This window comes from Lissotriton vulgaris, chromosome 8 (assembly GCF_964263255.1).
Source record: "Lissotriton vulgaris chromosome 8, aLisVul1.2, whole genome shotgun sequence".
Lineage (NCBI taxonomy): Eukaryota > Metazoa > Chordata > Amphibia > Caudata > Salamandridae > Lissotriton > Lissotriton vulgaris.
The window spans coordinates 277,304,252-277,880,967 of record NC_141696.1 but is presented as its reverse complement, the minus strand read 5'-3'; the positions used below and the strand labels follow the sequence as shown (position 1 = coordinate 277,880,967).

The 576,716-nt window shown below is 45.6% G+C and overlaps 1 protein-coding gene across 4 annotated transcripts; it reads left to right on the top strand.

The window, feature by feature from the left end:
* Positions 1-211,326: 211,326 nt before the first annotated feature.
* Positions 211,327-571,799, top strand: CHODL (chondrolectin). 4 transcript variants are annotated; one of them, XM_086934042.1, is made up of 8 exons: positions 211,493-211,707; positions 409,818-410,130; positions 410,806-410,963; positions 441,102-441,149; positions 441,517-441,600; positions 500,213-500,315; positions 500,570-500,649; positions 571,301-571,434. In XM_086934042.1, exons 1-7 carry the CDS (start codon positions 211,629-211,631, stop codon positions 500,616-500,618), a joined length of 834 nt encoding a protein of 277 aa, XP_086790168.1. In that variant the 5' UTR covers positions 211,493-211,628; the 3' UTR covers positions 500,619-500,649; positions 571,301-571,434. The 4 variants fall into 4 exon arrangements, with proteins under 4 accessions (XP_086790169.1, XP_086790170.1, XP_086790168.1 ...); XM_086934044.1 differs by lacking the exon at positions 441,102-441,149 and having other exon boundaries at positions 211,328-211,707; positions 571,301-571,798; XM_086934041.1 differs by lacking the exon at positions 500,570-500,649 and having other exon boundaries at positions 571,301-571,799.
* The last annotated feature ends 4,917 nt before the right edge of the window (positions 571,800-576,716 follow it).

Genomic DNA, 576,716 nt, shown 5'->3' with positions numbered 1-576,716 from the left:
TAGCCAGTAGGTCAATATAGTTAGGATTTTTTCTCTATGGAACTTTTGAAAATTCTATGTCTAATAACTTTGGCGTTTGTGGACGGAATCGGCTGAAATTTTCAGGAAAATGGCACATTTTGTTTCGGAGCAGCCCCTGAAAATTTAGGGGGGTTTCGTCAAGGGGGGGCCGAGAAAAAAGGGGGGTCCCAAAACACGTTTTTCCCATGTTAATTTCCATAGGGCGTTTGGCCTCACTTTTAGCTCGAACGGCTGAATGGATTTGCACGAAACTTGGAAAAATTGTAGGGACTGTTAGCCCGATGTGCCTTTGCTGGGTCTCAATATATGTGCTCCAGTGGATTATGAGAAATTAACGTTTAAAAAAACAGATATATCTGTGACAGCGTCCTGGATAGCGCACTAGATCGCGTACCTTTCGCGTAACGGAGCTTTGCGAAGCGAAGCTGATTGGCTCTCCGGTGTCTGTCAACATTCTAAACAGTCCGGAGCGGCCGCCATCTTGTCTCTCGGTAGGATCGAGAGACAAGAGGAGGAGAAAAACGAAGAGGGAATTTAAGGAAAGGGGGCAAGGTAGACTCCTCTTGACCCCCTAGGAATGATGTTGGGGTTATTAAAGGGTCCTGTGGGGAAAATAAAAAAAATTTGATTTTTCGCGGTAGAAGCGCTTCCCGGTTCGCGAACCGGGCCGCAAACTGGTAGCGAAACGGGAATTCGCCATTTTGTGTTTCGGTTTAATTAAATTACAGGGTATAAGGGGGTACGGGAGACGTATCCTGACCCCTTATGTTTTCTGAGGGTGGCTGAGGAGGCTCATATATGTTGATACATGTCTTCCAGCGGCTGTGCGTGAGCGTTTTTTTTTTTTTGCTGCGTGACGTCTGTTAATGTTCGATTCGATGGAAATCAGGAACTGTTGACCGCCATTTTGTCACTGCGAGTAAATATTTTGTTAAAAATAATTGTTATAAATTAATCCTTATTGATAAACATTGTCTGCGCCATCTTGCCTTTTTTGCAATGCCACACTTTTGTCGTGCACGGCAGCCATTTTAGATGCCTTGACCAGACCCACTCTCTGCACGCCGCCGATCCTCAGCATGGCTCCCCACCCTCGCAAGCATCTCCCCCACGCACTGGTCACCCCCGCTCTCTCTCTCATGCATGGGCCAGAAACCTCCTCCCATCTGCGCTGTTCTTCTCTGAGAATCACACCCTGTGCCCGCCCGACGCCTCCCTTTCACCCTATTCACTACCGCACCCTCTGACACTCCTCTTCCTCGGTGTCCGATTGTCCAGGCCGATCCCAGGCTATCACCTAGCCCTGCAGATGTAGTTTATGGCCCCAGCTGTAAAGAATCACCCCTCTTCAAAGGAGTTACAGTAGATCAAGGCCCCCACCCGATGAGATCCGTCACACCACACGCGTTCCTACTATCTGATAACCATCCTGTATTGTGCTTGGGGAGGGGATTCTCACTGTGAGGGTGTGTGGGTCCGAGCCTGAAGCGGAAGATTCCAGGGATGCCTCTTTGTACATCAAAGTTTTTACAATTGTGTGTCACATTAAAAATATATAGCACTCCAACAAAGTAGTAGGATTATAAAACTTTAATAACTTATAAATATATACAACGCAACAAAAACAGTAAATACATTTAAACATTTTTTTGAAAAAAGAAGCAACAATGGTCAGTAGCTGTCTTTTGTGCGAATAGTCCCAAGGCAGCACAACGTGCTGAGTTCTGGACGGCACCCAGGTGATGTCACCTGGGTGCCGCACTGGTTTTGGTATCCTACAATGCTGCTCTGAAAAACGGCGTGGGGCGTCCCGGGGGGTGCGGGGGGAGGCCTCGTCAGTAGCGGTCTGTTGTGCGAATAGTCCCAAGGCAGCAGAACGCGCTGAGATGTGGATGGCACCCAGGTGATGTCCAATAAGTTGCCGCACTGGTTTTGGTATCCTACAATGCTGCTCAGAAAAACTGCGTGGGGCGCCCCGGGGGGTGGGGGGGGAGGCGGCTTGAACGGGCCTCCCCAGGTGGAGGCTCGTCTGCTGTAGTGGGGCGCCTCTTTACCGTTTCTGTTGCCATTCTGCCCGCTTTTGGTACACTGTGCCAAAATCCGCCATTCAGCTGAGTTGCGCCCACTCTTGCGGTTCAGCGATAGGCGGCCGCTACAGGACTCTCAAAATGGCGGCAGGCTCTTTCCTTTTTGGGCCTGGTCCACTAAAATGGCCCTGGGACACCTTGGAACTCGGACGCTTGTCTGTTCGGTCTTGGACCCCATTCTCGAAAGCGTCCCCTAAGCCTTGAAGATTCTACAAAAGTCTTGGGGGCCCCCGACTCCTGCAGGCTTCCGGTGGGGAGCGGCTGCCATGATTGCTCGCGGAATGACCACGACGGAGCCACGAGATGGTGGTGCTTTCATGCTGACGCCAGCTTCAGTCTGAAACATCCAGAAACAAGGTGGGGCTTTCATCGTTTGGGAAAAAAAAATGTTTTAATCCAATGAAAAGTGTTATTTTTAGGTCATATGATCAAGCCTTCCATCATTAGGAAACCAAAAGTAAAATGAACCAATGAAAAGTTTTATAAACAAGTCACATGACCTGTTTTGCGGCATAGGGCTATAAAAAGCGTAGAAAATCCGTTGGCACGTGAGGCGGCGTCAGTAGCGGACCGATGTACGAATAGGCCGAAGGCAGCACAACGCGCCAAGATCCGGATGGCACCGAGGTGGTGTCCAGCAAGTTGCCGCACTGGTGTGGCCATCCTACAATGCTGCGCCGAAAGTCGGCGTGGGGCGCCCCGTTGGCCTGTGAGGTCGCGTCAGTCAGTGGGGGCTGTTTGAGGATCTGACTGCATTGGGAAGCAATGTGATGCTGTGCGTCGCCCCCAAGATGGAGGCTCCTCGGCTGCAGTGGGGCGCCCCTTGGAGTTTCACTCGCTATCCAGCTGAGTTGCGTCCGCACTTGCGGCTACAGTAGGCCGAAGGCAGCACAACGCGCCGAGATCTGGATGGCACCGAGGTGGTGTCCAGCAAGTTGCCGCACTGGTGTGGCCATCCTACAATGCTGGGCCGAAAGTCGACGTGGGGTGCCCCGTTGGCCTGTGAGGTGGAGTCAGTAGCGGACTGATGTGTGAATAGGCCGGAACCAGCACAAGGCGCCAAGATCCGGATGGCACCGAGGTGGTGTCATAGTTGAGAGTTCTGAGCAGCGCTTGTTACACTGTCTGAAGCTTATTTGCACCTGCTGCAGCTTCACTATTGCCCTGGTGTGGCCAAAGATCGCCCATGACATAGGCGGCCGGCTCCCGGGGTCCGGCGGAACTTTTTTCCTTTTCCTTTCTGCATCTTGCCCCACAATCCGTTTGACCTGAAGACACGACCAGGTCCCTGAATGTGTGCAGGGGGACGCTATTGGTTGAATCAAAATGGCTGACTCAAGCGTTGCTGCTGATGCTATACAGACAAAAACAGGTTTTCAGTTTGTACATTCTTCTGGATTTTTCCATCCAAAATGGCGCCGGTATAAATGGGACTCGTAACTCCCTATTGTGTACTGGTTGCACAACCTTGATATCACGAGATACGTATGCAGTTTTGAAGCACATGGCGGGCGGGGACGAGAATTGATTGAATATTTCGACATCCCTATTGATATTAAGTTCTGATGTGTTATTGATTACTGTACTATTGAAAGTTCGAATTAACGTCACCCATGGTACTTGCCCGCAAATGTATATCTAGATAATTTTATTGTAAGTGGCCCTGTCGTATTTTAATTACAAAATGTACGTCCACCGATTCCGCAACTGTTAGACACCTTAGTTCTTGCAACCTAATGGCCCGCTCGTTACGTTCCTCTACAGTGTAAATGTCTCCTATCATATACGATTCCAGTTTGCTCAGTGGCCGGCCCACGTGGTTATAGGCCCGTATTTGTATACTGACATTTTCACAATAAAGGTTTTTAAAACAAAACATGTTAGTAGTATTTACATTGGTAAAGTTTTTAATTTTAGTCACTGTTTTCGAATCAGTAAAAGGCAAGTGAAATAAAGCAGTCCAATTACATGACGGATAAAAGGTATAATACGCAGGAACGCAGTAAAGATAAATTGATCGATAAGAATCTGATATTCAGGCGTATCGGCGACTAAGACAGCAGTCCGAGCCTCTTTTGCTCAACGGCTCCGTCATGGGACGAAGAAACGCCCTTTTTCTCGAAAAAGGAATATATTAAACTTGCAGGACAGTTGTAAATTTTCCGGGAAAGTACATTAGCCTGGAACATTATAACATATATGTTTAAGAAAAAATAATGTTCGAAAGCAATAAAAAGCGTAATTTTTAGGTCATATGACCAAGCCTTTCATCATTAGAATAACAAAAGTAAAATGAACCAATGAAAAGTTTTATTAACAAGTCACATGACCTGTTTTGCTTACGTTACGCGCTGCGCGCCGCGCCCCGGATCGCTTCCGGGAAGCTGCGCTTCGCGCACCGGAGCACTTCCGGGTGCGCTAACGCGGCGTGTCATATAACGCATTACGCGACAACGTAGGTCCAGAATATAGTCAAAATGTCTCCACCAACCAGCGGTCGGAACACAACCCCTTTCAGCAGTCTAAAAAGTTCTGTTAAATGACAACAGAAGGGATAGGCAACAAGAACCTTCAGTCAAAGAGGGGAGGGCAAGTTCTTCTCTACCGGGTCACGTTGGGGCGCTACCGGAACTGATCGAATTGGTAGTCTACAGTGTTTCTGGATGTTTTAGACTGAAGCTGGCGTCAGCATGAGAGCACCACCATCTCGTAGCTCAGTCGTGGCCATTCCACGAGCAATCATGGCAGCCACTTCCCACCAGAAGCCTGCGGGAGTCGGGGGCCCCCAAGACTTTTGTAGAATCTTCAAGGCTGAGGGGACGCTTTCGAGAATGGGGCCCAAGACCTAGCAGACAAGCGTCCGAGTTCCAAGGTGTCCCAGGGCCATTTTAGTGGACCACGCCCAAATCTGAAGAGCCGGCCGCCATTTTGAGAGTCCTGTGGCAGCCGCCTATCGCTGCATCGGAAGAGCGGGAGCAACTCAACTACATGGTGAGCGAGACGCTGTAGTCGCAAGAGCGGGCGGTAAACAGCTGAATGGCGGAAGAGGCACAGTGTAGCAAAAGCGGGCAGAATGGCAACTGAAACGGTAAAGGGGTGCCCCACTACAGCGTGTCTTCAGGTCAAACGGATTGTGGGACAAGGTCCAGAATGGAAGAGTCATCAAAAGGCAAAAAGTTCCGCCGGACCCCGGGATCCGGCCGCCTATGTCGGGGCGATCTTAGGCCACACCAGGGCAACACGACTTGGGGAGGGGGCAGGAGCCAAGCTCCCCCTCCCAGTCCGCGCCACCACACCGTATGTTGAAAATCTGAAGCCATTGTTCTACAAACTCTCAACCAGCCTTGGATGGAAAAATCTTGAAGAATGTACAAACTGAAAACCAGTTTTTGTCTGCATAGCATCAGCAGCAACGCTTGCTATCAGAGTGCATAAGTTTCATGCTCGATCGATTGAGCTAGCCGGATCAGGCAACAAAAAGTATAAAATAGTTATGTAAATAGTTATTTAATAAAATGTTTTACCCTGTTACTTTGCTGGTGTGTTGTATATATTTATAATATTTGCATAGAGTTTATCGTTATTTTGGGCGGGGTGGGTGGCGGAGCCGAGCTGTCTTGCAGCCATCATGGTGTGGAGCTCAGTTCATCTCACTAGTTTCGTATTTCTCATGAAGGGTTGTTCCTAATGTTTCTATTTTAGCGAGGTCAAAAAGAGATCCCATTAGTGGCCTACTGATTTTGCTCGATTACTTTTGTTTTTTTACACGATTTTTCACTATCTGCAAAGATTAAACAGAGTATTGCGACTCTGTGCTTGTTTGTAAATAGAGAATGAACCAAAGAGAATCAATTCTAAAACAGTAAATGCTTGGATAACAATCAATCAAATGGAGAGACAAGCAGGCACAACGGATTACAACGGGGGCAAAGGCCTGCGTTAACTACCCTTCACTATCTGCAAAGAGAGAGTACTACTAAGAGAAAAGAGGGGGGGGGCAGCGCTCAAAGCACATCAGTGTGCATAAACACGAAAATGTTTTTACCTATCACGTACTTGACATTTGACAGCTTTTGATATTTGCTATTAAAAAACCATTGAAATTCACTGAAAAAAACCATAGGTTTTAGGCCATATATAGTTAGGGATTAGCATTTACAAAACCTTAATTTACTCGCACAAAACCATTGAAATTCGCATATATAGTTAGATGCAATAACTATATATTGCGCACCCGCAATCCACTGCTGATGATGTCACATATTACATCTTTCATGACATGGTCAGTGACATCACTGATGACATCGCTGATGACATCTCAAATGACATCACTGATGACATCTCAAATGACATCACTGATGACATCTCAAATGACATCACTGATGAAATCACTGATAACATCTCATTTGACATTACTGATCACATCACTGATGATATAATTCATGTGATAATACGATGAACCTCTTCAGACTCTAATATAACCTTAGATACAATCAGTGAAAACAGACACTCACAGACTGTCACTCATCCATGGAGTTACTCACACACCTAGTCAGTCATGCAAAGAATCAATCACACCTCCATTTCCTCAACTATACAGTTATACACACCTTACTTATTCAAACATATACTAACATATATTTACTCTCTTATACAATCACTGATACAAGTTCAAAATGATCCATACAGCCACTCACACATTCACTAGCTCTTATGCACAGTTATTTATATATATATATATATCAACTCTTACATGTACTGTGTTTTACATATGTACTTACTTTGACATGTAGCACTGAGAAAATCCAATCACTCACCAATACACTCATTCAGACAGTCAACCGCCCATACAGCTGTTTCCACATGCACTTTTGAACCCATACATCTAGTGAATCAACTGCTCACACATCTATGCAAAGAGTCACATACCTCCCAGCCACCCACACACACACTCACTCTCCCATACAAATATTTGGGCAACCAATCAATAACCCATATAGTTACTCATATGGCTACTGATCAACACATGCAGCAGTTTACAGAACTACAGAAATAATGATGCACAAATTAAGACAGTTTAGTCAGTAACCCATGCACTCAGTGAGACACATTTAATCATTCTCTCATACAGTCAGTCATGCACCTACTAAATCCTTCATCCAAACACTTATACATCCACTCATTCTTCAATATGTAAGACATATTTTAACTTTACAGAAACATACAGTCACTGGATGGTGTCATCAGTGATGTCATCAGTGATGTCATTTGAGATGTCATCAGTGATGTCATCAGTGATGTCACTGACCATGTCATGAATGATGTAATATGTGACATCATCAGCAGTGGATTGCGGGTGCGCGATATATAGTTATTGCATCTAACTATATATGCGAATTGCAATGGTTTTGTGCGAGTAAATTAAGGTTTTGTAAATGCTAATTCCTAACTATATATGGCCTAAAACCTATGTTTTTTTCAGTGAATATATATATATATATATAGATGTTGTCTGGCTCGTTGCTCTGAATTGTGGGACAAAGCCACTTTATTTTGAAGATCAGGGTAGTAGACAGTTTCTTTGAAAGAAGTTAATAATGTCGCCAGAAAGCTTTCTGTCACCTGCTTTAGTGAGGAATTTTACCGTTCATTCGACAGCGGAGAATGAAAAGCTTTTTAGGCTGATATGAAATGACTCAGAAAACATATTCAACAAAGCATCCGGTGGAGAAAGCTTGGAAGAACCTATCAGGATTGTCATCATTGTAAAGCATACTGTAGTTGTCATCTATTCTTGCAAAGCATTTTAAAGAGCCTATTGTACTGTCAATCAAGAGCAGCATGGTTCAAGCCTCGCAGAAAGGACTGACGGTCACTAACTGTGTATATGTGTATGTGTGCAGCTAGCAACAGAGCTTTGTACATGAAGGTTTCAGAGTGAAACATTTGAAATGGGTAGATCTTTTACTGTTGACTGGATACAAAGGAGGCTTGGCATGAGGAAGGTACGTAGCGGTAGGTTTTGACAAATAGGTCCAGCTCAGCTTGCAAATGACTAATTCTTTTCAGGCACTTAAAGTATTTCTGCTAATACCTGTGTGCTGCATTTCACTCACCTGTATTTTTATCGTCATGTTTTAATCATCTGTCAGACTATGTAAATACCCCCAATGTTAAGACATTGTTGCATTTGCAAAGCTGATGTACACATCGGGGGTACCTTACACCTGGTCCCCAACTGCGTCCTTCGTGTGCTACAGAGTCGATTGTCAAGCTGCTTCAATCTGGTAAGGCAAATGAAGCAGTGTGGCCTAAAACACTTCCATGGCCCTTTTTCTGGAGCCAAAGGTTGCTCTGCTGTGCTGTCAATCCAGAAAAGCCAACTTGGGCTGGTGTGTCTATAAAGAAAGGCCCCACATATTCTTAACTACCAAAAGGAGGCCCGCCCATTCACAAAATGAGACAACAGCTATCTTGGGTGGGCTTGAAGAGAAAGGGAGGTCTCACATGTTCCCAAATGCCAGGTACTGAGACTCTCAGACAGAGGTAGGATCTCTGATTTTATGTCACAGCATTTTCAGAATGTTCATACATATTCAAAGCTTTTGTCACGTGGTCTAAGAGAGCAGTAAGTTCATCTTTTAGTTTGGTATTGTAGCTATCTTAAGCTCAACTGGAGGCCCTATAATGGGACTATATTGCGCAGTTTGAAAATACATCTTTTTGGGATATCATCAGGATTTTGGACCCAAGTAACTCTCTTCATAAATTGATGTTTCAGGCAATATTGGTTGAAGTTAAAACCTTATTTGAGATATTCTCTGGGATTTGAACCTAAACTCTTCTCAGAAACTGGTGTTTACACTATCGTTAGCAGTTATTCCAGGATAAACAATAACTGCATTGCCAGCTTTGCTCTAGAGAAGGAACTGGTTCATCCTGAGTTGTGTTTGCAGCTTTATGACAACAAAACATTTGATAGTCTTTCAAGTATAGAGTTTTTCCCACAGTGTGCTTCAAGGTTGGAACAAACGTTTGTTAATAGTATTGAAAGTTCTTTAACCCCTTGCGTGCTGATGACAGAACGGTTCCGTCATCAGCATCGGTTGAGCTGTGCTGATGACGGAACCGTTCCATCATGACTCCGCCCGCACAAGGCGGAGTCAGCACAGGCGGGGAATACGCCTGCACGCAAGGGGTTAATTGAACATGTGTGTATTTATGCGCCAACTCTGTCCTTCCTTTATAGGGTCTCAGCTCAGATTCCTTTCTTCCTATCTCACCTTATTGTCTTCAACCTTGACTCACAAAAACATATACCATCCCATAGGTAGGACCTGAGGTAGGAGAATTTACATACCTTTTTACCGAGTACTTTTTACTTTTTGCATCTTATTTGCTATGTGGCTGACTAACCATGAGTCAACATTAGCAGGTTCAGCTCCTTGGAGTTCCCTTCCTACCCCCCACCCTGCTTCTTCTTGTCACTCTTTTCATTCATAGCTACCACATCAAGGTAAGAGTTGTGTCAGCTACGATTCCGCTCCTGTGTAATTTTCCCAGATTACTGTAAGACTCAATAATTTCACCTCTTATGGTACTACTGAATCTCTTCACAAGAGAGCTTTTGACATAGTTATCTCTTTGTTTGCAAATCAACCTTCTCCCACAGGCCTTTTTTGTTTCCTTCACTCATTGACTCTGAAAAACCCAAATCTAAGGTCTCATGCTTCAGGTCCATCTTAACCACAAAACCTTGCTCAGCTGGAGAACAGCTAAACACTGATGCACAGATAAAGAATACAGGAGGACCAAGGCAAGTAAACAGTGGTGTTGCTGAGCCAGTGGCTTCAGCTGAGCTTTCCACTGGGAGCATAATGTACCTATCTGTTATGTCCGCATAGTTATGCTGCGTATTGTGTGTTGTATTTTATCATCCTGTGTCTTTGAGGACCCTGTTTTCATCACCCCATCCCTTAGCTAACTCCAGCTTACCACTTAGTTTCCCCACCCGATGCACCTGGCTCCCTTCACTCGAGGGCCTCATACAATATTCCCTCTTGGACAACAAACCAAACTTCACTGACAGAACTTTACCTTCAGCTCTGGTAGGTCCAAATCCTAGGTTACGTGACTCCTTGCGTTACACACCATAATACCCCTTCTCTCTTTATGCCTCTTCCAAATGTCATCCAGCTTAGGCGTCTCTGTGAAGGGTGGAGAGTTTAACAGTGACTTCCAGAAGTGACTTCCAGGATTCAGCTTGTTAGGGCTTGAAACCCTTGCTGGATGTCCCTTAACCTCCTGCACCCCCATATGGCCTACTTATTGATGTCACCCTAACAGTCCCCACACTCTAGCAAGAAACCTCTAGTAGTAGGCCAAGAGCTCCCCCAACCCCATGCAATGGACCCTGAGGAAAACTTAATAAATCATGACACACTACATCCTGAATCTGACCCAGCTATTTTGGTAGGTTCGGAAGCTGCATTAACCAGAGGGGTGCTTAAGGTGGATACAATTGATATCTAGCTGAATGCATCTTAACCCTTTCACTGCGGGGGTTATTCCCCCGCAGTGCTGGGGGGTGGAGGGTGGGGGGGGCACACAGCGACCTGGTGCTCATGACAAGCTCAGCTCGTCATGAGCCACAGTGCTCGTGTGCTCATGACGAGCTGAGCTCGTCACGGCCACACCCGTTTGCTTAGAACGCTCAGCACAGCAGGGGAATTATCCCAGCGTGTTTGCCTTTTAACGGTCATGACAAGCTCAGCTCGTCATGAGCACACAAGCACCGTGGCTCATGACGAGCTCATCTCGTCATCAGCATGGGAGGGGTTAAAGTCGGTTTCACATTGCTTGCTTCTATCTAGTCTCCATACACTCTTTTTTTCAATAATTCTTTATTGTATTTTTCAGTTTAGAAACAGGGCATACTTTAAGATGTTCAGTGTAACACAATTATTGCATCTGTTACACCAAAGGTAATAGCATAGGTACAATAGTAATACGCTCAAACCTCTTGCCCAAGGAGTAGGGATAGCAGAGAGAACTTTTCTTCAGACGTCCACCATCGTATACGAACAGTAGACAAAGAGAAACAGGATCGGAACATTCTGGGAACCCACAAGAAGGGTGAAAGAGGTTCTAGGGTAGAGGAGGGAGGGGGGACGTCGATCATTACATCGAATCTTCCAGTTAGACAGGGATTTGGAATAGTTGGGTTGGTATTGGCAGGGCCTTACTTTGAGCAGTAAAATGAGAAGACATTTACCAATAGGTTATGCCACGAAGAGACATCAAGGGCTCTAGCATAAATTCAGGGACAGGAGAGGGAATGCAAGAGGTTGGTATACCTTGCTCTTGGAGTCAAAGATGGGACACCTGGGTTTTTTATAGTGTCCTCTATTCCCTAGGGTTAGGCAGAGGAAGAGTTGTGTTAGGAGATATGGGTAGATGCCCCTAATTTCTCCACACTGAGGGAATTTTGCAGCAGGTGATCCCAAATACTCCTAAATCAGTGATGGGTTTGGGGAGTTGCCTCCACTACTGGGCTGCACCATCACCACATTTAGATAGAACCTAGGATTCATTGATTAGCTGTTGGTTTTAGGAAGCAGTGGCTAGTATGGTTGTATCCTCTGCTTGCACACGAAATGCAAAGTTTCTTAATTTGCTTTGCGGTTGTTTCGAAGCTAATTCTTCAGTGGATTATGGCTTAATTGCTTATGGAAGGACCACTTTGATTTCTAAATTTATGGTGGTTTGGGGATCTTCCATGATGCAGGGAATTATGTATTCATTGTTTATAGTTGGACCCTAAATATTCTTATGGCAAAGTGATTTTAGGAACTGGTGTGTTCCAGTACTTTTTGTATTTGCTGCTTGGATGTGGACCCTGTAGTCTCTTAATTTATGTTGTGGGAACTTTGAGCAGGTGTGCCCTCTAGTAGGTTGTGCCTTCACTATTTACAGGTGCACACAATGTATGTTTATCTAACTTTAGGGTTTTTCAGGATGCTGCATCTTCAAGTGGGTTGCACCCGTGATGATTTTAGATGGACCCCAAAGAATCTAAATGTACTTCGTCATTTATGGATGCAGTAAATTCTTGATTTACTTGATGGTTTAATGGAAGCCACATTTTTCAGTGTATTGTCACCTTGCTAGAAGGAGCTTGTACATTGTTAATTTACTTTGTGCTTTTAGTTTGGCATCCTGCAACCAGTTGATTCTTAGGACTTACTGTGGACCCTGAAGATTCTTAGATCAGATGATGGATTTGTGAAAGCAGTTCTTCTGTGTAGGAAAGTGAATTATTAGTTGGGGTGGCTGCAAGTCCACCACAAGTAGTAAAGTCTTTAACCTGTCTGCACCGATCAAAGGTTTCAGTAATTCTAATCTGAGCTCAACTACTGGTAGCTATGGCACAGAGAGGACAAGCTTACATGAAAATAAATTTGTAAAGCATTTAGAAGTACCAAAGCACTGAAAACGTCAAAGACACAACAAAATATAAATCGATCTTCAATTTAAATAGAAAAAGAGGCAAGAAAACTAAAGTGCCCAGTGTAAGTCAATTGCAACGGTAGACTGGGAAGGTGCAGTTTCCTGCTGATTGCGACAGAGCCTGGTTCAGATACACCAAGAGGATTGGTCTCGAAGAAATCTAGAAGTCAAAAAGTGTTTTGAAGACATACTTCAGAAAAGGATTTGGTCCCAATGCAGAACGAGATTTTATCACTTCTGAGAAGAAAAACATCCAGGGCAGGCCACCATTGAAATTGTAGCTGGTGCTGTGTCTTAATCCCAGAAGCAGGTTGCCCCTGCTGAGCTTTGGAAATTTGAAGATTTCTCATTGAAAATTTTCTACGTCCAGCACAAAATGGGACTGAGATGTTTATTCAGAGGTGCAGGGACCTTTGCGCAGGTAAATTCAACCTGACTTCATGTAATTGCCAATCAGATTCTTTGTCTGATAAGTCCCACTGAAACTATGGAGCTCTAGAGAAAAAGTTTTCAAAAGTTTCCAAATTATCTTCTGGTGCCCAAACCACCACAGGTGACAACGGAGGTTAGCACTCTAGCAGCTGACCTACCACTCTATAAAACTCGCATGGCTTTCACAACCCGCCGCAGACACTCGCAGCGGGCGCGCCGCAGGCGTGCCAAAGACAAGCCCGTCTGCGCCTGTACCGGGCCCAGGGCCATGCCCCCTGGCCCTAGAACACCATTATCGTGCCAGAAAGTATTAACCCCTCCCATGCCCATGATGAGCTCAGCTCGTCATGAGCCATGGTGCTCCGGTGCTCATGACGAGCTGAGCTCGTCATGGCCTGTGGAACGCTCGCACGCTGGGCTAATTCCCCTGCCGAGCGTTCCATTAAACGAGCGTGGTCGTGACGAGTTCAGCTCGTCATGATCACTGGAGCACCATGGCATATGACGAGCTGAGCTCGTCATGAGCATGGGGGCGCTGTGCGAGCCCCCCGCCCCCAGCACAGCAGGGGAATAGCCCCTGCAGCCAAGGGGTTAACCTATACAAGCATTGAGTTAAATGATGTCAACAACATCACTAACACTCACCACTGTCCCTATTTCAACCTGGACTCACTGACCAATAAAGTCTCTACTAGCTGCCCTAACTGCTTGTTTAATCTTGAATTACCAACTAGACTTCCACCCTCCCGCTCTTATCTCTCTCCCACAAATCCTGATTATATTCACTCCGCCCTTATAAATGAACGTCCCCTGCCCAAACACAAATTTGAAATCTCTGACCTGCTAACGCACAACCTAGACCTCCTATTCATAACAGAAACATGGGGTGACCCTTCATCTGGGCCCGATTTCATATTTGCCACTCCAGACGGCTACTGTGCACTTAGACAGGACAGACTAATAAAGAAGGGAGGTGGCCTAGCGATTATCTATCGAGACAAATATTCAGTTAAAACAGAATCAATTCCTTAGACGGTCTGTGAAGCACTTCTGGATAATGCTCACTAATACCCAATCGTTCAAAGGAGCCCTCCTTTACTGCCCACCGGGCTCCCAAACTGATTTTCTTTCAGCCATGGAAAGCCTAATAAAACCATCAGCAGGAACACCCAACTATACCATCCTTGGAGAGTGTACGTTTCATTTAGAGACTCTGGAAGACAAGGACACTTCCTCTCTTATAGCAGACCTACAGGCAGTAGGCCTACGTCAGGTAGTGACAAAACCTACCCACCTAGCTGCCATACATTTGATTGTCTTCTCTCCAACAACAGACACATCTCGCTAACCAGCATCCTCCCTTTAACTTGGACAGATCACTTTGCATTACTGTTCAACATCCAGATAAATCAGCTAAATCAATCTCCGGCACACTAGCTCCCGCTCCCCTAGACAGTTCAGAGCTTGGAGGAGCATTGACACGCATCTTCTAAAAACACACCTATCTTCTACCCAACACCATACCACACCAGACCCCGATCTTGCTTCCAATACTCCTCAGAATGGCTTCGTAATGCTTTTAGCGCCTTAGTACCACTCAAAAATGTCTCCAATAACAGAAGTGCTCCTTCGCCCCTTGGTTCTCAGAGATCCTCAGGCTTGAGAAGCAACGCTGCAGAAACCTAGAAAGATGTTGGCGCAAAAACTACGACGACAGCTAAAAAAAATAATATAAGGATGCAATAGCTAAATATAAACTTATCATCATTGCAGAGAAAAGCTAATTATATCTAAAAGAAATAGAAACTGCCCAAGACTCAGTCAAACAGTTGTTTTAGGTGGTTACCAAATTATCTGTGCCGGCGACGAACTAACCTATAGACACCACCCAAACACTCTGCAATTCTCTTGCCTACTTCTTCGAAGATAAGGTCAATAAAATCTACTCCAACATTTCAGCCCATGTCAAAGCCGACCACCATACTTGTAACATCAGCAATGATGCAACAAACCATACCTTCTCTGAATTCAGTCAGGTTTCACTCGAGCAGATAACTGAACTAATTTCCACCATTAAATCTGGATCCCCGCACGACCCTTGCCCCCCTTACATTTTAAAACTCATTCCCGACTCTATAGGCCCCATCCTAACCAACATCTGCAACTAAATGTTTCATACAGGCACCTACCCTTCAACTTGGAAAAAGACCATTATTAAACCTCTGCTAAAAAAGCATAACCTCGACCCCGCAGAATCCAAAAACTACAGACCTTTTGCATGTCTACCTTTTTCATCAAAAATCTTTGAAAAAATCATGAACACTCAATTATCACAGTTCATTGATGATAACAACCTTTTGGATGACACAAAATTTGGCTTTAGGAAGGGTCACGGTACCGAGACGGCCCTAATCAAAGCATCTGTTGAAATCAGGATGGTACTAGACTAAGGCGGTGCTGCAACCCTGGTGCTATTGGACTTATCAGCTTTCTTTGACATGGTTGATTATGCTACCCTGATCGACCGTGTCTCGTCCATCGGCATTAGGCATAGGGCCAAGGTCCTCTTAACCTCCTTTCACTACAACCGCACCAGTCAGTAAAACTCGGCGACTTCTACTCTCCATCATTTACCCTCCCCTGTGGTGTGCCTCAAGGTTCTTCCCTAAGTCTGACCTTATTTAACATCTATGTTTTGGACTTGGCGAGGGTCATCAAAGCACATGGGATGAGATTAACCTCATATGCCGACGATACACTACTGGTGCTAGCAGTACACACCGATGGAGGAGCAGTTGCTGCCAGCATCCAAGAGGGAATGCTAGCCATCAGCTCATGGATGGCAAACAATTGCCTGAAGTTAAACTTCAATAAAACGGTGGTAATGATATTTGGCAACCTAGCCCCTGGCTGGTCCCCCACATGGTGGCCTACAAAACTGGGATCCCCTCCTTCCTCTGTCACAAAGGTCAGAACCCTGGGTGTAGTGTTTGACAACAAGTTGTTTTTCATACACCTCGCCAATACACTTGTCTCTTCATCCTTCTATACTCTTAAAATGATAAAGAAACTCCTACCATTTCTCCCCCCTAGCGCCGGCAAGACTCTCATAAGTACAATGGTAATGTCAAAAGTAGACTACTGTAAAGGTCTCATATTAAACGCCCAGGAAAATGTACTCAACAAGCTACAACTAGATCAGAAGTCGGCGGCCAGAGTTCAAGCCGATTTCCATGGTAGTGCGACAGCTCCACTGGTTGCCTATCAGAGCTCAAACTAAATTTAAAGCACTATGCATTGCATATAAAGCAATCCACAACACAGGACCCGAGTTCCTAAAAAAAAGTACTCTGGCCGTACACTCCCAACAGACCCTTGCGCTCCTCTTCGGCCCACCTCCTGAGTACTCCCCAGGCAAAGAAAACATCATGGGGTGATAGACGATTCACAGTCGCCACTGCTAGACTGTGGAACACTCTCCCCCTCCATATTAAAATTAGTCCCACCCTGCTAGCTTTCATGAAACAGGTAAAGACCTGGCTTTTCAACCAGTAGTCATCTGTCCCAGCTCCTTTCCCTTTTTTCACACCACAGCGCCCAGACACCCCAGGGTATTTGCGCGCTATATAGGTCGCTTAAAATAAAAAATAAAATAAAATGTATGTATTGCACTACCTAGTGGGTGGAGGGGACTCCCAGCACTTCCCTAACCAATGAGGTAAAAGTTCTTGTGTGCCACCCGGTGCAGAGACAGAATATTGAGAATAAAATATAGAATTGCACAAATATTGAGTCAAAAATATTGTGGTCAGAAATATCGAAAGAAAAATTCTGATGGTCAAGAATATCAATTTTAGGTAAGTAATATCGATTTAAAAAATATCGAAGTATTTAATATCGTTTGAAACAATATAGTTGTTAAAAATATCAATTTTTTATTAATGTTCTGAATTTTAGTATATATTGTATGTGTGTGATGTATGTTTTTTGTATAAGAATTGTTTGTATGTTTTTAATATATGTTAAAATTGTTATAGTTATTCATTTTTTAATATGAATTTTGCGTTTTTATTTCTGTAGTGGTTTATAGGGAAATCGGGTGGGAAGTAATTTAATCACTGGGGGCCTATTCTCAACCTGCAACCTTTTCAGTTTGTTGGGGAGGGGTTTTGGAAGGGGCATGCACCCACTAACAAAAGAGTAAGCCCATTGCTATTCACAAACTGCACTTCAAAGTTCCTACACTCAAAATGAGACCACAATCATTAGTAAATTACTTCAGATCAGAGCTGGAGTAAGTCCAGCACCACATATAGCTATGTACTGTTAACTGCAACCTCCTCCTAGGGACGCCACAAGAAATAATATTTAACTAAATTATTTAAAATAGTTAAAAATAGGATAAATGCAATTGAATCTACAAACAAGACATATTTATTGTTTAATTATAAGGTTAACAACCTTTTCGAATTTTCAAATTATTGTAGCATTTGTTTTCATCAAAATGTAATTGAATAACGTTTAATTACATAATTTGCAATAATTATTAATGCATAATACTAAACCTAAATCTTTTTAGCTTAGATGGGGATTTGATTTTTAGATTAATCTTCAGAATAAAAATAATTAATTTAATATACTTACATTATTTAAATATTTAATTCCAAGTTAATTTAAAAGTGCTGTAACCTTTTATTTTGTTTTACATTTAAAATACACATAAACAATTCATTTACATTATTATTAACACGAAAATATGTTTATTCATTTTAAGTTTAATAACCCTTTATAGTTTTGCTATTTTTTTTTGCCATAGGGAGACTCCACAATCAGTGTGGAGATTTCCTTATGGTAAAGATCAGGGAGAGTGAAACGTGAGAGAGGTTTTCAGTAGGTCAGGTATGTCATGTGTGGGGTATTAGAATGGTAGGCAGAGAATGGCTTCACATTTACAGCTTACTTCAGTCTTTAATTGAATAGTGCCTCATATGCATGCCAATGTAGGGGTAGACATCCATAGTGGAAGGATACATGCCATCCAATCACAATACAGTGAGAACAAAATGCTGCTTGGGGGGACGCCAAACATAGAAATAAGGAGGAAAGTCATCAAATCAGGAGCAGGGAAGTTTAGCTAGACAAGAAAGCCATCCAGTCATGATCAAGGGGCCTACACATACCACACTCTGTTTTATAAAAATCATTTTCTTGACAATATACAGGTAAAGTGAGCTGTTTGCAAGGCCTAAAAAATTAAAATAGAAGGTGATTTTGCTTTGAACTAGTACTGGAAGGGATTTTTGTTTAAATCATCATATTTTTGAAGACAAGCTGATATTGTTTTTTATACATTTTTATACTTTCTTACACAATAGCAAATTAAAGTTTTCTACATCACATGACTCAGCAGAGCTGTTTCTTCTGCTTATAGGATTACAGAATATGCAAGGACACTCTCAAGTTGTAAATAAGAATTCCAAAGGCAAATATGCACATGTCCATCTCTGATCACAGATCCCTCAAGAGCCAACAAAGTTATGTGGGGTGATCTAAAAGTAGATTTTCACATTTTAAGTTCTGTGTGAGAATGTATTTTGATCACCAGTATGTAATTAAACCATAGCTACCATGAAGATAGATCTTTACACAGAATATTGTTTTTGTGATTACTGTTTTAAAAAATGTGTTCATGGTCTTCGAAGAGTTGGGCCTAATACAAGTTTCCTGTTGTGAGATATGAAAATGATCTTATCCCATGAAATTCGACATCAAGTTATTTTTATTTTTATTGCGTGTAATAATTGCCACATACATTGAGTGTTCTTCACAAAAAGGGGCATAAAATGAGAATTTCTAAACGAAAATATGTGTATTTACTGGGAAGTTCCCTTAGGTTAAAATCAGCAGGTTTAATTGCTAAAATATATCTCAATAATATTGCAGTGTATAATATTGATAAATATTTTATTGCAGAACTAATGTTACAAAGCAAATTGGACAAGAAATACACTCGCAATTGAGGCCTGAATCTTTGTTTTTTTCAAATTTGGTATTGAAATCTGTTCCAGAATCACTTTTGAAATGAAAAATGTTGTAAATTGGGTCATTGGTTAAGGGGGTGATGACCCTTCTTAAGCAACAACCGCAATCATTGTGAACCGCAAAAAGTCACCAAGGCCAGATGTAGGTAACTTCCATTTAGCGAATCCTTAATAGCGATTATTACTGAATTGCTATTAAGGACTCGCTAAATAGAATGTAGGTAGGAATCGCTAAAATGTTAGCGATTCCTTGACATTTCTTAATAACGAATCAGTAATTCCGATTCACTATTAGCGATTCGGTATTACAGAATCAATAATAGCGGGAGGTATTTCAAGGGTTCCAGGGTGTCCAAAGGACACCCTGGAACCTATGTGCATCACAGGGTGTCCAAAGGACACCCTGTGATGCACATACATGCCCTAAGGTCATGGATGTGTGCCACATTAAAAAAAGCAAAAAAGTGCTTTTTGTAAAGAAATCGCTACTTACCACCAACTTGAAGTTGGTAGATAATAGCGATTCCTTAAGGCTGAGGTGCACTGTTTTTAGTGCTACCTACATTGCATTTAAGGAATCGGTCTTTCCAATTCCTTAAATGCAAGTGCAAAATAAGGAATCGCCACATGGCACATAAAAAAAAGCAAAAAAGTGTTTTTTGTAAAGAAATCGCTACTTACCACCAACTTGAAGTTGGTAGAAAATAGCGATTCCTTAAGGCTGAGGTGCACAGTTTTTAGTGCTACCTACATTCCATTTAAGGAATCGGTATTTCCGATTCCTTAAATGCAAGTGCAAAATAAGGAATCGCTATTTGCAATTCCTTATTTTGCATGTAGGTTTAAATTCACCCACATCGCACATGGCTAAATACCAGTCGGTAACGCAGAAATTTAACGAATTTCGGCGTTACCAACCGGTATTTAGCCACCTACATCAGGCCCCAAATTAACCTGTGCTTAACTCTCTGGTAGCTTGCCTCAAAAGTAGTCAGGCTTAACTTAGAAGCAATATGTAAAGTAATTAGGCAGCACTCAAACAGCAGTAAAGTGAAAACAGAACACAAGAAAAATGCCAAACCAATTTAGATACATGGAGTAGATTGTAATCCATGAAATCATATCAGAATAATAAAAATCCAATTAGTAGAATCATAGATCTTCAATTTTAAAGATTTAGGCATACATAGCTTCTAAAAGAACAAAACATCACTCACGGTCAGCTGGTCGTGCTAAACCAGTGCAAAGTCACACGTTCAGGCTGACAGTGATGGAGCGCGGGTCAAATAAAGGAACTAGGTTAGTCCAGCTGAAATGTTACCTTCTAAAAGTCTGACACGAAAGGTCCAGTTCACAGTGGAGGAAGCCCAGGGAGAGCGTTGTGGATGGGCGTCATTGTTGTGCAAAGAGCAGCCCGGGTGTCGCGGATGGTTCCCACTGTAGCACGAAGTTCCAATCAGGTGTCATGGTCAATCATTGCTAGAGCTTCAGATTGCCGGTCACTTGACCTATTGTTGCTGTAGCGCAGGTCTCAATAAGGTCTTGTGTTGACTGTCGTCGCTGGCAGCCGCTGTAGCTCAATCATGCCAGAGTCGTGTCATGAATGAGCCTATTTGTGGTCATGAAGAGCTCAAAACCTCAGGATTTCTCCTTATCTTTAAGAGGAAGGCACTCTGATGCCAGCCAAGGCTCCAGCACCTGATGAGGCACCTCATGGGGATGGCTAATTCTAACCGAGGCCAGCAGGGCTGAGGCAGGTGCAGTTGCTGATCTAAGCAGTAGTAGCAGGAGGTCAGCCAGGTGGTTGCAGTTAGGCCTTTAGAGCTTGTTGTGTCCCTGTAGCTCAGAAGGTCAGCTAACTTACCCTTGAGCCACTCAGGTTAGCCTGGAATGAAGGGAGTAGGTCCAGTCTTCCTTCTCAAAGGGCAGGACAGTCCTCAAGCAGCAGGGCAGTCCTCGGGTAGCAGCAGGGTAGTCCTCTGAAGATCTCTCTGAGGGTCCAATATTTGTACCTGGTGCCATCCTTTGAAAAGGGAAAAACATTTAGGCGATTTCCCCATCTGATTCTGGAAATTTCCTTCCTACCCACTGCTCAGGCTCCAAGTGGTCTAGGTGACAAAAGGCTGGTGTCAAGTTCATTTGTGAGTGTGCTTAAGGCACCCCTTTGAAATATAAGTGGAGCACAGAACAGCTCTACCCCTCCCATCCAGGCAGGAAGGCTGATCGTGCCAACATCCAGTCCCCCGTTGTCACACTGTCTGGGAGGAATACACAAAGGCCAACTGCCAACTATTCACAGCCATGTGACACAGGACCCAGGACTTAGGCTGCAGGCACCAAATGACTTGGACAAGAAAATGCCAACTTCTAAAAGTGGTATTTTCAGAATTGTGACGTAAAATCTGACTTTAACATTGAAGAGGATTTTAAAATACGATTCTTTTTTGAGACCAAACAGGACATATCTACCTGTTTTCAACCAAAGGCGAACACTTAATTAATGTAATAAGGAAACTCAATGTTAAAAGGGCAAATCAGGTGTTGGCTGAGTTTACATATTTTTGGGAAATGGACACAAGCACTTTAGAATTGGTTAGCAGCAGTAAAATGCAGAGTCTTAATGCCCCAAAAAATAATTCAGAAAACCGGAAGGGTGATGGCAAAAAGTTTGGGGGTGAAATTATAGATATAGCCAAGTCCAACAAAAAAGAATCTGAGGCATCACCTTTGCTCATTATGCATCCAGGTTTTTTTTTGTCACACAATTCTTATTATTTTTAGCCAAAAGTGCAATTAGTATAATGTAAACATTTCAGTTGATACAGGTAGATTTGAAGTAAACCACAGAGTTTACAGCTGATAGTCCATTGTTCCCTGCTCCCATGCTGTCTTCAAGGAGGAGTCATATTTTGCTTTACGGTCTTAACATAACAGCTTAACAACTTGCTGGGTGCTGCAGTCAAAGCTGGATGTCTCTGGAGTACTGGAAGGCTGGAAGTGAGGGCAGTGGTGGGGGTCGGGTGGGGGTGGGATGGGGTGGAGAGGTGTGGTTTATCTTATTCTTGTCAGGATGTATGAACAGAAGAGTAGTGAGAATAGGTGAGACAGGATAGCAGACTGGTGCATTATGCATCCAGTTAGCAAACGGCTCTAAAACCATTAAATAATCAATAGAGAATCTCTGTGTGACACTGACTAAAAATGTATCTACCACTATAAACTTCAATGGGAATGGATTGAGAACAGTTCTTGTAACTGTGACATGGAAAACATCTTAGAGGGAGACAGTGAGGATAGAAGGTCACTCAAAAACCACAGCTGATTGGAGGACATCTCTGAAGTGTAAAATGTACTCTTTGTTAGCATGTAAATGGTGTACATTCACGTAGATGTCTTGAGAATCAAAATGTGATTCCCAGACTGTTTTCAATAACAAATCAAGAGTGGAAAACAAAAAAATATATTGGGATGACTTAAATGGAGTGCCCCCGCTGCTAAACTGAAGGTCTCCCTACCTGCTTTACAGTCATGCGAACCTTAAGTATGTCAGCGACAGAGTCTACTCCGGTTCCATCACAGACACGCTCTACTAATGGCTCGACAGAATATAGGCTATCAGAGGTTCATATTTAACACTATCTGCCTGATTTAGAGTGGATAGTGCTATATGTGTTTTTTACTGTTCATCACCGCCAGGTAAAACCTGGTAGTGAGGGACAGAAAAAAAATACTAATAGACTCCCGCACCACAGGAGACCCTTTCCCTGCTGTGGGGCACATTAGTTTTTCCTTTTTCCAAAAATATAACTCATACCTTTGGAAAAAGTAAAACATGAACGTTTGTGGTCATTTTCGATGAAGCAGTCAATTAAACATTTTTAAAATTGTTCAGATTTGTTTGCAGGGCTGGAGGACAACTGTAATTTTGGTGAGCAGAGAATCTCAGTATGGCAGGAATAAAGTACTCAGCTATACCGAGGGACCTACCTCCACCTGCCCAAACTACTCAACAGTATTTTTTTTAATGACCATGCAGGTAGAGTTTGTGTTCAGAGCATGCTGTGCACAGCATAGATCATAAGCAGGAAGCCCCAGGGTACAGGAGGTGGTTGCAGAGTTTCTCCAGAGGATATGCTCTATGGTTAGATTGCTCAGCTCATGCCACAGCTGTTTGTATGGTACCATTATTACATAATGCTGAGCTACTTTTACCTTTTTACGAGCTACCTCGTTGCTTGCATTTTAAGAATGTTTGTTGTACATGACATGAGCTTTTTTGTGGGGATCTTTTTCTTGTACTTCAACAGAATAAGGACTTGCGTCTTTTTTCTGTCCAATTTCCGAAGCACCTAGTAGGCTCGTGGAGATTTTGACAAGAGGATCTGGAATGTGAATTTTGTTTATCGAATATTAAAGGGCAATTTTACTATTTCAAGCACCATCTTCCAAGCAATACGAAGGACAAATCAAATTTCAGCATGGCTGCTGGTTATTGGGAGATTTCCATCACAGATGTCCTGCTGTGGGCGGGTTTCTATATTAGACGGTATACAACTATATGAATCAGCCAGGTGATTAAAAGAAAAACATGCCAGGTTGATTGAACCAGCACATTTACTGTTAGTTTAAATACACTCTTAGTGAGACATCCTTTATATAGACAGTCGTAAAGTAGGTTTGCACAATGTTGCACATACACAGTGTACCATATGTTTAGAAAAGGCATCCTGGGTTCTTAATTGTGGCAGAAAATGGCTTGATATCTAGTTTAGCTGCATTTATCGTTGACAAGAACAAATCAATATTGTTCTGCTGGTAAACTAATAGCAGCAGTCGCTTCGCCGTCCTGCATACAATAACATGGTTGAGAGCAATCATAATGTCCATTACTTCTATAATTGTCCAGAAAATCAATAGGCAAGTAGAATTCATAAGTGGCTATAGAAGCATCTGAAAAATACAGTAGGTTTGCAAAAATTAATGTGTACTATTAGAGTCAATTTAAACTAAACTATTTAACAAAATAATACCTTTTTTAGCAGGTGACAATCATTCACAGCACGTTTTAGTTTTACCACTGGATATACCTTCAAAGAGATAAAATAATGTTCAACCCATCACTAAAAAACCTTCAAGCGCAGACGTATGCTAGCAGGAAGCACTACAACCACGATTTAGATTGAGGGCACTTTTCATATAGTTCATGGCCATACACATAAAGGGTAGAGCTCATTTCTAGGGCAGCCAGTGTAGTGTTGTCCACATGACCAGGTTCTGTGAGCCTTGAGCATCTCCCTAGGAACTAGATTATTGAAAGTTAGATAGATGCCAGAACATGTCAGGAGAGCAGGTCCCAAAAAATCCCTACCACCAGCGGAGTCCCAAGGTGTTTATGCTATCCCTTTTAATCTTTAATCTCTAGATAGCGACACTTTGGGCACTCTACTCTACTCACAGATAAAAGCATCAACATTTACCAATACTCTGACGATACCCAACTCCACTTAAAAGTGCTCTAAACATTGTCTACACCTCATCCAAAGTTGGATGTCCTGGATGTCCAGCTTCACCACTATGAGAAGGTGTCACTTTTAACATGGTCATCCCCATTTTCTTGTGGACTAATGTTGCTGGTTTATTGACTCTTTGATCCTGGTACCCTGATATCTGCTAACCAGGCCCCAATGCATGTGCTCAGACCCCTAAAGCATGTTGAAATTGGTAATACTCCTAATTGGCATACCTAACTTACCTATCAATCAATCGATGGATTTATGTAGCATGGCCAATCACCCGGGCGGGATCCAGGATCTGGGAGTGTGAGGGGCTCAGTCAAACAGCCAGGTTTTTATTGCCCTCTGGAATTCCAGAAGAGAAAAGGAGGTTCTGTAGCTGCCGGGGGAGGTTATTTCATGTCTTTGCAATGAGGTAGGTGAAGGAGTGTCCTCTACTTATGGTGCAATTAATGCGGGGGATGTGGGTGAGAGAGAGGGACGCAGAGTGTAGCTGTCTTGAAAGATGGTGGAAGCTGAGGCGTTGGTTGATGTAAGCGGGTTCTTGGTTGTGTAGATCCTTATATGCTTGGACCAACATTTTGAATTGCCATCTTTTGTGCATGGGAAGCCAGTGGAGGTTTTAGGGATGAGGGTGCTGGGGATTTTTCGAGGGAAGATGAGGATGATTCTCGCTGTGGTGTTTTGCATGGTCTGAAGTCTCTGTAGGAGGTGGGTATAGGTCCCTGAATAGAGGGCATTGCCATAGTCCAGTCGGCTGATGATAAAGGCCTGTGTGACTGTGCATCTTGTGTGTTCTGGGGGAGCCACTTGAAAATTCGGATTAGCATGCACTGAGTGAGGAAGCAGGCGGAAGAGACTGTGTTAATCTGGTACTTTATGGTAAGGTTGCTGTCCAAGATGATGTCAAGGTGTCTGGCATGTTCAGTGGGTGTGGGTGATGTTCCTAGATCTGGGGGCCACCAGGAGTCATTCCAGAGAGTGGTGTTATTGCTGAAGATGAGTACTTCTGTTTTTTCAGAGTTCAGCTTCAGGCAGTTGTCCTCATCCAGGTGGCAATGCTTATCATGCACCAATGGAAGTTGGTTCTGCTGGTTGTGGGGTCTTCAGAGAGGTAGAGGATGAGTTGAGTATAATTAGCATAGTATGTGATGTTAATTCAGTGGGACTGGACAATGTTGGCCAGGGGGGTCATGTAGATGCTGATGCGGGTCAGGCTGAGGGATGATTCAGGGGACACACCGCATATGTCTCTTTGGGTCCGGAGGTGAACGGTAGAATGCGGATCTTCTGTGTTCTTCCGGTGAGTAAGGAGGTGGTCCATTTGAGTTCCTTTCCTTGTATAATGATGTGGCGCAGTCTTGTTATCAGTACATGGTGATATACGGTGCCAAATGCCACCAAGAGGTTGAGAAGGATCCGTACTGCTATTTCTCCCCGGTTGAAAAGGCCTCAGTTGTCATCTGTTGTGGCAATCAGAGCAGTCTGGGTAATGTGGTTGCAGCAGAATCCAGACTGAGAGGTGTCGAGGAAGTGGTTCTGTTCCAGATGGTTCATTAGTTGCTTGTTGATGGCTTTCTCCAGGACCTTGGCTAGGGAGGGGAGCAAGGAGATGCGGCGGAAGATTTTGAGTTTGCTGGGGTTGACTGATGCCTTCTTCTATCAAACAATCAGGAGCTTGTATAGCGAGAAACCTCGCACACTCCTGAGGCGGAAACCGGGAGAGCACCTATATTTTAAAAACTGTATTTTCTTTTCTGTGTCACAATTTAGCAAATCTTTGCTTTTTAAAACCACTCACCCTTCTGGCACCACCGGAGCGTGCTCCAGAAATCGCCGAAACAGCGAACTCTTCGCTGCACCAAAACCAAACAATCCAGCCGCCATTGACGGCGAGGAACGAGGCCACACCTACCATTAGGCCACGCCCATACGCCCCTTTTCCACCCCAGAAAAGATGTGCAACCACCGGACGCGCAGCGGACGGGCGCAGCGGGCGCGCCGTCAGCCTAGACACTATGCCCAACCCGCAGAAACGTATCTCTTACACCCAAGATACACTGCTCGCCCTGAACACAAAAAAACACCCCCAGTGCGAATACATCCTCAAGGAAGACACCCCTTTTTCAGGATGTATTCTTTGTAACACATCTAAGGAAACAGAACGTGGCCGAGGACTTCGGCTTGGCCTCCTGAATTGTAGATCCCTAGTAAAACACGCCCACGAAATTCACATCCTCGCCCAAGACTCGACGCTAGACGTATTGTTTCTGACCGAAACATGGCTGACACCCCACAGTGACTTTGACATGGTCAATGCAACCCCTCCCGGTTACCAAATCTGCTGCTTGAATAGACCAGTCGGCAGAGGTGGTGGTCTTGCCATACTCTACAAAGACCATCTCAATTGCAGAATCGAAAGTGGAACCGTCAAAGACTGTGAAAATTGCAACTTCACCATCCAGATCTCACCATCTATCTCACTCTCAGGACTTTTAGTGTACCGTCCGCCAGGCTCGCTAGGAGAGTTCTCCAGCACCCTGATGGATCACATTTTACTAAAGACAATTTCAGCCTCCAATTTCCTCCTCCTAGGGGACCTTAACCTGCACTTCCTTGACCCCGCGGACAATGCCGCAGCTAACCTACTTGCCGATCTCACAACAGCCGACCTCCACCTCCTGAACTCTAAAGCCACCCATGAGAAAGGACAACTCTTGGATCCAATTTTCACTAACATTAAGAACCTGAAAACCCAAGATCCTACCCCCTTACCATGGACAGACCATATGCTGGTCCCTATGCACTGGTCCTTCCTAATCACCCCAGCATTTAAACAGAAAACCAGGATAAGAACCAGACGGTGGCACAAGCTAGCACCAGAGGAATGGGTAGCGAAATTACAGGAAACCGTCGGCCCTCTCTCCACGGACCCTGACACCGCGGACAGAGAATTCAACGATTGGCTCACCCACCCCCTTGACAGCCTTATCCCTCTGACCAGCACTCTAAAACATGTAAAAAGGAACAACCCCGCTCCCTGGTACACACCCGCCCTTAATGTCTTAAAAAAGGAGTGTAAAAAGACAGAACGCACGTGGAGGAAAAACAAGTCAGTGTCGGAGAAAGACGCCTATCAATCATCTTTGAAAGCATATAAACGAGCCCTCCACAACGCGAAAAGTGCCTTCTACGAGGAAAAAATAAAGAGTTCCTCCTGTTCAGCCAAGGAGACTTTCTCCATCCTCAAAGAGCTCCTCCATGTCCCAGACCCCCCTCAAAAACCTATGGACCCCAAAGCAGCGGAGGAAAAATGCGTCAATCTGGCCACCTTCTTTGACGAAAAAATTAAAAAAATCCTTGCCTCCCTCCCTGCTGCTAACCCCGTCACCACAGAGAGAGCTAAGGACGCGCCGCCCTCACCCGATAAGCCCTATCTAGCGTCGTTCGGCCCAGTTACCGAAGAGGAAGTGGCGGCAACATTCACTTCAACCAAGAGTGGAGCCCCCAGTGACCCAGTTCCCATACGGTACGTCAAAAACATCACCCAGACCATAGTGCCCCAATTGACTGCCCTCATCAACATCTCGTTGGCACAAGGAGAAGTCCCTTCAAACTGGAAGGAGGCTGTCGTAAAAGGGCTCCTTAAAAAACCATCACTAGACCCAGTAGACCTATCCAATTACAGACCTATCTCACTCCTCCCCTGGATAGGTAAGGTCGCCGAGAAACTAGCAAACAAAAAATTGTCACACTTCCTGGAATCAAACCAACTCCTCAACAACTCACAGACAGGCTTTAGACCAGGTCAGGGCACGGATACTGCTCTCCTCGCAGCAGTAGAGAAGACCAGGGAAATCATCGATACAGGAGGATCAGTGGCAGTGGTCCTCCTAGACCTGAGCGCGGCCTTTGACACGGTCAGCCACCAGGTCCTAACCCAACGTCTTGACAACATCGGAGTAAAAGACAGGGCGTTGAAATGGCTCACGTCCTTCCTCTCCCGACGCTCCTTCCAAGTATGGGAAGGTGAAAGCTGTTCCCCCTCCATCCCCCTCCAGTGTGGTGTGCCACAGGGCTCATCTTTAAGCCCCACGTTGTTTAACGTGTACATGGCCCCACTGGAGGAACTGGTCTCACCCTTTGGAGTTACCATCGTCAGCTACGCCGACGATACACAGCTGGTGGTAACGCTGTCCCATCCCAAGCTAGAGCCCTCCAATCTCCACGACTGCCTCTCCAACGTCCATCGGTGGATGAGTGATTCCGCCCTTAAACTAAACGGATCCAAAACAGAGATCCTGCTCCTAGGACACAACTCCACGAACCTCCCCCCTAACATCTGGCCCGCCTGCTTGGGTGAACCCGCCACCCCCAAGACGGAGGTCAAGAGTCTGGGAGTGTGGCTGGATTCAGATCTCACCTTCAGGACACAGGCGAGAAAGACAGCCGGCATTTGCTACGGACTACTCAGATCTTGCAGGAAGGTAATTCCCCTACTGCCATTCCAGTCGCGTCTCTTGCTGATCCAAGGCCTAATTCTATCCAGGCTGGACTACAGCAACGCCATTTATCTGGGAGCTCCGGAATCCACTTTCCAAACTTTGCAAAAAGCCCAAAATGCCGCAGCCCGACTCCTGACGAACACCCCAGCCAGAACATCAGCCAAGCCCGCACTGAGGAAGCTGCACTGGCTCCCAATCAGGGAAAGGGTAACTTTCAAAGCCCTATGTCTGGCCCACAAGGTACTGAACAACACAGGTCCCCCAATCCTCAACAACTGGATCACACCCTATAGACCCACGAGAGCGCTTCGATCTGAACATGGAAACTTCATCATGATCCCCCGGGTGAAGAAGGCCCGCGCAGGTGGCCGCCGTTTCTCAGTCAACACGGGAAAAAAATGGAACGCACTCCCCTCGAACCTCAGAGCAGAACCTAACCTCCTGCGGTTCCGGAAGTCTCTGAAAACCTTACTCTTCCCTTGAGCCGTCTACATTCCCGACTTTCATCCCTTGGGAGCATGAGGTTTAGCGCTGGGATACCCGCTGGGTGACTACGCGCTCTAGAAAAACCTAAAATAAATAAAAAAATAAATAAGTGGCTACTCAATCAAGTGCGTCTCAAGGTGCTGAGGTCTGCTGGGCGGACTTCGTGGAGGATCATTCGAAGAGCCGGCTCTTGATGTCCTTCCTGAATTGGGTCAGTGACGCTGATTGCAAGAGGTACAGAGGTCTTGGCAGCGAGGTAGGAGAACAATATTCCTCTGGCCTTGTGGATCCTGAGGATGGAGGCGAGGACGAGTTAGGAGGATCGGAGTTGTCTGGTGGTTACGTGGAATTTGAGGTTCAAGTATGCTGGTCTTTCATCATGTAGGGCTTTGCAGGCATGAGTGAGGAGCTTTAAGGTGACTCTCTTGTTGACTGGGAGCCAGTGGAGTTGTCGGAGGTGCTGCATGATATGGCTGCATCAGAAAATGTTGAGGACCAGTGTGGCAGCAGCATTTTGGATGTGCTGTAGTTTCTTGATCTGTTTCTGTGTGATGGCGGCATAAGGTGTTTTGCTGTATTTGAGTCTGCTGGTGATGAGTGCATGGGTGACCATCCTTCTGGATTCTGTGGGGATCCATCTGAAAGTCTTTCAGAGCAGGCAGAGTGTTTAGAAAGAGCATGCGGAGACTGCATTGATTTGGTGTTCATTGTGAGTGAAGAGTCCAGTATAATGCCAATGCTGCCTGTGTGGTCCTTCAGGGTGGGTGGAGCACCCAGAGTCCTTGGCCACCAGGAGTCGTCCAAGGCTGATGGGGTGGGTCTTAGGATGAGGACTTTGTTCTTGTCCAATTTGAGCTTGAGACAGCTGCCTTTTATCCATGTAGCAACGACCTCCATTCCACTGTGGAAGTTGGTTCTGGTGGTTGAGAATTCGTTTGTGAGGGAAAGGATCAGCTGGATATCATCTGCATAGGAGACTATGTTGAGTCCATGGCGTCTGACAATGACTGTGAGGGGGGCCATATATACATTGAAAAGGGTGAGGCTCAGGGAGGAACCCTTGGGGACTCCACAGCTAATCTCCAAGGGTTCTGGGAGAAAAAGTGGTAGTCTGACTTGCTAGGTTTGGCTGGTGAGGAAGAAGTGGTTCCAGTCCAGGGCCTTGTCTTGAATGCTGGTGCTGTGGAATCTCATGGGTAGGGTGCAGTGGGAGGCCGTGTTGAAGGTGGCTGTGAGGTCAAGTAGGATGAGGGCTGCTGTTTAGCCCCGGTCGAGGAGGCAGCGGATGTCGTCTGTGACAGCACGGAGTGCAGTCTCTGTGCTGTGTTTGCTTCGGAAGCAAGACTAGGAGGTGTCCAGGACATGGTTTGCTTCAATGACCTCGGAGAGCTGGACATGATGGCCTTCTCCATGACCTTTTTAAGCCTGCAAACGGTATTTCCCTTTCTTACCGTACGTAAAACACTCATCCAAGGTCTGGTGATAAAGTCGCCTGGATTACTGCAATCCTCCTTTGATTTCAGCTAGTGAGTCCACTATTAATAGACTTCAGATAGTTCAAAACACAGCAGCTCGTCTTGTCTCGAACCCACCTGCAAGAACAGCCTCACTCCAGCTACTGCAATGTTTACACTGGCTACCGATACGTACGTGGATTAGATTTAAGACATGTTGTCTGGTGCATAAAGCACTAAACGGTAAAGGTCCTGGTTATCTAGCAGGAAAACATATTCAATACCAGCCACACAGATCCCTTAACTCAGGTGTAAAATCTTTGCTCATTGTCCCGTGCTTCAAGTAATCTCTCTTGGGTGGGAAAGCCTTCTTCCACCTAGCCCACTATTACTGGAATCAGCTTCCCATTCATCTCCGAAATTGCCCAGAATACCTTTTATTTAGAAAGCTCCTTAAAACCGACCTTTTCTAAAAATGCCCTCATCTAATGGGCTTTGACTGCTGCACCTCCGTAATGCAGAGATACCCCTCTGGGGGTGATTCAGGTGTTCCACAAGTCAATAGACTAAATAAATAAAATAAAGGGGAGGAGGCAGATTGGTCGGAAGTTCTTGAGGTCTGTCGGTTCTGAGGTTGGCTTCTTCAGCAGGGGGTTGAACTCAGAGTGTTTCCAGCCATCGGGGAAGGTGGCGGTTTGTATGGAGTATTGATTTGACCGCAGCATGTTTCCTGTCTTTGGGAAAAAGTTGCCAAGGTTAGTGAGGTGTTGAACAAAGTGGTGAGTTTGTGGCTGATCCTGTGGCTTCCAAGATTGGAGATGTAGTGTGGACAAGGATCCATGCGAGATCCTGAGTGAACCTTGTGGTGGTGGTATCCTGGGGGGCAAGCTGGTACCATATGTTTATTAGGTGGTCGATGCTAGTAGTGGGGAGGGGATGAAAGTAGAGGGAGTCAGACGGCACAGGCTCTACTGTTTCTGTAGATGGTGATGATATTGTTGTGGAAGCAGGTGGCACGGTTTTCGCAGAGAGGGGCTTACGCACTTTTTCTGTGGCAGAAGGGTTTGAAAACTCCCTGATGATCTTGAAGAGTTATTTGCTTGGTTGGAGCTAGAGTTTATCCAATCAGCTAGGGCATAGTCCTTCCTCTCCCTGAGGATACTGTAGTAGCGATTGAGGGAGGGTTTGAAGGTTGTCCAGTTGGAGGTCTTCTTGCTTTCATACCATCTTCTCTCTAGTTATTTGCAGTCATGTTTTGCTTTTCTCAGTTCTTTGGTGTACCCACTTACTTGCTTGGTGGAACTCATGTGCCAGTTGGTCTGTATGGGGGCGATGCTGTTAGTGCTGTTGGTTATACTGGTGTTGACATTCTTGACAGTCTGGTCCAGGTTTGTTGTGTAGTTCCTACCAATCTGTAGGACCTGAAGATATGTTTGGACAACATAAACTTTGGACTTGGTGTAAAGAGTGATTCAGGACACCCCTGCAGGTGCTAAGGCCTAACCAGAACAGAATAACAAGGGGGCATTGTTGATCGACCTTGCCTACATGTTCAGACTAAATCCAAGGAAAGAACAGAACACAACAACAGAGTGCTCTGTGTGAAAGTATAGTGTGGCACATAGGAAAATATGGCTGTAGAGTAACGTGCTCAAAGCAGAAGCCAATCTGCAACGTGCACATGCTAACATTGGGAAAACGACAATGAGCCTGTACGGGACATGTGACAAGGTATTGAGTAAGATTTCTGTGCATTTTTACTCAATCTCTGTAAAGTTTGCGTATTCCTCCTGATGTTAAGGCAGCAACGTCTGGATGCAGTGTGTATGATGCTAAGACCGGTTAAGTCGGTCCTTCTCTGCTGAGTAAACCGAGCCTCATGTGCTCTGTGGTATGGGGTAGGGCACCTTTTAAACCAATTAAGATGTTCTTGGTATGTTAACAGGACTTCTAGGTCCACGTATGAAAAATACTTATTAGGTGGTTCATCTTCAATTGATTCATGAATACTTCTGTCCTGAAAGCTTTGTGTGCTTCGACCACCAAGGTAACATTGCCACCTGTTGCCAAGGGGGTGTGCTGTAATAATTTTATAGTAACTGCCTGTCTGCAATTTTCTGAAATATTCAGTCCAACTAACTGTTCTCCAACGTCCTCATCTAGTTGTTCGGTCTTTGTTAAAGCAGTAGTATTTAGCCAATTTGGTATAGAGACATGGTGGGCACAGTGTGGGAACCTTTAATCCTCCAAGATTGATTAACCTGCAACCAATACATATGCCTATTCAGCTGTTGCGGATTTGGTTCCCTTATCACTACGGACGTCTCTGGATAAAATGTGAGTAGGGATCTCTGAGAAAGCATTACTGAATTACTTAGATATGACCATTAAATAAGAGCCTAACCAATGTTGTCAGCGCCATTTCGTGTAGTTCCTACCAATCAGTGGGACCTGTGCATTGTTTGGACAACATAAGCTAGGGGCTTGGTGTCAAGACTGATTCCGGACACCCTGCAGGATATGTTGGCCTATAGACCAGCTAGCTCACAGTGCCACCATAAACTGCCCTAATCTATCAGGGAGCGAATGGTTTCTGGCAACAACTGAACATGACAACCCTGACCCCTCAGGGATCATGGAAACAGTACACAACCTTTCACTCAGTCAGTCATGCCTACTAATTCTCACAGAGAATACACAGTGAGACGTTTTCAATAATAGTTATTGAACCAACGTTATTCTTGCATAAAATATGTGTGCTGCAATGATTAGTAGACAGAAGCAGATAAACATGATTACAAGCACCAAAAACGTAAATAGTATATATAGTTCCATCATGGTCTTAAAACAATGTATATATGCAGACATATAAACAAGGCAGTAAACTGGCCTACTCCTACTATACAAACCTTACTCTAATGGTACCTAGAGTGTGTGTAGGTGTGGAGCCAAGAATTCCCCATGGGATTATCCAACCCCATTACCTGATGGGATAGAGTGAATGACCCAGTCTCGGTCACAAACTTGGTACTCCTCACGATCTGTCAGACCACTGCGTGGTGATTTCTCAGCATGCAAGGGTGCCCGGTGTTAGTGAAAGTACCTCCTTGACTAACCTATTGGGATGCTTATCTTTTATAATAGAAAGCAACCTTGCAATGTACACATAGATCAGTGATGCTATTGTTAGGCAGATAGCCCAGTCGCCCCGTGAATGAAGATAGTAATGACATTTGTATTTACTTGGAAATGAGACCTTGTACATGATGTTCAGGGTGTTGGATAATGTTGTGCGAAGCTAGATTTAAACGCATATTTAGTTTAAGGGAAACTAATCCACCATTGTCATGCATGCAAATTTGTGCAAAAGGTCACAGCTGAAAATGTTATTTTAGAGGACAGTGTAAGAAATAAGCTGCTATGCTACATGGGCCTAACTTGGGAATGTATCAGTTTGTGTTGATGAATGGGTTGGATGTGTTGAGGGCATCCGTCCATTGGGTCTGTGTCACTTTGCTCCAGCTGTGGTGGGTGACATTGGGTGGCGGAATGGTGGTGGTACACTGCTGGATATGTTGAAGTGGACAATGGAGTGGTCAGTCCCAGTGAGTTCTGTAATGTGGTTATATTTGGCTCATTTGCTGGAGGTGAAGATGGGGCTCAGCATGTGGCCTGTGCTGTGAGTAGAATCATTGAAGAGTTGGGTGAGGTTGATGTTGTTCTTGCTGTTGAGGAGGTTGGTGGTGTTGTGGTCAGGGGTTGTTGAGGTGGAAGTTTGGGTTGCCAAGAAAGATGTAGTCATTAAGTCTATAGTGAGAGGGGCGATGAAGTCGGCAATGATGTTACAGAAGCTGGGGCTTGGTCCTGGGATTGTCCCTGATGGTTGATTTGCTGTCTGTTTGGATCTTGAGGTATTCCAAGCATGGGATGGTGTTGTCGTGGTGGTGCACTGGGTGGTTTCCCTTATGGATGATGGTGAGCCCTCCTCTGATTTTGTTGTTGAGGTCTTGGTGTGTGATCTTGTATCCTTCGTTGTTATTGCCGTGAAGTTGGGGACTGATGAAGAGATGAGCCAGGTTTTAGTGAGGAAGGTGACGTTGGGGTAGAGGGTGGATATGAGGTCCCATAGGTGTATTTTCACCCTCTGAGGTGGAAAGCCGGAGGTTCTTACGCTCCTCTCCTCCCTTGACTGCCAGCAGTGCTACACTTGATTAAAAAGCATTTTACGTTCGTTTTTAAAAGTTATTGTGTTAAAGCCTGTCGCTTGACTTTAATAAGCGCTTTACTTGGGAATTGTTTCCTCACCTCCCTTTGCCGCCTGGGCCACTCTCAGCTGAGTGTTGACGCTGAGAGTTGGTCCCGGGGAGGCGAGGGTAGGACAGCGGCCATATTGGGTCGGGGTGCGCCGTGACGCGCTCTAGCTTTCTTTAAAAAGGGAAGGGCCTCTCGGCGTAGCGGACGCGTTTGCGGACGTGCCGGATGCCCGCCGGAGTCACGCCAGAGTCCAGCCCGTCTGCGCCCGTCTGCGCTAAGGCAGCGCCAGACGCCAGGCATACTGTACCTAATACCTGTAATTAAGGCGGTAAGATGTGCTACTCTAAAGCAGAGTTGCTGGGTCTTCAGCACTTCACCTGTTCTTGTGCAAGACGCAACCCAGCCCATATATTACATCCCCTACTACACCCCTCCCAACTCTGCTCCTCTACCAAAACTAAACCTAAACCGCCCCAGGCCCAGGCTCTAAGGCTAGGTCACCTAAATGTTAGATCTATGCAGAAACATCACTTAGAAATCCATGACCTCCTAAAAGATCACTCTCTTGATGCCCTGTTCATGACCGAGACGTGGCTCCTTGATGATATGGACTCGGTCTGCAACCTAGCTACTCCTACGGGATATACCATACACACTGTGAACAGGAGCACGAGAGGGGGTGGGTTAGCGCTCATAATCAAATCTCATCTTGACTGCCAATTAATTAAAGCGGACATTAAGGGCAGCGAAAGCGCTCGCTTTTCCATCAAAGCCAACCCACAGTTCTGCGCAACTGGCCTTCTGATTTACAGACCCCCTGGCGCAGACACCCCTTTCATCAACTCACTCTTACAGTATCTGGGCACTAACATTACCAAAACGGCTAACTTTACGATCCTAGGTGATCTCAATTTACATCTTGATAGAGACACCAAGCCCAAAGTTGCCACTTTTCTTGCGGATCTCGCCGCCTTCCAGCTCAATCAACTCGTAAGTGGTTCCACCCATAGAGCGGGACACCTTCTTGATCCCATCTTTTCTAACATTACGAGTGGATCCGCAGGTTCACCTATTCCTATGACCTGGACAGATCACCATCTAGTAATACTGTCTATCTCCTGCAACTCGACCCCTGCAGCGGTGCCTACTCCGTCAGTTCAAAAACGGCCATGGAGAAAACTTCGCCTTGAAGACTTACACAACCTCCTGGTGTCAAATCCCCCTCCCCCAAGTGAAGACCTGGACGTAGGGTATGACCAGTTTTGCCTCTGGATCACCCAGGCACTTGACACCCTGATCCCTGCCAGATGGACCAAGGTCCGCACCCATACGGCTAGTCCCTGGTACAATTCTGAATTAGCAACTCTGAAAAAGGAATGCAAAAAAGCGGAGAGGGGTTGGAGGAAAAATTACGATGCCAACCTCAAACAGAATTATGTCCTACTCCAAAAAACTTACCACCGTAAGGTTTGCAGAACGAGAGCTGCATACTATGCAAATGAAATCAGCAATAGCTCTAACACCTCGAAATCTGTCTTTAAAATCCTGAAAGACCTTACTGCGAAAAAACTGTTATCACTACCACCACTTCCCCTGACCTCTACAATATTATGGCAAATTTTTTCACTAATAAGATTAAGAAAATCTATGACACTTTCCCAAAACTCCCGCAGTCACCGGCCACTTTGGATCCCACCAGGCCCTCTCTCTCCTCCCTTCCTACACTTGAGCGAGAGAGTTTTCAAAAAATCGGCAGAAAAATTACATCTGGCTCCCCGGCGGATCCCCTAAAACCGGACACATTCTGTGAAGCTCATGAACTTATCACAGAACATATTCGAGACATTATCAACTTGTCTCTTTCTACCGCCAGAATTCCTTCTAAATGGAAGCAGGCGTGGGTTTCCCCCATCTTAAAAAAACCCACCTTAGACCCTACGCTTCCTGAGAATTTAAGGCCCATCTCCCTGCTTCCCTGGCCTGCCAAAATCATCGAGGCACATGTCAACACCATTCTGACCAATTTCCTTCTCACCAACAACACGGGTTTGGAGCTGGTCACAGCACCGAGACAGCCTTGCTCAGTGTTACAGAGGACCTTCGTACCATTCTTGACACCGGCGGAACGGCAGCACTGGTCCTGTTGGACCTCAGTGCTGCCTTCGATACAGTGTCACATGAGGTCCTTCTGACGAGACTGGAGGAAATTGGAATTACAGGGACAGCCTTGGGATGGTTTAGAGACTTTCTCTCCAACAGGTCTTTCAGAGTCTCCACCCCCCCTTACATCTCTAAGGAGCATAACATTGGACAGGGAGTGCCGCAGGGCTCTTCCCTGAGCCCTTCCCTGTTCAATGTCTATGTCCGCCCTCTGGCAGAGGTGGTTAGAAAGAACGGACTAGCACTGGTATCTTACGCTGATGATACCCAGTTGGTGGTGGCTCTTAAGGACAACAGTGGTCTGGAGGCCCATCACTTCAAACAGACACTTACGGACATCACCAACTGGATGACGGCGAATTTCCTTCATCTGAACGCCGGTAAAACAGAGATACTGCTCCTGGGAAAAAACACCTCGTCCTGGGGAGACAACTGGTGGCCTGAAGTACTAGGCCAACCTCCGGAGCCAAAAGAATGCGTCAAAAATCTGGGAGTCTGGGTGGACTCTGCACTGAAGTTCACTCATCATACTAAAAAAGTGGCTGCCACTTGCTTCGGCATTTTACGTAACATCAGACCTATTTTGAAGTTCTTTGACTGCCGCACTCGCCAGGTAATTGTTCAGGCAACCATTCTTTCTAGACTGGATTATGCCAGCTCTCTCTTACTGGGGGCAAATCTTGCCGAAACCACCAGACTGCAGAGAGGTCAGAATGCGGCAGCCAGGGCCCTGGTAGGTCTCCCCCGCCATTCCTCGGTATCCGGAGCCTTGAAAAAATTGCACTGGCTCCCGGTGGGTAAAAATATCCAGTTTAAGGCACTGTGTTTAGCCTTTAAAATCCTTAAAACCGCTTCCCCCCCAATGCTGTGCCCCCTCCTGTCAGAGTACATCCCGAGGAGGTCGCTCCGCTCAGAGGGACAACACCTCGCGATTATCCCCCGCACCAGACTGGCCGGAGTAGGCGGCCGATCCTTTAGCCTCCTAGCTGCCAAGCTAAGGAATAGCCTTCCCGAAGCTATCCGCGGTATACAGGACCTTTTAGCCTTCAGAAAGGCTGTCAAAACTCATCTCTTCCAATAATTCTTTCTTCTCTCTGCCCCTCCAACTCTCTGCAATCTGTCTGCTTGTAGCGCCGGGACGCCCCTTGGCTGGGGCAGCCGCGCGCTATACAAATCACTATAACATTAACATTAACATTAACATAGATAAGTGGCATGCTTGCAGAGCAAGCGTGTGTTGAGGAGGATGCAGGTGAGCTGTGGATGTGAAGATGTGGTGTTTATGGTGATGAGTGTTGTGCTTGTGTGTGTCTGTAATTGCAGGTGAAAGTGAGGTGAGTGCAGGTAACGGATCCTACTGCAGTATGTGTGGTGAGTTCAGTGGTGGTGTAGCTGCATAGGAGAGGGGAACTAGGGTTCTTGGCATGGGCGTAGTCCCTGCATGGACGGGCACAGATGGTCCTGCCTTCGGCCTATGTGTCCCTAGTGCATGGTAGAAGGATTGTATGTTAAATTAAACTAGTGGACGGCAGTCCCATTTATGCCATCCACTACAGTGAAAGTGCAAACCTGACTTCATGCCTGCCATTTGTAGCTTGACTGTCGTAGTTGAAAAACTGCAATTTGGCCTGTCAAAATAAACCCTTTTGACAGTTCAAAACTGCTGGACTTGGCCCTTTTGGAAGGTTCACCCCAAAACATTTTGCGTTCTCCAAGCCTGTTTTTGTTACCTGGTGTTGGTGATTTTAGAGCTCTGCGCACTTTAGCACTGTGGCCCAGTGTAATGTGCGTGTGCTCTCTGTGTATGTGTGGTGAGATGGGCCTGCCCTCCCATAGGAATGCATGGGGGATATGTGTGTCCCTGGTAGTTCCTGGTGTGAGAGGAGTGCAGGGGTGAGTTTGGTATGTGCGAACTCATGAGAATAAATGCTGCGCAATGGTGTGCGCAGATTTGTTGTGACTGGTGGGGAAGTGGCACTTTTAGAAGTTGGCAGTTCTGTGTGCAGTGTGATGTGAATTGCCTGTCTGGCTTGTGAGTGACAGGTGCTGGATGGTGTGGCTGGCTCCAGGAGCCAGGAGGAGTGTGCCCAGTGGTGAATAGGGAGATCTACATGTAGATTGGAGGGAGGAGTGGCACCTGGGCTCTGAATAGGGCTGTGCCTTCCCACCACAATGCTGGCTCCACCCCTGTGGTGTGCCTGATGTCCCTAGCCTCTCTTGAGAAAGGGAGATAGGGGCTGAGCAGAACAAAGTGCTCAAGAGTTCCCCAGAATCAGTTGTATCTGGTTCACCCATTACCTGCACCTTGTAGACAAAGGAAAATATCATATTAATATAGGGGCTGTGTCCCCATGGATCTGTTCTGTACTGGTGCTGTTCCTGCGAGGCCTGATGCTGCTGGGGCCCAGGGGGGATGGCTTGCCTTCCTGGGCCCTGCTTTGCCCCTTGATGCCTCCAGGACTCGTTTCGACCCTTTTACTTTTTGCTTTGGGCCTTTGCCTGTTTTTAGCGCTTTGTGAGCGCTATGTGAGATCTTCCTATTTTCCAAGGAGGAGCGTAGATGCTGATGCGGGTCAGGCTGAGGGATGATTCAGAGGACACACCGCATATGTCTCTTTGGGTCCGGAGGTGAACGGTAAAATGCGGATCTTCTGTGTTCTTCCGGTGAGTAAGGAGGTGATCCATTTGAGTTCCTTTCCTTGTATAATGATGTGGCGCAGTCTTGTTATCAGTACATGGTGGTATACGGTGCCAAATGCCACCAAGAGGTTGAGGAGGATCCGTACTGCTATTTCTCCCCGGTTGAAAAGGCCTCAGTTGTCATCTGTTGTGGCAATCAGAGCAGTCTGGGTAATGTGGTTGAAGCAGAATCCAGACTGAGAGGTGTCGAGGAAGTGGTTCTGTTCCAGATGGTTCATTAGTTGCTTGTTGATGGCTTTCTCCAGGACCTTGGCTAGGGAGGGGAGCAAGGAGATGCGGCGGAAGATTTTGAGTTTGCTGGGGTTGACTGATGCCTTCTTCTATCAAACAATCAGGAGCATGTATAGTGTGGCTACTCAATCAAGTGGGTCTCAAGGTGCTGAGGTCTGCTGATTGAGGTATTCCAAACATGGGATGGTGTTGTCGTGGTGGTGCACTGGGTGGTTTCCCTTATGGATGATGGTGAGCCCTCCTCTGATTTTGTTGTTGAGGTCTTGGTGTGTGATCTTGTATCCATCGTTGTTATTGCCGTGAAGTTGGGGCCTGATGAAGAGATGAGCCAGGTTGTAGTGAGGAAGGTGACGTTGGGGTAGAGGGTGGTTATGAGGTCCCATAGATAAGTGGCATGCTTGCAGAGCAAGCGTGTGTTGAGGAGGATGCAGGTGAGCTGTGGATGTGAAGATGTGGTGTTTTTGGTGGTGAGTGTTGTGCTTGTGTGTGTCTGTAATTGCAGGTGAAAGTGAGGTGAGTGCAGGTAACAGATCCTACTGCAGCATGTGTGGTGAGTTCAGTGGTGGTGTAGCTGCATAGGAGAGGGGAACTAGGGTTCTTGGCATGGGCGTAGTCCCTGCATGGACGGGCACAGATGGGCCTGCCTTCGGCCTATGTGTCCCTAGTACATGGTAGAAATGGTACCCAGGATTGTAAGTTAAATTAAACTAGTGGACGGCAGTCCCATTTATGCCATCCACCACAGTGAAAGTGCAAACCTGACTTCATGTCTGCCATTTGTAGCTTGACTGTAGTAGTTGAAAAACTGCAATTTGGCCTGTCAAAATAAACCCTTTTGACAGTTCAAAACTGTTGGACTTAGCCCTTTTGGAAGGTTTACCCCAAAACTTTTTGCGTTCTCCTAGCCTGTTTTTGTTACCGGGTGTTGGTGATTTTAGAGCTCTGCGCACTTTAGCACTGTGGCCCAGTGTAAAGTGTGTGTGCTCTCTGTGTATGTGTGGAGAGATGGGCCTGCCCTCCCATAGGAATGAATGGGGGATATGTGTGTCCCTGGTAGTTCCTGGTGTGAGAGGAGTGCAGGGGTGAGTTTGGTATGTGCGAACTCATGAGAATAAATGCTGCGCAATGGTGTGCGCAGATTTATTGTGACTGGTGGGGAAGTGGCACTTTTAGAAGTTGGCAGTTCTGTGTGCAGTGTGATGTGAATTGCCTGTCTGGCTTGTGAGTGACAGGTGCTGGATGGTGTGGCTGGCTCCAGGAGCCAGGAGGCGTGTGCCCGGTGGTGAATAGGGAGATCTACATGTAGATTGGCGGGAGGAGTGGCACCTGGGCTCTGAATAGGGCTGTGCCTTCCCACCACAATGCTGGCTCCACCCCTGTGGTGTGTCTGATGTCCCTAGCCTGTCTTGAGAAAGGGAGATAGGGGCTGAGCAGAACAAAGTGCTCAAGAGTTCCCCAGAATCAGTTGTATCTGGTTCACCCATTACCTGCACCTTGTAGACTAAGGAAAATATCATATTAATATAGGGGCTGTGTCCCCATGGATCTGTTCTGTACTGGTGCTGTTCCTGCGAGGCCTGATGCTGCTGGGGCCCAGGGGGGGTGGCTTGCCTTCCTGGGCCCTGCTTTGCCCCTTGATGCCTCCAGGACTCGTTTCGACCCTTTTACTTTTTGCTTTGGGCCTTTGCCTGTTTTTAGCGCTTTGTGAGCGCTATGTGAGATCTTCCTATTTTCCAAGGAGGAGCGTAGATGCTGATGCGGGTCAGGCTGAGGGATGATTCAGAGGACACACCGCATATGTCTCTTTGGGTCCGGAGGTGAACGGTAGAATGCGGATCTTCTGTGTTCTTCCGGTGAGTAAGGAGGTGATCCATTTGAGTTCCTTTCCTTGTATAATGATGTGGCGCAGTCTTGTTATCAGTACATGGTGGTATACGGTGCCAAATGCCACCAAGAGGTTGAGGAGGATCCGTACTGCTATTTCTCCCCGTTTGAAAAGGCCTCAGTTGTCATCTGTTGTGGCAATCAGAGCAGTCTGGGTAATGTGGTTGCAGCAGAATCCAGACTGAGAGGTGTCGAGGAAGTGGTTCTGTTCCAGATGGTTCATTAGTTGCTTGTTGATGGCTTTCTCCAGGACCTTGGCTAGGGAGGGGAGCAAGGAGATGCGGCGGAAGATTTTGAGTTTGCTGGGGTTGACTGATGCCTTCTTCTATCAAACAATCAGGAGCATGTATAGTGTGGCTACTCAATCAAATGGGTCTCAAGGTGCTGAGGTCTGCTGATTGAGGTATTCCAAGCATGGGATGGTGTTGTCGTGGTGGTGCACTGGGTGGTTTCCCTTATGGATGATGGTGAGCCCTCCTCTGATTTTGTTGTTGAGGTCTTGGTGTGTGATCTTGTATCCTTCGTTGTTATTGCCATGAAGTTGGGGCCTGATGAAGAGATGAGCCAGGTTGTAGTGAGGAAGGTGACGTTGGGGTAGAGGGTGGTTATGAGGTCCCATAGATAAGTGGCATGCTTGCAGAGCAAGCGTGTGTTGAGGAGGATGCAGGTGAGCTGTGGATGTGAAGATGTGGTGTTTTTGGTGGTGAGTGTTGTGCTTGTGTGTGTCTGTAATTGCAGGTGAAAGTGAGGTGAGTGCAGGTAACAGATCCTACTGCAGCATGTGTGGTGAGTTCAGTGGTGGTGTAGCTGCATAGGAGAGGGGAACTAGGGTTCTTGGCATGGGCGTAGTCCCTGCATGGACGGGCACAGATGGGCCTGCCTTCGGCCTATGTGTCCCTAGTGCATGGTAGAAATGGTACCCAGGATTGTAAGTTAAATTAAACTAGTGGACGGCAGTCCCATTTATGCCATCCACCACAGTGAAAGTGCAAACCTGACTTCATGCCTGCCATTTGTAGCTTGACTGTAGTAGTTGAAAAACTGCAATTTGGCCTGTCAAAATAAACCCTTTTGACAGTTCAAAACTGTTGGACTTAGCCCTTTTGGAAGGTTTACCCCAAAACTTTTTGTGTTCTCCTAGCCTGTTTTTGTTACCTGGTGTTGGTGATTTTAGAGCTCTGCGCACTTTAGCACTGTGGCCCAGTGTAAAGTGTGTGTGCTCTCTGTGTATGTGTGGTGAGATGGGCCTGCCCTCCCATAGAAATGCATGGGGGATATGTGTGTCCCTGGTAGTTCCTGGTGTGAGAGGAGTGCAGGGGTGAGTTTGGTATGTGCGAACTCATGAGAATAAATGCTGCGCAATGGTGTGCGCAGATTTATTGTGACTTGTGGGGAAGTGGCACTTTTAGAAGTTGGCAGTTCTGTGTGCAGTGTGATGTGAATTGCCTGGCTTGTGAGTGACAGGTGCTAGATGGTGTGGCTGGCTCCAGGAGCCAGGAGGGGTGTGCCCGGTGGTGAATAGGGAGATCTACATGTAGATTGGAGGGAGGAGTGGCACCTGGGCTCTGAATAGGGCTGTGCCTTCCCACCACAATGCTGGCTCCACCCCTGTGGTGTGTCTGATGTCCCTAGCCTGTCTTGAGAAAGGGAGATAGGGGCTGAGCAGAACAAAGTGCTCAAGAGTTCCCCTGAATCAGTTGTATCTGGTTCACCCATTGCCTGCACCTTGTAGACAAAGGAAAATATATTAATATAGGGGCTGTGTCCCCATGGATCTGTTCTGTACTGGTGCTGTTCCTGCGAGGCTTGATGCTGCTGGGGCCCAGGGGGGATGGCTTGCCTTCCTGGGCCCTGCTTTGCCCCTTGATGCCTCCAGGACTCGTTTCGACCCTTTTACTTTTTGCTTTGGGCCTTTGCCTGTTTTCAGCGCTTTGTGAGCGCTATGCGAGATCTTCCTATTTTCCAAGGAGGAGCGCAAGGGCTCCGCAGCGCTGGGCTGATCGACGTGATGGGAGGAATCCCGGCGTGAGGGATTCCGCGACATGCCCCCAGCGGGGGGTGCCTACCCCACTTATATGCATGGTTTTAGATGGGAGCCTACCCCACATGGTCGCTTCCTGCTTATTTTCCTGTCGGAAGCCCACCCCACATGTGCCTGCGTTATTGAGTCATATACGTAATTACCGGCGGGACCCTACCCCGTGGTCATCATGCTCAGTACGGGGGAACCTACCCTGCATTGCCACCCCTGGAGATTACCGGGAAGTCAGCCAGGAGCCGCCTGGCCCAGGGCGGAGCTACGCGCCCTCTGGGGCATAAATTGCAGCGCAGTACCAGCGGGGCTCCCATGCCAGAAGGAAAGCTCCGCGGCATCAGGCCCTCGGCTAAAGTGGGTGGAGAGGCTGCCGGCAGGCCAGAGCCAACCCCGCCTGCATGGAGGCCGCCGGAGTGGAGGGGGGGGCTCTTATGCAAAAAGAGAGCTCCGCGTGTTGCTGCCCGTCATCAGCCCTGGCGAGAGGAGTCCCGGGGCCGGGTATAGAGTAGCCCAGGAGCTGGGATCAGATGTATGGAGGAGGCAGAGAGCAGTAATAGAGCCTCGGTGAGTGAGGGTTTTTCTGCACAATGAAGTGCACAGTGGGGGCCGTGTTCGAGGAGCGGAGCCCCGGGAAGGAGGGGGGCTCCCAAGTTATTACTAGGCGACAGCTCTTCTCCCCGCAGCCCATCAGTGGCACAGTGGAGTGCTGTGGGGGCACAGTTGACATTTTCGGAAGTCCTAGAGGGGACTTGGGCCAAGTAGATTTGGTAGCCCCAGAGAGGGCCCAGTGAAGGCCAATGCCTCAGTGATGGTCACAGCTGCCCAGCAATTAGCGGGCAGCTGCAACGTGTAGGTCAAACCTTCCTGTGGGGGGACACTCTGTCAGGAGGCTCGGTGGTGCCAGGGCTCGTTTTCCCAGCTGCCCAGCAAGTAGTGGGCAGTACAAAAGGGGGTGGTGATGGACGGAGCATCTGAACCAATCAAACACTCACACTCACACCCAGTTAACAGATCTGGGTTTAATCCACAAGTAGTGGGCAGCTGCAACGTTTAGGTTTCTTTTGACTTTGGGGGGCATGTCTGAGTATGAGAGCATTGCACTCCTTTGCCCCTGACACAGCTGCGCAGCACTTAGTGCCAGCTGCACCGTTTAGGTTTGCATAGTGGTGCAATTGGAATTTGCTGCATTGGTAGCACACCCTGACATTCTGGACACAGGGCATATGAGCCCTTTCTGAGATGGCCAGTGGTCCAGGGGGATTATTAGATTTGTTGGGCACCAGGCCCTAATGTGATGTGATGCTAGGAGATGTAATGCTTTTAGTATGTTTTATGCACCCTGTTTGATACCTCTAAATATGGTTTATGATTATGAGGTTGTTTTGCATATCATGTGTTTATGCTAGTGAGATTATGTTTCACTGTGTGAGGTACGTCCCTAATGTGAGTTATGCTTAGGAGGTTAAGGTCTAATGTTTTCAGACTAGTGAGGAGATTGCATAATGTGTTTATGCGGGTCAAGTTGGCACAGAATGTAATTCGCGCCTGATGTGACTGTACATAATGTAGTTTATGTTACAGGCTGATGCTAAGTACAGTGATTACCAGTGTTTACTGGTTGTGCGTTTATGATCTGTTTTACTTTTACCAAGTTCGCGTTGTGATGGTTCTGACAGTGGTCCATGTGGCCTTGTCATATGTGTATATAATCCCTTGTGAATATTACCCGCGCCAGTTGGCACAGTGTATGTTATGTGTTTACTATTCTTATGTGTTATGAGAATACAAAGGCTATTTTTTATATAACCTTGTGTAGAGTTCCTTTTGTAGTGTGCCTGGGATGTTGTTGCTGTGTGCGTGTGCAAATGCTCTACACATTGCCTCGTGGATAAGCCTGACTGCTCGTGCCAAGCTACCAAGGGGGTGAGCAGGGGTTATCTTTGGCGTGTAACTCCCAAGCCCTGACTAGAGTGGTGGTTTCTGCCTGGCTATGGCGCAAGCATTAGCCAACCAGAAATCCCATTTCTAACAAAAACCTTTTAAATACGAATAATCCACCCCTAAGTAGGTTGTATAAACTGTGAGGAAGGAGCATGGTATTTAAATGTAGGACAGGTATAAAGTTAATATTAAACATGTCCTTACAGTGATCAGCACCTAACTATTTTCACAAGGCTGGCTGTTCCTAGAGAAATACTAGGCTACAATATTACATTTATTAATGCTATCCGGCTAGGACCACTTAGAAATTTCCTTTTTGGACTGTTTATAAAATGTATTAAAAGCTCAATTTACAGGTGAAGCTGGATTTTTAATACATTGTGAGTAAAAGGTACTTTTATAAAGTTACTGTATCTCTGCATAAAGCCTGCGAAAGCTAATTTTCATTAGCCTCCAGTTGCAGCCTTCAGAGTGCTCAGGCCCTGAATGATGTATTAAAACTAATCTCAGAGCAGAGAAAAATGCCTTGGTTTTGGGGAGATGATACTTTTCCTCTAACAGGCAGTGCCCAGGAACCTGATTAACTTCAAAAAGGCCCTCTGTCCAAGGAAAAAGTAAACTGACACATGTGCAGGCCCCTTTTTTTGTTACCCCAGTCAGACATGCTCCAATACCAGATGGGAGGGATCTTCCCCCAGAACTGCTTTGACAGGACCACAAATTATGGGCTGCTCATTTCCCTGGCCACACCCGTAGAGTTGACACTAGGTTCTGCACACTGTGAGGAGGGTTTCACTATCTTGGATTAAGGCAGAGAGGCCACTGGTTGTTTGTAGTGGGGCACACAGAAACCAATACAAATAAGGGAAGCATTACCCCTTCATAAGAACACTCTGGATGTGTAGAAGAACCAAAACAGCCAATCAGTTTCTGCAGGACCTTGCGACAAGGGTTGCTGGCCTAGAGGAGTCCTCTTCAGCTATAGCTTGTAGCCTTGACCTGCTGGAGGAGTCAGAGCTACAAAAAAACAAGCATTTACAATGCAATGGTCTCGGCATTATTAAAGGTAGAGCTATTGGCATTGCTCATGGCATTTTTTTAAAAATAATAAATAATAAATAAATGTCATTGTCATTTACATTGCCAATAGCTTAATCGTTAAATAAATGGCATTGTCATTTACAGTGCCAATAGCTTAATAGCTCGCAAATGCATGACCTATTGCATTTACACCCACACAGAGCCACACACACAAAGCCACCCACACACATACAGAGCCACCCACACACATACAGAGCCACACACACACCGAGCCACCCACACACACACAGAACCCCACACACACAGTCACACGCACAGAGCCCCACACACACACACACACAGAGCCCCACACACACACAGAGCCCCACACACACACACAGAGCCCCACACACACAGAGCCCCACACACACAAAGCCCCACACACACAGAGCCCCACACACACACACACACACAGAGCCCCACACACACACAAACAGAGCCCCACGCACACCCAGAGCCACACGCACACCCAGAGCCACACACACACCCAGAGCCACACGCACACCCAGAGCCACACGCACACCCAGAGCCACACGCACACCCAGAGCCACACGCACCCAGCCACACGCACCCAGCCACACGCACCCAGCCACACACACAGAGCCACACACACACCCATACACACACACAGAACCACACACACAGAGCCACAGCCACAGCCACACACACACACACACACACAGAGCCACCCACACACACAGAGCCACACACACCCACCCACACACACAGAGCCACACACACAGAGCCAAACACACAGAGCCAAACACACAGAGCAAAACACACAGAGCCAAACACACACTCAGTGCAGGTGTGCCGATAGGAGGGTTGTTAAGAAAGTGCACAGGTGTGGATGTTAGCAGCACACCTCTGTATTCTTGCTCACAATTTGTTCATCATCATGAGGGGATAATTTGTGACTTTCTTTAACCATCACATCATGGCCGAAGTAATATTTAAATATTAGTTTGTGCCATATAAAAACACTTCTCTCAAAACACACCAATGCAGGGCTTCTTACCCATTTTGAAAATATGGGTAGGTCACCAAAGAACACATTCCAAACCATTTTGCTGTACATGGTTTGCTAATGCCCAAAGCTACTGCTCCTATCAGCCCATCAATGTTAAAGGTTTTGCAGATATAAATCTAAACAATTGCTACCCCGCCTCCTCTACTTCCACCCTATCTGAAATGTGCATATACATAGGTCTCAGGCATGGCTAACTGAAAATTAGTACTGGAGTCCTCCCTCATCCAAGTTTCTGCCATAAATAACGTGTCCAGAATCCTTTTTTTTAACAAGTCATAAATATCTAGAGTGTGTTTGTGCAAAGAGTGAACCTTAATCAGCGCCGCCTTCAATTCTATTCGACTCTCTCTGGATTTTGCCCTGTAATTGTCCGGATGGCACGAACACACACTATAAATTAAAGATCCGCACTCTCAAGTGCCATCGCCCTTACCCGTAACTAAGCCTCTGCTGCGGGCTTGGTACAGCGGGGTTCGGCCGGTGTAATGCCTCTCGCAAACGCTGCTGCTGACCCCGGCCCCCTCGACACCTGCCTCAGGGTGGCCGAGATAGCTGCCCATAAGCATTACGCAAGGAGAGGGAGAAGGGCCGCCATTTGCACAGGCTTTGGGCGGGGGCTCTGGCATAATTAAACATAATTAACCAGCAGGAACACAGACCGCCGGCGAACTGTTGCACGCGCACCAGCGCGAGACACCGCAAAAACGATGCCTAATGCCACATCCTCTTCTCTGAAATTAAACATAGGCCTTTCGATTTAAAATAGAATCCTTAAAAAAGTACTATCAATATTGAGAACAAACCGCAAATTTAGTGGCAAAATGTAAAGAGATGTTATGTAGACATTGCTATCTTAGCGTTATCACTGAAATGACGGACTCGCAAAATGTTGAACAGTTATCTCCGTAAACTGCCTATAGTTTTGGTTGGAAACTGAATCCGACATATACTACCCCCTCCCCCTTTGACATGAGGTAGCCGATTATCCATAATAACCCTTCTTTCTACCCTACCGACTAAATTGTACTAAATCACCAAGCCGGGACTCTGCGTTCACACAGGGGACGTTTCTGCTTCAGATGGTCAATCCTTTACTCACCACGCCTGCAGCCTTAGAAAACTCCCGGGCGACGCTCAACAGCTTGCTCTCACGTAAAAAACTAAACACGAACGGGAAACGATCACTAGGTATTGCGCTACACATCGCCATTATCCAAACTCTTACACGTTTTTCCTGAGCTGGAAGGAGGGCTTGCAGCGTTTGTAAGATTTTTGGAACGCTCTCTAATCCAAAACCAACTAGAAAGTAGCCCAAATACGGATACTGTAAGGAAGGACGCGAGGATAGGGAGGATGTGACGTAGAAGCCAAACAAAACCTGCAGACTTTGGAACTAGGGTAAATGCTTGGGGACCAGGTTAGAGACGGCTTTGGCTCAAAATCCAGTAAACCTGGTCAAATCATTCAATCTATCCGTTCTTTACCAACAAATGAATGTGTCCTTGTGTAATGTAACAGGTGCTAATTTAAAGCGCTCCAATACCTTCGGGTATAAAATTGCAACCAAAAAAAAAAGAGGACAGTTGCTTACCGATTATGCTACGCAACCGCATTTTGTTTTGAATACAGGTATTTTTCAGCTCCCCCTGTTCTGCCGTTTTAGTGAGCATGCATGTCGTTTGCACAGGCTTTGGGCGGGTCTCCAGCATAATTAGGTATAATTAACCAGCAGGAACACAGCCCGCCGGCGAACTGCTGCACGCGCACCAGCGCGAGACACCGCAAAAACGATCCCATTCCCCAGGTTCAGGCGTGAGTAGTGCACGAGGTTGGAGTCCTCGAGACGCTGCCGTGAGCATGCACGCAAGCAGAGGAGGATCGCCGGAGAAGACATGGAGCCTGATGCCGATGCCGAGACTGACCTGCTGCGGAGGGAGAGTGACACGCGGAAATAGCCCGGTGAGTTGGGGTGTGTAGTATTGGTGGGGGGTGGGGGAATGTGTGTGTGCATGTGTCTGAGTGTGCCGCTTAGTTGTAAGGGGGGTGGGGGGGGGGTGTTTCTGTGCGCTCCTGTGTGTGTGTGTGCGCGTGATTGAGAGGCGAGAGGCTGCCTTGCTGTGCACAGTTGGAGCAAGAGATGTGCACGGCTGGGGGGGGCTGGGAGTGCGCGCCCACGATGGGAAATCGGCGCTCGTACCCAGCTCTGTCTCCGTTGAGAGCGAACTCCGTGACAATAGGTCTCGAAGCCGAGACCTAATTACTGAGTCTGAATGTAGAAAACCCCGTTAGGCAAAGGCACCTGGTGAAAGGACATCATTGGGCATTAATTTTGAATTTTCCCATTCAGAGCTTTTCCGCCTAAAACAGAACCTGGACCTGGTTCAATGCCTATTCAATTGAGCCTGCTATCTTGCCCAGTTAAAGGACTTTAACTCCCATTTTAAAGACTTTGGACCTGATTATAAATAGGTTGGCGTTTTCCGACCCATGCACAAACACCTGTTTGCACATGGGTCGGAATTATGAGTTGGGTGTTTTTATTGCACCCAGGAATCACTGGGTGTAGTAAATATCTCACCCTGCCAGAATTTAACATAGAAAAAGTATTTTATATTAAGCATGCCATGCAGATATTGGTGAGGAAAGCACCAAACTTTGCATGTTATTCCCCAATACCTCTTGATAGGGGTTATTTATCTCCTCCAATAAATAGCGAACCCTGTGGAATTTTTAGTTATGAGGTGCAATAAATAGCATCTTGATTATGATGAACTTGGAATCATGGCCTAAGTCCAAAGGTAAAATCTATGGCCAGGTAAAACCTGTTTGGTGTGTGCAACCCACACTCCATTGCAGTTGGCCTCAAATCACTCCTAGATCCTGATCTGCCACAACCACTTGACCTGCATTGGTACTTAACACTTTTTGTTGCTATTTTTATTTAAAACATTTTTGTGTTATTTATTCATAAAATGTGTTCTCTATTTTTGTAAATTGGAGTTTGATTTTTATTGTAATGTTTTTTAGAATGTTTAACTGTTTTAAATAGCTCTAAATGCTTTACACATTTTTTTTAAGTTAAACCTGAAAGCTCAATGCCATAGCCACTGGGGCATGATCTCAGGTTTGAATTACTGAATACTTTACTCGACCTAACAAGATAGTGACATTACTACTTGTGGTGGACTCCCATCCACCCTGAAGAATAATCCGCTTTCTCACACCCACCAAGCTAGAATTCCTGTTAATTGCAAAAAACAACAAAGAACACATATTACAAACTCGACTCAATGGCAGGAACCTTGAAAGATTAAAACCCCAACATTCGCCAAATACAAACCCACTTGGATTCCCACTGGACATCAAAATCAAGGATGTCCAGGTGCCAACCCTCTCGTCTAAAGAAAGTGAAACCCTTTCTTCCCCAACCCAACTTTAGAACTGTTGTTCAAGTTTGCGTGCCTGCACCATCCTCAAATCCAGCTGCATCATTTACAAAACCATCATAACCAGAGCCCCCCCTTTTTCTTGTAGACAGATTAAGCATCTCTAATGGCAGCCAGGACATCATCATGCTGTAAAAAAAGGGAAAAAAAACAAGACAGCAGATTTTTTACATTTGTGCACACAGGACATCAGGACAACTCTCTCATACATTTGAGAGTGTGTTTCACCCGTCCCTCCTCACGTACCTTTCATCAACACCACAAAAGAGCTAAGAACCATATCTATGCATAATTATATTATTGCATTCAATTACAACTACCATGACTCATGGGGTAATGAAGCACTGACTCTTCCCCTGTAACTCTGTTTCTTTGAAGCAATAAGTAATTTCAAGCCATTTCAAGCCAGTATATAAGTTTTTAAGGAAGGCTTACTGTGAATTTTGAGAACACATGGGTTATTTTATTGAAGGGCAAAGCAACCAGATGGGAGCATACGTACCTAACTTCCTATTCTTTCTTTTTATTTTTTTGTCCTCATTCGCCTCATTGGAGAGAAAAAAATACACTCTTAATCTCAAACTCAAGCACTGAATGTCTCGGCAGTAGTCCAAACCCCATGTGTTTGAGAGATAACCTGTGACGGATACAGAGATTTCAAAACTGTACCGCCCATGGAAATAGATCTCCTTCCTTCACATACAGCCTTTGACCATTTCTCACCAACATCGAAAGGGGGTACATAGAGAAAAGGGGATAATTTACAGAGGCGTCAAGGCTTAATCATTGGACTCCCCTAACTTTATCGACATTTTCTTATCAAAATGTTATCTTTCACACCAATCGAGTATCGGAAGCCAAAATTCACATTTACTTGGACCCATCCTATCTAGGGAGGATATGTGTTTAACAGACAGGATCCAATCTTCAAATATTGGGATATTTGCAGACACCTATAACTCACAAATTTCCCTGCGTGCCAGTAATATGCTGTAAAAGACCAGCTTAGCCTTGTTCTTTGAAACCTTCACCCCCGGATCAAACTGCTCAAAAATAACAAGCATAATGCCTACCTCGATGTTGATTTCCATACATTCGGCGAGAACCTTACCCATGTCTCTCCAAAGATCTAAAGTTCTGGGTACGGCACAAACATATGGACATCGTCCTCTTTCCTACTACCACATTTTGGACATGCCACATCCCCTCCTCTCCCAAACTTCGACAGTCTCCTAGGGGACCAGCAGGCTCTGTGGATGGAAAAAAAGGTGATTCCTTCTTAGGAATGCATGCTTGACTGTTTTAAATAACACGATCAAAGATATTCACCATAGATGTTCTATAGGTGCCTCTGGCAAGTATCTTCCCCATAATTCTGTTGGTAGATTAAAGGCTCCATCTTCTGAGTCGATCAAAAGCCAATAGATTGCTGCCAATTCTTTCTTTAGTTCAGTTTGCGAAGTCAAACCAGTCTCTAGCTCGATTTGATCCCCTATACTTGTCTCCTCAGCTTGGTACTAGCTTCTCATTTGCAGATATTGAAGTCTAGATAATTGGTTATCTGTTTGTTTTTTACATAGAACCCACAAAATCAACTCCCCTTCAGTAATTCTCTGCTCAAAAATGAACAAATCCTGCCTTTAAAAGAGGTCTTGCTATGGCATCCTTTGTCCATTATGGGGAACCCGGGGAGTCCCAGATAGGTGCCAGTAAACTATGGTAAGAGACCTTTGCCATTTTTCAGCTAGGTTTTTAAGAATCTTCAACCTTAATTATTTGAAGCATTTAGGGTCCGCGTATTTGAACAAGAAACCTTGGTCGCCTCCTGGCTCTGAGTTTGCCATCACCGCCCACATACCTCCGATCGTAGTTGTACTTGGGTAGCCGAAAAGACTTTTTCCATTCTTTAAGAGGAAAGTCCAGGAGTAGTAGAGCAAGTCTGGCAAGGCCAACCCTCCCTTCTCCACCCTTCTCCTTAATTTTTTCCACACTATTCTGGGACCTTTGTTCGACCAAATAAAGGAACTAATTTGGCTTTGCATGCTCCTTAGCCATTCTTTCTTAAAGGGAATAGGTATGGTGTCAAAAAGAAAGGTAAACTTAGGAAGGATTATCATCTTAATTAAGTTCACCCGTCATTACAGAGATAATTGAAGATGGGACCACATCTTTAAAAGACTGCAAACCTCCTTTTTTTACCTTCACATAGTTTATTTTAGTAATCTTATTTATATCTTGTGTTATAATGACTCCGTGATATGTCATTTCTTCTTTCTTAGCCACTCCTTCCACCTCAAGATTCTGGGACATGATCTCTGTTTTGTCCCTGTTGTTCTCGTAACCAGAGACCGTCTCAAAATTGGTCGTCAGAGACATGATCCTCCCTAGAGTATCAGCCAAATCTGAGGTGTAAATGAGGATGTCATCAGCGTAGAGACCTCGTTTTTTAGCCAATCTTTATATTTAAAAGGTGTAATGGCCTGATATTCCCTAATTTTTCTGGCTGGTGGCTCCATGTAAAGATTAAAAAGGAGAGGTGACAGTGGGCAACCTTGTCTTGTGCCTCTAGAAATACGCACTGGATCAGTTAAGGACTGTTCACTAAAATTCTGGCTACTGGAGATTCATATATATCCGCCAAAGACCGGCAAAAATGTTATCCCATGTTTGCCAACTTTACCACTGCTTTTAAATACATCCAGTTAACCCGGTCAAAGGTTTTAACAGCATCTAGAGCTACCACAGCCATGGGGAGCTTATATGTTGTGGCTAGATCGATGAAGGCCACCAGAGTGTATGTTAGATCTTTTAGATTTCTGCCCTGTATAAAACCCTTCTGGTCCTTGTGTAGTAGAATGGCCTTTGAACTGTTTAACCTATCTGCTAAGATCTTTGCGTAGATTTTATAGTCACTATATAATGACATTGGCCGATAGGAGTCGCATATTTTAGGTTTTTTTTTCCTGGATTCAGAATGAGTGATATAGAGGCTTCATTCCAGAACCCGGCATTCTGGACCTTCCAATAAATAAAGCGTTAAATAGCCTTGTCAGTATAGGTATTAGCGTATCTCCTCGAGCCTTATAGACTTTTGAGGTAGGCCATCAGGGCCTGGGGCCTTCCCCTTCTTAGGCTGCTTAATAACGTTTTTTGTTTCATCTGGTTCTATTTTCTTATTTAAGAGCTTTGTTTTTACTAGAGGAATAGGAGTTACCAAATCTTATCCTAACCATTTCTTTACTACTTCCTCTGTTGGTTTTAAATCATCACAGTATACTTTATTGAAGTGGCTATGAAAGGCCTGTTGTATCCCTTTTGAATCTACAATCAAAGCCCCGGTTTGCTCACATATCACCTGATCTTTTTGGTTTCTCGGTCACTCTTTCTTCGCCTTCCAGGCCAACAACTTATCCTTACCCTTCGCTGTACTCAAAGTGGGCTAAGTGGCTGGCCTCCCATCTATTCCTCACCCTTTCTTCTTTCTTCGAGAACAGTTGCTAGTTTGGACTTAACTTGTATTATTTCAAGGTGTAGCCTTGATCTCTCGTCTTCCTCAGTGCCTGAAACACTTATTTGTTCTTCTAATGTACAAAGCCGTTCCTCCAAAGCTGTTATTTCTCCATAGTATTTCCTTCTTTTCCCTGTCCCCAGGGCTCCCAATCTCCCTCTTAGAAAAGCTTTATAAGCATCCCAGGTTACACCTGGGGGAGCTGAGCTCCAATTATGTTTAAACACTCCTCAGTCTCTTCACTCAACAGATCAATAACACCCTCTTTTTGGAGAACAGTATGACCTAAAGTCCACCTAGATGGGACAGCCGTCTCTCCGACCTTAATTTGAAGCATCACAGCGAGTGGTCAGACAGGCGAACTCCCACGTGCTCAAGTCGATGGACCATATTTTTTATATTGCCATCAATAAGAAAGTAATCTATTCTTGATTGGTGCTTATATTTTTTATTATAAAAGGTAAACCCTTTCAGTGAACCCGCTCTCTGTCGCCAACAATCGCACAACCCCAAGTGCTCCGTAATCTGTTTAATACATGTCGACATCTTGGGGTTAACTAATGCCCTGCTATAAGATGACCTATCCACCACGTGATTTAAGACTGCTTTGAAGTCTCCAGCTAAAATTATTGGGTCGGAGGAATTAAGTAGCTCTGTCATCAATTCTCCCAAAGGGTTAACATTGTCCTGATTTGGGCCGTAGTATCCTGCTAAAAGAAAAGGGCGAGATAGAATCCTAAGCTTAGCTACTAGCCACCTACCTGCTTTGTCGGAGACATGGGACTCTACCTTGCTTGTACACCTTTTTAAACTATTATTGCAACTCCTTTGGTTATTGTTGTTTGGGCAGTACAACTTGTTCAATCCAGTTCTTAGACCTAAAAAGCTCCAGACCCTCATTCTCCATTAAATGCGTTTCTTGCATTATTATAATTTGGCTGGGCAGTCTTTTAAATGATGTAAAGAAAATTCTCGCCTCCCTCTTACCTTGAGATTACTTAAGTTCCAGGAGAGAATTTTTATGATACTCTCCCTCCGCTCACCCATCTCTAATGCCAACACAATGTATTACTAAACCCTTACTCATCCAAGAGACTTCAGAGGAACTATTTTTTTAAATCTTTTTTTACCCCACTGCACCCCACCCTGTGCTCACCCTCCCCTGGAAACCCCTTCCCTATCTCTAGATGGCTGAAAGCCATATGGGTCTCCCCTCAGAGTTTGAAATATTAAACATTTTTTCTTTTAGTTTTACCAAAGCAAGGTGCTAATTTATTCAATTATTCACTTTATTTTTGCGTGTATATATTATATATATATTTTTCCCCTGTAATTTTCATGTTATAACTTCCTCCTATATATTTTTCTTCTTCTTTTTTTTAACTTTTATTGTCAGGATATGGATTACAAGGGATCATAGATCTCCAGCCAGCAGGTCTTTGATAAAATCATCTACCTTTTCAGTTGAACGAAAAATAGACAGTTTGTTCTTGTACATAACTTTTAAATGGACTGGAAATCTTAACTGTACTGTGGCGCCCAAACTCTTAAGTGTGTCCATCCTTTTGCCCAGTTCCCAATGCCTGTTTGAAGTAGTAGTTGAGAGGTTTGATCTGAACTCATATCTGTTTCCCTCTACTTCTATTCGTTTTAGGCTCAAGGCCTTTGACAGTATCTTTTCTTTCAGGGAATAGGTTAAGAAATTAAGCAAAATTTTCCTGGGTTTTGTCCTATTGGTGTTTAGCCTAAAAGGGTCTCTATGCATCCTTTGCAGATCTTTGGCTATGTCTTCCTCCGACTCATCCATCTGTAATTCCTTCTTAATCGGTCTCACCACAAAAGATTTGACATCATCACCTTCTTTTTCTTCCAGAAAGTTCAAAATCTTTATATTGTTTCTTCTTTGAAAGTTCTCCGTTCTTTCTATTCTATCCTGCTGTAGCTTCTCTTCTGATTTTAGCCTTGATAATTCAGAGCAATTTGCTTGTACCTTTTCTCTTAATTCTTTCACCTCCCCCTCTAGCGTTGTTGTCCTGCACCCTAGATCGTCTATCTTTTTCTCAAGATATTCACAAGCTTGTCTTATTTCTGTCTGATTTTCTTCCGAAGTTTCGTATCTATTCTTGATCTCTGCAGTTAGTGCCATCAGGAGAGTTCCAATAGCTGGATCCTCATTCTCCACCTGGTTTGACCTCTGCTCAGAAGTTCCATCTGTAGTATTACTTATTTTTTCCATTTGGATTGATAGAGACTGCCTCTTTTCCGCTACAGGTTGTTTTTCGAGTTGCTTTTCAGAGGCTCTCTCTTGTAGGGACAGTGACACCAGTGCCTGATATCTGTTAGGTTGTATGTCTTGACCCCAAACCAATTCCTCCTCTTTAGACAGTGCAACCTGCTCTATACTCATCTTTCCCTGTGAGTTCCCTTGTATAGCTGTTTCTATGTTGGCCAGGTTTACTACTTTAGGTAAAATTCTAAAATAGGTTTTAAAGGAAGGGGTGATTTTTACTTTTAGCTCCCTCAGACTACTCAGAGCAAAACGGGATGGTGCCCCCCTCTGGGTTGCCTCACTCACACCTTGTCTTTTGCTTCCAGGCTCCCACGCTCTCGTTCAGTCTGGGGTTTCTATGATCTTTGCTGTTGCTGCTACCTCAGATGGGGGAGACAGAACCGGCTGTATTAGAAGCCTGCTCCTCTCTCGCAGTAGTGCTTTTCCTCCCCCATAAGCACCCCCTGCCGTGTATTAGATGCTGCTGCTCCTGCAACCTCTTTTTCCCCGGAAGGGAATCCTCACAACCGCTCCCCTGCGCCTCCAGAACTCCAGGGCCGCTCTGGACCAAGGGCCTCTGATCTCCGGGAAAACAAACGCCACGTCAGAAGCCGTACCCGCGCTGCTCCCAGGCCCGGACTGGCTACCGGGCGTTTTGGTGTACTGCTGAGCTCGGAGCTGATTTAGTTGATGGGGACCTGCATGTGCTGAACAAAATTCGTTTTGCTTTCTTTATTTCAAACCGCTCGCAGGTCCCCGTCAACGAAATCAGCCCCCACTGCAGAGAAATTCGCCCCCAGCTCTGTAGCACACAAAAACGCCCGGTAGCCAGTCCGTCTCTGGCTGCTCCCTTAGCTCACGCGATCCAGTAAGTGAAATTTAATCTTTCTAACTTCAAAGAAATATTCTTAAAGGGATTTTATGCACCTTTGAAGTTCTTTAGTGAGACGAAACACATCAATGCCGTGTCAATGCTCGCACCTTCGCTCACCGGAGTATTTCCACTCTGGGGTTGCTCCCGTGACCCGGTACCTGCCGGCCGCCATGTTTTCCCCTTTCCTCCACTCTCTATTCTTTCATTTAGTATACAGATGGCACCATATGGCAAATCTAATGTATGAATAAAGCAGCCATGTGGCAAAATTACATTTACTTATAGGGTGATTATATGATTTTAAATTGTATATATTTAAAAATATGTTCCATTTATTTTTTCCTGATGTGGCAATTTCTTGTAATGAGTTCTTTATGTTGTACTATTGAGATAACTGTTTGATGAAAAATTTCAAAGCCTTACACTATTCTTTTATTATTTATTGCTGTTCCAAAGATAGACTGTTGCATGTTATCCCCATGAGGAAAATCCATTGGGGGTTTGAACTGCTTACCCTATTGCACTAGAAATTTGCTAATAAAAAGTAGAGAATTAAAAAACGAAATTACGAAATATTGAAGCAATACTTTAAATCAATGGAGTCTTTTCACAATAAGAATTGAAGCCATTTGAGGCCACCAGTATTGTGCAGGCCTTACACTATCCCAGGGGGAGGAGTACATGGAAATACTAGAAAGACTGATTAACGACCAGTTATGTGAGTTAGTGGCACGTCACAGCTGAACAAGTATTTGCAAAGCCATTAGGTCTGGCGTTGCCTGCCAGCCTTTTGGCAATTCTTGTTTTGTTTTGTTTTATTTTGTCATAGTTTTTGCTGAACCCTGTTTGTTCAGGAAGCTGATGGGTGTCCATCAATTAAAAAACAAATTGACTAAAGGCAAAAAAGTTTTTGGGGTCTCACAAAAGCATACATTACCTTAGTATCCCCTGGCACTGAAGCGGACTGCTTAATGTGTGGATGTGATTATTCTGAAAAGGCAACATACCCTAACTCACAGTGAAGCCAGCCCCTGGCTGAACTGGGTTCATCCATTGTCCCTTGATGTATGGCTGAGTGGGTTGGAGAAAAATGTGAGAGACACTACCATAGACAAATGGATGAAGTAAGTCTGATAACACCTACAAGTAACTATGCCATACACACACTTTTAGAAACGCAAAAGACCTAAAATAAGCCAATCATTCTGCCATTGGTTTCCACGCTCTTGAATTTGAGAACGTAAGAAAGAAGGAATGAAGAAAAAAGATAGGAAAGAAATAAAGAGAAAAGGGATAGAAGAAAAAAGAAAAGTAAGGAAAAAGACAGCTGGAAAGTAAGAAAGAAAGAAAGAAAGAAAGAAAGAAAGAAAGAAAGAAAGAAAGAAAGAAAGAAAGAAAGAAAGAAAGAAAGAAAGAAAGAAAGAAGGGAAAGAAGAATAAAAGAAATAAGTAAAGAAGGTAGGAAAACAGAAAAAAAGACAGCCCGAAAGAATGAAAGCAAGAACAATAGAAAGATGGAAAGAAGGAAGGAGATAAAGATAGAAGAGTACAAAGTAGGAAAGAGGAGGAAAGAAAACAAGAAGGAAAGAAAGAAAGAAAGAAAGAAAGAAAGAAAGAAAGAAAGAAAGAAAGAAAGAAAGAAAGAAAGAAAGAAAGAAAGAAAGAAAGAAAGAAAGAAAGAAAGAAAGTAAGAAAGAAACTAAAGGAAAGAAGGAAATAAATACAAAATGTGTTGCAATATATGCAAATAAAAACAATAAAGGCTGATTTTCTTCCTTGGCAAAGTTTATTAAAAAAAACATTGGTGAAACTGAGTCCAGAATAAACGTGTTCTGAAGAATTGTCCGCGTATGGATTCACATGTATAATATTGAAGCTTTCTTTTGTGTAATGCATGCATAGTGTGTAATGTGCAGTAGTGTGGCTCACCGGTTAGAGGCGGCAGACCTGAGAGCAGAGGACGGCCCGGGACCAGGGTTCGATTCCCGACGCGGCAGGTTTCTGTACCAGGGTCAGCGGACTCGATAATTCTCTCGCCTCGGTGCCCACTCTGATCAGCGATCACACTCGGCAACTCTGGGCATAAGCTTGCCTCATCTGCACTAATGGCCCCACCAGACCGCCGGGGATGCCTGGTCTCACCCTGGAGATACCCATTAAGGGACCATCTCTCAGGGAAGCCAGGAAGGGTTTCGCAGCGGTCGAAGCGCGGAGATACTCCTCCGGGAGTCTATCCTAGCGCTATATAAACCCACAATTAATTAATTAATTAATAGTAATAAGAGGATAACTCAATCCAGAACAGTTTCAAATGGACACAATATGTTATGCTGTGAGGACACTCCTAAAGGAATTAGCAACAGCACTAACAAGAAACATGAACAGATAAAGCATGGAGTGTGACCTGTCTTTAGAGCTGGTAAAAATGTCCTACTTTACCCCAAACAAAGGCAATTTTAAAGTAAAAACAAAAGCACTAGCACTGAAGGCAACTACTTGGTGCACGGGATATGCTAACTGTGAAAGAGCAAAATGCAGTCACTCGAAGTGAAGATAGCCAGTGGCTGAAGTAGGCTGACCCATTGCCCCATACTGTATTGAGCGGAAGCTAACTGTGAATAACACAACTGCAGACAAATGGATGAAGAAAGATGGCTGAAATCCCTTTTAAGTAAGTATATTATACATATAATTTTGTAAAATCAATTGGACTTAGCTAACAGCAGACCTAACGGTTTACATTGAATTGACTAGGTCACAGGTTGTCTGAGGTGTGTTACAAATAAGGGGAGGCTCTGCCAATCAAAATATAATTCCCAATGTTGTAGGAAACACATTAGATATTACATTTGCAACTAATCAAAGGCGCACACATTTTATCGCTGAGCAGAAATTGCTTAAAGTTTATCATCTTGCTGGATTGACAAAAATGGAGATGAAGCAAAAGATTGCTTTTCACCAAAAATATGCTTCCTACTTTAGAAATGCTATTAAGATACAAACTAGATTTTAGATTGCTATGCCAATTAAATAGTGATTTATCCTGGCAGCTAACATGGAAGAGTTTCTTTCAGGTAATTACTTGCGAACCATGTGGGATTTCAGACAATGTTCAGTAAACTGTAACCTTTTTCAATCCAGACTTGCTGCAAACTTAAAGTTGTTAAGTCCATTACTGTTTCTCTCTTTAATTAGCATATATTAGACCAGATTTGGTACTTGGATAAGTACAATATATGAAAAATAAAATATCCATCTATATGATAGAAACAAAAGATGACAATGAACTGAACCAAGACTGCAATACTAAGATTGTTTAATGTGCTAAAAAATATGTGTTGTTAACTAAAGCAAATATGTTTTATGATTCATCTCTGGTTTCTTGACGCTTTTCCTTTTAATCTCTGTACTGTCTACCCTTTCTTCCAACTTCCTTACTACATTTTTCTTCCTCCCCTGCCTTCCTCTTTTATTTTTGTCTCTCTTCCTCACTTTCCTTCTGTTCTTGCTTTTTTCATTCCTTTCTTTTATACTTCATTCCTCCCTTGTCTCCAACCTTCCATCCTCAGTGCTATCCATTGCTTTTTATTTAACTCTTTTAAAACATGCTCCCCTTCACACATATTGTTTTATTTTACAAGCTCGAGATGTTCTTTTCCTACTCTACTACCCTCTAAAGTCGCTTACACTTATCCTTTGACCAGAGCAATATTATATGTATTCCGGAGTCGAAAACTAAGAAAAACAGGTATGTCAAAACTGCCAAACTTGCAGGTGGTAGATCACCCACTTTTATATGTGATTCACTCATGAGGGTCCATATTCTAGCCTCTAAACTGTAATCTGTGAATGGTGCAATTTCACAAGACTGAAAGAGTTTCTGCATTCAAAAGCAGACTTTCTGCACTCGCCATTCCACACAAAAAATCATTACAGCACTTTTGCCTTGCCAGAACATCATTTTTTTTAGGTTCTGGTGCTGCAGCATATTTAGAAGGCCAGAACACTGCATGAAAGGGGTGTTCCACACAACACCCATGGAATCTGAAGCATTCCCAGATTTACAAGAAATCGTGAACCTGGGAATGCCTCAAAATCTACGCCATCCGAGGGGTGGCGTTAGGGAGGTGCACCAAGGAGAAATGATTTCCTTTCTTCTCGTTTTTTTTTCTTTTTCTTTGTGTGGCGCATTCTACTGCACATCTAATAAGAGGAAATCACCTGAATTGATTGCTTCTGTGCAAGAAGGTGTTCCTTCCTGAACAAAATAAATCAGCCCAGCAACACCAATCAGCCCCGCAACACAAGCACCCTTGCACCATGGTGCAAGGGTGCCTGCGTTGGCGGATGGTAGCTCATTGTGCGCAGGGAAAAGGGACAGGTATGTGTGGTATCTCATAGATACGGTACATTCCTGTCCTTTTGTTTTGACATAGGGCAGCGCAGCAAGATCCCATGCAGCGCTGCCCTACGCCAAATCCTCATAAATGAGGCCTTGAATGTTCTCACACTGCACATATAATTTCAACTTTAACCCCTCCCCTGCTGATGACGGAACCGCTCCGTCATCAGCTGCGGTGGCGCTGTGCTGATGATGGAGCGGTTCCGTCATGGCCCGCCCGACGCTCCTGCGCGGTGCGAATTCCGCGCCTGCGCTGAGCGTTCTATTGAGCGGGCGGGGCCATGACGGAACCGCTCCGTCATAAGCACAGCGCAACCGACGCTGGTGACGGAGCGGTTCCGTCACCAGCATGCGCCCGCCGCTCTTACGCCCCGCTCTGAAGGGGTTAATAGACAAAAGCATTTGGCATCAAGCATTTGGCTCACGCAGAAAACACCATAGAAAGACTTCATAAACACATCAATTATTCTTTGCAAGTTTTTGTTGGCAAGCGCCTGATCTTAAAGATGAATTTCCTTCTGAGGGTTGTATTTTTGTGTTTTTTATTCAGGACAAAGCTCATGGGATTCTCTTTTTTGTAGTCTTTTAGATCTGAACCTCTATTTCTTTCCTGAAGTGCTTAAACTGGGCAACTTTATCTCAAAATCTCACATTTATTTATGTCTACTTGAACTCATTTAGTTCACTGTTTAAAAATATATACATAAAAATATCCTGCTACTCCACTACTTCAATTATTTGATCATAGTTGATCAGAAGACATTGTAATATAGTTGTCTTAGTGAGGACAAATACATTTTGTATATTTTTCACGATATTTTTTTACATTATGAAATTAACTTTTTCAAATAAATTACTACATCCAATTTGTTCCACTACACATTCCAAATGAACTGCATATGATTAGCAAGTAAATAGCCGAAAAACCCAAATGAATGCTGGGCCAGTGAAATGACCCAATTCCATATGCCTGGGCATGTTTGTGATGGTAAGCAAAGGGGAATAAGCTGAATGAAAGAGGCACAAAGCTAACCAAAAACAAAGCTTTTTCTTGATCACACAATGATGTCATTCAATGTACCTGGATTAAAAGCTGTTTGTCATACAACCCAAGTCAAACAGTAAATTTAGTGAACAAAATATCCTTCTTTAGCTCATGCGGTTGATCCTGTGTCACACCCAAGCATCTAAGGGCCTTATTATGACTTTGCGGTTCTCGGACAGGGGCCACCACACTACCGCCCTGCTCCGAGACCACCAAAGCTATTAAAGTCCGCCTGCCAGAGTATGACTTAAATTTACTCTGGCGGGCAGTTCTTTGGTGGTCCCACTTTGATAAAGGCACCGCGATCTGAGCACCAAAGGTAGTTCCTGCAGGCCAAGGAACTGGGGGTGCATGCACACAGGAGGGAACTACATGTGCCCCCTGCATGCACCCCATGGCACAGAGGCAACAGGAGGCCCTGTAGGGCCCCTCTGGTTCCTCACCGCCACACTTTTCATGGCAGTCACATGGCCGCAGCAGCACCACCAGCATTTGAAGGGCCTCAGACCACTGTGCCACTCTCAGGGATCGTGGATCCCTGGTGGCAGCAGCGGTCCCGTGAAGGTTCAACCACCAAAGTCCAAATGCGGTGGGTGGACTGCCAGTCTGGCAGTTGGCAGACTACCGCCACTGGTTTGGCGGTTGGACCCCCAAACTCGTGATTAGGGCCTTAGTTAGTGAAAGGAGATGTTAGGATCACCTAATGCAAAGGTACAGCAGAAAACGAAAATAAAAATAGTGTAATAAGTGTGTTAACAGTAACGTGTAAGTGTAACTTCTTTTAATTTTTAAGGTGCAGCCGATGGACTTGATCACATTTAGGGACCATTATTGAACATAAAAAAACATGTAATAAGCCAGAGAGGAGGGCAATACCATACAAAAAACAGAAAGAAGAATGTAATCCAAGTGGCTAAGAAGATAACATTTAAGATCTTTTCTGTAAAAAATCAGGGCACTTCATGAATCACTAACGGCAGCTTATTACAGTGCTGGAAGCCGCTGTGGATTAATGTTTTGTATCCTCTTCAATTAACTTAGGGTTTTTGTGCTTGCAGAAGCCAATGATTACTTGGCTGTATGTGATGTCCAGGGTTCCAACTGACAAATAATGTGTGTCTGTGCAAAATGATATGTGTCTTTAGCTGTAGCGCTTGTGTTTTTGTATTACAGAGGGGGACATAAGACTCCTTCTGTAACAAATAGTGACATCCGGCTCTTGGTAGCGCATTGACAAGTGAGCCCATTTTACATACATATCACTACCATAACATAGGCTGAAAAATTAGATGGCACCCAATATTTTAAAATTTCAAGCAGAACATTTGTTGAGGAGAGACAGAAAACAATGAAGCAACATACTACACATGTGCGAAAATTACTTTGAGCAAAGTTGGCAAATATTGCTCTTATGAATGATATTCACCATCAGCAAAAATTGGGGAGAGTGTAGATTCTTCTGTTACTGGTTCTCTGTTTGCACCAGATAACTAGTGACATGAGGATAAATGGTGCAGAAGTAGAAAAAAAGGATTTTTAGATGCTTTTTAAGGGTGAGGAGGATCTAATCAGGTATAGGAGGGCAAATAACATATCTTTTGTGCAGAGCTTGACAAAAACAGGATGTCTTGTCTTTTGATGCTAGGAATGGAAGAGAGGGGATATTTTGTCCATGTGACGTGAGTTCTCCTCCTGAAATTCTCTGTTTGTCTGCCACATACTTGGGTATGTTGTTGTGGATTGCAATATGAATCAAGCAAGCAGTTTTGAAGATGGCTATGCTTTTCTCTGTAGGACTGCTGTGAGATTTCAGGCCCCAGCCAGTGTTTGCCATGTGGAGGACGTCTTTCAAGGGAGTTAGTGGGATATCGGGGAGTCATCGAAGTCAGGAATTACAGTAGTTATATCTTGACAGAACTAGAGTTTGAATCAGTGTTCTGAAGTTTGGGTTGAGAACAGAATGCCTAATGTTTTAAGGAGGGTTAGTTGATGGTTCATAGATTTACCCCCCAATCTGGACTTTGTGACTGACAGTGAATTTTTTGTTTGAAGAGGAAGAGATGAGCGAGAAAATCATTTCCTGGTGAAGAGTGGAGTGAGACTGCGACTACTGGGAAACGTCATTATCTGGGTATGATGCTGTTTTTACTTTGGGGGCTGCTGGACTCTGATTCCCAGCAATCCCCCCTTCCAGGTGGAGATGGTGGGGCACTAACACGCTACATAAGCACCTTCACTCCTGCTGTGAGGGACACTCTTTTTACTCTAGGAACTGCTGGACTCTGAAACTCAGAAATTCATGCTGCCAAGGGAAGGAGGTGGGACACCAATGCACTACAAAGAGCACCTTCACTCCTGCTGCATGCAGGAAGTGCCCTGGAGTGGCCTAGGCCAGGAAAAGGCAAAGAGCAGGCCCAAATGTGCATGCCGGAGCCCAGAGGAGGCCGGGCTGGGTCAGGTCACTGGGTCCATTGTTCTGGTACAAAAAGGAGTATGGGCAAGGGGACTCTTAAAACCCCTGCCCCTGGAAAGCCAGGTAATAAAGTAAACACTTTAGCAAACTTTCTATCTGGAACAATGGGGTGATCAATAAGGAACTCAACAATGTCGAAGCAAGAATTGAGGCCAGGCCGATAATACTAATGTACAGGCTGAGGCCAATGAGGATGTTTTTTCTGCTATTTCTTTTGGCTCAAAGTCAAAGGGAGTGGGAGTTAGTAGGCCTGAAAGGGGGAATCACTTTGTATTTTGTGACCCCCTGCCAATTTTAGCCAAATCACGCTCTTTGTCTGATAACCCACCACCTAAGAAGAAAACTAAGCAACACTAGTGAGGGCTCAATGTACTGAGTCCAATAGTTCCCTGGACCATGTCCAAAGATTTATTGAATATGATGGAATAGGTAGTACTATGAAGGCTGATCTATTAGCTCTGCAAAATCACTAAGCAACTCCAAACATAGTTAACAGCCCTCAAAGTATGGCTGAGAGACATTATAGGCTATTTATGTTGTCTGACTGCAGTAGAAAACCAAGTGGCAACCTGTTTAGAACCCGTCCGAATTCTGCAGCAAACGATTCTTATTCTCCATGACAGTAACATGAGGACTAACAAAAAGGATACATTTTGTACACAGAAGGGGACACAGAAGAACACATCATTTGGCAAGGTAACACAGACTTTTCATATTTATCCTGGGTTGATGACTGTCGGAGCAGTGCCGAAAATTCAGTCAGGAGACACTTAAGTTACTTGCATCTTCCACTTGAAGCTACCCCCTATGTTTCAGTCTTGATGAATGTGCCCAAATGCTCAAGGGTAGAGAAAAAGTTGGTCTGATCTAAAGTACAAGGCTGTGCTTTGAATAGGGCAAAAAGTTGGATTCATTATTAAATTTTTAATGACATTTCAGTGGTGCGAAGAGTGAACTGGGTGGGACGAAGGGAGAAATCTTGCTCGGGCTGTGTGGTTTTAAACTTCAGATCTCTCAGCCTGGTAGAGATGGTCTAAAGGAAGTTGAGGTCATCAATGTGACGGTCAGTGGTCCCGGTGATTTTTGTTTTTAAACCCCGGGATTATGCTTTGAATGTTAGCATACCAAACCAGCTAACTGCACATATCCAAATCCAGGCAGAGTTTTATTTTCCTGGATAATTGTTTTTTGTCTGAGTGCGCTTGCTTGCCCAAAATCCCTTTCAGCCCTTGACCCAACTGTCATACCTGATGTAGATGCAGTGCAGGGGTGGGATTTGGCTGTCAGGGTGGTCCTTAACATGTCAATGCTCTTTATATCTGTGCCTAGAGAAAGCACTGGACTCCCTGGGGTGACCACATCTGGCTTTACCTAATACATCTGTTCCATTGGCCTGTATTTCAGAAGGGACTGACACTGCTTGAGACAGAGGTGAGCATCTTTGCTGTCAATTCTCAGGACAAGTTGTGTTTCCTTTATTGAAATGTGGCGAGCCTGAAAAACAAACTGAATAATGAAAATTGGTGAAGTGTTATCACTGGATACCCGATTCTCTGTTTTCAGGAGACTTGGGCCAGGTTTACAGATACCTCACTGATGGCCTCTTTTATCAAATCTTGGGCACTGAGAAATCTAGGGGCACCCGACTGGTATTCATTAACTGTAGCATATGGTCACAACCAATACTGATTTGGCTGTGCAGACTTGTTGGAGGAAGACGTAAATGCCAGAAGCTGGTTCCCTACGCCACCGGAGCCCTGCAACCACCTGAAAAGTAAATATAACTGCAGGCAAGAACAACACCCAGAGGAAATGGAAAGTGGAGAAAAACAAAATATGCATTCTTAGGGCCCCTTCAAGATGATTGTATCAGTTCTCCATAAAAATGTCTTAGTGTTCTAGTTTCATCATGTGTCTAAAAGAATACGATATGTAGCATAGGACCTGCCCTTCTATTGCATAAACATACCATATATGGGGTTTGAATTAGAATGTATGTTATGTTTGTTCTTACTTAATACCTCCCACTTTGAAACTTTCCCACTATAATCTATCAGCTGGAACCCTGATTGCGATGTGCAAATTCTAAGGGAAGAAAACAAATAAAGAATATAAGTAAACTGAGTACCTCTGAAACATCAACTAACTAGGACATCACTATAGTACCCAAGGTTACCTAAAAATAAAGATATAATTGCCTAATCTAGACCAGATACGAATGGAATTAATTCATTCTCTCAATGTCTCGCAAAAATATCCATAAGAATAGTGATTAAATAATGTTGCATGGGTCACCAGAAGAGTCTAAGAAATAAATAGTCTTTAATTGTCAATCACTGTGCTTCAGAAGTGTAACATATAAGACAATGGCAGTTTCAACAACCAACCAACGCACACCACGACCGACCAGCCACCCCCCCCCACCACCACCCTCCACGCCTGGACCCCGATCAGCACCTAAGACACCATCCGCACGATGAACTCCATCCACTCCGGATCACCAACCGACCCCTGCCCTCACCACGTCTTCAACAAGGCCGACGCTGTCATCGCACCCCACCTGCGAGACATCATCAACACATCCTTCGACACCGCCATCTTCCCCGATAGCTGGAAACACGCCGAACTCAGCGCTCTACTCAAGAAACCAACAGCGGACCCCACCGACCTCAAGAATTACCGCCCCATCTCGCTTCTCCCGTTTCCAGCCAAAGTCATCGAGAAGACCGTCAACAAGCAGATGGCCGCCTTCCTCGAGACGAACGGATCCCTCGACCCCTCACAGTCCGGCTTCCGAGCCAAACACAGCACCGAGACCGCCCTCATCGCCGCCACCGATGACATCCGAGCCCTGATGGACAATGGAGAAACAGCGGCCCTCATCCTCCTAGACCTCTCCGCGGCATTCGACACGGTCTGCCACCGCACCCTAATACAGCGCCTCAGCAACATCGGAATCCAGGACAAGGCGCTGGAATGGATCATCTCCTTCCTCGACGGAAGAACACAGCGAGTCCGCCTACCACCGTACAAGTCAGAGGCCTCCGAAGTCATCTGCGGCGTCCCCCAAGGATCATCCCTGAGCCCCACCCTCTTCAACGTCTACATGAGCCCCCTCGCGGCCATCGTACGCAAACACCACCTCAGCATCATCTCCTACGCCGACGACACCCAGCTGATCCTCTCCCTGACCAACGACCCCGCCACCGCCAGAGCCAACCTGCACGAAGGGATGAAAGAGGTAGCCGAGTGGATGACGACCAGCCGCCTGAAACTGAACTCGGACAAGACGGAGGTCCTCATCCTGGGCTCCTCACCCTCCGCCTGGGACGACTCCTGGTGGCCTCCCGCCCTGGGCACCGCACCCAAACCGACAGACCATGCACGAAACCTGGGCTTCATCCTGGACTCCTCCCTCTCCATGACCAGGCAAGTCAACAGCGTCTCCTCGGCGTGCTTCAACATCCTACGCATGCTACGGAAGATCTTCTGGTGGATCCCCACAGAGACCAGGAAGACCGTCACCCAGGCCCTCGTCACCAGCCGACTGGACTACGGCAACGCCCTCTACGCCGGGACCACCGCCAAGCTCCAGAAGAGACTCCAGCGGATCCAAAACGCCTCAGCCAGACTCATCCTCGACATCCCACGATCCAGCCACATCTCCGGACATCTGAGAGACCTTCACTGGCTCCCCATCAACAAGAGAATCACCTTCCGCCTCCTCACCCACGCACACAAAGCCCTACACGACCAAGGCCCGAGCTACCTCAACAGCCGAGTCAACTTCTACGCTCCCAAACGCCACCTCCGATCAGCCAACCACGCCCTCGCCGCCGTCCCCCGCTTCCGAAGAGCGACTACAGGAGGAAGGTCCTTCTCCTACCTGGCCGCCAAGACCTGGAACTCCCTCCCGTCCGACCTGCGCCTGACCCAAGACCACCTCTCCTTCAGGAAGAAGCTGAAGACCTGGCTGTTCGAGCAGTAGCGGCACCCCCCCCCCCCCCCCCCCCCAAGCACCTTGAGACCCTACGGGTATGTAGCGCGCTTTACAATGTAGAGTATCATGCATCTTACCAGCTCAGAAGGGCAGTCACCTATTGGTAAACCCTTTTGCACCCTATTGTCTCAACAGATTCCAAGAGCAGTGCAAACAGAACAAATGTCAAATAGTCAAAGAAACGAAGTGAGAAAATCAGGAAATTCTGGCACCCAGGGACAGGTAGAATCACAACAGCGGCCGCAAGGAATCGGCAGAAGTGTGTCCTTCAAAAATACCACTAAGTAATAATAAAAAAAAGAAACTGCAGGCAACACGGGACTCCTGGGCGCTACTTTTATACTGCTGCACCTGAGAATCCCAACCACGACTAGTGTGGACTTCCTGAAGGCGGTCAGATTGTTTTGTCACCATCAGTGGGACCGGTATGCCTAGACATGGGTCCTGTGCTCACATTACCACTAAATTCAAGCTAGGCTGGCTGATGAGGGGGTGATACCCGCAAAACTTGTCTCAGGATGCTTGCTTCCGGTCTAGGGAGGACCTGACCTGGCTGTTGGGTCTGGACTGTACCCATGGGGAGGAGGGTCAAGACTGATTAGCATATGGCTGGGTCCAAACTGGGGTGGCGCTGTGGGCTAAAAATCTATGGATTAAAACCCATATCTGTGACTGGGAGTGAATGTTTGATCTGTTCAGCGTTCCATCCATCATTTGTTCTTTTTGCTTGTGTTTTAGACTGCAGCACATATGAACTAAACTAAGTATTCCTCTTCTCCATGGCCTAGCCATGGAAAAGTATGCCTTCATACTCTCTGGCTAGGCACCAGGCAGGGTTGCCCCTTATCTGCCCTTTTATCTGCTGTCAACTATTCACAAGAACTATTCACAAGAACACTTTGAGGAGATGATGGCCTAATTGTACTTTGGTTGCGATACATATATGGCATTGTTCGAAAACAAAATCCTACTTAGCCTCATTAAACTAGCCACAACCTTACCTCATTTTCAGGAACTCTTGCTAGATTACAAAGAGGACATAAGTTTTAAAATAAATATGACAAAGTCTGAGATACTGAGCCTGACAATCACTGATCTGGAAGCCGAACTTCTTCGAAGTTAGAAACAGTTTTACTTTATGAGAAAATCAATTAGATAACTGTTTATTAATATTACACCCACAACACTGGGCATCAATGGGGCTAATTTTCCCCGCATGCTGGTCCCTACTAAAGGCAAATGACATTGTTGGCAGTTGCTACCCATCTTCTGGTTTGGAAGTAATAATTGACTAAAAATGACTATTCTGACTAAGCTTTTGTATCTATTACAGGCCATACCTATTTTCCTAACATAGTCCTTTTTTTGCGGATTCTAGAAATGCTATCTTGAAATGTATTTAGAATAAGGGACAACCCTGCATAGCCTATAAAATGTTGGGCCATATGACAGACAAATGAGGCCTAAAATTACCAGATCTCAAACTATATTATCAAGCAAGTCAGATGCAAGTAATATCTGAATTATGTGCACTGGGATCTCAGAAACTATTGCTCCATATAGACCAGGCGATTGTGAAACCTTTTCTGTGGGACTTACTATGGAAACCTAGAAAAGACCACACCCAATGTCTATTTAAGCAACCCCACAGCAGCAACACTAGCCTCTTGGGATGCTATCACTAAGAGATGGCCCATTACCACTTTCCATTATCCACACACACTAATACACTATAACCCCTCTTCCTCACCTGCTCTATTCCCAGGTCCACCTTTACAGTGGTGAGATGGGGACTGTCTAATGATAGCAGATCTATGCAACCATAGTCATGGTGAGAGTAAGATGTTAGAGAATATAAACAAGAGAAAGAGTTGGGGGGAGGTGGAAAGGTGGAGAGGTTCAACTATATGCAGCTAAGGCACTGGGGGATCAATTACATAATATTGTTAGGAACTATAATGATTCACGAAAAAGAACACTTTTTTAAAACTAAACAAACACTAACCATCAATAAAGAACCATAAAGCAAAGTAATCAAAAAAGTGATGTAATCAATTAATTGCGAGAATCAAGAGGGAGAGAGAGGACCAGAAAGCTAGTCCAGATCCCCGGTTTATATGTGTGGATATCAAAAAGAGACTAGCTAGAGATTGGGTTAATCTGACATTAACATTATTAATTACATAGCGACTCAGTATCGTTTTGCCAAGTGGCAGTGGCACCTGTTGGGTGTCATTAGAAAGCCCTCACCCACCAACCTAGTTGGTGGCATGCTTCATCATCGGGCCCACCCAGTGACACCTAGCATGTCCCGGGTGTGCTTCGACGCCTGATTACAGCGGAGCAGGTATGTCACTGTGTGTGCGGTGTTAGGTGTTTAGGTATGTGAAGTTAAAACGGCTTGGCGGATGGTCCCTGGGGTAAGAATACTTTATTAAAAGGGCCTCCGTCAGCGGTTAAAAATAAGGCTGTGGGACGTTAGAGGCGGGTTACGACCTCCTACGTCCTTAGAGTGTCAACATGTTTCAGCCAGTGCCTTATATTAATCTGGCTTTCTTCAGGACAATAAAATATGTGTGGGTTAAAATAGGGGTTGTGTAGTGTAGTCTATGTGTCTATGGTTCTGCGAAGGAGGCACAACAGGTCCCACGCTGATGCTGGCCAGAAATCCTGGCCACACTTTGCCACTTCAATAACCTTGGAGCCAAAACAAGCCTTGAAAGCGTGATCTTGAGAAGGGAATCCCCCCTCTCACAGTTAGATACACTTTAGGGCGTGTAGACACATAGACTACACTACACAACCCCTATTTTAACCCACACATATTTTATTGTCCTGAAGAAAGCCAGATTAATATAAGGCACTGGCTGAAACATGTTGACACTCTAAGGACGTAGGAGGTCGTAACCCGCCTCTAACGTCCCACAGCCTTATTTTTAACCACTGACGGAGGCCCTTTTAATAAAGTATTCTTACCCCAGGGACCATCCGCCAAGCCGTTTTAACTTCACATACCTAAACACCTAACACCGCACACACAGTGACATACCTGCTCCGCTGTAATCAGGCGTCGAAGCACACCCGGGACACGCTAGGTGTCACTGGGTGGGCCCGATGATGAAGCATGCCACCAACTAGGTTGGTGGGTGAGGGCTTTCTAATGACACCCAACAGGTGCCACTGCCACTTGGCAAAACGATACTGAGTCGCTATGTAATTAATAATGTTAATGTCAGATTAACCCAATCTCTAGCTAGTCTCTTTTTGATATCCATGTAATCAATTAAACCATCAATGTATAAGCCACACAAAATGTGACTGCTAAGCACACCAACAATTACAATAGCTGCAAAAGATGATACTCTGCTGGATTTTCCAAACACAACTTCAAAAAAGTAGTTGGAAAATATATACAACTACCTTCTAAAGTAAGTAAATTATTTATTTAGACTAAGTTATAAATACATTTATTTAAAAAATGTAAAATAATAAATAACTAACATAACATGTTACTGATTTTATGTTTTAAACTGTAGATACTACAGAGAAATTACTACAACATCAAGAAACTACTAATCTACAGAAAAAAAGACAGCAGTTACATACCTGGAAAATGGCACACCAAAACTAAGTACATTTAAAAAATAACAAAACACCAACTCACCCAAAAAAGTTACAAATAAAATGAAACTCCATCAGCCCCCACTTACTACCAACAAACAAATGTTTAAAATAAAACTAAAGGATTTTTTTTCCACCAACAGATGTACACAACAGGAAACCCTTCTGGAACCCAGGCCGAAAAAAGAATTGGATAGAATGGTATGTGTAAGAAAGTTTTCTTCAATTACAAATGAGATTAAGAAAATCATCAAAAATTACTGGAATTATTGGACCCCTTTAAAGACGTACCCTTGTTCACTCTCTAATGAAACAAAAATCTGAAAGACAGATTGGTCAACTCCAATACAGAACAAGTTTGAGTTATTGGCATTGTATATGACAATGTGTTGCATGAACGTTTTTGCAAACTCTGTATTGGCTGGTGGTGTTTGTGCCCGGTGAAAGAGTGCACTGACGGATGGTGGTGTTTGTGCCCGGTGAAAGCGTGCACTGATGACTTATGGTGTGTGTGCCTGGTGAAAGTGTGCACTGACGGCTGGTGGTGTGTGCCTGGTGAAAGGGTGCTCTGGCGGCTGGTGGTGTTTGTGCCTGGTGAAAGCGTGCACTGACGGCTGGTGGTGTTTGTGCCCAGTGAAAGCGTGCACTGATGATTTATGGTGTGTGTGCCTGTTGAAAGTGTGCACTGATGGCTGGTGGTGTGTGTGCATGGTGGAAAAGCATGCACTGACATGTTTAAAAGTAAAGTGTAAAGTGCGCCATACTGCGATTGCTACAATAGTTAATTGTGGATGTGTTAACAATTGATGCGTGCACTGATGGCTGGTGTTGTGTGTGCCTGTAGAAAATGTGCCCGGCGCATTCAGAAAACAGTTGGCAGGCAACAAGAAGTAACCAGCTGGTTCATGTCAGACATGGACCTCTTCCCAAAGAGGGATCCATAAAATGCACCCGACATGAATGAAGCCCCTGCCTCGTGATCACAGTATTCAGAAGTGTCAAAACAGAAAAATGAAGTTAACAAATGGGTGAAATCGGGGGGTACATCCTGCTCATTTCTAATTACTACAGAAAAAAAATGGACAAATGAGGGGATACCTACCGTACACCAAAACAGGCAGTAAATACTGTAAATGAAGCTATGTTAAACATTAAATAAACCGACCGTCTGTATAAAAACAAACTCCTAGCAGAAGGCATTTGATTCAAACAATCACGTTAATGATTTGCAAACCCAAAGCAAAATATAAGGGCAAACCTACGTTGTGCTCGATAAATAAGTTGATAAAGTACAAATAGAAGTATTCTAGAAATGTCAAATGTGCACAGAAGCCACACTCGAAAGGGGCGGCCTATATTCTACCTCTGAGGACGTACTACAGCTCGCACAAGTCGACACTGGTAGAAAAAAAAGGATTAGTGCACATCGCTAATAAACTCAATGGCATGGCACACGGCCAACATGCTAGAACATAAATAAACAATGTGTCCCCGCCTGAAAAGAAAAAAGATCATTGTTAGTCAAAGTACACCTGTCAATTCTACAGAAGATGTGATGTGTGTGCTTGGGGAATGGAATTCATGGGCTAGGTATTTCATAGAGTACACACACTCCAGAAGTTCACGTTAGAGAGGCACAAACCAATGGAAAAAGAAATAAACTCAGTCCCCTTTCGAGGTCAGGCACCACTATATTAGAACACTACCGTACGAATAAAACCAAATAAAATACACCCTATGCTAGTTTTCTTTAATCAAATAAAAAGGTACCAAAACCTGGAGGGTGTGTATAAAGACCGGTGCAAATTATGAACCACTGAGATGCATTAAATCTGCCAATACAAAAAAACAAAAAGTTTCTAATAAATGCAAAGGAATGTGTCATCGGATGTCAATATATACACTTAAACTTTCAGGTGTAGCACTTCGGAGTGCCTACATATGTTTTCAAAATTTGACTTTCAACTACCTGCTTTGCCCCACTAAGTATCTGTTCTCAGTGGACAATCAAAAGGTGGACATTGCAACCGAAAGTTCCTTTTAAATGTGCACATTCCCATGCCAACCACAAAACGCCTGTTCAAGATCACAGGATAGCATCCCAGGGAGTGGACAGCAGTCTACTGTGTAAAAACGAGCAACACTTGGTACTAGCCACCGCTCCGCGCCCGTATTTAGAACTACAAAGTGATGTCAGCAATATGGCATCTGTAGTCTTTGTACAGAAGCAACGTGCGGCATGTGTATCTAGGAAAATTCAAAAGGGGAGACAACCTGATTCAAAAAAGTCTCTGTCAGTCAAAACCGCACCTCCGCAAACGAGTGTAGGGATTTAAAATCCGAATGCTCCCCAGATGCGCCGCAATGTCCTGACGTGTGATGAACTATAAAATGATGTCATAGCGTAGACGTTTGTAGTACGCACTCCGGAAGCCCGCACACCCGTCCACGGATGGCCAGAGAAGCAGTGCTGGTGACGTGGGGCTCCCATGCCCGAGGGAGAGCCCCGCAGAGTCGGCAGAAGTCAACAAATCCGGTAAGTGGGGCTTAGTTGGAGGGGGAAGTGGGAAGGGAGGGTGCGCTTGTGTGCAGCGGCGATGGGGGGTCTCTGTATGTGTGTGAGCGTGCGTGTGTGTAGGTGCGCTCGTGTGTGTGTTTGTCTCTGTTTGTGCGCATGCGTGCAGGGGGAGGTGTGGCTGTGTGGCAGCTTTCCAGGAGAGGAGACAGGAGCTGGCCTCAGCGAGCGCGTTCGCGTGCGCGTGGCCCGCTCAATTCCGAGCGCGCAGCCAGCTCCTGTCCCCTCTCCTGGAAAGAAGACTCCATAACAATAGGTCTCTGGCAAGACTGCGCTTCGTGCAGTTCAACGCCACGAGACCTAAAAATGGGGAGGAATGAAGGGGTACCAAGCCCAGCACTGCCATCCATATTGCAACTTGCCTTTCTGCAATCCTTTTACGGCAGTGAAAGCACCAGGAAAGAGCTGGTGGTCAAGCAAGGAGTGGGCCCAAAACAGGGCCCCTAGGTGTTTTAGCCTGGGAGGTTGTGCATGGGGACACATGTTGTACTCCACTGTCACGTTCCACCCTGGGTTAACCAAGCAAAGGAGGAATGTGTGAGTGTGAATGAAACACTACATCGCCCAGAATGCTTGGGGGTGATGTCCTTTCTCTCTTTTCTCTTTCCTACACTTAAACTCCTCCTAACTCACAGTCCGTTGCTTGTCACCTGACATTAGGAGTAAGCTGTGATTCTTGCAGCTCTATATCGCCTTGGATTGTTTCACAGTCACCCCCATTTGGAACCTCGTTACTTGCCTCATTTTGTACTTCGCGCATTGGGTGCGCTTCCTGACACCGTACTGGGCCCTTCCTCGATTGTGAATTGAACGCGCTGGGATCTGAGGTGGTAGCGGCCCCAACATTCTGATTTAAGCCGACAAACAATTGCACTTTTCACGCTTCCTGCACAGGCTTATTGTTTATGATGCATTCATAATACCCTGTCACGGGTAATCACGCCCATCAGTATACACCCACCGAGCACGTCACTGGCTGACGTAGGTTGTTGTAGGCGTCGTTGCTAGGTTACAAGTCTACGCCTATGACGTATGCCGACTGCACCGGCCGCGTCCTACACAACGTCCTCGAGGCGAGCTTCAGCAACAATCCGCCGCGAACTTTGCCGGTTATCAGGACTGCTTGTCGGCCCTTTGGTGAGTGCTCATGAACAGCCTCATTTTCTCTTTAACTGAGATTTGTTGGCCCCAATTTTCGCATTAGAAGCCCACACTAATAAATTCAATTTTCTTTAACATTGCAGAGGACCTTTATATAACGGGCTGCACTACAACGATCCACATCTCCTCATTTCGTTGGAACTACTATGTATTGGTGAGTGCAGCACCTAAGAGTGAAAATAATGTCCCAGACTATTGAGTATAGAGCCAGGTTACAAATAGGGTTGTCCCATTTGTGTTTTTTAGATTGCCCCAATTAGATGGGCAGATTACAGGTCATGATGTTTTGAAGTAATGCAAGCCACGCAATGAACTAATACCACATTGGAGGTGACAGCCCCATGAGGTGAGTGGCACACCAGGGGTTTTTCTAGTTATGGTGTGGGCTTAGAAATTAGAGGAGTGTTCCTAATGTCCATAACCTTATATTATAACATCATACTCAACAGATTAAATCTCGTGATATGAACTAGGAGCCTTCTGGAGAATTTTTCCAATAATACAGGAATTAGGTGAAATATTTACCTACTCACGTTGACATTCTAAATAAGGCTTTAATTTTAAATGCATTTCCAACCTGATGGTTCTTCCATCTTAAATTCACAGGCGCCATTTTCAGACCACTCCCCCGTCCTGAAGAAGACCCGTTATAGACCCACAATTTAGGCATCACCAGGGTCGAAACATCGACAAATTATTCCCAAAAGATCAGTCTACTGGGGTCAAGTAATTTTAGTTGACTAGGGTGGCTTACTTGACCAAAGAGACTTTGGGGCAGGTTAGGATTGCGGTTTTTCCGCATCCTCTGGGCCGGCGGAAGCCACCGCCGGCCCAGAGGATGCAGAAAAACTGCAGCGGACTGACCAAAGACCCACCGCCACATTAGGATGGCTGGTGGGTCCTGGTTTCCGTCCGCAGCTTTTCAGCCGCAGTTGGCTTACAACCGCAGCGGAAAAGCTCTAATACGGTGACGGTGCCTCTCAGACACCGTCAGTCATATTAGGATGGGCTGTCAAATATGCTTTTCCGCGGCGGGTTTTCCGCCGTGGAAAAGCATACGGATCTTTACTGCGGGGGCCCGTTGCAGGCCCCCTAGGTGAAAGGGGGGTGGGGGGTGCACATGGGGGGTACCTATGGTACCCCACTGCATTTGTATGCAGAAAGCGGCAGGCACCGCGCGGTGCCTGCCTCTTTCTGCATGCAAATGCAATGACTGCATTTTTAACATTGCCGCGGGTGCAGCTTGAAGCCGCACCCGCCGCAATGTTAAAAATAGAGGATGTGACCGCCAGGGTGGCGGTCACATCCTAATCGCACAGGAGGGGACTCCGCAGCCCATGCGGACGTCCCCTCCTCCTCAGTGATCGCGGACGGACGCAAGTCCGTCCGCGATCATAATCGGCCCCTTTATTTGGAAACTGACCTTGAGACAGAATCATTTTTGTCTTTTTCCCTTTACCTTTTCATAATTGTATATAGAGCACTATTTATGTCACTTAAGACACGGAATGTCACTATTCACTTTTTATATTGTTGCGCCGTTTAATAGGAAGTATTAATTGCTTCTCTTGTTGTGTTTTCAAAGCATTTTACAGAGGGTCTATCACATGTATAATATGAACGTTAAATTGAAGAAATACAGTGAATAAAACTGTTCATGACCCTTATTCCTTTGGTTGGTTTTGCATTTGATGAATCTCTTTTGATAAACACACATGATATGATGATTTATAATGCATATGCTTGTTGAAAGATTTGTTTCTTACCTGAAATTGATATTACCCGACGGAACAATTGTTTATATTCAAATAGCACTACCCAGGTTCTGAGGGATACTGGGTTACCCCATACTACGTTTTCAGCCTCAAGGTAAGGAGCATTGTGCGCAGCCTGATCGCGTATCTACACGCGCTGGATACTGTTAGTAGAGCAGAGGCTCTACCGCATATCGGAACGAAAAGGATTCAATATAACTTTAATTTTGGATTTTTCTACTAGCTACAAACTTGCCTTTAGCGCTGTTTTTTGTTTGTTCACAAGTATCCAGTACTTTTACCAACTTACTCGTTTTCACCTATATGAGGCAATACAGTAGTGAGGCGAGTGACTTCCTTCTTGCTGGTCCCTGGGGTACGTCTTGAATATCTGAGATATTCCCTCATGATATTGCTTGTGCTAATCTACATTGCCTAATACTGTGTTACCAAGGAAAATACGTTCATTATTTCCGAAGGAACTTATGGTGACTAGACTTATAGATTCCTGAGTGTCTTGCTAACTACAGGAATTGTGCTTCTTTTCTTTTATGCTTTATTTTTCTCTTTTTTTATGTTTTCTATGGAACTCATGCGGCTTTGTAAAACTGTAAGTTACTTACACTCATATTGCATTGATCTATATGATTAGAAGTCTTGAATGTATGTATGATTCCTTGTTTCTCCCTCTGCAGGGTCCACCACCAGAGATCAGGGAGGTTTATACTTCGTACATATATCCGAACATACCTACCAGATTATTTTGAACGGCTGCAACTTTATTGTTTCCTTTGTCCCTTTTTTTCCCCTTCCCTGGTGGTGATACCCTCTATGGAGTTTGCTACATACTCACAGGGTGTGCCATTGCGTGGGGATAGGGAGAATTAGCAACGTTCATCGCTCCCGCTGTACCCGGCTGAACAGGTTAGTGAAACCTGCATGGAATCACGACATCCCCTCGCAATTGCAACTTAGTTCGTGCAATGTGTGCTATGCATGACATGGTGCATTACACACATTGCATGGGCATGCAGACCGCGCTGCACCACGGCGGCATCTGATGTAGCTTCACTTAATGGCTGAGCCAGGCCACCATGTTGGTACTGCCAACCTTGGACCATCAGCCTGGTGGTCCACTCTGTTGCAGCATATGCACCTTTCGGCATTTTGGCGGTCAGACTGCGAAAAAGTCATAATAAGCCCCTTAGTGTACTAGCAATCTCTTAACCAGTTTGAGATCTGTATTTCTCAAAAACCCAACTAATTGATATATGCTCTGTGCACTAAATAGAAGGAAATAACTTTAATCCATGAGTCAACCAGCAGCTACATCTCCCAGCATCCCTTTGCAAATTTACTCCTGCTTCAAATAATTTACGTTGGCCAATGCAGGACCTCCGTGAATGCCACCACACCAGATGGGTGTTGTGATGATCATGCATGTCCTCTCGAGCTTGCTCACCCATGCAAACAAGTAAACATGAGACTGAGCAGCTACATAACGGAGGACTAGAGGAAACTGGGAAACTCTGTTACAAGAGTTAGGGCCCCATTAGAATGGCGGGCGGATCGCCCCCACCGTGCCGGTGGTAGTCACTGCCGGCCCGGCGGGGGAAACCCGCCCGCCCTCCTTGCAGAGATGACCCTCGCCATATTACAATGGCTAGAGGGTCTGCGGCGGACGGAAAGACCGTCCGCCGCTTTTCCGCCCAGTCGACATGTCAACCTGGCAGAAAAGGGTTAAAAATGGTGGCGTTGTCTGAAAGACATCGCCAGCCATTTTAGAATGTGCCTTTGGAAATGCCTTTCCGTGCCGGCATTGCTGCCACGGGAAGGCATGCAGAGTCTGCTTGGGAGGCCCGTTGCGGGCCCTCAGGGACTCCGGGGGGGGGGGTGCACAGGGGGTACCATTTCAATGTAGAACGTGGCTGGCACTGTGCGGTGCCTGTCACATTGTGCATTGAAAAGCACAACTTGCATATTTAGCATTGCGGCGGGCGGTGCTTTCAGCATCGCCCGCCGCAATGTTAAAAATGTGGGATGCTCACGCCAGTGTGGCGGGCGCTTCCTAATGGGATGTACAGGTCCATCGCACCCTTAGCGGTTCCATTTCCCACTCGTATAGCGGGCGGACAAATTCCACCCGCCATACTAATGTGCCCCTTAGTGTTTACCAAAAGGCTGTTATGACAAAACGGCCCAACATTTAAACCAGTGTCAGTATTAATAAGAGATACCACTGTTTTGATTTCAGATTCATAGCAATATCACATTTGCCCTAGATTAGAGAATTAAAACAACTTTCACGGGTGCTGTGGTAAATGGCCTTGTTAACATAACCACACTTATCAACCTCGGGTTCCACACCTTTTATTTTCTCCATCCTTTTCCTATCTCTCCAGGTTTATAAAGAGCATTGATAATCCTATTCAACTGAAAGTAGGTATGTAACGAAATAAATATAAATAAATGGAAAGAAACAATTCAAAAGTGATTGGACTATTATATATTTATTCCATATGATTACTTTTTTTGGCTTAGTGTCCAGTTAAAATTGATACATGCACTGAGGATGACCTCCTTAACAGTCATGCCCCACCCATATTGAGGTTGAAACACATCGGCAGCATCAAAAGGCCAGGAGTTTTGAGAAGTTCTTCCCTTTTGGAAATTTTAATATATTCTTCCATAAGAACTGAATAAGTACTGGAATGTATAAGGTGGAAACAATACTGCAAATGTAGCTCCCCCTCCTCACCAAGGGGGCAACATTTAATTTTTATATAAACAAAAATTGTGAAACATTCCACATCTTATGTTCATTATCTTGGACACATTTTTTATAGATGTGTAATGCGCATGCGTGAAAGCCACACAGTATTCATTGCTTTTTATGTATTTGATGTTTGAGGGTGATAAGAATTTGGGTGTATGTGAATATATTTGATTTTTGTATTGTTAAAAAAGAAATTCTATGTGAGTGGTTCACAGAATAGTTTGCAATTAAATAGGATTGATGCTTCAAAAAACAATGGATTGGCACACATGATTTGTGTTCATGGTGTGATGAATTTACTGATTTTGCATCGATGGCTAATGGAGGGTAACTTTTTGATTGTATTTCTGGATCTCAATCACAAATAAGCATTACAGGATCAAACCCCATGTTTTTTACTATTTCAATCCACGGTATGCAGAATCAAGCCTACACTCTACACATTCATAGTATCCATACAAAAAAGACCAAAGCTATCAACCACTACGAATGGGACAAATAGTAACCCAAATTAAAAATAAAGTTAGCAAACAAACCAAAAGAATTTGCGACATGCTACAATGTAAAATAAAACTGTTTCTTTACAACAAAAGAGTACACTACTTAGAATCAATAGTCAAAACACTATTACAAAAAATAAAAGTTCTTACACAGCACCCAATAAACCAAAATCAAAATCAGCATAAGTAGAATATATTTTGCTAAATATTACACAAATTATGTTTATACATAAGTCAAAAAATATACATCTAGAATTGCAAATAAGACTGATGTATACAATGAATATATATTATTTGTTCAACAAATGTCATTAACAACAAACTTCAATATTATAATCAAAACCAAATATTTAAAATTAAATGCAACACATAAAATGTAATCTAACAAGACGTAATCACAATAAATACACAAACAAAATAAAATATAACATTTCTCACACACCAAAAAATAGCTTGAATATAAATTACTGTTCTGTAGCTGCAGATCTTCCTTTGTATCCATGTAATCAAACATATAATAAATCAAAAAGGGAAAAATGAGTTTCAAAGACTGCAAAGTAAAAATGCAAAAATAAAACAGGTCAATCATAATCCAGAAAGCAATCCAAACTCTTAAGGAACCATAAAAACCTGAAAAATGTTTTTAATAAAAGAAACCCTCTTGAAAAATCAAAGGAAATCAAAATAAAAAATATTGGTTTACTAAAAACCAAAATGATTGCATTGTGATCAAAATGCATAACTTTAAAGCCAATACAATACTTTTGGAACCATAAACCTTTAAAATAATATACAATACACAGCACCAAAAAAACGGAATCTTCAAATCTAACATAAACATCACAATTAATCTATACCAAGCACATAACATTACATTCTATAAAATAATGATATATATCGACAACAAACACTATCCAAACCTAACACTGAACACTAGCAAACCATATACCAAAACCTTCAAAAAACTAGAAATCCACACCATAACTACGATTTACTACTACTCCCTACATCTCCCTATATTCAAAACCGTATACCAAATGACTCACTTCTAAGAAAATGAACCAAAAATGACCCCGCTGTAAAAAATGGCAGCTAGCTGAAACAAAAAAAAAATACTTTTTACCTTTTGAAATAATTGCCATTTATGTAAAAATATCAAACAGATAGGAAATAAAATGTGGAAATAATATAAAACTATGTCAATAAAAGTGATATGAAAATATGAAATACCTTAATAAATGATGACATAAATATAAGCTCGAAAAGAAAATATAATAATATTTAGAATATAATTACATAATTATGACAAAATAGCTATAAAAATATCTATGATGCGTCTATACAGAAAATGGAGAAATATTTTCTCCAAAAACCGCACTGGGTGCTACATCCAGAGATGAAAGAGTTTTCCAACAAAGATAAAGAGCTGCGTCAAGCAACATGCTCTCAGGGAATCCTCTCACAGATACATACTCTTGTGATGGAGGTACAACTAGAAGGAGGAGTCAACCAATAGAATACGTGGCAAAGAAAAACTGGAATGGTGGGCTCTGATGGACAGTGCCAATAAATATGGAGTGAGCTACATCAAAGTATATTCAGCATTTTGGGAAAGGATAACCATTACAAATTACTCCTTGACAGGTATTGCTATCCTATACCCCTACACAAGTTCTATCCTCAGATGAGCCCCAAATATAGGAGAATCTATGAACTTATGGTAAAACACATATAGTGGGACTGCTCGCAGAACACTCAATTATGGCTCAAGGTCATATGTCTACTAAAAGAAATCCTGTGTTACCCCATCCCTTTTGAGATGAATATTATTCTATCTGGAGCAAGAACCCAAGCATTGAAGATTCAAGCCAGGGCTATGAAAATGTATCTATTGAGCATCGGTGGCCTCCCTTTGGAGAAAATCTCCCCGACTGGATATCTTTATGGTATGCATTATTGTAGAAACTCATGGCTATGGAGAAATTGTCAATATATATGTCAGAAAGAAAAGTTAATTTTTAGGCGGTCTGAAACTGGTAATAATTGTTAAGTTCATCATTGTTTATAGTGTTTGTAACTCACACAAAGATTAACTAAAGATAAGGCTACACATTACATTGCTATTTTTAAGGTGCGTTTTTACTCTTTTGAGCTATTACCACATACAAATGTGCTTTGAAATGATGATTGTGCCTGTACTGCTTTGTTTATTCTTTTGGAAAATCAATACAAATTTGCATCAGTAAAAAGAAGACATGACAATAACAGTTTTATTGTAAATGTTTATGAGCCCTATTATGAATGTCCAGATTTTTAGAAAGGTTTTGTAAAAATAATTCAAACTATTCCACTCTACATAACTCTTGGGGGCATTCGTGTCTTGGCTGGCAGTCAAATCACAACTGTAGATCCCCAAAATCTCACAAGCAATCATGTCCATTTGCAGACATCTACACATAGAAGTTGGCTTGTGACTGCTGAATCCCAGGGCCTATTGAAAATCCCTTCCTCATGTTCCTGTTCTGAGCTCAAAGATGCAAACTGTGCACAGTTTACACCCAAAGTTGGGGAGATGGAAAGGTGTCATGGCAATATAATCTGTTGTTGTCAGCAAAAACAAAGGTCACATTTTAGAAATTGCTAAACTAGATTTCTATGCAATAAAGGGATAATTTGTACTTGTGAGAAGAAAAGCAGGCAGTTAGAAACATTTAGTAGAATTCGACTACATCCCTTCTGTTGGTAGAGGGACCAACAATGAGAAAAGAGGTAAGAAAGTAAAAGACTGGGCAACAGGAAGGGTGGTATACAATGGTGCTTAGACAAAAAAAGCCATTCAACACCCAAACAGGACAATTATATGTCAAATCCAGGTGACTCCAGCTGATTTACTTAATTACTTGTTAAGAGGTGGGAGTACAAAAAGTTTGGAATGGAAAGTGAAAAAAAAAGCATAAAAAATGGGCCATGATCTTTGAAATCATTAAAGCCAAACATTTCTTGGTATTGGTATTTTGGCAATGTGTGAGTGCAGTGGAGTACTTTGTCGTCCAACTAAACAGTGACTGTGTTTAAACATGCTAATAGTAGAAAGAAATTAAAAGAAATGTTTTATTCAACAAATTTCGGATAGGCAGCAGGTCAATTTACTATAAAATGATGAATGAACATGTATAATTTAAACAAAGGAGAAAGGGTTCTTGAATAACAATTAGGTTTTGCTTCCTTCACTCACTGAGTTTTTGCCAGCTTGAATGTAGCCTTAGCAATAATTATCAAGCCCACATAGTCAACACTCATTGTATGCTGACAGCATATGTACAAAAAGATGATAAAATAGTGTATACTCATTTTATGAAAAAATTGATTTCTATTTGTGATTCTTAAAGATTTTTATGAAAATGTAGCAAGTGGAGACAAAGCCTGGTAGTTTGTGATGATCTGTTTCTAATGGAGTAGGACCAAGGTTGGTTTGTACATGGCTGGTTCCTGTCTGAGATAGCACGGCGGGCAAAAAGCAATGGACAGGAATACCATAAGCATTTACCAGTAGGTGAGATTATTTCATTAATTCTGCCTATCATGGGTTCTATTCTATCCAGGCATGGGTCCCTTGTTTACTGTGACACAGGACTCAAGCAGTACCTCGCTGATGAGCCTAACTAGGCTGAAACTGGCCCGGGTTTGCTTGTGTTCCCATTCAGAGGGACATGACCTGGAAGTTCAGACTGGCCTGTTCCTATTGGAGAGGACTAAGCTTGATTTGCGTGTTGTTGGCTTCAGTCTGCGATGGCATAGTGGGCAAAAAACTATGGATTGGAATATAGCGCAAGCAATTACCAGTAGCTGGAACTGATTCACTGTTTTTTGTAAATTCTTCTCACCTGTACATTTTTCTCATCTGTACTACAGACTCAAGCTGAATTTCACTGATGAGGCCTGGCAAGGTTAAACCTGGTCTGCAGATACTTGCATTCCTTATTACAGCATACATGGCCTGAGAGTTTGGCAGGACTATCGCTGAGGTGCAGATAGCTAGTTCCTGTCAGAAGTGACATGGTAGGCTAAAAAATACAATGGATTGGATTGCTCCCCAAGTAATTATGAGTGGCAGGCATACATTCATAATTTCTGTATGTGTTGGGGCATGGCCCAGGAGGTGATAACAAGAAGACTGCATGTGCTGTCATTTTAACACTTATTTTTTTTATATATGGTTAAGTTTTGCAATTATTTAAATTAACGAAATCTACAATAAATAGTTTCTTCTATGTGCTTCATGATTTCTACCAGGTTTCATAGACAAAAACTATGCAGGTAAACACATATGAATTTGCAATTAACACCGCACTCATAACCCTGATTTGGGCACAAATGGAAGTTTGTGCCTGAATCAAGATTAGCAATGGAAGGAAAATTAGGTTCAAAGCAAGCTTGGGTTAAAACAACTCCTTTGGAAGTAAGGCATGCAGCACCATCCAGAAATGGGCACATATTATCACCGTAGACAAGGCGATTTAAGCAATTGAATCAGAATGCATATGGTTTTGAATTTATCTCTAGCAATTAAGATGAAAACCATGGAATACAAATGAAATAAACTTTTAAGAAAAAAGAAAGATTTTGGGCTGGCGAGCTACACATAGATAGTGTAAAGCTAAGAAAATGAAAGGGATTCTGGCAAACTACGTAAAAGATAAAACATCAAGCTCAACCTTTGCTACAATGAAATTATAAAAAGGTGGTACTGTCAACAGAAACAAAAATTATTACAGAAGTGCAAACCTCTACTAAGAATTGAATGCTAACATGGACTTGGAGGGGAAAGATAGAGAAGTGTTAAGTTTGCCCTCAGGCTACCTATATTGCTTTCCTGTACACTGTACTCTGTATATAAAACTCTCTTTCTAATACAATCATTTGAAATAAAAAAAAAAGAAAGGCCACTTTACAATGATGGGGTGTTCACGGCCATACAGGTCAACTGCAAAAATAAAGCTTCCAGCCTAGTTGATTGTTCGCTCTGTCTTTTAAACCTTTTCCTCCCTATCTTATACTGATCCTTCAATCACATCAGAAATCTGAGCAGACTGGTGCAGTTGAGGCTACAGAGAACGAGCTACAATAGTGTCTCTCATAAATATAAAAATAATCCAACATGACTGGCCTAGAATATATTTCTGAAATCGAAAAGTAATTACGAAATGTTGTTTCATATAATTGAATGTACCCACCAAACAAGTAAGTCGTGACGGTGTTGTCTTGGATGGTGATAGCTACTCTGTAGCGTTTCCAGGCAATTCCCACAAGCCAGACATATTTCAGAGCTTCAGGAAGCAGGTTCGATTTGGGTAACTCTGACAGATGCTAAAATAGTGGCCCTAATAAACCCAACATTGCCCCTGCAACCTCTTAAAGTTATCATCCCATCTCCCGTCTAAATCTCGATGGTAAAACTAAACACTGAAATACTGTCTGGCAAGTTTAATTTGGAAAGACAGAAAGCAATCACAGGTTCAGTACAGTTACATAAAATCAGGTTTATCGGAGAGTAATTCCAGACTTTTGCGCTTCATAATAGAGGGGTTATTCAAAAAAGTGATCAATGGAATGTTTGAATTATTTTCAGTCACTGATAATTACCCTGGACTGCATTCTAGACCACTGGACTTAGTTTGGAAATTAGTCTTCGCCCTACTAAATTGGAACAGTCGAGCCTACATTTCCAGGCCACATCTACTCTGAATGAGAACAAAAAACGTCCAAAAAAATGTTTTGTCCACTGAGTTGTAACTCGGTGCACACAACTTAGAACACCTGTCATGCTTATGGTGCCTCACAGAGAAAATCAACAAAGTTGTAGGCAGAATGAATCACAAACACTATAATATTTTTGGTTTATCTTCCTGCCATTGTTTTTTGCTCATTGTGCAAATACAAATAGGGGCAAGTTGGGCAACCATCATTCAATAGAGTCCTGCTCCTGTTTTAATAGAAACAATCTATTTTGAATCCCATGTAAATGGTAACACAAGCAACACCAGAGCGGTCTGTGGCAGGCGAAGCTAGATCTTCAAAAGATGAGTAATGCCTGTCACATTGTTTCAGAATCAAAATATTTATAAAAAATATAGACACATTATAGACTCTTTCGACATACTTATTTTCCAGCCAAGAATCACATTCATCAATATTAATTGCATCAGCCCATTAAAACCCACACTTTCCAGGTAACTCCTCCTTGAAAACAAATCACTGCTCAGGGTAAATACAAACAGGGCTGTGCGACTGGTGCCGTGGCACCGGGCGCTGACTTTGGTGGGCACCGTGTTTTCACAATAGATTGTAAATGTAAAAGCACCTGCTTCAGCTTGCTTGCCTCCAATAATTTCCAGGCAACAGTAAAAATGTGATGATTAATGGGTCTGTTGGAGAAATATTGGATATTTGTCTAGTGGCATTTTTGATTCCTCATAAGGTTGCACAGAGGGTTAATATGCCTGCTGCAGAGAACTTGTACCATGCAGATCACAGAAGTGCCTATAATGTAAATAGGTCAGTGGGTTACTGCTTTGGTCATGGTAATTCTTTTGTTATTTGCAGTTTATAAGGTAAAGTCCTAATATAGATTTGTGACCTATTAACTGTCATCAAAGAGCTGCATGCCGACTGCAAGTTAAAGATAGGTTAAAATGTATTGTTTTCTTACCCAGGCTTTCATTGTTCTAGGGTCGCAAAAAAGGGTCGTTTGGATAGACAATCCCCAACCATAATGTTATGTTTTAAATTCTAAGTCTATGCTTCTCCAGACAAAGCATTTTTAAATTATATTGCCTACAAGTATGGATGACATGTGACTCCTACACCTTGTAGTTTTCTGTGTTATGTAACATTTCCTATACTCTGATTTACACACATAAGATTCATTGTCTCTGTGTAATGTGCAGTCGCGGCTGGCATGATTCGTGGGTGGGGATAATACCATTTTATGTTTCTTCTTCTCACAATGCAAGAAAGCAGTAGGGGCGACGCTCCTCCGCCCACATGGCGGAGCCGCCCCTGGTAATGTGTGTGGTGTAAAGTGCTCTATTCCTCTATACGGGTATAAGTGGCGCTATAAAAGTAAGGCATGTGAGAGAGAGGGGTTTTGGAGACTTGAGGAGCACTGTTCAAGGGCGGTAGTGAAGAAATCCATAGCAAAAGAGGTCATGGGGGACCCCAACAAACATTGTCACACTGGGTGCCACCAGCACTAATGCCGACCCTGAATACAAATAACATGGTGTGTGGTATTTCTTGGAGGATAATTTATGCCTATTCCAAATTGCTTTAGTCGAATGTGAGAAGCTGGCCTCGTATATGATGTACACTTATGTAAGTGGACACCTTCCACCAGTCCAGACAACCCTTATGGTGATTTAAGAGGTCTTAGACAACCTTAGAAATCTCTCTAAGTGGCAGCAGTGGAGAGCAGCCTTCAGGCTTAGTCCAGAAGGAGTGTAAAGCAGCATGTTTTACCAGAATACAATCTTATTGTATAATTTAAGTGAAAAATAACCAGACTAGGTATTGATAAAAAATATGTATTTATTATATAATACTCTCTATCTAGACCCCCCAGGATATAGCGGCATGGATTAGCAAATTTAGCGGCACAAATATGGAAATTTAGCGGCACAAATATGGAAATTTAGCGGCATTTTTGCGGCACTTTATTTTACTCCTAATTATTCATTTTCAGCATTAAAACAATGAAAACTGTTTTAGCAGAGTATTCCACTTTGAAATAGGCCCTGATTAGTATTTACATTTAAGTAACATTGCTTGCAGGCATAAGTTTCTCTATGTATCTTGGATTGTGAATACATAAAAGTATACGACCTGATTATAACACGCCCATTAAATTGTGATCCCCCTTCAAACACCTGTTTGCCCAGAGACCGAGATTGTAAGTGTTGTGATGCCCATCACACTCGGTAATTACCCTTTGTTCGATTTCAGCAAAGCAACCCTGCAGGAATTTAGCCAGAGGAAAAGGCATGGTATGTACAGGACTGGCACATTTTTGTGCATTAAGGAATACAATTAACATGTTATTGCCCCAGAAAATTAGAATTGCCGCAAAGTATCAAGTAGATAAATAATTGAAATAAAGACTCAGCCAGCCTGTCAGGGCTCTTAGGGACATTTTAGTTTAACAGAGTCTGCGTTTCTCATGAATGAAGAGCATTGAACCATCGGTTACTGCTCTTCTCCCCACGTCTCGCCCTCTAGCTTTCCCTCTACCCCTTTTATTCCTCCTCCCAGGCATCCCTCCTCTTCCTCTCACTTTCATCCTTCTATACACCGTTCACTCTTTCTCAAGTCCTCTTCGTTCTCTTCTCCTCTCCTCTTTACCTTCTCGCACCCATTCCCTCTGCATCTTTCGCTCCCTTCCTATCTTTCACTTATTCCTTCTCGCCTCTCTTGCGCATTCACTTCCCGCACTTCTCCTGTGTCTTCCCATCTCTTCTATCTTTGTCTCTCGTTTATATTCCATCTCCCCACCCCTCCCCCTCTTCTCTTCTATCCTCTTTGCCCTTCTCCCTCAACTCAGCTCTCAAGCTCTCCCTCCCCCTCTCTATTTCCGCTAGGGAAACCTTTTACTCATTCTCCTCGCATCTCTATTCTCCTGTCCCACCGCTCTCTACATCTTGTACTCTTTCTCCCTTCTTCTCATATCTCTTGTGCTCCTCTTTTCCCCATCTCAACCTCGTTCTGCCACCTCGTTCTGCCCCCCTCAAGGCCTCTCTCTTCCCTCCCATCTTTATCCTTGGCCTCTTTTTGCACACCTAATTTTTCTATCCCATCTCTCTCTTCCTTCCCTTTGTGAAATCACAAACAGTTGAACGTAAACACGTTGTGCTTTCATTCCATGACGTCACAGGCTTTGAAATGTAAGAATGTGTTCACATTTCACCGCAAACAGTGGAATGTAAACAGCTCTCTCTATTACATCACAATTAGAGAGATGAATGTGAACAGTTCTCATTTATGACGTCATAAACAGTCAATGAAATGCAAACATGACATGTTCGCCTTCTATGACATCACAAGCAGTTCAATGTAAACAGATAACGCTCCTTATCTGTTGTACAAAAGGCAGTTGAATGTAACTCAACAGTGTCTCAAATCTGTGAAATCTCAAATAGCGGCAGAAATAGAAAGAACCACTTTTAAACACCAGAATGCAGTTTGAGTTAGCAAAATATTAGGAGTTTCAAGACTGGCTGCACCCGTCTTTCATTTTAAAGTATTTCGGGGAAATGGTCTCATATCTGGAGATCGGCTGGCCTTGGCACGGGAACTGGTCGAGTCAGGCCCCGGAAGTGATGTCACAGTCTGGGATCTCTCGCCAGACCAGTCTGTGACTGTCTCTCCAGGAATCGAAAGAAAGCATGCACGGAATTCAAACATCTCTCCAGGATGGGATGTTAACTAAATAATAAATCGCAAAATCATAAGAGAATAAAATAAAACAAAAGTAATCAGAACAACCACTGAGGGGCCCTTTAAAAGCTCCCTTCAGTGCCACCTAAACCCATGGCCCTTTCTGACCTGCCACCGAGATCAGTGGTGCGCCGCTAATTTTTCTATCCCATCTCTATCTTCCTTCCCACCCTCACCAACTCACACTTTCCATTTCTTTCCGACCTTCCCCTTTCTAGCTCCTTCACTCTTCCTTCAGATCTCACCCTTTTCTCCGTTTCTTGTCTCTTCTCCTTTCCCCCTCCTCCAATCTATCTTCCCCTCGCCTCTGCATCCTCCTGCCCTCCCCGTTTCGTCCCCTCATTCTTTCTCCCTCTCCCTCCCTTCCCCCTCAAATCCTTGTTCCTAGGTCTCATACGCAGCTCTTTCAATTCTTTCTTTTCAGCCCCACACCCCCTCCCCCCCTCTCCACGCTGCACATCTTTCCCTCCCTCGCAGTTTTTTCTAGGAGTGAAGCCGCCCCCTGTTCCCCACGAGGGCGACATGCAGGAATAGACACGTGGGGGCCGACATTCCAGCAGGTTGACCGAGTTCTTTTAACCCTCCCCCCCCCACCCCCAGCTCCTGAAACATTAGCAAGACACATCTGATACGATACCGAAGCATGCACTTCTCAGCCACTAGGGCAGAGCTGTACTGACAGCACAGACCTAAAAGGGGCCTCCTTCTATAAGCTCACCGATCGTCCAAAATTTCGCGGGCAGTTTTGTAAAAATCGCGGCATTTTTACAAAACTGCCGATTTCGCGATTTCTTTGCAAATCGCGAAATCGCGAAATCCTGGAGGGTCTGTCTATCACATACAAAAATCTCCTACTCGGAGATATGCACAATGCACAGAATACTTTGCAAAGAAACACAGTAAATAGCACGTAATACACAGTGCACTCCAGGGCGGTACCAAACCATATACTAAGAATGTGATATAAGAACCATGACTCTGGTCAAGACACTGTTGAGAGGAAGTAGAAGTGCTAAGGACCCAAGGAACCACCCAAGGTGAGTGACTAGGAACCACACAGAGAGTGTGTGCAGTGCGGGACACGGCCACATGCTCCGTACAAGTCTACGTGTAAGTCATGGTAGGATTTTTAAAGATTAAAACCCCTTCCCAGTGGACCCTGAAGAAACACTGTGGAAGACAGAAGGTTGGAGAGCCACCCCACCCATGGATACCCTAGTATCCACGTTACCTACACCAGGGAAGCCGGGTGCATAGGTGGGAAGTTGTGTCAGAAATTGCAGTTGATCCCAATGGAGGACTTCAGGAAAGTGCTGCTGCTGAAGGAGAAGAAAGTGTCTGTTGGAATCCAAAGGTGGATTCTTGTTGAGAGGTACTTGAAAGCAGAGTGGACAGAGTCTATGTCAATCTGGAGTGACCAGGAGATCTGGAAGACGAATGCATATCGATGTAGGGAGTTGCAGGACAGTTGACGAGGACTTTGACTCTGCAGCAGTGAGGACCAGGCGATGTGAAGATAGACCTAGAGCTATGCGCGAGCTGTCCCACGAAGGATGTCGAGGGTTGAGGGGTCGGTGTCAGGCAGGAGCACCAACAAGCCTTGGCAGATGCAAACAATGCCGGAACAGAAGAAGGAGCAATGCCCGGGCCAGCAAGGTCCAAGGGACTCACCACTGTCCCCAAGCAGTTGGGGTAGCTCAAGAAAAGCAAAGGTGACCCTCAAATGGACCCACAGGCTAGAGGCACTGGCGTTGCGAGAAGACCCGAAGCAGCTCATTAAATGATGCATGCCCTGATGCACATGATGTGGTGTGGCTGAAGGTTCTGGTCACAGGAGATTGGCAAGGTTTTGGCTACTTGGAGCCCGAAGATCTTCTTGGAAGAAAGTCAACAAGCCTTTGCAACTGAAAGTTGACACAGCTCACAGGGGTGCGATTATTACAACCCCCACGAGGGATACTTGCCTCAAACCTTGTGAGAGGACAGGGCGGGCCATAGGAGCTGTGGAAACCCACCACCTGTGTTGCAGAACCTTTTGGAGTCCAGAGGAGCTAAGGATCAGCAGACTGGTCGACTTAGTTGTGGTGCCTGTGGATGCAGGGAAATTACTCTTTCACTCCACAGGAGATTCCTTCAGGTGTCTGATGCCCACAGGCCTTGGAAGGTTCATGTATGGTGAACAGACACAGACAATGCAGCAGACTGGAAGGGAGATGAAGTTGAGCCCAAACTAAGTCCAGCAAAGTCCAGAGTGCCCAGATGGTGGAGGAGAAGTGGTGTCTGATCTGAATCTTATCCCACGACAAATCTAGGGACCCACCCACAGGTAAGCCCTTAGGTACCCTAAGGAAAGGGTTGGGATGATTCAGGGGACCCTCTCAGGGGAGTGTCTGGACAAGGGGAGGTTATTCCCATGTCCTTTGTCCAGTTTTGTGCCAGAGCGGGAGGCAATGGCTCCAAGGACTGGTTTGAACTGGACTATGCATGGGTACACCAAATATGCCCCACATGCAGACTGAATGGCGTTAGCAAGCTCACCCACCCTGCCCCAAATACACTAATCCTGTCTGGGGGGTGGGGACACCTCCCTCAGACAGGATGCCTATTGTTCTGCCTTCCTCTGCTCGAGCTAGGCTCAGCAGCAGGAAGGTAGACTCATGTCTATGGTCGGCAGCAACCATTTTGTACTGTCCAGGTCTGGAAGGATAGTACTGGGGTCATGGAGAGTCTAACGGAGGGCTCTTCCAGTGCTTGGAATCATACCTCCCACACCATTTACGGTAATTAAACTGTGCCTCTCTATATGGTATATGGCTACTTCACTGACAACCTGGGAGAATGACTCCATCGGCTATAGGGGTGTCCTGCTTATGCAAGGGCACCCTCTCACTTAGAACCAAGCACCCTGCCTTCAGGATTACAAAGCCCTGGTATAGGGGTGAGTTATACGTTTTAAGTGTTGTGACCCTAGATATAGGAAACCTATATCTTTAGTAGATGGTGCTAGCACCAGCTTACACAGGCTGCAATGGCAGGCCTGTAGTTCTATTTTTAATGGTCTCCCATGGGTGGCATAATGTATGCTTCACCCCTTGGGGTACCTCTGGGGTACCTATGCCCTGGGTACCTTAGTACCATATACTAGGGTCTTATAAGGGTAGCCCAGTATCCAATCTGGTTTGTACCTAAGTACTAAACATAACAATTTAGGGAGAAAGCAGATAGACTGGGGTCCTGATTAGCAGGATCCCAGTCAGAATAGTCAATAACAGCTTAGCACCAGGCACTCATGTAGCCCATCGGGGCAGTAGTCGGACCTTAATCCCTAAAATGGGGCAGTGGCTGTGGAGGCACCGCCTTAAGGATTAAGATGCCCCTTTCCATCTGACTTTACATGGCTGTCCGACCGCCATCTAAAGGGAGCGGGCAAGGGAATTTGAGGGCTCCTAGCAGGGCCCCACTCTCCCATGGACCTCCGCTATGGGGCATGGGCACACGCTGTACCTGCCGAAACATCCATGCAAGAAATTACTCCTGGCACACAGTGCATGGATGTTTGAAAAGATCCCTTTTTCTATTGCAGCTTGTGCTGCAGTCCTTTTCTGGGCCTCAGCAAAGCCACAATAGAAAGAGACATGGCGTTCGTATTGCAATTGGGCTGTTGGGACTGCTGACTCCTTGTTGGACAGTCCCACGCACAAAACGGTTGCAGACGGGTGCTCGTCTGACCGCCATAGTAATTGAGCTCTAAATCACTAGAAGAGGTACGATCTGCACACTCACGCTACGCAGCCTGCTGCCTCCCTCATTCCCCCTAAATTTTTAATTTGTATTGGTGCTATCCATGTGTGTTGTTTAGCTGACACTTTGTTTTAAAATTGAATTGCTTCTACTCACGCTCACTGTTGCTTGCTGACATTGGTAACAAGGAGCTGTGTTCAATGCTCCAGGGGAAGTGAGGGAACTCTTGGGCTGGGAATCTTGCAGATTGGCGCAAGGTCAGTGTTCTAGCTGCTGAACCCGACGCACAGTTGACTGTACAAATACGACAGAGGGTGCGACCACGCATTGCTTACTAGAAGATGTACGATCTGTACACTCACGCTACGAGGCCTGCTGCCTCCCTCATTCCGCCAACATTTTTAATATTGTATTGGGGCTATTCCGTGCGTGTTGTTTAGCTGACACTTTGTTTTAAAATTGAATTGCTTCTACTCATGCTCACTGTTGCTCGCTGACATTGGTAACAAGGAGCTGTGTTCAATGTTTCAGGGGAAGTGAGCGAACTCTTGGGCTGGGATTCTTGCAGATTGGCGCAAGGTCAGCGTTCTAGCTGCTGAACCCGACGCCCAGTTGACTGTACAAATACGACAGAGGGCGCAACCGCGCATTGCTTACTAGAAGAGGTATAATCTGTACACTCACGCTATGAGGCCTGCTGCCTCCCTCATTCCGCCTACATTTTTTATATTGTATTGGTGCTATTCCGTGTATGTTGTTTAGCTGACACTTTGTTTTAAAATTGAATTGCTTCTACTCACGCTCACTGTTGCTCGCTGACATTGGTCACAAGGAGCTGTGTTCAATGCTCATGGGGAAGTGAGGGATCTCTTGGGCTGGGAATTTTGCAGATTGGTGCAGGGTCAGCGTTCTAGCTGCTGAACCCGGTGCCCAGTTGACTCTAAAAATACGACAGCAGCGGACGCGCGCAGCGGGCGTGCCACTGGTGCGCCCGTCCGCGACCAGGGGCCAGTATCCCTGCCCCCCTGTCCCCAGAAATCTTTCGCTATTCTAGCTCTCTCCTCAAACAGTTAAACAATCCCCTGGGTCCCAGTTGTAGGCATACTTTGTCTCTGAACAAGCATCAGACTATGTGTAGCTCCTGTGGTTTCAGACTCATCCCACGGCTCTCCCACGCGGCTCCAGGTGGCCCTTCTTTCCAGCTCCTTTTGCTTAATTGCAGATCCTTGCCCAAACACACGGCCGAGATTTTTACGCTCCTAATGAATCGGGAGCCAGAAGTTTTGTTCCTTACGGAAACGTGGTTGAACCCTAGTTCAGAGTCGGATATGGCCCAGGCACTGCCCCCGGGATACCTAATCCAGAGGAAAGTTAGAATGTTGCGGATGGTTGGTGGGATTGCTATAATATACAAAGATATACAAATATACAAATATAAAAAGCGCCAGGAAGCTTCGGCGTCAGCGCGCTTTACAAATGGCACCTAACATAACATAACATCACCTGGTTTGTAGGCTACTTGACAGCCCCCTCACAGACTGTGAGAATGTGCATTTTGCAATCGAATTTAACCCCTCACTATCGTTCTCGGGCATCCTTATTTACCAGCCTCCTGGGACACTGGGCCAATTCAACAAATCCCTGATGGAAACTGTTATAACGATGGCCAGTTCCTCAGCTAATTTTACTCTACTGGGAGACTTCAATTTACATTTTGATGACCCTTTAGCGTCATCAGCCGGAGAATTAATGCAAGACCTTGCGGCTTGTCAACTTCACCTGAAGGTCTCCCAAGAGACTCATATTAAGGGTCACCTTCTTGATCCGATCTATTCCAACATGTCTGACCTCAGTGCCAAAGCACCCATGCCCATACCATGGTCCGATCATTTCCTCATTCCCACAATTTGAACCCCACCCTCCCTGGTACCGCATTTACACCCTACGGGGGTTTTGGCCGGACCTTGGGCCAAACTTCCATTGGAAGAGTGGGTCCAGGTAATGGAGAACACTGCACCTGGTCTGCAACTTAATCCCAGCACAGATTATCAGAAGTTTACCCACTGGATTGAGGATTCACTGAACGCAGTGCTCCCTAAGAAATTAATACTAAAGAAACTAGGCAGCAACAAGACTGCATGGTTTTCTCCTGAATTGCGGGTGTTAAAATAAAAATGTAAACGCCTAGAAAGGATCTGAAGGAAGGATTTCTCAGCAGCAAAGAAATTGGAATACAGGATGGCCATTGCCAACTATAAGGCTGAAATAAAACGAGCCTAAGCCTCCTCCTTTGCGGAAAAGATCTCAGGGGCAGCCAATTCCTCCAGAAAGACCTTCCTGATCGCAAAAAAAACTTCTAAAATGCCCAGACCTCCGGCAGCCCCCGACCCGTCCGGCGACCATTGCAATAAAACTGGCAGAATTTTTCGCTGCTAAGGTGTTTAACATTCTAAAACATCTCCCCCAACGAAAAATTGACACCCCCAAATTAACTGCCATAGGTAAGCCTGGAGACAAAATGTATCTGTAACCCTTCACACCATTGACTCAGGAGTCATTCTTAGCCACCTTAATGAAAGTGAAGTCAGGATCGCCACTGGATCCCGCCCCCATTAATGTTTTAAAATTGGCAGCATCTATGGTGGCTCCCTGTATGACCTGTCTGATCAACTCATCCCTTTCTCTGGGGATGATTGTTTCCCGGGACTGGAAGAAAGCCATGGTAAAAGCTCTGCTTAAAAAGCACACCTGGACCAGTCAGATTTCGGCAATTATCTCCCCATCTCATTGCTCCCGGCAATTAGTAAAATCGCAGAGAAAATAGTCAACCACACCCTATCCACATTCCTGGAATCCAATCACCTGCTCCATCCCTCACAAACAGGCTTTCTCCCACGCCAGTGCACCAAGACCGCCTTACTGGGGGTGGTGGAGGAAGCACGGAAGATTGTTGACTCAAGAGGTACAGCCGCCATTATACTCCTCAACCTAAGTGCGGCCTTCAATACGGTGAACCACCAGATTCTGACCCACTGTATGACAAATCTAGGCATTTCGAGTAGGGTACTATTGAGGCTCAAATCCTTTTTGGAGGACAGGTGCTTTTATGTGTTCTCAGGTGACACTCTGTCTAAACCAGTCCCCCTCAAATGTGGAGTCCCACAGGGTTCGTCTTTGAGCCCTATGCTTTTTAATATTTACATGCGCCCACTGGCGGAGATAGCTGTTCCCTTTGGGATCCACATAGTCACATACCCCGAGGATACCCAGTTGGTGGTAGCATTGACCCAAACCAACCATGCATCCCTGAATCTCCACCAATGCTTGGAGGAAGTCATCAATTGGATGAGTCTCTCTCAATTAAAACTTAACTGCAATAAGACTGAACTTATGCTACTGGGCAGCCAACTTACCCTCAAAGTCAACACCATGTGGCCAGCTTGCATGGGCCCAATACCCACACCGAAAACAGAATTAAAGAGTCTGGGTGTTTGGCTGGACCAAGACCTGTCTTTCAAAGTCCAAGCCAGGAAAACCACAGCACTCTGTTTCGGCCTACTCAGAATGATTCGAAAAATTCTGCCTCTGCTACCAGAGCAAGCCAAAAAAACACTGGTCCAAGCACTGATCCTGTCTAGGATAGCTTATAATAATGCCCTTTACCTGGGTGCCCCCCTCTATGTAATCTCAAAACTACAGACCGTGCAGAATTCTGCGGCAAGGCTGCATTCGGGTACCCCTAAACGAAGCTCAGCTAAACCAGCACTCCACATGCTCCATTGGTTACTGGTACAAGAAAGAATCTACTTCAAGGCTTTGTGCGTCTTTCATAGATCCCTAGTGGGTAATGGGCCTTCTATCATCGAATCTTTGATTCACCCTTTCAAGTCCTCCGGATGCCTCTGTTCGGATGAGATGAACCTTGCAGTGGTACCAAGGATAAAGAAGACCAGAAGTGGAGGCCGTTGCTTTACTTACAACGCCTCCAAGCTTTGGAACAGCTGGCCGTTGCAGCTGCGGAAACACCCCAATCATCTTGTGTTTCGTAAGCAACTCAAAATCTGGCTCTTTCCTTAAAAGTGAGTGCCGACTCTAGTGATCATTTAGCACTGGGATGCTCCCGGGTAGCAATGCGCCATATAAAAATCCCTTAATTCATTCATTCATTCAAATCACAAAGATTATGCTGTGACTTTTTCTTGTTGTACTACTAAATTACAGCAGGTGTGGCCTTAGGCATGTGCAAGCTGTGCACCTGCACAGGGCCACCAAACCCCAGTGGCCACCACGCCAATATATATCCTTAATATAATAATCCTCTGAGAATGGATACATATTTCCGTGTCAGCCCCTGGCAGGGATTTGGCGGCCTCCGGCTCGGTTCCACTTCCAAACACCCTGACCCCCCCCTCCTCTTCACTGGCCCCGCGTTCCCCCCCGCCTGGACCCCCTCTTCCGGGGCCCCAATGAGCCTAGAGCCGCCCCTGATTACAGGAGTAGTTTTGTCTTACTCCTAAAATTCATGAGCGTGCCAGGAGAATTATGAGGGTAAGTCTCACCTACACAAATATTTGGGAATAGATATCGAAAGGCAGATTTTGAAGAAATAGCTCAGCAAACCAAAAACACGAAAACTGATCCTGCCAACATATTTAAAGCATCATTCAAACATGCATGTATTAAAATTTATTTTGTTTTCTGCTAGTTATTTTCCAAACAGCAAACTTTTTTTATTTGAAAAACATTCACCGATTTAGAAAATATAGGTTCTCAAACCACCTAACATTCTTTCTTCGCCATATCTCTTTAAACAGGAATTCACGTTCAACTTAGCTAAATGGAGGGTTTTCAGTTTCACTAGATAATGAATGAGCGATTTCCATAAAAAATGTTAAATAGTTTAAAATATGCAAGTATTCCCTAAGGACATGCCAGACTAAACATCGGAGATTACTTAAAATGCATCAATTTTATATGTTTGTTCTGATTCTCGTAGAGAGCTTTACTTCCCTTCAGTCTAAAGAATCATAAAATTATACCAGGTACCTCAAACGGCTCCAGGTGGCAGAGAATTACAAACATTAAATAAATACTGCTAAGGCACTACCCTGAATCATCGCGTTTGCTAAATGGCGAACTATTAACATACAGCTGTGAACTATTACATAGATTGGGTAAATTGCCCCAATCATTTATGTTAACTAACTCAATCTTTCAAAACCCATAATTTAATGGCAGTATAATGCAAGTTGTCCAATCAACCGAGTGCATTATACATAAAAGCAAGAGGAATATGGTGATGTTGTATAAATTCAAATTTTTGAGGTTTGAAAACGAGAGTTAACATCACACATAGAATTCGGAATTTTAAAATGAACTAAGGAGGGGAAAGTAGTTTTTCGTGGAAATTATTTTAGTATGCACCAAACATAAGCACATCATTGTTAAAAATGCGCTGTTCAGTCGTGTCTTCCCAAAGGTGATTTTCAATACAGTGCCCTTTTTTTAAAAGAGAGGTACAAAACTCCAGGATGATCTCATTCCGCTTGCTTTTACCCTGGTTAATTTACCTTCACCTTTATACCTTTCAAATTACCGTTGCCAATCGCTAACCACTATTTTCCTGCCTGTCCAATACATGGCAATGAAACAAGGGTTTCATTTGTGAGTCCATTGATTGCTTAAAATGTCAATAAAAGAACAAATCACAAATAAGTAGAAATCAATCGCACGAAATTAGCTTAAAAATAATTGTAATTGTTTGAATATATTTCTCTCAGTTGTAGTCTGGAACATAGAGTAGTGAATGTTGTTATATGTTAGATAACATGGTAGTCATAATTTCTACAAAAATATTGAAAAGCAATTGCATATAAAGAAGGTTAGATTTACTGTTCTTAACTCCACATCTACGTAGCTTGAAGATAAATATTTATCAACAAGATACATATCTGTGATGTTAGGTGTAGAAAATATATACATTCTTACCTGTTGATGTTTGTTTCTAGCTATTATAGCTGCAATAGTAAGCTACAACAATATTCCCTACTTGTCATTCTGGATCTACACCATTTCTCTTAAATATATTGCGAAACCACTGCTTTGAGTGGGGTGAAAAAAGTGGCGGTCTCTAAACGGGGCGTTTCCTATACCATTAAGGGCGTGGCGTCAACACGTAAACTAAATTTCTGTGATTTCCGTAGTGCACCACGCGAACAGTATTTTGGTTCCTCTCTAAGCTCTCAGTCATTGTATAAACAAACACAACAACTGATATACACCTAAAACTAGCCAGGACTATTGGCTTTGTCAATAATTTTGTTGTAAATAATTAAAGTTGAATATTTTTAAAATATGAGACTGTGAATTTTAACAACTGAGTACCTCCTTCTCATACATTTGCACAAAATCAAAATTGCAACTGGAATACGTGAACATTGTGAGGTGCACTCCGCAGAGAGGCCAAGAACTGCATGACCATTTATCCTGAACATCTTTCTGACCCACTGACAGGCACTGTGTAAAGCTTACACAGCCTCCAGTCTCAACTCCAGAGCGCTCATTCATGGCACATTGTGTAAACAGTCAAAAGTGGCTCAGTTCATAGAACTCTCTATACAAGAATAATACAAAAAATAATACAGAAACACATCATCCTGGAAATAGCACGCACTCTTATGGTGTGCAAAATTAAGGTCAACATTAATAAGAACATGTGATGCATAAGCAGGAATTAAATTGCTGATACGAAACACATTACCTTTTCCACATTTGTAATGCAGAAATCATGGAGTTTCTTTGCCCTAAAAGTTGCAGGACATGAATAATTGGCACAATAGGTACCTTGGGGTGGCTGCTATATTAGAGCAAATGGGCTAACTCACCTGCTTCAATTCTTACCTCTTACTTATTTTAAATGCATCAGTATTGAATTGTTTGGAGCTCTAACCCTCGCTCTGTCTGAGGTCAGGCAAAAGCCGGGTCTTTAGAAAGGCACAGGTTCTAGTGTGCATGTGCCTGCCGTTGCAGGATTTATAGGGCTTACCACGTTTCAGCCCTGGTGCTTTGTGACCTACAAGGCCACTGTCTCCCTTGACGCAGTGCAGCCTCGCATACTGAAAACAGCCTGGACTATTTAAGCTTAAACCCTGGGTTTCCCCAGGCAGTTTGCCAATCAGCGGGACTGCACTATTTACCAGTGCAACCCCACCCCACTGAAGGAGATTGGCGCCTACAGCTGCTGCAAGTTAGTGTTTAAGTTAATGCTTAAGACAAACGAAAACAAGTGGGCCTTAAAACGGGTACTGAACGGGTCCCAGCGGGAGACTAGCGGAGCATTCTTGTGTGGGGTGATTTCTGCTCCTCTTGGATGCATTGCTGTGCCATGTTAACTCACCACAAAGTTAAAGATTTTGAAAGTGTTACATAGAAATTATCACATTGGACAAATGTTCTGTGTTCATGTCTGTAAACCATTTTTTTTAATTATTGAACTTTATGGTGAGTGTACATCAGGGCTGGCTGCACTGCAAATGGCCTTGAGCACTGGTGCTGTGCTTAGAAATAACTTATGGTTTAAAAGCACCCACTGCAGAGTTCCTTACATGACCAGCCATTTCCAAGCAACAATAATAATGGCATGATAAAACTGGTGAATAATGATCCTGCTGGAGGGAGACAGAGTTTCATCTAGTGGCAGTTTTGACTCATCATAACGTAGCACAGAGGGTTAATGTGCCTGCTGCAAACAACCTGTACCATGAAGATGAAAGAACTGTATTTTATTTTGATATCTCAGTGGGTAACTGCTTGTGTCACAGAGATCCTTTTCTCACTTGCTTTGCATAGGTTATAATCCAAAAAGAGCACAGTGACTCATACATTGTCATCATAAAGCTGCATGTAAACTTCAAGGTATAGGTTAGAAAGTTATGTTTTTCCCCAGTATTTCATTATTTTAGTTTTGCAAAAAAGGAGTTCGTTTAGGTAGAAATACATCCTTATTAGTAAAGCCAACCCCGACCACTGTGAAATGTTTTAAATCCTGAGTTTGTGGTTCTCCATACCAAGCACTCTTCAAATATACTGCCTACAAGTATGGATGTCATGTGACTCCTACCCCTTGGAGTCATCATTGTTTTATGTAACAATTTTTATAGAATGATTTACAGCTGTATGGTTCATTGTCTTCATATGTTGTGTGTGATGTAAATTACTCTGACACCTTAAACTGGTATGAGGAGCGCTATAAAACAAATTAAATGTATATGAGAGAGGGCCAATGGATCGAGGGGGGAACTGTTGGAGGGTGACAGCGAGGCAAATCCATGCAGTAGAAGGTCATGGCAGAGGGAGAGCCAAAAAAGATTGTCACATCGGGCACCACCAGTGCTAAAGCCGGCATTTGGTAAACATGGTGTTGTCACCACATGCCCTTGTAGTATTCAGTTTGTTCCTCAGCTGGAACAGGTAGAAGAGGTTGACATTTCATCCCACATTTTCCTCCTGAATGCAGTTTAGGGGCAGGGTTGGATTGGGATTAAAAATCGGCCTGGGCAGTCCAAAAAAATATTGGCCCACATTTGCATATTGCCTTTCCGCAAACAACTGCTTCTGCAATTTTTTTTAAAAAAATGCCCGGATTAGTTTACACTGGTGAAACACACCTGAAAATAAGGGAGGCCACTTCTGCTCAGGCCATCTGCCCCGCTCACTATGCATACATGGGCTGGGCTAGTGAGAGAAAGGAATTGACACCTCTGTCTGTTGATAAAAGGGAGGTAATTTCCGCCCATCTGCCTCCAGAAAGGCCACTCAGGCACCCACTGAGCCGCTGGCAGCATCGAACAATGCAGAAGCCACCCAAATTGCCCCCCCTCCCCCCAGGCTACTCAAAAAAGCAGCCCACAGCTGGAATTCCGATTACGGCCCCTCGGGCATTGCCCTAGGGCCTGCGTTACCAATCCGATGCTGTTTAGGGCTATGCACAATACACCATGACTGTGTACCACACTGCTGTGTTAGTGGGGGCCGCAGGACTGTATTTCCATTGCCCCTCTGAGGCTGAGAGTGACATGACACTGAAGTGAGGGTTGGAGAAGAGAGAAAAATAATATACATAAGAAAAAAGGTGCTGAAGTCCTAGCCAAGAGCAAGACCTTACGTCTTTGTGGTGCTGCATGTGGTACACTCTCTCCAATTACATCTGCAAACAGCCATAATGGTGTAACCGTATGCAGAACTACCAAGTTTCCAAGGCCCATGCCTGAGCACCTCATCCAGATCAGGATTTGTACTTCCATTCTTGAACTTGCAGTCTTATAAGTTTGGCCATATACAAGTGGGACTCCAAGTCCCAGAATGCTAAGCAAATATCTGGTCTTGATAAGCTACTCATGCATTGGGCAGCCGTGCTCCCACATGGAAGCAAATTTAGTATTTGATTTTACGCTCCACTCTCTTTAAAGTTCAACAGTCGCCACTGAGGGACCCATTGCAATGTCCATTTTAATTACAGCCTGGTCTGAGACCCAAACAGACCCTCCCTACTTAAAGCCCTGGGTGAAACAATAGTTATGTAATTAGCTCAATCACAATGTTTTGTATTAACATAAAGAATAGAAATCCTCGGATGCAGACATTCAGAGCCATCACATTATTAATCGTCATGGGATGCTCTATTAATGAAGAAAGATACTATGGAATGTAAAAGTAACTGTGTAACATTGTCACCTCACAATGTTGCACAATAAAAGAAGCTGTGCACTGTTGTGCTCTGTCACCATGGTGGAATGACATGTTACTGCTGTTTCATTTATGTAAATAGGAGACACTAGTTCCACTGAGCCTTTTTTGCATCCTTTATTTCCTCCACTCAAGAAGTGAGTCACCAGGGCAACAAAGCACAGGTGGCAGATTAAGGACCTGATTTAGGGTTTAGCAGATGGAGAAAAGGCAGACAGGTTCACGGCAGGGTCGGATTGGGATCACAATTTGGCCCAGGCACTGACGAAAAAAGTGGCCCACGTTCAAGGGGGTCGGCATACAGTTAAGGGGCATGGCCCACATTCAAGGGGCGTGCCCTTTCATGAAACACTATTTGGTTACTCTTTGAGGTCTAATTCGTAGAGAAATATTTAGTCAATTAAGCCTTTTAAAGCTTACAGAGCAAGTAACATTGGTAAAGACTAGGAGCACTGCATTTCTGATAACTGAATACTTACTTGCAGTCTTAACGCCCTACAGAATGTCGTTAGATACTCTTTCCCAACCAGCTATGTCCTACACTCTAATCATCACATAAATCCGAAATCTAGTACAAAGTCAAGGAGAAAGGGTAAGACTGGAATCTCTGGGAACAGAACATGTAATAACAAAAGTAAGAATTCACAAATGAGGAAAAGGCAGTCTGGGGTGTAAAGAATGCTGAAAAAATGTATCTGTACAATCTAGTCATAAATTTACTTCACAGCCAGCAGGTGATGTCTATATACAAAAAACACTGTTTTATTCATATATGTTGCTGCCTTCAAGTCTGGGCCATGAGGAGACTGAGGATTACTCAATTAACCATGATAATGATAGAAAATCTGCAAAAAGGAATTCTAACCTGAACATGCTAGAAAAGTGAATTCTTCTGCACAGAGAAAGAAGTGCCAAGTTTGCAAATTTTGCTTAGGCCTCGAACAAGGCCTAGCTTAGAATGAGGCTAAACAGCTCTCTTTTGAGAAAGCACATTACACAAAATCTTAGACATGTCCTGAAATCAACACACAAACATGTTGCCACATTCTGGCCTAGGACCTAAAATAGAGTGCAGTCAGACCTACACACTACAAACAAAAACTAACCAAAACTTACTCATTATTATTTTTGGCATATAGAGAAATATGCCCCTTGTCTGCATTTTGGATGAGGCTTTTAAAATAAAGTTACATTGTTAACGGGCACACAAATGAATCAGTAAATTGTGCAAAGAAATGGTAAAAAAAACGGTTCCTACCTGTTCCTTCTTGCTTCAGAGAAAGGGATCGGCTAGCAACACATTGCATTTCTGGGTGCTGGATGTGGCAAGTCAAGTAAACCTTTGAGGAAGACCTACTGCACTGAGTCTAGTGCAGTATTTTCTGGATTCGGTGGGACGACGATTGAGGCACACTAGATGTAGCTTTGAGTACTGCTTTACTCAGCCTACTTTGGTCAGCCCTGTGGAGAGTGGGATGCCAAGGGGATTAGATGGTCCCTCTTGAGTTAGAGCTTGGCAGGGTGGTGCATCTGGTTAGAAGAGTAACCAAATAGAAAAGGCAGGGTGAACACTCTGTAGTTCTGTATGGGAGGGTCAGGACTAGGGTGACCAACTGGCATGGGTGAGAATTCAGGATGGGGAGTGTAAAAATTCAAGACAAAGGGTCAAAATTCAGAACAAAACTTCTGGACAAAACGTAAATTTTACAGACCCATCAGAGGATGTTGCGCATTATTATGTAAGTAAGTAAATAGACAACCATTTAAGCACTAGTCAAAATAAGTTTATATCAGGTTGAACCAATCGTGTACTTCACGGTTTTTCAGTATGCACGCAGCTTTGATCAACTGTGCAGGTCTTTTTGTGATATTTCATATGATAATAATCTATATATATGGTTACAGCACTGGGTTGTCCAGTCTGATATTTTGTATACAATTCATGGTTCTGAGCAGGCATGTATGGTGAGAGAAATGGTCTGGAAGATCTGCTTGGATAGTCATTGTGAGATGTAAAGTGGCAAACATGAGATGCCGCTAATCCAGATCCAAACATATTCAACCATTTGCAAACCTATCCATCATGTATTCTTCCATCCATCATTTCACTTATCCATCCCTCCATCCACCCTTTTATTCATCCATCCATTATCCACCCATTCATCCACTCGTCCACCCATCCATCCATTCACTCATCCATCCATTTACCCTTTCACCCATCCAGCCACCCTTTCACTTACTCATCCATCCACCCAGTCACTCATCCTTCCACACATTCACCCTTTCAGTCATCCACACACCCATCCTCACTTTTTCTCTCCATCCACCCTTTCACCCAATCCATCCCTTCACTCATCCATCTAGCCATTTGCCCTCTCACCCATCCAGCCATCCTTTCACTTTCTTATCCATCCACCCAGTCACTCATCCTTCCACCTATTCACCCTTTCAGTCATCCATCCTCCCTTTCTCTCTCCATCGACCCTTTCACTTAGCCATCCATCCTTCCTTCCATCCACCCAACTATCCATCTACTCATCCACTCATGCATCCATCCATTGACCCTATCACTCATCCATCCTTTCAATCATCCATCCAACTTTTCTCTCATCCATCCTTTCACTCCTTCACTCATCTATCCAATCTTTTGCCCATGTACCCTCCCTTTCACTCACTCATCCATCCTTACGGCCACCCTTTCACACATCTGTTCATCCATTCACTCTTTCACTTATCAATTAATCAATCCATCCATCATTTCACTCATCCATCCCCCCATTCTCTCTCATCATCCATCCATTATCTCTTTCATTCATCCATTCACCCTTTCACTGATCCATCCAGCCATCCCTTCACTTACTCTCTCACCCACCTTTTCACAATAATTGTGAGCTGAGCCTTTGTCCGCAGAGTTGCAGACAGAAGAGACTCATCAGGAACTCACCCCTCGCTGTAGTTCCTAAAGCAAAGGGAGGGGTTCAAGATGCCCCTGCATATAGTCAATCTGAAACCTTGGAAGTCATGAGTCATGCATGACGCACAGTGCCAGGCCCTGAGGTGTCTGTGACATGGTGTTGTTTCCAGGGCTTTAAGTGGGATGACAAAACAGAGGAGTCTCTTCAAAGGGGGGTGTTCAATGTAATTATGGGCGTAGCTTAAAACACCTAAGCTACAAATCTGTGCTTAGCATAGTGTGCCGCCCGACTGGTATTTTGCGGCTTCTGCCATTGCGTTCAGATATATATATAATACAGCAAGTAATGTTACACCTCCAACAAGCAACAACTATAGGTTTTGTCAATGGTTGTTAGTTGCATAAAATAGAAAAGCTGCAACCATGACTTCCTTGAATGTAATATTGAAAATGCATCAGTTCTAAAATGATGACACTGAGAAAGAACTATAACCCTTTTTTTTAAACTTCTTGCACCGCCTTATTTTGATTAACTGGATTCTCTTGTAGCAGCAAGGATGTTATTGTGCATTTCTTCCTTCTGACAGGATGCCTGAGGCAGTAGGAGGCCACCACAGGCTTTAAAGCCCAGACTTACCCATTGTCATTCTGTATGTGGCAATCAGCCGCATACAGAATGACAATGGGCGGGGTGGGGCTGCTCTTGCGCTCAGAGGAGTGCGAGGCGGTCCCATTAGGGAGTTGAGGCTTCTGGCAGGGGAACAGTGCTGTGCTCCAAAGGCCAAAATTACGGACAAAAGGCGTCCGTAAAAGGGATCATCAAGGACAACGGACGTGAGGTTCCAATTACGGACGGTCCGTGAAATTTACGGACGGTTGGTCACCCTAGTCAGGACTGTCTTCTTCCTGAGCCTTAGGAGTTGGACTTGGTCACTGAAGGCCTACACGTGTATTCCTTCCACCTGGGAAGGATAGGAAAAGATTGGCACCTAAGGAGATGAAGCTGAAGCAGCAGCCTGTTGAAGCAGGTTTTCTGGGCACCTGAGGGCTGGGCAGGTCTTTGCTTTGATCTCCTGCTGCAACTTCTGGATACGATCCTCCTGGTGGTAGGTGCTGTAGAGTCCAATTTGAAGTTGTCTGATGAAAGCTGCTGGCAAGCTGCTTTTATGTCCCTCACCTGGCTAACGTGGGCGTGGTAATCAGGAGGCGAGAAGGAAATCTATGGATTCTCACCCCCACTTCAATCCAGAAGCTGTGTCTTACTTGCTGACCGAGAAAGGGGGTGTGGTCAGAGCAGTGAGTCAGAAACCTATTTGCCTGCTGTTTTTCCACTTATGCAGGCAGTGAGTAAAGGGGTAAGTCCATTTGGAGGTGAGGCAGGAGCTGGGGAGGGAAAGGAAGGCCACAAACATCACCCAACAAGATCCCCCATTGAGGAGCGAGTCACTGGAAATTATGAATACTATGAAATGTTATCTTAGTGCAAGCTTAGACTCTCCCAGAATAACAAAAAGAACATAGAAGTAGAATGGTGCACCCGGTAAGAGGTACAGAATGACTTAAGGGTCAGAGCGCAGCCTCTACAACATAAGAAAACCAGACAGGGAGGCACTAAGGGGAATTAAATAAAAAAAAAATTGTATCAGAAAAGCTGTGTTAAAAAATATGGACATGTTTTTATAAAGTGTCCTCTTTAATTGTCATAGTCCCTTTGCAGAATCATAAAGCATGAACAAATGGTTCTTTTTTATAGTTATTTTACCATTTGGCAGTTCTATATAGTGTAAATTCAGCCCAAGACAAAGGCTATTTGAGTTCTATTTATGAGTACCAATTACAGTACACATGATCTGATTTTTCATTTAAGGGCCTGGGCGAGGAAGTGATCGGCCCAGAATCACAGGTTGTTGAGCAGACGCTGGGACTCAAACTTGAATCCCCATCTCTGCAACTCTGGCGTTAGGCCACCTATGCCTATGCACAGACAAGGAATGAAAGTGGGAGGATACTGTTCTTGGGCAGGACACAAGACCAAGGTGACAATGGCCTACATGCTGAGCAACTGAAAAACCAGCAAGGCCCTTTCCATCACAAAATAATTCGAGTCCTCCAGCACAGGAGCACCTGAAAAGCAGCAAAGCCCCTGCTATTACTAACATACTCAGCCCTCCTCAGATCTTCAGCTCAGGAGCACATGAACAGCAGTACGGCCCCTGCAATTTGTAAATTAATCAGCCCTCCCCAGCCCTCCAGGCCTCAGGGCAATGTCCTGGCAGGGGAGCACAAAACACAGCTGCTGGATCATCCACAGTAGCCAGGGGGGGGGGGGGGGGGGGGGGGGGGGCTAAGGTGAAGATTGTGCGCATTCAAAACATCACCTGGCCCCCACAGCCAGACCCATTCTTCCTCGCCCACTGTGCCCTGAATGTGAGGGGCTGTGGGCGAGGTGTTAAGACTAACACTGTTTCCCCGGCTGCGTGGGCCTCAGGGGGGCCAAGGGGAAAATGGCTCAAAAGGCCTGAGAAACACCTGGCCCCCAGGGAGGCCGATTCTTGTAAACAATCACCCCTCCCCAGCCCAGCCTCAGCGTGATTGCTTTGCAGGGCAGGGGGTGCAGTAGAGGCCACAGCTGATAATCGCTGTACGGACGCACAATGAAGCGCTTTCACTTCTGTCTCTGTCTCCATGCTGTGGGCCGTTTTATTTCTCCCCTTTCCCAGTCGACAGAGAGCAGACAGCAGAGAGCACTCTGTGGACTGGGAAAGGGGAGAAAAAATGGCCCACAGAGAGCACTGAAACACCGCCCCTTCGGCCGATGCCCGAATGCCCGCAGTGCCAATCCACCCCTGGTTGATGGAGGAGGTTGCATCCACTACCCTGCCTTTTCTCCATCCATCAAGCTGAAAAATGTTCACCTGCACCACAGACATCGCTCAACATTGACAGAACTGCCGTTATGGTGGCTCCTGTCAATGCTGGAAAGGTTTGAAGGCAGGCTCCATCAAACATGGACAAAAGATGTCAACATTTCCAAAATTTTAAATTTTTCATAAATAAGTGCTCATGGTGTTAATTTCCTTTTGAAACATGTAAAACTAATGTACCCCACTCTGTGGGAGCTTTGGTGTGGGGGTCATTTTGGTTATTTTTTCTGTCCCTCGCTGCTCTGGTGGTGAAGGACAGTAAAAAAAAGCCTTCGACTTCCCACTCTGAATTGAGTGGATTGTCAGATGGCTTATTTCCAATAACTGTCTTTGCCTAACCAGGCCCAGGGCAGGTACTATGCTGAAAGAGACACTTAGAAGACAGTGAAAACACCTACATACACTAGGGTACTCTATGGTTTAAGGTACTTCTACGATTGACATGACCCCCCCCCCCTCCTATAAGGCCTAATACGTTAAAGGGCAGGGGATTGAAACTACCTTTAAGCTATTCAGGTGTTTGTTAAGTGTGACTACTCACCCATAAGGGTCTCAAGGCGCTGGGGTGGGGTGGGGGGGGGGGGGAGGTCACAGGTTCCAGTCCATCAAGGAGGGGGTCTCTCGAAGAGCCAGGTTTTGAGGTTTCTTGCGAAGATGGTGAGCGATGTTGTCTGTGTGAGGTGGAGTGGAAGGTTGTTCCAGGCTCTGGCGACGTAGAAGGAGAAGGAGCGGCCTCCCGATCTGTTCCTTCTGGTGCAGGGGACCACAGTGTAGGAGAGCCGGGCTGATCTTGAGGGGGCCTTTGGGGTGTGTGGAATTTGAGTCGGCTGTCATGTATGCTGATCCGGTGTCGTGGAGAGCCTTGTGAGCATGGGTTAGCATCTTGAAGGTGACTCAAGCTTCGATGGGGAGCCAGTGGAGTGTGCGCAGGTCCAGGGAGATGTCTTGGCAGGTTGAGGACCAGTCTTGCAGCAGCGTTTCAGATGTTCTGTACCTGGCGGGTGAGGTTTTTGTTTATTTCGGCATAGAGTGCGTTGCCATAGTCGAGCTTGCTGGTGACCAGGGCATGAGTGACGGTATTTCTGTGTTCGAGGGGGATCCATTTGAAGGTCTTATGTAGGAGGCAGAGGGTGAGAAAGCAAGAGGACGAGACAGAGTCAATTTGGCGGTCCATTTTGAGCTCTGAGTCCAGGATGATTCCCAGGTTGCGTGGCACTGTACCGAATAATTCTTACCCTCCAGAGTACTGTACAACAAAAGAACAAAGGCACAGTTTTTAAAGGGTATATATATTGAAAGGATGTCATATCATATAGGATAACTAAGTTGTAGTGGTGCTCATGCATTAGCAATGGCCATTACATCTTCTAAAACCAATATTGATATTCCCTACCAGTCTTTACAAAGTACTGCAACTGATGCTATATTCCTCAGTTCCACTGATATCATCACTACTAATACAACTGCTATTTCAGAGAATGAAGAGTTGTTAGATGCATTTTTCAGTCTCAGCGGCCAACCTTCCTCCTCCTTGAGATTCACTTTGTGTAACATTTCTTCCAGGGTGCCTCGCGTCATGTTTCGTTCGGATCACTGACATAATATTGAGGGACAGAATATCGACTTGCAAAAATATCGATGACAAAATATAGACAGACAGAATATCGAGTTTGTATCTACAATACAGTACAAAATATTGTTTACAAAAATATTGTTTATAAAAATATCGACTTTATTAAAAACAGTGTTAAATTAAATTAATATTAAAAATTAATTATTAAAATATACTTAAAAATACTTAAATTAACTTATAATAATTAAATAAATATTGAAAGTTATAAAAAAAATGTTTACAATCATATTTCTAAAAACATATATATATAGTAACATATTATAATTAAATATTATCCAATATTATTACCGTACGATAGCAGAAGTGTAAAAAATACTATTCCCACTCCAGAGAGTGCAACAGTAGGGAAAGCGTTGGATAGCGTAGGGGTTAAAATTACTATTCCCACTCCAGTGGGTGCAACAGTAGGGAAAGCGTTGGATAGCGTAGGGGTAAAAATTACTATTCCCACTCCAGTGGGTGCAACAGTAGAGAAAGCGTTGGATAGCGTAGGGGTAAAAATTACTATTCCCACTTCAGTGGGTGCAACAGTAGGGAAAGCGTTGGATAGCGTAGGGGTAAAAATGACTATTCCCACTCCAGTGGGTGCAACAGTAGGGAAAGCGTTGGATAGCGTAGGGGTAAAAATTACTATTCCAACTCCAAAGAGTGCAACAGTAGGGAAAGCATTGGATAGCGTAGGGGTAAAAATTACTATTCCCACTCCAAATAGTGCAACAGTAGGGAAAGCGTTGGATAGCGTAGGGGTTAAAATTAATATTCCCACTCCAAAGAGTGCAACAGTAGGGAAAGCGTTGGATAGCGTAGGGGTAAAAATTACTATTCCCACTCCAGTGAGTGCAATAGTAGGGAAAGCGTTGGATAGCGTAGGGGTAAAAATTACTATTCCCACTCCAATGAGTGCAACAGTAGGGAAAGCGTTGGATAGTATAGTGGTAAAAATTACTATTCCCACTCCAGAGAGTGCAACAGTAGGGAAATTAAATACTTCATATATTATTTCAATAAATATAAATTAATATCTATAAAAAAATATTTAAAAGTAATTACCAATTTAATATAATATAATAATTAATCAATCAAAATTACAAATTACAATTAATTATTACAATTATTTACCTATTAATACTAATTATTAAAAATTAACAATTAATATTTTAGCATTTAAAAATTAATTAACAATTAATTCGAATTAAATACAATTAAATAAATTGATTTATTTAAATAATTATGAATAAATTACTTCCCACCCTATTCCCCTATAAACCCACAACCCACTACAGAAAATAAATTATTAAAATTAACATAATTAGCAATTAATCAATTTAATAAAATTAATTCGTAATTAAAATGTAATTAATTACCAAATATAAATTAATTAACAATTAATTAAAATTGAATATCAATAAATAAATTTACATATTTAATTAATTTTAAATAAATTACTTCCCACCCTATTTCCCTATACACCCACAACCCACTACAGAAAAAAAATTAGTACAATTGACATAATTAACAATTAATCAATTAATTAAAATTAACTGCCAATTAAAATGTAATTAATTACCAAATATCAATTAATTAACAAATAATTAAAAATGAATAGCAATAAATAAATTTACATATTTAATTAATTTTAATTAAATTACTTCCCACCCTATTCCCCTATAAACTCACAACCCGCTACAGAATTGAATCACGCAAAAATTAAAAAAACAAATTTCATTAATTAAAATAAATTATAACATAAATACACACTTTTCACACATATAATAACATAAAAAACACTATAAAATATTCGATATTATTAAAAATTTGATAATTTTAATAACATATATTATATACTTCGATATTTTAACTGTCTATATTTTTAACATTCGATATTACATTACTTACCTTAAAAACAATATTTTTGATGTCTATATTCTGTCCAGTCGATATTTTGTCCATTCTATATTTAAAACTCGATATTATGTCCATTTGATATTTTGAAGTCGATATTTTGACTGTTTACCGTTTCGTTCCAGCTGCCAGCCTGCAAAAATGCAGGCGCACAGCAAATCTCTAAAAGCCCTCTTTTTCTTCCATTTTCAAATGTATAGAATATCTATTCTCCAGAACACTAGAAAAGAGATCTAAAAAATGTATGCTTCTACTCTAAAATATTTTCAGCAACATACAGTGAAACAACATTTTATGTGGGTGCACTTAAAAAATAATCTACCTTCCACCTTTTGGTATATTAAACTAAAACCTAATGCAAAATTCGTGGATATACATTATCATCCCAACCTTCCCACATCATGATGGCCATGGTGATCTGACACTTCTTTCTAATCCAAGATGGCCACCACAATCTTTCAGTAATTGATGTGATCCACAATTATTTTCACCTTGTCTGCCTGTAGAGAGTATGTGCCTCCAGATGTTACACTCCACACTCCTTTGGCCCAACGCTCTGTACACCAGAATCAACAAGAAACTCCTTTGCAAGCTCCAGACCTTCCAGAACACTGCAGCCAGACTGATCCTTAACATCCCCCGTCACAGTCACATCACCCAACACCTCTGCAATCTACACTGGCTCCCAGTTGAATGAAGAATAACCTGCAAACTCCTCACCCACACATACACGGTCCTTCCCAACACCGGACCCACATACCTGAACAACCCCCTCCCCCTACTATGCACCAAAAAGACACCTCAGATCAACCAATCTCTCTCTGGCCACTGTCCCACGTATCTACAAAACCAGAACAGGAGGAAATTCCTTCTCCTACCTCACAGCCAAAGCCACAAATGACCTCCCCTTCAACCCCAGCAAGCTTCCATATTGCCCCAGTTTAGAAAGGACATCAAGACCTGGCTCTTCAGATGACCCACCGCTCAATGGAGCCACCCCCCAGCCCCCAGCGCCTTGAGACCCTCAGGGGTGAGTAGTTGAGCTTTACCAACCCTGAATGATTGATTAAATTAGAAGCATACCAAATACTACTTTAATGGTTGTTATTGAAGGGTCATCACTGTAAACAATCAAAATTAAAATATAACTGAGAAGAGTCACCCACCAAATATGACAGAGACTGAATTCCACAGTTTAATGCAAGACTTCAAAGAGGCCTCTACAAGTTCCTCTACTCCAAGTGGCTCTATACTAAAAGGTCTGTCCATATTGGATGCCAATGCAAGTCATAGCCCAACTACACTGTGTACCTAATCTAGAAAGCATATTCTACAGGAAAAAATATACGTTTGATGAACTAGACATCCTTCAACACCTAAAACCAACCCATACAAAAGAGGATTTCGTTTTAGTTGTCAACTTGGTTGGTCCCTTCTCTTACTTTAGTTGAGAAGAGAATAACCATACTTGCATTAGCACAAAACCTACCTTCAATGCAATCAGCCATCTAACTCATTGATGAAACTTTTAAAACCTGCCTAACACAATGTTATCAATTATAAACCATCCATGGACAATACCAAGACAACAACACTCCCCATATTTTTACACTACTACTAAATAAACAGAACATCACTTAAAGTGAACTTTTCAACACAATAAAGCAGAACAAAGTACCCAACTACTAACATCGAAAATGAGGAGTAACTAACCCCACTTATTGACTATTCCTGCACTCCTACCCTCAGGAAACACTTCTAGTGCACAGACATCAAGCCAGGTTCCACATAGAATCATGGAAGCTTCACCACAGTGCCTTAAATAAAGAAGCATAGTAAGACAACATCTTACACTCAACACCCTATACTCTACCCATTGAATGAAACACTGCAAAAGGAATACAATTCCTAGTGCAAATATGAAAACTCAAACTATCCAAATGATTTAAATGCATGAACAATGTTATAAGTGAAAAGGTAAGAGTATACGAATAACTAGAAGCTATAGACTATTTGGACTCAATAGCCTACACTCTACTTAAAATCTTACTCTAAAATAACAGCATCCAAAACATTCCAAAATGTACCATCTACCAAGCCAAACAATTTAGTTTTTAGTACTTATGGAACAGAAGTAGTTTACTATATTAACCCGTTCCAAGCTGAGGAAGGAACGGTTCCATCTTTAGCTACGGTGGTCATGTACTGAAGACGGACCTGTTCCCTCCTCTGCTCATGGCCAGGAAATCCCTTTGCTGTGTACAATAGAGTGATTTACTTTTTGTTTTTCAGCCATGGGTGGCTGGGGAAGAGCTTCCCTAGCCACTGAGGTATTTTTTTCAAGTGTAATGCGCATGGCACGCTGAAAGTGCAATTAGCCGAACTGCTTATTTCACTTTCACTGCATATGTGCTCATGGGGCTATCTCAGTCCTCTGTGCACCTAGGCAGACGACGAGAGAGGTATCATTGGAAAGAGGGGGGAATCTCCCCCTTTCCAACTGTACCCTTCCCTAGTGGATCTATGTTTGCAGAACGCTGTAGGAGGGCGATCCACAAGCAGTGACCCACCACTAGACACCACGGAGGGGGTAACGGCTCCTCGGGCAAAGGCCTTTTCTCCTCCCAAATATTTTTGGGCATATTCAGCCTTTCTGCCCCCATTAGGGGGCAGATGGGGGCAATGGCCAATGTCCCCACTCCACCAAACACAAAACAGAAAGTCTTTCTGCCCTCCCTGGGAGGGGGGGGCAGATGGGGTTATTGCCTCGATCTGCCTCCCAGGGGCGGGTAGAAAGCCCACTAGACACCATGGATTTCTTTTTATATAATAGAGGGGTGGGGGCTGCCTACAATGGGCAAGACCTTGCCCCCTTCCAAAATAATTTGAAACTAAAGTCTCTCAGCCCACCCCCGGGGAAAGATGGGGCAGCCCCTGATCTGCCCCTCCAGGGGGGGCAGAAAGCCCACTTAGCACCAGGGATAATTTGTTTTCAATATGTAGGTGTGGGGGCTGCCAAAAATGGGCATGCCAATGCCCCCACCCCCCAACACAAATGTGACAGTCTTTCTTCCCCCTGGTGGGCCTATGGGGCTTATTACCCCTGCCTGCCCCCGGAGGGGGGGAGCCCACAGAGAACAGGGATTTTTTTTATATAAAAGAGGGGTGGGGGCTGCTCACAGTGTGCATGGCCATGCCCCCACCACACATGGATGGGGACCAAATTCTTTCTGCCTAGGGAGCACGTGAGGCAATAGCCCCTGATCTGCCTCCCCCTCGGTGGGACAGAAAGTCTACTAGGCACCAGGGATTTATTTTCTTGGTGTAGGGGTGGGGGCATTCCCAGTATGGGCATGCCAATACCCCCACCTGCCTCAAACAATGGGCACAGTGTTTCTGCCCCCCTGGGGGGCATATCGGGTCAATACCTGTCAATCTGCCCCCAGGGGGTAGAAAGCCCACTAGGCACCAGAGACTATTTTTGTCTTTGTGAATGGGTTGGGGCTACCCTGAAGGGGCATGCCTATTCCCCCATCCCTCCCCAATGAAATGGGCACAGTCTGCAGGCCAGATATGGGCACAGCCCCTGATCTGCCCCCTGGGGGGGCAGACAGCCCACATAACACCAGGGACTAGTTTTACTTTGTGTAGGGCTGGGGGGTTCCCAGAATGGGCATGCCCACGTCCCCACCCCAGAACAGAAATGGGCACAGTCTTTCTGCCCCCCCCTTTTTTAGGCACACATTTTAGCCATTCATGCCCCCCTTGCCACAGATAAGTGATATTTCTAGGTTCATCTGCCCTCAGGGAGGGCAAAAAAACACTAGATACCACAGAAAGTGTATGTGTTTGTGTGTGAACTGAAGTTTGGCTGAAGGTCTCCATGTACTGTCATTTTGCTGGTGGTGTGTGTGGACTTGCTCTTGGCTGGCGATGTGTGCGGACTAGCTCTTGGTGGTGTGTGTAGACTGGTACTTGACTGGCAGTGTGCATGGTCTGGCACTTGGCTGGCAGTGTGCGTGGACTGTCACTTGGTGGCATGCGTGGATGGCGGTTGGCTGGCGTTTTGGCATTAGATGGTGCTTGGCTGGCAGAGTGCGTGGATGGCGGTTGGCTGGCAGTATGCATGAACTGGCACTTGGCTGGCAATGTGTGTGGATTGCAGCTTAGCTGGCAGTGTGGCTTGCATGGATCCTCTGTGCTTTCTTACCCAGACTCCTCTGGAAAACCTCACATTTAGCTTAAAAGTCACATTTTCCTCACATCTATGTGGGAAAGTTCAAGGATCCCTGTGCCGGCACAAATTTCCTACAACTCAGTATTTTTCTTGATCTTCCTGATAAAATGATACCTCACTTGTGTGGGGCACAAGTTAGAGTGAGCTTAAAAACATAATTAAATAACTGCCCTTATGGTCACGTTTTGGAGCCCCTTTAGTCTCTACATGTTTTTGGCCCTTTCCTGTTGCAGGCACTTGGCGAACCCACAAGTGAGTCATGAGTTTTATCAGGAGACCAAGGGGAATGCTTGGTGGTAGGAAATGTGTGCTGGTACGCTGATTCCACACAGATATGTGAGAAATATTTGATTTCCATTGTTACATTTGAGGTTTGCAGGGGTTTCTGGGTAAGAAAACATTGGGGGAATTCACACAAGCCACACCTCCCTGGACTTCCTAGGGTGCCTAGTTTTCAGAAATGTCTAGGTTTAGTAGGTTTCCATAGATGGCCGCCAAGCCCAGAAACAAAAACCCAGATGTCCCCCTTTCTATCCCAAAGCAACCTGTTTCTGCAGAGGGGGCTCCTGCGTTTTGGTCCCGGGTTCGGCGGCCATCTAGGGAAACCTACCAAACCCAGACATTTCTGAAAACTAGATACGGGGAGGAGTCCAGGGAGGTGTGGCTTGTATGGATCCCCTAAAGGTTTCTTACACAGAATCCCCTGCCAGCCTCACATTTAGCTCAAAATATCACATTTCCTCACATTTCTGTGTGAGAAAGCTGTGGGATCACTGGGCCGGCACAAATTTCTTACCACCCAGCATTCCCCCAGGTGTCTTGGTAAATATGCTACCTCAGTTGTGGGGATGGGCCTCGTGCCTGGGACAGGGAAGGGCCCAAAGCATAATTAGGAGCCATCAAAATGATCGATTACAAAACAACCTGGTTTTGCAAGGGGGTCAGCTGCGTTTTTTGTAACGGGCTTGGTGGCCGTCTAGGAAAACTTACCAAATCTAGACATTTCTGAAAACTATCCAAATGACAGTCTTTGATGGGTTCTTCTTTCGTACTTCAATCTTCATTACAACAGACGTAGCCACAGAACATGCCAACACGTGTTTCGTCTATAAGGCTTTAAACCATAGACTTCATCAGGGCTAGAACAAAAGCAGAGCAGCTATATTACAACATGTATAGCAATGCTCTTGTACTGTATTACAAAAGGTCCAACAGCCATCGTAATCGGGTCCTAGGAAGTTGAAATTATCCTTAAATACCTGAAAAAAATACACAGCATGCCACAAACGGATAAATGAAAGCAATTACTTAACAAAATGTAATATAGTATGCAAGAAAGTGGGTTATTAATTTGGGTGGATGTGAGTCCACACCAAAGAATAAAGCCACAAATTTTTCACCGTGAAAACAGTGAACCAGATTTATCATAGGATTGCGCTGCCCTTGCGTCACACAAGGTGATGCAAGGGCAAAATATTCTGTAAATTTTAGTATGTATTTTGTGAATTCACAAATTAGCGCAACGCATACCAAACATTTTTTAGGAAATGATTTTGTAAATTCCTTTACTACAATAAAAACGGATTTTTTTTAAAAGTAACAATAATTTCAATAAAAATATTAAAAGAAACACTATTTACATATATATATTAATGCAGTTATTATAATATTCATGATGTTAAAATATTTAAAATATATATTACAACAAATATTTGAAAAATTAACATATTTTGAGAAAAATATTAAGTTCACCAAACTAAAAGTACTAGATTTGTTTATTTTAAAATTCTACCCATCCTATTAGCCAACCAAACTGACCAACCAATCAAAAATGAATAATTCAATAATTTAAATTTAAATTAAATAATTGTTAACTTGAAAAACAGAAACAATATGAAAACGTATTAATATTGGAAAAATAAAAGCTATATATTCTCAAAACATTACTCACCAGAGACACCTACAAGACAACCAACTCTGAACAATTCAAATAATAATTTTTGAATACCATATTTACAAATAGAAGTATATTTTATAATGTAGTAAATGTAAATATGCAAAAATAGTAAAAAAATATGTTTAAAACATTATCCTCCCAATACCCTGTACAACATAAAAAAAGATAAAAGCAACAATATTTATGTAACCCAAAAAATACCACAATATTTCAGTAAACAATCATGAAAACCTTATTAATCTAAAATAATATATACTCTCCCTCAATATTCCCTCCCTCAATAATTTGCTAACCATAATCTTATGACATTGATATAAAGTACCCTTGATAGTCTAAATTTGATATTCAGGATCTGCCTAGAATTTAAATTTTCCATCACATACAGTTGAATCAAAATGTCAAAGCCCTTGATTGGATGACATGAGAGATGTACTCAGGCCAGACACATATTTGGTGTACATGATTTCAATAAAAAGCAGTACTACGCAAACAAATGATGGCATACAAAAAGCAGGCATACAAAATTCAGGCATCACAATATACAACTGTACGTGTGATGCCAGGGGGCTTCTGTCTTTTGCCCGTACAAGTGGCTCATAGGGGTTTCATGTCTAATTTTTCTTGGCTCTCCAGGTAGCACCTTGATATTGAAGTTAAAAGATTTACACCTTTGAACCCATTAAAGGAATATAGCTATAAAATAGCAATATGAAATACTAGCCAAATGGAACAAAGTTTATTTTGATTAAATACTCTTGATTATATATAACTTTACTTCTGTTATTTTCTTTTGAATTAGAGAGATGTATGAGTTAGGAATATGAATACATTCACCTCTTTTATGAGTACATGTGTAGACATGCTTTATATTTCTGACAATCTGGAGAGATGGGGAAAATAAGAAATTGAATTATTATTTGGGAATGTGGTTCCCATCTCAAGGAATAATAATACTCTCCTATCAGGGTGAATCCCAAAAGTCTCTATATTAACCTGAGCTCAACCCACTGGTAACTTTTGCTCAAAGGAGACAGGTTTAAGTTAGTTAACTTAGGGCAATATATTTATACAGTACCTAAACAGTAATAAAACCAGAAAAGCAAACAATAAAACTTCCAAATGGAATTTGAAACATAGAGATAAGTTTAATTAACAAAATGACAAACAAAATGACAAAACTTTAATAAGGGGAACAAGAGTTATGAGTTTTTACATTTCTAATCGAAAAAAGCACCAAAAAACGCTAAGTGCCAATGATAGCATATGATCACGGTAGACCGGGACAGAGGCTCACTTTGAAGGCGACAGCGATGGATCCCAAGGTTGGATACACCAACTGGGATGGCCCAGTCAAAGATTTTACCTTTGGACTTAGTCAACAAAATGGAAGTCAGAATCTCTCAGCGGGCAAAGGCAGCGGGATGTATCCAGGAAGATCTCAGTGAAATCTGATAGGTGCTGAAAGAGGACTGGCTCAATCTATTGATTTCAGCAGGAAAAGCTCTGAATGGGAAAAGTAAAATTTCACTCTATGGGCTATCGTCTGGCAGTCGGATGCTTTTTGTACCTTTGCCTGGTTAAGATTTCTCCCTTGGACTAATGGCCTCAGTTGTGGTGGTCCATGGGCTGCCAGACTGGTGGTCCACCCGCCATATTTCGACAATAGCAGTTGTACCGCCACACAACCACTGCTGCCACCAGGGATCTGCAATTTCTGGCGGTCTTGCAGAATTGTGAACGTGGTAATATGCAGGCAGTGCCGCTGCTGCACTGACAATTATGTTACTAGTTACCTCACCACCACAGTTTTCATGGTGGTGCGACTGTGTGTCTGCACCACCTTGTCTGCATGCATCCCAGTCCGCATGCACCCCCAGCTCCTGCAGGGCTGGGACCTGACAGTTCATTCCCTGCAGGAACGTCCAATGGCATTAGCACTGCAACGCTGTGGACCAGCGGCTGCATGACGGCCTGACCTGGATTCCAGTCGGAATCTGGCAGCTTTGGCGGTGTGGCAGTTTCAGTGTTGGCATGCTAGCCTACAACCATCTGCTAAAGTCATAATATAATATAAAGCTCTGAAATGGAGCCCAGATTTCTTCAGTGGGGCAAGATGGCAGGCATTATCAAAAGATGGCTGCTCAGGGTCGGATGTCTTCTCAAAAGATTTGGTGCTGCAGAGAAGCTTCAAGCAGGGAGAACTTGCTCCTTCAACATAGCAGAGTAGATCCTTTGCAGGATTGTCTCTTGTGGCTGGAAGTCAGAATTTTTTTAAGTCCAAAAGCTTGCAGTGGTAAGCCTGTTTTTCCTCAGCTCTTCACCTGCGACTCTCAGGCTTCAGATGGCTCTTAGAACTTCAGGACTTGGTTTAGCAAAGGGCGTGTGCAGGGCCACGTGCATATCTAGTTGTGACTGGGCAACTGGTCATACAGGAAAAAGTGTTCTTTAGACACACAGAATGCAATTCTACTGACACTTGGGCGTCGATTCCGATCCGGTAAAAAAATCCCCCTGTACGCATCGTATTCGTAGGCGAATCCGTACGAATCGTAAAAATCCATACGACCTGCGTAGTACGATCCTGTGGCGCATATTCCCGTACGAATATCAGTCATCCGTACGAACAACAGTCGAAGCCCCCGTACGACTCGGCTTCGGAAATGTAACCGTACGATTTGTAAACCTGCCGTACAACCACACAAGTACGATCCAGTTGGGGAACTCTGTACGCGATTCGTACGGGCCAAATTATTCGCGCATGAAGATGGTCCCGTACGGTATCCCATGCCTCACAGCAAGCGTAATCAATACATACCAAACGTGTAGCCCTTGCGCAAGCCTACGCGACCGCGCTCCCCCCCCACCCCCAAACGGCCCGTACAACTCGCACGCAGGCACAAGTACCGCACGCACACCCCCCCCCAACAAGCGAACCCGAGCCCCCGACCCGCCAACGGCTCGTACAACTCGATCGCAAAGCCAAGTACCGCACACACCCCCCCCCAACAAGCGTACCCGAGCCCCCGACCCGCCAACGGCCCGTACAACTCGCACGCACGCACAAGTACAGCACGCACACCCCCCCAACAAGCGTACCCGAGCCCCCGACCCGCCAACGGCCCGTACAACTCGCACGCACGCACAAGTACCGCACGCACACCCCCCCCAACAAGCTAACCGAGGCCCCCCCCCCTCCGCCAACGGCCCGTACAACTCGTTCGCAAAGCCAAGTACCGCACGCACACCCCCCCAACAAGCGTACCCGAGCCCCCGACCCGCCAACGGCCCGTACAACTCGCACGCACGCACAAGTACAGCACGCACACCCCCCCAACAAGCGTACCCGAGCCCCCGACCCGCCAACGGCCCGTACAACTCGCACGCACGCACAAGTACAGCACGCACACCCCCCCAACAAGCGTACCCGAGCCCCCGACCCGCCAACGGCCCGTACAACTCGCACGCACGCACAAGTACCGCACGCACACCCCCCCCAACAAGCTAACCGAGGCCCCCCCCCCTCCGCCAACGGCCCGTACAACTCGTTCGCAAAGCCAAGTACCGCACGCACACCCCCCCAACAAGCGTACCCGAGCCCCCGACCCGCCAACGGCCCGTACAACTCGCACGCATGCACAAGTACCGCACGCACACCCTCCCAACAACCGTACGCGAGCCCCCGACCCGCCAACGGCCCGTACAACTCGCACGCACAAGCACAGCACGCACACCCCCCCAACAAGCGTACCCGAGCCCCCGACCCGCCAACGGCCCGTACAACTCGCACGCACGCACAAGTACCGCACGCACACCCCCCCCAACAAGCTAACCGAGGCCCCCCCCCCCGCCAACGGCCCGTACAACTCGTTCGCAAAGCCAAGTACCGCACGCACACCCCCCCAACAAGCGTACCCGAGCCCCCGACCCGCCAACGGCCCGTACAACTCGCACGCACGCACAAGTACCGCACGCACACCCCCCCCAACAAGCTAACCGAGGCCCCCCCCCCGCCAACGGCCCGTACAACTCGTTCGCAAAGCCAAGTACCGCACGCACACCCCCCCAACAAGCGTACCCGAGCCCCCGACCCGCCAACGGCCCGTACAACTCGCACGCACGTACAAGTACAGCACGCACACCCCCCCAACAAGCGTACCCGAGCCCCCGACCCGCCAACGGCCCGTACAACTCGCACGCATGCACAAGTACCGCACGCACACCCTCCCAACAACCGTACGCGAGCCCCCGACCCGCCAACGGCCCGTACAACTCGCACGCACGCCCAAGTACCACACGCACACAACGCCAAAACCCAAAACAGCACAACAACACCAAACATGTCTCCTGTGTACACACCATTGAGTAAGAATGAACAGGTCACAGCTAAACAGAGGTCAACACTGACACCCACCCCATATATGACACACCCAACCAATTCAAAATAAGCCACACCCACATCTTCACCTACAAAAGGCTCCACACATACAACCCATCATCCTTTGCAACATACCCATTATAGCAAAGAAACTGAGAGCACACCAACAATTGCAGCCACATACCTTCACACATACACCCTATCACATCTACACCCACACCACCCCCTTCACAATCACAACCACACACCCTCATCCATACACACCATCACCCCCTCAACCACATACACCCCACACCATGACCACACCCAAGAATCCAAAGTTCACCAACCCGGAGATGGAGATCCTTACCGATGAAATCATCAGAGTCGAGCCACAGCTGTTTGGCACATTGGTCAGACAGACCAGCATGGCAGAAAAAACTCGCCTGTGGGAGAGGATCATAGACCGGGTAAATGCTGTTGCACCCATCAGGCGCACCAGGGCGGATTGCCAGGCCAGGTGGTACGATCTGCGGAGGATGGTCAGGAGGAAGATGGACCAGGACTACGCCGCTGCACACCACACTGGAGGTGGTGGTCCCCGCAGACCTCCTGTATACCATCCCTGGGAGCAGAAAGTCATGGAGCTGCTGGCACCGGTGGGAGTACACGGAATACCAGGAGCCGTAGAGTCTGGTGAGTGTGCAAGAAAAACATGTGACAGGGGTGGACTTACAACAGTGCCCAGCAGCATGGGGTGGGTGGCCATGAGTCCCAGCATGACTAAACAACATGGGGATTGATGCAAGGGGGAGGCACAAAGGGTGGAAGGTGGAGGGTAGGAGGCTACTCCCATGTCATATGTCTCAGGGACACACCCAAGCACCATGCCCAATGTACAGGGATAGGGAAAAATCACACTACATAGTATATTACAGTTGCTCAACTATTTCATGTGGTGGACACACCTTGCGCAATAAACACACCACGCAGTGTCAGCGTAAAAGGCCATTTCAATACACCAGAACTGCAAATCTGAACATAACAGTAACAGCAACATAATAATAACAACAAAGCCCCACTCACACTGCCCCATCATTCGTTTCACTCGTCCCGCTTCATCACCAAGCCCTTGAGCCAACAACCACGCTTCATTCTTGCCCCCCAATGACTCGTCATCCAGCCCCACTCATTGCGTCGTGCCATTCACGCTTCTATGCGCCCTACGAACTCACCCCCCCCAAGGGATGGGTGTGCCCGCTCTTGCCCCCCTTGTCCCTTCAAATACTGACAACCAGTGAACCCCCTGTAGGGTGGTTCACTGCCCCCCCCTCAAGGCTGCCCATCCACCACACACACACCATTCACTCCCTGCTACACCAGATACCCACATTCCACAACTTGCTCCACACATCTCTCATATCCATCATGTAGTACGCATTGCCCAGCTGGGGCAAGTGCACCCCGTCATCCCTGAAAACTAACCGCTCCTCCAGTCGTATCCCGCCATGCGCAATAACCTCAATGTCCTTGTATGCACAGTACGGTCTAACAGCCCTATTGAGCTTCCTCCGAGCCTTCTCTATGGCTCCATGCTTCAAAGGCCCTCTCCACACTTTTCTGGGGACCAACTCCGTCCAGGCAATGCAGGTCCCCGCAAGCCTCTACTTCAAAACCTTCTGGTCCCGCTGCATGAGTTGTAACAATGGAAATGCAGACAGTTGCACCAGGTCGTTCTCCCCCAGAAGAATGATCAACAAATCTGGCCATCCCCTCTGTGGGACCACTTTTTGCAAGCCCGGGTAGTAGTGCGACCCATCGCATTCCACCTCGGCCCCACCATTGTACCTCATGCAAGTGTCCTCTCAGTCCCAGGTTGCGCCCGTAAACCTGCAGCTCCGCATATTTAGATGCCCAATGCACGAAGGAGTGGCCAACAATCCAAGTCACTGTCCTACTGCCCGGTCCACCCACGCAACCTACAAAGAAAAAAATGTCAGAACAAGAAAAACAGTCCAAAACAACCAACATCCTGCCTGGGACCATCCTACTTACTCACATACCTCTCACAACAGCGCAACTCCCATCGCCCAATCCTCCTAATCCTATCCCTGGACCAACCCAACATTGCCGCCGCAGTTGCAGCCCCAATCCGGAAAGAGTGGGTCCCAAATGCAGCCTCATCCATGCCCAAACGCCTCAAGCCCTTAGGCAACACCGCCAACAAGTGGCCCGCCGTCACTCTTGCGCCAGATGCATGACAAACAATCTCCACACAACGCACCCCCCCCTGTCCCCTGTAAAGTTCGCCATTCCAACACCGGGCAAACCGCCACGCCAGACTCTTTCAACCACACCCACTTGCCTCTGCCCAATGGAACCGTCTTGGAGCATCGCAGCCAAATACCCATGCGCCCCTCATCCACACGAACCTCCTCAAACAACCTCCCAGCCCCACCTCTCGTACCCAAAAGCTCAGACACCCGGAACGCCCCGAAAAACATCCACACCATGCACATACGGAAACGACCCAGCTCACCCAGGTCACAACTGCATTCCAGCAACACCCCCACCAGCCTGACCAACAACTCAAACGTCACCGCCTCTCAGCCTACCCCCACCCACCCCACTTTCCCTGCCCCAACCCTGCAACATTCTGGCCAGAATCACATCCTTAGTTGGGTCAAAGCCCAGGAACAAAACACAGTAGAACTATATCCCTGCCAACTTTCCAGATATCGTAGCCGCAGTCAAACCCTGATCCATGCAAGCCAACACGTAACTCCTCTGCCCCTGTACCACAGTTGACTCCCCACTCACTACCCCATCCACCGTCCAGCCCATGAAAGTGCCAAATTCAGACCATGCCAAATGATACGTCCTCCTTGTGGTCGCAGCCAGTGATCCTTCCATCAACCCAATCATCCTCACTCCCCCAAGGCCCAGATGCCGGCCGGCAGCTCGGTCTTGCACGTATCCGCACACGGTGCCAGGTGTCGAAAACGCTGCCACAGCGAACGAGACAAAGCATCGGCAATGTCATTTTTCGGCCCAGGGACATGGTTAGCCCGAAACACCACATTCAACTGCAGACACACCAACATGAACATCCACAACTGTCGCAGCACCCTCAGGTCCCTTGCCCTCTGATGATTCACCAGCCCCACCACCGTCATATTGTGGAGGAGCACTGACCTATCACGAAATTCCTCCCCCCACACCGCCAGTGCCACCAGCAAAGGGAAGAATTCCAAGAAGGCAATGCTCCTGCCCTGTTTGATCCAGGAGGCCGGCCAGCTCTTGGGCTTCGTCTATTCCATACAGACAGTGACACACAGGGGACTAGATGTAGTCAGGATGGTGAGGCAAGAGCTGGGACCAGCCATCTTCTCGGCCAGATCTCAAATTCTCGGCCCAACTGTGCTCCCTGGGACCCTGGTAGGCCACCCGAAAGCCCTCAGTGAAACCCCAGACGAGCCGCGCCGCAGCCTCCTGATCCGGGTAGCATGAGAGCCACGGGGCCATCGCCTCCACCCTAACCGGTGTAGGCGCCCTTTGGTCCAGGTTGGCCCCGCCCCCTGGCGTTCACCCATTGCTCCGAGGGGGTGGCGAGTGTGAGGCACAGCGTAAGGGCATGCTTCCCGCAGCTATTGTAGCACTTGTGCTTGAATTTACAGGGAAACCTGGAACAATACCCCCTATTGTAAATCCAACAGGCCCCCATGGAATGACCCCCCTGCTTGGACTGCTGCCCCAAGACAATGGTGCTGGGCACTGTTCCACCCCCCGCCCCGCCTTGTGCGGGACGTGGCGGAAAAGACTGACACACCACCGGTAGGCCGCTGGCCGTGTGAGTGGACGCCGTGGAGTGCGACAACGCCATCCACTGCATCCAAAGCTCCTGATCCACCTCCCCCCCAACACATCTCGGCATTCGCGCTAAGCCTTGCTCCAACACCTCATCATAGCTTAAACAAGCAAAACCTCCAAACTGCATCTGTGCCTTGCGAATGATATCCATGTACTCTAAAAGTGCAATCGCCCTTTCCAAATACCTCTGGCAATAAACACTGGCATAGATCAAGAAAGCTGACGTCCAAATCTCCATCGTCACCGGCACCCTAGGGCACCTCGTCAGCTCCCACTCCTCCTCTTTAGACCCCTCCATAGCCTGTACCTCCCTATGGAGCTACTTTAACACATCGACAAACTCATGTTTGCAGATCCGCTCCTTGAGTTTCTCAAATAAATGCAACCCCAGAGGCATCGCCAGCCCCATATATGGGAGCCTCTCAGGCACCTTCACTCCCTTCTCATCCTTACCATCCCCTTTGTCCGTCTGCACCCCCAAAGTCACTTACTTACCATCCACCTCCTTACCATCCCCGGGTGGATTGCCCGATGGCCTCACCGCCTCCCGCACTGAACCGTCCCCCACACCCACCGACCTGCAAGTCCTCTTCCAACCTTCCCCCCCCGCGGGGCCTCCTCCCAAGATGCCCACCAGGCACCCTCACCTGTGAGTGCCGAGGCCCGCTCCCGGTGCCTTCCTCTGGACTCAAGTCACCTGCACTGGCGTCGATTCGGCCTTTGTCTTTGTTGCCGTTTTGACCTGTAACACACCAAGGTTGCCGTTGGCCGCTGCACCGCCTACGCCTTCCAAGTCATCCCGCACCTCCCATTCTTCCAGCTCATCACTCTTGGGACCATAATCCAACTCAAGCACCGGTTCCAGATCCACACCCACATTGTCCACCTCCTTCAGCTCACATTTCACACCTTTCTGCACACCTCCCCGCCCACACACTCCAGATCCGCCACGCGTTGCAGGTGCCCGAGCACTCGGTGGGGGGACAGCTGCTGCAGACTGCCCTACTGCTTCTGTCTTGCGTCTTGGAGCCGTCTTGCGCCCCGCCAGGCACCCGAGGGCTCTGCCGACAGCCGCCGGCTAGGATCCCCGCACACCCCTCAGGTCGCTCAAACCTGAGCGGGCCCCAGCACCATCGGCCCTCAAAGCCGTCCTGGCCGTCCATACACCTGCCATACCCCCCCCTGGGGGGGGTGGACCTGCACTGCCTACCTGGCCCTGACCCTCTTAGACTCCTCCTCCCTCTCCGCTTCCCTTTCCTCCTCAGAGGTCGGGGTGGGAGGGCCCTCAACCTCATGGCCCCACACAGACCCCACCCTGGCCCGTGTCTCCTCGGCCCACCTGACCTCCAGAATCTGCTCAAACATCCTCTCTCCCCGGGCCCTATCCTCCCAGGAAGCGGCACCCCAGATCCGAGGGGAGGGTGCGGGCAGTAGCTAAACAAATCAGCCCCCTGGGGGAAGAAACCCACCTGCGGAAAACCAGGAACCCAACCAGGCCCGGCAATGGGAACCAGAGTGGGGGTCCCACTCCGGCCACCCAGGTTCCCCACCACCCCCTGCCTCGCCATGGCCGCCGTGCCAGCCCTAGAGCCGGTGGACAGGTCAATGTGGACCTCCTCTTCCAGCCCTGCAGACTCTTGCAAGGCGTCCCCAAGCACATCCTCCCCTGGATCATTGAGAGCCGGCTGCCCGGAAAACCCAGGGCCCACCCCCCCCGGTGTTCCCGCCTGCTCCAGGGCAGGCCCAGACAGGCTGTCTGCCTGCCCCTCACCCTGCATCGCGCCAACCGGCACCAGCAGAGGCCCTTGGGGCGGAAGCGCGGGGGGCGCGGCCCTCACGGCCGCCCCCGAGGCCACAGGCAAAAACTCAAGCAGAGGGAAGGCCCGCGGGGGACGGCTCCTGCGTTTCCAGCCTCGCGCCGGGTCCTTGGGCACTCCGCCCCCCCTCTGTTCATCAATCCGGGACTGCAGCGTCCTGCTCATCATCCTGGCAGGCCACCACCGCAGCTTAACTAACGGCTGATTAAATAACGTGGTTATTTAATCAGTAATCCACATCCCTGTACTGCCGAGATTACAATGCATCTTAGCGCCGAGACGCCCAAGGGTAATTGTACGCGCTTTATAAATATCACAAACATAAACATAAACCCCGGCCGAGGCAGCGCGCAAGCCCCTGGTGGCCCCCACCCAGGCCTGGACCAAAACCCCTGGCTGGATAAGGTCTTTCCCACCGGCCCTTGCGAGCAACAGCAAGGCCTCCCGGACCTGTATTGCGGATACCCCCGACAGCTCGCCAAAAACCCTGCTACAGGCTTGAATAAAAAAATACCCAGCTGGCGTGAAACAGCTCGGGAAAAACTCCTACCCAAACCTGACACTACGGTCACTCCAAGAATAACTAGCCCTAAACTAACCAACTCCTGATCTCCCTCCCGATGGTGCCATGCGCAGAAAGAGGAAGTTCCCTTCCTCCCCTGCGCCTAAATACCCACCCCCGGACTCCTCCCCATCCCCTACCTGGCCAATCCCCTGCGCTAAAGACCCCGGGGGAAGACTAGTCTGCGACTCTGCTTCCCCCGGGGCCCGGCATTCCAGAGAAGCAACATTTTGTGGCACAGTAAGGCAGTGCAGCGAGCAAGCATGCACAAACAACCTGGCTCCATCCCTGTCTCCCTCTCTCTCCCACTACCACTGTTGCCCACTCCCTCTGTTGCAATCTCCCTCGGTTGCCCTCTCCCTCGGTCGCCCCCTCCCCCTGTTGCACTCCCTCCCTCCCTCAGTCTGCCTCCATCCCTCTGTCTACCTGCCTCAGTCACCTCACCTCAGCCCCCTGGGCACACAGACAGTTGCACCCAAGCACTGCACAGCCATTCAAAACACCATAGACATGAATGTCCAGGGACAGCAGTCATCTACTAATAGCCTGCAACACACCCACCTTTTGCAGTGGACAATGTACTGTGTCAGGACACACATTTGAGAATGGTCTGTAGTACACAATGGGCACAGGTGTAGGCACCACAAGTCTCTCATGTGATCAGTGCAAACACAAACACCAGGACAAGGTCACACATCCTGTGCATGAACCCAAAATCACAAATATGCCCGCATGCAACATCAGGGGCCAGCCAAATTTTTAACAAAGGTGGCTTGCTAATCACACCAAAACTACTGACATGGCCTGTCATACACACCCCTTACAGAAACTCATCACCTGGGGACAAGCATCGGAGTGCAACAATGTCACAATTGTCATGTATCACAACTAAACACTCACTCATATGAATATGCATACAAGTAAGACATGCACACTGAAGAAGCTACAGTCCATTGTGCCTTCCAAACAATACTTGCCCCATCTCATGACTGATGTGGATGCACGTAAGTAACAACATGGACATGGGTATTGACAAGGTGATGCGTCTCAGAGAAGTGACACGTTCAATAGCAATGATCGATAAGTGTGTGTACAGGTCCAGGGGTGTTGGCATTGTGTGGCCATCACGGAACAGCAAAATACATCCAATGTAGTTGATGTCATGCTAATTTATGATGCCCTGTCTCTTACATCAACATGCTGCATCTAAACTCTGTGCATGCTTGACGCAGGCATAAGGATTTTCACCATATCCTGGATGTTGCGTCAACCTGAGCAATGCTTAACATGTGTTGGGCCGGCAATACAAGACACAGCAATGGCTGTGTCAGTGATTGACAAGAGATTGGAAGAATGAAAAATACCCCTGAGTACATGTAAAATTACTACCACTACATGCACAACTGAACAATGACAACAATGACAACAATGTAAAGCATGTGGAACAGTGATGCAGATAATGGATAAATAACCAATATATCACTTGATAGTGCCTTAACAGTGTCTCTCTCTCCCACACACAGGGCAACGTGTGGAGCCTAACCCACCCCAGGGGGGAGAAGGATCCCAGTCCCAGGCTCAGCCGGACACAGACCCCACCGACAGCCAGCCCACTCAACGCACTGTGGATGACCCCAACCAACCTGGCACCTCTGGATCCCAAACACCTGCAGCAACTGTACCAGAAACTTCTCTGCCAACCACCGGAACCATTCCCAACACATCACAGCAGACAGGTCAGAGCCTTGCACATGATCCATCAGAGGGCCTGTCTGAAGATGAGGGACACCCTTTGTCGGGCGCCCCTGAGGTGGCTGACAACCTCCACTCTGCCAGCACTCGGGGGGCCCGTCGACCGGATGTGCCCACAAGTGCAGGCGGTGCACATGTGGGTCAGGGTGGTGGCAGAGGTGCAAGGCGGAGGCGGGAATCTGGACAGGCAGCTGCAGGGACCGGTATGGCTGAACTCACTAACATCCTGGAGGCATACCGGCGGGACACCAGGGAGGTAGGCCAGCTTGCGGAGGTCCTCAACCAGGTGAAAGAACAGCAGGCAGAGCTAATAGCCAGGCAAGACCAACATTATGGACGGGTGGAGGAAAGTCTGGCTCAGCTCTTGACGGTGCATCGGGAAATGAACCACTCGCTACGTCAGATAGCTGCCAACATGCAGCACCCTCCCTGTGTCACAAGGCCATCAACATCACGGCAAAGTGTGACACCAGCCGCAGGGAGGGGGGAGGCGGAGGAGGAGGAACTCTCTGACGTAGCTTCCCATGCATCGTCCAGGCCTGCACCTGAGGGCCCCCCAAGGAAGGTTGGTCGTCCACGTCTAAGACGTTGAGGGGCAGTGGCCCATGCACGACTCCCAGGACACAGGACCTGGCATATTGCCCCTGGGTGCAACAGTTTCCCCTATGCAACTCTCCCACATGGACTTGCTGGTCACAGTCTACCCGATGATGCCACGCACTGTGGCCTGGACTCTGACGAGAGTAACTGTAAGGCACCACTGGACTTTGGATTCAACACCTTTATGTACTGCACCTATTCACATTTCCAGCACAAGATCACCAAATAAATACACTAAACCACATACGCATTTGTCAAATTATCATTGAACCACAGCATAAAATGTTAGGTGTGTGCAAATGTATACAATGTAAGGGTATGCAGCAAACAGCAGCAATCCACACACTTGCATCAGATTCCGTGTGAGGACACACATCAGTCAGAAATCACTAACAACTACATACATGGATGGCAAAACACAACTGTGTGGGATAGTAAATGCTGGAGGGGGGGTTCGGATGCCAAACTGCTATCACAGCCAGGCCCCGGAGAGTCACATTGAGGTGTACAGATCATTGTGACAAAAGTAGTTGTCCACGTAGGGAGTACCTACAATTGTGTCCTAGGGTTATGTGAACTATCATCAACATGATGCAGTACTGTGGATGTAATGAATGGCGCAAAGGACAAGGGTGGCAGGACAGACTGTGGGCAATGGGCTGTTGCTCTCTACACAAGCACACCTGAGTAGGTGACCTACCCCTATGTAGCTACAAGTACTAGACTCCTGTCACGGGAGCAACGCATACAGAACAACTACCCACGTCGGACACATACCTACACCAGACTGGGTAAATCACACCACACCCAAGAGATGTGGTCATGGTGTGTGTCCCCTGTGGCAACTTGACTGACTGTGACCGCTACGTCGAAGTGGTGTGACCAGGTTGTGTACTGCCACGTGACTGTTAGCAAGATGATTTTTCCTGCAGTGGTGTTGACAAGGTAACAATGTACAATATTGTGCCTATGGAAGGTGTGTGTGTGCTGTGCACCGCACATGACCTGGTGGTACGTAGACCCAATGTAATGTGAATCTGCATAGTTGTGGCAGTATGTGCTTCACACACAGACACATAAGCTGCAGTGGCTGAGTCAGAAGCATTGTGATACCAGGAGGGTGATTGTCTGGTGTTGTCTGTGTGTAGGGTGGCAGGAGCATGCTCTACAAAAGGATGGAAGGAGGGTAATCCTGTGGGTGTCTGTGTACCTGGATCGTGTGTGCTGCATCGTGCCTGTGCATGCAGCAGCAATGAGTGAAGACATGACGGCAGGAGGGCTGTGACAACTTGCCAAATGGGCACATACCGCAAGGCCATTTGCAAGCCACAGACTTAAATGTGAATGTGAAGGCAGGAGTGTCTGACTCACTCGGGGTCAATGCTAATACAATGGCACAGTAATGACCAAAGATCACAGTCACTCTATCAGGGCCCTTACATACATGTGGGGCACAGGACACACAGCGTCAGCAGGTGTATACTACAGCTAGGGTGTGGAAAGCTGAACAGCTGCTACAAAGCCATCGACCTTACACAAAATATAGTATTACAGCCTTCCCATACACCATGCATGTGCCCGCTGGACACGTCAACACAACAAGCATAAGCATACTACATGCCAAATGCTACTCATGCACATTAGAAGGACATGTCCGTTGACATGAAGGCGGCAGAATCTCAAATATGAACACACGTCATGCACAACATGAGTTAATTATATTGTGAGCCCATGGAGCACTGTCAAACATACATGTGCATTGGCAAGGACTCCAATTTACACTATTAATGATGTCACCTGTAATGCAGCAGTAATATTGGGTAGAAGCCTGTCAAGGACTGGCCGTACCTTTCTACATCAGAGTGGTGTGATGCTCAAAGGGTTCCACCTCCAAATAGCCCCTTGGTCTGAGTACAAATGACAGACACAAAAGGGTGATCAGGCGACGGAAGGAGAGGATGGGAACTGCTGGGAGGGAGACCTGAAACAGAGGCAAATAACCATTATGAGTACATTCCATTATCACTGCTAATACAAAGACCTCATGTGATACACTACCAGTCACACCTGTGAAGTAAAATGACTGGAGACAACATTACATTAGTCCTCATGCTATCGCATCAGATCCAATCCAATGACACGGACACATAAAACCTAGGACAGTCTGTGATCCATTAGAGTATTGTGAAACGCTCACAAGTGAGCAACCATGCAATGTGACCTATGTTGGTAGAAATACATTCACTGGCTCAGATGCGGTGGAACTCACAAACAAATGAAAACAGTTGGCAATACTACTTACGCAGACTGTAATATCTGTTATTGACCATGTGTACCCACAAGGGCCATGTAGGCAATATTTACTTCACCCACAACAGCTGTAAGAATCACATATGATGAGCAAGCTAATGACCTACATGCAATGAAGGTTGTTGGACTTGGCCCGTCTGGCAGGTCCGCCCCTGAAGTATTTATGGTATATGTAACCTGGGGATGGTGATTCCCCCTCTGAGTGCGTGTAAAGAGAGAGCGACCTACCCTTCCCTAGGAATACATGGGGAATGGATGAGTCCTCTGTAGTTCCCGATGCGTAGGTTGTGCAGGGTCAAGTCTGGTATGTATGAACTCGTGACATTGAGTGCTGTGCAACTGTACATGTGGCATGAGTGTGTCTATTGTTGAAGTCCCTATTTCAGAAGTTGGCATATTTGTGAAATGTGTGCCTGGCGTATGATTGGCTGAGGCAGGCTGGTGAGCCTGGCTCCCAGGATCTGGGAGGGTCTGCCCCGGTGGTGAATGGAGCGTTTATCATGCTGATGTGAGGGGAGGAGTGAGCCTGGGACTGCTTGTGGATTGACTGTCTGGTTTGAGTGTCATGAATGAGGCTGGGTTTTCCCCAGACAATGCTGGCTCCACCCTCTGGGGTGCGGCTGATGTTCCGAGCCTGGCCAGTGTAAAGTATCCCCCCCATAACCAGTTACAGCTGGTTCTCTCCCTGCCTGCCCCTTCAGACCAGGAATGTGTGTATGAAAAGGGTGCTGTGACACTCTGGACTTGTTCTTGTTCTTCACTTGAATCTACCAGGGGCTGCCGCTGCTTGGGCTCAGGGTTGGCTTGCCTCCCTGGGCCCTGCCCTACTCCTGGACTACTGATGACCTTTTTCCCTCTAGGGGCTGCTGAGCTCCACCTGAGGTCCTGGACTCTGTTTGGACTGCTGCTCTTCCTCCAGCATTTACTTCTGACCCCCCAGCGCTTGGGGAGCGCTGTTCTTCCTACTTAGCGCCTGGAAGCGCTGCTTTCTGCCCTCGAGCGCCTGGAGCTCTTCATGGAGTTTACCCGTGCTGGGAGTGCTCTACCTCCCCTGCAGAGCGCCGTAATCCTGTCCTATTGCCTGGGGGTACTATTTCTTCCAGCCGGTGCCACCCGGCCTTTTGCCCTGTTCTTTGGGGTGTTCTATTCCCCCAGCAAGTGTCTACCTCACTAACTGCCCTACTCCCTTGAGGGAACCTAGCCCTCGCCAGTTTCCCCGAGGTCACCGGCCCAGGTTCCTTCGTGTTGTCTAGCCCGGGCCGTGCTGGGATTGGCCGCTGACCCGGGTCTAGCTGCTGACGTCTCCCCGGGCCACGCTGGGATTGGACGGCGGCCCCAGGAGCATAGGAGGCATCAAGGAGAGAGCGAGCGTATGCAGGGAGCCGCGGGAGCATACTCCGCGCCCCTGGTATCCCCCCAGGAGACTGCCGCATCCCCCCTGGGGCCCCAAGAGCAAGAGGGAGCCCCGGAGAGCGAGGAGAGACCAGCGCGTCTGCCAGCCGACCGGTGAGTGCTGCAGGAGGGGAGGCGGGGCGTCGGGGCGCATTGCCGGTGCCCGCCCCTCACCTCCAGCGCAAGCCCACATGCGCTTAGAGGCCCGCAGGGCCCCCAGTGACGCCGGGGCCCCCGAGGGGGGCCCAGCCTGCCCACAGTTCCTTTACCAAGCCCCGAGAGGGACTCCTCTGCTCATCATGAGCCCCGAGAGGCACCACCATTGCCCCCCTGTTCCCTCGAGCCGGCGAGGCTCCACCCGGCATCTTTGCTCTGGAGCCCTGGAGGCTCCCTCATGGAGTCATCCTCCCCCGAGCCTGCAAGGCTACATCAAAGCCCCTCAGCGGCCCAGCACTTCGTGGACCGCTGCCACGTTAACGTGTGCCCCGGGCCCCTTGCAGCCCACTCTGAACATCGAGACTCTAAGGTGCCCTTGCCCCAGGTAGGCCATCTGGCCTATGGGGTGCTACTGACTAATATCAAAGTGATGCCTGAGAATTATTATGTGTTGCCCTGCTGATGGGGGCCTCTGTTGTGTTATGTACCTTGTCCCTTCCCTCCTGAATACCCGATGTCCCATGTGCGTGATCCCTGGTCAGAGTGAGTTCTACTGCTAGTTCTAGGAAGCTCCCAGTGGATATGTGTTCTAATGCCAGTGCTATCATGTGCATCCCCCTGGCAGGGTCCCCTTGGCCCTGCCCTGTACCTTCTTCCGTGTAACCCTGGCCTGTGCCTCAGGCCACTTGTACCATGTGTGTTCCTATGTGTCCTTCTTAATACAAAGACTATTTTCATATATACTTGGTGTGGAGTCCTTTTGTGGGAGGCCCTGGATGTTGTTGTTGGTGGGCGCGTGCGCAAATGCTTCACACATGTCCTCCGAGACAGGCCTGACTGCCCACACCTCGTTACCTGGAGGGTGAGCAGGGGTCGACTTTACATAGGAGTGCCGGTCTCTGACTGGCTGTGGCGCAAGCCCTGGCCGGCGGGGGGTCCCATTTCCTACAAAGGCACTCTGTGGCCAGTCTTATGATCTATCAACATAGCATTACTAAGCTAAACATGAGATGCTGTTAGAAGAAATATCAACTTGAAGTCAAGTTGAACCAAACAACAATATGATACCCTACCATTGGACATGAATGCTGACCGGTCCTCGAGAATCATGTGCATGACCACATTCCACTGGTGCAACACAATAATTAAGAGATGCTTCATCCCAACATTGTCATGTCTCAAGCAAAACATACATGACATCATGTGATTCAAAACAGAAGTGCTACTCACTGTGAAGGCTGGTGGAGCTGGATTTTCCACCTGCACGGAGGTAACGACATGACAGTGACATGAAATAGTGCAACAAGGGGCAATGCATCCATGTCCACAGATTCACACGACATTTCTCAGGACATGTGGAACATACAGTGGGCAACACCTGCACGACATGGTGGAATGGCAACCAAACTGTCCCAGAAGGTGGAGGCAAGGATCCAGTCACATTCTAATGCACACGGTGATGCTGCAATCCCCCACAGAGTCTGTGTTTGAGAGCTCTGACACAATGTCAAACCATGGTATGTGCTATGTTGCAGTGGCAATGTCTACACACATTGATGCATCCACCAGAATATACAACTACAACAGATGACTGTCAGATGGGGTGACTATCCAGTCATGGGATTGGGCATACATGTAATAAGTAACAAATTGTTGATGCATGTATTCATGGTCGCACTACATGCACATGAACATGTACCACACGTTTCTACACATACCAACGCTAAACAGCCTCGTATGAGTCCTTACCCAAAATGACTTCTCCACATGTCCATGCATGCTCCGTTGATTAGGCTGACGTTGCAATCATCTTCAGCAATAGCAGGGTGACCACAATGACCCAAACGGACAACAGGCGGGGTGAGCTGTGGATGAGAGTGGCACACAAGGGGTCAAATTCTGTACAATGTCATTCAGATAATGTCCTTTACCATATCCAGTTGTTGTAGTACACCTGTACATTCCAAGTATACACATAGCACGTATGTGTGTTGCATTACATCTGCACCTGTGTGACAAAGCACTACAGACATCAAAGTGACATTGCATACAGTCTGCTGCATTCACATCATGCTACCCATGCAACTCTCTCATACATGTATTACATATAACCTGCTATGACTCACCATTATGAGAAGAAGTTGCGGATGAGGTGAGCCCGGATATCATCTTCTACCTCCTCATCACTGGTATCCTGGCCAAGGCCTTCATCCTCTACGGGCGGATGTTCCAGCTCATCAGGGTCAAGGTAGAGCGGCACGGCCTTCTCCACTGCCATGTTGTGAAGCATGCAGCACACAGTGAAGATGTCACACACCTTGCGTGGGCTGTATTGGAGGGCTCCGCCTGTCCTGTCCAAGCACCTGAACCGGCTCTTCAGGACTCCAAATGTCCGCTCTATCACCCGCCTGGTCTTCCCATGAGCATTGTTGTACCGCTGGTCTGCAGCTGTCCTGGGGTTGCGTAGTGGAGTCATGAGCCACGGCATGTTTGGATATCCAGCGTCTCCTGCAAATCAACATCATGGAAATGAGTGTGTAATATGATTCGGATCAAGAAGGTGTGACATACTGACATACATAGCTGACGAATATACTCACCAACAAGACATGCCCGGTGGTTGTGCAGCTGCAGCATCATCTGTGGCACCCTGCTACGCCTCATGATGAAAGCATCGTGGCACGATCCTGGAAAACGTGCAGATACATGCGAGATAATCATGTTGGCAAGACACACCACCAGGGCATTTATTGAGTGGTAGTGTTTCCTGTTGCGATACGCCTGCTCCTGAGCCTGTGGTGGCACCAAACTAACATGTGTACCATCAATTGCACCAATAACATGTGGCATGCGTCCCAGGGCATAGAATTCCCCCTTGACATCTGTCAACTGTTCTGGAGTAGGGAATGTGATGAATTCATCTAGGTGGAGCAACATCGCTGCCAAAACATCTGTCAATACACGGCTGAACATGGTCTGAGACATCCCTCCCACATCAGCTATGGTCAATTGAAACGTACCTGTGGCAAAGAAATGGAGGGCTGCCATCACCTTTACCTTGGGTGTCAGCGCCGTTGGATACCTGTGTCGTGGTTGCAGGTGAGCCTCCAGTCTGTCCGTCAGGTCCTTGATCAGCTGTCTGGTGAAGCGATAACGACGGATGCAATTGCGTTCCCTCATGGCTTCCAAGTCAGGTAACGGCCGTTCCAGAGGGGGTGCCCTGCAAAACACATATGTTAGGAAATGTGTCCAACTGTCTGACTAAGACAATAACAATGTACATGGCACAAGCAACACTGCTTCAACAAATCTAGACAAGTGTGAGTGTGGTGTGGGAGACACACTGTTGTAACATGTTCAAACTCCCAGCCACTCCTCCGTGAACAGTACAAGACCTGTGGTCTGTGGAATGGATATGACATGCATACAAAATATCTGATGGGAAGGTCTTATTGAGCATGACAATGTATCATGTCAGTGACACACAGCATGTGAATGTCAGTAGGAGGTTGTCTGCACATCCAGACAGCTTACAGCAATACACACACCACATGTGGCATCTTTTGCACAGTTCTGACATAGTCATGTTGCGGTGTGATATTTCCCTAACTATTACCTGAACATCATCATCCTGCATAAATGTTTGATTAGTCACAAATGGTCTGTGATGCCATCACACATATGAGCGCTTCATTAATACAAGTGGCATGGTGTGCGTACATTAGAAACCCTGTAATCACGTGAAGGACACAATGTGGATGCTCCAACAGAAGATGTACAGAATTTTATGAACTGGTTACTTACCTTTCGTAACAATATTTCATAATGGAACAGTAGTAAGTAGCATGTTCCTGACTTTGAATACATACCAATCTTCAGACAATTTTGCCTCCCTGGATGCCATCTATGTGAGTCGGGGATATTGAGCCATCACTGGATGTAATACGGTGTTGCTGACTGGCATGCTACAAGTGCTTGGCCAAGTATTGCCCGTACCTACAACGCACACTCTGCCAGCAGTTACACAACCATGTCCCACAGACAGTGTGGGAAGCAGACAAAGAGGCATGTGATGTAGTAAGACCTCAGTCCCAGACTCAGGGAGGATGATGACATCTGTCCGTACTGCTCAGACCTCTTGGATACCCTCTACAGCAGAGATAGGGGGAATGTGGTATGTGATTTGGCGGGCAGGTTGCCCATGCTCTCTGGGGTGGGGTGGGAGGACAGGGCACATGGCCGGTCCAGGGAGGGGTGTGGTCGTCTGACAACGTGCCTATCTACAGCCAAACATGCCGCATGCCTGTATATGCAGAACAATATAGATACAGTACATTCCTCAGGATAGGCCTGCAGACGCTCAGCAGAGCGTGACTGCACTTGAAGGACCTCCGTGAGGAGGTTGGTCCTCACCGCAGCAACGGGGAAATGATTGGGCAAGGCTATGGCCGCACACATAAACATTACACTGTCCGTTAGCCGGTCATCCATGAACAGGTTTGGAGTAGACATCACCAGTGTCTGGCTAGGTGTCCAGACCACTTGCATGCCCCAGTCCACCTGTCCTGTCACCTTGGGACCGACACTCATGTGTCAGTGGGTCTTCACGAACCTCCCAACACTCTTTGACACACATTTCATGTTAATTAGGCCTGTCATGAGCTGTGGCCGGCTCGTAGGAGTTGAACCCCCCCCCTGCAGCATTAATGGCGGTATGCTGCCGCACAGTTCCCACGCCAGTGCCGTACAGGGTGTGGTATTGGGGACACCACCCCCCGAGAACGCCGCAAAGGCTGGCACCTGGGGGACAGTTGCCAGTGAGGTTGTGAGTTGAACCAGCCAGGACCAGGATCAACATTCAGATCCTTTCTGTCACAGCGGGTCTGGCACAAATGCGCCGCCTGCATCAGGGACGAAGTGAGTGATGGCGTCACGGGCAAATCACCACACGCGCAAGTGCCCCCAGACAGGTCTGCTGGGCCAGAATCCCCCGCTTTGGCCTTTGTTGGTGTGAGGGACATCATGGACATGAGGACCACAGGTCGTGGTGCAGGCTACAACGTCTGCAAATTTGACAGAGCCGCGTGGCCGGTGTCACCCAAATCCCATGCAGCATTGCACGTGCATTGTGTAGATTTGAAAGTGTGATGACATCTCTTTCACATACATGGGTTACCTGACGACTTGGCCCTGGAGGACTGATGTCAAATCCAGGGGCAATGATGTCTCAAAACCCACGCCCAGGCACTCCTCCTACGTCCAGACCATGAGCCATTGTGCTGCAGGGACAACTGCTGGAATCTGAGCGGCATGTGTGACCAATCACACCTGCATTCATATGTCTGGTCCCAGCAGTCGGAGCAGCTCTACTTGTCTTGCTTGCCGTGAACACTGTGGAGACACCGACGGTGAGGGTCAGTCACCTACATGAGAGGGTTGCAATCCTCACAGGCTTTGTAATGGACATCCCTATTGGCACCGTCCTGAGTCAGACAATCCAAGTGAAATGGTCAGAAGTGATCGTACTATGATCTGGTTTCAAAAGTGAGTTAGGTTACACTTATACAGGACCAGCACAGGTGTTGTAAATACAGGGGACCTGACGTGAGCACGCTGAGGTCACGTATGAGTACCCAGAAAACGTCATCACGGCACACACAACGCCAACAACACACGGTGGGCCGCAGGACATGCCTACCAACACACAAGTGTACTACTGAGTGGAAATTGGCATGTCCAGGATGACACGTGGGGATATTCTAAGGTGAGTACGATGATACTGTCCTGAACATTTCATATGCAAACAGCTGCCACAATATAACATATGGCACACACATGACGTGGTGACTCTGCGTCATGCTGTGCGTCTATTACACCTCTGTCACAGTGGGCATGTTGCTGTCATCATGTGCCAGTTCCCTGTACTGATTGGTGTGGCAGTCCAGTGTTCATGTGCATCGCAATATGTTGTAGACGTTACGTCGGTGCAAAGTGTTGTATGCATGTGATGCACATGTGCTGAAGGAGGAATGACAAGTCTTAACAGCTCTTCACACATCAACTGAGGCACTAGGCCACAGTCCCTGAACTTCTTCAATGTCTGACACACTTGGGGCATGCTGATGTGAGGATGGCATGCTGATGTATGCATCCACATTGTCAACATGGGGTAGAATACATCCCTGCTATGTGATTTCCTAGAGTCACTCTCCCAATGGTGACATGAAGGAGGTCAGGAACGCAGCCTACACAAACGTTCACATGAGCATGTCTGACACACTGTACATACGCCTCGTTTCCCTACAGCTTTTCAGCCCTACGCGAGCAGAGCGTACCCCAAAGGTACGTGCGTGTGTACGCCTCGTTTCCCTACAGCTTTTCAGCCCTACGCGAGCAGAGCGTACCCCAATGGTACGTGCGTGTGTACGCCTCGTTTCCCTATAGCTTTTCAGCCCTACGCGAGCAGAGCGTACCCCAATGGTACGTGCGTGTGTACGCCTCGTTTCTCTACAGCTTTTCAGCCCTACGCGAGCAGAGCGTACCCCAAAGGTACGTGCGTGTGTACGCCTCGTTTCCCTACAGCTTTTCAGCCCTACGCGAGCAGAGCGTACCCCAATGGTACGTGCGTGTGTACGCCTCGTTTCCCTATAGCTTTTCAGCCCTACGCGAGCAGAGCGTACCCCAAAGGTACGTGCGTGTGTACGCCTCGTTTCCCTACAGCTTTTCAGCCCTACGCGAGCAGAGCATACCCCAAAGGTACGTGCGTGTGTACGCCTCGTTTCCCTATAGCTTTTCAGCCCTACGCGAGCAGAGCGTACCCCAATGGTACGTGCGTGTGTACGCCTCGTTTCTCTACAGCTTTTCAGCCCTACGCGAGCAGAGCGTACCCCAAAGGTACGTGCGTGTGTACGCCTCGTTTCCCTACAGCTTTTCAGCCCTACGCGAGCAGAGCGTACCCCAATGGTACGTGCGTGTGTACGCCTCGTTTCCCTACAGCTTTTCAGCCCTACGCGAGCAAGGCGTACCCCAATGGTACGTGCGTGTGTACGCCTTGAATGGGTTGCATCAGCAAGGGCAATGTCACCTTACTTGTGTGGGTATTTGATTAAGTACATAGGGGACATCTAGGGGAACAGTGGACAGATCAAAATGCAACCAGGTTGTCATGGATACTGCATTTTTTGAACCTCCTACAGGTGTTCTAGAAAATTCAGTTGGGCAAAAGTATACAATGTTGCAAAAGTTGTTGTTCAGCTCAGGCTCAGTTTTCAAACCATGCATATGTGTGTCATGTCCTTCTGTGTGAAGTGATTGGATGGAACGTAGGATGCTAACTATGGTGGCCTATCAGACACTACTCCTTGGACTCACAGCCCCTCTGCAGCACAGATATAAGGCAGCATGTGGCTGTGGTAGGGCACTTGCCTGCACAACATTGGTGTGGTAACCACAGCTGCTGTCTCTGAATCCTCTGGACCCTGATTGGCTTAGCATGGAGAGGGCACCTGCATTCACTGATGGTGAGAACAAGGCGCTGCTGGATGCCCTCCTCCCTAACTACAGCAAGCTGTATGGGAGACCAGAGGATCAGGTGAGTGATGTGTGCAATACCTTGGAGTGTGCACCTGTTTTGTGTGTGACATTATAGCCACTGTGTATGTATAGTGTCTACATGCAATGTTGTTGGGAGTGAGTGGCAGGGGGTACAGTGTTGTTACTACAGGCTTATTTGTTGCAGTGGGGAGTGTGACAGCATGTCACGTGCTGCAGTGCACCCAGACGTAGCATACATTGTTCAGTGGGTGCCATGCTGGGAGAGTGTTTAGCACCCATCATGTCATCTATAGCCTTTCAATGGCATGTCATGCAGTGGTGTTTGCTCATACGCCACATACTCAGGCCCAACAGTGCTAATGTGTTTATCTTACAATGCCCTGTTATCATCAAGTTTTTTGTGCACATATGTGTGTGTTTGGAACATGGACCAGGTGTACTGATGCTCTTTGACTTTACATTTTTGACAGGTATCTGCCTATGAGAAGGGTGAAATCTGGCTGGACATCGCCAGGGCTGTCAGGAGCGAGGGGGGGCCTCGCAGGAGGCTCCGGAACATCAAAAAGAGGTGGCAGGACATCCGGTGCTGGAGCCGCCGCATTGCCAGAGTCCAACTAAAGCTGGAAGCTCCACGCCGGCATGGCGGCACCCGCCACCTCACCCCCAACATGCTCCGGGTCCTGGAAGTGGTGTTCCCAGACCTCCATAGGCAGTTGCAGGAGGGACAGCAGCAAGTAGTGGGTAGGTTTATGTCTGTATGTTGTGATGTGTGTCACATGCTCCCTGCAGTGCTCAAAGGCATGGTTACACTCCCATAGTTTGAGTGTTGTGGTCCGACAGGCACTCCATGCATTGCCCTCAGAATGTCCCCATTTCTGCTGGTGCTTCTTTACATGCCTTGCCCTAATCCACTTTTGACCTGCGCTTTGGATGATGTTTGTTTTTCACATGTACTCCTATGGTGCAATGTCTATGTATGCATCTTCCTTTGCACATCATCATGTAGGAGGGGGGGGTCTGTGACACCTGTTGGAACCTTACATGTGGCACCACATGTGCACTGTGTCGGCTGTTCTACATATTTGGGCACTGATCTTGACTCTAAACATGTGTCTTCTGCACGAGTCAGCCTCAGTGGCCTTTGTCCATGTTACTCGTTAGAGTAGTCATGTGTTGCCTACAGGTGCACAATGTACAAGTGCAATATTTTGGGCTTATGCATACTCACACTGGGCATTGCGTCTGTGCATAGTGGCCACAGAAGTCAAATGTTCTTTGTAATTACTATTGATGCTCAGTCACACAATGAGGCTTGGGGTGTCAACAGCTGTGATGCCAGTGTGAGGTTATGTTACACTTTGTTCAGGGCCCAGGATGGCATAACATGTCACTTCAGGAAGGACTTTTCACATGTGGCACAAGGTGTAAGGAAATTCAACATGTGCAGGTCTGCGTTTGGGTGGCTGGGTGTCTACATGAGCTGTGATGCTTCATCAGCTATCCTGTTGTCAGGCAGACAATCATGATTGTGTCGCTCATGATAGATTGTTCCATTCACTGTTGCTTGTATCCTACTATGAATTATGCATGGTGTCTCTCGCAATTGGCCACAACTAGACTTATCATTGTGCAGGGTTCAGTCTCCTGTGACTCATGATGCATGCCATGTTCTGAAATGAAGCCTAATGATTTGTAGCTGACATGTCTGATGTGTACAGGTGACTGATATGTTATTATTCTTCTCCTTGCCCACAGCATCATCATCTGAATCTGGAGGGGACACAGGCGCGGACCACGAAGAGGGACACACCGACAGTGCCACCTGCTTTGAGGAGTCGGAGGGAGGCAGTGGCACGGAGGGTGATGATAGTATGCTGGGCGGACGACATGTGACTGACACATCTTACCATGCCGACAACTCCGAGTCAGACTCTCAGGAGGGGGGGGAATATGCTGCAATGGTCTCTCCATCATCTTTGGCTGGCGTCCCCTCCTCCAGTGCCATCTTCACCCTCCCAGTCATTAGTGTCCCTAGGGTCCGTGCTAGCAGCCGTGTCTCCTTTGTTCCCGGCACCGCAGCCCCTGCCCCTGTGTCCCCTGCTGCCCTCAGTGCTGAGACTGTGGACCTACTCCGACAGATTGCAGTAGGTCAGACATCCATACTGACTGTCCTCCATGGACATACACAACTGTTTACACAGTTGGTGTCGTTCATGGAGGGCATGTCGTCAGCCATGTCTGATCTACGTCGGGGTGTGGCAGCCATAGAGTCAACACTGACGGCAGCAATGTACTCCCAGCACCCTCTGTCTCCCCCCCATCCTTCAGACCCATCCACCTCTGCCTCTCCCATATGTACACCACATACACGCAGACGCCACAGGTCACACACACCCAGCACACCCACACGTCAGAAAAAGCTCAAAGCTCCACGCACACAATCTCAAGGGGATGTAGGCACACCCACAGGGAGAGGGGACACAACGCACACACGCATCCACACACCCAGGAGTACAGACTCACAGCCCTCTACCTCCACCCCCAATGTGTCCCCGGGTTCAGGTGGTAGCTTTTCCACACTGGCTGAGGTGTGCAGCCAGGTTTACATAGCTACTTTCGACGCTGCACCAGCCAGTGTGGATGAATCCACTACACCTGCACCCACTCTGCCTGTCCTTCCCTCTCCTGTCAATGCGGTGCCGGAGGATTCCACAGATGATGCCCCCATAGTTACCACTGCGGATTAAACACCATGTGCAGGCAAGTTAGTGTGGGATCACACCCATGGAGGCACATATTGTTGCTCGGACTTTTTTGGACTGGCCATTGGCCTTTAATGAGCAAGGACTCTTATTTGCTTTTCTTTTTTGGAGCAGCTGAATAAAGCATTTATGTTAATTTTCTGAAGTAGAGTTTGTGTGATAAGGTCTGTGACTGCTATGTGCCTGGGAGCTGATGTGATGTTCAAATGTAGGTATGTTAACATGTGTTAATCTCCTGATGGTAATGATGTTCACAATGGTATGTTGTTTTGTAACAGCTGGGCACTGGTGGGGGTGTTAGCCACACACACACTGTTATGCTGGGCACTGGGGGGCACTGGTGGGGGTGTTAGCCACACACACACTCTGATGCTGGGCACTGGGGGGCACTGGTTGCCACTGGTGGGGGGGTGTTAGCTACACACACACTCTGATGCTGGGCACTGGGGGGCACTGGTTGCCACTGGTGGGGGGGTGTTAGCTACACACACACTGTTATGCTGGGCACTGGGGGGCACTGGTGGGGGTGTTAGCCACACACACACTCTGATGCTGGGCACTGGGGGGCACTGGTGGGGGTGTTAGCCACACACACACTGTTATGCTGGGCACTGGGGGGCACTGGTGGGGGTGTTAGCCACACACACACTCTGATGCTGGGCACTGGGGGGCACTGGTTGCCACTGGTGGGGGGGGTGTTAGCCACACACACACTCTGATGCTGGGCACTGGGGGGCACTGGTGGGGGTGTTAGCCACACACACACTCTGATGCTGGGCACTGGGGGGCACTGGTGGGGGTGTTAGCCACACACACACTGTTATGCTGGGCACTGGGGGGCACTGGTGGGGGTGTTAGCCACACACACACTCTGATGCTGGGCACTGGGGGGCACTGGTTCCCACTGGTGGGGGGGGTGTTAGCCACACACACACTCTGATGCTGGGCACTGGGGGGCACTGGTGGGGGTGTTAGCCACACACACACTCTGATGCTGGGCACTGGGGGGCACTGGTGGGGGTGTTAGCCACACACACACTCTGATGCTGGGCACTGGGGGGCACTGGTTGCCACTGGTGGGGGGGTGTTAGCTACACACACACTCTGATGCTGGGCACTGGGGGGCACTGGTTGCCACTGGTGGGGGGGTGTTAGCTACACACACACTGTTATGCTGGGCACTGGGGGGCACTGGTGGGGGTGTTAGCCACACACACACTCTGATGCTGGGCACTGGGGGGCACTGGTGGGGGTGTTAGCCACACACACACTGTTATGCTGGGCACTGGGGGGCACTGGTGGGGGTGTTAGCCACACACACACTCTGATGCTGGGCACTGGGGGGCACTGGTTGCCACTGGTGGGGGGGGTGTTAGCCACACACACACTCTGATGCTGGGCACTGGGGGGCACTGGTGGGGGTGTTAGCCACACACACACTCTGATGCTGGGCACTGGGGGGCACTGGTGGGGGTGTTAGCCACACACACACTGTTATGCTGGGCACTGGGGGGCACTGGTGGGGGTGTTAGCCACACACACACTCTGATGCTGGGCACTGGGGGGCACTGGTTCCCACTGGTGGGGGGGGTGTTAGCCACACACACACTCTGATGCTGGGCACTGGGGGGCACTGGTGGGGGTGTTAGCCACACACACACTCTGATGCTGGGCACTGGGGGGCACTGGTGGGGGTGTTAGCCACACACACACTCTGATGCTGGGCACTGGGGGGCACTGGTGGGGGTGTTAGCCACACACACACTCTGATGCTGGGCACTGGGGGGCACTGGTGGGGGTGTTAGCCACACACACACTGTTATGCTGGGCACTGGGGGGCACTGGTGGGGGTGTTAGCCACACACACACTCTGATGCTGGGCACTGGGGGGCACTGGTTGCCACTGGTGGGGGGGTGTTAGCTACACACACACTGTTATGCTGGGCACTGGGGGGCACTGGTGGGGGTGTTAGCCACACACACACTCTGATGCTGGGCACTGGGGGGCACTGGTGGGGGTGTTAGCCACACACACACTCTGATGCTGGGCACTGGGGGGCACTGGTGGGGGTGTTAGCCACACACACACTCTGATGCTGGGCACTGGGGGGCACTGGTGGGGGTGTTAGCCACACACACACTCTGATGCTGGGCACTGGGGGGCACTGGTGGGGGTGTTAGCCACACACACACTCTGATGCTGGGCACTGGGGGGCACTGGTTGCCACTGGTGGGGGGGTGTTAGCTACACACACACTGTTATGCTGGGCACTGGGGGGCACTGGTGGGGGTGTTAGCCACACACACACTCTGATGCTGGGCACTGGGGGGCACTGGTGGGGGTGTTAGCCACACACACACTGTTATGCTGGGCACTGGGGGGCACTGGTGGGGGTGTTAGCCACACACACACTCTGATGCTGGGCACTGGGGGGCACTGGTTGCCACTGGTGGGGGGGGTGTTAGCCACACACACACTCTGATGCTGGGCACTGGGGGGCACTGGTGGGGGTGTTAGCCACACACACACTCTGATGCTGGGCACTGGGGGGCACTGGTGGGGGTGTTAGCCACACACACACTCTGATGCTGGGCACTGGGGGGCACTGGTGGGGGTGTTAGCCACACACACACTCTGATGCTGGGCACTGGGGGGCACTGGTGGGGGTGTTAGCCACACACACACTCTGATGCTGGGCACTGGGGGGCACTGGTGGGGGTGTTAGCCACACACACACTGTTATGCTGGGCACTGGGGGGCACTGGTGGGGGTGTTAGCCACACACACACTCTGATGCTGGGCACTGGGGGGCACTGGTTGCCACTGGTGGGGGGGTGTTAGCTACACACACACTGTTATGCTGGGCACTGGGGGGCACTGGTGGGGGTGTTAGCCACACACACACTCTGATGCTGGGCACTGGGGGGCACTGGTGGGGGTGTTAGCCACACACACACTCTGATGCTGGGCACTGGGGGGCACTGGTGGGGGTGTTAGCCACACACACACTCTGATGCTGGGCACTGGGGGGCACTGGTGGGGGTGTTAGCCACACACACACTGTTATGCTGGGCACTGGGGGGCACTGGTGGGGGTGTTAGCCACACACACACTCTGATGCTGGGCACTGGGGGGCACTGGTTGCCACTGGTGGGGGGGGTGTTAGCCACACACACACTCTGATGCTGGGCACTGGGGGGCACTGGTTGCCACTGGTGGGGGGGTGTTAGCTACACACACACTGTTATGCTGGGCACTGGGGGGCACTGGTGGGGGTGTTAGCCACACACACACTCTGATGCTGGGCACTGGGGGGCACTGGTGGGGGTGTTAGCCACACACACACTGTTATGCTGGGCACTGGGGGGCACTGGTGGGGGTGTTAGCCACACACACACTCTGATGCTGGGCACTGGGGGGCACTGGTTGCCACTGGTGGGGGGGGTGTTAGCCACACACACACTCTGATGCTGGGCACTGGGGGGCACTGGTGGGGGTGTTAGCCACACACACACTCTGATGCTGGGCACTGGGGGGCACTGGTGGGGGTGTTAGCCACACACACACTGTTATGCTGGGCACTGGGGGGCACTGGTGGGGGTGTTAGCCACACACACACTCTGATGCTGGGCACTGGGGGGCACTGGTTGCCACTGGTGGGGGGGGTGTTAGCCACACACACACTCTGATGCTGGGCACTGGGGGGCACTGGTGGGGGTGTTAGCCACACACACACTCTGATGCTGGGCACTGGGGGGCACTGGTGGGGGTGTTAGCCACACACACACTGATGCTGGGCACTGGGGGGCACTGGTTGCCACTGGTGGGGGGGTGTTAGCCACACACACACTCTGATGCTGGGCACTGGGGGGCACTGGTGGGGGTGTTAGCCACACACACACTCTGATGCTGGGCACTGGGGGGCACTGGTGGGGGTGTTAGCCACACACACACTCTGATGCTGGGCACTGGGGGGCACTGGTGGGGGTGTTAGCCACACACACACTGTTATGCTGGGCACTGGGGGGCACTGGTGGGGGTGTTAGCCACACACACACTCTGATGCTGGGCACTGGTGGGGGGGTGTTAGCCACACACTCTGATACTGGGGGGTGTTCTGCTCACCACTTACACTTACAATCACATTGCAGGCGTTTGTGCCACACGTCTATTGCACTGGTGTAGTGCGGTGACGTACAGTCCCCCCTGGTCGATGACATAGGTACGGCCGGTCTCCGTATTGCACAGGTGTAGTGCGGTGAGCTGCCGTACCCCGTGGTCGATGACGTAGGAGCGGCGTATTGCGCTGGTGTTGTGCGGTGACGTACCGTACCCCCGGTCGATGACGTAGGTACGGCCGGTCTCCGTATTGCACTGGTGTAGTGCGGTGACCTGCCGTACCCCGTGGTCGATGACGTAGGAGCGGCGTATTGCGCTGGTGTTGTGCGGTGACGTACCGTACCCCCGGTCGATGACGTAGGTACGGCCGGTCTCCGTATTGCACTGGTGTAGTGCGGTGACCTGCCGCACCCCGTGGTCGATGACGTAGGAGCAGCGTATTGCGCTGGTGTTGTGCGGTGACGTACCGTACCCCCGGTCGATGACGTAGGTACGGCCGGTCTCCGTATTGCACTGGTGTAGTGCGGTGATCTGCCGTACCCCGTGGTCGATGACGTAGGAGCGGCGTATTGCGCTGGTGTTGTGCGGTGACGTACCGTACCCCCGGTCGATGACGTAGGTACGGCCGGTCTCCGTATTGCACTGGTGTAGTGCGGTGACCTGCCGTACCCCGTGGTCGATGACGTAGGAGCAGCGTATTGCGCTGGTGTTGTGCGGTGACGTACCGTACCCCCGGTCGATGACGTAGGTACGGCCGGTCTCCGTATTGCACTGGTGTAGTGCGGTGACCTGCCGTACCCCGTGGTCGATGACGTAGGAGCAGCGTATTGCGCTGGTGTTGTGCGGTGACGTACCGTACCCCCGGTCGATGACGTAGGTACGGCCGGTCTCCGTATTGCACTGGTGTAGTGCGGTGACCTGCCGTACCCCGTGGTCGAGTGCGGTGACGTACCGTACCCCCGGTCGATGACGTAGGTACGGCCGGTCTCCGTCTTGCACTGGTGTAGTGCGGTGACCTGCCGTACCCCGTGGTCGATGACGTAGGAGCGGCGTATTGCGCTGGTGTAGTGCGGGATTGTGTGGCGCTATATGGGCAGACATTATAATCGTGTAGTGGAGATGTGCGCGTGTAGCAAGACGTACAGGTATGTAGTACCTCCTTGTACTCACCTTCTGCGTCGTCGTCGGTTTCTCATTACGAGGTGGTGGGCGTACAGGATAGGGATTACACGGACGATGGCGTCCATGTCCTGCTTGTCGCGTACCGGGGTGCGGCTTGTGCCGGAGTCTGGTTTTACGGTAGTTTTGAGCTGTCGTAGAAAAAGAGCCGTACGGAGTGTGTGGAACACGGATCGTACTTTGTGGTTCGGGAGACGCCGTTTATGTACGTACGGACGTAACGTCGAGCGTCAGCCGACTGATATTCGTACGGACTTTCGAATCGTACGGCATTTTTTACGAGACGTACGGAGTGACGCATTAAGTTGTGATTGTACTTGCAAATTCGTACGGGGACGCCTTCGGGTGCGATTCGTACGGGGAAAAACGCTCCGTACGAGTATTTGGAGTGCATTTTACCGGATCGGAATCGAGCCCTTGGAGTCCTATTTGTTGCCCTGGTCACAAGATGAAGCTGGTCCATTTTTCAGAGCTGCTCTCATGTTGTAAAAAGCAGGGTTTTCTACTGCTTTGAACTTTTGGAGATCCAGTGTTCTGAGGGGGTTTACATGGGGTGCCACATTTATTGTTTTGACTTGACTGTGAATGGGTGTGACTCCTGGCTGCTCCCTAACCAATGGTGTAAACGTTCCCAGTTCCTATTTGCCATATTGCACAGTTCACCTTATGTCTAAAATCCAAGATGGAGTCCCTTTACCTATAAGAAAAAAGAAGAATGAAAGATAGGAAGATACACTAAAACAGATTTTGCTTGAAACTATTGGTGCTTTAATTGACAAGCCACTGCATGAGGCATACTATAAATAAAATGTGATGCCCTGAAAGACAGCCTAGAACAGATCTAGTTCTGAGGATGAATTAAAAGGTACTCCCACAGAAAAAGATTAAAATATTTTGAAAGAGAAATGTTTTCTAGGATTTTCACTCATATCAGAGACAATATGGTATATCTATCACTTGAGGTTACTGATCCCGCTACTGAAACTTCGCTGCATAATTTGCAAAGCGCAAGACAAGATTAATCTGCCTAGATTCATGGCCAGACACTATCCCATGGAGAGGGTGGACACTATGTTTTGGAGGAAGCGGGCACTTCGGGGCCCATTATGAGTTTAGTAGTGCTGCTCCGGCTCTATGCCGTCATAGCACCACAAAAGCCGGGCAAGGACTGCATGCCTTATTACGAGCTGAACTCACCTAAGGCTGACGGTCCTTTGCCTTTCCAAAGGTAGTGCCTGGAAAACAGGCACCGCCATGGCAATGGCAAAAAAGTTCCACCACGCATGGACAGTGACATACATGCCATCTGGAACTTTGGGGGAATACCGACGGGGGCACATGTTGCACCCTTAAAAGTATCTCCATGGCAGGGAGTATGATAGCCCTATAGGGACCCCTTTGCCCCTGCACAGCCAGCCTTTTCATGGCGGGACTCCCACTATGAAATGGCCGGCAGTGCAGGAACTTGTAATATGCTCAGTGGGACTGTGCCAGTCTGCTGAGCATGTTACAATGTGGCACAGATGCGCCACCGCAAGGGAACAACTGTTCCCTGGTGCAGCTGATGGTCCTCTGCTGGAACAATTTTTAAAGTCGTAATACGGCCACTGCCAGAGCGAGTGTGGCAGTCTTACGACTGCTGCACTCATAATCAGGCCCTTGATTCTGTTGACTCACTGATGCTAGTGTCGATAGGCATACATAGGAGGATGCTAGTTTGAAAGATTCGATTGACAAAAATGGAATTCTTCAATGAAAAATGTAGGTATCCTGACTTCCTTTAGAACAAGGTGAAAAAATATATGATACTTATGAGCTCCACCTTTTATTTGGAGTTTTATATAGCGCAAACCTGACCCAAAGATATCAGGTATCAGAGCACTTTACATGAGCACCACACATTGCTTGCCGCTGGTTTGTGGAACTCACTCACGGTGCACATTCGAGCTCTGGATAATCTGTCTGCCTTTAGGCGTGCTATCAAAACTTTCCTGTTTTCTGTACTTGGTTAGCCATCTTTTTTTCCTCTTCCTGCGTGTTATGTTTTAGTTCCTGTTCAAGCGCCAGGACGCCCCTTTGCTGGGGCAGCTGTGCGCTGTATAAATAATATTAACATAACATAACATAACATTGTTAGGCACGGGGAAATGAAGTTATTTGCCCAGAATAACTGAATGTTGAGCGTTGTTTCTAAAACTCTAACCCGGTTCCCCAGATTTGAGATCAACCGCCTAGCTGTTAGGCCACATCCTCTCCCCACCTGTGAATTGAACTTTAAACTATTATTCAAGAGAACACAAGAAGGCACTGAATAGTCTTCGACCTGCAAGAAATCAATAAACCAGCTAAATTGTTTAGTCGATGTTTCTTTTGATGCTGTTTTACCATCAACACTTGAAGGAAGGCATCAGTAGCAGGTTACCACTATCTACTGTTAGAAGACTGGCATACTATACTACTTGGTGGTGTACCAATCAATGATTGGTTCACTTGGGGGCTGGGGCGATGCGGCTTAACATCTCAAACTACGCCTTCTGGGTCTTGCCGGTTTTTTCAGTCTCCTCTATGGAACGTGGTTACCTTTGACACTACAGTCATACACAGGGGTGTCACTTCTCTGTTGGAAGGCAGCTTTACGGCTTATCCAATGGGACCGCCGTCTGACTGGGATAACTACTCTTTGTGGTGGGGTCCCTGGCTCCAGCACCCCTCTGCCCTAGAGGACTTTGCTCAATGGAATCAAATTGACATCTCATATTTGAGAGATGTATATAAAGGTGAAAAATTAATGCCCTTCCAGGTCTTGAAGAATCTATATACACAAGAAAACTCACAGTTCTTTCGCTTTCTTCAACTGCTGCACTCCTTGTTGTCACACATTCCGCCAAATACACTGCCTCCTGAATATAGCCCACTTGAGGCTAAGATTTACCAAGGACACCTGGCAAAGGAAACCATCTCTAGGATCTACCAATCTCTGGTCATTCACGCCCCTGGCGGCTTTGATCCACTCTGACAGAAATAGGTAAATTGGGTGAGAGATCTCAATGAGGATGACTGGCCTACCTGGCACCACATGAACTGGCAATCTCCTCCTAAATGCGTATGATACAAATCAATTGTCTTCATGCGACTTATCTTTCCCCTCGCCACCTACACCACATATCGCTAAATGCCCATGCTGCCTGTCTGCGATGTTCAATCTCCGCTGTGGACTTCTTCCACATGGCCTGGGACTGCCTGGTGCTTCATCCCTTCTGGGACTGGGTGGGTCAGGAGCTCTCAGTGGTCCACGAGGGGCCACTTGAATTGGCCCAGTACACTGTGCAATTGGGGTTTGTGAAGGAGTTAGGGGCCCTCAGGCCAAGCCAACTGTCCTTGGGGTGGCCTGCTTGGTGGCCAAAAGAAATGTGGCATGCACATGAAAGCAGCCAGTGCCCCCCTCAATCTCGTGCTGGCATAGGGTGGTTGATTGGTGTGCAGAACTAAACAACCCAATTTGTGCTGTGCGTGGATGCACCCACAGACATGAAAAGGTTTGGGGGAGATGGTGTTCATTCTATGATTTATCAATTGTAGAGTAACTGATGCCACCTGCCGAAGTGATGATAGGTTTTAATGTGTTATCCCATGCACAGCATATGCTGTATATGTCGATGAATTTACTTCCTGTAGGATTACAATAAAATCAAAAAAGTTGGTTTATGCAAATTATTTAAAAGACTGGGATACAAATTCCTTACAAAAACAGATGCTTTACATAGGCCATTCGAAGGAGTGCATCTCTTTGGCTCAAGACTGAAGGAAAGGATGCCTCATCTTTCTGAAGAACAGAAAAACTCTCCTCCTTGAAGCAGCAACATCAGCAATAAACTTTTTCTCATGTGGAGGGGGGAATATATTCTTTTTAGCTCCCTTTCAGGAAACAACAAAAATGATCTCATTCCAGTAAACAGCATGGGAAAGTATTTTCCAGTTGCATCTCACAGAACCAAAAGCTGGGTAGTCCAGGAAAACTTCCACAATCTTGACTATGCCAAACATGTCGAGGGATGGTGATAGAAATTTAAATTCAGCATTTCTTAAAAGCTTGAGAACCATCTTCTTCAGACTCTTGAGGCCGTATTACACATTGTCACTGTTTGCACTTGGCGCAACTTTCAAAAGGTGCACTGGGCCCAAACAGTGATAATGCACCCCATTATGGTGTATACACTGCTCCAAGGGAGGGCAGCACATTCATGTGAAAACACGCCTCAAACTATACGATTGTTCATGTGAAAACAGGGAGCACCCGCTCCATGTTTTCGCAGTGCAGGTGGCACCCGCCTGCACTTTCCAAGGGGTTTAGAGATCCCCTTGTAGGCGGGTATATTCAGTGACTGCACCCGCCTGCAAGGGAATGTCTGAGGGGGGCCCCATTACCCTTGTAGAGGGCTGCTGTCAGGAGGAGCTCTGACAGTGTGCGACCTTTTAAGTGGCACAATGTCAGTGTGCCTCCTGAGGGCTTCTTTGACTCTGCACCTGTGTCTGTAATATAGCCCAGGCTCAGAGTCAAAGGAATTCCCTCATTTGCAAAGGACACACCCCTATGCAAATGAGGGAACACTCTCTGTTGATAACGCTGGCGCTTTAACTGCTATAATATTCCTAGTTCGCTTGACATTAAGAGGCTATAAAATGATCATAGATCTGAATGCTATGACTCAATGGGTGGAATCAATTTTGTTCAAAAGACAATTCAAAGGACACATTCTCTGATTTTCACAGAGATTCATGGTGACAGTAGATCTTATGAATGTGTACTTTCATGCTACTCTGACTATATCAGTATATAAATTCTTGAGATATTGGGCCCAGGATATTCACTTTCAGTTTCAGGTCTAACCATTCATCCTTGAGTCAGCTCCTTGTTGGCCATGTTAGTTACTATAATTCATCTACAGGGCTGGCATGTCAATCCATATCTGAATGATTGACTTTTTTACAATTCCAAACTTAGGAAAGCCTGAAAACAATTTAATCATGTCTAAACCAACACATTTTTATACTCAACAGGAGCAAGTTTCAACTTTCTCTATCTCCAGATTTAGGGCCCAATTCCGATTTCATAAGAAAGGGCTCGTAACGGGATCCGGAGCTTGCGAGTCCGATTCGGAGACCATGTTTCCATCCAAATCGTCCCCAGTTACAAACGACCAAGTACGATGCGAAGATGGCGTTCTGCGCCAACTGACTTGTTTCCGAACATGAAGCTATCTGTCTGACTTGTACGGAGCCGAATCGTGCTGCAAAATGGAGCCGGATTATGAACAAGCGAGTACGATGCATGATTCGGACAGCGGCATCGACTCGGTCTCAGCAAGACGAAGCAGCTGTCGGAATTTGTCTTCGGGGGCAAGAGCAGGACCCCCTTCACCTGGAGCGTTCCGAATCGGACACTGGGGTGTGCACATGGGTCCCCCGATCCAAGCATGTACAGGGTGGCAGGAAAAGTGGGGTGCCTGCCGTGGTGTGCTCACTTTTCCGCACCCACCCCTTTTTTGCTATGGGAGCCTGTGTATGCATCCGTACACAAGCTCTCAGAGAGTGCTATGGGAGTCCGGCCAAACAGAGTCCATTACCATGTGGTTGCCTCGTACTCAATCGGATGGACTCGCACAGTGTGGCTCGCTAGGAAAGCCCTCTGCGTCAGATTTTTACGGAGGGTTTTCTTAGCAAGATCGGAATCTGGCCCTTGGTGTGCAAGGGATCCAGGTTCAAGACTGATCTGGATATAGTTTTCCATCACAAACCGTGCAACTGGTTTTATCCAAGATACAATTTTCTCTGTGGCCCTTATCTCAGGGTTCAATGGCAACCTTTATTTTCACTGCACCAAGGGACCATTGTGCGGTCCATCTACCTCTACTCCATGTCATATGCAGTAGATTCTAGCCTCCCAGGATTGAGAGGCAATGATTCCAGTATCCAGTATCATGTAACAGGAAGCAATTGGAGGTGGTTGATACTAGCAAATGTGGCCAAAATGTTCCTCTTCTCCCAAGAAATCCGGTCATAGTAACAATAAATCTAAGCAACAATGTCAAGGGGAATAGTAAGTAAGTAAGGTGAAGGTGAGCAGGTTAAGGAAGGTCAGACCACTGCCTGGCACTCACATATTGGTATATAGTGAGAAATAGATAAAAATTTGGTGCACCACCACTAGGACATCCACAAGGCCAAGGCCATGGGTGTTTTGGTTGGGTTTTCCAGGGAGGGGGAGAGAGGTGGGTTGGAGGGTGGGGGGTATGGGGTAGGGAGGGGGTGATGGAGGGGGGAAGGGGAGTGGGAGAAAAGAAAAATATCCTCAGGAGCGTCCTTGCCACCAAAAGGTGGGAAATGTGGGTAAGCTGCTATGAGTGGGGCTAACGTTAATGAACTAAGGTTCCTTACATGGAATGTTAATGGTTTACGAGTGAAGTCTAGGAGACAGCTGATATTGAAGTATTTAGAGGATTCCCTTGCGCATATGATTATTTTGCAGGAGACGCACTTATCTGAAAAAGAAAGCAAGGAGATTTTTTCTGCTCAACGTTGGATTGCTAGTGCTTTTGTTACACCCCAAGAAATAGTTACAAAGGGGGTGGCAATTCTGATCAGGAAAGGGGTTAACATTGTTACGGAAGATAAGAGAGCAGATAAAAGAGGTAGGTGGGCGATCGCGAAATTAAGAGTGGCAGGGGAAGTGTTGGTAGTAGCCGGGTATTATGGGCCAAACTTGGATGATGAAACCCCCTTAGATGAGCTGGCGGGGGAATTACTAGATTTTTCAGGCAAAATAATTATGGCTGGAGACTTTAATACGGTTTTGGATTGTAAGTTAGATAGGTCGGGAAATAGTAGAGCTGTTGTAAACGGTAAGATGTCGTCTAGGTTAAAGTTGATTATGGCGCAGCAAGGTTTATCTGATATTTGGAGAATAAAAGCAGGTCAGCAGTTTGGATACACTTTTTACAATAAAAAATATAACCATAGATCTCGTATAGACTACTTTTATCGATGTGAGGTTGAAGGATTCGGTTACAAAGGTGATACACTTAGATTTGATTTGATTTTGATTTGATTTTTCAATTTGTATAGCGCGCGATTGCCCGAGGGCGTCTTGGTGCTGAGAAATCCCAATAGCTCATTAAAGGTGTGTGGTTAGAGATGTTTAGCGAAAAGCCATGTTTTAACTTCCTTTCTGAAGGATTTCAGGGATGGACTGGTTTTTATGTCTAGCGGTAGTTGATTCCATGTTCTTGCCGTCTGTACCAGAAAACTTCTTAGGGGCCCATATTTCACACCACTCAGCTGTTGGATTGAATTTAGAGTTGGGGGCGGAGGGTTTGACTTCAACCTGGAGACTAGATCGTACAATTCTCTTAGACAGGGACTATTTAGAAGTTCTCAGAGATGAGATACAAGTATTTCTAGATAAAAATGGAGGGTCAGCTAAACAAGAAGTTGTATGGGACGCGTGCAAAGCGTTTCTGAGAGGGAGACTGGGAGCTCAAGGCGCTAAGAAGAGAAGATTGTATCATAGGAAGGTGCTGGATTTAGAGAAGGAAATCCGTTCATGGGAAGCTATTGGAACAAGGCTAGGGGGCCACACAACGAACGAGGAAGTAAAAAATAAGCTGTTTGAATTAAAGCTAGAACTAACAACAGTATTGTCACAAAGAGTTAAGGAAAAGTGGGAAGTTAGTCAGTTGGCTCACTTGTCTTATGAGGAAGGGGGTGGCAAACTGTTAGCGTGGAAAGCTAAAAAAGATCTGGTACTTAATCAAATAAAGGAAATTAAAAAGATAGACTCAGGAGCTATTATAACGGATAGCAAAGGAATTGCAGAAGCTTTCCATGAGTTTTTTGTAAGATTTTACAGGGAAGATCTGTGCCCAAGACAATCTGAGATGGAGGAATGGCTACAGCATATGGAACCTCTTTCTGGGGACCTGGTGGGGTGTTAAATAAGGAAATATCTCTAGCAGAGGTGGTCAGGGTTATTAAAGAAAGTAAAAGGGGAAAGGCACCAGGTCCGGATGGCCTTCCGGTCGAAGTGTACAAAGTGCTGGTAGATGTGACTGCTCCCACATTGTGTCAATTGTTTAATCAAGTTTTTATTGGTAGAGCAGCCGTACCCAGCTCCTGGAATGAGGCCACAATCTCTCTGATACCTAAACCAGGAAATTCACCCAGGTGTATGGATTCATACAGACCTATATCACTTCTAAATTGTGATTAAAAGTTTTTCTCAAAAATTCTGGCAGACAGACGGAGCAGGGTTATCCACAAGCTGATCCATAAAGACCAAAAAGGCTTTGTTAAGGGGCGATATCTGAAAGAACTAACGTTTACTCTTATTGGAATCATAGATATGGCTTCCACTCATGAACTCCCCTTGGCAGTGATTGCTTTGGATGCCGCCAAGGCTTTTGATCGAGTTAATTTTGTTTATTTAAAAGCACTTTTGTAGCATCTTAAGCTGGGAAAGAATTTCACTGAGTCCCTCCTTTCTTTGTACTGTTCCCCGACATCACGTGTTTTGGTTAATGGTTTATTAACCCAGTCTGTTAAAGTAATGTGTGGAACAAGACAAGGGTGTCCTTTGTCACCCTTGTTATTTAATTTATACATAGAACCACTAGCCTGCAGAATCAGAAGCTCTGAGAGGATACCCCCTTTTGCGGTTGGCGATTGGTAAAAAAAAATGGGCTTGTATGCAGATGATATTATCATCTATTCCTCTAATCTGCATCAGTCCTTGGAAGACCTGGTAGGTAAAAATAACTAAGGAATTTGGAGCCGTTTCAGGCTACGAGATAAATCAGGATAAAACCGAGATTATGGCTTGGAATTTAAATACAGAAGGGTTAATCAGCAAGACTGAAATGAGATAACTGGGGGTTAGGATCACCCAAAACATTGAGGATCTTACTAAAGTACATTTTTTTAAGATAAAGAAAGAAGTTTCGGCCACTCTTAAAGGCTGGATGAATTTACCGTTGTCACTATATGGCCGGACCAATCTAGTGAAGATGGTGATCTTGCCGAAGGTCACGTTTTTGTTTGAGATTATCCCCCTTGGGTTCAGAAAGGAATGGCTGGCTAAATTACAGAGCGAGATAGTTTCATTTATTTGGGCATCAAAGGGTTCACGCCTCTCCTGGAAAAAGGGGGAGAGTTAACAAAGGTGGTTTGGCGGCCCCGGACTTGCAAATGTACGCGTGGGCTTTCTGCCTAAAAAACTGTAGGATGCTGTTGGATACTCTGACTACATCAATGATCAGAGAAATATTTAGTGTGATGTTGAAAAGTTGTGACTATAAAGATTTCGTTTTTTTGTATAAGTTTGCAGACCCTAAATTTTTCAAGAAGGTCAAGCTTAAGGTCCTTCGGGATTTGGCGGAGATTTGGTATAAAATAAGGAGATTATTAAAGTTACCGTATTTTAGTTACATGGCTCCACTATGGGATTCTCCTGGATCTCCGTCTTGGACAAAGGATGCTTTGGCTCTCCCGCTAAAGAGAGCGGGTCTACTTTAGAGATGGAAGGATTTGTTTCAGGAGGGCAAGTTGGTCACTTGGGGTCAATGTCAGCAAATGTGGGGGCAGGTTTTTTCAAGATATAAATATCTGCAAATTCAGAGCTGGGCAAATGATCCAGAAAACATAATTGGTACACAAAATGACTTTGAGTTAAAGCTTGGAACAGAGGGGGTCTTCAAGAAGGAGGTGGCCATGTGGTACTAGATGATATTGGAAATGAAGTACGGCCCTTTCCTGCTTCCGGAGGCTCTGTGGAAAGAATGCTTGCTGAAAATCGCAACGGAGAACCAATGGCAAGTTTCAATGGCTATGCTTTACAGTATTGGTAAACCTGCAAACTTAAGGCGAAACCTTTAGTTTACGATCCATAGGGGGTATTGGTCTCCTCGCAGATTGTCGAAATTCAAAGTTGGTGGCGTAGTGGAGTGTCCGAAATGCAAGACCCCCAATGTGGACGACTTACATATGTTTGTGTTTTGCCCGAATATAAGACAATTCTGGCAGGATGTAAGTAACTGTTTGTCTCAAATCCTGAATCTGCAAATTGAGGTAAGCCCCGAATTAGTAATAACGGGGAGATATGATTTAGAGAAAAAAAACATGAATGATGATGTGAAACTTCTTTTTTACGCTATTTTATTAGCTTGTAGAGAGCTATGCAAGCTGTGGATCTCTCCGCTTAGCCCTAAAATAATGGAATGGATATTGGCCATGAGATATACAGCCAAGCTTGATATTTTAGATCACACTAAGAAAAAACGTGGGTTTTGGGTACCCTTTCTTTTACTTTTTGGGTAAGGTACACCAGGGGAGGAGGAGACATAATGTAAATAAAGATGTTGTCCGATGATAAAGCCTCCACCTATCTCGCTGGTAGCTACTATGTGTTTTCCCAGGTCGATAATAGAGGAGGAGGTGGACACACCGGTTGAGTCAGATGGTCTGGAAGGGTTGGTTATTTTGGTGGCCAGACTCAAGAACAGGTGAGGTTTATGCCTCTCTCTCTAACCAGCTTATGAGATAAAAAGCCCAGTGGTGGACTAGTTAGAAGGAACGGGTGGCGAGTTGGCGAATGAGGATATAAAAAGAAAATTCAAAAAATCTAAGCATCTGTTAGTTTGGTACCTACGATGGAGGAATCATCAAATCAGGAACACTTGTTCGTGTTAGAAAGTACATTTTTCAATTGGAGGGAACTTCTTGCAGTGTTCAAGGCTCAGAAACATTTCTAGTTTTGTATTAGAAGGAAACATGTTCCTGTAAAAACAGACAGCATCATGACTGTAGCCTATGTCTATCGGTAAGGATGGACCAGAACCAGCTATTTTGGCTTAGCAGTAGGTAACTTGAGTATATGGAAAATTACCTCCTCGTCCTTCTTCCTCGCCACAGTAATCACTAATGAGCAACCTGCTCCCACAGAAACTCCAAGCAAAGTTAACATACTAGTCTCCCTTTCCCTCCAACATGTCCCCCAGTGGCAACCACCAATCACATAAAAGGATACAAGATCCACATCACAACCTGTTTTTTTGTACTTTCTGCACTACTCCGAGTGCTGTTCATGTTCCTGTTTATTCAGGTAAGTTGGGGGCTGTGGTCCTGCTTTAGCGGACTCTTGGGCCCCATTTTGATGGGGTGAAGTTGGTTTTCACGTTTGTATTGCCTGTTTCACTCCCCCCGTGGTTGGCGCTTAGGGCATTTTTCTCTGTCCTGCTCTAGCGGACACTGGGAATTGCTGTGCCTGTCTCTTTTGTTTGTACTGTCATCGGGGGGGGGGGGGCTGGTGTGTCTTATGCGGGTTCCCTTCCTCCCACATGCTTGTTTCTTTTTACTGTACTACTGAGTCACTGTTTTCTTGCCTCCGGGGGGGGGGGCGGGGGAGGGGCTGGGGAGTCGCACACAAGTTCCCTTCCTCTCTCCTGCATGTTTCTTTTGGATGTACTACTGAATCCTGCTTTTGCGGACTCGGCGTATCTTCAATGTTTTCATGCCTACGCAGGAGGGGTGAGTTCGCTTGCCGGTTCCCTCCCTCCCACGTACATGTTTGTTTTGGCTGTACAGCCGAGTCCTGCTTTAGCGGACTTGCGTGCCTTGCTTCTTTTCATACCTCCCAGTGGTGCTGGTGAGTTGCAATGGGGGCTCCCTCCTTCCTTGTGGTTGTTCGCTTCCACGTCTCCAGCGGCTAGGCTCGGTGGGCTCGTTTGCCGGCCAGGGAGGGGGCGTGGCTTCATACCGTCTTGCTGTGGTTTAGCGCGCTGTTTGCTGCGCGCCTTCTGGCGGCTAGGGGGGGTGTTGTGCTTGATACGTTCACTTCTTGGCTTGCTTGTTAGTATGTGGGTATTTCCCATCTAACGATTCAGAGGGTTGACATCCTAGCTCTGGCTTCTGTCCTGATTTTCATGGGCGTGCCGATGGCCGGCCTGGGACGTTTTCCTTATGGCACGTGCCTTGATGTAGGGGGGCGGCGGTCCTGCTTTAGCGGACTCTGGAGCTCCGTTTTGTGGGGATGCAGTGTCATTTGTTCTGTTTTTATCCCCCTTTGTTGCCCGCCCTCCCAGACCTGGGTTCGAATCCTGCCTAATCTGTGATGCTTTTTCGTAAGTCCACTGTGCGTTTCACTGCACGCCTTCCTGTTTGTGGCCGAGGCATTTGGTTTCCTGCTGTTGGTCATTTTTTAAGACTGGCAGGTGGGTGGGCTGCATTCGCTCGCGGTTTGTGTCCGCTTCTGATACTGCATGTATTTTTGTAGCGCTTGTCTCGCGGGTGCTTGTTGGGTTTGGTGTTTCCGTCTACTTGTGCTTCTGCATACTCTGTATGTTGTTGGCTTCCCTCCGGGTTACGCTGATGGGTCACATACTTGTTCTCTACTCCTGACTGCCCCTCTCATTTTGCATGTTACTGTCCTGCTTTAGCGGACTTGATGTTCACTGCTTTCGGGCCTCCCTGTTTTACTCGCATGGGAGGGGGTTTGACTGTGAGTTTGTAGGTCCCTGGTTCTATCCCGGGTTTCATCACAGTTTGGACTTCTGCTTTGAATGTCGCAGAGCTGTTTGATGTCGATTCGTTTTGACGCTCTTCATTTTCATGTCCTTTATTTGCTGCGCTTCTTGGGATAATACGGTGTCATGCCTGCAGCGTGCTGCTCCCGGACTGGGGATCTTTCTCTGGTTTCCATGGTGTTGGTACGCTTTTGGGGTGCTCCTACTTTCCATGGTGATGTTGCTGGTCATTCTTTTTCCGCGGCCTTGGAGGGTTCTTCTGGTTCTCTGGACTCAGTCCCTTGCCTTGCGTGTTTCTGCAGATGTTGGTTCCTGCTGTGGCGGCTGCCTTGCATGTTCGGGAATCGCTTCCCCCTCCCTTGTTGGCCAGCTGTGTTCCGGGTCCTTCCCGTGTCACGGTGAGGGTGGAGGTTGTGGAGCTGCATGGTCTTTTTATGCTGGGGTCAGATCTTGGGGTTATTCTTCAACGCATCCGTTCCTTCCTGTTGTTTCCCGAGTCCATGATGGTTTTCCCCTGGTTTCTATTTTGGATGGTGGGATGTCTCACGGAGGCCTTTGTCCGGTGTTGGATCTGCCTTGGTTGGATTGATGTTTTGGTTCTGTTACATACCAATTGGTGTCCTTGGGGGTGTTCCTGCCTCTGCTTATTCTTTGGACTTATGGATTCCTTTGGTTTGCGGGATGCTTCTCTCCATGCCCCTGTCCTTTTGGCCTCTCGTATTGGTTTGCCTTTTGGCTTGTGTTCCTCCCCTCGTGTCTTTGCTGAGGATCTGGCACCTCTGGTTGGGCTTTTTCGTAGGAGGGGGATTGTGTTCTTCCTTACCTGGTTGTTTGTTTGAATCTGCTTCTTTTTTCTCTGAGGCGAGGCTCCTTGTCCGTGAGGGTTGCCTGGTCCTTGTGGGCCGCGGTTTCTCTTGCATCCGGATTCCTTCTCTGGACCGGATGTACATTGGGGCTCACTTGGGACACTGTTGGGTTTGGTGTTCGGGCATTGTACACTGACTTTGCCTCTGGTGTCTGTTTTCGGTCCCTGGTCTCGGGGACTTACCATCCAGTGTGACTTTGATTGGGGGTCCGGGTATTCTGTCCGCCTGCTTGTTGGTGGTGCCTTGGGCTCCTCTCCCTTTGTCTCTTATGATGAGTTGTCTTGTTTTTCTCATTGACGTCGCTTTGGTCTGGATTTTGATCTGGGGGTTCCTGTCCCTGCCCTGGTGAGGGTGGTTCTGTGTTGGTGGCTGGATGTTGGTGATCTGTGCTGATGTCATCCGTTTCTGTTTGTTCCCTCTCGGACGGTCACTGTGTCTGTCTGTGACGCTGGACGTTTACTGGCCTTACTGGAGGTTCGCTGTGTTGGTGTCCGGGCGGACTCTCGTGTAGTCATGTTCTGCTTCTTTCTGTAGGGAGGTTACGTTGTTCGTTCCCTCAGTTTCCTCTGTCAACTCCTTTGTTCCAGGCCAGGGTCATGGTTGGCCTCACTGTCTGTGGTTTCTCCCCTGTACTGGGGGAGTGTGTTGACAGGCTGTCTGTGTGGGTTCTACCCTCCGTGGCGTCTTTTTATCTGCTACGGATGATATTCCTGCCATTGTTGTGGTGTTTTGAATATCGGATGGTGGACTTGTTTGCTTCTTCGGTCCTTGGCACATTCCATTGTTTCTCCTCTTTTATGCCTTTTCCATGCGCTTGGGGATGGATGCGTTGTCCTTCCAGTGGCCGAGGGGCCTGTTGTCCGTCTTCCTCTGATTACCCTGCTTCCGGCACTTCTGCTGGGGTTTGGGTGTGTTGGGGCTTTGGTGCCTCTGGTGGTTCCGGGTTGGCTTTGCCCCAGTGGTTTCCTCTGTTGTTGGTGGTGGCGTTGCGTCCGGGTTGGGCGTTGCCGTTCCTTTCATTTCCATTGTTGGACCCTCCGGTTCCTCTTCTGGTGTTCCGGTCCGTGTTCCTTCTGGGTTGGCTCTTGTGCAGTGTTCCCTGTTCCTGAATGATTGTTCATTAGAATTGCGGTCCTTGTTACGCTGTGGAGGCGCCCCTCTGCTTTGTGGTCTTTTGCTGCGCTTTGGGTCTTCTTTGCTATTGGGGTCTGCACTATGATTTGGCTCCTGGTTGGGTCCTGGATATATTTTTTGGGGGGGTCGGTGTTGGTTGGGCTTGGCCTTTTCTACCCTCTATGTTTGGGGGGGCTCCTTTGGAGTTTTTTCTTGGTCTCCCTTTTGTGTCTGTGGGGCCTTTTGGGGGCTCGTCTTTCGAGCCTCTGGACCTTCTACACCCTTGTCCTGGGTTATCTACTCCCTGTGGGACCTTCCGTTGATGTTGGGTTCCATTGGTCAGTTGGAGTACGGGGACGTACTGTTTTTGACTTTTTTGAAGGTTTCGGTGCTCTTGCGTACTCTTCCTTATTTTGTGCCTGCTTATGCTCTTCTTAATCTGTCGGCAGGGGTGTTGCTTCCTGTTGACTCCTTTGCACATTTTTGGTTGTGTAGCGTGCCTTGATGTATTCTTGGTCTTGCACTGCTGCTTTTTCTGTGGTGTCTCTTGTTTGTCATTTTGGCTGCTCCGTAGGGGTCTGTTGCCATCTCTTCCGCTCTCAACCAGTGGTTTTGGGTGGCTCTCCTTTTGGTGCCTGTTTGAGTCAGTGGTTCCCTGTCGTTCATTTTTGGGGAGCGTTCTTCTGGTTTGTTGCGGTTTCTTGGTCTGCCTTTCCAGTTGTTTCCATGGGTGTTTGGCTGGTCGACCACTTGGTCTTCCCCTCATGCCTTCTTTTCTCGTTCCCGGCTTGGGGGTGGTGCTTCTGTTGCCATTGCCTCTTTGGTTCTGTACTCAGTGGTTTCTTGGGGTGTATCTCTCCCCTTTGTTGTCGCTGATGTTTTTTGTTGTGCTGCCTTCCGTGTGTGGGCTATATTTCCTATCCATGAAGCTGATATTGCTTTGGTATCTGCTCATTAGTGATTACTGTGGCGAGGAACACGGACGAGGAGGTAATGCCCCGGTTACTTACCGGTAATCTTCATTACTCCGAGTCCTAGTCTTCCTCGCCACAGTATAGTTTCCCTTCCCTCCCGGCCCTTTGTTGTGGCTTCATGTATGCAGCTTTGGTTTACAGGTCGTGATGTGCATCTTGTATCCTTTTATGTGATTGGTGGTTGCTACTGGGGGCCATGTTGGAGGGATAGAGAGACTAGTATGTTAACTTTGCTTGGATTTTCTGTGGGAGCAGGATGCTCATTAGTGATTACTGTGGCGAGGAAGACTGGGACTCGGAGTAATGAAGATTACCGGTAAGTAACCAGGGCATTACTTTCTGTTGTTGAAGTCTACACATATCAAGGGGCTAGATAATGTTACCTATCGGACATAACAATGGATATTTTAAACAAAAGCCTTGAACTATTCTTTCTATATGATCCCTCTTGCAGCTAGGGTACAGGGTAGGTTCATGAAATGACTATCTGCACCCTGGGCAGAGATTAGGAATGTTCCATCATTAGAGATCTGTAGAGCTGCAAATCAGGCCTCTACTTCAACCTTTGTCAACCCTTACAGACTGAAGGGGATTGACAGTGGTGGATGAACTTTAATGTGGGGGGCTAAGCTCTATCATGACCTTCATTATTTGGAAATTCATGTAACTAATTGAGTGATGCATGGCAGTTTAGTACTCAAGAATTATTCTTCATTTTTATAAACAGAAGTCCAATTTTGCTTGGATATTTCTCAAACGTATTGACTGAAACAAGGATGAATGACTCTCAGTCCTATCTATGGACCAGTACATCTATGTACTGGTCATTACAAGCCACCCATATTGTTTTCTCTTGACTTTGAGGCCTTCATCTTGAATTTGGTACATTAGAATGATGCTATAAATCCCATCCTATTTATGGGGCACAGCTGGATATGAGATTTGCTTTACCAACATTTTGCAGCAGTTTTTCTGTCTCAAGGTGGTTTTACTCTTAAAGAATAACTGGTGCACTGATGGATAGGACTAAGAGAAATGGAGTATCATTAGGTAATCATGGTGTTTTGCTTAGATTTATGCTCAGTTGACTGACACAGTTAGTCCCTTGAGCATGTAGGGATTGTAGCAATTACTTGCAGCTATCTTGTAAGGGTGATAGTCTATCAAACATTTGAGAAAAGGTGCAAAACCTTCATTGTAAGTAATAGTGTGCATCCCGTTTCGTCTTAGGCAGGGTCCTCGAAGAGTTCTGTTAGCTAATCAGTGCAGTTTGAGATATTAAGATATTCAATGATTTCACTGGATATGTGGAGCACAGTCTATTCCACTGTAAGCAGATCTACTTGGGATTCAGGTTCCAATTCATTCTTTATGTGTCTAACATGGGACTCAGGTTCTGCTTCATTCTGCACACGTGCAGATGCTGCAAAAAGAAAGTGGGTGTGTTTGAAGTGGCTGGCACCATCTTGAATCAATGTTTTGATACTATAATTAACAGAAGACTTTTTTTAAGTCAGACATCAATTTCTCATAGGTTTGATAATCCACTCCTTCCCTCTCCAACTTCACCAGGTTTCTAAATCCCATCTCAGTCTCAGAAGGAGATTTGATCTTTGCTATTGGCTTACAATTATCTTCAATAATTGAAAATAACTGAAAGAATGTCCAAAGATTTAAGAAGTAATTAGATTTTGGTGGACAGGGTACTCTGTCACAAAGATGGCAGATATCTCTCTCGCCATATTATAAGGGGCATTAACAATAAACAGCTGTTCTGTGGTCACCTCGTAGCTGCTGTAAGGCCACTGCACAACTTTATGGGAGATGTATTATAACTGTAGACGCTGCCCTTGAAATTTGCTGGGCCTCATTGATCACGAAGATTGCATTTATATTCCAAACAAATCAAAGCTGCCCCATCGGAAAACATTTGCAAACATTAGGATAGTCACTAAACAGACTCTTTCTAACAAGTACACAAGCGAATGTGCTTATCAATCTGCTTATCATATTCTCTGCAGTAAAGATGGAAGGTTTGTACCACATTATTTTGTAGACTAATATTTTCCTACGTGTCAATCTCCTGAGTTTACTTTCAAACAATCTATTTTCGGTTATCAAACGAGCACTTACTGCAAAACACTGAAATGAAAAGAAAGGTGAAACCAAAGGCAAACAGAGCAGAGTGCAGTGTTAATTTCCCTTAGGAAGCTGAAATGCATTTGGTGTTTCAAGTAAGAATCAATTAGGCCTCATTTCTGAAAGGAAGTGGAGAGTTATTGGAAAGAATGTACACAATGGATCTCATTCAGTAAGATATGCCAACTCTAGTGGGAAGATAATTTGAGAACAGCTTTGTTAAATAAATGGGATAGCAAAACAGAGGGTGTCTGAAGACATGGCTGTTTTAACATTCTTTAAGCTAGCGACTGATTTAATTCATGAAGAAAAAACACGTAAATATGCATAAGAGTTCAAGTTCAAATGCACACTAAGCATATTCCAAATGTGCATTTTACAATGTGTTACCTAAGATGCATGCTGCAGCCTCCTAGCGTACTCCTATACGTTTTCATATATATTAATTGCCAACGTGATCTGTCAGAAAATCCTTTATTGAAAGTGTTATAAGAGAGTCTTGTAGAATTATGTAGGTTCTTATAGGGAAATAGAATGGCCTACTAGGACAATAAAATACACTGAGCTGTGCTACAGCTAATAATAGGTCCTTAACCGACATTTCCTTTATATTTTTTCCGGAAACGAAATTAGCATACCATTATACCATAGAAGTTACTACAAAAATAATGATGTCACATATAAAATCAATAGAATGATTCCATAGGGATGCTTTGTTTTAGAGAGGTATTTACAACAAGGGGTGGTGAGGGACAGAGTCTCTGAATTAAGCAGAAAGCTCTCACCCAGTCAAGAGATCAGGGCTAAATCCAACACCGTTTTTTAGCTCACTGCACCATCCCAGTTTCAGAACCTGGCTGTATGCAAATTAGTCTGTTCCTGTCCCAGTGCATGATGGGAACAGGGCAAACCAAACTACAAAAGCCAATTCTTACACTGGGAAGGAAACAAGCTCCCAGGGACCGGTTTCTGGCATTACAGCCGTCTTCGGCCCGGTTTGCTTGAATCCTGATGGTGCAATGAGCAAGGGTCTCACATCTGAGAATACCCTTCCACGCTTAGGGTGGACAAAAATATTTACAACAAGGGGTGGTGAGGGACAGAGTCTCTGAATTAAGCAGAAAGCTCTCACCCAGTCAAGAGATCAGGGCTAGATCCAACACCGTTAGCCAGGTTCTGAGCTGGGATGGGGCAGTGAGATAAAGTGAGATAAATAACGGTGATGGATCAAGCCCTGATCTTTGGACTGGGTAAGAGTGGTCTGTTTAACTCAGACACTCTGTTCATCACCACCCCCTTTTCTAAATCGTTTTTGGCCACTATAGGTGTGGCAGGGTATACTCAGACATGAGTCCCTTTCTCACTGCTCCATCAGGATTCAAGCAAGCCGGGCTGAAGAAGGCTGAAATGCCAGAAACCGGTCCCCGGTAGCTTGTCTCCTTTCTGGTGAAGAATTGGCTTGGTAGTTTAGTCTGCCCTGTTCCCATGATGCACTGGGCCAGGGACAGACTGATTTGCATATAGACAGGTTCTGAGCTGGGATGGGGCAGTGAGATAAATAACGGTGATGGATCAAGCCCTGATCTTTGGACTGGGTAAGAGTGGTCTGTTTAACTCAGACACTCTGTTCATCACCACCCCCTTTTCTAAATCGTTTTTGGCCACTATAGGTGTGGCAGGGTATACTCAGACATGAGTCCCTTTCTCACTGCTCCATCAGGATTCAAGCAAGCCGGGCCGAAGAAGGCTGAAATGCCAGAAACCGGTCCCCGGTAGCTTGTCTCCTTTCTGGTGAAGAATTGGCTTGGTAGTTTAGTCTGCCCTGTTCCCATGATGCACTGGGCCAGGGACAGACTGATTTGCATATAGCCAGGTTCTGAGCTGGGATGGGGCAGTGAGATAAATAACGGTGATGGATCAAGCCCTGATCTTTGGACTGGGTAAGAGTGGTCTGGTTAACTCAGACACTCTGTTCATCACCACCCCCTTTTCTAAATCGTTTTTGGCCACTATAGGTGTGGCAGGGTATACTCAGACATGAGTCCCTTTCTCACTGCTCCATCAGGATTCAAGCAAACCGGGCCGAAGCAGGCTGAAATGCCAGAAACCGGTCCCCGGTAGCTTGTCTCCTTTCTGGTGAAGAATTGGCTTGGTAGTTTAGTCTGCCCTGTTCCCATGATGCACTGGGCCAGGGACAGACTGATTTGCATATAGCCAGGTTCTGAGCTGGGATGGGGCAGTGAGATAAATAACGGTGATGGATCAAGCCCTGATCTTTGGACTAGGTAAGAGTGGTCTGTTTAACTCAGACACTCTGTTCATCACCACCCCCTTTTCTAAATCGTTTTTGGCCACTATAGGTGTGGCAGGGTATACTCAGACATGAGTCCCTTTCTCACTGCTCCATCAGGATTCAAGCAAGCCGGGCCGAAGAAGGCTGAAATGCCAGAAACCGGTCCCCTGTAGCTTGTCTCCTTTCTGGTGAAGAATTGGCTTGGTAGTTTAGTCTGCCCTGTTCCCATGATGCACTGGGCCAGGGACAGACTGATTTGCATATAGCCAGGTTCTGAGCTGGGATGGGGCAGTGAGATAAATAACGGTGATGGATCAAGCCCTGATCTTTGGACTGGGTAAGAGTGGTCTGTTTAACTCAGACACTCTGTTCATCACCACCCCCTTTTCTAAATCGTTTTTGGCCACTATAGGTGTGGCAGGGTATACTCAGACATGAGTCCCTTTCTCACTGCTCCATCAGGATTCAAGAAAGCCGGGCCGAAGAAGGCTGAAATGCCAGAAACCGGTCCCCGGTAGCTTGTCTCCTTTCTGGTGAAGAATTGGCTTGGTAGTTTAGTCTGCCCTGTTCCCATGATGCACTGGGCCAGGGACAGACTGATTTGCATATAGCCAGGTTCTGAGCTGGGATGGGGCAGTGAGATAAATAACGGTGATGGATCAAGCCCTGATCTTTGGACTGGGTAAGAGTGGTCTGTTTAACTCAGACACTCTGTTCATCACCACCCCCTTTTCTAAATCATTTTTGGCCACTATAGGTGTGGCAGGGTATACTCAGACATGAGTCCCTTTCTCACTGCTCCATCAGGATTCAAGCAAGCCGGGCCGAAGAAGGCTGAAATGCCAGAAACCGGTCCCCGGTAGCTTGTCTCCTTTCTGGTGAAGAATTGACTTGGTAGTTTAGTCTGCCCTGATCCCATGATGCACTGGGCCAGGGACAGACTGATTTGCATATAGCCAGGTTCTGAGCTGGGATGGGGCAGTGAGATAAATAACGGTGATGGATCAAGTCCTGATCTTTGGACTGGGTAAGAGTGGTCTGTTTAACTCAGACACTCTGTTCATCACCACCCCCTTTTCTAAATTGTTTTAGAGAGGGGCCTCCTTATCGGCATAATTGAATTCTGTTCATTCGACCTGCACATGGTTGGACCCCTTCTGGTGGGGGACCACCCTTTAATCTACGTAAATCCCATCAGTTCCTCTGGCAGATGTCAACAGTATATGAACGAATAAACAAATCAACAAAGAAATGAATGAATGGATGAGTAGTCTTGCACATTTCTGCATCTTAAACTGATTAGCATCTAGGGGGGAGATTTGCAATAACTTGCGCATCCCTGCATATTAGCAGAGATGCGCCAGTTATTTTGAGTGATGCAAAAATAGCCTTGCGCCACCATTGATGCTCCGCTTTGTAAATTTTACAAATTTACATAGCGGCGCACCGTGGCGTATGGATAGACAGATGCGTGATGCATCTTGTTGGCATAAGGTCAGCGCATTGCTGGAGTAGTGTCTCAAGCACAATGCAACTCCAGCAATGGTTAGGAATGCCTATTCCTAGCATGCTGTGTCACTCCTTATGCCTGCTTCAAGCAGGCTTTAGGTTTTGATGCAGTGGCATCGTAAAAGTGACTCAGTGAAATATTGTAGATTTCAATGCATCACTTTTACGAGGCTTCCTTGCAACAGAATTTCAACCCTGCATATATTATACCTGCGTCAGGTATAATGTAGTGCAGGGCTTTACAACGTGACGCATCTCCCTAGACGTGTCACGCTGTAAATAAGTCGCACAGTGGCGCATTGTTTAAGACGACACTACATCACAGAAGTGACGCAACAGTGTCATAAAGATGTCGCAAGGGGCTTGTAAATCTGCCCTAGGTACCTGCTTTTTGAAGAACCTGTGGTCTGACCATGAAAAGGCAAGCTTTTTGGGTTTTCTTTTCCTAGAAGCCTGGGTGTGTGCTCATGTGTGGTTGCAGATGGGGATCCTTTGCAACTGCTTGGGTTCCCGCACCATGCATCTAAACGAATGGAAGATAAAGTGGTCTGACCATGCTCACACCTTACGGATTATAAAATGAAATTATAAATGAATCCTTCAATTTTCTGCTATTTTGCGCTTGCTGTCTGTTCATGTCGTTCATTGTTGACATTCACTTTATTATGCTTTACAAGGAGGGGCTTAATTCTGAAAATATTTCCCAATCTTTAAAAAAAATAGTTCACAGCACAATATGTCAATGAGAGCTGATGACCAGGGGCGAGCTTGAGTGTGTCATTCTAAAGTTTTCAGATTATATTGCTATGTTATTTCTGATCTTGTCAGCATCAGTGGGCCAAACTCATGTACATCTGCTATGTACACATACAATGAAAGCAGTATTGTGCCAGTTTTTTAGGAGTTCACTTCATAGCTACAACTAAAAGGGCACTGAAGCCTTATATTAAAAGATTATCCAGTCACATTTACATGTTGCAAATTGAGTTTTTGCTGCAAATGCTATTTTACATTGTGATATGTTATGCCGAAGTATTCACTGTTATCCTTTGTTCTGTACTTATGTTGCAATTTCCTGTCTAATGTTTTCTATGTGGAGCTACATTAAGCTGCACATTTCATGTTCTATCATGATCTTTTATGCTATAAAATACTGTTTTATATTATGCTGCTTTGTGTAATTGAGCACTTTCTTATAGTGATTATGTTATGTTGTAATATGTTAAGTAGTGTCTGTTAAAATAATTTTTATAGAAGTGTTAGCTAATAAGAAATTAAATATACTGAAATAAAGCCAAATGGAACTCTGTATACATAAGGCAGGATCCCTGTTTATCACAGGCATACTGTTCCATCTCATCATAACTTCAAAAACCTTCAGTAAGAATGTTACATTATAATTAATAACATTATAAAAATTAGGGTTAAGTCTATACCGACTCCTGCATCTGTTAAAGTGAAGGAAATTACAGAACATGCAAACAATTAAACTTTTAGCATAGTATGCCTTAGTGTGACACTCTACATATCTCAAAAATATCCTTTAAATTATGCACTTTTAATTTTGTCTGCCTAAGTAACGATTGACTGTTATTCAGTATAATTTTTTGAAGGAATAAACCCCATTTATGTCTGCAAAGACTAACATCTGTTTGTGTAATTTGTACATCAGGTGTTAATGGAGAGCCATTTGTAACATGACTTCAGTCCATTCTGTGTAGGTTGGAATTAGAGGATTTCCAGTGTCTTAGAATGACCCTAAAGGGTGGACAGCGACAGGTCCACCCTTAAGGGCACCCTAGCATACAGACAACCTGGACCGCAAAGCAACTTCAGCAACCTCATCGCTGACTTCATCGCACCCTTCAACATCAACTCCAACAACTTCCTACTTCTTAGCAATTTCGAGTTCCATGTAAAAGACCCCTCTGACCACTGCTCCACTACTCTCCTCAAGAGCCTGCACAGCACTGGACTTTCTAATCTCATCAGGGACCCAACACACAGCTCACGATGCACTCAGGAGGCAATCTTCTCCTCCGGCAACAACATCAGCTACCACTCTGCCTCACCACTCAAATGGACTGACGAATCCATCATCCATTTCAAAATTTCACTCCACTAGTCAAACCCTCCATTGGCACCAGCTGGAAATGGAACAGATAATGGGAACTGACCTGCGCAGAGCACTCGAAACAGACCATCCCACACCAACAACCTTGTTCAGGACATCACCAACTTTAACCAGTAGATTTCCATCTGTGCTGATGCTCTTGCATTCCTCAAGACTCACAAACACTACAAAGCCAACAAGCAGCCCTTCTTGTACACAGAAGAGCTCTAGGTCTCCAAAAGTACTGCAAATAGTGGGAAAGGAAATGGAGAGCCAACCACAACACCGACACCTGATCAACATACAAAGCTGCACCCAGACACTACCACCTCCTTCTGAGAGACACCAAGAGGAGATACCTCACTGACCAGATCAAAGCCAGCTTCAACAACAACAAAGGGATCTTTGCCATTATCAAGGAGTCCTATAGCCCGGAAGCCTTATCCAACTGCATCAACCCCTCCCAGGCACTCTGTGACAACCTCTCCAACCTTTTCCACAGTCAAGTCAAGTCAAGTCATAAAATTTGTATAGCGCACTACATACCCAGAGGGTTTCAAGGCGCTTAGGAGGAGGAGGAGGATTATTTGTCAAATATCCACGTTTTAAGCTGCTTTCTGAACGCTAGGTGGTTCTGGGTGAGGCGGAGGTAAGCGGGGAGTGAGTTCCATGTTTTAGCAGCCAGGTAAGAAAAGGATCTGCCTCCCATGGTGGTCTTGTTGATGCGAGGTATAGTGGCGAGGGCTTGGTCGGAAGAGCGTAGTTGGCGGGAGGGGGTGTAGAAGGACAGTCGAGAGTTGAGGCAGTCTGGTCCGATGTCGTAAAGTGATTTGTGTGCGTGGGTGAGCAGTCGGAAAGTGATCCTCTTATTGACGGGTAGCCAGTGGAGGTCTTTAAGGTGGCCAGAGATGTGTTCGTTGCGTGGGATGTCTAGTATGAGCCTGGCTGAGGCGTTTTGGATTCGTTGGAGTTTCTTCTGGAGTTTGGCGGTGGTACCTGCGTAGAGGGTGTTTCCGTAGTCCAGTCGGCTCGTGACCAGGGCGTGGGTGACTGTTTTCCTAGTTTCGGAGGGGATCCAGCGAAATGTTTTTCTGAGCATGCGAAGAATGTTGAAGCAGGAGGAGGATACGGCGTTGACTTGTTTGTTCATTGAGAGTGAAGAGTCCAGAATGACGCCAAGGTTCCGTGCGTGGTCTGTCGGGATGGGTGCTTTTCCGAGGGCTTCCGGCCACCAGGAGTCGTCCCAAGCAGAGGGGGATGTGCCTAGGATGAGGACTTCTGTTTTGTCTGAGTTCAGTTTCAGACGGCTTTGTTTCATCCATTCGGCGACTTCTTTCATTCCTTCGTGCAGGTTAGCTTTGGCGGCGCCGGGGTCATTGGTGAGTGAAAGGATCAGTTGAGTGTCGTCCGCATAAGAGATGATGTTGAGGTTGTGTTGGCGTGCGATGGCCGCGAGGGGGCTCATGTATACGTTGAAGAGGGTGGGACTGAGTGAGGATCCTTGAGGTACGCCGCAGATGACTTCAGAGGCCTCGGACTTGAATGGAGGAAGGCGGACTCTCTGGGTTCTACCGGTGAGGAACGAGGTGATCCATTCCAGTGCTTTTCCTTGGATTCCGATGTTATTGAGGCGTTGTAGAAGGGTGCTGTGGCAGACTGTGTCGAATGCTGCAGAGAGATCGAGGAGGATGAGGGCGACTGTGTCTCCATTGTCCAGTAGAGTTCGAATGTCATCTGTTGCTGCGATGAGGGCGGTCTCGGTACTATGTTTTGCTCGGAAGCCAGATTGTGAGGGGTCGAGGGATTTGTTGGCTTCGAGGAAGGCGGCGAGCTGGTTGTTGACGGCTTTCTCGATGACTTTGGCCGGGAATGGAAGAAGCGAAATGGGGCGGTAATTTTTGAGTTTGGTGGGGTCCGCTGTTGGTTTTTTCAGAAGAGCGGTGAGTTCAGCGTGTTTCCAGTCTTCAGGGAAGGTAGCGGAGTTGAAGGAGCAGTTGATGACGTCTCGGAGGTGCGGTGCTATGACGGAGTCTGCTTTGTTGAAGATGTGGTGAGGGCATGGGTCTGTGGGGGATCCTGAGTGGATGGAGTTCATCAGGCGGATGGTGTCCTCAGTGGAGATTGGCTTCCAGTCGTTAAGGGTGTTCACGGGGGGAGGATGGACACCAGACGGTAGGGTGGGTTGGTTTCCGGGTTGGTTGTCAAAGCTGTTGTGGATGTCTGCAATCTTGTTGTGGAAAAAAGAGGCTAGGGAGTCGCAGAGGGTTTGAGAGGGGGTGATGTCGTTGGAGTTGGCCGAGGGATTGGAGAATTCCTTGACGATGTTGAAAAGTTCCTTGCTGTTGTGAGCGTTGTTGTCGAGTCGATCCTTGAATGCTGCTTTCTTGGCTTTTCGGATTAGTTGGTGGTGAGTGCGGGTGGCGTTTTTGAAGGCGTCCTTGGTGCTGGTGGTTGGGTCTTTTTTCCAGGCCTTTTCAAGGGAGCGGCAGAGTTTCCAAAAGATCTACAATAAGTTTGACAAACAACCAAACCCCAAGGACATCATCAGCAACCTACCCACCTCCTTAATAGATACACTGAACCAACTGGAGACACTCACCAAGGAAGATACAGCTTCAATCATAAACCAATGTGTACTTCAGGCCCCCACAGACTTCTGTCAATATTATATCTGCAACCTGTGATGACCTCTGATCAACAAATTCCTCACTCACATCATGAACTCCTCCATCATTACTGCAACCCTCCCTGGCAGCATGCAGCAGTCTCAGCCCTCCTCAAGAAACAATGGGCAGACCCCAAAGAGATGAGCAATTTCTGTCCCATCTCCCTACTACCGTACCCAGCCAAAGTTAGAGATAAGTCAGTTAAACATTAACTCACCAAACACCTGGAACTTCACCATCTTTGTGACCACACCCCATCCAGCTTTTAAAGCAACTATAGTATGGAAATAGCACTCATCGCTGCCACAGATGAGATCTGCACCTTACTGAACCAAGGAGAAACATCCACCCTTGTATTGCTGGATCTCTCCTCTGCTTTTGGCACGTATCACACTCCTGCCTTATCAACAGACTTCACACAACAGGCATCCATGTTCCAGCTGGCAAATGGATGTTCCTTCCTCAGATGGAGAACACAGAGAGTCAGGATTCCACCCTACACATCAGAGCCCAAGGAGTCCCTCAAAGATCATCTCTCAGCCCCACTCTATTCAACATTTTCATGGCACAACCTGGAAGTGTCATCGGATCTCACAGAATCTCCATTATTTACTATGCTGATGATACCCAGTTCATCCTCTCAATGTAGGACAAGTCCTACATGACCAGATCCAACTTCACCAAATGCATGATCTGCATAGTAGAATCGATGAAAACAAGTGCCTGAAACTCAACTGGAATAAGATGGAAGTTCTGATTTTCAAGAACAAAAACTTCCCATGTGCCACCACCTGGTGGCCATCAGAACTTGGTCCAACACCTATACCCTCTACCCACGCAAGAAACCTGGTAATAATCCTATCTGACAAATTCAACATGGCCTCACAGGTGAATGCAGTCAGTCAGCTCCTCCTGCTTCCACATACTATGCATCCTCAGAAAATCTTCAAATGGATCCCTATGAGCACCCAGCATACAGTTACTCAAGCCCTAGTCATAGCAGACTAGACTATGGCAAAGCACTCACTGCCAGACTCTCCAGTCACCTCTTCCACCTACACCACAGCTAGACTCATCCTAGATCTGCCATGTGGCACACACATTACACCACACCTCAGCGAACTCCACTGGCTGCTGATATACAAAATCTGACAATTCAAACACCTCTGAATGGATACAAAGTACTGCACAACTTAGGACCAGCGTACTTTAACTGCACCTTAACTTCCACAAAGCCACCAGACTCCGATGGTCAGCCTCACTCGCCCTTGCATACAGCCCGTATCTGCAAAAGCATAATGGGCGGCCTAGCGTCCTATATCACACCCATAACATGGAACAACCTGCATCCACACATCAGGGCCTCCTCCTCGCTTCTTTGAATTCCGCAAAAGGCTGAAGACCTGGCTCTTCAATTAACCCCAGCAGATGACCTACACGCCAGCTCCAGCACGTGGATACTCTTCCGGTGATATGTCACAGTATACAAACCCTTATACGATAAATTAACATAACATTAGAAGGCACACGTTAGCCACTGCTAAAGCTAAATTGAGCAAGCATTTTATGTGGTTCGTGATTTCCTCTAGGAGATCTGTATCATGTAAGAGAGCCAGTTCTGGAAATGGTGTAAGCTGCAAGTCACTGGCAGCTTGTATTTCAGACCATACAGAGACCCAAAAAGGTTGTAATATTGGGCTAACCATAGAACATGGATCACGTCTCCTGCCTCATTTTGACACCTCCAGCATAGAGGAAATTGAAGGAGTAGTTTCACTCTAAACAGTTTCTCTGTGGACCAGTGTGGACCAATGCTAGTCATGGAGAGCTTTGAAGTTGTTGAAATTTAAGCAGGATTATGAAGGCTCCTATCATGGTTGCATAGTAGATCTGCTAATTACTGTTCAGAGTATTGTCTGGGTAGTTTCCCATTCCAGGTATTTAGCAGTGACTTTGGAGTATAGGTAGTCAATAAAAATCTAATACAAACATAATACAAGCTTTTTGTATTTCCCAGCAAGTGCATTGAACACGGTGGAGGATTGTAGGTTTGAAATTCGGGAACCTAGGGACTTGGTTAAACAAGAGCATAGTTAAGAGGAATTCCACTGTTGGACCTGATGAAGGTAGTATTCAGATTACTGAGTCAAAAGTAATTTCCCACCATAAGACATTCTATTGTCTGTATACCTTATGTGTGCCATGTGGTCCAATTGATAGGTTGTCCGGCAATCTTTATGTCTATATTGAGCCAGAGAGTAGTTTGGCGATGGCTTCTTCCATTTTTGTCCAGGTATTTGTGGCCCTGCTGCCATTACTTGCTTGAGGCCTTGTGATTGGGTTATGTTGGTTATCGGTCACCACATGATTTTTGTAGAACACGTGTAGGCCTTTTGAACCTGACTGCAATTCTTGTCAATAATGACCCAGTCTGGAGGACAGTCATAAGTTCAGGTTGAGCATGATGGAGTGTGAAGGACATCTAACATGAGCTTTGAATGGAATTCCATAGAGCATATTATCAAGCCCATTATCGCCACTTCATCAGCAGTTTCCTGCCGATAAAGCGGTGATAATTTTATCGCCCAGGCTTGATAATATGCCCCTACGTTCTACCGGGTTGACTAACTGTCTTGGTGCTCAAAACAAGCAATTAGTTTTCTGCATCCTTGTCTGATGAAAAGTCATAGTATATCTCTGAGTTTCTCTGGACTTCATTATCTATAACACCTAATAAAGGAATTATTTGAAGTTAATTGTCAACGTTAAAATGACTGATGTTGAAATAAGGAAAGTAATCCAGAAAAGTCTTGAACGAAATGCAGCCACGTGTCTGTCCCTGGCAGCTACACCACGTGTTTCTCTTTCTTCTTAAACAAACAAGTCAACCTCAAGTCCACCACATGGAGTTAAACACTCCCTCTCTGCAATTTAACAGCTGTGTTCCACACTCCCCCAAGGAAAACATGATGTCACATCCATGGTGCATCAGGTTACAATTCTGTCGTTATTGCGCCCTCGTGTAATAATTTCAATCTCTATTGCGCACACAAAATTTCGGATGCGTTAACCTTTGTTATCTAACCATTTGTTATTATCATTATTAGCCTGAGATACTCAGCTTCTGAACGCTTTAAATTATAGATTCAGAAATACTTCTTGTACTGGTTCATCATCTGAGGCTTTATGTTCATGGAAGGCAGAAAAAGCTTCGGCCTTTGCCCGCCGACAGATGTGAAAATGTCATAGAGTGTAATTTGTTCTTTCCACGGTCAATTATCATTCACACGTTACTGCAAAATGTTCCACTTTGGATTAAATTGCTCCTGTACGAAATCTCCTGTTATTTTGCTTACAGCAAGGCTCGATCGCTTCGGCCCACCTGCTGGAGATGTGACTCATGACATCAGCATGGAGAGCTGCAGCTGCTGGATGGCGCCGTCTGAGAGGACCATCGAAATAAACATAGATATCTGTTATTAATTGGTGATGGGGGATCATTCTTTCACTCTGGTACACGTGGCATTCCCTTATCGTGAACACTCTGACCCTACTTACAATCAACAATTCATTTTCAGAGCTGCAAAGAAAAGGAAAAACAAAAACTTTCCTCCAACTCAATATTAAAATTTTGTGAGAAGAAGCATTGGCAACGCCAATTGGCTTGGGTTGTATTAATGTTTAATAATTGATAGGTAAATTAACCTATTATTTTTATTCAAGGGGTTGGATGTAAGCCTGTATGTGGAGGTTAGGTAGTGGGGTTGGGAGGTGGGGGGGGGGGGGGTTGGAAGGGGAGTCAGGTGAGAATTGTAAAGGAAGAGGAGTTGGCCTAATGGCTAAGGCGGTGGACCTCGAATCTGGGGACCCAGGTTTGAGTCTCGGAAATGACGCTGAACATCTTGTGATTCTGGGCACATCACTTAATCTCCTCGTCCCTAACAAAAATGAATGTGTCCCCATGTAATGCAACTGGTGCTATGTAAAGAGCTTTGATACCCCTTACCTTCGGGTCAAGTTTGGATATATAAAACTCTGTAAACAAAAGAAAAAAACAGGTTGGGTATGAGCTTGGTGTTAGGGGTATAGACAACTCTGTACACTGACAAAGAGTAGCCAACTAGAACAGTGATTACTACCATAGTGCGAGTTTTAGGGGATTAGATAAAAACCACAGACTAGTGTCAGTGTCCTGCTTGGCTACATTAATACAAAAAATACAGTTGATGGACAGAATGCAGAAAAATGTCTTACATTCACCCCAGAACAAAGATCTGGGCCTAAATCCATCGTTTTTTTGCACTCCACACCACCCTAGGTCAGACAATGGCTATATGCAAATCAGCCTTGACCCTGTGCCTCATGGGAACAGTCCAGCCCGAACTACCAAGCCATGTCTTTCCTAGACCGGAATCAAGCATCCAGGGACCGGTTTGTGGCTATCAGCCTTCTTCAGCCTGGATAGCTTGACTCCAGTGATGTGGAGAGCCTGGGACTCAAGTCTGAGCATACCCAACCCACTCGGGGTGAAAATTGCAAAAAACACAGTTGATGGACAGAATGCAGAACAATGTCTTACATTCACCCCAGTACAAAGATCTGGGCCTATATTTATTTATTTATTTATTATGCAATTTGTATCGCGCAATCTAAACCCGAAGGTGTCAAGGTGCCTATCAAAACAGATCAAAAAGTTTGCAGAGCACCACTACAGGTATGCGCGTGTGAAGAGGTGGGTCTTTAAAGCAGATTTAAAAGCTTGTAGAGTGGGACGGGACCTTACTTCCAGAGGGAGAGCATTCCACCATTTAGGGGCCAGATTGGAAAAGGCCTTGCCTCCCCATCTTGTCTTCCTGACACGAGGCACAGAAAGTAGAAGTTTATGTGAGGAGCGAAGATTCCTGCCGGGGTTGTACTGAGACAGGATAGATCCAATGACCGTAGGGCTAGTTTTAGCTAAGGCTTTGTACACCATACACATGGATTTAAAGAGGATGCGATCCCCGACGGGAAGCCAGTGGAGCTGCTTCCGAGCATCGGTGGCAGAGGCACGTTTGGGCAAGTCGAGAACAAATCTCGCTGCCGCGTTCTGGACCACCTGCAAGCGCTGCAGCTGACTCTTATTCAGTCCAGCATACAGCGCATTGCAGTAGTCCAGACGAGAGCCCAAAAGTGCGACAGCTAGTTGCTTTCTTGCTTGGAGGGACAAATAGTGCCTGATTTTTCTTAGTATGTGGATGATCCCCCAACAGGTCGAAACAGTCCTGTTGACCTGTTGGCACATACTGAGGGTGGGATCAATCATAACCCCCAGATTTTTTGCAGGGGAGGTAGGATCGGGGCAGGCACCAAGTGAGTTCGGCCACCACTCAGCAGACCAGATCTCTTCCTTTCCTCCAAATACCATCACCTCCGTCTTCTCCCCATTCAGTTTCAATGAATTGTGAATCATCCATTGGCCGACTGCCTCCATACAGGATCTAAAATTGGCGGCAGTCGACGTAACTGGCTTGGAGAGAGAGACGAGTATCTGGGTGTCATCCGCGTAGGAGACTACCTCCATCCAGAAAGATCTAATAAGTCTGGCAAGGGGGGTCACATAAATGTTAAAAAGGGTAGGGCTAAGCGCTGACCCTTGAGGGACCCCACATTGCACAGACAGGGATGGAGATAGGAACGGGCCCAGCATTACCCTTTGCTCTCTGTGATCGAGAAAAGAGGAAAGGAGTCCCAGGGCCGACCCCCGGACCCCAATCTCCCTCAGTCGAGATGTTAACACCGAGGGAGATAGGGTATCGAAGGCAGCTGTGAGATCTAAAAGGATCAGGAGGGAGGTCTGTCCCCCATCGACCCTAGTGCGGATGTTATCGAGCACTATGGTGAGGGCAGACTCGGTGCTATGTTCCCTCCTGAATCCATGCTGGGAAAGATCCAAACAGCCCGAGCTCTCCACGAATGCAGCCAGATGTTTATTGAGATAGGCTTCTAACATCTTCGCGGGAGCGGGTAGCAGTGAGATGGGGCGAAAGTTTTTTAATACCCCAGGGTCAAGAGAGGACTTCTTGAGCAGAGGTTTTACCACAGCATTTTTCCACTGCTGGGGAAAAATGCCCTCCTTCATCGCCCTGTTCATGATGTCAACCAGTGGGGGAAGGAGGGATTCTCTGCACTGCTTAAGGATCTTTAGCGGACAGACATCTAGCGGAGAGCCAGATTTAGTTTTGTTAAGCAGGATCTCAAGATCCTGACAAGAGAGAAGAGGAAAGGATTCCAGATCCTGAGGTCGGGATGATTCAGCATCATCAGGCTCCAAGGGAGCGGGCACCGAAGGCACAGCAGTAGAGGATCTTTGAGCTTCCAGGGCAATGTAAATGTCCGTAATTTTGGACTGAAAGAAGGAAGCTATATTGTTGCACAGTTCCTGAGAGGCAACCACAGGGTCTGGGATCTGAAGGGAGGTAAGGGAGTCAGCGATCCTGAAAGCTCTCTAGGAGACGAAAGTGAGGAAGTGAGGGCCGTGAAGTATTCTTGCTTGGTCTTAATCACTTCCAATTTGTAGTTTTTAAGCAAGACCTTATGAGCTTCTCTATCCTTGGGGGCCCAGCTAGAGTGCCATAGGCGTTCTTGTCTCCTTACTTCCTGTCTACGAAGCCTAAGTTGTTCTGAGAACCAGGGAGCTGAGGGTCTTTTCCTGGCTGAATAGCAAGACCTAGCTGGAGCCAGCACGTCCAGGGCCTCCGAGATGGTATTTTCATACTTAAGGACCGCTGAGGAAACGTCCGTCTCCTGGATGGTGGACAAGCTAGATGTCCATGGATGGAAAGAATCTTCCCTGATGTTTTTGAAGTTCCTTTGTACTTCCCTAGTACTCAGGACCCTTCTGACCCTATCCATCATTTTTTTGCACTCCACACCACCCTAGGTCAGACAATGGCTATATGCAAATCAGCCTTGACCCTGTGCCTCATGGGAACAGTCCAGCCCGAACTACCAAGCCATGTCTTTCCTAGACCGGAATCAAGCATCCAAGGACATGTACTGGGGTGAATGTAAGACATTGTTCTGCATTCTGTTCATCAACCGTGTTTTTGGCTACATTAATATACCGGACTCCAACAACATTTCTCCCTCCACAAACAGATAGATACTGTAAAAGGACAAACGCAGAGCCAAAAAAATGTTCACAAACTGATGCTGTAGGGAAGTCAAACACTGTGGGCATGATGCACAAAAGTAAACTTACACTACCAATTTTAGGTACCGACAAACAACATGCTGAGTTTTATGACTTCGCACTCCTAAACTTATGTGTGAAAAATTCTCAGCTCAGATTGCAGAATCTCCAGTAACAAGGAACACTGCACACATAAGTAGAGGGAGCGTGGAGTAGTAAAACAACCTACGAATAATGTGAATAATAAAGTAATAAACATACTCAAAAGTGTAAGTTTACCTTTGTGAATCATGCCGTGTGTATGGAACAACCCTTCCATACACAGTGAGGAGGCAAATAGTATGTGTGGGAAATTGGGTTATTGGTTTACTGGGGTGTGAGCCCTGGTCAAGCAGCAACCACAATACTTATCAGTGTGAAGCACAAGCCAACCCTAAATTAACCTGTGCACAACCCTCTGGTAGCTTGGCTCAGAGCAGTCAGGCTTAAATCAGAAGCAATGTGTTAAGTATTTGTGCAAAGATTCAAACAGTAATAAAGTAAAAAACACCACACAAAAAGGATACCACACCAGGTTAGAAATATAGAGTCATTTTTAATAAATAAAACAAGTCTACAACAATAATAAAACAGTTAGTAGAAACGGACACACCCAATTTGGAAGATATCAGTGAAAATAGCACCAGAAAGCACAAAACGCCATCTGTGGATATCTGGTTGTGCCGGACTGAGGCAAAGTTACAAGTTCATGCTGTCCTCGATGGAGCGAGGGCCTACTGCAGGGGCACAGTTAGGCCCGCTGAACAGAGTATCTGAAACCGCGGGTTAAGGAGCGTTGCAAGGGTCTTCGCCGAAGATACGTTGTGCAGCCAAAGTGATGCGTAGCTTCAAAGATGTGGGAGGCTGCAATGTGAGGGTCTGCGTAAATGCCAAGGATCCCATTGATAGGGCTTGTGATGTGAAGTCCAGCTTCAAGGATGCGTCATTCAGTCGGGCCAATGCATCAGTTGTGAGGAACTACTAGGCTGCGATGAGGAGTCTGGCATCATCCTTCAGACTGCCATTAATGAGGGTTGCAAAGGTCTGCGCTGAGGAGGTTTCACGCAGTAGCAGTTCGATGAGGCTGCAAACTGCAATGCAGCAGTTCAGCTCCGTGTAACACCACACAGCAGACAAGATGCGTTGGAACAGAGATATCCACAGAAGGGAAGGCAGGCAATAGTGGCTGTGTGAGTCTTTGTGACAAGTCCAATCCACGCACCTGCTGAGATGCATCGGTTTTGCTTGAGGTTGTGCTCCGCAGCAGAGGAGATGCTTCAGTTCAGCTTGATCCACAGAAGCTGGAGAAGCATCTTAAGCCCACTTCCAAAAGTCCAGGACTGGGATGGCACCACTTAGCAGTGTAGACTCACTGATGGCAGGGTCCAGATGAAGATGCAGGGCTGTTGGAAGTACATTATGTCACTGAGGCTTCAGATCAGTAGGCCAGCCAATTAGCCCTTGAAGTAACTCTGGGTTCTGAGTTCAAGAGATGTAGGTCTCACCCAAGCAGGAGGGTAGCAGGCAGTTTGTCAGCAAAGTAGAAGTCCCGCAGAGTGCAATCCAGTAGAGTGGCAGTCCTTCAGCACCACAGCAGTCCTTTCTCCTGGCAAAGTATTCACAGGTCCAGAGGTGTACTGAAGTGGTGGTGTCTAAGGTCCAGTATTTATAAGAAGCTGTGACTTTGAAGTAGAGGTGAAGCTTCTGGAGGTTTCCCTTTGAGGTCCAAAGGCATCCTGCCTTCCCTATCCTAGCACCAGGCTAACTATACGGGGTATGCAGCCCTTTGTGCAGGGCAGAGCACAGCCTATCCAGGTGTAAGTAGGGCTGTGCCCAGCTCCTCCCTCTTGTCCTGCAAGTGATTGCCCATCCAGGCACACTCATGCTCTCTATTGTGCGTGGCTGTCTAGAAGGAGTACATAACACCTGTCATCTCTACGATAGATAACGCAGGAAAATGCCAACTTTCTAAAAGTGCATTTTCAAAATTACAATTTAAAATCCAGCTTCACGATTAGTTCGTATTTTAAATTGTGATTCCAGAGATACCAAGCATGAAGTAGTTTTCTCTAGCCATTGAGGGAATTACACTTCTAACATAAAATAAGGCAACTTCAATGTTATCCTATAAGAGATATAGGCCTTGCAGTAGTGAAAATGGGATTTAAGAGTTTTTCACTACCAGGACATGTAACACTTAAAAGTACATGTCCCAATTTTTAGATACATTGCACCCTTACCTTTGGACTATTGGGGACCCACGTTAGGGGTGACATATGTATTAAAATGGAAGGATTGCGCCGGGCAAAAGGTATATTTTGCCATTTGAAATGACAGTTTAATAGTGCACACACAAGCTGTGCACTAGCAGGCCTGAGACGTGGTTAAAAGGGTACTGGTTTGGGAGGCACAGTCAGTGCTGCAGGCCCACCAATAGCATTTAATTTATGGGCCCTGAGTACATGTAGTACCACCTTACTAGTGACTTATAAGTAAATTAAATATGCCAATTGGGAATAAGCCAATAGTTCCATGTTTAGAGGGGAGAGCATGTGCACTTTAGCACTAGTTAGCAGTCAAAAAATGTGCAGTGTCTTAAGGCAAGCAAAAACGAGATCAGAACAATGGAGGAGTAAGGCAAAAGTTTGGGAGTAAGACCACACTAAGGCTGACAGATCTCACAGTGGTGGACTTGTTGACCTCTGTATTGGATGAAAAATGTCAAACCTGAGCTTCTATGTCGGATTGTTGGACCTGTCCCCTTTTTTTGCCACAAGACGAGCCAAAGACCTGTGATGAACACACTGTCCCTTTGCTGTGTGTTGCTTGGCTGGGTTGGCCTGCAGTTTCAGCTTCTGCCAAGGAGAGGACGAAGGCTGAACTTTGCTGTAAACCTGCCTGAAAAGAATCTCCATGGGCTTGAGTGTGCTTGCCTCCTGTTCTATAGTGCCAGGGACACAACAACTTCACCCACAGCTTCTTTTAACTCCACTCTGGGGAGTTCTGACCTGCCAGGAGGTTCCTATTCCAGTTCTGGGCCTCTGGAGGTTGTTTTCCTTGCTACAGGAAGCAACCAATAGCTATCGGTTTGAAGGATATCAACGCTTTGCTATCCTTTTGCCTGAATTTTCTGACGCAGGACAGATGTGTGGGAGAATTCCCGACGCACAGACGTTTGCGGCTGAAAAATCAATGCAGCACCTGCCCATGGCCCAAGAAACTGACGTACCTCGAGTCCCATGCACCAATCTCCAATGCTGAAGATCACCAAACTGACTCCTGTTTTTGCTTGTTATTTTGAGGCATCCCAAGTACTTTGTGCTGAAAGTGTTGCATCCATAGTTTTCCATGGACAGAGCAGTTTTTACCTTCTAAAAATCATATTTTGATCTCTGGATGTTGGATTTTTAACGTTCTGGCCTTGTTTGGTTTAGATAAAGATACAGTATTTTACTAAACTGGTGTGCTGTCCATTTATGGTGTATCACTGTATTACTGTTTGTTATATACATATGTTTTACACATTGCCTCTGCAGTTTAGCCTGACTGCTCGGTGCCAAGCTACCAGTGGGTGAGCACATGCAAACGTATTGTGTGTGCTTTACTCATCCTGACTAGAAGGAAGGGTCCCTATTTGGTAACCCTGGGTGAAGTACAACGCTACGCTCGCATAGTTTGCGAAGTTTGCTATACTTTGAACTACGCAAACTGCACGTAGCACAGTGCAAACACGCGTAGCGAGCGGACATTTTTTGCTTGCTCGCGGTCCTCAACATCAAGTTGGCGACCGCGAGCGAGTAAAATGACCTGCCGGCAAGACTTTTTCCTCGTTCGTTCGCGTTCAGCAACATCAAGTTGTTGATTGCGAGCGTGGAAAATAAACCTCCCGGCAAGATCCTCAATGCTGGGAGGTCAGGTTTCTCATTGTGAGTGGTCGCGTATGCTCACGACTGCTCACGATGAGAAACTACTAGTCTGCGTTGAGAAAGCTGCTGCTCGAGTAGAAATAGAAGTAGAAATAGAGGCCCAACCCTCAGCATCAAGTTGGCGTACAGTATTGGAATGAAATTAGGGGCCATATGTATCATACTTCCGTTTTGCGAATTTTAATTAGCAAATCTTAAGGAATCGCTATTTAGAATTCGCAAAACGGTATGTATGTAGGTAATCTAGGAATTCTAGCGATTCCTTACTATTCCTTGTTTGCAAATTCGCAAATTGCGAATTCGCAAATAAGGAATACATCCCATTCATTTCTATGGACCAGGAGGCCCATAGGAATGAAGGGGAAATTTGCTAATCGCTATTTGCTAATCGCAAATTGTGCGAATTTTCAAGGGTGCAGGGGGTGTCTCAAGAACACCCTGCTGCACCCCTGAAAATGACATGTGTGCGCATATAGCACACATACATGCCCTAAGGGCATGCATGTGCGTCACATGCCACAATGAAAAATGCTTTCAGTTGGTCGTAAATTGCGGTTCCTTAAACCAAATTCGCAAGAGAAAAAAGCTTCTTACATAGCAATTAAGGAATCGCAAAATTGCGATTCCTTAAATGCTATGGCAAAATAAGGAATCGCAAATTTTTGCAATTCCTTATTTTGCTACTTTTTCATACATTGCAAATGTGCAAAAATGGCCGTTTCCGATTCGCAAAGGCCGAAATTCGGCGAATTTCGGCCTTTGCGAATCGAAAATAGCTTCATACATATGGCCCTAAGTCTTTAAGAAATGCAACCATTTGAAAAAATACTATTTAAATCTGTGTCCGAATTTGAACAATATTTTGAGGTTATTAATCCCCATCTGGCCAAAGTGTTATATAGTAAATTTTGGATTGGCACACTAACTTTACTTTTAGCACATTTACTCACTCACTGTGCTCTTCTTCCTCTCAATCAAACCGTTGTTACATTGGTGGAACATAGAAAATTCTGAATCACACATTTTATATTTTTTTCCCATGTACCTATACCCACACAGGACTTGGCTGAAGTAAAAGTTGAGAAATGTGGGTATTAAGAATTAGCTATTCGCACTTACACTTTGTAAATTGAAGATCTCAGAATCAGTAATCTTGGACTGTCGAGATTTTTTTATATTCAGTGCGGTCCAGCCAGAGCACATTGAATTAGCCACATTAATATCTGATTTTTGGTAACATGAAGATAATAAGTCTCTCTATGTATAAATTATGTTTACTCACAAGACATGGAGAGATTGTTGGGTTGTTTGCTTTCAGTTTGTTTATACATGTTGAGGGTCCGTGACAATTGTAAGTGGTGTTTTCGTCTCGCCCGAATATGGTCGAGTCTGGTATCTATGAACCGCAAATGACGAGTTTAGTGGGTGTACGCGTTTTCGCTGTGCTAGCCTAAACCGTTCGTTTGTTTCGCGGGTTTCTTCATCTGATCCCACGGGTTCCATTTTAGATGTGGCATCCATTTTGTTTCTTGCCCTCAAGTAGCCAGCGAACGGACGCTGTCCGCTTCGTGACCCTGGGATTCCCAAACTCTTGCGGAAGACACGTGTTCTTTTGAGGGTGTCTTTATGATGAGGGGGATGACACTGTAAGGCAAATGGCCCCGCTCGAGGCTCATCTTGCCGTGCCGGTCTATTGTCTTAGTTGTGCATTCATTAGGCACGTCTCCTTTGATCCTTGCAATCGTGTTTCCTGATACTACCCTTTTTACACTTTCTTCGATCTGTTCGCTATCTTCGTCTTCCTCTGCACCTGTTTTCTGTCTCCTCCTTGATTCGTTTACAGCCGAACGGAATGCACTAATGGTGGGAAGATGTACTTTTATAGTTGGGAACCGACAAATGCTACTGTAATTATGTTCCGGGCCCTGAATACATGAAAGCGACCCCCCTATGAAATGTACTGTGGGAACCGGGTTGTAATCTTTTGTGTGTCATGTTATCCTATGACGAAAAACTGTATAAAAGGAGCGATCCACAGATACAATTCGAAGCAGGCTCCGTGAACCTACATGCTATGTACTTCTCGTGACTTCTGTGTTCCCTGCAGTAAATAAACCTCGAATCTTTGACGCTGAAGGAAGTGTCCCGTGTCTCTGTTATTTGTACGCCGGAACAGGTAACCCACAAAGGTTTCAGGTGTTATCCCTGGCACCGCTGGGTCTTAGAAAAACCCAGTCCTTCAGTTGGCGCCCAACGTGGGGCTGCATCAGCGGTACCGGTCCAAAGCCCGACGATCGTGAGGAACTTCGTGTGAAATCTCCGAGGGAAGGTGCACCCCGCTTCATCGATCCTGTTGTCGAAATAAGTGGCCTGAAGACTTTTCCCGCGAAGATCCCCGCCTCCTGACGGCTGCGAAGGACTGCTGCCCTGACTGTAGACCTGTTTTGGCGCCTGGCGTAGACCACAGCGAGACGATTGACGGGCCTTCCTGGTGACGCCATTGTTCTTTGAGTTAAGTATTTGTGGGTCGCTCCCAAAATCCTTAGTTGTTGTGGGTGCTTAGTTGTTGCATCGTTCCATTGCATTTGTGGTCCTTTGTATTCTGTTCTTCGTTGTTCTATTTGACGTCTGCAGTCGCCAAAAACCGAGGGTTTTTGCACTTTTTGCAGGGACATTGTAATCCAATAACCCTTGACGTTTGTGAAACTCGGTTAGTGTGCACGATGCCTGCCCGTAGTACTTTGTTCAGTTGCTTTAGAGGTTGTGGTGCGGATTCCCGGTTGGAGGACTCGTGTCCGATACCTCCGGTCGGAACTCCAACTTACGAATTATATAGTCGACATGGGTTGGGTCCTGTCACATTCAATGATTGCTGGGTTCGCTACACCAAAGATGACGGTGTCCTTAGTTGGCCACCTCATGGTATTTTTGAGACCCCGATTTTAGATAATCTTGAAGCTAAATTGTTCCAAAGAAAAGCAAGGCCATGTTTGATTCCTTTCGGATATGGCGTAAGGAAGCCAAGCAGAAAGAAATCAAGCAGCTTAAACGTAATAAGAGAGAAGGTATCGTTACCACGATGAAAAATGCAGAGCAGTTTCAGCGAGACAAAGATAGAAATTTTTGATAGATTGCAACGCATGACAGTGGACAAATGTTACCCCGCTTTGCCGACGGGTACGGATAAGAAAGGTGAGGAAGCAGTAGAGGACCCTTTGTTATCTTATCTATTGAAGTCGCCACCTCCATATGCACAGGATACCACAGTTCCGTGGTTCCTCCTGTTCCTCTACCTGCTCCTGTCCGTACTGCTCCACCGGCTATACCTTCTCAAACTACTGTTCCCGCTACTTCCACCCTCGTGGCTACTCCTGCTGCTCCTTCTGTTTTTGGCTCTTCTATTGTTACCCCTTTGCTTCTTTCTTCTTCCCCGTCTGTCCGACGTCGTGTTCCTACTGTTGCCACCAACTTCTACACTCCTTTTGGACCGATTCTTGGGTCTGCTGGTTCTGATGCTCCCCAAAGACGAAGTCAGCTTCCTGGTGGTAGGGAACGTGACACGCTATATAATATGGCGAAAAATTGGATCAGATATCCCCTTAAAAATCCTCCACGTATAGTTGTTGAGACTTTCTCTCAATTCAATGAGCCAACGCAAAGATTCGTGTTTGAGGAAATGTGCAAGCTCTTACGCGATGCGATATCAGTTGATGTGGCTGATGATGTATTGGCTGCTCTCAATGACCTTCAGCTTCAGTTTTCAAGCGGTATGATCGTGGGTAGCAATGTTCGACGTGCTGTCGAGCAGCTACTGTCCTTTCGTCCTGCTATAATGCCTCGAGCATTGTTTAAAGATGAAACTGAGGAGTGGATGGCAACGTCTGGTCAGTATCCCATGCGAGAAGTTCCACCAGTGTGGATGCCAGGTGATGCTACTGCCGTTCCTATTATTCCGCCACATTTCCAGAGGGTGTGGATACACCTTCCATGGAAGCGATCGGAAGTCTTGCAGGTTAAGCAAAGTTTGCCTGACCCTCGCAAAAATCCTGCAGGGTACTATAAAGAATTGTCTCAGTTAGTGGATGCTACGATAATGAATCTTGCCGACATCGATATGTTGTTCGGCAATGTCGTACCGCAACCAGTATGGGCGAAGATTCGTCAGGAAAATCATGTAGCTGAGTTAGGTGGTGACTGGCCTGCTCTTGTGGCGGCTGATGCCCGACAAGTTGGTGGGGCTAAGCCCGAGCAGCTCATTTCCGATCTTCCTCAGAGAATAATTACCCTCATGAAAACGCTTATGCCAGCCATGAAAGTTAACTGGGACAAATTGTCTGCTTGCAAGCAAAAGAAGGACGAGAGTGTCTCCGATTTCTTTACGAGATTTGAGGAGGCATTTATCGATCATAGTGGTCAAGATATGGGCACTGAGGGAGGTCAGAGACTGTTTGTAGACAAATTTGTGTCGAATTTGTTGCCGGACCTAATCAACAAATTAAAAAATTCAGAGAGTGCGTGGGCTGTTTCCACTTCGGCTCAGATATTGGCTACGGCCCAATATTATGAAAATAGGGAGAAAGAGGAAAATGATCGTGCAGACAAGAAGACAAAAGAACTCAAAACGAAAGTGTTGTCGCAACAAGCGTATCCTCCGCGCTCGAATCAGAATGATTCTCAACAACGAAGTAGATCGCAATCGCAGTCAACTAGGTCACAATCGCGAAGTGATTCTTCATCGCAGAGATCTATGCTTGGGTACAATCAGTGTGCCTATTGCAGAGGTGAGGGACACTTGAAATTCGATTGTCCAGTTTTGCGTGATCGAAATGGTGGAAATTCATCTAGAGGAGGTCGTAGTGGTCCTCAACAGGCTTCACGAGGTAGAGGTTGTGGTGTTTCACAGAATCAAAATGATCGTTCTAATAATTTCCCTGATTCTAATAACTGTTTTGATCAGCGTGGGTCATCATCAGGTAGATCCGCACAATACAATGTGGATGATTATTACGTCGATCAGGGTGCTGATGATGGTAATTACTAGGACAGCCATAGACAAGGAGAGGGAGTAGTATCAGTTCCGGTTGATCAGAGAGGGCCTTACGTCGCAGTTGCCACCTCGGGCATAGTTGAGCCTTTTCTGTTGGACACTGGTGCAGCGAAAAGTTCCATTATGCATTCGAAACTCCCTGGCGCACCTTTGTCTGGCTTAACAAATGTTTCCGTTGGATTCTCTGGCGCCCCTGTTAGCAATACGGTTTCTTGTCCTTTGCCCCTTACAATTGGGCCTCGTGAGCTGAAAGCTCCTTTGATTTTGACTACTGGTTGTGGTGAAAATCTTTTGGGCCTGGATTTGCTGAAACGTTTGTATGCGACTTTGTATTGTTCTCCTGCGGGAGTAAAGCTTACATTGGGTGAGAGAGTAATCTCTCCTATGTACTTGTCCAGCGATAAGCTCCCACCGGAATTGAGTTCTCTTCCTGCATCTTTGTGGGCAACAGGTCCCAATGATGTGGGCCTGCTTGACATCTCTCCTTATGTTGTTCAATTGAAATCCAATGTGCGATTACCGCGTATTCCCCAGTATCGTATCTCCCTTGATGGTGAACGAGCGTTGTTAGCGATCATCTATGATTTGATCGAGAAAGATGTTATCGAGGAGACTCGGGGAAACGTGTGTAATAGCCCTGTGCTGCCCATTCTGAAACGCACTGATCCATCTAAGCCTCCTGTTTATCGTTTTGTCATTGATTTACGGGAAGTGAACAAAATTGTGATTCCTCAGTTCCCTGTGGTGCCTGACATTACGGCGTTACTGACTCTGATTCCAGCATCTGCGTCCTGGTTCTCAGTGATCGATTTGAAGAATGCTTTCTTTAGCATTCCGATTGCTGAAGAGAGCAGGGACCTTTTCGGTTTCTCTTTAGATGGCCGCAGCTTTAGGTTTAAACGCGCTCCTCAGGGCTACTGTGAGAGTCCATCAATATACAGCCAAGCCCTGAAGAGCCAACTTGACGCGTTTGTGTTGCCGGCTTGTGCGGCCTTGATCCAATATGTCGATGACTTGTTGGTGGCTGCGGACACACAGGACATTTGCAAAACTGCTACGGTGTCTTTGTTGCAGCATCTCTGTGACTTACATCACAAGGTGTCACCTTCTAAACTACAATATTGTTGTCAAGAAGTAACCTATCTAGGTCACTTATTGCCAAAGGAGGGAAGAAGGTTGACCCCAGAGAGAATTGCAGCGATCGCTCGAATGACTGTGCCAACAACTCAAAGAGATGTGCGTGCCTTTCTAGGTATCACATCATACTGCAGGCAATGGATTCCAAATTTTTCATTGCTAGCGAAACCATTGGTGGCTCTTACGTGCAAGGATGTTCCAACTCCTTTGCCATGGACGGAAGAGTGTCAGAAAGGTTTTTCTGAACTGTGTGATGCGTTGTGTTCGGCCCCTGTGTTAGGTACTCCTGACTACAGTAAGCCGTTTACACTATACGTTCACGAGAGGGAAAGTTGTGCGTTGAGTGTTTTGACGCAACAATTTGGCGGTAAGCAACGTCCATGGTCATATTTTTCCTCGACCTTGGACCCAGTAGCTAGAGCATTGCCGAGTTGTTTGAGAGCAACAGCGGCAGCTGTGGTGTCCATCCGACAATCTACAGGATTGGTAATGGATAATATGCTTACGGTGATGGTTCCGCATGCAGTTGACACTCTTTTTAATCGTACGAAAACCCAACACCTGACGAGCGCAAGGTTGTCTGGTTATGAGTTGACGCTTCTGGCAAGTCACATTCAAATAAAGCGCTGCAATGTCCCAAACCCGGCGACTTTGTTGCCAACAAATACGGAATCAGATGATGTACCACCACACGATTGCTATTTACGAACTGAGGAGGAAACGAAGGGTCGTGTGGACCTAAAAAACACTCCATTGGAAGAACCCGATGGTACTTTGTATGTGGATGGTTCGTGTTTTAAGTTGCCGAATGGTGATGTGACGACTGCGTATGCTGTGGTGACGTTGAGTACGGTTGTGGAGACTCCGAGATTGAATCAGAACTCTGCACAGGCGGCGGAGCTAATTGCCTTAACCAGAGCGTGTGTTTTGTCGAAAGGGAAACGGGTGAATGTGTTTACGGATAGTCAGTATGCGTTCGGTGTTGCGCATAGTTTTGGATGATTGTGGAGAGAGAGAGGTTTTATGACATCGCATGGTACGAAGATTCAGCATGGACAGCTTGTGAATGATCTTTTGGATGCACTTACATTACCCAAGCAGGTGGCGATTATTAAATGTAGTGCACACCGTAAGGTGATGGATGATGTTGGTCGTGGCAATGCATTCGCTGATGAGATTGCTAAGGAGACTGCGAGAAACCTTACAACTAGAATGTATGTGACGAGTTCGGTAAGGTGGCCTGTAGAAGCTGGTATGTGTGAAGACACTACTGAGAGTGTGAAAGCGATTCAGAATGAGGCCACCGAAACTGAAAAGACCAAGTGGAAGGAGAGCACAGGAAAGTTGGATGCGAATGGATGTTGGATTGATTTGTCGGAGAATCGGAGATGGATGTTGCCGGATGCATATGTGTTAGCTGTTGTGACCATGGCACACGGTTTGTCACATATTAGTGCGAAAGGTATCTGCAAGTTGTTGTCCCCTGTATGGAAGAATGATGGCATCGCTAAGTGTGCTGAGAGATTGGTCAAGAATTGTATGGTATGTATGATGTACAATCCTGGCAAGGGAACTCCTGGACCCCCTGGCCACTTTGCTCCTCCTACATGTCCCTTTGAGGTAATCCAATTGGACTTCATCCATATGGAGCTATGCAATAACCTGAAATACGTTTTAGTTGTGGTTTGCGCATTCTCCCGATGGATTGAAGCCTATCCTCTTAAAGATAATACTGCCCTGTCTACAGCGAAAGTCCTACTGAAGGAATACTTTCCTCGGTATGGAATGCCACGGATTGTATGGTCTGATAATGGAAGTGAGTTTGTGGGGAGTGTGATGAAGAGTGTGTGTAAAGGCCTTGGAATTACACAAAAGTTCCATAGCGCCAATCATCCCCAGTCAGCAGGTTTGGTTGAGGGGTACAATGGTACTCTGAAACTAAAACTCGCAAAGATTCAGGCTACGACTGGTCTCTCATGGCCTGACACTTTTCCCCTGGCTCTTTTGTCCACTAGGGCGACTGTACACTCTCGAGTAGGGCTCAGCCCATATGAGATTGTGTTCGGCCGCCCTGCAAATATTTGGGGGGTTCCCAGACCCAGTGCGTTCACTGATCTTGAATACCCAATGCTGATTGATTACCTTCATGATCTGACTGCTAAACTGAGGTTAATTCATCAACAGGTCTTTGAAGCACTACCGGCGCAGACGGAGGGTCCAGGCCACCAACTCCAACCCGGAGATTGGGTGGTTACGAGGAACTTTGGCCGAAAGCGAAATCTTGAGCCAAGTTTCATCGGACCCTTTCAAGTGCTCCTTGCCACGAGAACTGCTGTTCATTTGGAGGGCCGCAAGCATTGGGTGCACGCCACTCACACCAAAAAGGTACCGATACCTTTACCGGCGGACTCGTGGGTGAGGACAGGCATCGCCTCATCTGAAACAGAGGCTTTGCCGAACTTTGTGCCGTTCAGTGATGCTCAGCCTGTGGGAGATACCTCGGTGCAGCCGGATAATACTGTGCAACCTTTGTCAGTGGAGAACTCAAATCTGAACTATTGTCTGATCGACAGGATTCTGTTTCATCATCCGACCAACTGTTTGAAGATCAGACTCGTCCTGGGAGAAGCAGATATTTTCTCCGTTCTAACACTAGAGACTAATAAACAAAATTATTTTTGTTTTTTTCCTTTTTGAAATGCACGTTACCCCATTATCACTTTGAACCCTTTTGAATAACTGTGATTTTTGTATGAATCCTGAGTTTTTTCCGCATATGTGTATTTGTTTCCACAGCTAGGAGATTTCGTTTATATATTGTTTGATTAAAAGAACCTTCCATCCGGGTGGACCGTAGGGCCGTGCGGGTACTTCCTTCTGTCTAGCAGGTCCTGACACTAGGTTGGAGGCCGTTGATTCCTGGGAACTCCTGGGGATTGACCATTGCTACACAGAACGAAGTGCGTCAAGAACGTTGCGGACGGTTTTAGAGGATGGCTTTTTCTAAGCTGTCGGAATTGGAAAAGACTCAATCTCAAAGATTGGAATTGCATAGGATTGCACGTACTAAATGCTTCATGTTTCAGGTGTTCCTTCTATTCCTAACTGTTTCCTCGTTATTGGTGGGTGGAGTATACTATGCGATACAATCATTATTGCCTTCTGCTTCACCTACCCCTTCTTCTGAACCTAAACCTACTTCCACTGTTTCCCCTCATTCCTTCCATATTTTACCCCAACACAAGCAGGTTAGACGTGCGGAATTCATGAACAATTCCTTCGTTCAGCTCCTTCATCAACATCAGTTGGTGATGAACACTACCAATTGTTGGGTGTGTGGGTTGATGCCACATACCACCGATAGGGGAATTCCGTACTTGGTCCTTCCTTACAGTTCCCAGGGTTCTGCTCGAGCATTCCAAACAATGTTTCGTAGCGCACTAGATTCCTACCCCCATCGAGAGCCACGCACTGCAGATCATGGTCCTGGCCCGTACCACAAGCCTTTGGCAAGGGTGATTGCCGATTTAGATAGGGATATCTTTGACGCATCGCTTATCCAAGAGGAAGAGGTGCGAGCATACAGAGATCTGAGTGAGGCTGAATATAGCATGTCAGTGGGTGATCGGCAGCTTAAAAGCTCGTCTCCGATCTGGAGCGTACCCCATCTTGGTAATTTCTGTCTGAAAGGCCTTGGCCGAAGCCCGCGAGCTCAGCTCGGGAGGAGTGCCTGTACCGAAACGTATGTTTTGCCGACGGCCTCTTCCTCTGTTCTTCTGACTGCCAAGGGTACTTACTTTGTTTGTTACGACCGCGCATATACATGGCTGCCTCGTGACTTCTCAGGCACATGTTATATTGCAAATTTGTTGCCGCCGACCTTTACTGTTGGGTCGGATTATCACAAGACCAGAGTTGTGAGAGGCGTGATTAGCGAAGAGGACACTGCCGGTCAAGAAGCAGGAGACTTCTTTAAGGGTTTATTGCCGTTTTGGGGACCTATGATCAATAGTAGGAACCTGAGACAGTTGACTCGAGTGGTGGAATCGACCGCTAATATCACTGCGAGCGCCCTTGGCAACATCACAGCAGAGCTTCAGGCGGACAGGCTTATGACGTTACAAAATCGTATGGTTTTAGACGTTGTCTTAGCAGATAGAGGTGGAGTATGTAAGGTGATCCATTCGAGTTGCTGCATTTTTATTCCTGACAACGCTCCAACTGTCTATCAAGCCATCTCGAAGTTGCATAAGATCTCCGAGTTCATACACGTGGATGTAGGGGATTGGACGCTACTAGGGTGGTTGTGGGGCCTGATGTCGACGTGGGGTTGGAAGATTCTGATGATCATTGGGGTCGTTGTAGCATTTCTGTTCACGTGTTGTCTTTGTGTGCAGTGTGGTCCTGCCTTATGTGGCCTCTGTGCTACAGCGTGTATAAGGCGGCCGCCTGTTACCAAGAAAGCACTGATGGATAGAATAATGTTGCAGCAACATCTGGATGGTCTGATGAATATCGAGATCGATTCTGATTCCGACTAGTGCTTGCCTACATGAGGGCAAAAGGAGCGTCTGAGGTTCCGTGACAATTGTAAGTGGTGTTTTCGTCTCGCCCGAATATGGTCGAGTCTGGTATCTATGAACCCCAAATGACGAGTTTAGTGGGTGTACGCGTTTTCGCTGTGCTAGCCTAAACCTTTCGTTTGTTTTGCGGGTTTCTTCATCTGATCCCACGGGTTCCATTTTAGATGTGGCATCCATTTTGTTTCTTGCCCTCAAGTAGCCAGCGAACGGACGCTGTCCGCTTCGTGACCCTGGGATTCCCAAACTCTTGCGGAAGACACGTGTTCTTTTGAGGGTGTCTTTATGATGAGGGGGATGACACTGTAAGGTAAATGGCCCATCTCGAGGCTCATCTTGCCGTGCCGGTCTATTGTCTTAGTTGTGCATTCATTAGGCACGTCTCCTTTGATCCTTGCAATCGTATTTCCTGATACTACCCTTTTTACACTTTCTTCGATCTGTTCGCTATCTTCGTCTTCCTCTGCACCTGTTTTCTGTCTCCTCCTTGATTCGTTTACAGCCAAACGGAATGCACTAATGGTGGGAAGATGTACTTTTATAGTTGGGAACCGACAAATGCTACTGTAATTATGTTCCGGGCCCTGAATACATGAAAGCGACCCCCCTATGAAATGTACTGTGGGAACCAGGTTGTAATCTTTTGTGTGTCATGTTATCCTATGACGAAAAACTGTATAAAAGGAGCGATCCACAGATACAATTCGAAGCAGGCTCCGTGAACCTACATGCTATGTACTTCTCGTGACTTCTGTGTTCCCTGCAGTAAATAAACCTCGAATCTTTGACGCCGAAGGAAGTGTCCCGTGTCTCTGTTATTTGTACGCCGGAACAGGTAACCCACGAAGGTTTCAGGTGTTATCCCTGGCACCGCGGGGTCTTAGAAAAACCCAGTCCTTCAATGTTCAAGATTGTGCTTATTTATACTGGGTTCTACATGATTAATTACTTTATCACGATCACTTTGGTTTCGAAATCTTAAACAATTACCTAGCGGAATTGTTTCACAGAATTTTCCAAATGTTCTTTATCACTGGGATTTGATTTTATAAATGTACAGCTTGCATAGGAGATGTCTTGCAAGAATATATCTTTATTTAAGCATGATCATATATACATTCTTACACAATTTTTATATATTTAAATGTTATGATTTTTTTTCACTTGATATGTTTTAATGAGTTTCCAATTTTTTTAATGATGCAAGTCCGGACCTGTTTTTAAAACCCGATAGTATCACTAGGGGAGATGTGGCTTTTGTAAAACAGTCTTTTATCTTGCGGAAAAAAATGGAAAGAGAAGAGAAACAACTGTTAAAGGTAAGTGTCCGTAAGCACTTGTTACTTAGGACATCTCTAGATCTAGAGACATACCTATTGTTGCCGCTACCTGCTTATGAGCGATTTTTATTAATCAGGTTCAGAATGAATTATTTTCACCTTTTATTAGCTGTTCCCAGGGGGTGTTATAAAGGTAAAGTATTAGCACCCTGTGGCTGCGACAATATGTCGCCACAGAACTTGATGCACTTTATGTTTTTTTGTAAATTCTATGAAACACCTAGGAAGCACTTTTTAAAATACCTTTTAAAAAGTTACATTTTAAACAAGTGCGCCCCGCTCTTCATCATTTACAAATGTTAAAACCAAAATGTATCCCATTTGTGGTTGGATTTCTGAAATGCTCGCTAAGGTATAGAAAATGTATGGATACTTAAAAGAATCGGTTGATGTATCTATTTTTAAATAATTGCTCTTATTCTCTTTATTGTAATGTACTCCTTACGGTCTAACTATGGAATGCAAAATGGATTTATTGTACTGTATGATTTGGACTGTATATTTATTGTAATATATAATATGCAATTTTAAAGTGAGTCACAATGTATTTGTAACTTGTAACTTTTATGGTTCCCTATTGTGAACTGAATAACGTTTATTGAAAAGTAAAAGTAATGATGCAAGTAAGATCAAGGAGGGATCAGGTAGTCTGAAATAAACTTTGTCTTCAGCTTGAAATTGAGCATGATACAGTTGTCACAATTCAGATAAAGATGTGACTGTAAAGCTAGGTTTTTGTTGAGACGCAAATGATTCAAACTTTCTCAAAATGTGTAAGTATATTTTAGTGTCAATGCACTGATGAAATTGTAAAAAACTGGGCTGTGCCAGAGAAGCTTAACTTCTTTTGCATGGAACAAATAGCATTTTGAAAACTGCACTGCATTTGATTGGAACCAATTGGCACTGTTATGCAAAATAAGGGGACCCCCTCTGCGCAAAACTTTCAAGGTCAGGGAGAAGAGGGTAAAACAACAATACTATCAGAAAAGCTCCCTCGTGACCTATATTTCTTTTATCTGGTTGAAAATGAATTAGATAGATCTAAGCAATAACAAAATTCAGGAACATAACCATATTTATACATTTTCACATCATTTATTAATTTTCTGTTTTATCAAAAATATTTTTATACTTTCTTTTACATCTTTTTACATATAAAATCCGTTTCATCAACAATTACACACAAATTTGCAGGATAATGACATGACATGTTCATGTGTCAATATCTTGGACCCCGGGTAGAGAGACAAAAAAGGAGACACCATTCAATCAAACTGTCTGACATGCATACCTTCTCAACTACACTCATACCACTCATACCGAATTCACTTACAGCTAGATGCATCAAACAAAAATCAGCTCGCAAATTGGGGCAGATTCTCAGAATCTGCCCCTTTGCGACCGCTATTTTTGCATTTGGGATGCATCATCCCAAATGCAAAAATCGCAAATTGAGAATTCGCTAAATTGCGAATATTTGCATTTAAGGAATCTCAAATTGAGATTCCTTAAATACAATGCATGAAAGTTTTGAAAATAGCGAATTCGCTAATAGGGCACGCAAATTACCATGAAGTGCAACTTCATGGTAATTTGCAAAAACTTTGAAAACTGCACTAAAGTGCATTTTTCAAAGTTTCATGTTGCGCACACACATGCCCTAAGAGCATGTGTGTGCGCAACATATGTGCACAGATCAATTTCAGGGGTGCAACAGGGTATCCTTTGGACACCCCTGCACCCTTGAAATCGCAATCTCAATTTACGATTCGCAATAGTGAATCGCAAATTGAGATTGTCTTCCCATTCATTCCTATGGTCCTCTAGGCCCATAGGAATGAATGGTGAGGTATTCCTTAATTGCGACTCGCAATTTGCGAGTCGCAATTAAGGAATTCTAAGAAAACGCTATTTTTTTGTGATTTCTTGATGCATTCCATTTTGCTATTACTAATTAGCGAATCTGTATTTTTCGCAATTAAGGAATCGCAAATTGGGTTGTTGATGCATCTGGAGTTAAGACATATATCTGGAGGCTGGGAGACAACAGACTGTTTTAAGTCTCCACAACCATTTAGAGCAACTGCATACAGCTGGATCTGAATAGCATAGGTCGACGCATTTCAGTGGCTTAGAGAATGGATAACACCACCTTCAGGACCAGCCAGATATTGGACCAATCTCGCTAACCCAGGGGATACTAGCACTATTGCTCCACCGGAGTTCTGTTATTGAATATAGCAAATCTTTTTCTAAAAACTGTGGCCGGATTCAAAATGATTCTCTTATTCACTGTGTATTGGATGAGGGATCAATGCAAATATATTATCAAGGGAACAATGTATCCTCATAGAGTCACTTCCATAGGATCTATGATTCCTATGTTATTAATCTGCGCCAATCCATTTTGCCCCATCCAAATAAGCTACACATAAGGATATATTAGTCTTAGTCCCGGAATGCTTCAGTCCACAGCAACAAAGTTCTCACGAGCTCAACACAATAGCGACCGGCCAGGATCAGTATCAGTGACAGTGAGAAACACAATGTCGCCAGATGTTTAATTCTCCACTTCTGAAGTTCAGCCTGTGTTTTTTCCATTGGAGAATGAGAGTTTACGTTTTGCCACAGGCACGCAAACAGCAAGTGGCTTCTGAGAGCTTTGTTAACTGCCCTGAGGAGCAGTAACAATGTTTGCTCTATGGCGCACTGCCCCCTTTTTGTTACATGCACTTCCCAACTTTGTACAGGAAGCGTAGCACCTTGTTCGGGACCCATCTTAGTAGTGGTCTTGTGCATAACCTTGTGATATAGAAATAAGTCATTGCTCACCATTAGTCATTGGATAATTGGAGTAAAAACAGTAATGGCTCACTACACTTGAACTACAGAGTTGGTGCTTGCTTTTTTCCCCTTCCTTTTCTCATCTGATGGATGCTGAATTTGAAAAAATAATGCATCATGTCTTCTGATAATAACGAGTTGACTATAAAGATGAGCAGGCTGGTCTGTTAGCTCTATTAAAAAAATGATTGAAACATGCACACGTCCACATCCTTTCCTCACAATAGTACGCCAAACCAAAATAAACCTAAATACGCTGGCAGCCATAACCCATGGGTCAAGAGTCAAGATCATGTGAAGCAGTTTGTTTCTTGAATAGAAACCTGTTGACATCATTGCTCGCATTAAGCTTTGAAAACCATAAGTAGCAAACATTTTTATGAAATTGGCAGGAGGCAGGCAGGATCTCAATGGTATTCCACCGTAATGAAGCATCAGGAGGACCATCCGGGCCATAATGTAAAAATGATATAAAGCAGCCGGTGCAGTTTTAGTTTACTGGGACCGACATGAGCACCTAAATATGCAGCAATTCATTGGCACCTGAATACCTAGTCACACAGACTTTGCCTAGTGACAAATCCTCTTCAATGTCACTGTTCTTGCTGTCCATATGTGCTTGGTATGTGTCTCAGGAAATATCATGCTAATAATATTTGTGACTTATGTTGAGTGATTCGGGCCATCAGCAAGGGTTGGCCTGCCGGAGACATCAAGAAATGCAGATATCCACTCCCTACCACAATCTACAGGGGAAAATGTGTGGGGCATTTGCTATATGTGCTTATTAAATAGCAGTAGGATTTTAAATGAACCCATTATTTTATAAAGTTGAAACGAGTGCCCAGCACCACTAGACTCAAAAGTGTTCCAGAACCACTGTGGATCAGTTGGCTCTTTTGGTCTGTGTACTGGTTTGGCCACAGGTATTCCCAGTGTTTGTTCTTTACTGTATTCAAGAACCTATACAATGTTTCTTCTTCATAGATTCCAGTACAAACAACACATGGAGAGGAATGTGGGGAGTCGTTAGACCTGTCATCCATGGTGTGGTTTACTCTAGTTTTTGCCTCCTGTTTTGCTGAGTTATGCACATAGTCTGTACTTTAAACATGGTAGGACTGGCTTATCCACAATCAGTATATTTAAATACTTATAAGTGCCTAGAAAGTCTAATATATATGTCCATGGCCTGTAAATTAAATGCTACTAGTGTACCTGCAGCACTCAATCAACCAATCAGGGAATTGTAAGCTCGCTACTCACCTGTGAGGGTTTCAAGGAACTGCGGGGGGTCTGCAGATCTGTGTAGCCAAAGAACCAGGTCTTGATGGTCTTCCTGAAGGTGTTGAGGGAGGGGGCGCATCTGATGTCTGCCGGTAGCTCATTCCAGGTCTTGGCTCCAATGTGAGAAAATGATCGTCCACCTGCTTTGGCTCTGTGGATGCGCTGGGTTTCAGCCTATGTGAGGTTGGAAGATCAGAGGTTTTTTTTGAGTATGTTGAAATCGATTCTGTTGGTCAGGCATTTGGGTCCTTTGTTTTTTGAACATGACTCTTTTCTCCACAGGGAGCCAGTGGAGACTTCGTAGGTGCTGGCTGATGTGTTTGTGTCGGGGGATGCCAAGGGCGAGTCTGGCGGTGGTGTTCTGTATTGTCTGGAGTTTGCTGAGTAGGGACTTGTTGATTTCGACGTAGAGTGCATTTCCATAGTCCAGTCTACTGGTGATGAGTGCGTGGGTGACTGTCTTCCTTGACTCAGGGGGGATCCACTTGAAGGTCTTGCAGAGGACCGGAGGGTGTTGAAGCAACTGGAGGTAACGGCCTTGACCTGTTGGTTCATGGTGAGTGATGAGTTGAGTATGATGCCGAGGTTCTTGCCGTGGTCTGAGGGGTTAGGTGGGCTTCTGAAGGCGGTCGGCCACCAGGTGTTGTCCCATGCAGAAGGGGTGGTACCAAGGACTTCTATCTTCTCAGCGTTGAGCTTCAGGCAGCTGTTGGTCATCCAGACTGTGACATCTTGCATTCCTTTCTGGAAGTTGAGTTTTGTAGTGTTTGGGTCTTTGGTGAGGGAGAGGATGAGCTGGGTGTCGTCGACATCGGATACGATGTTGAGGCCGTGTTGTCAGATGATGGCTGCGAGGGGGGCCATGTAGATGTTTTTTAAAGAGGGTGGGGCTCAGTGATGAACCCTGTGGGACTCTGCAGGCGATTTTCATGGGGTCGGAGAGGAAGGGTGGGAATCTGATCCTTTGGCTTCTTCCGGTGAGGAATGATCGGATCCAGCCCAGGGCTGTTCCTTGTATGCCTGCATTGTGTTGTCTGGCGACTAGTGTGCGGTGGGAGACGGTGTTAAAGGTCGCTGATAGGTCAAGTAGGATGAGGGCTGCAGAGTGACCTAGGTCCAGGAGGGTGCGGATGTCGTCTGTGATGGCGAGTAGGGCGGTCTCTGTGCTGTGGCTGCTTCGGAATCCGGATTAGGATGGGTTGAAGACGGAATTCTCTTCAATGAATCGTGTCAGTTTACGGTTGACTGTTTTTTCTGCAACTTTGACTGCGAAGGGGGGAGCGAGATGGGCCGATAGTTCTTGAGGCCGGTGGGGTCAGCAGTGGACTTCTTGAGCAGGGGTCTGACTACTGCGCAATTCCAGTCGTCTGGGAATGTGCCTGTTTTGAAGGTGGTGTTGAAGGTGCATTGTAGTTCGGGTGCGATGGCGGCTGTGGCTCTGTGGTAGATGTGAGGGGGGCAGGGGTCGGTGGGGGCCCCCGAGTGGATTTTTCCCTGATTGTGCTACCTACACAGTGCTCTTTAAACATTGCTCAGGCATACCATTGCAGAGCCTTTGTGTGCAGTATTAAACTGCCATTTCTCCTTGGCAAGTGAACCTACTTGCCAGGCCCAAACGTTTCTTTTTATTGCATGTAATTCACCTCTAAGGTAGGCCCTAGGTAGTACCATTAGCAGGGTCAGTGTATATTACAAGGTAGGACATGCACATGTGAGTATTACATGTCCTAGTAGTAAAAATCAGCTACATTTGTTTTCACTAATGCAAGCCTATCTCCCCCATACGTTAACATTCGGATTGCCTGAAAACTTTTTTTAAGTGTCATTTCCCTGGAGCCAGGGCCGGAAATGCAGGGACCTTGTGATGTTCAAAGGCCTCTTTGATGTTTCCCCCACTTCAAAGGCACATTTGAGTACCAGTGCTTGACCCCTGACACCACCAAATGAGAACTCTATTGGCACCAAGGATATTCTGCCTGGAAGAAGAGCTGCTGTGCTGTAGGAGGGACTGCCACTTTGCTACATGCTCTACTGTGATGGCCTGCTGATAGCTGTGCTGTAGGAGGGACTGACACTTTGTAACTTGACCTGCTGTATTGGTGTGCTGCCTGCTGCTTCTTGCCTGGGAGAGAGAGGGCCAGGACTTGCTCTCTACATCCTTGAAGCCAGAATTGTTCAAGAGCTTGCTGACTTGCCTCCTTTTCTTCTGAAGACTTCTTGCAACTCACATGGTGCTGCTGGACTCTGCCATCTTTGAGTTCCACCCTTGCCTGAGGTGCCCCCCTCTGGTCCTGGGCCTCAGAAGTGGGTTTTCCAGCTGTTTTAACCAAGAGGTAGGTGCCAGATGTGTGCATCAAGCAGCACAGAACAAGGGGTGAAGCTCACAGTCAACATGCTGAAAATGAGACGTGCATCTTCGTTATTGGTACTCAAGATGGAAAGGACTGCTTCAAAGGGACTCTGATAAAAGTACTCAATTCAAGGGCACAGTTAGTCGATAGTAACAACGTCCAAAGTTACGCTCAGATCACCAAACAATTTGCAAATTCCGAAGTGCCAGAATTCCATAAGTCCATATAATGGCAACATCAGATAAGTCATGAAACACGATAGATGAACGCTGGTATAAGTCCAAAGTAGGTTGAATATCCAAATTCAAACCAATTATCCAATCCAATCCAAAATCCAATTATAGGGGAGTTGATGGTTGTTGATGCTTGTCCCCCATCAAGCCTTGATCCTCGTCGCCAGTGATAAAAGTACTCAATTCATGTAGAAGTTGAAGAGTAGGTTTATTAGTACAACCACCAACAGCAAGAGCACAGCAACTGATTCTCATCAGACTGGAATGTTATCATTCATCCTGTGATGAAGTGTACTCTATGTTCTATTAAAGTGACAGTCATCATAACACACTCCTGGCCTAGTATTTGCTGACAGTCCTACCCTAATATTGTTGGCCACTCTAGGTTGCCTGTAAGGTCAAAGGGATGGGGGATGCTCCAGAGATGCAGCCATCTGCTAATAAACCGCTAACCTATGTGTGCGTTAGTTTCAACTATAAAATACTTATAATGGTTTTAATGGAGACAATGACCATTGGCTTTTCAGAAAGGGCCTTGTATTCAGATGGCACGGCACACAGATGTGGCTGAAGGTAAGATGAGCGAACGTTAGTGATGTAGCCTCTTGTACCAGCACACCTCCAGCCGACAATTGTAAAAATTAACTTATCTAAACGAGCCAATAAGAAAAGTGTTTACTTGCAAGTTCATCGAAACAATTGATACTGCAGTCACAGTTTGAATTATCTGATTTGGTAAACAGTTTACTTCAGTGTCCAATGGCAATGCAAGTGTGACATGTTTTAGCGTGATAACTAGTGTTTTCTAAACGATGTTAGCGCACCATTGGATAATGATTTAAACCGAGAAATTTGGAAATGATAAGCATAGACAAGCAACAGATGGAGACGGTTTCATAGGAACATTTGGCTATGACTACGAGTAAGCGTTTATAGAGCGTAAATAATGATTTCCATATGCTGTTCAAGTAAAAGGGGGCTCGTTAATTTTAAACCAGGAACAAAATTGCCAGTTTTACTTAAATGGCCTATTCTTGACCTCTTCATTTTCACAAATTATTTATTGTTGATAATCGTCATCTTGTTTCGGCATGAAAGGCGCAAAAATGCAACAGTCCGAATATTTTTATTCCGAACTGACGTGTTTGGAAAGTAAAATCTTTATTCTCAATGAATTGGTAAATATTACAGCAAGTGCGTCGAATGCGCATTTTGCAGTGACCCGTTCTCACAGAAGCTTTTCACCTAATGCTGAAGCTGTTCCAACCGGTAGTTTTATACTCCAGCCAGTTAGTAAAAAATCAATAGTAAGGGGCTGGTTATTATAGCTGAATGCCTCAAGCTGTCTATATAATGAGAAGCAGCTTGCAAAGTGTGTGCGCGTAAGACAGAGCGGGGAAGAGAGCCAGAAAGAAAGACGGGGGAGGCTGGACTTCGTGCACCAGCCGAGCTGCTGTTTTTCACAGCGTAAGACAGCGGCTGAAGTAGTCCCTGCGCACGAGGGAGACCAAAACAAAAGCAGTGGTGGGCTTTTATGAAGAAGAAGCAGGAGTTGGTGTTTAAATTTTAGCTGCAGCCGCCGCATTTGGGAAGCACTCCCCCACGGGCTTTTGGAAACTTTCATTCCGCGTGAAGGTGCGCGAGCGCCTTCTTGGCTGTGACAACGCGAGACATTGGTTCCTCGGAATGATTCCCAGAATGCTCCCCGCGCTGCTGGGTGCCATCCTCTGCTGGCAGAACGGCCATGCCCAGCATATTGTCAGCGGTGAGTACTGGCAGCAACCTACGGGACGTGGTACCCGTAACAAAGAATATTATCATTGTACGTCCGTGGGATGGGCAGCGTCTCCTAAAACGGAGTCGGCTAAAATGTATGTATCTCTTCACTGGCTATGCTGAGGCTGGAAAGTTATGCTATGTTACATGGCGACGTACAGATGTACAAGCACTTGGGTAAAATATCTTTCTGGGGAAGAAAAGGATTATCAAGAGGGTGACATATAAAGTCTTAACAGTTTGAAACTCATTTTTGTGAATTTCTATAACTGGATGGCAGATTGCAATTTTATGAAGAAAGCTTTTTCAGGTAAAGGGACACTTCTACTGTTGCAAAGCTGGCTCACCCAATCTAAAAATATGTGCTTATATTGAATAGCAAACATGCTTCTTTATTAACTTTTTTTTCATTACCTCCTTCCCAATTTACTGGAATGTTTCGATTTTGAAAGAAACTAGAAATCTATAGCTAAAACTGGAGTTATAGTCAGTCACACACACTTGAGATACTGAACCATTGCTAGCCTGTTGGCTCATTGCTGTACAGCCGGTGTATGTGATTAATTGTATGTACTTTTTTGTTTCGGCATATTTTATTGATGTACATGACTTGAGTAGCAGGCACACCATGTGAAGAGATTGTGAGATACTAAGTGACATTGGGCCCGATGTAGGTACCAAATACCGGTCGGAAACGGCCGATTTCGGCCGTTTCCGACCGGTATTTGGCCTACTGAGATGTAGGGGACATTTTTTTGTCCGATTCGGTATTTTACCGATTCGGTAAAATTACAGAATCGCAAAAATACCGAATCGGTAGTTTTACCGATTTTTTAAATTTGGGATGTAGGTGGGACTACTTTCAGTCCCACAGGCCCTTCAGATTCGGTATTTTAACACCCAATCCAATTGGGTGTTAAAATACCGAATCCAGGTGTGCATGCACATGTGTGCATGCACACCTATGCCATGTGACAGACAGACATGCCCTTAGGGCATGTCTGTGTGCCACATGGCTCACATGCCTTTTTTTGGGGTGCTGGAGGGTGTCAAAGTGACACCCCCTGCATCCTTGCACAAATCAGTAATTACCGAATCGGTAATTACCGATTCGGTAATGCCCATTGATTCCTACGGGCTTCAAGGCCCATAGGAAGCAATGGGGGATACCGAATCGGTATTTACAGAATCGGTAAATATTTACCGAATCTGAAATACCTACATCTCCCCCCCTCTAATTTACCACTTCATAAATACCGATTCGTTATGATTCGGTATTTATGAAGTGGTAAATGTAGATTTACCTACATCCGGCCCATTGTGACTAGGAAGTTTTAGGAGGGGTGGCGTAAGGTGGCCCACTAGAGTTATGTGGCACTCTATATTTTCAGTATAACATCTATAAACATAGTTTTCCAACAGATCTATGCAACTTATTTTAAGTTACTCATGTTAGGAAAGTGTGTAACTGCAGGGCGTTTTAAAATTACAAACAACTGAAGTTGAGGTAGCGGCATAACGTGGGAAATATCACTGCTTCGAGAATGAAAAGTCAATGAGAAGTCAAACAAAAAGGTTTATATCCCAGAACGAATCATTCTCAGTGCACTGTATGCCTTGCGTTTGAAAAAGGGGTGTGGGTGAGGGGCTTTTTTCTATTTCAGACAAAAACCCTTTCCCAGTCCATCACCTTGGAATAAAACCACCATCTGGGAAGAAAGCTCCCCTTTGCAATGTCATAATGCACCCATCAATGGGTGAAACCCAATCAGTTGACTTTTACAAAGTGCTGCAAGTGACAGTGCTAGAGTGGACTTCATCTGACGAGTTTTTTAGTTTTTTAAATAAGTGTTGATCCTTTTGAGCTAGAAAAGCTAGCAATCTTTACTTCATACAGGAGGTGGCACATTATATGGCAATCATAATTATGTGGAATACTCTGTGGCCACATAATCACATAGCTCCAGTAGCTCTGACCATAGATCTTTGTAGGAAATGGACACTATCCAATGACTGTGGTCATTACAGTCTCATAGAGACCGCACTGTGATTAGGAGCTATAATAGTACTTAAGTTGCCCTCTTTTTAGTAGTATCTGTGATACACAATTTCGAGTCACAGAAAGAATTGTACGTGTCCATGTAGTGTCAATAATCCGCTTAAAAAATATATAAATTGATAACAAATCCTGAAGTTGAGCCAAACAAAAAAAAAACATCTCCGAAGTCTGGCTTTTTCCACAAGCACTAACACAGCTGTTACAGAGCCAAGGCACTCTCTGTAATTGCTTCTACAGTACCAGCAAATGGCAAAATTAAAAATGATTGAATTCATAGTGCAAGTTACAGTCTGGATACGAAGTTACTCCACGTCTCAGAAAGTTATGATTTCCCACTATAACCAATCGTTCAATTTCCTTCCTTACCAAAGTTGCTAAAGATTTGCTATGTAAAGGTTGTTCCCTCAAATAAGCCTGGTCTCACCAAAGATGGGCAAACGATACCCTGTCATTAATGTGGTATTTAGCAGCCAAGAAGGGGTGCCCCCAGGGGAGACATACTACTGTACATTTACATTTCGTATAATTAAGGACTTGACTAGAGTGCGCATTAGAGTATTGAACTGTGGCCAGAGCTGTCACTGAACAATCACACCTTACACGCACACAGCTGCGCCTTCAATAGACAGTGTTACACACAGTGCAGTGTACACAATGCATATAGACTGTTCGCAATAATACACATAAAGGTTGAAATGTAACACTGACCCATTTGCTTTTCAGTTCAGTTATGATGCCGAACTGAAGGGAATTGTGTGAAAGGTGTACCTGTTTCACACTATGCAAAGTACATGCTATAAACATAATTAATTTAGCTGACTTTTTTAACAGAAGCAATGCTCATTTGAAGCAGGGCTTTCTGTGATTTCAGTAAACATGCAGTATGTCGGTTCCTTAGGACCAATGGGAGATTACAATGAAACCACTCAAACAAGGGTCCCAAATACACTGTATTGGAATCTCTGCATCAACTTACACGCCGATGTTATCAAACAAGGCAGAACATATTGTGGAGTTGAGAGCCAGCATGACATGAAGGAGGCATCCTTTATTAGGACTTTGTGATTTGTTTCCCCTAGGTTATTTCTGGTATGAACCTGCTGTCATGATAATGTGACTACAGCACAAAGCATTAACAGTCCACAAACCAACTATCTCGCCCATCTCTGGACTTTATGCTGGATTTTGACCATGTACAGTGCTCCGCTGACATTACGCTAGGTTTGCGCTATAGAAGCGCCACATACATTTGACTGCCATTTGTGATTCAACTATATCATAAATGGGGTACTTCCTTGGAAAAGCCTGGTGATTTCGAGGAGAGCATTTGAAGTCTCAGACCGCTAGCCAACAGCACAAAGTTGCCAGCCACAATCTGAGGTCGCCTCAACGGTTTTCTAGTTTGGAAAGGAACATATACAATGATACTTTGAAATGCAGAAAATGAGAATTATTTCTGCTGCCCCCCAATCAATTTTCTCACTTCCTCATCCCTACACCTTCCCCAAAGTGTTTCGAGTACTCTCTGCACCAGAGCCAAATTGATATCTATATTTGTTTTTTGAATTTCTTTAATATTTCCTTCTGATTTTCTATATTTTAATTTACAGTGTCACTGGTCGAAAGTACAAATAAAGGTTATTGAACTGAACAGCACTGACTGTCCCGTGACTAAAGTGTAATCTTCGTATTCAAACTGATGTGAGGTAATAGCTACCTATTTATGTGACGCACCAAACCTAGGTGTGAACATGAATTGCGGTCTATGCAGCATCTCTTCAAGATTTGGTAAAATCCAATATCTTCATTGAATTCTTCGTCTGGGCTTCATATATTTTACTGTGTTTATGCACTTTCTACCGCACGATATGTGAGCACTACAATCACTGTCTTTTCAGAAACAGAGCTGCTAATGTGAGCAGTGCGAGAACACTTAAGACTATATTCAATATACATCTGGCTCTTGTATTTTATTTCCCCGTCACATAAAAACACTTTTCTTTATTTAGGAACTCACCAAAACAAAAGATAACTGTATTGTGAAGTGGTCACTTGATTGAGGCTGTTTAAGTGAGGTATCAGCAGGTCCAATGCGCTAACATCAACTGGCACTTTGCAATGGCTAACAAATGCGTGTGGCATCCATGGCTAATTCGTGCCTGTTCTTAGATAATGCGGTGATCAGTGAAGTGCTGTAACTCACTTGAAGCCATCTGATGAGGATGCTATAGAATGGATACTGCCACATCGAGTAGTTCAAATAAGGATTAAGGACTTGATTCATCTAAATGGGGAAAACTTCACATTTTCTCTTTCTCATACACACCCTGAAAATAGGATCGCGTTTGTGGTGCTTTATCTTTCAATTTGATTCTTATTCCAGCATTTTTTGCTTCTAAAGTTAAGGGACAAGTTGACTGTGAGAAATCTATTAGGACATTAGTGAAAGCCAACGTTTTGATCGCTTGTGCGTGAATTTGTTTTTATATATTCCCACGTTTCTAATGACTGTCCATGACCCCTAGTTTGGGAGTGTGCACATTACGTGATTTTTGCAAGTGGCTGGGCACTGTAATATATTATTGCAGTCTGGGATTTGTCATCCAATCAATCACACATTTATAGAGCGCGGCAAATCATCTGTGAGGGTCTCAAGGCACTGGAGATGTTGCCTGCTGCATGGTGGTTTGATCATTCAAACAGCCACGTCTTGAGTTCTTCCCCTAATTGCAGGAGTGACGGTGTGGTCCTGAGGTGCAGGGAGAAGTTGTTCCTTGACTTGGCTGCCAGGTGCATAAAGAAGCGACTTCTACTGTTGGTTCGGTGGATCTGTGGGGTGTCTGCAACGGAGAGGGAGGAGGATTCATGGTATCTGGTTGGTTAGTGGCAGGTCAAGTGCCTGTTGTGGTATGCTGATTCTCCGCTGTGCAGTGCCTTTTAGGCGTGGGTTAGCATCTTGAACTGGCATCTCTTCTGATTTGGGAGCCAGTGTAGTTTATTGAGATGGGGTGTGATGTGGGACCTTCTGGGGTGGTCAAGAATGAGTCTTGCCACTGAGTTTTGTGTTGTATCGAGTCTCTGCAGGAGGAGTGCAGGGATTCCTACATAGAGTATGTGTCTGTGGTCTAGTCTGCTGGTGATGAGTGCCTGCATGGCGGTCCTTCTGGTGTTGACTGCTAGCCACCTGATGATCTTGCAGAGCATGTGAAGGGTGCGGAAGCAGGCGGATGAGATTGTGCTGACTTGTTTCTTCATGGATAGCTTGCTATTCAGGATGATGTCGAGGTTGTGAGCATGGTCTTTTGGAGCTGGGGGGCTGCCTGAGTTCCACTGGCCACCACAAGTCTTTCTATGGTGAGGAGTTGTTACTAAAGATGAGGACTTCTGTCTTGTCCATGTTGAGTTTGAGACAGCTGTCCTTCATCCAGTCTGTGACATTCATCATGCATCTGTGGAAGTTGGCTTTGGTGGTGGAGGGGTCTTCAGACAGTCAGAGGATGAGCTGGGTGCCGTTGGCATAAGAGATGATGTTGAGTCTGTGAGATCTGAACGTGTTAGGGGGGGTCATGTAGGTGTTGAAGAGGGTGGGACTGAGGGACAATCCTTAGGGGACTCTGCAGATGATCTTCTTGGGCTCTGAGGTGGGAGAAGGATTATTGGGTTCTGCCAGTGAGGTACGAGGTAAACCATTTGAGGCCGTCTCTCTGGATCCCAATGTGGTGGAGTCTGTTGATCAGGATGTGATGGGAGATAGTGTCAAATGCGGCGGACATGTCCAGGAGGATGAGGGCTGCCATTTCACTGCATTCCGGGAGGGCTCAGATGTCGTCAATGGCTGCGATAAGGCATGTCTCGGTGTTGTGCTTAGCACAAAATCTGGATAGGGAGGGGCCCAAGAGGCTGCAGACTTCTAGGTGCTGAGTGAGTTACTGGTTTATCACTTTCTCGAGGACTTTAGCTGTATAGGGGAGCAGAGAGATGGACCAGTAGTTCTTCCTTATGGCTTGGTTGGTGGATGTTTTTTTGAAAAGGGGCCTCACTTCTGCGTGTTTCCAGTCCCCCAGGAATGAGGCCACGTTGATGGCAGTGTTCATGACCTTCCTGAGATCGTTGCCAATTGTCTTGCACCTGCGGTTGAAGACATGGTGGGGGTGAGGATCTATGGGGGCTCTAGGGTGCACTGAGTTCATAATAGCGATGGTGTCTTTCATGGTGAGGAGGTCCTAGTGGGTGAGCAGGAATTTGGGGTTTGTGTTCATGGATGTAAGTTGGTTGATACTGTTGGTGGAGGAGGGATGGCATTTGAAGTTTTAGAAGATGACTGAGATCTTGTAATGGAAAAAGCCAGCAAGGTTGTCGCGCAGTTACTGGGAAGGTGTAGTGTCGTTCTTGTTGGCTGCAGGATTGGAGAACTCCTTCACAATGGCGAAGGGTTCCTTGCTGTGGTTTGTGCTAGGTTCGATGTGGTCTGTTAGGGTGTTCTTTTTGCTGTCTTTCAGGAGGTGGTGGTACTGGTTGAGAGCTGTCCTGAAGGCGGTGCGTCCTTCTGTCTTTTTGCTGATGTGCCACTTCCTTTCTAGTTGCCTGTAGTTCCTTTTGGTGGAGTGCAGTTCCTCTGTGAACCAGCCTGCTCTTTTGATTGGTCTCTTGGCTTTGTCTGTCTTGGCAGGGGCGATGTAGTCGGTGAATTCTGTGATCCACTGGGAAAAGGTTTTTTTGCCTGTTCAGAGTCATGTGTAGGTTCTGGGAGGTGGGAGCCACTGGTCTTCTGATACCTTTTCCCAATCTCTGTGTGTAGATCTGAGGGGTGTGGTGCCGGAGTAGGTGAGTCCTGAGATAGTGAAGTGGATGCTGCAGTGGTCGGGCCAAGTGAATTGTGTGGCATGCTTGTACCTGACACTGTTGCTGGAGGTGAAGATGGGGTCTGGTGTGTGATGCAAAATGTGTAGGGTCTGTTACGAGCTGCTTGAGGCTGATGTTGCTCATACTCTCCAGGATATCAATGGTGTTGGCATTGCTGGGGTCATCGAGGTGGAAGTTGAGGTCTCCTAGGAAGATGTAGTCAATTGCGAATAGGGCGATGAGGTCAGGTATGGTGTCACATATTCTGGGGTGTGGTCCTGGTGGTCTGCAGACAAGGGTGCCTCCGATGGTGCTTTTTCCGTCTGTGTGGAGTTAGAAGATGAGATGTTCCATTATTAAGATTGGGTCGTCTGGAGATGTTGTGTAGCGGATGGTGTCCTTGTAGATGATTTGTCTTTTACCATAAGACTTTGACCCACAATAAATTAAAGAAAGCCAAAAAAGGGAGATAGGAAAACAATGACAAATGGAGAAACAATGAAGAAAGAAATACTGGAGGAGTGAAACAAAACTGGAGGAAGAATAGGGTAGTGAAAGAGGCATGACTTAGAACTAAGATATGGTAACCTTGTATTTAATAGCCCTGGCATTAAACAGCTGGCGGTTCGTAGGAGAAGAGCCCGTGTGCCTATTTATTTATTTATTATTACAAATTAAGCGCTTTGGTGTACATATTGTATATTTGGAAATCTGGCCCTAAATCCAAACCGTTGTAGCTGAAACTTGATTTGTGATCATAAAACCTATTGTGAACCAGTCCCCTGAATGTTTACAGCTTTTAGAGTTACTGTTCCTAATCTGTTCCGAGACAACCCTGAGCACTATTTCCAATGTGAACTTGCACCTTGCTCCACCTGAGAAACGGTGCCCCAGTGCAAACAAGCATCTCCACTAGGCCTCATCTTTGATACATGTTTTTTTCTCTTTTGCTTTCTATGTAAGAAACACCCCCAAACCACCAGCGGACGCTCATTATGTGGGTCCATATGTGCAACTCAGACACCAAGGCGTTTCCACGTGTCTCAAAAACGATCCGATTCCAACGAACAATTTTGGAAGGAAACTATTTATCTTGTTCAGATGATTGTTTGAACATGTGACCATGCTAGTTTACACAACAAAACCCTTTTAATGCATACAACAAGCAGTAAGCTAACAACCAAGTTTTGAAAGCACATTGCCATTCTACAGGTTGCTAGGAGTTGATGCACATATTATTTGGACATCTCCAAAAATACTTTCAAACAGTGGTATCCTGGTGCACTCAGTGATTAGGACATGTATTCCACTGTAAACAAGTTTAGGGTAGGCGCCACATCCGACGCACGTAGTCAAGCCGTGCCTTCGATAATGGTCAACGTGGAGTGTGAAGGGGAACTTCTCACAAGGGTGTGCGCTCAAGTATACTTGAAACCATGTGGTTTCTTAACATTTCAACACCAAGTTCATGTGAAGTAATCAAATCATAATCCAGATGTTCTAAGGGAATTTATTTCAATGTTTTCATTCACATTGCCTTAAGATCAATTTGTGACTTGATCAATTAACATAGTTTTCAAATACCCAATGCATTTCGGGTCTATAGCAAGGACCCTTCATCAGGGGTCTGTGGAAAAAGAATAATACAGGACCAAAATAAGTACTCGCTCCCATACTTATAGTGAATAATTACATGTGTGTAAATACTTAACAAAAGTGGTTTTTTTGCATACTAACCTTTGTGTGGGTATTCTTTCACAATGTCTCTCTGGAGACAGGTTTAATCCTGCCGTTGACAAGAGTAAATCTCTGATGGTATCGTGGGTGGAATTGTGCGTAACAGATCTTAGTAAATATACAAAAACACTTACGTTTTTGGCTTTTCACCTATTTTAAAGGGTTTTCCGCATGGAATTCCTGCTCATCGACCCTGACAGTAGGTACATAGACAACACGCCTGTATATTATCACGAGTAGATCGATTTATGTGTTTACATTACAATTCTGGGAATTTCCAATTGTGATTTCCCCCTCGTGAATTTCACCTAAGTTAAATAGGACCCTAAATGTGGCTCGGAAGCAATTGTTGCGCACTAAAAATGTAAAATATATGTATTAAAATATCATTGTCACCTGGCTTCCAGTCATAGAAAGCATGCGGCACATTTTTTAGATTCCATATTTCTTTATTGAGGAGTTTAAAAGATGACTTAAACTGTAAGACCTATGTCAGTGTTGTACGACTGGAACCGTGAAATGAAAATTCCTGTTAGCAGGCTGGGCGAAAACTGCTGAGTGCTACTAAGCTCTCAGTGCTGTCCGATGACATCATGAAAAGCATGAAGTGATGAGAGTGCAGTTTGTAAAAATGCAATTACTTTAAGTACCCATTGGGCACCAGCGAAGCAAGGTAATCACATTACTAGTCATTTAGCAGCCTCCATATTAATCAGAGGTATTCTGCTCTAATGACTGCTGTTTGTTTCACTGCAGCAGTGTCTGGTTTTTTCTTACGTCTGTCAGTGTGTGTTTTATATGCTGATGCGTTCTAATCGATGGCAAACTTATTCAGTAATCATGCACATTTGAATATGTAAATAATGCATACCTTATGGTGTAATGATATTTAGAAATGTTTCTTCATATGACAGACAGCCCTATATTCGCTCTCAAGAGCAAGCAATTGTTTGCTGAGGGTTCACAGCTGCATATTTTACATCAGCTGCTCCACAGACTCACACACTTTGGAGTCCTTGGATTTCTCGGTGTCTAGTCCTTCAGGCGGGGAATCCTTCCTTTGCTGGGAGCTCACAGAAGGGTTTATCAGGCAGAAAAGCATGATTGGAATGGTATGCTATATCATATCCGGTCCTGTTAAGAGGTCAGTGTCTCTGCAGGTTCATAATGCCCTGCCTCAGGAGGGGGCAGGGGCCCTCTCCACATTCACATGCAGTCTTTGAATGACCTACACATAGTTGGTCTCTAGGACTCTTCATGAGCCCTGCTTTTCATTAACTGTACATCAGCTCCTGAATGTTGCACAGTTGTCATATCCCAGAGGGCCTTCTGCCCATGCATCTGCCTCGGTAATATGTAACATGCACACAGAAAAGCTATTCTATTATTTGCAAGAGAACATGGACCATGCAAATGGGAGAACCCCATCTTCGCGTTGGGCTGCAACCAAATGAACGAGAACATTAGGAAATGACCACAGAAGTGCCTTTGGCCCTTTAAGAAATATTGACGCATTCCTAGTGTCGCGGAATCAGTTTTCAGAGTGGGGATGCTGCCATCAGATTTACATCACTGACGTTATGGGGATTGTGGAAATTGCACATGTCACACAAAAACACAACAAGTGTAGCAAACGAGTCATTAACAGGAGAGCAGTATTGGTTTGGAATGTAGCATGTGGTGAATTTTTGGAGCACATTGCTGCAAATGTGTTACTAAAGCATGGTGTAGTAATGAACAGTCATTTACAAACTGCACATTTCCCATTGAAATGGGCAGTAAATTTGCAATGACATGCAATCTTACTTGTAAAACTAAATAGGGCCTAAACAAGAGCTTCTGAGGGAGTTTCAGTGAGTATTTGTCAAGTGCGTATCACTGAGTTTAGGGTCTTGGTTTGATCGTAATACAACATTATTTCCATCACACTTGTAAATCTCTCATCATCTTTGCCTGTTTCCCATTATGACCCATGTCCCTTTCTGTCTGTTGGTTCCTTGTATCCATCCTTGACCTGTATTTTGCTTGGACATTGACTCAACTACCTTCACACATACACTCACACACACGCACGCGCACACACACACACCTCTGAAGACAGGTGTACATGGCCAGTAAGGGTTGCTGGTTGGGTAGCCTGAGCCTCAGAACCCAGGAGAAACACCAAAACCAAGGTATTGCTGCTATTCTACCAAATCGTGCCCTGCTGCTGCTACTGAGATGTGATTATTCTGTGAGGAAGCTTTTACTGTAGTTATGTTTTGTGAGGGCATAGTAAACAGGCTCTCATTAATGTTTGCTCCTCCATCCTTTGACCCAGCGCCGCCCTCTGGTCTATGTTCTCCCAGCGACCTAGAGTTGTTCTGGACTGGGCATTGTATTGCTTCTCCAGACACTACACTGCTTTCCTTTTGGATAGTTCTCCATTCCAGGATTTTGAGTTCTTTTTCCGACTGAGCCTTGAGCTGCTCCCCTGCTGGATTCCTAGCTTCTCTCTCAACTTGACCCTGCCCTGCTCTCCCAAGACCTTGTACTTCAACTATCCCTGATTTCCCTCAATCCATATACCCTTCACCACTATCCCAAAGCCACCCATGTCCACCAGTTCACATGGACCTTTCACTGCCCAATCCACCATGGATTATCTGCTGCTACCCCCAGCACCTAGGTGGCCCCGCAAAATCCCAGGCTGCTCCCCACCTCCAACTCATTATGCTATTCCCTAGTTTTTGCATGCAGCGGTGGCCTTACTCCTTTTGACCCTGGCTGTCCTCCCTTACTCACCGTGCTAATCCCTCCTTCAATCATAAATTGCTCCCTCAATGTCCAGTTCCAACAGACACTGCTCAGCATTCAAAGACGTGGCACTGTTTCTCATAAAACCTACACTGCTCCCTCTGTGCCCTGAAGTGCCCTACGACACATGCTGCCCAGGGCCTAGCCCGGGACACTGCTCCTCTCGCCCCCTTTCACACTGTGCCGCCCACCTTGGATTATTCAATACCCTCTCCAACTGGTACTGCTTGGATAATCTTTTCCACTTGGACTCTGAACTTCTTCCTTTTCCTTGGAACCCACACTGTTCTAGCATCACCCCAGAGGGCCAAGTGTGGTGCAAGGGTTGAAAGCTTGCATTACTCTACCTGCTCTGTGTGAAAGATGACAACCTGTTAGCTAAAGAGGAGATGGGTTGTGGACTTCCCCCTCGGCCGTCACCTACCCAGCCAGACTTTGGGGAGACTTTCCTTTGTCTCTCCGTCGTATCTCCCCCCCACCCCTTTAACCTCCCCCTACCATTCTATGCTCCATTTATCTCATCTTCTATGCTCTTTAAATGTTTTACTAGTAACTGATGTAACCTGTTAACTGATGTAATTTTGTAACTTTGTGCAACCTCTTGGAAAGCGATATGATACCTTGGGGTCTAGCCAGAGCTATATAAAACTCAATAAATAATTAAATACATAAATAAAATGTACTGTTAGGCCCATACTGTATGTCGTTTGTGTTGCTGTTTGCCCTTTAATCGTGATGTGCTTCCATAGTTTGATGCATTCTACACTGTACTCCCTTTGACCATGTTCCACTCCCTACTGGGATCCTATGCTGCTTTCCTCTTGGACCCAGGCTCTTTGCTACTCCCCTGTACAACATGCTGTTCCCCCGGGGCCCTGCATTGCCTCACCCCAGTTGCTGCTCTATTCTCACTTCATAGGCATTGCTCTGCTCCTCCCATGGTCCTGTGTGCTATACTCTTGGATCCTGGAATGCTCTCTTGACCATATTCTGTTCTGAGATCCCTTTTCACGTGGGCAATGGATTGCTACCTACGTCTAAGATACTACATTGCTCTAGCAGAGTCATAGCTTAATTTGCCAAAAACAAAATAAAAAAGGCTCAACATTTTGCTCAGGAGACCTTCACTAGCCCTTATGAATACCGAAGTTGACAAATTAGAAGGCTGCCTAAAGTTGATCCAATCTCCTGCCTCTTTCTTCCAACACCCTACACTTCCTGTCTCTTTATCTCACACTTGCAAGTTCTTTTTTTTCCTCCTACCCGCTTTCTTCCTCATTTTTACTGTTTACATATATTTCTCGTTCCTTTTTCTTTTTCACTGTTCTGCCTTTCTCCTTCTTGCTCAATGTATGGTGATGAAAAATAAGTAATGGTTCCCAGAAATGAGTACCAACACCTACCACTTGCAACTGCTGCACAAATTAAGCACTACTAGCACTCCTGAAGAATCCCAATCATCATGTGAATGTTGGAAGCTTTCATGACTACAGCTTCTTGTAAGGGAAGGAAACTTACATTGTTGGGGCCACCTGCTGTACATTAGTGGTCTAACATAGTCTCAGTAGGGTTAGATCTATGCAAGAATTTCAGAATATATTTTAAAAACAATTTTTTTTATACAGTTGATATAAACATGACTTGTTTGCATAATCAGTGGATTTTTTCACTGTCCTGTATTTTAACCCTGCCTTCCTGGACCCATGTGTAAAGCCCTGCAGCACCTGATCTGTTGGAGAGGGAAACTTGCATTTCCAATCCATATGCATACCTGCCAACTTGAATACCAATCTCACCGTGAGGAGGGGGCGGGGCCTTGTGCCAAGAAGTACCTACAAGGCACTTTTGAACCCCACCCTGCCCCCAAGTCCCCTCCTCCTAAAGAAAAATAAAAGCTTGCTGAGGCTGGTACCGACGTCCTGGGGTGTTTTCACACTCCTTAATGGACGTCGCAGTTCAAAGCCTCTGAAAACGAGCTGGAAAGCCACTATTTACCATTGTTTTCAGCTTGTTTTCCCTGCTACCGTGTGCTATTGGCTGCTCAACTGGAGACCATGTGATGGGAGCCATATCGCATGTTACACGGTAGCACCGTGTGAGTTGGCAGGTATGCATATGTGGTCCTAACTCTTTTGGTTGGGGTGGTTGTTTTGCTATTGCCCACGTGGGGTCTGCTTGTGTGCATAAGAGAAGCTTGTACTCTGTGTTACAGAAACTTTAGAAGAGTTTTTCATGACTCAAATGCTAAAACAATTATGATTGCAAATGGAGTGTGCAGACTTGCCAACTTGTGAAACCTTTTCACGTGTGAGTAGGAGGAAGGCCCATGAAAGGGACAGGGCCTAGTGCAGAGCACAGCCCAAGGCACTTATATATTCAGTACCTCTAAGCCTCCCCATCCCACCACTGATCACCCCTTCCTCCTGCCAACACCAAAAACAAAGGTTTTGAGGCTGGCGCTGATATCCTGGCGAGGTTTCACAACTCATAAGGGACATCGGCTGAGCAGAACCACCAAACAATTTACTGGAAATCTGCTCTCTGCGGGGGTTTCGAGCTAATTGTGTGCACACCGTGTGATATCGGCCAAGTGATATCAGCTCCTCGCAGAGTGAGCATGTGATGGGAGCCGATATCATGTGACACACAGTGGCAACTTATGAGTTGGAAGGTCTGCTTGTTTCTTTTGCTTTAACCCTTTCGATGCTGATGACGAGCTCAGCTCGTCATCACCCAAAGGTGTCGTGTGCTGATGACGAGCTGAGCTCGTCATGGTGCCACTAAAATGGCATTTTCCAGCACAGGGGGGGAAAACGCCCAGCAGCCATGTGGTTAAGTAGTACACCTACACAGGGCTTGACTTCTATACTGCAGCACTATTCTTCCTTGTCTTCTTAAAAGCATCGTGAATCCCATGTTCATTGTGCACCTTCTCGATGACCCTGAAAATCAGTGGGGAGTTTTGAGACCTCAGTAGTTGAAGTTTGAAATCACACTGTTCTGTAAAGCAAAAGGCCCTGATGCCCAAACAATATGATTGATAAAATTCACATGGTAATACATTGCTCTGATGGTTATTCTAGTTTTAGTCAGTCACTTTTACTGCATGGCTGCAATTTGGTATGCTCTAACTTTTATGGGTTGTAATAATTGTTCATACCTTTAAAACTGGATATGTTTCGACCAAAGTTTCTACTAATACTTAACCAGATATCTGCTCCCATCTCTTCTTCTCACGAGCAACCTGTTAATCATTCTATCTGCTCACTCATTTATCACTCATACATCCAATCATGCACTCACACATCCATTCACCCATTAATCCGGCAGTCCATCTATGAACTCTACTACTCATTTACCCTTACGGCACTCTAGTATTAAACCTTCATTTTTGCATTCAACAATCTCACATTTACAGACTCGAATAGCACTGATGAAAAAGTGTACTTTATAGGAAAAAAACAGACATATTGTATCCATGCTGCTTCCTAAACTGCTCTGTTGACCTCAAACAACGATTTCTATGCTGCCATCCTATGAATCAATTGCAAGGTACTTTCTTTCCATCTGTTGCTCTTTTACGCCTATCTTGTACATTTGTATTCCAGTTTGCTGCAACTGGCACAAATTCAGCTTTTTCTACTTTTTGCAATTTAGCACACTTCTTTTTTCGCACGGATGCACAGCAATTTATGGTGCTGCTCTTGAACATGACGAGGAAGAAGATTTGTTGTGATGGGGTTGCTTCATATTCTGTTTGAGTTATGGTGATTTGAGATTTTCATTAGCACTCACTTGTAAATCTCTTTTTTGTGTCTGTACTACAGCAAGATTTATAGGCAAAGAAAATGAAACAATAGATTTCAAGCTTAAAAAGAAAAAAAAATAGAAAAAATGAGCTGAAGAAAGTATAAGTCAATATAGTGTGAAAGGGTGTTACATTATTCATGCTCTCGCCTAGTTATTGCCTTTAAGACACAACTTTTCAGAAACATAAGGGGATTAAACAAACCCGTGCAACTTTTGTGATGCAGAGGGAGATCTCCTATGATGGCTCCACCGATATACCCTCCTCTCCCAGGACAGCACACATTTATGGTGCGTGTACTTCTCAGATTAATGACAGACCTCATACACGCTATGGCCACTGGGACGCAGGGCACCCCAGGTCATTCGTGAACTCAGGAGGCCCACCACTGGACACCAGACAGCAAACATTATTAGCTGATCAAACTTCATTGACATTGATGGTTGAAGATAGTAACAGAAACCTAGAGCTAAGCTGGCTTCAGACCGGGGTGTTTCTAGGGGTTGCAAACTATGGTGAAGAAGTTATGCTTTGGTTGTCAGGAATCTGGATTCTCCCAACACGCTGTCAACGGGGACCCAATTATTTTGGAATTTGCTACTGCTTATTATATAACTGTTTTCGCTTTCCTCGGATATTCTTAATGATCCAAAAGGTTATCTGCACATCTTTTACATTGCTTCTAAATACTCTTACAATGTTTGCATTGTGCAGAGTATATTTTCTAATTGAATGCCTAAATGAAACAACTTGAAACTGTTTGCATTATAACTGTTTGTCTTTTTAACTTGGAGAGTTTTTTCCTCCCCTTTTATTCCCATTTCCCGCACATATGCAAAATTAAAGTTTGATACTTCTTCCAAGAGAATTACAAAAACATCGGTCTCCCATGATCGTTTTTGTTGTTGTTTTTCTTATATGACATTACCTATTAGACTAAGATATATAAAGGATGACTTTCACAGTCAAACGTGAGATAAAAGCCTGCTGACAGTACAAAATGTACCAATATTTTAATAATGAACTGATTGGTATTGCTATAAATGATTACTTTGATTTTTCCTGTGATGTTATTGATGACAAATAACACAAATTCAAATTTCAAAGCTTTATTCGACATTTGTCATAAAAGCATCCTTCCTAACCCTATTACAATAAATACTACAGCTAAAAATACTTCTAAAACACATATTAAACATTGACAGTCGAATGCTAAACATATTAAAAATACAGAACATTTTTCAAATATTCCTACAAATTATTTTCTTTTAAAAACAATTCATACAATAGAGCAATTTATAGCAGCCATATTTCATATTATTGTAGATTTGATTTTAAAGTGCGAGTGCGGATTGCCCATGCCCAAGCGAGAAATTTAGCTACAGCAACCACAAATGGTGTGGAACAATCGGATTCTAGTATTCTAAGGGCTATCAAGTGACTACGGGTGCCAATATTCGAGCACACTGGCTTTAGCCATATGCGCCTAGGGGTGTCATATAATGGGCAACAGAACAACAGATGGGAAATGTGCTCTATTTGATCCTTGCAATGGTAGCAATGTTCATCCCACATTGGAGACCAGCGTTTTTTAAAGGCATTCACTGGTAATGTTCCTATACGAAATTGGAAGTATAGTTTCCTATCATGCGGTCGTTCAATTATGTCCCAATATGTTTCGCATGATGGATACATTTTAATATCACAAAAGCGATTTGTTAGTTTTGATTGGGATCCTTTACAGAACATTGTTACATACACCATTTCCCAATATAGTTCTTTCAATTTTGCTTTAGAAGGAAAGCTAGCCACATCATTAGTATCCCATAGGTATTCCAGCTTTAACATTACAAGGAGTCCCCGTAGTTCTTTTAGCCATTCAATACAGTGAAAACGATCAAACTTGACAACATCTGCCAGAGCTGCAGCATAATGGCTTAGCTCTGGGGTCACCATCAAGCGTCTCCAATACAAAAGTGGCCGCAGTCTAGCTATGTCCTCAATATTTTTCCTGCCAAGGTCCAGTTTCAGAGGAGTTGTGGGTGTGCTTTGGGGGACCATTACAAGCCCTCGTAAGAATCTGTTTTCTGCGCGTCCCAGCTCTCCCAGGTTTGAAAACCCCCATAATTCGGATCCATATAAGCAAGCGCCCCGTACTTTCATATTGTATATTTCAAGTGCACAGTTTACCGGCTTTGTTAGCGATGTTCTATGTTTTAAAGCAACTGCGCCTGCAAGCTGGTTAAACTTCAATAGTGTCGTGTTAATATGCGATTTCCACTTCATGTTTCCCTGTAGGATGATGCCTAGGTAAGAAAAAGCATCCACTTTCTCTACAGGGGTACCTTTATATTTTATTACGCCTTTGAAAGTGGACTGGTAGTTTAGGCACATGAATTTTGTTTTGGTGGTGTTCAGTTCGAGGCCCCTACTATCACAGAATTCACCAAAGGCATCAACCACTTTTTGGAGACCGCTCGGTGTGCGTGACAGTAACAGCGTGTCGTCCGCAAACATTAGGACGGGGACGTGGGAGCCTGCTATAATTGGGGCATCACTTGGGAATTTCATTAGGTGGTCGACAATTCCATTTATGTAAATTGAAAATAGTGTTGGCGCTAGGACGCACCCTAGTCTTACTCCTCGTTCTACTGGGAAAGGGTCTGTAACTTCTCCCTGCTTGCCCCATCTGATTTTAGCGAAATTATTTTCGTGGAGGCCAACTAGAAGGGTGAGGAGTTCCTGGCTTAATCCTACATCAGCCAAGGTCTGCCACAATTTTTCTCTAGGGACTAGATCGAAAGCTGCTTTTAAGTCCACAAATACAGCATACAATGAACCCTTTTTTAGTGTGACATTTCTCCAATAGATAGTTATGAAATAGAGGACTTGGTCAACACTACTAGTCAGTGGGCGAAACCCTGCCTGATAAGGAGACAGTATGTTCTTTTCATCAATCCATTGTTGCAACTTATCCTGGACTAAGCGCCCCATCAGTTTTTGAGCTGTATCAATAAGACTGATGGGTCTGTAGTTTTGGGGTAAAGTTTTATCTCCTTTTTTAAATATGGGGATAATTTCAGCTCCCTTCCATGAAGCGGGCACTTCCCCTCCCATCGCCACAGCATTAGCCAGCATTTTAAAGTAAGTACACCAGGAATTCCGGTCCGATAAAAATACGTCAGCCGGAATACCATCCATGCCTGGAGCTTTTCCACCCGCTATGCAATCCAGTGCTTTACTAACATCCTTCTCATTAAATATTTGGTATTTGAAGAAGATGGATGGGGGGGATTGGTCCAAAGTATGGGCTGGATTTCGGGCATACTGTGGTTTGAAAAACTCAGTCCACTTATTTATAGCAACGTTATTTTGTGGTTGGGCAGCTATCCCTCCCCTCTCCCATTTTTCTATGGCCCAAAATCGCTTAGAATCTTTAGCTGCACAAGCCTCTTTCAATTCATGCCAGCCTTCTTCATCCCAGCGTTTCTTGGCCTGTTTTTGGGATTGTCTATAAATGTCTCTCGTCCTCCTAATGGCTATAGCATTGCCTGCTCTCAATTCCGAACTCAGATTAAGTCGTGCCACCCTACAGGTCTTATCATACCAACCTTGCCTTGGTTGATCTTTTTTTACTATAGAGGGATTTACTGTTTTAGTGAAGAAGCTTTGTACTATAGAAAAGAGGTTATCATGGGCCTTCATCATGTAGTCTTGGAAGATAGGCATCCCTTGGTGGGACTTGATGTTATTTACTTCATCGACTACTAGTTTTTTAAGGACCTCTAGTTTAGCTAAATCCTCTATTAGCATTCTCCATTTCAGCTGACGTTGGTTATTCGAGCATACAACATCTTGCGTCACCATTCCTTTGTTATTGGTGTGCACTATAGACTCATAATGGGAATAAAGGGTCAATCGTAAGGGGTTGTGATCACTTTCTAATCTTTCTTCTACAACCATGTCTAGCATTTTACTCCAGACCCTTACATCTAATAGTAAATAATCAATTCTACTAGCTGATCGGCCATTATCAAACGTATTACTCCCTTTTAAGTCAGAGGACGAGCGCCCATTTACCGCTCTCAAGCCTCTAGCTAAACAGAGACTCTTTAATTGGATTGCCACTGTACTCCATTTTTTAATGGCCGGCAACTCCAACTGAGGTATTCCCCACTTGGCATCCTCCTCCTCAGACAAGATCCTATCCTCGTCGCCCAAGGGCTCAAAGGTGGCATTAAAATCCCCACCCACTATTATGTGAGTTTTTGGTGCTAATATTTCAATACTCTGCTCTAAAGTTGCTAGAACCTCTGAGGTTTTGCCACTGGCCACTCCCCTGGCATAAACATTAAACAGGACAAGTTCCTGGCCGTTTTCCCATCTAATATTAAGTGCCAGAATGTCATTCGAAGGTATGGATAGTTGTTTTATTGTGCAGTTCAGAAACTGGCGTATCCAAATTAACAAGCCTCCGGAGGGACGTCCTATGCGATTTCTGGTTGCTGGCATGTGAAAGTTTAGATACCCCTGCCGAAAGGTTGGAGTCAGTGACCAGGTTTCTTGTAACATAATGATGTCATGTTGGACAATGAAATCAACCCATTCCGGTGTAGTAACCTTGTTTGCTAAGCCTGCTATGTTCCATGATACAAGGGACAGTAGTGTAGTTCCTTGTTGCTGCAATGGCTGACCCTTGTCATCATTGTTTACAAATGCTTTGCTTTCTGTTGCTATTATTTCTCCCCCCATTGATGTAATCTTAGTCCCTTTCGCCTCTCTAATTCTAATAAAGCCCTCTGCAACTATCTTTGGCTCTCTGGATACAAAGTTTTTACATTCCATAGGACCTGATTTCTGTTTGCCTGTTATCTGGTTGGTCGAATGAATACATATCATGTTTCCTACCCTTCCATTCTTTTGCATCATCTGCCTTTTAGGAGAGACTAGTTCATAGCTTGTGAGTCAATCGCATTCATTTAGATCGGATAAAGCCGAAAAACAATTTTGCAGATTTAGCCCCCAATCGCAGATGGGGCCACCCCTAGCCCTTCTGTTTCCAATTACTGACCACTTAGTCCTTAATATACTTGGCTTTGCCACAAGACCTCTTCTGCTATAAAAGAAGTCCAACGTAAGTGGAATTATTTCTGCCGTTCTGCGTTGCGGGGGGAAAATATTAAGCAGAATATCTGGTAATACATCAGGGCCCTTAAGGTTTAATACCACGCAATCTCCAGCAAATTTCTTGGGTTTGGTCCCTATCCACTTTACTCTTCTTGCTGTTAGCAAGTCTTCTGATAGCTTTTCTTTGCCCCAGGGAGATATGTGCATGTTATTACTTAGCCACTGCAAAGATTTATTTAATAAAGAGTCGGGAGTCTCAATCTGGTCTTTTTTCAGCGGTGGCACGTTTGCAAGTACTAGAATCAGGGGTGAAGCTTCCACTATTAACTCCACAGGGTTTGATCCTATATGAAGATCAGGTGTTACAGCATTCCCTTGGGTTGTCGGGGGGTCTACAACTATAGGGTTGTTAAGATCACTACTAGATCTAGTAGCACCTGTCTGGGATGGATCTGGTATAGCTTCTACTCTCCCTGACATATTACCCCCCAAAGTATTCCCTATTGCTTGTTTTTCTTCCATTTTACCTATAATCAAGTTTGGTATTTCCCCCACGCTATCATTTGTTAATTTTAAAAGGGTCTCCAATTTGTGGACTTTATCAGACAGCTGGTCTATTTTAGATAGGAGGGGTTTAATTATTCGTGATATCTTAGATTCTAACATGCCCATAAACTTATTCGATATCATATCATCCCATCCTGTGGTACCATTCCCTTCCTCCCTTGTTTCTTCTATGGCGCTTTTATGTTTAATTTTAGGGGGGTTGCTGGTTTTTTCCTACTAGACCGTAATCCTGGTCTTTTGGGGAGAACCTTAATGGACCCTTTTACTGCTCTTGGTGCGGGGACTGGCGTTGGTGGAGTGATACTCTCTTCACCTATCTCTAAATCTAAATCATTGCAGGACATGATTATCTCATCCCCCATTAATAAATCTGCATTTTGATCTGGTTGTAGGACAATAGGTGTTGTAGAGACATTTAGTACTGAGCAATCATTATTTTCTTCAGTGTGTAAATCTATCACATTCATTGCATCAGAGTCCAAATCAGTCAAGCCTATCGTTTCTCTTTGTGCGCATGGAGGAGAGTCGCTAAGCCCCAAAGAAGACCTCCGTTAACTATTTATTTTTGCCACCATGTGCACTAAATAATTGTCCATAGTGTTGGCAGGAGTGATGGGAGTTTTCTGTTTCGACATAAAGAAGCCGGACAATCCTACTACAGTAAGGCAAGTTTACAAAATGCTACCAGTCAATTTATAAGCCTCAAGACTATAGGCAGTCAATAGCAGCAGGGCAAAGAAGCGAGAGGCGAGTAACTCACAGTACTGGTGTTCTCAGAGTCCTGGTCCAGTCCAGTCGTGGCCAGTCTTAGACTGTCCGCCCTTTGTCCGGGCTTCGTCTGGGCGTCCCACTCGCGTCCCGCGACGCGGAGGACGTCGGCAATTTCAAGCGCCTCCGGGCGCGGTGACCCCAGTGATGTCTTTCCGGGTCGCTAGGCAGTCTGGGCAATGTAGTTTTCCTACTAGAGCGCACACCGGGAAACACAAGATTGCGCTGCGGCACCCGCGATAGCGGGTGCTGCGAGGTCTTAACAAGGCGCCTGGGGCTGTGGGCGTGTCTACTCTCCACCAGGTGTTCCGGGGCAGAGAGTCCTGGGACTTGCAGTCCCCTCCAGGTAGCGATTCCTTGGCAGGCTGGAAAAAGTCACTTGAGTCACGGTAGCGCCTCTCCCATTCAGGGCGCAATAAACAAGGTCCACCTTTAATCTCCCCCAGCACAGGATGAAGCACGAAGTAGAGCGCACACCGGGAAACACTAGATTGCGCTGTGGCACCCATTAACTTTACGTCCTTTTCTAAAGAATGAATTCCGATATTTTAATTCATTCTGACTACCTCTATACCCAAGGCATCTATACTTTCACTCCTGCTTTTGTTGGGCAACAAGGCACAGCACATATTGCTGATAACCAGTATGATGTAAAAAAAAGCTGCTTTAATGTAGCAGGTGCACAATACAGTGTATGCATATCCCTTGGCAAAATTGCTGTACAAACTATAACGCCTCACTAAACATTTTATTTATCTACTTTACCCCGCCCCTAAGTATCACCAATACCTTCTGAACACAAGTGGCCGTCACTGTACCCACTCTTTAAGTCCAAAACTTCAAATATTTTAACCTTCTATCCCAACTTCCAGTCTTCAAAAAATATCAACTTGCCCCACCCACAACCTTCCAAATGTTTACCTACCCGAACTGTCAATCAAACTGTATTCAACCCTAAAGTTAACTAGAACTCCGCCTCGCCCTGCACCTGCTCCATGCACGACAACCATACACACATTTGTCACTTTTTCTTGTTCACCTATCCCATATAGCTATCTCACACAAATGCACACCGCATCTCGTGTTACTTTCTTCTATTTAGTGTCCTGCATATACACCCAGCCACTGTGTCATCTCCAACAAAATGGTGGCTGAGGACCCACACCTAGCTCCTAAGGTGTCCCCATTGCCCCGCCCTTCCTTCCCCTGTCCAATTCTGCTCTTCATCCTTCTGGGCTCTACCACATGCGCAACTCATACCCCCCCAATGTCGTCTGCCCATATTGGGCAAGAATGCACATCACAGACCACTGACAACCAGTATGATGTGAAAAAGCCCACTTTATTGAGGCAGGTGCACATTAAAATATAAACATATGTCTAGGCAAACATGCTGTGTGAGAAGTTAGCCTGGCATTTGCTGTCCACTATTCTAGTGGGCACCTTGCACCAGTCAAAATGACCCTTATTGATGGTAGGTTTAAAGACAACCTATATAGAAAGCTATCCTAGTGGCAGCTGGGGAGAGCAGCCTTCAGGCTAAGTTTTGAAGGAATGTAAAGCAGCTTGTTTTACCAGTCCATAATCTCGTGAATGACCAAATGAAAGGAGAACCACACCAGGTATATATATAAAATATATGTATTTATTCAAAACACATCCTCTAGTCTCTTTATCAGGCTAGAGGCAAAAGTACATTCAGTAAACGTATTTAGCATCCAGTAAATTAGCACAATATACGTTGAGCCCTAGGGGCGTACCAAACCATATATTAAGAAAGTGGTATAAGAACCACGACTGACATAGATACAAGGCCTAGAGCCTTTAGAACTACTGGGGCCACCAGGAACCACCCAAGGTAGTGACACAGGTGACCCACGGGGGTCGCGTGCAGTGTCCAAACACAGCCGCGAATCACCATTATCTTCTATGGGGAAAGTCGCGGTTGAAATTTTAAAGATTAGGACACTTGGAAGAGGACTTGGAGAAATCCGCTTTAGAGCTAGGCAGTTCTGGAGTCAATACCCATGGGAGCACCGGAGTACTCCAGTTACCTCACCCAGGGAAGCCAGGTGCATAGGTGTCTTTTGATGTCTGCTGCAAAGTGCTGCTGGCGACCAAGTCGAAAGTGTCCGGGAGGATCCATGGGTGGATCAAAGATCTGAAGAACATGAAAGCAGAGGGGACAGAGTCTGGTTCACTAGTAATTGACCAGGAAGGCGATGAGCAGATGCCCACCGATGTCGGGTGATTTCAGGAGAAGAAGGTGAATCTTGACTCTTCTGCCACGAGGACCAGGAGGCGTTGATGACAACCAGGAGCTGGATTCGAGCTGTGCCACAAAGGATGTCGAGTACTGCGGTGTCGATATCTGATTTGTACCCAACAATCTTTGGCAACAGCAACCCACGCTGAAAGCAAAGATTGGGTTAGTTGCAGACCAGTAAGGTCTGAGGGACTCACCACTCAGTAGGGAGTCAGGGCACATCTGGAGCAACCAGGAAAGCCCAAGAAACAGAAGAGTTACCTTAGTGGGGACCCACCAGTTGACGGACAGGGATCGCAAAACAGCCTCAAGGGGTAATGCTAGAAGCGGGTCCACGGAACATTCGTGGAGTGTAGGCCCAAAATATTCTCTGCAGATGGTGCTCGGGGCTTAGACTACAAGTAGCCCAATGCACAACTTCGGAAAAGCTCAGGAAGTTGATGCACTTGCAAATGTGCACGGTGTCCAGGAGTTCCGATTCCACGTCACTCGGGAGGGCTGCGGGACTCAGCTTTGCTGGGATATCGTGTCAGTTTCTGAGAAGTCTGGAATTCTGTGTCCTGAGTCACAAATCCAATCGGATCCAGCAGGAGCCTTGGAATTGCAGACTGGTAAGATGCTTCTTTGGTGCCTGTCTGAACAGGGGAGTCACTCCTTGACCCCAAGGGAGATTCTTCTGTCTTCTAGTCGTGTAGAACGTCGAAGTTCCAAGATTTATGTTGCAGAGTTTTGTCCGTTTGTAATCTAAAGTCCTAAGGACTGGGTTTCCATACTTATACTAAGAAAGGGGGTTGGACATACTCTGAGGACCCACCTATGGGAGGGTCAAGGAAGAGGGGTGGTTACACCCATTCCCTTTGTCCAGTTCTGCTCCAGAGCAGGGGCTGAGTGCCCCTGCACCCGGTTTGAACTGGGTTATGCACAGGCACACCAAGTGTGCCCCCAGCAATGTCTGAAAAGCATTCTATGAATGCACCCACCCAGCCCCAATACACTAAAGCCTGTCTGAGAGGTGGTTACACCTCCCTGTGACAGGAAACCTATTGTCCAGGTCTCCCCTGTTGGAGTTTCGTCCAGCAGCATGAGGTCAGACTTGTGTCTGTATCTGCAGCATCCATTTTGTGATGCTGGGGCTCTTTTAAACTATTACCGGTTAGGTTAGTGTGTACATGTCTTCTCCTTTTAGAAGGGTGGCATTCTAACCCCGCTGCCAGGACTGGTGGGGGGTTAGGATTCCAAAGTGTTTGACACCAAACACAACATGTTTCCATGCAGCCATTCCAAAGTTTGAATTTACAGCAAGGTTATAAGGCACTTAAGAGTATATGGTCTGGCTGCATCACAGAACAGCCTCGGAGAATAGATTCCGAAAGCTGCAGAGGGGTCCTGCTCATGCATGGGCACCCTCTCGCATAAAACCAAGCACTCTGCCTTCAGTATTGATTAGGCCTGCCATAGGACTGACTTATAGGCTTATATATGTCAGTGATTAAAGGTAGATATAGGTAACCTTTATCTTAGTAAGGGGTGCATGCACCACCTTACCCAGGCTGCATTAACAGACCTGTGGTGTCATTTTGGAAGGCATCCCAGGAGTGGCATAATACATGCTTCAGCCCCTGGTAGGCTTCTGGGGTACCTATGCCATTAGTATCTAAGGCACCATATACTAGGGACTCACAAGTGTAACCCAGTAACCAATCTGCAGTGTACCTAAAGTACATGCAATCAATTTAGAGAGGAAGCAGCTAGGCTGGGATCCTGAATAGCAGGGCCCCAGCCAGACTAAAGTCAAAAAACAGTGAAACACCACCAACAAGTGGGGGTGCCCATAGTAAGCAGATCTTACTCTCATACATGTCCGACAAACTATAATTCCTCACTAAACATCTTATTCATCAACTTTACCCCATCCCTAAGTACTATCAATAAATCACTAACTAGGGTGGCCATCACTGTATACATTCATTAAGTGAAAAACTTCAAATATTTTAACCTTTTATCCCCAACGGCCTGTCTTCACAAAACATCAACATGCCCTACACCACACTCTGGCTTCCAACTGTTTGCCTACCCCATTTGTCGATCTAACTGTATTTAACACTGAAAGTATCCTGGAACTTTGCTACATTAGGAAGTTTTTCAGATTCCCCCACCCCTATCCGGCCCTACTTCATCCGAGACTGCAATCCTGACTCTTTTTGCAAACATTCTCTCAACTGCAACAAGTATAAATCCATCTCTATTGGTTGATCATTGAAGACCATTCTCTCAAAAGAACTGCACTTCCTCCTATTTGATATCTGTATGGCATATTCTTCCAATTGCTATCTCCCTTCAAAACTTTCTCATTTCCACATTAATGTTTCTCCTTGTCTTGTCAATTGCCATTTACCTCTCTGGGCCTCACCATATGCTCCTAGGCATCAGCTCTGTTCATACTATATGAGTGCCAGATCATCTCTCCTTTTCCTCCTTCAAATCCTCCTTTATTGCCTTAAGTCGAGCCAGCCCCTTCCTTTTGACCAGATCATTGTCTCCAACACGAACAACCAATAAGTCCTGACAACCCTCCTTATCCAACATTGAACCCAGCATTGACAATACATTCCTCCACTGTATCCCCCCTCTGCAAATCACCTCACTAGGACTTTTGTTGCTTCAAAACCAAGCTGAGTGCAATACCTCCTGTCTGCCGCTTGTCTCTAGGTCTATTATATAAAAGAATGTACCACTATCCAGACAATAATATTCTCTGTCTCCAGGCCTGTAACAACCCCTGAAATAAACCAACAACAATAATTCGAATTAACCAGCAACAAACTTAACAGCAATTCGAAGTATCAGCATCATCCCTGGTCCTAATATATCTTTTGTAGCATTTTGATGCCCTGGCTGCATTATCTCCCTCCCAGGCCATCCCTCTCTAAGCACCTCCGTTACTACCCCTATACGGAAGGAATGTGTCCCAAACTCTCCCCCTTCAATCCCAGCTGATCATAAGTTCTCCTCATATCATCATCATCATGAAATCTTTATTTTCGGCTTTTTGCCATAAAAGAATACACAATAAAACAATATACAGAGATGGTAGTAGAATTCATTAGAATAAACACAATAGATAATAAATTTCGTTCGTGCTAGAGTGGCACATGATTTCAATATAACAGATTTTGTCAATAAATTAACCTTAACATTCATTAGCAGTCATGCGCCTATGCTTAGTCCACATAGCTAGCAAGAACTGGGAAACTGCAAACACAATGTGCCTAGACGTATCAGTTTTTAAAATTCTAAAAACAAATGTACACTGTACAAAACCCAGGTTTTAGCATAGAGGTACTAGCCAGTACTTCCTGGGTTTGCTGTAAGCTGGACAAAAGAACAGTACATGAAGTTCATCTTCTGGGTCACAGCTACACACTGGGCAAATCTTGTTAGTAAAGGCTGACCATTTGCTTGTAAAAGTTCTAAAGGGTAGAGTACCATATCTCCATTGTAAATAGAGTTTCCTAGATGCAATGGGATAGATAATGTCCATATAATTCTCAAAAGAATAAAAGACTTTGAATGTTAAAAAGGAATTAATCAGGGTGCCGGCATGGGGATCAATTCAGAAAAGGGAGTGGTGATGGACAGAGTGTCTGAATTAAGCAGACCACTCCTACCCAGTCCAAAGATCAGGGCTTGATTCATTACCGTTTTTTTAGCTCACTGCACCATCGCAGCTCAGAACCTGGCTACATGCAAATTAGTCTGTCCCTGGCCCAGTGCATCATGGGAACAGGGCAGAACAAACTACCAAGCCAATTCTTATACTGGAAAGGAAACAAGCTTCCGGGGACCGGTTTCTGGCATTACAGCCGTCTTCGGCCCTGCTTGCTTGAATCCTGATGGTGCAGTGAGCAAGGGACTCACATCTGAGTATACCCTTCCACGCTTATGGTGGACAAAACGATTCAGAAAAGGGGGTGGTGATGGACAGAGTGTCTGAATTAAGCAGACCACTCCTACCCAGTCCAAAGATCAGGGCTTGATTCATCACGTTTTTTAGCTCACTGCACCATCCCAGCTCAGAACCTGGCTACATGCAAATTAGTCTGTGCCTGGCCCAGTGCATCATGGGAACAGGGCAGACCAAACTACCAAGCCAATTCTTATACTGGAAAGGAAACAAGCTTCCGGGGACCAGTTTCTGGCATTACAGCCGTCTTCGGCCCAGCTTGCTTGAATCCTGATGGTTCAGTGAGCAAGGGACTCACATCTGAGTATACCCTTCCACGCTTATGGTGGACAAAACGATTCAGAAAAGGGGGTGGTGATGGACAGAGTGTCTGAATTAAGCAGACCACTCCTACCCAGTCCAAAGATCGGGGCTTGATTCATCACCGTTTTTTAGCTCACTGCACCATCCCAGCACAGAACCTGGCTACATGCAAATTAGTCTGTCCCTGGCCCAGTGCATCATGGGAACAGGGCAGACCAAACTACCAAGCCAATTCTTATACTGGAAAGGAAACAAGCTTCCGGGGACCGGTTTCTGACATTACAGCCGTCTTCGGCCCGGCTTGCTTGAATCCTGATGGTGCAGTGAGCAAGGGACTCACATCTGAGTATACCCTTCCACGCTTAGGGTGGACAAAACGATTCAGAAAAGGGGGTGGTGCTGTATCGTTTTTGGCCACCACAAGCGTGATAGGGTATACTCAGACATGAGTCCCTTGCTCACTGCACCATCAGGATTCAAGCAAGCTGGGCCGAAGACGGCTGAAATGCCAGAAACCGGTCCCCGGAAGCTTGTTTCCTTCCCAGTATAAGAATTGGCTTGGTAGTTTGGTCTGCCCTGTTCCCATGATGCACTGGGCCAGGGACAGACTAATTTGCATGTAGCCCGGTTCTGAGCTGGGATGGTGCAGTGAGCTAAAAAACGGTGATGGATCAAGCCCTGATCTTTGGACTGGGTAGGAGTGGTCTGCTTAATTCAGACACTCTGTCCATCACCACCCCCTTTGCTGTATCGTTTTTGGCCACCACAAGCGTGGTAGGGTATACTCAGACATGAGTCCCTTGCTCACTGCACCATCAGGATTCAAGCAAGCTGGGCCGAAGACGGCTGAAATGCCAGAAACCAGTCCCCGGAAGCTTGTTTCCTTCCCAGTATAAGAATTGGCTTGGTAGTTTGGTCTGCCCTGTTCCCATGATGCACTGGGCCAGGGACAGACTAATTTGCATGTAGCCCGGTTCTGAGCTGGGATGGTGCAGTGAGCTAAAAAACGGTGATGGATCAAGCCCTGATATTTGGACTGGGTAGGAGTGGTCTGCTTAATTCAGACACTCTGTCCATCACCACCCCCTTTGCTGTATCGTTTTTGGCCACCACAAGCGTGGTAGGGTATACTCAGACATGAGTCCCTTGCTCACTGCACCATCAGGATTCAAGCAAGCTGGGCCGAAGACGGCTGAAATGCCAGAAACCGGTCCCCGGAAGCTTGTTTCCTTCCCAGTATAAGAATTGGCTTGGTAGTTTGGTCTGCCCTGTTCCCATGATGCACTGGGCCAGGGACAGACTAATTTGCATGTAGCCAGGTTCTGAGCTGGGATGGTGCAGTGAGCTAAAAAACGGTGATGGATCAAGCCCTGATCTTTGGACTGGGTAGGAGTGGTCTGCTTAATTCAGACACTCTGTCCATCACCACCCCCTTTGCTGTATCGTTTTTGGCCACCGCAAGCGTGGTAGGGTATACTCAGACATGAGTCCCTTGCTCACTGCACCATCAGGATTCAAGCAAGCTGGGCCGAAGACGGCTGAAATGCCAGAAACCGGTCCCCGGAAGCTTGTTTCCTTCCCAGTATAAGAATTGGCTTGGTAGTTTGGTCTGCCCTGTTCCCATGATGCACTGGGCCAGGGACAGACTAATTTGCATGTAGCCAGGTTCTGAGCTGGGATGGTGCAGTGAGTTAAAAAACGGTGATGGATCAAGCCCTGATCTTTGGACTGGGTAGGAGTGGTCTGCTTAATTCAGACACTCTGTCCATCACCACCCCCTTTGCTGTATTGTTTTTGGCCACCGCAAGCGTGGTAGGGTATACTCAGACATGAGTCCCTTGCTCACTGCACCATCAGGATTCAAGCAAGCTGGGCCGAAGACGGCTGAAATGCCAGAAACCGGTCCCCGGAAGCTTGTTTCCTTCCCAGTATAAGAATTGGCTTGGTAGTTTGGTCTGCCCTGTTCCCATGATGCACTGGGCCAGGGACAGACTAATTTGCATGTAGCCAGGTTCTGAGCTGGGATGGTGCAGTGAGCTAAAAAAACGATGATGGATCAAGCCCTGATCTTTGGACTGGGTAGGAGTGGTCTGCTTAATTCAGACACTCTGTCCATCACCACCCCCTTTGCTGTATCGTTTTTGGCCACCACAAGCGTGGTAGGGTATACTCAGACATGAGTCCCTTGCTCACTGCACCATCAGGATTCAAGCAAGCTGGGCCGAAGACGGCTGAAATGCCAGAAACCGGTCCCCGGAAGCTTGTTTCCTTCCCAGTATAAGAATTGGCTTGGTAGTTTGGTCTGCCCTGTTCCCATGATGCACTGGGCCAGGGACAGACTAGTTTGCATGTAGCCAGGTTCTGAGCTGGGATGGTGCAGTGAGCTAAAAAAACGATGATGGATCAAGCCCTGATCTTTGGACTGGGTAGGAGTGGTCTACTTAATTCAGACACTCTGTCCATCACCACCCCCTTTGCTGTATCGTTTTTGGCCACCACAAGCGTGGTAGGGTATACTCAGACATGAGTCCCTTGCTCACTGCACCATCAGGATTCAAGCAAGCTGGGCCGAAGACGGCTGAAATGCCAGAAACCGGTCCCCGGAAGCTTGTTTCCTTCCCAGTATAAGAATTGGCTTGGTAGTTTGGTCTGCCCTGTTCCCATGATGCACTGGGCCAGGGACAGACTAATTTGCATGTAGCCAGGTTCTGATCTGGGATGGTGCAGTGAGTTAAAAAACGGTGATGGATCAAGCCCTGATCTTTGGACTGGGTAGGAGTGGTCTGCTTAATTCAGACACTCTGTCCATCACCACCCCCTTTGCTGTATCGTTTTTGGCCACCACAAGCGTGGTAGGGTATACTCAGACATGAGTCCCTTGCTCACTGCACCATCAGGATTCAAGCAAGCTGGGCCGAAGACGGCTGAAATGCCAGAAACCGGTCCCCGGAAGCTTGTTTCCTTCCCAGTATAAGAATTGGCTTGGTAGTTTAGTCTGCCCTGTTTCCATGATGCACTGGGCCAGGGACTGACTAATTTGCATGTAGCCAGGTTCTGAGCTGGGATGGTGCAGTGAGCTAAAAAACGGTGATGGATCAAGCCCTGATCTTTGGACTGGGTAGGAGTGGTCTGCTTAATTCAGACACTCTGTCCATCACCACCCCCTTTGCTGTATCGTTTTTGGCCACCACAAGCGTGGTAGGGTATACTCAGACATGAGTCCATTGCTCACTGCACCATCAGGATTCAAGCAAGCTGGGCCGAAGACGGCTGAAATGCCAGAAACCGGTCCCCGGAAGCTTGTTTCCTTCCCAGTATAAGAATTGGCTTGGTAGTTTGGTCTGCCCTGTTCCCATGATGCACTGGGCCAGGGACAGACTAATTTGCATGTAGCCAGGTTCTGAGCTGGGATGGTGCAGTGACCTAAAAAAACGGTGATGGATCAAGCCCTGATCTTTGGACTGGGTAGGAGTGGTCTGCTTAATTCAGACACTCTGTCCATCACCACCCCCTTTGCTGTATCGTTTTTGGCCACCACAAGCGTGGTAGGGTATACTCAGACATGAGTCCCTTGCTCACTGCACCATCAGGATTCAAGCAAGCTGGGCCGAAGACGGCTGAAATGCCAGAAACCGGTCCCCGGAAGCTTGTTTCCTTCCCAGTATAAGAATTGGCCTGGTAGTTTGTTCTGCCCTGTTCCCATGATGCACTGGGCCAGGGATAGACCAATTTTCATGTAGCCAGGTTCTGAGCTGGGATGGTGCAGTGAGCTAAAAAACGGTGATGGATCAAGCCCTGATCTTTGGACTGGGTAGGAGTGGTCTGCTTAATTCAGACACTCTGTCCATCACCACCCCCTTTGCTGTATCGTTTTTGGCCACCACAAGCGTGGTAGGGTATACTCAGACATGAGTCCCTTGCTCACTGCACCATCAGGATTCAAGCAAGCTGGGCCGAAGACGGCTGAAATGCCAGAAACCGGTCCCCGGAAGCTTGTTTCCTTCCCAGTATAAGAATTGGCTTGGTAGTGTGGTCTGCCCTGTTCCCATGATGCACTGGGCCAGGGACAGACTAATTTGCATGTAGCCAAGTTCTGAGCTGGGATGGTGCAGTGAGCTAAAAAACGGTGATGGATCAAGCCCTGATCTTTGGACTGGGTAGAAGTGGTCTGCTTAATTCAGACACTCTGTCCATCACCACCCCCTTTGCTGTATCGGCATGGGGATCAGACAAAACAGCGGTGAGCTTTTTATCCACAAAAATCCTAGTGAGCGACTTACGCGAGACCTCATGGCAGCTCCTTTCCGGATCATACCACAAGGCAGGCAATCCCAATCTTGCAAATTCCTGTTTTAAGAACATGAGCCAGGGTATTTTTGCTGCACTATGACAATTTAGTATTTCCTTCAATCCTAGCCTATAATTCAGCAACTCTGGCGTTGTCCAGAGCCTACGCCAGAACCTAAGGGGTTTGAGTGCAAGTTCATCTTCAATAGGTCTCAACCCCAAGTCCAACCTTAGAGGAAGAAGGCGGGTACCTTGTGGGAGTGCCAATAACTGTCTAATAAATGTATTTTCCGTTTTGGCAATTTCGGGCCTACAAGAGTGCCCCCACAACTCCCCCCCATACAAATTGCAGCCCTCACCTGGATTTTATAGATCTCCAACGGGGGACTGATGGGTTTAAATGTAGATGTATTGGAGAGCTTGTCCTCATATCCACCAGCAACTTGAAAGCTGCCACTGTTGACCCATCTTGATGCACAAATAATTGGACCGTTGTACCCCTTCAACTGTCTCTGTATCGATCCCACCAAAATACTGGACACAAATGCTTAACCGGGTGGGCTCAAAGCAACATCTTCTTTTCCTTTGACTTTAGTATGTCTTTGTCCTCTTCAGTTGTATCTCCACCCTATCCACATCTCCCATAGCCAGGCCCGTAAAGCCCTCCCCCTACAGCTCTGACACTCAAAATGCTCAAAAAACATTCACAACTTGAGCATCAAAAACGAAATCACCTCGGACTCATCTGAACATCATTCATGAACATGTCACCCGAAGGCCATTAATGAGCCATTGCCTGATGGGCCACATCAAGGGCTACCGTAATCTGCCCCATTACCTCTTTCCCTCACCCCTCCTTACAAAATTCAGCTGGCCAGATCCCCTGCTGATGGGGCGTACCCACACATCAATTTCCTGCAAAAACTATCCCTGCCAACTTACCTGCTACAGTCATCTTGAAACAACCTTTTTTTATTATATCCAAAATTAACTGGATTACATCTTCTCTCCTTGGCCAGCTATCCCTCGATTCCTTCCGAAGTATCCTGGACAACAACAATTCCCACCATGCTAAAGCATAGGCCTTCTTATTGGACTGTGCTAATGAACCTGCACTAACTGTACCACTCTTACTCTCCTGATGCCCACTGTTCTGCTAGCATCAAATGTAAATTGATACTTGTATAGCGCACTACTCACCCGCAAGGGTCTCAAGGCGCTTGTACGAATACCGCTGTGGAACCCATCCTGGCTTTCCCTGCGAGGCATCCACTCCTGGGCACCCTCAAGGTGGAGGCCAGGCATCCTTAGCATTGTGGGGGCTGCTGTGGAGATTAAGCAAGCTATTGCCCAGAGTTGCAGCGTGGGACTCCATGATTGGAATAGGAACCGAGGCGAGAATTATCAGGTCCGTGGAATTTTGAGCCCAAGACCCGCCGAGGTGGGGAATTGAACCCTGGTCCCAGGCTAGACCTCTGCATCAGGGTCTGCCGCTCTAATCATTCAGCCATACTTCTCCACATTGAGCCACACTTCTCCACTGTCTTCTCTTCGTCCACGTCTGTGGCAAGCCCACCGAATCTGCTCCACCGCTAACGAGTCACAGCATCTGCAATATCATTGTCAATAACTGGTAAATGCTGCACTCTGAACACAATGTTAATCAGTACAAACACCCGTAGCGACTTCAGTACTGTTAGAAATGAAAGATTGTGGTTTACAGGGGTGTGACCTCTGGCCAAGCTGTAACCACAATTCAAGTCAGGATAAGGCTCCAGCAATCCACAATTTAACATGAGGTCACCCTCTGGTAGCTTGGCACAGAGCAGTCAGGCTTAATTTGAAGGCAATGTGTAAAGTATTTGTGCAACACTTCAAACAGTAAAAACAAGGAGGCACTGCACAAAAAAATCTTAAAGCAGGTTGGCGGAATAGAGAATATTTTAATAAATTAAACAAGACCAAAATGACAAAAATGCGATCTGTATAATGGGAGATATTGATTTTCAAAGAATAAACTGTAAAATACTTAGAAGCAATAAGCGTTGGGACATCTGGTCATGCCGGACCAGAACAAAATCAAAAGTTCATCCTGACCGCGATGGAGCGCAGGCTAGCTACTGGGACTCAGGGACTCAGTGAGGTCAACTGAACAAAAGTAACCTAGTCCTGTACGCGTTGACTACGAAGATGCAAGGTGCAGCAAAGTGATGCGTAGTTGTCGATTAACAAAGTGTTAGTGATGCACTGGTCTTGATCCGAGCAGCAACGCAATGTGTAGGGTCCGATGAGTGAAGAGATGCAATGCAGAGATTCATCATCGAGGATGTAGTCAATGGTGATGGGAAGACCTTTTGCCAGGAAGAGCAATGCATAGTGGTGGTTCAGAAGGAGATCCTTAGAGACCCATCCATACAGAAGAGGCGATATGCCAGTTCTTGTCCATGCAGCAGGAGCCTTGCGCTGGTTCTGATCCATAGAGCTGGTGGGTCCCACAAAGAAAAAATAGGTCACATAATGCATCACTGGCCTAGTTCTCATCACAAAGTAAAGAGCCATTGAAGAAAAGTGTTAAACTTCTCAAACAGTGTGCAGGAAATAGAACAGCGCCTTATAAACTGTCCATCAAAGTGAATGCCCAACAGCACAAATACTGATAGGTGCCCTGATAGCAGGCGAAAAGCTGATTGATTTATCACTCTTTGTCATGTATTCTCTTATAGCCCACCTGCTTACTACTGATGTCAAATCTTCTGGAATGTAGCCATGACAGATTTTGAATCAGTCTAAACTGTCCCTTCTCTTTTATGGGTACCACTCCTACTGGTGACACTATTAAATTGTCCATAGGGGACACATCACAGGGGCCTGCCCTCCCCCGTCCCCGCACTTATTTCATCAATTTGTCACGTACTACCTGAGTGTAATGATTCACAGATTTCAAACTTTCTACCAACCTCCTTATTCTCTGCCCCTTGTACCCCAATGAAATACTCACTTGAAAACCTGATACATTTGTCCTCTACGTCTTACTTGTTGTACCATTGTAGCCAGTACCGTAACCTGTGCACCTCCAAGAAAATGGTGTCTGGGGACCAGCACCTAGATCATAACAAATCCCTTAGTTTCCCTGTCCAATCCTGTTCCTCAGCTCTCTGGTCTGTACCGCCTGCCCAACCTGCCTCAGGGGCATACCTTCCAAGGTCGTCTGTCCAATAAGCCTGCATTCTGATATCATTTGCCGTGCTTGGTTTTCAGAATTTTGGGCATGCACACATCAATTCAGCCTCTTATTACTATTTTACATTTGATTGTATGGATACTATCACTTTGTAGACTTCAACATTTAGGATTTAATTCTCAAATACATTTGGTAATTTACTTTTAACTTAAGTACCTCTGTAAATGAATTTGCAAAATGTGAATTTGCATGCATAACGGATTTAATCACATGTAAAGTTACACCAGTACTGTATAAAAACTGTGTAAACTAATCTAACAAAGGAGGGAATGGACCATTTCTTACTGAAATGACTCAAAATGTTGGAGAAACCCACACTTTCAAGTTTGGAAGTATTAGCAAACCTTTATAAGGCACATTCCCACACCAGAGTATAGACAGAGATTTACTTTTGCTAATAACAAGAGGAAGTCCTTATCTAAGGGGGAATAGAGAGTTATCATCCCAAAATTGGGGAGATGTGGTGGACTATATTTTTTATAAGATAACACATATTTTTGCTGTTGAAAAAAAGAAAATATTTTAACAAATAATTGCACTATTTCTAAGTATTACTTTCCAATAAATGCATATCTGCTACATTTACACGTACTTACTTACATATTGCTGTATGTAATCCTGAAAAACTGATGAAGTTTCCTGGCGAACTCCTGGAACGTTATTCTGATTTCCTCAAAAACTCCCATAAGCGTAGTACTTAAGCCTATTGGTTTATAGTTACCATTTTGTTTTAGAAATTAACCAAATGTGTTAAAACCTGTATTTTTAAACCTATGTTAGTTATGTGGAAAATGAACCTGGTGGGACAAAATATAAAAGCACTTAGTAAGATCTGAGCGGGTAGACGTGTACTACACCTTCATCCTAACCTATTTAGCACTTTCTTCCTATCCTTCTCACACAGCCTTTTTACTGTCTATTTAAATGGTGTGGGTTTGGACTATCAATGGAACCCAAAGGGACAACAGGGCATCACAATCCTTCTTTCCTTTCTTCTGCCTCATTGATAGCCTTGGCTGCTTCAAATACTATTTAGAAGACTAAATGCCAGTGCAACCAGGAGACAAGAAACTAAGGTAACATTCCCTCACCCATGTGGGCCATTCATTATGTGGCCTAAATTCCTGCCTCCTGGACAGCTGGTAGTAAACTGGACCAGGAAGGCGCGGGCCAGTCTGGCCTAATCGTTGCATAAATTGAAGGAGTGGGCTGTACTAGCATGCTGTCTTTCTTGCCAATCTTTAATACTCTGAACCGCATGCCCTTTTCCCTAGTGGGCACAGCAAGGGGAGGACAGTTCCAAAATAAACCAGAAACTCTCTTGATATGTTTTTAGCCAAATATCCCACCAGATAATTTTGGATGCAATTCTTTTTATTCAACTTTCTTGATACAAATATTTTAGGGTTATATTGTGAGCACATTTGGAAAGTTTGAGAGTGTCATTTTATGATAGGCTGCCCAGCTGTCACAGGTCTGCATCTTGTATGTGACAAAAGCCCACATATTTGTTTAAACTACATAATCTATATATTGGCCATTTTCCTATGCCTTGTTATCTCTTTTGTTACAATTAAGATATTTTGGCTATACTACAATTCACTTTGGCTGTCTTGCAGTTCACTTTTTTTATTTTCTTACCCTCAATAATCGGTTTAAAAAGTTATATTTAGTTATATTAACCACTATTCTTCTGAGGGATTGGTGGGCGTTTGAATCTGGGTACAAAGAGAAGATACTTTCCCAAAACAATTGGTTCCTTTTGTTTCGGCCTACAAAAGTCAAAACCTTCTGGAAGCAAGGTGCAATTTGTCACTTACTAGTAACCTGTAAAAGTTTATGATCCTTTTTGAGATACTCCTCACTTTAGTTATATCATTTCATGCATGAATTAACCCTTACTCTATATTCCCACAGAGTGCATGCAACATTATGCTTACTGTTTCCATGATCTTTTTAGCATTGTTATTCCTTTCTTGTTTACATTTATTACAAAGTGTGTATTGATTCAAGTATACGTATCTCTATCATATATGGTGTATATATATAGCATGTCATCTCATAGGAAGCACTAGGTTCATGTTAATATTGTATTAAGTGGGTAAAGCTAATCAGTTTGATGGTATGGTTGGTAAATAAGACAGACAAATAGCACCTTGTAGTCCACTGTTGCTCAGAGAACGCTAAGATCTCGTGGCCACCACAATATTCCAAGATGCTGAGATAATGCTCATCAAGTTGTTTTGCGTGTTCCTTGATGTTCTTCCTGAACGTGGGTGTAGCAGCCACTGAAAATAAATTGGAGATCAAGCGATGTCATAACAAGACTGATGGAAGCATCCATCATGGTTGAATAAAAATTGGAAATAGAAAGATTCCTGTCCTTGCTTCTAGTAGTTTATTACCTGACTGTTCTCAATGCAAGTCTTCCTTTCCACTGGTTTCAACACGTATGATAAATAATATTACCCTATCCTTTTTTTGTGCACCAGGGCAAAGTACCATCCCATTCTCCTCATTCATATATTTGAACTCTTTTCTTGAGGCATTTTTATTTCAAATAGAAGAAATTGCTCACTGTGAACATTACTAGAATATGTCAAATATGGCGTTAAGCCTTTCTCGTTGATATTGGGTACTCGTTATTTCAATGCCAGCAGCCTCAATGTCCAACCAAGTTTTCTTGATGAAATCATCTGCCCTCTTAATTAATGCATCTTAAAACCAAGCACGCTGTTGTCTTCTGTAAAACCTATCTTCACCACTTTGCCCTACCAGTTGACTACAAGACAGAAAATAAAGAAATCGGAACAGCCAATCATGTTGAAACGCAGAGAAAGATACATAGGATCCAAATCTTGCCATCGCCCAGCTACCCTAAACTCTTACCCACCTGTGCACGGTATCAGTGCAGTATGCCATCATACACAAACATAAAAAGAACATTAGTTAACCAATACCCTTCTAAACACTATATGATATCAGACAATACAAGCGATAAAAAAAAACATTTAACACTGTTTACCTAGAAGATATAGGGCCACATGCATGAAAGTATGATTTTGTGATTATTAATTAGCAATTTTTTAGAAACCGCTATTTGGTAATCGCAAAATGCAATCTAACAAAAGATACATGGAATTGCGATTCTCTAATTGAGATTAGTAAAGAATCACAAACGCAATTAGGGAATTTTCTATTTGTAATCGCGACTCTGTTCGTTCCTATGGGACTCAAGGCCCATAGGTGAGAATAGTATTGCATTACCTAACTTGTGATTACCTAATTGGTAGTCACAAATTCGGCAAGGGTGCCTGGGTACCTAAGGCCCCTCTGAGGCACCCCTAAAAAAAAAAGCTGCACAAGTAAGGTAGACACATGCCCTAGGGACATGTGTGCGCCACATGGCACTTTGAAAAATGCAGTTTTGTGCATTTATCAAAGTTTACTCATGTTTACCATCAACTTGAAGTTGATTATAATAGCTTTTTCAAAAAGCTCAGTTCATATTTAGGAAAGCTTCTTACATGTACAATAGGGATTTGCAAATTGCGATTCCTTATTTGCATTTGCAATTTAGGTAATCGTTGAAAATTGTGATTACCTAAATTGCAAATGCCAAAGCCTTTCCTATATAGGGAAAGGCCATTTTCCATTTGCAAACGGACGATTTTTGTGATTCTCACTGTTTGGGATCACAAAATAGCTTGATGCATGTGCCCCATAGTTACTAGATGTAACCTTGTTTTTCGGGTGAAATTTTACATGCATCAATCACATAAAAATTGCGGCCATTTTTTACCTTTTAATGGCTAAATGTAGCACTTTTCAATGAAAAGAGCATTTGCCTTCCTTTTGGCGATCTCCTGAGTCTTCCATTGGGTTGAGAGAGTATCCACCCTGCATCTTCTCTATAACTTCTGGAATTTTTTTTTTCAGAACAATTTCTACAGTCATTAAGGTAGTTTATGGACATGTCGTGAAAGCAAAAAAAAGGTACAAATGGAAAATGTTCATCTAGGAACAGCCAATTAGTATGCACGTACATTTAACCATCAACTGACTGAATGATAAACACTTCAAAACTAGCCTGATAAAGGCATAGAAAACACCTTTTTTGTGAGAAAACAAAAACACATTTGTGCCTTGGTTTTAAATGCAAATATGTGCAGAATTTGGGTAAGGTACAGTTCCCACCGAAAGGTGCTTTTTGATTTGTTTGTAACTATAGCTTCAATTGATAAAAATGCCGGAAATAAGGCAGGCAATTTGTATGTGTATGTTATTCTTGGTAGTCGATTACACAAATATGCACCAAATTTGACAGACCATTAGCATGTAAGCCTTCTACTGTTATCTTTAGTTTCATGCAGCTCTACCAAGGAAGTGATTAAATTAAAGTAGTGAGAATGAGAGGGTCGAAAAAGCTTACCTTTCCTGTTATCTTTGGCTCTTTTTGAAAGATTTACACAAAACATTAAGTGCCATATATAAGCTTAATGACAAAAGTACAACCTATTGAACATTGTTAGAAATTGGGTCTCAAGTTAGCAGAGGTATGTAGACTGTCCAAGTAGGGCCCACACCCCTATTCAGGGTAACCTAGATATACACTAAAAGATAACCTGTGCTCACTCCCTGGGAGCTTGGCGCAGAGCAGTCAGGCTTATCTTAAGAGGCAATGTGTGATGTGTTGGTGAAACACACAAATACACACTCACACACACAGAGTAACATAATTAAACACCACCAAATACTTCACAACGGTTTTAAAAACTAGAGAATATGTATATGAGTAAAACAAGACAAACTGCAAAAATCCAATAAGTAGAACCAGAGTTATGCATTTTTAAAGAATAAACTAAAAATAGTCTTTAGAAGTCAATAGTACTATTAAGTTACTTGAGATAATGCCAAACCGGGGTGAATCCAACAATGAGGCCAACCGCGATGGAAGGTAGGCTATTTATTTATTTATTTATTTATATGTTTTATATAGTGCTAGCTAAACCCGGAGGGTATCAGAGCGCTTTACATGCACAGGGAAACACAAGTTGCATTACATAGCAGTACAAAGCAGCTGACGCGCGTTACTATGAGGTTGGTTTGCTCTAGCTGCTAGTCTACTGCCATAGTTTTTAAAACAGATCTTATCTTGCACTGTTGCTCACAATTGTATGTACGTTTATTCTTCGCTTAATTTTTACTTTGTTCCTCCTCACCTCGTACCTTCATCTCTCTCCCTCCTACCCCGGTCCACCAAGAGCTTTGCCCGATTGTTGTGGAGGGTAGCGAGGGCGACCATGCATCACTTCCGGTCGCGAGGGTGGAGCCAGGGGTCAGCGGTCTAGGCTATTTAGTGCCATGCATTACACGACGCGCAGTGGATGCGCGCAGCGGGCAATTCGCTGGCGTGCCAAAGGCAAGCCTGTCGGCGCCCGTCCGCGCCTGACCCGCAACCCCGCGCCAGCCAGGCTGCTGGTTCCCCCCCCCCCCGACTACCCAGCTCTGCTGGTCCAGGTCTCAGCTTCTGAGGCTGAGAAACGGTGCCTGCACCCCTGCAGTACGGTGCAGTCCTTCTGGGCTTGAAATACAGCATTTTAGATGCATGCATTGCTCTTTTGCCTTGGAACCCTCTAGAAAATGTTCCGTCATGCAATTCCAGACCGCCTAGTCACCCGGTGACCTATCGCTCTCTACCCATGCTTGGGATGTCCTGTTTTTGACAGAGACGTGGATTAAAGATTCTTCCAATCCTGACATCAACCTGGCTACTCCACCTGGCTATCATTTTGTGGGAATAAATTGCGAGGGTACAAAGGTGGGTGGGGGAATCGCTGTTATTTTACAATCCCATTTAAAAATTACTACTAGGAAAATTGCTAACTTGGGCCTCATTGAAGCGATGTACTTTACCATCCTGGAGGCCTCCTCCTCCATTTTATCAGGCGTCTTGGTATATAATCCCCTGGGTGCTTCATCCTCCTCGCTTTCTGCTCTCTTTGCCACAATTGCCGATCTTTCACTAAAGCATCCCCACTTCACTGTCTTGGGAGACTTTAATCTCCACGTAGATGTAGCTACATGCACACGGGCTAGTAATTATTTGGATTCCATGCTCGGCCTGAACCTGACTCAGCTGGTACAGGGCTCTACACATTTAGCAGGCCAAACTCTTGATCTCCTATTCTCTAATCACTCTGGCCTAACTATTCTTCCCTCTTTACCTCTCACTTGGTCTGATCACTACCTGATCCCATTTGAGCTGACCGCGCTACAGCCATCCGGCTCTCCATCAAAAGTCAGGGACCATGGTAGAAAATGGTTCAAGGTTACTTGTAATACCGTAGAACCCATCTTTACTAAACTGATAGGGCAGCCCTCCAAAGATCTGAACTCAGACGTTTCCAAGTTCAACACCTGTCTTTCCTCCTCTATTGATCTTATTGCTCCAATGCTACCACTAGCTTCTTTAAGATCAAAGCTGTCTGCACCTTAGTTCTCTATGGCTTTGCATGAGGAAAGGAGCAGATGTAAAAAATTGGAACGTAACTGGCGACTGACGTATGACTCTGTATAGATCTGCTCTAAAGAATTTCCACAAACTTAGGCGCGCCACCATGAGGGAATATTTTGTAGAGAAAATCAAGGCTGCTGAAAATTCATCAAAGACCTTATTTAACATCATGAAGGAATTTTCTAGCCCCCCGGCTTTGGCCTGCCCGATTGCCCAATGTCAGACACTTTGTGATGGTCTCACTGACTTTTTTCATGATAAAATCATTAATATCTCGTCCACATTCATTCAGAACTGTACTCTTCCTTCGCCTGACCCTAAAACCGTTCAAGAGGAAACGTTTGTCTCATTTAAAAATCTAACCATGGAGTCTCTCTGACTCTGTTACGCCAGTGCAAATGGACCCAGCCCCAGCACAGGTGTTAGGCAGCCTTGCCCTCCTGGTCATCAGCCCGCTTCTTTCTATTAGGAATTCCTTACCTCGCTCAGGTCAGTTCCCCTCCGCATGGAAGCAGGCTAGGCTGATTCCAATCCTTAAGAAGGCAGACGCTGACCCGTCACTGTTCAGCAACTATCGGCCTATATCGCTCCTTCCGAAGCCAGCTAAAATCCTTGAGAAAGTGGTGCAGGTACTATTAGCCGATTAACTTGAATCCAAACAACTACTTCATGACTTCCAGTCCGGTTTTAGACTAGGCTTTAGCACAGAGTCCGCACTGCTTGAGGTATCTGAGTCCCTTCGGGAGTGCGTGTATGCCGGCGAGGAGGCCATGTTGGTCCTCCTCGACCTGTCCGCGGCTTTCGATACTGTTTCTCATGACATCCTATTGGATCGATTGTGCAATATCGGTATTGGGGGTACCCCTCTGGCCTGAGTTAGATCTTTTCTGATGGGTAGATCTCAGCAGGTCTTTCTCCGGCCTTTTGTCTCCGAAGAGAAACCTCTGCTTTGCGGTGTCCCACAGGGTTCTGCACTTAGACCTCTGTTTTTTAATATCTACCTCACTCCCCTGGCGGAAGTGGTTGAATCCTGCGGGGTCAGAGTGATCTCTTATGCTGATGACATTCAGCTCGTGTTCTCCTTTAAAGATCACTCTGACGGCAGCTTGACCAACTTTCGACGCTGCCTTATTAACATCTCCTCTTGGATGACTACCAACAATCTCAAACTCAGGGTCAATTAGGATGGCGGACAGACAAAGTCAGTCCGCCATCCTGTCGGGGGACGGGACCGTCCGCCACGGGGGCGGAGGTCTCATGCCTGGAATTAGGATGCACCCGCCACAGTGGCGGATACATCCCGCATTTTTAACATTGCAGCGACCGCCTGCCGCAATGCTAAAAATGCATGTTGTGCTTTTCAAAGCACAACATGACAGGCACCGCGCGGTGCCTGCCATGTTGTATTTTGAAACGCAGGGGGGTACCATAGGTACCCCCCATTTGCACCCCCACCCCCCTTTACCCTGGGGGCCCGCAACAGGCCCCCGAAGCAAAGACCGTATGCCTTTTCGTGGCGGCATTGCAGCCACGGAAAGGCATTGCCCACATCACATCCTAATATGGCTGGCGGTGTGTGATAGACACCGCCACCATATTAGACCTTTTCTGCCGCAGTCGCTTGCGACCGCGGCGAAAAAGCGTCGGACGCTCTTCCCGTCCGCCACGGTCCCCCCTGCCATTGTAATATGGTGGGGGGGAAATAGGTGGCAGACGTGTATGGATGGCGGACGGATCGCCACCGCCTGCATGGCGGTGGCGATCCGTCCGCAATCTTTATCGGCCCCTTAATATGGATAAGACTGAGATCTTATTGTTCAATCAAAGTTCTCCACTTCCCCCTATACTATGGTGGCCTTTGGAGTTAAACCCCCCACCGGTTCGAGCTCAAGCAGTTCGTAATTTGGGTTTCCAATTCGACAACGCTTTGTCTTGCAAAACCCAAATTAACAAAGTCACCCCAACCTGTTTTGGTAAACTCTGCATGATCAGGAAATGTTTCCCTTTTCTCCCTCTTGATTCTCGTAGGCTTGTTATACACGCCTTAATCACTTCTCATCTCGATTATTCTAACAGTTTGCATGTCGGAGCTCCAGCATACCTGATCAAGCGGCTGCAGCTTGTGCAGAACGCTGCTGCCGGGCTGATTTGTAACATCCCTTATCGCCATTCTATCACTCCGTACCTGGTGAAGCTACACTGGCTGCCAGTGACCTGTCGCATTCAATTCAAAGCGTTGGTCTTTGCCTTCAGGGCCCTTAATGGTATTGTCCCGGTCTACCTGAGAAATAGGCTTAAACCTGTCCACTCTACCCGAGCTCTCAGATCCAATCATCTCCACCTGATCTGTACCCCTCGCTTTCGCCGTTCTAGAACGGGAGGTAGAGCCTTTGCTGTGGTGACTGCAAAACTCTGGAACAGCCTACCACTGGGCCTTCGGCTCATCACATCGGAATCACTGTTCCGGAGTAAACTGAAAACCTGGCTGTTTTCCAATCTTTCTCTGCGTTTGATCCCTCCTGTGGCTTGTTGTCCGCATCAACGGGACACCCCCGTTTGGGGTAGCTGTGCGCTTTATAAGCTTCAAAATAATAATAATAATAGCAGTACATTGGGCTGCATAAAGATATAAGCTAAACATAATAATTAGGCATACGTTACATAGCAGGACACAAGGGAGCGAGCGGATAGAGCAACACATTATGATTGGCATACAGTAGGGAGTAAGCTCGAAAGATCGAAAATATTCCATAACCATCTATCCTTGATGTACAAGTGAGCTGGGAGTCAGCTATGTTACTGAAGTCCAGGTTTGTTGACTTGGCCGGTGAAGTATTTCTTGAGTAGAAGGAGTTTCAGGTCCCTCTTGAAGCAAGGGAAGGAGGGATTGCATCTGATGTCAATCGGGAGTGAGTTCCATAACCCGGGTACGTTACCAGAAATGGATCGGGACGGAGTAGTTTTCCTTTTCAATTTCAGGGGGATGAGAAGAAGTGAGTTGGAGCTTCTCAGGGATCGGGATCATTTAGGTAATTGGGGGAATGTGAACCAAGGGTTTTGTGTGTGATGCAGGCCAATTTGTAGATACATCTACCTTCAATGGACAGCCAGTTGAGGGAGTGGAAGGTCGGGGTGATGTGTTTAAACCTTTTTACCCCAGTTATGAGACGAGCTGCCATGTTAAGGACTAACCTCAGTGGGGTTAGGTGAACTTTTGGTATCTCTGTTGGGATGGCGTTCCCGTAGTCTATTTTGGAGAGGACTAGGGATTGGACAATAGTCTTAAAATCGTCTTGGGGAATGAAATGTTTTATTTTCTTCAGGTGTTTTAGTGAGTTAAGCGCACTTTTTGTAGAGTTTTTGGTGTGATCCGTCATCGATAAGTTTTTGTCCAGGGTAATGCCTAGTGACGTGACCGAGTCGGATAGGGCGAGAGAGCAGTTTAGGGCATCCAGATTCTTGTGCTTTTTATATTCCGACGATGCAGACCTAAGGAGCGCAAGGTGTCTTGTCGATGGGCTTTGTCTCCAAGTCCTTTCCGTAAGTCTGAGTTGTCATCTTTTAGTATTGAGATCCACATTGAACCATGATTTACATTTTATGGATCTCAATTGTTTGAGTTTGAGTGGCACTACTTGGTCTAACACCTCTGTCATTGTTAGGTTAAAGTGAGCTGTGAGGTCATCGACAGACACAGTGGTGGGCTGGAGCTGTAGCTGGGCATGAATCTTGGATGCAACTTTGGAGATAGGGACTTCATTGACGTTCCTGATCCAGTGCTTGGGTATGTCAGATCATATTGATAGGGATCTGACAGGTGAGGCGATATTAAACAATATGAGGTGGTGGTCAGACCAGTCAATGGGAGGGATAGATCTCAGAGGGACCAGTTCATTTTTAGCGATGATTGCATCCATAGTTGCCTCTTTGATGTGTGTTGGTTCTTTGCAGAGTTGTTTGCGGTTGGTTATTTCAAGCAGGTTAGAAAGTTTCTGGGCAGTGGTGTCTTCTGTGTTGTTCCAGTGGATATTGAAGTCACCCAGGAAGACGTCTTTCATGTCTGTTAGGGAGAAACGTGTTATTAGGTCTGTTAGTTCTTTGGCAAAGAGGGCACTCTCCCTAGGGGGATGGTAGATGGTGTGAAATTTGATGTGTCTGGTGCCTTTGACTGCAAGTTCGACACCAAGGTATTCCATAGTCAGGTATTCCGCAGATTTTAATGTGGTAATTTGTATGCCTTCTTTACAGATGATCGCTAGCCCACCCCCTGTTTGAGCGGTCTGTCCAGTCTAATGATGTTGTAACCTGGCGGGCGAAAAGGTCTTGAATGAGGGTAGAGTGGTTGTTTAGCCAGGATTCTGTGAGGAGTGCTATGTCTATTTCTTCCTCAAGTATAATTTCAGCAATATCTGTGGCATGTTATACTGCTGATCTACAATTGAGGAGCATGCATGATAGAGGGAAGGAAGTTTTATTGTCAGAGTGTACTGCATGGATAGAAGAGTATTGTTCCGGGGGTCTGGGCGAGTGGACTGTTCTAGGGATTCTATTTGTGCCAATTATGACTGGGATTGCAATGGGAGTTGTATTCTGGCTCGTAGAGGGGAGAGTTGCTGATCTCCTCTGCTTCCATTACTGAAATGGGGCGGAGAGCTGGGTTAGGTCAATGAGCCTGCCTCCCCCAAGGAATAGAGGGCCATGGGTGGGTCGGGTGGGGCCATGGAAGAGGCTGTGCGAGGAGATGGTGTGTAACTCCCCAGAGAGTATGAGCAAGGTGACTAAAACAAGTTGGAACGGTCTAGTTGCAGGTGTAGGATGTGGGAAACTAGGGCGTCGATTTTCTATTCCATTCTGGTCAGTTGTTGGGAGAGTGAGTCAAAAGGTATTCTAGACTTCGGCGGGAGCAGTGTATGACTAGGGTCTGTAGCGGGAGAACGTTCTGGATTCTGGGATTGACCTGTATCATTGGGGTTAGGCGTGGGGATAGATTGAACGTGAAGGGTTGGGTCAATGATGCTTCCAGTCTTGAGGTAAGGAGGAGGTGTTGTGGGTCTTAGGTAAAAGAGAAGGGAGTAGCAATGTTAAGGAGGGGATCAGTGTCCAGGGGACTGGCAGTAAGATTGGTGGTGGAGATGGTTTGGGTATGTGGTCTTGAGTCATAGGAAGGAGAGTGAGCTGTGAAATGAGGGAGGTCAGTGTCTGAGTAAGGGCTGTGAGATTGGTGGTGGAGATGGTTTGGGCATGTGGTCTTGGGTCGTAGGAACGAAGAGAGAGCAGTGATATGAGGGTGTTCAGTGTCAGAGGGATTGTCAGTGACTTTGGACCTGGGGATGGTTTGGGCAGATGGAGTAAGGTCAGTCTTAGAGTTGGGGGTAGTTTGCGAGGGTAGAGCCGGGTCTACTGAGGACAGGAGGGAAGTGGTTATAGCGAGTTCAGTGGCAGAGAGACTGCAGATTGTGTCCAATCTGTCTGGTTTAAGATCAGCCTTGCAGAGTTTGTTAGCTTGGTGTTTGCTGGTCCTGGTGAGATTAGTGGATGTCATGATAGTTGGTCGTTGTCGGCGGAGTGTGATAATGGGGGTAGTGAGATTGTAATGGGTGATGGTGTATGTCCATGAGTTGTATAGTGGGTCGGCAGAGTAGGGCGATTGGCTCTGTTCTGGGACATTGGCTAGCTACAGGAAGCAGACAACCCCTGCTGAAAAAGTACTATGGATAAAGCAAGTGTTGAAGTTGAAGACTTGATGAGAGGAGCTGAGGAGGCGCCCCATGGTCGTCGATCTTGTGGATGGAGGAGAAGCGTCGGTGCTGATCTGCACAGTCAATGAAGGCTTCAACATCGAACCCCTTTACGATGGAGGTGCTGCGTTGCATTGAGCCGCAAAGTGTGTTGTTGTCGAGCCGTGCAGTTCGTCGAGGCGATGTCATAGATTGGCTCCTGTGTTTGTGTTGAAGGGCACTGCGTTGGTTCTGATTGGCACAAGGTCCTCACTGCATCAATTGTTATGTCTCTGAAGAGCATAAATCACCTTTCAATGGTCCAGGACTGTATTGGCACAACTTGGCAGGGCAGGACTCCCGGAAGGGAGGGTTCCAGTGTTGCTAGAGATCTGAGTGAAGTCTTTGATGTCCCTGAGACTTCTGAACAGGGGGCAAGCCAGCAATTCCTTGGGGTCACTCTGAGTTCAAGTGAGATTGGTTCAGTCCTTGTCCTCAGCAGGACAGAGATCAGCAGGCAGCAGGGCAGCTCAGCAAAGCAGAAAGCAGTTCCTTCACAGAAGCAGTCAGGCAAAGTGGCAATCCTTGTAGCATATCAGTCTCTCCTCCTAGCAGAGTTCTTCACAGGTCCTGTAGTGTATATTGTCGGTAGGGTCAGAGCCATAATACTTATATCGAAAGGTGCCTTTGAAGTGGGGGAGACTTCGAAGCAGGCCCTTGAAGTGCACAGGTCCCCTTTCATCCCAGCCCTGTCTGCCAGGATATCTATGGGGGGTAATCAGCCCTTTTTGTGGGACACAGGACACTACCTATTCATATGTATTGTCAGCTTTCCCTCCCAGATCCTGTCCAGGAAGAGCTATCAGAATGTAGATGAATGCAGAGAAGGTCTCTCTCACCCCACCATTCCAGTGTTTGTGGTTTTCTAGAGGGAATGCACACAGTGTAGCTGTCATCCATCCCAGACGTGTATTGGAGACAGGTTACAAGGCACACAGAGCAGTAAGAGCAGCGAAATGTCCACTTTCTTTTCAAAGTGGTATTTCTAAAACAGTAATGTTAAATCCAATTTTACCAGTAAAAATGATTTATCATTACCGTTTCAAATATATGAAACATGATGCAGCTACTCCTTTCTATTCAGGAATTACAGCTTAAAAGTGTTTTAAGGATTACAAATGCTAGCCTATGAGAGGAGTAGACCTGACAGTAGGAAAAAAGGAATTAAGCTGCTTGCCATTTCCAGGACATGTAAAATTTAAATGCACATGCCCAACTTTTTAGATACACTGGAAAATGTTGGGGGGAAGACCACCCTACGGATAACAGGTCTAACAAACATGTTTTTGACTCTTCCCTTTAAGTTTGTGGTTGCTCCGCTCAGCTACTTAGGGTGAAACTAGGGGTCTTCATCTGGAGACCAGTGCACTTGGCCAAAGGTTATGTTGTTATATTATGTTAGAGAAGTCTTATAGAGCGCTCAGCTACTCGGGCAGAGTGTCCCGGCGCTTAATAGATCTGTAGAGGTGCAGCCAAAAAGACACAGGCGAGACTACTGTCTGAACAACCACGTCTTGAGCCCCTTCCTGAACGACAGCAAATTGTCTAATTTCCTGAGGGAGATGGGCAGTTTGTTCCAAAGTTGAGGGGCCAACAGTCTGTAGGAGCGTCTACCGATGCGCGCTCGTTTGGTTGCAGGGACAATGGCAAATGCTTGAGAGACGGAACGCAAAGATCTAGAAGGGAAATAGAATCTCACTCTTTTTCTTAAGTAGACAGCACCTGAATTGAGTTGAATGGGGAGACTCCTGCGCATAACCAAAGGCAATACATAGTTTGTGTGGGTCAAGGGCTGGGTAGAGTAAGGAGTCCCAATGCTTTCCTAAACATTGCTGACCAAAGACCATAAGCAGTATGTGTAGGTGGAATAAGAGTTGTGTGCAGATCTTGGTCATGGACCAGGCTCAGTACCAAGGGACTGTTGTTCATGCTGCTGACTACGGCAGGGTGGCATTTGCAGCTGGTTTGAGTGGGATGGGTCTGGGCACAAGGTATGACCTTAGGACAAGTGTTATACTCAACTCCTGCTTGGCAAGACTTGGCACTGTAGCATATGTGGAGTCAGGAGCACATCAATGCCAATGACTATGTGTGTAAGTTAAGTTCCCACCAGTGCTAATATGAGTGCCTGAAACTTATCAGACCCTGTCCCAAAATGTGCTGGTCACAGCTGAATGCAATGCACTGTGGATTATGTTGACATGAGATATATGTAACCACTGCTGCCCATGACCAAAGCTCATGTTATCTATCACTTTAAAAAGGGATAAGGTGTACAAGGAAAAATTCTTCAAAATTCATTGAAAGGAGAGCTATAGTTAACTACTTTGGAAACAGAGGAAACAATTGTTAAACATACTTAACAATTCCTTTGAATAACCTTTACTTCAAGTGGCATTACAGTAACAATTTAAAACTTAAAAACAATACAATTCATATGTTGTGGTGAGAAATGCAGGTATAACTCATCCCAGTGAACTTCTTATTACCTTTGACTTGTCAACGATGACATCACAAATAACATCAATGAGATCACTGTTGGGGAGATCAGAAACCACCTCACCAGTGGCTTTTAGTTTTTATTCAGTGCAGATGTGCATACATACATTCACTGAAAAAATTAAAGGTTAGGTAAAGAATTAGATGGGTTCAAAAAGCGGCTGTTGCACATCACCTAAAAAGGTTCAAAAGTTTAAATACTATCATAATTGTATTTCTGGATGTCGATTCTAATTCAGTCTCAACCTCTGTCTTCCATCCTAACATCACTTCTGAAAGTTGGAAATGATATTTAGCAACTGAGTGAATATGTTCATTAAGAATTCATATGATCCTTGACAAAGTAGCTAGATAGGCACTGATTTGAAAGGATGACGTGGAATTGTGTTAAATCGGTGTGTGGTAAGGCATTGATACTTTGAGAAAGAATGTGACATTAATGACATGATGTGCTGGTTTGTTGGTGTGGTCATGCATTGCTTTGATACTTTCAATTCGCTCCTTTAATATGTGTTTATGAAAGTACTTTGCATATTTAAGCTTTGTGGTAGAATGATTGTTTTTAGTTTAAATGTAGCGTTTTAAACTAAAACAAAAACACTGAAATGAAGCAATTATAGTTGTTTCCAAGTAAAAACAAAACCCTTTCAGGCATAGAGTGATGCATAAATTATGCAAATAAAGAAGCAGAGAACTCTGGGTAGTTCTCAAGTTTAGCTGGAAAGCAGCTCCAATGTAGAGCACTCTCAAAACCAGCGACACTCTAAATTTTCTCACCTCAAATGTCTGCTTTTCTAGCAAAGTCTTAAAATGTAGGATTAGCGCAGTGTCATCCACGCCGAGATAGAAAGGGATAAAGTATTTTACCATTTCCACAGCAAAGTCTTTAAGCATAGGATTAGCACAGTGCTATCCTTACCGAGCTGTAAAATGGCCAGGCACAGTATTATAGCTCTAGATTGGTAAAATACCAACCAAGCTAACCTGAAATGAATAAAAGCAACCCCTGACACATGTTTCGATCTTATTAGAGCTCTTCAGAGAGGTATAGCTTTGTCTAGACACAAGGGAGCACCCAGTAGAAGTCAAAACCAAACCCTTTCAGGCATAGAGTGATGCATAAAGTATGCAAATAAAGAAGCAGAGAACACAGGGTAGTTCTCAAGTTTAGGTGGAAAGCAGCTCCAATATAGAGCACTCTTAACACCAGCGACACTCTAAATTTACTCAACTCAAATGTCTGCTTTTCTATCAAAGTCTTAAAGCGTAGGATTAGCACAGTGCCATCCACGCCGAGATAGAAAGGGACAAAGTCTTTTACCACTTCCACAGCAAAGTCTTTAAGCATCGGATTAGCAAAATGCTATCCTTTCTGAGTTGGAAAATGGACAAACCCTTTTACCAATCCAGTAAGATAATACAGGAGTGTGACCCATAAGCCACACTGAGATCTGGGTGGAAGGGTAGAATAAACAAACAATATCCCAGCAGGTATTATTGTAGAGACAATTAATCCTGTATGCTAAAAGCATTACTAGTGCAGAAATAAGGAGACTGAAGTCATTTTTAGTTTATGTGCAATTGCATCATATGATAAAACAAATCTAGGGAATACAGTTATTGCAGCACTGTGTAAAATGAATCAAAAAACAACAACCCGAATTGCACTTTGTGCTCGGTATGTGCAAGTGACGTAGGTGGTGACGCAAGTGACAATTGTGGACAGCGTGGACGGCACGAGAAGTGGAAGTGCGTAAAATATATACAGTGAGTTCAGATAAACAATGTAACTAAAGGGTGATTCAAAGAGTATGATTTTTATGGATCGCACTTCAATTGAGCAACTGTAGGAGCTTCGCCATGTATTGCGCTGTGTTGTCGATGACGTTCCGATCCTCGTGACTCGGGATCGTCTTAAGGACGGGGTTGTGTAGTTTGGTAGGTGCTGGTGGCTGGACGATTGTGGGGCAGTGATCAAGCGGTGGGTACAGGAGTAAATCGACCAGGGAGTGTTCCAAGGAGGATCTGTGAGATGCAGGCGTCTCTGATGGAAAAATTACATCGTGATTAGACGTCTGGGCAGCCACGAAGTTTGGCGTCAGGTGCGGGGATAGGGAGTCTGAATTAATCTGCAGTTGCTCGTCAGGCGATCGAGTCCGGGGGCTGTGTAAAATGCGGCTAGGTGTGTATGTTCAGTTATCAGTGATGTTGTCAATGATGTCATGGAACATATCATGATTGTTGGAATATGTGGGGTCATTAACAATGCATGATGAAGTGTGAGTTATGGTTGCATGAAATAACTATAAATGCTAAATTTCTTACTGATATTTTCACCTAACTATAACCCCACTTTAACCTATGTTCTTTCTAGTGAATTTGTAACGTTTTTTTAATGCAAAGTCAATATTATTATCATACCTAACTATAACATTACTTTATCCTCTATTTGTTTCTGTTAATTTCTAGTTTTTTATAAGGTAAAGTAATATTTTATTACCATACATAACACAACCCCCCACTGCCCACAGCATGGGTTTGGCCACAGGGCCTTGCCTAGGGCCAGGCCCTGCCTCCAACCACCCGGGGGCAGCCATGCTCCACTGTGGACGTGCTAGGCCATGGGTGGCATGGAGCTAGCGGTAGGTCTTGGCCTGAAACAACAATCTGCACCCAATATAGTGCTGGCAGAAAGCCCCACCAGCTGCGGATAGCCTTTGGTCACTGCAGCCAGGGGCTGGCCACAGGACCTCACCTGTAGTCACACCCAGATGGTAACAAACCCCCTCTGTGCATGGCCTTTGGCCTGCACAGTGAGGGGATGGGTATCACAGCATGTCCGCCCAAACCAAAAGAGCAACTAACCCCCCACTGCGCATAGTGTTCAGCTCTGTGCAGTGTCAGTTAGCCATGGGGCCAACCACCTGCATGCGGCCAACGCACCACAGACACTCAAGTCTACCCTTTTTAAAATGGTTGTCCAATCTCACAACTATCCAGGTGCTAGTGTGGTCCACTGCGCCTTTAAGGGACTCTCACAAGAGTCTCACTGACACCTATAAGAGTCCTTTGGGCTTTGCGCCCCTCCAAAATGTTTTTAAATTTGGCCTCTGGTGATGTCCCCCAGAGACGCTTTCACAAGGTCAAGGGAGTGAAGGTACTGCTATCATGCCCCCTGTTACCTTTAAAAAAAAAAATTTCAGAACATAGGGACCGAGTCTTAAAATGGCAGCCACAACCTTTCTCTTCATGTGTCTGCCAGATAATCAGAGTGCAAGCTCTCGCCAGGACTTGCTTGAGCTTTTCGCTCCCTTTGGAGAGTGATGGCCAATGAGAAAAGATTACATTTCAGCCAATCAGATCACTCTATTATTTAAAGTTGTGTGATTGCTGGAGTCTCGCGAGACTCCTGCATACCCAGTTGTCCATATATGCAAATATTTTTAACCTTAATTTCTCAAAAACCAGGAGGGTGATCCCCAAGCAGGAGTCCACCCACTAGACACCAGGGAGTGGGGAGCGTCCCTTGGGCAAGGGCCTTCACTCCCCCCATAAATAAATGTATAGTATTTAGTCTTTCTGCCTCCCAATCTGCCCCCCCCGGGGGGGCAGAAATCCCACTATACACCAGGGAATTATTTTGGGGCACTTTTTTTAGGGTGGGGGCTGCCCGAAATGGGTGCGCCAATGCCCCCACCCCCCTGGCACCATTACAGCCTTTCTGCCCCCCCTGGGGGGTAAATGGGAGCAGTAGCCCCCAATTTGCTTCCCCGGGGGGGGCAGAAAGCCCACTATGCACCAGGGATTTTTCTTTGTGCACTTGTTTTTTAGGGCGGGGGCTGCCCGAAACAGGCACACCAATGCCCCCACCCTCCTGGCACCATTACAGCCTTTCTGCCCCCCCGGGGGAAGATTGGGAGCAGTAGCCCCCAATTTGCCCCCCCGGGGGGGGGGGGGGGCAGAAAGCCCACTATGCACCAGGGATTTTTCTTTGTGCACTTTATTTTAGGGTGGGGGCTCGCCAATGCCCCCACCCCCCGCCACCATTACAGACTTTCTGCCCCCCCTGGGGGACAGATGGGGGCACTAGCCCCCAATCTGCCCCCCCCGGAGGGCAGAAAGCCCACTATGCACCAGGGATTGTTTTGTGTGCACTTGTTTTTTAGGGCGGGGTGGCCCGAAACAGGCACACCAATGCCCCCAACCCCCTGGCACCATTACAGCCTTTCTGCCCCCCCTGGGGGGCAAATGGGAGCAGTAGCCCCAATTTGTCCCCCAGGGGGGCAGAAAGCCCACTATGCACCAGGGATTTTTTTTGTGCACTTTATTTTAGGGTGGGGGCTGCCAAAAACTGGCTCGCCAATGCCCCCACCACCATTACAGACTTTCTGCCCCCCCTGGGGGACAGATGGGGGCAGTAGCCCCCAATCTGCCCCCTCCCGGGGGGGCAGAAAGCCCACTATGCACCAGGGATTGTTTTGTGTGCACTTGTTTTTTAGGGTGGGGGCTGCCCGAAACAGGCAGGCCAATGCCCCCACCCCTGCCACCATTACAGACTTTCTGCCCTTCCTTGGGGGACAGATGGGGGCATTAACCCCTAATACCCCCCCCGGGGGGCAGAAAGCCCACTATGCACCAGGGGTTTATTTGTGTGTACTTTTTTTTAGGGTGGGGGCTGCACGAAACGGGCAAGCCAATGCCCCCAACCCCTGCCACCATTACAGACTTTTTGCCCACCCCTGGGGGACAGATGGGGGCAGTAGCTCCCAATGTGACCCCCTGGGGGGGGCAGAAAGCCCACTATGCACCAGGGATTTTTTTGTTTTAGGGTGGGGCCTGCCCGAAACGGGCAAGCCAATGCCCCCACCCCCCACCACCATTACAGACTTTCTGCCCCGCCGGGGGGCAGATGGAGGCAGTAGCCCACAAACTGCACACTCGGAGGGGCAAAAAGCCCACTAGACCCCAGGGATATTTTGGGGCAAATCTGACTTAGGGTGTGGCTGCCCAAAATGGGCATGCCAATGCCCCTACCCCTCCCCCACAAAAATTACAGCCTTTTTGCCCCCCGAGGGGGCATATGGGGGCATTAGCACCCAATCTGCCCACAGGGGGGGGGCAAAAAGGCCAGTAGAGGTCAGGGATTTTTTTAGGCAAATTTTTATTAGGGTGGGGGCATTGGCAATTTGCCCCAAAATATCTCTGGCGTCTGGTGGACTTTCTGCCCGCCCTGGGGGGCAGTTGGGGGCACTAGCCCCCAATCTGCCCCGCCAGGGGGGGGGGCAAAAATCCCACTAGACGCCAGGGATTTTTTGAGGGGGCAAATATGAAATAGTGTGTGGCTGCCCAAAACTGGCATGCCCATGTCCCCACCCCCTCCCGCAACAATTACAGCCTTCCTGCCCCCCCCTGGGGGGCAGATGGGGCAGTAGCCCCCAATCTGCCCCCCCCAGGGGGGGAAAAATCCCACTAGACACCAGGGATTTTTTTGGGCAAATTTTGATTAAGTTGGGGGCATTGGCAGGCCCGTTTTGGGCAGACTCCACTCTAATTAAAATTTGCCAAAAAAACTCCCTGGCGTCTAGTGGACTTTCTGAGCCCCCTGGGGGGCATATGGGGGCATTACCCCCAATCTGCCCCGCCGGGGGGGGGGGGGGGGCAAAAAGCCCACTAGATGCCAGGGATTTTTTTGCAGGCAAATTTGAATTTGGATGGGCTGCCCAAAACGGGCATGCCTATGCCCCCACCCCCTCCCCCACAAAAATAACAGCCTTCCTGCCCCCCCTGGGGGCTGATGGGACAGTAGCCTCCAATCTGCCCCCCCCCTGGGGGAGCAAAAAGCCCACTAGACACCAGGGATTTTTTTAGGCAAATTTTTATTAGGGTGGGGGCATTGGCATGCCCGTCTTGGGCAGACCCCACCCTAATCAAAATTTGCCCCAAAATCTCCCTGGTGTCTAGCGGACTTTCTGCCCGCCCTGGGGGCAGTTGGGGACATTAGCCCCCAATCTGCCCCGCCAGGGGGAGCAAAAAGCCCACTAGACACCAGGGATTTTTTGAAGGGGCAAATATGAAATAGTGTGTGGCTGCCAAAAACGGGCATCCCCATGCCCCCACCCCCTCCCCGCAACAATTACAGCCTTCCTGCCCCCCCAGGGGGCAGATATAGCAGAAGCCCTCAATCTGCCCCCCCCCGGGGGGCAAAAAGCCCACTAGACACCAGGGATTTTTTGGGCAAATTTTTTATTAAGTTGGGGGCATTGGCATGCCCGTTTTGGGCAGACTACACCCTAATTAACATTTGCTCAAAAAACTCCCTGGCATCTAGTGGACTTTCTAACCCCCCTGGGGTCATATGGGGGCATTACCCACCAATCTGCCCCGCCGGGGGGGGGGGGGGCAAAAAGCCCACTAGAACCCAGGGATTTTTTTGCGGGCAAATTTGAATTTGGATGGGCTGCCCCCACCCCCTCCCCTACAAAAATAACAGCCTTCCTGCCCCCCCTGGGGGCTGATGGGGCAGTAGCCTCCAACCTGCCCCCCCGGGGGGGCAAAATACCCATTAGACACCAGGGATTTTTTTTAGACAAATTTTTATTAGGGTGGGGGCATTGGCATGCCCGTCTTGGGCAGACCCCTAATCAAAATTCGCCCCAAAATCTCCCTGGCGTCTAGTGGACTTTCTGACCCCCCTGGGGGTAGATGGGGGCATTACCCCCCAATCTGCCCTGCCGGGGGGGCAAAAGGCCCACTAGATGCCAGGGATTTTTTGGGGGGGGGGCAAATTTGAAATAGTGTGGGGCTGCCCAAAACTCGCATGCCCATGCCCCACCCCCTCCCCCGCTAAAATTACAGCCTTCCTGCCACTCCCGGGGACAGATGGGGCAGTAGCCCCAATCTGCCCCCCCCTGGGGGGGGCAAAAAACCCACCAGACACACAGGATTTTTGGGCACATTTTTCTTAGGTTGGGGGCTGCCCAAAACGGGCATGCCAATGCCCCAACCAGCAAAAATGACAGCCTTTCTGCCCCCTCTGGAGGGAGGATGGGGCAGTAGCCCCGAATCTGCCCCTCCAGGGTGGGCAAAAAGCCCACTTGACGCCAACGATTATGCTGGCTTTTTTATGTGTGGGGGTGGGGGCTGCCCAGAATGGCATACCAATGCCCCCACCCCCCAAAAAATATAGCCACAATGTTTCTGCCCCCCTTGGGGGCATATCGGGGCAAACTCAGCCCCGAAATCTTCCCCCCAGGGCAGCAGAAAGCCTACTAGGCACAGATTTGTTTTTAGCAATATGCCTACCTGTGGATTTTGGACCCTAGCGCAGCTGCCACATCGGGAAACCTAGCAAACCTGTAAATTTATGAAAACTAGACACCCAGGGGAATTCAGGATGGGGTGACACGACTGCCTCCCACCAGTTTCTGTTCCCCAGAATCCCTTGCAAACCCTATAAATTGACAAAAAAACGCATTTTCCTCACATTTCTGTGGTGGAAAGTTCTGGAATCTTCTTGGAGCAACAAATTTCCACCCACCCCGCGTTTCCCCCGGTCTCCCGGAAAAAATGGTACCTCACATGCATGGGTAGGCATAGTGGCTGCAACAGGAAAAGGCCCAAATCGTACAGTGGAGAATTTAAAATAAGCTATAGCAAAGCTACCTTCTTTTTTGGGGGGGGCACCTGAGTTTGTAGCCCGGGGCTCGGCGGCAAACTTGTGAAACTACCAAACCCAAACAGTTCTGAAAACTAGACACCAGGGGGAGTCCAGGGAGGTATGGCATGCATGGGTCCACCAATGTTTTCCTACCCAGAATTCCTTGTAAACCTTAAATTTAGGTTAAAAAATCACTTTTCCAACCTTTTTTTTCTGGGTAAAGGAACGTTGGAGGATCCACGCAAGCCATACCTCCTTGGAAGCCCCCGGGTGTCTACTTTTCAGAAATGTGTGGGTTTGGTAGGTTTCCCTAGATAGCCGTCTAGCACGTGGCCAAAAACCCAGGTAACCGCCCTTGCAAAAGCTGGTGGTTTTGACATAGGAAAACCACCAGCTTTTGCAAGGGGGGTTACCTGGGTTTTTGGCCCCGTGCTAGACGGCCATCTAGGGAAACCTACCAAACCCACACATTTCTGAAAAGTAGACACCCGGGGGCTTCCAAGGAGGTATAGCTTGCATGGATCCTTCAATGTTCCTTTACCCAGAATCCCTTGCAAACCTTGATTTTAGCTGAAAAAAATCAGATTTTTCACACATTTTTGTGAGGGAAAGCGTGGTATCACTGAGCTCACACAAATTTCCTCCCACCCAGCGTTCTCCCAGGTCTCCCGGTAAAAATGGTACCTCACTTGCGTGCCTGGCTCAAGGACCCGCGACAGGCAAGGGCGCCAAACTTAAGGAGGCGACATCAAAATAACCTATCACTAAACAACCGGGTTTTGCAAGGGGCTTCCCATTAGTTTTTGGCCCGGGGCTCGGTGGCCATCTAGGGAAACCTACCTAACCCACACATCTCTGGAAACTATGCACCCGGGGGAGTCCAGCGAGGTATGGCATGTGTGGGTCCTCCAAGGTTTACCTACCCCGAATTCCCTGCAAACCTTAAAATTAGGTTAAAAAAACTTTTTCATACATTTCTGCGTGGAATCTCCATGCAGGCACAAATGTCCTACAGCCCAGTGTTCCCCTTGTTCTCCCGAGTAAAATGATACCTCACTAGTGTGGGTGCCCCAAAGCAGAACAGGCTAAAATGAATTTTAAAAAATTGTAGTGTTTGGGATTGAGAAATTAAGCACCTCACCTTAGTCACAGGCCTTTGGCCCACCCACACAAATGAGGTATCATTTTACTCGGGAGAGCAAGGGGAACGCTGGGCGGCAGGACATTTGTGCCGGCACGCAGATCCCACGCAAAAATGTATGAAAAAGTGTTTTTTTAACCAAAATTTAAGGTTTGCAGGGAATTCTGGGTAGGTAAACCTTGGGGGACCCATGAATGCCATACCTCACTGGACTCCCCCGGGTGTCTAGTTTCTAGAAATGTGTGGGTTAGGTAGGTTTCCCTCAGATGGCCGCCGAGCCCCGGGCCAAAAACTCATTGGGAACCCCCTTCGCAAAACCCGGTTGCTTAGTGATAGATTATTTTGATGTCGCCTCCTTAGGTTTGGGGCCCTTGCCTGTCGCGGGTCCTTGAGCCACCCACGCAAGTGAGGTACCATTTTTACCGGGAGACCTGGGGGAACGCTGGGTGGGCGGAAATTTGTGTGAGCCCAGTGATGCCATGCTTTCCCACACAAAAATGTGTGAAAAAGTCAGATTTATTTCAGCTAAAATCAAGGTTTGCAAGGGATTCTGGGTAAAGGAACATTGGAGGATCCACGCAAGCCATACCTCTTTAGAAGCCCCCGGGTGTCTACTTTTCAGAAATGTGTGGGTTTGCTAGGTTTCCCTAGGTGCCGGCAGAGCTAGGGTTCAAAAACAAAAGGTAGGCTCTTTGCCAAAAAAGGGCACGATTTCACTGTGAAATTGAGTTGCACCCACGTTGCGTTTTGCGCTGTTTCCTGTTGCAGGCACTAGGCAGACCCAGGTACGTGAGGTACCATTTTTTTTGGGAGACCCGGGGGAACACTGGGTGGGTGGAAATTTGTTGATCAACGCAGATTCCAGAACTTTCCACCACAGAAATGTGAGGAAAATGTTTTTTTTTGTCAATTTCTAAGCTTTGCAAGGGATTCTGGGTAACAGAACCTGGTGGTAGGCAGTCGAGTCACCCCATCCTGAATTCCCCTGTGGGTCTAGTTTTCACAAATGTATAGGTTTGCTAGGTTTCCCTAGGTGCCGGCAGAGCAAGGGTTCAAAAACGAAAGGTAGGCTCTTTGCCAAAAAAGGGCACATTTTCACTGCGAAATTGCGGTGCGACCACGTTGCGTTTTGCGCTGTTACCTGTGGCAGGCACTAGGCAGATCAAGGCAAGTGAGGTACCATTTTTTTTTGGAGCCCTGGGGGAACACTGGGTGGGTGGAAATTTGTTGATCCGCGCAGATTCCCGAACTTTCCACCACAGAAACGTGAGGAAAAAGCATTTCTTTTCACAATTTTTTAGCATTGCAAAGGATTTTGGGTAACAGAACCTGGTGGTAGGCAGTCGAGTCACCCCATCCTGAATTCCCCTGGGTGTCAAGTTTTAGAAAATGTATAGGTTTGCTAGGTTTCCCTAGTTGCCGGCAGAGCTAGGGTTCAAAAACAAAAGGTAGGCTCTTTGCCAAAAAAGGGCGCAATGTCACTGCGAAATTGAGTTTCGACCACGTTGCAGTTTGCGCTGTTTCCTGTCGCAGGCACTAGGCAGACCCAGGCAAGTGAGGTACCATATTTTTCGGGAGACCTGGGGGAACGCTGTGTGGGTGGAAATTTGTTGATCTACACAGATTCCAGAACTTTCCACCACAGAAATGTGAGGGAAATGCGTTTTTTTTGTCAATTTCTTAGCTTTGCAAGAGATTCTGGGTAACAGAACCTGGTGGTAGGCAGTCGAGTCACCCCATCCTGAATTTACCTGGGTGTCTAGTTTTCAAAAATGTATAGGTTTGCTAGGTCTCCATAGGTACCGGCAGAGCTAGGGTTCAAAAACAAAAGGTAGGCTCTTTGCCGAAAAAGGGCACGATTTCACTGCGAAATTGCAGTGCGACCACGTTGCGTTTTGCGCTGTTTCCTGTCGCAGGCACTAGGCAGACCCAGGCAAGTGAGGTACCATTTTTTTCGGGAGACCCGGGGGAACGGTGGGTGGGTGGAAATTAGTTGATCCACGCAGATTCCAGAACTTTCCACCACAGAAATGTGAGGGAAATGCGTTTTTTTGTAAATTTCTTAGCTTTGCAAGGGATTCTGGATAACAGAACCTGGTGGTAGGCAGTCGAGACACCCCATACTGAATTCCCCTGGGTGTCTAGTTTTCAGAAATGTATAGGTTTGCTAGGTTTCCCTAGGTGCCAGCAGAGCTAGGGTTCAAAAACAAAAGGTAGGCTCTTTGCCAAAAAAGTACTGTAAAAACACGGGTAAACCCAATAAGTCGCTGGGACCTGGGTGAATAATTGATACAAACAAGGTGGTCCCAGATACTAGAACGAATAAACCATAACTGAACAGTTTGAGTGAATACAACATTTTTCTTATAACAACATTGTTTTTATTCACAACGTGTACCATGAAAAATCATTCATAAAATATAAGTTCCTTATTTATCACAGTTGATGCCCCTAAAGAATTGGACAGGGAAGGGTAGTGTTGGGATAGTGACGGTACTGAGTGGGTAATAGAACAATGGTCAATATGATCCTAATACGCCAGAAATAATAATTAATTAACACACTAGAAGGTACAATTCATTAATTAATTACAACTCATGCCTCAAAGAAACAGAATCACAAATGATAAATCGGGCAGAACATAGAAAAAAATGTTGAAGTTTCGACCCAAACAGATGCAGGCGTGAAGTAAAACCTTGCTAGAGGGTCTGGGTTCGTCGTGTTCTTGGTGAAACTACAAGTCCTATATATCCCCACAACCAGGAAGGTCTAACAGATGTAACGGCATATTGCTTTCCAAGAGCTGTCAAAATTACAAGAAGTTATAGGTGAAAACGTTGAGACAAAAGGCTGTTTTTTTAAAAAAAAATTCAAATATTCCAATATTTATTTATTTATTCCGCTATTTACCAAGTTTCTCATATCTGTGTAGGGCCATCCGAACCTCTAAGAGGTTCGGATGGCCCTACACAGATATGAGAAACTTGGTAAATAGCGTTCCTGGCTTGTGGATGTAAGAAGCGAATAATGGTCGAGTGGAAAAAGCATTTAAAAAGGAGTAAAGTGCTGAAATTGAAATGAAGTACATAATTTGGCTGCAAATGCAATTGAGCAATGCTGTGCCGCTGGTTGGAGCCTGAAGGTGTTCCATTATGATGTACTGGCAATGGAAAGGCACAATGAGATGCAGCGTCAAAGCTGCAACTGAAATATGAAGCGCCAGATCCCTGGGTCCTGATGGGTTCATAGTCTAATTTTACAAGCGCTTTTGGCTAAATTTATTATGTTCATTTTGGAGCCCTATTTTAATTCCTTTGCAGCCAAAAAGGCAACATCGGAGATGATGACAGAAGCTGGTGCACCCAGGCAAATTAGGCAATATTGCAGGTCATACAATTAGCAATAACACCAAACAAGTGGCCTATCCCATTAACGCCCCTGCTGGACTTAGGGGCAAAGTGGTGCTTCTCTGACTCAGTGCTAAAAGGCACTTCATCAACTGGAGTGGGGGTTTCTGCACTGGACAATGAAAGCATTTGGGTTTTGTCCTAGACACATAAAGATGATATGGACATGTTATATAGGCCGTATTGCCAGAATGAGGATTAATGGACAGGTGGCCCAAGTAGTAAATATAAAGAGGAGTTAGAGGCAGGGTTTCCACCTCCCCCTCTCCCCCTTTACTGTTTTCGCTGGAATTGAAACCCCAGGCTTAAAGAAAATGCAATAACCTCATTATCAATGGGATGTGACAAGGACCAGATTATTTTAAATGAACTATACGCCTAAAATCAGCAGGGAACTATTTCGTCTCAGTAATACTACGAGAAAGAACTTACTAGGCGGCACACCGTACAAATATCATGGCGTGGATGAATAGCTTCAGTGAAAAAGACACTTTTACCTAGGGTGCTTTTTTATGGCAGCACTGAAAAACTATAAAAAACATGCATGTCTTTCACTGGAAGAGGGAAAAAGCTTAGGGTAGCCTATTTTAAATTATCCAACATCCTACATCTACTGTGGTGGGAGTACTGGATCTTTTGACACACTGTAAGCTACACAACTTTGATATATGTTAGACTGGTGAAAAGCGGAATCAAAGAAACAATATTGTCACATAGACCACATTATGGCAGGTATGCCCTATTATGGAAATTGCCATGGATCAACAGAATGGACCAAGATAAAGCACCAATAACAGCATTAGCCATGAGGGAAACTAGGATTGTCTGGGAGGAGGTGGGGAGGACCCAAAAATTTAGCAGCAATTAAGGGCATTTTATACTCTTCTTCGGGAACCCAGATTTTCACATGTTCTACTTCTGTTGGCTGGGAAAAAAGGGGCTTTGAGGCAGCATTTGTGTTGGTGGAAAACCAGAAGCAGCGATGGGCGTAAAGCAACTATTTAAAAAAAGTTAGCTAAAACACAGATATTGAATGTTAGAGTAAAGAAACTGTACCCGGCCGATGCTCCTTAGTTTTGACTGGAAGTGACGTAGCAGCTGAGTGAAGGACTTAGGGCTAGCAAAAGAGTGCAACACAGCAGTGAGCCAATTGTAAGTAGCAGGAGGGAATAAAGTGATTTTGTTGAATACAATAGAACTTGTAGACAGCGTATGCGCACTGGCTATGCTTGACCTGAAAATGAAAAAAAAGGTGCATGAAAAAGCGAGTTGTCGAAGGGTACACTATTATATCAGCGCTTCTGGGGGAGGGACAAAGCAGAAGAAGAGGAAATAAAGCCCATGGATGCTGATGAATAAGAAGCAAAAAAAATTAGGGTGACAGGAGTATTTCTGATACTACACTTTTCAGCATGACTATAGGGCACAATTATCACCCAATTCCAAAATACTGAGCTCACTATGAGGTCAACAGGCGAAACTTGAATTCACACACCTGGTTATGGCATTTTCTTTAAACTTTTTTTCATTTGTGAAGTGGCAGCCGCCATATAGAAAATGTGGTGAGGCGGGAAAAGAGGGTGCGGGGCAGAGCCTGGGGAGGGAGTTTAATGATAAATAAAATGTTTTAAAAAGTTAAACTTATCTGCTGCCGGCTGCCTCCCGTGTCACACCTCCATGTTGGTACTTGCTTGTCCTAACAGACACTGGGACAGAGGCGCAACTAGAGCGACATTTCGGGGGGGTGGCTAAGAAAAAATTTCGGGGGGGGCTGAAACTTTAATCAATAGGCTGAGTGGAGCGGCAGGGGCTCTTGGAAGGGGTAAAACAACAAAGCCTCATTCACATGCACATGGTCTTTTAAAGACCTGTGAAGTGCTCAGGTGCGGCTGTGTGAGTGCCCGGGAGCTGTCTTAGCCCGGTCTGCCACTCACGACGGGGGAGGCTGAAGCCCTTTGATTCCAATGGGTGTTGCGCTCCTGCTCTGGGACTATGTCACAGACTCCCTGTCCAATCTCCGCGTTGCCCAAGAGCAGTGAGGGAATTAGCATGAATGGGCTGAAAAGACGCTCCGCTCAGGGAGTCCTTGGGGTTTCTCCAGCCCGGATGTTCAATACAGCCAGGTTAGAGAAATCTAAGTGTGAATTTGTGTTTGGTCAGCCTGAGACGGCCGACCAAACACACATGGGCACTTAGAGAGTGCACATAGCACTCCTCCTCCCCCCTCCCATGCCCCGGCCCCACCCCACCCCTCTATGTTATATTTTTTAGCTGCTGGCTCTGAGCCAGTGGGATGACACTCCTCCATCATTGTGGAGGAGCTGCCCCAGCGAAACTTTCTCCTAGTTTTACCTGGCGCCTTTAGCTTTAGGAAACATCTCAGATGTGAGGTAATTCTGCACAATGTGGAATACAGGCATTTGGTGTGAACGCTGAGCTTGTTCCTGGTTTTTCCAAGGAAATGCTACTAAGGGCCACGCTGGTAATAATCGATGGGCTCCCTATTGTGCACCTTGGTCTTCCAGAGCCTAGAATACCAATACGCATTTGATTTTAAAGGGTTAACCAAAGCAATGCATAAGGCTTGGAACAGAGTGTGACAAAGCGATCCACTCCAGTCTGCTCCTTTTTGAGGCTTTGATATGTGAATAAAAGATTAGCTGCACAAGGCGCCTTGCCAAACTGCCAGTGTTGCTGCTGAGCCTGCATTGCTGCCCCATGACATCACGAGGAGCAAGAACTGATGATTAAGCAATTTGTAAGGATGCAATTACGGTAAGTATCAATTGGGCATGAAAGCAGCAAGCTGGACGAGTTACTCACTATTTAACAGACTGGAAATTAATCATAACAACGGCGGCCTCTCAGCTGCTGGTGCTTTACTGCAGTGAGATCTTTTTTTACTATTCAACTGTATTCTGTTCGCTAATTCCATGAAGATTTAACCCGTCGTGCTAGAATTTCCCAAAAACAAATATGCATATCACAAGTGACATTTTATTGAAATCTAGTAAAGAGCAGTTCGTAAAGAAACACAATGAGAACCTTTTTATACCTGTCAATGCTTTACACGTATTATATTCCAGGGTCTAGAAATTAAATACAGGCAAAACACACTGCTTGGTGCAATACAAGAACCCCAGTAGCATCCATTGTAGCTGTTCTACTTGCTAGTACGCCCAATCATAATTAAGGACCAAAATAGATGCGTCATGCTTGAATGTTCAATTGCTACACTTTCCAGGAGATGAGTCACTTTGGCTTTTCAGACGGGAAGTTCAAAAAGTGAATAAATAAATCTCGTAATTTGTAAATTCACCTTTGCCGAATTCATTTTGCCTAACATGGCTATGAAATCTAAGATACACTCTTTTCAAATCTTATTATTGATTATTTTAGCTCTTCTTTTATTGTTAAATAGTTCTACTGAAAATCAAAGGGGATAAGCTAGAGTTTGGAGGCTGTGGACATCCGCTCAAAGAAGGTGGATGTCCTGTCTGGACTACTTGGAATGTATGCCTTGCTACACACTCATAAGAGGACAGACAGGAGATCCACCAATTTCTCACAAATACACCACTTGCAGCAAACTTCAGATATCTCCATAGCTCTATCACTCAATTACTTGACATGCATTTTCCTCCATCAGCGGTGTCATTACTGATCACCCAGGGCTCGATGTATGATCAGACAGGTCACAAAACGTGATGACAAACTGAGTGCCAACTTCTTGTGTCCAGGCTTTAATTTTCTGATGCGACCTATGTATTAGCAGGCATAAGGTGCTGATAGCAGGAGATTCTCTATGTTCAGAAAATATTTTTCGATCTCACATTCTGAGCCATTACTTTCTTTAAAATTATACCACTTTAGGTCTGGTTATGTTTAAAAATGCATGGACTGGCTTCTAGGTGATTTAATGGGCTGCTCCTGTTGTGTTTCCATACTGTGCGCTACACGTCACATCACACAATCTCCAGTTTCAGGGAGCCGCAGAACTGCCTGCCTAGTGATTATTAATTGGGCTTGTTATTGTTTGTTATCCCTTGTGATTGACTACAAACAAAAGGGTGACGGCCTGTAGGGACATGTAGGACGGACCTCCATACACATGGTGCATTACCAAATGGAAAGCATGTATTATAGCAGCCTTTGTTCCTTATAGGAAGTGATGAAGCTTTAATAAAATATTCTCTTTGAGAAAACCTCAGTGAAGCAGGCAGGAACAAGGCAGTGGGTGGTCCCATTGGCCTCTGCCTGCTCCCTCTGTAGCCGAATTGCAAACAGGAGGGGGCACTCTTTTCATGCCCCCTTCCTTTTCCACGTCCGAATGAGTGAATAAACCATTTTTGCAATTTGGAAAGGCTTTGACGAATATCAAAATGGGATGGGTACGTGGCAAAACATAATTTTGCAGTTGCAGACACTGATTTTGCAAATCGTATGTTTTGTGAATGCAAAATGCCTTGATACACTTAGACCAAGTATCTAACATTTTCCACAAACCACATCTTTCTTTTCAGCTGTAAAATCTTACTGTAAAACTACATGAAATGCTCTATTGCGAAAAATTAATATTGGTCTTTTAAACGTCCTTCATGTAAGAATGTATGCATATCTATAGTCTATATGTATGTATGTTGTGCTATCTATTTAGTGCAAACTTAGCTCAGAAAAAAGTAACAGAGGTGGCAGCAAGGCTACAAATCACATTTTCAGTTTTGTGCTGGCAAAACTATCAGGAAACATTTGGATTGGGCATAATACAAGGAGAAGGAGCATTTCTTTCATCCATCGGCACTTATGTAAGTAAGTCTAATTGAGCAAAGCTGCAATCACAGAAAAAGGCTGTTCTGGACATGACTGGACTAGCAACCAAAATTAGAATGGAAAATAGTTTAAAACATACATATGTCTTATGGATTTATTTAGTATGGTTCCATTGGTCTTGTCCTGAGGAGGCCGAGAAGAATTTAAAGGCTGAAACGCATCCACATCGACAATCTTTAGAGTAGTCCCTATAAAAACACAATTGTGATTAAAACTATCTGTGGCACAATAGAGTTTGAGGAAAAGAGGTACCTTTTCCAATGTGCCAAAATAGACTACCTCTGAGTGAATCACCCAGAATAAATGTGTGAACACTAGTAATGTAAATATTTTTGGGTATTGGCAACTCATAGTTGGAATTATTTGTTGAGTTTTTTTATATATGCATTTTGGTATGTGCCTTTGGTTTTGAATGTTACGTTTTTTGTTCAAAGATCGGTCCCACTGCATATGTATCTTTAAATAATTTGGAGAATATATTTTTGTAGGACTGTAGACTGATGATAGGGTAATTGAGTGTTCCCTATGATAAAATAAAATGAGATATTAATTCCTCTGTACTTATTTTTTCTTTCATGTGATAGTGGTCCATACTCAGGTATAGGAGGGTGATTTGGGTATACCCCTGCTGTATTGCTATATCATTCTGACAAATATGCCGCTCTAATTATACTTCTAATTTTAGAGGATCGCATACAGCCGTTGCTGTTGCCTACACTATCCACGAAATGGGCAGTCGGAAATCTGCAACAACCCCTGTACTGAAATTGACAGTGATCAACACAGATAAGCTAAAATCCCCCAAAATGGATAGTGGAAGTGTTATCCTGCATAGCTCCTTGAGTGTTGCCTGTCTACCTGTATACCAAGGGTGGTTTATGATTTAAAAGAACATATAACTTGGGATGGTTTAGATGTTAGGTGGAGAGCTTCAAATGTGTCCATATTTAAACTGGAAGATGAGCGTTTTTCCTTAGTGTGACAGACATCTAACCAATTTACACGTTTTCTTTGGTTGCAGTTTGTGGGCATTAAGGCTTGTAACAGGGTTTGTAGGTTTGATGTCGCTTCTGGGTTCTTCAAATCACTGGGTGTGTTGGTCACAGCCAGAAGTCCTGTGTCTACGTCTCTGGTTTGGATCCCTTCCTGCTTCTCCTATGCTTTTAGAAATTTCAGCAGATCCACCGGTGGTTTGGTCAATGGATGCTAGTGGGTTCTGTTCATTTTTATTGATTTGTTATTTAGTTTTAAGAGAATGTGAAGCTCCCCAGAACAATAGCCAGTTAACAGTGACTAGGTTTTTATATATGCAATTCCAGTATTTCACAATGACGTATTTTACAAAACCCAAAAAAATATTCATATTTTGTCAAACCATGCACAAATGTAATTGCATCAGAGATTGTTGTACTTGAGAAAGCTACAAACATTGGTCTTAAATAGCTTCTTAAAAGTGTGATCACTGAACAAATAAATTAGTGTTTAACAGGCTGTCCATCAAGTTTTGATTCTGCACATGGCATATCACAAATGCTTACGCATATCACAAATGCTTACGTTTTTGCTTTACCTTGCTGATAGTAGTTCATGTATTTTATCAAAGCTGTTGACGCACACACACTTCCATATAACTTCCATAGATATCTCATGTAAACAATAGTGAGAGCATCACACACACACACATTGATTTTCATTATATCAGTATTGTCAGACTCGGGTGCTGAAACGTTTCCAGCCGGAGGTACATAGATGACAAGATTCACACATCTTGCCCTAACGTAACAGATCACCAACTGCAGCAGAAGACACACTTCATTGCTCAGGATGTGACTCATCGCCACTGCTGCTCTGGTTTAACCCGTTCCTGGGTCAACTTCTGTTCCCAAACTCTTGTGTCTCAGCACAGTCATGGTGTGGTATCTTGCTTGTCGGATTCACCAATGATGTTAGTGAATGTCAGGGTTATGAGGGTTCCCCGGAGGGCAGTTGAGTCAAACAGACTGAGGCTGAGCAACTAATCCTAGACCTGCTCCTGGTGGGGTCATTTATGCATCCATATAACTTACAATAAACCCTCTCCTAATCTACTGGTGTTGCCCGCGTACTTCTACATACCAACTTGCATCACAACAATCTTCAAAGAACCTAGTGGTGTAAAGCAGAACTGTTCTACTTGGATTTTGTTGGTAAGAGTCTTTTGACTCCACCAGTGTCATTCCATCTGGCATCTCTGTAGAAAGATGAAAGCAGCCCTATTAAAGACAAATGGCTAAATATGCAGCACCTGACACTATGGGCTATTTCCTCAATATCATGGAGGCTTTGTTACTGCCAAATTGTCATGTTGGCAATGGTTTGATGGAGCAGTTGCCGATAAGACCTAGTGTGTCCAAGATCACAAGCATGTCTGAAGACACTTGATGCAGATAGTTGCTTGCCCATGAAAAACGTATTTTGTACTTTTAAATGCTGTGTAAAAAACAAAAACACATTGGGATGTTCCATAATAGTGAATTTAACACTGAGAATAAGCTCTAGAGACAGAATGGAATAGCATTTGCATGCAAATCATTTCAGCAAAGCAATTTTAACATTGTGCCTCCTTCTCATAAATAAATCTCTACGTTTTGCAGGACAGATTTGTTATACAGCCACAGGAAGGCACTGCTTTCACTCAATGACTTTGATGTTTTTTTATCTCGCTTCACTTAAAAAAAGAGATTATTTACCAAATATTTGTGTCACAATATACAGTACACATAATATTCAATCATAATATGCAACATACATTAAATCAATATAAAAATTCAGGGAGGTTCAAGTACTTTTGGGGAATCAAAACTTTGCATGCCGGTTGTTTACGGGCCGGTATGATATTTTGCAGGGTTGGCCCCTTCCCCACCACTGTGTAAGGTTGTCAGCAGGGGTGAAAGAGGACCTGCATATGTGGAAAAAAGTTTTGTACTCATTCAATAATATTCCAATGCAGACTCTTCAGGAAATTGACTCGATGTGCAGATGTTTTAAGACGCATCAGGCAGCATAGGTTTTGGTTTTTACTGGCAGGGATCCTGGTTTGCAGAGGAGTGGCTTAAGGTTGGAAGAATGGAGGATGAACCATTGCCATCCTTGAGTTTTACCCAATAATTGTTGCAGTAACACTGTGGGGCACTTGGTTGCAGTATAAGCAAGTATTCCTCAGAATAGATAATATGGCTGTAGTTCAGGTGGTGAAAAGACAGTCAGCAAGAGATGTGCAGGTCCTTAAGTTGCGGATTGCGTCTGGAAGTCCAAGCATATACCTGGAGTGGACAATGACATTGTAGATGCTTTGTCTCATTCACAGTGGGAGAGGTTCCATTCACTGAACCCGGAGGTGGACAGGGGAAGGATTCGGATGCCGCTGGAGTTAGAGACGATGGGAGACAGAGGTTGTGTCAACTGGTAGTGGGGTCCTTGGTGGCCACCACGCATAAGGCATATTACCAGACCTGGGGCAAATTCTTGAGCTCAGGAGCTCATCAATGATGGAGAGAATAGGAAAGGGTCAAGGGCATAGTGCAGTTTATATTGAGACTGACGGAGAAAGGTGTATCCATAGTGACGATCTGAGGAAAGTTGGCAGGCATAGCCTTCATGGGGAGAGTATGTTAGAGGGTTAGGCTAGAGAACAGGGTAGAGCAGAATGCAGTAGTAAGCCTCTCTCTTGGCAGGTTTTTTGTAGAGTCATATATAGCTTGCTTGAGATTTGGTAATCACAGGTTGAAACTGTTTTATTTTCCACATTAATGTTGTGGATGTTTTTTGGGGTCTTTCCGGAATCTGAGCTGTTGGTGGCTGAGACTTTGGTACCCATTCATTTAGAATTAGGGTAGTCACGAAGGCAGGTAGGAGAGGGAGGTCTAGGGATCAAATAATGGCACTAGACAGGTGGTTGTCGGATTGTTACCAGAGGTATGTTAGTAGGAGTGTAGGGTAAGGGTGCTGAAGCTTTATAAGTACGATGTGCTTACACTGGTTTCTTTTTCAGGGTTGGTACCTGGTCCTATGTCTGCTGGGATGTCGATATGGATTGTCAAACATTACTTCATAAAGTGGGCATATCAGGCGGCAGGGAAGAGTGCACGGTGTAGGAATTTGGGTTTTAACAACAGCTTGTTGGACTAGAGGGGTTTCGAAAAGGGGGCATGAAGTGGAGGAAGTTGCTGTCCAGACTCAGTAAGGTGATGGCAAGGAACATCTGCCCTGACATTCTAATGATCTATTTAGGGGAGAACAATAGGGTAAAACCGCAATGGTCAGGTTGTTTTGTAGAATGATAGAGTTTATTCCCATGAGGTTTTGGTGTGGCACGTCAAGCCATCAGCCATAGATAATGCCAGGAGAAAGGTAGATAGGGAATGAGACATTTTTGTAAGGATGAGAGTTTGGGAAGATTGCATCCTGTGGACTTGTGTTAGGAGGAGGTAGAGTTTTCTAGGGATAACAGAGTGCACCTTTCAGAATATGCAATGCAGCTATGTTAGCAGTTGAGGGAGTTTTTGGTTTGAACTTTGGGGAGGCAGGACTGAACAGTTCCGGGCGGGGGTGGGGGGTATAAAATGTCAGTAGGTGCCTTTTTCTGAGGTGGTAGGCCCACAAGGTTGCAGGCCTTTACTTAAGGTTATTTTGGGTAACTTAGGCTAAGCAGGAAGAAAGGGAGGGTCTCAACAAACTCACACCAGTAGTCCTGGAATTAAAATGTTACATCACAGAAGTAGCCAGTTGAGCAAAGATTCATTAGTTCGCTTTAGGCAGGGGGACGTTTAAAAGGAAATGAGCAGAAAAGTATGGTAGGTCATGATGTTAAAGTTTGAAGGGTATGTTTATTGGGGGGATGGGTTAGGGTAGGAAGGTAGGGTAGTTAGATGATTGAATGTATAGTGAGGTTTTAGTTTTGTAAGGGTTTAGGCATAGACATTTTATATGATGCACAACTGTTTCAATAAAGTGGCTTTTCCCACACATACAAGAGTCAATGGTCTGTAATGTGTCCCATTTCATCCAATGTGCTCAACCTTATTTCTCTGCAGTAATCAATTTTGGAATTGTCCATCCTATATTTCCCACCTGAGCTGTCCTTGGGTTAATTTGTGCAGCACATTCCAAACAGTAGGAAGTAAACTAAAGTTTAGGGTTGGTATTCTTTATTTAAATCACAGATTACATTGCCTGTTCATATGTAGCACTGAACACTCTTGCAAAGGTTAAATACAATTTCTCAGTACCGTGGATATGCTTGAAAACATGAACTGGATAATATTTGATTACATTTTTTATGCTACCCAAAGACCCTCATACATGTGACTGTATGAACCAATGTTAGGTTTAGGTGTCCAGTAATACGTTGAAGTCTTTAACTTAACAATATTTTTTTTGCACACTGTTGAGAAAATGCAATGAGTATATGCATTGACATACTGCGTCTCTTAATCTAGAAGTATTTTCATCTAAATTTTCATGTTTGCTTATCCTATGCAGTTTTTGATTTAAAGTTTTATGTTTTAATTTGAATGATGGTTTTTGTAGCCAAAAAAAATCAGCTTTCTTTTCTACTTGCAACTCATATTTCTTGAATAACACACCTGGCATTTGTGCTATGAAGATTCCAATTGCTGAAACACAAGATTGCCTTACAGGGAATGAGTATGTGGGGTGAAAGATACCCTTTGGTAAAACACAAGGTGCCCTTACATAGGATGAGTGTGTGGGTTAAAATATATCTATTCTAAGTGAACATTGTGTGAATGTTGAAAGATACCCACTTCCAAGTTTTTGTTGTTTCTTTGATAGTGTGAATGGTTGTCCCAATGTTTGCTGTTGTTCTATCGTATTTCATTTTCAGTATTTTGTCTTCTACCACTGATTTATGCTAGTCTGGACAACTGGAGTAGTTTGATGGTGGTCATAAATACGGCATGTTTTTATGATGTCCTTTTAACATGGATTATTTAATGATGTTATCAATGTTGCATTAGTTGGTGTTTTTGTGGTCTGTGTTTTAAGCTGGGAGGCGTTTACTTTTGTTTCTAATTGAGGGAGATGTGTGGTATCCTGTTTTTGAGGTTACCCAATGATGCCAGGGAATGTCAAGGTTATAGGCGTTCCCGAGAGGGCGGTTAAGCCAGGCAGACTGGGGCTGAGCATCTAATCCTACATCTGTTCCTGGTTTGGTCATTTATGTATCCATATAATTTACAATAAACCCTCTCTCAATATACTGGTATTGTCTGTGTACTAATACATTTCAACTTGCATCACAACATAGTTAATTGGCTAAATCTAGCCCAATGACCGAACAATAAACGTCACAGTTGGAGACAAGAATAACTCATGTTAGAAACAGGAGCAGGAAGTGGCAGCATTCTCTTAGTAGTTATGAGGCCAGATTCCACTTTCTAGATTTACTTGGGGGCCCCTGGCCGATGGTCTTTATTGCTTGCTAAGAAAGTGTGGATGGGAGAAAACAATTCACTATTAATACATTTCCTTTCCTCTTACTACTAAGGGACTACAGACTATTAAATGCATTTTTGCAAATGTATTATAAGGTCAAAAATAGCAGAACATATACACACCTTAATATAAGAGTATAAAGATACCTTAATACAGAGCCAAGCCTATGGATATAGTTCATTTGGCACAATAGACACAAAACCATGAATTCCAATATCAGAACACAACTGAGTATAGACACTGTGTCCAAATCCCTTTTCATTTGTATTTCAAGAAATAAAGAATAATCTGTCCCTACTCTACTTTTAGAGTGACATCCCTGCCTAGTTTCCCAGTTTACTGGTTCATCTCTTCGAATCAAACCTATCTCTTCACCAGTAAAATCCCATACCACAGGAGAGACAGAGTCCCTCAAATCAAATGGCAACTCTTCCTTGGTCAGGACAATGCACATCTCCACACACAAGTTCTGGTTCCACCTTTAGGGCAGCATCGTTGTCACAAGTCTGCAACTCCACTCCCTTTGGAGTACAATAGATGGTACAATTTAACTTGAACAAAAGATCACATCCTAATAGGCAAACTGGGCTCGAGTCACACACCATGAATTGATGGCGATCTTGAAATGTTCCTATTCTCACCGGTAATTCATGTGTCAGTAGATTGGTCATTTTCTGATTAGTAACTCCTACCACCTGGATCGATTGTCCAAAAAGAGGCAGGTTGGGAACCACTGCTGACCGTACATTAGAACAGGCAGCACCAGTATAAATCACGAATGTAATGGGATGACCGTTAACATCTGCCATCACAAACGGTCCTCACTGGTCTACATCACATGCTGCCCCAAGGCTAAACTATTCCTCCCCCCTCAGACACCGTCCTTGTAATTGGTCCGGATCAGAACTGTTTGATATTTTGATGAAAGGCATCTCTGAGGTAGAGGCACCGGCACTTGATGGTCTGTGCCTACCCCATACATGGACCTAGGTCTAGTCACTGTGTTCAACCCATCAGATATGTGGACATTTTCCTCATATTGCATTTGATTTGCTGGATTTAGGTGACTATCACGCTTCCAATGCCCAATCTTGTAATAATAATGAGAGGCATTGTTCTTCCTCGGGTTAGCTCACTCTACTCCTGTTCCAGAGTCCATTGCTCTTCCTCTACCCTGTCCTGGAGGAGCTGCCATATTTTGGCTTGCTCCTTGAATACTCTCTTGTCTTCGACCCATTGTACCTTCATTCCCCTGCAATAGATCTGGTGTCTCTGCATTCCTCAACTGCACCATCAACAGCTTATCCTTCATTTTCCTATGTTTGAACTCCACCTCATCCCTACAATACTTGACAGATTGCAGAATCTCGTCCACTGACTTGTTCTGCCAATAGATCAAATGTTGCTGAATCATTAAACTAATCTCAGACCTTAATCCCACCACAAATTTCAAGACAAACTTTCCTATGTCTTTCTGTTCCAGGGCATCTAACCCACTATGCTGTTTAAAGGCTAGCAGGAGTCTCTCATAGTAATCATGTACTGACTCCTTGGGCTCTTGGGTTGTATGATCAATCTTGAGTCAATAAATGCTTTGAGGGGCAACTTTAGAATGGAGTAAAGTAATCGCCTGCTCGTATTTATTCATCACCTCAGGCAAAGGGCTATGTGTTACAGGATAGCTTTCTGGTTCTGCAGTGGGCCACTCAATTGCAATTTTGCACGCCGCCCACAAATCTCCTGGGACGACAATGTCAAACAGAGTGTTCAAATCTATCCATAATACCTTTGAAATCTTCACAAACCAATCTACTTGCTCATACCATTCTGCAGGCTTTTCCCTCAACCGAGGGAAATCATTTGTGAATGATGCCAAATCACCCTTGCTTCAAGGCATATGCACATACCCTCCATTCGGAACCTCTCTCAATGGGCAATTCCCTACCTTCTCCGTCCCTCCTCAGGGTGGCAGAGTGTCTCCTATCCATTTCTTGGCACCCTTTTCCTTGGACCACCTCTCTTCCCACCTATCCAACTCTTTCCATGCTCGCATTCCTATGACCAGTTCTCGAATATGGGCGTTCAACCCTACTATTCTCTTTACTTCCAATGCCTGGTCAGTGTAATTTAACCTGTGATTTCCCTGCAAATTTTTAGTTTTGTCAAATCCTCATCATACTTCTGTGCCAACTAAAATAACGTCTCATGAGCTTACTTTGCCTTCCTGATGAGATCCTTAGCCACAAATAACAGTTCATCTTGACCATATAGATCTATTCTTTCCAACGGCAGGTTCCCATCAATCACCTCATCTACTTCTGCCTTCAATTTCAGTACATCTAACAATTTTACCTTCATTGCAACCTTAAGCATATCTTGATTTGTTCCATTACTCTGTCCTTCTCTGTCACAACTTTGTCTTCTTCATTGATCCTCTGACCCTGCATTCAGGGAACGAAATTGTGTTCTAGGTGCCTCTTGTCTCATTCCTATCTCGTCTGACCTTCTCTTGATCTCTCTCACTGGTGGGCCCACATTCCTATTTCTGACTTGGAATTTGCCATTGTACCTGTTCATCTTGTTTCCAATCAATTCACACCCTTGAAGTGTCTGCCATTTCTGGCAGTGGGGTACTAGCTTCCACCCTTGAAGTGTCTGCCAATTCTGGCAGTGGGGTACTAGCTTCCACAGGCGCCAAAGGTACACCCATCTCTCTCATTGTAATGCTTCCTCCAGAGATAGTTTCTGCTCCCATTCCTGTCTACTGATGACCCCTGCATTGTCCTGTGCTCAGAATATATATCCACAGGTCCAATGGTAACTGGCACCGTGAGGGCTCATGGCAGCCTTATGTCACAGTCGGCTCACCTCATCTCAGGATTCCCACCTGCTGACCTTCCCAACTCTTCTGATCCCACCAAGATATTTTCCACTACTCTTGTATTAGGGCCTACCGGAGCCGATCTCGCTCCTTCTGGGTTTCCTTCTGCCACTTCTTGTCTCCATTCCTCAGACTGAGGGTTATAAGGAAGCAGAAGCTCTGCTAATAGTCTGTCTAACAGGCTATTGTTTGTGTCACTGTCATCTTCTGTATTTCCAACAGGTCCTTGTACTATCAGTGGGTACAATCTTTCTCCCTCAATGGAATCCAACACCCATCTCTTCAACTGAGCTTCCTAAATATGACTTCATTGCCTTTCTCATGCTTCCCTGGGTGTTTTCCCTCCGCTTCACTTGTGATACCCACATCCATGCATCTAATGCCTCAAAATATGTGGGTCTGGGCGGGAGTTTTAAGGAAGACTTCACTGACCTTAGTTGATAGAACACATCCAATCTAAATGACCCATAACGTGGAAAATCCAATTCTCCCTCTTTTTCTGATATTTTAAGCCAATTTTGGAGCCATACTATTGTATGTAGTCCTACATTTTTTGCCATGTAATGCACCAGGGTATCCTCTGGCGGGACCTCTTCTCCTACCTGAGTCACCACCCCTGAATCTCCACAACATAAATCTCATAATATATTAAAACATCTCATTTTTAGATTTGATTGTTACAAGATACAATTTTCTTTTCCCACTTCCTCCGAGAACCCTTCAATTTCAGCGCAGCGTTGCACCGACAGGCCTATCACAGCACAGCACACTGTGATGTCATCTTTCCCTCGTTGCAGTGGCTCACCCTTCTTCACAATCTCACCAAGTGCATTTGCTCTCACATTCATATGACCAAGTAACTGTATCCAAAAGCTGCTAAACCACATAACCACCTATCAAGCAGCCACAGCAACTTACAGTTACAGTTAACTGTTTGCCTTAAAGTTACTAAACCAAGGAACCACCTCTCCGGCAGTCACAGTAACTTACAATTACAGAAAACCAAGTAATTGTCTGTTGTATAAAAGATTGATAAAGCACACTCTCTCAAGAACATTCATACCCCATTACCTACAACCTGCGTCGGTCACTCAAATCGCCATAGTCTATCCCTGGCACTCTAGGTTTTCCACACACGACTCTATTAAATACACTCACACAAAGTTCCCTATCCCAAGTGAGCCGTCGATAGCGCTCCACAACACCCACATCAATGATCAGACAATTACAGCATAAGGCTTTCCCGGGATCTTGGATTTATCTTGAGTTCGCTTTCCAAAAACCTCCTGGTCCGCACGTGTTCAGACCAGTAAACCAATAAACCCAACTATCATTCCAACTCCGCAAGACATCACACAATCAATTCACTACAATCTAACACACACATCAAATTTCATACTCACGCCACTGCTTTCTCCGGCGCACCATCAATTTCCGCTGACCTCTGTCAAAGCCTGCTGTCCTCTGCTCTCAATCACGCGGCTCTATTTTGGGCTCAATGGGTCTAATCTAATTCTGTTCTAGGTTTTCCTGGGTTCTCCCCTCACTTCTAGAGGCAGCCATCCATATTTGCTACCAATTGATGAGACCAGATTCCACTTTCTAGATTTAAGTGGGAGCTGATGGTCTTTATTGCCTGCTAAGAAAGTGTGGAGGTGAGAAAACAATTCACTATTAATACATTTCCCTTCCTCGAACGACCAAAGAACCACAGACTCTTAAATGAATTTTTGCAAGTTTATTACAAGGCCAAAAATAGCAGAACATAGACACACCTTAATATAAGAGTATAAAAATACATGAATAAAAAATACAGAGGCAAGCCTACAGATATAGTTCCTTCGGCACAATAGGCACAAAACAATGAATTCCAATATCAGAACACAACTGAGTATAGAAACGCTGTGTTCAAATCCCTCCTCATTTGTATTTCAAGAAAGAAGAAGTAATCTGTCCCTACTCTACTGCTAGAGTGACATCCCTACCTAGCTTCCAAGTTGAATTCCCCTCAAAAGGTGTCAGCACATGTTGACTTCCTAAGAATAAAGTTATGTTAAATAGGTCAAGTAGTGTAAAGCTATGGTGCTCATTCTGAGATGCTCCCTTTACTCAGTCCAAAGCAGAAGTCCTCCTAATCTGTCCCTGTGCCTAATACAAATAGACAAAGTTACACTCCTAACAGGTCACATGGTAAGTTTTTCTGTGAACACCTTCTTTGAGTAACATTCCACAAACTCGAATTAAATCGTTCTCACCAGGTGTCCTCCCTTTTCTCTATTCAAGTTCTTTAAAGACATTACTCTCCTCCCATGTATCTTCTTAAATTTAAAATAATGAGGTTGAATTCCCGCACCTGCAGTAGGGGCGAAAGGAAACTGTCTACACACACAAAAATTCGAATTAACTTTTAACTTGAGAGCAAACAGGGAGAAATGAAACTTAAGAAAAGCAAAAGGTAGGCCTACAAGATTGGCTGACCTGAGAACGTTGTTTAAATCACACCCGTTACACAAGTCTCTATGTGAATCAATTATAAAACAGTGGATACATTTATTTTGCATAATATTCATAATGCACATGAGTGGTTACATGATTTCTCTAAACACATGCGAAATCCTAATCATTCCTGTATATAACATTACAAATTTCATTCTACTGTCTTAATATAGTGATATAAGCTTCATTCTAATAACACAAATTACAGCAAAACTACAGAATATATGCGAGTGCAGTTCATCCATGAGTATAATGCGCCCCTACAAAATTTAAAAGCACTGAGCACTCTGTCAGTATTAAAATGTACGCCTTGCTATGTCTGCCATGTGTTCATATGATTCATCACACCTGCAGCCTATGCTTTTTCCTTGGTGGGAATCAGTGGAATCAGATAGAAAGCAGAGGCTGCTGGGACATTAAATACTAAATTAACTGGACAGAGTTGGACTCCCTTCTTTTGTATTGAGTATCCCAGCATCCCAGTGGTCCTGCTCTTATGTTCGGTTCCACACACTCTACCAATTGCCACACTCCTTATTAGCACAGTGGGTAGTTAGTGCTTTGCTCTCTGAAGCAGGAGAACATGTTTTTGGAGCGAATTCGGCATGGCTGATGCTGGGTTGAGGCTACCACTTAATTTATGCAGGCTGAACATATACTGAGTACAGAGACTTCTACAACAAATGTGAAGTGGAATAGCAGGAGTTCACTTATGGAGAATTGGAGTTGCATTGGGAAGCCTGCACAAGGGATGTTCAGGAGGGGACCTACTGCAGTGACAGCATGGGTGTTACAGAATGAAGGCACTGGAGAGGTGCTTCACACTTCCTGGTGTGGCTGTAGATTTTGCAGCCAGGGCCACATGCCCTTTTTCATAAGGGACCTTGTCTTATAAAAGTTGCTTTCTATAAAGGCCAGGCTCAGAAAGTAATGAAACATCATTACAAACCTAGATCAATCAATCAAAGATTTGTAGATTCCAGCAGACCACATGTGAGGGTCTCAAGGTGCTGGGGTTGCTGCTAGCTTCGTGGTGATCTGTTCATTCAAACAGCCACGCCTTGAGTCTTTGATGTGCAGAATATTGCAAAAACATTTGCATTGGTATATTTGGTGCATTGAGAGAAGGAGTATGTACAGAGCACACAGCCTCACACTAGTGTGGTGGTTAGCCTGCCCCTTCTGCATCAGATGTCACAGCATGGATCCAAGCCCCACTTCTTCTCAGCAGTAGGACATGCATGTCCAATCAGGGGCCTCTTTTACTTCGGGGAGAACGAGGTCAGGGATATAGGACAGGCTCATCAACTAGTTTTACACTTTTTTTCCTTACGAGGTTATAATGGGGTAACAGTTGCTACAATTTATCTATTTCAGATATGTAATGTCCGTTTACCACAACCATGGAGTTTTTAATACACATTGTTGCCCGCCTCCCACCATAGCAGGCCCTGTTTAGTAACTCAATGAAAAGAGCAAGAAAGCAAGTACCACAATGTACTGGCACTTAACACGTGAGAATATCAGAGCTTGACCACATTGCTCAGTCATAAACTCGAAAGGCCATTGGTTGCTGCGAAGGTTGTTGTAAAAGGCTGTGGCACGTTGAAATGTTGGCTGTGCTTCGAAAAGAGCGACAATGATGTCTGTGGAGTGGCTGAGAGGATAGTATCCCTTTTAAAGCGCCTTGGTAAAGTTTCGATGGCTTGTAAATGATGGAATCATATAGACTGTTTCGATAAAATAACAAATGTGTTTTCAGTCTACCAAACTGTGAAAGAAGCAAGACTGAGCCGATTTGGTGGGATTCAACTTGTATTCTGCAGTTCACTGCATGTTTCAGGTGCAGCATTCAAATCAGAGGGTCTCCAAAGCAGCAAGAATGCCCAGTGGTAAAAAAAAAACACTTGATTTTCAAGAAAACCATATAAAATAAATATATATAATTTTACTCTAAATAGAAATACTGTTTCTGGTTAAGTAAAAATGTTGTGTGCATCTGGCCTTCCTGAACCTTCAGTGGACACCACTTGATAATGAGATTAGTCAATTGAACACATGACGCAGTATGTGGTCAGCAGAAGAAATCAATATGGTCTGAGAGGCATGCAGCCATCATCCTTTCTAGATTGCTTGTTTAATTTTTTTCTCTAAAACGCACTCTATGGAATGCCAGAGTAGGAGTCAAAGGAAGGTGCAATGAGAGGATGGTGCTATAAAGTAGAATGGTGAGATAATCGCTGCTATGACATCGCGATGTCTGAAAGATGGTGTAATCCTCGTGAGATGTGAGGACATTAACGGCAGCCCTGCCAAGTACCATGCATCAAGGGTGAGACTAACGCATTATGGTGGTCCGCATCACTGCACGCCACCGGCACTGATGGGCAGAGGATAGCTGGCAGGGCTGGTCCTAGGAATGGGCGGTATGGGCAGCTGCCCAAGGCCTCGTGCTCAGGGGGCCCCGCCGCCGGCCCCGCAGAGTAGACCGCAGAGCTGGGCCTGACATGAAAATCCGAAGCGCTGCGCGCACTCTCGCAGGCAGCTAAAGTGCACCGTCACCGTGCACGCACGCACACACCACCACCTAGCTTAGTGGTGGTGGTGCCGTACGCAGGCGGCGTTACGACGTATCGGTTTGATGTGGGTCCCTCCCAGGGCCATCAATCTGGTAGCGCGCGAAAGCGCTACCAATGACAGCCCTGGACATTCATTCTGGCCAGCCCCCGCGCGGTGTGCTGCTAAAATGCAGTGACGCAGCACGCACGCCGCACGCGCTCCCTGGCCTGTAGGGAGTCGGGAGTCAGTTTGTTCTGCCGGGCCCGGGCCGCCTTGGCATAACTTCTTCAGACTGTGACAGAGACAGATGGTAAGTCACGGCCCATGCCACTTTCACTTTGTTAAGGAACCGGAAGGGCTGAGACCAGTCCAGTTCGTTGCTCCTGATTTTCATTTTGTCAGTTTCTCTGTCTCCCCATCAACCCGCTCCTCTGCCCATCTTATGGCGTTATCCTTCTATCCTCCTACCTACGGACTCCCGCACCGTATCTGTAACCTGCTGCTTCCATCAGTGAATGCAGGGTGTGCAGACGAGTGTGGTAGCATGGTGAAGTATTTCCAAAGTTAACACAGTGGTGAGACCATGAGTGTAAAAAGAAAAGGGTAACCATGTTGGTCCTGCTTACATTTCATTTCACATGCTTTACTTAATCTTGCATTCCCTATGAGTGTTTGCTTTTTCTAGGATGTAAATTTTTTTAGGCAGCATATTGCTCTTGTCTAGTGCGTAATTAAAATTGAGCCACATCCAGGTGTTTATGGCGGGTCAGTGAAGTGCAAGTTTCTCTCAGTGGGGCAGTATGATGTTCAGTGGGGGAGAGGATGTGATACTATGGTCAGAGGGAGCTGCTGAATTTTTTACGCATTCTAACAGTCTCCGCAAAGATTTTTCCTTATTAGTACCAGTGGAACATACAAATGCAGCAGTGAGAAAGGTGACCAGTCAACCTTTGCAAAGGGCCCTCCACTTCACAGCAGCACAAGTCACATTTTTTGGTAACTTTTGATCCGTTTGAGTTATAAACAATTTATTAGTTAAAATCATCATATTATGCAGCATATGATGTACTATGTGGCAAAATATGCGTGCTCGGAGTTGTAGTTTGACACTGTCCAATAAAGGTTGGGCTTTCCAAGAGCTAATGTTAATGAAACAGGAGGGGGAAAAAGCCACTGTTCAACTCTGGCCCATTTGTGTTAGCAAGCGGCTAATTTCTTGAACAAGTTTATAAATGGTGGACATATGATCATATGGGCAACTGCTGTTTTCCACGATCAGCCCCTTACCATAACTATCTTACTTTCCATTCCATCTAACTAACAACACTGCCATGATCAAGCAAAGTGTATGTCTGTTTGTAATGCACACTTGTATATGGCTAGAAATACAATTGTTAAATGTTGAACATTTTGATATTTGACTATTAAACCATATATATGGTGGGAGTGATGTCATTTTATAGGACCGCACTCGAGAGGCCAGTGGGGTGGGAATGGCGACAGGTGAACTAGGCCCTAAAGGCTGGCCTGACAGATCAGTGCATTGGTTGTGTTTTTGGGCTGTTTGCGGGTATATTTTATTTGCTGGTCGGCTGTGCCAATACTTGCCTGTGATTTTTTGGATTGCCTCTACTCTTTGTCCATGTTACAGATATCCCCATTAGTTTGCTTCAGTGATGCCAAATAACTAAGATCAATAGTCCTGCGAAGTCACTTTCTGTGATGTCACTTCTTGCGACGCAATATGCAATTAGAGGGGCCTCACATCTTCCCTTTCGCCCGGGGCCTCAGAAGGCCTAGGACCGGCTCTGATAGCTGGACGGACTGCCACACAAGCACTTCATTGTGATCAACCACGCACTGCTCTGGCAGAGTATTTGACTGCAGCAATAGTACTGCACACTGTGCAGAAACATAGGGCCTTATTTATGAAGGCCTTGCGCCGCCGGTGCATCACTTTTAAAATGGGAAAAAGTGACGCACCAGTGGCGCAAGTCCTTCATAAATGAGGCCCATAGTTTTTATGCGCCGTCCTGGGGGGTTCAGCCAGATGCTGGCTTTAACATTATTGCTGCTGCGAAAGACTCAATCCTGGATGCCACTCAGATGACATGGGGTCACATACTGCAACAAAGTGTATGTCGGTTTGCCAGACTGACACTCTCCCTCTCTTTTGAGAGTGGGTCGCAGCAGTTCTGTTTCTTTTCAGTTTGCTGCTTCCTGCTGTGCCACAGTATTTGGTGCCTCAGCATGCGGAGCACGACGCCGGCATTCACAATCATTGGCCAGTGAGAGGTGAGTGTATAGTAACATCGCAGAGGCAGAATCGTCATGTGACATGAACATACAACTGGATCTGACTGCCTCCGGTGGTGCATCCTCAAGCATCTCGCGGCAGACGCAGCTCACTCAGGTCTGTGTAGATCGCTGTGCTTTTCTGATTTCAATGCTAATATGTTGATTATGAGGTGCTAAGCAGCCGGCGCAAGTGGCTTATCCGGGCATTGCCGCTCTACAGATTGCACAGAGAAACACATTCACATCTGTTTCAATCCAATTGTTGCAAAGTTACATCCACGGGGCCACCTTTTGACTTTTACCAAATCTCGAATTCCTCTTACAGCGTGCTGAAATGTAAATAAACATCTATCAGGAGAGAGATCTGAAAGGAAATAATATTTTTACTTCTTTTTATTGTTTTTGTACCACAAAATAATGGGTATTACAGGGGGTTGGGGGTGACTCGAGACGCAGAGCCACTGTAGTTCATTGCAACTGTTACTGAACTGAAGTGAAGTGTGAACCGCAGGTAGCTAGCGCCACAGCACACCAGGCCCCAAGGTGTTTGCTCACTCAGCTAGTAATGATCATTTTTACAGAACTCTGACTCAGCTAAGTTTTTTTGAAATATTGGTGCTTTGCAGAAGTTTTAATCTTCTTACTGTTTCTCATTGCTCAAATTGTGTAATTTCTGATATTTATATGTTTCCCTCGTCTTCATTGCTTGATTTTGATCGTGAGAAAGTGCTTGAAATGTCACTCATAATTACACAAAAATTTTGAAAATATCACGCACAACAAACTGAAACCTTGACAGCTATGTAAGCGATCATGGAACGAGTTAAGTGGTTACCAGAGATCAGGAAACCAGAGGTTTGCCAATAAATGATGTGCTATTGAGGCGACATTTAAGGCTAATTTTTCGGGCATATTTAAAACATTTATACAAGAGACACTGAATTGCTGATGGCTGTCATGTGGTGTTCAGAGACACCCTTTAATATTGTGGATAGTGTTGGATGATTTGAAAAAACGAAAGAGGTCTTTGGGTCAATACAGCTCCTGCAGACATTATGTGTGACATTATAATCGCAACATTAATTCCCTGCAAAGCCAATGTAGTAATGGTATATGTCTTTAAAGAATTGCATATAAGAATAGTAACCTTGTAATGGTGGAATGTTGTTTATGTAATGAAGGTTTTCCATTTCTACTGTTGAGAATTGTTATGATTCATTCTTCCACTGAAACTTCAGTGAGCTGCATGCATGTTATTTTCTCTCTTGTATTTATCTTAATAAATACATTCTTATTCAACTATAGTAAGTGTCATCTTAACACTTATTTACTACAAGGATCACTACAGCCAACTCAACCCTTCCTCTTTCTTTGATTGGTCTTATAGTGCGTAGAAGCATACATTTACCAAATCCACAGTAGGTAATGACACCATTGTTTTCACTCTTTTATCTATGTTAATGTCTACTTTTTAATTGTTATCTGTGTAAGTCATACCATGAGGGAAACGCTGATGTGTATGTAAAACCTGATTGAACACAATTTACTCTCTTCATGTGCCAGATGGTTTGTCTAAATGTTTTAAGTATGAGCCCCTCACACCTTTTAAAGTGGGACGGCTGGCAGGTCTGAAAGATGGTCAATCATTTCTTTCTTAATGTGCAGGGTGACACTGTATGTGTTTTTCTTATGCCTCACTGGAGTTTCCCTGGTTTATTTTGATAAACATGATTTTTCAGCATATATCCATATGTCTGCCATTATATGTTTAGGAAGAACCTGGAATATAATATTGTTTTGTACACGTGTCAATTCGTATTCATTCAATGACATTTTTGTTTATGTTCATGTACATCAATATGTTTCGGCATGGTCAGGACAACAGATAAGGGCATACTTTTGTATATTTTGCAGTCTAGGGTTTCTCTCAGAAATTTCCAATAGGACTGGGATAGATCAAACAACTGCCTGCTTACTCATAGATAGGATTATGGAGCAGGGGTTAGCTAACCTTTGTGCAGTGAGTTCTATGGAAATGGGGCCCAGAGAATTAAAGGCTTCACTTGGGAGAGTACCTCCAGAGAGGACAGTGTGCGCTGTCTCATTTGTCTCCTGAAGTAAGACCACTCTTTCTGTATTCTTCCCTTATTCCCCTCCTTCTTTTACCCCACCTTTTTTTCTTTCACCCACCACAAATATTTTACTTCCTTCGTCCTGTGCACTCATAGCTTTACTTCTGCCTACACTTACTCCTACTCTTATTTCTACTTTCTCTTGTGTATTCATCCTTCTTACTCAGACTATTACTCCTATGTTGTTTTATTTACTCCTACCTACTTTCTTTTTTTACTGCAGCTCTTTCTTTGAGTTATTCCTGCATCCCCCTGCACACAATCCTGTTTACTCCTGTTTAGTCATATTTAGTTTTGTCTTACTACTCATTTCTCTAATTTCTACTAACTCCTATTCTACTTCCATGTAGTCCTGCTTACACCTAATTTTACTACTACACACTTTTACCCCTTCTTAACAGGACCTGCTTATACTCTCGTTCTTGCTCCTACTTAGACATGTTGTTAATCTTATTTACACCTACCTTTACTGCTACTAACTCCAACACTTACGCAAAGATACTTATACTTATTCCTAGCTATTTAAGCCTACTCCTTCCATTATTATGTATCCCTACACCTGCTATGTAAGTACTAATTTATCCATCACTCATGAATTCATCAAGTCATCAATGTAAACTTTATTATTCATGTACCTATAGATCATCCATCATAAAATTAATGCTTTACACACTCACCTGTGCACATGTTTGTGTTTGTACACAAATAGTCTGTCCTCATATCTGTGTCTACGTGCATGTGGTCTCTATTTGTTTCTCACTGCATTTCTTTCATGTAAATGGGAGTTTGTTGGTCTGAGGAATTGAGCTAGTTGGATAGTATGTTTGCATGACAGCTCAAAGGGATGTTTTTTGTGCTTATGGGATCCTGTACATCTGTTGGTCTATGTGCATGGGTTCCAGTTTGTTTATTCTGTGTGTGTATAAATACCTATACGTATTTTGCTATGTGTAGAAAATGGAATTCATAACTGATGTGGGTGACTTCCTACCTTGCCAATGTTAACCCTTGGTGTGGGTGACTACCTACCTCAAGAAATAATCACAACCCTTGCCAGAATGAACCCTTGAAGTCACTAAATTAGCCTGAGCACAACCCCCTGGTACATATGGCACAGAGCAGACAGGCTTATCTTAGGGCAATGTGTAAAGTATTATGCCGTACCAAACAGTAATAGAGTCAAAATGCAGCACAATAAAAATACCAAACCGAATGTAAAGGAAATTAGCAAAAAGTAACAAACAAAATGACACCAAAATGACAAAATTCTAATAATGAATACTGAAGATATTAATATATTTATTTTTAAATAGGAATAACACCAATAAGCATAAAGTCGCATTGATAGTCAATGGTCACGGTAGACCTGGACCTAGGTATATTTTGAGGCTGATAGCAATGGAGCACGGGTTGGATACATCTTTGTTCTGGTTAAAGAGTTTGTCTACTGACTTTAGTCCTTTAAGTTAAAGCCACCACAGGTGCCTGGGATGCACTAACTATCATGAGCTAATGGGCAGGAATGGCTTCTCGGCATACCCAAACCAATGGGAAAAAGGTTCTTGGGTCACTTTGGGTATTTTCAAGATGGTGAAAGTCGTCCGCCACACTCACATTGGGCTCTGAAGTTTGGGAGTGTGTGTGGAAAGTGTACTATGGTAATCCTTGTATCCTCTCACATCTAACATTAAAATCATCCAGTTTAGGGCAGTCTCTCTACTTTCAGTAAACCAGAGACAGAAGTCTGGTAGATTAAGGTAGATCAAGGCAAGGTTTTCCAGCAGTCAGACAGTGGATACACAAGAAATGTTTTGACATCCTGCTTTCCTGTGACAGCGGTAGCGTGAGTATGAATATTGATGTGTGTGTTAGATTGCAGTGATTTAATTGTGTGATGTCCCTGGAGTTATTTGTAAACTTAAGCAGACCTGTTGAGCAGGATTTAAACTGTTTTGTCAGAAGCAGCCCATTGTTATTGGAGACTGCATGGCTGGGGCAAAGGAAGGCCCTGCCCAAGTGTCAACTAACATTTGCCTGTAACAGGGTGTCCTGTTTAAAGTTAATTTAGTTCTGAGGCCCAATCTCAATGGTCATCCTGTCAAGGGAATAACAACAGCTCTCCATATTCAGGGCTCTGCTTCCTGATCTGGGAGCAATTTTCACACCTCTTCAAATTCTAATCAATGCTCACAGAAGTAGGTGAATAAATACAAATATAGCCCCCAAGAACTTTGGTTAGGGAAAAAGTAACTTTATAAAAGTTCAATTTCCTTACTATTTATTAAATCTGACTTAAGCATTGAATTGGGGTTTTAAAAGCTGTTAAAATGGTTGTTTACATACTTTTCAAGCTGTTTCCTTGCCGAAATTTGCATTATTAAATATAATAATGTAGCCCGCATGTTTTCTTTTGGAATAGTCAGCCTTGCTACAGTGAAAACAGTCTCACTGTAAGGACATCCTTAATATAAATTTCCTAGATGTCCTACTTTTAAAACTGCAACAGTCAGGCTATAAATGGTAGATCTGCTGTCACCATGATGAATGGCACAATGGATGCTGCTGACCACTACTGAACTTTAATTTAGGGGCCCTGAGTATCCTTTCTACCTCATACTCGGGGCTTACAAATAAGTTAAATATTCCAATAAGGGTGTGCCAATTTCACCTTGTTGAAAGGAGGAGCATAGGCAGTGTATCATAAGTTACCAGGGGTTCAGTGTACAGAGTTCTACAGCCATAAAAAATATAGGGTCTGGGAAAATGAGAAAAATCCTTGGTGTCCCTCCCAAAAGTGCTAATGTTCTATACTATGCCTCCTTATGTCTGCAATAATGTATCACTGGTGAGCTTGCATATATGTGGGTGCCCCAGTCTACGTTTTCTCTTGTTGTGCATGTGTACTATACCAGGTGAGTTCCATTGGCTTTGCCAATGCTTGTTTAACAATATTTGTGCTACATAGGGCTATGGGGAATATGGTAAAATCAGATATGTGTTTTTTTGCTGTGGAGGTGTGTGAGGAGGAACAGTAGCCCTTTCCAAGATTCCCTCTAGCCCATGGAAAAAGCAGTGGCCTGCCCCACCTCAGTGTCAGAGTTATGCATCAAACTTAATTCTTACGGTACAAAAGGGGGTGGTGATGGACGGAGCATCTGAACCAATCAAACACTCACACCCAGTCAAAAGATCTGGGTTTGATCCATCCCCGTTCTTTAGCCCACTCTGCCACCCCAGTTCAGACATGGCTATATGCAAATCAGTCTGACCCTGTGCCTCATGGGAACAGTCCAGCCCGAACTGCCAAGCCATGCCTTCCCTGGACCGGAAACAAGCTTCCGAGGACCGGTTTCTGGCATTCCAGCCGTCTTCAGCCCGGCTTGCTTGAATCCAGTGGCAAAGTGAGCAAGGGACTCACGTCTGAGCATACCCTGCCACACTTATGGCGGCCAAAAGCGGTACAAAAAAACCATGGATTTAGGCCCAGATCTCTGTACTGGGGTGAATGTATGACATTGTTCTGCATTCTGTCCATCAATTGTTGTTTTTGCATTTATCGCAAAAAAACGATGGATTTAGGCCCAGATCTCTGTACTGGGGTGAATGTATGACATTGTTCTGCATTCTGTCCATCAATTGTTGTTTTTGCATTTGTGGCAAAAAAACGATGGATTTAGGCCCAGATCTCTGTACTGGGGTGAATGTAAGACATTGTTCTGCCTTCTGTCCATCAATTCTTGTTTTTGCATTTGACACCCTGAGTGGGATGGGTATGCTCAGATGTGAGTCCCATTCTCTCCACACCACTGGAGTCAACCTATCCTGGCTGAAGACGGCTGATAGCCAGAAACCGGTCCTAGGATGCTTGATTGCGGTCCTGGAAAGACATGGCCTGGCAGTTCGGGCTGGACTGTTCCCATGAGGCACAGGGTCAAGGCTGATTTGCATATGGCCATGTCTGAACTGGGGTGGTGTGGAGTGCAAAAAAATGATGGATTCAGACCCAGATCTCTGTACTGGGGTGAATGTATGACATTGTTCTGCATTCTGTCCATCAATTGTAGTTTTTTCGAACTTGATCCTTAGCTTTGTGGAAGTTATGAAAGTGAGACACTGAACTACAATTTATTTTTTGTATTGATCCCTCTTAATTTTTGATAAAACAAGCCTTCATTAAGTAGCCTCCCTGGTAATGTATCGTGCTAGCCTATGCTATTTCCTATCTTATTTTTTACACTTCAATATCATATGCTTGCAATGTCGGAATTCATAAAAATATCTTTGTTTGGTGATCAGCCTGCTTCTACAAATGTCCCTTTTCAACTGCATTTTTTCATATTTTTGACATTGATCCATTTCTTACTTAATAATCGATGTAATCCTGCAACCATTTGCGAATCTTTTATCATGTAAACCATTGCTCCTTCATTTATATCAATCTGACTACAATTGCATATACCGAATTTGAGCTCCTCTTAAGTTAGCTCATAGGACCTGCTGTCACCTGTCAAATAATCTTAAAATAACTCCTACTACCTTTCACTGGCCCAGCTCCTCTGTTATACATGTATTATTTATTTTGTAATAATTCAAGCCTACTTTGCATAACTCGTCATTTTTTAGGTCTGTCGTTAGAATTGCTGCTGTTTCACAACATACAAGGTTGTATCTATTTGAAACAGTTCTTTATAAAGTTTTTCTTTTTTAATATGTCTATAGTTGAAGTACCTTTATAACTGCACTTCTCCCGGTATGTATGTTAATTGAGGACTACGGTTATACTCATAAATCAATTTAGTCTGGATGTCCTGCTTGTATGACATTCTAGTTTGCTTTCAGTGTTCTTGTATGTCATGGATGTATAACAATTATATCACTAATTGAACCTGAGAACCTACCTACCTATCTATCTATCTATCTATCTATCTATCTATCTATCTATCTATCTATCTATCTATCTATCTATCTATCTATCTATCTATCTATCTATCTATCTATCTATCTATCTATCTATCTATCTATCTATCTATCTATCTATCTATCTATCTATCTATCTATCAATCCGTCCCTCCCTCTGTCCGCCCGCCCATTCATCTATCTAAGCAACACTATCCACCTATCTACCGAAGCTTTCCTTGACATGGAATGTTGTACAAGTGTCTTAGTAGTAGCAAAATACTGTTAGAAATTCAGCAACGAGGGTAAGTGTTTCGGAAAGAGTAGGGAGGGTACACATTTGAGGGCTGTCTTCAGTGTTTTTTTGACAAAGGAGTGTTCAACTGAAGGTGTAATGGAGAAAGGTAGACCACCAATTAATCTGAATCGAGGGTCAGGAAAGGCTTACTGGAACAACAGTCCAATCCCTTCTTACCTGTTTTGTGAGAAACTACTGTGAACTGTCAAGTTTAATATGGAATAATACTAATTTTGTTGTTTTAATGATTTTTACAAAGGCATTGTTGAGTTATTGTTTTTTCTTCTTTACTAAGATATTCAAAGGTTATATGAAGGGGGCTATACGACCTTCCCCTCAGCTTGGGCTTGCTAACTCTCTCTACTGGCTGCTCTATTTTCTTGATATTTACAGTTTAAAGAGTGACTCTCCGTGCACTTCAAAATACATATATATCATGTCGGTGGTAGTTCAGTCTGCTCAGTAGCAATGTCAAGGTGGAGGGGCATTACAAAAAATTATAATATTTCTCTGCCCATATAAGAGGGACAAAATACTTAGTGGTGTTTTTCTATTCATCATCATCATAAAGTCTTTATTCGAGTATTCAAAAAACAATCATAAAAGCAGCCCAAGATTGACATAATCCACCGCAAATATAAAAAAGTGGTTGGTAATAATCGTTCATAGAGATAACATTTTCCATTTGACAAACTTCTAATTTTAAAAAACTGCCAACGCTGAAGCAAATCTGAATATTAGGTAACAATTGTAAAAAGGACAACGCTGGCTTGCATTGACGAAATTCATACATATTTTAAATAGGTTTTAAGTGCTTACCAGAAAACTGCTGCTTAATATTTACGAAAACAACTAAATTCTAAAGAGAGTGCACCGCAGACTTATCACAGGGACAGACTAAAACGGAGTCAGTAAGACATTGACCCAAAGAAAAGCAGAGTTGAGATCTTATGGCCCCCAATCACAATCTGGCTAAGAGTGATTTCTCTTGAGGGATCCAAACCCAGCCCAGGTACTGCTAGAAAATTGGCACTGTTTGAATATTTGCATACTCTCGCAGGCTGGGTTTACTTAACAGTTCCTGCTCCCTGGAAGACTGTGCAAGTCGCAAAAAAAGCAGTTTCAATTTGGGGATATCTGCTTTAGTAAGGGACGAAGGAGATACCCTCCCTCCCAATAGCCTGGGACATACGCTCTACATGATTCAACCAGGGGATGGTAAGGCCTTTATTGCATCCCAGGCACTCATGTATGATCATTCTGTTCATGAAGGTAGACTTATTGTCGCAAACAGACTCCCGCAAAGGAGAAGTGGGGCCACCCTAATCAAATCATAGACATAGGTAATACCTAGCTCCTCATGGAGGACAAAATGTGGGGTTAGGACGGAAGGCCAAGGAACCAACGGATGAAGCGGTTCCCTTCAGCCAGAATGGAAGTAGCCTCTTTATATCCCCACAAAACCGCACCATACTTTAAAATCAGAAGACATTTCCATTGATAAACCTCCAATAGAGGCTGGACTGGGTGATTGCCCATTCTCTGCGCGAAAGCAAACAGAGCTCCAACTGCTTGGTTAAATTACAGACACCGGTTTGCTGAACAATGCAGCCGGGAGGATTTCTGATCAAAAACAACCCCCGAATAGGAGAAGTCTGAGACCCTTTCAATGTGTCTGCTTCTTATGAGAAAAGAAACTTCCTTTTAAGATCTCGGGCCACAACCCATATACTTGGTTTTAGCTATATCAATATCCAGATCTAAGCCAACAATAAAGGTAACAAAATGGCAGATTAGAGTGCTCAGACCATTACGGTTACAGGACATTAATACAGTGGCGTCCGTGTGGAGTAGAGAGGGGAAGGGTACAGCCTTAAACATGGGCACGTCTTTCCCTGCACTTGATACTTATGTATTCAAGCCATTTATATATAGCAAGAATCAAAATGGGACCAGGACACAGCCCTGACGGACTCCTCGTGCTAATTCAAAGGAGTCTGTGCATTCCCCTCCAGGGCAGAATCTAACAGAAGCATTAACTCTGCAATGCAATGCTCAAAGAATAATAAGCAGGTACTCTTCTAGCCCAGATCCAGAAAGAATATCCCCGAAATTAGAGCGATTAACTCTATCAAAAGAACTGCTTAGATCCATAAGGGAACTCAACAGCGAACCTCCTTAACTAAGGTATGTTTGCTAACAATTAAGTGAAAATGAAGACATTTCTCATCCATGCCAAAGCCTATCCTGAAACCATTTTTTGCAGGCAAAATTACTTGGTTAGCAGTCAAGCACTCGTAGATCCGACTGAGAACAACTGCCCAATTACCTTCACTGTTGAATCCAGGAGTGAAATTGGTCTACAGCACCATGGGTCGTCCCTAGATTCTTATTTGTAAACTGGAACGATCATGACACTACTCCACAAATTAGTACCTGCGGATAGTTGCATTATTAAACACATTAGTGATTACAGTGGCCCAGAGCTCCACATTCCCCTTAAAAAAAAGTCCATTTGGAACCCGTCCGGACCTTCCTAGATGGACGTTAATTAATTACTTTTTCCACTTCAGTTACATAAAATTTTATAAAGAGGGGAAGAAGAGAGAAGAGTGATCCACAGCCTTTGAGTCACCAGGGGTCGTAAAAGAATAGATGGTTTTAAAGTGAGCAACCCAATTCTCAGTGCTGATTTTGAACTCCAGACCTGTGGTCAGGGCTACAGTGTCTCAGACCTAACAATAATTTTCTAAAAAGCATCTGTATCTTTGAGTTGGGTTGCTACCATCAGACTATCCCAAGTATCTTTCTTTATGGTGCACTCCCTAATCCTAATGGATGCTCTATAGCCAGCACAGATTTCCCCAATGTTTGCCTTGTCCCTGGGGACGTCTGATAATGCATCGCTAAGGTTTTTCTTAGCCTCCCAGCAATCACGGTCAAACCAGTCTGGTGGGGTTTTATCAATGATCTTTACTCGTCAAAGAAGACCTTCCCTAATCTGTACCGTTAGGGGTTTTCTATTCATCTGAGCAACCATTTCCACCTAGCAGAATATAAGCCGGCCTGTCTGACATGTCTCCATCTGGTAGAGACCACTAACGTTTCTCAGCTTGACCATGAGCGAGATTGGCCGCATGCTCTATTACCTTGGTCAGAGCCACCAGTGATCCCTGCAAACAATGCACTTGATTAAATCAGCAAAAAACACTATGTCCTGGACAGTGTTTGCCTTGTTACTGTAGTGTAGTTCCCATATTCCCAATAGGCTCTGAGCATTGGAATAACATAAACAGCAGTATAGACGTAGGACTGAGGTCATCTAGGTCTCTGCTGACTATGTTAGACTTAATTAGTTTTGCCAGCTAGCTCAGAGGTCACTAGAAACTTTCACGAATGCTCAGGAAAGGGTTAACCGTCCTGATTTAGACAAGAAGGGATTAGTTTCCGACAACCGCATAAACATGACAACTTTGCTCCCTCAGAATAAAGAGTGTATCTCTAGAGTTGTGTGAAAACAATAGACAGCTATTTTACCCTCTTGGCTGCTAATGACAAGGGTAACTCGTCATGGACTTTCCATTGATTTCAATGGAAAACAAAGGGGCCTTCAAATCTTGCCTTAGCAGTAAAGGGGTTACTCAGTCAATCGTGCATGCTTAATTTCACCAGAGTGCAGAGAAATAGAGAGACGGGCGTTTTCAATAAAATGTGTTATTTTATTGAGCAGCCTTCTTTCTCATGCAAGAGAAATGAATTGCCACAATTGCAATACCTATCATGAAGTAAAGTGCGTACAGTAAAAGTAGTATTATGAAATAATACTGTAAAAGCATTGATATGGTTTCTTAGCCATATGATACTTTAAAATGGATAAAATATATACATACATAAAACATTGACTAACGAACTCAACTGGTGCTTCTAAGATATGCCTACCCCGGTGTACCTGACCTAAGTCTAATACGTGGGAAGGAGTAAGTAAGTTGCAGTTTTAAGTTAAGTTAGGTTTTTTGCCAAGTATTGGCATCAAGAATTCTCTCTAAGGTTTTAATCAGCTCCGTGCCTTGGTTATAGAATGAAGGAGGTCTTGTATCTCGCTTCTCAGGACTCGATCTCCCAGCAACCCGCAAGGGTGACTTGGGAACACCGGAGCTGGATTTCTCGGCGTGAGAAAGGGCAGCTTCTCCAGTGCGTCAAGGGGGGGGGGGCGCGGGTTCCTTCGGCTCTCGCATCAGCTGGGCTTCGGATAAGTAGATAGCCGCTCTGCTCCACACCACCGTGTGTTTGCTTAAGGCAACGTTGGTATATTTATACCTGAAAGGTGCCGGGTTTGACGTAAGGTTGGACATAAGATGTCACTAAGAACTAACAGTTCTTTCTGGACTCCAGGAGTTCTTGTGCAAATCAAAACAAAAGCAGGGGGACTTCCCGGGCTGCTGAAGGCGTGGTTTGTTTAAAGAACGCATTGTGCTTTCTAGGAGTCTATGAGAGTAGCCTTGCCGTGTTTTGGACTGCATGGGCTATTACTAAATATGGATATGATTCTTATGCCTTTATAAGGAAACTATTTGTTATAACCACATAAGGGCATGAATCGGGACTATTGAATTAGGGTCCTAGATAGAAATACAACACCCACTCCACGTATTAATGTCCATCATTACTAAAAAATAAGCAACATTAAACATATGATGCATGTGTGTTTTCCAACCCACCCCAAAATACATAATTGCATTTGAAATGGTGTATAGTTTATACACGAAAAATGAGTATTGGTACTGTACGTTTTTTCAAGCAAGGTTATCATTCAGTTAAATGCATATATATCAGCTGAATGAAATGCGAATATTACACATGAAATGGCTCTGTATACAGAAGAGAAGGTCAAGACCATTTAATCACATATTATTATACGATAATGTACATGTGCTAGAGGCTGAGGTAAATTATTGTCTCTAATGTCCCTAAAAATAGAAGCTCTGTTCTTTAAGAAAAGTTCTACTTTAAGCAAAGTACCATGTGCTAGAAAAAATGGTAAATATTTTTGATTCAAAAGAAAAAAAAATTCGCTTTCAGGGGAAAAAATAGTTCCAAATGTTTTCAGTTGCTTTGTTTAACAGAACTGAAGGCCAAATTCAGATTTCAGGGAACGCTGTGTGCTTGTTGTTTTTTAAAAGTTATTCTCGTTGCTCAGGGGAGAACATCATATCAGACAGGCTTGCAAAAAATTGGTTTACAACATCAGGTGAAAGTTCGACCAAGTTTGAAAACACTGCAACTGTGCAGTTCTGTGCGTGATTGCTATCATCGATGTTTGGATCAGCAATGCTCACAGAAGGTTGTACCTGTTTGGTGCTGCTTTCCTCTCGTACTTCACCGCCACCTACTCGTAATGGTGAAGTCTCAACGTCTGCCGTCATCAGAATAGGTAGCCGCTGGGGACAACACGTTGCAAGAGTCGTTACCGGACCTAGCAAAGTATCGATATCCATTGGTACTGCTGATGGTAGTGTAAGACAGACGTCCAACACGCATTCTTCTCTGCATAGCAGACATCGAAGCACAGGTAAGATGCAATCTTGCCATATTGGTCTGAATGAAAGAAACCAAGTTGCACTCAGATCTCTTAGCCGGGCTAATCCGAGGACTTTAGTGATTTTGTCCCGGTAGCGTATTGCTAGGATCATTTCTTCCATCGTTGCTGGATTCTTGTCTGTGGCTTGGCTTGCCATATCGGAGCAGAAGGAACAAAAATAAAATTCCTGCTACGAGTCCCAAATTAAAGGTAGGCCGCCAAAGACAGAATGGACAAAATTCGGGAAGATGCCCAGAACTGTTTCAAACTTTGTTAACAGTCCCGAAAAAATTGTCTTAAATACATGTGCGATGCCAATGGTATCAGACATGTTTAAAATTTGACTTAACATTTCTACAAAATGCACGGGGCAATTTGTCGTAAAAGGGTATGTATCTCTGCTGCTGTCCTTGCAACTTGCAGATCATACGTTTCTTTGGATGAGGTCAAAGGCACAGTCGTCTGTAAAAGAATAGACTTCATTCTGCTTAAAGTATCAATTTGAATAGAAGAGATATTCGCATAAGGCCATATTGCCGCCTCCATGTCTGGATTGCTGTTTGGATACAATACTTGCATACAGCAAACGACCCTGGAAGTAACGGTTACGAGATAGCATTCTCATGGCACCATTCCACAACAGCTGTGGTCATTTATTAAAACATAGCTACCGTTGGAAAGTTGTCTGAAGAACGGTTCTATCTGTGATGCAGGAGTGCCTTGCAGGTGACATGAAAGGTTATTTGAAGACCCTTCGCAGGCTCCATGCAAGTTAATACCTTGACACAGAAGTGTACCGCTTAGTGATTATTTACAATTATTACCACTAAGGAATACCTCCTTTTTCCCTTCACTATAACATTTGTGTGTGTAAGGTAAATCCCAGGTTGATTTGATGTATCCTTTACCCAACCTTTCATACTGGCCTGCTGGTATATATTCTTGGCAATATTTAAACTGGAAAGTTGTTATCGGAATTGTAATTGTTCCGTGTATTATCCATTCAATGACAGGTCTCTCTGACATTGTCAATGGTAATCTCTCAAGTTTTTCAATGCTGAGAATCGTATAGTCTGCTCCTTTTTGTGCCAAACTGATTTGTTTATCAGTAAGATTAAAGATAGAAAATAATGACGTTATGTTGATTAGACGTCATGGCACGTAGCCTGAACGTAGGTTTTGCAACGTCCAGCCAAGCTGTACAATAGAACGCAATTGGGACTGACCATGTTGTAACATTAGCAAGTCTTTCTCTATTATATCACAGGCAGATGATACAATACTGTCCAGTGAATATATTCTGGAAGACAGAGCGGTTAACCCATTGTCCACTACAGAAAGTGATTTTTCCAAATTTATACGATCAATTTCTCGTTTTTTTCTGGTGTTTCAATTTGCATTACTTTCCAAGCTTCGTTGTATGCAGCGTATATACCGGCCGCTATGAAACGTTTTTGACGCTGTTTGTGAGGTCCCAGTATGAAATCTCGCAAGTCAGCACCTTCTTTAAGTAAAGTCAAGTGTTGCTTAATTTCAGCCAGTGTGGATTTCTGTAGCCACTCAAGGCATAATTTCCCTACACTGTATGTTGTAACTATCCCTGGATGTTGTCTCTGGGAATATCTTGGGTCTGGCCTGGTCAGCTTGAACCCCTGTCTTTTGTTCAGGAATCTATCTTGACAGCTATTTGTGTCTATTGGCCAGATCAACCATTTTTTACAATCAGGATTTGTTCTGTTTTGGTGAAAAATATAGGATACGTCTATTTCCACATCTGTAGTGCTATTACTATCATGTATGGGCATTGGAATAGACGGTTTATTTAAGTCTTTCATCTTAGCTAAACCAAGACAAGTAGTTTGTTGAATGGTATCATTCAGGAATATTATTTGTTCTGGGATCATGCAGGCTCTAAATAATGATTCTAGACTTTGTACCTGCCAGTCTTTTGTTCCCCAGATGGTTTTTGTTTCAATCTTATTTTTCCAAAATTCAAAACCAAATGTAGACATTTTGTCATAACATTTTTCAGAATAAATCAATTTAGTATTTGTCAACATTGTTTTCATTCCTGTCTTATTTAACATTTTAAAATAAAACGTTTCTGGATCACTGTTGTTAAACCCTGAGAAGTATGGAAATTTCTCAAAAAATGTCTTTGAACTTCCTTTTGGTGGAGTTGGACAATGTTCCCATTGATTATAAGTAAAAACATTTCTAGGTTGTGCAGATTTATGCAAATAGTGGTGACCATAGTGATTGTAACAGTATAATTCTTCATAATTTGATGAACCCTGTAAATAATCATGTTCTGTAAATTTAGCTGACATTACTAAATCTGACATCATATTATTAATATTTTGAAAGTCCCAATCATCAGAAAAAGAACTTGGTATCACAAAGTCACTTAAGGAAACCTTAAACTGGTGTGGATACTTCAAGAGCTCAATCGGGCCATATATTTCATAGTCAGTTCTGTCCCATGCTATACCCCCAGGTATTGGAAAGGCTGTGATGTTCACTGATGATAGTTCTGTTTTCTCGATGTGAGAGGATCTTTGAGACTTTAGGACCAAGTTGATGGTCTGACTTGCTGTGTCCATTGTACTATATTTTCCATCAATGAATTTACCCAAGCATAAAACCATGATGAGCCAAAGCAGGAGGAAAGGTACACCTAACACAGTCCAAAATTCAATCCATAGTGAAATCAGATATGTTTCTCTTAGTTGGTGAAAAAGCTCGGTCATTTTTCCTTTGAAAGTTTTTGTTGCTGGCTTGTCTCCATGTTCGCTTGGAATCATTGGAAAAGTCATCAAAGTTGATAAAATAGCCAGATGCAGTTCTGTCAATTGGTGGGATTGCTTCCGGATTTCCATTGATTTTTGCATTTTCTTTTGTTACATTTGTACAGTCTGAGGCTACATCGTTGTAGACTGGTGTATCATTATGAATTGTTGCAATTTGGGTTTCAAGAGGCACAAGTTCCATGGCTTTGTTGCATAGTCCTTTTTTATTTACTGTTGGTTTATCGAATGTGATTAGTCTCTCAGTTTGAACCTCTTGGATTGTAGCAAAGTTTGGTCTTCTGCTATTTCTTGGTAGTCCACTGGGCCTGCTATATATTATCGGCCACATGTTTGTGGTTTCACCAGGTCGATGGAGACAATTCTGTTTTCCTTTTTACCAGCAAGTGGCGGTAGTACTACTGATCTTGTTCCGCTGACAGCTAAGACAGTTACTGCTTTTCTGTAAGAAGGCCCAAATTCCTTCTTCACCGCGATCTTTCTCTGACCAGATCCCCAATCTTTGGAATCCAGACAGGTCTTGTTGGGACAGGTGGTTCTTCAGTGGTTGTTGGCTTAAACTTTATGTTACTTAGACTCTTTCTTCTTTCATTCAAGTCCTGTAAAACAGCCAAACGATCTTTGATATCAAAAGGTTTTTCTTCTACCACTGAAGTTTGACGATCCAGATCCTGGATAATCATTCTAGTACAAAACAAAAGTTCATACGGACTGATACCTCCTAGAGAATTTCTTGGCATGTTATTAAGACTACGTTTGACCCACCCATCACCCGAACCTAATACCCTCGCCGTTATAGATTGCTTTATGTCACGTTTTTTTCTTTCCACTACCGCTTTTCCCTCAGGATGGAAGGGAGAAGTGTACCGCAATGCAATGCCCATGCTGGTCATGGCCTCTTTGTAAGCTCGAGAGCTAAATGCAGGACCCTGGTCAGAATGTAGCATGCCAATTGCGTATGTGCCGATAAAGACTCGCAAATCTTTTATAACAGTTCTGGCGTGAGCCGAGCGCTGGGGCCATATCCAAATGAATCTCGTGCAGGAATCCACTGCGACCATGATATATTTATAGTTGCCATCCCTTTGTAAGGGACCACAGTGGTCCAGGTAAACACACGCTAATGGTTTATCTGAGATTAGAAGGGGCATCTGCGCTGGTCGTTTCACCGTTGATACTTTCATTCTTTGGCATATTTCACATTCCAGAACATAGTTCTTAGTTTATTTTCTCATGCGTGGCCACCAATATCTGTTTTAATAACGCTGTTGTGGAGGAAATACCAGCATGTGCAGAAGCTAGCCCTTCGTGTGTCGCTAAAATAAGTCCTAATCTGTGTTCCATGTTTGGAATTGCCCTATCCCCCACTCCAGGGGATTCGAGCAAATGGAACATTATTTGCATCCGTTATGTATGAATATTTTACTGGAAAGCCTTTCGGGAGTGTTTTTTTATCATCTTTTACTGAAGCACTGACAGCTTGCATTATCTCACTGTCTATTCTTGTTTTTGACCAGGTGATAGCAGCTACGGAAGCCGTTTGCACAGCTGCCTTCGCGGCTTCATCAGCCAATGAATTCCCCGCAACGTAAACGCCATCACGTTGATGACTCAGTGTATGTATCACGTGAGTCTTTTGTAGTTCTTTCTCTAAAAGAACTACTTGTTCCCAAAGCGTTTTATGCTTGATTGTGCCACCTTTTGCATCTTTGAAGCTGTTTTGAACCCAGTTCTGCAAGTATTCATTGTAAGATTGAATGCAGTAATATGAATCACACACTATTAGTGTGGGGAATTCGTGATCGGTATTTTCAAGCACCATCTTAAATGCCAGTAGTTCAGCTCGCTGAGCTGTACAATCTCCTAGAGATTGGGTTTTAGTGACCAGTGGTCTAAATTTTCCTTCGTGCCAATGACCTTTAACGATCGCGCACGCAGCACTATATGCTTGTTTACCCCCAACTGCAGGTTGTGCTGATCCGTCTGTATATATTATACAGCCATAATGTTCAAGAGGCAGAATTTCGGTCGGCAGAGGACATTCATATTCATATTGCAGAAACTCTTGTGTTTTTAAATTAGGATCAAATTCGTATACTACGTCTGGTGCAGCAAGAGAATTAACCCATTGTATCCATCTCGGATGTAATGCTTTAGCAATTGGAATGCTTGCTCTTGTTACTGCTTCTAGAGCAGGTACCGGTGTAACTATTATTATACGTTTACCTTGTGCAAGGGCTCTTTCTCTTGCTACAGCAGTTTGAACCGCTGTCAGAATTTTTTCTGTAGAACTGAATTTCATTTCAGCTTGGGTGTACAAATGTGATTTGCAAGCTATATTTACCGTTTCTCTCTCATTAGAGGTCAGGTATGTGAATCCGCATCTTCCTGGGATGACTCGGATTACAAGGTTGCGTTCGTTTGCGCGTGTTTGCAGTTTTGTTTTAGTTAACATGTCTGTCTGTAATGATCTCAAAATTTCTGTGTGTTTTTGAGTCCAATGTATTGGTTTGAAATCAGGTTTTATTAATTCATAGAGAGGTTTAACCCTCTCTGCATAATTTAGAATGTATGTTCTACCGAAATTCAGAAAGCCTAGTATTGATTGTAAATTTTTCAGCGTTTTTGGTGCTTGGAGTACTGCACACTTCTCTAGGAAGTTGTCTGCCAGGCTTTTGCCTTCACTTGATAATTCATATCCTATAAATAGGACCGTTAGATGGGCAATTCTTGACTTTTTAAAGTTGAATTTGTAACCCTCTGATGCGACCCCAAGAATTATGGTGTTCACTCTTTTTAAGTGAGTCTCCAGGTCATCTTCTGTAAGATAGATGTCATTGACATATGATAATGCCTCATCATCATATATTTGTAGTAATTCTGTTACTCTTGCTGAGAATAATCCTGGCCTATTCTTGAATCCCTGTGGGAGTCGGCAAAATTGTTTTTGCGACCCCATTATTGAGAAAGCGGTCAAATACCTGCTTTCAGGTGCAATGTTTTGACAGAAGAATCAATTAGAGATATCTAATGTCGTTTTATATTTTTTACGCACGATGTTGTTCATTAGTGCTGCACTGTGAGAGTTTTGTACTGCAAATGTTTTGCAGCAGGAGTTTAAATGTCTGTAGTCCAAAACTAGGTGATTTGAATCGTCTGGCTTGGAGACAGGAAACAAAGGATTGTTCATTTGTGAGGTGCATGTTTCAATCACCCCTTGATATTCAAGTTGATCTAAGATCTCCCTGATTTGCTTTTTAGCTTCTTGTTTAACTGGGTACTGCCTTTGTGCACTAGGTTGATTTTTTAACTGGATTTTGTGGTGAGGTGAGTCCTCATCCCATCCTACATGATTTTTGTATAATGCAGGGGCTTGGGCCACTGCCCATTTTCTTGCAAATGTGTATTTTTTATGAATTGGAATATGATTTGAGAAGGCAGGCATAATCATTTCTTCGCCATGAGAGCATTCCCTGACAAACTCTGGTGGCCAGTCTTTTTCAGCTATCAGGATGTCATAGCCTTTAGAAAGATTCTCCCAAAAGAGACCTTTTATTTTCCTTGTTTTATCTCCCTCTATACGCAATGTTATTTCATATAGTTTATGGGGCACACTAAATCGTGTGTCTGCAGTTTCCACCTGAATGTATTCATTCGTGTCCACTGTCTCCAGAAGATTCATCAGGATCTTGCAAGCTATGGTCACTTCTGCTGCGCTGTCTAGCATTGTCTTGGCCCACTCTCCGTTTTTCAGTTGTGTCCTCAGAATCCTCGGCATGTTTAATTTTAATACTTGCTACCTTCTTTCTGGGAAATTGTGATTTTTTACTTTGATGAGCAGGTTCTTTGTCTTTGGACTTGACGTGCTCTTCCTTGTGTTCTGACCGTACTCATCTTTCCGATTTCTGTGAGGAAGTCTGAAAAGAGCGAGAGGGACGTGTATCAATATCTTGCTATCTATCAGGTTTTCTCAATTTATCCCTATCTCTAAGATTATATATTTTTTCAGAGGGTTTCCGTTGGGGAGACTTCCCTCCTCGGTCAGGAAATCTTTCTTTCCGTTGAGGAGACCTTCCTCTAGACTGGAATCGTTTTCGCTTGGGAGTGGATTGTTTATTACCATCCCAACTCTTTTTTGGAGTATTTAGATTATTTTTAATAAATGTTTTTTCAGGATTTTCAGTTAGTTGGGGTTTTATTGGTTTCCCACCCAAACTATCTCTTCCTAGCTCTTCATAGGATTTTTCTATGATTCTGGCAAGTTCAAATGGTTGGTCTGGTATATCTGTCTCCTTCAATTTTTGGAGGTACTTTATATCGTCCATTGCCATTTGAACTAATTCTCTATATGCTTTTGTTAATTCTTTTAGTTTAACCAGAAGTTCTTCGCTCGACATTGTTTCAATGACTGGGTGTGTTGTGTAGCTGGCTAGAACCGGCCACGTGGCTCCTGGTCTACCTAGTGGACCGTGCCTGGTGATGTGATTTTGATGTTTTAGGGCGCCATTAATCCAGAGCAGGTGCTCTTGGTAAGTTAGTGGGATTTCAACGTCCTCGAAAGGCGTGTATATATCCGGAGGTTCCACTATTTTGTGATAGTGGAAATCTTTTGTCACAGCGTGTGCTGCTGGAAAATGTATCCATGAATAGAATGCCTCTGTCTGCCGAAACTCATGTGCCTCTATCACGAATATGACCGTACCACCTCTTGGTGATAGCCCATTTTCTATAAGTTTAAGAGTTATAGTTTTTCTTATATTGACCGGAATGATTATAGCATTCGGGTCATCTTGCTGGAGACTTGTGTCTTCCACTAAGTGTCGAGCTGCTAATGCTTCTCTATCTCTTTCTTCTTCACTATCCGTCATTTTACTGAAAGAAAGTTTTTTGATGCAGATCAAGTTTCAAGGAAACAAAGATTAGGTGCACAATATTTTGGAACACCAAAAACTAATACATAGGATTCTCATCCTACTAAGTTCCGGCGGATATTAACCTTTCACCCACTCCAAACGTCTATTGGAGTTTTTACGGGAGAAAGGGGTCTGTGTGAAAAGCACGACTGAGTTACTCTAGTGTCTTAGATTATCGCCTTACCAAACGTTGGGCGCCATGTAGTGTAGTTCCTATATTCCCAATAGGCTCTGCACATTGGAATAACATAAACAGCAGTATAGACGTAGGACTGAGGTCATCTAGGTCTCTACTGACTATGTTAGACTAAATTAGTTTTGCCAGCTAGCTCAGAGGTCACTAGAAACGTTCTCAAATGTTCAGGAAAGGATTGACCGTCCTGATTTAGACAAGAAGGGATTAGTTTCTGACAACCGCATAAACATGACAACTTTGCTCCCTCAGAATAAAGACTGTATCTCTAGAGTCGTGTGAAAACAATAGACAGCTATTTTACTCTGTCAATCGTGCATGCTTAATTTCACCAGAGTGCAGAGAAATAGAGAGACCCGCGTTTTCAATAAAAGGTGTTATTTTATTGAGCAGTCTTCTTTCTCATGCAAGAGAAATGAATTGCCACAATTGCAATACTTATCATAAAGTAAAGTGCGTACAGTAAAAGTAGTACTATGAAATAATACTGTAAAAGCATTGATATGGTTTCTTAGCCATATGATACTTTAAAATGGATAAAATATACACATACATAAAAACATTGACCAACGAACTCAACTGGTGCTTCTAAGATACGCCTACCCCGGTGTACCTGACCTAAGCCTAATACGTGGGAAGGAGTAAGTAAGTTGCAGTTTTAAGTTAAGTTAGGTTTTTTGCCAAGTATTGGAATCAAGAATTCTCTCTTAAGGTTTTAATCAGCTCCGTACCTTGGTTATAGAATGAAGGAGGTCTTGTATCTCACTTCTCAGGACTCGATCTCCCAGCAACCCGCAAGGGTGACTTGGGAACACCGGAGCTGGATTTCTCGGCGTGAGAAAGGGCAGCTTCTCAAGCGCGTCAAAGGGGAGGGGCGGCTTCCTTCGGCTCTCGCATCAGCTGGGCTTCGGATAAGTAGATAGCCGCTCTGCTCCACACCACCGTGTGTCTGCTTAAGGCAATGTTGGTATATTTCTACCTGAAAGGTGCCGGGTTTGACGTAAGGTTGGACATAAGACGTCACTAAGAACTAACAGTTCTTTCTGGTCTCCAGGAGTTCTTGTGCAAATCAAAACAAAAGCAGGGGGAATTCCCGGGCTGCTGGAGGCTTGGTTTGTTTAAAGAACGCGTGTTGCTTTCTAGGAGTCTATGGGAGTAGCCTTGCCGTGCTTTGGACTGCATGGGCTATTACTAAATATGGATATGATCCTTATGCCTTTATAAGGAAACTATTTGTTATAACCACATAAGGGCATGAATCGGGAATATCGAATTAGGGTCCTAGATAGAAATACAACATTACCACCAGCTATATTATGCCTATTTGGCATTATTAATTGTCAGTGACAGCAGTGATGTAATATGCTTGGGGAATCTCTCTTATGAATTAGGCCCTGCCTGCCTGTTGACCTCCTCCCATCACCACTGGGCAATCAACAACGGTTTCACTCTCCAACCCTGCAGAAGCCTGACTCAGAATGGAAACTTAACCCCAACTTAAGTAATGAGTGTCGTATAAGGGAGCCAAGCATCAAAATGTAATTTCCTTGGTCATGTTGCACTTGCCTGGTCTTATTAATAATATATGCATTTTTCATTTACCAATAGTATTTTCCTTCTTCTAGTGCTTCCTTCTTTATTAAGGTCTTCGCGGTGCAATCTTTAGGCCTACAGTTAATTTCTTCAGTAGTCACGGACTGTTCTTGCTCTGTGGAGAGTACCTTCTGGGGCTTTGTGTGTTGAAATATATGGAGATCACAATAAACAGACTTGTGAACAATAATCCCCACATCACAAGGTGTAATGTTAATCATTGTCTATTCTCATGTTATGATGCTGTTTGCCTGGGGTTTATCTTGCTAGAGATTCAAAGGCAAGCTGTTTTGCTGTCATTTACACATATAAGATTAACATGTTCTACCAACATACTTTTTTCTAGCTTACTATAGTTACTCATCATTGCCCACCACTGATGCTCTGACTACTCGTGCGCTTGAGTGATTTATGGATCACAAACAGAATTAATCATTTGTTCTTATGGCCCCTTCCCCATTTGCATGTAGTGCATGAAGACTGATATTATTGAAACTATGCAAAAAGGGCTCCGGACCCTTCCACCAGGTGCTATATGAAGAGCATAAGGCTCTTACTTTTTATTACAGTTCGAGACAATAGTAGATTGATTTTATTTCAAACCCTTCTTTCACACACTTTATCTTACTCTATATACAAATACACTCAGGAAGGAAAACAGCTAAGAAAATGACAAACTTCTTTAGAATCCATCCTTTCCATTTGTTATATACTCCTTTGTCAGCCTCTGTGTACTGAAGGATGTAGGGTGCAAAGATGAAAACTACTTGACTCTGCAACCAAAGCAGTGGTGGCTGGCATGTATTTAGTGTGGTAGGGGAGGGAAAATCTGGTTGGCATTAAAATAATGTTTTAAAATGGCACTTCTCTTAATGACTTGCCACACAATGTCCTCCTGGCTTGGGTATCCGCTCCTGGAAGTTCCGGTCCTAGGAAACTGCACTAGCGAATCCTTGCACTGCTATCATGCTGTGAGAGAAGCGTCAGGATTGGAGGGAGCTGCCTCTCTCAGCATACTTAAGAGAGTGGTATGCCTGTGCTTTCTCTAATCCAGCTATCTAAGACAGATAGGTTAAAGAAGTTTAAAATGTGCATGTCTGGCTGGCTGTCGCAAGACGGCCGGCCAAAAGGACATGTGCACTTTAAACATAAGTGCACAGTCCCTGCTGCCACATAGCAGCAATTGCCCCACCCAGTCCTGATACTCAGTTCAGGAAAAGTTGCTGAAAAAATGGTAATAAATACATTTTATTTTTTCAGCTGTTCTAGGGTATTTGTTTAGCGTGGCAAAGCTCCTCTGCTCTCATGGAGGATCCATCCCGGAAACAAAAGCATGTATTGCACATTGTTCCCCAGAAACAGAACATCATGTACACTTGCTTTTTGTGACTCTGGGGCACTTTAGTATTAAAAAAGGAACTGCAGACAATTGTGTGGCCTTTCTATAATATGTATTGTGCTGGTGCACGATGTGCGCTGACAAATTAGAAGAACGGGTCCCTCATATTCATTGGAGTTTGGCCCTATGCAAGTGAAGGACCCACAATTCTGTCTTTCACTGACATGCACTCCAGACGCAGGTGCACCATAATATAGATGTGGGTGTATTGTCAAACAAGCAGTCAGGAGGCACACTGACTAAGCATCGCAAATGAGGTGGTGCACACTCCGTGCACCCCTTGAGAGTGTACCTAGGAAGGAGGTTATGGTGGTTCACAGAAACCCACCCAAGCACCCCGTTGGTGGGAGCAGGCACTCACTGGGCCCGCCTGCAGGAGGATCCATAATTCTTATTCACAATAAGGCCAGTTCCACTAGAAATGAAAAAGCGAGCCATGTTTTAACCCACAATTCTGTCTTTCACTGACATGCACTCCAGACGCAGGTAAAAACTGTGTGAATGGGAGAACGGGTCTTTCCTTCGATAACTGGGCTGCCTGTCTGTAGCTGCACTGGATCCACATGACTGAGAGTGTGGCAGGATGCAGATAGGTGTAGTTGATAGCATGAGCAAGAGTTCTAAATGAAAATGTAAGACAAAGTTGGGACATATATCATTTGGATCACTGACATAATATCGAGTGACATAATATTGACTACCTAAAATATCGTAGACAGAATATTGACTTTGTATCTACAAACAGGTCAGTACAAAAATATTGAGTAAAAAATATTGTTTACTTAAATATAGTTTGTAAAAATATCGACTTTAGTAAAAACAATGTTAAATGAAATTAATATTAAAAATGATTTACTAAAATATACTTAAAAATACTTAAATTAACTTATGATTGTACATTTTTTTTATAACTTTAATTAATTATTTATTATATTTGTTGAAACATATATATATAGTAACATAATATAATTAAAAAAATGTCCAATATTATTACCGTATGATAGCGGAAGTGTAAAATTACTATTCCCACTCCAAAGAGTGTAACAGTAGATGAGGCGTTGGATAGCGTAGGGGTAAAAATTACTATTCCCACTCCAGAGAGTGCAACAGTAGGGAAAGGGTTGGATAGCGTAGGGGTAAAAATTACTATTCCCACTCCAGAGAGTGCAACAGTAGGGAAAGCGTTGGATAGCGTTGGGGTAAAAATTACTATTCCCACTCCTGAGAGTGCAACAGTAGGGAAAGCGTTGGATAGCGTAGGGGTAAAAATTACTATTCCCACTCCAGAGAGTGCAACAGTAGGGAAAGCGTTGGATAGCGTAGGGGTAAAAATTACTATTCCCACTCCAGAGAGTGCAACAGTAGGGAAAGCGCTGGATAGCGTAGGAGTAAAAATTACTATGCCCACTCCAGAGAGTGCAACAGTAGGGAAAGCGTTGGATAGCGTAGGGGTTAAAATTACTATTCCCACTCCAGAGAGTGCAACATTAGGGAAAGCGTTGGATAGCGTAGGGGTAAAAATTACTATTCCCACTCCAGACAGTGCAACAGTAGGGAAAGCGTTGGATAGCATAGGGGTAAAAATTACTATTCCCACTCCAAAGAGTGCGACAGTAGGGAAAGGGTTGGATAGCGTAGGGATAAAAATGACTATTCCGACTCCAGAGAGTGCAACAGTAGGGAAAGCGTTGGATAGCGTAGGGGTAAAAATTACTATTCCCACTCCAGAGAGTGCAACAGTAGGGAAAGCATTGGATAGCGTAGGGGTAAAAATTACTATTCCCACTCCAATGAGTGCTACAGTAGGGAAAGGGTTGGATAGTGTAGGGGTAAAAACTACTATTCTCAATCCAGAGAGTGCAACAGTAGGGAAAGCGTTGGATAGCGTAGGGGTAAAAATTACTAGTCTCACTCCAGAGAGTGCAACAGTAGGGAAAGCGTTGGATAGCGTTGGGGTAAAAATTACTATTCCCACTCCTGAGAGTGCAACAGTAAGGAAAGGGTTGGATAGCGTAGGAGTAAAAATTACTATTCCCACTCCATAGAGTGCAACAGTAGGGAAAGCGTTGGATAGCATAGGGGTTAAAATTACTATTCCCACTCCAGAGAGTGCAACAGTAGGGAAAGCGTTGGATAGCGTAGGGGTAAAAATTACTATTCCCACTCCAGACAGTGCAACAGTAGAGAAAGCGTTGGATAGCGTAGGGGTAAAAATTACTATTCCCACTCCAGAGAGTGCAACAGTAGGGAAAGCGTTGGATAGCGTAGGGGTAAAAATTACTATTCCCACTTCAAAGAGTGCAACAGTAGGGAAAGGGTTGGATAGCGTAGGGATAAAAATGACTATTCCCACTCCAGAGAGTGCAACAGTAGGGAAAGCGTTGGATAGCGTAGGGGTAAAAATTACTATTCCCACTCCAGAGAGTGCAACAGTAGGGAAAGCATTGGATAGCGTAGGGGTAAAAATTACTATTCCCACTCCAATGAGTGCTACAGTAGGGAAAGGGTTGGATAGCGTAGGGGTAAAAATTACTATTCCCAATCCAGAGAGCGCAACAGTAGGGAAAGCGTTGGATAGCGTAGGGGTAAAATTACTATTCCCACTCCAGAGAGTGCAACAGTAGGGAAAGCATTGGATAGCGTAGGGGTAAAAATTACTATACCCACTCCAGAGAGTGCAACAGTAGGGAAAGCCTTGGATAGCGTAGGGTTAAAATTACTATTCCCACTCCAAGGAGTGCAACATTAGGGAAAGCGTTGGATAGCGTAGGGGTAAAAATTACTATTCCCACTCCAAAGAGTGCAACAAATACCAATAAATAAATGTACATATTTAATTAATTATAAATAAATTACTTCCCACCCTACTCCCCTATAAACCCACAACCCGCCACAAAAATAAAATTAATTAAATTGTTAGGATTTGGGTCAAGTCCCCTTTCAGTGACCATGGTCTGTCATCACATGATCTACCAGGACAGGGATATAGGTCAGTCCTACCTTTCTTTCCTTGCTTGATATTGCTAGTGTGTGGGTTCCTGGTTCCTGAGATTGTTGGTTTTCGATTCCGTTTCCTCACGAGCTCAAGAGCGATTCTGGATCCCCTTCTGATTTTGTATTTAGCCCTTTCTGTTCCCTATTTTCCCTATTCCTTGCTTCATGGTTAAGTTAGGTAGTTAGTTCCCTCCCCTCCCCTCCCGTTTTTGCCAGTTCCTGTCATTTGATTCAATTGGGGTTTATTGGGGCTCCAGCTCCCCCTTTGGAAAGCCTTTCGTTTTAATTTGTAACTGCCTCGATGTTCTATGGAGCATTCTGGAGACGCGCTGTCAAACGAACGTTTTGTTCGTTTCCTTCCGCGTCATCATTACCGCTCCATATCGTTGTGTGCGGACATGAAGTTTTGGGTCATTCCGCGAGTTCGCTTCTGATCCGAGTGCTGGTACAGTCGGCTTTCCTTGCTCCTTACGTCCTGTCCCTTCCCTTGTTGAAACGAGAACGAGTAGGGTTTTTTTTATGCCGGTAACAAGGCATTTTTTCCCCTGATGGCCAGAGAGACATTGTGGAAGCATTGATTAGTGCTTATTATTTCCCCGACTCTGAGAGGAGTTATCTTGGATCGGTTTTGTCATCCTCTGCTGCCTGAAGCCTTCATGAAGCAAAGCCTGCATCCCTGACTGGTAAGAGAAACGTGAATGTTGTGGCAGGACATGGTCATTGGTTCTGGATCTATTGGAAAAGTACATGAAGTGTATTTTTGTTTGTTTAGGTGCAGAGGCGTAGAGGAGGGAGCAGTGATCTCATCATCCTAACAAGGGTGGAAGTTGACTTGGTGTCTCCTTCTATTTATTCTACCCTCTTTCCTGGTTCATCCGCGCACTCATAGTTATAACCTTGTGAGTGGCATATGGGCAGGGGAAGTGGATTGGGCCATACTACGTGCCTGCAGTGTGCGGGCTAAGTGGACGGAATCCAACAGAATATCAAGCCCACAATTTATCACACTGCCCGGACGAGTATGGAGGAAGAGTTAGGGGATCCCTCGGGTGAGGTCACTAGCATTCCTACCATGCAAGATGAAATGGGAGCCCTAGCGGCTTTGCAAGCTCAGGTGCAGGACCTGCAACAGGAAAACGCAGATCTAAAACAAGAACTAGGGGCTGTGAGGGCCAGGAAACAGTCGCAACATATGGGACAAGGTCATGTTTTACAGCCTGCAACATTTCATTACGGCAGTGGGCAGGGACAGAGTACCAGTGTAGGCGGGGTCCCTATAGCTGTAACCGTTACATCCCCTGTTGCTATACCGTTAGCTCCCCCTGAGAGGTTCACTGGGGACAGTGATAAGTTTGGTACGTTTATGAACCAGTGCCAAATACACTTTATGTGCAAGCCTGGTGCCTTCCCTGATGACTCTGCCAAAGTAGCTTTCACTATTTCATATTTGGCTGGCACGGCTGCTCAGTGGTCTATTCCCTTAGTAGACAGCAATGACCGTGTGCTGTATAACTATCCGGCCTTTAAGGAATTAATGCGGGGATTGTTCGTTAAGCATGCTTTCATGCAAGCTAGAGATGCCGTGCTTTTGAAGCTACAGCAGGGCAGGCAGGACTTATTAACATACATTGCCTCGTTTAACCGGTTGGTGTCCGAGACTCATTGGCCGATGGCCAAGAGGACTTCCTTGTTCTACCAGGGTCTTTGTGAGGACCTCAAGGATGTCGTATCTCAGGTGGTGGATCCACCAGATGATTGTGCTGTATTTATTGACCTCGTAGTAAAATTGAACCATCGACTGTCAGAGAGGCGTGGGGAACGCAATCGTTTCCAGGTGTCCCGGGGAAGTGATGTTAAACCTGAAGTAAATCCCCTTGGGGAGCAAAGATAGCGCCTTAACCCATGGAAATAGGTGGGGTAAGAGGGCCATTGACCATGGAAGAGAAGAAACGGAGGAGGGAGTTGAATTTATGTTTGTATTATGGTCATGGAGGCCATTTTGCCAGGAAAGTATGATGTTTTGGGGGTAATAGACCAGGTGCCTAGGGATTTTATTATTACCGCCCATCTTTTGCTTTCTGTGAACAATCGAGTACCTGTGTCAGTTCTGCTGGATTCCGATGCTACCGAAAACTTTATTGATATTTCTTTGGCAGATAAACTACTGATTCCCTGTCGCTATAAAGAACAGCTGGAGCCAGTGAGAGCCATAGATGGGACAGAACTGACATCAGGTTTTATCACCCATCAGAATGTTCCTTTAAGATTACTGTGCGAGAATAAACATTCCGAAACAGTGATCTTTGATCTAATTGATGCCCCTGACTTTGGCTTGGTGTTGGGGGTTCCTTGGCTGCAGGAACACAATCCTAAGATCGATTGGGTGCAACGTTTGGTGACATTGGACTCCACTTATTGTCTTAAACATTGTTATAATATGGCAAGTGAACGGATCTCCCCTTTGTCCCGTGCGGTGGCTGAGGTGGGCTCTGTTCCTCTGCAGTATTCTGCTTTCAAAGATGTTTTTGATAAAGGTCAAGCTCAGGGTCTTCCTCTGCACCGGTCTTTTGACTGTAAAATCGACTTGGTGCCGGGTATTCCTTTACCATGTAGCCGCATATATGCACTTTCAGAACCCGAGGAGCAGCACCCTAAGGAATACCTGATGCGATGTTAAAGATGGGTTTCATCCGTCCCTCCTGTTCGCCTGTGTCATCAGCGATCTTCTTCATACCGAAGAAGGAGGGGTCGTTGAGGGCCTGCGTGGACTACAGGGCCTTGAATAAGGCCACGGTGAAGAACAAGTACCCTCTTCCACTCATCCCCGTGTTGTTGGACCAGCTCAGCAAAGCCACGGTGTTTACCAAATTGGATTTGCGGGGCGCTTACCATCTTATACGTGTTTGCCCTGGGGATGAATGGAAGATGGCATTTAAGACCAAACATGGCTTGTTTGAGTACTGTGTAATGCTGTTTGGCTTATGTAATGCGCCAGCAGCATTTCAGTTCTTCATCAATGAGGTCCTCCGTGAGTATCTGGATAGAACTGTCATCGTCTATCTAGATGACATTCTCATCTTTTCGGAGGCCGGTGCTGAACATCAAGAACATGTGACACAAGTGCTACAGAAATTACAAGAACATCATCTGTATGCCAAATTAGAAAAGTGTCAGTTCAGCACCTCTAAGGTGGAGTTCTTGGGATTCATTATCTCAGCGGAGGGTATTCAGATGGACCCTAAAAAGATACAGGATATCGTTACCTGGCCCATACCATCCACAGTTAAGCACATTCAGGTGCTTTTGGGGTTTGCCAATTTTTATCGGCGTTTCATTTCTCATTTTTTCGATATAGTGGCACCCATGACCCGACTGTTGAGGAAGGGGGTTCCCTTTGTTTGGTCTACTGAGGCTCAGGACGCTTTCCAACTGTTACTCGGGAAATTTACATCAGCACCTGTATTTGTGCATCCCGATCCTGCCCTGCCGTTCTTCGTGGAAACGGATGCCTTGTTGTGTGCGGTAGGTGGGGTGTTATCCCAACGGGATGAGGAGACCGGCCATATGCACCCCATCGCCTTTTTCTCCAAGACCTTGTTGCCGGCAGAACGCAACTACACTGTGGCGGAGAGGGAATTATTGGCAGTGAAGTTGTCCTTCGAGGAATGGCAACATTATTTATGGGGCGCTCGGCATACCATCACGATCTATACCGACCATAAAAACCTGGAGTTCTTTCGGTCTGCTCGTGCTTTGACTCCATGTCAATTGCAGTGGGTCCTATTCTTTAATGAATACGACTTTGTCATAACTTATAGACCCACAGCACAGCAGATCAAATCTGATGCCCTTTCCCGGATTCATGTAGATCTCAGGGAAGTGAGTCTCCTGAAAGAAGATAGACCTATGATCGATGGTGAGAGGATTGTAGGAGTTACAACAGCTGATGACTTCCCTTTTCTGGTGAAAGAGCGGTTACGTCAGATGGATTTGGCTCCTTGGTTAGCACTGCCCCGGGTTTTGATTCAGGATGGGTTGTTGTACCATGAGAGTCGGTTGTTCGTTCCCCCTGTCTTGAGAGAGGTGGTTCTGCAGTGGTGTCATTCTTCTGCATTGGTGGCACATCCTGGGATGCAGAAGACAAAGGAGTTGTGTTTGAGATGGTTTTGGTGGGAGACTTTGGCAAGAGATTTCCAGGGTTATGTGGCAGCTTGCCCTGTTTGTGCCACTAGTAAGTCCTCTCACTGTAAGCCCTCTGGTCTTTTGCAGCCCTTAGAGTTCCCTCCTACTCCTTGGCATACCATCAGTATGGATTTTGTGACTGACCTTCCATCTGTGTCTGGATTTACCGTCATCCTTGTGGTGGTGGATTTATTTACAAAAATGGTGCATTTCATCCCGTTATCCAAGATCCCTACGGCTAAGGAAATGGCCTTGGTGTTTATGACCTCAGTTGTGAGGATACATGGATTACCATCGGCGATTATATCTGACAGGGGGGCTCAGTTCGTGTCCCATTTCTGGACGGAGCTTTGCTCGGTGCTTAAGATGGAAATACGGTTGTCATCAATGTATCATCCACAGTCAGACTGAGCGCACCAACCATACTATGGAGCAGTACCTGAGGTGCCTTGTGTCGTCTCTGTTGTGTTATTGGGTGACTGCTCTTCCTATAGTGGAATTTGCCTATAATAATAGTCTGCACTCCGCCTTGGGCATGACTCCTTTTTATTGTTCATTGGGGTACCATCCTAGAGCGTTAGGTATCCAACCCACTGGGCATGTGCCAGACATAGATGATGTGTGTAAAAGGTTGAGTGACATCTGGGGTTTGGCAAGGGAGCAGTTGCAGGAAGCTAAGGCTGCTATGAAAATACAGGCAGATAGGCATCGGGCCCCTGCCCCATCTTATCAGGTGGGCGATCAGGTATGGTTGGCTTCTCGTAATCTGAGAATGCAAGGGTCCCGAAAATTGCAACCTAGGTTTGTGGGCCCTTTTCCTGTTGTTCAGGTGATTAATCCGGTGGCTATGAAGCTCCAGCTGCCAGAGGAATATAGGGTCCATCCCGTGTTTCACACGTCACTGTTGAAACCCTATGTGCCCTCTGCTCAGGTGCTGCCCCCTCCCCCTCCTTTGTTAGTCGATGGACAGGATGAGTTTGAGGTCCAGGCTATTCTTGATACCAGGCGCAGGAGGGGTCATCTTTATTATCTGGTGGATTGGAAGGGATACGCCACTGAGGACAGGACATGGGAGCCGGCTGGTGGGGTGCATGCACCTCGTTTGGTCAGGTTGTTCCATAGACAGCATCCCTTGAAACCCTGCCCGGTAGGGAGGATCGTTGGGGGGGGGGGTACTGTTAGGATTTGGGTCAAATCCCCTTTCAATGACCATGGTCTGTCATCACATGATCTACCAGGACAGGGAAATAGGTCAGTCCTACCTTTCTTTCCTTGCTTGATATTGCAAGTGTGTGGGTTCCTGGTTCCTGAGATTGTTGGTTTTCGATTCCGCTTCCTCACGGGCTCGTGAGTGATTCTGGATCCCCTTCTGATTTTGTATTTAACCCTTTCTGTTCCCTCTTTTCCCTATTCCTTGCTTCCTGGTTTAGTTAGGTAGTTAGTTCCCTCCCCTTCCCTCCCGTTTTTGCCAGTTCCTGTCATTTGATTCAATTGGGGGTTTGTTGGGGCTCCAGCTCCCCCTTTGGAAAGCCTTTCGTTTTAATTTGTAACTGCCTCGGTGTTCTTTGGAGCATTCTGGAGACGCTCTGTCAAACAAACGTTTTGTTCGTTTCCTTCCGCATAATCATTACCGCTCCATATCGTTGTGTGCGGAAAAGACGTTTTGGGTCATTCCGCGAGTTCGCTTCTGATCCGAGTGCTGGTACAGTCGGCTTTCCTTGTTCCTTACGTCCTGTCCCTTCCCTTGTTGAAACGAGAACGAGTAGGGTTTTTTTATGCCGGTAACGAGGCATTTTTTCCCCTGATGGCCAGAGAGACACTGTGGAAGCATTGATTAGTGCTTATTATTTCCCCGACTCTGAGAGGAGTTATCTTGGATCGGTTTTGGCACCCTCTGCTGCCCGAAGCCTCCATGAAGCAAAGCCTGCATCCCTGACTGGTAAGAGAAACGTGAATGTTGTGCAGGACATGGTCATTGGTCCTGGATCTATTGGAAAAGTACATGAAGTGTATTTTTGTTTGTTTAGGTGCAGAGGCGTGGAGGAGGGAGCAGTGATCTCACCGTCCTAACAAGGGTGGAAGTTGACTTGGTATCTCCTATTTATTCCACCCTCTTTCCTGGTTCATCTGCGCACTCATAGTTATAACCTTGTGAGTGCAATATGGGCAGGGGAAGTGGATTGGGCCATACTAGGTTCCTGCAGTGTGTGGGCTAAGTGGACGGAATCCAACATAAATTAACATAATTATCAATTAATCAAATAAATAAAATTAATTGGCAATTAAAATGTAATTAATTACAAAATAAAAATAAATTAACAATTAATTATAAACAAATACCAATAAATAAATTTACATATTTAATTAATTATAATTAAATCACTTCCCACCCTATTCCCCTATAAACCCACAACCCGCTACAAAAATTACATTAATTAAATTAATATAATGATCAATTAATCAATTAAATAAAATTAATTGGCAATTAAAATGTAATTAATTACAAAATAAAAATTAATTAACAAATAACTATAAACAAATACCAATAAATAAATTTACATATTTAACTATTTATAATTAAATTACTTCCCACCCTATTCCCCTATAAACCCCTATTCCCCTATAAACCCATAAAAATTACATTAATTAAATTAACATAATTATCAATTAATCAAATAAATAACATTAATTGGCAATTAAAATGTAATTAATTACAAAAATAAAAATTAATTAACAATTAATTATAAACTAATACCAATAAATAAATTTACATATTTAATAATTATAATTAAATTACTTCTCACCCTATTCTCCTATAAACCCACAACCCGCTACAGAATTAAATTACGCAAATTTTAAATAACATTACATTCATTCATTTAAATACATGGTAACATAAATAAACACTTTTAACACATAAAATACAGTATAAATCAATCGATATTATTAAATTTTCGATATTTTTAATAACCTATATTATGTACTTCGATATTTTGACTATCTATATTTTAAATTTCGATATTACATTACTTACCTTCAAAATGATATTTTTGATGTCTATATTCTGTCCATTCGATATTCTGTCCAGCCTATATTTTGAACTCGATATTATGTCCATTCGATATTTTGTAGTCGATATTTTGTCTGTTTACCATATCATTTGGCTTCCATTTGTAGACATTATCAACCCTGACCACCATTTATGACCCAAGACCTGTGATTTCTGCTCCCTAGAAAGTTAAAATAAAATGTTTGTGTGCAAATAAATTCATATTCTGGAAGGGTTTTGTTGGCCCGTGATGGTTTTGAATAGCTTGCATATACAATATATACATCCTTTTGAACTAAGCCCACTATAGGAATGGTGAGTCTGCTTTCAATTTTCTCAGCTCTGTGCTACTCTGTCTAGCTACATGCTCATGGGGGCTAGGGCCAGGGACCTGTTCACCAGGGGCAAAATGAATTTTGGGTCACATCACAATCTTCACAATATAGTATTTTTAACTGCACGTAGATCAAACATTTGAGTTATACAAAACACAACTATATTTATTTTAAGGATTTAATTGTAAATTCAAATTTTAACCATTTTCTGTGCAGTTGGGATCAAGCAGATTTTGAAAGTTTTTCATGGTTTATTATTTGCTTCTAGTCTTCCCTACTACAATGCAGTAGCTGCAGTCCCTGCCTATTCATTATCTCTTTTCTTAAGATAAGCTGTGATATCTTAAATAATTGTTCCTATTCTCTCCATTTTAATGGGTTATTTAACCTGGCCTCTTTCCTTTCTCCCCTCATTTGCACTATCTGGAAGGAATTTCCTCTCTAATGTTACTACTGTTTTTTATTATGTCCTGGCTTCTCCATCGGTACATTGCACATGGTGAACTATATTTATCATATGATCCTTTATTAGACCAGGGAGGGAGGAGTTGGTAGGCCTGCCAGGAGGGTGGTAGGTGATGCTACGGTAGTGGATGACACCAGCAAGAGCAGGCAGGAGTTCTCCACTCCTGTTAGCGAGTACATAAAAACACATCTCGTTGTACTTTGACTCCAACTACAATGCTGCTGAATGGTCATTATACAGCAAAACTGAATAGAAGGAGTTACATTTGTGGAATAAGTTAAAACCTCAGTGCTCATCTGTTCTTCTACCTATTTTAAACTAGGCCTTCTTCCTGTTCTCCTCATTAGTCATCAGGAAATTCCAGTGGTTTACCATTCCCACATGGGAGGGACACATGGGAGGGACACGATGCTGGCACACAAGACTGCATGAAGAATCCAACTGATTTTGCATCATGGTAGGGAGTTCTCTGGGTTTGGGAGAAATATTGATCCTCCTAGTGCTCATCCCAATTGCAGGATAGACCAGAGACTGGTACCTGTACCTCATTATTACATAGGCACTAAAAGTTACCTTCCAAAATTGTATTCTAGAAATACCTCTAAACGTCTACAAATGCACAGCAGGTGCATAAAGTGGCTTTCTGCATGGGAGCGGTCATCTAATTTCATTCTACCTGGATCCATCAAGCCAGGGCTGCTTGAAAAAGAAACAGTTCTCCTTTGTAGCCTGGGGTGAAGATATGGTGCTGACATAATTTGATTTGAGCGAGTTCCTATGGCCAAATTTATATTGGAGCCCAAGAGACCAATCTCATACTTTGCCTCCATCTTCATGAAAGTCATTCACCATAGGGGAGGATGGATCATTTTGGATTCATTTTGTTCGTGAAGCTTTATACCGTCAGAACACTGCGGCAACAGCCACGCTTGTTCCAACTTCGCAAGCGCTTCCACGCTTGCCTAAAGCATGGATATGCCATAGCCAGACATATGCTTGGTTAACATAGTGCGCAGTCTAGCTGCTGGCTGGTGGAAGCTGGAAGGAAAAGGAGAGGACGCAACACGGTGAGGCAGGTGGGCCTGTGGCCGGGTTTCAGGGGTTGTAGTTGGTGTAAATTTGGGGAGTTGGATTACTTTTCAGGGATAGAGGGTAGGGGTAGTTTTCACGGCTGGGGGTAGGTTTCATGGCTAGGATGGGGGTTTGGTGTAGTTTTCAGGGCTGAGTAGGGTTGGGGTATTTTTCTGGGCTGGGGTTTGGGGTAGTTTTCAGGGAAGGCGGAGTTTGGGGTAGTTTGTAGGGCTGGGAGAGTAGCTTTCAAGGCTGGGGGGGAAGGGGTTGTTTTTAGGAGGGAGGGTGTAATTTTAGTTGTTAGGGGCTTGGGGGGCCATTTTAGGACTCAGGGCGGGGGGCAAGGATCGTAATACTTTTTAGGGCTTAGGGGGCAGCGTAGTTTTTAGGGCTCAGGGAGGGTGGTGTCGTTTTTAGGACTCGTGGGCAGGGTAGTTCATAGGGCTCGGAGGGGGTTGGTTTTCAGGAAGCAGGGGGTAGTTTTCGGACTCTGGCAGGGACAGGGTCAGGGGGTTAAGACTTATATGTCAAGTCTTAACCATGGTTATGTCTTTACTATGCATGCCTTAACAATGTGTAATTCGATGTAAAGTCATGCATGGTAAAGGTATATACGTAGTTAAAACTTGCGCTGCTGAGTCGACATGCTGGGGTCATTTGGCACCATCACTACAGCGTCTTTTGTGGGGCTCAGAATACAATTAACTGACTAGCATAAAGGGGCCATTTATACTGTTTAGTTCACACATTAGTTTAGTGTAAGCAAATTTTCAAAAAAAGGGCGTATGTTGCAATCTGCATAGGAAAAGCTAGTTTTTTATTCGAAGGATTTAGAAATAGCTATGATGGGTTTTAGGATCATCTACACTGACTTAAGTTCCCGGGGCAATGGAGAAAAAATAAAGAATACGTTTAAAAAAAAGAAGAATTTTGAATATTTATCTGAAATCAGAGTTGTACCCATCTCTCACTTTAACCCCCCTCCCGGCTGCCCTGGTGAGGCCCTTCACACTTCCATCCTAACTAACCTTCTCCATCCCAGAATTCCACTTGTCATTTTTTATCCTCTACTGCCCGTGAATAGTCCCCCACTATCCCTAGCAACTATTCCCCCCTCCAGTTCCTTCAATTCCTTGACACTTTTGCCTTTGTGAGTCTTTCCCAACTTGGATTCATCAATGTACATCCAGACAATATGGTGGAGGCTCCGTCACTGTGTGCCACCATGAGTGGGTCTTGGGGCCCATGTTAGCATATGCTATTGAAGGATTACGTAGGAACATGTGTGGAACAAGCACATGATAATAATGAGTGAAGTTGAGCAACAAAGAGTCCTGTCTGAGTGACCAAACAAGGCCTTCCAAGTCAATTTTGAGTGATGATGCAGAAACTAGCACGGTTGAAATTCAAAGGGCTCAAAACTGTGCAGTGACTTCTCTCATTCATTTCCTATTGATGCACAGCTGTTTCATTGGCTAATTCTGGAAATACAAATTAAGCAAACCCTTTGTGCATGATGATGGACAGAAGTCTCCCCTTGTTGATAAAGTCTTGAGAGGTAAAAATAAAGGTACATGGTAATTGTGCTAACCTTTGAGTCTCCCTGTTCTCCTTCTGGGATACCTACAATACATACATTTGTCTGAAAATCCATGGCTTCCTGGTTTGTTCTGCATTTGCTAGCCAGAGCTTGCATTTGTTGTTGGGTGCTGCTTTGATGCCATTTCAAGGTGTTTTTTAGTGAAGATAATTTTCCTTCTGTTTTAGTACATTTCATAAAGGAGGTTAGCCTCGCATAGTTGGTATGAACTTTTTCTGATCATGCTTCAACACTGAATGCTTTCTAGAGTTGATTCTTTTGAACAGCCCTGACGTCTTTCAAAATAATTATCAACATGGATTTAGTTGAGAAAGGCAAGGGGGAATGAGAGATTTCTGTCTTTTGTTGAGCCTTTGGGTCATCAGTATGTGATGAAAGCTGACTCGGGGAATTTCCTGGTGGAGGTGAAAATCTGTTGAATGAGTCAGACTCTCCGTTGTCTGTCTAGCCATAACTGATGCCCACACATTGAATTGAATTCCACCTTGCTGGTGGTTTTAGGGTGCCTTGCAGAATGCATATAGCAAACTGCATTGGGAGGGGGGGGGGGTGTTCCGCCCTTGTATTGGGTGTATTACAGGTGCTACAACACATTTTTGCTGCTTCGTTTTAGATTGAGCAATCAGGGCTCTTAGAAGATTATGTGGGCCTTCTGCATGTTGAGTAGGTTAGGTCAATTCATTGTCCGTTGTCAGCAGCGGTGGTAAGCTTCTTTGAGTAAGATGTCTTGTGCATGCCTCAAGGCACAGCTAATGAGTCGTGGAGTTACCTATCTATTTCATCCCGATGAGTTCTTGCTCCACACGTTGCTGCCTGTACTGGACCTTGGACCTTATGATAGCCTAAATTAATTTTAGTTAGTGTCCTAGTGCTACCTTCTGGCAAGCCTCATATGCTTTACTTACCTGCATAGGTGATCTAGGATTGTTACACAAAATTCCTAAAATTTCACTATTACACTGTGTTCCATAGTTACAAAATAACAGAACAACATGAACAATTGTAAAGCAGTCATTTTCAGTTTCTATCATTCCATCTCACTTTTATTTATTCATCATCACAACTTCTCTCTTCCTAGCTCTAGCTATAATTTGGTCTTTCACTACCCTGTATCATTTTAAGGATTTTTGGGACCTGGGCAAGACGTATTCCAGCTGTTTTTGTGTGAAACTTTAAATATGCTATTATTTGGCATCATGTGGTCTTTTTTATTACAAAATAGTAATACAAATCGAGGTTGGTCCGAACAGGGTGCCCCAAAATATGTCTTGCCCGAGGCCCCAATATTCTGTAAGATGACCCTGCAGTGCCCATCTTTATCCTCCTCTCAACTCGACCTGACAACTGGCCCTCCTCAAGAAGGGCACCACATTATTTTCACAGAGCAGCCCATGTTTTAAAAAATCAGGTAGGTGAAGGGTTCCAGTGAGTATGCAATCACAGAAGACACTGTGATAATCTGTAGCAAAAACGTGAGTCCAACTCGAGCATACAAATTTAGGCCCATATTTGTCATACTGTTGTGTCGCCCATGCCCCACGCACTAGGGCACAAGGCCGATGTTACATAAAAAGTCAAATTTATCAATCTACGCAATGCCAACATGCGTGGCCCTGCATGGCTTGATAAATCTGGAGTAACGCAAGGCATTGCAAATCACCACTGCTTTTATTACTCTGCTCCAGGGAGGTGTTCCATGAATGGAGCGTGGGTATTCCCGCGCAGTCTCCCATGGACTTTCGCACATCTCCAGATTTACCGTTAGTGTTAGACCTGGGAATGCAACAAAATACTGTGCCTTACCAGGGTAGGCAGAATGAGGAGAAATATCTTTATTCCCCTCGTTTTTTTCTCACTCTTTGAGTGCTACATTGTGTGCTGCCTTTCAGGATTGTTTTTTTGCTGAAAGCGGGCCCTTCCTGCATAAAAACGATCCTGCTTTGAAAAACAGACACCCTTGCACAGTGCAGGTGTGTCTGTGTTGGCGCTATTCAGCCAAAAGTGTCCCAGAGCAAGGAACATACAGAAATACAGCGCATTAGTGCCCTTTCCCTTTTACGCAGCGCAGTGTAGCACAGCAGGGTAGCCTGCTGCATTGCGCTGCTTGAAAGTATGATAAATATGCACCTAAATTCAAAGACTCTTACTCAGGATTCAACAGAATCCCATGTCCCCATACGTAAGTTAATAATGAAAGCCATTAGTAGCATCACTTCTCCAGGGTGATGTAACTAATAACAAGGAGGGAGATACAACAAATAGATTGTTGTTATGTGAACTAGTTTGCCGGACTTAATTGGACTCAAATAATTTCCAGCAGGATTTGGTTAACAATAAAATTATTTTTTTACCAGTTACCTCTACTAAAGATAAACATTCTTAATTAACTAAATTATCATTAAAAATAAAATCTGCAACGTTTTTTTTGTCATACATACGTTGATGTTATATGTATGCTACTCACCCTAGTAATGCAATGCTATATTTGGAAAGCCATTGGGCTGCAGGTACTCTGCCAAATTCCTAATCCAGTTGTATATAACCAAGGGATTCCAACTCAACCAATTCGAAAGGTGAGCACAGATGTTTTGTCTTCATATAGCCAAAGCTTGTCTTTAAATGTGGAGGGATATCGAAAAGAAAGAACTGTATTTTGAAGAACACATGATGTAAGAGATTATATTTTGCCCCAATTGATATTCTCAGAAAGAGTTGCTTTTCTGGTTCAGTGTTCGTCTGTTATAGGGCCAAAAGTTAGCAGATGAGTCCATATCATTAGGGAGAGGACAAAGTGTTGCCTCTTTTCCTTCAACAGATTGCTATGCTTCAAAAATGTAGCCCAAATTGTTCCACTGAGATCACCCCGGACCTCAAATCCCACAATGCATTGTGTTGGTAAATAATTGGATGAAACTGGAACCTGGTGTTCCTGATGACATGAAGTGATCTAGTAAAATTAGTGACCGCTACTTTGTGAAACCAGCTCTAGCGTTCTATGTGCATCCAAATATACTTCTATTTGCACAGTAATGGCATAGTTAATATCAAAAGTTGATTGGAAAGAGACGTAATATAAAATGTCACTGATTTATACTCAAAGGTCCAAGCGATCAATGCATATGGCAAACGGGTGATTAGCGGAAAAGCTAAATGATGTTCTAACTTTTAATTCCAGAATCAATATTAAATAAGTGATGTAGAACAAAGCCAAGGAATCAGCTATTTTTTCTACTGAAATGGAAAAATAAAACTGTCAGGTCGATGGGACTCGCCAGGCTATTCTAAAGTATCTAAAATCTGGTTCTCGCTAAAAGCATAAGCTACCACTTAAAATACAATGAAATACATTAATTCTACTGCATTCAGTAGTTTAGCGAATATTTTATTTAGCGTAGGCTCATGGTGTTAAAATATAGTGTCAGCTTTTCAGTAAAAGGTGACCTCATATTTGACAGCTGTATACTAAATGTGTGTCAACATTCCAAGCCGCTCATAACCATTGAATGTCATTGCTGCATAATCTTAAATGCTGATTGACGAAAGCCATAACAGTGCTACAAATTAGAACTGCTTCTGTGTTAAAAATGAAGTAAAAGTACTCATGGTTATTATCATAGTTTTTTATCTTTGTTGTGGCAGCAATTCAACAAGCATTGGCATATTCAATGGGCCTTGCTTTTGGGACCTTATAAGTGTTTTGCCAGAGCTAATGGCTTTGCCAATATCTTTAAGCTATGTTGCAGAGCAGCTTGGGTGCCGTGCAGCGTGTTTAAATGTTATGATAAAAAAAGTGTTATAAGCGTTTTTGTTACCTTATATTTTTAACAAATAAGACATTTTTGTCTAGTCAAGATCTAAAAAAATGAGGCACTGCATTTTTTTCCACGCCAACGTACGCGTTTCCGTGAAAGTCTGCTCATGCGCAAAGGAGTCCATGAACATCATGGGGACAGCCCAGACTCGCAGCTGGGCTTGCCACAGACTTTAGTGGAGGGGGTGATATCACATGCAAGCTTCAAGGACTAAGTGAGCAAGGCCTTTGGATGAGACTGGCAGGCCAAAACAACGCCTTATCTCGAGATTTTGGTGCTGAACAAACATCCAAAACTACATATAAACACATTAAACTGGAGCAGAGAATGAAAGCATAACAGTTGTTACCTGGAGAAAGGCATGCATATAAGGTGACAATATAAGCAATATATAGACGGCAAAGAGCAAGTTCGATTGTAGTGAAGAGAATAAGAAAGTGCAAGAAGGAGTTAGAGAGAGGTAAGCGAGCAAAAAGAGAATGAAAAAGTCAAATAAGGGTAGATGAGAAGAGCAATGCAGAAATATAGAAGTGAGAGCTCTAAGGGGGAGCCAGTGCAAGTGGGAATTAGAGTGTGAGCTCAAGGGAGGGAGCCGGAAGGGCAGAGATAAGAGAGATGGGCAGAGAATAGAGGCAGAAGGTCAGGGGTTACAGACAGAAAGACAGGAGAAATAATGTACGACAGGGTATTGAGAATGGAGAGTAGGTGTGTGAGGAGAGAAAAGGACAGGTGGAATTATGCATTTTTGCAGTACCTTTTGCATAATTATAGATTTGCTCCACTTACCAAATTATCAATCAGCTGCTGCATAATTTGCAGATGTTATCAAAAAATGCTTCTCACGCAAATGCAACATGGGCTGCTGCACAGTGGCAAGCTCTTCCCAAAGGTTGACATGTCACTTTTAATAGTTTATTACTGTGTTTGAGTATTAAATTCTACACTCTCACACCTCATAATCAACCACACCACTAAGCCCTGCATTCCATAACAAAGTAACTGCATCTGTAATGACTGCCATGGAAAATCTTCCCACATAAGATAAGGCCAACACACTTCTAACCGCGCATCCTACATAGCACAGGATGCTACCCATGAAAGAGATTCAACGCCTCACATTTATTTATAAAGTTTTATGTAGCACGAACAAGATCCCGATGGATATCATAGCGCTTTACAACAGGACAGATAGGGGTAGTAAGCACCATATACAATTCACAACTTAGTTGTGACGCCACAACCATAGCTGCCAAGGTTTCAGATTACTATATGGGACATTTTCATAATTTCAGTGTAATTATGAGTGACGTTTCAACTACTATCATTGACACTTTCTCAGGAGCAAAATTGAGTAATAAGGATGAGGGACACATATAAATATCAGAAATTACACCCAATTGAGCAACGAGAAACTCTAAGAAGATCTTAAAACTGCAGTAAAGCACCAATATTTCAAAAAGACTTAGATTAGTCAATGTCCCATGAAAATGATCATTAGCAGCTGTGTGACCAACCACTTCGGTGTCCGGTGCGCCGCAGCGCCCGATACCTGTGAGTTCACTCTACAATTTATTAACAGTTGCAATGAATTCCCTAAGTCTTGAGTCACCTCATCCCCGTACACTAAAATATTATTTCCATTAAGAGCTCTCTACTTAGAGATGTTTATTTAGATTTCAGCACACTGTAATAGGAAATTTAGATTTAGTAGTGGTCAATAGATGGCGCTGTGGATGTTACTTTGCTCCCCTTGGATTGAAAAAGACGTGAATGTGTTTCTCTCTGCAATCTGTAGAGTGGCAATGCACAGATAAGCACCTCACGGCGGCTGATTAGAACCTCATAATCAACATATTGGTATGAAAATCAGGAAAGCACAGCGATCAACACAGACCTAAGTGAGCCAGGGCCGCCACAAGATTCCTGAGGATGTACCACCAGAGGCAGACAGATCCAGTTGTATATTCATCTCACGTGATGATCCTGCCTCTGTGATGAGACTGTGCCACCACCTCCCACTGGCAACGATTGTGCATGCTGGTGTTGCGCTCCCATTGCTGAGGCACCATTTACTGTGGCCCAGCAGGAAGTGGCAAACTGAAAAGAAACATAACTGCCATGGCCCACTCTTAAAAGAGTGAGAGTGTCAGTCTGTCAAATGGACATACGCTTTGTTGCATTATGTTACGCCATGTCACATGAATGCTGCAGCGGCCAGCTGGGGCTGAGTCTTGCAGCAGCTGCGATAATGTTGCAACCAGCGCAGCAGTCTGAGCCCCCAGGCAGGCGAATGAAAACATACTTTTCTGCACAGTGTGTAGTACTAGTGCTCCAGTCACACACTCTGCCAGAGCAGTGCTTGGGTGGTGCTCCGTCCCACTTGTGTCTGTACACCAGCAGTAGTGGTGAGAGAGGTGCTCACTGGCTGACTCGCCCTCCCCCCCTGCGCATCCTAGTTCCACCTCCAGGGCTCCCAAAATGGTCTGTATAAACAGCTCCGATCCTGCGTAGGAAAAATGTACCCCATCTGGCGCTTACAACTCTGCCCTTGACACCTGTATAAGCTTGTGCCTGATGGTACGGATACAAGACTTAAAAAAAAAAATCCGCCACTGACTGGTTCAGTCTCCTTACTGATTTGTTCATTGCCTTCGCCGGCGCCCCGCTCGCCCATACTTGACGCGGAATCACCTCCGACAATAGTATTTTTGTGGAAGGTAACATGTTCCTAACCACTGATAGTGCGGAAAACAGTGCTCCTTACTGCTGGAATCATATTGTTGCCACCTGAATGAATCACCAGTATTTCGGGGGCGGGCATGCCCCTGTCCAGCGCGCCACGCAGAACGCTTGGCATATCCACTAAACGCTGTCTGCCTACCCCTACCCAATAGTGGTCAATTCCCTTTCGCACTCTGTCTTCTATCCTCCCGAGCCTTGTTGAAGAGGTGCCCTGCTCTGCGTATGAATGACTGGCCACACTACCATACGTGCGTTCTCCGCCTCGGGCCACCTAGATCAAATTTAGAAATGAATACAATCAGCGGGTGTGAAGAGGAAGGAGGATAGAAACTGACTGGCGACTCATGCTAATTGGGGGCGTACGTAACGTTCAAAACAGGTTGACTTCTATCGCCCTACTCTCTTAATGGTCTTTGCTGGAAGGCCCAAGGCTGCTGCTGTCGTGGCTGCCCCCGATACGGAACGAGTGAGATGTGAAATGTGCCCTCTCAACTCCTAAACGTTCTAGAGCACACTTGCATATCCTGGTGAACTGAAATCTGGTGAGAGGTATGCCATCAGCATGCAAAAGTATTCTGCTGACCCCTCCCCCGGGCCTAATCTGGAAAAAAACTCTTGGCGATGTTTACTGGGTAAAATGTGGCCCCTGCAACTGACCCTAACTGGACCCATGCCCCCTTACCCAACAGGTCTGTCTTAGACTCCCGTACTCTGACCCGCAGGGTTTCCTTACTCAAAATGATATCTTCCAATCGTATGCCCCCTTCCTTGTCTTACTTTGACACTGGTAGCAGGCCCGAAATTCTAAAGGCCCCAAAGAACGCCAGCGAGTATGCTAGTCTCAACAACTGTGTTTCTCAAGTTGAGAAACAGATTTGGGGCAATACTTCTAAGATTTGTTCAAGGCTGCTAGCATCGATGTGCCTCCTACTGTCCTTAATCCCTGGTGCCAAGTGCTCCCATCCCCTCATCGCTCTTTTAACTCATGGGTCTTTCGTGGGATCCACCATCCCCCGTAGAGCCGTGTAAAATGCTATTGCCGAAAGCTGTCTTCTAACCATAAGCAGAGATTTGCTGCTTCCTCTCTGATGAACTATGAATACTAGGACGCTTTGTGGCAACAGCCTCTCTGTAGCCTCAGGGCCCCCTGTGATAGCCAGGTACGACTGCCACAACCTCTCATACATACTCTTGGTCTTGGGGGCCAATGACGTGGTTATCAACTCCGGGGCTGTGGGGCACCAAGCTTCCATAGACCCTCCGGGAATTTCGTCATCTGTATGTCCACTTGCGGCCACCGTGCGTGAAACTCTGTCAACTTAATACGGGACAGGGTGTCAGCTACTGTATTGTCCACCCCTGGCACATGTTTGGCACTAATGTATACATTACACTGCAAGCATCTCAACACTAGTTCTTTCAATAAGCACAGAACCCAGGTGCATTTAGGCCTCTAGTTGTTAATCGCCATCACTACTGACATTCTATCCGACCAAAAAACAATGTGCCTGTTTCTCAAAATGTCACCCTACAGATGCAGCACCACAATAATTGGAAAAAGTTCTCGGAAGGTAATAGTCCTGACACCACCCACTCTTCCGACCAATGCTGCATCCACCACCTGGTGCCCAACACCGCCCCAAAGCCCACGCTGCCTGCTGCGTCTGTATACAACTCCTACTCCACATTAGGTTGACTGAGTTGTTGCCATATTACTGCTCCATTGAACTCTTTCAGAAATTCTTTCCATGTGGCCAAGTCAGGTTCAGGTTTCAGGTTTTAAAGTCTTTATTGCGATTTTTACATCATAAAAGACATCTTATAGCAAAGGAGTATTAAACATACAATAGAAAGAAATAAGTTAAGATCATCATAATTACATAGAACATTTCATCGTTAATAAAGAATTAAACAGTATAATAAAGACCTCATATTTTAAAACCATTTAAAAAAAAATAAGATCAAGATGCCTGCAAATGTCTGGCTCTTATAACCCATGCCCACCCCAGGTATTTGGCAACACCTATGACTGCCACTTCTGAGGTGGTAGTACGTAATGCCCACAAGGCCTCAGCACTCCCTCGAACTTTAAGCTGGCGGCAAATAGGCCTAATCCATTTGTTTCTTGGTGCGTGATAGGCAGGGCATGCAAATAAAAAATGACCAGCACTCTCCTTGTGGAGAGTACACCATGGGCAGGAATCAGTTGAAGGGGGGGACCACTTCTTGGTAAAAGACCTTAAAGGCAGAGACCCAACTCGAAACTGGTGGTACAGTTTTCTTATCAAGTGACTTAGTAATGACGTCCCAGTAAATCTCATAGGAGGGATCCAGTTTGTGAGACAGGAATCTAACTGTTAGGCTAGTAGCATCTGAGCTAATAACAGACTCTCGTCGAACAAAGGCCCAATATAGTGCTTTGAAGTCTTGCTTGGAGGGAAAGATAGTGGACCCTGGGAAGGCCCACAGCTGGTTACAACCCATGTCTTCCAAGATTAGTTTAACTTCACGCAGCCAGGGTATACTACTGGACCCCCAAGCTGATCTTACTTCCTCTAATTCCCTGGCAAAGAGGCTTAAACCTGGGGACGTCCAAATGTGTCTCCATAGAGCTACTAGCCGATATCGAGCCATCTCATTGATAGGTTTACAACCCAAGTCCAGACAGAGTGGTTTGGTCGGGGCGGATTGGGGAAGTCCTACCAGTTTACGCATAAATTTGTTTTGGACTTTTACCAAAGATGATAGGTCAATATACCCCCATAAATCAGCCCCGTATAAAATAGCAGAGCTGACCTTGGTATCATAGATCCTAAGAGCGGTTTTAACCCTTTTTGTTAGAGACCTTTTTTGCTCCTGCAGGAGACAACCAGTGAGGCGTGCAAATCTTAGATGAAGTGTGTCAACCTGTGGTTTCCAGCTAAGGTGGTGATCCAGGGTTACTCCTAGATAGGTCATGACCTCTACTTGTTCAAGACTTTCGCCATTCATGTTCACTGAACTTTTAATGGGGCGGCTTTTAGTTAAGACCATAAATTTGGTTTTACTCACATTTATTTTCATGTCTTTGACCTTGCAAAACTCGTCGAATCTGTTTAATGCGGTTTGCAGGCCACTATGGGTCTTTGAGAGGAGCAAGGTGTCATCGGCGAAGATGAGCATGGGGAACTTAGTCCCACCCAGTGAGGGAGCATCAGAGGGAGTGTCAGCAAAGAACTTCACCACTTGGTCAATAAACAACAAAAAGAGAGTGGGTGCCAACACACAACCCTGACGGACGCCTCGAGTTACGGGGAAGCAGTCCGTCACCTGCCCTTGGCCTCCCCACCTCACCCTGGCAAAGTTGCCCTCATGTAGTCTTACTACCAGGTCGAGCAATTCCGGCGCCAGTCCCAGGTTTTTCAGGACAGCCCACAGTTTGGCCCTAGGCACAGGGTCAAAGGCCGACTTTAGATCTACAAACGCGGCATAGATGGATCCGCCGCCCAACAGGACCACCTTCCAGTAAATCAGAGTAAATCTGAAGACCTGGTCGATGGTGCTGGTGCCTGATCTAAAGCAGGCCTGTTGTGGGGAAAGGATACTTTCCATCTCCATCCAACTCTGGACTCTGGCAAGGACCATCCTGGCAATGATTTTTTGTAGGGAATCGATTAGGCTTGTAGGGCGTCATTTCTGACTTCCACAGAAAGCCTGGTGTGGTGATGCTTGGCCCGCAAGCTCGACAGTGCCCTTGCGATACTTCTTGCTAAAGCCCTGCCCATCAGTATTACCCTCAGCGCAAAATTCAGCTGCCCCACCAAGACTTGTAATTGGTGAAGTGTCACCTTGCTTGTTGATAAACAGGCCTCTATGGCCGCTGCAAAGGCAGCTACTTTCTCCTGGGAAAGTCTGCACACCCCCTCCTTGGTGTCAATTTCGATGCCTAGGAAGGTTAACCGTGTTGTTTGCCCTTCTGTCTTTTCTGCGGCCAAGGATACGCCCAGTGCTCTTGCCAGATGCTGGAAGCCCAGCAGGGCCTTCCTGCATGCCGGGGATCCATGTGGTCTCAGAAAAAGAAAGTTGTCTAGATATTGTACCACCTCAGCTGATGTTAGGAATTGTTGCACTGCCCACTCCAGAAACCTGCTGAATGTTTCAAACACCGCGCAAGCTATAGAGCACCCCATTGGCATGCAGAGATCCATGAAGTACTCTCCCTCAAAGGAGAAACCGAGCAACCTTGTGTCGTCCTGGTGGACTGACAGGAGGCGAAAAGCTGTTTCGATGTCTGATTTTGCCATTAACGCTCCCTCTCCTAGTCTTTGTAACTTCTGTATTGCCATATCAAAGATGGTGTAACGCACCGTACACAGCTCTGGGTCAAATTTGTCATTTACTGACAAACCTGGAGGTTCTCGACAGATTGTGGATCAGACGGAATTTCACTTTCTCTTTCTTTGGTACTAACCCCAATGGTGAGCATACTAAGTTGGGCATTGGCAACTTGTGGAAGGGGCCCAACACCCTCCCCAACGATACTTTCTTTATGATCCTTTGTCTAGCCACCTCAGGGTTTTGTAGTACTGAGCGTTGGTTGCGCGGTGGAATCGTGGGCGGGTTGGCAACAGACCGGATGCGAAAGCCCAAACTAAAACCAAGGTGTAAAAACTGGGCCTCTTGTATCTTGTCATATTTACCATGGAGATGTGTCAGGACGTGAAGCTGGATGGGAGTGGGTAACTTTCTAGGGTGCTTGAGTGTTGCGTCCCTTGCCCTGGGGTTGGGCATGTGTGGGCTGCTCTTTTGGTCAACCCAACTTCTTGAAGCATCTACTCTCTGGATGTCCTTGGACGTCACAGTAGGAACAAAAATATTTAAACTTGCATGCTGCGCCCCGACTGCACTCATTCTTACTAATTGCCAGCAAGACTGTTTTTTAACCCCTGACTCTGTGTCCCCCCGAAAGGGCTGGCTCATCTTATTCACTGGCGCTGTTGAATGGAATACTGCATGCCATATGTTTATTTCCTGCTGATCCCAAGCTACCTCTGGATGAACTGCTTTCATCTGCCGGAATTTGTTGTCATACTGGAGCCACCCTGTCCCTGGGAATTCGGATGCTGCCCCATGGATCATGGACAAATAACTGATCAATTGGGCTGCCACTGTGGGATACCTTTCTACCATGATTGCCGCATAAATAGCAAACCCTGTGACCCAATTCCTAATGGACCAATCCACCCATACTCTTTTTTGTTTCAGCTCACCTTCCTTCCCCAACCTGCTTTTTCCCGGTACTACCCTGGCGTTTATTAAGTCAAAGACATCCACATACTCTCCCCTGAATATCTTTTCTTTGGTCTCCGCTGGAACATTCCAAGTGATCCCTGCCAACGGGGCCACCGCCATGAAGAGGATCCGTACATGAATGGGCTATGTGCCTGGAGTGGAAGCCCTCTATCTTGAGGCCTACTCCCCTGCAGCAAGCACAAGCACGCGCTACTGCCCACGCGGCTCCCCCACGTATTACTTCTTTTGATGCTCTGATCTGCTTCTTATGCAGGTGAATGGACAAAGAGGGCAACGCTATTACCCTTTTGACTTTTTAAACCCCCCGCCCGTTTATGGCTTCCGGGGACCACCCCGCGTGACGCGTTTCTGGACGCAAGGGGGGGAGAGAGAGGCTCTTATGCTTGAGGCACACATCCTCTTCCGGGTCACTTGACCTGGAAGGGATTCTTCTCACGTTCCTGCCCACTTGATGCCACTAAAGGCACCACGCCACCAGGTGGGGTGGTGCCCGTCATGTGCGGCAGTCAAGGCCATGGATGGAGTTGGGGTAAAGCTCTGGATGGAAAGTCTGCATGGAGGTGACATCCACTGCTGCTGCCGTAAGTGTGCTGCTGGGGTACACGGCTCAGTTGATGACCAGAGACAATCCTGGATTTTATCCTCAGCTCCTCCCAAGTCACTCTGCTCCTCAGTGCCACTTACAGACAGTTTAAGCAGCAAGAGGAGAGATTCCTAGCTGGCCTTCTGTGCAAAGTCTGTGCCTTCTTTATGGCGGCCTCACACAAAGGATATACTATATTACCCCTTGGTGGAGCAGCGCCGAACCTCAAATGTGAACGGGGCTGGTACTGTAATCCACTGGGGTGTTATAAGTGTACTCCTAGTTTGAGGGACACTGTGATGGGTAGCAGGACATTGATGCAAATGAAATGCCATTCAGTGCAGTGCTCTTAAGTTTACCCGGCCCATGTGCAAGTAGCTAGTCTAGTGCAAGTTTTTCTTTGCATTCTGAGTCATGTAGTCCTGATTGCAATAAAGAAACACGATTTGCAGGCTTGTTTACAATCACGCTGGAATTCTAAAGGCAGGGGGAGCAGCTGTGCGAATGAGAACCTTCCCATGGTAAAGAAACAAAAGAAACAAGCATCTACGGGCACTGAAGCTGAACACAGGCAACTATTCAAAAGATCAAGAAACAAATAGAAACATAATCCCCCAAATAAACAGATACACAACCAAAGCGTAAAAATACAGTATTTGGTCCCTGCTCCATGGGAAGAAACGAAAGACAAAAAGGAGGAACAAAGAGGAAAGATTGACCACTATTAAAAGCAAGGATTTTTAAAGGACACAAGCAAATGAAAGCAGAGGGTTGGCTTTAAGCACAAAAAGAAGTAAATAGTATATTATATTCAAGTGGTCTAGAAAACTAGACCTAAAATTTTAAATATCAAACAGTGATAATTCTGCATAGAATGCTTAATGGTACACATTTAATATTATCACCAATCATGCAAACTTGGAAATGATCTCAATATCTCATTATTTTGCTTACGGACACTTGTGATAATTTTTATCTTGTTAAGTTACCAAACACAGTATCCATATAGAGTAATGCATGAACAAAATACCTATTTTGGGCTGTTGGAGACACATATTTTCGCTGTTCGGCTAAATACAATTACTATTTACCACACACTGAAAATGTACTTTTCAAATGCGCCATGCATACAACTGTAACACATGCATTCATGCTTTTATTTAAATGTAGTTAAACTACACTGGCTTCTAAATAGAATGAGACTCTCTGCCAGGTTTGTACTGGACTCACTCCCCAAGCAAAGGTGCAAGCTGACCTCTCATGTGTTGGCTTTGACAGTCAGGTTATTCGACTACAGTCTCCTTTCTATGTAAACGTGCCTTTTTATTTTTGGTGTAGGAGTGGCCTCAGCATTGGCCTGATCTGATGGGATTTGGAATATTACTGCTTATAACATGTGTCTCCTGGGAGAAAGAGACCCATGCTCTTATTCCTGTTTATCTGCCACAGTCCACTCAGATTAGTCTAAGTCAGGGCTGAACATATGCACACCGCTATCACTGCACGGATCCCTAGCATGCCAGGACTGGTGGGTTATCAAAATTGACATTGAACAGTTTGGGGCATGAGCACCTTAAAAAGTCAATGTGCTGCACATACTCGTTGAAGTAACCAGCAGGATTGGTTGCAGGGATAACGCAGCTCAAGGCTTGTCTGCACTAATTCTGAAAGACCATTGTGAAAGTCCTGCTTTGACCAGAGAGTTGGTGCAGAACCATGTTAAGGTATGCTCCCAGACCCATCAACATCTGTAACAAAGCCAACATGACTCAGCTTTTGGATCTATTTGCTTTGCGAATGTAGTTAGCTCACCATCAGCAAAAAGGAAAACATTTTTAAATGATGCTGCACAGCATTCATACAAAAAATACAAAAAGGAACGCAAAAAAGGTGTGATGACGCAACTGGTGCTGGTTGCATCATTTTGTGGGCACGTACATCCATCACAACTCATACAGGTGCCTACAGAATGCAGAGGGCAACTTTTGCCTTTTTTATTTATACATCCATCATTGCAGACACCAGTAGCATCAGTCGAAAAAATTGTGCAAAAGCACAACATAAAAATAACAAGCATTTACAATGCAATGGTTTCGCCTTTGGAAAAGTTAGAGCTATTGGCATTGTAAATGGCAACATTTTTATTTATGTGTTGGTTTTGAAAGCAGATAAATAAATGGCATTGTCATTTACAATGCCAATAGCTTAATCTCTCGCAATGCGAGACCTATTGCATTTCCACTGTCCTAGTTATGGGGGTACAACAAAGCCCAAGTGATGCGGGGCGCCCGCGCGGGCCATTACTCTGCAGCTAGAACAGCTCAAAGTATGCACATGGCCTCATCTGCCCTCCTTGCTTATTAACGTGTTATTTGTCAAAGGTTTGTTTCTATGCTGGGGGCAGAGGTGAGAGAGGTAACTGCTGCCTGTGCTTATTTTGTTGCCCCAGTGGCTCTCAGATGTGCAGCAGGTCAGTACAGGCTGCGGCCAGCGCCTGAGCTGGTAACATAGTGCTACATTTAGATTGTGAGCTGCGAAAGTGAAAAATTATGCAAATTTCCTAATGAACGGCTGATTTTCCCGTTTTGAAAAAAAAAAACAGTATTCCACGTTAGAGTGACAGTCTACCATATAAATAGTGATATGCAAACTGAAATACATAGATTTGTGGCGGCCTTGCTTAGTTCCTGGACTGTTTTTTTGATCCTTGTGCGCTTTAAGAGTACCCAGGTTTTCTGCTTTAAAAGGGTTTGTTCACGTGTGTTTTAAATGGATGTACACATTGGTTTTTAACCAGTTACGGCATTATGAAACGGTGTGCTTTGTTTTTCTCTTGCAGTGCGGGTTATTTAAACGAGAATGCCGCTGCACTTCCATTGATTGAACTCGTAGCATGCCTCGAATGACCCATTTTCGTCTCTCCGGGTTTTGTCATAGAGAGCCACCGTGTCACCAGGCTCTCTGTCAGGCCACAAGCAAGCTTTTTAGAGAATGATGGACAGGTGGGAGATCCAACTAGGCTGTGGGCAGAGGGGGTATTGTTTCAGACCCGCCTGACCGTGGGATGAAAGAAATAGAAACGAGAGCGGACAGCGGGAGGGGGGACGGGCACGGCCTCATCTGCCCTCCTTGCTTATTAACGTGTTATTTGTCAAAGGTTTGTTTCTATGCTGGGGGCAGAGGTGAGAGAGGTAACTGCTGCCTGTGCTTATTTTATTGCCCCAGTGGCTCTCGGCTGTGCAGCAGGTCAGTACAGGCTGCGGCCAGCGCCTGAGCTGATAACATAGCGCTACATTTAGATTGTGAGCTGCGAAAGTGAAACATTATGCACATTTCCTAATGAACGGCTGATTTTCCCGTTTTGAAAAAAAAAACAGTATTGCACTTTAGAGTGACAGTCTACCATATAAATCGTGATATGCAAACTGAAATACATAGATTTGTGGCGGCCTTGCTTAGTTCCCGGAACTGTTTTTTAGATTCTTGTGTGCTTTAAGAGTACCCAGGTTTTCTGCTTTAAAAGGGTTTGTTCACGTGTGTTTTAAATGGATGTACACATTGGTTTTAACCAGTTACGGCATTATGAAACGGTGTGTTGTTTTTCTCTTGCAGTGCGGGTTATTTAAACGAGAATGCCGCTGCACTTCCATTGATTGAACTCGTAGCATGCCTCGAATGACCCATTTTCGTCTCTCCGGATTTTATCGTAGAGCGCCACCATGTCATAAGGCTCTCTGTCAGGCCGCAAGCAAGCTTTCTAGAGAATGATGGATGGGTGGGAGATCCGACTAGGCTGTGGGCAGAGAGGTGTTGTTTCAGACCCGCCTGACCGTGGGATGAAAGAAATAGTAACGAGAGCGGACAGCGGGAGGGGGGACGGGCACACGGACAGCGGGAGGGGGGACGGGCTCACGGACAGCGGGAGGAGGGACGGGCTCACCGACAGCGGGAGGGGGGACGGGCACACAGACAGCGGGAGGGGGACGGGCACATGGACAGCGGGAGGGGGGTCGGGAACGGGAGTAAAATATGCAGCTTACCTGCTAGCAACTCAATCGCACAGCCCACCCCTGCAAGGCACACGTTGGAAATGAAACCAACATGCCGATACCAAAAAAAAAAATAACATCAGCCCACCGCCGGAATGACGTCACAAAGGGGCTGGATGAGAAAAAATCTCAGGAACGCCCACGAGCCGCCTCACAGAATGACGGACGCCTCGGTCTTCCAATGGCTAGCCTCCATTTATGGAGCTAGCCAATGGAAGACTGAGGCGGGACAAAGCCCACATACTGTAAAACAAAAGATTTTGCCTGCGCGAAATGCTGCTTGCGCAGCTTTTGACAGGCGAAACCTAAAAAGGACTGTAGAGGTTGAAGGGCAATAGCGATGTGAGTGTGGGGAGTAGTTGAGGGAGTGGAGGGGTAAGGAAGCAAATTAGAGTGAGCAAAACAGGCGTTGGGGTGACGCACATGATGGAGAGCCCAACATGGAAACTGGGCGTGGCAGAGTTTGGTGGGGAGAAGCACCTGAGAGAGAGAGCATGCAGTATGTGAGGGTGACAGAAATATTGAGTGTGGGTGTTGGATTTGGAGGGGGAAAGCACACAAAGCTGAGAGCTGGAAACACATACACTCTCATGGAGCTTAACCAAAAAGAAAATAAAGTAGTTCACGAAAAGTGAGGAATAGATGGATACAAAACAGCTAACCAAAAGGATGATTAAGAGGCTATGATCCAGGGGAGAGATAAGCACAGGAAATGGAAGGAAAACCTTCAAATAAGAAGCAAGCAATGAGATTTACAATAAAGCTAACACATAGTAAGCAATGAACAGGCTGTAAGCCCACTCAAATTTCCTAGTGGGTCATTCACTTCCACGCAGCCTGCTCCGTCTGGAAGGCAAGATCTAATTGAGAAGCATACTGCAAATTTACCTCTCACAATGAGACTGTACTTTGTTCAGTGCTGCTGGACAAATGACTAGAATCTTTCAGTTTTTGTTCCCGTACGCTTTTAATTTAGACAAAAAAGTAATATTTTCTGAGCTGACGCCAATTACCAAGGAGTAGCTGAGTCAACAAAAACACTCTTCATAATATTATAAATTATTTTGCACCACTAACCATAAGCATGCATTATAAATGGTGAAAGTGCTAGTATAACAATCGGATTTTGCAATGCCGACATTCAAACTTTGACTTTCTGTAGCACGAAACTATACCACATGTCAAGGTGGACACACTTATCTATATCCTTCTTATGACAAGAACCAGCCAGACACTCTTTCAGTCATGCTGGAAGCATTTTACTAGTTTGTAAACGACCTCTCATAATCTCGAACCGTGTCTTACCTGTGACCACAATGGGACTGGTGCAATGGGCAAACAACATGTCATCCACAGCTGTACGCACACCAATACTGCTCGTAACAGACCATTGGATACACTCTGCTAGTGTCCTGTTTATTTTCTTTAACCAAACTATTTGTCTGTGGAAATACAGTGCAACCCTTTTATGTTTGATACCAGATTTCTTCAAAAACTTTCTAATTTCTCTTGAGACAGATTTAACTCCATTATTGGAGACTAGCTCCTTCGGACAACCTCTCATAAAAAGTTTGCTGGAAAATATGACAGCACTATTGTTTGGTTCTGGGACAATTTCCACCTCCCACCACTTACTTACTATAATAATCAACCAAAACCACGACTTATCTACACCTTGGTGGCAAAGTACTGAACCGTCCAATTAAATTAATTGTAAGTTTGGACCAAGGCCTTTCAGGGAGCTGAACAGGGTGAGGAAGTGGTGTAGCAGTGTTCACACCCTTATCATTTGTCGAGCAAATAACACATAAGAAATAACACATTCTCTGACCATTGGTACAATCTCATCAATGAAATACACTGGAAGTATTCTCTTTTTAGTGACTGTTTGCCCCAAATGACCCTCATGACCAACATGAATGACCTTTCCTCTAAGTGAAACATTTGGTATAAACGTGTTTCCTCTCACAATTACATTTTCGTCCTCTACTGTCAACCCATCTGAAATTTTAAAGCACGGTTGGATATTTGAAGGTAATTAGCTCTCTTTTGGCCATCCTCCAACTGCAAATTCACAGACTTTTTTAGAACTTCATCTTTCTCCAAAAACTCCATCCATTCCTCTCCATCAATAGCAAGCTCAAAACACACATCAACAGCTGCAATAATACATTCTTGGTCCTTATCCTCAGGCTCGCTTTCCAAAGACCTAGCAGGTGATCTTGGCAGGTAGTCTGCTCTTATATTTTTGCCACCAGGGATATACTCAATACCAAAGTTATATTGAAGTAGTTTTGCACTCACTGGCAGTTTTGGGTGTCATATCTATGATAACATCTTCACTCAAAATACCAAACAGCGGTTTATGGTTTGTCAATATCTTATACTTTATACCCCAAACAAAACACTTGAATTGCTATACGGCCTAACAACAGGCAAGCAATTCTTTTTCGATTACAGTTTTTTTTTTCTCATTGTCATGGAGAGCCCTGGAAACAAAACCTACAGTTCTTTCAACTTGCCCAACTAATTGGGAAAGAGTTGCCCCTACTTCACTGTTACTTGCATCAACAGTGATAAGGCATTGACTGGAAGGATCATATGGTGCCAACATTTTCTCTGAACGTATCTCATCCTTTAACTGTAGAAAATCCTCCTGACACCTCTCATCCCACTTGAAAACCGTATTCTTTTTAGCACATTTATCAACCTCAGTCTTACAGGCAAACATTTTTGATGAACTTTGCAAAACATTTGCAAACCCCCAAAAATGATGCTGTCTGTTCCTTACTACTAGGTGCCCGCGTCGGGCCCAGGGTCAAGCAGACCCACAAAGAACAGTACCTGGAATTGATGAAAGCAAAGATAGTGCACGGCGTCAGGGAGGTAATGCTTTGTTGGCACCTGCGGCGTTGGTTCCTTACGACCCCAGAGGAGAGGATGCCTCTGTTCCTTACTGCAGAGCAGGGGAGGTGAGACGTTGGTTCCTTACTGTGTTAGGGATGTGACACCACAAATGGGTGAGGCATCAGTTCCTAACGATTGTGCGATGTCGATGGATTCAGGAGTCACCCACGTCGAGAATCGGGTCCGCGTTGATGAAGCACCGGCGTCAATGAAGTCGGGACTGTGGTGCGAGTCCGGATGGTGCGTCGTGCCCGTCCCGAGCTGTGACCATGGCTCCGGTGCAGGCAGCGGCCTCGTGACGGCTTAAGAGTCAATGTGGCACAACGTCAGCAGGCATTGGGCCTACGGTGCAAGTAGCGGCGGTGCTCCATGCTCTTCATGAGCGGTGCCCACGGCTTTGGTGCAGGTTACGGCGTCACTCGCCAGCATCGGTGTTGCAATTTCCCTCTGTAGCAGCTGAAACAGCAGTTCCAGATGCAGAGAGACAGTAGGGATGAAGTATTTTTGTCCCTGAGACTTCAGAACAGGAGGCACACACAGTTTCAAGCCCTTGGAGATCTTTTATTTAAGCAGGTGGCAAAGCAAATATCAAAGTCCTTTTTCTCCTTTCCTTTCCAGCAAGCAGTTACTGCAGGCCAACCCCAGACAGCAAACAGCACAGGGGCAGTATTCCTCCTCAGCTTATCTGGCTCTTCTCCTTGGCAAACGTTCCTCTTGATTTCCCAGAAGTGATCTAAAAGTCTGGGGTCTGGGCCCCTCTTTTTATACACCAGAATCCTTTGTTCTCTGATGGCAGAGAGTGTCTGTACCAAGGCAAAACCAGTACTGTTGGGTACTTTGCAAGTGCACAACAGCCTCCATTGTCAGTGTGAGCCCTGGCTCTGGACACATAACAGGGGGGCGGAGCTGTCATTGTGGAAAGCAGGCACAGCCCTATTCAGGTAAAGGTGCTACTCCTCCCATCACTCCAAATGCAGACCAGGCCTATTCAGCCCAGCCCTGACTCTCACACTACTGGAGCCACTGACCCTCTCCAGCCCCTGTCATCCAAAAGCCAGACATGCAATACACAAATCTAGCAGAGACACACTGGATGGTTAGGCAAGAAAATACCTACTTTGTAAATGTGGTATTCTCAAACACAGAATATAAAGATCACCCTCACTAAAAGATGTATTTTAACATTCTGAGTTCAGGCATACTAAACTTTATTTTACTATCTTATTCCTAGGGTCAGTTATGTTTATAAGATGTTATAAACAAACTCCGCATTCTGCCTATAGGAACCAATAGCCTTGCAATAGTGAAAAACGAAATTGGCAGTATTTCACTATCAGGACATGCCACACACATCAGGGCATGTTCTACCTGTCACATACAATGCATCCTACCCACAGGGGTTCCTTGGACCTACCTTGGGGGTGACTATTATGTAGAAAAGGGAAGGGTTAGGGACTGGCAAGTGTGTGCACTTGCCAAGTCGACATAGCAGTCCCAGACTGCACACAGGCTCTGCAATTGCATGACTGAGTCAAATTTTACAAATTGCTTATATGGGTGGCACAATTAGTGCTGCAAGCCCACTAGCAGCATTTGATTTAAAGGCCTTGGGCACACATAGTGCACTGTACTAGGGTCTGACAAGTAAATCAAATATGCCAATCATGGAATCACTAATCCATAACACAATTTACAAAAGAGAGTGTAGGACTTGGCCCTTTGTGGCTAAAGTCACTAAACTGTTTGCTTTCTCTCTAGACCTTTTTTTTCTGACATGGTGTTGCCAACTTAGATGCTTTGGACACTTTGCCACTGCTAAACAGTGTCAAAGTGCATATGTTTGCCTTACTAGTAAAGTGCACTATGTGTGCCAGGGCTGGTAATGCAAATGCTACTAGTGGGCCTGCAGGCCTAATTGTGCCACCCACTCAAGTAGCCTTAATTAAAAAGGGAACGCAGGTCTGATTTTGCAGGGCCTGCACACAGTTTGTTAAATGGCCATGTTGTTCTGACAAGTGCACTCACTTGCCAGACTTTACCCTTCCCTTTCTATGCACATCAGACACCCCTGTGGTAGGTCCAGGGTACCCCCTGGGCAGGGTGCAGTGTCAGTGTATGTGAAAGGTAGGACATTTACTAAGGTGTGTGCCATGTCCTGACAGTGAAATAATTTCCATTTCGTTTTTCACTGTGGAAAGGCCATCTTGCCTGTAGGATAGAATGGGAAGGCTGTGTAATATATTTTCCAGCCTATCTTCCCAAAGGCTTAAGATGGAAATGTGAAGTTTAGTATTCCTGAACTCACAATGTAATAAGACATCTTTATATGAAGGTGGTTTTTGCATTGTGTGTTTAGAAGCCACTCTTTTAGAAGCGGCTGAGTTTTTGTGCTCTGTGTGTCTCTGCCTGGCTGTGGATTGACTGTCTGGATTTGAAAGCAATAGGATCTGGGGAGTGTCTTGACCCAGGGGAGGAGGTGAGACAGCAACTGGCTGACCTGCATCTGGAGTGTAGGGGGGAGGAAAAGCCCCTAGAGGTGAAGAAGCCTGGGTTGCGGCTATAAAACAATTGTCCCATCTCCTGCTGAGTGATTGAGATTCCATCCCCCAACTAATCAAAGGAAGAAGGTGTAATTGGCAGGGAGGCGCCCAGAACTGGTTTGAACAGGGGTCAGGGCCCCCTGAAACACAAAGACTTCAGAGCCATTGAGGGGCATACCTATGAGAGCTGAAGCCCCTGGACTTTGGAGAATGACTTGATCAAGTGTGAACAAGACTGGAGCTACTTTGTGGTCAAGAGGACCTTTGCCAAGAAAGAAACAACTGAATAGTTTTAACCAAGGAAAGGCTAAAGGGGCTTTGCTGTGTGCTGTGTCCCTCTGCTTCAAAGGACTTTGCTGTGTGCTGTGTCCTGAAGTAACTTATCCCCAAGGACCCGAGGTGAGTTGGCTCCCTATTGCAGAAACTCTGGAACACAAAAGTTTCCAGGACAGTCTCAGCGGCGCTGTGTGCGTGTGCTTGTTGCAGCCTGAGACCCTCGTAATGTGTGCCCTGTGATCATGAGCACCTGGTGTCCAACCAAGGATCAGCTACGCAGTGTGCGTTTGCTTTGTGCAGCCTGAACTTCTTCGTGAGGATTGTCCAGTTATCATGGGCACCGGAATCCAAGTGAGTCTCATCGACGCACCTCTCATACACCAACCCGAAGTAATTAAAGACCCTTCACTCTGTAAAATTTCAGCAAAGTGGCTCACCCGCTGAGCTTAAAGGTCATATACTTCTCAAACCAACAGGGTTTATCATTTCTTGCAAGATGCGGGTCCCGCTGTAGATGTGGAACTGCTCACCGCTAAATTGTAGCACCAAAATATGCCACACGACACACGCCAACAAGGAGTAGAGTTTATTCACTTTGTACACAGAACAGGACCTGGAGACTACTACCTGCCTGATTTAAATTTCCAAGATTTCATCACCACTTATAACACCTACATAAGAACATTCAACACAGCGCCCCCGCGCTCTGATAAATCACCACACTTTCTATGTTATCAAACCAGAAATTACATTTGGAGCCAAAGCATTCACATACTGAAATAGTCATTTCTATGCATTGAGGTACATCTCAGCACTATTTCACTTACTCCATGATATTTTTTATTATTACACTGAACCTTGGCAATGTAGCAGAGACTCGCTAGCCAGAGCGGCTCCACACGTGAAGGTGGGAAAAAAAGGAAAGGAAAGATGTCTACAAACGTTGCTTCTTTTGGAGCATATATCAGTTCTCTGCACCACATTCTACACCGGATGAATACATTCATTATTTTTCAAAATGTTCATATTTTGCATTGTAGTGTCTGGTATTAGCAATAGGAAGTTCTCATTCGGTGCTAATTGCATTGGGATGTGTGTGGAGGTGGATATGTTCTCTGGTTGCCTCTTAAGTAACAAATTAAGCTAATTGTTTAGGTTTGAATAGCAAGTCCTCATACATCACTTCTTATTTGCTATCTTTTTCAGTGATGGTTCTGAGACAAATGTTCCTATTTCAGTTGGCTCCTAAGGAACAGGTGGTTGGGCACTGTCCGCTGGTCAGAATGAGGAGTATCCTGAGACTCGTGACTCTGAACTCTCATGGACCTGACTCGTGTTTTGCCACGTGATTCACTTATTGAGGAATGAGATTTGAGGTAGCTAATCATTTACTACCCATGATGTATCGGAGCACCTGGTCTTTCAGTTTTCAGTTCCCCTGCTTGATTATGTTTTATGTATTTTGCAGAATACTTTGTGATTCGTGACCAGCAGAGGCTAATTTACTCATCCAGCAAATGCTATTTATCTGTGTGCTATGTATGCAAGTTGGAGTACAAAATGCAGCTTGCAGCTTGATATAATAAGTTATTCCTATTATTTCTGACAACAGAAGCGTAAAATCTCGAAGATTTAACACCCATGTTCCTTCGTAAAATATAATCTCATAAATCTGCCAGAAACTAGTTGCAAAGAAAAATGCCCTGTACCACCCACACCAAAGTGATGAACACTGGAAACACTGGCGGGTGTATTTTCCATCCCTTGATGGGTTCCTGCAGTCCTTGCCTTTTCCTGGGTATGAGGCGGTAATGCTGGCAAATCTGATTGCAAGAACTGCCTATCAGATGTTGGAATTGTGTCCAATATAATTGGTAGAAGCATGCCATGGCATTCTAACACGTGTGAAGCAGACTGCCATACATTATTTTCAATGTGTGGACAATGTGACAACAGCCAGAGATTTAGACCAGTTCTGTCATAACTGGAAAAAATGTACTCCACCCTTTTGTTCTCTGATGAAGTACCAGTAATCAGTCTGGTAGGATAGCAATTATCTTATGTGGAGACTGAATTCCTTTCTCCTCCATTAGGCAGAAATGGTTAACTGGGAAATATAACTTGCAATCTTCCTTCAGCCAGTTCCTGGAGATGGAAGAAAGCAATCCATGGCAAGCAATTTGTGCTGCCTCTATATAGGTCTTGCTTCAGAGAGCGTGTGCTTATTGCTTCTCGATATCACAAAACACACAAACACAACCCAATACACAATATCTAACAAAGAGAACAAACCGAAATGTGATTATGGCCATAACATTCCAGCCTCTGGATTGTTTTGGTGTTGGTGAATCTCGTTAGATATTGTCTGAATGGGCTGCCCATGAGGGTTTAGATTAGCCCTTGCATTTTAGGGAGGGTTACGTTCATTGAAATAGCATATGCATTAGTGGTCAGAACAGAAACTAAACCGTGACTGTGCGGTGGTTGCTTTTCTTTTGATCAACAGCCAGGCATCCTGTAAGGGGCGTGTTTTGACCTGTTTGGTGAGACATGGCTGCTGAGTCGATTTCTGACTCCAGGCACAGTGGGGCCACGTCTCCCCTGCTCTCATAGCGTCTTTTCTCCAGCTTGTTGTGAGGAGGATGCAGTAGAAGGGACATGGCTGGGAGCAGAGCACAAATCTGTCCCTCAGAGGTGGCATACAACAAAGCTCTTATGACAGGGAGAGGCACACCAGAGTACTACTAGTCCTTCCAACTCCTGCCTGACTTTGTATGATGTTGCAGTGAGGCACGATGAGAAGCAGAAGTTGATGGCTGGGAGTGAAGCATAGCTGTGCTATCACAGTGAGGTGGCTAGCTTAGGAGAGCTGGTTAGAGCAGGCCATCAGCTCGTCCACCGCACTTCTGACTTCAGGTCTATTGCATAGTAGTTACATCGGGACGCCTCTGCCCACAACCTCCCCCCCAACCAAATGACACACAGACAAGCATGTTGGGATGAAGAAGTTGCAGGTTTATTTGTAGTACAAATAACAGAATGGGTTAACTGACAGGCGACCCCCTACACCCCGCAACCCCTTGTTGCAGGGCGCCTGAAGTTGAGCCAAAGAAGCGGACACCAGCGGCCATAGCCCGGTGTGGTACTTGAGAGGAGATCCTCCCACCGGCGGACCTATCGTCCACCCGCCCCGCCCTCCGGACAAGGGAGAGTCGACTCACACCTTCTCCATCCAGGCGGGGCGTTATCGGCAAGCCCCCGGTTGCTCAGGCTTACAACCGCCCTAAGGACTAACGGGGCGCAGTCGAAGCCAAGTCCCCAAGAAGGGCCCCTTGGATTATGTATGACTCAGCACGGTGCGTTTCGCACTGGGGCTTCAGGTCCTGTTCTTGCGCCTGTCCTGTATTGGGATCGCCTGGTAACTCCTCCTGCAACATAGAAAACATAAATACATTGTTAATAACCCCCCTCCCCACTTCCCCTTTCAGCGGGTGAGCGGCAGGGAGGGGAGCAGAAAGCGCGGGCCTCGCGTCTGTCGGGTGGGGGGTCAGGAGGGGCTGGGAGGCCTAAGGACCTTAAGGCTGGCGAGGAGCAGCCTAAAGCACGATTGACTAGTGAGGGGGGCAGCAGCAAAGAGGGCGCAAGGAGGGAGGGGCTCCCACTATATCCCGTCCCAAGGGGGACGGCCTTTCTCTTAGTTGTCTCCGCCCCCCCACCACCTCCCTCCACAGGAATGGGTGATCGGCTCCCCACGCCCTACTACGGGGTCTGCCCTCCTATGGGGTCCCCTGCAGGGACCGCGGGCATCCTGCATAGTAGTTACATCGGTACGCCTCTGCCCACTACCTCCCCACTAACCAAATGACACACAGACAAGCATGTTGGGATGAAGAAGTTGCAGGTTTATTTGTAGTACAAATAACAGAATGGGTTAACTGACAGGCAACCCCCTACACCCCGCAACCCCTTGTTGCAGGGCGCCTGAAGTTGAGCCAAAGAAGTGGACACCAGCGGCCATAGCCCGGTGTGGTACTTGGGAGGAAATCCTCCCACCGGCGGACCTATCGTCCACCCGCCCCGCCCTCCAGACAAGGGAGAGTAAACTCACACCTTCTCCATCCAGGCGGGGCGTTATCGGCAAGCCCCCGGTTGCTCAGGCTTACAACCGCCCTAAGGACTAACGGGGCGCTGTCGAAGCCAAGTCCCCAAGAAGGGCCTCTTGGATTATGTATGACTCAGCACGGTGCGTTTCGCACTGGGGCTTCAGGTCCTGTTCCTGCGCCTGTCCTGTATGGGGATCGCCTTGTACCTCCTCCACAGCCCTGGGTGTGGCACCCGCTGCGCAGCAAAGAGGGCGCGAGGAGGGAGGGGCTCCCACTATATCCTGTCCCAAGGGGGACGGCCTTTCTCTCAGTTGTCCCCGCCCCCCACCACCTCCCTCGACAGGAATGGGAGATCGGCTCCCCACGCCCTACTATGGGGTCTGCCCTCCTATGGGGTCCCCTGCAGGGACCGCGGGCATCCTGCAGTGTACAGCGGTCAGTCATCTGATGCCACAGTGCAGTTAAAATATACTGGCATAGTTATCAACGATACAGTGGTGCAGTGGCACGGGGGCCCAGTGTTGTGTGGTCCTAGGTACTGCCAAAGGCGGCAGATGGAGAGAAGGAAGCATAGGGAGTGACAGAAAGCAATGCAGTTACATGCATTGTGTCACAGTCTCTATACCAGTTTAGCAAGTACAAGTCCCAAAGCCCGCCAGCAGTCCTTGGCCCAATTACATGAAATGGCCCACAGACGCGTACGTTTTTGGAAGTGGCAATCTTCAAAGCGTAGTATCTATCACTTATTCAAAGTTATGAGCAAATAGCAGCATATCAGTCACCATTGGTCCGGCCCCAGGCAGTAAATTCTTTTGATGAATGTTGCTTTGGCGTCTCAGAGATGACTGTTAGCGCCAAACCAATGACAGCATTTTTTTTCTATAGTTCTTCATTTAAAATACATTTTAAAAAACTTACATTACTATCAAATGTAATTTACTATATTTACGTTAAAGATTTATTAAAAAAAATTGTTAGAGTGCTGTAGCATTTTATCTTTAGTTTTACATTTAAAAAAGTGATGTGAATTAATATTTAAAATAAAAATATTATTACAAACGTTTTCCGAGTTTAATAAACGTTCTTACTTTCCCCTGTACTTTACATTTTAACCAACCATGGTGGCCCCGTAAAGTATTTCTGTTCAAGGATCGTGATCTCCAAGCAGGAATCCTTTGGGGAGGGACACCATTGGAAATGGGAGACTCTCCCTTTTCCAGGGTGCATCTAATTGCAAATAATGTGTCTGGTGGTAATTATAGACCATAGTTAAATGAAGTCGTATCCATCATTTTCCCTGGGGTCAAAGCTATCCTGTCCCTTGCCAGGGGGCTAACCCTGGGTAGGAGATGGGGCTCAATCACCTCCTTAAAGGTCAAATTAAAAATAAAAATTAGGACATCAGTGAAGCTCTACCAGGGATGCTGCCCATCCCAAAAAATGCTATGCCTAGTGGATGGTTGCAGCACAAGGAGCTTAGATCGTGTCCTGGCCATGCTTCCTAGACAATGCAAAGAACAATGGTCCTGTGCCAACGAAAAATTTGGGGGCAGTAATTTATATAGATCACAATGAGTTCTATATATGTTTTTCAATGTCCAGCCGGACAAGGAATTTTATTTCAATCAATCTTTTAGTATAATTCGGAGAGAATAGAAGCACAAACAAATATACGAAGGCACAGTCCTGTACCCAACATAAGGGAAAAATTGGGGGAAACAAGAACAATGAAATAGTGCAAACACATATAGAATAGTCAGGCGAAAAAACTTTGGAGCCACGTAGGCTTGCAATTAAAATATAGTAAAGAAAGCTCTGTAAAACAGTATCCACAATAAATGCACTCAATGGTTAGTATGTGGCACTGTTTAAAAACAGTCGACGTTTCGATGCCTAGCTCCTATGTAAATGGGATCATCATCAGGACTAATTAAAATTACAATTGCCTGGTATAACACGTTGACGCCTATTGAGTTAAGAAGATAAGAAACAGGAGAAATGGGAAAAAGGGGGGGGAGAAAGAAGACTTGTCAGATAATTTACATTTTGATGTTATTCATTTGTATCATTTATCAGTATGTGTGACAGGTGCCACCATATTAAGTACAACCTGAAAAAGAGCCAGTTCACTATTGTTCAAGGGCCACCAGTAAAGTTGTATTTAAATTAATACTGTTGTCTACAGAATCAACTGATTCGCTTCATGATTAACGTGCCTAAGTGTATCGTGAGGCCGTTGAGGAGTCATAATTGTGGTATCAAAAGGATTCGGCAGAGCCAAGAGTTGTTTGTGCGGAGTGAGAACTCGGTACCTAGCCATGCGGAGAGAACCCGAGCCGGTGGTGAGAGGTGCCATGCTACGCGATTCGTGATTAACAAACGGGTTCGAGTGAGCCGAAGTTAAACTAGTGCTGAGCAGCCTAGGGCTCATACAAGGAGCAGACTCCCTTACCCAGAATTCGGCGTAGGGTAGCGTGAAGGCTGGTGGGCTCACTTCTCGGCACCACCGTTGGATCGCTTCACTTTCACCATGACCTATTGTCATAGCTTCCGTGCGTGCCATCATGTTCAGCCTTTTTTTAGCCTTTTTATTCTTAGGTATGAGACTACATTGGAAAAGACTTGGTGCTTATAACCCTAGAATACGGCCTGATTCAGAATCACTATTAAAACATGGATTCTGTTCAGTACCTTACATTGGTATTCGCAATGCACTTCACTGCCCAATAACTGCCCACCCTACACCCCTCCAACATGGCCCACACCTGAGAACACTCCCAAACTGTTAGCCCTTCCTCGCTTTCTACCAACTAATCGGCGAGCAGAAACACATTAAATCGCTACTTCGCCAGCAGTCCGGTTCCCGTCACTGTGCTGAGGACTGCAGATCGTCACCTTCGACTTTGTTAGGGAGACTTAATAGAGGTAAGTGTGTACAGACGCTAATGTGCTTTTTACAAATATTGATCCCATACGGTCCAGCTCATTCTATCTTAACTTCCCCAGCTCTACCCCAGCCGTATTCCGCTAGCCAGCGTGGTCGAAGGATATACTGACAACTTCCAAAAAACGGATTGTGGATATTGTTCCAACGTCCGCTTAATTTGAGGAACAGGTAATGATCACTAAATGCTTGGCACTACCACGCCCAACTAGCCCTTCCATGATACCAATCCTGCTTCCCTTATTCTCGCCCAAACAGATGCCTTAACGCAGCAGGTTATTTTCGAATCACCCGCCTTCACGCTACCCTACGCCTAATTCTGGGTAAGGGAGTCTGCTCCTTGTATGAGCCCTAGGCTGCTTAGCACTACTTCAACTTCGGCTCACCCGAACCCGTTTGTTAATCACGAATCGCGTAGCATGGCACCTCTCACCACCGGCTCGGGTTCTCTCCGCATGGCTAGGTACCGAGTTCTCACTCCGCACAAACAACTCTTGGCTCCGCCGAATCCTTTTGATACCACAATTATGACTCCTCAATGGCCTCACGATGCACTTAGGCACGTTAATCATGAAACAAATCAGTTGATTCTGTAGACAACAGTATTAATTTAAATACGACTTCACTGGTGGCCCTTGCACAATAGTGAACTGGCTCTTTTTCAGGTTGTACTTAATATGGTGGCACCTGTCACGCATACTGATAAATGATACAAATGAATAACATCAAAATGTGAATTATCTGACAGGTCTTCTTCCCTCCCCCACCCTTTTTCCCATTTCTCCTGTTTCTTATCTTCTTAACTCAACAGGCGTCAACGTGATATACCAGGCAATTGTAATTTTAATTAGTCCTGATGATGATCCCATTTACCTAGGAGCTAGGGATCGAAACGCCGACTGTTTTGAAACAGTGCCACATACTAACCATTGAGTGCATTTATTGTGGATACTGTTTTACAGAGCTTGCTTTACTATATTTTAATTGCAAGCCTACGTGGCTCCAAAGTTTTTTTGCCAGACTATTCTATATGTGTTTGCACTATTTCATTGTCCTTGTTTCCCCCACATTTTCCCTTATGTTGGGTACAGGACTGTGCCTTTGTATATTTGTTTGTGCTTCTATTCCCTCCGAATTATACTAAAAGATTGATTGAAATAAAATTTCTTGTCCGGCTGGACATTGAAAAACATATATAGAACTCATTGCGGTCTATATAAATTACTGTCCCCAAATTTTTCATTGGCACAGGACCATTGTTCTTTGCATTAACTAATACCCGCGGTCCTACGCTACCAATCAGGTTCCCTTGTTTGTGATTCAATGCTTCCTAGACAGGCAACCTTTGACAAAAGTCATGGTTAGAAAAGAGAGACATATGCTGAAGTGCTTCCTTTCAACCTTCTGTGGAAACATGAAAGGAGGAAAGCTCCAGTTCGAACACTGAAAGCTTTTTTGTAGCCCAGAGATACAACCTGATGTTTATGTTCTCTGCATTACAAAGATAGTTTTGATACTGTGAATGTCACATCCCACGCATTAACAGTGTTAAAGATTAACATTTCTACAATCTGAATCTTAGTTTCCTATGACAATTCAGAATTCCTTTCAGAAAAGGCTACTTTAACACTTGAGGTAGCCAGACCCGCATTTAGAAACTTTTGCAGATCTTGCAGCTCCTACTTAGACTTGGCTGCACTCAATCCCCTCACTAACGCACTTTGTGATGCTGGGAATTGTAATGCGGTGAATTACTGGTGTCGCATAAACGTTGTAATGGTTCCCTCGGGGCAGGTCTGTTTTCTTTTATTGAATTATGGCTTTATTGTATTTGTGCAGACTTCTTTGTAAAGTGCTTTGTGTATCCCTTGGAAGAATGGAGTCATAAATATTTAAATAACTAATTATATATATTTGAACTAAATACAACCTTTTCAATCTTATATTAATATAGATATTAGATTCTGTTCTAATTAAAGGATTCCCTCTTGGTAAGCAGGAGTCAGGTAGCTAGTTCATGTAGTATAGCAAGTTGTAGGTTTATTTAAGAAGTTATAGCTTTGGTTACAGTTTACAAGTTGAATAGTAAATACCCCATCATGAGCAGCATCTCCACTGCTCAGCCCACTCTCTCTAACTGACTCTCTTAAGGCAGTCACCGATATTCCATGACATCAGACAGAGGGTACATTACTACTAACATCAGGGTCATGACACATCTCCTTCACTTAGAAAAATTATAAAAATACAACAGGAAACGTAAGATAGAAAATAATACAATCGATAGGTCCTATACATTATTCAACCCCTATAAATTATTCAGACAGGTCAAATAACAAAACTTTCACTGCTTGCCCCTCACTATACACACACAACGGACCAAGGACATCTACCACTGCCCCCTGCCGTACACACTTGCTGGTCCAGCGACATCAAGTTAACGCACCTTCTATCTCACACTTTTATATATTGGCTGGATCAAGTAAATACATGGCATGTGATGTGAAATACACATGCCCTCTTCTCCAGACACTTATGGCAAACATACTTGCAGGACCAGGGAACACTAACATGCACCCTATACTGCATAATCTTGCAATTTTAGGGATAAATGTAAATGTAAATGTAAATGTACCGGAATTTATATAGCGCAAATCACCGAGCGGTTTCTAAGCGCTTGCTTAGGGAACCCGTCCTGGTATTCCCCTGTGAGATAACCCCGGCAGGGTATCCGCAAGGTGAAAGCCAGGCATCCTGCCGCGAGGGGCCGTTGTGGAGATTAAGCAAGCTATTGCCCAGAGTCGCAGAGTGTGAACCCATGAATCGAGTAGGCACCGGAGCGAGAATTGTCAAGTCCATGGACATTATTAGGACTCAAGACCCCGCCGAGCCGGGAATTGAACCCTGGTCCCGGGCTGACCTCTGCTTCCAGGTCTGCCTCCTCTAACCAGTGAGCCGCACTGCACATTCTCCCCCTACTGCATAACATTGCAGGACCAGGGAATTCAACCCTCACCCTCTACTGCATACCTTGCAGGACCAAGGGTAACTGCACTATAATGTGCCTTCTACTGCGCACCTCATAGGACCAAGGTCGCATTTCATACACCTACCCTCTACCGCACACTCTTGCAGGACCAGGGACACTACACACTCTCACCCGCTACCGCATACCTTTGCAGGACCAGGGAACTAATTGACACAATATTGTTCATTGATGAACATCCTCATAGAACTATCCTCGCAGATTCAACCAGACAGTTGAGATGAACAAAAATCACCTTAACTCAGTGAAGTAGGCAAATGTTACTTCTGTGATCTATCTATTTCAATGCATGACTCCTCTATCTAGCTGAACAATTCCTCACATTTAAATGGATGCCATTGAAATCCTCCAGCGGAAGGTTAGTGCTCTACCTCTCGCTGTAGTCGACCTATTATCCCTTGATCAGCCGTCTATCTATTCTTCCAGACTGCTTTCCCTGCACAGATTGGGAATCCAGTGACTCGTTTTAAAGAATTAGGTGCAGAGCAACTCAGTGCACAGCATGTTGGAGGGAAAACCGTGCTACACAAGATAAACTTGTCCCCTCTCCTAATTATATTCCACAATGTTAACACTTGTCACCCCAGGCTGGATCATGCCTTTGATCGAGTTTACCTGGTTTTAGGCTCTACATTGTGTCGCAAACTCCATTGGCCCCTTCCGAGCGCTCAGCTCCCCGACACCTCGTCTTAATAAACATTGAGCGGGCCAGTCACAGACCAATGGTATCTGTTTTCACTTTTTACATTTTTTTTTATTGTTTGCTGATTCGCATCCCAGCGTGATTCCCTTAATCCAACCGACCACGGGGTCGCGGTGTCTCCTCACGTGCTCTGTTCTCACGTGCTCCCTTCCCGGCAGAGCTGTCACTTGGCACACAGCTGTAATGGCTTGCACAGTTAATGTTCATACGATACGAACATGCGCCTCAGATGACAATCACAGTCCTTTTCTACCGGGCCGCGCTGCACGTGCTTTCTTCTTCCTTGGCAATCTACTCAGGCAAAGTATTCACTGACGTACTTCACATCATGGCAACGGGCCTGATGATAATGTGCACTCCTCTCAGCAATGCGCTTCTCCTGCTAACGGGAAGAAGAATCTTGCTATACAAGGTTACATTTAAGCCACTACACGAGGTTCCCATGTACTTGTGTCAACACAGTTACAGCACAGGCACTTTAGGCAGTAATTAAGTGCTCTGACTGTGCCGCTGCTCCCGGAGTCCACACTGCTTGCGGGTGAATCCACACACAACCCACCGGCAGCCGTGCAGCGCCCCATGGCCAACATGTGACCGTACCAACAGCGTCAACATGGCCTTCACCACCTGGCGCACTCCCACCCCCACCGAGATGGCTGACTGCAAACTCTCCAAGATGGTGACGCGCCTGCGGCTGGCCTCCAGCTTCATCTCCCACCTTCACTCCTGGACTTCTTGACTTTCTGTTTTGTCCTGACCATCACTTTGCTGCTGTTTTCGGACAGTTTCGCTGGACTCTAGCCCTCCTCCCATTCCCTCGGCCATTAACCCTTTTCGCGTGGTTGATCCTCAAATGTTCCCTCCCTTTTCTGCTTCCCCTTCTCTCCATACCCTTACATCCCTCCCACCCTCCCTTTGTGCTGTGACTGCATCCACACTTATGGAACTCTGCTCTTTGACTTATTGTAATAACTCTAATCAATGGTATTTGCTTTAGACCTTGCACCATATACCATTCCTATGTGACTCTTAGAGTTTCTCCAGTCATATCTCCTCCCTATGTAAATAGAGATAACTCTAATCACTAGTGTATGCAGTAGACCTTTGTACTCTCTACCATTCCTATGTGTCCATTAGAGTATATCCGGTCTTATCCCTTCCTATGTATATAGAGATAACTCTAATGACTAGTCTCCTATGTGACTTTTAGAGTATATCCATGTGTATCCCTTCCCTATGTATATAGAGATAACTCTAATCACTAGAACATGCAGTAGTCCGCTTTGCTCTCTTCCATTCCTATGTGACCTTTAGAGTATATCCAGTCTTTCCCCTTCCCTATGTATATAGAGATAACTCTAATTCACTAGTTTATGCAGGAGTCCGCTGTGCTCTCTACCATTCCTCTGTGACTCTTAGAGTATATCCATGTGTGTCCCCTCCCTAAGTAGATAGAGATATCACTAGTATATGCCTAGAGTTTCTCCATTTGTATCTCCTCCTTGTGTGACTTTATCTCTTGTACATTTGCATTTTTTCTGTTTGTACCTTTCTTTTTTTTTATAACGCATGTAATCCTACGTCCGTATGTTTTCAACTGGTTCTTATGTAAGTCAAAAAATTGCAAATCTGTTTTTCCGATTGTAACCATCAGTCCTTATGGTTGAAACTGGGTCCTATGTAAAGCGCTCTGACACCTTCGGGTAAAGTTCGCGCTATATAAAATTGCATAAATAAATAAATAAATAAATAAATAAATAAATAAATAAATAAATAAAAAATTACGGCAGGAGCTGGCACTAGAGATTAAAAAGTCCCAACGCATAACTTGGTTCCGTAGCGTTATAATGATCATGGGCTACTTTAAACATAAGCACTCGATATCCACATGCTTCATCCCCAAACTGTTAACATTACTCGCAGTGCATACAATGGAGCTGCACTTTGGTACTTCAAGTGGTGGATTTTACTTGTTTCCGGTTCACTCAACACCAGCATTGCTGCATTCTTTGATTATCTGTGAACGGTTAAGTAGACCACACTCTCAGTCTGCAGACTGTCAGATGGGTTAAGCCACTGGTGATGTTCAGTTCATCTACTTTTCCTCTTCCTGCGCCTCATTTCTTCTCCTTTGCCTTCGCTCCTTAATATCATGAGTTTCTTTACTCGTAGGTTCATTTCCAGATCCTCGCCAGTGTTATAATTAATGGATTCTCTCGTGGTAAGCAGGAGTCAGGAAGCCAGTTCATGTAGGATAGCAAGTTGGAAGTTTCGTGAAGAAGTTATAGCTTAGGTTACAGGTTATAAGTTACATAGTAAATAACCCACGAGGAACAGCATCCTCACCTCTCAGCCCACTCTCTCTAACTTACACACTTACATGCACTCATCAACACACTAACTGAGAAGCAGGGAATAGATATCTATGGAGAGGATGTATTACTACTAACAGTAGGTTTTAACAGATTCCATTGCTTTAATATAGCCAGATGCAACAATGGTGAGCTAAAAGTAAAAATCCCATTTGCTTATTGATTCTGTAATTTATGGTGAACTGCATTTTACTATAGCCTTATAGCCCGTCGTAGCGGGCTATACCGGCCATTTAATGCCTGCTCCGCGAGGGCCATTAACAAGGGAGTGGGACTTTAATGGCTGTTATAGCCCAGTTAGGAAGGGCTATAAGGCTATTAGAACATTCTGCCATTGGAGGGCAGAATGTTCTAACACCTTAAACAGAGGCCTCTCGAATCCAAGGGGATTGAAATTTCCTCGGGCCCGAGAGGCCTTTGTTCAAACAACACTGGAATGTTGCTCTGCGGACTTTTACCGGCCCATAGAAGCATGGAGCACTCCATTGTATTCTATGGAGTTCTCCACATTCCAATGTTCTAATAAATGTGTATATCCCCCACAAAAACCTACTAGAATGTGGAACAAAGACATTGTTTCTAGATTTTTTGCCAGTGAAATGAGTAAAACCAGGGTAAGTATTTTAAGATATACGAGGTCTATAGACGGAACCGTAGCCAATAGGAAAACAGTCACAGATATATTACTGAGGAATTCTGGAAACTAAGGAAAGGGAAGCAGTGGTTTCCGGAAGACTATTACATCATGAACCCTGTTAATGGAAGCATGTGGTGGCAATATAGATTAGCTATTACAAAAGTGGCAGTAGTGAAAAAGATACAACCCACACAAATACCCCCCTACAAATGTGGTTAGTAACAAAGACAATATTACAATGTGCTATCATAGACCACCCCCTTGCTGCCAAAAGGTGTGAACAAATGCACTGCTGAAACAGTGACTTCCACAATTTCCTACTAATGTGTGGAGCATATAAGCGGTGACAGTACCAGCACAACCAAATACAATTTTGCCCAAATCAAACCAGCACAGTCAACACATGTTTGGTCTTAAAAAGACTTCCGCAGGTCCGCTGCCATGTATAACCCAAAGAGCTACTGACGTGATTTGTTCCTCGATTGATAGTGGTAAGCACATTGTTAGAAATTGGATCTCTGGTTGGGTAAGGCTTGCGCCAAAGCCAGGCAGAGACCACCACTCTAGTCAGGGCAAGGGAGTTACACTCCAAGATAACCCCTGCTTAACCCCTTGGCAGCTTGGCACGAGCAGGCAGGCTTATCCCGGAGGGAAAGTGTAAAGTGTTTGGCCAACACACACACACAGCAGCAACACACTAGGCGCACCACAAAAAGGAACTCCACACAAGGTTATATATAAAAATAGCCTTTGTATTACCATAAACACATTAAATCATAATCCCACATATAGACTGTGCCAACTGGCACTGGGCAGTATTTACAGGGGATTATATACACATGACCGGACCACATTGACCACTGTCAGAATCAGCACTTAATAGAAATAGTAGATGTAGAACCTAGAATAACTGAAACACAAAATACTATTTGTAGAACACAACCAGTAACCACTGTTAAAAGGTAGGAATACACTACGCAATACTAACCACCTTAGGCATAGGTCACGCAGTGAAACATAAACTGACTAGCATAAACCATAATAGGAAAAACAACCTCCTAATCATAAAACACATTTAGAGGTCTAAAACAGGCTGCATACATACATTACGCCATAGGCATAAAACATATTTGACCTGAAACACAGGATGCAATCACTTTACGCCACAATCACATCAGGTACTGATCCCAGGCCGACTTGCCTTCCATGGAGCTCAAATGCCCTTTGTCCCAAAAGTCAGGGCTGGATGCACCTGCAGCAAAAGAAGAGTGCGCAAGAGTGTTAGGCCAAAACGTGGCAGCTGCCTGCTAATTGCTATGCAGCTGTGAAATGAGCCCTTGCACCAGCGTGCCTCCTGAGCCCCTCTCCGGGACTCTGATTAATTTCTGGCAAATGTTGCAGTTGCCCACTGTCAGGTGGGGCAGCTGGAAAAATCAGCGTGGTTCCCACTGGCTCTCATTAACACAATTGTGGCCCCCATCGTTGGAGCGGCCCGCTCCCTCTGCGGGGCCACTCAGGCACTGTGCCTTCACTGGCACTACTAAACTAGGGGTGCCAAGAAATGCCCCCAAGCTGCAGCTGCCCCCATCAGCCGTGCAGCTGTGAAGAAAACAGAAGCACAGGTACCTCTTGGCCTTAGGGTTCACCAGGGGGGAGGGCACCGACAATGTGCCCCGACACCCCCTTTACTCTGGTCAAGACAACAGTGCCCCAAGGAAGGAGGAAGACACGTCCCCCTCTCTACTCCACTCACTGGACTGTTGTGGGGACTCCCTCCCCTGCGCTGCTCCTGGGGCATGTGCTGCTCGTTGGAACCTCCTCACCGGGGCTTCTCTAGGCTGCTTCAGGCTCTGTCACCTTGGCTGCTTCCTCCCGCCGACCGGACACGCAGGGCTCGCACCGTGGCTGCGGGAGCCCTGCCTCTAAAAATCCTCAGAGCTCCGTTGGGCATACGTCGCGGGGCTCTCCCTCACACAGGGGAGCTCCGTAGGTTCACCGGCCTCATCTCTTCCAGCCCCTTCTTCACATGGGTGGGTGTCTTCTACTTCTGGGTTGCGGCGGTGATGCGGCATAATACGGGGTAGGCTCCCTTTTCAATACAAAGTCCTTGACTGGGTGGACACCGGCTAGGGGAATAAAAAAAACGTGCAACATCCCTGGTGGGGTTGGCACCCGCTAGGGGTATCCCAGCATGGCAAAGTCCCTGGCGGGGTGGGCACCCGCTAGGGGTGTTTAAAATAACAGGCAAGGCGGGGGAATCCCGACGTAGGCATTCCCTCTAAAATCGATTGCAGCTCCACCCTGCAGCCCACAACGAGGCACTCCTCTGGAAATAAAAGCGCTTCTTGAGGAATCTAGGTATAGCGCTTTCAAGGCGCTTAAATGCAGTCCAAAGAAAGTTTTTCAGCATGAAAGGGGGGCAAAGGCTGGGCCCAGGGGCCAGGTCACAGGGCCCTCTAGCAGGGAGGCAGTCCCCAGTGGCGGTACCTCCTGGTGCCCAGCAGCAGGCCCCCCTCCAGTTCAGAACAGCGGAGAACACTTTACATGGGGTCACAGCCCCTTCTTATACAAAGATTTCCTTTGTCTCAAGGGTGCAGGGCAAGGGAAAAACCAGATGCAACTGGTTCTGTAGCACGTTGTTTTGCTCAGCCCCTCTTCCTATTCACAGGACAGGCCAGGTACATCAGACGGAGGAAGAGCTAGACTTGTGGAGGGAAGGCACATCCCTATTCAGGTTCCAGGTGCAACTCCTCCCTCCCATCTACATGCAGAGTTCCCTATTCACCACCGGGCAGACTCATCCTGGCTCCTGGAGCCAACCACACCAGCTAGCCCCTGTCACTCACAAGCCAGACAGGCCATTCCCATCTCAAAGAACACAGAAATGCTAACTTCTAAAAGTGGCACTTTTCCACTTGAAACAATAAATCTGCGCACACCATTGCACAGCATTTATTCTCACAAGTTCACACATACCAAACTCGCCCCTGCACTCCTCTCACACCAGGAATTACCATGGACACACATATCCCCCATGCATTCCTATGGGAGGGCAGGCCAATCTCACCACACGCACTCAGATTGCACACGCACTTTACAATGGGACACAGTGCTAAAGTGTGCAGAAGCCAAAAACTGCTAGTATCAGGTCACATTTAAAAGCAAAATGTTTAGGGGTGAACCCGCCAAAAGGGCCAAGTCCAACACAACCCCCTTCCAGCCAAAACGCAGGACAGACCAATCACCACTGTGATTGGCTTCCCTGCTTTGGGCAATAGAAAACAGACGCATGCCCGCAACTGCAGGGACACCGTCCTGTTCTACGCCACAGTGAACCCATGTGGTTCCTTCTGAAAAAGCTGTCCGGAGCAACTGGGCTAACTCACTGGTACTCTCTAGCTGTCCGCGGCCAGGACCAGGTCCTAGGCCACCCAGATGCAACTGGTCCTTGCCCATTCAAAGAGTGGGGGGTAGTAACCCCTGGCACATAGTAGCCATTCTCCACTCTTCCCCGAATCAGGACAGTTCTAGACTGCCACTGATCCTCCAGCCTAGGGTCTGCACCCTCAGGCTGACCAGAAGTCACGGGTGAGGCTCTCCTCCCCCTACCTCTCCTTCTAGGGTTCTGCCCTTTCCTCCTTTGAGAGGCACCCGTAGAACACCACTCTCCCACCAGTTCAGGACCTCTCTCCCATGACTAGTCTCCCAACCTAGGGTTTAACCCCTCAGGTTGCTCCGGGTTCAGAGGTGAGGACTCCCTCCCTCTGCACCCCCTTCCAGAGTTCTGTACCCTCCCAACTGGAGTGGTACCCCTGGAAGATGAACCGGTTAGGACACTGGTTAATGATGACCTTCCCTCCAGCTCAGGCAGATCCTGAACTTAGCCTCCCACCCTTGGGTTTAAACCCTTTGGCGAAATACTTGCCTGGCACTCCAGGACTTCTGGGGACTCACACACTATCCCCCGAGGGTAACACATGACTCATATGTTGTGTGACCATCTGCCTGGTGCAGATCTCCCATCCCCTGTCTACCTGACAGTGCGCGAAGATCCCCCTGAACAGAAGTGGTGTCACCATGGTCATTCCAAGGAGACTCAGCCCAAGTGGATGGTCCCTGACCCACTGGTTCTTCCTCTGGGCGACACATCCCCCATGCACCCCTCGATCCGGACTTCTGCGCCCTCCCAACTGTAGCGGCACCACCAGATACTAGAACCACCGAAGCTCTATTTACAAAGCTCCAGGTTCCCTAGACACTAGGAGATCCTCCTCAAATGGACTAACAGGACAGCCTGGGCCCCCAACCTGGTGTTCCCTGAAGAAACCATCCAGGTTCTGAGACTGGGTTTCGGGCACCTGGGAACACTCAGTCCCACACTCAGTCCTACTCCACTCAGTCAGGACGTGAGCCCTTACACCCCTCTCACTACTCTGGGACCTAGCTGGGCTACTCTGAACCTCTTCCCAAATACAAGACTGGAAGATACCTGAGCCGCTACTTTCGAGATCACTCCCCAATGACTCTTCAGAACCTTGGGCACTTTCCCAGAGGTCTGCTTCTTTTGCAAGGACCCATGGACTAAAGGAGTCACATCTCAACAGGTGTTGTCGCAACCCCGGCAAACAATGACTGAGCATTTCCTCTTTGATAACCATATTAACTGCTGCATCAAAATCCGGCTCCGGGTTAACCGACAGCCAATTCATCAGTTAATCATAACATTTATCCACAAAAGCCCCCCAATCCTGGTTATACAGCTTCTTACTGTCCTTGAACTTCAACCTGCATTCCTCTTCTCAGAAACAAGGTACCATACTTTGGGAACTGGGAATGGGACCTCCTGCACTGGACTCTATATTGCCGCCACCACTGGACTCCACCCTCACTGGGGAATCCAGACAACCACAACTGCACTCAGGGGATAATATACCCTCCAGAGCTAATTTCTCTCTGGCAAAGGCCCTCTCAGCCTCCGCCATCCTCTGCTGGGCTAAGACCCTCTCAGTCTCTAGTTTTTTCTCCTCCGCACCCAGCTGCACTATCTCCTTGGCATGCTCTAACCTAAGCTTTTCCAAAGCCAGCTGGTGCTCCCTCCTATCTACCCACTCCTCTGGGGACAGGGAAAGGGATGGGGCGCTGCCCCCGACACTGGACCCAGCAAGGGACTCCCTATGTATGGGGTCCTCACTATCTACTGGCGTCCCTGTCCTGTCATTTCTTCCTCCTCTTCAGACTCTTCAGGGCTTCCCTCAGACCCACCACCCTCATGGCGTGTGGCCCGGGCCCTCTCCTCCTCACTGCGCTCACGTTCCCAGTCATCCTTCTGCCATTGGATTAGGTTGTCCCTAAGTTTGAACTGGGTGTCTGACCCATTCACTGCTATGTCTCTCTCTTCACAGAACTCTACCAACACATACATACTGTATCTAAACAGACCACAGAAATTAAAAGCAGACTCCATTTTGGAAGGACGCTCAGAGACACGTGCAACACAGGGGACCTAGCTGTCTGAGCTGAAGCAAGAGTACACAATCTAAAAATTACACTCTTAGGAGAAATAATAAAATAAGACTCAAAAACAATAATCCACGAAACACATGATTATCTAATGCTGAGTTTGTAATGCAACCAGTTGTCGCTGTGGTATTTTGCAAACACAAGTCCTATCCTCACTGCTGACAACCAATGTTAGAAATAGGATCTCTGGTTGGCTAAGGCTTGCACCAAAGCTAGGCAGAGACCACCCCTCTATTCAGAGCAAGGGAGTTACACGCCAAGATAAACCCTGCTCACCCCCTTGGTAGCTTGGCGCGAGCAGTCAAGCTTATCCCGGAGGCAATGTGTAAAGCGTTTGTGCAACACACACACACAGCAGCAACACACTAGGCACACCACAAAAAGGAACTCCACACAAGGTTATATATAAAAATAGCCTTTGTATTACCATAAACACATTAGATCATAATCACACATATACACTGTGCCAACTGGCAATGGGCAGTATTTACAGGGGATTATATACACTTGACAGGGCCACATGGACCACTGTCAGAATCAGCACTTAGTAGAAATAGTAGATGTAGAACCTAGAATAACTGAAGCACAAAATAATAATTGTAGAACACAACCAGTAACCACTGGTAAAAGGTAGGAACACACTACGCAATACTAACCACCTTAGGCATAGGCCACACAGTGAAACATAAACTGACTAGCATAAACCATAATAGGAAAAACAACCTCCTAATCATAAAATACATTTAGAGGTCTAAAACAGGCTGCAAAAATACATTACGCCATAGGCATAAAACATATTAAACCTGAAACACAGGATGCAATCACTTTGCGCCAGGATCACTTTAGATACTGACCCCAAGCCAACTGGCCTTCCATGGGGCTCAAATGCCCTTTGTCCCAAAAGTCAGGGCTGGCTGCACCTGCAGCAAACGAAGATTGCGCAAGAGTGTTCGGCCTAAACGTGGCAGCTGCCCACTAATTGCTGGGCAGCTGTGAAATGAGCCCTGGCACCAGTGTGCCTCCTGAGCCCCTCTCTTGGACTCTGAATTAATTTCTGCCAAACGTTGCAGCTGCCCACTGTCAGGTGGGGCAGCTGGAAAAGTCAGTGAGGGCCTCACTGGCACTCATTAACACAATTGTGGCCCCGGTCGTTGGAGCGGCCCGCTCCCTCTGCGCGACCACTCAGACACTGTGCCTTCACTAGCACTACTAAACTGGGGGTGCCAAGAAATGCCCCTAAGCTGCAGCTGCCCGCTTCGGCGGTGCAGCTGTGAAAAAAACAGAAGCACAGGCACCTCTTGGGCTTAGGGCAACACCAGAGGGGAGGGCACCGACAATATGCCTCGACCCCCCCCTTTACTCTGGTCAAGACAACAGTGCCCCAAGGGAGGAGGAAGACACGTCCCCCTCTCTACTCCACTCACCAGACTGTTGTGGGAACTCCCACCTGTGCTGCTCCTGGGGCGTTTGCTGCTCGTTGGAGCCCTCCTCACCGGGGCTTCTCTAGGCTGCTGCAGGCTCTGTCTCCTTGGCTGTTTCCTCCCACCAACTGGACATGCAGGGCTCGCACCGCGTCTGCAGGAGCCCTGACTCTAGGAATCCTCAGAGCTCCATTGGGCATACGTCATGGGGCTCTCCCTCACACAGGGGAGCTCTGCAGGTTCACCGGCCTCATCTCTTCCAGGCCCTTCCAGCACACGGCCGGGTTTCTTCTACATCCGGTCGCGGCGGTGATGAGGCACAATACAGGGTAGGCTCCCATTTCAATACAAAGTCCCTGTCGGGGTGGGCACCAGCTAAGGGTATAAAAAAACAGCGCAATGTCCCTGGTGGAGTGGGCACCCTCTAGGGGTATCCCAGCACGGGAAAGTCTCTGGCAGGGTGGGCACGCGCTAGGGGGTTTTAAACGGCAGGCAAGGCGGGGGAATCCCGATGTAGGAATTCCCTCCAAAATCGATTGCAGCTCCGTGCTGCAGCCCACAACGAGGCACTCCTCTGGAAATAAAAACACTTCTTGAGGAATCTAGGTATAGGGCTTTCCAGGCGCTAAAATGCAGAGTCCAAAGAAAGTCTTTCAGCATGAAAGGGGGGCAAAGGCTGGGCCCAGGGGCCAGGTCACAGGGCCCTCCAGCAGGGAGACAGTCCCCAGTGGCGGTACCTTCTGGCGCCAGCAGCAGGAGCAGAAGGCCCCCCTCCAGTTAGGAACAGCAGAGAACACTTTACATGGAGTCACAGCCCCTTCTTATACACAGATTTCCTTCATCTCAAGGGTGCAGGGCAAGGGGAAAACCATATGCAACTGGTTCTGGAGCAATTTGCTTTGCTCAGCCCCTCTCCCTATTCAAAGGACAGGCCAGGGGCATCAGATGCACCACAGGAGGTGGAGTCAGCATTGTGGAGGGATGGCACAGCCCTATTCAGGTCCCAGGTGCAACTCCTCCCTCCCATCTATATGCAGATCTCCCTATTCACCACCGGGCAGACTCATCCTGGCTCCTGGAGCCAACCACACCAGCCAGCCCCTGTCACTCACAAGCCAGACAGGCAATTCACATCTACCAGCACACAGAAATGCCAACTTCTAAAAGTGGCACTTCTCCACTAGACACAATAAATCTGTGCACACCATTGCGCAGCATTTATTCTCACGAGTTCGCACATACCAATCTCGCCCCTGCACTCCTCTCACACCAGGAATTACCATGGACACACATATCCCTCATGCATTCCTATGGGAGAGCAGGCCAATCTCACCACACGCACTCAGATTGCACACGCACTTTACACTGGGACACAGTGCTAAAGTGCTCAGAAGCCAAAAACTGCTAGTATCAGGTCACATTTAAAAGCAAAATGTTTAGGGGTGAACCTGCCAAAAGGGCCAAGTCCAACACAACCCCCTTCCAGCCAAAACGCAAGACAGACCAATCACCACTGTGATTGGCTTCCCTGCTTTGGGCGATAGAACACAGACGCGGGCCCGCAACTGCAGGGAAACCGTCCTGTTCTACGCCACAGTGAACCCATGTGGTTCCTTCTGAAAAAGCTGTCAGGAGCAAGGGCTAACTCACTGGTACTCTCTAGTTGTCCGCGGCCAGGACCAGGTCCTAGGCCACCCAGATGCAATTGGTCCTTGCCCATTCACAGAGTGGGGGGTAGTAACCCCTGGCACATAGTTGCCATTCTCCACTCTTCCCCTAATCAGGACAATTCTAGACTGCCACTGATCCTCCAGCCTATGGTCTGCACCCTCAGGCTGACCAGAAGTCACGGGTGAGGCTCTCCTTCCCCTACCTCTCCTTCTAGGGTTCTGCCCTTTCCTCCTTTGAGAGGCACCCGTAGAACACCACTCTCCCACCAGTTCAGGATCTCTCTCCCATTACTGGCCTCCCAACCTAGGGTTTAACCCCTCAGTTTGCACCGGTTTCAGAGGTGAGGACTCCCTCCCTCTGCACCCCCTTCCCCCTAATGTTTAGGGGTGAACCTGCCAAAAGGGCCAAGTCCAAGTCCAACACACATGTTTTATTGAAACGATGAATTTGCTAGGAAACATATCACTGATGTTGAAGAATATGTAATTACTCAAAACTAAATATGCATGGTGTGATTACTATACAGGCGGTCTATGAGAACCCCCTTAATAAGGGGTAATCTCCCTTAAGTCAGGCTACATGCCCAGGTCACATGCATAGTTCAAAGAATGTTAAAGAAACATGTTTCACAAAAGTGAAAGGTTTCCTTGCAAATTATGTGATTCTTTAAAACGTATACGTACCAATATCAATCAATATTTGATTGTGCTGGTTTCATTTGGATAAAATAGCATTTTGTGGGAGACTTTTCCTCATTTAGGACGTGTCAAAAAACTTTTCATCAAATTGGATTAGGACTGCACCTTACAATTAGTGATTTTGTGCTCCAGACCTAAGTAGGAAGGTGGCAATATAAATACTGGGAATTCGACTTATTGCGGAGTAATGTAGAACAGTGTTGTAAGCATACTGGACCACTATGGAGAGTGAAAGAGAGTCTTACTGTACAATTAGGAAAACTGTGAAATAAAGAATAAAGAAGCCTACTTGTACAATACAAACAAAAAACATGAATGAAGGACTGCTTTATGCCAGATGATTGATTATTACAATATATTGAAATAAAATGTGACAACCAACTGTTAGACCTGGCATCATTGGCATGAGTCTCTCCTCCATTTTTTGTCTGTTTGCCTCCTCTGTTTACAATGTTTTGCTGGAATATTGCTTTGGGCACTGTGCCACTGCTGATCACTGCAAGTGCACCCTATGTTAAATTGATACATTAATTGGATTCCATGTTTGGCTTATTTGGTTTACTGTCAGTCCCTAGTCTAGTGCACCAGGAGTGCCAGGGCTTGTAAATACAAATGCTGCTGGTAGGCTTGCAGCACTGGTTGTGCCACCCACAGAAGCGGCCTAGAAAAATATGTCTAAGGTCTGCCATTGCAGAACCTGCGTGCAGTCTGGTACTGCCATGCTGACTACGCAAGTACTCCTACTTGCCAGTCCCTAAAACCTTCCCTTAACTTCATGTTAGTCACCCCTATGGTAGGCCCAAGGGCAGGGTGCATTGTAAGCATAAGGTAGGACAAGCCCTGATGTGTGTGGCATGTCCTAATAGTGAATGACAGCCATTTTCGTTGTTCACTATTGTAAGGCTACCTGCTCTCCTTAGACCAGACTGGGCTGCTGGAATTATTACACTATATAATCCTAACAGACTGAGAGAGCATGGTGGAATGTCGAGTTTAGTTTCCCTCAACTCAGAATTTGATAACACATCCTTTAGGATGGATGGTTTTTAGATTCTGAGTTTGAAACTAGCACTTTTAGAAAGTGACTAGTTTCTTGTCTAACTATTTACCGGTCTCTGCTGGTTTGGTGTGTGTGTCACAGGGGCTGGGTGGCTCCAGAAGTCTGAATCAGTCAGTGTGGGGTGAATGAGACATTTGAGTTTCTGATAGCCTGCCCTGCCTGACACAGTACTGGCTCGACCTCCTGCCGGGCGACTGATGGCTCTGCCCCTGCCAGTGACAATGCTGGCTCCCCCTCCTGCCGGGCGGCTGAGGACCCTGCCCTGCACAGTGAATAGGCCAGGTGCCTCGGCCTGGCAACACCCACAACAAACCCAGGATGGGGGGAAATTCCCCTGCATGGACAAAGGGATCAAAGCAGAAAAGAAAGGGGTGTAATAGAAGGACCCCTGAACCAAAGATTTAGATTACTTCTGACAAGAAAACCTATACCAAGGACAAGAAGCCTGCTGATCCAAGGACTTGCCTACCCCTTCTGCCAGAGTGCTGTTTGCTGGGGGAAATCCTGCAGTTGCTTCTTTATTTTTGCCAAAGGAGAGAGGAACTACGTGTGTACTCTCAAGCTTTGCCAAGAAAACTTCAAGGTCTGGAAGAGTGCCAGTCTCCTGTTGAAGTCACGGGGCTAAAAGACTTCACCGTCTGCTAAATGTGCCTGTTGCTGGAACATGGGAGCCCAGCACCTCTAAAGAAACCAGCCATCTCGACATTGACGGACGCCGCCGAATCCAGCTCGACATCGTGAGTAACGACTCCAGTGTCCCGCACCTTCGACGCCGGCCGCCGGGCCAAATCGACGCAGTAGCGACAGCAGTGAGTAGCGAGTTTGGCTCCAGCTCCAAGTGACCCTGTGTTGACGCCGCCGCTGATCGCATCGAAGCTGCAGCCCTTCTCAACGCCATGAGCGCTGCTCACTCTTGCAACAACAACATCGACGGCGACGCCGTATCCTGCTTCACCACCTGGAGCGCTGCTCCAGCCTGACACCTGTCGACGCCGCTGCAGATCGCTCCGACTCCGAGGCTCGATCGACGCCGAAGACTCGACGCCGACACATCTCGACGCCGTGGATCATCTTATCTTCATTTTCCAAGGTACTTTGTTGTTGAGGTCTGTTTCGACTCCGGGCTCGACAAGCGCTCCTTGCAGTCGACGCCGAACCTTTGGGATAACTTTGCCTCAACGTCGTGTGACTCCTGTGGGGGTTACATTGTTGCCAAGAACTGTGCTTTAAAGAAGAAGAGTTACCTTTGTTGCTAAAGACCTGTTTACTAAGAAGAAACTTTACCTGAACTATTATTTTTCCTTCCAAAGAGTATTTATTGAGATTGTGGTATATTTTTGTCGTTATTTGGTCTTGTGCTAAGCCTTATATATTTATTTTATTTATTTATTTATTTTCTTATATAGCGCAGGAATTCGACCCCCAAAGGGGTATCTCCGCGCTTACGTTCTTACCATAAGCTGAACTAAACAAGGATACACAGGCAGAAATACTGGAAAGACTACCAGGTCAGAAAAAAATTAGTCTTTAGGCATTTTCTAAATGCAGTCAAACTAGAATTTAGCCTAAGGGTGAGGGGCATGGAGTTCCAGAGAATAGGGCCTTTATAAGATAGAGCTCGGCCTCCCTGTCTCTCCTTTTTGATCCTAGGTACTTGGAGCAGAGCTTGACTCTTAGAGCGCAAAGAGCGACCTGGCTCATAGAGTCTGAATATTTCGGATAGGTATCTGGGACCAACTCCAAACAGGCATTTATGAATAATGCAACAAATCTTAAATTTCACCCTCTGGCGAATGGGTAGCCAGTGTAACTTGTTTAGCAAAGGGCGGGATGAAGATCTGGCTGGGACATTTAGAATCAGCCTTGAGGAAAAAGAAAATTTACATGGCCAATGTGTCCCCTGCGTGCACCCCAACGTTTAGTGTACGTGCATGCCACCTATGCATTTTCCCTCTATGGCCTGCAATAATGATGCCTCTGCATTTGCGTCCCACATTAGGATGCCAGTCACCAAGTCTCCCATAAAAGAAACGTTAATTATGCACCGAGGCCCATGTGGCCCATGTGTTTGCATTGTGCACTTTTAATGTATCACGAAAAACCCATTTCTACATTTTGTGGCTCAGTCAGAGCCAGTCCCCGAATTCAGGTTTTCATGCCTCCAGACACTCTTAGAGCTGCAGCTACGTGTCCCTGACCTCGCATACGTTTGGCTCAGCCGAGAGGGGCCCAGCCCGGGGTGCCAAGACAGTATTATGCATAACAGTTATCTGCTTGCTCTACAGAATCACATTCCTGCCTGGTGAAGAAGGTAAACAGAACCCGTCTGCAGACATAGGGCCTAGCCTTTCTGTCTCTGTTTCAATGATTTGCAGAGCTCGCGTCCATAGAAAGCCCGAGGCCCCCACGCAATGAACGAAGAAATAGATGCCCACACCGGCTCTTGGTGATGAGCGACCTTTGCTTCAGATAATACATCCCCGGACATAAGATATCAGATAATACCAGACGTGCAGGTCGCCCTGACACTGAAGGCCTCACTACCAGACCGAAAGTCAGCTTCCCCCCAGTTACACGTCAATTGCACGTCATGATTAAGTCGCGCACACAAGTAGGGCAAAGTTTAAGCTGGCCATGCAACCCCCCTCCATGCATCCACCCACCTATGACTCACCTATGACTCATCAAGTGAACGCCCACATGTACGCCCATATGCACACCCACATGCTCTTATCTCTTTTTCTCTTGCTCAGCTTGGAGCGCTCCTCCTCCTCTCTATACGAATTTGAATGTATAAATATTGTACTCTGTGAATAAAGTTTAGAAGACCCTTCCTGAACCTTAGTGGTGATGGAACCGATTCTCCCCTAACTCGAGTTATTGAAATAAAGCCCTTTTGAATTGGACACCTCGGACTCTGCCTCTCATTTCATACAAGACCTTTTGTTTAAATATAGAAATTATGACAGGGTAATACTTTATTTACCACATAAATCTGGCGCCCGAACAGGAACAAATCCCTTTCCCCACGCGCCGGCGATGTAGGTCCAGCCCTTGCCCCCTTCTACAGCCGTGACGGACTTCAAAGTGTACACGCCAATGGGACTTCCTGCTTACTCCCTCAGGCCCACGGAGGAGACGGACTGCGACCAGGCATCCACACGAGGCGGTGAGGATCGCGGATCATCCCAACCAGAGCCCAACCCGTGAGAGAGCAAGGTCAGAGGTTTCCAGAGGTCCACCTGTTCCGCGCATGCGCAGTATCAAGTATCCGAGGCCTTCAAGTTCTGCTTCCCGGTGAGTACCACTATTGGGAATGCATAAAGATTAAAGACGGGTTCATTTATATGAACACGGTCAAGACGTGTCCGTTCACACGAACACGGTAAAGACGGGTTCACGGTAAACGTGGACACGGTAAAGACGTGTCTCATTTATGAGACCGGTATGGTTGTGCTGTATTCCAGTGCATAAAGTTAACTGTTTTCAAGTACATAGAGTTAAACTGTATCTGTTTTAGTGTTTTAGTGTTTTAGTGTGAATGATTGTGTCAGTCAGACTATTTTTGTGTGTATTGTGTTTTCGTTAAGTTGGTTTCAACATGCCACTGTTTTCGAAATTAAGTCAGATAGGGACCAGAAAAGGTATATTAGAAGAGTCAGTTAACATCCCGCCTAGAGACACACCTGGTTATTTTATGTATAATAAGCACGGGCTAGATGCCATATTGTATTTAGACTTATGGGTAGATTACACAAAGGATTTAGAGGAGAAGTACAGATGGCCTGTCTCGGGAACATGGGATTCTGAATGCATTATGAGAGTAGAGGAAGCGCTATGGAAAAAGAAAGCAAGACCCTCTCAGAAAGATGCCATTGAGTTATGGCGCAAAGAAGCACATAGGAGAACAGAGAAAGAATTCAATCAAGCAGAGAGAAGTAAAAAAGCAGCGGAAAAAGACAAAGAAAAAGAACTGCGGGAGGAGGGGGAACGGGTCAAAGCAGAACAGGCTGATAGAGAAAGAAATGCCGTCGTTACTGGTATTTATCCCGTCCTCTCAGAAGAACTAGCCAAAGTGACCCCCTCAGAAACACCCCATAGGTCGCGTACGCCACCACCTGTACCCTATAGAGTACGTAGAATAAAGCCGACAGCATAGGAGGCGTTTATTTCCTCCTATCTAGAAGAGTCCCCGTCGGACTACGCAAACGCAGATTTCCCTCCGCCCCCATCAACGGATCAGCTCCAGCAGCTCGTGAAAGAAGACGTAGGGCCAGGGGCCGTAGGGGCCAACTCCTACTGTAGATGTAGCGATTCCTCACTGTATATACGACCCAGAACCAGGAAAGGGCCCAATGCTCATGATTTCACTAAGACTAAGACAGGCCGTTGCATATTTGGACAAACTACCAGATATGAAAGACCACCTAGATAAAATATACCGTTTCATTAGAACGGGGAAGGGACCCGAGAGTATAGCAGAGTCCATGCAACACAGAAAGGTGGGGGTTAAGAACTACATCCTCCGTTTTATTATTAACTGCCTGATCAGGGAACAAGACGAAGGAGACGGGGATGTAAAGCCTGGTTTGATAGAATGGAGTGATAACATAGATGCCGGTTGGCATGATAAACAGGGACAGACAGATAGCATGATGAAGAAAATACGAAAGGAAATATTGGCAATACACAGAGTACAGTCTGACGAAAAGGGTGAGTCATCACCGGAAGAGTCAGACGAGGCGAAAGACAAGATAAATTATGTAGGTAATGCACGACGGCTTGACAGGCCCAAGTGCCTCGACTACCGTAAACAGGGGCCGGCTATAAAAGAAAGATATTCCCTTGAAAATCTATTCCAAGCTACTGAAAAAGCACTGGAGCGACGGATAGAGAACGAGCGATCTCACACCCCACACGAAATGGAGTTGGCCCGGTCAGCCACCCAGTGGGTGTCCAACTCTAACATATATAGCAGTGATATAGTGGCTCAAACGTTCTTGAGCCTCCCGCCGAACGAACAGCGTTTGGCTGGTATTTACATGGTCCAACATTTGATAACGTTGTATGAGAACCAATATTCCGATCCCGGTCAATTGTATAAATTACTGGACGATATAATCCTAGACAGATGGACAGGCCTAGGTACTGACTTGATTAATGTCATCCTGGACCAACGACATAAGTACGTAAATTTTCTGACCACACGCATGCTTCCCGCCCCATACCGCGACAGAAAGCCCCTATACATAGACAGACAGAACACCCTACGAGAGGTACATCCCGTCAAAAACTCAAACAATGAGCTTCAACGAGTGTATGTTTACACCCCCTTGACGAAATTAGAAATACTGGAAATGAAAAAGATGTTGCCTTAACATGATAAAGACCCGGGGGGATTTCACTGAGAATTAAAAGACATTCTCCGCATAGGAGATTATACGTACGCTGACATACTGAAACTATTGAATGTACTATTGCCTGCAGGTATTTATGAAAAGCTTAAGGAAAAAGACTGGGAAGTGGGTGAGAAAAAGTTAAGCTGGGAAGCATTGGAAACAGAGGATAAAGCCAGACTCCCGGGGGTTGGTCTTGGTGACAAAGCTAAAGAACTACCTGAACTCCTAATACAGGTTTTACCGAGACTATTGACTACTTAAAAGGAAGACTGGGATGCTATTTCAGCCTGTAAACAAAAACAAGATGAGGACACAAGCGACTTTTATTCTAGATTTGAGAAATGCTTTACTATTAATAGTGGCCTTAAGCCTGGTAGCGAGTCATATCCCCATCATTTCGTGAGCAAATTAGTAGAGAATTCCCTACCCCAGATCAAGAATAGAGTACTGAAGGTTGAGAGTACTTGGCAAGCAAACAGCCCTTCACAAATGTTGCAGATGCTACAGTATCACCAGAATAGGATTAGAGAAGAGCAGGATCAGGAAAAGAGACGCATGAAAGAGACAAAAATGAAGGTGCTGGTTGCCCAAACGGTACCGGCAAACACGAACAAGAATGGCACGACACCTGTCAAAGGGAACTGTAATTATTGTAAGCAACCAGGTCACTATCTATAGGATTGTACTGTCCTGAAACACAATATAGCTACAGGCAAAACAAAAGAACGACCACACACTCCTAGGCAAACTAGCACCCAACAGAACACACAACAGACAGTAGCGACATTTCCACCCCCACCACCGCCTGTTCATGCCACACAACAAATGTATCAGTACACACAGTCAGACTATCCAGAATACCAAGCATTCTCATGAAACAGCCTTGAGAGGGAAAATGGCTTGCCCCTTATTGAGGTTCCTGTAGATCAAGAGGGTCCCTATGTACATAGTCGTGTACTGGGATAGGACAGAAAGTTTCTGATTGACACAGGGGCGAGCAGAACTACCATCAGCCATGACGAGGTTCCAGGGGCACCCCTCTCGGGCTCACAGAATATTTCCCCGGGATTTTCAGGAAAGCCTATTATTAATGAAGTATCGAAACCAGTCTCCCTCGAGGTTGGTCCACTGGCACGTACCACAGACTTGCTGCTTACTAAATCATGTCCAGAAAACTTACTTGGTATGAAGACATTAAAAGAACTAGGAGAAGTTATCTGTTGTTCTCCGGAGGGAGTGCGACTGTTCTTACGTGATTTTAAGGGACATTATGTGTTGACAGATTTTGACTGCAGACTTAAGAATTTACCCCCCCCCTTTTCTGAATCGTTAAGAATTAAGAATTTACCACAGCACCTATGGGCACAAGGTCCGACTGACGTAGGTTACATGAACATAACACCACACCATGTCACTCTCAAAGCAGGAGTAGTGTTACCACGTATACGACAATACAGAATACCACCTGATGCCGAAGTGGCCTTATTAAAGATTATTGACGAACTCATTGCACAAGGGGTGGTAGTGGAGACTGACTCGAATGTATGTAACTCACCTGTCCTTCCTATCCTTAAACGATCAGACCCTAATGCATCACCAGTTTACAGACTAGTTGTTGACCTTCGAGAATTGAATAAATGCATAGTCCCACAATACCCAGTAGTCCCAGACATTTCTTCATTACTGACTGCTATTGATTCAGAGGCAACGTTCTTTACCGTCATTGACCTAAAGAATGCCTTTTTCAGCGTTCCAATTCATCCAGATAGCCAGTACCTTTTCGGATTCAGTCTAAAAGGACGCAGCTTTACATTTACGAGAGCTCCACAGGGTTTTACAGAAAGTCCTAGCATTTACAGTCAAGCGTTAAAAAGACAACTGGACAGTATTAATATGCCTACCAACACTGTACTGCTCCAGTACGTAGACAACATATTCATTTCAGCACGATCAGAAACAGACTGCGAGGATGCATCACTGACGGTTTTACACTTTCTGGCAGACAAGGGGCCCAAAGTGTCCCCTTCAAAGTTACAATTCTGTGCACAGCAAGTGGTGTACCTTGGACACTTGCGGTCCAAGAGGGGTAGGCAACTGACACATGAACGCATTCAGTTAATTTTTAACCTTTCACAGCCCAAGACACAAAAGGAAGTACGGGCCTTCATTGGCCTCACTTCATACTGCAGGCAGTGCATTCCCCAGTATGCATATCTAGCCAAACCACTCATACAGTTGACAACACAGGAGGCAGCGTCTTCGACTGTCCTCCCTTGGACACAAGAACACACTTTGGCATTTGAGGAATTAAAAAGAGCCTTATGTCAAGCGCCAGTTTTAGCGACTCCTAGTTACAGCAAACCCTTTACACTTTTCGTAACTGAACGAGATGGAACAGCATTATCTGTCCTCACACAAGATCAAGCAGGAAAACACAAGCCTTGTGCTTATTTTTCTAGTACACTGGATCCAGTGGCCCAAGCTCTGCCTGCATGCCTGAAATCGGTTGCGGCAACAGCCCTAGCCATAAGACAAAGTGACTCTATAGTGCTGGGACACCCCCTAACAGTACAGGTACCGCATGCAGTGGAAGTTCTCTTGAACAGGACACAGACACAACACTTGACTGTAGCGAGACTGACAGGATATGAACTGACATTATTTCAGCCACACATAGAGATCAGACGCTGTAACATCCTAAACCCTGCAACACTTTTGCCCTCAAGTACAGAAGACACTGCACCACATTACTGTGTGGAAATAATGAATATAGTGACGAAACCAAGACAAGACCTGACAGATATTGCACTTCCAGACCCTGACCAGACACTCTATGTAGATGGATCATGCATGAGAACGAGCGCGGGAGAATTAGTGGCAGCATATGCCGTGACCACTGCTACTGAAGTCATAGAGACACAAAGAATAGACATACTGTCAGCACAAGCGGCAGAGCTCATCGCTCTGACACAAGCCTGCATAAGAGCTAAGGACTTGAAAGTGAACATTTATACAGATTCACAATATGCATTTGGCGTAGTTCATGATTTCGGAGTACTCTGGAGGGAGAGAGGTTTCTTGACCTCTCATGGGGCCAGAATTCAGCACGGCCCGCTTATTCAGGCCCTGTTGGAAGCAATACATTTACCTGCAGCCATAGCTATCCTGAAATGCAAAGCACACACCAAAGCTGCAGACACCATTTCCCAGGGTAATGACCTGGCAGACCGAACTGCTAAACTTACAGCACAGACACCAACAGACACGACAAAGACAGAGGTACCATTACTGACAAAGGCTATGACAGTCAGGGATCCTTCACAAGATGTACTCGACATACAGACACATGCCACTTCAGATGAAATAAAGAAATGGATTGAACAAGGAGGGGTCCAGACTGACCAAGGTTGGATGACTAAGGGCAAAGCCACATGGTTTCTTCCTGATTCCATGGTACAAGTGATCATAAACACAGCACATAGTCCAGCACACTTGGGAGAGAGGGCAATGATGGACAGCTTACAGAATATCTGGTTTAACAAGCACCTGCGTGCAGCAGCGAAACAAAAAGTAAGAACATGTATGATCTGCTGTCAGTTCAATCCAGGTAAAGGCATTCAGGTGGAACAAGGCGGATTTCATCCTCCTGACCACCCTTTTGAGGTCCTCCAGATGGATTATATCCAGATGGACAGATGTAGAGGTTACAAGTATGTCCTGGTAGTTGTGTGTGCACTATCTAGATGGACAGAAGCGTATCCAGTCCCAGATTATACTGCTGTGACAACAGCCAGGCAATTGGTGCGTGAATTCTTCCCTAGATACGGATTGCCCTGTGTCGTGTACTCAGACAACGGTCAGCCTTTTTCATCTGAATTAATGAAACAAGTATCTCTTCTGTTAGGATATAATTGGAAGTTCCATTGTGTAAGACACCCTGAAGCAGCAGGCCTTGTCGAAAGACATAATCAGACAATAAAGACGAAACTAGCAAAGATCTGTGCAGAAAAAGGCGTGGATTGGATGGTAGCCTTGCCGGTTGCCCTCTTTTACATGCGTATGGTAGCCCATTCCAGAACAGGCCTATCACCATATGAAGTGGTTTTTGGTAGACCGCCGAACATGTGGGGTACGCCTATGCCTAAGAAAATAACTGATGTTGACAGTAACATGCTTACAGATTACCTGGCTTCCTTGATGTCTGCACTACTCTCTTGTCGTTCACAGGTTGCCGCCGCCTTCCCTGACAACACCCTGGTCAAGGAGCACGCCATAGTACCAGGAGATTTTGTCCTCATCCGCAACTTTGATCGATCAAGCCCCCTTGAGCCGCGTTGGAAGGCGCCAAAATTGGTGTTATTGACAACGAGGACAGCCATCAAGGTCGAAGGGAGAAAAGGATGGCTCCATGCCCATCATTGTAAGCGGTTCTTTGGAGACTCTGGAACTTTGGTTAAGAAACAAGACATTAAAGACAGTACAGACTTTGAGCCCCCTTTGCTAGAAAAGACTCCACAGCAAGAGTACAGGTCCAAATTACGATCTAGAAAGTCAGACAGCGTTTAATTGTTTAAGTCCACTAGGTGGTGAATCGGTTAGACAGGATTTCTGACATGTATAAGATCGCGGACCGTAATAGTAAAAAGAGCAAAATGAAAGAGAAATACTGCAAGATATTACGCAGTAGATGTATAGTATCTCTGATTTTTCTGTCTCTTCTGTGCATCACTATAATCTGTGTCAGCTTAATACTACACGTTTTCTTTCCTCCTATTGCCTCACATATACACTCTTCCATTAATGACACCGTAGAGCATACATTCAGTGATCTGCCACCCCATGAACTGTCATATCGACTAGCCCTGCGCAACAATACTTTTATTCAGATGTTGCACCGTTCTCATCAGACCAGCAATGCTACAGATTGCTGGGTATGTGGCCGACTCCCACCTTATCAGAAGACGAAGGGAGTTCTGCCTCTTTTCCCTTTTCCGTTCTCCCACAATGGTTCGTGCGGAGCATGGTTTCCCTTAATGTCATCATTAGACAGAAAGTACACAGTTTACCAGGGTGACTGGATATGGGGAGACTTAAATAAAGTAATGAATGAGGTATGTTTTCCAGACGAAGACGGACTCCCCCAAAGGAAGGGGACCGATCTAGAAAATGAAGAGTACGAGCAAGGAAATGCTTCCCTCAGCTTTATGATGCTGAATGTACAGCCCATGCAAAATACAGGTCCACCGTTTATTTCCGTCCTACCAGTAAAAAGTGATTTGTGCGTTAGAAAGAAAGGATCAGTACATATGGGACACAGCGAGTGTAATGCTGTGGTAGAGTTTAATGATAAAGGAAAGTCTTCTTTCAAAGCATCTCGCCATACCTATTTCATTTGCGGTCAGACAGCCTATGTACTTCTGCCCTTAGACTGGGGTGGGACATGCTATATAGCGTTCCTGCTGCCACCCGTCTTTCTGGCCCCATCCAATTATCATCGAGATTCACGACTAGAGCATGTTAGACACAGGAGAGAGACCGATGCCTCAGGGATTGATCAGACTGAGACAGCCTGGGAGCAATATACAGATTTCAACAGAGGATTCTTTTTCTTCATAGGTCCCGTCCAAAACAGTAAACTCATACGCAGGTTAACAAGGACACTTAAAGCAGTTGTGAATGAGACTGCATCTGCCTTGGGGAACTTAACCCAGGAGCAGTCTGCCATGAGACTGGTTGTTCTTCAGAACCGCCTTGTTCTTGACGTCATTCTGGCGGATAGGGGCGGGGCCTGTAGTGTGATCGGCTCCAGTTGCTGCGTTTTCATACCTAATAACGCGCCATCTGTGTACGCAGCAATATCAAGGCTCCACAAGATTGCTCATGATATACATCAAGACCCAGGCACATGGACTTGGTCCAGTTGGCTCTGCGGTGTAATATCGGCATGGGGATGAAAAGTGTTGTCATTCTTAGGAATGATACTGCTTATGATATTCGGCTGCTGTCTCTGTCTGCAGTGTGGCCCGGCCATTTGCGGCCTGTGTGCCACTGCCTGTGTTCCACATCCACATATACAAAGGATCAAGAATGAACAGATGATGCTGTTTGAACAAATAGACGGTATCATGAGAATAGATGTGACCTGAAGGGTAAAGTAGGGGACAAGGAGGGAATGAGGGAAAAGAAAATTTACATGGCCAATGTGTCCCCTGCGTGTACCCCAACGTTTAGTGTACGTGCATGCCACCTATGCATTTTCCCTCTATGGCCTGCAATAATGATGCCTCTGCATTTGCGTCCCACATTAGGAGGCCAGTCACCAAGTCTCCCATAAAAGAAACGTTAATTCTGCACCGAGGCCCATGTGGCCCATGTGTTTGCATTGTGCACTTTTAATGTATCACGAAAAACCCATTTCTCCATTTTGTGGCTCAGCCAGAGCCAGTCCCCGAATTCAGGTTTTCATGCCTCCAGACACTCTGAGAGCTGCAGCTACGTGCCCCTGACCTCGCATACTTTTGGCTCAGCCGAGAGGGGCCCAGCCCGGGGTGCCAAGACAGTAATATGCATAACAGTTATCTGCTTGCTCTACAGAATCACATTCCTGCCTGGTGAAGAAGGTAAACAGAACCCGTCTGCAGAGATAGGGCCTAGCCTTTCTGTCTACGTTTCAATGATTTGCAGAGCTCGCGTCCACAGAAAGCCCAAGGCCCCCACGCAATGAACGAAGAAATAGATGCCCACACCGGCTCTTGGTGATGAGCGACCTTTGCTTCAGATAATACATCCCCGGACATAAGATATCAGATAATACCAGACGTGCAGGTCGCCCTGACACTGAAGGCCTCACTACCAGACCGAAAGTCAGCTTCCCCCCAGTTACACGTCAATTGCACGTCATGATTAAGTCGCGCACACAAGTAGGGCAAAGTTTAAGCTGGCCATGCAACCCCCCTCCATGCATCCACCCACCTATGACTCACCTATGACTCATCAAGTGAACGCCCACATGTACGCCCATATGCACACCCACATGCTCTTATCTCTTTTTCTCTTGCTCAGCTTGGAGCGCTCCTCCTCCTCTCTATACGAATTTGAATGTATAAATATTGTACTCTGTGAATAAAGTTTAGAAGACCCTTCCTGAACCTTAGTGGTGATGGAACCGATTCTCCCCTAACTCGAGTTATTGAAATAAAGCCCTTTTGAATCGGACACCACGGACTCTGCCTCTCATTTTATACAAGACCTTTTGTTTAAATATAGAAATTATGACAGGGTAATACTTTATTTACCACAGCCTGGCAGCTGTGTTCTGAGCTACTTGTAGCCTGCCTAACTGTTCTTCATTGGCGGAAATGAGCAGCCCATTGCAATAATCAAGCCTGCTAATTACCAATGTCTGTACTAAAGTTTTTCTGTGGCTATCTGCTAAATAGGGAAATACCCTCCTCAATAGTCCAATGACCCTCAGACAGGATCCTGTTACCTGGGTAGTATGATCTTTAAGTACCAGAGACCGATCAATCTTGACCCCAAGATTTTTCACTGTCTCCTTTGGACATGGGGCAGTGCCTAAGTCAGGAGGCCACCACTCAGGTGACCAGAGGAGCGGGCCATCTCCGAAGAGCATGACCTTCGTCTTGCCCACATTGCATTGTAGGCAATTGGAGGTCATCCAGCTGGATATGGCTCTCATTCCTGCAGCAAAGGAGCTTTTAACTACTGGTGTCATGGTCTGGAAAGGGAACAAAAGCTTGGTGTCGTCAGCATGGGATATTGGTGTGAACCCGTACTCTCTCACAATTTCAGCCAAGGGGGCCACATACACATTAAACAATGTGGGGCTTAAACATGAGCCCTGTGGAACCCCATTGGTGAGCTCCCTAGAGATGGAAAAGTGGGAGCCTAATCTTTGTGAGCGGCCAGTGATGAAACTCTCTAGCCATGATAAGGCCACTCCGTCGATCCCTACCCTCTTCAGATGACTGATAAGAATGTCATGTGATACCGTGTCGAAGGCAGCGGACAAATCTAACAGCACCAGAATCATGGAGCCTCCTCTATCCTGTGCCATCCGGATGGTATTGGTCACGGAGAGGAGAGCTGACTCTGTGCTGTGATTTGGTCTGAACCCAGATTGAGAAGGGTCCAGACCGTCCGCTGCCTCGATGAATTTAGACACGTGTGTGTTGACATGCCTCTCAGTCATCTTACTCAGATGGGGCAGGAGGGAAATCGGACGGAGGTTGTTAAGGTCTGACCATGGTAGCGCTGTATTTTTACGAATAAGGTTCACAACTGCCCTTTTCCAGACATTGGGAACCTGCCCTTCCTTAAGGGAAAGGTTGATCAGGGTTTGAAAGCTTGGGGCTAGTAAGCTACCCAGAGGGGCTATCATCTTTGCAGGCAGGAGGTCTGTGGGTGATCCTGATTTAATTTGGCTATATAAGGCAGTGACTTCGGACAGGCTAACCTCTGGAATCGAGGTAAACCAGCAGCTTTCATTCGTTGGTAGTCAAGGCCAGGAAGAATTAACATTGTTCTTGATATTTGATGCCTTGGTGATTTTGTCATAAATAAGTTCAATCTTATTCTCAAAGAATGCGGAAATATCATCGCATAGAGTTTGAGTAAAATCATCAGGGCTTTCACACGCTGTGGGCTTAACGAATGATTGGATTATTTTATAAAGTTCTCTTGCTGAGTTCCCTGCTTCTGTTATTTGTAACGCAAGACTATTTTTCCTAGCTTGTTTTATATGTTTGTGATAATTTGATTGGGCCTCCAGATATAGCTTTTTACTGGCAGGTGTATGTGTTTTTCTCCATGTCTTCTCCAGTCTTCTACATTGCTGCTTCTCTACCTTCAGATCTTCAGTATACCAACCTTCCTGCTTAGAATTGGGATACTGTTTTTGCAGTTACAGTGGTGCAAGTTGGTCCACTGCCTCTAGGAGTGCTTTGTTAAACTTAGTCAGACCTAATTCGATATCATCGTCTTCAGAGAGGGAATGCTCATTCCAGACTTTCTGAAGTTCTTCTACAGTAATTTTGTGCCATTGTCTTCTCCATACTGCGGGGAGTGGCTTTTGATGTGGTGGATGAGAACCTAGTAAGGTCAATCCTATCACATAATGAGGGGGGACAACATATTATTTTAGGACAATTAGTTAAAATTAGGTCAAGTGTATGTCCACCTGAGCGCGTTGGACCCTTGTTCTGGATTATAAGTCCTAAACTTGAGAGGTCAGCAACCAGGGCCATAGTGTCTGAATGATTAGGTAAATCAATATGAATGTTAAAATCTCCAAGGAGAATAAAATCTTCCTTGGCTTTAAAATAAGGTGCTAAAAGCTCCATAAGAGTAAGTGAGAAATCTGAGCATGGGCCAGGGGGGCGATATACTAATGCTCCCTTCATGTGAGATTTGGAGGAAAAAGAGATTTTAAAAATCATTATTTCCATATGAGCATTGCATCTTTGGTCAAGTATAGAGACTTTCAAGCTCTCTTTATATACCACAGCTACACCCCCGCCTACCTTAGTAGGACGATCTAAGTTGAGAATCTTATATCCGGCGGGGAGTCCTAGCATATTGCCGGGGACTGTATGAGGCTTTAGCCAGGTCTCCGTGAGGAAACAAATATCTGGCATATCTGTATGAATAAGGTCCTATAGCTCCAGGACATGTTTGGGCAGGGAGCGAATGTTCAACATAAAACCTTTTAACCCTAATGACCCCTTTTCAGCGGAGTAGCTACCACAGTGGCTACAAGTTGTTTGAGACAGAAGGGGTATCTGAGGGTGCTGCCCTACCGAGGCTGTAGTAAAGGTGTTATATGGTTACCACTATCTGAATATAAGGGAGATGCCTGGAAGCGGCAATTTATACATGAGAAAGAACCCTCAAGGCTCGGCCAAGTGTCATCAGTACAAGCTACAGGAAACCCTGGTTCTAGACTACGTAGTAACTGACTCGAATAAGAGATTGAATTGCTAACCTGTAGATCAGAAGTCCTAGGTATGGAGGCCATGGCCCCTTGCCCACTGTGCTGTCGCGGACGGGCACAGACGGGCTTTTCTTCGGCGCTTCTTAGGCGCACTCGTAGGTGCCCCCCTGCGCACAACCGCTGCGCACTTATTGTGAGGGCTTGGCTAAATAGCCCGAGTAAGGTAGCCACTAGAGTGCTAACCTCTGCTCTAGCGGAACCTGTCCGCCCTCCGCTCTACGGCACTAATTGCCTAGTCGGGGCGGGGCGGGCACGCTGCAGTATCGAGCCCAGGAAATGCGGGGAGAGTGTCAGGAGTATTTGCAACAATTGGGCAAGTTGGATTTTTAAAATCAATCACAATCAATAATACGGCACAGATATTTAAAAAGAGCTATTTCCTAACTCCTCGCAGCCCACGCATCAATGCCTGGTAATCCTGTGTCTTTCTCTGCTAGCGGGTTAACAGCGAGTCAGAGAGACACTGCCACCGTCTCCCTACCCTATAAACATCCTTATTTTTATAATACCTTCTGTGTTGTGTCCGTTTGTGGTGTATTCACTTTATTACTGTATGTGGTCATAAATGCTTAACACACTGCCTCTGAGATAAGCCTGTCTGCTCTGCCAAGGTACCAAGGGGGTGAGCAGGGGTTTTCTGAGTGTGTGATCCCCTTGCCCTGACTAGAGGAGGTGGGTCCCTATTTGTCAGAAGTATTTACCTCTGCCAACTAGAGACCAGCCGATTCTAACACCAACATATTGTGGCGATAAGTAGATGTTGGCAAGCATTCATTTACTCTTTTTATCTCACCATCTCAAGCAACAACCAAGCTTATTTTGCAGACAAACCTACCATCTCTGGTGGTTATCGGCACACACAAAATCAGGACACTATCAAACTACAGACTAACAGCAAGCCTTATCCATCCATGCATCCAGGATCTGTAACTATAGCCCCATTTCCATCAGGATTGCGCTAATGCTGATCCAATTTTGCAAAGAGTTTTTGAAGATTACCTTCTATAAACAAGACAATATCACAATATATTAACCGTCCACAACCCACCTTCCTCTTCTACTACTCGTTGACTATATGCTTTTCTTTGACCATAGCCACAGTACTCTGCGTTCGCCAGTAGGTAGTTATAGTTAGGTCCTTGTTTCTATTCAAAAAGCATTTTTTCTTTTGCCAATAACTTTGCACCCAGGCGATGAATCTTCGCGAAATTTTCAAAACTAGTGGGGCGCTCCGGTCAGCTCCTATTTCGCGGTGATTCGGCAAGCGGGGTCCTGAGAAAAAAGGGGGGGTCCTAAAACGTGTTTCCTCTATGTTAATTCCCATAGGACACTTTAGACATGGCTACAGCCCGAACTGCTGAACAGAATGACTGAGAAATTTAAAAAAATAGAGGTCAGAAAATCAATTTCCAATAGAAAACTTTAGTCATGGTTACAGCCAAAACTGCTGAATGGAATTACACCAAATTTGGCACAAAGGTAGCCCTTGGCTCAGGAAGAGACATTTTTTTTTAAATGGTGTAAATCCGTTCAGTAGTTGCTGAGAAAATCAAAAAATCAAAGTTTTGATATTTAGAGGCACAGAGAGTAAGTGGACCCTCCCGACCACAAGCTTTATTCTAATTGGCTGTCAACACTCCAAACCATGAAGTGTTGGCAGCCATCTTGTACCTCAGTAACCGAGGCATAAGAAAACAGGGAAACAAAGTCGTAAAACAAGAAAAGGGGGCAGGGTAGAAACACCCTGACCCCCTAGGATCTTGCTGTGAAAATTTAAAAAATGAAGCGCGGTCTCCTGCACTCCGTTAATATTTACCACCTGGGTGGGCCAGGTCCCGGGGCAGAGAAAAAAAGTGTGGGGGGTCCCAAACCCCCCCACTTTGCTCCAGGGACCGTCACCTCCCCGGGGCTTGATTAATTAGTTGTGGGGGGCATGCAGTTCCCCCCCACAGCCCCAGGAACCACCACCCCCAGGGCTTCTTTTTGAGTGGGTGGGGGCCTCCAAGTCCCCTCCAAGCCCCGGGGGCCAACACCCCTGGGGCTTTTATTGTTTAATTTGCGGGGGCACACGGCTCCCCGCTGCCCAGGGAACCGCCACCCCGGGGGCTTTAAAAAAAAACAACCCACCTTTGTAGTGGTGCTCGAGCCCCCTAAGAGCCCCGGGGACCGCCACCTCCCCAGGGCACCAATTATTCAAATCTGGGAGTCCGTGACTGATCCCCAAGCCCCGGGGTCCACCACCTTCCCTGGGCTTTGCCAACAGTGGGAAGGGGGCCAAGCGGCCCCCCTCCTGGAGCCTGTGATGGCCCTGGGGACTGCCACCCCCTAGGGTTGGCTCCTACAGTGTCCCGGGGTACCCTCCTCCGGGACACTGCTGTGTGCTATGGCAGGCCAGGAAACCTGCTCTCTCTTCCAAAATCCAAACCACATTGCTTTTCCACACGGGAAGCTGCATGTTAGCAGCTCCCCATGTGGAAAAGCAATGCCGACTCCATCAGGATGTGGGTAGCAGGCAGGGACCGTGAGGGAATTGGGGCTCCCCCAAGGTCCCCAACGCCCCAATGAGTGATGTCACTGACCATGTCATGAGTGATGTAATATGTGACATCATCAGAAGTGCATTGCAGGGGTGTGAGCTATAGTTAGCTGAACTAACTATAACGGGGGAATTTCTATGGTCTATACAGAAAAATAGAACATGTATGGTAGACTGTTCAGAAATGTCATCACATGGGCATTTACATAGCTGTTCTGACCAGTCATTAATAGTTGGGAAACTTAGAAATCTATACAGAGTTCCGATGCGAAAGCGCATCAATAAGAATTTATTGTAATCGTTAGTTATAAGGCATAGGCGTGGCTGCATTTTAAAAGTAGTTAATGTAAGGTTGGGTGCTTATACTGTAACCTTACTCAATTCAGCATTTAGTCTCTGTTCGCTCAGATAGCGCAAGCATTCGTTCTTAAGATCTTTCCTAGGGTGCCTTGCCATAGTGGGAGGATCATCATAAAATTCTCGATGGCCTAAATTGTATAAAAACATTTTACCATAGGACAGCCATCTAATATTCGCTACTCCATCTAGGGCTGCACAATCTGATAGGATCCCACGATTAAACTTTGTTTCCTCTGTTGTCTATATCCTATGCCACAACAGAACCGGCAGAATTTTTAAGATGTCTTCCAAATATGGCAAACCTAGTTCTGTGTGGCATATGAAAGAAAAGGTACCATTAGGGACTATTAATAAAAATCTCAAAAACGTATTTTCAGCTACCTGCAGAGAGCTTACATCCCAAATACCCCCTCCATATGAAGCTATGGTAAAACTTTTTACCTTTTAAATATTCAGTAGTTCCACTGTGGGGCGTCTACCTAGTTTCCTACTAAAATTCGCGAGTGCAGATAGAGTTTTTATATACAGTAATCTCCTTGTTTTTACAGCCTGTACCCATGACCCCGTACAATCAAATAAAATTCCTAAATAAGAAAATATCTTAGTATTTTCGATCCGGTTTCCCTCGATAAAAATTGAACTGGTCTTAATACGTCCAGCTGCACAATTGATAATAAATGTTTTGGTTGAATTAGTAGTAAGACCCCATTCTGTCATAAACTTTGCAAAGCTGGATACCACTCTTTGGATTCCTAGTGGTGTGCGGGACGTCAGCATATAACAATGCGGGAATAGGGCGTTAACCAGCCACAGGCAGGTCTTTACATTCTTTCCCCAAAACCTTTTCAAGGTCGTTTATATATAAGGTAAATAGGAACGGGGTGATGACGCAACCTTGCCGCACACCACCTCTTACATTAAGAGGACCGGTGCATTCCCTACCCACCCCAAATCGTACTCTAGCCTTTGCCCCTAAACATAACTCTCTTAAAAAAGAAATTAAAACTGCTTTGACACCTAGCTCCTCTAGAATCAACCACAATTTATTGTGCCTCACGCAGTCAAAAGCCGATGATAAGTCGACAAATGCCAAATACAGGGCTCCCTTTTTTGCTTTAATGTATTTATTCAGTATAATATCTAAATTCAGACCTTGCTCAACAGTGCCTAGTGTCTTGCGGAAGCCAAACTGCAGATCACTTATCACAAACCTGTCCTCCGCCCAATCCTGGACTCTATTTAATTTGACCCGGCCCAAAATGTTCACAGTTGAGTCCAACAAAGATATTGGACGATAACAGGCCGGGTCAGACCTATCTCCTTTTTTAAATATTGGTACCAGAATGGACTCATACCATGTCGAGACAAGGCTGGCAGAGATACAGGCATTAAACACTTGTGTCAGCAAGTCAGTTATACAATCAGTTTCACACAAACAAAATAATCCATGTAGACACTTATATACCCACTTATTCTTCCATCGACCTTGACATATACATATATAAAACATATTTAAATTTCACAAAAACACACATTTACTGGATGATGTAATCAGTGGTGTCATTTGAGATGTCATCAGTGATGTCATGAGTGATGTCACTGACCATTATATGAGTGATGTGACATATCAGCAGTGCATTGCGGGGGTGTGAGGTATGGTTAGCTGAACTGACTATAACGGGGGAATTTCTATGGTTTTGTATGAGTGAAATGTCCAACTAACTATAACGACACTGAAACCTATGGTTTTTTCAGTGAATATATTTATATTTATATTCACTGGAAAAACCAAAGGTTACATGGACGTTACATGCTCAGATTTCACTTGTACAAAACCAGTGAAATTCATTAGCTATAGTTACCTGAGCTAACTATTACATGCGTCCCCACAATGCACTGCTTATGACCTCATGACATGGTCAGTGACATCACTCATGTCATCACTGATAACATCTCAAATGACATCATTGTCTACATCACCCAGTGACTGTGAGTGTTCTAAAAACATTTATGATTGTTCAATATGTATACCAAGGTGTATTGATGAATCCGCGCAGCGGACGCGTGCAGCGGGCGCGCCGGAAGCGCGCCGAAGTCGAGCCAAAGTCCAGCCCGTCTGCGCCCGTCCGCGGCCGGACGGGGCGCGGGGCCATAAACCCTGGCTCTCCCACTTCTACCACCGTAAGATATAGCAGACAAGAATTGCTTAAAATTCAATCCGATACGCCAGCATGCTGCAAACATTCTATGAATCCCCTGTTGTTAAAAGAGTGCACCTTATGTACTTTTGTCCCGTTCAATCTTGCCCCCGCCACCAGTACGAGTACGAGTAATACCATCAAAGCAGCCTTGCTTAATTGTAGATCCTTACGTAAGCACTGTATAGAAAACTTCCATCTACTTGAGGATCATGATTTCAACATCTTGTTTCTTACGGAAACATGGCTGGATGAATACTCAGATACAGATATCATTCAGGCCCTCCCCGCCGGATACTCCCTTTCCAGACTGGACAGGAAAGACGGCAGAGGTGGTGGCATTGCCATCGCAACTAAAGCCCCTCTAACATGTACCTTATCGCCCATCTTGGTCGACCATAGTGAAGCTGGCGCTTTTACTATTAACACCGGTCCCACTCACTCCGTCACTGGTATCCTGATATATCGGCCTCCTGGAAGGCTATATGACTTTACTCCCACTCTCATGGAAGCCATAACCCACCTAGCACTAAGAAAATCTCGCCTAATAGTGCTAGGAGATTTAAATGCCCACTTTGAAGACCCCTTAGACAAGGATGCGACTGATATTAAATCTGAGCTACTCTCTATACAGCTAGAAATAAAAAATAATGAGCCGTCACATCAATTAGGACATCTGTTAGACCCTGTTTTTGGGAACTGGAAGGGAGTCCAAACCATATCTCCCCTGCCCATACCCTGGTCTGATCATTATATCATCCCTATAAGAATTCAACTTGATAGAACTGAGCACTATCATCATCAATCTATACGCTATAAACGCAGGAAATGGAAGAATTTCTCAGTAGAGTCTTTCATCAAAATTGTTCAGGATGCAGGTCCCCCTAGCGGAACTGATTGTGAGACAGCACATAAGCACTTGAATAACTGCCTCAATAAGGCCCTTGACATTACAGCCCCCATTCGCACTATGACTAATGCTATGAGAACAAAAAAAACAGCTCCCTGGTTTAGTCAAAAACTACAAACCATGAAGACGGCTTGTAAAAAACTTGAAAGGGCATGGCGCCAAAAATTTTGCCCAGAAATCAAAGCCCAGTATAAAGTAGCGCAAAGAGAATATAACAAAAAAATACGCTTGTCCAAGGCAGCTCATTACAACAACCGTATTTTGGAAGCGGAAAACTCCTCTAAGGAGCTTTATCAAATCTATAAAGAAATATCTATAATTGACTCTAACCCCTCCTCTCAAAGTGATTCTGTGGAAACTTGTAATAACATTGCCAAATATTTTTCAGGAAAGATTACCAACATCTATGCCAGCTTTTCCACCAATATAAAGTCGGGAACTGAATTTACTGAGAATGAAGACCTCACAAGTACTCTAGTATGCTTAGGCTCATTCTCTGTTCCTCCCCCTGAAACACTGGCTAAAATGTGCAAAAGCATTAAATCGGGTTCTCCTCGAGATCCTGCACCACCTAAAATTCTAGCTGAAGCGTTCTCTGTGCTAGAACCCCATTTTAGACACATGCTTCAAGTTTCCTTCTCCACGGCTTGCTTACCCTCTGAATGGAAACAAGCGATAGTGCTACCAATTAAAAAAAAGCCGAATATGAGTCAGGACATACTGGAGAATCTCCGCCCAATCTCTTTGCTACCTTATCTTGCAAAATTAGCCGAGAAAGTTGCGAATGTCCAACTTATGGACCACCTAGAAGCCCAAAATGCTTTTCATAAATCTCAATCTGGCTTCAGATCATGCTTCTCTACAGAGACAGCGCTCCTGAGGGCTACTGAAACCCTACGGGAGGGAGCTGATGAGGGCAAGACCATGGCTCTCATCATGCTGGACCTCAGTGCTGCATTTGACACTGTAGCGCATTCCATCCTGCTACAGTGTCTAAACAGAGCGGGGGTCACCAAAAAGGCTCTGGGATGGTTGAAAGCTTTTCTTATCAACAGGAGCTTTCAAGTCCAAAGAGGGACTTTTCTCTCTGACAGTGTGATGCTAGAACAGGGGGTGCCCCAGGGCTCTGCCCTGAGTCCCACCCTGTTTAATTTATACATGGCTCCCCTGGCAGAAGTAGTGCAATCGATCGGCGTAGAGCTTGTCTCCTACGCCGACGACACTCAACTTCTTATATCACTGTCACAAGCCCCCTCCCTGGAAGCTGCCAATTTCAATGCTTGCATGTGCAAGCTTGCCACATGGATGACAGAGCACTGTCTTAAATTGAATGGCACAAAAACGGAGGTACTTATTATAGGGGGAAATGAGACAAAATGGACGAAAGAATGGTGGCCCAGTTGTCTAGGTCCCTTACCTACTCCCAACCTAGAAGCAAAAAACTTAGGTGTCTGGGTAGACAATAAGCTATCTTTTGACAGCCATATCAAGAAAACAGTCGGTAAGTGCTTCGGGGTAATGAAAACGCTCAATCGTACCCTGGACTTGCTTCCTCTGAATTCCAGGCGTACCATGACTCAGGCACTTATCACATCCCGTATTGATTATGGGAATGTGCTACTCCTGGGCACTTCTGCAAAAAACATCAGAAGGCTACAAGTCCTGCAGAATTCAGCAGCACGCCTGGTGTTGAGACTCCCCCGCAGAGCCCCCTCCGGACCCTCTTTGGCCTCCCTCCACTGGTTACCTATTAACAAGAGGATCTTATTCAAAGCTCTCCTCTGGTGCCACAGGATCATTTACCAAAAAGCTCCGTCCTATCTATCGGATCTTGCATCTTTGTATGAGCCGAATAGATCCCTTAGATCCAAAGGAGTGGGCCTGCTCAGAACTTCGCGCCCCAAAAAAGCCAGAATGGGAGGCAAGTCCTTCCGCTTACTGGCAGCCAAGAACTGGAATCTCCTCCCCATGAACATTAGGCTAGAAACGAATGAGGCCTCTTTTAGAAAGACGTTGAAAACCCATTTATTTACTTCATAGTGGTCCTGTTCTATCCTCCCAACATTCTCTCTCCACAGCGCGGGGATACGCCGGGAGGCGTCACCAGGCGCTTTACAAACCCCTTTAATAATAAACGTAGGTGTTTCAAGTGCCTGTTTGGATGTTTCAGTGGGTGCGTGACTGACTGTACATGTGAGTGATTAGGTGGTTTATTCCATTTCCTAAATATAACGTCCCTGTAACCTTTGGTTTTTGCAGTGAATGTCTATGGTTGAGTGGTAGAGAAAGGGGGTGGGGTCTCTGACCAGTTCTCAGGAATCCTGCTATGTAGAACGTACAGAAAGTACCAGGAGGGCTTCTTGGACCCCAGGGTAGCTCAGCATTCAAGAGGACTTCATTTCTAAACTAGTAGCATGCAAGGATACTTGTTTGCAGAGCGGTTGAGGATGGGGGTGTGGCCTCTAAAGACCTCTTAGCAATCAGCTGTGTCGGACTACCTAGAGGTAAGAGGAGGTCTTGTTGGCCCCTAAGGACCCTTAGCAGCCAAGGGGACTTCATCCCTCAACCAACAGCATGACAGGAGGCGTGATCGCAGAGTGCCGCAGAAAGGGGGTGGGTCTCTGGCATCGTGCTGGTAGCATTTTTTTATTATAAAAAAATGGGGCCGTGTGGCACCCTCCCCTTGGCTGTATTTGCCCCCCTTCCATAGACCGTATTTAGTACCGGTGATCCCATCCCCTGGGGCCAGGTATTTTTAGAATAGGTAGGGGGGCCCCCCTTCCAGGGTTGATTAGAACCCTATCCCCCGGGGCCCGTCATCTGCCCTTTATTTTTAAAAAATTTAAACACGAGAAGGGGGCACATGGACCCCCTCTGAGGCCGATTACGGCTTCAGGGATCCCATCCCATGGTTTGGCCAAAAATACTGGATGCCCGGGTCATACCTAGGACACTCAGTTTTTCAAGTCAGCAGATCCACCCGCCATCGCAGCGAAATGAAAAAAATTGCTTTCATCACCTCGTGGGGTCCCTGTGTGACCCCCCCAACCATATTTGGGGCTCAGGGTGTTCCTACCCTGCCCCCTTTTCGTTTATTTAAACTTTTTTGTGGGACATGGCTACAGGACTGAGTCACAGGCTTCTCTGCTAGCATTTCCTGGTTGAAGTGTTGACAGCCAATCAAATTTTAGTAGGATCTACAAATCCACTGTAAGGACTTGCGTTCCCAGATATCTATATTTTTTAACTTAACATCTTTGAAACTACTGAATGGATATACAGGAAATCACAAAAAGCATTGTTTCTGGACCAACATCTAGCTTTTTTCTAAATTTGGTGTAAATCCGTTCAGCGGTTCGGTATGTAGTTGTGTTAAAACATGAAAAATCATCATAGACATAACATGGGGAAAACACATTTTGGGACCCCCCTTTTATCCCCACCTCCGCTTGAAGGATCACCTTTAATTGTTCAACAGCAGCTGAACCAAAAAGGGGAGTGTTTTGAAAATATGTGCTAATTCGTAAAAAACAGCGGCAAAGATATTCGCAAAACAAAAAACTTTTCTCCCATGGAAACTCTGGTCCTAACTATAACTTACCTACCTGGGGGACTTATCCCCTTCAAGTGGAAGGGGATAAGTCCCCTTTCACTGGTTTTGGTGCTAGCCTGGCTGGTAAAGTAAAGGCATACCGTCTCCAGATATAATCTTACATTTACTTGTGAAAGAAAAGGCTCATTTGCAAGTTAAGAAAGTTCCTGGGTCCACTCTAACTAGTCCTCTTGAAAGGGTAAAATACCTCCCCACACCCAGGCCATTTTTCCTGCTTTCGGAGAAGTTTTCACACTTCATTAAGGTCAAGCACTGGCTGCTCAAGAGCTAATTCAAATTAGCCTTCAGAGGTTCAGACAGGGAAAATCTAACTCCCCAAAAGCTTATTTTCCAAAATATTTATCAAAAACGCAACTCAATGATTGAATTGGGCTTTTAATAAATATTAAAAATTGTGGTTGAATAATTTTCCAACTGTCCCAAACCCAATATAGCAGAATTATTCTTTTACCATGTACTTTTGTTTACTTTATAGGACAGCCAGAGCCTTCCACACTGAAGACCTGACAGCTGTGACACTGAAACTGCAGGGCGGATGTCTGGCAGTGGTCTATCTTGATTTAAAGAAAAAGCCATATAGGATGTCTTGAATAATGTATTATAAAGAAATCTCTAGTAATATGAACCCTGAAGGGTTGAACTCATTCAACCATCCACCAATATCTTGAACTCCGGTGTCTTAAGTGTTAGTCACAGTGGTAATGTGTCTTTGTATTTATTCCACTGAAATGCAGGATACAGAGCAGGCCATGGAAATGGAAGCCTGCTATAGATGGTATGTGTAATCAACAGTGGCAGCAGGTAGTAGTTTACTTCTGTGTGACATGATGTTGTCAAATGTATTCCTTCAATGTCACACAGACCTGTGTACATTCAGGCCTGTGGGTCACTGGGAGTTATGGCACACAACAATGTAGCAATGTAAGGACCTTCTTGACCATTTTTGCGGCCATTACTTTTGGAATGCTCATTAGCCTACCACAGTGCCAGCAGGTCACAACTGCCTCTCAAATAACAATTACGTTACATGATACAGTACTACTGGGTATATGGATTGTGTTTACTTGGTGTTTTTTCAGTTGCCTTGTTATTCATAACAAATTTAAGTCAGCCAGTCTCATCATGATAGATACACAGCGTAAATATACCAATTTGTCCACTGCAAAATCTGGGGCAATTTGTTCACCACACTGTAAAAGTAAAAGTCCTGGCAGTCCCCCTGCTTGGCAACAGTGGGTCCTGCTGCTAGTAGATCTTTGCTGAACGGTGCTTCTTCTTGGCCCTGCACTAGAAAGCCAAATAATTTATCTGATTCATCGAGAACTTAGAATTTTTCCCCACAGAGAACAGAACTAGGTAGCACAAGCTTCCTGAGAACAATGGGACAACTGAGCTAAAGGATCCGTTGTACTTTAGGAGATCTAACTCTGGGATTGTATTGGTAGAATAAAAACACCCAACAAATTGCAAAACTACCCTATCCGTGTCATTATTTTTATGACTCTTCAACCTACAATTTAGTGCTATTCAGGGTCACCCCTTCTGTTTACCTGGATAGGTGAATCCCTAATTGTGTCTCCCCATCCTGTAGTCCTAAAGGGATTCACCTCGGGGACTACTCTGCACAAGCTCTAATTCCTGAAAGCATAATTGTACATTTAGGGGTGCATATTTGCACTCAGAGAAGCTGCGTACTGGTTTAACAGTGTAAATTATTTCCAGAGGTTTCGGGAAAGGCAATTGAGGACTACTGCATGTTTTTTTGTTTATTAGAGACTATTTAACGTTCCGACTCTTATTACTAGCCCCATCAGTTCTATATTGCCTTCAGGAAAACCCAGGTTTAAAATGTTTCACCCGAATTCTGTGCCTACTGCAACCTGAAATGTCCAGCTGAAATGATGGAATGGGCGAAGTGGTTGTGAAGGGAAATAACCATAGTATTTTGACGTGTTATTCCTGATTTCTGTATGCAATTAACCACTTTTCAGGAGACAGTGTTTTTTTCCTCTGCGTGCTTTTACATGTCCAGCCTATCTGAATGAATACACAAGGGTTCTCCAAGAGCAGCTTGATGGAAGAATGCATTTGGCCTTATGCATGTTGCCAGAGACCCCAGAATTGAAAACAGGGAGCGGACGTTCCCAGACTCCTCTCTAAAGGTAGAAAATATAACCCAACCGTTTATGACTGGGCTCCAACACTGAGTTTCTACTGACCCTAATTGGCTGGTGGACTTGCTCAACTGCCTGAACTTAGACATACAAGCTGGAGCTTCCCCCTGCATGGATTCTGCTTCTGGTATCCCTTAGGCAAAAATAGTGTTCCCCATTTCTTGCCTCTAAGGAACATGTCTGAAGGTCCTTCCTAGTGCGGACCACTGGCAAAGGGCATCTAGCTGCCCCAACTATTGTGGTATCAACAGTTTGCTCATTATACTCTACCGAACTTGAATCCAGGAAATATTAAAGATTACTGGAGGTACTAAGCACAATTATTGAAGTTTTCCATACTGTGCCCTTTCCTTTACATTTTTCCACATACACTGTTAATCATTTAACGTTTGTTTTACTTGGCTTATCCTAGGGGTTTTTCAAACATAAGAGTGGTAAACCTGCTTTTACTGCAGGTTTATTTTATTCTATTGATTTATGATTCTATTGTGAATTTTGTGTTTTGTTGTGTACTTTGATATTTATATATTCTTACCGTAGTATTAAAGTGTGAGTGTAATTGCAACTCTGGCTGGATATTGAAATACATATTTTTTTTAATTGGAGAAAATATACCTGGCATCCATCTAGCGTGGAACCGCTTGCATCCACATTTTTGACTGCTTGGTGAACTTTGTGGCTGCAGGCCTCGCGACAAAGCATGTCAGCAATCCTTAATTTGGGATGTCTCTCAGTCCTCATATAGCTATGTATAATTTTGATCTGAATTGAAGAGATGCTGTTGGCGGGTTTGTCTTGAGTGTAAGGGACTGAAGTAAGTTTCTTCAAGCTTGGGAATGGTCCAGTAGAATGCTTTGCCTGCAAGACATGTGTAGTGCTTTCCAGGACAACAATATTCTTGCCACAGACCCCAATAATAACCCTATTTTGTGGGACTGTGTGGAACACAAGTATAATCAGATCTGTGCAACACTGTGCTTTAACATGATAATATTTCTGTTGTACACGGCTCTGTGTAATTGTAGGGACTCCTTCTAGTCTCTGGGAACAAAACCTGACTATGGAGCACGGGATATCACAATGAAATTAATGTGTTACACTAAGTTGTAATTGAATCTTTAGAGGGGAACATTGATCTCTGATTTTTAGTATTCACACTAGAAATGAAGTTAGAGTTGGCTCACAATGGGTAGTGATAACCATGTAGGCACCACTACATCTTCAGGCTAGTTCTGTCTTTCCAGTATTTTCTATGCCTACCCCATACACCACTACCTCACTTACCCTCACCAATGTATTCCACCCAGGCAACACCACTGAGTTTACAAGTGGAATCAGTTGAGGGTGGGAACTAGGTAACATACATTGTGCTGCTCTTGCGAGGATCTTTTCAGGTACATGATAAGCATAAACAATCTGCTAGGCTGCGGAGAAGAGTTTAAAATGATGAGCACTGAAGTAATAGCATATAGTGGGCTATTGAGGTAGCATGATGATGCGCACATGGGTACTGTGATTGCATGGGATAAGCAGTGCATAGCATGATTATTTGCACAATGTGTTTGGCTGTTGTGTAATTCAGGAGGAGATAGGATTATGTGCAGGGCTGGACTGGCTACAGAGAGTTTTGGCATGCTGCCAAGCTGGGGGCTGATGTCACTGCGGTGGGGGCTAATTTCATTGATGGAGACCTGAGTGCGCTTCGAAATAAACAAAGCAAAACGAATTTCGTTCAGCACACGCAGGTCACCATCAACGAAATCAACCCCCAGCTCGACAGCTTGCCAAAACGCCCGGTAGCCAGTCCGGCCCCGATTATGTGTATAGGGGCATTTCATTCATGTAGTAATATACAGTATGTAAAATAATGTTCACAAGAGCTGTGACAGCTATGGCTGTAGTGAGAGCAATATAGCACTAAAAGAATTGCAGGGGTAGAGTGTTTTGCACCTGTTATTCATTCATTTAATAATTGTAGCTATTACCTTGAGTATCTGTTGGTAGTGTAAGTAGCCGGTTGACTATATGTTAGTATAAATGATAGTATAAGATAGTGGTTGACCATATAGTCAATATTGTGGAGTCCATACATGCGCAGGTCAATATTTTTGACCATGACATCGTGACATACAACTGTGAATGTCACCCTATTAACAGATTACTCACGCATGATACAGAGCATATGGCATTGTCATCCTGATCAGTTTTCTAATATCTGGATATCTGACTTGTGGTGAACGGCATTGGTGGCCGACAGCTATTTGCTGTGCATCATCATTTACGCATTTTCCAAAGAGCACAGACACTTCTTGGAAGTGCAATATCATGCAGTATGTAGCATGTAACTCTGATGTGACTTACAACCGCAGTAATGTCGAATTAGTGCCCATCATCACATACAACAGCCACCTACAGGTTCTCTGAGCTCAAAGATTCATACTGAAGAATTGTTTTGTTTTTTCCAAATAAAACGTTTTGATAAGTCTTATTTTTATGATAAAATTCTAAATTCCATACTCTTATGTTTCTTCTTTGCCTCAATAGCTGACTATAGCTATGCAGCATAGCAAAGGTTTCATCAAATCGACGTCTTGTGCAGCCTTTGTATCTTTTGCACGTACTGTGGGATGCTACAGTGTTTCGTCCATCGTTAAGACATAGTTTCATCATATATTTTTCTACTTCTATTTTAGGTCAGAAGGTGTGCTTGGGGAACGCCCACGAGCCCTGTTACAAGATTGCCTACTTCCATGAAATCTCAAGGCGCCTTGGGTTTGAGGAGGCTCGGCAAGCGTGCGAAATCGGGGATGGAGTTCTGTTGAGTCTTGAAAGCGAAGCAGAGCAGACGCTGATAAAGGGTTTACTGCAAAACCTCACAAAACCCGGCTCTGGAATTTCCGATGGAGATTTCTGGATTGGACTCTGGAGAAACGGAAGATCTCAGACGTCAGCAAGTTCCTGCTCCGACATGTACGAATGGGTTGATGGAACCAGTTCAAATTTCAGGTAAAGGGTCGCTACGGCTTGTAGGAATAAATTTGTGCAAACTGAGTGGCAAGGTTCTCCATGTATTTTTTTTATCTATTTGCTGCAAGACAAGATTTCAAGAACCCTACAAATATGCCAAAATGATGCCTGTACAATAATTTCCTTTTTTTTCTTTTTTTTTATTAAAAGGAGGGTTTTGTTATTTGAGACTGTGATTGCGTCACGGAACAATGGATAGTTTAATTATAGATTAGAGTAAAGGTGCTGTGAAACAAATTCAATGAGTAATTAAAGTAATTCACAGGTATTCCAAGAGTACTACGAGAGTAAGTCATAAATACTCATGCATCGATCTTTGCGTATCAGGCCCAGGCATGTCACTTGCAATGTGCACCCTAAATATAGAGCCAAGAATATCAGTGGGACAGAATATCAAGGACTATGTACCTGTGTGGCACATACATCTTTAAAGTACCTAGAGGTGCAGTTAAGAATAGTAAATCTATACTTCCATATATTCACATACCTTTCGATATTTTGTCCATGATATTCTTGTCCCACAAGATTGTTGGCATAGACATTCAGCAGTGCAGCCTTTGCAGTGCAATATGCCATCATGTTGAGTAGAACAATGTCTCCTACTCTTCCAATTGCCATCAAGTGTAAGCCATGCTTTCTATTTATCTGTGCTAGAAACTGGTACATTGATGAACCCTCATGCGGAAGTGAAGCTTGCGTTGTAATGTATCATCAACCGACTGCGAACCCCGGCATTGGTGGCCCCTACCTTTATCAGTGGAATGATGACAGGTGTAATATGAAACACAACTTCATCTGCAAGTATATACCAGGTGGGAACAAAAATCAAAAGCAATGTATTGATGATGTACATGAGAAATGCTTTTTTGAGGCACGTTTGAGCTTTATAACATTGGACGATGCTTAGTCTAAATTATAAGGCACTTACAAACTCAGTCCACACCAAGTCCTATTTATGGACTAATAATCTCATAATCTACAATCTCAGGAATAGCTGAAATATGGAATTGCTCAATTTTTCCACAATAATGTGATAGTATGCTTCCCTTTGTGCTTTTTAGGATACTCTGCAGCTGTTGGGTGTATCTTTTATCTACAAATCAGTATTCAGACACAGTTGTGCATTCCTTCCTCCGTCATCGACCAGTAAATACCGCGCCTCAGGCCCGGGCATGCTTTGTTCCCTTTTCATTACAGCTTGGCCTCCATATTGATCTAGTGATGTTAGTCTTGTGTGTCAGATCCAACCTGGCGAGGATGATGATTATTTTTAAAGAACACTGTTTACTGTAAGACCAGCATCTCTGCAATTAGATATTGATATTTCTATATAGTTCAGTGAAGGGGATGAATTGCTTTTTGCAAGGCCATGACTGCCAGGCAGAGGAATAAAAAAGAACAGGAAATAACTTTCAGCTTGTTTAGAAATCTTTAAAAATGAAGTTCCAGATGACATTTCCTCGTTTGGGTCAATTGTCTTTTGGGATTATTAGAGAGGAAAGCCTTCAATAAAAACTAAATATTGCTACTGATGCACGAGTAATCTCATTTCCTATGTTATATTTGTTTTTTTTACTAACTTGTAGCTCCATCAATCCTGGCGTGCAATTTTGGTAAAATAACTTTAGCCTTATTTAAGTTTTTCTCTTCTCTGTCAAATGAGATTTAATGTTTCATGATTTAACTTAAAACATTTTTATGGAGAAATCTCAATTGCATAGGTAACAATGCTACCATTACCCCTTTTCTGTTAATCATGGGTGGTATTTTACCTTCAGAAATATTATTTTTGTACATCTAAAATGAATTACTTTTTAATAAACAGTCTCAAAAAAATATGAAATGTAGGTGCATGAGGCATATTTTCAAAATCATTGTAGACTTGTTCATAGTTAATATAGGCATACAATTAGAAGCTCAATGAGTGTGTGGAAAGCATTGGCAATTTTTCTCAAATGTCTGCCTTTGCGTGTGTTCACTGTGATATGGCACATGGGAATAAATATTTCCCATTTCTTCTCAGGCTTGTGACTTTATATAATCTGACCACCTGACATATAAGTAATTGCCTGTAGCAGAAAGCGTCATCTGCACTGCAGATCATGTTCTGCATTTTGCATTCAGGTGATTGCCTTTAACAAAGATTCGCAATATGTTGTCCTAGTCGGCGACACAATGTCCAGAAAATGGAAGTTCCAAGTTATACAAATAATGAATGTGTATTATTAGACACAGAAGTTGGTGCAAAAAAACAGGAGCACCATAATGAAAATAAATTTGGCAACAGGAATTTGGTGTTAGCGTGTTGGAATACAGTTTGTTTTATGTGACAGTTAAGGTCGACACACAGTGGAAGAATTTTCGAGAAATGCCAAATTACGAAAAAGTCGCCGAGACTTTGCTCTGATGGCAAGATAACTAGACAGCAGATGACAGAAGTTGAGCCTCGGATCAAAGTCCAATTCTGTTTTTAGGCGATGTGTTCAAAAAGGTTATTAGATGTAGGAACTTGAAAAGGTGCACGTTCATTGTCGCAGCTCAGCAATTGCTTAGTCAGGGTATCAGAGAGCATAGTAATTCTTCGAGCTAGAATAGTGTGGAGAGTTTCAAATCAGAATGTGAGAAGTTGAAGCTGCTTCAGGATGGCACTTGATCCGTCTCAAAGATCAAACATTATAAGAGTGGCTCATCCAAGCGCTGGAGTAGTGAATTCGAGACCATTCTTTTTAACATCTAGACGATGGATAAAGAAATTATATACAGTGCAAAAAAAGTTCTTCCTTATTGAATGCTGCAATACACCTCATCTAGTGGATCCTATAAGGCCAGAGTCTGGTATCTAAACGCCCATGGTTACACCACTGTTGACAATTAACATATTGCAGCTGGCATAAGAGTGCACCCTTAGCTACTCCATGAACAGTGCTTGTATTTGCCTTCCTCTAGACTTTTCAGAGATTCAAAGAGCAGTCACTAATGAACTCACGCTGTTGTAGACTTGGAAGGAGTTGTACTCAGGGCAATGCCTTTAATTTCTCCTTATGTGATGGGCCTTGGCACATCTACCAGACACACAGAATCCCAGGCTCTATCAATCCTACCTTAGATTGCAATATCCAACTCAGCCCATTGTAAAGATATTCTAAGCTCGTGGTGTATTCCTTTAGCTCATACAAGCACTTTTGAAATAGAACATGTATATTGCTAGCGTGGACAGCTAAAAAGTTTATGTCAATAAGAGTACAGAAAAATAGTCCTAGTCCAGTGTGAAAGCAGAAGTGTTGAATCAAAGATTGTGTATGGTATCTTATTTTTTGTAGGGGGATGGCTATGATTTTTAAGCTTGGCCACTGACTAACTCTAAAATATACCCACACCGTCAATCAGAGTACAGTAAATTCTTCCAGCGATCCTGGGGCTGTTCTGATTATACAGAAGAGTAATAATGTACACAAGTACCAATCAAGGAAGCGTCAGAAGGGGCAAAACAGAGGAGTTTCATTGCTGAGGTAACCCTAGAATGGAATGGGATTATTGCTAAGAGATAGATGAATGTGTCTCTTGTGTGCTCTTATAAGGCGTTTCGAAAATAGCACATGTAAGTCAGAGATAATGGCAGTGGGGACTAAATCCTAGAGTAATACAGTTTGAGAATTACTGCGATATGTTGCCGGTTATCAGAAAAAACACAAGCAAAACAGGAAAAATATAGATGCAGGCCTTTAGCAGAACCAACAGAGTACCCTGGTCTTGAATGAAACCTCTGGGTTTTCTCTGTACTATACCTGAGCAAAGGTAATTGCTTCATTTGGTTTTCATCATGCATCTCAAATTATCTTTCCAATTCATCCTTTTCTTCAGAAATGAGTACTCATTATTGGTAGAATTCTTCCAGTCTCACATTTTCACTGTTACAACTCCACTATAACAGCTGTCTTGTTTTCTTGAATCCAAAGCGCTAACAACATTTCTGCTCAAGATGTTCTTCTCTACAACTTTAAGTGTTCTCGAAAGCACCCCAAGTCCATTTGCACCATTTATGTTTAGATCTTTCTCTATTCTGTAAGCAAGGTTACAGAATGACATTGCTTTTCATATCTGTCACTTTCCTACCTTTTAATTCTTTAAAAAAAATCGTATTGTACATTTTCTCGGGAACCTAAGATACACATGGGCATGCTGGTCTCTGGCTCTAATTCTCTTCCAGAACTCATTTATGTTACTAGCTGGAGACCCATTTGTAATCCTTTAGAATGTGTCTTGAAGGCAGCAGTCAAGTAAAGCTGCGTAACCCCTTTACTTTATGAGAGGATGGCTCTTTCAGCAAGGACATTCTCCCTCAAAGTTATACCACATGGAGCTGACAGATCCCGAATAAATACAAAGGATATCAAAGATCCTAAAATCAATAAATGTTGACAAGGTACATGTAAACCACAAGGTGTACATGTGGACAGAGAGGTATGTCAAAAGGGGAGCTCTGATCGGAATTAGTCATCTTCAACTGAAGATACCAGTGGATCTAATACTAGCATTTCCTAAAGGACCCTAAAAAATGGTATCCACTACACAAGGGAAAGCACATACATCAAACAACTTTAAGAACCACAAATGAGGGCGTGCCACTTCCAAGGAAAAAGGCTCCACTAACTTACTAAGTAGTGAAATCATCGACACAGAAACGACACTGACATCAACTTTTGAATAGAGGATACCACACGTTTTTTAAGAAAAATAATCAATTCAAATTACTCAGCAGGGAGCATTTAAAAATGACTCCAAAGGCGTAAAATGATATCCTCATGAATAACATTTCATCTCACATTTTGAAAAAGGAGCGCATTGGAAATAGGGATAATATTTGTACACATGTACCGTGCTAATAAATGAGAGATGGATTTCGGCTTCTACAAATTTCACGAGAAAATTAAGACTCAAATGTAATTTGCTACCAAGGACCCCACAGTAAAAATTAAGGATGATTCTCCTGAGGAGTTCTACAAAAAAATCAAACTGTATGCCCATATCAGCCACAAACTGTTGAGTGCATTTGAGAATTTCGTGTTGAAGGATATTTCAGCAATTAATTGTATATCTAAAAAATCAAAACAAATATAAAAAGCAATGAGCAACCTGCAATACTGAAACTGTATAACCTCTTATTAGAAATGGGGTCTCTAGTTGGCAATGGTTTGGTTTGCACCATTGTCCGAAAAGGGACCTTTGCTTCTAGTCACCGTAAGGGGCTACACTTCTAAAATAAACCCTGCTCACCCCCTTAGTAGCTTGGCACAAGAAGACAGGTTTATCTCAGAGGCAGTGTGTAAAGTATTTGTGAACACATACAATAATAGGGGAAAAAACTACAAATGGACACCACACCAGTTTAGAAAAATAAGTAATGTTTACTAGATTTAACACAAAACCAAACAACAAAAGTCCTCAATACAATATCAAGAATATGACTTTAAAATGGTAGAAATAGCGTAGTTCAAAGTTGATGGTAAATGCGACACTTTACTCTCAAAGTACCTTGGATGCGTCAAGCAAAACGAACAAATGTACGCAGGGAAGGCGATGCGTTGGTTCCTTGCTTCGGGAAGGTGATGGTTCGGCTCCTTACTGCAGCGCAGGGGAGGTGAGGCGCTGGTTCCTTACCGGAGAGGTGGTGATGCATCAGTTTCTTACTGCGTTCCGGTTACGATGTGACAAGATGGTGCCTCAAAGTGACGATCCAGTGCGATGCGACAAAATTGCATCTTTGATGCGATGCGACAACATGGATGTAATGTGTGCACGCCCGACGGCCATGCGGCGAAATCGATGAACTTTGGAGCCATGATAGGCCCTGTGACATGCTTCACCGGTGATGCGACAGTGACCTCTGTGGCAGTGGCACACTTCTCCAGTGATGAGACACGCTTCGTCTGTGAAGCGACTGCAAACAGCTGGGGCACGCTTCTTTAGCAATGCAACGGCAACTGCTGCTGCGGTGATACACTTCTCCTAGTTGCGTTGCGCTTCCAGCTCCCAGCGACACACAGTCTCTCAGAGGGCCCAAACAACAGCAGGCACCTCACTGCAGGTAGAATTCCCTGCAAGGGAATACAGGGGGAGCTGGATGTGAAGTCTTTGTGGCCCTGAGACTTAAGAACAGGAGGCAGGCTCAACTTCATGCCCTTGGAGGTATTCTTCAAGATGATTGAAGTACACACAAAGTTCCTTTTCTCCTTTCCTTGGCAATAAAGTAGTCACTGCAGGCCAACCCAAACAGCAAACAGCACAGGGTACAAGGTAGCTGCTGCTGCGAGAGCGCTTGCGCGTTTTTGCAGTAAAACTGCTGTTTTAAAAACGTTAAATATTCTTTTTGTTTGTTTTGGTCATTTTGACCCTTTTTTAAATTGCCCCTTACCTGCACCATAAATTGTGCCCCTTCACCGCCGTTTTGGCGGGTCTGGTCCTGGGGTGGGTGCCTGGTTCGTTTTTGGCGGACATCTTGGAGTGGGGTGAGTGGAGTGAGGCTTTTCCAGCTGACAGCGCTTGAATGCACATGTGACGCCTGGGAACACCTATTTAGGGCGAGTCCCTCCTGCTTTCAGCCCCTGACAAGGTAGCTGCTGCTGCGAGAGCGCTTGCGCGTTTTTGCAGTAAAACTGCTGTTATAAAAACGTTATATATTCTTTTTGTTTGTTTTGGTCATTTTGACCCTTTTTTAAGTTGCCCCTTACCTGCACCATAAATTGTGCCCCTTCACCGCCGTTTTGGCGGGTCTGGTCCTGGGGTGGGTGCCTGATTCGTTTTTGGCGGACATCTTGGAGTGGGGTGAGTGGAGTGAGGCTTTTCCAGCTGACAGCGCTTGAATGCACATGTGACGCCTGGGAACACCTATTTAGGGCGAGTCCCTCCTGCTTTCAGCCCCTGACAAGGTAGCTGCTGCTGCGAGAGCGCTTGCGCGTTTTTGCAGTAAAACTGCTGTTTTAAAAACGTTATATATTCTTTTTGTTTGTTTTGGTCATTTTGACCCTTTTTTAAATTGCCCCTTACCTGCACCATAAATTGTGCCCCTTCACCGCCGTTTTGGCGGGTCTGGTCCTGGGGTGGGTGCCTGGTTCGTTTTTGGCGGACATCTTGGAGTGGGGTGAGTGGAGTGAGGCTTTTCCAGCTGACAGCGCTTGAATGCACATGTGACGCCTGGGAACACCTATTTAGGGCGAGTCCCTCCTGCTTTCAGCCCCTGACAAGGTAGCTGCTGCTGCGAGAGCGCTTGCGCGTTTTTGCAGTAAAACTGCTGTTTTAAAAACGTTATATATTCTTTTTGTTTGTTTTGGTCATTTTGACCCTTTTTTAAATTGCCCCTTACCTGCACCATAAATTGTGCCCCTTCACCGCCGTTTTGGCGGGTCTGGTCCTGGGGTGGGTGCCTGGTTCGTTTTTGGCGGACATCTTGGAGTGGGGTGAGTGGAGTGAGGCTTTTCCAGCTGACAGCGCTTGAATGCACATGTGACGCCTGGGAACACCTATTTAAGGCTCCTCCCCTAGCGCAGCGGGATCGCGCAGCGGGCGTGTCCTCGCGTGGCCGGAGTCGTGCCAGAGTCCTGCCCGTCCGCGCTCGGTTGCGCTGGCTTCGCTGCGATATTTACATTAGGTGCATCTCTAACCATGCTTATGTATACCAGGGATAGTCTCCTGGCATTTAACACCTGTCTGCCTCCCTGCGCCGAAGTCCGCGTTGACCCTTTGTGTGGCCCCCATCGCTGTGCTTGTGGCGGCTGGCTACTCGAAGCCCCTTCCTGTTTGGGGTCTTGTATAGTGCAGCCTGCCATAAGCAGTAAGGTCTCTTCGCGACATCTCACCATCTGGAATTTAAACGTCAGATCGGCGGTCAAGCATTATCAGGATATTGCTGATCTTGTGGACAATGACCCCCCTGACATCTTTTGTCTGACAGAGACATGGCTGCAAGACACCGATTCTACGGTATTGAATCTGGCGTTCCCCGTTGAGTATTCCATCTACACGCTCAACCGCTCTTCGAGAGGGGGTGGCGTCGCTCTTGCTGTTAAATCGTGCTATTCTTGCGCCTGGAGTGTGCAGAACATCACGGGCTGCGAAAGCGCCCTGTTCAAGGTTGCGGTTACTCCGCATTTTACCTTGTCAGGATTGCTGATTTACCGTCCACCTGGTAGCTCAGTGGCATTTCGAGAGGCTCTCCCTGAGGCGGTTAGTTCACTAGCAGTAGGGTCTGCCAATTTTTCTATCATTGGTGACTTGAATCTCCATTTTGACACTTTGTGTCTTTCTTCTGTGGGAGGGATGGTGGCGGACCTTGAGGCCCTTCAATTGTTCCAGCTGGTCTCGGACCCCACTCATAGTGGTGGCCACACTCTGGACCCCTTTTTTTCTAACTTAGAAGGGGTTACAGTGGCCCCCCCTCCCCCTGACCTGGTCAGACCACTCACTCGTGACCATTCACTGTCCTCTTGATGAAGCCCCACTTAAGGTGCCACTGCGAGCCATGCCCAGACGGCGCTGGAGCAAATTAAAGGCGGAAGATCTCCACCGCCTTCTCACTGACGACCCACTGGGTGCAGTGGAGAACGTGGAGTCTGGTTATGACCATTTCTGCGGATGGGTAACCAGGGCCCTCGACTCCCTTATCCCGATGGTTTCCAGTAAGTGTGGCTCCCGCGCCCCCAGTCCCTGGTATGATGGCAATCTGAGGGCTCTGAAAAGTGTCTGCAGACGTGCAGAGAGAGACTGGAGGAAGAGGTATGACAGCAGCAAAAAAACCCTATATATGGCTGCGGTCAAGTCTTATCACCGCGCGGTTTGTAGAACCCGGGCTGAATACTACGCTCTGGAGTTTCGCAATAGTGGGAATCCTGGTAAAACCATCTTTAAGGCCCTTAAAGACCTTGTGGCAAGGAAGCCGGCCGGTAACTCCATCAGCTCCAATACTCATTGTGAAGCGCTGGCGGCTTTCTTCCTGGAGAAGGTCCAGACCATATATAGGGCCTTTCCCTCCTCCACTGCACAAACCAGTATGGGGCCTCCCATCCAGTTGGATCAGGTGGTGCTAGACTCTCTCCCCTCTCTCTCTTTGGAGTCTTACACGGCCTTGGCTCTCCGAGTTAAGTCGGGGTCGCCGGACGACCCGCTCAAGCCACCTATGTTCAGACACCAGGTTTTTGCTCGCCCGGTTTGCAACTTAATCAACACGTCGCTATCATCAGGCCAGGTGCCTTTGAAATGGAAGCATGCGGTAGTAATGCCCATTTTGAAAAAACCATCTCTCGACCCTACAAAATCGGAGAACTACCGCCCGATTTTGCTTCTCCCGTGGCCAGCCAAACTCGCGGAGGCGCATGTCAACACCGCCCTCACTGGTCATCTGTCGCGTGCCAACATTCTGGACGACACCCAGAATGGTTTTCGGGCTGGCCACAGTACGGAGACAGCACTGTTATCTATGGTCGAGCACCTTCGGGTAGTTCTGGATGCAGGTCAAACGGCGGCGCTTGTTTTGTTAGACCTAAGCGCCGCCTTTGACACGGTCTCCCATGACATTCTCCTGCAACGTCTTGAGGAGATAGGGGTGAGCGGCACTGCACACCAGTGGTTCCGTTCGTTTCTCAGGGATCGTTCCTTCTGTGTGGCGTCCCCGCCCTACCAGTCCAAATGTTATCCTCTGTCTCTTGGGGTCCCACAGGGTTCCTCACTGAGCCCCACGTTGTTTAACATCTACGTGAGGCCGCTGGCTGAGGTTGTGAAGCTCTGTGGTATGACCATGGTGTCGTACGCAGATGACACCCAGCTAGCGGTCACGATCAGCGGGGACTCTGGGGTGGATGCCCCAAGATTCAGAGAAGGACTTAGGGCGGGTGGCTGGTTGGATGACGTCCAACTGTCTCCAACTAAACGCCAAAAAAACGGAGGTGATGATCTTTGGGAAGCGGACGGACCTATGGGGAGATACTTGGTGGCCTTCTGAGCTGGGGCCAACCCCCACTCCGGTTGCGGAGATCAAAAACCTTGGTGTTTGGCTGGACCCTTCCCTCAACTTCGTTGGCCACACCAAAAGGACGGCGGCTTGCTGCTTCGGCATCCTGCGCAATCTACGCCCTGCCCTTAAATACTTCGATGCCGCAACTCGTCAATTGGTGGTGCAAGCAACGGCTTTGGCGCGGTTGGACTATGCCAGCTCCCTTTTTATAGGATTAAACCAGGCTGAGTTAACCCGACTTCAAGGAGTGCAGAACGCTGCGGCCAGAGCGATCGTAGGTCTTCCTAGGTTTTGCTCGGCCGGTCCATCTTTGCGAGCCTTGCATTGGTTACCCGTTAGGCAGCGGATCCACTTTAAAGTTTTGTGCCTTTCCTTCAAAATTCTGAAGGGCCTATCACCTCCCTTACTGCACCAACTCTTGCGCCCTTACATCCCGGGCCGCACTCTGCGCTCGCTAGACCAAGAATTAGCGGTAGCCCCTCGGTTCAAACTCAGTCGGGTGGGGGGTCGCTCTTTTAAGGTGCGGGCAGCCGCACTCTGGAACGCTCTCCCTTTGAAACTCCGGACCTTTGGTGACCTGCTCTCCTTCCGCAAGGCCGCTAAAACTCATTTATTTGCTGAGCTTTGTTAAATTCCTTCACTCCCCAATTTCTTAATAATTATTTCTGTTCCCCAGTTGTGTTGTGTTCGCCACCTTGTCGGTGCGCCGGGACGCTCCTTCGCTGGAGCAGCCGTGCGCAATACAAATAGCACTAACATAACATAACATAACATAACATAACATAACATAACAGGGGCAGTAATCTTTCTTCAGCTCCTCCGGTTCTTCTCCTTGGCAAAGGTTCATCTTGATTCCCAGAAGTGATCTAAAGTTCTGGGTTCTGGACCCCAATATTTATACAGCAAAATCCTTTTTTCTCTGAAGACAGAGAGTGTCTGTACCTAGTCAAAACCAGACCTGTCCTCCTGGGTGCAGCTTCCTGGCAGGAGGTGGAGACAGCATTGTTGAGACAGACCTGTCCCAGGTAGCTGAAAGGAAATCTCTGCCCCCTACTCTCTACTCTATGAGGGCTCAGGTCAGTGTAAGGAAATCTCCGTCCCCTACTCTCTAATCAATGAGGGCTCAGGGCAGTGAAAGGATATCCCCTCCCCCTACTCTCTATTCAATGCAGGTCCTATTCAGCCCAGCCCTGACCCATCAGACTGCTGGAGTCAAGGCCCTCACCATCCCCCTGTCACTCACAAACCAGACATGGAATACACAAACCCAGCAGAGACAACTAGATGGTTAGGCTAGAAAATACATACTTTCTAAAAGTTGTATTTTCAAACACAGAATGCAAAAATCACCCTTACTAAAAGATGAGTTCAGGCATACTAAACTCGAATTTCTACCTGGTTCCCTGGGTCAGTAAGGATTATGAGATGTTATAATCAAACTGCCTATTCTGGCCTTTTGGGAACAGGTAGCGTTGCAATAGTGAAAAACGAAATTGGCTGTAATTCACTATCAGGACATGCCACACACATCAGGGCATGTCCTACCTTTCACATACAATGCACCCTGCCCATGGGGGTACCTTGGGCCTTCCTTAGGGGTGACTAATATGTAGAAAAGGGAAGGCTTAGGGTCTGGCAAGTGGGTGCACTTGCCAAGTCGACAGTCCCAGACTGCACACAGGCTCTGCAATGGCAGACCTGAGGCATATTTTACAAGGCTGATTCTGTGGGTGACCCAACCAGTGGTGCAAGCCCACCAGCAGCATTTGATCTACAGGCCCTGGGCACACATGGTGCAATGTACTAGTGTCTGACAAGTAAATGAAATAAGCCAATCATGGAGTCACTAATCCATTACAACAATTTACAAAAGAGAGCATATACACTTTAGCACTGATCAGCAGTGATAAAGTGCCCAGAGTCATAAAACCACCAATAACAGGTCAGAAAAAATACAGGATGAAGGCAAAAAGTTCAGGGATGACCCTGCAAAAAGGGCCAAGTCCAACGCCACTCTACCAAAATAATCAGAATAGTGGATAAAGGAGGAGAAAATATGATTATGGATAAGGATTTCTACACTTCTTAGCTAGAAGAGCATCCAAGTGATACACCACATATTTGAAACTAGAGAATAATTGAATTATAGCATTAAAACACATCAAAAACAACCTTATATAGAGCCAAAGACTAAGGATGGATAACACAAAACACATATGATTTCCAAATAAAAATCAAGATGATAGGAAATAGTAGGTGAAGCAAAATGGAAATAATCAGAACTATATTAAACAGAATAGATTTCATGCAGGAATACGAGCACGGCATATGGCACACAAATCCGTAATATTCAGAGTTGCTTTGGCTTAGTTTAAAGCGCACTTCATGCATCATTAAACAGAAGGCTCAGCCACTCCAAGATGGCAACTATCAGTGATTTCCAGATTATGTCACTGGTTCTGTAAATTCTCCCTTGTGGGGGCTCTGGAGAATGTAATAAAAATAGAGAAGGGATAGATGCAAACATTAGGGACTCAATTTTCAGTTCTTCAGTTGACCGCCACCGAGGGTACACGTGCCTGTGAGAATGTCAAAAGAATTATTTGTAGTGCCAGGCTGAGCTCAGGCAAAATAATCTGGTTGAAATGTGGGCAGAAACAAATTGAATGGTAGAAAGTGCATTTCTCAAATTATGTATTAGAAGATTATGTCATTTTCTGAAAGCAATTGCCAGTGACTCTTAAATGATGTCACTGATTCTGGACGTCTCTGAGGTAGATGTTAAGGGGGAAATGAGACAAATAGAGAAGAACTAGATAGACACAATATGGACCGGCTCTCAATTTAACAATTGAGGATACGCAGTGGTGGCTGGTGACATTTGAAAGTGGTGAGACGTAAACTTTCTTTCACTGGACACAAGGCTATTCTGATGCAGTATAAGTGAGGCCAGCAACAATGGCAGCACAACACCATGGCGGAGACACACACAAATTACAACCACATCAACTGTGACATGATGCTGCTGCTGCTGTGCGCCACCTAGGGTAGGAGTCTCGAATTAGGAACATGTCACCCAATAAATATACAGCATTTCCTGAACAGGAATGGGAAAAGGATGACGGCCTTCTTTCACTCCAAATGCAAATGCAAGCGCTCCCATCACACAACCTATGTACTTAGCAACATGGTCAATGCTGTTAATTATGTGGACTTAAGTGCTATGTGAATGGTATTACTGAACGCTCTGACACAACAAGTGCATGATGACTACTGCTCGGAATTTCACACCAGCCTCGGTACCCAGAAGTATGCTTTGATTACTTTTCACTGCTGGTCTGAAAGGAAGCCGGTGTAATTGCAGTGGAGCGCCCCATAAGTGTGTTTTCCCGTGTCTGCTCGCAGCGGCCTTTCAGGAGCTTTGCGTTAACTGCACAGTCTCCTGCTGAGAAGCAGCGTCCTGCCCTGAGAGCCAATCAAGGGAGCATGGCGATTGGCGAATAAGGAACCTATTGTCCCACTAAAAGCGTAAAGAAGCGGGACTGCTGGGTGCACATCAAAGTTAATTACCATTTAAACTTCTTCCAATCAAGCCACTCGCCCCAGCGAGGTCGTCCCTTAGTACCACAGGCGGCCCTGTATGATGCTGCATTATTTGCCTTTCCTTCTCGCACAATTTTTATCAACTCTGAAACATAATTTGCCGCTGTACTGCCACATAATTCCAGCAACACTGATTATAGTACATGAAAATGGGTTTTTACTGCTGTCGCTCAAGGCAGCCCTTGACGCGAGTGACAACGGGGAATCACACAAGAGCCTCAGTTTTTATCAGCAGACGATCTTTTCACATTGCTAGTAGTTGCACTCTTGACTTCTGGTAGGGGGAATTGAGACTCACTGGCCACTCAGAATAATTGTATTTGAGTGTTTTGGGGCACACAACCCCTTGTTTTTCCAAGTATGGTAAACCTTTCTGGCTTTGTAAATCTTGCGAAAATAATTTTTTTTAAATGGATAAAGTGGCAAGGTCTAGGACTTTGCAACACTGCAGACAGTTAATATTTTGCTAATTATGCATATTCTATCATTGTCCTCTATAAACCATCAACTCTAGGCATAGTAAGGGACAACACCCTCAATGGACAGAGAAACTCTTTCCACCATCAAAGGAAGCAGTTCAAATGAAGTTCGTACTTTCCAAGTCATTTTTGTCCTCCTTGTGTTCTTCCACTCAACAAACAAAAAAAACAGCAAGATGCGAATACAAATTAAATTTAACAACGTGCAGGGCTGTTACTCTCAGCCATTATAACCACAATTAAAGGGGATGTTTGTAGCAAACTTAATAGACTCGGGAGACAAACAGTCGCGGCTCGGGGGGGGGGGGGGGGCGGTCTCGCGTGGGTGGGTGCCAGGGAATTAAATATAAAAAACGTACCTCACAGCCGGTCCGCGCCACCTCGGCTCCCTTTGGCACCTTCATGAACGGCACTGGAGTGGCCTGGCAACCCCTCTCAGCCAATCCTTGCACTTCTAGCAGCGGCAGGATTAGCTTAGGGCACGTTTAATCTGGGCATGCGCAAACAAGTGCAAACACAAGTGCGCATGGTTGGGCACGGGTGAAAAATTCGCCCTCTGTCCCCACTCATGCGGACTTGTGTTGTGCTGCTGCCTGTTGCCCCTGGTCTGATAATCATGTCAGTCAACATGATGCCAGACCGCCCACCCCCTTCAGACTCTGAAGGGGTGGGTGGTCCAACGTCATGCTGACTGACATGAGTGTTAGTTCTCCCTCGGCGTCTTTGAAATTAAGTAAACTGAGTCAGTTTACTTAAGTTCAGAGACGCAGAGGGAGTTGCGGGCGGGGGGCTACACCCCAACACCCCAATGAACCCACCGCACCTGAGGATACGTCCACCAGTGAGGACAACAAGAGAGGTTCTCAGGAGTGCAAAACTAATTCCGGACTATTAGAGAGATATTCGACCTGCAGGGGTTCTTAAGGGCGATTTGTTCATTTCAAACAGCCATGCAATCCCATGAAGGTGGAAGCATACAACTGTTCCCGGGAACACAATACTATGTAGCTGAGCAACAAAGTTTCCATATGTGTCAGGCTTACTTTGAGTAATAAAAAGTTAACCTGGAAGGCATTCGAGGGATGCCTTTCCCCCAATACAGCCGAATCATGGTAGGCAGACTCCTCACTGGTGATAATGGAAAATAAGACTCTTTGAACTAGCCTTCTTTTTTAACCAGCCAGCACACAGGTCACATATTACCTGAGATGACTTAGTACAGTAATTATAGAAAGGTTGAGGGTGTTAGAGCTAATAGAAAGGCAATCAATGCAGAACACACAGCACATAAATATATAAATATAGCACAATTACACCTGCGCTGTTGAAAGTGTGTAGGGGTGAGAATAATTTACACATTTGACTAGTTCATGGTAACAATGGATCATTTAAGAATGATATAGAGAATAAGTACAGCCGTCATTCTCACTTGAGAGGCTTTGGTCAGTTGTTGGAATTATTGATGTTATTAATAGTATTCGAATAACATGTGAATGGAATTTGGTTGCAGTACACATGCCTTACCTTTGCCTGCCTCCTTTACTCCATAGATTTTGTATTTATTTGATTACCCCGACTAATAGTTTTTCGCAATTTGAAATACATATAGAATATATCAATAAAAAAGTGTGTACAGCTTCAAGTTGAGTTAATTATTGGATGGAAACAAATATGAGTTCAAGGAGCACCAGCGTAGTGGAAACATTTCTCTAAAGGGACAATAATTGAAGCATGCCCGGGTGGGCAATCTGTGGCGCTCAGCCTACAATACCAAATTGCGCACAGCATGTGAAACTGAAGCATGTACAACGCTTTGAGCAGACGAGACCTTATATAGTACCTTTAAATCCATTCATTTTTTAAAAGCACTTAATCTGTGTCTCTACTTGGTGCATAATATACATGAAATTCAAGCATCCACTATTCCCTTTAACCATTTTCGATTTGTTTTGGTGTGTGAACTGATTGCAGATTTTTCAAGATGGAGCAAATATTAAAGGGAGGCCCAATAATCTTTTTGAAAAAAAAAATGTTTGTGTCTTTTGCCAAACCTACTCAAAACGTGTCAATGTCAATTGGTGTGCTGGGCTTAGTTTTGCTATATCATATTTAAGCGAATCTGTCAATGAAGGGAGACTTAAAGAAGAGGTCAAAAAGTAGTGTCTTCCATTTTCTGTAAAAAAGGAATTTTATGGTTGGATGCAGGGTGTTTGTATACACAGAACTACCTTTGGCTATTGGGAATTGTTTCAGTAGCAAAAAGGGCTCAATTCAGGGTATGGTTGTAAGTCACTTCCTCGTCCCAGACCCAGTGCACACCGTCCAGGTTTGCAGGGAGGTGTTTATCTGAATAGGTGCCCTGCACATAGAGCTTTAAACGTATAGACTCATGCCAACTGGGATGGTTTGAGAGCTGTGCGGGTTTGGAATATGGAATATGGTGTGGGTAAAAAACACGTACTGCACCTTTCCTCACAGCGCACAGTGTATAGCTGATAGCTTTTTAAAAGTCAAGATCAGGGGGATTAGTTAAAAAAAAAAACAGGGACAGCCACACACAACGAATTCTATGCAGAGCTGCCTCCGAATGTATTTCCCAACCCAGAAGAATAGAGGTAAAGTCCCTGGGAAGCTGTCTGGAGATGTTTGAGAAAGGTGACGGGTGGGGTTTAATGCACATTCCTTGCATTGCAAGTGCAAACTACATGCATGGTGTACTTGTGATTTTAGGGTTAGTTAAAAAAGAAAACAGCTGTGGACACCAAAGGCTGCAACCAGCAGCTCCAGAACGATTGCCTTCAAACCTGCTGCACATGTTCAAGGATATGCACATCTGGCTTGAGAGAAATGTGAGTTCCCACAGCCCACTTCACTTGACCTTAAGTGTGCGTATAGAGATCTTCAGGGTGCACAAGCAACCGCTGTGTGCAGTGGATGACTTTGAGGCTCTACAAATTCACGCGTTGAGGATTTTTGTAAACCATTATTTGAGTCTATTGTGCATGGTCGAAAGCCATATATAGGTGCCTAGTAATTATCGCATCCTAAACCAGCTGTGCGTTGCTCAACGTCAAACAGAGCTAGTTTGGGACATACAAGTTGGGCACATGGCGTGGCTGAATGCCACACCATTCACCAAATTCATTGCATGTGATTAAAGACTTACACTGAGGGTACATACTGACAAAAAAATACCAGGTGGCTGCACAAAGCCAAAAGCTGCGCACAACTGCCACAACACTTTTATCTCCCAGTCCAGTTGTGCCTGACCTCTGGCCAATCCCTGCACAGAGTTCCCACTGTGCACGTTTGGAGGTCACTCCTGGTAGGCCCTGTGAACATTACTCACATGGCCATGAAATGTGTACTCCTCCTTTATTAGATTCAAACCAGACATTTAATCTGAGGGTGTGTGTATCTATATGTAGAGGCATGTGAGTTATTTGCATATTTGCTTGTGCGAAAGAAGGCGAAATGTCATCAAAATTATGTATATTTATGTGACATGAGAATCTGTCATTTGGCAATATATTTAAGCGTAAAATGCGTTCTGCATCAATTTTGGATTCAAGGGTGCATGATGTGTTAAAAAGAAGTAGTGTGATAAACAAAAGCAATGTTAACAAGAGCGGCTCATGCTCTGTTGTTGCCTTGCGTTTGTAAATAACTAATACCGCGAATGGAGCGTTCACAGAAAAACATTTCCACAAGCAGTGCGTAATTACGCGACGTGGCATAATCTCTCAATTTCAGGAATTTTGCTTAATTGAATTGAATTGAATTGAAAGAATATTTCTATAGCGCCTAACTACCCGGAGGCCTCGTAGCGCTTACAGGAAAGAATGCAGAGCGCAGACAAGTTCTCATCTTAAAAGGACATTCCAAACAGGTGCTTTTTTTGAAGCTTACGGAAAGACATCACATTGTGGTTCTCTCGCACAGCTTGAGGAAGAGAGTTCCACAATTTGGCCGCCGTGCATGAGAACGAACGTCCTCCCCATCTTGACTTCCTGATTTTCTTAGTGGTGGCAAGGTGTAAGGTGCTGGAGCGAAGGGATCTCGGCGGCAGGTAAGGCGTTAGCAGAGAATGCAGGATGGCCGGGCCCATTTTCCACATGGCTTTATGAGCCATGCACATAGCCTTAAATTGTATCCTGGCAGCCACAGGTAGCCAGTGAAGCTGTCAGAGGGCAGGCCTTGCTGATTGTCTCCTGGGGACCTGCATGAGCATCCTTGCTGCGCTATTCTGGACTACTTGCAGTTTGTTTACTGTGGCCAGCGGGGCTCCTATATACAGCACGTTACCATAGTCCAGCCGAGACAGTATCAAGGCCTCAACCATTATTCTACGTGCTTCAAACGGGAGGAGGGAAATAATTTTGCGGAGCATTCTTAATAGCCCGTAGCAGGTAGATGAAAGCACCATGGCCTGGTGTCCGAAGTTGAGGGAGTTGTCTAGCTATACGCCTAGGCCCTTTATGTGGGGCTTTGGAGATAGAGCAGGGCCTAGACATGGCGGCCACATGGGGACGGACATGGAAGGGGTGGAGTTACCCAATAGCATAATCTCCGTCTTGTCTCCCTTCAGACGGAGATAGGAGCACTCCATCCATTTGGCCACTGCTTCAAGGCAGGGAGCCAGCAGGCAAGAGGATCCCTTGTCGTGGCAAAGAGATACCTCTTACTGGGTATCGTCTGCATAGCTGACGATCTTAATGCCAAATGGATGGATGATTCTCGCCAGTGGCCTCATGTACACATTAAAGAGCGTCAGACTTATGGCCGAACCCTGTGGTACCCCGCAATCCAGAGACAGACTGGAAGAAGCCACGTCCCCCTTAAAGACTTGGAAGCAGCGGTTGCTAAGGAAGGAGGAAAACCAGGCCAGTGCAGCGCCCGACACCCCGACACTCTTGAGTCAGTCGGTCAAGATGGTGTGATTGACTGTGTCGAACGCTGCACTTAGATCTAAAAGAATAATGGCGGCCCTTCCACCCTCATCCACCAGCTTCCTTGCCTCTTCGGTCACCAACAGCAGTGCTGTCTCCGTCCCATGATTTGGACGGAAGCCAGTCTGCGTGACATCTAGCAAACTGTTGGATTCTAGATTGTCAACCAAGATGTTATTTATATGTTTCTCCAGCAGTTTGCTCAGCCAAGGCAGAAGTGAGATTGGGCGGTAATTAGAGAGTATGGACGGATCTAGACTGGGCTTTTTAAGTAGTGCTTTGACCAACACGCGTTTCCACATAGGGGGAACAGTGCAAGTTGCAATGGAGGAATTTAAAACCTCTAAGATGGTAGACCGGACTGAATCAATAGCCGCCCTAAGATGTAGGGGCGGAGCAGGGTCCCGCGGAGAGCCAGACGAAACTCTGCTGATGACTTGATCTAACATTTCTGTGTCCAGAAAGTAGAATTGATCCAGCACCGGGACCTGATCCAGGTCCATAGCTCCACATTCCTCAGACAAAGACTGATTTGGAGGGAAAGTGGTATAGATGGCTTGGATCTTTTCATGAAAAAACACAGCTAGTTGGTTACAGCGTTCCAGGGCCCCTTCCTCTGGAGGAAGTATTTGTGGGGGGGTAATTAGGGACTTCGCTATTCGAAAAATCTCCTTAGGTGAATTGGCGGCTGTGCTAATTTTGGTCTCATTGAAGAGTACCTGGGCAGTTTTGATCTCCGTTTTATAGATCCTAATGGCCTTTCTATAGGTTTCCTTTGTGTGCTGAGAGGGGTGCTGTCTCCATGCCCTTTCCAGTTTCCGGCAAGATCGTTTTAAAACTCTTAGTTGGGAGCTGAACCAAGGGGCTACATTTTTCATAATTTGTTTTTGAACAATAACTTTAGGGAGGGTACTATCTAATGTATCCTGGATCCATTTATTAAAGTTATGATTTGCCTCCTCAGTATCGTTTCCCTTCGGTGGCTTCGAGGCCTCAAGGGCCGATTTCCATTCCACCAAGGGCAGCCTGCACCATTTCCGGTCCCATGCCGCCCTGGGATGTTGGGCACCTGGGGCAGTATTTGTGACCCAGAATAGAGGAATTAGGAAATGATCCGACCAGGGAAGAGGGATGGGATCCCCGGAACTGAGGTTGTCTAAATTACTGAAGACCGGATCCAGGAGATGGCCCTTCTCATGTGTAGGGAGGAGGCACTTTAGACCAAGACCTATCGCCTGAAGGCCAGATAGAAGATTGTTAACTATGGAATTAGACTGGTCCTCAAGGTGTATATTAAAGTCCCCCAATGTTGTGAAATTTGCCCTCGCCAGTGCCCGCTCCGCAGCCAAGTCAATGAGTTTGATAATAAATACTTTTAGTGCCTCACGGGGGCGATAAATCAGCAGGCCGGAAAGGGAGTCGGTAGGAGACAATTCAACAGAGAAAGCTAAGCTGTCCCCGTCATCTAATGAAGATGGCAGCAGTCAGCACTTATAGATGTCCTTATAAATAATTGCCAGTCCGCCGCCCCTGCCCGAACTATGATCCACTCTGCAGGATGCATAGCCTGTGGGGAGGGCCCGAATGATGTCAGGCTCATTCCCTAATTGCAGCCATGTTTCCGTCAGAAACAGGACATCCAGTTTGTGTTCATCGACTAAAAGTGGTATTTCAATGCAATGTTTTGGAATAGATCTGCAGTTCAAAAGGGCCATGTTATATTGTTTAGTGGATGCATGGTCTCGGTCTACGTGATCATATGACTTAAAATGCCGATGACAGTAACGGCAGAGTAGAGGAGATATCGCGGGATTTAAGGAGCGGCGACATTCTGTTTTCCCTCTTGGCCTCAGCCCATATCGAGTTGCGCCACTATATTTTATGGGACTTCCCATATAGGGACCAGGGGTTATGGCTCCTGGGCCCGGCCTGGCTCGGACGGGCGCAGACGGGCTTGCCTTTGGCGCACCTTCGGCGCGCCAGCTGCACGAGTCCGCTGCGCAGCCGGGAGGGAGTATTGCTCATATGCAGGCAGGGATGGGAGTGGTTGGACAACTAGTGCGGCGACCCCGGGCTTTCCCCAAGATGGCGGCCAAGCCAGCTCTTCCCCGCAACAGCGCCTACTCGGCTGTACAGGAGAGCGAGAGAGGAAATGAGTGGGAGCGCGAGGAGATAAGTGCACAATAAGTAGCACAAGTAAATAAAAAAAGTACACCAATTTTTAAAAATCCGATAAATCTCCCGGTTTTCAGCCTCAGGAGATCTGCGTGTGTGCAATCAGTGTATGCGCATAACTGGAAGCGCATCTTAAGTGCCGGCAGTGGTGAGAGTGGCCGGACAACTAGAGCGCCGACTGCGGGCTTCCCCCAAGATGGCAGCCAAGCTAGGTCTTCCCCGCAACAGCGCCTACTCGGCTGTACGGGAGAGCGAGAGAGGAAATGAGGGGGAGCGCGAGGAGGTAAATGCACAATAAGTACCACAAGTAAATAAAAACAGTACACCAATTTTTAAAAATCCGATAAATCTCCTGTGTTTCGGCCTCAGGAGATCTGCGTGCGTGCAATCAGTCTTAAGCTAGCCAGGGATTAAGTCTTGGACCCATTTTTATTTTGTCAACATGCTGCCTTTAAGATACTGTGCTCCAATGTGTATAATGTGCATATGGCCGGGATGCCCGCCACCCCCTCCCAACACCAATTCCCCAATGGGAGGAGACAGACACAGGTTTGAACTTTTGGAAGGCGGGGGGGAGTTACCCCCCCGGCCGTATTTATTAAAATATGAAACAAAATTTAAAACATTAAATTAAAACGTTTCATGAATTATGTACAATTTTACTTTCATTACATTTTGATGAAGACATGTTCTTTGGCTAACCTTAACAGATCTCTAATACAAAGGTTTCCTAGCCGAGTCTAGCATCCTGAAAATGCATACATTCTAAATTAAAATTGTACATCCTAGCATTAAGGGCCAACGGCAAGGTCTTAACCGGTGTCAGATCCCTACTACCAAAATCCCTCCCTCACGGTGTGAGTGGCGCATGCGCAGAGGACTTTACCCTCATTGAAAACTGTAACTTCCCTTGTCGTGGGGGCCCCCTTTCACTCGACGCCATCTTAAACGTTGTCCGAGTTCCCGTGTGAGGTATCTGTAGGAAGGACAGCGTGGACTCCTCCCCATCCCCACACTCTCTTCCGCCGGAGCGGATATCCGCCCCCCGGGAAATTCGTAGGAGGGGCATCTAGCCATCTCCCCCCTGGGATGGGCCTATGGCCGTCTCCCCCTAGGCGACCCATCCGTAGTGGGTGCCGCCTCCCCATGGAAGGGGCCAATGGCCGCCTCCCCCCGGGCGCTCCCATCCATTCTGGGTGGCGCCCCCCTCTAGGGACCTTGAAATTACTGCTCACCGATCATGACCTTACCGCCCGACCAAAAATAAATACAACAGTTGTTTTACCTACTAAGGGAAGAAAAAATTCGCCTAATCTGACACAGCTTGACGAGTCATCAACTTTACATTTCTACAAAGGGAAAAAGGTCCTAAAGCAGAAGACAATTTCATTACGCGAAACACTCCTTTACTTTTCTACAAAGGAAAAAAGGCCTATACACATTTCTTTAATCCCAAGGCATACAGAAATACTGAAAACGTGACTGCATCTCTTTAATACAATCGGATATCATCAACAATTACTTTATTCAAACAAACATTGCAATAGGGGCTGGTGGGTGGGTCGAAAATTGCCGCTTGTTCCGTCGAGGGCTCACGAACAACGAGTGGTGCAGCCTTCAGAGCACTGGAACAAGAGGACGCTTCTTTGGATTCCCGTTCTATTTATCCGTCTGTGGGAGGGCGGGGACCCTCCTCAGGTACGCCCACTGGGCGCGGTCTTCCGGGCGGGTGTCTAGGACAACCCCTCCTGGGCGGGAAGGGCGTGCTCCGGCTACGCCACTTTGGGCATACCAGCCGAACCACGCCCCGCCCAAAATGGTTTCCCGGGGGGATCGGGGCACCCATCCATACGTTCGGGGGGACCGAGTGGTCTTCCCTTTCCATATGGCCGGGATGCCCGCCACCCCCTACCAACACCAATTCCCCAATGGGAGGAGACAGACACAGGTTTGAACTTTTGGAAGGCGGGGGAGAGTTACCCCCCCCCCCGGCCGTATTTATTAAAATATGAAACAAAATTTAAAACATTAAATTAAAACGTTTCATGAATTATGTACAATTTTACTTTCATTACATTTTGATGAAGACATGTTCTTTGGCTAACCTTAACTGATCTCTAATACAAAGGTTTCCTAGCCAAGTCTAGCATCCTGAAAATGCATACATTCTAAATTAAAATTGTACATCCTAGCATTAAGGGCCAACGGCAAGGTCTTAACCGGTGTCAGATCCCTACTACCAAAATCCCGCCCTCACGGTGTGAGTGGCGCATGCGCAGAGGACTTTACCCTCATTGCCAACTGTAACTTCCCTTGTCGTGGGGGCCCCCTTCCACTCGACGCCATCCTAAAGGTCGTCCGAGTTCCCGTGTGAGGTATCTGTAGGAAGGACAGCGTGGACTCCCCCCATCCCCACACTCTCTTCCGCCGGAGCGGATATCCGGCCCCCGGGAAATTCGTAGGAGGGGCATCTAGCCGTCTCCCCCCTGGGATGGGCCTATGGCCGTCTCCCCCTAGGCGACCCATCCGTAGTGGGTGCCGCCTCCCCGTGGAAGGGACCAATGGCCGCCTCCCCCCGGGCGCTCCCATCCATTCTGGGTGGCGCCCCCCTCTAGGGACCTTGAAATTACTGCTCACCGATCATGACCTTACCGCCACAGGCCGGATAGTTGACCGACTATCCGGCCCCCCACACCTCCTAAAGGTCATGCTTCCTCAAACCACTTAGCCATGCTATGAAGTCTCCTTTGAGTAAATCATTCCCCGCCCTGGACAGGTGAACCCCATCGTTCAGATAAAAGTGATCACCCCGAATACACCCATGAGGAATGCTATGCAACTGTGTGGAGCGGAACAATTTCCCAATCTTATTGTTGACCCTCTTTACCGAGTAGTTCAACGCTGACACAGAGAGACCCCCCCGCCAAACCTTCCTGGGGATCATGTGGGACCAGGCGATTGTGCACCCCGGGAGCCTCTTAGCCAACCAGCTAACTGCCGACAGAATCTGTTCTAATAACACTCGTCTTCCCAATTTCACTAAGTCATTGCCCCCCAGGTGTACTATGACTATAGATGGCGGTGACCTTTGCCGCCCAAAAAGACCCTCCACAAATGGTTGAAATTGGTCAAAACAGAGGCCACCCTTCCCATGGAAGGTCACTCTGTACCCGTATTCCCCAGATGCGTGAATCGCGTCACCTGCCATGAATACGTCCCCGGCGTGCCTCACGTATGAGTGGCCCACGACCCATACCACTTGCTCTCCAGTCGGTGATCCTCGACCGCTGGTCCCCCGGTGCTGGGTTGACTCCAGATTCCGCCCCGCGTCACAGGCTTGCGAAACTGTAATTCAAAGAAAAGACAAGAAGCGTGAGCGCATTTCCACAGTCTTTTACAACATGTGCAATCGCACATACCTTTTGAAGCAGTTTGAGGACCAACGGCCTAGCTGTTTCACTTCTTCCGCACCCTGACCCCGGGCCGTAGCCTTAGTAGCAGCCCCTATCCTAAATGAGTGGGTCACAAAATCGCACGGGTCCATGCCCGCGGCAGCGATTGTAAGTGCTAGCACCCTCTGAAACTGAAATCTCGTCAGAGGGGTGCCATCCTTGTGCCTAAGCAGGCTCCCTCCCCACGTAGCCGACCTCTGTGCCAAATATTCCTCTAAACACTTTATCGGACAAGTGGGGGACCCTCGAGCGCGCTGCACCACAACACTATCCCCCATAGCTCCCTGGTCTGTCTTGGACCTGGCTATCGAGATTAGCATCGAATCACCCCTTATTTGTACGTGATCCCTGCATAAGCCTCCCTCCGTATCTCTCTTGTTCCTCGCCACGAGTTCGCTTACCCGCATAGCCCCATGGAATGCCAAGGTGAAAGCTGCCCGGAACAGAACTGCTTTGGAAGGGGAGGAGCACGTCTTATCCAGCTTCGCTAAGAGCAGAGACAATCTCTCTAGACCAATCGGGCACCTCGCATCTTGTCTGCGACCCTCCAGGCGTTGCCAGCCGCGGAGCGCTTTCCTGACTAAAAAGGAACCCGTCGGGTCCCTCATGCCGTGGAGCTGTGCCATGAATGAAATGGCCGCTCTGTGTCTGTTGGCCGTTGCCGCTGATCGGCCTTGTCTATGCAGCGCTACCAAGAACCCCAGGAAGGATTCCTCCTGTCCCCAGCTCTGTCTCCCTGTCGGGCCTAAAAATGTGCAGTAGGAACGAAACGCTCCTTCGTAAGCCTTCCTTGTCCTGGGAGCTAAGCTGGCTGCCACGAGGTCTTGTAATCCGGGGCACCGATTAGCCATAGCGCTTCGGGGAACGGTGCCGCCACTAGGTCCGCTGTGGGTAGATAGCCCCTGAAAGCCTGCATGTCTGAACGAGAGAGTGCATCAGCTGCATTATTCAGTACACCCGGCACATGTTTTGCCCTGAACTGTACATTCAATCTCATGCAACGTAAAACAATTTCTTTTAACAGTCTCAAGATCCACTTGCAGCAGGCTGCCTGCTGATTAATGCACTCAACCACAGTCATATTGTCGGACCAAAACACTACTGAGCGGTCCCTAAACTCGTCTGGCCATGCCAACAGAGCAACCCAAATGGGAAACAGCTCCAAGAACCCAATGTTACCTGTCAGGCCGCTGGAGTGCCACCACGTTGGCCATACTTGCACTGACCATCGGTTACCAAAGATGGCGCCAAATCCCACGCTCCCAGCTGAATCGGTCCACAAACCCAGTTCGTCCGACGATGCTGGTGGTTTGTTTCACACTACTCGACCGTTGAAGTCCGCCAGAAATGCCAACCAAAATGTGCATATCCTGGCGAACCTCTGCTGACAGTCTCGTACGGTGGTGTCCCTCCTTGAGGCCGACCATAGCTTGTGCAATAGAGCGTGAGAAGGGGCGGGCCATCGGGATCACTCTCAAGGCAAAGTTAAGCTGACCCACTGTTTGCTGTAACTGGTGCAGGGTCACTTTCTCCTTGCCCAGGCATTGCGTTAAGGAGGCCCTGAACTTGGCCACCTTTTCCATTGGCAAACAGAAACATCCTTCCACTGAATCGAGCTCAATTCCCAGAAACTCCAGTGAAGTAGATGGCCCCACCGTCTTACCTGGTGCCAATGGGACTCCGAACTCCCGCATGAGGATGCAGAAGTCCTGCAGTGCCTGCGCACATTTCGCATTGCCGGCCGGTCCTAAGAACAGGAAGTCATCTAGATAGTGCATTACTTGTCTATGCCCTGTGGCCTCGATGAATGCCCACTCTAAAAAACAGCTGAACATCTCAAAATAAGCACAAGAAATGGAGCAACCCATAGGCATGCATTTATCCATGTAATAACTCCCTTGGAACGTAAAACCTAGCAAGCGCTGGTCGCGCGGGTGTACCGGGAGCAACCTGAATGCCGATTCGATGTCCGATTTCGCCATCAGCGCTCCGGGGCCCAGGTGATTCAATAGGGCAACGGCATCGTCGAACGATGCGTACCGAACTGAACAGACATCCGGATCAATGGCTTCATTCACCGAGGAGCCCCTCTGGGCTGACAGGTTGTGAATGAGTCTATACTCCCCTGGGTCTTTCTTCGGAACCACTCCTAGCGGTGAACACACAAAGTCTGCCACCGGCGGGCATGGAAAAGGCCCCGCTACCCGCCCCAAGCTGACTTCCTTGGAAATTTTCTTTGCTGCCACAGCTGGGTTGTGTTGGACAGATTGCTGATTTTTACAAAAGGAGTCCCCCCGAAAATCCCCCGCCGGGATGTTGAAGCCATATAGGAATCCGTTCCTCAAAACCCCGGCGGATACATGATCAGGGTATTTTTTCAACCAGGGAGTCAAAGCCATGATGTCGACGGGTGAGGACAATCGTTTCCCAAGCATCACCTCACTCTTGCTTGGACCCCCCCTTACCTCCCGAACCACCGTTCTTTGATCTACAGCTACTCTCCGGGTGTGAGGAATTCCCACATCCTGCACACGCATGCCGGAACCTACATGTTCCCTGGGGCCTGTTACAGTTGCCTCTGTTGAAGCCCCAACAAACCCCGCGCTTGCCCCCATTTCCGCCGGTCTTGGGCTGTAATTCCCCACCGGCGCCTGCTCGAAAGGGCTGCACAGGCTTTTGGCGAACTGGTCCAGGCCCGCTCCCGCCCGGCTAGGACATACCCGCCGACCCAGGCAAGAGCTGCTTGTGCCACAAAACCGTGTCGAGGCAGTCCCCGGTCAAAGTTGCATCAAACTCCTTAGATTTTCAGAATTGCATGTCATATCCTTTCCACTCGTCCCCCCCATACATGTTATAAAAATCCATGATCCTATTCTGGTAACAGGATAACTCGGTCAACACTTCAGGCTTCCGTTCCCCCATTACTGCCGTAAATATCGAGAAGGCCTTCACCCAGTTTGCTACGGTCTCGTCGACCCTAAATTCCGCCATCTTGGCCCGCCATACGCTGGGGTGCCATAAATCTTTCTGGGTCTTTGCATATTCCATCTCATGATGGTCGGTCAACAATGAAAACATATTCACATACTTGTCCCCCCATATCATTTCCTTTGTGGCCGCTGGGATGTGCTGAGCCACCCTTTCGCGCCTTGAAGGCACTGAACTTTCCCCTACCATTGGCAATGGGTTCTTACTGGGTTCAACCGTCGTGTCTGCTGTCTTTTCCCGGCCAACCGTAGGTACTCCTGGCGCCACCTGTGGGGAAACAGAAGGAACATTCGCCGTCCCGGCTTCTCTCGACTGCCGTAACTGCTCGATTATTAGTCTAGCTTCCTCTGCCGGATCCCCCGCAGCCACTGCCCCCCTGCCTTCTTTTTAAGCCAGGGCAACACTGCCGCTAACTGGAGGGCCAGTTCTGGGGGCATTTGATCATCACTAACCGGGGTAATTACAACAGGGATTGGCAAGCCTATATCCGGACTCGGTACCGGGCTGTCCGCTGGCGTGATGGGGGCAGCTGGGGGCACCTCCGGGACCAGATCATCCCCGGGAACCGCCCTCCTCTTGCTACGTTTCCCCCTACCCTCAGGGCCGACTCCCGGCAAGGCCGGGCCTATCACCTTCTTCGGACGGCCCGAGGGATTGTTCTGGGCCGCTAACTGCTTCTTAACCTCGGCCAAACCTCGACCGATCGAATCTACCTTACCCAATTTGCGGTCCATGATCGCCATTCGGTTCGACAAGGTGCGCAGAACCTTCTCCAGTTCGGAGCTCTTTCCTGCTTTTTTGCCAGCCATAGCTTCGATTATTCTGCTCCAGTCGATCAACGAGGTCCCAGATCCTTCGTACTCCTGGTACTGAAAGAAAAACAACAAGATTACTAGTTCAAAAATTGCCACTTGTTCCGTCGAGGGCTCACGAGCAACGAGTGGTGCAGCCTTCAGAGCACTGGAACAAGAGGACGCTTCTTTGGATTCCCGTTCTATTTATCCGTCTGCGGGAGGGCGGGGACCCTCCTCAGGTACGCCCACTGGGCGCGGTCTTCCGGGCGGGTGTCTAGGACAACCCCTCCTGGGCGGAAAGGGCGTGCTCCGGCTACGCCACTTTGGGCATACCAGCCGAACCACGCCCCCGCCCAAAATGGTTTCCCGGGGGGATCGGGGCACCCATCCATACGTTCGGGGGGACCGAGTGGTCTTCTCTTTCCAATATCAGCATAGAGCTGAAACAGAAATCAGTGTAATGGATTGGGGGGCGGTGAAAAAGAAAAGAACACAAGATATGTCTATGTATTTGTACGTTAATATATATAATATTATAATATAAATACACACAACATATATATATATATATATATATCCAACAAAGTTTGCCCTGAAGCATGAAGACGCTACTCCACAAAAGAAAGTTCATCAGAACTATTTATTTTTCAAACCGGCTTGCACATCCAGATTATTTCAATCCCTTTCAATCCCTTACGCGTTTCAGAGCTCCTGCTCTTTCATCAGAGGGAAGCCAAACAGTCTCTGGTCTCTGCATCTTGCACTTATACTCATTTGCATTTTTCTTAATTGGCCCACCTGGGAACCTCATGAGTGTGCCTCCTGGGTTTTGTAGTTTGTGCTGCAGAGCCTCTCCCATTGACTGCCTGCTGGCTATTATGAATGTTTTTTAGCCCTCCAGTGGGCCTCCGAGTGTGAACCCAGTTTGTGCTTTAAATTCCTTTGTGCTGCTAGTAGGAATTCTAATAATTAGAAACCTGCAGACCTGTAGTTGCTGGCGGTGCATCCTCCACGGCCAGGCTGCCGTGTATAAATCCAACAAAGTTTGCCCTGAAGCATGAAGACGCTACTCCACAAAAGAAAGTTCATCAGAACTATTTATTTTTCAAACCGGCTTGCACATCCAGATTATTTCAATCCCTTTCAATCCCTTACGCGTTTCAGAGCTCCTGCTCTTTCATCAGAGGGAAGCCAAACAGTCTCTGGTCTCTGCATCTTGCACTTATACTCATTTGCATTTTTCTTAATTGGCCCACCTGGGAACCTCATGAGTGTGCCTCCTGGGTTTTGTAGTTTGTGCTGCAGAGCCTCTCCCATTGACTGCCTGCTGGCTATTATGAATGTTTTTTAGCCCTCCAGTGGGCCTCCGAGTGTGAACCCAGTTTGTGCTTTAAATTCCTTTGTGCTGCTAGTAGGAATTCTAATAATTAGAAACCTGCAGACCTGTAGTTGCTGGCGGTGCATCCTCCACGGCCAGGCTGCCGTGTATAAATCCAACAAAGTTTGCCCTGAAGCATGAAGACGCTACTCCACAAAAGAAAGTTCATCAGAACTATTTATTTTTCAAACCGGCTTGCACATCCAGATTATTTCAATCCCTTTCAATCCCTTACGCGTTTCAGAGCTCCTGCTCTTTCATCAGAGGGAAGCCAAACAGTCTCTGGTCTCTGGTCTCTGCATCTTGCACTTATACTCATTTGCATTTTTCTTAATATATATATACATATATATATATATATGAATATCGTTCCGCTTATGGGACAGCGTTTTTTTACCTGCCGAATAAATTATCACTTGCAAGACAATCCGGGTATCCGAGTACTATCCTTACGTGGTGGTGTTGTGGATAGAATATATATATATATATATATATATATATATATATATATATATATATATATATATATATATATATATACATATTTATATATATATATATATATATATACATATTTATATATATATATATACATATTTATATATATATATATACATATTTATATATATATACATATTTATATATATATATATACATATTTATATATATATATGTATATATATATATATGTATATATATATATGTATATATATATATATATATATATATATATATATATATATATATATCTATATATATATATATATATAAATATCGTTCCGCTTATGGGACAGCGTTTCAGAAATTATGCAACCATTTACCTTTATTAAATTTGTTTAATCTGTTTAATCTCCATTTATAAAAACACGTACTCACTTTCTCGTTCCCATGCTCTCTGGTGCCTTTACGTTTGTAAGAAATATGATGTCAATAAAGCAAAGATTTAGAGTTACAGGATGCCAAAAAGAGCATGGTACTTCATCATGTGCTTCAAGGAAAGACTTTTTTTGTATTGAATGTTCTCTGCTTACATTTCAAGTTGGTTTCTGAAAAGTACATTAAGACTTTAAAAGACATCTGCTTATTCGATCTAACGTGTCCTTGCACTTGTAAACAATTCATTCAACAGAGAATGTCCTAGAGAAAGAGCTAGGAGACCGAGCAGCCCCAGAATACGGTAAGAAATATGAACTTTCAGATTGAATTTCAACGCAAGAGACACAATAACTTCATGAATCATTACCGCCACTAACAGGCATGAGGTCAGAGGCTAAACCAATGTTTACTTTTCTGTAGTAAGCTATGTGAATGAGCGACCCAAAGGAGACCATTCACGTGCACGAATTTCCTACTAATCACAGAATGTATGTAGAGTGGTTTACTGATGTTCATTCCAGATGTGCTACCAACTTAACTGTAAGACCACCCCAGTTATTCGCACCTTGCCATCACCAGAAGTGTGTCAGTGTCTGCAAAATAGACCTGTTTTTACAGAGTAGGCGCTTTAGGTTCATGTCTGATCGCATGCTTTTAATCTTTTTCAGAGACTTTCCCTACAACAACGGTTGGAAAGCCATTTACTTCAACCAAAGCAGAGGATTCGTACCATGTAGTGATTTCTGAAACAGGTTTGTGTTTTTATACACGTTTCCACGCTAAAATCATCCAGTACCTTTTTTTAAGATTTCAGTGGCCAGTTACACACTGTGGTTTTTGCTTTGTTTTTTACCCCACCAACAAAGAATAAAATCAGGCTCAACTCTGCTATGTGGTTGGAAAAAAAGAGCAAATTTTACTTGCTTTAAAATTTGCCCCAAATGTTCATCCAGCGCTAATTGACATTAGGAAGAGTGTACTGTTAGTGACTGACTAGTAGTCATCGTGTGCCGGAGGTGTATCCAATACTAAAAGAGGTTGCACATAAGGCATTCTCATCATATAGAGTACGGTATAATCACCTAATTGTATGAACAGTGAATGTGTTGGGACTTATTTAAAAGGCCATTGCATTGCCGGTTCGTCACTGTTTTTGACGCTCTAATAGGGCAGTATAACTGCCCGTATTTACAAGGCCAGGTAAAGTCACCCTGCATGACTTTTCATGACCTTGTAAATATGGACCCCTTTTACGCATTACTCTGCACACAAGGGGCATTTCATGGGTGTTGCTGTGGGTGTTCCCATGCGGAACTTTACACAGTCCCAGATTTACAACGTTTTGTAAACCTAGGAATGTGTCAGAGTCCTATGTCTCCCCTGGGGAGGCGTTAGGAGGCGCAACGAGGAGAAATCCTTTTATTTCCACTCGTTTTTTACTCTTTCTATGATTGCTGCATTCTGCAGCACAGACAGAAAGAAGAACATTTCATCAATGATTGTTTTTGTGCAGGAAGGCTGTATTTCCTGCACAAAAACAATCAACCCTGCAAGGCAGGCCCCCTTGTATTGTGACCCAAGGGTGCCTGCACTGGCACATGGCAGCCAGATGTGCGCCAGTGCAGGGGAAAGCACACAGATGCATAGTATTGTTGTTAATACGATGCATACCCGTGCTTTTAAAATGACGCCGCTCGGACCAGCAAAATTGCTTGCGGTGGCCGCTGTGTCATCTTTTTGCACATGAAGCCCGTTGTTTTTATCCGTATCCTGTTGCAGTATTTCATAATATATTAATAGCATGATGGAAAAGATAGATTTGACGACTGGGTTGATTTAGTACAGAATTTAAAGCTAAAGACTCAATGGCTCAAAAAGTACTTCACCAGGCAGACCCACAGGAATAAACCGCTCTTTCCTCCTAGAGTATTACTTGGCTATCATTCGGTTATCTTGAGCAAGAACAAAGATACATGATTATATCAGTGGTCTTGTGTAAAAGCACTTTAAACAACATTGCTGTCAAGAAATAAATAACTAATTGCAAAGCTATTAACTAAATATAACAGGAATAAATTAAGAAAGGTAAAGAAGGTGTAGCAAATACAGAGGAATAATGATCCCTTAACCCAGAGGTATTCAAACGTTTGCAGGTTGAGCCCCCCCAGCTGAATTCCCCCAGATGTTGAGCCCCCCCACCACCCGACCGAAACCTCGGGAATCCGGCACACCACATGATTGACTGCAACGCGCACACCACGGGCCATATCCGGCAAACAATGCTCAACACAACAAGAGTGCCTAGCAAACTGCAGGCCTGTGAGTGGGTGTGGCGAAACTACAGAGGCGTACCACACAGCTCAAAACAAAATCCTCCAAGGCAAAGGAAGTCATCACAACCCTCCCCATTGATCATGTACACCTTGTCATCCACCAACTCCCCCACCATTCATTCCGTCCCTCCATCTGTGCCCTATCCACATCCAAACCCCTTCAACCACTTGCAAACCCATCCACCATCCATCCCTCCATCCATCATCTCACCCATCCATCCCTCCATCCACCCCCTCACCCATCCATCCATCATCCATCCATCCCTTCACCCAATCCATCCCCTCACCAATCCATCCTCTCTTCCACCCATCCATCCACCGACTCATCCATCCAACCACTCACCCCTTCACCCAAGCTATCCTCCCACTCATCCATCCACTCCTTCATTCACCCATCCACCCTTCCACCCATCCATCCACTCATCCACCCATCCATCCACTCACTCATCCATCCAACCATCCAACCTCTCACCCATCCAGCCATCCCCCCACCCACTCATCCATCCACCCAGTCACTCATCCGTCCACCCACTCAACCCCCCACTCATCCATCCACCCACCCATCCATCCCTCCCGCTCTCCACCCTCCCCCCACTCATGCATGCACTCTCTGACCCATCCATCTCCATGCTCCTCTCCTCACCCATCCATGCACACACCTGCCCATCCACTCTGCCAATCATTCATCCATGTCCTCACTCATCCATCCATCCATCCTCCCCCTCTTTCTCCATTCCCCCCTCACCCAGCCACCCATCCCTCCATCCACCCTTCACCCATCCACCCACTCATCCACCCACTCATCCACTCATGAATCCATCCATTGACCTCTCACCCACCCCTTCACTCCTCCATCCATCCCCCCGTCCATGCACCCTCCTCAATCACCCATCCATCCCCACATCTACCCCTTCACTCATCCATCCATCCATTCATTCATTTACCCCTTCACCCATCAATACATCAATCCATCCATCACCTCTCTGATCCATCCACCCACCGACTCGTCCACCATCCACCCCCCCATCGATCCATCCACCATTTCACTGATCCATCCATCCCTCCACCCATCTACCCTTCCAACCATACACACATCCATCCACTCCCATCCATCCCTCCACTCATGCATCCATCCTCTCTCCCACCATCCATCCACCCCTTCACCCATCCATCCATCCCCTCACTCATCCATCCACCCCCCACCCATACATCCACCATGTAACCCACACACCCACCATTCCACCCATCACTCCACCCATACATCCACCACTCCACCCATACATCTATTCACCCACATGGCAACATAACGGACGTCTGGTGGCCGGCTCCACCCGACATCCCTCACACATTTGATGATTCAAATTCGAATCTGCAGACCAACATCCCTGAACACAGACACTTCGGTGCCCCACACAAAGATCCTCATGAGTTGATGACCGCAGACCAGAGCCCACCGTCCCGATTCATGGCCCAAACCCGGATTGCAACCTCTCCCTCCCTTCCCAAAATAACTGAAGGACTCCCCCCCCCCACTCCCACCCCCCTTGAAAGGCTGGGGCCCTGGGCCAGAGCCCACCCCGCCCGTGCCTCAAACCCTCTCCGGGATTCTTTTCTACTTGAAGCATGTTCTCTTTTCTTCTTTTCTCTTTGGCCTAGACTTTTCAGTGTCTCTGTTATATTATGTCTCATGATTCCTAGACTGGTAGGTTTCTTTGGGTTTTTTAGTGGTAGATTGGGGATTAAACACTACCTGGTCTTTAAATATTTTCCTAGGACCCTTTGTTAAACGTTTTGTGTATGTGCTTTCAGTCACCTTCCATGAAAGGAAACACAAATTCTTTCCAGCAGGTGGCAGTCTAACTCCTTATCTGTGACCTTTCATCACACAGATGGAGGAGTTCTGCATCCATGTTCTTAAATTAGGATTCTGGTTAAAGATTGTTGGTTTTTATTCCAAAATCTAAAGTATCTTTCAAACGGAGGCCTCCACCCTGCAGTTAAAAGATTAGATAAAAAAAACATGTTTTCTGTTTCTCAAGATGACGGTCCCTGGCCTTTTAATGGACACATACCTGCTGGAGTGTGCAAAATGTCAGACATAGATAACCAAACACCATAAGAAAGAGTGCAGGACAATGGAAAGGAAAAAAAATCACAAAAATGCCAGACGCAAAACGCAAATGTAAGACCTACTAACTAGACAGAAGTGGTGACCCTGTTCTAATGCAATTTAAAGTGCACAAGGTAAAGTTTTTTCATACCCCCCCGCTAGTAGGTGTTTGTGTGTGCAGCGGATGAAGCGCGTTTAACAGGTCTCAGACTTCGGAAGAAGTGTCCAAAACACAAACAAAATCTAAAAGCAAAATATGTGGGTGCTCACCAGGGACAGAGGGAGTTTCGTACAGCTCATATGGTTTAACTTAAATGTGCACCTGGCTCAGTCAGTGGAAAGTGAAGCGTTGATGATTGATTATGGTAAAGTCAGTTAGCAATGTTATATGCTGTGCATGAAGTGGATGGGCTTTAGAGACAGCAGAACATGTTATTTATGAATCTTCTCTTGATGCCTACCAGCATTACGACTGCTGGATAGATTAGCAGCTAAACTCAGCACAAAGGACTCCTTTAACAGAAGACCAAGGATGCACTGAATGTTATGTTCCTGGAGGTCCGCCCACGGCGCCCCGGGCGTGGGGCGCGCTGGTCATGTGACTCCTGATAATAAAAAGAGGTCTAGCACGTACACAGGTGTTCAGAGAGAGAGACGCGCAGACCGAGCAATGAAACTTATTCCCAGTGTCCGTCTGAGTTCATTCTAGGGCCACGTGTTAGGCCTAGTCAGATTTAGATGCCCCGGAGTGTAGGTCCCAGAGTGATCTCCCTAGGGCATTCACTTCCCGATCACAGGACACAACAATTGGCGACGAGGGTGGTGGCCGACCCCTCGCTCCGGGCGTGTGTGTGCCCCTGCCGGGGTGAGGCGGCTGCGGGTGCTCCCATTTGCCCGTGGTGCTCGTGCCTTGCTGCCACGCACACCCCCGCACGGCTCGCCTGGAGGACCGACTTCCACCCCTGGCTCTTTGCAGGTGAGCGGCGCTGCCTGGCACTCTCTTGCTGCGCGTCGGAGCACGATTGGTCGGCGAGGCCATTCCTTTACTGAACCTCCATGCCCGGTGCCGCACTGTGCTCGGTGGCACGTGCGTGAATCGCACCTCGGCACGCCTGGTGAGGCGAGCCGGACGGCGTCCGGTCCTGCCCAGCTGCTCGAGGGGACGTGGTGCCGACTCATCCCAGGGCGCCACCCTGCCAACCGACTTTGGAGCGCTAGCCGCACACCCTCCGCTGCGGTTGCCGGGGGAGTCTCAGCGGCCCTCATCTGCCCGGCCGGTGGGCATCGTCACGTCTGTGCGCAGCCCCTGCCCTCTCCGACCTGATCGGGGTGCCTCCTCGGATATCACCTCGGCTGGCCGCGGGCCTGATCCAGCGCGTCCTGGGCGATGGCTACCATTCCGCCCATTGAACCGTTTGTGGTGGAGGGTGCGCCCTCCACTCTCGCACCGAAGTGGAAGGAGTGGGTGGACAGGCTCCTAATCTTCTTCGAGGCCACCAAAGTCCATAAGGAGCAGAAGCGCGCCATGGTCCTCCATCTTGGTGGCAAGGATATCCACTCCATAGCTCGGACCCTTATGGAGGCGACCCCCAAAACCCATCATACCCTGATCAATGCTCTCAATGCGCACTTTGAACCAATGGCGAACCAGGATTACGAACGGTTCATTTTTCGACAGGCACGGCAACTGCCGGATGAATCACTGGATGCATATCACTCCAGACTCAAGAAACTAGCACTGACGTGTGGATTCCAGGACGTTACAGAGGAGATCAGGGGCCAGATAATCCAAGGATGCGCCTCTGCAAAGTTGCGCGAGAGAATACTGGAAGAATCGGGGAAGCCTCTACCCGACATCCTCACACTTGGCCGCACAAAGGAGCTGTCCAAGGCCAGGGCGGCCCACATGGAAGCGGCACTACAAGCCAACATGAAAGTGGAACCGGTCAATAAGATACAGGTCCGGACACAGCCCAAATGGCCCAAAAGAACGACAACCCCTCAGGGTGGTGCATCAGCACAATCATGCGGTTACTGTGGAGGCCCGAGACACCCGGCGCCAGAGTGTCCGGCAAGGGGCAAGAGATGTTCAGGATGTGGAAAAATGAATCACTTCGAAAAAGTATGCCGGTCCAAGAGGTTCAGCAAGCCCCGCCAGATGGTGCACACGGTCGCTGAGCACGAGGTTGCTGAAGGGGAGCCCAGCAACAGTGACATGGATGACGACGAGGAGGAGCGATCCGTACACAAGGTGCACATGATCGGCACCGCCACCAGACGCACCAGGACGCTGCCCCAGTGCCCCATCCAGGTGGCTGATCAAGACATCATGGCGACAGTAGACACTGGCGCATCGATAAACCTTATGAGTGCGTCCCTCTACAGTGACATGTCTACCCCTCCGAGACTTCGTTCCACCCCGATCACAGTATATGCCTATGGTCAAGATGTTCCACTCCGCATCCGTGGAAAGTTCAAAGCGGCAGTCCGACATGGGGACAAGATCACGAGAGCCAACATCTTTGTGTCGGAAGAGGGTCAAGGCATGCTCTTGAGCTGCCGGACGGCAGAAGACCTGGGGGTGGTCACATTCGCATTTGGTGTGCATGAAGAATCGGTGCAACAACTGATTATGGACTTTCCAGACCTATTTGAGGGAATTGGGTGTTTCAAGGGCCGTGAAATACATCTGCACGTGGACCCCACCGTACAACCTGTGGCCTTGCGACACCGTCGCATTGCGTTCCACTTGCGACCACTAGTGGAGGAAGAACTGCAGAAGCTGGAAGCAGCTGGAATAATCGAGAAGGTATCAGGCCCCACCCCCTGGGTGTCGCCCATCGTGGTCACGAGAAAACCGAAACAGCCTGGAGCGGTCCGGATCTGCGTGGACATGCGCCTACCCAATGCTGCCATCAAGAGGGAGCGCCATATTACCCCCACGATAGATGACTTAATTGGGGAAATGGCTGGAGCCTGCTGGTTTTCCAAATTGGACCTCCGGGCGGGGTATCACCAACTCGTACTAGACAAAGAGTCACGGAACATCACAACTTTCTCTACCCACATTGGACTTCGCAGATACACCAGACTTAGCTTTGGGATCTCCAGTGCTGCCGAAGTTTTCCAGAACGTCATCCAGGAGCTGATTGCTGGCATACCTGGAGTGATAAATGTCAGCGATGACATCATGGTGCACGCCCGAACGATCCCAGAGCACAATCAACGTTTGGCGCAAGTTTTTCGCAGACTCCACAGTGCGGGGCTCACACTGCACCGAGACAAGTGCGAATTCCTGCGGACCAAACTGGGGTTCTTCGGGTATGTCTTCTCAGCTGACGGCGTCAACCCAGATCCTGATAAGGTTAAAGACATCAAGGATGCGCCACCGCCCACGACAGTCACAGAAGTCAGGAGTTTTCTCGGCATGGTAAATTACTGTGGCCGTTTTATCAAGGACCTGGCCAACCTAACTCTACCCCTGCGTGAACTCACTAAGGACTCCACCCCGTGGAGCTGGGGACCCGAACAGGAAAAGGCATTCCAGGACATCAAGAGCTCACTCTCCAGCAACACCACGCTGGCGTTCTTTGACCCGCGACACTCCACTCTCATTGCGGTAGATGCCGGACCGGCGGGGTTAGGGGCCGTTCTAATGCAGAGGGCAAGAGAAGAGGTAGACTGGTCCCCCGTTGCCTTCGCCAGCAGGTCCCTCACGGACACGGAGCAGAGATACTCGCAGATCGAGAAAGAGGCCATCGCGATCCATTGGGGATGTCGCCACTTCCACTTGTATGTATATGGCAAACCCTTCACGGTGGTGACAGACCACAAACCGCTGCTGGCTCTGTTCTCAGGAACTTCATCCAAGCCACCACCAAGAATAGAAAAGTGGATCTTGCAACTGCAAGAATACAATTGCAATGTCGAGTACCAACCAGGGGCGAAGAATCCTGCGGATTATCTATCACGACATCCTAGGCCCGCAACTCCTGAAGAGAGGGATGAGGCAGAAGAGACGGAAGCGTATGTGCAGTGGGTAGTGGCAAGGTCATGCCCGCGTCCCATATCCCTGGAGGATGTCGTGAGCGCCACGACTCAGGATGCCTGCATACAGCGGGCCAAGGACCTCCTCCGAACTGCCAACTGGCAGAAAGCTAAGGAGGGCTGGAAGGTGCTTACCCCTGAGGCTCAGAAGATCATGGACAGTTTGTATCATGTAAGGGCTGAACTTAATGAAGATGCGGCGGGATGCCTCCTGCGAGGGCATCGCCTAGTGATCCCAACGGCTCTCACGGGACGAGTGATTCAACTGGCCCACATAGGGCACCAGGGGATGGTCAAGACGAAGGCCCGGCTGCGAACTAAAGTATGGTTCCCTCTCATGGACGACATGGTGGAGAGCGTGGTGAGATCGTGCGCTGCCTGCCAAGTCACGGGGGACAACCCCCGCGAGGCCCCCATCATCGTGGAGCCCCGTCCACAAGGGCCCTGGGAGCGGGTTAGCATGGACTTCGGCAGTCTCCCGGATGGAAGACATACGCTGGTGATGATAGATGACCACTCAAAATATCCCGAAGTCGAGATCATAACAAGCACCAGTGCAGACTGCGTCATCCCCAAAATGGAAAAGATTGTTGCCACTCACGGAGCCATGAAGGAACTCAGAACAGGCAATGGACCGCCATTTCAGGGTCAGGACTTTGCTGCCTACCTGTCATCTCTGGGGACACGTCACAGGCGCATAACACCTCGGTGGCCTCAAGCTAATGGGGAAGCCGAGAGGTTCATGAGGACATTGAACAAGGTTATCCGTATTGCTCACGACAAAGGACAGTCAGTGGAAATGGCCATCTTTACGTTTCTTCGAAGCTATCGCCAGACCCCGCACTCCACAACCGGGGTGGCCCCAGCACACCTCCTCCTAGGAAGAGTGATAACAGACTCCATCCCTCATCACCCCCAGTGGTCACCTGAAATGGTAAATGAACAAGTAGTGGCGAGGAAACGAAACTCCACGTTTGAAAAAATCAGCCAGAAAAGACGGGCCGTGCCCCCGCATTTCAAAAGAGGAGATGTGGTGCTCATTCGAAATCGTGTCAATAGTGGCAAGTTTAGACTCAATTATGAGAAGCGACCATGGCGAGTCATCGGAGTGAAAGGCACACGCCTCACAGCCATTCGAGGACGAGACAGGGTGACTCGCAATGTGTCTCATTTCAAACTGTATCATCCTGCAGCCCCGGAGTCAGAGCGTCAACAGGGTGGTGAACAAACCGAAACTGCAACCAGCTTGCCAACTGTCGAATCAACAACCCGTCATGAGGTCAGACAAAGTAACGAGCCTCAGGTCTCCAGTGAAGAAGTGGGAGGTGACGCGGAGGCCCTTGAGGAGGCCCCAGATCCGGAGGGGGCAGACAGAGAGGCGCCAAGTCACGAGTTGGAGGTTGAGCGGAAGTGCTGACTCACAGGGGGTCGCAACGTCGGCTACGTGACAATCCCACCCCCTCGGGCTGGTTGAGAGACTACTTCACGTAAGACTGTTCCCATTTACGTATGTATGTAGTTGAGCAGAGCGGCCAGTAAAGTGGCGCTGCGTTTAAAGGACGCTGAAGGTATCGGTCCTAATGTTTCCAAAGACGTGAAGAAGAAATGTTTAAATGTGTTCATGTTTAGGTTTTGGTTTTTCCTTATTTTAGGAGGAATGTTATGTTCCTGGAGGTCCGCCCACGGCGCCCCGGGCGTGGGGCGCGCTGGTCATGTGACTCCTGATAATAAAAAGAGGTCTAGCACGTACACAGGCGTTCAGAGAGAGAGACGCGCAGACCGAGCAATGAAACTTATTCCCAGTGTCCGTCTGAGTTCATTCTAGGGCCACGTGTTAGGCCTAGTCAGATTTAGATGCCCCGGAGTGTAGATCCCAGAGTGATCTCCCTAGGGCATTCACTTTCCGATCACAGGACACAACACTGAAGAAGGGAGCGCAACGAGCAAGCCCTATCCCGTTCAGGTACATTTGGAGGCAATTCTACTCCCAGTACGTGATTTAATTGTGAACAAATAATTCATTTGGAGCTCCGTTTGCTAAATAGCTTCACTAAAGAGGATTTCCATCCAGCTTGCTTGAAGATTTTTTACGTATGTGCTCACCACCTTCAGCAGAAACCGGGGTTAACCTTTTTTAGCTAGCCCTCTTTACACAACGCTGAAGAATACCCCCACAATCTCAGTTGCAAAGAGAATGATGTACATTTGAAGAAAGACTAGAACTTCTGAGCAAGTTACTCATAAAATCCCGCAGTTTTTGACATGTGCTTGGAAATAAGCACGTGCCTTATTATCAAACCCACACGAAGCCGATTACTGACTCCCAGATCAACAGATGGGGGGCGGAAAATCAACAATTTTTTAAATAAGGTTGATTTGATGACTTCAGTTGTATGTCACCATTTCGAGGACAGTGATATTAGCATATATTATATTTGTATTTATTGCATTGACCTACCACTACTTTGGAAGATAAGTATATAATACATTTTTTTAATTCTACCTCTACTTATTTCTGAGGTAGGCATAAGCAGAGTTTAGAATATAGATTATATATACTAACCCACAATGTAGTAGGAGGTCGATGCCTTGTATACAATATTACTGGCATGGAATACAGTTACTACCACCATGTATTCGTCAAATAACGCCGCAAAGAATTCCATAGTTTTAAAAAAAGATTATGCTTTATTTGTAAATTGATCTGAGTTGTTTAAATGGTGGAATACTTTTGTCTAACATGCATTCTAAAATGGAAGAAAATGTTATTTCCTGCTGTAGACTTTTGCTGATCACTGTGACTATTTGTCAAATTAAATTGCTCTCAAGAAATGTTGCTGAGCTTGGCGGCTTCATTGATGTCAGAAACTGCATTACGGGATTGGAAAGAGTGATCTCTGACTTGGCGCGGGCTGCAACCCAGGCCCGTGAGTGACAAAAGACCTGGCTCGTTACATGAATAGGTGAGCAATGACTGGGGTCCTTAGCAGATGAGCTGAAGCTGCAAGGTTTTCCTCGGAGAACCCCGTGCCACAAAGGACAAAAAAAAAAAATCATATAATTAAGAAAATAATAATATGAAAGCTTCAATCCAGGTTAGCCAGCATTATAAAGATAGGTTTTAAATAAGTGCAAGGTTCGGAATAAGTTTAATGCCACAAACAGGAAGGGGGATGTATACCTTAGTTTACTTGCGGTATAGGACTTTATCTGTACTCTGAATGTGTTCCCATTACCTCCCGTCCCTCCCTCGCCTTCCTTCAGTACAAATGAGGCCCCGCCTCCCACCCAGACCCACCCCCAGCATAAAAACTCTGCCCGCCCCCACCTCCACCTGTTTTTTTCTGTCTCCCTAGTGGGACTTACCTTTCAGCTCCTCCCTGTGGCGGTGCCGGGGAGTCTTCGGTCTGGTTCTCTGCTACGGCGGTGCCCTCTGCAGCGTTCTCCTGGCGGTGCCTCCTCTCCTCGTCTCCCTCGTGGTGTGGGGGCGGAGCGGTGGCTCAGGAATCCTCGGCGGTGTTCGGCGGTCCTCCTGTGGCTGGGGCTGCGTTTCCGGGTCGGGCTGTGTGGCTGCCTCCTCCCGGTATGCTGTCTTCTCGGAGCAGGTAGGGCGGGTTTCGGCCCGTTTTTCCTATTTTGTCTTTGGTGGCTCGGGCTCTGGCTGCCTGGGGTGCGTCTCCGGCCGCTGCTCCATGTTTCCGTAGGATGGCAGTCTAGCCTTCTGGAAATAGCCAAGATACAGGACAGTGTCTCCTGGAGATGCCGGGGATTGAACCCGGGGCCTCATACATGCGAAGCTTGCGCTCAAAAAGGGTGGTGCTCTTGGCGCTTGTCTGCCCCTGGGTCGCTGGGGGTTGTTGGGGCTTGCTGCCTCTTCCCTGCTGCTGGTTCTCCGGTCCCCCTGGGGTGCCCTGGCCGCATGGGCTCCGTATGGGGGTGTTCTGCCTCTCGTGTCTGCTTCTGTTGCTTGACTTGGATGAGGCTGCTCTGTCCAGTGTTCTGGGGTTCGGCGGGTGGCTTCTGTGCCCTCCCATCTTCATCCTGAGGCTCCTGTTCGGGGCTGTTTCCTGGGATTTGGGGGGTCCTTCTGCCGCCTTTGGCGTTGCGTAGGGCGCTGGGTTCTTGTCATGCCTTTTTCGCTGAACTCCTGCGCTGGTCGGGGGTTGGGGGGGCTTTGCTCTTTTCCTGCCAGGCTGGAACTGTGGGGTTCTTTCTTTGCTGTTCCCGGTCCTTCTGATTAGGGCTTGACCTTCGTGCCCGGTGTGGTGTGTGGTGCTATGGGTGTGGCATGCGTTGCCCGTGCGTGGTGTTCTTCCATGCTGTTCCCACTGTTGTGCGCTGCTCTGTCCACTGTGGCCTGCCCGGCTGGCGATTGCCTGTGTGTCGTGAGGTAGGGCGGTCTCTCCTCTGCCCTCTGTGTTCCTTCTGCGCTGTGTTGATCCTGGAAAGTTTTCGGGTTTCTTTGCGCGCTCGGGTGGTGTCTGGGGTTTAGCTTTTGTGCTACTCATCCCTCTCTTCCTCCAGTGGCTTTGCTTCTTGGTGGTGGTCGCCCCTTTCCTCCGTTGTGCTGCCGGGCTCTGTCCTGGCCGTGCTGCTTGGAGGGTCTGCTGTTCTGCTTGGCTGCTGCTGTTGCGCTGGTTGGCCTATTCTCTTTTTCTTCTGTGCCCTCCTTGATGTTGGGTTTCATGGAGTTGGCGTCGGCGGCTCGTGGTGGCTGGGTGTCGCCACCTTGGCCCTCTGTTTGCCTTGCCTGGGATGGGGCGTTCTGCCTTTCCCGCGTGCCTTGCACTGGGGCCTTTCCGTTCTCCCCGCTGTGGGTGTCTCCTCTGGCTTTCGGGTGCTCATGGTTTTGGCCTTTTGTTCACCCTGGCTTGCTGCCTCCTTTTCTGGGTGCCGTGCCCTGTTGGGTTCCTGTCACTGCTGTCTGGTCGATTCCCTGTTAGTGGGGGGTCGTCTTTGGCATTTCCTCCTCTGTGTCTGCGGGACATTTCTGTTGACGGGGTCCTATGTGCAGTGGTTCATGGGTGCTGGGTCAGCTTGGTGCCGGTTCCTCCGGTTCATTGGGGTTCCTCTGCCGGTGCCCGTCTCCGGTTCCTGCTGGGTGGCTCTCCTGGACTGGGTGTCCTGTTTGCTTGCCTTTTGTTCCCTCTGCTGGGTTCCTGTCGGTGGGGCTCGGGTTTGGGGCCCGCTCCGTTTTGTTGCTGGGGCTGTGGTGTCCGGCGGCTTTGTGCCTGTTACGGTTCTCCTGGGGGTCTGCTCCTGGCTTCGGCCCGATTTTTTGCTGGGGCTATGGTGTCCGGCGGCTTTGTGCCTGTTCCGGTTCTCCTGGGGGTCTGCTCCTTCCCTTCCATGTGTTGGCCTTTCGGGCGGCTTTTCCGCGGGCTCTGCATGTGGTGCGCACGTTTTCTGGGTTGCGTCCTTCCCCTTCGGCCTCGGGCCTTCAGCCTGGGTCTTCCGGCATGTCCGGTTGCTCTCGTGGCTCTCCATCTTACGGCAGGGGTGTTCCCTCTTCCTTCTCTGGTCGGCCTCTTGCGACTTACGGCTGGAGTGTCTTTTTGCTCGGTCTGTTCAGGGGGTCCTTTGTGGTTCTTCTGGTGATCGGGCTTTTGGTGGCCCGGGGTGTGTCTTCGCTGATCCCCTCTCTGGGCCTGGGGTTTGTCGGGGTGCCGTCTTCGGGCTGTGCTCGGCCCCGTTCCCTTGTCCGGGTGCCTGGTCTCTCTTCCTTCGTGGGTTTGGGCCTTTTTGTCCCAGGGCTCCTTGGGCGGTCCTGTGGCTGCGGGTGCTGGGGCGCCTGGCTTCTGTGGTGTTTATGGTTGCCTGGGCTCGTTTTCTTCTTCTTCTCGGCCTGTCCGTCTGGCTCCTGTTGGGTTGGTCTCCGGGGTCTGTTGTCCCTGCTGCCCTTGTCGGTCCGTCCCCGGGGGTGCTCTCCTGGTGGCTCGGCCGCTGTTGCCTTCTGGCCGGTTGTTCACTGGCTCCTCCGGCTCCGCTTTTGGTGGCTTCGGTCGCCAGCCTATCCTTGGCTTTGCTGGGTTCTGTTTGGGTTCCGGTTCCTGCTGGTCTCCCGGGGGTCCTCTTGCTGACGGATTTGTGGCGTTCGGGCTTGCCCTGGTGCCCTTTCGGGGCTCTCTGCGGGTTCCGTGGGCGTTGGCTCAGTCTGTCGTCCGGTGGCTTAGTCCTGTGCCGTGGTCGGGTTGGTCCAGGTTCTGGTCCTTGATCCTTGGTTTCCTGTGTCCTGTGTCTGTGGACTCTGGTCTGGGTGCTGGGGCTGTCTGCTCTCTGCCTTTGGCAGGTGGCCTGTGTGCTGGCTGTTCTGTTGTGCTGGGTCCCTCCTTCCTCCTGGGGTTTCTCACTCCTTCCCTGTGTCCGGCCTGTTGGTGGGTCGTTGGGGCCTCCCTGTGGTGGTCCTGTTGCGGCGCCTGGGTGGCCCGGTTCTGGTCTCTGGGCCAGGGGCCCGTGTCTTGGCGTGGTCGGCGGCTGGCCCTCTCCTTGGCCTCTGGGTTTTTCTGTGTGCCTTCCCCTTCCCCCTCGCTGCTTTTCTGCTGCTCTGGGCGTTTCTGGTGCGGGCCCTGTGGGTCTGTTCTCGGGGGTTGGTTGCTCCCTGTTGGCCTTGAACTCCTTGTTTTCCTCTCCTGTCCGGGTTGAGTTGCGCTCAGTGAGGGTTCCTTCCTGTGGTTCCGTGCCCTTTGATGTTCCGTGCCCTTCCCCTGGGTTCTGTGCGGGGCTTGCCCCTGCTGCCTGGCGGTTGTGCGGCTGGCCTTGGCTGGGTTGGGGGTCCTCTGCCGGCTGGCGGTGGCTTGCGGGCTTCCCGTCGGTCCTCCTCTCGGCTGTCCTATGCTTGGTGTTTGCTGGCCCTTTCGGCCCGGGGTTCTGCTCTGGTGTTGTTCCCTTGGTGCTGACCTCCTTTTTGTGTAGCGGTTCGCTCCTTCTGGGGCTCTTCTGGGATTGTCGGTGGCTCCTCTGCGGGTGCAGGGGGGCGGCTTTCCTGCTTCTTGGTGCTACTGGCTTCCTTGCATGTTGCCTGGGGTCTGTTGCCTGGTTTTCTTTGCCGGGTCTGGTGTGTTTGATTCCCTGCCCTGTCGTGTCCTTCCCTTCGGGGTCTTTGCTGCTTGTGTTGGAAGTCCTGTCCGGTCCGCCCTTTGGGCTCCTTTGGGACTTGGGTTGCGACTCTCGGCTTTTGGGCCTTGTTTTTTGGTTGCTGTCGCCCCTGCGGGGCACTTGGGGGTGTTTGGGCCCTGTCTTGTGCGTTCCCTTCTGTCTGGTCTGTATGGTTCTGCTGGTTTTGGGTCCGGTTCCGTCCCTTGTCCCTCCGGTGGCTCGGCGTTTTCGCTCTGTCATGGGGTGGTTTTGCCTGTGTTCTGTCCTGCTCCTTCCTTGGCTGTGGAGTCTCGTTTGCTCTGTTTGGCTGTCCGGCCTCTTTTGCTGTGGTGCCTGCTGGTTGTGGTGTCCTTCCGGGTGGTGGACTCTGTTTGTTCGCTTTGGTCCAGCTCCGGTGTTTGCCTTCCCCCGCTCCGTGGGGTTGTTGGTTTCGGTCCGCAGTCTTGGTGGCTTTTCCTCTGGTGGGGGTTCGGGCCTCAGAGTCTTGTCCTCTTTGCGAGGCCAGGGATGTTAATCTGCTGTGTTTTGGGCACTGTTTTGTGTTCTTTGTCACTCAGTTGTCCGTCCCTGTTTTCTTCTGCTTGCTATGTCCTCATTTGTACTGAAGGAAGGCGAGGGAGGGACGGGAGGTAATGCTTCCATTTCTAACGATAATGGCATTACTCCTAGTCCTACTCCCTCGCCTTCCTTCAAGGACCCTCCCTCCCTCCCGGTGCGGTTCAACTGAGTGGTAGCTCGGCTTGTTTGTGTACAGGTGGAGGTGGGGGCGGGCAGAGTTTTTATGCTGGGGGTGGGTCTGGGTGGGAGGCGGGGCCTCATTTGTACTGAAGGAAGGCGAGGGAGTAGGACTAGGAGTAATGCCATTATCGTTAGAAATGGAAGCATTCAAAGGGGTGTGAGGTGGCAGTGTGAGATGGAATGTTCCTATGGGGCAGTATGAACACTGATTTACATATGGTTGTGTCCTTCTTTAGCGGCTGGCATAGTGAGGAGAAAAGCACAATGGGTTGGAAAGAAACGCAGAGTTGTTAACTATAGCACAAATTATTTGAAGTATTCCATTTGTTGTTTTTGTCAGAATCACAAGTTGTTGCAGCAATGAAATGCAATATTATTAGGGTTTGGGCAAAAATATGACGATTTTGTTTCTCCAAAATGATTATAATGGGGTAAGAGTACAATTGTCTAAAAACCCCAAAACGTTAAGGAAAACCTGGAGACAGTGCTCGCTTCAAGCCAGTCCCAGGATTTGAGTAATTTCTTAATGCATCGACTGGGTAGCATTCTTTTCCTATTCTGTCTCGGTTAATTCTCTGCTAGAAGTAGATGAAGAATTGCAGAGATCAAACAGAGTCAGTGATTAGGGATAACTTCTAAGGGACACATACTAAAATTCCCAAGCAATTTCCTAAGTAAAGATCTGGCTAGACCAGTAGTCTTTTCATTTAACATATTTTATATAGGTGTAATTTTTTTATTTATAGCATTTATTTAATAAAATATACTAAGTCTGACTTGTAATTCAGGTATTGCAGTGGAAACAGTGGAAGTTGCTATGGTGGGGAAACAATGCTCCTTTAAAACAACATGTTACATTTTAGATGGCAGTGGTAACCAGTTTCCTAACGCTATCACATAAAATCTGCACAATGTTGAAATTTGAAAAATGTTTGCACAAATACAGAATGTAGGAAATTGAGTACTGGCTAAGTGGGGTGAACCCTACTCAAGCAGCAACCAAACGTTTTTTCGGGGTGAAACACAAGCCAACCCAAATTAACCTGTGCTTAAACCTTAGGTAGGTTGGTACAAAAGTAGTCTGGCTTAGCTTAGAGGCAATGTAGAAAGTATTCTTGCAGCACACAAAGAGTAATAAAGTGACAGCACAAGATAACCCCACACCAGTTTGGAAAAATAGAGTGAAATCTAATAAATTGTCACCAAATTGACAAAAATCCAATTGGTATATCTGGAAATATGGACTTTTCAAGTTTTAGATACAAATAGTGCTGAAAAACAAAAAGCTCCAACTGTGTTTATTTGACCAAGCCGGACCGGGACAAAGTCACAAGTTCAGGCCGACTACAATGGAGTGCTGGTTTGATACAGGGAACACGGTAGTTGAGCTGAGAAATGTACATTTAGTTATAGTTGTGGAGCATTACGCTACACAGGAGCAGTCCTGAGAAGTGATGCAAGATCCAAATTGAAGATTCACATGCAGCAGTGGTTTCCATGAGCTGCAAGAGCAGCAATGCGGCTTGTGTCGAGGCTGTGCCATGTGGCGTTGTTTCCGATGGGGGGCTGGGAGGTCCGTGGCGAGAATGCGTCATGCAGCTTCAGTTTGAAAGAGGCATGCTTGTGTTTAGGCTGTGTTGGTTCCAATGAGGTGCTGCAAAGAGCTGAGCTGTGTTTGCTTCACACTGATTTAGTTCTGATGAGACCACAGCTGACCTGGCAGAGCACCTTTAGCCCCACTTCCAAGGGTCCAGGGCTGAAGAGGCACCACTTGATGGGTAAATACTTAAAACAGGCTGAGTCTAGGTGCACATTTGAAGATGGTTAGGCCCTTTTCTGTCCCTGAGGTTCTGGTCAGGAGGCCAGCCAACTGGCCCTTGGAGTCACTCAGGTGGTCATGGGTTCAAGGTGTTATGTTATGTTATGTTACAGCGTTCTTTTATAGCGCACGGCTACTCGAAAAGAGTGTCCCGGCGCTTTCCACCTGCATCTCAGAATAAAAATAACACAACACAGCAAAAGAATGAGAAAAAGAACTGAAACTGAAGCAATAAGAACAACCTAAAGATTAAAAAGCCAGGTCTTCAGGATCTTCCTGAACTGGAACAAATTGACAGTGCTGCGCAGCGAAAGAGGAAGCGAGTTCCACAGCTGTGGGGCTTTGCAGCTGAAAGAGCGCCCTCCCGTGCGGGCCTTCCTCACCCGAGGGACCACCGCTTTGTAAAGGGATTCCGAGCGCAAGGAGCGGACTGGTCGATAGAAGGCTAGTCTCCGCCGCAGGTATCCAGCCCCTGATCCAAACAGGGCTTTGTGCATCAGAGTCAGGGATTTAAACTGGATCCGCTTCCGGACAGGCAGCCAATGTAGCGCCTGAAGCAGCCCGGAAGCTCGGGCTCGTCTACGCAGGCCAAAGATAGCCCGGGCGGCAGAGTTCTGTACCACCTGTAGGCGCTGAACTAGGTAATCAGGGAGGCCAAGGAAGAGGGCATTAGCATAATCAAGCCTCGAACCGACAAGAGCCTGCACAGTAATACGCCTGTGCTCCTCAGACAGCAGGGGCAGGAATTTACGGAGCATTTTCAAAATTCCATAACAGGTGCCAGCCAGACCCAGAATGTGTGTTCGCAGCGATAGCTGGTTGTCCAGCTTGACACCCAGGTTTTTAGCCACCAAGGAAGACTGTGCAGGAGGGCTCATGTCGGACGGCCACCAATGCTGCCACTCCGGATCGACACCGCAACCAAAAAACAGAACCTCGGACTTGCTCGAGTTGGCCCTTAGACTGTTCCGTTGGAACCAGTCAAAGACCAATGTAAGACAGTCCCGAATTCTCCCTCCATCAAACTCCTGGTCTTTCCCGCATGTGAAGAGGAGTTGCGTGTCGTCGGCGTAAGAGATGATCTGGGCCCCATATGCTTCCACCAAGGCCGCCAAAGGGGACATAAAGATGTTAAACAACGTGGGGCTCAACACAGATCCCTGTGGAACCCCAACTCCCAATGGCGGCATCTCGGCAGAGCTCTGGGAAACCCAGACCGTCTGGCGGCGGCCTTCATGGAAGGATGTAAACCACCTGAGCGCCGTCCCCCTAAGGCCGATGTCATAAAGCCTCGCTAAGAGCGCCCTATGGGGGACGGTGTCGAAGGCCGCCGATAGATCTAACATGACCAGCATCACCCTCCCGCCGACATCAAGAGTCTCCCTGATGATCTCAGTGACCTCTAGCAATGCCGTTTCCGTACTAAAATTAGGACGGAAACCGGATTGAGATGGATGGAGCAGATTGTTAGCTTCCAGAAAGGTGCTTGTCCAGTTCTTCTCACTTAGGTGCCAGATAGCAGAGCAATACATCTTGCAGCAGAGCATCACAGCAATTCTTCTTTTGAGTCTTCCTCAGGTCCAGAAGTGAACTGAAGAGTTAGGTTTGAGGGTCCACTAAATGTACCTGGTGCTCACTTTGAACTGGGATACGTTTCTAGAGCCCTTCCCCTACAAAGGTGTCTGGAATTTCCTTCCTCCCTGCCCTAGACCCAGCTTCTCAAACAACTAGTGTGAAACCCTTTGTGAGGGTGCTGAGGCAGAGCCTTTGTGATGTGCAAGTGTGGTAGGTGACAGCTCCTTGCCCTCTTTCCGACAGAGATGACCCATCCTACCAACACCTATTTTCCCTTTGTCTCACTGTCAGTAAGCAATGCACAATGACCAACAGTCAGCACACCTAGTCATGTGACCTTTAATATGGGCTGTAGACACCAATTGTTTAGGACAAGAAAATGATAGCTATGGCAAAGTGGCATTTTCAGAATTGTGACTTAAACTTCAACTTTACCGTTAAAAAGTGTTTTAAATTACAAATCTGGAGAGACCAAAGTTGACTTTCATACCTGCTCCCAATTGGAAGTTATCACTCATTAAATGTAATAAGGTAACCCAATGTTATCATATGGGAGAGGCAGGCCTTGTAATAGAAAAAAATTAATTTAAGAGTGTTGGACCTAGATAACCCAAGTCTACATATGGTAGCTTGGCACCGTAGTGGCTACAGCTAACTCAAGGCGTTGGTTAAGTAGTTACAAGTCTCACTCACAGTAACTCAGTGATGAACCACTAAAATAAAGACACAACACCACTGTTTGGAAAAATACCGTTACCTTTTATAAAAATAATATGTCTCTTTGGATTCAAGTTATACAAGATACAACATTAGTTTCTTTCAGGAGTAAACATTACACTTTTGCTTTGAGAAATTACGTTTCACTCTTCCTGCTGTGGAAAAAGGACAGTAAACCACATTCTTTTGTCAAAGATTCAGTAATGAATAAAGGTAACTCTTTGGTTGGTTAAGAGAATCTCATTAGCTTCACACTCTGGAGGGTTACTTTACATTAATACACAATGTCACAATACTTCACCAATAAATCTACAGAAAGGAAGATGCAGTCTGACAGTGCAATACGTTTTTAAAGGTTCATTAACAGGTACATTACCCCACAGCTCTTAAGCACTGCTCAACTCAACAGCAAGACCTGGTTATAGATCTTCACAGCACTACCAACCAGTAATGTGACTAAAAGGGGAGACACAATAATATTAGCCAGGTACCTCTCACTCTAATTTAAAGGCACACATAACTAGTAGGGGATCTACTTCTCCAATTATCAAGAAACTGCAAGGGTTTTTACCCAGGAACCCTGTGATTCCCTACACCACTTTCTCCTCTTTCCTCCGTGCCACTTATGGGATATTTCAGTTAGAATTAGGCTGTACACTAGCCCGCTTTCTCCAGTTAGGCTTCCCTGGTCAGGTCAGTCTATGTCCTAGTCGCAGCCCCACCGTCCTGTCTCCTTCACCCGGTGCTGCTGCCTCCCGTCCCCACACTACCCGGCTTACTTGCACGATTCTGGGCGGGTTGCGAGTGTTTCCTCCACTCGCGCTGAAGCCTGGCAGCAGTCGGCGGTTGGGAAAGGTCGAGGGAGGCTTCCCTGGCCCCAAGGCTCCTTACTGTAACGTCCGCTGTGGCGCTTCTGCCTCCTCAGGATGGGGGAACGGCTACCTGAAGCTCCGACGCGATCGGCTCTCCTCCGGCGGCACTACTCAGCTGGGCATGCGCGGTAGCGCTCACTCTCCTTCCGCTTCTGCGCGCCTGCTCCCAGGAAGGACGTCGTTCTCACCGGAGACGCTGCTCTGTTTCTTCTGGGCCTGCCCGATCCTAGGCCCCTCCTGCCTCCACAGAAGCGTTTACACGCCGGTCATGCGCGGAAGCGCCTATCTCCTCGATTGGCGCGGCCGGTGCCCCCGGGGTCCCGATGCCGATCGGAGCAGCGCCGCTGCTTCTCCCCAGACACTTCTCACTCCGGCCACACAGGAAGGATGTCCACACACGGCGCCCTCGCTCCTCAGGTCGCCAGGGTGCCACAGACACCCGCCTTCACTTCAGCTGCTCCACAACACCGGTAAGCACAGCGCTGGGTATGGGCAGCCAGGAATACCTTCAGTTAAGTGTATCCTGAGAGGATTTACTGGGGCTCCAAGATAGGAGGGTCTGCTTCCTCAAGTAGCTCGATTTCTTTATCAGCAGTTGTTGTCTTGAGAGAGGGATCGGTCAAAGGTTGAAGGGGGAACAATCCTCTGAAGAAACTGTCAGCCTCAGAGACAAACTAGCTGCTCTCAGTGTGTCCACCTCCTCTCACCACTGCCTCACTCCTCTACTCTTGGGTCAGCACAAAATGGCTGCTGGTCACTGGCCTTATATAGGGTGGCCTGAGACCTGCAGAAGTCTCTAGTCAATTCCAGAAAGTTCCCTAATGTTATCCTATGGACCTGTCCTCCAGTAGTGTCCGTTATGGCAGTTGGTGGACACCATTTTAGGTCTCTGGAGATCCCTAGATTTTCAAGGGGGTGACTAGGCCTCACAAGTTATGAGGGAAAAATGGCGTCATCACCAAGGAACACCTAGCCCCCTGACAGCATTAAAAATTCCTGATGGACACATGTAAAAAATAAAAATAGAAACTCTGGGAGGCTAAGGGGGACAAAAATAAATCATAATTGTTAGAGTCTCCCCAGAAGCAGACAGGTCTAACACGCGTCCCCCCCAGCTGAAAGTGGGGAGAACTACCCAACCCCTTGGGAGTCCTCATCACTAAGGCGGAAATACCTGGATAGACCGTCTGCGTTGGCATGGTCTGCCCCAGGTTGGTGTTCCACCCTAAAGTCCATTCCCTGTAGGGAGATGGACCACCTTAGCAACTTGGGATTCTCCCCCTTCATTTGCATCAGCCAACGAAGGGGGCGATGGTCAGTCTGAACTAGGAAGTGCGAGCCAAACAAGTATGGCCGTAGCTTCTTCAGAGCCCAAACCACCGCAAAGGCTTCTCTCTCAATTGTACTCCACCTCCTTTCCCTGGGGAGTAGCCTTCTGGACAGGAAGACCACGGGTTGATCCAAGCCCTCATCATTTAGCTGCGATAACACTGCCCCAATGCCATGTTCTGACGCATCTGTTTGGACAATGAATTCTCTAGCAAAATCAGGGGCCTTGAGAATGGGAGCGGAACACAATGCTTGTTTCAAGGTCATGAAGGCTCGCTGGCAAGCCTCCGTCCAGACTACCCGTCGGGGTTGCTTCTTGGAAGTAAGTTCAGTGAGGGGTGCCACGATAGTGCCATACCCCTTCACGAAGCGACGGTAGTATCCAGTGAGGCCCAGGAAGGCTCGGACCTCTGTTTGAGTCTTGGGGGGCTCCCAGGCGATGATAGCCTCAATCTTTGCCTGGAGGGGCTGCACCGTCCCTCTGCCCACCAAGTGACCTAGGTACACCACCGACCCCTGTCCGATCTGACACTTGTTGGCCTTGATTGTCAAGCCAGCCTGTTGCAGGGCATGAAGAACAGCTTGCAGATGCTGCAAATGGTCCTCCCAGCTGCTACTGAAGACAGCAATGTCATCCAGGTATGCAGCAGAAAAAGCTTCCATTCCAGAAAGGACCCTGTTCACCAGCCGCTGAAAAGTGGCAGGGGCATTCTTGAGCCCAAAGGGCATCACACGAAATTGGTAGTGTCCCTCAGGTGTAGAGAAGGCTGACCTTTCCTTCGCCTCCTCGGTAAGGGAAATCTGCCAGTACCCTGAAGTTAGGTCAAAGGTACTTAAGTATTGAGCAGCTCCCAGCCGGTCAATAAGCTCATCCGCCCGTGGGATAGGATGTGCATCCGTCTTGGTTACTGAGTTCAAGCCTCGGTAATCCACACAGAATCTCAATTCAGGTGTGGTGCCTGGTGGGGCAGCTTTTGGTACCAGTACCACCGGGCTAGACCAAGGGCTTCCAGAAGGTTCAATCACTCCCAGCTCCAGCATCTTGGCGACTTCACTCTTGATGCTGGCCTTCACCTTGTCCGACAGCCGGTAGATTTTAGACTTCACAGGTGGGCTGTCTCCTGTGTCCACGTCATGGGTACACAGGTGGGTCCTACCCGGGACAAGGGAGAACAGAGAAGAAAATTGCTCCAGGATCTGGCGGCAATCACTCTGCTGTTCAGGAGTTAGGGATGGCGAGAGAATTACTCCCTCCACCGACCCATCCTTTTCTTGGGACGAGAGAAGATCAGGGAGAGGTTCGCTTTCTTCTTCCTCTGCTCCATCGGTTACCATCATTAAGACAACCGCGGGCCTCTAATGATGTGGCTTGAGGCGATTGGCATGCAGCACCCTGTGGGGCTGCCTCGGGGCCTTAAGATCCACCAAGTAGGTAGACTTCCCCTTCTTCTCCAAAACCTCAAAGGGGCCTGTCCAACGGTCCTGGAGGGCATTTAGCTCTCCAGGTTCCATCACCCACACCTTCTGTCCAGGCTCCAGTTCCACTGGGTGAGCGTTGTGGTCATACCACTCTTTCATACCTGCTTGGCTGGCCTCCAAGTTGTCTGAAGCTTGCTTCCACAACTTAGCCATTTGGCTCCGGAAGGCCAGCATGTAGCTAACCACGTCCTGGGGAAGCTTCCTGGGAGTCCGTTCCCATCCGTCTTTCACCAGGCTGAGAGGTCCCCGTACAGGGTGCCCGTACAAAAGTTCGAAGGGGCTGAAGCCCACTCCCTTTTGTGGCACTTCCCTGTAAGAAAACAAGAGACAGGGTAGGAGGATGTCCCATTTCCTCCGCAGGCTCTCAGGTAGACTCCGTTTCATACCTTTCAAGGTTTTGTTAAACCTTTCCACAAGACCGTTAGTTTGTGGGTGATAAGGAGTGGTAAACCGATAGGTAACGCCGCACTCCTTCCACATAGCCCGCATGTATGCTGAAAGGAAGTTAGTTCCCCTGTCGGACACAACCTCCTTGGGGAAACCCACTCGGGTAAAGATCCCCATCAGGGCCCTTGCCACCACAGGTGCAGTGATGGTCCTCAGAGGTATTGCCTCTGGGTACCGTGTGGCATGATCCACCAAAACCAGTATGAACCGGTGACCAGCTGAAGTTGGTGGATCCAATGGCCCCACAATGTCGATGCCCACCCTTTCAAAGGGGGTGCTAACGACAGGTAGTGGTTCTAGGGGAGCTTTAAGCTTCACTCCTGTTTTCCCACTAGCTTGGCAGGACACACACGTCCGACAATATGTATCAGACGCCACTTTCATTCGAGGCCAGTAGAAGTGGGGGACAAGCCGGGCAAAGGTCTTGTCCTGTCCTAGATGTCCTGCCAATGGTATCTCATGAGCCAGTTCCAGTAGAAAGGCTCTAAAGCATTGAGGGACCACCAAGGCTCTGGCTGAACCGAGGCCAGGTGCCTTGGGATCACTGTAGAGGAGTCCATCCTCCCAGTAAATCCGGTAGCTCCCTTCAATGTTTCCTGCTGCCTGGGCGTTGGCCTGTTGCCGCAGCCCCTCGAGAGTAGGACACTCTTTCTGAGCTTCACAGAATTCTTCCCTGGAAGGACCTCCCTCCACATGCCATTCAGTAGGGATGGGTAGGTTTTCCAAGGAAGCAACATTCTCCCCTGTGGACTCCAGATCCACCTCCGCAGGTGGTCCAGCGGTCTCACGAGGTGGAGATGTCGAGGCAGGGTCCTCCGGCCTCCTGTCCTTCTCCTCTCTGGCAGCCGGCTGGGCCATTGTTCCAGGCTCCAGCGTAAGCAAACTTCCCCTTCGGGCAGTCGCTGACCTTGTGCTGACACAAGTCCAGTCAGGGGGTCCCAGCATCGCAGAGTGAGTCTGGTACTCCACCCTCCTCCAAGCATTGTGCTCCATATCATTCCCTAACAGGCAGTCAACAGGCACGGCAGGGCTTACGGCAACTCGAAGTGGACCTGCAACCCCTCCCCACTCAAAGGGAACCTCAGCCACAGGGTAGTGGCCCAATCTGCCGTCAGCCATTACGGCGGGATGGAGTACATCTGGGATGACCTGCTCTGGAGACACCAGCTGACTCCTTACCATAGTCATGCTGGCTCCTGTGTCTCTCAGAGCCTTCCCTCTACGGCCATTGATGGTGACCCACTGCTCATACTTAGTAGTATTAGAGGGCAGCTGGGTCTTGGGAACCATCTCCTTATCTCCCAGGGACACTAAGGTGACACCCGCCCGCTCCCCTCCATTAACCAAAGGCATCTCCTCCCTGAGCACTACACTAGTGATTCCCGGGACTTTTCCTCCAGTGGGAGGGGGTGGTCTTTTTGGGCATCTCACATCTCCTTTATAGTGTCCCACGCCACCACACTCAAAACAATGAACAACCCTTGGCTGCTGGCTCTGGCCAGGGGTAGGGTTGCGAGGGGGGTTACTCTTAGGGATGAATCCTCTGCCCCTTCCTTGCGAAGTATTTTGTGGCCCTTTTGAGAACTCCCTCTTAGTTTCCCCTCCCTCTTTCTTCTGGGGGGCGCCCTGTCCTTGCTTCTGGGGATTCCCTCCAGTCCCCTTAGTCGACACCCGGGTACTAACCCAGATGTCCGCCTCCTCAGCAAGCTTCCTGGGGCTGGTCAGCTTGCTGTCCACCAGATGCTGTCTTAGTTCGGGAAGACACTTCTCGAGTAGGTGTTCCTTGAGTATGAGGTCATATAGTCCCTCATAGTCTCCTACTTCGCTGCCTCTTACCCAACCCTCCAGGAACTTCCTGGAGTAGTCCAAGAAATCTACCCAGTTTTGCGTGCCCAGCTTGTAGCTGCCCCGGAACTTTTGCCTATATTTCTCAGGGGTCAACCCAAACTTCCTGAGCAGCGCTGACTTCATAGCCGGGTAGTAGGTCTGTTCACTCTGATCAAGGGCCAACAAAGTATCCCTGCCAGTGGGGGGCATGTATTTGTATAACCCACCTCCCCAGTGGACTTCCAGAATCCCATGGGCCCTCAGCGAGACCTCGTAGGCGGCTAGCCATTTAGCAATGTCGTCACTGGGTACATAACAAGCCATAATATCTTTTGGTAGGTACGGTCTAGGTTCCCTGGTGTTGGTCTGGATATCGCTGCCACCATTCTCTGGTTTGGGGGTACGTAAATTTAGGGCTTGCAAATCCATCTCTTTGATGGTCCGCTCATGCTCCAACCTCTTTTCCTCCCTCACCATGTCCATCCTGGCTAGTTCTATTCTCATCCTCCTCTCCTCCCTCCTATCTTCTAACTCGGCATCGGTCAGGCCCCTCTCTGAAACACTACTGCCCACTCTGGAAGGTGTTCTAGGACCTGTTACAAGGTTCTCCCCTCCCGCCTGGTACAGTGTTGCGGTCTCCAGGACAGTGTCCTTGTCACTCTCCTCAGGATCTACCTCCTCCCCGGAATGAGCCTCTACCCACGCCCGGATACTGGTCAGCAGCTCAACTTTTCCAGCGCCTTTCTTGAAAAACACCCCCTGCTGCTGACACCATTCCTTCAATTGGGTCACAGTATAATTTTCCAGCTCTTCCACATTTATCTCCATTTCTATTTGGAGTATAAACTGCTCCACAGGAGAAATCCACAAAGTGACCTGAGGTCAACCTCCACCCACCGCCAGAAGTAAATTTAGAAAAATCAAAATGTAAATTAGGAGGGCCGCAGGGAGAAAACTCCAGGTGAGGTCTCGTGGTTGGCACTGCGTTACTAATGAGTGAGTGTAAGTACAAATCCGTAATCCCACCGCTGAAACACCAATTATGTTGGACCTAGATAACCCAAGTCTACATATGGTAGCTTGGCACCGTAGTGGCTACAGCTAACTCAAGGCGTTGGTTAAGTAGTTACAAGTCTCACTCACAGTAACTCAGTGATGAACCACTAAAATAAAGACACAACACCACTGTTTGGAAAAATACCGTTACCTTTTATAAAAATAATATGTCTCTTTGGATTCAAGTTATACAAGATACAACATTAGTTTCTTTCAGGAGTAAACATTACACTTTTGCTTTGAGAAATTACGTTTCACTCTTCCTGCTGTGGAAAAAGGACAGTAAACCACATTCTTTTGTCAAAGATTCAGTAATGAATAAAGGTAACTCTTTGGTTGGTTAAGAGAATCTCATTAGCTTCACACTCTGGAGGGTTACTTTACATTAATACACAATGTCACAATACTTCACCAATAAATCTACAGAAAGGAAGATGCAGTCTGACAGTGCAATACGTTTTTAAAGGTTCATTAACAGGTACATTACCCCACAGCTCTTAAGCACTGCTCAACTCAACAGCAAGACCTGGTTATAGATCTTCACAGCACTACCAACCAGTAATGTGACTAAAAGGGGAGACACAATAATATTAGCCAGGTACCTCTCACTCTAATTTAAAGGCACACATAACTAGTAGGGGATCTACTTCTCCAATTATCAAGAAACTGCAAGGGTTTTTACCCAGGAACCCTGTGATTCCCTACACCACTTTCTCCTCTTTCCTCCGTGCCACTTATGGGATATTTCAGTTAGAATTAGGCTGTACACTAGCCCGCTTTCTCCAGTTAGGCTTCCCTGGTCAGGTCAGTCTATGTCCTAGTCGCAGCCCCACCGTCCTGTCTCCTTCACCCGGTGCTGCTGCCTCCCGTCCCCACACTACCCAGCTTACTTGCACGATTCTGGGCGGGTTGCGAGTGTTTCCTCCACTCGCACTGAAGCCTGGCAGCAGTCGGCGGTTGGGAAAGGTCGAGGGAGGCTTCCCTGGCCCCAAGGCTCCTTACTGTAACGTCCGCTGTGGCGCTTCTGCCTCCTCAGGATGGGGGAACGGCTACCTGAAGCTCCGACGCGATCGGCTCTCCTCCGGCGGCACTACTCAGCTGGGCATGCGCGGTAGCGCTCACTCTCCTTCCGCTTCTGCGCGCCTGCTCCCAGGAAGGACGTCGTTCTCACCGGAGACGCTGCTCTGTTTCTTCTGGGCCTGCCCGATCCTAGGCCCCTCCTGCCTCCACAGAAGCGTTTACACGCCGGTCATGCGCGGAAGCGCCTATCTCCTCGATTGGCGCGGCCGGTGCCCCCGGGGTCCCGATGCCGATCGGAGCAGCGCCGCTGCTTCTCCCCAGACACTTCTCACTCCGGCCACACAGGAAGGATGTCCACACACGGCGCCCTCGCTCCTCAGGTCGCCAGGGTGCCACAGACACCCGCCTTCACTTCAGCTGCTCCACAACACCGGTAAGCACAGCGCTGGGTATGGGCAGCCAGGAATACCTTCAGTTAAGTGTATCCTGAGAGGATTTACTGGGGCTCCAAGATAGGAGGGTCTGCTTCCTCAAGTAGCTCGATTTCTTTATCAGCAGTTGTTGTCTTGAGAGAGGGATCGGTCAAAGGTTGAAGGGGGAACAATCCTCTGAAGAAACTGTCAGCCTCAGAGACAAACTAGCTGCTCTCAGTGTGTCCACCTCCTCTCACCACTGCCTCACTCCTCTACTCTTGGGTCAGCACAAAATGGCTGCTGGTCACTGGCCTTATATAGGGTGGCCTGAGACCTGCAGAAGTCTCTAGTCAATTCCAGAAAGTTCCCTAATGTTATCCTATGGACCTGTCCTCCAGTAGTGTCCGTTATGGCAGTTGGTGGACACCATTTTAGGTCTCTGGAGATCCCTAGATTTTCAAGGGGGTGACTAGGCCTCACAAGTTATGAGGGAAAAATGGCGTCATCACCAAGGAACACCTAGCCCCCTGACAGCATTAAAAATTCCTGATGGACACATGTAAAAAATAAAAATAGAAACTCTGGGAGGCTAAGGGGGACAAAAATAAATCATAATGGTTAGAGTCTCCCCAGAAGCAGACAGGTCTAACAAAGAGTTTTTCACAACCAGGATATGTAACAGTTAAAAGTACGTCTTTTTTTAAATACACTGCAGCTTGCCCTATGAGTTGCTGAGGGTCTATCCTAGGGGGTGACTTAGATGTATGATAAAAGGACGGTTTATGCCTGGCAAAAGATTTATTTTGTCACGACGAAATGTCAGTTTAAAACGGCACACCCAGGCTGAAATGATAGACCTGAGACATGTTTAAAAAGGCTACTTAAGTGAGTGGCACAATAAGTGCTGCAGTATCGCTAGTAGCATTTGATGTATAGGCCCAGGATATATTTAGCACCACTTTACTAGGATCTTACAGTAAATTGAATGTGTTAGTTGGGTACAAGCCACTTTTACCATGTTTTAGAAGAGGGAGCACAAGCACATTAGCACTGGTTAGCAGTGGTAAAATGTACAGCATCCTAAGGCCATCAAAAAGATTTAACAAAAACAGAAGGATTGAAGGCAAAAAGTTGGGAGGAGCCACGCCAAAGATGTCAGACCCAACACAAATAGTTTAGCCACCTGGCAGGTATGGCAAGTTCTGACTAATCCAGGTGTATGTGATTTGTAATTATACTGGTGCCTGGTCAGTAGGCATTACTGCTAAGAACAGGTAAACCATTGGTTCCAAAGCAAATAATTTAGAGAGACCACAACAAAAAGATGGACTTCCTCTTACAAGCCCACTATATAAAGGAGTGGTGTAAGGTCCCCACCGTCATAGGATATTTCATCATACAGCTGACAGAACATGGACAGTCCATCGAGTTTGGTGTGGCACCGCTCAGTCAGGCATCTATGCAGACACTGTTCTACTGGGTTCTGTTTCCACCATAAAACATGTACATTCAGACATAGGGCACTTATCCAAGAGGAGGGTAATTCCAGCCAGTTAACAGATAGACCCTGCAAGGTAGCATTCAGTAGAAGGGCAATACAGGTTCTGTGGTCCACTTTAAATCCTGTCTCCACTCTTAGCAAGAGTGGGTTCAACAAAGAAGGTGATCGAGCAGCAAATGCCCAGTGCAAATGCACTTGGGCTGTCAGAATTGACAATTGTCACTTTTCATTCACTCATAGGTAAATGCTTAAGTATAGTACCTGATTTAGGCCCGACTATTACCCTATGGAGTCACATAGGGATCCGAGATCTGTCCGAATGAAATCTAGGAATATTGATGTTAAAAATTAGGGTACTAGTTGAGAGAACCAAAACCCTTGTCTGGGTGAACCCTAACAGGTACAGAATTAAACCCCAGCTTACACCCTGGGAGGTATGGCACAAAGCAGACAGGCTTAACTTAGAAGCAATGTAGAAAGCATTTTTTCAGTACCAAAACAGTCCTAAAGTTGAAACACAACACAAGAAAAATTCAAAACCAATTCAGAAAACTAAAGTACATTTCAATGATGAAAATGACACAAAAATGAACAAAATCCAAATAGAGAGACAGGAATTCTGAATTCCTAATGGTTGAATCTGAAAATATTCGCAAAAAGCATTAGGAACCAACCACGGTTATCTGGTTGCACTTCACTAGTAAACAAGCAAAAGGTAAGGCTATCCGTGTTGGAGGTAGGGTTGGATACAGAAGCCAATTAGGACCCATTTGGAAGTTACTCCCACGGATTTAGTCTTGGAAAAGAAAGTCCAAAATTCCAGCAGGGAAAGTTAGCTGACTGAGGCCGAAGAGGATCCCATGTTGTTGGATAGCTGCTAGATAAGGTCTCAGTGAAACCATTGACTTTTGGTGGGAAATCTACGAGAGGGAGAAATTAAAATTTCACCCCCATGGAAGGTCCCTCATTGGCCGGATACTTTTGGCACCTTCATCTGATATAGACTTCTACTTTCAGACTTAGTCGTTTTTTTTAGGACGTATTTTTCCAGCATTCGTGGCTGCAGGCATTATTAAAGCAGGTCTCCACTAGGTGGGATACTTTCTCTGCATGGTCCCACTTTATCAGATTTGCTGCTGCAAAAAATCACCAAGCTAGAGGAACTGTAATTGTCCGTCACCTGGAAGGTTTGGTAGGTTGGGGACCACACTTGGGGTTAAGTTTCACTCTGGCAGAGGCCAACAGCATGGCCTGCGCAGTTCCAGTTGGAACTGGGCAGCTGGGCCATCGCAGAAACTGATACTAGAGTAGAAATCCCTAGAGGTGATTCTACCCACTTTTGCAGTATTTCCTATGTGCACTGCTGCAAACAATCCCACAATGCCCTTCTCTGCCTAAAGCCAAGATGGCAGAACCATTTGTCCCACAAGCAGAGCTACTGTGCCCATCCCAGAGGTTTGGCCAAGTGTAGGAAATAGTTTTTTTGATTAAGTAGTTGAAAACACTACTCAAACTACATTCACAATCCTTGTTAGAGTGTACTACAAAAGTCACTAAATTAACCTGTGCATAACCCTCTGGTAGCTTGGCACAAAAGCAGTCAGGCTTAACTTAGAGGGACTGCGTTATGTATTTATGCAGCAGACATGCACGAATAAAGTGAAAACACAACACAAGAAATATCCCACACCAAGTTAGAAAATTAGGGAACATTTTATAAATACAATGACAGCAAAACAAAATAAACACAATTTGTAGAACTGAAGTTGTGAATGTAACTTTTAAGTGAAAATAGCGCATAAAAGATCAAAGCGCCAACCAAGGGCATCTGGTTGCTAGAGAGTGGGGCAAAGTCCAAATTTAAGGCTGATGGCAATGGATTGTGGTTCAGCTACAGAACGCAGATTGGGCCCAGTCTCAGCTTACCACTTAAGTTAGAAAAAAATGACAAAGAAAAGTTCCCGGTAAGGTAAATTCTGTGGGACAAGGTAGTTGGCGGTGTCTGAGGAGGAGGTTGTCCAGATTTATATCTTCACACTCTGTCATGTTTTAGAAGTTGAAAATTTCGAATGGGACTACGCTGCATGATGTATCCAACAAGGGCACCACATGGCCAGATACCTTCTGTTAGAGATACAGCTAAACAGGATTTGCTGCACCGCAAAAGAAAGTAGCGAAAGCTTCTGCGAAGTCAGGCAGACTGTTGATGTGCTTTGGGTGGATCGGTGAGCAGGTAGATCATAGTCTACTGTCGGTTCTCAGGTCCCTTTTTGTTGAAACATTTTTTAAGTCCCAACTTTTAGGTTTAGTCAGGAGTAGCTCCTTCAGCACCATCACCAATGGTCCGGGACTGGAGGGACACCACCTGGGGGGTCTGGATTCACTCCAACATGGACCAGGTGCAGGGTGCACAGTCTCTGGAGCTTGGTATGGCTCTGTAATCCACAGGAGGCCTTTAAAAGAGCCCTTGGAGTCACTCTGATGGTCATGGGTTCAAGCAGCAAGGCGTGCCTCAAGCAGCAAGACAGGCCTCTGAGGATACAAGGCAAGTCTTAAGCAGCAGGGCTGTCCCTAGGTAGCATCAGGGAAGTCCTCTGAGGTAAAAGTAAGGCCTCAAGCAACAGGGCAGTTGTATGGCAGGCTTTCTGATATCCTCTGGAGGTCCAGAAGTGTACTGAAGAGGAGGTTCAATATTTATAACTGATGCCAGTCTTGAAGTGGGGATGACATGCTGGCTACCCTCACATTTGGATTTGGTAGGTTCTTCCTATCTCCTACCAAGGCTCGAAATAGTCTGGGGTGACAATAGACTAGTGTCAAGTTCCTTTGTGACTGTGCTGGAGCTAGCCCTTTGGAATGTAAGTGTCACAGAGAATAGCTCCGCCCCATCCATCCTTGCAGGTGGCCCATTCTGTCAACATCTAGCCCCCTTTCTATCACTGTCTGGAAAGTAAACACAAAGGCCATCCTCCAACATATACACAGTCATGTGACCCAGGACACAGGCTGCAGGCACCAAATAGTTGGGACAAGAAAAGGCCAATTTTATACAAGTGCAATTTTCTGAATTTTGACTTAAAATCTGACATCACCCTTAAAGAAGATTTTAAGTTACAATTTATTCATGACCAAACATGACATTTCATCCTGTCCCAAATGAAAAGTTAGCACTTATTAAATATAATAAGGGGTCTAATGTTATCCAATGGGAGAAGTAGGTCTCAGAGTAGTGAAAAGCAAATTTGGAAGTTTTTCACTACCAGGACATGTAAAACATGTATGAAAAACAGATGTTTAGGCCTGGCAAAATGTGTATTTTTTACCAGGTCGAATTGGCAGTTGAAAACTGCACTACAGACTGCAATGTCAGGCTTGATACATGTTATAAAATGCTACTTTAGTGGGTGGCACAATGAGTGCTGCAGATGCACTAGTAGCAAATTACCAGGGAAGAATAAGTAAATTAAATGTGGCAATAAGGTTTAGGGCAATTGTAACATGTTTTAGGGAGAGAGCACTGGTTAGCAGTGCAAAGAATCCTAATGCCATCAAAAATACATTTTAGAAATCAAGAGGGGTGAAGGCAAAATGTTTGGGGGCGGCCCTGCAGGGAGGGCCAAGTTCAACATCAAAGAAATGAGTAACCCTTCCACTGAACGAGTTCTGGGGCAGCTCCTATACCACTGGGAGTGATGACTGGCCAATGAGGGGAAAAAAAGAGGAGCCTGTCCTATATAAGCTAACATTTGCCTGTGACTTGGTAGGCCTCTTTAAAGTTAATCAAGTTCCTTGACACACCATAGATGGTCATTCTGCTAGAAGAATAGCACAACTCCCCACACCGAAGCCTGTGTCTCAGGCCTGGGAGCAAGCTCACACCTCATCAAGGGGTTTTTCAGCTGTCAGGTACAAATGAGCATTCAGAGCCTATAGTTAGGGAAAGGGTAACTTTCAATAAGTACCTTTTTGAAAATATTTATTACAAAGCCGACTTTACCAGTGAATTGTTATAGTAATAAATATTTCAAAACTTCCAGGAGTTACATTTGAAGTGTTTTCATAGCCAGGAATAACATTATTTCATTTATGAAATAATGTTGAAATAATAATAATGTTGAAATAATGGAATTGTATTCCAAAGCTTTCCACTGAAGCAGCCAACACTTTAGTTTTCACTATAAGGGCATGTTTATCATTAAACATTTACACACCCAACTTTTAAATAAAATGCACCGTGAATAATGAGCAATGCTACCTGCTTAGGAGGGACTTAATGATATCTAAAAGGAAGGCTCAGGCCTTCAAAACGAGGCTATTTTGACAAGTTGGGTGTGCAGTTTTAAAACTGCACAGCCAGGCTAGAAAATACACCTGAAGTGCTATGTACACTGTCACTGTAGTGAATGACACTATGGGTGTTGCAGCCCACTTGCGGCATTTAACGTACAAACCCAGGGTACACTTTGACCCATATACAAGGTACCTATAGTAAGTTAAATATGCCAATTTCATCATGTTGAAAATGGAGCACAGGCATTTTATCACTTGTTAACAGGAGTAAAAGGCACAGAGTTCTAGAGCCAGGAAAAAGTTGCAAGGCAAACATCTGTGATGGTACCACATAAAAGATAGTCATTTCAAACAATAGACACTTGATGTGGCATAAGCGTCTAAGTAGCACTCATCTAATCCTTCACACTTTGACAAAAAAATAAAACATGACCATGCACGTAGTAGTTTGCTCCTAGGTGCTGCAGTAGATACCTTTGCTAAGAATGTGAACCAGCATCCCTCAGACATGCACAGTAAGGGCACAGGGTCCCCTTCAGTTTCTCATGCCTTCCACAAAGGCCTTGAAGGGGATTTTTTTTTATCTATTTCCACATCTTGTGCTTACTGCAAGTGTTTCTATTAACAAGTGAAAATGTTTCATCTAAATAAGCATCTATCAATAATAGTGCAGCAGGTGCAGTGGTTGAGAGGGGTCTAATTTTCTCCAATCAGTAGACGTTTTTAACTATCAAATGAGAGGTTGGGGAAGAGTTCCCTTGCTTGCAGGAAGGGGCCCAACCCGCCCTTGTCACGCCACTGAGGTCAAGATATTATTGCACGATAGTGTTCACTGCTGGTACATGCAAAGAGAGATCATTAAAGGAGAGAATGTTTGGAAGGCGAAGATGGGTGTGACGTGTGGCCGCAGCAAGAACAAGTAACTGAAAAGAGGTAGCATCTGTGTTTGGAGATCTCAAAAAAGCGTTGTAAGGTCCAGGCTTGTGGTGGACAGTGTGTGAATGTGAATGCCAGACATGCTAAAGGTGATCCTAAGGAAAAGAAACTCTCAGATTCACTAGTTCCTCAGACTAAACTTAACAAACGCTACAATTGCTACATTTTCCCCTCTGATTTGGGTAGATATACACCGAATCGACACTAAAGTTTGAGAAGTACCAAAGCTTCAGAAGCTGACACGAAGCAAGTAATATTTGTTTTATTGTGGAGGTGTACAATATAGGTAAACTCTAAGCGACTGCAGGGCAGCACAAACCTTTAGTTGTTTAGGTTGTACATAGTGAACATAAATAATTCACAGTCTGGCCACAAGATGGTGCTTGTGCTGCACCTATGAACATTTCTGGACCAGCTCAGCCGTCTCCTTTAAGAAAATTGTCTCAGCCATTTTACAGCACGAAACAATTATACGTGCTGATGGTGTGGCAATTCACAGACATAAAACAGTGCACTATAAGCTCATTAAGTCTTATTGTTATAAATACTATAATGTACGCAAATATCTGCAATTGCACAGCTTACTGTTGAAATGAGTTTTTCAGGCTTCTACCAGCCAAACAAAACATCCCAGAATTACTGACTCTAAAATGCATTCTCTTTATTCACAAAAGTAACCCATATTGAAGATAATAAATCCTATGATCCATCGACGTCAATTTCGCTAACATAAAGTATGAATTCGTAATATAAAAGGATGGGATGTCCACAGGGGGTAGCAAAGCCATTGACCCCTTCGAAGTAAGTTGCGGGCTTTAAACAGCAATCGAATAATGAGTGTGCTCTGGAGTAGCACGCTGTCGAAATCAGTGTTGAAAACAAATTTGCTGTGTCCAAGACGTCTTTACTTCAATCCAATTCCTAGAGTATTTATTTAAAACCGGATGGAAGGTAGGGGCAGAACACGCTGCCCTGCCGATAGGGCCTGGCGATATGCAATTGGTAACCTTGGCTTTAATGGTTTCTCATACAACTGTCACACCTGGCTGCCCGAAAAATGTGTTCCATACCTGCATGCCTGTTTCCAATTCAGAAAATAACAAAAACAAAGCAGGCATTGACAAAGCCAGTAGGTCTGTATTAAACTGTGGTGTTGGGCCTCAAGCCCACATGGCAAGAAGAGACAGACACAGACAGCCTGTAATATGGTGAGATAAGTATCCACGAGTACGTGCTCCTGGGCCCTAAATCCTAAATCTCCTAAATCTTGACACCTCATCCAACCACCACACTGTCCAACTGTCGCACCCCCTTAATGTTCTCTCTATGACAATCTTGTCTGATCTCATCACATTCTAAACATGAGTGTTCTACTAGGCTCTATGTCAAACTTCTCCCTCGTAACAACAACATCTCAACACCATCACCAGCAAAAGACTCTTAACATTACCCTTACCCACCCCCTCAATAGCTAAGAACAAACGAAATAGAACAATGAACATAGTGTCCTAGAAAAAGAGGCTAAAAGGATAGTAATACCAAGAGAAAAAAAACATAATGATGAGAACAAAGCATTTAGCGAACATCATGGAATTACACAATAGAGAATAATAGATCTATTAGACTCACACTACAAAATCCTTGAGGTACATAGGTTTCCTGATCACTCTACTACTTCTCCTCTGTACCACTGGCACTTCGCCATTTTCCCTCTGCACACTACACCTGTACATGTTTCTCTTAGTTTGTTCGGAGACCGGTTTATTAGAAGAAAATAGAATCAGTTTGGGAACAACCACCACTCTGGTTTTGTTCCAAATATGGGCATCACGTGTTTTTATGGCATTCTTAAAACATTTAGGGCCAGATGTAGGTAATCCCAATTTACCTATTCTTAAATACCGAATTTTACCGATTCAGTATTTAAGAATAGATAAATGGGGTGTAGATACATTTTTGGTAAAAATTACAGAATCTGTAAAATTCGGTGTTTTCCGAATCGGTTTGTTGGCCCAAAGGAATGAATGGCAATTACCGAATTGGTAAATACTGATTCGGTAAAATGGGGGAAACATTCAAGGGTGCCAGGGTGTCACTTTGACACCCTGTTGCACCCCTGAATCGTGCTTGTGTGCAGATGTGGCACACATACATGCCCTAAGGGCATGTATGTCTTTCACATGGCACAGTTGAAAATGCACAGATTTGCATTTTCAAAGGTATTCCTTATTTACCACCAACTTATAGTTGGTGGTAAATAACGAATCCTAAAATGGGAAAAGCACTCATTTACCGATTCGGTATTTTAAGGAATCAATAATTTATTGATTCCTTAAAATACCGAATCGGTAAATTACCGAATTTGCAAATTAGGCCTCCTACACCCCAAATGCCCAATAACGGTCAATAACGGCCGAAATTCGGTAATTTCGTCCGTTTCTGACTGGTATTGGGCCACCTACATCTGGCCCTTAATCACTTCCAACTCTGGACACTGCTTGGGTGCTCTTATTTTCACAAAGTCACCAACCTTGACTGCCACGTTTGTTACTCTTTTGCAACTGTTGTAGATCTCTTGCCTCTCATTTTGAGCTGCAATTTCTTTTCTCCTCCACTCTCCTACAGTATTGCCACACACCCTTTATTCCAATACATCCAACCAGGACTCACATTACTGATGGAAACCTCCTTTTGATTAATTCAAATGGAGATTTTCCAGTGGTAGTGTGTGGGGACATACAATAACCAGACAACCTACTGGGCCACTCCTTCTTCCAATCCAACCCATTAACCTTAGCCAACTGTATGCCTTCCTTCAACGTTTTCATGACTCTTTCTATGGCCTTTTGGTCTCTGGGTTATACAATGCAGATGTCTTCTGCTCAATACCACACTCCTTCAAAAATGTTTCTGTCTCTTGTGAACAAAACTGTACACCAATATCCGTCAGTAAATATTGTGGAAAACTTTCTTGTTTGAAAATATTTGTCATCATTTTCATAATAACAGATGAGGAGATACTTGAACACATGAACAATGCCACCCACCTAGAGTATAAATCCATTAACACCAGGACATAGGAGATTATGTGATCTTGTCTCACTACCAACAGAATCTGACTCAACCAAATTCACCAATCTCGACAAACAATCTGCAGAATGATTGCAGGCACTAGGAACATATTGCACAGAAAAACAAAAATCTTGTAAAGCTACTACCCATCTTTTGATGCTTGATGAGATTGAATCAAGACCCTTTCTTGTAAATACTTCCACTAGTGGCTTATGATCCATTTGAACACCACATTTGATGACCCACAAGAATTGTCTGAACCTCCTAATGTACCAAAATACCACTTGAGACTCTCTCTTTATAACAGTGTAGTTGTGTTCTGCATCTCTGGGGGTTCTTGCCCCCCCCCACCCTCTCCTTACTCCTCATCTGAACTATCTCCGTCCAAACCTGGTATTGGATCACAGATGTCTTCTCTATATGCATTCCAGGTGGACCAGATTTTAGTCCATTTTCGGGAGCTCTTCCGATTGGTATACACTGTTCGTTTCGTCACCATAATCAGATCCATATCTCTGCACCAACTCTCCAGTGAAGGTACTTCCACTGCACCCCATTTCTGTGCAATATTCCGTTTTGCTACCATGAGCCCTAACGTGACCCATGTTTGTCCATGGCGTGTGAGGTTGTTGAGCTCCCATATATTGAGTGGGCACCTACGTGGCTTCGGCAAAAGTGACACCCCCATTGTCTGTAACATTGTACGCAATATCTTCCGCCAATAATCTGCTATAACTGCACATTCCCACAGTGTGTGTATAAGTGACCCTTCCTTCCCGCATCCTCTCAGGCAATATGGATGTTGCGCCCTAAGAATTTTGTGTAGTGTGGTCCTAGTGTAGTATACTTTTTTAGCTGCACTAACCGAAGTCTAGCGGAGATTCCCACCTCTTTGGGTGACGCCAGGGCCTCCTGCCACTCTGAGTCATCTATTTCTCCCACCTCTGCCACTCATTTATTCCGTAAGGAGACTGTCAGGTCTGGTAGATTGTTGATTAGTTTTCTATATGTGAGGGACGTGGCCCGCTTCTGCCTGTGATTAGTTAGCAGCCTGTCTTCCAACGGGGCAGCTTCCAGGACCTCGGTCTCTGGTGGTAGCACCGCCAGCAGTGCATGTCTTATCTGTATGTATCTGTACGTTTCGGTGGGGCCCAGGTTGTATTGTAGCTGAAGCTGGGTGAAAGGTATTACCGTTCCCTTTTCCCACAGGTCGCCCACCGTGGAGATGCCTATATTGTCCCATTGTTCAAATCCTTTGCTGTTGCGCAGTTGTCCTAGTTTTTTGGTGTCCCAAAGTGGAGTCAGTTTAGTGATAACCCCTCTCCATACCAGCCGTGCCTGTGCTGTGTGCATTAATGCCATTGTGTATTTCGTCTGGCCTTCTAGTTTCGATGTTTGCCCTCCGTTATACAAGACCGCAAGCATGTTATTGGTGTCCAGTTGGGCTCCATCCGCCCTATAAGCTGGGTCGTCCTGAGGCACGTGAAGCCACTGATTGATGACCTTAAGGTGTGCTGCCCAATAATATGATTGTATGTCAGGGAGTGCTATCCCGCCGTCGTAGCAACTTTTATGCAGTTTTGCTTGAGCTATGCATGCAGGACGGTGGCCCCAATGGAGCGTAGAGACCTGTGCAGCTATTTGTTTAAAATACCGGGGTGGGACTAGGAACGGAGTATTATCTAGTGCATAAAAAAACCAAGGTAGGACCATTATCTTATATAACGCCGCTTTACCCAGCAGCGTTAGGGGTAGGGATGCCCAGTGTGATGTATCACTTCGCAGGCGCTCCAGAGGGGGTGCCAGATTCTTGGAAAAAAAACTCTGCTGGATCTTTAGTAATGTATATCCCCAGGTATTTGAAGGATTCTGTGGTAACTACCAGTGGGCATTCGGGAGGGAGAAGTAGCGCTGGTTCTTTTAAGACAAAGAAGACCGATTTAGACCAATTTATCATGTACCTTGACATTCTCCCGAAAGTATCACATATGGTAAGGAGTTCCGGTATAGAGCGTTCTGGGTCTGTGAGGTACACCAGTATGTCGTCTGCATAAAATGAAAGACGATCCTCCCACCCTTCCTTCCACTGAATCCCTTTTAATAATGGAGTCTTTCTGATCAGTGTCGTCTGGGGATCCAGGACCAGCAAAAATAGGAGCGGTGACATGGGGCACCCCTGGCGCGGCCCTCTCTGCAACGGTATCTCACCTGATATCTGTCCATTAGCTATCACCCGAGCCAAAGGGTTTGTGTATAGAAGCCGTACCCATACACAAAACAGTGGGGCAAACCCCAGGCGCGGCAGGATCGCAAAGAGATATTTCCACTCTACCATATCGAAGGCCATCTTCGCATCTAATGATAGTATCACCGCCGGTTCTGCTAGTGCTGGCGCCTACGCCAGCGCCCCATGTAAGCGTTGGAGATTGAGTGCCGAATTTCTATTAGGCATGAAGCCCGATTGGTCCGGGTGGATCAAGTGCGGTAAGTGAGTCAGCAATCTATTTGCCAATAATTAAGCCAAAATCTTTGCTTCCGCATTCAGCAGCGATATAGGGCGGTAGGAGGTACAGCCGGACGGGGGCTTACCAGGTTTTGAGATTGCCACTATAGTCGCTATCCTCTGGTCTTTTCTAAGCTTTCCTTGTACATTGCCAGTAAAGGCGCGCTCACGGTTCCCGCCATTTGTTTGTACCATTCTATCGGGGCCCCATTGGGTGCCAGTGCTTTGCCCGACTGTATCGACCTAATAGCTAATTGCAACTCTTCAATCGTAAAATCTGTTTCTAAGTCATGAGCTGCCTCAGGCGTTAGTGTCGATACAAAAGGGGGTGGTGATGGACGGAGCATCTGAATCAATCAAACACTCACACCCAGTCAAAATATCTGGGTTTATTCCATCACCGTTCTTTAGCCCACTCTGCCACTACAGTTCAGACAGGGCTATATGCAAATCAGTCTGACCCTGTGCCTCATGGGAACAGTCCAGCCCGAACTGCCAAGCCATGTCTTCCCTGGACCGGAAACAAGCTTCAGAGGACCGGTTTCTGGCATTCCAGCCGTCTTCAGCCCGGCTTGCTTGAATCCAGTGGCAAAATGAGCAAGGGACTCACTTCTGAGCATACCCTGCCACACCTTTGGCGGCCAAAAGCGGTACAAAAGGGGGTGGTGATGAATAGAGCATCTGAATCAATCAAACACTCACACCCAGTCAAAAGATCTGGGTTTAATCCATCACCGTTATTTAGCCCACTCTGCCACCCCAGTTCAGACATGGCTATATGCAAATCAGTCTGACCCTGTGCCTCATAGGAACAGTCCAGCCCGAACTGCCAAGCCATGTCTTCCCTGGACCGGAAACAAGCTTCCGAGGACCGGTTTCTGGCATTCCAGCCGTCTTCAGCCCGGCTTGCTTGAATCCCGTGGCAAAGTGAGCAAGGGACTCACGTCTGAGCATACCCTGCCACACTTATGGCGGCCAAAAGCGGTACAAAAGGGGTTGGTGATGGACGGAGCATCTGAATCAATCAAACACTCACACCCAGTCAAATGATCTGGGTTTAATCCATCACCGTTCTTTAGCCCACTCTGCCACCCCAGTTCAGACATGGCTATATGCAAATAAGTCTGACCCTGTGCCTCATGGGAACAGTCCAACCCGAACTGCCAAGCCATGTCTTCCCGGGACCGGAAACAAGCTTCCGAGGACCGGTTTCTGGCATTCCAGCCGTCTTCAGCCTGGCTTGCTTGGATCCAGTGGCAAAGTGAGCAAGGGACTCACATCTGAGCATACCCTGCCACACTTATGGCGGCCAAAAGCGGTACAAAAGGGGGTGGTGATGGAAGGAGCATCTGAATCAATCAAACACTCACACCCAGTCAAAAGATCTGGGTTTAATCCATCACCGTTCCTTAGCCCAGGGTCAGACTGATTTGCATATAGCCATGTCTGAACTGGGGTGGCAGAGTGGGCTAAAGAACGGTGATGGATTAAACCCAGAATTTTTGACTGGGTGTGAGTGTTTGATTGATTCAGATGCTCCGTCCATCACCACCCCCTTTTGTACCGCTTCAGGCATTAGTGTCGGCATCTCTACATGTCGTAGGAACTCTACTATCTCCTCCTCCGGCACCTCAGATGTTGGTGTATAAACCCCCAGTGGGCTCACCATGTCTTCTGGGTCCGTTGTGAGATGGCCCCCTGCCTGTCGTATGTGCCATATTCCTCTAGTGCCAGTCACTTGCTTATCCAGCCATGCCTACAGTTTTCTGGCTTTATCCCCTACGTCGTATATTTTGTGTCTAGTCGCTGCTATACCGTCATCCGTCCTGCCGTGCAGGGGCTCCCTATGTTGTTGTTGCCTGAGGTGTAGGGCGTGTGCTGAGTCTGGTGTTGGATTTGCAGAGTGTTCCGAGTCTGCCGCCTGCAGTGCTATCTCAAGCTCTGTGAGTTCTTTCTGTTGTTCTCGCTTATGTCCTGTAATAGAAGCTATGGCTTTCCCCCTAAGGAGGGTCTTATAATAATATTATTATTATTATTAGGTAATTTTATAAAGCGCGCAGCTGCCCCAGCAAAGGGGCGTCCCGGTGCTAGCGGCAATGAGCAGAGGCAGCGACACAATTAACAAGGGAATAGAAAAGTTTTAATGGCTTTACGGAAGGGGAACAAATCATCCAAATGGCAGATCTGGGCAGGAAGGGAGTTCCATAGCCTTGTGGCCATAAAGCAGAAGGACCTCCCCCCAGCTCTACCACGTTTCACACGGGGACCAAAGCCAACAGCTGCTCCGCCGAACGAAGCTGGCGGTTTGGAATGTAAGGGGTCAACAATTTCGATAGAATCTCAGGGGCGGAAAAAGGGAACATTTTAAACGCTAGGCAAAGTGTTTTAAATTCGATCCTTTTCTGCACTGGCAGCCAATGGAGTTGCCTGATGGCGCCCGAAGTGGAGCAGAATCTAGAGAGCCTAAGCAGGACCCGTGCCGCAGCGTTCTGGACTCTCTGTAAGCGATGCTTCCCATACTATTGATGGCGAACTAACTGATGCTATATTTTCTTCAAAGAAATACTTTGTGGCTACACGGAGTTCCTTCTTTATGCAGGGAATGTGAAGATACCCGGGGTAGATAGGGTAGGTTCTCCGGGGCACTGTTCGATGATAGGAGAAAGTCAGTATGACAGGGGAGTGATCAGAGATCACACCACTCAGACCCAGTCAAAATATCTGGGTTTAATCCAGGGTTTACCCCAGGGTTTAATGTTCACCTCTTTGACATGTGGTAGGTTGGTGTCCGACAACAGAAAATAGTCTATCCTGGACAGACTATTATGCACAGCTGAGTGATATGTATATTGGCATGTTGTGGGAATTGTGTGCCTCCAGACGTCTAGGTAACCCATTGCCTCCGTGAAACCCTGGAGGCGAGAGGTACCAAGTGGTGGGACCTTGGGCGGGTATTTGTCAATGGTGGCATCCAGCATAGCATTGAAGCCCCCCCCGATGATAAGGTCACCCTCCGGCAGGGCCAGGAGGAATTCACTGAGTGCTGGAAGTGCCACTGGGTGTAGCGCTGGTGGGATGCAAACTGATACCACATTAAGGAGCCTGCCCTCCCACTGACCCTGCACCGCTGCAAACCTCCCCTGATCGTCTGTTTTAGTTTGAAGCACTATAAAGGAAGAGTTTTTCTTCACTAGTATGCCTGTCCCTCTGGATCCCGACAAGAACTCGGAATGTACTGGCATTTTATACCCCCATCTGTCCAATGCTTTATACGCTGTCCCTATAAGGTGTGTCTCTTGCAATAAGGCCAGCATGGGGCAGTCGCGTTTCAGTGCCTGTAGTACAAGCCCCTCTTTATCTTATCGCCCAGACCTCGGACGTTCCACGTTACTACCTTTAATGCGGTGACTTGGGTGTCCTGAACTACTGTCTGGGTATCGTCAGGTTGTGATTCTCTTGCCATGGTTGCAGTATTCAAATATCGGGAATTCTTGCCTAACCCTCACAGTTAAGGATCCGTTGACCCTTTTAGTCTCTGTCGTACCGTCAAAATCATCACCAATCAGAACATAACTACAAATATTCTGAACGTTCCCCCCCCTCTATCCCTCCCACCCACCCTGCCTCCCTGCTTAACAGGCTTAAAACTGCCTGCCACCCCAACTCAGAAGAGCGCTTCTTCCCTATCCCAACCATTGCACTTGCTTGACAGGGGGAAAGGGTCCAAGGAAACTACAGTCCTTCTTCCCCTCCAGGGCCTGCTACAGTCCAGTGTCCAAGGCGACAGGACCGTGTTCATTGTGGAAGAAAACGACCTCCCAGGTTTGATCTGGGAAACCGAGTTATTCTTGAACTGCTTCCTCTGCCTCCAGTCTTGGTGATTGACTCGGATCAGGACGTCGTGGTTCTTGGCTTCCTGCTTCTGTCTCCTCTGTGTGGTGTTGATGATGTCTATTCCCGCAACGCTGCTTGTCCACTTGCTGCCATCCTTCCAGCCAGTCATAGGCCATCTCTGGTGTCTCAAAGAACCATGTCTTGTTCTCCGCCACAACCCTGAGCCTTGCTGGGAAGATCATGGAGTATGGCAATTCCTGTGCACGCAGAGCTTTTTTGACCTCCAAGAAACCGCGCCGGCGCCGGGACACCGCTACTGTATAATCCGGGAAGAAGGCCACAGTCGAATTATGGATTTAAATCTGTGGGGAGACTCTCGCCGTTTGGAGGATGGCGTCTCTGTCTCGGAAGTTGAAGAGCCTGGCGAGAACTGGTCTGGGGGGAGCTCCCGGTTTAGGCCTGCCGCCTGGGACCCTATGGGCTCTTTCTACAGAGAAGAAACTGGAGAGACCCTTTGGTTGTAGTCTCGTTTTCACCAACTCCTCCATATATAGGTCCATAGCCCGAGTTCCCTCGCTTTCCGGAATGCCAAGAATGCGGACGTTGTTCCGGCACGAGCGCCCCTCCTGATCGTCGAGCTTTTCCGCTAGTTGCTTGTTTTCCACTTCGAGTCTGGATGTGGCTGTGTGTAGTTCCCCTGTATCTGCCACTAATGATTCCGTGACTATCTCTGCCTCCTGGATGTACGACGTTACCACGCATGGTTTTACCACGAGTACCTTTACAACGCGTTTTTTACAATGCAAGTCGTTACCACGACTGGCGTTGGAGGGGTGCGGACTTAAGAATTTTTTAATTTACCATTCCAACACCAGCCTACATACAGTAGGGAAGGTGTTGGATAGTAAATTAAATAATTCCTTGTCCTGTAGCGCCCTCCAGCGCAAGTCGTGGTTACGACTTGCGTTGTCAAAGACGCGTTGAAAAGGTACTGCGGAGTAAAATACGCGTGGTAAAGGATGTTCCCCCGCCTCCATTTTTTGAAAGTCTGCCCGGAGTAGAGTGACATCCGTTGATATAGTCCCCACTGAGGTTTGTACATTCGAAAGGGCCGCCACAATGTCTTCAAATGTAATCTTTTTTGCCCCATCGCCCTCTGATCCTTTGCCCGATGAGGCACGCCCCTCTGGCAGTGGCAGGGAGCTTTTTTCGTAGGTAAATTTGTCCAACTTGGCCTGCGTACTTTGATTCCGTGGGCCTCGTTCCGCCATGGTGTCTTCGCTAGCACGCTAGATGTCGCGCCGTGTGGTGCTGTATGCCTCCCTGGGAAGTGGGCCCTTCCAGCCTCCGAACGTGGAGCCCCACACCAATTCATCCACAGCAGGTGAGGCTTGAATGGCCACTGCGACCTTGCCCTCAGATCCCTGGGTGTGCATTTTTATTGCCTCTAGTCTTGAGCCCGTACCTGCACATTTCGTGTCTTTTTCGGTGGCGTTTTAGCCCGTTGTGCTGCTAATATTCGTTGGGGCAACTGGAGTCATGCGTGGGCCCCGTGCTCGCTGTCGCGTCTCAGCGCTCTCACCCCACTGGGGGAGGAGGGGGCTGGGGGGGAAGGCTGGTATCTGATGGGCACCACAAAGCGCAAAAAACCACTACCGCTCCAGCTGCTGTAGGGGTTTGTGCCCGCACCACCTCCCGGCTGCACACATTCACTGCCTGTAATTAATTGAGCTCCCGGCTGCCGTGTGGTCCGTAGGCCTCTCCGCGCCCCTGCCACTTCCACCACCTCCTTCCCCCTTACTCGACTTACTGCTGGGTCTCTCGGGGGTGTCTTTGCTTCCGCACGCCCCTTTCCGATCGGATGTGTCTTCCGTTGGCGGGCCGACACCCACCTCCCTTCACCGCCCTCTCGCCTCGCTCACGGGCTTCCAGGATCAATCGAGGCCCTGGTCTCAGTTTCGATTTTAGGCCGCAGTTTGTTCGCCCGGTTTCTGTCGTTCCTTGACGTCGGAGTCGTGGCTTTTTTACTCCGCTTCTTGCCGCCTGGTCCTAGACCTCAGCAGAGGCCCCTGGAGCACCTTCATGTGTCGGATTTCTAGCCGGATTGTTGTAAAGGACTACGCTGTCCTCTGAGCTCTTCGGTTAGGCAGCCATCTTGCTCGGCTGTCAGCCACGCCCCCCATCTCTGGGGTTTCTTGAATCACATGGTATCAATATCTCTTTACCTTCTTTCATATGAATGAAAAGAGCCTCCAGATTCTTTGCACTAGCATAGCACACCACCTTGGTGTGACACAGTGGGTCATGAGCCTGGAGGGAAGGAGCATTATTCAATTCTTGTTTTTCCTTGACAAATTCATCGCTACACTCAGTATCCCGCACAAACTCTGTCCTGTTTTTTAATAACTTTCTCACGCTGAATGTCTTACTGGCAAAGTCTTTGATCAATCTACTATAATATTCCACCACGCCTAGAAATTACGATAACTCTTCCTTGGATTTGGGTTCCTCCACTGATTTGATCATATCAAACAATTCAGTGTGCGCTTTTATTCCTGATTCCACAATTCTGTCTCTTAAGTAGCTGAATTTACTAACGGCAAACTGCACTTTTCAGCCTTGCGAGGTAGGCCCTCTTGTAGCTTGAACAGACCTCTCCTCACATGTTGATCATGTTCATCAATTCTAGTAGTAAATATAAGAATGTTGTCTTTATAGCATCTTACGTCATGTAAACATTTCAAAATCCTCATCATGATCCTTTAAAAAACTCCTGCCACCAAGATTAACCGAAATGGCATCCTTTTAAAACAATAAACTCCAAAGGTAGTTATAAACGCTGTAAAGTCTTGGGAGTTTTTATTCAATTCAGCCTGATTATAAGCTAACACTAGGTCCAGTGTGGTGAAGATTTTGGCACCAGCAAAGGTCATAACCTTTTCTTCTATGGTGGGTAATGGAAACCTGTCAACCACCACTTCCCTGCTCAGAGTTTGCAAATCCTCACACAGACGAATATCCCCATTACCTTTACGTACAACTTCTATGAGAGCCAGCCATTCAGTTGTCTCTACTGCCTCAATCATTCCATACTCAACTAATCTTTCCAACTCATCCGCTACTGCTGATTGCATGTATATGGGAATTCTTCTTACTTTGGCCACTACTGGACTCGCATCAAGCTTCAATATTATCACTGATTCATTCAGACCTTGACATCTCAAACCAAAATGATGCCTCTCCAGTACAGTACTCACTTGCGGTAAGTAATGACGGTCCAATCTGGCTGTAGCTATTTCAAATTCATTCAGATCACGAGCTTCGGCTTGCAGAACATCTGATAAATTCTCTAACACACCCTGCCCCTCTGCCCCTAAACAGTGTAAGAAAAGAGCGTGTTTCCACTCCACACTCAAATTGGTACCACATACACGTGCATAGTTGCTAAAGACATTTTTCCACTTGGCCCACCCAATTAAGGGATCTCCAGGAGACGGTAATTGAAAAGCAGAGTAGGCGTGACATTTTGCATCTTGTTTGCCCTGCCCCTTATACTTTTGTTTATAAAATTCAATGTATGTGTAGGAAAAGTGAAGAAAAAACAAATTCTACCTCGAAGTACACCTGAAACAAAAAAAAACTCAAGATATTGTATTCAAATTGAGTTCAATACCAGAAAAGTACTTGTCCGCACTTATTTAAATACGTAATCGTCAAACAAAAATTCAAGATGTGACTTGGTTGCTTGAATTCTGAAGTGTAGGTCGTGTCACAAATGTTTGTGTAGACGAAACAAAAGAAGCACCACAAAAAAACACCCCAATCCAAGATGTCTGCTGTTGTGAAGTCAGACCCAATTAGCAGCCACCACTTGTAACAAGCATGCGTGCCCTCCTTCAATCTCCTCTGGGACAGGACGGGTGCTGAGTTGACTTGAAAAGAAACAGCTAACAGCATAGCCTTTCCCTCCACACCCTGACCCGCAACTCGTGAGAAATACAGCCACAACTCTTCACATACTTAAAATCATCAAAGTACACATTACGGGACTCGCCCTGGAATGACTCACAGTTAAGCATGGGCGAATTTTGCGAATCTCGCGTTCGCAAATTTTGCGGATTTGCGAACTCGCAATCCGCAAAATCCGCGAATTCTTGCGAATTTGCGGATTTTTATTTTTTTGTGTTTGCGCGGGTTTCTGCCAGTTCGCGAGGGTTTTTTACAATGTCGCAAATTGCGAACTTACCTGTCGGGTCGCAAGTTTCGCGAACTTGTTGTTTCTACGTGTCCAGCCTGTTTGGGACACTCTTCTTCATCACTGCCACTCTCTGTCACCACTGCCACTCTCTGACTACTCATGCCACCCTCTGGCCCACCCATGCCACCCTCTGTTTCATCACAGCACCCTCTGGTTGTCCAGTCAGTGTACATTATTGTGGCAACGCAAGCACACCTTCCCTGCCTCAAGTGACCTGAATTAATTTGGGGCTGATTAATGTGTCACAGAATATTTTTTTAGCTGGCACCTGCTTCCTTAGTGCTTCCTGATTAGTGATCTTTTGCACTTGCTAAGTGCTTTCATTGTTGCAAAATTAGTTACAACACCTGCCCTGCCCCAACTGACAATAATGCATTAGGGGCTGATTAATGGATTTGAACTTCCAGCCTGGCTCCTGCTTGTCTCCCTTAGCTGTAATTCAGGACCTTTGTGGCATATGTGTAACTATTCTGAGGTTCAGAGCAGGGTCACATAATAGTTTCAACTGGCAACTGAACTCTGGAGGGGCCCCTCAGGAAGCACTACAGGAAATGGCTACTAATGATGAGCCTGAACTTTTGAACCTGGTAAGTAGTTACTTTCAGTTTTGCTAAGATCGTATTTCTGCAATTTTGCACTTATTCGCGGGGCGCGAACTCACGCGAACAGTGCGAACAGTGCGAGCAAAATCCGCTGCATGCGGATTTGCGGATTTTGCGGGAGATTCGCGAATCTCGCGGATTGCAAATTTACCGAAAATCCGCAAAATCCGCGAGCGAAACGGATTTTCCGCCCATGGTTACTCACAGTAACATTCCAGCCCTCACATTTCACGTGCTAAGTCTGCACGGCTACGGCCTCCGCTGGCTTGAGTGAAGATACAGCGTGACAACGTAAAAAACATAAAACACAGCCACATTACATTATCATAAGTCTGACCTGGCAGAAGTGTATCTGCACTCTGAGAATTGTCCACTTGGCTGTTTGTTCACTTGGCTGAGCGTCATGCCTGCTCCAACAAGCACTCGTTCCACCACACAGTTTTGTTTGAATGCAGAAACTGTAGCCAGTCACGGGTGTCGCATTGTTGAGGTGTATCTTCAGTTCCCGATCTCAGATCCCATCAATTGTTGGCAAATTTGTGATGTCCTCGAAATGAAGTGTGACAAATGTTTGAGGTAAGACAGGTTTTAATTTTGACACCTCATCCAACAATGACACAGTCCAACTGTCTCTCCCCCTAAATGTGTTCTCTCAGACAATCTTGTTTGATCTCATCACATTCTAAACATGAGTGTTCTACTAAGCTCTATGTCACACTAACATCACTGATTTTCTCAAACCAGGACCTCATGCGAGACATGGCGAACCCAAACAAAGAAAAACACAATGATCCTTATGCACAGGAAGAAAACTCCCTACTAGTGCCATTGTTTTTGGGTTTTCTGAAACAAACTCCCAATTAGTGCCGGTCTAAAAGGACCTCTGAGGCATTTCCCTGATGAAGAAACATTTAGTCATGGAAATAGATATAACTAACTTTGCGTACATTTGTGAGAGTCAGTGGCGATTCCTCCATGGGGGCGTTTGGGCGCCGCCCCCCCCTGTTTTCTTGCCGTGCAAGAAGGCAGAAACAAATGGTAGTTATATAACTACCATTTGTGATTTGTTTCTCCCTTCTTGCACGACGAGAAAGCAGAGCACTTCCTGGTTTAGAGTGACTGGGTGCTTACTCGAGGGCAGGGGGGAGTGGTAATACTGACTGTTTGGACGGCCTAAGGCCGCCCAAACAGACAGTATTAACTACAGTGGGAAAGCCACTCCCCCAAGCCACTCCCCCCTGGCCTCAACTCTCCCTGTTCTCAGTAAGCTGCAGCAGCAGCATACGACAGAAAATTACGTCACCTGGGGCAGCCGGCCGCACCAATCAATCTGCGGCAGTGGAGAGGGAGGCTGCCTGCAGCGCCGCCTTCCTGTGATGACGTGCTGCAGGACTTGAATACAAGGAAGGCGGGAGTCAGGACGGGGTCTCCGGTGCGTAAGTTAATTTTTTTTAATTTGAGGCTTCACATAGGCACAATTTACATAACGTTTTGCATGCCTTTGTGCGCTATTACCTAACACCAGTGGCATAAACACTGGCCGTTGCGCCTCGCGGAGCTGCATGAGAAACCTTCCTGCTATGCAACCCTTAAGTTAGATCATTATGTACAGGCCTTTACGCCCCGCCTATCAGAAAGTTCACTAGCCGCCACTGGTGAGAGTGTATGAACCGACATACATGTGTCAAACATATGCCCATTGCTCACTTAAGTCTAAGTAATGTATGCTGCATAGTTATAGTAACATAGCTGGGTAGTCGTGTTCCTAGATGTATGTCAGAAAAGGTGCGTATGGCTAGCATATGAATAAAATGTTTAGGTGTTAGTTATTATATGAATGTGCACCGCTGATCATAGTTCTTATGGAAAACCGGGGCACTGGGAAGACCAGTGATGCTTGCATTATTCCATAAATCAGGTTCATGTGCATTCTAGGAAGTTTACAGCTTTGTTAACTGCTTAGTCCATCATTTCATCAGTGACTACATCCATCAACAGCAAGAACATATCATACAATCCTAACCCAAATGTATGCATTCAGTCATATTTATGCATTCATTCATAATCTGCATATACCCTCTTACACTGAACTACTAATCCAGGTTCCCACACCCAATCATTTACCCATCCACAACCACTCAAGCATTTATTAATCACCCAAACCCATAGTTGCATTCAACTACTTATACACCCATTGTGGTATGCACAAAAGCCACCCAACCGAATATTCATGCCTAAACACATCTATCTCTATGTGTCTATTTGTGTGTTTACCTGAATTCATTTGTACATGAATGTGTATTTTGTTTGTGATAAGTGCGTATGTGTCTCTCTTTTTATCATCTATTTATTGTGGGGTGTGTACTGGCATCGGTATGCTTGTTATCTGTTTCTGTCTATAACCCCTTCCAGGCTCATGACGAGCTGGGCTCGTCATGAAGTAGCCTCCTACCAGGCTGATGACGCGCCCAGCTCGTCATGATCAATGGACTTTTGAAAATTCCAGCACAGGAGGAAAATATCACTAGCAGCGATGGTGTTAAATGTATGACACAGCAAAGTAGAGCTAAACAACATAATGCAACAAAGAACATGGTCACCTAGAATAATCCTAACCTATTAGCTTTGGCAGTGCTTTTGGTCACGTGGGATACTGCTGATCTGTTAAGAAAGTCTTTGTACTATATTCATTGTCTTTACTTTTTAATGAAGAACATTAATTGGCATGATGTCCTGACAGTTTTCAAATGTAAATGGGGTTAGCACCTTTTTGGGAAGTGCAGGATTTTCCAGTATGTTTTTGAGCAGTTTTAATACAACCATGATTTTTACATTTCCTTAATAGAAAGTTCTATTACTCTATTCCATTTTTCCTTCTTGTCCCTAATTATGCTTGTAAGTCCACAAGATACTCCCTGACTTTCCTCAAATTGGCACAGGACTCGAGGAAAAGTCCAGAAAAAGTGTGACACTGGCAGTTTTCAAGGCGTATCACAAGCATAATTCCAATTACTCCATGTGCAATTTATATTAATGCACTCACTGTACAGATGAAATGTTTTCCCCAAGGAAAATCTATTTGCCCCAGTGTGGTATTGGGTTCTCCAGGTCTACATATTCCGCAAAACCCGCTACACCATAAAACAGACGTTGGCACAGAAACTGAAAAATGCAAAAGACAAGTTTATTAGGACCCCATGGGGTGGTGGTACATTCCTACAGCAGCACCCTTCAGCAATGCAAGAAGTATCACACCGAACATCGATGTGAGACCTCTTTTATACAGTTTTACAGTAATAAAAAGAGTAGGCGGAACACATTTGCTCAGTTTAGGTACATATAAGGTCATTTTTGGAACACAGCCAACTCATGGGAGGTGTTACAACACCACTGGTCAGTTTAAGAGAACATTCCTAAGTGATGACTGTCCACTAGTACAGAGGGTTTGACTACGCATGTGCGAGCTTGACCAGTACTAAAAATAGCCTGTTGCTGGGCAAGTTACGTGGTCAGTGGTACAAAGAAAGGACAAAAGGGCATGCTGACCACGAGGCAGCACGTTCATTTAAAATGGACGCCAGTGTTTCTCAAAATGGCCTCCAAACACCATGGTCAAGATAAGGGGAAATTTGTGTAGCAAAGCTTAACGCTAACCCGATCACTGTCAAATTACGACACCAGATCCCTACTAATTTTCGGAGTCTTGTCTTTCCTTCCCAACATGGAAAGTTGGTGTACTCATACGCTAAATGTGATTAATTCACCAACTGTTTTCAGAGTGGAAAATGATCTACTAAATGTTTAGGATTATCAGCAAGTCAACATGTCTGTGGGTGTTCACCAACATTTGCACTCCCTCTCAGGAAAGCCCACAAGCCCAGTCCTGTGAACAAATTTGCCCATAGTTAAAATTCAACCTTAAGGACAGAACTTTAATTACATATAAATTTACCCCTTCATATTTGTTCGAATCACTGGAGTAAAGATGTGCTCCTAAATGGTGGCATTTGCTAACCTAACCTTTAGTTTGGCGGTCAACTACTTTTGTGAATTGCAACTGTCTTCTTTTCCAAAAATTAAGATACTATGTGAATTGCAACTATCTTTATTTTAAGAACACTTCCAATGTAATTAAAGGTGACTTCTGAAATTCCTATTCTCCTATATGCCTACATCATGTATTCCTGTGTGACCATGGCCATTCTGTATCTTACACTCTTAGTACATTGCTAGGTGAATTTTATGGAGTCTGGAAGGAGTTAATGATATGTGATACAGACAGAAAATGTTTAAATTTAGTGCCCTAAATTGGTAAGATTCATATGAGATGTGTGACTACTAGCCTCATGCTTCATTATAATTACATTTTACTAATCTGCACACAAATCTATTGTCCACCTATCAAATTAATATGCTTGAGTCACCTTTATGAGATGCTCCAAAGTCTTAAAAGCCCACAAGCACTCTCTTCCGAGGCAATGGCAATTTGAGCCGCAAATTACACCTCACTCTACACATTTGCTCCTAAAGAGCAAAACACACACATCTTATCAAGCATTACTCCATGAACATTATTACTGTCGTATCCCACACACTTGAATACTGTGTGGTCATGGATCCCATTTGACTTGTTACCACAATCTACAGAGCTAGATGTCCTAACCATAAATAAAAATCTATCCGCTAAAGCAGCATCTGAAAAATTACCTCCTCTCAACTCATTCACTCATCTAATACACATCATAGATGCTTTCCAGAACTGCAGGCCAGTAGTCTCTGATTCAACCTCTATATCCCTCATACAAGACTGTGACATTAATGCTATTGCATTAACTGAATCCTAGTTCAACTTATGCTTCATAGCACTATTATATCGTACACTACCACTGTGAGAAATTGGATTACTGGTTGAGAAGGTGAAACCCTAATCAAGCAGCACCCACAATCATTGTCAGGGCGAGGCACAGTCAACCCCAAATTAACCTGTGCTCCACCCTCTGGTAGCTTTGCACAGAGCAGTCAGCATTAGCTAAAAGGCAATCTGTAAAGTATGTATGCAGCATTTCAAACAGTAATAAATTAAAATTATAACACAAGAAAACTCCCACACCAATTTAGAATAGAGCAAAATTCGATAAATAAATCAATACTAAAACAATATAAATCCAATCAGTATAACTTGAGATATTCAATTTTATAGCACCAAAAAGCTGAAAGCGCCACTCGAGGTTATCTGGTTTTGAGAGACCAGGAGAAAGTCACAAGTTCAGGCCTAACCACGATGGAGCGTGGGTCTGAAACAGGGACTATGATAATCCTGCTAAAAAGTTACCTTCTCAGTCCAGCGCAAAGAGTCCCGTTCATGGTGGAGGGGGCATTGCAGGGTGGAAAGCAGACTTGGCATCTCAGAAAGTCATTGCTGTAGCACACATCCTGGTCTTGTAGTGGGCGTTAGGGCTAGAGCTTCGGGATTGCGGTCCCGACGAGTAGTCAATGCTGTAGCAAGAAAGGTCAGGTTGATTGAACTTTGCGTTTGACAAGGTTTTGGCATCAATGGACCTGTTTGCACTCATGAAGAAGCCAAAAACGGGGCATCATAAGGGTGTCAGGGGCTTACTCCAGCCAGATCTAGGAGCTCATTCAGGTTTTTGGAAGCCTGTTATGTCCATGTGGCTTTCGATAGGAGGCCTGAAGACTAGTCTCTGGACTCACTCTGGTAGTGGGGTTCAGGTGCTGGGCTAATCCCTCTGACTCAGGCAGGAGGGCATAAGTGCAGCAAGGCAGCAGTCCATCTAGGCAGTATTTCAGAAGGGCAGTAGTCCAGCAGAGTGGCAGCCCTTTCAGGAGCACAGCAATCCATCTTCCTGGCAGAGTCTCCACAGGTACAGAAGTGTACTGAAAAGTTGGTGATTGCCATCCAATATTTACACTTGGTGCCTTCTTAGAAGTAGGAGAAGCTTCTAGAGGTGTCCCTTTGTAGTGCACAGGCATCCTACCTCCACTGCCCTGACTACAGCCTAACTACAGGGGCATGCAGCCTTTCGTGTGGAGGCAGGACTCTACCTATTCGAATGATCGTTGAGCTGTGCTCTGCTCCACCCTTCACTCCTGCCAGTGATGGCCCATCAAGGCACATCTAACTATCTACTGTGTGTTGCTGTATAGGAGAAATACACAAAAACCCAACTGCCAGCTTACTCAGTCATGCAACTCAATACACAATACTTTGCCCTGTCTTTGGTCTCCTCCTTGAACTGCATTGGCTTCCAGTGGAAAAGCGCATCCACTTTAAAGCCTTGTGTGTTACTCCTAATATTCTGTATTCCCATTGGGGTTGCATCTTGTCCAGTCTTCTTTTGTGGTACCAACACTCCTGCCGCCTTCGCTCATTTGATCTTAATCTGGTCACTGTTCCACATTTTAGGATAGCCAGAGCTGAAAGCCACTCCATTCATGTCAAGTCCCCTGTGCTGTGGAACTCATTACCTCTCCCAATTAAAAACATTGCAAACCAATTGCATTTCAGAAAGTCCCTGAAGACGTGGCTCGTTTCCTTCCAATAGCTGCTCTTTCTGTCAGGCAAATGGTGATAGTTTATTCATCTGCAAAGGCTAGCACTAAAACACCCTGTTTTGGGGGCAGCTATGCACTTAACAAATCCCTTTAACGTAACATAACGATCTGCAGGGCACTAAATGGCTAAGGCAGGAAAATGTCAACTTTGCAAAAGTGGCATTTTCAAAATTGTAAACAAAAATCCCACTTCACCATAGGAGAGGATTTTTCATTGCAGTTCCATAGACACCAAAAATAAACTGGTTACATGTTCCCATTTGAAAGTTACAGCTTATTTAAAGTAATAGGGTATCTCAAATATTATCCTATGGTAGAGGTAGGCCTTGTAGTAGTAAAAAATGAATTTAAAAGTTTTTCACTACCAGGACACGTAAAATGTAAAATGTAAAACATTTTAAATACATTGAACCCTGCCCTCTGGGTTGTCCACAGCTTATCTCAAGGGTGGCGTATGTGTATTAAAAAGTAAGGAAATAACAGGGTGTTTTGCAAGGTCGAAATTGCAGTTTAAAACTGAACTTACATGCTGCAATGTCAGGCATGTTTAAAGGGCTACTTAAGGGAGTGGCACAATCAGTGCTGCAGGCCCACTAATAGCATGTAATTTACAGGCCCTGGGTACAGCGAGTGCCACTTTAGTAGAGGCTTACAAATACATTGAATATGGCAATTGGGTATAAGCCTTTTCTATCATGTTTTAAGGAGAGAGCATAGGCACTTTAGCAGTGATTGGTAGTGGAAAGTGCACAGAGTACTAAGAGCCAACAAAAATGGGTTCAGAAAAAAGGAGAACAAAGGTAAAAAAGTTTGATGACCCTACAAAAAGGGTTACGTCCAATAACCACTAAGATACACCATCCTCTAATTTGGTATACCAGAAAAAAAATCATTAGAGGTTTACTTGTATCTACAAGGAGTCCTTTAACTGCAAAGTGGCTATCTCAATAAGCGCTTTGTTTTTGTTTCAACCTGTATTAAGAAAAAGTAAAAGACACGCATATGCTCATCCTGAATACATTCCTGTTAGACAATGATGTATATGACAACATTACATCTTCCATACGGACAACACGACCTAGGACATCTGCCTAGGGGCTGATGTATAAAAAACAAACTCTAATCCCGTCATGTTGGATTAGTCAGTCCTTTTCTTCATTCCTTTAAAGCATCCTCCACATACTAAACCAGAGACATACATTTTAAAATCTAGAGATCTCAGAAACATTGACAAAAAGTATTGACAAAGCAAATATGTCTGCCTTTGACCAAAGCTTGCATTCACAAATGGACACAGTCTTTGTGTTGAACTCTGTATTACCTGTGTCTTTGCTCTGTTTTAAAGTGTACAGAGATATGGTACTATTATACAGGCTTGTGGTTCTACTGCCCTGCAGCTCTGCACATTTTGGGAATAAAAATGGGTTATGTACATGAGAGGTACAAAAAATTACTGGTTGCACTGAGCTTCATCTCACATAGTTTATTCGAATTTGTTTGCATGCCATAGCACATTAAAGCGAGACCTGTTGATTATTCATATACATATTAATTGTTCTAGCTGATGAGAAGCAATGAGTTTAGTTGTCATGGAGCCAAACATGTGAGATTTACTCTCATCTGCCCTGCTGCCATGGGGCAAGACCAAAGCCAGACATGTTCTCTCCATCCCTCTGCCTTACATAATGCAGCAGATGGTAAACGGGTCACTTGTTTTGCTCCGTGTTTCCGTTTTGGCAAAGGTGTTCCTTAGAACTTCGGGGCTCAATTATGAGAGGGTTGTGTAACGTTTGCACCATGCAATGTGGTACATGCATGACACAAACCTCAAAGTCAGATATTTGAAGCCAAGTAAAGCCACTTTACGTGGCTCTGAGTGACATAAAAAATCTGGAGTAATGCAATACAGCGTAAATCAATGCGTTGAGTTACTCTGCTCTCGGTAGGCTTTCCATGATGGATTTTGACTCATACTCCGATTTACAAGAACTAGTGAACCATGGGATGCACCAAAAATGTACACCTTACCAGGCAGGGTCGGTGTAACAAGGAGAAATAACCCTATTTCTCCTTGTTTCTTACTCTTTTTATGTGTGCTGCATTCTGCACAAAAGGCAACCATGCACCTTGCTGCCAAAATGGCGCCAGTGCAAGGGAAAGGATAGGAATACGCCATAGTGCCTCAATTACAGTGCATTCCTGCTTTGTCCCTGTCACACAGTGCAGCACACCAAGGTGACTTTCTGTTCTGCGTGACTTCCTCACAATGAGGCCCTTAACCACAACTGAATGTAACATAAGATGAAAAGTTCCATCACAATATTGCATAGCTCTATGCTGCACCTTTATATGAAGTCTGGCCATAATTTATCTTTTTCATCTCAATTTAAGGATTCATAAATAGAGGAATGAATGAATAAATACATGAAGTATGTGCATAGCACAGCAATGCAATCCGAATACCTCAATAAAATTAAAATTTTTAGAGGTGGAGGGAGAGGAGTCATTATTTGGTCACGAAAAATGCAGTTTATGTAAAAATTGTCATTTTTTAATTTATTCAACTGTTGTGATTTAGGTTACTGGGCTAGCATTGAGGAACACTGTGGGCTTGGCACAATGTAGTTGATTTTTCAAAGAAGACATTACATCATTTATTTTTGGTTGAAAGCTTTCAAGCCAGAGACATAATTCAGGCTACATTTCCTAATACTTTTGAGCGTCACACTGTACGGAAAAGGTTTTCCATGGTCACTTGCAAATGTTATATGTATTGTAATAATAGGGACTCGTTTCACAAGTAATTATGCTGTGAGCCAAGTTCTTTATATTTTAACAAACTTCAAGTTGTTAATACTCACCTTGTGAAAGAGGACACAGAGATAGCCCAGTGACATTTTTTTTTCTTGTTCTTTCAGGAATCATGCCAAATCTGATTTATGTAATTATTCCAACAATACCATTACTGTTACTGATATTAGTAGCGTTTGGGACCTGCTGTTTTCAGATGCTTCACAAAAGGTAAATACTAAAAAAGTCTCACGATTTTGGCAGTGAAATCACTTCTGCTCCACTGATTGCTGTTGAAAAGAGTTGATAACACAGTAATTAAATGCTCTCTCCTTTTCTACTGCTGCATTATTCTTATGACTTCTGTTGTCCCTGTTAATTTGCAACAATTACTGATCAAACCAGGGATACTGTTTCGGTAAATGTAATGCAAATTTATTCTCAATCATGCTCAGAAGCGTTCCTTATTTTCTCTTTTTTTGCAGCGAAGCAAGCTACAACTGCATGAAAACCCCCACCCCTATTACCATCTGACTTCCTTGCGGAAAGGTTACATTCCACCTTGGTATATGCACCTGGTTTTCTTTCTTTGCATTTAATTTAGAAAAGCAGCTTCGTGAAGGGACTGTCTGCTGATTATGCTCCTGGTTATGAGACTGCACAAATACTGTTATTTGTAGATGCGCACTTCCCTCCAAGTACTTGTTAGCCGCCTTTGCAGAAACATGAATGTTTTTGATCATCCCTCCTTGCATTCACCAGGGCTCAAGTGACGGGGATCTCGAGCAATTCAGGCATCCTGTGTACAAAGAGGGTGCTGTAATAACTTGTGGTGAATCTTACAGAAAAAAATGAATGCTTCTAATCAGCAGGTTTAGTTTTCTTGAGATGTCAGATATCTTGAACAGTTCAAGCATTTCTTCACTTCAAAGTTGCTTTAAGATCTATCTGTCTGCGCTTTTTGCAACTTTGTCGAGAATAAGCAAACGCAGATTCAGCCAGATGAATCAATGGCCAATTTGGAGACCAACTCTGTGTTCAAGCACAGCTGAGCCTCCATTTGACATAGAGCTAACTGTATTACCCCCGCATCGAAATAATTGGCTTTGCTACTCCCCATGCTTAGTTTGACCAATGAATATTCATCCCACAATATGACATCGCTTCCTATTCTTGCACAGTCACGCATGAACTCCCTGCAGTGATCACTACTTTATAGTTTTTTAAAATTTTGTTAAGTCCCTTTCAGCAATAACAGAGTTGCAGCACATGCAAGGTGTTGAAGATATGCTGATGTGTGCCTCCACTATGTAATGTAAGTAGTATAAGATTAATCTCAGAAGCAGCAAAGCCACATAATTTCAGATCTTGCAATCTATTGGTGGGTGGCAGACACACAAGTTTATTGAACAAATGTCAGGGGCAGTGGAAGTGACATCATATACCCAATGGCACCATAAGGTTGGCCTCTTGCCGAATCTTTAGTCAATCATCATCTCTCTAATTTCTAGTGAAACGGCTGGGGGATATACATAGAGGGCCTCATAGGCTCTATGGGCACTATTGCGCTGCCGGAAAGTCACTTTTTAAATTTTTTGGTGGCGCAATGTGCGAATGTCATATATATATATATATATATATATATATATATATATATATATATATATATATATATATATATATATATATATATATATATAAGGCCAATTAAAGCCACGTTACGTGGCTTTTCATGGCCTTATAAATACGTGCCCCTTTAATGCAGAAAACTGCTTGAACAGGTGTTCCATGGGTGTTGCTGAGGGCGTTCCCAGCAACATCCATTACTTTTTGACACTGCCCCAGATTTGCGATAAATTGTAAGTTTGAAGCAGCACCAAAAACCTACGTATTCCCAGGGAGGTGTAAGAGAGGCTCGATGAGGAGAAATATCTTTATTTCTCCTTGTTTTTTCCTCTTTCTATTGTGCTGCATTCTGGGATTGTTTTTGTGCAGGAAGGTTTCCCTTCCCCGCAACACGGGCACCCTAGCACCATGGTGCCAGTGTGCCTGTGTTGGAGCACGGCAGCCCATTGTGTGCCGGCGCAGGGGAAAACGACAGGAATGCACGGTATATAATAGATATTCATGCCTTTTTCTTTTGCCGTATGGTAGCAGAGCACCAGGGCCTTCTGCGCTGCCCTATGGCAAAAAACCCATAAATGAGGCATAGAGTATACACTACATAAAGTAAGAAGGAAGTTCTTCGCTGAAGGTTCATTCCATTGCCTTGATGATCCCTAAGGACAGGGATAGCAAGGCATGTGTCAGAGATACCTAAGGGCACACCAGGGGTGTGTGGGTTGTACCTCTGTTGACCCCTAATTAATTAAACTCTCTTTGAAATTAGGATGTACGCTTGATTTATTCCTTCTAAGAAAATAAAAAATATATATATATATATTTTCAAATTTGCACATCACAAACAAAGTATTAGTGGGAGACAGACATAATCATAAGTTGTTTCTTAAGCTATTCGACAGAAGAAGACCACGTTCCGAATTTTTGTATATAGGTCTGAAAATATTACAGTCCATTTCCACTTCTCTTTGGTTGAAATTCCCATACAGAAGGAGCACCTACATTTGCTTTCCACTTAACCCCTTCGGCGCTTATGACGGAACCGTTCCGTCAAGCACCTCGGGTGAGCTGTGCTAGTGACGGAACGGTTCCGTCACGGCCCGCTCGAAGCGGCTGCACGGCGCTGATTTCGCGCCTGCGCGGGACGTTCTATTGAGCGGGCGCGTTCGTGACGGAACCGTTCCGTCACTAGCACAGCTCACCCGAGGTGCGTGACGGAGCTGTTCCGTCACAAGCGCAGGTGGGCCGTGCGACCCACCCCCTAGCATTGCGGCGGAATTGCCGCCACAGTGAAGGGGTTAATTTCTTGACTCTAGGGATGTCAGACCTTCATTATGGTTTGGATCCCCACGTGCTACACCAGATGTAGGTCAGGTAATTGATGTCACAATGGTCTCATCTTTTGATGACAAATATCAATCCTAGATTCTGAGAAAAATAAACCAGAGAGTCCCAGGGCAATCAGAAGTTATTGTTCCACAATTCTAACAACTGAGCTCTTTTGCTTCTCATGTCCTTGAGCCTCGTTCCGAGGCCCCCAAAATGTTATATAAGTATACCTTTTAGAATTTGACTCTCAGTGTAGTGCAGAAGAGAAACATAAGGTAAGGCGGTACAGGGTGTTGTGGACTATAAACTAGAAAAGGGTACAAGGTGCTGCAGACTGGGAACTCTGAACTCAGCAACACAAAAACAGATGTCAATACGTGGACTTTAAGGGGCAGATTTATGAGGCCCTTGCGCCACGTTTACGCCGCTGTTGCGTCACGCAAGGCGGCGTAAACGTGGCGCATCCCTACGAACGATTTACAACGTGACGCATCTAGGCAGATGCGTCACGTTGTAAAGCCCTGCGCCGCTTGTGGGCGTTCCGGCGCAGGGTGCGCGTTCCGGGGCAGGTGCGCCTCGCAAAAGTGGCTGAGTGAAATCTATGAGATTTCACTCAGTCACTTTTAAGCCAATGCTGCGTCAAAAGCCTGCGCCTGCTTGAAGCAGGCGTAGGTCTTGATGCAGCATTGTTAAAATGGGGCACCCCCAAGACTTGCTGGAGCTGCGTCGCACTTGCGACGCAACTCCAGCAATGCGCCACATTTCCGGCACAGATGCGTCACGCATCTGTGCCGTTTTTGCACCATGGTGCGCCACATTATAAATGCGGCGCACCATGACTGGCGGAGCTGTGGTGCACTGTGGCGCATGTTAACTGGCGCATCCCTGGGTATGCGCCAGTTAACATAAATCTGCCCCCAAGTACGCTGTTGCACGTAAAACAAAATGCTACCCACAAAATGACAAATATTTTTTAAACGATAGGTAAAAATACCAACAGGGACACCTTCTAAAGAGCCTCTCAAAGTACAGCAGTGGTGCACAACAAGGAAAGGACATCAGCCCCATAAATACTGACTAAATCTGTACAGAGGGCATCTTAAACAGTTTACAAACTAGCCACCCTGATCTCCAAAATCACAATTCCCGATGTGTGATTATTAAACGTGGCACGCATTACAGAATAGTCAGGCATACTGAATTTGTCAAGGATATCTCCTTACAATCCATAGGAGTGCATTAGGCAATACACAATTTTAGCCTGACATCGAAATGTGTCCATTTTTTTTGTCTGGTGTTAGCAAAGACCTTTAAGTTAACCAAAGTTATTGACTGGGTCAAAGGGTCAGCCCACTTCTGTCACTGACTGACTTCACTGTGAGCACATCCACACACAAAGTAGTTCACTTGTGTTCCAGGGACCTCTATGGTAGTTTGCACTTTTTTTGAGTCCCCAAAATATTTTAGTGTTTAGCAAATGGTTTTGCTTTAGATTTATGAGGGACCTTCAGCTTCCTTAAAAAGAAAATGTAGCAAAAGAGTGACAGAACAAAACAAGAACTGCCAAAGCCAAAAGTGACAGCGCAGTTCTGTAGACATTTACATATTTTATCAACAAACAGCTCAAAGCAATGAAAACTTCAGTCATGGACTTATCTCTAAACCCAACAAGGTGGTCCAGCACTCACAGAGAATGCAGAAACAAAGGTCTCTTCACTCAAGACCCTCTGGCCATAAAACCCTAGTTCTGGGAATTCTTGAAACAATAGCTATTCTCTCCAGAGGTCACTGTTGTTTGGTCCAATAAGACTTAGGGTAGCAAAGTCATCATAATTCGGAGAGACCCTCATGGTGGACCTGCACTACTCCTGGCAGCCACCCTCAACTACCACACCATAAAGAGTATGCACATTTTAGACTCTCCCTTGCAGTCAAGCTCTCCTTCTCCTCTTATGATGCTCCTGCTGTTCCCACACTCTGGTACTGATAGTACAGGAAGCAAGGAATCAAGCACATGTAAACCCGGAAGCCACCTTCCATTAACAAAGAAAGGCCAGGGAGTTACCTCCAGCACAAACTGTGGCCACCACTTATAATTTGGGATAATGATAACAGCATTATGGTGCTTCAGTGCAGGCAGGGGTACCACAGGCACACAGGCAGGATTTCTATGTACATCACTGATGGTGGAAAGGATCCATTGAGCCCTGTAGCCCCATGCAGTCTCTGGGGACCTGAAGATTGTTAAAAAAATACTAGGCCCAAGTGTCAAGAATGGATCTTAATATCCCTGACACTGGTAGACCATGTCCTAGAGGGGTTGCGTTGCTTGCCTCCTGGTGGTGTGCTCCAGCCACTAGTTGTTAAACATGTGTATCTTTGGATAGAGTTTGTTGATAAAGTCCCAATAATTTATCTCAGCTCCTGAGTATGCTTCTTCCTTCCTACCAGTGGTGGACTGCAATGAAATTTTGGACTTAATGTTCTGGTCTTACTCTTGTTATTCTCCTGACCTTGAGCTTTCCTGCAGCAGCTTCCATGGTCCTCAAAAGCAGACTACTTTTCCCCTGCCTGAACTCTACAAGCACTTCAGGCATTTAACTATTGCTGTGACGTCTGTGTCTCCAGCAGGAGTCGGTGGTACCCACAACAGGACTAGACCATTCCATGCAAGTTAAAAGGAGCACTTATTGGGTCTCCACCAACTCCAACTTCTATTGTCCCCAAGACTGACTGAGGAAGCTAGTGCCACCTACTCTGGAGGCAGAGTAGTTCACTACAGTCCAAGGATACAAGTCCAATGGGTTTCCTTTTGCTTCAAACAGAAGGTCTGTTGTCTTTCCTTTTCTGTCATTCCTTTCTGCTCAAAGTCTCTTCCTTGTGCATGGTATTAAAACTAGAAATTGAGAATTCTAGACAGTGAGAATTCCATCCCAATCCCGATATCACACTTTCACACCTGAGGTTTCCTTGGAACATCCCACAAGCTGGCCAACCCCTTGCACAGCATTCAAGGAACCTTCAAAATGACAGAATCAACAAATGTTTGGAAATACTACTTCTCTGAACCAGACTCCACCCAGCCAAAACTATTTTTCCATCCAACATTGCAATGGGAAACCCTGGATTGATAGGTGCCAAAGCTACATTTGCTCTTTCTTTTCTATGCGGGAGCAGCATGAACAGAATTTCCAGGGTGATCCAGCTGGCGAACATATACAGATTTCTACACCCCCACCCTTTCCGCAACCAGAAGGCGGCTAATTCGGACAAGTTTGCCTATTGTTCAGGAGGAGGCTTTGAACATCCAGCTGGCCAGGAGAGTAATTAACTTGGCACAACATGGCTGATTCTCATTAAGAATGCTGTAGGAAAATCCTGTAAAATGTAAAATACAAAAAGACATTTGGAAATACAAATTTCTACTAACATTTCAACATTGTGATTTGATGGAAAGCAGTAGTACCTGTATGCAAAAAAGCTGTTAAAAATACTTAGGGGGTCATTAGGATGGCAGGCTGACTTAGTCTGTCCGCCATCCTATCGGACAAGGGGACCGCCCGCCATATTGGCGGGGGTCCCGTGGGGAGCATTAGGATGTGCCCGCCACAGTGGCGGGCGCATCCAGCATTTTTATCATTGTGGCGGGCCGTGCTCTCAGCACCGCCCGCCACAATGCTAAAAATGCATGTATGCATTTGCATACACAAAGCAGCAGGCACCACGCGGTGCCTGCCGCTTTGTGTATGCAAATGCTGGGGGGTACCACAGGTACCCCCTGTGGCCCCCCCACCTCGCCTTCACTCCGGGGGTCAGCAGGGGGCCCCTGAAGTGAAGACCGCCTGCCTTTCCTTGGCGGCATTGCCACCACGGAAAGGCATCAGTTTGGGCCCATAGTAATATGGCTGGTGGTGTCAAACAGATACCGCCACCATATTAAACCTTTTCCGCCCTGGTCGCAAGCCGACCGGGGCAGAAAAGCAACGGACGGTCTTTCCATCCGCAGCGGACCCCCCAGCCATCCTAATTTGGCGGGGGGTCATTTCAGTGAGGATGGTGGGCGGATTACCCCCGCCAGGCCGGCGTTGGCTACCGCTAGCCTGGCGGGGGCAATCCGCCCACCATCCTAATGGGCCCCTTAATTTCTATTTTCTCTTTGCTCTTAATATGTGATCAAAATGTGGCTAGCTTGCTCCCCATATATACTGTCTATTTCTTTGTGAGGATTTAGGATTCATAGGTTAGTCGATATTGACATGAGATAGGATGCTCTCTGACCTGGGGAGAATATATAGAAGAGAGTGGTTTATGGGTTGCAATATTTGTGTCAGCTCTGAACCATGACTGGCAAAATAGGACTTTGGTACGAAAGGAAGAGTTTCCTTTTTCTATCAATCCCCTTCTTCATTCTTCTTAAGTGTTGTGTTACACCATATGATCCACTTTGTGGGGTGTACCAAGCTACAATCCGAAAGACAAAGAGTATCTTTAATTCTAGTGGCTTACAGGCAGTCTGAGAGATCCCTTGGCCCCATGTCAGAAACCATATTTCTTCAGAAAAATATGTTACCTGTGTTTCTGCCAAGGATATGTTCCCTTCTTCAATCCTAACATGTGTCTCTATTTCTTTCAAGGGAATGCAGATATGGGAATGTTCCAGTGGCGTCCTTCCTTTTTTGACATTATGATGGGGCCATGATGTGATCACTTTTGATGCATATTAATGGCCCTAAATTAAAATAACATATTTATCTCTTGACACTGGTTGTGCTATGCTAGTTAGGAAGTAGAGTCATTTAAAATACTGTGTCCCAACAAACACAAGGTTATAAATATGTTTGCCTGACGGAAGGTTAGCAAGTAGGTTTCCCATTTTGTGAGCACAGTGCCTACATTATTTATTATACCTCTTGTTAAATTATAGTGCAGATAGATTAAGCATTGAGCTTTAAAAGATCCTATCAACGATAATCATTCAGATTAAAATAGACCCCTAGAAAGAAGATTGCACACCAAAATAAAAGCAGACATATTCACAAAACTTTCAAGGCACCTTCAGGACAAACTGTCATGTCTGAGATTGGCTTCCTAACAAAGGTGGGTATTACTTACATAATTAGCTGTAGGGTATTTATGTAAAATTAAGGCAAAATTATGCAAGGTTATTTTGAATTATACCAGGAGTTTAACCAATAATTTACGGTTATTTTCATAGCTCAAAATGCACTCTCAGGTCCAAAATGGACCCGGGGATGCAAAAATACATCAGAACACAATCAACTGCAGCCCCTTACACTCGCTAGGTGTGCTGCTCATGTGCACCTGTAGTAGGTTTATTGAGCCAAATTACTCATTACTATGCGAACAGGCATAATCACATAATGTTAATTAATTTCACGTCAAAAAAATAACACAAAAATAATCAAATTATTCTGGCATAATTAAAATGTCGATCAGAACTCATTCTTTATGGAGAAGATTTCAGAACACATAATTTTGCAGCTGAGGCATCTGGTACAATTTCACTCTTCTAAGCTCTGAGATAGCATACTAGCCTGAACAGTTTGCATGGCTAAGTGTACACATTTCATGTACACAGCCCATTTATTTTGGCCCAATAATGTGTTCGTAATGGTGGACTTCTGCTTACATCTCAATATGGTTAACTTCAAGTGTAGGTTTTGTTGTTAAGTAAAAGGCACTGCATTATGTGAATTTTGCTCCGTCATTTGCCAATATTGTATTGGAATGGTTGGAAAGAGAGTGGGTTTGGAACATTGACCTGACCCTATAAAATGAGGGTGTATTATTGTTAAGGTACATCAATAACATCCTCTTTATCAGAAATGAACATATCGCAGACTTTGGCAATACCTTTATGTTCTAATTAAATCAATCCAATTCAATATAAATCTTTATTCAATCTATGTACAGACAGATCATAAAAGCACAAATTCATCATTTAAATCACATTAAAACTCATTAACTAGAAAAACATCATTAAATCAAAATAAAGTTCACCAAAATAAAGCTAGTATGGTCTTCGATATTGGTTGGTATGTTGAAATCTAAATTACATAGAAACCCAACAGCCTCTAATACGAAAACCCAGGCTAATAGCTCTCGCCAACATCTTGAGAATAGAAATATACTTATATAACAATGCTGGTGCTTCATGGCAATTTCACTGCTATTCTTTTCTTGAATAGCCACTTCAAATGTACAGTGAAAGACTTTAAGAACACAGCTATGAAATGAAGAATATTGCTAGGGCATAAAACAGAGATACAGATAAGTGTGTTACTAATCCAGAACAAAAAGACAGAAAGAAAGAGCATGAGTCATTGCATAATATAATAACATCAATCAAAGTGTGAGCGGAATAATATTCAAAACAAGTCATCTGAATGAAAAAAACAGAACCTACACCACCGATAGGAAAAATTAAACTATTATTTATTAAAGGTCTTGAAATGTTAAGGGCATCCTATGCCCCCATAATCCATAATTACATTGTCATCACCAATGGTTGAAAATTAAACTCTGTTGTTACCTTTCAAACTAGTTGTGTTCTGTACTTGTTTGTGCAATATGCAAAGTAGAGACACATGAAATGTCACATGTAGCTGCAGTAATGGTAAGAGGTTGACAATTGCTGAACTCATTATCTGTAATACTCTCTAAGCTGTATATGTCCAGATCTGTTAATGGGATAACATATGCATTGGCAATAATGCAGGCCAATTAGCTCAGGATTCAATACATTATTGGGCCATTAAGAAGATGACAGAAGAACACACATTGTTCCCTCATTATTATTGTAGGAATCCTATTGAAGTAAGTTTGAGGTTTCATTCTTTTCAACATATTCTTGATTAAGCAGTGGCAGAAATACCCACCTAGAGCTAAGATATGTGAATAGTAAGTTCTTTGTAAGATTTGAACATGATTTTAGTGCACCAAACGGGGATGGTTGAAATTCACGCGTGTAGGTGTAAAAGGGATATGATAATGTTGAAGACTGAGTTTTGTGAGAATTTGAACATTTACAAGTTATGCCAACTATATTTGTAATTGTAGGAAACTGGGTTGTTAGCTAAGTGGGGTGAGTATGTACCTTAAGCAACAACTACAGTCCTTGTAAAGATGAACTACTAAAGTCACTAAATTAACCTGAGCACCCAACCCCCTGGTAGCTATGTTACAGAGAATAAAGGGTTAAATTAGAGTCAATGTGTAGAGTATTTATGTTGTGTCACAACAGTAAACACAGAGCAAGAAAAATCCCAAACCAATTTGAAAAACGAGTACATTTCAATAAATACAATGACACCTATGATAGAAACCCAATAAGGGAAACCAGACATACAAATTTGTAACATTTTAAGTTAAAATAGTTTCGAAAAGCATTAAGCACCAGCAGTGGTTAGCTGGACACAGTAAACCAGGACCTAGGAGTGATTTGAGGCTGACTGCAGTCGGTCGCAGGTCGGAAAGGGGATACCAGGTTTGACCTGCTTGGAAAATGTACATTGGGACTTGGTCTCAAAAGTGGAAGTCAAAAATCTTCAGCAGGGCAATGCAGCAGATTGTGCCTGAGGAGGGCTGGATGAGTTAGAATAGTTATCAAACGCAGTCTAGCTGAAGCTACTGATTTTTGCCATGAAATCTCGGTGGCAGAAATTTACATTTTGTGTCCAGGAAAGGTCTCTCACCGGTCAGATGCTTTTGGTACATTCACCCGGTCAGTATGTCTTCATTTACACTTAGTCACTTTTTTGGAGCTCAGTTTTCTCCAATGGGGCAAGGCTGCTGTCTTATGTAGCAGTAGTGGTTCCACAAGGCAAAGTATCATCTCCGTGAGGTCAAGCTGAATTAGATGTGCTGGTGCGGAAAAGCTCAGAGTGGTGGGAGCCAGAATCTTTAGCCCAGCCACAACACACCATGAACAGATCGGGTTGGCCGGTTTGTCCAGGTGCTCCAGAGGCCTTTGGAGGCAAAACATTTATAATTCTCAGGATTTTAGGAATGTAGGAGAGGTCCAGCCAGACACAGTCAATGGTTTCAAGACCTCTGCAACAGCACTTGGGGGTCAGGACTCATTCCAGCAGGGGCCAACAGCGGGGTCTAGTTCTGGGGAAATTTGAAATGATCAGTGGGGAATCTAGAAAGATGTCTTGTTGCTTGTTGTATCCCAGTAGATTGAACAGGAGGTCACCTTTATTACCCTTGGAGTCCATGTTTTTGTCCTGGTAACAAAAGAGCAGGCCAGTCATTCAGGGCTTTCCTCAGGTTTCTCAGGTTTCAGACCGCAGATTCAGTCCTCTTTGGACCTCCCTCAGGTGCAGTAATGTTCTGAACAGGGTAATGGAGATGCCACATTTAGGGCTGAAATAAGCTTGCAGGTGGTGGTAACTCTTATTTGCTCCCAAAATATTCGTTTCGAAAGTTCCCAGGGTTACTGTACCCATTTTGGAGCATTTCCTGTGTGCCCTTCTGCAAACAATACCGAAGTGCCCTGCTGAGCCTAAATCCAAAATGGGGAACCCTTCTCCACTTCTGCAGAACCTGAGTGCCCACCCCAGATGTGTGTCCAAGAAACTGGGTAAGCCCTCCTCTGTTATCATGGTGGGAGCTCCCTCCCCTCTGGGATTGGTGCCTGCCTGACTGGGGAAATAAAAGAAGGGGCCAATACAGGGGTCATATGACATCTGCCTGTGACAGGGGAGGCCCCATTGAAGTAAATTAAGTTATTGGGCCCCAGTCAAATGACCATCCACATCCCAGAGGAACAGAATACACCTCCCCACACCGAGGCCTTGGGCTTTGCCCAGGGCGCATTTTTCAAATCTCTTTCTGGACTTGAACACTCACAGAGCTGCAGTTTCCTTTCAATCAATATTGTGTGTTCTTTCATATTTATTTCAATAGTTCTTCAATTCAGAATATACTGAGTTATCTTCAACACCCTACATACTTTGCTGTTACAGGAAGGATTACGGAAAAGGTCTTAATTCCAGTTAGCACCAGAGGAACTACATGTAAAGCTCTGATACATGTCACCAGACAAAGTCCTTCATTAATTGCTAAAAATGGAAAGCTCTCATATATGGAAACAGTGGCATAAAGGAAATTGTATGCCCCTCCCCAAGGAATGTTGGAAGAGGCACCTGCTTCCCTATATCTGACAGATATTTATAGGCATTTGGAGCAATGTCAAGAGTCTGAATGTTGGGAACCCTCCTGTGGCGCAGGGGCTTAACAGTCCTGTGTTATGCCCCTGTATTAATCGAGAAATTCAGCTTTGACTAAAATGCACAGACCACAATTTTAATATTTTGGTACTTGGAATTCATGTCATCTTTGTATGTGATTTTTTTAGTATGTGGCATAGTGGTTGTCTTCATCAGTTGGAATATGCTTTTAAGGTAGTTACAGATAATCGATTGGGGAAATGTTTATAATGACCTGCTTTTCTGTTGCTAACTACCAATACTTTGACAGTTATTTTTGAAACAGTATGGGACAACAGAGGTACTATTTGCTCAGTATAAGTTGAGACGATAATATGATTGACATCATAAGGCATTGTAACTTTTGTGGTATACAAGAGTGGATTTCCCCCGATATAATTGATTAAATGGTTGCCTAATAAGGTGTAGTAACTATAATTATGAAACACCTTCTCTGTCCTCAATTAATCTTCTTGTATTACACATGCAGAAAAATTGTTTTATTTTACAAAACATATCAATAATTTTTTGAGTTTTCAAAGAAATACATTTCACAGTTCATGTGTATTATACACAATACATCATCTTATCGAAGGGCTTCTTTTTAGGTGAAAGGGTTTCCTATAGTCTCAATGCACTGGACTTCAAAGCCACATGCTATATGTTTCTTGATTTATGAATTTCTCCTATGGGTAGGGCCCAATGTTGAGTCACTGTGGCGGTAATAGTATTTCAGGCTCCATTTTGCCCTTTGCATGCCTGCCACAAAGCTGCAGATCATGAGGCTCCATCTGTGCCAGCCCAGCAGACGCTGGCTTCAGGCCAGCTTGCCATGTTTTGAGTTCCAGCTATATGATTAGAGAATGCTCACAGTAAATGATCCTGCATACATTACCACTCTTTGATCATGGAAACCTGGACATATTATTATGTGAAAATATAGTAAATAAAAATATTTGGATTTCAGCACCTGACCTGACTGTCATGTCCTCCATGTAATAATCTCGGGATTTATCTCAAGGGATCCTCCCTCAAGTTAACATCTTATAAGCAAACAAGTTCAATGTTTATTTGTACAATGCATAGGTATCTCTGGAGCACAGGTTTAGAATAACTATGGATGAGGGCCTCCCACTTGTGTCCAACAGAATCCTGCATTCAGGGAAGGCAACGTTTTTGTTGCAATGAGTCTTCGTATGTAATAACTGTGGCAGTAGATTTCTAAGTGTCTTGCGACCCATATTGCAAAGAAATGCGGGGCATATTATCATGGGGATTTATCTCTGCTTTTTTGGCTTTAAAAGCCAAGAAAGCAGAGATAAAATTATCTCCCTATTACCTAGCTGTCGCTAACACCAGTTAGCGACAGCTAGTAGGAGATAGCGACCATCTTGGGCCCCACTTTGCATGTCAGGGATATTTATCACTAATGACATGCAAAGTGGGCGTGCCAAGATGTTAGCGACTAGAAACTGTTGCTAACATCGCTATCTCTTATTACCAACTTTTGGAGATATTCGCGCTAAGCGGGAATATCTCCAAAAGCTAACACCTGCCCTGAGCAGTTCTTAGCCATGTTATCCAATGGGAGGTGGATAACATGGCTAAGAGCATTAGCTCGCTAATGCATGAATATCGCTGACTTTTCAGCGATATTCATGCATTGGGGCCGATTTTTATCGCATTTGCGATAAACCTTGGTATCTGCGATAAAAATCGCCGCAGGTTGGCGATAAATTTTTGTCTCTAACCAAGCAATAGCGATAATTATCGCTATTGCTTGGTAATATGCCCCTGCGATCTCTAGGGCCAGTGTATAAAGAATATTGTACCATGTTCCTTCCTTCACTGATTGTACTCTAACTCGGATATCATCTGAGTTAATCCTGACAAATCTAGCGGCTGCATACTAATTCTATATAAAGAAATGAATTAATTAAAGAAGTAACAGGATCATAAATGGTTTTTATAGAGGAATGCTCTGGGTCAAATTAATATCATGATCTGAAACAATGACACGCTCCTGGCAATTAATGTAGATTTAATGTTTGTGACTTTTGTAATTACACAGAACTACTTTAATAACTAACTGCAACATGCTGTAACTTGTATATCATATATTATCATTATAATATTTTGCAGAAATATTTATTCTTTCAATTCAGAGAGTGTTTTTTAGTGTATTCACTATGTTTTCAGTTCTTCACCAATTCATCATGATCTACTTGATCTATGATACCTGTTGTCATGTGAATTGTATTGTTTAGTAACTTATGAACTTTTGACCAGATCATACATTTGGTAAATGCCTTCCTAATTGACTAATAGCACGTATGTCAATAAAAGGTTCAGACATATTTTCTTTGAGCAAACATATACACTACTTGAACGATATCCATATAATGCAATGACTAATGATTACCTATGCCTTTGCTTACCTTTAAAATGACTGAGTACATGGTGAGAACAATCCTTCCCCAGCTTTCAGCCAATCGAAAATCCCTTACAGACTATGTGTGTGTAAACATTTGCCGAAGTCCCTTTTAGGTTTAACACCCCTGTGTCTTAAATTACATCCTTTTCATACTATGGGCCACAAGGCAGTCATTTGTTATGTACTTAGTTTTTGGCTATGAAACTCTTATTTGCCCAAGTAGAACTGTTCCACTTACATTATCTGTAAATTTTTGTTGACCCTCATTTACAGGGGTAAAGGAAGTTATAAGTGGTATTAAATCAGAGCTGTCAAAAAAATCATATACATTATGAAATGGTAGGTGTGTTCTCATTCCCATAGCATGTTCTGGTTCCACATCATAATTGATGGTAACTCAGAGTGAAATAAACAACACTATTCATACACTAACCACATACCAAACTGATTAACTCAAAGATGAGACAAATGTGATAAACCTTAAGACTAAAAAATTAAAATGGTGACCAAGCTTAACCCGATTCATATTGATTAATAATGACTTTCGTTGGCTGCCTCTCTTCATGTCATCTTTATGAGAGTCTTGGGGAAGATTCAACAGCAACATTCTAACAAGACATTCACCTGAAGAAGGCAGCCGCGGATGCACTTTAGATTAATAATGCCAGTTGGACTTCCCAGGTGAACTATTAGTAAATATCACAGACAATTATATAGTGTTTTTGAATGAGACTCTCAACACATTTTTTTTGTGTTGTAATTTTTTATTACTCCAGTAGAGGCGTACAACAGAGATTCAAAAGCAGATGGAATGCAATAGTGAACCACAACATTGAATGGTGCAATATAAAGGAATATAAAGAAAATACGGGGTAGTGAAGAGAGGAGGGCAGCAGCTGGGGTGTAAGGGTTAGGTTGCGGGTCAAGAACAAAGATCTGGTATCTGGCCTTTCACCCCATTTCTGTATGCCGGACCTTGGCTGATAATCGTGGTGTACAGTGGGCATTAACACCTACCCAGCACCAGCAGTGTGCAGCGGCCCTTTGAAATGTCGTCTCAGGAGGTAGGGGAAAGGGGTGAGGGAAGGTGGTAGGTGCCCAGGGTTTATGCACTGTGCAGGTGCTGAGGAGAAGAGAGCAAGCCTAGATGTGGGGGAAGATAGTTGGCTGTGTTGCAAGGTGGGGTAGACTGCAAGTCCCATGCTATGGGGAAAAGTGCCGCAACTGGGTGTGGGTGGGAGGGAAGAGGTTGCGGAGTGGGTGTAGGGAGCGAGAATGGGGATGGGTGTAGGGAGGAAGAATGGGGATGGGTGGGGAGGCCAATGGTGCGCCCAGTGTTTAGAGGTACGGAATTTGGAGTCTCCCTCAATGGAAGGACGATCCGAAGGTCTGCATGTACGGTGGTGGTGAGGGAAGAGGGGAGGCTGGGAGGAAAGAAACAGTGGGAGAGGTAGGGGGAGTAGGAATGATGGAAGGGATATACATGGGGTGAGATAGAGGGTATGTGAGAAAAGGGGGCCAAGTAGGAGGAAGAGGGGGATTGGTGGAGAAGGTGGCGGGGTCAGTGGGGGGTTAAGGTGGGTAAGTGAGTCAGAGATCTAGCCCAGGCCCTCAACACATTTTGATGAAAATTGCTTAGTATGATGCAACATGAGAAGAACATTTGCAACTAAGAAGTCTTTTTTACTAAACAGGATGTCATGTGCAATCATACGTAATGTCATAGCTACGTCCGGATTTCGTGATATTATCAGGGATGGCATCCATGTTGTCATTGGTAATGTCATATTTGATGCCACCAGTGATGCCATTTATGATGATATTCTGTTGTCATCTGTGATATAATATATACACTTCAAATTAGTACTTGTTTGGGAGATCAGATTGAGGAGCTACTGCAAATATAAAGTTGTGTGAGGATTGATGAATTGTGCATCATCGCCTCAGGATCTAGTACCAATAAATGTGCACTGTGCTTGTACTGACATTCCCTGGCCTTTTCTCTAGTCAGGTAATGCTGTAATCCTCCTAATTAAATATATTTCGATCAATTTCTTGGTTAGTTCAATGGTTGCATGCATAACAACAACAATAATAATAATAACAATAACAATAATGAGAATAATAATAATAACAAGAATAATAAGAACACCGGCAACACATTAATAATAATCATTATTATTGTTTTATTAATGTTATTTTTATTAATGTATCTGAACTGCACATCTTTAATTACAGTCCATATTTGCTGATTCTCCGTGGTGAGTTAAGATGCCAGTTTCGGTATTTCTTTTGCCTTTTTTCAAATAAACATGAGTTGTTGCTGTTCACCACCGTTACTGCAATTACATGTATGCTCTGTGCATAGGTAGCATACCATATGGACAGCGTTAGCATTCTCTCCAGTCACATGCAGTAAAAGAAAATCAACACACGTAGAAAGTACATACATTCATTCATGCATGCATGCAGCCTCATTTTGAATGGGTAGGTGGTGGATACATTATTTATTGGCCTAATAAAAATAATGCCCTGTGGATCAGTTATTATGGAGGTGATCATCTCTCAAGAGTCTTCCCTATCCAAGTCGACAGTAACATTCTGAGTTGGGCATACTGTACACTTTCACCTGGGGAAACATTAGGGAGGTACAATAATTACTGCAAAGCTCTTGCCCCTAGATTCATCAAAGTCCCGTTTTGCGAGTCCTTAATAGCGATTATTAAGGAATCGCTATTAAGGACTTGCAAAACGGGATTCATGTAGGAATCGCTAAATAAATTGCAATTCCTACACATTCCTTATTTGCGATTAGCAATTTGCTAATCGCAATGAGGATGCGATTTCAAGGGTGCTAGGGGTGTCCAAAGGACACCCTGTAGCACCCCTGAAATGTTATGTGTAAATATCAAGGACCCCCTGAGAGGATGGATACTGCAAGTCCTAGGTCAGGGATTAACAGCATGAAAAGTAACAACCAAGGCTCTTGAACCACAGACTATTTCTGTTTCAGTAAAGTAAACATAAGGAAAAGGAAGGATGTAAGTAGGTCTAAATTCGATTTTTATTGCTTACCAAGTAAAAAGGTTTCACAGACAAATACAAATCATTACATTTAAAAAGGAGATATTTCTCATTACATAATAAATAATGTTTCAACAGAAAAACATTCAATATACAGTATAAAACAATACTTTATATAAAATCATATTTAAAAAGTGGCATCAACAAATTAATTCTCTACGCACCCTGAAATGTAAATTTCGACTTATGTTGCGCACACACATGTCCAAAGGACATGTGTTTGTGTAACATACAACTGAGAAAAATGCACAAAAGTGCATTTTTCTCAGTTTTCGCTATTTACCACGAAGTCAGACTTCGCGGTAAACAGCGGCAAAAAATAGCGAAATCGCAATTTATTAATGGTTCATGAATAGCATTTAAGGAATCTCAAATTGAGATTCCTTAAATGCGATCGCAATTTGAAAAATCGCAATTTTTGGCGATTTTTCAAATTGCGAGTTCATGACCCATTGATGAATTCCAAATGCCATTTTTGCGGGCGCAAACGGCCGAATTCTGCAATTCGCACCGTTTGCGCCCGCAAAAATGCTTCATGAATCTAGCTGTTAGTTTCCAACCCCATGCAAATATTTGTTTCCCCAAAAGAGAAATTAGGCGAAGGCACAGATTGCCATTGAAATAAAGTTCTTCCCAAAATCATGCTGTCATAGTCATGTACAAAAGGGGAACAATAGCTTCTACGGGTCCGTATTACTTTCTTTTGGGTAGCAGCCATGTTCCTTCCCATCTCTTTACGTGAATTAAGTAATCAAGACAATTCCCAACAGTTGAAAGTAATAGAAGGGAAACATACAAATAACAAATTAAATGGGCCCAAAATAACATAATAGTCTGACTACTAAATAGCCTAAACATACAATAAACATGAGCATTTAAAGATTGTGTAAAATAATGTCTGCTAAGGAAGGACCATAGTTAAGTAAAGCATATGGTTCAGTCCACGTACAGAGGCATGCACAAAGATCAAGTCCAGTAGTTGGTTAACCGTGAAAGTATATAGTTAGATATGGAGTAGAGATAGGCCACAAGGATGAGACCTTTATTCAGATGCATCCAATGGAACTTAATATTGGTGAAGCAATATTGTCAAGGTTTCATGGTGTCTAAAATAGCTCTGCTGACCGGTTGCTCCTCGTTAGTGCAATGCTTAGCCAATAGTCTTGGGCAGAAAAGTCTGTTCTGGATTCTAAGTCCTAGATTTTCTAAAAAGTCACACAAGCAATGCAACAAGACAACTTGCAAGTAGAGAGAAGGAATGTGCCATATCTACTACCAGTGCATGTACCCTTGCACCATGGTGCAAAGATGCCTGCATTACAGGCAAGATTGTTAATATGCAGAAAAGGCCACCTTTCATCTCAAAAACAGAATGAAGCACAGGTAGAAAGAGGAAAGAATGAAGAGAAATAAACATATTTATCCTTGTTACCCCTCTGTTTAAGAAGGCATAGCATTTTGACACATTTCAGGTTTACGGAGTGTGCCAAAATCCATGTCTGAATGCCTGGGAACACTCACGCTCCACCCACACTCCACCCACGCTCCACTCATGGAACACCTTCCCAATGCAGAGTAATTCAAGGCAGAGGTTTGCACTGCCTTGTGTTACTCTGAATTTACGATGCCTTGCAGAGACGCGCAAGGTGGCTTTCCGTGGCTTAGTAAATGCTACTGAAGCTGATGCGTTGTCTGGGCCTAAGTGATGTTTTTCGTTGTTAGGTAGTCTGTTCCTCCACAGAATCATTCCCTTGCATTACTTTCAAAAATATATTCTGTAGACTTTCTAGCATCTCATTTGTCTCAAAGAAGCAGGTTTCAGTGAAATCAGAAAGGAATCAAGAAAAAGAGGCAGCTTATCAAATACGCTACTACAGAGCAGCTTGATTTGCAAAAAAGCCATTATAAGCAGTAGAGATTTTTGTGAATTCCTAGCCATAAAATCAGACATCAGAAATTCTCTTTCGATCTGGGTGAAAGAGCTTAACTACAATCTCCTTTATTGCAGCTCACTGACCTATTATGTGGCAATCATCGGTATGCGCCCTCAAATGGCCATAAGATGGGCATCAAGTTGGGGGCTTCAGATTGCATTTGACGGTGTGGTTTGGGCAAGGTTTTTCCTATATCTGCTAAATCCATACAGAGATTAAAACAATAGTTCAAGACGACAGCCACAAGCAAGAATCATAAGATGTGTATTCATATTTCATTAACCATGCATCAGAACGGATAGTTAACAGAGGCATGAGCACCCATTTAGACTTTCTAACCAGCAGGTAACTACATCCATCACTGCGGGACAACATAAAAGCTTTCATTGTATGCTATAAAATATAATCAGGCGGAAATAGCTTGATATGTGAGATAAGGGTCAACTGACAATAAGCTCCAGGATCCTTCTTCTTTCAACGTGAGTCTGCAGGCAAGGTCAACTTTCCAGAATATAACGAAAATGTATTGCCACACACACTAATGTTTGGGTGATCTGATGTGCCACCAAGATAGGTCACAAAGAATGGAATAGGAAATTATTTTCATAGGTGTTAAATATGCAGACAAGTTTGAATGTGGAGGCCAACTCAACATATTTAACCACATCGCTGCGGCGGCTATTCCGCCGCAGCGCTAAGGGGTCGGGCGGCCGCGCGGCGGGCGCATGCTGGTGACTGAACCGCTACGTCACCAGCCGCGGTTGGGCTGTGCTCATGACGGAATGGTTCCGTCATGGCCCCACTCGCTCAATAGAACACATGCGCAGGCGCGAAACCAGCGCCGCGCAGGCACGTCGGGCGGGCCATGACGGAACCGCTCCGTCATTAGCACAGCGCCACCGCAGCTGATGACGGAGGGGTTCCGTCATCAGCATCGAAGGGTTAAAGTTCTGCGTTGTGTTGTCGAAAATGTAATACCTGCTGAACCAGTCACAGAGCCATGTCATGGAGGCTTGATAGGCTTTAATTGTAGCTGTAACCCCCCCCCCCGCATCCCCATAGAAAAACTAGCATGCTACTATTTTTCTCCCAGCTTATAGAGGGTGGGCTTTACTTTTCATGTTCACTACCAAGCTTCCTTTCATAGCAGTTGTAAACAGGAAAATATACAGCGTCCTGAAGCCTTCCCACAGCATAGTGGCTCCTTTGACACCTTAGTGCCTGTTGCTCCATGGTAGATCGTCTATCTACAAAGAGTTACTTCCCCCTGAATCACACAGAGTAAAAACCAAGTGGTTCCACTGCCTCTTAAATAGGTGACAGGGCCTGTGAGTCAGGAAGCCGATACCTGGCAGATTGCTGTACTTCTGCCCACACTTCAATCACTCTCATAGTTGTGTGTCTGAGCAATTTCTAAATGTCTTAAATACATCTTTCAAAGAGCAGGTGAAAATCTATCTATGTGGCACCTTGCATGCTGGAAAGGGGTAATGCATGATTCCCTCTATACTGATTTAAAGCTAACAGGAGAGATGTAAGCCACTTCACCACTTTACCCTCTAACTATACACAGGAATGGTTTGTGTTTTAATATAACAAATCCTGTTAAGACATGAAGCAATGCAAGTAAGTTAGCAGTATGCAGAAACCTGGTAGTACATGTCCACATGGTGAGTAGTTGGTGCAATACTATGCTCCAAGCTTGAGTTCAGTTGTGGAGAAGTGTGGCTCAGGGGTTAGAGGCGGCAGACCCGGAAGCTGAGATCGGCCCTGGCCTCGGCGGGTCTTGGGCTCAAAAATTCCACAGACTCGATAATTCTCGCTCCGGTGCCTTCTCGACTCACGGGTTCACACTCTGCGACTCTGGGCAATAGCTTGCTTAATCTCCACAACGGCCCCTCGCGGCGGGATGCCTGGCTTTCACCTTGTGGATACCCTCCCGGGGTTATCTCACAGGGGAATACCAGGACGGGTTCCCTAAGCAAGCGCCGGGACACCCACTGCGGGTAGCTGTGCGCTATATAAGCTCAAATACATACATTCAGGCTGCTATTTCTATAAATGATGCTGGCAATGGGGCAGATCTTATTTAAAAAACCTGCGGTTTTCGCCCAAAACTAACATCAGCTAAGAAGCGTGGGCCGCCTTGTAAATATCGTGATGTGCACATCAGCAATAGTTTACAGGTTGTACTGACCAGTGACGCCCACTTTGCATCTCATTTGAGATGCAAAGCGAGGTGTCGGGAAAAATGGTGCTAACACGCGCTACTGCATGTTAGCATCCCCTTGTAGATAGGGCGCTAATATTTTCTCTGCTTTTTTGGCTTTTAAAGTAAAAAAAAGCGGAGATAAGGCCCTTGTAAATATGCCCCTAAATGACTCTCCTCTCTGTCTCCTAGCATAGGGACCTTCAGTCCTAGGCACAGGCTAAGGGGTCATTGCCTGCCACAGAGAGGAGAAACGTGGCCTCCACCAGATCAACATTGCTGATTTATTGGATGCCTTGGTACTTGTCCACAAAACGTTGATTCTAATGATGATCTCCTACCTTAAAGGGCTTCTGCCAAACCTGTTTTGTAATGAGATTTAAACAGGCCATTCAAATCAAATCAAATCAAATCAACGGATTTACAAAGCGTGCTACTCACCCGCTAGGGTCTCAAGGTGCTGGGGGGAGAGGTCCGTTGCTGCTCGAAAAGCCAGGTCTTGAGTTGCTTCCTGAAAGAGAGATGGTCCTGGGTCATCCGCAGGTGGATGGGGAGGGAGTTCCATGTCTTGGCCGCCAGGTAGGAGAAGTATCTTTCTCCGGCGGTGGCTCTGCGAATGCGTGGGACGGTGGCAAGGGCGAGGCTGGCCGATTGTAGCTGGCGGGTGGGCGTGTAGAACGTGAGGCGGCCGTTGAGGTACTTGGGGCCCAGGTCGTGGAGAGCCTTGTGTGTGTGGGTGAGGAGTCTGAACGTGATTCTCTTGCTGACGGGGAGCCAGTGCAGGTCTCTCAAGTGGGTGGAGATGTCTCTCAAGTGGGTGGAGATGTGGTTGTGGCGGGGGATGTCCAGGATGAGTCGTGCAGAGGCGTTCTGTATGCGCTGGAGTCTTTTCTGTAGTTTGGCTGTGGTTCCCGCGTAGAGGGTGTTCCCATAGTCCAATCGGCTGGTGATGAGGGCCTGGGTGAACGTCTTCCTGGTTTCGGTGGGGATCCATCGGAAGATCTTACGGAGCATGCGCAGGGTGTTGAAACAGGACGACGAGACGGCGTTTACTTACTTGGTCATCGAGGGGAGGAGTCCAGGATGAAACCCAGGTTTCGTGCGTGGTCCATAGGCTTGGGGGTGGTGCCCAGGGCAGGGGGCCACCAGGAGTCGTCCCAGGCGGAGGGGGATGATCCCAGGATGAGGACTTCCATCTTGTCTGAGTTCAGTTTCAAGGGGCTGTTCTTCATCCATTCGGCTACGTCTTTCATTCCTTCGTGTAGGCTGGCTCTGGCGGTGGCGGGGTCGTTGGTGAGGGAGAGGATCAGCTGGGTGTCGTCGGCATAGGAAATGATGTTCAGGTTGTGTTGGCGTGCGATGGCTGCGAGGGGGCTCATGTAGACATTGAAGAGGGTGGGGCTGAGCGAGGAACCTTGAGGTAAGCCGCAGATGACTTCGGTGGCCGTGGATAGGAACGGGGGGAGGCGGACTCTCTGGGTTCTACCGGTGAGGAACGAGATGATCCACTCCAGTGCCTTCTCTTGGATTCCGGTGTTGCTGAGGCGATGTATTAGTGTGTGGTGGCATACTGTGTCGAATGCTGCGGAGAGGTCCAGGAGGATGAGGGCAACTGTTTACCTGCTGTCAAGCAGGGATCTGATGTCGTCGGTGGCTGCGATGAGGGCGGTTCCGGTGCTGTGGTTAGCTCGGAAACCGGACTGTGAGGGGTCGAGGGATCCGTTTGTCTCAAGGAAGGCGGCAAGCTGTTTGTTGACGGTCTTCTCAATGACTTTGGCAGGAAAAGGGAGGAGCGAGATGGGGTGGAAATTCTTGAGGTCGGTGGGGTCCGCTGTCGGTTTCTTCAGGAGGGCGCTGAGTTCGGCATGCTTCCAGCTCTCCGGGAAGGTGGCGGTGGTGAAGGAGATGTTGATGATGTCCCGGAGTTGGGGTGCGATGATGGAGCCGGCCTTGTTGAAGACGTGGTGGGGGCAGGGGCCGGTAGGGGAGCCGTAGTGGATGGTGTTCATCGTGCGGGTGGTGTCTTCGGTGCTGACCGGGGTCCAGTTGCATAGGGTGGTGGTGGGGGGCATTGGTTCGGTGGTTGAGTGCGTGGTCTGTATGCCGAAGCTGTTGTGTATGTCGGCGATCTTGCGGTGGAAGAATGAGTGAGTCGCAGAGGTCTTGCGAGTGTGTGATGTCGTTGTTTCCGGCGCTGGGGTTGGAGAGCTCTTTGACAATGCTGACGAGTTCCTTGTTGTTGTGGGTGTTGTTGTCCAGTCGTTCTTTGAATGTTGTCCTTTTGGTGGTGCGGATCAGCTGGTTGTGTTTGCGGGTGGCGTTCTTGAGGGTTGTCATGTTTTCTGGAGACTGGTCTTGTCGCCAGGCTTTTTCGAGGGTGCCGCAGTTTTTCTTGGAGGTTTTGAGTTCGTTGGTGAACCACACGGCTTTCTTGCTGCCGGGTCTGCTGGGTGGGTTCTTCAGAGGTGCGAGGTCGTCGGCGCAGTTGGTGAGCCACTGAGTGAGGTTGCATGCTGCTTTGTTGGGGTCCGTTGTGTTGGCGGGAGGGTTCTGGCTGAGGGAGGTGGTGAGCTGGTCGGCGGTGATCTTGCTCCAGCTCCTGCGGGGAGCTTGTTGTGGGTGGTGGTGGGTCGTGGGTCTCCTGAAGTTGAAGTGGACGCAGCTGTGATCAGTCCACTGAAGTCCGGTGGTGTGGCTGAAGGAGATGTGCTTGCTGGAGGAGAAGACGGGGTCAAGCGTGTGGCCGGCGTAGTGGGTGGGGGTGTTCACCAGTTGCTTGAGTCCGAGGTTGGAGAGGTTATCCAACAGGGTGGTGGTGTTGTTGTTCTCCAGGTGGAGGTTGAGGTCCCCTATGAGGATGTAGTCTGAGGAGGCGAGGGCGTGCGGGCTGATGAAGTCTGCGATGGCTTCGCTGAATTGTGTGCGTGGTCCCGGGGGTCTGTAGATGAGATTGCCTCTGAGGGTGGTCTTGGGGTCGCTGTGTATCTGGAAGTGAAGGTGCTCGGCGGCGGAGAGGGTGTCGTCAGAGTTGGTGGTGATGCGGATAGTGCTTCTGTGGACGATGGCGATGCCTCCTCCAGTCTGGGTGCCGCGGTCCGTCCGGGATGGCTATGGCGATATCGGGCCCTGAGGAGGCATTCATCCAGGTTTCCGTGAGGAAGGCGACGTCTGGTGATGTTGTGTTGAGCAGGTTCCAGAGTTCGACGGCGTGCCTGTGGACGGAGCGGGTGTTGAGCAGGATGCACTTGAGGTGGTTGTCGCTGGTGCCTGGCCTTTCGGGTGCGGTGTAGGTCCGGAGGCAGGTGAAATTGCAGGCATGGCAGGTGAATGATCCGTGGGTGCCTTGGGGGGTGGCTCGGTAGCAGGCGGGGTTCCGTCCGGGTTTGAGTGCGGCGTTGAATGTCCGCCGCGTGGGTTGGCCTCGTTGGGGCCAGGTGTTCTGGCACTGGGCGCGGTCCGGGCGCGGACGGGCGCAGAGGGACTTGCCTTTGGCGCGCCCGCTGCGCGTACGTGTGAATTCCGCCATATGTGGCGAAGTGGGAGGGAGGAGCAGCTGGGAGGCGGGAGTGGGGTGGCGAATGGGAGGGGTACAGAAGGCAAGCAGGGGCGGGGCCGCAGGGGAGCAGCGGCAGGGAGCGGGGAGTGGGGGGGTGAAACGAGCGGGAGAAAAATGGCCCAAGGGTGGCGGAAGTAACAGCTGATGCCAGGGGCGGCAGCAGGGCACTAGTACAAGAAAGCAATACAAGAAGCGGAAAGGAACACCTCAGGGGTAGCAGCGAACTCGCAGTAGCAGCGGGGGGCACCAGGCGCACTCTGAGTGAGCCGTGCAGTGCGAGGAGCAATCGGACCTGAGGCCAGGGTCAGGTCACCCCATTCCCTCGATCTTGTAAGCTACCCCTACCACAGCCCGTATATCTGCTGTAGTAATGTGGTACCCTTGATCCAAGGTTTCACTACTCTCAGGAAGAACCTATGTCTCAACTCTGCCACTTAATATTGACTGTCCCTAGGCCCCCATTGAATTATGCTTACTTAATTAATGTTAATCTTACAGACTGCACTGTCAATTTTGAGAGTACTACTGTATGGGCGATAATGTGCAATTCATAACGCATTTGTGATGCGCTATGCTACATAAAATCAATAAAAGTGGTTTTGAGAAAAAAGCTGCACGTTAGCCATTTTCAGCCCACTGCCTTAGCATCTTAATATTTTGGAAATTCACTTTAATAACAACATTTTGCTTCAGCACATACTTCCAGGTAATGGTGCAAGGCTTAGAAACATTTCTAAATAGATAAAACAACGCTGCAATAAAATTGAAAACAGAATGGTTCATTCATTTGCATCTGTCTCGTAATCTTCAATTGTTACTTGTAAGCATGGGCTAAAAGAAATAAGGAGCCTATTAAACTCACTACCTCTGCATATTAATCAGAACAATCTGCAGTGAAGAAAAAAAAATAGATGATGCTGGCAAATAAAGATGGCAGACTTAGACACATTTCCAAATACATGGCATGCTCTGCTGCTAAGAACCACAATTTATGCACATTCTCAAGCAATTTATATCGCAAAATAACAACAATGTTGTGGAAGTGGAACAAACACAGAACGCCAGCATTTGTCTTTATTTTGTCAAAAAGTTTACAATAAACCAAAATGGTTTCATATAACAAAGAAAATGGATCAAAACCTTTTAAGGGCTAGTTAATGGAACTGGGATGTTTAACGCCAGATAAAGATAACAAATGTAATACACTTTAGCAGTATTCAGTCCATTGTATTAATTATTCAGGAATTTGGCACTAGAGACAACATTAATAATTGCATTTCTCATCAGCATATGTTTCTGAGGAACAATGGCACGTGAACACAGTTTTGAATACATGAGAAACACTGCAGCCAAGTGCCACAATGTATTCATAATCTCAAGGAGTGCACAATACATAATTACAATGTGGCACTCGCAGCCAAACATAAACATTTTTATAAAATCCAATGTGTGCATCTCTTTACTTTGTAAAATAGCAATAGCAGTAGAGAATGCATAAAAAAGCATTATTCTTTAAGAAAGCCTATGGCCGCACATTTCTTTACTTTGTTAACAAAACAAATAACTTCCGCAACCTGTTATCAGACGGCAAAGTAAAATAAGTGAATCTGGAAGGGTGATTAGTGAACTCCACGGTGTCTTTATTATAGGCAAAGACACTCATAGAGCTCCAATTTCCTAAACAAAACAGCCATAAACCTGAAAATAAAATATATTGATCCAGAAACGTAAAGCATGAAAGAACACATAGACTCTCAATTACAAGCAACTACTAGATGCTCCATCATCAAATCATAAGGGAACACAAATATGAAAATGCAACAGTCCACACATTGTCATGTCCTTTATGAACAGCCCATCCAGGCAATGGCAATCCTTAAAGGCACATGAAAGCAAATGGTGTTCAAGATGGGGACCAGGACAGCCGCATAAGCAGGAACTCCATCACCATAACAACAAAAATTTTTTTGATTACAGAGAAATAATCCCTCCATGAGGTTGGTGACAGGGGACCTTGTACAAATGAGAGCAGAGACTGCTAATTGAAACCCCAAAGGGTGTGCGTTGAAAAAATGCTATAACTTCTTAAATATGTATTAGTGAATTTATTTATTTTTTTCTCTTTTTTTGTTTTTTCCTTTTTTTTTCTTCTCTGTTTTCTATATTATATATACATGTCCGTATATATATGTATTAATGTATTTTTTCCTTGTCAGCCTGTTAATAATAAAAAATAATGTAAAAAAAAAAAAGAAACCCCAAAGAGAAAACCAGCTCCACGTAGGGTGGATCGAAGCCATCAATGCTGCAAGAAATAGCAGGGCAGGAGTTTGGTTAGGCTGGATCTGAGCTCTGAGTGCAGCCCTCGATGGATTTGTATCTCTGCCCTGGATTGGCACAGTGCGGTAGGCATGCGAGTTCGGCCCGGGGGTTGCGGCATTGCTGTGGAACTTATTGGCAGGCAATGAACGCAGAGAACCCTAGGGGAAAAGAAACAGGCTGCAAGGCCTGCACTTGAATGAGGAGTGGAGGCGCAGGGGCTTGGGTGTAACAGGAGCTGGGTGACTGCTGGCTCTCACTGGCCCACACCAACTTCATATAACTTCTGCAATTCTTACTGCCATGGACTTAAGCACTCCCCGACATAGTTGATAGTGGCTGCGGGGACCTCCTCAAGGTTACGACGACTGGGAGGAAACGATCAGGGGAGTTCCCCATAAGACACCGGCTCTGGACAGTTTGAAAGGTGAGGATTGGATCATTGGGGCCCTCAATACAACCCTCAAGCTCCACCACCACAACATTAATAGTCACATGCAGACAGGGGCACTGATAACCCAACAAATCCACAGATTGGCTGGTGAGCTGTGAGGCCCAGGCCACTTGAGTGGTCATACAGAGGCCTTGAGCATCAGTGCAAGAGTCACATGGCAATGACTGAACAGCCAAAAGCCAGAGCTGGCTTTGGGTCTATGAAGATAGACTACCCTGGTGCTCTGAGAGTAAAGTAGTCAACGCTGTGAACTGACCCGGGAGGTATGGTCGGACCTTCAGTGGAACTCAAAGTAGGTACATTGCTGTGATTTACAGGCAACACAGATGCACAGCTCAGCATGGCGAAGTGGGTGATGGATTCTTCTATTGGACCAGGCTTTGATTCTGCAGAACCTGTCACTTCAGGATACCAGTCGTCGACATGGTAAAACCAAAAGTGAGTAAAGCAGGTCAAGGAGCAAAATCTACCACAATAGTAATGAGTTCCCTGGAACAGACATTACACAAGCACACTGAGAAATGTGTGGAGCTTTTGATGGCTGTGCTAGGCCTAAAAACCTTTCTGGAGCCTAAATTAGACACATTGATGATTGATGTAGGGGTTTTGAGAGAAGATCACAATAAACTTACAGAAAAGATGAGCACCAATACATTGCTGGTGACAATGAAACCTTGAGTTGATTTGTTGCAGGCACAGAATAAAGAATTACAGGAGAGGTCATCTTATTGAGGTACAGGGTGGATAATGCAAAGGTCATTTACGTTGTAGCAATATTAGAACTTTTTGTTTACCTGAAAATGTTGAAGGCCCAAGTATGGATTTGTACATGAAACGCTGGTTGGCAGATAGAGTACCGGGGGCAAATCTTCAACTTTCATTTCAATGGAGAGTGCTTACAGATTTCCATCAGGCTGCTATCCCTGGGAACGCCTCTGAGGCAGGTAGAGGTGTGACTATATACCTTACAGGATGGAGGCAATATCCTTCAAATTTCCAGAGCTAAGGGCCAGCGGAGCGAAGATAATAGCACAATTGCAATATTTCCAGACAACACAACAGATGTGCAAAAGCAGCGGGATTCCTTCTCTTCAGTGAAACAGCTACTCAGGCAACTCAAAATCAAGAGCACATCGCTGTTATCGGGAAAGCTCAACGTGATGAATGGGACAAAGCTCTCTTCTTTCTTTTGCCAAGAAAAGCTTGGGGTTGGCTGGAATCTAAGGGGGAGATAGCTCCTCTAGACTTTGAAGAGATGGTAGGGGGCTGGTCAACAAGGAGAATAAGAAATCGCTCTTCCAGGAGGCAACAAGCAGCAAAAGAAAGAGCTCTGGTTGAAGGCGAGATAGAAAGGAATGGGAATTCAGGATCAGATGCCCAAGACTCAGACGCAGAGGTACCAGAATCTCAGGAAATGCTAGTTGCAAGATGTTCCAAAGAAACTGCAGAGTGGTCCACAGATCACTCCGATGGCCACTGATCGGCTGATCTAACTTAGACTGCTTCGTATCATTTGATATGTTTATTTAAGAGAAGATGCTGATCTCGCTTTGTGAATGTGGGGAATCAACAGTGCTTGAACCAGGAACTGATTGAACAGGAGGGGTTTTCAATGTGGTAATGGCCTATGGGACCACTTATAACTGGAGTATGTAAACTACCTGATGTTTTGGGCATCTGCACAGCTCAGAATGAACGTAATACACCAGCAAGATTAATGTGTGTCATGATTGACGAGGACAAGCTAATGTGCCGGTCTGGGGCAGGGAGTTAATTGGGTGTGTTGTGGCTATCAGTTTTTCTTTTCTTTTCATGTGAGGAGATTATTTTCCTTTTATGACAATGCAGGGATCTGACACAACAAGCCTCATTGAGTCTGATACGGCGGATGAACCATGGATGCCGAGCTGTAATAATTGAGCCTGAACTTAAAAATGGGAACATGTTTAGACCTAATTGTACTATGGCTTTAGAGGCTTATTGAATAATCCCATAGAATATCTGGGGCATGGGGACACACACAAAAAGTTTTAAGATTCACACATGCCTAAGATTGCTCCACAAAAATTTAGCATGTCTCTGGGAGACTCATTTACCAACTGAGGAACTCTCGAAAGTGAGTAGGTGTTGACGCAGAGGGACATATGGTACCATATGCTCTAAGTATCCCAGAGGAGTTCAGATATGGGTGACACCAGGAGTTCCTTACATAGTGCTGTACTCTCAGATTGATTCAGAGGAATGTTCTGTGGTGTTGGAGGTTACTCTGTATGGACAGCTATTGACATTGGTGGCCATTCTTCTTAGTTATATATTAGGCTCGAGCTGCTGGGTTTGTAGGGCTATAGGGTGGGAAGTTAATTAAGTAATAATTAATTAACAATTAAATATTAATGCATTCATTATTTAATTGATATTAATTATGTTAATTGTGATATACTTATTTATTTTAGTTACATTTTAAATGTGAGCCGCTAAGTTTGTGGGGGTTTAGTGTTAATTAAGTAATACATAAATATAGGTTTTTAAATTGATAATTATTAAATTGTTAAATAATCATGTAATTGTTTATTGTTTTTTTATTTTTACATATATAATTTTTTGGGGTTAATTAATAATGTTTACATAAGGGTATGATATTTGTTGTAAATTAATAGGGTTATTCAAATATGGTATGTGTTTGAAGTGAAGTGTTCCCAACTATTGCACAGACTGGAGTGGGAATAGTAAAAATAACCCTTCCAAAGTCCAATGCTTTCTGTACTTTTGCACAGACTGGAGTGGGTATAGTAATTTGTACCCTCCCGAAGTGCAATGCTTGCCCTACTTATGCACAGACTGGAGTGGGAATAGTTCATTTTACACCATCGAAGTCCAAAGCTTTCCCATACTGTTGCACAGACTGAAGTGGGAGTAATAAATCTTACCCTTCCGAAGTCCAGTGCTTCCTTCCTGTTGCACAGACTGAGGTGGAAATAGTACATGTAGCCCATCTGAAAGTCTACGCTTTCACTACTATTGCATAAACTGGAGTGAGAATAGTCTATATATTATTTTCCGATTTCGCTACTTTCCTTAATATTGTTAAAATATATCATTATGACAATTTGCTTATTTGTTTAATTTTATATCATTTGTTTATATATTTCCTATAATATTTTTAATAAACATCTCTTTTTTGATTTTATAGATTTTTTTATTTAATTATTTTTGTATTGTATTTACTTATTTGTGGTTGATTTGTTAATATTTTTTATGTTTCATATATATATATATAATTATATTATTGTTAAAGACTTGTTGAGAGTGCACTCCGCCTGAAGGCAACTTTTTGGGAGAGATTAATATGGTCGTGGAGGAGCACCATTGCATGATGTATCAAGTCTGTGGCGTGCAGATGAAAGGCAGCCACATTTGGAGCAACAATTGGGGCGTTATTTTTGGAACAATTTCTGTTTTTTTTAATATTGGAGAGCTGAGAGAAAAACATGCAATTTAAAAATAGAGCATGTTCATTAATTTCCGACCAACTATGGTGTAATTTGGACTCCAATTCCCGTGATGCAGTTTGAGAGGCCCACATGAGCGGGATGTACTTAATTGGGAAATTTAAATTAGAGAATCAACAGAATGAACATTGGTGCTATGCATGCTGCCTTTGAGAACGACATTGAGTTTGAAGCGCGTCAGGCAAGGCATGCTGTTATCTTTGCTTGTCATTTACCGAAGTTGTTCGTTCATATCTTAAAGACTTGTTGAGAGTGCACTCCGCCTGAAGGCAGCTTTTTGGGAGAGATTAATCCGGCCGGCCAGGTTTGGAGGAGCACCATTGCATGATGTAACAGGTCCATGGCATGCAGATGAAATATTGGAGAGCTGAGAGAAAAACATGCAATTTAAAAATAGAGCATGTTCATTCATTTCCGACACACTATGGTGTAATTTGGACTCCAATTCCCGTGATGCAGTTTGAGAGGCCCACATGGGCAGGATGTACTTAATTGGGGAAATTTAAATTGTAGAATCAACAGAGTGAACATTGCTGCTATGCATGCTGCTTTTGAGAAAGGACATTGAGTTTGAAACGTGTCAGGAAAGGCATGCTGTTATCTTTGCTTGTCATTCACCAAAGTTGTTCTTTCATATAATATTTAGGACTTGTTGAGAGAGAACTCAGCCTTAAGGCAACGTTTTTGTATTCTGTTAGTTCAAACTCTTTCCTATCTACTTTGCATTAGACAGTCCTAGTCTTCTCATTGGTATAATTGGGATCCCTTCGATTCTTGTGTACCTGCTTCCATTCACCACATAATCGGAAAGGTCATTTTAATGTAAGAAAAGAGTGGATTTACTTTATTCTGTCTACCTATCAGCAACTCCAGGCATGTAAATTCCCAACATTTGACTTATACTGTGGCTTCTATTTTTGCCAGAGATATAATGAGTGCATTTCTCCGAGACTCACTTGAGATGCTATTAGTCCTTGTTGTTGGACTTATCAAAGGCATTTTGCAGATCAGGCATGCTCTTAAAGCATATGATACGTCCAGACCTCTCCCCCTCACCGATCCTAGCAGTTGATACCCCATCCCAGGGAACAGTGGTCACACAATTTGAGATTAATACAGCATTTTGGGATTACTACACAGAATGATCCTCTGCACACCCCTCTCCTCACCCTCCAGAGCTGATGGGGATCCTTCAGGGGCGCAGCTTCCTAGGGTGCAAGCTGCAGATAGGGAGGACCTTTCTGCTCCTATTATGGCAAATTAAATTGGAGAGGGCCAAAGGAATTGGCAAATAAGAAAACACCAGTATCCAATGGACTCCTGGTGGAATTCTACGCTACTTACTCTGCTCAATTGATCCCATAGTAAAATAAATTGTACACCCATTCCTAGACACATGCCTCCTTCACTCCTCCATTAAAGAATCTCTGGTCACATCCTTACTGAAATCCAGGAAGGCCCCACAGGAATTCATTTAGTACACACTGTTCAGTGGGGGTTTATGCCTTGCCTAAATGCCTCATTAAATATCAGGCAGTTGTTCCAGATCATGGATGACAGGCGAGACCTTTATCCTCATGTTGGTTGTCTCTCATTGGACATCCGACAGGCGTTTGGTTAATTAGACTGGGACTTCATGCTCTCCACCATGACCCGATTCGGGATGCCTCAGGCCTACATCCGATGGGTCAAGATACTCTATTTTACTCCCACGGCTCGGGCTAGAACAGGTCCCCATTCGTCCCAATCCTACCAAGTATGGCGAGGCACCAGGCAGGGTTGCCCTCATTCCCCCTTTCTGTTTATACTTACGATTGAACCCATAGCACATAGAATTAGACAGGAAGCGGGACATAGAGAGATTCCAGTGGGTAACACAGTCCATACAGTTTCACTATATGCAGGCAGTATGATCTTGTATTTCAAAGATATCCAAGAAGTGCAGATAGAAATTGCCTAGTTGTTGTCTACCTGTGGGACCCTTTCTGGCCTCCGCATCAATGTGGACAAATCTTGTGCCTCCTCCTTTGTCGGCACGTGTGAAGAGCCCACCCTGTACTATGAGGAATACATTATCCCAGTAGCCCCTTTCACCTTTCGGTACCTCGGGATTCAGATATACAGATATAGCCCCGACTTGTTAGAAGGCTACCTTTTATGCACAATTGCAGTGCTCAAATGAAAGGTGGACTTTTGTACTATGCTGCCCCTGTCCATGTCTGGACGGCTGGCACTTGCCAAAATGGTGATGTTGCTACGCCTTCTATACCATTCTGTGAATGTACCAATTGTAAATCCTGCAGGGTTCTTCCGAAAACTCAACACTGTACTGACTGATCTGATATGTGGACAGGGACTTCGTAGAGTCAGCTTAGCAAAACTCCAACTTGCAACGGATAAGCGAGGACTGGGGGCTCCCGATTTTAAGGTGTACTGTATAGCTGGGCAACTGCAGTGGTTGTCATACTGGCTCACTGCCCATGATCTGTTTGCAATAGATTTTACTGTGACGCAATTAGAGCACGGCCAGCTGCACCATCTGCAGTGCCCAGGCATCCTGATGATGCCCACACATATGTTACAATTACACACTGCGCAGACATACTGGAAGATAGTGATGAGTTATTCCTCGGGTTGGGCACCTTACGCACCCAACATACCTCTACAAGGCCTCTCTAGCACCTGAGGCACCTTAACGAGTAAGAGGCTTGCACCCTGGGAATGAGAAGGGATCACCACGGTGGGTGACCTGTTTACAGAAAGCTTTTTATGACACACAAAGATTTCATACACACACACAACTTCCCGGACACCCTCTTCCTAACTCAAGCCGCCGTCCTGCGATACGTGCATAATCATTGGGCAGGTGATGATCATGATCCATTTGCTCATGAGCTACTGGGGGCAGTGCACACAATGGGGCATGGTCAACACCTGGTGTGATGGCTATATAAAGACCTCAAAGACCATCTTATGACACCACTTACAACACTGATGGAGAGGTGGTAGACTAACTTAGCCAGAGCACTCTCTGACAAGGAATGGGTGAGTCTGCTGGGATACCCTAAAAATGTGTCTTACAGTTTGAGATTTAAATGTATTCAATTTGCCATTCTACTCAAAGCATACTTAACACCCCATAAAGTCAACGTGATAAACCCTGCTGCGTCCTCGGTATGCCTCTATTGCTGGGTGGAGGGAGCGGACATGCTCCACATGCAATGGGCCTGCCCACAGTTATCAGAATGCTGGGCAGGAGTAGCCATAGTGCTGGGTGAGGTCACAGGCCAAGCCAGATGGGATACCATGGAGCGTTGTATACTGGCGTTGCCCATGAGTCCTAGAGGTTCCAAAGTAAGGGTGCAATTCACAAACCTGGCACTATTGTTGATGAAGCGCCTTCTCACCAGATGCTGGAAGTCCCGTTTGGCCCAAAGATTATGGGATGAACTTCATCGCTGGGACCTTTCTGAGGTGGGAGGAATATAGGGGACTCCGCAAATCACCAATTTCTTTGGAATGGAATATGCTATTGGAGAGCTTTAAAGCACACGATCCAGATCCTAGAGGGGTTTCAAGCTCACAATGAGATTTTATCTATTGGTCCAGAAGTGATTATACCTAGTTGGATTACGTGTGTAAAAGGTCTTTCACCACCAACATTCTCTAAGTCCATGAATATATTGCACTACACCCGCATTGACACTTCCCCCTTTCTTTTCATAGTTATGGCTCTCAGGTGACGCATTGGGGTTCTATTTTGGTTTAGTATCTGAGTGGGGTGGATGTTTTAATTCCTTATATTTTGTCCTTGGTTTCTTATTGTATATTCTCTGAAATGAGTCAACCTGAGGGACAATATCTATAGTATGTTAAATGTGTTATAGACTGCACTATACTGTATATGCTCACATGATGGACACAGTTCTGCTGTAATGTCTACTGTTTACCATAACAAAAATGCAATAAAGTTTGTGTTAAATATCAAAAACAAATCAGAGGCATTTAGCTAACACATGCATACTTTCAAGTGGGTTCCCCCTGAACCCATAAAGACTGTCACCCACGCACTCATCACTAGCAGACAGGACTATGGAAAAGCCCTCTACGCAGGAATCAACAAATCCCTGCTTCACAAACTCCAGACCATCCACAACACCACATCCAGACTCGTCCTCTGCACCCCACGACATGAGCACATGACCCAACACCTGCAAGACCTCCACTGGCTCCCCATCGAGAAGAGAGTAACTTTCAAGCTACTCACCCACGCCTACAAATCCCTGCACAACATCGGACCCAACTACCTCAACCAAAGAATCTCTTTCCAGGCACCCAATAGAAAGATCTCCTCCGCCGACCTCACCCTACCAGAGACCCTGCGCATCCATAGAACCAGAGCAGGTGGAAGAGCCTTCTCCTACGTCGCAGCCAAGGCCTGGAACGAGCTCCCAGTCAACATCACACGTTTCCCTACCCTGCACACCTTCAAGAAGAGCCTCAAGACTTGGCTTTTCAACTGCACCCCGCGCCTTGAGACCCTCACGGTTAATAGCGCCCTTTAAAAGCCCCTGTGAATTGACAAGGTGATAACACGCTACTGCAAGCTAGTTATAAGGATCTCTACTATCTCAACAAATGTAATCATCTTTCCAACATTAGCTGACCCTCTAAGATCTTCCATTGTTTGCCTTTTTATGATTTCTACATTTTACCACTCTGCATAGTAGCTTCGCTGAATTATTCAGATACTCTTTAGTGTCTCTCCAATTCTTTCTTAAGCAATTGTCTCTGTTACCTTGGGAGAGCAATACAATTTCTACTGTACCCTTTGCTGGCAATCTTATCATTTTCACAACTGGTGATCTTCTATAGTTACCTTTGTTATCCTGTGAGACAACTACATCTAAACAGACCCAGATATCTCACCTAATATTCCACACAATATATACCAGACATCTAGAGTGATACGAGAATGGGAAGATGTTAGGTACTTTTCATAGTCATCACCTCATTACTGGGTGAACTGATGAACCCTTTGCAATCATCACTCTCCATTTCCCCGTCTTGATAGACTCTTTTCTGTTTTAAAGAAGACAGTTTTCATTTTGTCTCAAATGTGATTCATTGAGTCTCTGTATCTCTCACTGTCTCTGTCAAGAAAATATGATAGTTTGAGATACAAACATCCTCATCATAAGGGGATGATATAGGAGGGGATCCCTATATAAGTGTTCTAGGAGAGGTATAACAAAAGTGCAGAGGGGTCAAACATGAGCCCATGGGCAGGGCTAAAATGGACCAAATGAGATAGGCTAACATATTTCTGCCTGAATTGTGCCCTCTTGGGAAGATGCAATTACTTTCCTCAGGACCATTCTGTTAGAAATGGGATTTGGCATGTGCCTGAGCCAGGCAGAAACCACCACTCTAATTGTGCATACATCCTAAATTACCATTGCACCACAGTAACACTAGTAAGGTTTACACATCACCTCAGGCCCTTATACCCCACCAAAATGTAGGATGGCTTCCTCTGGGGCCCGTCTTGGGCTTCCCCATAATGCCCTCTGCCCCAAAGTCAAGGATCTGCTAGCATGTGGCCTTTGGACCGGCCAACAGGCTGCCAAAACAGCAGAGTTCTGCCACCAATAGGCCTGTACCGAAGAGGGGGCGAGGTTGCAACTCACACATGTCTCTCCATGGACACTAAATGCCCCCAACATTGCAGCTGCCTGCAATCCGGCAGCACAGCTGTGAAACAAGCCAGCACCAACAGTGTGCCTTTGTGTGCCCCCTCACAGGGGCTTCTCCTCCTCGTTTACAGCTAGCCGTGATCTGGTGGTGTAGCTGTAAGCATACCCCGGGCACCACAGTGCGCTTGTACATGCCCCACTCACAGGGGCTTCTCCTTAGGTAACCGGGAAATCGAGGATTTCATTAGGGAGCCCAGGAGACTCTGGTCCCTCCTCGGCATCAGGTGAGCCTACGAGGCCCCGTCTCCCCCAGGAGACAGCAGCTGGGACCCACAGCAGTTCCTCTTTGCCCAGCAGTCCTTCGGCTCCAGCAGGTAACCAAAGGTTTCTCCAGCACCCCTACATGGGCTCACAGCCCCAATATTTATACACCCTATGTTATCTGTTCTCCCCCTGGCATAGGGCTCTGTGCCCAGTCTAAAACAGTTCTGGGGGCACATATTATTTTATATACAGTGCACAACAACCTCCTTTGTTAGTGTAGGCTCTGGCACCAGACATACCACAGGGGGGAGGAGCCAGCATTGTGGAAGGCAGGCACATCCTCTTCAGGGTCAGGTGCTACTCCTTCCACTACTCCAAATGCGGATTGGCCTATGCAGCCTAGCACTGACTCGCCCAGCCCCTCTGGAGCCACTGCACCACCCCAGCACCAATTCAGAGGCAGACATGCAATACACAGCAGGCATGCACAAAAACACATAGCACACAGAAATGCCCACTTCTAAAAGTGGCATTTCTAAAATAGTGATAATAAATCTGTGGACACCATTATGCAGCATTTATTCCCACTATTCCAAACATACCAAACTTGACTACTCTACTCCTCTCATGTCAGGAATTACCACTGAAGCAATCCCCAACGCATTCCTATGAGAGGGCAGCCTCACAGTTTTGAGAAATCAAAATGGCTGTTTGTCACTAACAAGACATGCCACACAGTTACGGCACATGTCCTACCTTTTACCTACAGCACATCCTGCCCATAGGGCGGGCTAGAGCCTACCTTAGGGGTGACTGATATGTAGTAAAAGGGGAGTCACAGACGTGGCACCCACTGTATGTGCCACGTCTAAGCAGCAGTAAACAGCGCGCTCAGGCCCTGCAATGGCAGAGGTCTGAGGCAGGTTTGAAAGGCTACTTTGGTGGGTGGCGCAAGCCTACCAGTAGCATTTAATTTACTGGCCCCGGGTATATGAGATACAATTTTACAAGGGACTGATAGGTAAATTAAATACGCCAAACAGGTGTAGACCAATCTTACCACATTTACCATAGACAACGCATGCACTTTAACACTGAACAGCAGTGATAAAGTGCCCAGAGTCCTAAAACCACCAACACCAGGTCAGGAAAAATACCAGGAGGAAGGCAAAAAGTTCAGGGATGACCCTGCAAAAAGGGCCAAGTCCAACAAAACCCCCTTCCAGCCCAGAGCCAGGGTAGACCAATCAATACCTTGATGGGCTTCCATACTTGGTTGATAGAACACAGACGCGGGCCCTCAACTGCAGGGGCACACTCCAGTTCTATGCCAATCTGAACCCATGTTTTTCCCTCTGTCTAAGCTCCCAGGACCAACTAAGCTACCCCACTGGGACTCCCTAGCTGGCCACGGCCAGGACCAGGCCCTAGGCCATCCAGATGTCTCTGGTCCTTGCCATTTCACAGAGTGGGGGGCTGTAGCCCCAGGTACATAGTATCCATTTTCCACTCTACCTCTCATCAGTGCAGTCCTTTACTGCCACTTATCCCTCAACCCTGGGTCTGCACCCTCAGGGTGATCAGGAGTCAAGGGTGAGGCTCCTTCTGGGGCTCCACACTCTCATCCTAAGAGAGGCACACTCAAAAACAAAACCTGTCAGGATGCTGGAATCGGCCCTCCCACACAATTCTCCCACCAGTTCAGGATCTTCACCCTGCAACTGGTCTCCCAGCCTAAGGGCCAAATCCTCAGGTTGAACTGGGGTCAGAAGCAAGGACTCCCTATCTCTGCACCCCTTTCCAGAGTCCTGCACCCTCCCACCTGGAGTAGTACTCCAAGAAGAAAAAACAGTGGGGACACTGCTTACTGATGTCCTTCCCTCCAGGTTAGGCATAACCTTTTGAACCTGTCTTCCCAACCCAGGGACTAAACCCTGTGGCTGAGCACCCGTCTGGCACACCAGGACTTCCTCGGCCGCACGCATGCCCCCCCATGGGTAACACATAACTCATGTGTTGTGTGACAGTCTGCCTCTTGCTGATCTCCCAAACCCTGTCCATCTGACAGTGCACGAAGACCCCCAGGACAGAAGTGGTGTTACCATGATCACTCCTAGGAGGCTCAACTCTTATGGCTAGCCACTGACCCACTGGTTCTCCCACTAGGGACAGCATCCCCCTCTCACCCCTCCATCTGGACTTCTGCACCCCCCACTCAGGAGTGGCACCGCCAGACACCAGAACTGATGGAGCTCAGCTTACAGGCACTCAAAGTTCTCCTGACACTAGGCGATCCCCTCAAGGGATGGCCAACCAATACAGCCTTGGCTCCCCACCTGGTGTTCCCTTAGGGAACCCTCCAGGACCTGAGACTTGGTTTCGAGCCCCTTGAGCACATCCCATTCCCACTCCTTCTCTTTGGAGACAGGACCTGAGTCCCTAGAGCCCTCCGACTACACCGGGACCTATCTATGCTACTAAGAACATTTCCCAACACTCTTGGTCGGGAAATACCTGAGCCACTCCCCTTAGGGTCACTCCCAAATGCCTTTCCTGACCCTCTGGCACTCACCCAGAGGTCTGCCTTCTGTGCAAGCTCCCTGGGATCATCAAACTCGCACTCCAACAGGTGTTGGCGTAACCCTATAAAACAATGGAACATGTGTTCTCTGACAATCAGATTGAACAGCCCTTCAAAATTGTTTGCCGTGCTACCCATCACCCAACCTTCCAGTGCATCACAACATTCATCCACAAATTCCCCCCAAGACTGGTGAGACAGTTTCCTACTGCCCCTGAACCTCAACCTATACCCTTCAAGTGTGACACCCTCTTCCTCTGAACTAGGTACCACGCTGTGGGGTCTGGACGAGGTACTTCCTACACTGGACTCTCTATTGCTGCCACCACTGGACCCCACCCTCACTGGTGAATCCAGACCACTCAAACTACACTCAGGGAACATATCCTCAAGAACTAGCTTTTCTCTGGCAAAGGCTCTCTCTGCCTCTGCCATCCTCTCCTGCTCTAAGACACTTTCAGTCTCTAGCTTTTTCTCCTCCACACCCAGCTGCACTAGCTCCAACCTGAGCCTATCGAAAGCCAGGTGATGTTCACTTTCTTCCCTCCTATCCAGTCACTCCTCTGGGGACAGGGGAAGGGATGGGGTACTGATCCCGGCACTGGACTCAGCAGGGGAATTCCTCTCTACGGGGTCCTCACTATCAACTGACATCCCTGCCCTGTCATTTTCTCCCTCCTGCTCAAACTCTCCAGGGCCACTGCCCTCTAGTGGTGCTGATCGGAGACCCTCCCTCTCAGAGACCTCATTGATCTCAGGGTCCTCCTTCCCAGACTCCTCTCTCAACTGTTTTTTGGATATTCAACAGGCCAACACGGCCCCCTGCAGTTCCACCTTCCTGGCTGACTTACTTACGTGATACCCAAGATCCTGACTGAACCTCTTTAGGTCCTTCACAGTATACCTATGCAACATCCTTATATTAAATGCACTTTGGAACCAGACCGACCTCAACTCTCTTTTGTCTTCTTTGGCCTCTTCTGCCCCTGACCTGACTGACCTGTCCTTGGAAAGTCAGGCAGATGCCATCAGCACCTGGCTCTCTTCCTTCTGCGACCAGTTTGCCCCGCTCAAGAAGGTCAAATCCGTCCGTCCCTATGACGCGCATAAATGGTTTACCAGCGATCTTAAAGTTCTTAAACTAGATCTTAGGCGCTCGGAACGCCATTGGAGACGGAACTACTGCCCCACTCTCCGCCTCAAATATAAAGCTCTCCTCAACGACTACAAAAGAGCCATTTTAGTGGCTAAAACCAAATACTTCATTGAGAGAGTGGCCCTCTCTGCCAATAAATCCCGAGAAATCTTCTCATTAGTCCATAATCTCGCCACTTCCGATCGCACCTGCACGTCTCTCGTTCCATCTCAAATTCTCTGTTCTTCACTGAATGATTATTTCATTGACGAGATCATTAACATCAAGGCCAACATCCCCATTGTGCCTCATCCTGAACTCTCTGGTTCCCTTCCTCTGTCTTCCTCTTCTTTGGATCATTTTCAACCCATTTCTTCTGAGCTTTTCCTTGACTTGCTTGTTAGGGTTAAGTCTGGTTCTCCGGCGGACTGTGCTCCTGCACGGATTCTCAGAACACTCTTCACTAGTTGTCCCGTCCCTCCTCTCACTTTCCTTAATGCTTCTCTGGCTTTGGGTTCTGTCCCTTCTTCATTCAAATCTGCTATAGTTCTCCCAATTCTTAAAAAACCTGGTCTAGATCTCTCTCTCTCATCTAATTTCAGGCCTATCTCTTTGCTCCCTTATCTGGGGAAGATCCTTGAAAGCCATGTTACATCTTGCTTGTCCACCTATATCGAGGAGAATCATCTTTTGGCCTCCCACCAGGCGGGCTTTCGCCCAGGCCACTCCACTGAGGGAGTGGTCCTTGCTTTCCTGGATGAACTCAAAGGGGAAAGCTGACAGCAACCTCCCCCAAGCTCTGGTCCTCCTCGATTTGTCCGCTGCGTTTGACACGGTCGATCATGCCATCCTTCTCGATCGTGTCAGCGCAGCGGGCATCCAGGGCACTGCCTTTTCTTGGATCACGTCCTTCCTTCAAGGCAGGTCGCAAGCAGTTCACCTCTCCGGTTTTTCCGCTCCCCATCGTCCGGTTACCTGTGGGGTTCCTCCCTCTCCCCTCTTCTCTTTAATCTTTACATCCGCCCTCTTATCTCTTCTCTTCTCGAGCTGGGGGTCTCTGTGTATAATTACGCAGATGACCTCCAGTTAGTCTTTGATCTTTCGTCCCCTTCTGACTCCCTTCCCAAGTTCTGCTCCACTTTAGTCTTTATTTCTCAGTGGATGAGCTTCAATCACTTGAAGCTCAATCCGGACAAGACAGAGCTTGTCCTCACGGGTGTTCCTTCTAATCCCTGGTCCCCGCTACACTGGCCCCTCTCCTTTGGTCCCCCTCCCTCACCGGTTTCCTCCGTTCGGACCCTGGGCATCAAGGTCAGCCACGACCTGTCCATGCATGTCCAAATCAGTTCCATTGTGTCTTCCTGTTTCTTGTCTCTTCGTTTAATCCGTAAGATTTCCCGTTTTTTTTCTGTAGATGCCCTGAAAAGCATCGTTATGGCCCTTATCATCTCCCGCTTGGACTACGGGAATGGCCTGTACGTAGGCATCCCTGCCTATGAAATTCGCCGCCTCCAGGCTATTCAAAACCAAGCGGCCCGCCTTATCCTCCGTCTACCCAAATCTTCTCACATCACCCCTGCACTCAAGTCCCTACACTGGCTCCCTGTTCATCTCAGATCCTACTTCAAACTAGCCTGCTTGGCCTTTCGGGCGCACGCTCATTCCGCCCCTCTCTTCATCAATTCTCTCATCGCCTCCCACGCCCCCAGCCGCACTTTCCGCTCCTCATCACTTTCCCTTCTCCACGTCCCTCGTTTCCGTAAATCACGCACAGGGGGCACCCGATTCTCGGTTCTGGCCCCCCGGTTCTGGAACAGTCTCCCTCTTTCCATACGCTCCATCCCTATCTACACCCACTTTCGCAAGGCCCTCAAAACTTTTCTGTTCTATCAGGAATTCCCCAGCTAGTCCCCTTAGGTTCCCTCTGTGAGCCTGGATGAGTCTCCAGCGCCAGGAAGCCGCTTGGCCGCAGTGCGCTTAATCAAGTTTCTTTTTCATTTCATTTAATTTCATTTCACTTTCCGTTACAATTGCTGGATCACCGAGGTAAGACATGACTGAAACTTACGGGGTGTCACCCAAAATTTAGAAGAGCATAAAACACAATTCAAAGTGACACTTTCAGGAGAAATAAATATCAGGAGAAAGAATCCCAAACATGTAATTAGTCTAAACTATAGCGTTTGTATTGCAACCAGGTGTCGTTGTGGTACTGCGCAAACGCAAGTCCTATCCTCACCGCTGAATGCCAATGTTAGAAATGGGATTTCTGGATGAATAGGTCATGCGCCTAATCCAAGCAGAAAACACCCCTCTAGTTAGGCATACATCCTAAATTACCAGTGCACCACAGTAACACTAGTTAGGTGTACATATTACCTCAGGGCCTAATGCCCCACCAAAACACAGGATGAACCCCAGGTCAACTGACCTTCTGCGGTGGCCCGTCTTGCCCGTAATGCCCTCTGTCCCAAAGTCAGGTCTCTACTAGCATGTGGTCTTTGGACTGGCCACCAGGCTGCTGATGCAGCAGAGTACTTCCCCCAACTGGCCTGTACCAAAGTGGCGGTGAAGGTACAACTCATGCGTGTCTCTCCAAACACACTAAATGCCCACCAAATTGCAGCTGCCCGCAATCCAGTGGCACAGCTGTGAAACAAGCCAGCACCAACAGTGTGCCTTTGTGAGCCCCTCTGACCGGGGCTCCTCACCCCCATTTGCAGCTACCCGCTATCTGGTGGTGTCGCTGTAAGCATACCCCGGGCACCACAGTGCACTTGTACAGACCCCACTCACTGGTGCTTCTCCTCAGGTAACTGGGAAATCGAGGACTTCAGCAGGGAACATGCGAGGCTCCGGTCCCTCCTAGGAGTCGGGTGAGCCTGCAAGGCTCCGTTCCTCCTTTTGCGCCCATGAACGCGGGGTAGGCTCCCGCCTAGATTCAGGCTCAGCAGCGTCTCTCCTTTGTGTGCGGACCACGTCCTCAACCATGCTCAGCCCTTACCTGGCTTCTGCCCAGTCCCCACACTCTGCTTTCCAGCCGCCAGCCACTCCCCAGGTCAGGCTCTCTTCACTTGACATCCGTTCTAATTGCTCGGAACAAGCGGAGCCAGAACCCTCTTCTCGGGCTCAGGAAAATGTAACGAAAGAGTGCTCATCACAAACTCTTACTGGGCAAAGTTGAAGCCCCCTCCCCAGGCTCTTAGAAGCACCAACACGGGAGCCCCGCCCACAACCAGGCAACAGCCTCCTGGCTTCCTGGTCTGTGGCTCTTCTGCCACCGCGTGACAGCACCCTACCAGCTGCAAAGTCGGAGCCTCCTTCTCGGGGTCCAAGGAAAAATAATTAATGCAGCGCTCACGAGGCACAAGGTCCCTAGTTCAGATGGGCAGAGCAGGGCACAGGCACGCCAGCCCGTAGGGACCCCCAGGAGACAGCAGCTGGGTCCCACTGCGGTTCTTCCTCACCCAGCAGCAGTCCTTCAGCTCTAGCAGGTACCCAAAAGTTTCTCCAGCACTCCTACATGGGATCACAGCCCCAATATTTATACACCATATTTTCTTTGTTCTCCCCCTGGCATAGGGCGCTGTGCACGGTCTAAACCAGTTCTGGGGGGCACTTAATATTTTGTTTACAGTACACAACAACCTGCTTTGTTAGTGCAGGCTCTGGCGCCAGACACACCCTAGGAGGCGGAGCCATCATTGTGGAAGGCAGGCACAGTCCTATTCAGGGTTAGGTGCTACTCCTCCCACTACTCCAAATGCAGATTGGCATATTCAGCCTAGCCCTGACTCACCCAGCCCCTCTGGAGCCACTGCACCTCCCCAACCCCTGAAACTCCAAAGCCAGATTTGCAATACACAGCAGGCAGGCACAAAGACACATAGCACACAGAAATTCCCACTTCTAGTAGGTGAATCTCTAAAATTGTGATAACAAATCTGCGGAAACCATTACAAAGCATTTATTACCACTATTCCAAACATACCAAACTTGACCACTCTACTCCTCTCATGTCAGAAATTACCACTGAAGAACATATATGGGAATCCCCAATGCATTCCTATGGGAGGGCAGCCTCACAGTAGTAAGAAACCAAAATGGTTGTTTGTCACTACCAGGACATGCCACACAGTTCAGGCACATGTCCTACCTTTTACCTACAGTGCACCCTGCCCATAGGGCTAGCTAGGGCCTACGGGACTAGCTAGGGCTTACGGGGGCGTGGTCTCATAAGATGGCCGCAGCTCCGTAGAGCTCTGTGTGGCTTGGACGTTTCGTGACTTTATGTCGGGGCTCAAGCTCCTATCCTCCGACTTGGCTGATGACCAAACATCCCTGCATTGCCCATTTTGCATCTGAGGATCTGAAAGCTTCTGATCATGCCCTGAACCAGTGAGTGAAGAGCGGAAGCAGCTCATCACAGTCAGCGGGGCCTGAGGGACACAGGGGGGGGCGCCTTGACTGCCTTATCACTGGGGGCCCCTTTTGATTAAAATTAAACTTCAACACCACATGTCTGACCTCAAAATGGTGATCCGAGTGAAGCCCTTACCCATGAAGGGTTGCACAAGTGATCGGATGAGCACTTTTACACAAGGAAGATACGTGGGCCCTATATGACCTTAATTGCTCTAAGAGGGGCTTAATTTCAATAAGCTCAGGGGGAACCTCTTAAACTACAATGTGCCTGATCTTAAGATGGCCGCCAGAGACCTAATGACTGACACATTAAACACTGAACACATTGCAGCTATGAGAGCCACGGAAAGATGTAGATACCCACCTGAGACTGGGGAGTAGCCGAATGGAACACCAGGGGTAGAATATCTTGCCTGACCCCATGTTGGCCTCCATGAGATCAAGCTGACTCAACTTGCCTGACTATAACATTTCAGCCTATCCTCATTCCCTTTCCTATCCTGCCACCCTCGTCTTCAACACTCGCCCATCTCTGGACTCAAGACCTTCAGTCACTTCCTGATCTTCACACTAAGCCGGCTGATCATGAATCACATGGCCGATTCCAGGTGGAGCTGCTCCGACAGCTATAGGGAAGATTGGCTCTGGCACACTGCTATGGCCGTCACCTACCCAGCCTAACTTCGGACATATGTCTTGTCAGTTTCTCTGCTGCTGTCTCCTTCCTGTGGTCTCCCAACTCTCATTGGTCTTTTTTGGGTCTTGATTTTCTTGTTCGCTAGTAACTCTTGTGTTGACTACGTAATCATGCTGTAACTAATATGCATGTTTTGAAACTTGTAACATGCTGTTTCCTTATGTGAAGCGCTCTGATACCTCCGGGTCAAGCCTCAAATAAATAAATAAATAAAAATATCTTAGGGGTGACTGATATGTAGTAAAAAGGGAGTCACAGACGTGGCACCCACTTTATGTGCCACGTCACAGTGGCGGTAAACTGCGTGCATAGGTCCTGAAATGGCAGAGGCCTGACATAGGTTTGAAAGGCTACTTTGGTGGGTGGCACAAGCAGCACTGCAAGCTCACCAATAGCATTTAATATACTGGCCTTGGGTATATGAGATACCCCTTTGCAAGGTACTGATACGTAAATTAAAGACGTCAAACAGGTGTAGACAAATCTTACACGTTTACCATAGAGAGCACATGCACTTTAACACTGAACAGCAGTGATAAAGTACCCATAGTCCTAAAACCACTAACACCAGATCAGAAACAAGCATTAGAAATGCAATCGGGCTCGGATTTATTTGAGTTTGAGCTAATGGCATTGTAAATGCCAATGTATTGTTGCTATGTGTTATGGAGTGTGTTCATGTGATGTGTACTGCCAGTGATCTCCTTGTGAGTGTGAGAATATTGCACCGTTACTGCCTGTGATGTCCTTCTTGTGAGTGTCAGAAGCTTGCACCTCTGCTGCCTGTGGTCTCCTTGTGAGTGTAAGAAGCTTGCACTGCTGCTGCCTGTGATGTCGTTCTTGTGAGTAGGAGAAGATTGCACCTCAGCTGCCTGTGGTCTCCTTGTGAGTGTAAGAAGCTTGCACAGCTGCTGCCTGTGATGTCCTACTCACTACTCTACTCACTACTCTACTCACTACTCTACTCACTACTCTACTCACTACTCTGCACTACTCTACTCACTACTCTACTCACTACTCTGCACTCACTACTCTACTCACTACTCTACTCACTACTCTACTCACTACTTTGCACTCACTACTCTACTCACTACTCTACTCACTACTCTACTCACTACTCTGCACTCACTACTCTACTCACTACTCTACTCACTACTCTACTCACTACTTTGCACTCACTACTCTACTCACTACTCTACTCACTACTCTACTCACTACTCTACTCACTACTCTACTCACTACTCTGCACTACTCTGCACTACTCTACTCACTACTCTGCACTACTCTACTCACTACTCTACTCACTACTCACTACTCTGCACTCACTACTCTACTCACAACTCACTACTCTGCACTCACTACTCTACTCACTACTCAACTCGCTACTCTACTCGCTACTCTACTCGCTACTCTACTCACTACTCTACTCACTACTCACTACTCTACTCACTACTCACTACTCTACTCACTACTCTACTCGCTACTCACTACTCTACTCACTACTCTACTCACTACTCTACTCACTACTCGCTACTCACTACTCGCTACTCACTACTCTACTCACTACTCTACTCACTACTCTACTCACTACTCTGCACTCACTACTCACTACTCTACTCACTACTCTACTCACTACTCGGCACTCACTACTCACTACTCTACTCACTACTCTACTCACTACTCTACTCACTACTCTACTCACTACTCTACTCACTACTCTGCACTCACTACTCTGCACTCACTACTCTGCACTCACTACTCACTACTCTGCACTCACTACTCTACTCACTACTCTACTCTCTACTCACTACTCTACTCACTACTCTACTCTCTACTCTACTCTCTACTCACTACTCTACTCACTACGCTACTCACTACTCTACTCGCTACTCACTACTCTACTCACTACGCTACTCACTACTCTACTCACTACTCACTACTCTACTCCCTACTCTACTCACTACTCTGCACTCACTACTCACTACTCTACTCACTACTCTGCACTCACTACTCTACTCACTACTCTGCACTCACTACTCTGCACTCACTACTCTGCACTCACTACTCTGCACTCACTACTCACTACTCTACTCACTACTCTACTCACTACTCTACTCACTACTCTACTCACTACTCTACTCTCTACTCTACTCACTACTCTACTCTCTACTCTACTCACTACTCACTACTCACTACTCTACTCACTACTCTACTCACTACTCTACTCACTACTCACTACTCACTACTCTGCACTCACTACTCTACTCTCTACTCTACTCTCTACTCTACTCACTACTCTACTCTCTACTCTACTCTCTACTCTACTCACTACTCTACTCACTACTCACTACTCACTACTCACTACTCACTACTCTACTCACTACTTTACTCACTACTCTACTCTCTACTCTACTCTCTACTCTACTCTCTACTCACTACTCACTACTCTACTCACTACTCTACTCACTACTCACTACTCTACTCACTACTCTACTCTCTACTCACTACTCTACTCACTACTCTGCACTCACTACTCTACTCACTACTCTACTCACTACTCTACTCACTACTCTACTCACTACTCTGCACTCACTACTCTGCACTCACTACTCTGCACTCACTACTCTGCACTCACTACTCTACTCACTACTCTACTCACTACTCACTACTCTACTCACTACTCTACTCACTACTCTACTCACTACTCACTACTCTACTCACTACTCTACTTACTACTCACTACTCACTACTCTACTCACTACTCTGCACTCACTACTCACTACTCCACTCACTACTCACTACTCTACTCACTACTCTACTCACTACTCACTACTCTGCACTCACTACTCACTACTCTACTCACTACTCTGCACTCACTACTCTACTCACTACTCTGCACTCACTACTCTGCACTCACTACTCTGCACTCACTACTCTGCACTCACTACTCACTACTCTACTCACTACTCTACTCACTACTCTACTCACTACTCTACTCTCTACTCTACTCACTACTCTACTCTCTACTCTACTCACTACTCACTACTCACTACTCTACTCACTACTCTACTCACTACTCTACTCACTACTCACTACTCACTACTCACTACTCACTACTCTACTCACTACTCTACTCACTACTCTACTCACTACTCTACTCACTACTCTACTCTCTACGCTACTCTCTACTCTACTCACTACTCTACTCTCTACTCGACTCTCTACTCTACTCACTACTCTACTCACTACTCACTACTCACTACTCACTACTCACTACTCTACTCACTACTCTACTCACTACTCTACTCTCTACTCTATTCTCTACTCTACTCTCTACTCACTACTCACTACTCTACTCACTACTCTACTCACTACTCTGCACTCACTACTCTACTCACTACTCTACTCACTACTCTACTCACTACTCTACTCACTACTCTGCACTCACTACTCTGCACTCACTACTCTGCACTCACTACTCTACTCACTACTCTACTCACTACTCACTACTCTACTCACTACTCTACTCACTACTCTACTCACTACTCTACTCACTACTCACTACTCTACTCACTACTCTACTTACTACTCACTACTCACTACTCTACTCACTACTCTGCACTCACTACTCACTACTCCACTCACTACTCACTACTCTACTCACTACTCTACTCACTACTCACTACTCTGCACTCACTACTCACTACTCTACTCACTACTCACTACTCACTACTCACTACTCTACTCACTACTCACTAGTCACTACTCTGCACTCACTACTCACTACTCACTACTCACTACTCTGCACTCACTACCCTGCACTCACTACTCTGCACTCACTACTCTGCACTCACTACTCTACTCACTAATCTGGTGGTGTTAGTGCTGGTATTACTGAGGTGGTAGTACTGGTAGTAGTGGTGGTGGTTGTGGTACTGCTAGTACTGGTAATGGTAGTACTGGTAGTGGTAGTACTGGTAGTGGTGGTACTGGTAGTACTGGTGGTGGTAGTACTGGTGGCTGTAGTAGTGGTAGTACTGGTGGCTGTAGTAGTGGTAGTACTGGTGGTGGTAGTACTGGTAGTATTGTCACTACTCTACTCACTACTCTACTCACTAATCTGGTGGTGTTAGTGCTGGTAGTACTGAGGTGGTAGTACTGGTAGTAGTGGTGGTTGTGGTACTGCTAGTACTGGTAATGGTAGTACTGGTAGTGGTAGTACTGGTAGTGGTGGTACTGGTAGTACTGGTGGTGGTGGTAGTACTGGTGGCTGTAGTAGTGGTAGTACTGGTGGCTGTAGTAGTGGTAGTACTGGTGGTGGTAGTACTGGTAGTATTGATGGTGGTAGTACTGGTATTACTGGTGGTAGTGGTAGTACTGGTGGTGGTGGTAGTGGTAGTACTGGTGGCGGTGGTAGTTGTAGTACTGGTGGTGGTGGAAATGGTAGTACTGATGGTGGTAGTACTGGTGGTGGTGGTGGTACTGGTAGTGGTAGTACTGGTGGTGGTGTTACTGGTAGTGCTGCTGGTGGTGGTGGTACTGGTAGTAGTGGTAGTACTGGAGGTGGTAGTACTGGTAGTGGTAGTACTGTTGGTGGTAGTACTGATAGTGGTGGTACTGGTGGTGGTGGTACTGGTGGTGGTGGTGGTACTGGTGGTGGTGGTACTGGTACTGGTGGTACTGGTGGTGGTACTGGTAGTTGTAGTGCTAGTGGTGGTGGTACTGCTGCCCATAGTACTGGTAGTGGTAGTACTGGTGGTGGTGATACTGGTGGTGGTAGTACTGGTGGTGGTAGTGGTACTGGTATTGATAGTACTGGTAGTGGTAGTACTGGTGGTCGTGGTACTGTTAGTACTGGTGGTGGTGGTAGTTGTAGTAGTGGTGGCTGTAGTACTGGTAGTACTGGGGTTGTTGGTGGTACTGGTAGTGGTAGTACTGGTGGTGGTACCGGTAGTGGTAGTGCTAGTGGTGGTGGTGGTACTGCTGCCCGTAGTACTGGTAGTGGTAGTACTGGTGCTGGTGGTGGTACTGGTAGTGGTAGTACTGGTGGTGGTACCGGTAGTGGTAGTGCTAGTGGTGGTGGTGGTACTGCTGCCCGTAGTACTGGTAGTGGTAATACTGGTGGTGGTGGTACTGGTGATGGTGGTACTGGTGGTGGTAGTACTGGTGGTGGTAGTGGTACTGGTATTGGTAGTACTGGTAGTGGTAGTACTGGTGGTCGTGGTACTGTTAGTACTGGTGGTGGTGGTAGTTGTAGTACTGGTGGCTGTAGTACTGGTAGTACTGGGGGTGGTGGTAGTACTGAGTACTGGTGGTGGTGGTACTGGTGGTGGTGGTAGTGGTAATAGTAATGGTAGTACTGGTAGTGGTAGTACTGGTGGTGGTAGTATTGATGGTGGTAGTACTGGTATTACTGGTGGTAGTGGTAGTACTGGTGGTGGTGGTAGTGGTAGTACTGGTGGTGGTGGAAATGGTAGTACTGATGGTGGTAGTACTGGAAGTACTGGTGGTGGTGGTGCTACTGGTAGTGGTAGTACTGGTGGTGGTGTTACTGGTAGTACTGGTGGTGGTGGTGGTACTGGTAGTAGTGGTAGTACTGGAGGTGGTGTTACTGGTAGTGGTAGTACTGTTGGTGGTAGTACTGGTAGTGGTGGTACTGGTGGTGGTGGTACTGGTGGTGGTGGTACTGGTGGTGGTGGTACTGGTAGTGGTAGTACTGGTGGTGGTACCGGTAGTGGTAGTGCTAGTGGTGGTGGTACTGCTGCCCGTAGTACTGGTAGTGGTAGTACTGGTGGTGGTGATACTGGTGGTGGTAGTACTGGTGGTGGTAGTGGTACTGGTATTGGTAGTACTGGTAGTGGTAGTACTGGTGGTCATGGTACTGTTAGTACTGGTGATGGTGGTAGTTGTAGTACTGGTGGCTGTAGTACTGGTAGTACTGGGGGTGTTGGTGGTACTGGTAGTGGTAGTACTGGTGGTGGTGGTACTGGTGCTGGTGGTGGTACTGGTAGTGGTAGTACTGGTGGTGGTACCGGTAGTGGTAGTGCTAGTGGTGGTGGTGGTACTGCTGCCCGTAGTACTGGTAGTGGTAGTACTGGTGGTGGTGGTACTGGTGATGGTGGTACTGGTGGTGGTAGTACTGGTGGTGGTAGTGGTACTGGTATTGGTAGTACTGGTAGTGGTAGTACTGGTGGTCGTGGTACTGTTAGTACTGGTGGTGGTGGTAGTTGTAGTACTGGTGGCTGTAGTACTGGTAGTACTGGGGGTGGTGGTAGTACTGGTGGTGGTGGTACTGGTGGTGGTGGTAGTGGTAATGGTAATGGTAGTACTGGTAGTGGTAGTACTGGTGGTGGTGGTACTGGTAGTACTGGTGGTGGTACTGGTAGTAGTGGTAGTACTGGAGGTGGTGTTACTGGTAGTGGTAGTACTGTTGGTGGTAGTACTGGTAGTGGTGGTACTGGTGGTGGTGGCACTGGTGGTGGTGGTACTGGTAGTGGTAGTACTGGTGGTGGTACCGGTAGTGGTAGTGCTAGTGGTGGTGGTACTGCTGCCCGTAGTACTGGTAGTGGTAGTACTGGTGGTGGTGATACTGGTGGTGGTAGTACTGGTGGTGGTAGTGGTACTGGTATTGGTAGTACTGGTAGTGGTAGTACTGGTGGTCGTGGTACTGTTAGTACTGGTGGTGGTGGTAGTTGTAGTACTGGTGGCTGTAGTACTGGTAGTACTGGGGGTGTTGGTGGTACTGGTAGTGGTAGTACTGGTGGTGGTGGTACTGGTGCTGGTGGTGGTACTGGTAGTGGTAGTACTGGTGGTGGTACCGGTAGTGGTAGTGCTAGTGGTGGTGGTGGTACTGTTGCCCGTAGTACTGGTAGTGGTAGTACTGGTGGTGGTGGTACTGGTGATGGTGGTACTGGTGGTGGTAGTACTGGTGGTGGTAGTGGTACTGGTATTGGTAGTACTGGTAGTGGTAGTACTGGTGGTCGTGGTACTGTTAGTACTGGTGGTGGTGGTAGTTGTAGTACTGGTGGCTGTAGTACTGGTAGTACTGGGGGTGGTGGTAGTACTGGTGGTGGTGGTACTGGTGGTGGTGGTAGTGGTAATGGTAATGGTAGTACTGGTAGTGCTAGTACTGGTGGTGGTGGTACTGGTAGTACTGGTGGTGGTACTGGTAGTAGTGGTAGTACTGGAGGTGGTGTTACTGGTAGTGGTAGTACTGTTGGTGGTAGTACTGGTAGTGGTGGTACTGGTGGTGGTGGTACTGGTGGTGGTGGTACTGGTGGTGGTGGTACTGGTAGTGGTAGTACTGGTGGTGGTACCGGTAGTGGTAGTGCTAGTGGTGGTGGTACTGCTGCCCGTAGTACTGGTAGTGGTAGTACTGGTGGTGGTGATACTGGTGGTGGTAGTACTGGTGGTGGTAGTGGTACTGGTATTGGTAGTACTGGTAGTGGTAGTACTGGTGGTCGTGGTACTGTTAGTACTGGTGGTGGTGGTAGTTGTAGTACTGGTGGCTGTAGTACTGGTAGTACTGGGGTGTTGGTGGTGCTGGTAGTGGTAGTACTGGTGGTGGTGGTGCTGGTGGTGGTACTGGTAGTGGTAGTACTGGTGGTGGTACCGGTAGTGGTAGTGCTAGTGGTGGTGGTGGTACTGTTGCTCGTAGTACTGGTGGTGGTAGTACTGGTGGTGGTGGTACTGGTGATGGTGGTACTGGTGGTGGTAGTACTGGTGGTGGTAGTGGTACTGGTATTGGTAGTACTGGTGGTCGTGGTACTGTTAGTACTGGTGGTGGTGGTAGTTGTAGTACTGGTGGCTGTAGTACTGGTAGTACTGGGGGTGGTGGTAGTACTGGTGGTGGTGGTACTGGTGGTGGTGGTAGTGGTAATGGTAGTGGTAGTACTGGTGGTGGTGGTACTGGCAGTACTGGTGGTGGTGTTAGTGGTAGTACTGGTGGTGGTGGTGTTAGTGGTAGTACTGGTGGTCGTGGTACTGTTACTACTGGTGGTGGTGGTAGTGGTAGTACTGGTGGCTGTAGTACTGGTAGTACTGCTGGTGGTGGTGCATGTATCAATGAGTCTAATTTTTCCTAATGAAATAGCCATTGGCATTACGTGAGACACACAAGACATTTGTGAATTCCCATTGTAACAGCGGGAAGGCTCTGTTTTCCATGATTATTGCGTATTCACGTTTTTTCCACAAACTTTAAAATAATGATGACTGCATGTTAACTCTGGGAGTCAGGCTCAACAGCACGTGTCACGAAGGTCACTTTTAACCTTCATCATTTATTCAACCAGTAGTCTGCATGTCAGCACTTATTAAAATTCGGAAACAAAGCTTACAGAACCAGAATCCAAATGTTTTAAAATAAAACGCCTTTAAACCCCGTTTTTTAAACCACAGACAAAAATAGTGCAGCGCAGCGTGCGAGGAAAAGAAGGAAATGACCTTTGGAAATGAGAGTATTCAGGAAACACAAGAACTACAGTGTGGACGAGCATGTATGAGTCATCTTCTGTGAGCCTCGCCTGCTGCCTCATCATTTTACATTGAACGCGTTCACCGCTGTGAAAGTGCACGCATCATCTGGATTGCATTACACGGGCACTCTGACAGCTCCTAATTAAGATTAATCCCTCTGCTGTGCTCGTTCACGTACAGAATATGCCATGAAACTAACATCAATGAGGGACGAAAAGTCAATATAGCCTATCACGTCAAGGCTACTAAATAGACAGCACAGCGAAGACGAATCACTAGGCACATGCCATAAAACACTATGGAATTTAAGGAATGTGCCTGGCCATAGCCCTACATATCCTTTTTTTTTCTTTAACATTAGGATCTCGAAGCTCCGCCCCTTCGGGGGCGTAGTCCGAGCCCTAAAAATACCAGGAGAAAGGCAAAAAGTTCAAGCATGACCCTGCAAATAGTGCCAACTCCAACACATTCTTTCTCTGATAATATGTGACGTGAACAAATGTTAAAGGACGTTTTTCTATACACCCCCACATCATTTGTTCCGGTCAGGTTGTGCAGGATTTATTGGTGCAAATATAACAGATAGTAGTTTACACAGTACATAGCAAAGTAATAGCAATCAAAGTGCAAAACACTTGTATCTTGCGAACTCGCACTGCACACATAAATTCTCCTAAGAGAAACTCAGGCTTACCATGCAAGTATGTAGGTTATTTCCTCAACTCACCCTCCTGTCCAGGCATTGGGATTGCTAAATATATAACAGCAAACAATGAAGATAATGCATCAAGTTGAATATTGCAACAAAAAAAAACCTCGAAAAAACCTCTCCAATGTCCAATGAAAACCATATTTCCAGAATTGTGTATATAATAGAGCCAAGGAACAGTGATGTTTGAATATGTACAAAATCTATCCTGGTCACAAATGCAGCTGACTAGCATGCTATTCTCCTGAACAAGGGGGAGCGGTATGGGCCATGTGCTATTTGAGCACCTTACTGCATCTTCCTAACAAGTGAGCCTGCCATGCTCTCCGCTATCGGTGAACAGACAAGATGCAGCAGCTATGTGTCAATGGATCATCTGGAAATGGAAGGCGACGTTGAGTCAGTGCATGCCAGGAATGGGTGGGAAACATCTTGGCGTGTCCTTCCATTTCTGGCATCAAAATATTGTGTTAATGTGCTGCCAGCAAAGTGTGCCAACGATCAACGGTTGTGATCCAGAATCCCTTGCTTACTGTGTAAAGGAAGGTATGACGTTACTACATCATATATTACCACGCAGTAGGTTACAACGCGGATGTTACCACGCATAGCTTTACATCGCAAGTCGTTTCTACAACTTGCACTAGATGGCGTGCTGGACTTAGGAATAGTATAAATTACTATTCCTACTCCAGTTAGCGCAACAGTAGGGAATGTGTTGGATTTAAAATCCAACACATTCCTTGGTGTTGCGCACCATCTAGCGTAAGTCTTAGAAACGACTTGCGATGTAATGCCATGCGTGGTAACAACGCGGACGATGTAACGTCCGCATTGTTACCTAACTGCGTGGTATTGACAGCGTTATAAATGCTTTTTTCCTATGTAAAGCAAATACATTGAACACTATTGTCCTCAGTTGGAACAGATAATGAGATATGTTTAGTTAGAAAAAAATAGTGTAATTGAAAGAAAAGGAAAAAAGGATGAATGGTAAGCAGTTAGAAAATGCTCATAGTATGTTAGGCAGCCACTGCAAAACAGAAGAGGGGAGAAAAGAAAGGAGGGATATTAAGACAGAAAAACTTCAATTACCATTGAGGGCACAGTGTGTGTGGTCATTTGAGACATTACATGGACTTACACGACCTGAGATCCAGATAAGCTTACATGTGTTTACTGCATGCAACCACAGAGGGAATGTAAGTGGGATTATTTATGATGGTAACATAAATCAAAGATATAAACCACAGCACAACTCACTGCTGTTTAAAAAACTAAGTAAAACAGAATTTAAAAAACAAATGTTGGAAAGGTAGAAGACACAGAACATGCTTATATAGTCACAGGCACTACACTCTTAGAGTTTATGATAGAACTATTAAAGAGCTCGTTTTTGTGTGAGTTCTGGGATTAGTGGACACATCTCAGGAATCATTTACCAGAAATAAGCTTAGGTGAAATTTAAATTATACCAGCATAATTCAGGTAATTCCTGGAAGTTCATGTTAAGCTTTATAACCGAAGTTCCAGAAATTACACACCATTCGATGTAAATATTTTCTACGAATGTACCAGTAGTTGTAATTTGTGATGCTCTTGTTTCTTTGCACTATACCTTTAGTGTTAAACGAGTTCTCGTGTCAAAAATTGAAGCGGACTCCTTTTCCTGTAAAATATAGTACGAATGATGTTTTTGTGTTGACGTAATTACATATAATTTAGTGTTATCCTAATGAAATTTCACATATTACACAAACGCAAGTTATGCAAATGCACACCCTTAATCAAACAGCAGGTTCCAGGGAATGTCATCATTCAGTCCTGAAATAAGTGCCCCCAGCCTGAACACCCAGTATTGTTCTTTTCCATCAAGTACTGGATTTTATCTAGAACTGAACAGTCCAAATAGGGGGTTTCTATGACTGTCGAATGAATATTGTCTTAATGATGTAGTTTTGCCCCAACATAAATCAGTCAATTTTGTAGTGGCTCATTCAACACCTGATGCTACTGAGATGTTCAACTATACAAGTTTTGTTTTTTCTGGAAGTCATGCCCGCATGCAAATTCCTCAAAGGCAGGCAATAATGTAAGCAACACCTTCAATGTTGCAGTTTATGAGTTTCCTCAGCTTCAATAGGGATGTTAATACTAAGTCCATTTGGTTGGCCTGGTTTTGTGAATTTATAGATGCCACAGAAACCACAAGGAAATGGTCAATGATCTAGGGAGAATGCTAGAACGGAGTATGTGCATTTAAAGAGACACATCTCTTTGTTCTTTGAGATTCTTGCACTGTTTGAAAGCAGGAAAGAGTGTATCAAGTGTAATTTGCCCTAAGTTTGAATTATGTCAGTTCTTGATGCCATTAGAACAACTTGAAAATGTTTTAAGACACACCTGATGCAGTCTTGGAGTGTGTTTCAAGTAACAGTATCCCGCAGGTTTTTTGCGCGTTTCTTGACTTTCTCCTCTAAACTACATGTGCATTCTCTTTGTAGTAGTTGATCTTTTAGTTGGGATTTTTGACTATGAAAAGTGCTATTATACAGGAAGAGTGACGGTGTTGGTCGGTGCCCTGCACAATTGTCACTTCAATCTCACTCCTTCTGAATATAACAAGAGGTGGAGGAGAGGAAGCTCTGTGCAGATAGGTGGCTGGAGAATTGTAAATGGGTGTTACGGGAATTTCTCCATTCTTTAAAAAATGGAATCATGTCTTCCTCTCCCTCCCAGATTATCAATACTAATCTATAGATTGTTTCCTCAGAGAAATCTGTTGGTGAAAAATGTTAGTGCCTAGATATATATAGAATGTTTCAAAGTGGTGCATGTACAGATTTGCCATACATTCAACAGTTTATAATGTCTCATCTTGTGGAATGCAGGTATATAATGATTCAACATCTAAGGTAATGATAAAGTGTCTGTTCAAGTCATAAAATGTGTCTTCCAACAGATCCCTTACTATGTTGGTATCCTTCAAATAGGAGGGCAGAGGTGTGATCGGGTGTCTCAAGAACCAATCAACAAACTGGGAGGAAGTATCTAGTTAAGTTCCTATCCTCAAAGCAATGGTTCTTAGTAGGGTTGGTTGTTGTGGTTTGTGAACCTTGGGAAGACATAAAATATATCTGTTATCTGAATTATGCGGAAAATCTTGTTTTTTTTTTGGTTAACCAATCATTGTGTGTTGTGTCCTCCAATAAGACTTTGATTTGTGTTGATAGTGTGGGAGTAGGTTATTTGGTAACCATCTCGTAATAACTTGTGCCATTTAGTTGGTGTAGTTACTCATTTATATAATCTGTTTGCCATAGAACTATTGTTCTTCCTTTATCCACTGGTGTTATGACCATCTTATCACCATTAGAGAGATTTTTTATAATATCCATCTCATTGTTTGAGAGGTTGAAAAAGCAGTCCATCTGATTTCACCCAGTTTTATCAGAATTCTGCATACTGCCTGATATTGACTGCCACTGTGATACCTGGAGGACTAGGATTGAACTGTGATTTTTTATTTAACCTAGTACTTCCTTCTCCACAGCCCATCCTTCTTTTGGAATGGAACCACCAAACAATTTGAGGTGAATTTTTATAGATAATGATGTTAATTTTGTCTGAATGGTGAACTTATCACCAAACTTGATGGGTGCAAAGCCTTTACTCCCATGTGTCAGTTACAGTTCTGAAGATGTAAATGTTCTCTCACTGAGGTTTACTACTAGTTCACTGCATGACTGATGGTCACATATTTTTCTTTAGTGTGGCTCCACCTTCAATGTGGAGAAGGAGGGCGGGACTCCAAGGCACCTAATGGTTTGATTGTCTTCTTCTTCTTGTTCTGTCTCTGCCTCTTTGTAAAACAGGAGGTTGGAAAGTATTACCAGGGAAGGTCAGTGTGGGATGTTCCATGGAATTGGTGGCTACCGTGGTCCAAGACGCATTTGTATGGAGTTGGTTGGAAAATCTGTGCCCGAACATAACATGGTGGTTGTCATAACCAAGACTGATTCATCAATGCTGCCGTTCAGTTCATCCAAATTGGAAGTCTATTCTTCTGTGCCACTCCTCCAGCCCTCACGAAAGCTTTTCATTCAGGTCCTACCCTGAAGAGTCCCCACATTTCTGCCAATTAACTTTTAGGTATGAAAAAGCATGCATTGATGTACCAGCCTTTCCTCTACTTATTTATACAACAAATGCTCTCTTTTTACACCACTCATTGAAACACCAATTTAAAGAGATTTGTACATGTCCTCAGGAGAAAGGGAAAAGGCAAAGATAAACTTTATATGAGAATTTACAGCAAACTGAAGCTGCGGTCATCATTTGGACATTTGGAACATTGCTTCGTAAAGTTCCTGGACTTGTTTTATGGTACTTGTTGAAGCAGAAGACTACACTTCATGCCACCGCAGAAAAGGGCAATTTATTGACTTGTCATATAGATGAAATTTGCTCATTTACTCCTTTAGATGATTGTGTCATGGTTGGGCGTTCCACCACAATATCAAGAATGTTCTATTGTTATGCAAAAATACAGACTCTAGAATATTGACTACCGTTATACCATCACAATATGTATGTATAGGTAGCCATAAATGTAGGGACCGACGACCTCTGGTCAGTGGTCCCAACAGCCTAATTACGATGCGATTGAACACTGTTCAGTCGCATTCCTACATTTCCATATGGGAACATGCATTACAGCCCTAAACTGTCCGTAACGCATGCTCCCAAAGGGAAATGGGAGGTGCATCTCATCCCTGCAGCCCTTGGCAGGCACTTTGGGTGCAAGGATCAAAGGGGGCACCTATAGGCCCCAACCAGAGGCTGCACACCCAAGGGGGCTCTACTGGTGGCCCCCAAACACGCTTTCTGACATGGTTTCCATGTTGCACAGGCCGACATGGAAACCAAGCTGCAAAACGTGCATCGTAAACCCAAGGGCGGAACGACCCGACCTTTAGGATTAAAAACCAGTTCCGAATGGCCGATGGGCTCCTTGAGCCCATCGGAAGCCAGCCAGAATGACCAGTAGGTCTAGTTTCCGACCACCAGCATTATAACGCGGCGGTAGGAAAGTAAACCGAGCAGTCAATTATGATGCGGCCCTGAAGCCTCCGACTGCCGGTAAGAGCCTTTACGCACTGCATCGTAATCGCCAACTAATGGTTCATACCGCCACATCAATTTACCCATATGATATATAATTTAATAATTACAAAGAAGTGGAGTTATGAACAGCACATCTATGCTTACCTACATATACTTACCTTAACAGTATGGTTGCAATTTATATACCGTATTTGATATTCCTGCAAGTCTTGTTTTACAGGGATATCAACTTCAGTATAGTCTCGCACCTGGTTCAATCAAGAATATGATTCAAAATATTCAACTACTACAAAGCACACAGATATCATTAGTCAAAGATGAAAAGATTTTAACACTGGTCTCATTAATTGGAGGAGCTACTTCACTTGCCTGTAAAATCTACAACCAAATTCACAATAACTGTTTTTTTGCACAAAATTGTGTTCAGAGCTGAACAAAATGCTTCAGTGATACCTATTGCCACTATGTGCCAGGCCGGGACCTGTAGTCAGCATGCCAACTCCCAAAAACAAATTTCTAACCGGAAAAGTGTAGCACTACTTCAAAGTACAGGGGCAATTCAATTGGAACATATTGCTTCAGTGGAATAGTTAGGCTTTCAACAACATCTTCTCTGATAAGCTGGGTTTGTACTTGGTTTTGACCGCTGCATCATGTAGTTGTTTAGACTGATAAGACTGTAAATAATGAGCATTTACTCCTCCTACTTCAGTGTAGAAGAAGGTTGAGGAATTACGAGTTTAGAAAACAAAATAAGCCCGCCAGCCCACACATATACTCCAAGTGAAAATACAACTTCAATTAAACTGCCTACTCCTTTTTTAATTCAATTTGGACACACTGAGCTTACGGAATGGGGTGCAGTTACTTTATGAATATATTAATGCGATAATTTGGAGTGGCAGCCTTGGAGCAACTCCTAGAGTATATCTCGTGGACATAGTCGTTTAATTGGAATGAACAATGCTACCTCTCCAAGTTAATTAACGGATATTCTTACTTTGCCACTGCAGTGTTCAAATCCAGGACGACCAAAGCTTTGGGTCAACTGTATCTGCGATGCATAGTTATAAATGGTGGATATCTCACTCTTTGTTCCCATTATTTGATATTCATCAGCACTTAACATCTAAAGAGAGTTATCTTCAGCTCTGGGTGCATTGGCATCCTTTACTTTAAAATCTGTTTGCTTTACAGCTACAAACTCTCTTCTTGTGGTTTCAATAGCCGTGGAGGTTTTCCATGCAACCATCATCCACCTGGATTTGACCAGTAGACTTGTTTTGAGCAAATGGCTGTGGATAAATCAGGTTCATCTCATTTATAACTCTGCATTTCCCTGACTTCACTACCAGGCAGTGCCAGAAGAGCAGAACATTTTTATGTTCTCATTGCTCAATTTCACTAGCAAAGTAAATTCTCATCTATCACTCCAAACTGATCTGCAGCACAAAAAAAGAGAGTGGGTGCACTGAGATACCACACTTCATTCAGAATGGGAGATCTTGCTTGCAGATAAGAGACTTGTCCTGGTAGCCTGGAGATACTACTGCTATGGAACATTCTCCCTGGATATCTGTGACTAAGTCTGTTCTACATTCCTGCATCATTTTTTTAGAGGCCAGCAGCTTTATAGTATTCCATTACCTTTAGTCACACTATTCAGATTTAGTATGGAATCGGCGATCCCACCACAGAAATCATTCCCGTGGCTAGTGACTATTCCTTTATGATAATATTTTTACGGAATAAATAAATGCTTGCTTGGTTTATTTTCAAGACCTAAGGCATCTATCTGTCTTCATGTTACATCGTGTCTGAAGAGACTTGGCAAAGTACAATTTTAGAAGTTTAGAAGTTTAGAGGATTTTTCCCTTTGGTTGAGCTCACTCCCTTACAAAAAGATCAGTTCCTTAAGTGTCTTCCTTTTTGGATCTTCCTCACTGACTTTTAACATAGATGGTTCTTAGGGACATAAATGGTATAGTTACCAACGTTTTTTTAAACTTTCCTCCAACAAGAAGCAAAATGGATTTGAAGACAGTTAGAGACCTCTAAAAACCAAATCATGAAGTGTTATATGAAATAGCCCTAAAAAGTCAAATTTTACCTTCCTCACTTCCGAAAAAAGGAATTGTCGTCAGGGAAAAATGAATGACATTTCTGGCTATGTGCCAATGTCCAGGACTGCAGAAATAACATTATTGCCCATTTTACTTCTGTAAAGAAGATGAAGCAAAGAATGAGCAAAACATGAGAGTTGTCTCTATCTATACCCTCCAATCACACATACATAGGGTTAGTCCTCCGTCACAAAGAAAAACCTACAATTAATTTATATACCTTAATTAGATACCACGCCAGTGCCATCTACACCCTGTGCCTGAAAAGATTTTAAAAAATGCATCAAATTAAAGACCGGTATTGTTTTTCAAGGGTACGTTGAAAATGATGCAATAACATATCTTAGCATTTGTGGATGTGGCCAAATGTCCAAGGGTGTCCTCAGAGGAAAACAAATATATACTGGCTGTATAGTTAGAGGCACTCCTGAATGGACTTTAACCTCCGCCTAGAAGCTGTGAATTTGTCTTATCTGTTAAATGCGGTACATAAACATTACCATGCATGCAATCTTTGCTAGAACCGACATGCATTACACTGCTTCATTTTGTACAGCCTGTAAAGATAACGGGCTTTCTTTTCACCTCTCTGATGTTGCCTCTTATTGGTGATCTTGACTTCCCTTAATATCGTCGATGAGAAATTCAGGGATTACTCCTGGTAATCTCCACTTCTCTTGGGAGACCTATCATCAACAACGAGGTACTGGAATTCAAAGGATGCATGGCTGCATTTCATTTAACATTGAAAGACATCTATGGTATTAAACAGTGACTTTGATGGGACCATCAGCCATTCAACCTAAAAGGCAGTGGTTGGAATAAAACCAAAACTGGAATATTTCTCACTGAATTCAGTGAATAACACCTTCTAGAAACTGTAAATATCCTCAGATACAAACCCAGTCTTAATAGGACACAGGCTATATTTTAGCTTGGGAACGCTAATTTAGTCAGAGATAGAAAAGAAAGTTCATCGGACAATATATGGTTGAGGGAAGAGGTTCATGAGACAATATATGGTTGAGAGCATATTCGATATTTGTATGTCCAAACTGAAAGAGAATGGCTATCCTCCTGAAATGGTATGTTATGCCCTCCGGAATTACTGGAGTGTTTAGAAGTTCTGATCTCTGTTGAAAGCTTGTGGATATGCTGTCTTCAGTTACTCATCACTCAGTGTCTTGTGATTAAAGATAACACACAAGCAGAAGCGTCCTGAGGAAGGCCTGGTAACTGATTCTGATTTGCATTTCCGCGTATGCATGTATATGGCATTTCTATTCTGCGAATCTAGCCAAAAGGCAGTGGAGCACTGTACAGGGTCAAAGACAAGTATAAAGTCAACAAGTGATAGGAGAGGTAGCTGGGTTGTGGATGGTAAACGCATTGGGGTCATGTATGAATGTATGTTGTTTTTAAAACCTTAAATGAGTAATGAGTAAGTTTGACTTCCTATGTTTTTATGTCGCTTCTACACATTTGTTATGTCATGATTCCAAATAATGTTAAAAATGAAGTGGTACTTATCTGATAAGGTGAAGTCACCAGTAGTGGCCCGTGGTGGGAGTACTGCTGGGCACTGACGTGGGGTGGGGGAGGGGCAGGGTGGGGGTAGTAAACTATGGATTACGGCCGATTAGAGGTAAGTAAGCATATAAATAAATAAAACTAATCTCGTTGTGCGCGCTGCATCGGCAAATGCGATGTAGCGTGCGCAACAAAATTTCTTTTTATTTATTTGTGTTTACTTACTTCTAGTCGGCCGTAATCCATAGTTTAATACCCGCGACCCTGACCCTCCTCCACCCCACATCAGCGCCCGGCAGCACTCCCACCACAGCCGCTACTGGAAGTCACAGAACTAAGCCACACCCTATTCCAATTAAAGCAATCAGGGATACAAATGTAGAAGCGAAGGTCAAGCAACCCCTTATGTTATATTAGTATCTTTCTAAAATGTTTCACATTCAGAACGTGTGTTTTCTCTCGGAATCCCAGGATACTGATTTTCTTTAGATTCACATTAAAAGTTAATTTCTTTATGCTAACAATTAAAATTACAAATAATAATCCAGCAAGAAATAATTCAGTTTAGCAACTCTACTCCTTTGGGAATGTAAATAGAACCTCAATTGATAAAAAGCTGGGATTGTAGGATATTAAAGTGTTGAGGAACAGAATCCTTGTATTTACCTTAGTGCCCGCATTTAATACCAACCGGAGATAAAACAGAATAAAGCATTACATCATTGAAAGACAGTTGCAAAAAAAAAGTTGTAAGGTGCAGCCGAGGTATAACTAGAGCCGAATTGTAGAAGCATTACACAGTACAAAACAAAGAAATTGGAAGAAGAGGAAAGGGAGCGCAATAAACGGAAAAGTAAGAAATAAAATTCTGCGATCTCTGTTGCTAAGTGAGGCAAATATGACGTTAAACATAAGGAACTCTTGAAAAGTATATTTGTGAAATGATAGAAACATAGGGGCATATTATCAAGGGGGTTTATCTCCGCTTTTTTGGCTTTAAAAGCCAAGAAAGCGGAGATAAAATTATCTTCCTATTAGCTAGCTGTCGCTAACACCAGTTAGCGACAGCTAGTAGGAGATAGCGACCATCTTGGGCCCCACTTTGCATGTCAGTGATATTTATCACTAATGACATGCAAAGTGGGCGTGCCAAGATGTTAGCGACTGAAAACAGTCGCTAACATCGCTATCTCCTATTACCAACTTTTAGAGATATTCGTGCTTAGCGCGAATATCTCCAAAAGCTAACACCTGCCCTGAGCAGTTCTTAGCCATGTTATCCATTGGGAGGTGAATAACATGGCTAAGAGCATTAGCTCGGTAATGCATGAATATCGCTGACTTTTCAGCGATATTCATGCATTGCGGCGATTTTTATCGCATTTGCGATAAACGTTGGTAATACCAAGGTTTATTTGCGGTAAAAATCGCCGCAGCTCAGTGGTAAAATTTTGTCTCTAACCAAGCAATAGCGATAATTATCGCTATTGCTTGGTAATATGCCCCATAATGCGTGAAGAGAGGTAAACGTTGTATTGCCTATTCCTAGAAAATGGGTATAACTATACTATTGGACGTGGAAAAACATTAGCAGTCATTTTATCAAGACTGGATGGTGACTAATAGCCGAATTACACATAATTGTATCATGCTATCTTTGCAAGACACCCTCTGCTTCATGTGTTGACTGCAGTTTCTACAGAATGCTGGCTATGCCTTTTGCTGTATAAAATATTAAATAGACTACAGTAAAAAACACGCTAGTCAAGAACGTGGTTTATGTTGTTTTTACCTAGGGAATACATGAGTGGATTTTATTTATTGTTACTATTTAAACCTCTGCATGAGTGTGTCACCATGTAAAGGAATATGAGCATAGAGTTATGGTTTTGTGCTTAGGTTGCTTTTGGGCAATGACTTATATATAATGTGTATATTACATTTACTTTCTTCGTATTTTTAAATAATTGTTTTGGGCAGCTTAAAAATGACCTAATGTTCCCTAAAGCAAATGTTGGTAATATGTTGCCCATAGAAATGAGTGGACGAATTTTCAACCCATTCCTCTGCAGCAGGATTTTATTTTTTTATTTTAATAAAGATTTCAATAAACTCACAGCTTTTATAAGCAAACTGCAATTGTACAGGATACTGTCAGTACATGCATTTAAGTACGCCCACCAGCAATACACCCACAAGCTGATACCTCTGCTGCAGGATTAAGCAGCACGACCTCTGGCTCCTGGTCAGGGAAACTGCCCTCCCCTTGCGTGGCTCCGTCAGTGCGCCGCTGCCCCCAGCACCTCTCTGGTTCCAGGTAGGTGTTCAAGGCACTCCTCCACCCGCAGGCTCCTGCCTGCGCCTCATCCCTGGTGGTCCAGTGGGAGAGCCTTACTCTACTGCTGGTCTTCATAGCCAGCCTTTCTGTGGTTTTCTGCTTTGTCTTTTTGTCTTTTGTGTACCTTGTCTTTCTGCCTTTTGTCTGTCTGTGCCCTTTTTGTGCCTCGTTTGTGCAGTTTCTGCCTTCTATGTGCCCCTTTTTGCAATTTGTTCTCTTTGTGCCCTTATGTCTATGTAGTCTCTTCTGTGCCTCTTTGTCCATTTTGTCTATTTGTCCAATTGTGCCATTTTTTCATTCTTCTTCCCATTTGCCGTTTTTTCACTCCCTTCCCACCGCTGCTACCCCCGCAGCCCCTCTCCCCCTGCCATTTCCCTCTCTCGCCTCCCAGCTGCTCTCCCTCCCCTGACCCCTACTTATTAGTGGTGGCTGCTGCACGGCCGTGCTGCTGGAGCACCAAAGACACCCCAAAGGCAAGCTTGTCTGTGCCCGTCCGTGACCAGCACCAGGGACCCCAGTCCTCTGACCCACCACTCCTATGATTCAGCACCCACCCACACACTCAACCCCCGATGAAACAACAACTGCCAGCTGTCTATGTCAAACACCACCCATAGCCAGTTCTACTGCCTCCAAACTTTCACCCCCCCTCCGGACCCCCACTGCTACTTCCTTCCCACCGGATGCCAGCGAACCCAAACCCCTGAGCTGCATCCTACAAGACCCCCAGGGCCAAAAAAAGCATTTTTTTTTAAACTTCAGAATTTGCGTTGGGGTCGCAAATCCTGCCTACATTTTTAACAAAAATGAAGCACGGGCTCCTGCACTTCATTTTAATGAGGCCCCCTGGTGGGCCAGGTCCCGGGGGCAATGCTAGAATGAAATAGCAGGGGCCCTGGGGACCCCCACCTCCCTGAGTCTTTTTTAATTGGATTCGGGAGACATGCAGCCTCTCCGCAGCCCTGGGGACCGCCACCTCCCCGGGGCTCTTTTTTTTTTTTTAATGGGTTGGAGGAAAGAGCTCCCCCACGATATTCTGATTAGTGCAGTTTGTTAGGCCCAGGATAACTGTTTGATCAGATAAAGTGACCACGATTTTGAGGATCAATCAAAGGAAATGTTTGATTTTTGATTTGAGAGGAATTAAAGAGGGACAGGATGAAAAAATTTATATACAGTCCGCATCTTGTAGGTTACATCGGAAGCAGCATGTGCCTCTCCCACTACTCCATTTGGCGATTCTGTCTGAAGTATAGTACATAAAAAACATATTTTATAAAATTGTGTTTGTAGTTTCGTTGACATAAGTGTAGTTTGTGATAGCCCATATACATACTCAAATTCTTCTGTAGAGATTGTAATTTTCTTTTGCCATTTCTGAATGATCTTCTGCCTGTCATCCGATAAATACATCAGTAATAGCTGATATAGCCCCCCAATCCGTATTTTTTCCTGAGAGTGGCTGAGAATTTCGGCTACGGTGTTTTTAATCATGGTGTCCTCTCCCCTTGCACGCCGTGATAGAAAATCTCTTATTTGGAGATATTTAAAGAAATCTCTCCATTCCAAATGATACTTGTCTTTCAAAAATTCAAAAGAATATAGCCCCTCTGAGGAAAAAAAACAACCTATATGAGTAATTCCTGCTATGATCCATCTATCAATATAGGAATCTTTAAATATGTCTGGTAGGGAGGGATTATTTTGTATGGGTGTATAGAAAGATAACCGTCCCAAACCTATCATTTTCCTCACAGATTTCCAAACCTTAAATGCTGCTATGAGTGTTTTTAGTCTTACTTTTTTATGGTAACTATCGAAGAGATATCTCCAAAGATAGCCGGTGCTTCTATCACCTTCTATCACCTAATATTATTTGATGAATTGAAGGGGCGTCTTTATCCCCAGGTGTCCCTGTTCCGTCAAGAAGAAAAAGTTCATGGTTATATAAAAAGACTGCTGCCCAATAATATACCCTGAGATTTGGAAGGCTTAATCCTCCTCTTTCTTTGGGAAGTGTCAGTAGTTTATAGGCACGACAGGGCTGTGTGTATGACCAGACAAAGTCCGTGAAGATATGTTCCATTCTTTTAAACCACTGGTCTGAAATTTCTAGATTAATGGCTTTAAATATATATAAGAGTTTTGGAAAGTAGACCATTTTTAAAGCATTCACCCGTCCGATCAAAGAGAGTTGTAGATTATTGATACGGCGGAGATCTTTTTGCATTTTATTTAGTGTGGGTTTTAGATTCAAGTCGACTAGATTCTCTAATTCAGAGGTAATCGTAACCCCTAGATAAGTAGCTGAACCTGTTATTCGTGGATCTGTCATATCACATTTGTTGTTGATAATTATTTGGGTTTTCCCTCGGTTCAGTGCATATCCTGAAATGTTCCCAAATCTTACAGCCTCCTGTAAGACCGTGAACGTTTTTAAAGTAATTTATGCTCATGTAAAGTCTTTTATTGCATATTCTTCACTAACAAAGGAGGGAAATGTGCTTGAACACAAAATTGCAAATCACCATTTTTGCATTTCGAAAGTAGAGGTACCTCAGTAATGGCCAAGGAGACGTAATGCAAATGAAGCACAGGCACATAGTCTGACTCAGGTAAGTTTTCTGATTCGCTGTAGAAAATGCACGGAGACAAAAATCGTAGTGTCCTGGTCATCTGACTGCTGTGCAATCCTTAGTGCCTTTGAAATGCAACTGGTATTTAGAAAAACTATCAGGCATATTTAGAAGAACCTTGCTGAGTGAGGTGTAGCTCCAAAATTGCTACCGCTGCACTCTGTCAGTGTAAACACGTAGGGATGTGGCGTATTCAAATCAAATCAGGGACACTTATTTAGTGCACAAATCACCCAAAGGTCTCATGGCACTTGCGGACAAAACTCTTGGGTCAACTCAGGTAGGGGAAGCAGTTAGTTATCGAACAGCTAAGTCTTTAGATTCTTCCGAAAACAGTTCTGGTCAGTTATGATGCGTAAATATAAAGGTAGTTTGTTCCAAAGAGCTGGTGCACAGAAAGAGAAGGACCTTCCTCCATTTCTAGTCGTACAGATTCTGAGGGGTGTGAGAAGTCGTATAGTACAAGATTGCAGAGTCCTGCGAGGCTGGTACCAGGTTAGGTTTTTTACCCAGTACCCTGGCCCTCTTCACAAGAATGCACCGCACCCATGGGTTTCCCCTAGCGCTGGCGCTAAATCTAGCTGCCTAGCGCCAACACAGGCACCCTTGCTCCATAGTGCAAGGGTGTCCGCGTTGCAGGGAATGATTGTTCATGTGTGGGAAGGTGTCCATTCCTGCACATAAACAATCCATAATGGCGATTTGTAACTTCTATGTGTTCTGGTTTGTGCAGCACATATAGAAGTTGCAACTCTTCATTTTTAAATGATTGTTTATGTGCAGGAAGGAAAACCTTCCTGCACATGAACAATCACTAATCGCGATTTGCTGTTTCTGTGTGTGCTGCATAATGCAGCACACATAGAAACAGCATAAACGAGGAGAAATCAATAATGTCTCCTCGTTTTACCAGGTTAAGGCCAGGTTTTTCCTGGTCTGATTTTTGGCGCTGCCCCTTATTTACTCCACTCTTGTCAATAGAGGGCAGCCTCAAAGCAATGGTTGTTGCGGCGGAACGCCCTACGCAACACCCATTACCGGCCCCTTTCACGCCAAGTGCTGATTTAAATGGGCCTTATTTACAAGGAAGTGTTATGCCACATTAAGTGGCTTAACGCCTCCTTGCAAATAAGGCGAAGAGCTTATCGCCACCAGAATGCCATACACAGTGATGTTATGGTGGCGATAAGCCCTTGTAAATTTGCCACCATGTTTGACACTGAAATTGCTATAACATTTTTAAGATTACACTTATGATCTGCGGAGCTATGCAGTATTTTCCAGCATGAAATGATGCCAGTATCCATTCGCACCAACGCTTTTAGAAAAAACTTGCATCTTTTTTGCTTATCGTAAAAGTACAAGGCATTGCTGTCTGTACACATTTTTGCAATACGTTACATGGAAATGTTTGCAGAAGGAAGTGAAATGTGGATTTTTCATACAGCCGGTGGTTCGTATTTTTAGACAACAATTTTTATTAAATTCCAATTTTGCTTGTAACATTTCCTCACTATCTATATCATACTGAGTAAGTCAGGTTATGAGTATGGGGCATTGTTCATTTAGCTAACACGCACTGGTTTCCACTGTGGCATGTAAGGATTCAAAGCAAGCAGAATTGATGCACACATTAGCTTCAGTACTTATAAAGGTTCTTAACAATACCTTTCCTTCCATGAGCTACTTGTTAACATTAAAATGTAAACCTTCTGACATCTAGGAGGGTCTTGGAAATGTATTACCTTTCTTTGCTTCTAACAAGTGATGGATGTATATTCTTTCCTTCCTTGCAGCAAAGAAAGAACGAAAACTAGCCCAACTCAGTCTACACTATGGATCTCGAAGACTCCCAGGACATCTACGAGCATGGAAGTTTAATTCTTTTTCTAAATTGACTGAACATGGAACAAATCTTTTGGGATCTGTTTCTGTCGTCTCAGAAGATCAGCTTGGAATGGCTTAACCTCTGCATAACAGCAAGATGAACAACTGAAGGCTGCCTTTTGAGGTCTATGCTGAAATACTTTTTTATATATAATGTTTAGCCTTGGTTCAATCTAGAAAAATGCCTTGCCAATTAACTTCTTTAAACATTAGTATTGTGCGAAATGAGCAAACTTTGCAAGAAACAGGACAATTTATGTGACAGACTTGGTAACGTGTCTCAAAGTAGAGAAACGTTTGGACTTTTTTCAGTTTTCATGTATTGTACTTGACAGATGTACAGTGAATCACACTGGTATGGATATATGCACAAATAATTTATCTTTGAATAAATATTTGATAACAATATTTGGCCTGTTTCTCCGTTTTGTGACTTCTTATTACAAATTTGTGAGGGTTACTTGATATTTTCAGAATTTTCCTGGTTCATTAAAACGGATGATTCTAGAAAATTATGCATTTTTCAAAAAGCTTTATGCATGTGAAATATTGCAATTAGTTTCCTGCCACTCATGAATATTTTATGTCGTGTATTGTTTATTGTGGATCACATTCTTGTGACTTTCATCAAGCCTGACGATGAGCACCTGCACCTCTGCGAAGGGCTGTAAACTGCAGTACTGGGTATCTGCACTTCTCTGAGTGTCTCAGAGTACCTACACTTTAATACAGGGTATACAGGGTTGGCTTTAGAGCTGATGGCGCCCGATGCGACAATCACTTTTGGGTCCCCCTTGTCCCATGACCTCTTGCTCTGATTCTTTCACTGCCACCTGCAAAAATGCCCCTCATCTCTCATATCATAAGATATTGCTAAACACAGCACACCCCCCTTAGGTCACATCGCTCCATCCACAGGTCAGAGTCCAGTGTGGCCGCACCAGTGGCACTGCTGTAAAGCCGGCCCTGCTTCTATACAGGGCAGTGAGTGCATGGAGTCTCTTCACTTCTTTACCTGCTCCTTTCTATGTGATTATGAGTACCTGCACCTTTAGGCAGGATTGTGAGGTCATGAACCTCTTTGCAGAACTGTGATTTCCTTTACCTCTCTCCAGTACTTTAACTCCATTCCCCTCTTTGCTTGGTTGTGAGTACCTCTCACTTTCGTAAAAACAACAATTGATGGACAGAATGCAGAACAATGTCATACATTCACCCCAGTACAGAGATCTGGGCCTAAATCGATCGCTTTTTTGCACTCCACACCTCCCCAGTTCAGACAAGGCCATATGCAAATCAGCCTTGACAATGTGCCTCATGGGAACAGTCCAGCTCGAACTGCCATGGCATGTCTTTCCTGTACCGGAATCAAGCATCCTAGGACGGGCTTCTGACTATCAGCCGTCTTCAGCCAGGATAGCTTGACTCCGGTGGTGTGGAGAGCATGGGACTCACGTCTGAGCATACCCATCCCACTCGGGGTGACAAATGCAAAAACAACAATTGATGGACAGAATGCAGAACAATATTATACATTAACCCCAGTACAGAGATCTGGGCCTAAATCCATGTTTTTTTTGCACTCCACACCACCCCAGTTCAGACATGGCCATATGCAACTCAGCCTTGAACCTGTACTGGGGTGAATGTATGACATTGTTCTGCATTCTGTCCATCAACTGTTGTTTTTACCTCTCACTTTCTGCAGAACTCATTCACACAGCCTCTCTGCAGAATTACAAGTACCCAACTCACCAATACATGGAGGTCCTGCTCATCACTGCAGGGCTAGGAATACCAGCATCTCTCTCTATCTACTACCTTCTCTAGAACTCCTGCTCATTTTTGCTTCAATTTGAGAACCTGCAACCCCTTGCAGGACTGCAAGTTTGCACCCGTACCTCATTGGAGAGCTGTGAGTATCTGCACATCTTTGAATGCTTTCTTAATAGACAGTTTATTTTGTAGCTTTTGCAGGTCTGTGTGCTTTTTCACCTCTCTGCAGAATTGTGAGTACCTACACCTCCGTAAGACTGTGAGAATCTGAAGTTGTGTGTGTAAACATCTGTGATGGGTAAAAATGACCCCAGACCCCATGCACTGAGGAGTTCAGGGGCAGGCTGGTGGTCCTGGCCATGTGTGATGGGCTTCGCAGAGGCTGATTCACCTGTGAATAATTCCTGCCCTTCAGCAGGAAACACTTTAAAAAAGTGAGCTTCTATCCCTGTGTATTGAGATACCCAGTACAAACTTGAGCCTGGACAACACAGTGAACAATATTATCCGAGCTTCTCACAAAAATCTGGACATGTATTTCTTGAAGCAAAGAATGTCAAGATGCTAGGACAATCCTTGAAAATCCAGGGCTGTCCGGGTTACTCCCAGATGTCTGCTAACACTAACACTGAATACTTGCACTTGTGAAGGCAGCATATAGTCTCTATGCATGGCTGTAAGTGCCTGCATCTTTCTTGAGAAAATTGGTACTTCACTATAGTGCTCTGAGTGCATTTTATATCGAGCCTGTAATAGCGCATGCACTGCAGGCATTCTCGTTTGCGAGAGATATTGTTTCCAATTAAGGGCTGTTGTCTGCTGTTGGTTACCATTAGTTGGTTTCCTGTGATTTGCTGACTCCTAATTGATCAGCCATGCCAAGCGTTACTTTCTTTTCTTCCTGTGGAGCACGGACCAAGCACAGATTGATTCAAGTTAATTAGTGCCAATCTGCTGCTAATGCTGTTATGTGGTACTATTATTTCTACCCCCTTCCTCTTGTGTGTGGTACTTCTTTTCAGTCCCACTGTACCCTTCTCTGTGTTTCTGCTGCATCTGGTTCACCTTCCCTGTTCCCTGCACCTCCTTGTTTTGCTCCCCCTCCTTCTACTGTCCATTATTCCTTCTACCTGCCCCTCCCTCGTGTTGCTTTTCCCCAGTTGTTGATGCTCCCAATCTCCCCCACACCTCCATTAGGTTAATTTCTGCCTACTGCTGTCCATTGTTGCTCCTCCCTCACCCACACCTCCCTGATGTGGCTTGCCCCACCTGCACCTTTTTTTAACATATTGCATAACAGCGAGAGCTGATGTGCAACTTGACTTTAAAAAAGCGATATCAAGTGGTCAATGCTGCACAACTTGTCTAAAAAACATTGAGAGCACCAATACATCTCACATAGGCGCGAGCTATTAGCTTTGCCAATGTTTGTTCCCTTTGCTGGCAGTGAAAAGTTGACTTCCAGTGCTTCTTTGCATGATTAGGAGTGTTTGTTGATCTCTGTAGGATTGTGGATACAAGAATTTGCACTTATCTCAGCGGGGCTGAGTGGATGCATTTCTCTTAAGAAACGTAATTGTCCCTTTATGACCGTAAATCAATGAATAGCAAACAATCCATATATTTTGGTGTGGGGCTGTTAAAAGCTGAGCTTTTCAGAAAGGCCGTCAGTCAAGTCACTGAGATGTATTGTGGGGTAGGGATGTTCTTTACAGGGGGGCATTAATGAAAACACTTATCCAAAGGCAGTCGAAGCAATAAGTAGTTCATGTCCCTACAGGGAAGTGTACTTTCCTGCAGAAAAGTGCAATTTCTCAAGGTTTGCGAAATAGTTATTGTTAATTAACTGAGAGGTTTAACCTCTTTGTGGGGACCGCGTGCCAGAGAGTGCATGCGTTTTTCACAATCTACTCGCATTCTACTGTACGAATTGGATAGGAAGCAACTACCTGAATTCCTCTTAGGGGACTGCAGGGTGCTGCGAACCTATAGGGGTTGTAGCGACTGTATTGTTTGTGATAAACCTCGCAACATCCTGGCCCTTATTTATAAGGCCTTGCGTCAGTTTTGCGCCGCCGTTGCGTCACTTTTTGTGACGCACCAGCGGCGTAAAATATGCTCCTTGTTGCGCCATATTTAAAAAGTGACGCATCTAGGTAGATGCGTCACTTTTTAAATCCCTGCGCCACATTATACCTGCGTCAGGTATAATGTATGCAGAGGGGGCGTTCCCCCGCAAAAAGCCTCGTAATAGTGACGCAGTGAAATCTATGAGATTTCACTGCGTCACTTTTAGGATGCTGTTGCGTCAAAATCTTGTGCCTGCCTCACAGCAGGCGTAAGACTGACGCAAGCCCTTTCACATGGGGCTTTCCCCATGTGAAAGGATGCCTTGCTAGAGTTGCGTCACTTTTGTGGCACACTCCAGCAATGCGTCACTTTTGCGCTTACAGATACGTCAGAAATACTGACGTATCTGTAAGTCCTTGTGACATGATGCGTCATACATTAAATATGACGCATCATTGGTGTCGCAAGGAGTGCGCAGTGAAAAGGGACGCATCGCTGTTTTCACGCAGCGATGCGTCACTTTTCATAAATAAGGCCCCCTGTTTCTATTTGAAGTTGCACAATTCCCATTTATTGCCTCAGTGCAACAGATATTTTCTCTTTTTTATGCGAGTGCTTCTTTTTCAATAAAGCTTTACCTTTACAGGATTAAGAGCGCTCTTTCTTGAAACTGTTGGGTCGGACCCCACAAAGCAAGCAACGCCATCAAGAGGCTCACAATGAGTGGCCCTTTCAGCATGTGTAGTAGGAGAAGGAGGAAGAAGTTGACCTGAGTGGGCGCGAGAAATGTCTTCAGCATATTTGTGGATTAGTTCAGCAACTGCAATTATTAATAATGCATGCGTGCAGTGCACTCTAACCACCAACCTTACACAATGTTGGAAGCTTCACACCCGTGGTCGTTATAAGTGGGGGAGCAGGGGCCCTGACTTTTCTGAGGTTTAATTTATGAACATTAAGGGTCAAACAAACCGTGGGGAACTAAGGTGTGAGAATGTGGTGTGAGGTTCGCAGTTTGAAACCCCAACAAGGACATCACGTAGCTTCCCGCAGCTCTTTTCGGGCATCAGGATTTAAAAGATGTGTGAGGTCCGCTAGTGAGGCAGAATGGACACCTGTCTATGAACGTCTGATGGCTCGACCTTGGAGATTCCGGTGACAGATAGTTTCTTGTGCAGACCGGTAAGTGTAGAGTGAGTGAGGGATCACTGCTGTGTGTGTGGAATCACATCTTTCAGAAAGGGTGCCTGTCTTTGTTAAACTGTGGTCCTCATTTTGCAGCACTTTTGAGCCACGGAAGTCACTTTTTTGACTTTCTGGTGGCGCCAAGGCCACGGCATATTTATAAGGCCATGTGAAGCCACTTAACGTGGCTTTTCATGGCCTTGTAAATAAATGCCCCTTTCACGCCAAACGCTGCGTCTAATTGGTGTTCCATGAGGCAACACCTATGGAATTTGAAGAATTCTCAGATTTATG

Bases quoted from the DNA above. Each gene is read 5' to 3' on its own strand.
- CHODL (XM_086934041.1), top strand. From the start codon at position 211,629: ATGATTCCCAGAATGCTCCCCGCGCTGCTGGGTGCCATCCTCTGCTGG. The intron at 410,964-441,101 runs GTGGGAACAAAA...TTCATTCAACAG, and splicing joins CATCTGCAAGTATATACCAG to AGAATGTCCTAGAGAAAGAG. The intron at 500,316-571,300 runs GTAAATACTAAA...CCTTCCTTGCAG, and splicing joins TTTCAGATGCTTCACAAAAG to CAAAGAAAGAACGAAAACTA.